The sequence below is a fragment of the Amblyraja radiata genome, chromosome 2, assembly GCF_010909765.2.
Source record: "Amblyraja radiata isolate CabotCenter1 chromosome 2, sAmbRad1.1.pri, whole genome shotgun sequence".
In the NCBI taxonomy this organism is placed as follows: Eukaryota; Metazoa; Chordata; class Chondrichthyes; order Rajiformes; family Rajidae; genus Amblyraja; species Amblyraja radiata.
Window position 1 is genome coordinate 50881026 of NC_045957.1, and position 555628 is coordinate 51436653.

At 42.1% G+C, this 555628-nt stretch overlaps 3 protein-coding genes, 3 long non-coding RNA genes and 1 other non-coding gene across 12 annotated transcripts; 3 read left to right on the forward strand and 4 right to left on the reverse strand.

Moving 5' to 3' along the window:
* Window positions 1-21545: 21545 nt before the first annotated feature.
* On the reverse strand, window positions 21546-36355 carry LOC116989008. Its single transcript, XR_004416104.1, has 3 exons — window positions 36319-36355; window positions 30091-30093; window positions 21546-21649 (listed from the first exon to the last, which is right to left on the reverse strand). It is a non-coding gene; the product is annotated as an uncharacterized LOC116989008 (long non-coding RNA).
* sp4 (Sp4 transcription factor) lies at window positions 30599-106136 on the forward strand. Of its 2 annotated transcripts, none has more exons than XM_033046105.1 (6): window positions 30599-30756; window positions 31067-31149; window positions 31506-33165; window positions 66188-66413; window positions 76500-76699; window positions 103779-106136. In XM_033046105.1, the coding sequence occupies exons 1-6, from the start codon at window positions 30750-30752 to the stop codon at window positions 104027-104029; spliced, it is 2427 nt and encodes an 808-aa protein (XP_032901996.1). In that variant the 5' UTR covers window positions 30599-30749; the 3' UTR covers window positions 104030-106136. The 2 variants fall into 2 exon arrangements, with proteins under 2 accessions (XP_032901996.1, XP_032902006.1); XM_033046115.1 differs by lacking the exon at window positions 30599-30756 and adding an exon at window positions 30758-30873.
* Window positions 106137-133574: 27438 nt separating this feature from the next.
* On the forward strand, window positions 133575-451072 carry dnah11 (dynein axonemal heavy chain 11). The gene is made up of 82 exons (XM_033046160.1): window positions 133575-133961; window positions 138525-138668; window positions 152626-152825; window positions 161809-161998; window positions 162144-162243; window positions 165165-165376; window positions 167587-167820; window positions 171498-171665; window positions 180164-180280; window positions 181802-181939; window positions 185439-185563; window positions 193945-194140; window positions 195322-195426; window positions 197931-198326; window positions 199323-199655; window positions 200502-200756; window positions 207432-207601; window positions 207857-208079; window positions 210258-210374; window positions 210484-210570; window positions 211879-212037; window positions 215149-215232; window positions 218528-218686; window positions 222933-223055; window positions 223804-223926; window positions 225172-225396; window positions 227633-227724; window positions 228362-228488; window positions 236788-236940; window positions 241901-242134; window positions 252687-252818; window positions 252959-253119; window positions 257279-257435; window positions 257513-257658; window positions 257738-257854; window positions 259997-260135; window positions 261484-261576; window positions 264711-264905; window positions 265890-265967; window positions 271483-271619; window positions 274701-274848; window positions 279930-280078; window positions 285504-285654; window positions 288841-288972; window positions 290212-290385; window positions 293564-293768; window positions 294627-294792; window positions 303737-303839; window positions 304436-304675; window positions 315972-316133; window positions 316388-316581; window positions 318064-318226; window positions 323751-323874; window positions 325349-325491; window positions 327948-328109; window positions 338144-338377; window positions 342626-342772; window positions 347587-347700; window positions 348952-349095; window positions 352364-352546; window positions 353839-353940; window positions 358316-358450; window positions 374196-374369; window positions 385316-385551; window positions 385693-385815; window positions 395711-395915; window positions 397791-397955; window positions 398725-398865; window positions 399271-399441; window positions 404350-404472; window positions 405453-405646; window positions 412403-412551; window positions 413462-413589; window positions 414934-415161; window positions 416780-416971; window positions 431023-431142; window positions 433295-433537; window positions 440841-441023; window positions 441803-441918; window positions 442876-442988; window positions 450059-450199; window positions 450625-451072. The coding sequence occupies exons 1-82, from the start codon at window positions 133686-133688 to the stop codon at window positions 450870-450872; spliced, it is 13488 nt and encodes a 4495-aa protein (XP_032902051.1). The 5' UTR covers window positions 133575-133685; the 3' UTR covers window positions 450873-451072.
* LOC116989040 lies at window positions 280062-333071 on the reverse strand. Of its 3 annotated transcripts, none has more exons than XR_004416114.1 (4): window positions 332857-333071; window positions 294588-294677; window positions 293799-293851; window positions 280062-280724 (listed from the first exon to the last, which is right to left on the reverse strand). It is a non-coding gene; the product is annotated as an uncharacterized LOC116989040 (long non-coding RNA). The 3 variants fall into 3 exon arrangements; XR_004416113.1 differs by lacking the exon at window positions 332857-333071 and adding an exon at window positions 324273-324527; XR_004416112.1 differs by lacking the exon at window positions 332857-333071 and adding an exon at window positions 324242-324527.
* On the reverse strand, window positions 433285-448979 carry LOC116989050. Its single transcript, XR_004416116.1, has 3 exons — window positions 448940-448979; window positions 433643-433649; window positions 433285-433294 (listed from the first exon to the last, which is right to left on the reverse strand). It is a non-coding gene; the product is annotated as an uncharacterized LOC116989050 (long non-coding RNA).
* Window positions 451073-451165: 93 nt separating the features above from the next.
* On the reverse strand, window positions 451166-481565 carry cdca7l (cell division cycle associated 7 like). 3 transcript variants are annotated; one of them, XM_033046142.1, is made up of 12 exons: window positions 481317-481565; window positions 474851-474955; window positions 469786-469890; window positions 467121-467243; window positions 464120-464254; window positions 463366-463656; window positions 457180-457251; window positions 456352-456519; window positions 455935-456063; window positions 455352-455501; window positions 452453-452589; window positions 451166-451744 (listed from the first exon to the last, which is right to left on the reverse strand). In XM_033046142.1, exons 1-12 carry the CDS (start codon window positions 481548-481550, stop codon window positions 451717-451719), a joined length of 1677 nt encoding a protein of 558 aa, XP_032902033.1. In that variant the 5' UTR covers window positions 481551-481565; the 3' UTR covers window positions 451166-451716. The 3 variants fall into 3 exon arrangements, with proteins under 3 accessions (XP_032902033.1, XP_032902023.1, XP_032902042.1); XM_033046132.1 differs by having other exon boundaries at window positions 451174-451744; window positions 457171-457251; XM_033046151.1 differs by lacking the exon at window positions 474851-474955 and having other exon boundaries at window positions 451174-451744; window positions 457171-457251.
* Window positions 481566-511915: 30350 nt separating this feature from the next.
* On the forward strand, window positions 511916-511987 carry trnad-guc. Its single transcript has one exon. It is a non-coding gene; the product is annotated as a tRNA-Asp (tRNA).
* The last annotated feature ends 43641 nt before the right edge of the window (window positions 511988-555628 follow it).

Sequence of the window (555628 nt, forward strand, 5' to 3'; positions counted from 1 at the left end):
GAATCAAAGGCCAAATCTGACACCTACAAATAAACACACACACACACAGAGTTTTAAAAGTATATACATATGATATGATAGGATTTATTCTATTGTCATGTTGGCATCTGAGTTTGTGTGGGAATGTTACACAACTGTTCTCACTTTATCACATCCTGGTCCATCTAATGTTGCTATATTTTTAGGGAAATGCATTGTTGCCTCAGATCCTTGTGCACCCATTCAAAACTCCACTTCTTGAATCGCTGAATTCCTCTAGAGATGATATTGGTCCAGTGACAATGAAAGAACTTGGACACTGTGTGACTCAGTATTAATATTGGTTTATTATTGCCATGTGTATCGAGAAACTTTGTTTACATCCAGGCAATTAATACCACACATGAGTACAATCAACCATACATGAGAAAAACTGGTAGTGCAAAAAGAGAACTTGAAGCTCTCAATCTTTTCTTGACATTCTCCACTTCAGCACTACTGATGCAGACCGGGTCATATTACTCCGGCTTCCTGAAGTCGATGTCTGGCTTATTAATTTTGCTGACTGAGGGAGAAATTGTTGTCTTGACACCTTGATCTGTGACACCTCCTCCCTGTACCTCCATCTTGTTATTGTTCAAGATCCAGCACATTATGATGATGTCATCTATAAACGTAAATGTAGTTCGATCAAAATTTGGTTGCACCCTCGTGAGTGTATTGGGGGTATAGGAAGGGGCTGAGAACTTGGATAGGAACCTGCTGAGTTAGAACATAGAACAGTAGAGCATAGGAACAGGCCCTTCGGCCCACAATATCTATGCTGAACATGATGCCAAGACCAACTCCCTCCATACCCTGCATATCCTTATGTCGATCCAAAGATTTAATAAATGCCTCTGCCGTATCTGCATCCACCACCACCCCAGCACAGTTTTTCAAGCACTTTCCACCTTCTGTGTAAATAAACCTGCCCCATGAATCTCTTTTAAACTTTGCCCAGGGCCGGATTTACGTATAAGCTTCACAAGCTTAAGCTTAGGGCCTCGAGATCTAGGGGGGCCTCGGCAGGGCCGGATTTACCTATAGGCTTCATAGCCTGAAGCCTAGGGCCTCAAAATCTAGGGGTCCTCCGGCCAAGGTGTTTTTTTTACCCAGAGTAAAAAAAATCCTGAGAAAAAAAGAAAAACATTTAAAAAAAAGGTTTCATTTACTGCAAAACCTACAGTATTTTATTTGCAGTGTTTGCATGCTCCTTTATAACATTTTACATAACATTTTACATTATGTTGATTATCTTGATTATTAAATCTAGGACAGCTTCAATTCTTGATTTAAAAAAATGTATATAACAATAACCCCAATCGTCCCATTACGACCACTCATTACTGTTGACTCAACCAAAATTATTTCTGAAATATTGGTCATACATTTGGTGCACCAGAGAGCATCTAAAACCCCAGAGTTTCCTGGGCCCTTAAGCGGGCCCTGTACTCGAGCCACAAGGGTCTTTGAGCTTCATGCTTGTGATATGCGCTGCATGCACTTATTTCACATTACATTTTTGTAATCCTACCATGCCACCCCCCTTTTTGAAAAGCTTCGTACGGGCCTGGTGTATAATATTTTTGATACTGTCATAGGCCTTTCTTACATATGAAACTGTAGTCTCTAAACAACACGGCAGTAATTTTCCTTGCCCTCCATTTCAGAATAATAGTGTTTTAAGCTGATAACTCGACACTAGCATTGGCAATAAATAAAAAGTGCAGCTTTCCAGCCCTTATCTCATTGGCCACACTCGGCTGCACATCGGTGTCAATCTGGTGAACTCTTCCATCTTTCTCTCATCATGGGGGTGGGGGATTGGGAGGGGCCTCACAAGTGGAATAGCCTGGGGCCTCTCTTCATCTAAATCCAGCCCTGACTTTGGCCCTCTCACCTTAAACCTATATCATCATGTATTCGATTTTTCCATTCTAGGAAAATGTTAGGCACTATTTATCCTATCTATGCCTTTCATCATTTTAAGTAGTTATCTGGCCTCCCTGCAACTTCTAGTGTTCCGGAGAAAGCAATCCAAGTTGACTTTGCAGAATTATCTATCATGACTTGGAGACCAAGTCACTAAATAGAATTCAAAAGGGGACAGATACATTTCTAGATATAATTTCTAGATAGAATGGCAGAGCAGGGCTCCTGGTCCTATTTTTTCTTTTTTCCATAACACCAGAAAACAAAACCATGCAAAAGCTATTCTTGAACCAAGAGATAACAGTTCTCAAGCTCCTGTACCTTATTTCCAATGGTAGCAGTGAGACAAGAGTGTGGTTAGGTGGGTGCAGGTCTCTTGATAATATTAGCTGCCTTCTTGATGCAGAATTTCTTGTAGATTCCTTCAAAGGTGGGGAGGTCAATCTCCATGAAGGACTGGGCAATGTCCAGCATTCTTACAAAGTGTACACAAGGAATAAAAAGTTTACTTGCAATTATAAACTTTGTGATGTTATTAACCTTTTAATATGCTGAATGAAACGTTGTTGTTTGTCATATCTTGCTTTTCTCAGGTGCAGTTCCTGCCTTTACCATATTGGTCTCAAATGCTTCAGATACCCAATTTCTTCCTGTTTTTGTCACTTCCCATGTTTTTGGTTCTTTACAAAAGGTTATTTCCCTTTTAAATAACTATATAGTTTTCCATTCTTTCAGCACATTGATCTAAAATGAAGCATAATGAATACTTGTTCAAAAACCCAAATATTTTTGAGTCGCTTTGACAAAATGGAAGCTCACAAAATTACCAAAACGCTGTCTGGAAAATTCAAACTGATGTCAGTAAAAAATGAAATTTCTATTTTAAAAAGTTTTCCTAAAAAATTAAATCTACAAAAGAAAATCAGAAGAAAAAAAAATGTTATTTTATGAAAGTATAGTGTTTTGAAAAATGTAAATTGTTTCTCAAGTGATATATTAAATGGGTATATGTCTTGATAAAGAATTATCAAGAAACAGTGAAACGCCGCAAGTGACAATTATTCTATTTATTCCTATTTAATTACTTAAACCACCATAGACTAGAGGATGCAGAACGAAGTTGTATCAATAAGTTTCTTTCATGCAACATAAGGGCAACTTACATATAGATAGTACAAGTGGGGTTTTTTTGGTGACAGTAGGCATATTGGCACCTCCAAAAAGTTAAATGTCATTATTTCATTTTCCACCCACGTTATACGTTTGTTAATTGTGCATACCAATGCCTTTTTGCATACAAAAAAAGCACTGGATGACACCATTAACATAATGAAGAGTCTCATGGATTCACATAACGCAAGATAAAATCAATGCTGAACCAAAAGGGGTGGTATAAAGACAAATTAATTAAAAATAAATTAAAGTAATATGTGTTAAGAATGTTTTAAAGAAGATGCCTTCAATAAAGGGATGATAAATTTAAACAATTCCAGTGCTTGATCCCCAGATGATTAAAGCCTGGGGTGAAAGGGGCCATACAGCATTTAATTATCATGACCCAACACACTTTTCAACCATTAATTATACATAAGCACTACAAATGTATCATGTGGAGAAAAAAACCCCTGAAATTAATGACATAGTAGATGAGAGTTAGAGGAGAGCCATAGGAGAATAGATTTTATATTCAGAACGAAAAACATGATGCCCCATAAAGGTAAGATGGCAATGCAAAACCCAAGGGGTGGGACTTACCTGAGTGGGTTCCCAACACAGCAATGAGGTCTGTCATTGTCAAGCTTCTGCTGTTGGAATAAATTAGGTCACACACAGTGATTAAGATCCAAAGACTTTATTAGCGTTACAGCATAGGTAAATTCATCTTAATACGTAACTCAAGACTGAGGGAGAAAGGACAGAGAAGCTTTCTGTTAAACTAGCGGGCGTAACTACAAAGTATGACATAACATGAGTGACACTGATCTACATTCTCCGTCTTAAAGAATTAAATGTCAGTACAAAATCATTGACTAAATAAGGCATGCAGAGCAATTGATAATAAGCTGGAGGAAAGTCAAACATTGCCCGGGTGGGCTTGCAAACACGACCAGCACGTGAGCAATAAAAACCATCTCCGTTTTACCCACCGGGGACAGAGCCGGTGGCTTCACAGGTGATGGAGATTGAACCAGCATTCCCGGTGATGGGGCGTCACCACTGGCAAAGCAGCCGCTCAAGTAGTGGGTTGTTGAGCTGGTGTTGGAGTTGGAGTCGGCTCATTCACAGGGAGGAGATATTGTCTGTTATGCCTGTAGGTGCCGCCATCGGCACTGACCAGATATGAGCGTGGCTCATAAGCAGTTCCAGAAATTAAACCGATACAGTCATGGCCTTTGTCAATTTGCAAACGAACCACCTGCCCCATGGTTAATGATGGCAGCGGCCTACTTGTCTCGTCATACCACTGTTTTTGAATGTCACGCTTTTGTTGCAACCTGCACTGGACTTCCGATGGTGGAACCACCTGTGGGATCAATGCCTGATCCGCCACAGGCACCATGGTTCGGGTCTGCCTTGACAATAAACATTGAGCGGGTGAACCCAAAATGGGGTTGCGGGATATATATATCAGTTTTATTTGTCACTTGCACATAAAGTGCAAGTGAAATGAATTTGCCAACAGCGGTACAATGAAAAAAGAACACACAAAAACACAATAAAAATTAAACACAAACATCCACCACAGCATTCATCACTGTGGTGGAAGGCGCAAAATTTGGCCAGTACTCCTCCATTTTCCCCCGTGGTCGGGACCTCAACCCTCCGCAGCCGCTGCTGCGGGCATCCAGATGTGTAGACAAGGTAAAGTCCAGATAAAGTCCAGGTAAGTCCTCAATCGGTGACTCCCCACCGGATACCGCGGTTTCAGGTTGGTGTAGGCCGCAGGCCAGCGGTCGAAGATCTCAAGACCCCTCCGCGCTGCAGCCGGAAGCACCGCAGACCGCAGGGCCGGCAGTCGGAGCTCCTCTCCAGGGGTCCCCGGCGAGGGACCCCGCTCCTGATGGTAGAAGTAGGCCGTGGGCCGGCAGTCGGAGCTTGTCTCCTCCCGGGTCCCCGAGGGATCCCAGGCTGCGGACGCTACGCTAGCTGGAGCTCCGCAGAACTCGGCTTCAGGCTGCCGCGGGCCAGGGAACGGAGCACTCCCCTCTGGCGACCCCCGCGAGGGCTCGCCCGCTCCGTGATGAGAGTCCACACTGCGCCCGCCTCTGAAGCCCCGGGCACGTCTCCGGGAAAGGCCGCTCCGATCCTCGATGTTAGGCCACGGGGGAGGCGACATGGAAACTCGCCTCTCCATGGAGGAGGCGACCAAAACGCTTTCCCCCTTACCCCCCCCACACCACCCGCCACATAAGACACACAGAGAGGCACCAAAAACACACATTAGGACACACTAAATAAAAAAAGTATAAAAAACTAACACGCTGCTGACAGGGCTGCCGGCTTGCAGTGCCCCCACCGAATTAGCTTTGTACGATCGTTCCATGAGCTGTTTGGCACTCTTGACAGCCCGCTCAGCTAGTCCATTCGACTGTGGATGTTCAGGGCTACTGGTGATGTGGCGAAAACCCCAACGTTCAGCAAACTCCTTGAAGTGTTGGCTGGTAAATTGACAGCCGTTATCAGATAACAGTATGCATGGAGCTCCGTGGTCTGCAAAATGGCGAGGAAGCTTCGAAACTACCCCGCGAAATGTGGGGCAGCTAAGAAAATTGATGTCAAACTATCTAAAATATGAATCGACAAGTACCAGGTACTGCTTGCCATACCATTCAAATATGTCAGTTGCCACTGTCGACCACAGGAGAGCAGGAGCCGGATGTGAAAGAAGTGGTTGCTTTTGTTAATGAGGTGCCAAGCTGTTACACACTGCACAGGACGCCACATTCCCGGTGATGTATTCGGTCATGCCAGGCCAGTAAAACATGTTTCTTGCCCATAGGACAGTGGCTTCAGCACCTGGGAGCCCTGCATGGACAGCGTCAAAATACTTGCTGTGCAGCGAAGCAGGAACCACAGCCTTATGTCCTTTTACAATAATGCCATCCTGCAGCACGAGCTCATCGCGGATGGCAAAGAAAGGCCGAACTGGCAACGGAATGTTGTAGTGTTTGTCTGGCCAGCCGCGCTTAATGACGGAAGCGAGCAACCGTAAGGTACTGTCAGCAGCAGTGTGAGCAACCAAATCTTCCACACAGGACGAGGGAATAAAAGACAGTCATTATGATAAAGTCATCATCCGGGAAGGACGGACCCTCACAGGTCTTCCGGGATGCACGCGAGAGAGTGTCAGCCAGGTGCATATCCTTACCACGTTTGTAGGTCAGAATAATGTCATATTTTTGAAGTTGTAGCAGCATCCGCTGTAAGCCCGCTGGAGAGGCATGAATCGGTTTATTAAAGATGCTGATCAGAGGTTGGTGGTCAGTATCAATCATGTCCAAAGATAGATGTTAAATTTCTTGCAAGCGAAAACAACCGCCAGTAGCTCTTTCTCAATTTGGGCATAGCGTTCTGTGTCAGTCATAGTGCGCGAGGCATAGGCGACAGGCTTATTGCCGCTACCGTCATTTTGAAGACATGCTGCGCCTAGTCCGTGTTGTGAAGCGTCACAAGTCAGTGTGACCGGTCGTTTAGGATCAAAATAAGCGAGAGTAGGAGCACAAGACATCTGCTGCCTAAGAGTGTCGAACGGCCTCTGCTGTTGCTCGTGCCAAGTCCAAGCAGTGTCCTGGCGCAACGGGGCCGATATTTCACTGAAGTAGTTAACCATGATTAGGAATTTTCGTATACCGAGCACGTCTATGGGTGCTGGGAGCTCGTTGATGGCACTGGTTTTCACCGGATCCGTTTTTAGGCCGTCCTTAGTGAACACATGGTCTATGTATTTCACTTACTTACCCTGAATTTGCATTTTTTGAGGGTTTACCTTGAGATTATCGGCGTTGGCACGATCCAGGTCCTTTGTCAGATTAGCACCGTGTTCTTCGACAGTTCATCCAGCAACGAGGATGTCATCCACTACAATGGAGCATGGGTAACCTGCCAATAACTGCTCCATAGCTTGTTGAAATACTTCACTGGCAGAGCTTATGTCAAAAGGCATGCGAAGAAATCTGTATCGCCCGAACAGTGTGCTGAAGGTGATTAACCTGGAGGAGGTATGTTCCAGTGAAATCTGCCAGAATGAACTCTTGGCATCTAGTACAGTAAATACAGTTGCCTCAGCCATCTGTGCTGCAATCTCGACCACAGTGCGCATGTTATAGTGAGGTCGTTTAATGGCTGTGTTTAAGTCCTTAGGGTTGGTACAAATCCGTATTTCGCCTTTATTCTTCTTCGTTGCCACAACCATGGTGGAGACCCAATCCGAGGGGTCAGTGACAGGAGCTATCACACCCAGACACCATTCTGTTGAGTTCACTTTGAACACGGTCCCGCATAGCATGTGGAATCTTGTGTGCTGGACGGACAACTGGGATTATCTCAGGGTTAATGGTAATTGTGCACTCAACAGGCACAGCTTGTCGTCAAACAAAGTTTTGTATTGTATCAGGATTTGTTGGCTAATGTCACAGGTTGTAGTCAGTTGACAAACAGATTAAGATCCAAAGACTTTATTAGCGTTACAGCATAGGTAACTTCATCTTAATACGTAACTCAAGACTGAGGGAGAAAGGGCAGAGAAACTTTCTGTTAAACTAGTGGGCGTAACTACAAAGTATGACTCATAACACGAGTGACACTGATCTACAGTCATTTTGTGAGTTTGCACATCATTAGCAACATTTGAAATGTCCAATTGCAAAATCCTGAGGTTCTGTGCCAGTGCGATCTCGACAAATTGGAATGCAAAATGTGCATGGATAAACAACTTAGGATGCAAGTGAACATGCCACTTTGCTCACTTTTGTGATATAATGTAAAAAAGTTCTCCCCTACATCCCCTTTATATGCTTCCTCTCTCACCTTACTAAGAGTGTGACAATTCACCTTATCTGTGCCCCTCATGATTTCATATACCTCAATTAGTCCCTTCATCCCAGGAAAAAAAGCCCCAGCCTATCCAGTCTCTCCTCATACCTCAAGCCCTCCAGTCCTCATAACATCCTTGTGAATCTGGGTGGTGGAAGATTGTCGTTTTTTAGATTGGAGGCCTGTGATCAGTGTCTTTAAGGATTAGTACTGGGCCAACGGTAGCTGTTTATCAATATTAACAATTTGGATGAGAATATAATTGAAATAGTTAGTAAGTTTGTGGATGACACCAGAATTGGTGGCATGGTGGGCAGTGAAAAAGGTTATCTAAGAATAAAATAGGATCTAAATGAATTGGGGAAAATGGGCCATGTAACGGTACCCCTGAACCCACCAAGCCCCTGAAGAAGGGTCTCAACTTGAAACGTCACCCAATCTGTCTCTCCAAGATGCTGCCTGTCCTGCTGAGTTACTCCAGCATTTTGTGTCTATCTTCGAATTTCTATCCAATTGGCTTGCTCACCCTGGATCCCATTTGATCTAATCTACCCACCAACCTACCATGCAGGACCTTGTCATAGGCTTTACTAAAGTCCACGTAGACATAGACAACATCTATTGCCTTCCCCACATATTTTTCGCTGTAATACTGTACCGCAGAGGAAAAACGGTAGTTTTGTGATGAGTGCTGGATATTTTCCAACCAGTGAAACATATCCATTCAGCTTTTCTTGTGAGTGTGAAGGTGACGATCCCTTTCCCTCTATAAATAATGCTAATTTGTTTCAGGTAGTCACGGGCAATCACTGATGTGCCACAGTACAGACATGCATTTACGTAGAAAATGATACTTTTACACAATGTCTGATGAAGTTAACAGTTTTGGCATCACTGCCAAGATACATTATATGGACGCGCTGAGTTCCTATCTTCCCTTAAATAGTTACTTTTATTAAAAAATCTGTAAATTTAAGCGAGAGAAACTTTTAATTTATCAAAGTGTGTGAAATATACATGGTCTGACCTGCTCAACCATTCATGAGGTGTTTTCCTCCAGTTTACGTGTGACCTTACTCTGACAATGAAAAACGTCCAGGACAGAAAGGTCTGTATGGGAATAGTAAGGAGAGTTAAGATGGTTAGCAACTGGGAGATCCACGGCCTTAGTGGGCCTTAGCAACTGGATGAACAGCACCTCATATTCTGCTTGGGTGGCTTACAACATATTGCTATGAATATTAAATTCTCCAATTTTAGATAACTAACCTCCAAACAAACCTCCTCCCCTCTTTTTTCTCCTCTTCTCTTCCCTGTGCCCCACCTGGATTCACACCAATTGTCCCCTTCAACCTATATTCCTTTCTCTAGCTTCACAATTCATACTTCTTCTATCCTTATCTCACTTTTTTTTCCCCCCCATCTCTGGCCTTTGTCCAGCCTTCTGCCAATCAACCACCCTCCTCCTCCCTCATTTGTATCCACCCATCATTCAGCAGATTTTGTCCTGTCGCCGCCACTCTTCCAGCTTTCAAATCCCGACAAACATCACCTATCATGTTCTCTTGGGATTCTACCTGACCCGCTGCTTTACTCCAGCACTTTGGGTCTTGTTTTGTTATCCAGCATCTACAGTTCCTTGTATCTCATTTGAATACACCACCATTAGCAGTACCTTTACCTTTCACAGCTCTATGATATGGAAATCGCTCCCTAAATCTATTAATTCCACCCTTAAATTGGCCTTTAATGTATTCCTTTGTCCAAATGTTTGATCATCGGCCTTAAGGCACCTACTGTGTCTCAGCATCACCTTTTGGCTTGATGACACCATTGTCTGATACTTGAAGATTTTATGTTTAAATGTGACATAAAAATGCAAATAGGGGTTAAGTTGGAGACCTTATTGACTTCCGGTAGCGCTATGCCGGGGTTGAGCCAAGCGCCAGCTAGCTCCGTGAAAATCCGATTGAAAGGGGAGAAAAACGGACCTGCTGAGAATTACCGGCTGCTTGCGTCGAGGGGCGAGTGGTGAGAATGAGACTCCGGCCGTTTAATTGTCAGTAAGTCGAACACCCCCGCAAAAAAACCCATTACAAGACGAACAGGCCTGACTGAAGCCTCGGCCTCAATTTCAGCGCCGGCCCAAGAAGAGGCTCCTATACAGCTTCCAAAGTTAAAGGCAAAACAAGTCGGAACGGAGGAATTTAAAAATATAGTTAGGGAAGAACTCTCAACTATGAAGGAATTGAAGAATTTGAAGGCAGAAATATCAATTACCATCAGTAAAGAAATATCATCAGTACTGAAAGACGAATTGAAGGAACAATTGTCATATTTTCTCCGGGATGGCACTGTGAAGGAAGAAATATTTGGAAAAATGTACGAACACATGGTGGAGGTAAACACTAACTTTCAAAACTTGAAATTCGAATTTAATAACAAGTTGGACCCTATTGTCGATACGGTGAACCAACATGGTGGCTATACGGGAGTTGGAAACACTAGCTGATTCAAGTGCTGAAACAACAAAAGCAATATTAACGGAGACTCAGCGCCTATCTGAGTTATTAAGTAAAGTAACTGAAAAATGTATTGATTTAGAGGGACGCTCTAAACGTCAGAATTTAAGGATTGCTGGACTTACAGAGGGCAGAGAGAAGGATAAAAACATTCGTGATTTTATTGCTGAACTTCTACAGCAGACTCTAAAACTGGATGCAAAACCTGTGCTGGACCGAGCGCACAGGGCACTGAGAGTTCGACCGAACCCTGCCGCCCCGCAAGGCATCTAATACTGAAGGTGCACTAAGACCATTTTTTAGAAGACATTTTGACAAAAATTGCCACCAACAGAAACTTAACATTCCAAGGCGACAACATTCGTATGTTCAAAGATTACCCTGCTGAGGTTGTTAAGAGAAGAGCATTTTTCAATGACACAAGAGCAATTACCAAACCTAAGATGTGGACTGCTGTACCCTGCCAAGTTGCGAGTCACCTACAAGAAGACAGAAACCTTCTTTACTGATCACAAGAAAGCATTCGAATTCGCTCGGAAGACTCAAGAATCCTTGGGGGACTGAATATCGTCCTATGGCTTTAATAGCCGGCATTGAATAGACTGGACTTTAAACTCTTATAACCTAAGACTTAACTTGGCTGAATAAGTCAATTTGCAATTATTTATTACTAATTATTACTAATTATCACTAGTAAAAAATTATCATAAATTACTATAAATAAGAAATTTAAGCAATATTTGATTTATGTTTATCTTTAACATTTAACTAATGTTTTTTTAGGGGTGAACCATTTTTTCCTTTTTTTTTTAAACTGGAGCTAGTGGTATTTTTTACAAAAGCTACGGAAGTCCTTGGATTTCTTTCCACATTAGTGTGGCTTTCACTAACTACACTAACTGGGGATGTAGTTTTAGTTATTTTTCTTCTCCTGTACTCTTTTAATTTTCTACTCACTTTTCTTATCTCTAAATGCCACCTTATTAAGAATTTATTTTTCTCTAGGAGACATTCGGGAGAAAGATCAAAGATCCAAAACCTATCCAGCCTACAGTCAGGTGGAACGCTGTGTTTAATGTGTTGAACCAATTACTTTTCTACAGACTATATAATCTATAAGATGCAAGACAATACTATGAAAATTGGGGGTAAAGGAATTACATTCTGTAGTTGGAATGTCAAGGGTGTTAACAAACCAATTAAAAGAGGTAAAGTACTTACACATTTAAAACTACTTAAGGCTGATATAATGTTTCTTCAGGAAGCCCATCTTAAAAATGAAACCCATCTTAAAAACACAATAGATTGAAAGCCAAATGGATTGACAAATCATACCATTCATTATTCTCTTATAAGTCAAGAGGGTTAGCTATTTTAATTCGTAAGGGTTTACCATTCAAACACATCTCATCTATCATGGACACTGAAGGTAGATACGTTATATTAGTGGGTGAATTGCACTCAACAAGATTGATATTGGTTAATATCTATGCACCAAACTTTGATAACCCATTATTTAAAAAAATATATATTTAATACGATCCCAGAATTCGGACTGTATAATTTGATAATTGGCGGAGATTTAAATTACACATTAGATCCCTATTTGGACAGATCGTCAACTCAAAATAAAATAAAATCCAAGTCGTGTGAACTATTAAACTCATAGATAAACACTGCCAATATTAAAGATGTTTGGAGAATTGAAAATCCCTCAGAGCGAGATTATTTATTTTATTCTCCAGTGCATAAAACTTACTCAAGAATTGATTATTTCTTAGTGGACTCCAAACTTATTCCCTACACCTATGATTCAAAATACCATAACATTATTATTTCAGACCATTCTCCCTTAACCTTTATGGTAAAAGTACAAGGAATATCGGAGAAGCAGACACATTGGAAATTCAATCCACAAATTTTAAATGACAGGGCATGTTATGACTACCTCAACACGCAGATTAAAATGTTTTTTCAGATGAAAGACATTCCAGAAACATCAGCTTCCCTTTTATGGGAAGCTTTTAAAGCATTTGTCAGAGGGTGTCTTATTTCATTTCAAGCTTCTCAAAACAAGAAGAATCGCACTAAACAACATGAACTAGAAAGAGAGTTAAGGCAGTTAGACTTAGAAAATGCGATCGCTCCTTCTATGATAAAACAACAAAATTGCTGCCCTTAAATATAGGTTAAATCATATACTCTCAACTCAAATTTTAAGGCTATTCCAGCATACTAAACAAATACACTTTGAATTTGGCGATAAACCACAGAAATTGTTAGCTTGTAAACTCTGTAAATTAGAGGACGCACGAACAATCTACAAAATCAGATCAGATAAGGGAGATTTGCTCACAATACCTAAGGACATTAATGATAGATTCCTGCAATATTACCAGGCACTATGCTCAGCAAAAACAACAGACTGCTTAGTGAACATGACATTTGTTTTGCAGAAATGCAACCCTTCAGATCTAAATGAGAGAGAGAGAGAGAGAGAGAGACTTATTGGGCGCAGAAATAACATTAACAGATATTGAAGAAATTATCAGATCTCTGAAAAATGGGAAGACCCGTGGCTCCGATGGTTTGAACAATGAATTTTATAAAAAATTTAGTGACCTGGTCTCCCCACGTTTACAGACTATATATTCATGCTTTTAAGCAACAGAGATTGCCACAAACTTTGACTGAATCAACAATAACACTAATTCCAAAAAAAGATAAGGATCTTGAAGACCCAGGCTCGTATAGAGCCATACCTATTAAACACTGATCAGACGATACTAGCCAAAATTTTAGCTCACAGATTAAGTTTGGAGATCCACAAGTTAATACATCCCGATCAATCAGGTTTTATTCCGAAACGATATTCATTCTATAATCTAAGACGTTTGTTCAATATAATATATTCAAATAGAATATTAAATGAAGATTTATCAATCATTTCGTTAGACGCTGAAAAAGCATTTGATCAGGTGGAATGGCCCTACCTCTTTTCTGTGATGGAAATATTTCATCCCAGTGAAAACTTCTGTTCATGGGCGAAACTCCTATATACAAACCCAATGGCTAGAATATTGACAAATCAAATGTTGTCACCTAAATTTAATTTATTCAGAGGGTGTAGACAAGGATGTCCACTTTCCCCGCTTTTATTTCCCCTGGCTATAGAACTACTCGCAGAGAGTATTAGATCTTACTCAGAAATAGATGGGTATAATACTAAACATACAGTTAGTAACATTTCTTTATATGCAGACAATGTATTATTATAAATCACAAACCCAGAAATTAGCATTCCGAGTTTATTAAATCTCGTAACTCAATTTGGTTCATTCTCGGGATATAGAATTAATTGGAATAAAAGCGAAATTATGCCAATAAGGGAACAAAACACACTTATACTTCAACAGTATCATTTTAAAATTGCCTATGAAATGTTTAAATACCTTGGAATCTATGTGACCAAGAAATATACTTCTTTATGCAAATCAAATTTTCCTCCTTTACTTACTAAATTACACAGAAATATCCAATATTGGAAAACACTTCCCGTCTCTTTAGTTGATAGGATTAATGCTATAAAGATGTTTTTTTCTCCCACAATTATTATACTTACTCCAATCAATATCTCCCCAAAAAAATCTTCAAAAAAATTGATTCAATTGTTACAAATTTTATCTGGGACTATAAGACTAAAGACTATAAGAATAAATAAAAAACATTTATGCAAGTCCAAAGTTAATGGAGGATTAGCTTTACCAAACTTTCTATTATATTATTGGGCAGTTAATATTAAAAAATATAACCTTCTGGCTGGATGACATTGATCAACAGCCAGACTGGCTAAAGATGGATCTTTTGAAATAGGCTCGATTCTTTTAACCGATTAATCTGAATAAATAAACATACGGAGGAAATCCGATTATACATAGTGTTATACGTATGTGGAAACAATTAAACAATTAAAACACACTCTAAAATTGGGTGATTTATCGCTTTTTCTCCCGATTGCAAATAACCCTTCTTTTAAACCGTCTGTTTTAGATAGGGGATTTGTCCAATGGAAAACCCATGGAATTAAATCGGTGGGAGACCTTTATCAAAAAAACTATTTTCTCTCATTTCAGGAACTACAGCAGAAATACGAGTTACACGCTAATAATTTTTTTAGATATTTGCAACTCAGAGATACACACGCAAGATTATAAATTTAGGGGTCCAGTAATCCTTGATGATTGTTTGAATAGACATCCCAATACAAATAAATTAATATCTTATATTTATAATATCCTCTTAGATACTGAGGTTTCATCTTCAGAATCATACAGACGAGCATGGGAAGACGAGTTGGCTCAACCCAAAATAAAAGACACATGGGATGAAAGCTTACAATATATAAATCACTGTTCGTTAAATGCTAGACACTCCTTGATACAATTCAAAATACTATATAGACTACATTATTCAAAGGCAAAATTAAATAGGATTTTTCCTAATATTTCCCCTCTCTGTGATAGATGTCAATTTCTAGAAGCCCACATACCTTTTTAACTTGTATAAAAATTCAAAATTTTTGGGTGGAATTTTTGAAATTATTTCTGAAGTTATCAATATCCAACTGGACCCAGAGCCAAAATGAATAATATTAGGATTATCAGAACATAGCACAAACTTTAAGATAAGCCAGAGACAATTTCTTGACTATATTCTACTAACTGCAAAAAAAGTAATACTAATATTTTGGGGAAAAAACAGCAGCCCCACAATTAAAATGTGGATTACGGAAATGACTGAGACCTTGCATTTGGAAAAAATAAGAAGTCTTAATTGACAAACCTGAATTGTGTGTTAGAATATGGTCTCCATTTGATGAATTTTTGAAAATGTGAATTGGTTTAGCACAGAATCAGCGTTGAAACCTGAGTTTGGGATCGGATGAATAGTTATACTCAACATTTCCTGGATCTATCTCCACAATCTTGTTCTTTTTGCGTCTCCTTCTTTTTTCTCTATTAGTTTATCTCATCTTTTTCTCTCTTTATCTTTATTCTTTAAAAAAATTATTTAAAAAAACTGAAGCTATGTAAGAAATCTGTAACTAAATTGTCATTTACTATTATTTGTATACATGCTTCTAATAAAAATACTTATAAAATAAAAGTTAGAGACCTTATTTCATAGCCCGTTGTTAGCAATATAAATGCATTCCATACAATGTTTAGTTTTTTTTAGATATACAGCACGGAAACAGGTCCTTCGGTCTACCTAGTCTGCACCGACTATACGCAGGGACAATTTACACATGCCAAGTATACAAAACAAAGCCAATTAACCTACAAATCTGTACGTCTGTGGAGTGTGGGAGGAAACCGAAGATCTGAGAAAACCCACGTGGTCACAGGGAGAACGTACAAACTCCGTACAGACAGCACCCGTAGGCGGGATTGAACCCGGATCACTGGCGCTGCAAGCGCTGTAAGGTAGCAATTCTACCGCTGCGCCACCGTGCGACCTGGTAATGCTACAAATTGCCCTGGTATGTTCAGCCCAAAAGATACAGGCCACAACTAATCCAGCTAATTATCACTTAACAGTCTTCTCTGGACCATCCACAAATGATGGAAGATATAGTCACAAAAGTGCTATTACGCGGCAGTTGCTCACCAGTAATCAATCTGTGTGTTTTTCCAGGACCATTCTCTTCCAGACCTCATCATGAATGAGTGTCCAATCTCCAATTTCATTCACAATTCATCAGCAAAATAAGCAATCCAGACCTGCAGCAAGACATAGACAACATTCAGAAAAAGCTGGTGAATGGTGTAACATCTGTACAACAGAACTGCAGTCATCTCCATCAAGAGAGATTCAAGATTCAAGAGAGTTTATTGTCATGTGGCCCAGATAGGGCAATGATATTCTTGCTTTGCTTCAACACAACAGAATATTGTACGCATAAATAAATACAGAACAGATCTGTGTGTCCATATACCATTGAATATATATATACACACACAGCTTAAGTTTCTGTAGTCAGACCTGTTTCTTAAAGGATATAAATGTATTCCATTTTTAGGAGTCAGGATGTTTTGAGGTCATTTCCACTACTGGTCCATAAATCCCAAGCATTACTGAATTTAATTTCATAAATTGACATATTCTGTATTTACATATTCTGTTATGCTGCAAATAAGAATGTCATTGTTTCATCTGGGACATCTGACAATAAAACTCTTGACTCTCGAACCAGTTGTAAACATTGAACTCGCAACTTCTCAGATGTCAGGCCAATGCTATACCTACCATGCTACAATGCGCGACATCTGCTTCTCATATAATAGCAGTATGTATGCAGAATATTGGATAGTACTCAGCCTAACAGGAATCAATACGGATAGCTTTTCAGCCCATTGACTACGAATAGGTGAAAAATCTATCAAAATCTACTCATTAGTGAGAAATACAGATTTTTTGTGCCAGAGAGAAATAGAAAAACTCTGGAAAAAAATCTTCAGGAAGAACACCAAAGTGGAACACCCTGCCCTACCACCAGGGGCGCCTCACGATTGGCAGCCTCACCAAATGTCTGGCTGTTTTTTTGTCTTTTTTTTTGTTATTTTTAGTGTGTTTTTAAAGTTTGTGTAAATGTTGTCTGGTTTGATTTATATGGGGGGTGGGGGAGGGGGTCAGGGCTCTGCGGACTAACATCATGGAGCTGGAGGCCTTGCTCGGGACTGACTTTGAGCCCCACCGTGGGGTGTGGACTTACCATTGGGGCCGATTCCTTGCCTGGGATCGCTCCAACCGTAGCCTACAGATTTTACCATCAAGGGCTCGCAGTCTCTAGAGAAACCGAGTTGGAAGCTCTGGAAACCGCACAACATTCGAGCAGCCCCGACCCGGGGTCAGATCGCCCAGCGCGGGGGAGCTGAGATTACCCCCAATGCAGGAGCTGTTCGCCCTGACGAGGAGGCCAGTCACCGGCTACGGGAGTAAGATCGTCCCTTCAACATGAGGCTCAAGGCCCTCGACCGCTGGAGGACAAAGAAGGGAAGAGATTAAACTTTTTTTGCACCTTCCATCACAGTGAGAAATGTGGAGCAGTCACTGTGGTGGACGTTTACATTAAAATGTATTTTGTGTATTCTGTTGCTTTTATTTGTATGAATGACTTGGCAAATGAAATTCCTCATATGTTGCAAAACATACTGGCTAATAAAGTATTATTGTATTGTATTGAAAATTACTTTTGTTAATTATGTAACATGCTTTATTGCTTGATTCATTGGGGCCTTTGTTCAGCATAAAAAGGTAATAAAAATGTTGGGGATATTTGGGGTCATATTATAGTACATGTTCACAACAAATGTGACTGGTCAGTAGTCTATACACAATATCGGCATTTTGAAACCCACATCCTTCAGGCAAAATATATGGTTAAAATGGCAAATGATATTATCAAAACAGAGTTTGATGTTGAGCACCCCAAATCTTCAGAGTAGGTACTTAAAGATGTTCTTTATAATAATTAGTTAAACCACGGTGGTGCAGTGGTCGAGCTACTGCCCTTATAGTACTACCCAGATTTGATCATGACTACAGGTACTGTCTGTACGTTCTCCATGTGACCTTTGTGGGCTTTCCCCAGAAGCTCCGGTTTCCTCCCACACTCCAAAGACATACATGTTTGTAGGCTAATTGGCTTGGTAAAATTGTAAATTGTCCCTAGTGTATGGGTAGGATAGTGTTAGTGTGCGGGTGTCGCTGCTCAGCGCAGACTCGGTGGGCCAAAAGGGCTGTTTCTGCACTGTAACTCTATAAACTAAACTAAAGAATAATTCAAGCCCTAACCTCCTAGTTGGGGCAAGGCTTATACATTATAGTGTTTGAGTGTTACTTGTTATTACTAATTCACTATACACTCATGAGAGTCTCTGTTATTTCTGTTGTCAGGTCTATTAACCAATACCCTGAAAATATTAGTAGCTATATTGCCGATTGGTCATCAGGATTCAAGGTTTCGGAACAACTAACATTGAATGGCATTGTTAAGTAATAAGATTTAACGAAGTGACCATCTTTCCAAATATAATGTTAACAGAATAGCGATTAATATTTTTTGAAATAGTGATAGATTACTCTCAGTTAAGAATTCTAACCACAAATTATAATGAAACTCTGGTATGTGAAGGAAATGTGATGACATTAATGGCATATTGATAAGACCACAACAAGTATCAAGGCATGTAATCAATAATTACTCACGGAATTTCCATCTATGTGTTGTATACTTATTATCTGCTGCATATCCAAGTTTAAAAAAAATCTTTATTCAGACGCTTGGGCCTTTTTTCTTGTTACGTTTCTCTACTCCCCTCCTCTAGAGTAATCTTCCTCAGGTATCTTGCATGAGTAGCTATGTCTGATGGGCCTCAAAGTTCTTGAACTTCATGGGTTTAACTGCTGTGTGATTTGTACCACAGATATAAAATGCAGACCTCACTTGTGTCAAATTATCAACACGTCACAATTATGCAAGTGTGACTACGGCTAATTTTCCTTCTGATAACTGATGGTGAAAAGATCACCAATTTTCTTTTTTTTGTTTAAGCATTTATTCATAATGGGTGGCATTTCGGGTCGAGACACTATACATAAATAAAAAATACAATATATTTTGGAGAGGTGACATATACATGTACTTTTAAAAGGCAGATAAATATATAGTTCTTGACACGAGTCATACCAGACTATTGGTATCCTTCCAAATCATTGTCAATACCACAATGCTAATCCTCAGAAACCCCACGACATATTGAATTTTAGATCAACCCAACGGTATGAACATCTCCAATTTTAGGTGACATCTAATTTTAGGTAAACGCCCCCCCCCGGTCTTCTTTCCCATACTCCACTCTCTTCCCCCCTTTCCCCACCTAGACTCCAAATCTATTTTCCCCCTCCTGGGACTTTCCTCCCTCTGGTTTTACAATCTGCAACTCTTCAAACTTGCCTCCACCTTATGTTCCTATCTCAAGAGAGTCAAACGTTAAGAGTGTTTTATTGTCATGTGCCAGATGGAACAATGAAATTCTTACTTGCAGCAGCACAACAGAATATGTAAACATAGTACACTGTAAACAATATCATAACAAGAGAAAAAAAGTTCAGTGTGTATACACACACACATACAAATACACATATATCTATCTATCTATCTATCTATCTATCTATCTATCTATCTATCTATCTATCTATCTATCTATCTATCTATCTATCACATATACACGTACGTACACACAAAAAAACAACAATAATAGTCTATGTAGTTGAGAACTTATTTGGGGTTGTAGTGTTTAATAGCCAAATGGCTGATGGAGAGAAGCTATTCCTGAACCAGTACATTACAGTTTGCAGGCTACTTTAGCTTCTTCTCGATGGCAAGAATGAAATAAGTGTGTGGCCAGGGTGGTGTGGGTCTCTGATTATGCTGCCTGCCTTTTTGAAGCAGCGATTCTGATAAATCCCTTCGATGGTGGGGAGGTCAGAACCCGTGATGGACTGGGCAGTGTTCACAATTTTTTGAAGCCTTCTTCACTCCTGGGCATTCAAGTTTCGAAACAGGCCATGATTCAACCAGTCAATATGCTCTCTACTGTACACCTGTAGAAGTTCAAGAGAATCCTCTCTGACATATCAATTTCTCTGGTCTTAGTTGCAACCACTCCAGCCTTAGCTGCAGCAACCCCCCCCCCCCCCCCCCCCCCCCCATGTTCACCTACTACCTGCCACACTTTGTCCTGCCTCTTCCCATTTTCAGATTTCTTCTCCCCCCACAATCAGTCTGACAGAGTGTCCCGACCCAAAACGTCACCTATCCATGCTGTCCAGAGATGCTGCCAGATCTGCTGCTTTACTCCAGCACTTTGTGTCCTTTTGCTCAAGTCCTTAGTTTAAAGTGCACAAACCTCATCTGAAACATCTCTAGGTCAGGTGTTGCAATTACGGATGTTTGGAAACTGTATCAAAGAACCTCTTTCAGAACAATACCATATAAATTATCACATAACATGTTTATTTTTCTCATTATCTCAAACTTCACAGCTTCATCTCATAGCTCAGAAATACATAAACATTTTCCCTTCCACAGACAAAAATCTGAAAACTGTTCTGCTCCTATGAGACAATAGAAATCTACATCGTCTCCCTATGTACTTTGCAAGACAATACATACACCCACTCACCTAACACACTGACTACAAAAACTGCCTCCCTGCTCATCTCAAATGTAATTGAATGGTTCTAGAGCAGGAAGCTATTCAGCTCATCCCTGTGCCAGTTTGCTGCAGCAACAATTTGCCCTCACCCTTTCCCCGAGGTGCTGAAAATATTTTATTATCAAGTATTTATCCAATTTCTTGTAAATCTGCTTCAACCTCCCATTCAGCCAGTGCATTCCATATCACAACGTGCTGTGTAAAAGATTGTTTCCTCATGCTGCCTCTGGCTCTTTTGATAATCACCATAATCTGTGCTCTTGTTCCAGATGTTTTGCAATTGGAAGCAGTTTTTCCTTGTTTACTCAATCAAACCTATACATTACTTTGATCACCTTTATCAAATCTTCTTTTAACCACATGCTCCAAGGAGAATAAATCGTTGCTTCACATAAATGAAGACATCCATCCCCAATCCAATTGTTTTTGTAGCAGCATCTGTATGCACTTGATATCTTTACTAAAACCTCTGTCCATAAATGATCGAACCGGGTTCCATGGCGCTGAAGGTAGCAACTTTACCCCTGCGCCACCGTATCTAGCTTTGTCACGCTCCAAAAAAAGAAAACTCTCTTCAGTTTATTTCTAAATGGATAGTAACACCTAATTCTCAGATTACGACCCTTGGACAATGAGGGCAAATATCCTACCACAACCACCCCGGTTGAAAGAATTTTGTGACTTATCCAGATTGTGAGAGGCAAGAGAAGATATCGCAGGGGAATCGAAGATTGACGGGCTGGGGAACGTCGGCTGCGCCTCTCTCCTTGTCCAGTGGCTATCGGCTGGCCCCCTCGGTGCCGGCGGGGGCTGAGCGCCGGTCATCAGCGGGGATGCACACAGGGTGCTGCGGTGGCTCTGCAGGTCAGGCGGAGTTGAACTGGGGTTGGCGCTTCTTCACCGTGCTGGCTGTGGGCCTGGGGCCGCTGGTGTCGTCAGTCCGGGGCTGTTGGTTGGCCCGGCGGGTCAGGCGTAGTTGAGCTGGGGTTGGCGCTTTTTCTCCACGCTGACTGTGGGCCTGGGACCGCTGGTGTTGTCAGTCCGGGGTCGCCCTGGACGTCTCCGGCCACCCCCCGGGCGGGGATGGGACACTCGGGAGGGGAACAGGGCGGTCCAGTGGCGGTTCGGCAGCGCTTGCAGAGCAGGGAACCCGGGTTCAATCCTGGCTGCGGATGAGGCGCAGGTCTGTGTGTGCAATCTCCCGTCTCCCATTCGCATCTGCCCCCTCTCTCTCCTTGTTACACCCCGCTCTCCTGCTACCTGTTCCTTTGGGGGGGATGAGGAGTTGACCATTTATGGGAATCGTTCTGGAATCGAGAATTTCTTTGCTCATTCGTATTCATAGATGAGGCTGAAGAATTCCATTGTCTTGAAATTAGCAGAATAGTGAAATTCGACTCAGAAACTATCATCGTTGTGTTCCAGTCTGGAATACATACACATTTTCCTATATTGTGACCACACGGCACCCTCGTTCCTCAGATTAAGTATATTTTTACCCATGAATTAGGAATAAAGATAATAATTTATACAGTTTCTTCAGCCAGCGTTCGCTTTTTCTTTATGGTGAATGACCTTTGACAAATCCCATGATTCCTTGTGTTTTTCGGAATACCTAACTCGCTTATTACAATCTTGATTGAGTTTGTTTTAAGACTGTGATGAAGGCAGTGGATGTTGTCTACAATGGATTTTAGTAAATCCCTCAAGGTAGGTCATACTCAAGGAGGTGGCCCTAACAATCATGGATGCATTGGTGATCATTTTTCAATGTTCTCTCGACTCTGGATCAGTTCCTGTGGACTGGAGGGTAACCAATGTAACTCCACTTTTTAAGTAAGGAGGGAGAGAGAAAACAGGGAATCATAGGCCAGTTTGCCTTACATCAGTAGTGGGGAAGATGCTGGAGTTGATTATTAAAGATGTTATAGCAGCGCATTTGGAAAGCAGTGACGGGATTGGTCAAAGTCAGCATGGATGAATGGGGAAATCATGCTTGACTAATCTTTTGGAATTTTTTGAGGATGTAACAAGTAGAATGGATACTTCACCATTGAATGTGGTGTACCTGGACTTCCAAAAAGCCTTTGACAAGGTCCCACACAAGAGATTAGTGTGCAAAATTAGAGCACATGGTATTGGGGATACGGTATTGACATGGATAGAGAACTGTGTAAGAAAGAACAGCAGGTGCTGGTTTAAATCGAAAGTAGACACAAACTGCCGAGAAGGAGATTCACTGTGATGGATGTTTGTGTAAATTGTGTTGGTGTGCGTCTTGGTTATTTTCTTGTATGACTGCAGAAACCAAATTTCCTTTGAACTTCATGTGAGGTTCAAATGACAAATAAACGGTATTGTATATATTGTATTGTTTGGCAGGCAGGAAGCAAAGAGTGGGAATTAACGGGTCCTTTTCAGAATTGCAGGGAGTGACGAGTGGGGTGCCGTAAGGCTCGGTGCTGGGACCCCAGTTGTTTACAATATATATTAACGATTTAGACAAGGGAATTAAACGTAACATCTCTAAGTTTGCGGATGACACAAACTTGGGTGGCAGTGTGAATTGCAGGGAGGATGCTATGATGCTGCAGGCTGACTTTGATAGACAATAGGTGTAGGAGTAGGCCATTCGAGCCAGCACCACCATTCAATGTGATCATGGCTGATCATCCCCAATCAGTACCCCGTTCCTGCCTTCTCCCCATATCCCCTGACTCCGCTATCTTTAATAGCCCTATCCAGCTCTCTCTTGAAAGTATCCAGAGAACCGGCCTCCACCGCCCTCTGAGGCAGAGAATTCCACAGACTCACAACACTGTGAGACAAAGTGTTTCCTCGTCTCCGTTCTAAATGGCTTACCCCTTATTCTTAAACTGTGGCCCCTGATTCTGGACTCTCCCAACATCGGGAACATGTTTCATCCCTCTAGCGTGTCCAACCCTTAACAATCTTATATGTTTCAATAAGCTACCCTCTCATCCTTCTAAACTCCAGAGTGTACAAGCCCAGCCGCTGCATTCTCTCAGCATATGACAGTCCCACCATCCCGGGAATTAACCTTGTAAATCTACGCTGCATTCCCTCAATAGCAAGAATGTCCTTCCTCAAATTTAGGGGACCAAAACTGCACACAATACTCCAGGTGTCGTCTCACTAGGGCTTTGTACAACTGCAGAAGGACCTCTTTGCTCCTATACTCGACTCCTCTTGTTATAAAATGCCATTCACTTTCATCACTGCCTGCTATACCTGCATGCTTACTTTCATTGACTGATGAACAAGGACCCCCAGATCCCATTGTACTTCCCCTTTTCCCAACGTGACACCATTTAGGTAGTAATCTGCCTCGGGCCGATCCTGTTACATGCTTTCCAAATGTGCGGCTATTTCATCTTTTATAATTGTCTCCAGCATCTTCCCCACCATCGATGTCAGGCTAACTGGTCTACAATTCCGTTTTCTCTTTCCCACCTTTCTTAAAAAGTGGAATAACATTAGCTACCCTCCAATCCACAGGAACTGATCCTGAGTCTATAGAACAATGGAAAATTATCACCAACGCATCCACAATTTCTAGAGCCACTTCCTTAAGTACCCTGGGATGCAGACCATCAGGCCCTGGGGATTTATCAGCCTTCAGTCACTTCAGTCTGCCCAACACCATTTCCTGGCTAATGTGGATTCCCTTCATTTACTCCCTCCCACTAGATCCTCGGTCCCCTAGTATTTCTGGATTGTTTGCGGCTTCCTTAGTGAAGACAGACCAAAGTACTAATTTAACTGTTCTTTCATTTCCTTGTTTCCCATTATAAATTCACTTGTCTCTGATTGTATGTCACCTATATATGTCTTCACTAATCCGATCCAAAGTACCTGTTCAACTCATCTGCCATTTTCTTGTTCCCCATTATACAATTCACTTTCTTCACTGCCTGCTGTACCTGCATGCTTACTTTCATAGACTGACGAACAAGGACCCCCAGATCCCGTTGTACTTTCCCTTTTCCCAACTTGACGCTATTTATATAGTAATCTGCCTTCCTGTTTTTGCTACCAAAGTGGATAACCTCACCTTTATCCACGTTAAACTTCATCTGCCATGCATCTGCCCACTCCCCCAACCTTTCCAAGTCACCCTGCATTCTCATAGCATCCTCCTCACAGTTCATACTGCCATCCAGCTTTGTGTCATCTGCAAATTTGCTAATGTTACTTTGAATCCCTTCATCCAAATCATTGATGTATATTGTAAATAGCTGCGGTCCCAGCACCGAGCCTTGCGGTATCCCACTAGTCACTGCCTGCCATTCTGAAAAGGACCTGTTAATCCCTACTCTTTGTTTCCTGTCTGCCAACCACTTCTCTATCCATGTCAGCACCACCCCCAATACCATGTGCCCTAATTTTGCCCACTAATCTCCTATGTGGGACCTTATCAAATGCTTTCTGAAAGTCCAGGTACACTACATCCACTGGCTCTCCCTTGTCCATTTTCCCAGTTACATCTTCAAAAAATTCCAGAAGATTAGTCAAGCATGATTTCCCCTTTGTAAACCCATGCTGACTCAGACCGATCCTGTTACTGCTTTCCAAATGTGCCGCTATTTCATCTTTTATAATTGACTCCAGCATCTTCCCCACCACCGATGTCAGGCTAGCTGGTCTATAATTCCCTGTTTTCTCTTTCCCACCTTTCTTAAAAAGTGGGATAACATTAGCTACCCTCCAATCCACAGGAACTGATCCTGAGTCTATAGAACAATGGAAAATTATCACCAACGCATCCACAATTTCTAGAGCCACTTCCTTAAGTACCCTGGGATGCAGACCATCAGGCCCTGGGGATTTATCAGCCTTCAGTCACTTCAGTCTGCCCAACACCATTTCCTGGCTAATGTGGATTCCCTTCATTTACTCCCTCCCACTAGATCCTCGGTCCCCTAGTATTTCTGGATTGTTTGTGGCTTCCTTAGTGAAGACAGACCAAAGTACTAATTTAACTGTTCTTTCATTTCCTTGTTTCCCATTATAAATTCACTTGTCTCTGATTGTATGTTACCTATATATGTCTTCACTAATCCGATCCAAAGTACCTGTTCAACTCATCTGCCATTTCCTTGTTCCCCATTGTAAATTCACCTTGGTCTTCAAGGGTCCAACTTTGGTCTTAACTAATTTTTTTCCTCTTCACATACCTAAAGAAGCTTTTACTATCCTCCCTTATATTCTTGGCTAGCTTACCTTCGTACCTCATCTTTTCTCCCCGTATTGTCTTTTTAGTTATCTTCTGTTGCTCTTTAAACATTACCCAATCCTCTTGCTTCCCGCTCATCTTTGCTACGTTGTACTTCTTCTCTTTTATTTTTATATTGTCCCTGACTTCCCTTGTCAGCCACGGTCGCCCCTGGATTCTTTCTTCCTCCTAGGAATGAACTGATCCTGCACCTTCTGTATTATTCCTAGAAATACCTGCCATTGTTGTTCCACTGTCATCCCTGCTAGGGTATCTTTACAGACAACTTTGGCCAGCTCCTCCCTCATGGCCCCATAGTCCCCTTTATTCAACTGTAGCACTGACACCTCCGATCTACCCTTCTCCCTCTCCAATTGTAGATTAAACCTGAGCATATTATGGTCACTACCTCCTAATGGCTCATTAACCTCAAGTTCCTTTATCAAATCTGGATCATTACATAACACTAAATCCAGAATTGCCTTCTCCCTGGTAAGCTCCAATACAAGTTGCTCTAAGAATCCATCACGAAGGGACTCTACAAAGTCCCTTTCTTGGGGTCCAGTACCAACCTGATTTTCCCAGTCTACCTGCATGTTGAAATGTCCTATAACAACCACAGCATTACCTTTGCTACATGCCAATGTTAACTTCTGATTCAACTTGCACCCTATGTCCAGGCTACTGTTTGGGGGCCTGTAGATTAGTCCCATTAGGGTCTTTTTACCCTTACAATTCCTTAGTTCTATCCATACTAACTCCACATCTCCTGTTTCAATGTCACCCCTTGCAAGGGACTGAATTTCATTCCCCACCCCCTCTGCCCACCTGTCTGTCGTTTCGATAGGACGTATACCCTTTGGATGTTCAGTTCCCAGCCCTGGCCCTCTTGCAGCCATGTCTCCGTAATTCCCACAACATCATACTTGCCAATTTCTAACTGTGCCTCAGGCTCGTCCACTTTATTTCTTATACGTTTTATATATTTCTTATACTTCGCGCATTCATATACAACACTTTGACCTCCGTATTCACGTCCCCCCCCCCCCCCGCACAGCTCGCAATTGGCCCTGACCTTACTCTTTTATCCCTTCTCGAACTTTCCTTCCCATTAATTCGAGAATCTTTTGTAATTTTTCATGTACTCACTTCCCCTTCAACTCCATCTTTATACTCCCAATTTGTCAATCCTTCCCCCCCCCCCCCCCCCCACTATTTAGTTTAAACCCACACATGCAGAGCCCTAGCAAACCTGCCTGCCAGAATGTCGGTCCCCCTCCGGTTAAGGTGTAACCCGTCCCTTTTGTACAGGTCACCCTTACCCCAGAAGAGATCCCGGTATCCTTGCTCCCTGCACCAGCCCCTCATTCAGATCCCCTATCTCCCTGTTCCTGTCCTCACTAGCACAAAGTACTGGAAACAATCCAGAAATAACCACCCTAGAAGTCCTGCTTTTCAGCCTTCTTCCTAACTCTCTGAACTCACGTTGGAGAACCTCCTTCCTCTTCTTCCCGATGTCGTTTGTGCCTACATGCACAACTACTGCCGGCTGTTCTGAATTTGGCTCGTGACATAGGTTAGGTGAATGGGCAGAAGCATGGCAGATGCAGTATAATGTGGATAAATGTGAGGTTATCCACTTTGATGGCAAGAACAGGAAGGCAAATTATCTGAATGGTGTAAGATTAGTAGAAGGGGAGGTTCAACGAGATCTGGGTGTGCTTGTACATCAGTCACTGAAAGTAAGCATGCAGATACAGCAGGCAGTGAAGAAAGTGGCTTTCATTGCGAAAGGATTTGAGTTTCGGAGCAAGGAAGTCCTACTGCAGTGGTACAGGGTCCTGGTGAGACCACACCTGGAATATTGTGTGCAATTTTGGTCTCCTAATTTGAGGAAGGACATTATTGCTATTGAGGGAGTGCAGCGTAGGTTCATCAGGTTAATTCCCGGGATGGCAGGACTGACGTATGATGAAAGAATGGGTCGACTGGGCTTGTATTCGCTGGAATTCTTAGATGATTGGACAGTGAAGCTGGAAATATGTTCCCGATGTTGGGAACCAGTGGTCACAGTTTAAGAATAAGGGGTAGGCTATTTAGAACTGAGATGAGGAAAAATGTTTTCACCCAGAGTTGTGAATCTGTGGAATTCTCTGCCACAGAAAGCAGTGGAGGCCAATTCACTTGGTGTTTTCAAGAGAGTTAGATTTAGTTTAGGCCTAAGGGAATCAAGGGATATGGGGAAAAAGCCAGAATGAGGTGCTGATTTTGGATGATCAGCCATGATCTCACAGAGTGGTGAGTCTGTGGAATTCTCTGCCTCAGAGGGCGGTGGAGGCAGGTTCTCTGGATGCTTTCAAGAGAGAGCTAGATAGGGCTCTTAAAAACAGCAGAGTCAGGGGATATGGGGAAAAAGCAGGAACGGGGTACTGACTGGGGATGATCACATTGAATGGCGGTGCTGGCTTGAAGGGCCAAATGGCCTACTCCTGCACCTATTGTCTTTGATCATATTGAATGATGGTGTTGGCTCAAAGGGCCGAATGGCCTACTCCTGCACATATTTTCTATGTAAGCTAAATCCAGAGGGTTAAGATGTATGGGATCCATGGTGACTTGGTAGTTTGAATTAATAACCAATTTATCCATAGAAATAGTGGCAGAAAGTGCTATTCTAGCTGGAGGTCTGTGACCAGTGGTGGGACCTCTGTTGTTTGTGATTTATAGAAATTAGTTGGATGAAAATATGGATGAGTCATTTAGTAAGTTTGCAGACGACAAAAAAAATTGGTAGAGTAGTGGATAGTGAAGAAGATTGTCAAAAGAAAAAGCAATATATAAATTAGTTATAGATATTGACAGAGAAAAGGCAGACAGATTATAATACAAGCATTGTGAGAGGTTGCACCTTGGGGAGATCCTGAACAGAATTGATGTAGAGGGGGATCTTGAGCTCCAATTGCATAGCTCTCTGAAAGTAGCAATACCAATAAAATGTTTGTCTTCATTAGTCGGCCATTGAGTATAAGAGTCAGGAAGTCACATTGATGCTTCATAAAACTTTGGTTAGGTTGCATCTGGAGTATTATATGCTTTCTGGTCACCCCATTACAGGAAAGATGTGGAGGCTTTGGATAGAGCACAGAAAATGTTTACCAGGCTACCTGGATTCAAGGGTATAAGCTACAAGGAGAGATTGGACAAACTTGGATTGTTTTCTCTGGAGCATCAAAGGCTGAGTGGGAGCCTATATTATATATCACGTTTATGAGAGGCGTAGGCAGTGATAACCTTTTGCCCCAGGGTGGAACAGTTAAATATTAGAGGGCATAGCTTTAAAGGTCAAAGGGAGAAATTTTGAAGCTGGGTGAGCAAATTATTTTTAGAGAGCTGTGGAAGCCTGGTACGTGATGCCAGGGGTGATGGTGGAAGCAGATAGGCTAATGGTGTATTAGAGGATTTAAGACAGACACATTAATATTCAGGTTATGGATGGATATGGGAGATTAGGTTAATTTGGCATTATGTTCGGTACAGAGATTGTGGGTTGAAGGGCCTGCTCATGTGCTGTACTGATCCGTTTTAAATAACGTTATTCTTTTAGACTCTGGAGAATAAACTCGTCTACTCGATCTCGTACAGCTTTCCCTCAAACCATAACTTCCTCTTTGACAAGTACATCACTAGGTAGAGACCAATTTTGCAGGTGCAATCTGTAGGACATTTTCATCCCGGGGGAAACAGTGCCTCTAAAAATCACCCCAGGGGAAATAAACTGCAGAGGGCCAAATGATCATATCGAAGAAACCAGTACATGGAAAAGATGGTCACTGTACCTGTACCTCACTGTACTTGTGCATATGTCAATAAGCATGACGGGCCCTACGATGTTCACAAACACTGGAGACCCTGCCCTGGGGACAAATGAAGGATGTTTGCTCATCCTTCTTCCTTTATTGAAAACTATGGTGGTATGGTATTCAATGTTCCGGCCCTTTGGCATCACACTGACGATGGATGAGTGAAGGGCCGTGGCGAAGGTGTCCCCAATGTCAGTCTTTACTGCCTCTTGCTAACCCAGGATACATTTTAAAACTCGGTCCACACCTACGTGTACATCACGGTGCTGAATCCATTTTAATTCCTCTTAAATCTGCTTCATGGCACAGCGGGATGTTGCTGAAACTCAAGTAACCTGCTGCTCCGTGGATTGTGGAGACCGAGCGCGAGCGACCGAGCGGCCAACCGCCCACCGCTCAAGCACCGCCTTTGTTCGTCTCCGCTCGAGCCAGCCTACATCAGGGAGGGAGGGCGGGCGCTCCGGGGCGGGAACGCGTAAACACGGTCCACGCATGCGCCCACACTGCCCGCCGCCTGTCGGGGCGTGTAGTTCCAATCATCCATTCGTCGCGTTACTGGGAAATGTCAGCCCCAGCTCGCGGACTACAATTCCTGTCGGGCCCTGCGCACCAAGCGTTCCATCCACCCCCTCCATCCCCAGCCCCAGAGCCAATCGAGTGAGCGGCAAGTGGTCGGCGCTGCTGGTGCTGTGGCTGGATTCGCAGCGCCGCCTCCCACTTCCATTTCCGTCAATCAAGAGGAACCTGATTATTCCGTCCTACGCAAACAGCCATTCGTGGAAAGAAAGGGCCAGCCCTGCCTTGTTCTGCCTACATTTTGTACTGGCCTTATTTTTTTTCCTCCCTTCTTAAGCAATGCAGAATGAGTGGTACGTAGCCCTCCCTCTATCCCTCCCTCCTTTAAAAAAAACAAGAGGGAAAAGTCAATTTACCTTGGTGACAAGCTTTCTGCTAATTGATCAGCTTGACAACAAGAATCTACAGTAGTGAGTTGACTGAGCCAACCCTCTTTTGGGTGTTACTTTGTATCCACTGGGTCGGGTTTCAAACCACGTTTCTGTTTTTTTCCCCTCCCCTCCCGGGGAATTAATGGGTGATTGAAGCAACTACGCGAAAGTAGGGTATATCATAAAAAATGAATTATTTTGTTATGATTATTTGTATTTTTTCCGTTCACAGATCAAAAGGAGGAAAGTATGGCCACCCTAACTGAAGGAGGGAAACCTGGTGAATATTTGCAAATCAAAACATCAGGCTCACAGGTACGAAAACAAATTTCTAATCATGGCTTGAATAATGCGTATCTAACATTTTATTTTACGTGTTTAGATTTAAAATAAATATTTCTGCAACCAACTGCTAGCTGTTGAACTAATTTTGCTAACCACTTGTCTATGTTGCATTTGTAAGTGAAGCCATTTTCTTGCAGATCTGTGCACCTACTTCCTGATTTAAACACTCGAAATTGCACAGTTTCATATTATGTTTTCTTATTTAAATACTAGTGTTTTAATCGTTAATCGCTCTGTACTTCCTGAGTGAAGCCCCTTTTTGTGTTAATGTAAATTCACACCCACTCTTTCCTCTCTAAACCCGCCCACTGTGCATATGTGGGTAGGACACCCAGCCGTCTCCTCTGGCCCTGCTCGCCGCGACTTGCAGCAAGATCGGTTCCCCAGGCCCTGCTGACGGTGCAGCTGCCTCTAACACCCTGCAAGGCGGACAGTTACTAATCGACCAGAGCTCCGGAGCGGTGCAGCAGCAGCAACTGGAGATTGTGACGGCCCAGCTTAGTGGAAACGGCTGGCAGATCATCGCCGCCGGCCCCGCAACAACTAAAGAGAACGTTGCACAACACCAAGGGACTTCTGCCAGCAGTAGCTGCAGCAGCACAACTACCGCCTCCGCCACCAACGGCAATGTTACAAGTGTCCAAGACAGCTCGGGTTTACCCATCAAAGCCAGGCCCATCGTCTCAGCAGCGGGACAGTACAATGTGGTGCCAGTGCAATCATTACCAAATACTACCATGGTGGTCAACGCAGCAGCCACTGCCGGCGGCTCTTCCAACAGCATCCAGTATCAAATCATACCGCAACTGCAGACTGTGGACGGGCAGCAAATTCAGATCAGCTCGGCCAATCTGCAGCAGGATTTGCATGGGCAGATCCAGATCTTTACCACCGGCCATGGCCAGACGGCTCTCATCGGCCCACAGACCAGGACCACCTCTGCAAGCACAGCCTCGCCCAGCACTGTATTTTCTCAGTCGTCTGCCAGCGTCCCCTTCCAGATCCGACCGGGGCTCTCCATTCCGCTGCAGCTGCAAGGAATTAACATTTCCGGGACTCAGTCCCAGATGGTCGCCACTTTGCCAATTAATATTGGAGGCGGTATGACCCTGGCCGTGCCTATAAACAGTCTGGCGGCAGCCAGTGGAGGAGGAACTATCCAGTTTGTCCAGCCTTTCGATGGCGGGGTCTCGAATGGGAATCAAATGATTTCCACGCCCATTTCCACCGCCTCTTTGAGCAGCATGCCCGAATCTCCTTCGTCGTCTCCTCCTTCTTCGTCCACTTCGACCTGCGTTACCACCGCCTCCCCATCGCTGTCCTGTGTGACTTCACTGGCAAATTCTTCCGAGACTGCCCAGTCTATCTTCCGTACCACATCAAGTTCGGAGAACATCGAAGACGACCCATCATCAGCTGTGACTGAAGGCGAAGGTACAAATCTTTCTCAGTCCAATGGGTTGCAGAATATGCCGGAACATGGTCAGTTTCATCAAGTGCAGTTGGCTGTGGGACAGCAGGTGCCAATTCAGCAACAACATTCGTCTCAGATCCAGCAGCAGATTATTCAGACAATCCCACAACATGCTCTGCAGACCATCCAAAGTGCTACTGTTCCAGGACAAACTATTCAAAATGCTCAGTTATCAACAATGCAGAATCCAACTCAGGTGATCATCAGGGCACCAAGTTTGACACCATCTGGTCAAATAAACTGGCAAACCATTCAATTACAAAACATCCAGAACCTTTCAGGTGTACAGATTCAAAATGCTCAGCAGCTTGCTGTAACCCCTGTGTCTTCAAGTAATTCTGGCGGAACTACTATTGCCCAAATTACCCCTGTTACTGTTACTGGCGGTACCATTAATTTAAGTGCTGCCCAGCTTGCATCTGTTCCCAATCTTCAGACAGTCAACATTGGGAGTTTGAGTTCGGGTGGAGTCCAGGTGCAAGGCATACCAGTGGCCATCGCCAATCTAGCAGGTATGATTATTCTTTGAAATTATTCCTTTATAATGAATTTACTTTTGAAGTAAAATCACAACATATGCATATTTACATTATGTACCATTGGAAATTTGCAACAAAAAAAAAAACATGCTCTGGCATTCAGGAGGAATTCATTTTTAAACTTCTGTTGGTACAGGAAGCAAAAGCAATATTTTTTAAATAAATGAATTGCCATTTATTTAGTACTTGCAACATTCTTTAGTGCCAGATTTGTTTCCATATTATAAAGACTGAAATACAAATCAAGATTAAAATAAACCCTGTTTAAATATTCTAGGAGTTTATAGTGGCATAAAAAGAGAATTGAATTAATTGTATTACTTTACTAGATTTTTTTTTGTCTCAGTTCTGAATAGCCAGTTCCTTTATTTTGAAACTATGACTGGTTCTTGATATACTAATTGTAAGCAGCCTGATAAAGTTGACGAAGCATTGAAGAATGTTGTGTATTTCAATTATATAATCTTGCATTCTTCTAAACTCAAGAACAGATACCCACTCTAATTAATCTTTCTTCAGAAGACAAACTTTCAGAAGACAAACTTGCCTTCCAGAACCTAAAATTAGCAGGGTGTGGTAATACTCAGCAGACCTGGTAGCACTGAATGAGAGAGAAGTACAGAGTTAATGTGACCTTTCATCAAACGTTAGGAAACTGTTGTGTTTTAAGTTAGAAAAGAGGGTAGGATGGAGAGAATAAGAGTAAATGGATGACACACAATGGTGTCAACTGGGAAAATAGGGTGGAGATTAGTAAATGGCAGCTAATCTGCCTGGAAGAGGTGTAGTAAATAAAGGGTGAAATTAAGTTGTCAGATATAAAAAACGGTTCCTAAAAGAATAATCTAAAGAGAATTTTGGGAACCTCAGCAAGTCAGTTAGCATTTAAGAATGAGACAGACTAATATTACAAGCCGGCATTAGAGTTGGCCAGTTCTTTATAGGACTTTAGTTTGGCGGCATTTGGAGTATTGTATGCAGTTATGGTCGCCCCGTCACAGAAATAATATGGAGGCTTGGGAAAGGGTGCAGAGGTTTATCTGAATGATGCTTGGATTAGAGGGTATAAGCTACAAGGAGGGGTTGGAATTACCTGGAATGTTTTCTCTGGAATGCTGGATATTGAGGGGAGGTCTGACAGTATAAAATTATGAGAGGCATAGATAAGGTAGAATGTTTTACCAGGATGGAGCTATCAAATATTAGAGGGCATAGCTTGAAGGTGAGAGGTGCAAAGTTTTTAAAGGAGATGTGTGGGGCAAGTATTTTTACTGAGGGTGGCGTGTGCCTGGAGAACGTTGCTGGGGGAGGTGGTGAAAGCAGATATACAATTGCGGCATTTAAGATCCTTTTGGATAGGGAAATGGGTATGCAGGGAATGGAAACATAGATTATGTGCAGGCAGATAAGAATTGGTCTTGGCATCATGTATTGTGGGGCAAAGGGCTGGGTTGTACTATGCTCTACTTAATACTACTATGAATCTGACTGCATTTTTCTAAGAAGTAACTAAAAAGATTGATGATGGCAAAGCCGTAGATGTCTAAACAGACTTCAGCAAGGCATTTGATAAGGTTCCGTATGGTAAACTGTTCTGGAAAGTCAGATCGCAGGGATCCAGGGAGAGCTAGCCAAAGCATTGGCTTTGTGGAAGGAAGCAGAGGATGCTGGTGGAGGGCTGTTTTTTTGGACTGGTGGCACTGAGGCTGTTTGTAGTTTATATCAACAATTTGGATGAGAATGTACAAGGCTTGATTAGTAAGTTTGCAGATGACATTAAAGTGGATTGTATGGTAGATAGCAAGGATGGTTATCAAAAATTACAGCAGGATCTTGATCAGCTGGGAAAGTGTGCTGTGGAACGGTTAATGGAGTTTAATGCCGATATATGCGATACCTGCCAGAAGAGGTAGTTGAGTCAAGTATTGGAACCACATTTTAAAGACATTTGCATAGGTACATGGATAGGAGAGGTTTAGAGATATATGGGTCAAACAAGGGCAGGTGACACAAGCATAGATGGGCATCTTGGTTGTCACAGGCTATTTGTTCCAAATGGCCTGTTTCCATTATGTATGACTCTATGCCTAAAAGCACAAATATTACAATGTGGTCATGTGGGATCTCTGGAGAACCTTTAAATTGGTGTTAAATGTAAGAGGGGGTAATCCTCCATTTGATCTTAAGGAAATTTTAAGTATGACAGTACGTGAGCGTTTGAGGTAGCAAATCTAATTAGATGTTCAGCATGGTTATGGGAAAAGATAGACCAGGAATAAAAAATCTAAAGGAGTAGAGATAGTTTAACAAGATTATGAAATGATTTTATTTTTATAATGAGTTGAAATGACTGCTGAAAAGTGTTGACGGAGATTAGTGAAGCTTCAGTCCCCAGGAGAGAAAAGGAAGAATTTGCATATGTTGATTTAATTGAGTGGAGATGCGAGCATGTGCTTAATGGCGATTCTGTTGTTCATGATGGCGAAAACAATGTTGTGCAGCAGGTAAGTAGCCACAGATATGTTCTGACCAATGCAGGGGAAACAGCTTGACCAAAATTATGAAGTGGATTGAGAGATAGGTTTGTTTACCCAACCCACCCTGTAGGGATTGGCACAGAAGGGGGATATGGGTGGAGAACAATTAGAGGAAGTGAAGCATTTTATAGATTATTTTACTTTGTTTTATTTCTATAACTTCTCTAACTGATCATGAAATATAGCTCTTTTCCTAATGAAACACTTCATAGCACCAAATCCAGGACTGTTTTATTCACAGGACCACATGCACACTGATCAAGAAAGTAATGCACACTTCAAGAATTTCTCCTCTTTGCACTTAAATACAGCCTGGGGCATTAGTAATATAGAATTAATAACGACTTGGATTATCGCATCATTGGGTTTTGCATTTGCCAATTGGTGGGTTTTATTTCACATTCAGCAATATAATGCCTCCTAATGTTCCAGATTTGTAAGTGTTAGTAGTTCGTTAAGTACATCCTTCAGCTGGTTTAGAATTGCGCCTGGATTAGAACCGTAATTTGGGAAATAGTGATTCATTTCTGATATTGGCAGCAGATGTATGCTTACCAAAAAAAGGCACAAAGTGCCCTAGTAATTCAACGGGTCAGGCAGCATCTCTGGAGAACATAGATAGGTGATGTTTTGGGTTGAGGCCCTTCTACAGACTGATTATAATCAGGAGAGCAAGCTGTTTGGAGCCTGACAAAGCCTGGTAAGTGATAAATGGATACAGGTGAGGGTTTCTATTGATTGGCAGATGGTTGGACAATGGGTGGAGATGAAAAACCAATGGTAGTGAGATAAGAATAGAAGAGGCATGAAATGTCTTTTGCCTTATAAAATGTGTAGGAAAGAACTGCAGATGCTGGTTTTAATCGAAGGTAGGCACAAAATGCTGGAGTAACTCAGCAGGACAGGCAGCATCTCTGGAATGAAGGAATGGATGACATTTCGAGTCGAGACCCTTCCTGAGAGGACACCCATTCCTTCTCTCCAGAGATGCTGCCTGTCCTGCTGAGTTACTCCAGCATTTTGTGTCTACTTTCGCCTTATAAATGCAGTTACTGGGTATAATGATGGGTTGGGGCTAAACTATCTTGGAAATCCCTAAATGAAAGCATCTACAGTTTTTCTAATTGTGCTTGAGTTCTCCATTGCAGCAACAGCTGATGGCTACAGTGCTTTTGAGCTGGGATGTGTAGAACATCAAATCACTTGGACTCTGCCTTTTTATTACATTTTTGTTTTTTATGATCTGGGTGTTTGTCACCGTCTCTTGCTCGTCCCCATTTGCCTTCAAGAAGGTGGTGGTAAGCTGCTGCCTTGAACCACTTCAGTGCTGCTGGTAAAGTTATTTCCACCCTATGATGGATAGTGAGTTTCAGGATCTAGAACCACTAGAAATTGGAAACATGTTTTTCTATAGAGATGCTGTGCAAGTTGGGGGAAAAAATACCTGCAAATGATTGTGTTCCCATGTGTCTGAAGACATTGTCTTCCTTGATGGTAGAGGTCACAGGTTTGGAATTTGCTGTTGGAGTGCCTGGAAGAGCACCGAGTCATCAGCTGGGGGAAGATGATGGGTAGCCTATGAATATTTAGAGTGATGGATAGTATCCCAAATAAGTGGGCTGATTTGTTCTGATAATATTGATTATTTTGCTAAGCCTCGACTGATCTAGGCAAATGGACAGTACTCCACTCTTGTTTTGTCACTTATACGTACTAGAGGAAGTTTGGGGTATCACTCACCAATGGATCCTCTGCCTCTGACTTGCTCTTGTAACAATATTATTTATGTCTTCAGTTGAGTTTCAGGCCAATGATCAGTGCCAGGATTTTGACTTTGTAATGTTAATGCTGTTGGATAGTTCATTTGTGAATGAAGATGCTCTTGGGGGTGTCATCTCCTGCCATTTGCTGTTCAATTGTGCACCACCATTAATGAGTAGATGTGAAAGGATTGCAGATCTTGGATCTATTGGTTGTGGGATTACAAGCTATTTCTTGGGTTTAGCATACATGAACTGTGTTGTAGGTTGATGCCTTATTTTAAGATCCATTGGAGCAGCTCCTGGCATGTTCTTGTGGACAATATGTGCAGGAGTAGGCCATTTGACCCTTCGAGCCAGCACCGCCATTCAATGTGATCATGACTGATCAACCACAATCAGTACCCCGTTCCTGTCCATATCCCTTCACTCCGCTATCTTTACGAGCTCTATCTAACTCTCTCTCTTGAAAGCATCCAGAGAACCAGCCTCCACCGCCCTGAGGCAGAGAATTCCCCAGACACACAACTCTGTGTGGAATGAGTATTTCCTCATCTCCGTTCTAAATGGCTTACCCCTTATTCTTAAACAATGGCCCCAACATCGGGAACACGTTTCCTGTCTCTAGCGTGTCCAAACCCTTAATAATCTTATATGTTTCAATAAGATGCCCTCTCATCCTTCTAAATCCCAGAGTATACAAGCCCAGCCGCTCCATTCTATCAACATATGACAGTCCCGCTATCCCGAGAATTAAACTTGTGAACCTACACTGCACTCCCTCAATAGCAAGCATGTCCTTCCTCAAATTGGAGACAAAACAGCACACAATACTCCAGGTGTGGTCTCACTAGGACCCTGTACAACTGCAGAAGGACCTCTTTGCTCCTATAATAATAATAATAAATTTTATTTATGGGCGCCTTTCAAGAGTCTCAAGGACACCTTACAAAAATTTAGCAGGTAGAGGAAAAACATGCAAGGGGAATGAAATAAATAGTAGAGACATGACTAGTACACAAAGTAAAGACAGAATACAATTCAAAATATACTCAACTCCTCTTGTTATGAAGGCCAACATGCCATTCGCTTTCTTCACTACCTGCAGTACCTGCATGCTTACTTTCCGTGACTGATGAACAAGGACCCCCAGATCCTTTTTTACTTCCCCTTTTCTCAACTTGACACCATTAAATAATAATCTGCCTTCCATTTTTGCCACCAAAGTGGATAACCTCACATTTATCCACATTAAACTGCATCTGCCATGCATCCGACCTCTCACTCAAGTCACCCTGCATCCTCATAGCATCCTCCTCACAGTTCACACTGCCACCCAACTTTGTGTCATCTGCAAATTTGCTAATGTTACTTTTAATCCCTTCATCTAAATCATTAATATATATATTGTAAATGACTGCGGTCCCAGCACTGAGCCTTGCGGTACCCCACTAGTCACTGCCTGCCATTCTGAAAGCGTCCCGTTAATCCCTACTCTTTGTTTCCTGTCTGCCAACCAATTTTCTGTCCATGTCAGCACCCTACCCCCAATACCATGTGCTCTAATTTTGCCCACTAATCTCCTATGTGGGACCTTATCAAATGCTTCCTGAGAATCCAGGTACACTACATCCACTGGCTCTCCCTTATCCATTTTCCTAGTTACAGCCTCAAAATTCCAGAAGATTAGTCAAGCATGATTTCCCCTTCATAAATCTATGCTGACTCTGACCGATCTTGTTACTGCTATCCAAATATGCCGCTATTTCATCTTTTATAATTGACTCCAGCATCTTCCCCACCTCTGATTTCAGGCTAACTGGTCTATAATTCCTTGTTTTCTCTCTCTCCTGCCTTTCTTAAAAAGTGGGATGCCATTAGCTACCCTCTAATCCACAGAAACTGATCCTGAATCTATAGAATATTGGAAATTGATCACCAATGTGTCCACAATTTCTAGAGCCACTTCCTTAAGTACCCTGGGATGCAGACCACCAGGCCCTGGGGATTTATCAGCCTTCAGTCCCATCAGTCTACCCAACACCATTTCCTGCCGAATGTGAATTTATTTCAGTTCCTCTGTCACCCTAGATCCTCTGGCCATTAGTACATCATGAAAATTGTCTGTGTCCTCCTTAGTAAAGGTGGATCCAAAGTACGTGTTCAACTAGCCTGCCATTTCATTGTTCCTCATAATAAATACGTCCTTTTCAGTCTTCAATGGTCCAATTTTGGTCTTAACTATTTTTTTCCCTTTTTACATACCTAAAGCTTTTGTTATCCTCCTTTATATTCTTGGCTAGCTTACCTTCGTACCTCATCTTTTCTCCCTGTATTGCCTTTTTAGTTATCTTCTGTTGCTCTTTAAAAGTTACCCAATCCTCTGGCTTCCTGCTCATCTTTGCTATGTTGTACTTTTTCTCTTTTATTTTTATACTGTCCCTGACTTCCCTTGTCACCCAAGGTCGCGTCTTACTCCCCTTAGAATCTTTCTTACTCTTTGGAATGAACTGATCCTGCACCTTCTGTATTATTCCCAGAAATACCTGCCATTGTTGTTCCACTGTCATCCCTGCTAGGGTATCTTTCCAATCAACTTTGGCTAGCTCCTCCCTTGTGGCTCCATAGTCCCCTTTGTTTAATGGTAATATTGACAGCTCTCCAATTGTAGATTAAAATATCATTATGGTCACTGCCTCCTAAAGGCTCCTTTACCTCGAGTTCCCTTATCAAATCCAGTTCATTACACAAAACTAAATCCAAAATTGCCTTCTTCCTGGTAGGCTCCAGTACAAGCTGCTCTAAGAATCCATCTTGGGGTCCAGTACCAACCTGATTTTCCCAGTCTACCTGCATGTTGAAATCTCCCATAACAACTGTAGCATTACCTTTACGACATGCCAATTTAAACTCTCGATTCAACTTACCCCCAATATCCAGGCTACTGTTTGGAGACCTGTAGATAACTCCCATTAGGGTATTTTTACCGTTACAATTTCTCAGTTCTATCCATAGTGATTCCACATCTCCTGATTCTATGCCACTACTTGCAAGGGACTGAATTTCTTCCTCGCCATTAGAGCTACCCCACGCCCTCTGCCCACCTGACTGCTTTTTTAATAGGACGTATACCCTTGAATATTCAGTTTCCAGCCCTGGTCCTCTTGCAACCTTGTCTCTGTAATTCCCACACATAATACTTGCCAATTTCTAAGCTATAGTGCTGGGTGACTCCATTTTACGAGGTGCGGACAGGAGATTCTGCGGCGGCAGACGAGACTCGCGGATGGTCTGTTGCCTCCCTGGTGCCAGGGTTCAAGCTCCTCAAGCTCATCTACTTTATTTCTTATACTTCGCGCATTTATTTATGACACTTTTGACTTCAGTATTCACCTCCCCTCTTACTATTGGCCCTGACCTTACTCTCTTATCCCTTCTCAAACTTTCCTTCCCATTAATTCGGGAGTTTTTTGTAACTTTTCCTGCACTCACTTCCCTGCCTCCATCTTTATACTCCCAATTTGTCAATCTATTCTTCCCCCCCCCCCCCCCCCCCCCCCCATTATTTAGTTTAAACCCAAACGTGTAGCACTAGCAAACCTGCCTGCTAGAACATTGATTCTCCTCCAGTTAAGGTGTAACCCGTCCCCTTTGTACAGATCACCCCTACCACTGTAGAGATCCCAGTGGTCTATAAAGCTAAATCCCTGCACCAGCCCCCCAGCCACACATTCAGATCCCCTATCTCCCTGTTCCTGCCCTCACTAGCACGAGGTACTGGAAGCAATCCAGCAGTAACCACCCTAGAAGTCCTGCTTTTCAGTCTTCTTCCTAACTCTCTAAACTCGCGTTGCAGAACCTCCTTCCTCTTCTTCCCGATGTCGTTTGTGCCCACGTGCACAACTACTGCTGGTTGTTCACCTTCCCTCTCGAGGACGTTCTGAATTTGGTTTGTGAGATCTTGAACCCTGGCACCAGGGAGGCAACAGACAATCCGCAAGTCTCGCCTGCCGCCACAGAATCTCCTGTCCACACCTCGGACAATGGAGTCACCCACCACTATAGCTTTCCCCACGTCGGTCTCGCCAGTCAAGTCTCATCGCTAGGATTGGAGCCATTGACTTATCTGCTGCTCGGTCGTCTGCCCCGACAACTCCCAAAATGGTGTACCTGGTTCCATTTGGCACAGCACCGGGGTCTCCTGCACTCCATGTTTACTCCTCTTTCTCACAGTCACCCACCTTCGCTCTTCCTGTATCCTTGGCATGACAACATCACTGTAGGTTTTTATCCAGGAAACTCAATTTCCCGGATGGCCCTGAGGTCATCCAGCTGCTTCATTCAGGAGCTGCACCTGGACATAATTTCTGCTGGTGTAGTTTCCAGAAGCACAGCAGTGTCCCAATCTTCCCACATCCTGCAGGAAACACACTGCTCCAACATGCCTGCCATCTCTTCCGAAGATAAAAGTCACAATTTCAAACAAGAATAGCCTCCTTGCAGAAGACTCTTGAGCCAAAAACTCACACTTTTCTCACAAGGCACTTCCCTCGACATGACCGCTCCGTTAGAGCAACCTTGCTTATATTAGCTAATTAATTGCCTAATTTGCCAATTTACCAATTTGCAAATTAAATTCCTCAGCCAATCCCTGAACTCCATCACCTGTTGCTGACCTCTCAGCCTTTCCCTCTGACTTACCGACTTCCAGCCAATCCTAGCTCTCACTGCTTCTGGCTGTTCCTTCTCTCCTACCTTCACGGAAAGTGCTTGATAACATCCAAATAATTCTGATGACATCCAAATAAGCTGTGGCCCTCGTTTGAGCTGCCAAATCTTTTACAAGCCTACTCCGTTTAGCATAATTTTAATGCTTAAAAATTCAGTGCAAGGAGAAACTTTGTCTGTACCGACAGGGATCACAAGCTCCATGATGTTAAGTCCACATGTGCCCGTGGTTGGAGCTACCAAAGTCGGCCTCCAGCAGAGGGCGGCAGCTCCTCAATGTGAGGCTGCAGTGTGGATGGAGATACGATATGGGAAAAAAAACATACTGTAAAACAACAACCGAAGGATGGGACTAGACAGACTGTTGGCAAGGCGGCCATGGCGGGCACCACCCGGAGGTGAATTAGTTGATTCACTATCTGCTGTAAATGCAATCAGACATCGATATTCTGGTCTTGTACCACTCTTGTTGAAGGACATCCAGAGTACATCCTGTGCTCTTACTCTCAACACTGCTTCCAATTTTTGCTGTGTTGGCAGTATGGCTGTATGGTGATTCGCATGTCACTGAACCTTATTGATACGAGTGACAATAAAAGACCTTTGAAACCCTTTGAAACCAACTGCAAGTCTTGTTGAGCACCTAATCGACAGATGCACATTAATGAGAATTTAAAATACATTTGTTTTATTCCCCTTATTTTTAACATAGTAAACTTCTCTTTTTTTCTGGACATTACAACATTTAATTCACTAGAACAGAAACCTACTGGGGCTGAAACTGAAATACATACCAGTTATGATGCATCTTTCCTGAAATTGTCAAGGAGATGGGAGCAGGAGCAAAAAAGTTCAATGGTACTTTTAATGTCAAGTGTACCCAAGTACAGTCAAATTCTTTTTTTGCATACAATTAATTGATAATCTGAGAGAATTCTGTGTTGTGTGGACAAGAAGCGTTAACTTAGGTGTGGTGTCTGAGGCTCCACCTCCAGATTGCCCTAAAGGCCTTTAATGGTTTGCCGTTGGAAAAATACAGGATTTTTTTAAATGCCCTTGATAATCAGAAATACATAAATTATTCAGTAGGCTTAAGTATTTTTAAATGGCCCAATCTAAAAACGCCTTAAAACAAAGTGAACCACTTCCTTCCATTTACATTTTCTTTCCAGAGTTGGCAAACCATTCACATGAATGGAGTTGCACTGCTTGTGCTAGCCAATCCCGCAGCAGTGAAAGGACAGATGCACCAGCAATTGAGCTCCAACTTGTCTCTATGGTGATTCACCATGCATGCGTGGAAATCCAAGGCAACATAAACCATTGACTACAAAAGCTGAAGGTTCTCTGTGTTACTGCTGGTTAAAGATATATTCAATCCTGACCATAATCAATTCTTGACTATGCAGTTCCATTGTAATTATTCTGGACCACAGGACATCAGTTGATAGTATCATTTTCATATATCTCATTATAGCTTTTAAAAATATTTATTTTATACAAAGCACTGGATTTGATTTGATATTGTACTTGCATTGAGCTTGAACCAAGAAGTTGGATGGAGGGATGGTGTTGTGTCATCTGCCCTTATACATTTATTGTCAGCATTATTTGTATTTATGAAGTTATTATTTATTATTATCCCCATGGACTGTTGGAATCCTGTCTTTCCCTCTGGAATTGTCAGGACATCTGGGGTCATCTCATGAAATATTAAACGTCAACTCTGGATCTCTCTGACTCTACTGCAGCATTGTACTTGTCATAGTGTGTGCTGCAGTGCTGACTCCGTTATCTCTCAGCTTGCAGGTCTGTCTGTTCAACCTTCATTTCAATGGGCAAGAACTGTTGCAAATAATAAAGGTAGCTTCCAGATTTTTTATTTTTTTATTTTTTTTAATTGAAGTAAATTAAATGCATTTGATTATTTTAATATGGTCAATTTTATTTATGAACATTCATGTATCATGGATATTTGTAAATTTTCAAATCATGATTATTTTTTTTTGACAGTCGCTTAAGTTTGGCAACATAGTATAATAAGATGAGGTAAAGTTTCCCACCTATCACTAGCATACAGGACCTCATCAAAAGGATCACGTCTGTTTTGTTGAAAAAGTTGCTGCCTAACATGTTCTCTATCAACATGCAGACTTGGAGAGTAGGGGAGCAATCAGCAAGGGGGATCTATGTAAAACTCATCATTGTGCCCTTTCTTTGGTGGTGGGGTGATTGGTTGGGCGGTGTGGGGGATGGAATGTTCCCGATGCAAAAATAGCAATCCGATGGTTAAGGAGGTTCTGTTGATGTTGTTATTCTTAGCTGAAACTAAGAATTGAGTACATTGAACTAATTACCAGTACGTTTCCCTAGTACTTTCAGTTGTTCCTGCTAAGTCTATACCTCTCAAATGAATTGTAGATGAATTAAACGATCAGGGTTGGCTTTCTGAAGATTTTTTTTCTCCTCTTCATGAAATATAGACATAATTATTAAAGCAGACATTTATTATTCATCACTGATTGCACCTGAACTGAGGAAGCATTTAAAAGTCAATCACTTTGTGGGTCTGCAGTCATAAAAGGGTGGTAAATTTGCTCCTTGAAAGGTTCAAGGAGTTGTTTATTGGTAAATATTCCTGTCATCTAAATCACTGATCCTTCCAAGAACAAATAATACATGGGGAAGACTAACAAATTCTGCCCAAATCATCTATCCAGCTACAAGTAGGTGATATTTATTCTCTAAACATTTGGGTATCATGGCGCTAATAATCAGCTGTGTGTTGGTTGAATTAGGAGACCATCTTCTCATAAACATTGGCACAATTGCACCTTCATCAAATTTGATAGAAGCTACCTCCTTAATATTGAAAATATCATTCATATAAATGTTTTGATATTTTATTTTTTGCAAGCATTTCAGAAATTTAACTAATAGCTGTAAATGTTTCTCTCAGTCAGAAGGAATTACTGCAGGGGTCGGCATCCTACGGCCCGTAACCCAAAATCATCCGGCCCTCAGGCGTTTTTTTTTTTTTCCCCCAATTAGTTTTCACGACCTGGGAACTGCAGCCAGTCCCGGGGCACGCAGGCGACCTGGGCGCTACAGCCAGTCCCGGGGCAGGCGAGCTGACCTGGGTGTTACAGCCAGTCCCGGGGCAGGCGAGCTGACCTGGGTGTTACAGCCAGTCCGAGAGCAGGTTAGCTGACCTGGACGCTGCAGCCAGTCCCGGGGCACGCAGGCGACCTGGGCTCTACAGCCAAACCTGGGGTAACCAAGCCAACGTGTGAACTGCAACCAGTCCCGGGGCACGCATGTGACCTGGCGCTACAACTAGTCCCGGGGCAGGCAAGCCGACCTGGATGTTGCAGCCAGTCCAGGGGCAGGCGAGCCCAAAGATCATAGAGCGGCGCAAGATGGTCCACTCCGCGAAAAAGCCGTAATAGCCGAAGGGTAATCTTCAGCGCCATTTCCGTAACCGGCTTTTGTCATGGTGGCGTCCACATCTACAAGCGGAGCGTACTGTTCGAATCGCCAATGTAGGCAACCCGACCAGTCTTCAGGTTCTTTGTTTTGAACTGCAGGCATATTTGATTGTGACCTCCTGGGTAATGTGCACATTTGTTAATATGTCAGTGAAGTGGTGATGCAGAAACTTGTTGTCACCTGCATATAATCCCTTAGAAAACGGGAAATATTCCATAATTCACCTGCGATGTACAAGATAAAATAGGTTAATTCCTTGGATTTCGTGGTGCAAGTGAAATTATCCATTAGAGTTGTTTATGTGGGTGAAAGTTTGGTAATATCCATCATACACTTGTTCGCATTGAACTATTAATTAGAGTGAGGATCCAATCTAAACGCCACATCCATGCGTTTTATTATGCAACTAATTTTACGACATCAGTACCATTATTACAATCTGCAAAAGGGCAGGAGGGTACGTATTTTAGTCTTGACCCAGAAACAAATTTATACAATCATTCAAGCTATGGCAGGTTAACTCCGAGTTTCCCAGAAATATATCAATATTATATTTCCAATCAATAACGCGTGTTGGGTTGCCGCGATTTCTAATTCATCATGATTTAATTTATTCTCTTCCTAACTTCCACCAATCGTCACCTCAGAAATGTAACCTGATGTGAATCGTGGCTGCAAAATGACTTTAAAATGTATTCAAATTGTGGGCTACTGAATTTTAACAAAAAAAAGATAGATAGATAGATATAATTTATTGCCACACAACCAGGGTTGGTGGAAATTTGGGTTGTCAGCAGCAGTACAATAATAAAGAACACACAATAAAACTGTAACACAAACATCCACCACAGCATTCATCACTGTGGTGGAAGGCACAAAAATTTGGCCAGTCCTCCTCCATTTCCCCCCCGTGTACAGGACCAGAGTCCAGTCAGTCCAGGATCGGCTCTTCCTCACCGGAGACCGCGGCTTTAGATTGTTGTAGGCCGCAGGCCGGCGGTCGAGATTTAAAGTCCCCGCCGCAGCCAGAAGCACCGTAGACTGCAGGGCCGGCGGTCGAAGGTCCCCTCCAGGGGTGATGGTAAGTCCATGCCGGCCCCGCGGTAGAAGTTGGCCGCGGGCCGGCAGTGATGGCTTCTTCTTCCCCCGGGTCCCCAGTAGACGCCGCACCAGCTGGAGCTCTGCAGACCGCGGCTTCAGGCTGCGGCTTCAGGCTGCCGGCTGCCCCGGGCCAGCGAAACGGAGCGCTCCCCTCCAGCGAGCCCCAGCGAGGGTCGCCCGCTCCACAACGAGAGTCCACGCTGCGCCCGCCGCTGAAGCCCCGGGCGTGTCTCCGGGAAAGGCCGCGTCGATCCTTGATGTTAGGCCACGGGGGAGGCGACCTGGAAAAAGTCGCCTCTCCATGGAGGAGGCGACCGAAGCGGGTTCCCCCTTACCCCCACCCCCCACACACAACACACGAAGAAACACAAAATACACACTTTAAAACATACTAAAAAATAAAAAAAAGCTGGAAAAACTGACGCGCTGCTGACATGGCTGCACACAGAGGAGCGCCCCCTACAGAAAAACCCATGACATATGAAATTGAATCAAGTCTTGTGCAATTCATCCCGTGTGATTATGATGTATCCAAATATAAAGCAATGTTTTAAATAGAAGTGAAGACTAAATGATGTGCACACTTGTTGAATCTTCTTAAAATTAAAAATATGTTAATTTCAGGAATTGGGATTAGCCATAAGAGAAACATCAACGTATGATTTTTTTTTTTAACGCAGCGTTGACAAGATAAATGAAATTGAAAATACATTATTTAATCACGCAAGAATGTTAAGCATCTTGCATCCTGTAAAACAAAACGCTTGTTGCATTTATTGAACCACTTTGTACTTCTGATAATGTATACCTGCGGAAAGAGAGGCCCAATGCCGAGCAAACATAATAAAGTTATCAATAATTTTCATTCTTGTTACTGTAATTGCTGATATGATTTTATCTAATCTTCCTTGGAATTGCTACTATTATGTTCATCAGGCGAGACGATGTTGATAATTTGTGACAATTCTGAGCGACCCTTTCATTATGTGTAACGTTTTCTAGATTTTTATAATCATCACTATTGTATTAGAGCCGAGACCTAAATTAAATGCGAGATCGTGCTGGATGGATACATCCATAGCATTCGTCAAACAAGTGGCATAGTTTAGCGAAGATATAATAGATATATAAAATAAAACAGAGCATGTATCATCGCGAGCGTATAATTCTTTTTATCGGGTTGCTATGTCATCTTGGTCTTTGCTTCAGTCAGAAACTAACTGACTGTGCTGTTAACGCTCTTCACTTCTGACCAAAGTCATATTTATATTCAATTATAATTATATTTGAATATAAAAATAAATATAATATAATAATATTTAATTTATTTATTAAATATTTTTTATTTTCCTTTTAATGGCTCATGCCCTGTGTTTGAATTGATTTTTGTATTAAACTTGCTGTAATCAGTGTTGCGGGGGAACAGTTTGTGTGTTTTTAAATGTTTAAAATGTTCTTTTTAAATGGCTCATGTCCTGTGTTTGAATCGAGTTTTGTAAGAACATTTAAAAACACACAAACTGTTCCCCCACAACGCTGATTACACTGCGAGAGGCATAACTGAAGTCAGTTCGGGCTTACTGAAATGGTGGAAGTTACGCTCCGTAGTGTACTACACGTCAGTCCATTGGATTTTGCGGGAGTGGTCTATCTTGCTCCGCTCTATGCTCTTTGGGCGAGCCGACCTGGGCGCTACAGCCAGTCCCGGGGCAGGCGAACTGAACTGGTTCACCATGCATGCGTGGAAATCCAAGGCAACATAAACCATCTAGATAGAGCTCTAGGGGCTAGTGGAGTCAAGGTATATGGGAGAAGGCAGGCACGGGTTATTGATACGGGACAATCAGCCATGATCACAATGAGTGGCGGTGCTGGCTCGAAGGGCCGAATGGCCTCCTCCTGCACCTATTTTCTATGTTTCTATATTTACTACAAAAGCTGAAGGTTCTCTGTGTAACTGCTGGTTAAAGATATATTCAATCCTGACCATAATCAATTCTTGACTATGCAGTTCCATTGTAATTATTCTGGACCAAAGGACATCAGTTGATTGTACCATTTTCATATATCTCGTTATAACTTTTTTTCAATTAGTTTTCGAGACCTGGGAACTGCAGCCAGTCCCAGGGCACGCAGGCGACCTGGGCTCTACAGCCAGACCTGAGGCAAGCACGGCAACCTCGGAACTGCAGCCAGTCCTGGGGCACGCAGGCGAACTTGGCGCTATAGCCAGTCCCGGGGCAGGCGAGCTGATCTGGGAACTGCAGCCAGTCTCTGGGCACACGAGGGACCTGGGAACTGCAGAAAACAAATTGAAAAACACGTGAAAACTAATGCAAAAACAACACCAAGTGTCACACTATGGTGATAGATGCGGCCAGCCATCCGCTCACAGACATGGGTCCTGGACCCGATGCAGAACAAGGCTGCCGACCCCTGAAATACTGATTTGATTTGAACTTGCTTTGCAACAACTGGCTGCCATCTTTGTCACAATGCAACAAATTTCAAGAAATTATTTCTCGGTATAGTACGTTGGCATATTAAGAATCTGAAAGGGGATCCATACATTTTTTTTTTTAAGCTGGCAAATTTAGATTTTCATGTAGAATCAAGGAACTAAAGTGCTGGTTTACAAAAAAGATACACAGTGCTGGGGTAACTGCGGTTTAGGCAGCAACTCTGAAGAACATAAAGAGGTGATGTTTTGGGTCGGGACCTTTTTATAGTTTTGTTTACTTGTCGTGTTTACCAATGTAAAGTGAAAAATCTTTGTTGCATGCTATCCAGTCAAAAAAAAGTATACATCCTTGCTAAGACTGATTGCTGATGTGGGGGTGGTGGGGGGGGGGGGGAAGGAAGAGGAGAGAAAGGTAGAAGAGATGAGGGATAGCTATCATTTCCTATCAAAATGTATAGCTTTGATTAAGAAATGGAGAGATGTTTATAATGTTGTTAGGTCAGCAGTCATTATACAGATGAGGAGGAAAATAAATTGTCTGACAGCACCGCAGAGCATGAAACAGATTAATGGAATATTTTGCATGTTTTATAACAAGCTTATTGCTCTACAGGGACACAAGTACTGTGTTGACTTGAACTATCCAAGCCATTGTTTTTGAGTAAGTCGTGGAGACATTGAACAGTCCAGATAGAATAGGAAAGGCCCACTTTGACCATGCTGACCAAGGTGGCGCATTGGGCTAGGGAACATCTTTTCTACATCTAGCTGTTAATGCCCTTAAGAATTTTACACATTTCTATAAGATCCCCCTCATCCTTCTAAATTCCAATGAATATAAGCCCAGTCGACCCATTCTTTCATCGTATATGTCAGTCCCGCCATCCCGGGAATTAACCTCAAGTCAAGAGAGTTTGTCATGTGTCCCAGATAGGACAATGAAATTCTTGCTTGCTGCAACACAACAGAATATTGTAAGCAAAAATACAGAACAGTTCAGTTCAATATACACATAAATAAGCAGATAAAGTGAAATAGGCTGTTACAGTTCAGAGTCTGTGGGGAAGCAGCTGTTTCTGAACCTGGATGTAACAGATTTCTGGCTCCTATACCTTCTGCCCGGTGGTAGCGAAGAGATGAGTGCATGGCCAGGATGGTGTGGGTCCTTGATGATGTTGGCTGCCTTTTTGTGGCAGCGACTGTGATAGATCCCTTCCAGAACAAGGGGTCACAGTTTAACAATAAGGGGGAAATCTTTTAGGACCGAGATGAGAAAAACATTTTTCACACAGAGAGTGGTGAATCTCTGGAATTCTCTGCCGCAGAAGGTAGTTGAGGCCAGTTCATTGGCAATATTTAAGAGGGAGTTAGATGTGGCCCTTGTGGCTAAAGGGATTAGGGGGTATGGAGAGAAGGCAGGTACAGGATACTGAGTTGGATGATCAGCCATGATCATATTGAATGGCGGTGCAGGCTCGAAGGGCCGAATGGCCTACTCCTGCACCTAATTTCTATGTTTCTATGATGGTGGGGAGGTCAAAGCCGATGATGGACTGGGCAGTGGTTACAACTTTCTGCATCCTTCTCTGCTCCTGGACGCTCAGGTTGCCGAACCAAGCCACGATGCAACCAGTCAACATGGTCAGTCAACCTGGTGAACCTATGCTGCACTCCCTCAATAGAAAGAATGTCCTTCAAATTAGGAGATGAAAACTGCACACAATACTCCAGGTGTGGTTTCACCAAGGCCCTGTACAACTGCAGTAGGACCTCCTTGCTCCTAAACTCAAATCCTCTTGCTCTGAAGGCCAACATGATATTTGCTTTCTTCACAGCCTGCTGTACCTGCATGCTTGCATTCAGTGGCTGATGTACAAGGACACCCAGCTCTTGTTGCACCTCCCCTTTTCCTAATCTGGCACAATTCGGATAATAATCGGCCGCCTTGTTCTTGCCACCAAAGTGGATAACCTCACATTTATCCACATTATACTGCATCTGCCCACTCACCCAAACTATCCAAGTCACCCTGCAGCCTCATAGCATCCTCCTCCCAGCTCACACTGCCACCCAGCTTTGTGTCATCCGCAATCTCGGAGACACTTTGTCTAAATCATTAATGTACATATTGTAAATAACTGATCCCACCACTGAGCCTTGCTGCACCCCACTAGTCACTGCCTGCCATTCTGAAAAGGAACTGTTAATTCCTACTCTTTGCTTTCTGTCTGCCAGCCAGTTCTCTATCGATGTCAATATCCTACCCTAATATCCTATCCTGCTCTAATGTTGCACAGTAATCTCTTGTGTGGGACCTTGTCAAAAGCTTTTTGGAAATCCAGATATCACAGCCACTGGGTCTCCCTTATCCATTCTACTTGTTACATCCTTAAAAAATTCCAGAAGGTTAGTTAAGCATGTTTTCCGCTTCATAAATCCATGCTGACTTTGACCGATCCTGTCACTGCTTTCCAAATGTTCGACTTGAGCGTCTTCCCCACTACCGATGTGAGGCAAACTGGTCTATAATTTCCTGGTTTTTTTTCTCTCCCTCCTTTCTTTAAAAAGTGGGGTTACATTGGCTATCCTCCAATCCACAGGAACTGATCCAGAGTCTATAGAACATTGGAAAATGATAACCAATGCATCCACGATTTCTATGGCCACTTCCTTGAGTACTCTGGCATCCAATCCATTAGGCCCTGGGGATTTATCTGCTTTCAGTCCCAACAGTTTACCTGACATCAGTTTCTGACTAACGTGGATTCCCCTCAGTTCCTCCCATTTGATCCTCGGTCCCCTAGTATTTCTGGGAGATTGCTTGTATCTTCCTTAGTGAAGACAAACCCAAAGTAACTGGTCTGCCATTTCCTTGTTTCCCATTATAAATTCACCTGTTTCTGACTGTAAGGGGCCTACATTTGTTTTCACTAATCATTTCCTCTTCACATTTCTAAATAAACATTTATAGTCAGTTTTTATATTCCCTGCAAGCTTTCTTTCATGCTCTATTTTCCCCCTCTTAATTAACCCCCTTGTGTTGAATTCTAAATTCCTCCCAGTCCTCCGGTTTGCTGCTTCCTCTGGTCAATTTATATGCTTCTTCCTCTGATTTAACACTATCCCCAATTTCCCTAGTTAACCACAGTTGAACTGCTTCCCCATTTTATTTTTAAGTCAGACAAGGGATCAACAATTGTTGTAATTCTTCCATGTGAACTTTAAATCTTTGCTATTGCTTATCCACCATCAACCCTTTAAGTGTCATTTGCCAGTCTATCCTAGCCAATTCCTGTCTCGTATCATCAAAATCACCTTTCTTTCAGTTCAGGACCCTTGTCTCTGAATTAACCATGTCACTCTCCATCTTAATGCAGTCGGTTGCCCGGCGGCACTTTGAGTGGTCAGTGGCACACGGGCAACCGCTAATTTCGAGCCCTGGGCTAGCACAATGTACGGTAAGTCATTTAAAAGAGGGGGGAGAAGGAGTGGAAACAACTTTTAACAAGCCTGGGTAGACAAATAAGCTGGAGAAACTCAGCGGGTGAGGCAGCATCTATGGAGCGAAGGAAATAGGCAATGTTTCGGGCCGAAACCCTTCTTCAGACAATAAGACAGAGATACACAGTTGTGAAGTTCGGCGGACATTTAACATTACCGGTCGGTTATCCTTGGTTCTGAAAACTCCTGCTTGCGTTTTTTTTCCCCAATGAAAGCAAAGGTGATTAACTAAAACTACCTACGACTGCCTCGACTACCTACAACTACATGGCGACCCCACTACAACTGCATCTACGACTACAGGATTATCGATTATCTCCATGGCGACCAATATTTGGTCACAGGAAAATGTTTCAACATGTTGAAAATTTTGCGGCGACCATACTGAGGCCGCGACTAGTTCCCAGAATGCGAGAACTCCTCGCGACCATGAAGGAGACTCACCAGAGACCACAAGCGAACGTGGCGAGTGCAGAGTCTCCTGCACTCGCCAAGAAAGTTGCCTAAGTGGGACAGGCCCAGAACGCTGCAGCATGACTTCCTGACTCTAAAACTCGATGCCCATCCAATGAAGGCATGCAAACCATATTCATATTTCCTCAAATTACTTTTTCAGCATTATTTGTATGCTTTTTAGATATGGCATTGATCAGACTACTTATTGCTCATAATTGTTTCCGTGGGCATCTAATCAATCTCCATTCAAATCCCTGGAAAATGTAGATCACTTGTTTTATTTATTGTGCCCCTATGGATATTATGAGTTTTGCAATCGGGTAACAAAATAGCAGATGTTTTTGTTTGGAAAAAGCCTCCTCAATAACTGTAATAATGATATGATGCCAAAATGATATACTATTTAATCTCACCTCAGTCCTCAGTGAATTGACAGCTTGTGGAAATTTACTTTTTAAAATGTTGCTTTTCTATCAGTATGTTTGTCCCTAGTTCATTCCCTAGTTCATTCATTAAACTTGTCTAATTTTGATTTTGTTAAGATAATTTTAACAAAACTGATTGTGCTCACTCAGAACTTCCGTGGATTTTGAAGAAACAGCAGCAAAGAGCAGGAAAAAGCACTGATTGGCTGTAGCCCGAGTGGGAGGAGAGGTAGAAGTGAGTCAGAGGGGGAAAACAGTTTAAAACTGAGGAATTTGGTTTGTAAATTGGTAAATTAGGCAATTTATCAGTCAATATAAGTAAGACGGCTCTTAAGGAGCGGCAGTGAGGGGGCGGCCTTGTGAGTAAAGTGTGTCTTTGGCTCGAGCGTCTTCGGCGAGGACGCTGAGGAGAGGAGGCTATGCATAAAGCTCGAGAGGACGGAACGTGGTGAACACATGTCGGGGCAGATGAGACAGTGTGAGGCTTGCAGAATGTGGGAGCCCAGGGACACGAATGGAGCCTCTGGCTGCTACAACTGCGGTAAGTGCGTCCAGCTTCAGCTCCTAAAGGACCGTGTTGGGGCACAGGAGCAGCAGCTGGATGACCTCAGGGCCATCCGGGAAAACAAGAGTTTCCTGGACAGGACCTACAGTGAGGTAGTCATGCCGAGGATACGGGAGGAACCAAGGTGTATGACGGAGAGAAAGGGTGGAAATCATGGAGTGCTGAAGACCCAAGTGGCTGTGCCTGATGAAAACAGGTACGCCCTCTTGGTAACTGTCCGGGGAGAAGATGTTTCCAGTACGAGCGGCGGACACGTCGGTGGCTCCAATCCCAGAGATGAGACTCGACCGGCGAGACCGACATCGGGCAGAGCCCTAGTGTTGGGTGACTCCATTGTCGGAGAAGCGGGCAGGAGATTCTGTGGCGGCAGACGAGATGCGAGGATGGTCTGGTGCCAGGGTTCAGGATATCACGAGCCGAATCCAGAACGTCCTCGAGACAGAAGGTGAACAGCCGGCAGTAGTTGGCACGTAGGCACAAACGACATCGGGAAGAAGAGGAAGGAGGTTCTCCAACATGAGTTCAGAGAGTTGGGATGAAGACTGAAATGTCTGACTTATAGGGTGGTTATCTCTGGATTGCTTCCAGTACCTCGTGCTAGTGAGGACAGGAACAGGGAGATAGGGGATCTGAATGTGGGGCTGGAGCAGGGAGCAAGGATTTAGATTTATAGACCACTCGGACCTCTTCTGGGGTAGGGGTGACCTGTACAAAAGGGACGGGTTACACCTTAACTGGAGGGGGACCGACATTCTGGCAGGCAGGTTCTTGGTTCTTGGGTCCTCCAAAATATTCCAACTGGAATTTAAACTGGAGGTGGTGAAGGGAGGGATTAAGCCAGAAAGGGTATAAAGAACACACACTATAGAATTTAACATAAAACATCCCCACACAGCAGAATCAAAGTTTCCCACTGTGTGGGAAGGCACCAGTCAGTCTCTTCCTCCACTGTTCCTCGTGGTCAGGGCCTCCCCAAGCCCTCCGCAGTTGCAGGTTTGCAAGGGCTACACGTGTGGGTTTAAACTAAATAGTGAGGGGGAGGGATTGACAAATTGGGAGTATAAAGATTGTTGAAGGGGAAGTGGCTACAGGAAAAATTACAAAAGAATCTCGAATTAATGGGAAGGAAAGCTCGAGAAAGGACAACAGAGTAAGGTCAGGTCCAATTGCGAATGGTGCGAGGGGGGAAGTGAATACGGAGGTCAAAGTGCTGTATATGAATGCACAAAGTATAAGGAATAAAGTGGACGAGCTTGAGGCTCAGTTAGAAACTGGCAACTATGATGTTGTGGGAATTACTGAGACATGGCTGCAAGAGGGCCAGGGCTGGGAACTGAATATTCAAGGGTATACCTCCTATCGAAAAGACAGACAGGTGGGCAGAGGGGGTGGGGTTGCTCTGTTGGTGAGGAATGAAATTCAGTCCCTTGCAAGGGGTGACATTGAAACAGTAGATGTGGAGTCAGTATGGATAGAACTAAGGAATTGTAAGGGTAAAAAGACCCCATTGGCACTAATCTACAGGCCGCCAAACAGTAGCCTGGACATAGGGCGCATTGAATCAGGAATTAAAATTGGCATGTAGCAAAGGTAATGCTGTGGTTATTATGGGAGATTTCAACATGCAGGTAAACTGGGAAAATCAGGTTGGTACTGGACCCCAAGAAAGGGACTTGGTAGAGTGCCTTTGTGATGGATTCTTAGAACAGCTTGTATTGGAGCCTACCAGGGAGAAGGCAATTCTGGATTTAGTGTTATGTAATGAACTGGATTTGATAAAGGACCTCGAGGTTAATGAGCCATTAGGAGGAAGTGACATGGTCAGGTTTAATCTACAATTGTAGAGGGAGAAGGGTAGATCGGAGGTGTCAGTGTTACAGTTGAATAAAGGGGGCTATGGGGCCATGAAGGAGGAGCTGGCAAAAGTTGACTGGAAAGATACAAAAATGGCAGGTATTTCTAGGAATAATACAGAAAGTGCAGGATCAGTTTATTCCTAGGAGGAAGAAAGGTTCCAAGGGGAGAAAGGGGCGACCATGGCCGACAAGGGACGTCAGGAACGGTATAAAAATTAAAGCGAAGAAGTACAACGTAGCAAAGATGAGCGGGAAGCAATAGGATTCGGTAATGTTTAAAGAACAATAGAAGATAACCAAAAAGACAATACGGGGAGAAAAGATGAGGTACGAAGGTAAGCAAGCCAAGAATATAAAGCAGGATAGTAAAAGCTTCTTTAGGTATGTGAAGAGGAAAAATATAGTTAAGACCAAAGTTGGACACTTGAAGACCGAAAAAGGTGAATTTATTATGGGTAACAAGGAAATGGCAGATGAGTTGAACAGGTACTTTGGATCTGTCTTCACTAAGGAGGACACAAACAATCTTCCTGATATAGTAGTGGCCAGAGGATCTGGGGTGACGGAGGAACTGAAGGAAATCCACATTAAGCAGGAAATGGTGCTGGGAACTGAATATTCAAGGGTATACCTCCTATCGAAAAGACAGACTTCCCAAGTAGGGGGCGCTGTCCTGTGCACGGCTGCCCAGCCAGCAGCTGTATGTCTCTGTCTTTTATTTTTTATTTTAGTTAGTTAAGTGTTTTGTTTGGAGGACTAGACTTTTTTTATGTGGGGTGGGGGGGGAAGGGGGAAACTACCTTTCAGGGTCCCTACCTGGTCGGAGAGGCGGCTTTTCTCCAGGCTTCAGCTTCGACCCGTCCTCGCGGCCTACCAGTGGGCCTGGAGCGGCGTTTCCTGTCGGGGACCGCCCAGAACCTCGGCTTCGGCGGCGGCACAACGCTGGAGCGCTATCGTGGAGCGGGTGATGCCTTGCCTGGGTCGCCGCGCTGGAGCTCCGGTGAGACCGCCGGGTAAAACATCGCGGAGCTGCGGGACTGTGGAGCGACCAGCTGCGGGCGGCGGCGCTGAACTTAACATCGGGAGCCTGGGATCTCTAGATGAGATCGCCAATTGTGGAGCTCCAACCGGCGCGGCCTTGTTGGCTTCGGAAGCCGCGGCCTCCAGTGCGGAAGCGGCCGTTCCAGGGTTCCCAGGCCGCTGGGAGGACTCTCCCGATGCCGGAGCAACATCACCCGGCGAGAACGGCCTGGAACATCGGGCCTCCGTAGAGGCAACTGTGGAGGCCTCAATGGGCCCGACTGGGTGAACTGGGGTTGGGGACTGGACTTTGTGCCTTCCCTCATGGTGGGAGCCATTGTGGGGGGATGTTCTATGTGTTTAAGACTCTCATTGGTGTTATGTCTGTATTCTTTTTTTTTGTGTGCTGCAAAATGGCAAAAAGCATTTCACTTCACTACACCTGGGTGTATGTGAATGTGACTAATAAAATACCTTTGACCTTTGATACTTTGATGGTGTTGGATAGACTGATGGGACTGAAGGCTGATAAATCCCCAGGGCCTGATGGTCTGCATCCCAGGGTACTTAAGGAAGTGGCTCTATATTCTATAGACTCGGGTTTAGTTCCTGTGGATTGGAGGGTAGCTAATGTTATCCCACTTTTTAAGAAAGGCGGGAGAAAGAAAACAGGAAATTATAGACCAGCTAGCCTGACATCGGTGGTGGGGAAGATGCTGGAGTCAATTATAAAAGATGAAATAGCGGCACATTTGGAAAGCAGTAACAGGATCGGTCTGAGTCAGCATGGGTTTACAAAGGGGAAATCATGCTTGACTAATCTTCTGGAATTTTTTGAAGATGTAACTAGGAAAATGGACAAGGGAGAGCCAGTGGATGTAGTGTACCTGGACTTTCAGAAAGCATTTGATAAGGTCCCACATAGGAGATTAGTGGGCAAAATTAGGGCACATGGTATTGGGGGTAGTGCTGACATGGATAGAGAAGTGGTTGGCAGACAGGAAACAAAGAGTAGGGATTAACGGGTCCTTTTCAGAATGCAGGCAGTGACTAGTGGGGTACCGCAAGGCTCGGTGCTGGGACCGCAGCTATTTACAATATACATCAATGATTTGGATGAAGGGATTCAAAGTAACATTAGCAAATTTGCAGATGACACAAAGCTGGGTGGCAGTATGAACTGTGAGGAGGATGCTATGAGAATGCAGGGTGACTTGGACAGTTTGGAGGAGTGGGCAGATGCATGGCAGATGAAGTTTAACGCGGATAAAGGTGAAGTTATCCACTTTGGTAGCAAAAACAGGAAGGCAGATTACTATATAAATGGCGTCAAGTTGGGAAAAGGGAAAGTACAACGGGATCTGGGGGGTCCTTGTTCGTCAGTCTATGAAAGTAAGCATGCAGGTACAGCAGGCAGTGAAGAAAGTGAATTGTATTGGCCTTTATAACGAGAGGAATCGTATATAGGAGCAAAGAGGTCCTTCTGCAGTTGTACAGAGCCCTAATGAGACCACACCTGAATTATTGTGTGCAGTTATGGTCCGCTAATTTAAGGAAGGACATTCTTGCTATTGAGGGAGTGCAGCAGCGTAGGTTTACAATGTTAATTCCCGGGATGGTGGGACTGTCATATGTTGAGAGAATGGAGCAGCTGGGCTTGTACACTCTGGAGTTTAGAGGAATGAGAGGGGATCTCATTGAAACATATAAGATTGTTAAGGGTTTGGACACGTTAGAGGCAGGAAACATGTTCCCGATGTTGGGTGAGTCCAGAAATAGGGGCCACAGTTTAAGAATAAGATTAGATTAGATTAGATTTCCTTTATTGTCCTATAAAAGGAGTAAGCCATTTAGAACGGAGACGAGGAAACACTTTTTCTCACAGAGAGTGGTGAGTCTGTGGAATTCTCTGCCTCAGAGGGCGATGGAGGCAGGTTCTCTGGATGCTTTCAAGAGAGAGCTAGATGGGGCTCTTAAAAATAGCGGAGTCAGGGGATATGGGGAGAAGGCAGGAACGGGGTACTGATTGGGGATGATCAGCCATGATCATATTGAATGGCGGTGCTGGCCTACTCCTGCACCTATTATCTATTGTCTATTGTCTATTGTCTAATATGTTTCCATGCAAGTGAATTGTAACCTACTATACCAAACCGAAATTATTCAGCTGTGATTTAGAGGGATTTTTAAAAAGGGAATTAAATTGCAAGTGGAATTGTCACATTAAATTAAATCAATTTAATTATTCTACATGATAGATTATTCTTTGATTTTATAAGGAATCAAATCAATCACCATTTCCAAGACTTATTTTAAATCTGAATATCTGTAAACACAAAGCAAGAAAATATGGAAGTTTGCATTTGGTTTAAGTGTTAATCTTGTTTTGTGTATTTCTTTATTTTTATGTTTTCTGAAGTTTCTGCAGTGATCTGAAATTTTATTTTGATTGCCTTCGGAAGGAAGGAATTTGTTAATTTTCAATCAGTTTACATAGTTTATCCATTCACAGGAGATTGTGAGACTAGGTAGGAGAGTACATAGAAAGCATTAAGTAAAATCGACATTCAACCCAAGGTGACTTGAAGGAGACCTTTTCCTTTGGTCTTTCACCAAAGGTCTACTGTCTTTCTTTTCCTGGTATGTCTTATTTACTTTTATCAGAACCTTTCGTAAATTTAGAAGTGGACATAAATCTTTTCTATCTAGAGCTGAGAAAGGCTGACAAGCCTTGTATCCTGAAAATATGCAGACGCTGGAAATCTAAAATCAAAGTTAAAAATGCACTTAGCAGGCCAAGCAGCATCTGTGGAAAGAAAAACAACTGAAACATACTGTCTCATTTTGAAAGGTCTGATGAAGGGTCTTTGACTTGAAATTTCACTTCGTTTTTTTCTTTCCACAGTTGTTGCTGAGCATCTGCATATTTCTGGTTGTGATTCTAACCTCCTGTATTTCAGAACTCCTTCATCATGAGTTGCTGAGTTGTATCATTGTTTGGGAGATCTGAATGACTATTCACTTTCATCCTGTTTGCAGTTTTGTATGTTCAAATTTGTCCGTTTTCATGATCTTTTGCAGCTAAGTAAATGCCAGTTCGGCTGCATTGGCACTTCATTCTGCACAATAAACGCGATCGGTATTCCAAATAACGCAAGGAATCATGGGTTTTGTCAAAGGTCATTGGTGATAAAGAAAAAACGAATGAAGTGCTGGCTGTATAAACTGTGTATAAATTGTTAAGTATTCTACCAATGAATTAATCTAGAATTCTGTCAACTCAATAGCGAACAGCTGTGGCTCTTTTATGAACCTTATTTCTATCTCACTTCACAAACCCACCCTCTGGAATTCCACAGACCCTCTCCCGGCAGCGTTGGAGGACATTATTTCTCTCCAAGGGGTTAACTGACAGCCACTGAATGAGGCAGAGGGAGAGGCAGAGGGAGAGGCAGAGGGAGAGGCAGAGAGGGAGAGGCAGAGAGAGAGAGGCAGAGAGAGAGAGGCAGAGAGAGAGGGAGCGCAGATATTAGTAGTAAAGACATGGTAGTGATTGTGGGAGATTTCAATTTTCCACACAGACTGAAACACATTCTGTAAAAGGGCTGGATGGTTTGGAGTTTGTAAAATGTGTGCAGGATAGTTTTTTGCAGCAATACATAGAGGTTCCTACTAGAGAAGGGGCAGTGCTGGACCTCCTGTTAGGAAATGAGACGGGTCAGGTGGCGGAGGTATGTGTTGGAGAGCACTTCGGGTCCAGTGATCACAATACCATTAGTTTCAATATAATTATGGAGAAGGTCAGAACTGGACCAAGGGTTGAGATTTTTGATTGGAGAAAGGCTAACTTTGATGAGATGCGAAAGGATTTAAAAGGAGTGAATTGGGACATTTTGTTTTATGGGAAGGATGTAGAAGAGAAATGGAGGACATTTAATGGTGAAATTTTAAGAGTACAGAATCTTTATGTCCCTGTTCGGTTGAAAGGAATAATTGGAAAGAGCCATGGTTTTCAAGGGAAATTGGACACTTGGTTCGGAAAAAGAGAGAGATCTACATTAATTAAAGGCAGCATGGAGTAAATGGGGTGCTTGAGGAGTATAAAGAATGTAAAAAGAATCTTGAGAAAGAAATTAGAAAAGCTAAAAGAAAATATGAGGTTGCTTTGGCAAGTAAGGTAAAAGTAAATCCAAAGGGTTTCTACAGCTATATTAATAGCAAAAGGATAACGAGGGATAAAATTGGTCCATTAGAGAGTCAGAATGGACAACTATCTGCAGAGCCAAAAGAGATGGGGGAGATATTGAACAATTTCTTTTCTTCGGTATTCACCAAGGAGAAGGACATTGAATTATGTGAGGTAAGGGAAACAAGTAGAGTAGCTATGGAAACTATGAGATTCAAAGAAGAGGAAGTACTGACACTTTTGAAAAATATAAAAGTGGATAAGTCCCCAGGTCCTGACAGGATATTGCCTAGGACATTGAGGGAAGTTAGTGTAGAAATAGCAGGGGCTATGACAGAAATATTTCAAATGTCATTAGAAACGGGAATGGTGCCGGAGGATTGGTGTACTGCGCATGTTGTTCCATTGTTTAAAAAGGGTTCTAAGAGTAAACCTAGCAATTATAGACCTGTTAGTTTGACGTCAGTGGTGGGCAAATTAATGGAAAGGATACTTGGAGATAATATAAATAAGCATCTGGATAAACAGGGTCTGATTAGGAACAGTCAACATGGATTTGTGCCTGGAAGGTCATGTTTGACTAATCTTCTTGAATTTTTTGAAGAGGTTACCAGGGAAATTGACGAGGGTAAAGTGGTGGATGTTGTCTATATGGACTTCAGAAAGGCCTTTGACAAGGTTCCACATGGAAGGTTGGTTAAGAAGATTCAATTGTTGAGTATTAATGGTGGAGTAGCAAGATGGATTCAACAGTGGCTGAATGGGAGATGCCAGAGAGTAATGGTGGATGGCTGTTTGTCCGGTTGGAGGCCGGTGACTAGTGGGGTGCCTCAGGGATCTGTGCTGGGTCCACTGTTGTTTGTCATATACATCAATGATCTGGATGATGGTGTGGTAAATTGGATTAGTAAGTATACAGATGATACTAAGATAGGTGGTGTTGTGGATAGTGAAGTAGATTTTCAAAGTCTACAGAGAGATTTAGGCCATTTGGAAGAGTGGGCTGAAAGATGGCAGATGGAGTTTAATGCTGATAAGTGTGAGGTGCTACATCTTGGCAGGATAAATCAAAATAGGACGTACATGGTAAATGGTAGCGAATTGAGGATTGCAGTTGAACAGAGGGATCTGGGAATAACTGCATAGTTCCCTGAAGGTGGAATCTCATGTAGATAGGGTGGTAAAGAAAGCTTTTGGTGTGCTGGCCTTTATAAATCTGAGCATTGAGTATAGAAGTTGGGATGTAATGTTAAAATTGTACAAGGCATTGTTGAGGCCAATTCTGGAGTATGGTGTACAATTTTGGTCGCCAAATTATAGGAAAGAGGTCAACAAAATAGAGAGAGTACAGAGGAGATTTACGAGAATGTTGCCTGGGTTTCAGCACCTAAGTTACAGAGAAAGGTTGAACAAGTTAGGTCTTTATTCTTTGGAGCGCAGAAGGTTAAGGGGGGACTTGATAGAGGTCTTTAAAATGATGAGAGGGATAGACAGAGTTGACGTGGATAAGCTTTTTCCATTGAGAGTAGGGAAGATTCAAACAAGAGGACATGATTTGAGAATTAAAGGACAGAAGTTTAGGGGTAACATGAGGGGAACATCTTTACTCAGAGAGTGGTAGCTGTGTGGAATGAGCTTCCAGTGGAAGTGGTGGAGGCAGGTTCGATTTTATCATTTAAAAATAAATTGGATAGGTATATGGACGGGAAAGGAGTGGAGGGTTATGGTTTGAGTGCAGATAGATGGGACGAGGAGAGAGTAAGTGTTCGGCACGGACTAGAAGGGCCGAGATAGCCTGTTTCCGTGCTGTAATAGTTATATATGGAGAGAGAGAGAGATTATACTGTTGAGAGAGAGAGAGAGAGAGAACACTTTTTTTTTTGTTTTTTTTGTTTATTTTATTAGAAGTTAATACAATACAAAACACTACAGTGGCACTTAATTTTAGGTGCCAACTATGTCATACCGTAATCCATTCTATGTACAACCTCTAGTTTTATGTTATGAGTAGGCAAGACAAGAAAAAGAAAACAATAGAAAGGGGAAAGAGTGGAAAAATAGATGGTAGAGAGTAGAAAAATGTGAAGTGTGGATATAAAAAATAAAAATAAAAAAATAAAATAAAAAAGAAAAGGTGGAAAGTAGAAAAAGAAGAAAAGGCCCCTTAAAAGAGAATTTTTCAAATCTATATTCGGAGATGTAGATCTATCCACGTCATGAACTGAAATCAGCAATCCTTATGGTACCGCTGCATCACATGATTCCAAAAAGTCGATGAAAGGAGACCAACTCCTTAAGAATTGGTCATATTTATCTATTAGTCGGAGTCTCATTTCTTCAAGGTGTGCTATGTCCATCATATTCCTAATCCACATTTTAACAGTTGGTATGGTTGTATTTTTCCAAAATTTAAGTATCAATTTCTTTCCAATTATTAACCCATAATTAAAAAAAACATTTTGGTCTTTATTTAAATTGGTATCTTCTCCTATTATTCCAAATATAATCCATTCCATTTTGGGTTCTATTCTTGACTTGAAGAGCTTTGTAAATATATCAAATATATCACTCCAAAATTTATTCAACTTTGTACATCCTACAAATGAATGTGTTAAATTAGCGTTTTGAAACAAACATTTATCGCATCTGGGAGAGACGTTTGGATAAAATTTATTCAACCTCGTTTTTGAATAATATAGTCTATGTAATAATTTGAATTGAATTAAATTATGTCTTGTATTAATAGAACAGTTATGTGTATTCATCAAATACTTTTCCCATCTATCCTTCGAGATCTTTATCATTAGCTCATGTTCCCAATCTTCCCTTAGTGCTTCTGTTGAGGGTGATTCTCTATATAATATATTATTATAAAAGTATGATATTAATTTTTGTGAATCAGCCTTAATATTCATTGCTTCTAAAGGGTCTAAAATATAGTTTGAAATCTATGTATATATTTCTTCATAAAGTCACATACCTGTATATATTTAAAATATTGATTATCCTTCAATTTAAATTTAAATTTTAATTGTTGAAATGATAACAGTTTACCCAATTCATACATATCCCCTACTTTCCTAATCCCCAGTCTATCCCATTGTTGATATGTGTTGTCGATGAGAGAAGGTTTGAATGCGGGGTTGTTCAATAGTGGGGTTAGTACTGATTTAATTTCAAGGATACTTTTATTTGTTTCCAAATTCTTATTATATTGTGAATAATTGGGTTCTTCTTATATATAATACTATTCAATTTTATCGGTGAGAGCAGGATCGTTCCTATATCGTGCGGATAGCACTCCTCTTTCTCCATTCTTATCCACTCCAACTGCTGAGTGGAACTATCCAGCCAGTACATTATGTTCTTAATATGCACTGCCCAGTAGTAATACATAAAGTTAGGTAATGATAAACCCCCAACTTCTTTAGATTTGCACAAATGTTTTCGTTGAATTCTATGTGTTCTGTAATCCCATATAAAATTAGTGATAGTGGAATCTAGTTTTTTGAAAAAATATTTTGGAATATATATTGGGATCGCTTGAAACAAATATATTAATTGTGGTAAGAAAGTCATTTTTATAGCGTTAATTCTACCTATCAATGAGAGCGGAAGTGTTTTCCAAAATTTAATCATATCATTCAGTTTATTTAATAGTGGTATAAAATTGGCACTAAATAATGATTTGTGTCTTCTCGTAATTTGAATACCCAGATACTTGAATTTTTCTGTTGCAATTTTGAAGGGGAATTTTAGTAAGTGTCTCGAATCCTGTGGTTTTAAAGACATAATTTCGCTTTTATCCCAATTTATTCTATATCCTGAAAAAGAGCTGAATTCCTCAATTAGTGTTAATAAGGTGGGTATACTCGTTTGTGTATTAGTAATATATAAAAGAATATCATCAGCATATAGTGAAATTTTATTCTTTGAATCCTTAGAGTTATATCCGTGAATATTCGGGTGATTTCTAATCTTTTCGGCCAACGGTTCTATCATAAGGGCAAATAGCAATGGTGATAAGGCACACCCTTGCCTATTACCCCTTGATAAGTAAAATTTTGGAGATAGCGTATTGTTAGTTAATATTCTTGCCGAGAATACTGTTGCGAGAGAGACTGTTAGTTTATTTGACTACAGTGTTAAACTACACTGTCGGAATGTTCTTGTCAAAATAATGTAGAGAGAGAAAGTTTTTTGACTTTGGAGATTACAGCATGAAAACAGGCACTTCGGCCCACCGAGTCCACGCCGATCAGTGATCATCGGTCTCTGGCGCTGTAAGGCCAGAGACCCGGTAAGCCACTGTGCTACTTCGTCTAAGCCCCTCGCACTAAGGAAGTCCTGGTTAATATTGGAGAAGTTAACCACGATAACCCTGGTGCTTTTTAATATTTCCGTAAACTATACGAAATACGATTTATTTCAATCCATAGAGCAATATATTGTTGTGCTAAAGACGGAGAAGAAACTTTCAATTTAAGTCCAGATAATCTGGTGCACTCCAGCAAATATTAGCTAGTTATTATTTGATAGAAGGTTATATACTAGAAAAGTTTCAATGGAGAATTTTAGGATCTGAAACAAGAAGGCTGTGGATGTTAAAGTTTTCAACCTGGTGTCATTAGTTTTTTTAAATTGAGCTGAATCAGGGAATGTGGTGCGAATTCGGGTAAATAGAATTTATGGGCACTGACAGAACAAGATCCAATATGAATTACGTTTCTTGATCCTATGTTCTTTTGTTTCTGGGAAAATCTGAAATTGTTTTACAGTTCGGATGTTTTGTTCAATTAAATAAATTTGCACAAAAATAATTGGATGGATTAGTGGAAATGAAAGAATTACATTTTTAATTTGATAGAGGTAATGGACAAAATATATTTACATATAATGCTATTCTATAGGTCAACAGCAGAACCAGGATGGTGGAGACACAAAATGGCATCTAAAAGTACAGCCTACATCTGGTACTCCACTCACAGTAGTTGCTAATGCTGCATTGGGAACTGTTAGCCCTAACAACCTCGCTCAAGTGCAGCTCCAGTCATCGAGTGACCAAGATGGTCAACCTGGCAAAAGACTGAGAAGAGTTGCTTGTTCATGTCCTAACTGCAGAGATGGCGAAGGAAGGTGAGCGGCTTTTTTTTAATAGAAATGTTTCTAGGCTTTGAGCCCCTGATCGAAAAGTTCCTGAAATGTATATTCCTGCATTCTTTCGAACTGAGATTCAAACAAGAAGCCACAAAAGGAATTGGACAAAGCTTATAAGTAGAAAGGATAATAACTCTAAAGTACCAATAAGCAAAGAAAAAATGTTCACCATGGAAGCAGAACTTGCGGATGCAGAAAGAAATTTAATAGATACAATAAGTAATGCCGTGAATGGAAAAAAAACAAAAACTCAAAAGCAGTTCATAGAGAAATAGTGAAAGAAAACATGGAATCATACTGCACAGAAAAACAGGTCCTCGTCCATACCTACAAGATTGCCTACCTGTGCTAGTAACATTGGGCTGCGTTTGGCACACATCCCTCTCAACCTCTCCCAAACACATACCTAGCTAAGTGTATTTTAAACATTGTAATTATACCTGTCTCCAACATGTACTCTCTCAGTTTGTTCCACATTCCACATTCCACATCCACTGTGAAAAGTTTGCTCTGAAGTTAGTCTTAAATCCCCTTTAAATGTATCCCTTTTCACTTTTAGCCTCTCCTACCCTGGAAAATGACTGACATTTGCTTATCTACGCCGCTCATGATTTTATGTATCTCAAGAGCTATCAAGAGTGTTTAATTGTCATTTGTACTGAAAACGGAACAGTGAATTCCTGCTTGCAGCAGCATAACGGGTCTGAAAGCACAGTACTCGGATAACGGAATAAACAAAAAAAATATCAATAAATTTAAAAACTCCAATATTTAGCCTTGGTACAACCAAGACAATTTGTAGTTCATAGTTTAGTTGGTGTTTGTAGTGTTCAATACCCTGATGGTTGCTGGGAAGAAGCTGTTCTTGAATCTGGAAGTACCTTCTTCCCAATGGCAAGAGTGAAATGAGAGCATGGCCAGGGTAGTGTGGGTCCTTGATGCTGGCTGCCTTTCTGAGGCAGTGCCTCCTATAGATCCCTTCGATGAAGGGGAGATCAGTACCTGTGATGAACTGGGCTGGTATCTACCACTTTCTGTAATCTCCTTTGTTCCTGGCCATTCAGATTACTAAAAAAAAGCCATGATGCAACTAGCCATTTGGCTCTCTACCGTACACCTCAAGAGGTTCAAGAGAGTATTCATCAACACAGCAAATCTCCTTGGTCATCAAAGGAAGTGAAGGTATTGATGGGCTTTTTGATTGCATCAATGTTCTGGACCCAGGACAGATCCCCAGAGATATGCATGCACAGGAACTTGAAGCTATTGGTGCTCTCCATTATTGATGCAGACTATGCAGAGATGATCCCTATGAGATAACCTCTCGGTCTCTTGTGCTTCAGGGAAAAAATGTCAGAGCCTATCCAGCCTCGCCATATAACTCAAGCCCTCTGCTCCCAGTAATATCCTCGTGAATCTTTCCTGCACCTCTTCCAGCTAATGAGATCTTACCTACATCTGGAATTGCAAACAATATTTCAAGTGTGGTCTCACCAATGCCTTGTACAGCTGAAGCATGTTGGTTAAGCTACATAAGGCAACATAAATTGGATTGATGGAATGTGCTTGCAGAGAGCAGAAGTGAAAATTACTTGAAGGGTAAATGGACAGCAGTGGTTGTAATGCACACATGGAATGAATTTACTGATGAAGTACTGGAAGCCTAAATCCTGGAAACATTTAAAAAGCAATTGAAATTTGTTTGGAGAGACATTGGGGATTTATGAATAGATTCAATGTTGGACATTTAGTCTTGAATTTTAGATTTTGTGTGTGGCTTAGGGTGGAGATGGGAAGACTGGCAGCTTATTTGCAATGTTCTGAAATGTTTTGGGTGCTGAACATCAGGACTTAATGCATAGAGATATAGGAACTGTTCTAAAAATGGCAGATATTTGATTGTGCTGTTACAAGACCAATAATGTACTGTTTATTCAGTGAAATGTAAGACTGATGTCATGAGCAACTGCAATGAAGAGTGTTTTGTTAGTTGAGGGGAAAATTATGGTGCATGAGAGGTGTTAAGATACGGACATGGATCCTGGTATTTTAAATAAAGTGGGCAATGATATTAAAAGCTGTGCATCTATGAAAAGTATGTAAGGTCTTTAATGATGTTGGCTTGACTTGGGGGGTGGGGGGGGGGGAAATGACACTGATCATTATTTGTGCATAAGGCTGTGCTGGTGATGTCTCTGTAAGCTGTAAGCAATAATAGTGTGTCCAAGGAATGCACATGTCCATTGTGTCATGTAAGTCATAGAATCCTAGATATCCTTGATTACTGCCAACAAAACAGCAGTGAAATGGCCTCCAGACAATTAATGCTCCCTCTTGGATCAAGCGATAGCCTGGTCCTATCACATTCAGTGGCATATCTCTGTCAAAATCAGGCTGCATTGTCTAGTTAACTGAAACCCAAATTCTGTTGACATTTGGAATGGCTCTATACAAGGCTGCAGTCTGGAACATGATAATTGTTGGGTAGAGTGGAGGATGGGTAATTGTGCTTGGGGAGTAGTAGGCGGAGGACCACTTTCTGGATAGGATGTGACACTGTAAAAATGGAGAGTAGTCCTTGATAATGTTGGCTACTTTCCTGAGGCAGCATAAAGTAGAGATAAAGTCAATGGGGAGAGGCTGGTTTGTGTAATGAACTGGACTGTGTTTGTAACTCTCTGCAATCTTGTGCAGAACAGTTGCTGAACCAAGCTGTGATGGATCCAGATAGAATGCTTTCCATGGTGCAGCTGCAGAAATTGGATTCTTGCTGAAATTCCTCAGCCTTCTGAGGAAGTAGAGGCTTTCTGTTTTCTTGACCATAATGCCAATATGGCTGGATCAGGTCAAATTGGTGATATTTTCACCAGGAAGCTTGATGTTCTCGATATCTCCACTGCAGCATAATTGATGCAGGACGAGATAAGTACTCCATCCTAGTTCCTGAAGTTGATGACCAGCTTCTTAATTTTCCTTACTTTGAGGGAGAGGTTATCATCTTGACACTAAGTGTTTGATCTCCTTCCAAGAGCAGGCTGAAATGATAGGAATGCCCCAATGGTCCTGCATGAGTTTTTTGAGCAGTTGGTAGAAGCAAACTATGTAAGGCTGGAATACTGCACGATTGGAAACTGGAGGAAAAATCCCCAGAGAAACTTTGAGGTAAAGGTCAAATTACTGGATCACAGCAGCACCTTGCAAACAACGTTCATGATAGGTTCTCAATGACCAGAATGCTGCAAAATCAGAAGAGGGCAATTTGGAGCAAGTAAGGAGAATGGAAGAATTAAAATGGTCTTATCACAGTTAGCATTGATCAAATCATAAATTAAAAATGAGAAGCGATTAAGGTGGATTGGAAATCAAACTGGAGAAAGGATCTATAGTCTTTGTTAAGGACTTTCACCCAAAAGAATGAGTGCAGAGACAAAGGTAGTGGAAGTGTTCAATATCAAGCAAGTCTCCAAATTCACAAGGGTGTTGATTTGGGGGGAGATTATGAAGAACCCTCCTCAAATTTGTCTGTCTTCAGTAATTCATAACCATTCCATTGCATCTTCATAAATATGTCATAAGGCCATTTGTAAAAGGAGCAGAATTAGGCCACTTGGCCCATCAAGTCTACTACACCATTCAATCATGGATGATCTATCTCTCCTAAATCCATTCTCTTGCCTTCTCCCCATAATCCCTGACACCCATACTAGTCAAGAATCTATCTCTCTGCTTTAAAACATATCCATTGACTTGGCCTACACAGCCTTCAGTGGCAAAGAATTCCACAGATTCACCACACTCTGACTAAAGCAATTCCTTCTCATCTCCTTCCTAAAGGAATGTCCTTAATTCGGAGGCTATGACCCCTAGTCCTAGACTCTCCCACTAGTGGAAACATCCTCTCCAAATCCACTCTATCCAAGCCTTTCACTATTCGGTACGTTTCAATGAGGTCCCCCCTCACTCTTCTAAACTCTAGCAAGTACAAGCCCAGTGCCGTCAAACACTCATCATAAGTTAACCCATCCATTCCTGGGATCATTCTTGTAAACCTCTGGATCTTCTCCAGAGCCAGCACATCCTTCCTCAGATAAGGTGCCCAAAATTGCTCTCAATACTCCAAATGTGGTCTGACCGGCACCTTAAGAGTCTCAGCATTACATCCCTGTTTTTGTATTCTAGCCCTGTTGAAATAAATGCAGATGACACCAAGACTGGGTCCACGGACTATGAGTAAGGCTAAAGTATGCAGTGGGATATAGATTGGTGATAGAAGGGGTAGAGAAATAGCAGATGTGGTTTAATATGAGCAAGTGTGAAGTGGGATCTTGGCATCCAAGTCCATAATACCCATAAAATGGCAACATGAGTAAACAGACTTGGGTGGTGGGTATACAGGGCTCTCACTTAACTTTTTTTCCCTGTTGCCAGCCGGGCAACCTTGACAGCTTTTTAGGTTGCCAAATGACAGTTTAGGTGGTCATTTAAGATGGTTTGCATATCCAAGCACCGAAAATTACCATGACATGGCCATAGCATGGGTCGTTATTGCTATTGGTACAGAAACACTCTCGCTTCCCACATAATTTATCCATAACAAAATATACAGGTTGCAAGGACATTTCTAAAGGCATTTTAGGATAATAGCTGTTAAAATCGACTATACCCATCTGACAGGTTAAACATTACGCTCTGACAAGAGATGGCCAAAGGACATAACTGCAGCAAATGTTCTTTTGGTAATATGTTTAAAGGTGTCAAAATGCCACATTAGCAGACATTCAGATTAGATGTACGTGTTGTGAACAGCAATGAAGATACCCAGTTTGTACGTACCAGATTTAAAAAAAAATTATTGCTAAACGCTGTTTTCATCATTCCCACTTCAGAATTAACGTTAGAATTTCAACTGAAATATCTCCTGACCAAATTTGTGATGTATATGACCGACTGGAGAAGTAAAACCTGGATAAATCCAACGTATAGTTGTGAATGTTGCTCATTAAATAACTACAGTACTGACACTACATATTAAGAGCATTGAATCCCCTCTCATCCGTCTCATTTAGACAGATGAGAGGGGATCTTATTGAAACATATAAGATTGTTAACGGTTTAGACACGCTAGAGGCAGGAAACATGTTCCTGATGTTGGGGGAGTCCAGAACCAGGGGCCACAGTTTAAGAATAAGGGGTAAGCAGGGCTCTCGCTTAAATTTTTTTCCCTGTTGCCAGCCGGGCAACCTTGGCAGCTTTTTAGGTTGCCAAATGACAGTTTAGGCGGTCATTTAAGATGGCCTGCTTGACGCGTGCGATAATGTGCTCGGACGAAGTGCGTAGTTACCAGTCGGAATTATACTCAATGAAGCATTCACATATTATTTCTGCTTCAAATAAAGTCACAAACTAAACATATTCACCAATCAAGACATGATATATCCCACAATGACATGCAGCAAAATTATAATACAGTATCTCAACTCTTTTTACACATTGCAATTAATGCAATTTCTATTAGTTCTTTCTACTTCCAAACTAAAATGTGGTTGGATTATTCAGCGTATGATCAACCTGTGTCAATAAATCCTGGACCATGGTAACATATATGCTTAACCATGCACACTACAGATTGATGCAAGCATGTTTTCTGTGGAGGACCAAAAATTACCATAACATGGCCATAGCATGGGTCGTTATTGCTATTGGTACAGAAACACTCTCGCTTCCCACATAATTTATCCACAACAAGATATACAGGTTGCAAGGAAATTTCTATAGGCATGTTATGATAATAGCTGTTAATATCGATTATACCCATCTGACAGGTTAAACGTTACACCAACTGACAAGAGATGGCCAAAGGACATAACTGCAGCAAATGTTCTTTTGGTAATATTTAAAGGTGTCAAGACGCCACATTACCAGACATTCAGATTAGATATACGTGTGGTGAACAGCAATGAAGATACCCAGTTTGTAAGCACCAGATTTAAATAAAATTATTGATAAACGCTGTTTCCATCATTCCCACTTCAGAATTAACGTTAAAATTTCAACTGAAATATCTCCTGACCAAATTTGTGATGTATATGATTGACTGTAGAAGTAAAACCTGGATAAATCCAACGTATAGTTGTGAATATTGCTCATTAAATAACTACAGTACTGATACTCCATATTAAGAGCATTGATTTGCCGTTAAAATTAATTCTGTAATAATGTGTCAACGGCAGCAGTGACAATCGAACACTGCGGTTTTAATGTTTCACGTGTTCACAATATAATTAATCCATCTTTATGGACTAAAACAAAATTTCCAGCACAATAGGGCCAGGGAGGGGTGTGTGTGTGAATCAGTGCGGGGTGGATAAATGGCGGGGATGGGGGGAGGGGGGTCAGAAGGCAGTCGGTGCAGAATGGATGGATTGAGGCAGGTGAATTAGTACGTGTTGGTTGGAGTAGGTAAAATTATGAGGGGAGAGCACGGGGGATGTCAGTGGTGTTGAATGGGGGGGTTCAGTACGGGGTGGATGGGGGTAGACAAAAGTGCTGGAGAAATTCAGCAGGTGAGGCAGCATCTATGGAGCAAAGGAAATAGGCAACGTTTCGGGTCGAGACCCTTCTTCAGACTGTCCCCCCCCCCATTCATCTTGAATGGGAGGATCAGTACAGGATGGATGGGGGGGGGGGGATCAGCACAGGATGAATGGGGGGAGGTGGGTCAGTACAGTGTGGATCGGAAGGTCGGTGCAGGATGAATGGGGGCTCACTACAGGATGAATGAGGGGAAGGTGCAGGGTAAATGGAGGGTGGGTCAGTACGGGATGAAGGCGTGGATTAGTACAGGATGAATGGGGGATCAGTACAGGATGGATGGAGGAGAAGTGCAGGATGGATGGGAAGGGGGGTAAGTACAGGATGAATTGGGGGACCAGTGTCGGATGGATGGGGGGGTGGCAGGAGCATCAATGCGAGGTGGATAGGGTGATCAACGCAGGATGAATAGATGGGGGGCGGGGAGCACAGGGGATGTCAGTGAGTACTGAATAGAGGCGGGAATGGGAATCAGTGCAGGATGGAGAGGAGGGGCCCGGGATAAAGGGGGGGGAGGGGGGGGGGGGAGATGATGATGGGGAGAGAGAGAGAGAGCGCGCTCCTCGGACAACATCGCCCCACTGCCTTGGCCGTTGGGATTTCCTCGCCACCGCCTCCCTCTGCCAGCCAACAGCAAGGTGCAGGGGCCGAGCGGTGCAGCTGCTTCAGAAGGGTCGGAGCGAATGACGGGCCCCGCGCAGCAGCGGCCGCGACAGCGGCTCCATCTCCTCCCCCTCCCTGATAGCGGCCGCTGCTTGCAAATCCGCTAACGGCGCTTTCAAAACAAACCCTCCCGCACGCCGAGGCCTCCCCCTCCCTCCCTCCCTCCTCCCTGCCTCGGCGTGCGGGAGGGTTTTGAAAGCGCCGTTAGTGGGTTTGCAAGCAGCGGCCCTTATCAGGGCGGGCGGGAGGAGGAGGAGATGGAGCCGCTGTCGCGGCCGCTGCTGCCGCTGTTCGGGGCCCGTCATTCGCTCCGACCCTTTGTCACCACGCACCTAGTATCTTTGCCCCGCACGACAGCCGTCGCCGACACGAAACGTTGCATTCTTTTCTTCAGAGATGCTGCCTAACGCGTGGAGTTACTCCAGTTTTTTGTGTCTATCTTCGGTATAAACCAAGTTGCCAAGCTGGGCAAAATGACTCGCCGTTTAGGTTGCCCGGCAGCACTTTGGGTGGTCAGTGGCACCCGGGCAACCGCTAATTTCGAGCCCTGGTAAGCCATTTAGAACGGAGACGAGGAAACACTTTTTCTTACAGAGAGTTGTGAGTCTGTGGAATTCGCTGCCTCAGAGGGCGGCGGAGGCATGTTCTCTGGATGCTTTCAAGAGAGAGCTAGATAGGGCTCTTAAAGATAGCGGAGTCGGGGGATATGGGAAGAAGGCAGGAACGGGGTACTGATTGAGGATGATTAGCCATGATCACATTGAATGGCAGTGCTGGCTCGAAGGGCCAAATGGCCTACTCCTGCACCTATTGTCTATATGATTTACCCCAGTGAAGGAATCAATAATTTGGAACTTAAAGGTTCTTTATCGATCTGACCCTGCCATGCGATAACTCACATGCAGCAACTGAGACCAAGCATAAACTATGTGACTGTTTCGCTGAACACTTGCATTCTGGCTGCCAAGGTCTACTGGATCTCCCGGATGGTGAACATTTTAACTATCTTCTCCATTCGCATGCTGACTTTCTTCCCTCTGCCCACTCCACTGCCAGAGTGAGGTCACATGCAAACTGGAAGAATAGCACCTCGTATTCTGCTTTGGTAGTCTACAATTCCACAGCATAAACATTGAATTCTTAAATTTTAAGTAGAATAACCAACCCCACTGCATAATTCTCTTCTCCTGTGCTCACCGCTTTCTCCCACTACCTTCATTACCCTGTCCTCGTTTGCTCATCTCCCAGCCCTCCCTACTCCAGGTCTCCCAAATCCATTTTTTTCTGCTCATTAAGCCCCTTGCTTAATGAGCAGAAAATGGAGTGGAACCAGGTCATCCTTGGATATTTGCCTCGGAAAAAGGACCCGTAATGTATCCCGAGACTACATGCTGTGCCTGTCCTTAATAACATGAGATCAGTGGTGTACAGATCATCCTAACACCTTCAGAGTGTTGACTGCAGTTTTAAGTGGTGGGGAATATCAAGACTAAGAATAATTTGCTTGTTTCCTGGCCATATAATCTGGTTGGCCAAGGCAAATAATAAACGCGGCTTGAGACTGATGGTTCCTGGGTAATAAAAATTCATGCCTCCGACTTAAAAGTTAAAATTCTTTCAATTATTCTTCTAATTATTGGGCTTAATTGTTGAAGATACTTTTCAGGTTGATCAGTGTGTCATGGAGGGGGGTGAGCTGTGTTGTCCAGGATGCTCCGTAGTTTGAGGGGCATTCTCCCCTCCAAGACCACCTCCCATTAATCCAATTCCACCCCCAGGACAGAGCCAGCCTTCCTATTGTATTTGTTAATTCTATTGGCGTCTGTGGTCTTAGCCTTGCTGCCCCAGCACACGGCAGTGAAGAAGATGGCACTGGCTACTACTGATTTAAAGTACCTATTCCAACCGCACAAAATCTTGGTAAATACAATAGTTCCCAGTTAACTAATAAATAATACTTTTTACTTTAGCTGTAGCACATTTGTATATTTCCATGTGTTACCTGTATTTTGAGCAATATACAAAGCAGTCTTGTGCTGACAGGCTTAGCCAAGTGACGAGGATTGCATACTTGTCCTGGTCTACTAGTCCACTGACTCCTCAAGGGGGCAGACTTTGCAGGTGGAATGGAAGTTAAATGTGTTATTTCTTGCTACCTGGCTGAAGTGAGTCTCCAAGTAGGTTAATCTGACATTGGTCCAGATTAAAGCTAAAATTGCAAGCAATATATGAGGTAGCATTTGAAAGAGAAACGTGGGGTCCCTAAATTATTCATTTCTGTCCATTGAACAGTTTTTGTGGCTGAGAATAGCACAATCGTGAAAGCGCCTCATTTTTAGAAATGGGGACAAATAATTAAAGTTGTGTCAGATAGTCTTGTTGCGACCATTTTAAGTGAAACACACTCACCTCTTTATGAATTTTGTTACTTTTGCTTTTGATTATTCCTTCAATATTTACTCTTATAGCTTATTGCCATTAAAATAAGGAGGATACTTGCTATGTGGGCAAAGCAAACTTAAAGTTAGCATCCCAATGTATGCAGGTCTGTGCAGAGCAGCTGTTCCACTGAGTTTGTCAGAAATCGGCTGAAGTATCCTCGTGGATTTCAGGCCAATAGAAAATCTTTGGGCTTTGGAAAGCATTAAAATTATATTTTAATGTTTCAGCAGCATATTGAGCAAAGATGAAATGCTGGAAAATCTACTCATTTTATTATGTGTTATTATTTTCCACAGAGTGACTAGTTTACAGAAAATGTTGGCTGTTTCTTCATTGCTACCTTCATTCTGTAACTTTTGTTTTAAACAGAGCCTCCAATGAGCCAGGGAAGAAGAAACAGCACATCTGCCATATGGAAGGCTGTGGAAAAGTCTATGGTAAAACATCCCATTTACGGGCACACCTTCGCTGGCACACTGGTGAGAGACCATTTGTGTGCAATTGGCTCTTCTGTGGCAAACGTTTCACACGGAGTGACGAATTGCAGCGGCACAGAAGGACTCATACAGGTTAGCAAATACCTTGCTGGACTTCCTTTAACATCTTTAAGTGATTAAGAGACATTTAGATGTGAACACTAACACCAAGACGAATGTCTGTTGTTAGGGTTCAAACCTAATTTTCCTCATTTCCAACACTTACCAATCTGCTGCTTTATTATTAAACTGGTTTCATAATTAGCTCTTTATTGTCAGCCTTAAGGGCCTGTCCCACTTGGCCGACCTAATCCGCGAGTTCTGGTGAGTTTGCTCTCAACTCATACTCACAGCATGGTCGACACGAGGTCGTAGGAGGTCTTCGTAACTCTCCTTCATGCTCAAGAATGGTCTCCACGTACTCGAGGCCTCAGCTAGGTTGCTGCATTTTTTCAATATGTTAAAAAATGCCCGCGAGTAAAAAAAAGGTTGCCATGGAAAAAATCGATACTTTTTTTACTCGTAGGTTTAGTCGTAGGTCGGCATGTTAGTCGTAGATAGTCTTCAACATAGTCGAAGGAGGTCTTCAACATGTCATTTTTTTCAAACTCTCCTAAACTCTTCTAAACTCGCCAATTAGGTTGCCCAAGTGGGACAGCCCCTTAAAGGAAATGTTATTCAAGTATTAAGGACTGGTGAAGTGTCCTCGCCAAGAATACAAATAAACTAAATTCTAATGCTGGTGACAGTTCAGTCCATGATGTGCACTAAGATTTTAGTTGTGGCTACAGTAGGTGGTAAGTCTCCATATTGCAGCACCGACATTTGCATGTGTTTTCTCACTAAGTAGCGTAGGAGAAGTTTTATGTTAATTCTGTGGATGGATAAAGATTTAAGGGCCTGTCCCACTTGGCTGTCATTTGCACGCCATTTACGCGACTTCCCAAAATTTGGTCGTGACGTTGTGGCGCACGGGTAGCGTGTGGGTAGCACGGGACGGGCGCATGGAGAGGCATGGAGGAGTGTGGAGTTGCGCGTGGTGCTCCCAAGATTTTGTGCTGCACGAAATCTTCGCGCGCCACCGGCGTGGCATATCGCTTACGCATGCGGACGTCCTGCAGTCGCACGCTGACGTCCTGACCTCGTACGTGTAGTGTGGTGACATATGATTACATCACCGTGCGTAACTATGCGCCACAGCGCGCCGCCCATACGCAGTCGGCCTGCCTTTTACGCGTCATGGATATAAGCGCGCGCGATTTAAAAATTTGCACAGTTTCGTAGAGAAAACTACGTGGTGAACACCAAAATACACTAAACCGGAAAGTGCAAAAGTGAATTGATGCTTCACTTGCAATGACTGCTTGGGTCCCTGGATTTTGGGTAAGGAAGAGGTTAAAAAGACAAATGTTGTATCTCCTTCAGCTGGATGAACGAGTGACATGAGAAGGGGTGCATTTGGTAGAAATGGAAGAGCAAACCAGATAAGTGATACAAAATGCTGGAGTAACTCAGCGGGACTGGCAGCATCTCTGGAGAGCAACAATGGGTGACGTTTCTGGTCGAGACCATTCTTCAGACTGAAGAAGAATCTCGACCCGAAACATCATCCATTCCTTCTCTCCAGAGATGATGCCTGTCCCGCCGAGTTACTCCTGCATTTTGTGTCTATCTTCAATTTAAACCAGCATCTGCAGTTCCTTCCTACAGATTAATTTGGTCTGCAGCTTGCTACTTTTCATTCAACTCTTTTTTTTTTTGAATAGGGGCATTACATCTGCAGTTTTCCACTTGCTAGCACCACTCAAGTAGTGCAGTGCACAGACTTTCTCAGTGGTCTTATTTTTATATGTATACTAGACCAAGTGGGCACCTTTGGGGCCCCGTTCCCCAACGCAATATTCCACCACTCACCCGTTCCCCCAATCCAACAACGCAATATTCCACCACTCATCCATAGCACCCAACTGCACAGGCGTGGCTCTTTTCTCATCCCCAGCACTCCCTCCCCCTCCTCTTCATCCTCCCTCTTCCTTCCCCTCTCCTCCTACCCACTCTCTCCCTCACCTCTCCCTCCGTTTGTTGTAAAAGAAACCTCGTGTTGGGGGCGACATCAGCGCCCACCAATCAATCATCCCCACCTGGGGGGCGGCGGCGGCGCTCACCATCCCACCACCACCCCCCCCACCCCCCAAGGAAAATTCTGGATTTTTTTTTTTGTAAATGAAACTTCTCCCGTATTCCACTACACACACAACACTGCTCACGGGCAGTTTATTTAAATGAGATCCCATTGTGATGTCATTGTCGGGTGGAGCACTGCTCATGGGCAGTTTATGCAAATGAGATCCCTTTTTTACATCATAGCTGTAACTGCCACTGCAGCTATAAAAATCTGGATGCAACATAACTTCCTCAAACTCAACAGCGATAAAACAGAATTCCTCCTCATAGGCTCCAAATCCACACTCAGCAAAATCAATAACCTCACTCTCACCATCGACGGCACCACTGTCTCCCCATCTCCCCAGGCCCGCAACCTTGGCGTGATCTTTGATTCCACCCTCTCCCTTGAGCCTCACATCCGCCATGTCATCTGTGCTTGAATTGCCTCATATTGTGTTTTGAATTGAATTCTGCCTTTAATTTGTGTACTAGTCATGTCTCTACTATTTATTTCATTCCGCTTACATGTTTTTCCTCTACTTGCTAAATTTTTGTACGGTGTCCTTGAGACTCTTGAAAGGCGCCCATAAATAAAATGTATTATTATTATTATTATTATTATTATTATTGAAGTGATTCTTTCTCAAACTGGATTTTGTAACGTTCAAAATGTAAATAACGTGAAATATAACATCAATGTGAACGAAACTTAGTATAAACGACACCACGACAATTGTGAGTAAGGTGATCTGAAAATTGTAGTGCTGTCGTGTACCGTTTTGGCCTAGTTCCAGTAATATATATACTAAACCAATTGGGAACCGTTGGGTCCCTGTCGCATGGGAGGTCTGGTCCCTCTTCGCAACCGTTCCCCCAATGCAATATTCGACCACTCACCCATAGCTCCCAAGAGACGTCTGGTCCCCGAACGCAACCCGTTCCCCAACACAAGATTCCACCACTCACCCGTTCTCCCAACGCAACCCGTATCCACAAAGCAAAATTATACCACTCGCCCATAGCCCCCAACTGCACAGGGGCTGCTCATTATTCTCACTCCCTTATTTTAAATTTTAAAAAAAATCAGTGTATTATAATTTTAAAATATATTTTTTTAATGCACCCTCCCTCCATGCTGCCAGGAATATTTAAAAAAAATATTGCAACATTGCAGGACTGAGTGTCCCGGGATTGCAACATTGCAGCTGGTAGGATTACAATCCCATTGTGAAGTCATAGCTGCAGAGGAAATAGTTTTTAATTTTCTCAAATTTGGATTTAATTTTTTTTTTAAATCTCACTCTCCCTCAATCCCTCTCCCCTCCCAACCCCCCTTGAGGTGGAAGCTGCTTATCCCATTTTGATGTAATTGTGGACTGGAACATTGCTCACGGGTAGTTTATGTAAATTAGATCCCATTGTGAAGTCATAGCTGGTACCTGCCACAGCAACTTCAAATAATTTTTCTCAAACTGGATTTTTTAAAGTTTAAAAATGTGAATAACTTGTAAAATGTACCATCAATCTGAACAAAACTTTGTTACGCCGCACCACAAGACAGTGGTGAGTAAGGTGGTCCAAAAATGGTAACGCTATCATGTACCATTTGGCGTAGTTTCAGAATCTCACTCACTTGCACGCAGACAGACAGACAAACGTACAAGATGAGAAATTTAGTGATATATACTAGACCAAGTGTGGACCTGTTAGACCTATTCTACCAAAGTGCGCATGAACAAGGGGTCACAGTTTAAGGATAAGGGGGAAATCTTTTAGGACCGAGATGAGAAAAACATTTTTCACACAGAGAGTGGTGAATCTCTGGAATTCTCTGCCACAGAAGGTAGTTGAGGCCAGTTCATTGGCTATATTTAAGAGGGAGTCAGATGTGGCCCTTGTGGCTAAAGGGATCCACCTCCAGTTTAAATTCCATTTGGAATATTTTGGAGGACCAAGAAACCAAGAATCTAAATCATTGATGTATATTGTAAATTGCTGCAGTCCCAGCATCGAGACTTGCAGTACCCCACTAGTCACTGCCTGCCATTTGAAATGGACCCGTTAAGCCCTACTCTTCGTTTCCTGTCTGCCAAACAATTTTTCATCCATGTCAGCACTCTACCCCCAATACCATGTGCCCTAATTTTTCCCACTAATCTCCTATGTGGGACCTTATCAAATGCTTTCTGTAAGTCCAGGTACATGACATCCACTGACTCCCTTGTTCATTTTCCTAGTTGCATGCTCGAAAAATTCCAGAAGATTAGTCAAGCATGATTTCCCCTTCGTAAATCCATGCTGACTCGGACCAATCCTGTTACTGCTATCCAAATGTGCGGCTATATCATCTTTTATAATTGCCTCCAGCATCTTCCGCACCACCGATGTCAGGTTAACTGGTCTATAATTCTCTGTTTTCTCTCTCCCGCATTTCTTAAAAAATGGGATATCAATAGCTACCATCCAATCCACAGGAACTGATCCTGAATCTATAGGACATTGGAAAATTATCATCAATGCGTCCATGATTTCTAGAGCCACTTCCTTAATTACCCTGGGATGCAGACCATCAGGCCCTGGGGATTTATCAGCCTTCAGTCCCATCAGTCTACCCAGCACCATTTCCTGCCTAATGTGGATTTCCTTCAGTTCCTCTGTCACCCCAGATCCTGTGGCCACTAGTACATCAGGAAGATTGTCCTCCTTAGTGAAGACAGATCCAAAGTACCTGTTCAAAGTATTCAGCAGATCAGGCAGCATGTTTGGAGGAAATGGACAGGCAGCATTTTGTGTCGGAACACTTCCTCAGACTGGGCCATGAACAGAAAAGTTTAGTTTGTAGTCACATGTACTGAGGTACAGTGAAAAGCTTTTATCACGTGCTAACCAGTCAGCATAAAGACAATACATATTTACAATCGAGCCATTTAGTGTATACATGCAGGATAAGGTAATTACGTTTAGTGCAAGGTAAAGCCAGTAAGGTCCAATCAAAGAAAGTCTGAGGGTCACCAATGAGGTAGATAGTAGTTCTGGACTGTTCTCCAGTTGTGGTAGAATGAATCAGTTACCTGATAACAGCTGGGAAAAAACTCCATGATTCTAGGGGTTTTCCCAGGGGCGTTTTCACATTTCTATACCTTTTAACCGAGGGGAGAAGAGGGTGTGGCCAGGGTACGAGTCGTCCTTGATTATGCTGCTGGCCTTGCCAAGGCAGTGCGGGATATCAATGGTGTCAATGGAAGGGAGGTTGGTCTGTGTGAATGTCTGGGCTGTGTCCACAATTCGAAGCAATTTCTTGCGGTCTTGAATGGAGCTGTTCCCAAACCAAGCTGTGATGTCTGCCGATAACATGCTTATTATGGTGCATCTGTAGAAGTTGGTGAGATTTGTTGTGGGGACACACCAAACTTCCTAAGCCTTCTAAGGAAGTTGAGGCGTTGGTGTGTGTTCTTGGTCTTTGCTTCAATATGAGTGGTCCAGGAGAAGTTGTTGGTGCTATTCATGCTATTGAAGCAGTGCAGTGTAGGTTCACAAGGTCAATACCCAGGATGGCGGGACTGTCATATGCTGAGGGAATGGAGCGGCTGGACTTGTACACTCTGGAATTTAGAAGGATGAGAGGGAATCTTATTGAAACATATAAGATTATTAAGGGTTTTGACACGCTAGAGGCAGGAAACATGTTCCCGATGTTGGGGGAGTCGAGAACCAGGTGCCACAGTTTAAGAATAAGGGTTAAGGCATTTAGAACGGAGATGAGGAATCACTTTTTCACACAGAGAGTTGCGAGTCTGTGGAATTCTCTGCCTCAGAGGGCGGTGGAGGCTGGTTGTCTGGATACTTTAAAGTGAGAGCTTGATAGGGCTCTTAAAGATAGCAGAACCAGGGGAAATGGGGAGAAGGCAGGAACGGAGTACTGATTGTGGATGATCAGCCATGATCACATTGAATGGCGGTGCTGACTCGAAGGGCCATATGGCCTATTCCTGCACCTATTGTCTTTATCTATTGTCTATTGATGTTGACTCCTTGGAATTTGAAGTTTTCGACCGTCTCTAATTAGGAGTCGTCAATGCAGAATATTTTTATTTTCTTGCGGCATCAATTCCTGGACATGTGGGCCACCATTTAGCTGCCAAGCCGCACCTATGTCGGCTATGTTTATCATGCTCTTCCCGGTGAGAAATGGAATAATGGATTTTTGAAATAATCTTGCTCATGTGGAATACAGCAGGATTAGAAATGCTGAAATATTCAAATCACTGAATGAATTTCAGATGTGGATAGAACTGCAATAGGATAATTTGTACCTGGTTATTTAGCATATGTTTACCGGCACGATCAAAATTCTGGACCTTAAATTGTTTATTGATATAGATTTCTCGCACCACATTATATCATGGTCACAGTATACTATTTACATCTTCAATTAATATGTTTAAAACAGAACTTTTCATTCAACACAGAAATTAAGTAGTCTCCGAACCCTCTTATAAACTTTTACATATGTACTGTAGAAAGTATTGTAATTGGTTGCATCATGGCCTGATATGGCAACTCCAATGTATGAGGCTGTGGTGGTGGATCCAGCTCAGTCCATCACAGGTGCAGCCGTCCCCTCCATCAACAGCATCCACATGAGGTGCTGCCTCGGGAAGGTGACGTCAATCTCATCAAGCATCCTCACCATCTCAGCCACGCCCCCTACACAATGCTACCACCGGGGAGGAGGGCCAGTTTAGTTTAGTTTAGGGATACAGTGCGGAAACGGGCCCGTCAGCCAACTGAGTCCGCGCCGACCAGTGATCCCCGCACACTAACACTATCCTATGCACACTGGAGACAATTTACATTTATACCAAGCCAATTAGGCTACAAACCTGTACGTATCTGGAGTGTGGGAGGAAACCAAAGTTCTCGGAGAAAACCCACACAGGTACCACACAGGTAACGGGGAGAGCGTACAAACTCCTTACAAACAAGCACCCGTAACCAGGGTCGAACCCTGGCCTCTGGCACTACAAGCCAGTAGCTCTACCGCTACACCACCATGCAGCCCGAGTAGACTCCAGTTGCCTGGTCCCACACCTCCAGGTTCAGGAACAGTTATTTTCCTACAAATATCAGGTTCTTGAACTAACCTACACAGCCCTAATTCTACTTTGCCAACAGAACACTGCAGCCCACCTCTAGCACTACTAGAGGACCTGTTTTTTTCTAATTTGTCGTCGTTCCTATACCTCACTGAAGCTGTTCAATACCATTGAATGTGAATGGTTAATATAATCGTGCTATTATTAAATATTGTGGAAACAAATGCTATATTCAACGTTCACATCAGTACATAGGATAGTGATGTGATTGTGAACATTAACTATAAAAATCTGCAAAAATTAAAATAAAATACACACATGCCATTTTATGCCAAAGTAGTTAAATGGCAAAGGCAGACAGCAATGAATGCTGATTGTTGATGTTCCCAAACTATAACAGATTTCCTTTATGTATTACTGCATTGGTGAGTTTAAATTCCATTTGGAATATTTTGGAGGACCAAAATCAAGGACCAAGAAACCAAGGGGGTATGGAGAGAAGGCAGGTACAGGATACTGAGTTGGATGATCAGCCATGATCATATTGAATGACGATGCAGGCACGAATGGCCGAATGGCCTACTCCTGCACCTATTTTCTATGTTTCTATGAGCGGCTGCCGCGTTCAAAGTTGTGCCGTTGACCGCTGAAATTAAGTTAAAGTTAATAAAATGAACAGAGTACCCGTGGAGGCAGTTGTAAAGTAGAAGGAAACCTACCGGCTGTGGAGCCGTTGGGTCCCCGTTGTGAGGCCAGGCAAGTACACGCAAAAAAAAAACATGTCAACTTAAAAAATAATAATTATGCTACTACCATCAGCAATTGTATAATCAAGAAGATAAGTGAGCCAGTACTTTCAGCAGCCTTACATGCCCAAGCCATAACACCCCACCACCGTGTTTCACAGATGAGGTGGTATGCTTTGGATCTTGGGCAGTTCCTTCTCTCCTTCATACTTTGCTCTTGCCATCACTCTGATATAAATTAATCTTCATCTCATCTGTCCACAAGACCAATTTCCAGAACTTTAGTTGCTCTTTTAAGTACTTCTTGGTAAACTGTAACTTGGCCTTACTATTTTTGCAGCTAACCAGTGGTTTGCATCTTGCGGTGTAGCCTCTGTATATCTGTTCATGAAGTCTTCAGCAGACAGTGGTCATTGACAAATCCACACCTGACTCCTGAAGTGTGTTTCTGATCTGTCGGACAGGTGTTTGGGGATTTTTCGGTATTATAGAGAGAATTCTCTGTCATCAGCTATGGAGGTCTTCCTTGGCCTACCAGTCCCTTTGTGATTAGTAAGCTCACCAGTGCTCTCTTTCTCGTAATGATGTTCCAAACAGTTGATTTTGGTAAGCCTACTGTTTGGCTGATGTCTCATTAACAGTTTTATTCTCGTTTCTCAGTCTCATAATGGCTTCTTTGACTTTCATTGGCCCAACATTAGTCCTCGTGTTGATAAACAGCAATAAAAGTTTCCAAAGTTGATGGAAAGTACTGGAGGAAGACTAGGTGTTGAGAGCTCTCTTGTATCTGCCTTAAGGAGGCATTTAAACAAACCTGAGCAATTACAAACGCCTGTGAAGCCATGTGTCCCAAACATTATGGTTCCCTGAAATGGGGGTCTATGTATAAACACAGCTGTAATTTCTACATGGTGAAACCAAAATGTATAAAAATGGCCTTTAATAAAATCTGACAATGTTCACTTTAACCACATGATTTTTTTTTTTTCTATTACATATTTTATTTTGTGGAATACAGGGGCAAATAAATAAATGATGGGTCTTTGTCCCAAACATTATGGAGGGCAATGTACATACATATTAAAAAATATATTTAGAAAGTCTGTACTGCAGTACTTTGAGCTAACTTTGACAGAGAATTAATGATACAAATTCAATCCAGAAGCACCTATACTATAGATGTTTTGGAACCATTTTAGCTTGGTTTACTTTAGAGATACAGCGTGGAAACATAATAATAATAATAATAATAATAAATTTTATTTAATGGGCGCCTTTCATACATCTCAAGGACACCTTACATAGTAATCGGAATAAAAACATATAATCGGAGTAAAACAAGTAATTAAAGACATCACAATGACACAAATTAAAAACAGAATTCAATCCAAAAACAGAAAATCAAAAACACAGTGTGAAGAGAGCAGCGGCAACCAAATCGTGCCAGCGTCCACTCTCTCTTCACGGCAGCCATCTTGGACACAGACCTGGTTGGTAACATGGTGTGTTACCAACCATCACCCATAGACTAGTTCTATCCTACACACTAGGGACAACTCACAGTGTGCAGGATAGAACCAGCACTGGACCACCCAGAGGAAACCCATGCTGCCACAGGGAGCACCCAAAGTCAGGACTAAACTCTGGTCTCTGACGCTGTAAGGTAGCAACTCTTCCGCTATACAACTGTGCAGTCTCAAGGTACTATTCCGAACTAATCCACGGATGATGCGGTCTCCCAGGTTCTGCACACCGCTCTCTCTCACCTTGACAGCCAGAAGGGGGGGGCTATGTGAGGATGCTGTTCATTGACATCAGTTCAGCTTTCAATACGATCATCCCCACCAGACTTGCTGAGAAACCGCTAGAACTGGGGCTTAACACTCCCCTGTGTGCCTGGGTCCTGGACTTTCTCACTGCCAGGCCCCATGTAGTCAAGATGGGAAGAAATACACCGAACACCTTCACCCTGAACACAGGATCACCCCAGGATTGCGTTCTTAGCCCCCTACTGTACTCCCTGTACACACATGACTGTGTTGCCAGGTTCAGCTCCAACTCTATAATCAAGTTTGCTGATGACACTGTGGTGGTGGGCCTGATCTCCGATAACAATGAGAAGGCCTACCGGGAGGAGGTGGCTGATCTGGCACTCTGGTGTCAGGACAACAGCCTCCTCTTGAATGCCATAAAAACCAAGGAGCTTATTGTGGACGTTAGAAGGGTACAACATCCGAGGACGTATACGCCACTGGAGATAAATGGGGCTACTGTGGACAGGGTGAGCTGCTTTAAATACCTGGAGTCCTCATCACAGAGGATCTGACATGGACATCACACGCTGCCGCACTGGTGAGTAAGGCAAGGCAGCACCTTTACCACCTCAGGCAGCTGAGGAAATTCAGAGTCTCTCTGAGGATCCTTCATTGCTTCTACTCAGGAGATGTAGAAAGCATCTTGTCCGGCAACATCACAATCTGGTTTGGGAACTGCTCTGCCCAAGACAACAAGGCTCTGCAGAGACCAGTGCGTTCGGCAGAACGCACTATGGGAACTACACTCGCCCCCTGCAGGACCTATACACCAGGAGGTGCAGATCCAGAGCCAGCAACATAATGAAGGACCCCTACCACCCCAGCAACGGACTGTTCCAGGAGCTATGGTCAGGCAAACGCCTCCGCTGTCATGCTGTGAAAACAGAGAGGATGAGACGGAGTTTCTTCTCACAGGCCATTGGGACTGTAAACTCTTATCTCACCAGCAACTCATTTACTGTACCAATTTACTGTTGTGTTGTGTCTTTTTTAAATTGCTGGTTTTTTAAAATATGTAAATACGGATTCTGTTCTATTCTGTTCTGTAGTTTTTTGCACAATCCGCAGGCATTGCCACTTTCATTTCACTGCACATCTTGTATGTGTATGTGACAAATACATTTGATTTGACTTGACTTGATTTATTGTGTAGTGTATGTTCATTGACTGTTTTTAACCATATTAACCCTTTTTACATATTAACCCTTTTTGGTTATAGTGGGCAATTGGTAATAACGGGGGATGTCATTCTCCCCCCCCCCCCCCCCCCCCCCCCCCTCCCGGTCCATTATAGATATGTATGTGTATATTCAAAACCCAAGTTTAAATACCACTTTGGCAGCGTTGAAATTTAAATTGTGATTGATCTGGAATCTGCAAACACTAGTTTTAGTAATAATGAAAAAGATTGCTTTAACAATTTATCTTGTTTAGTAATATACTTCAGGGCAAGAAATAAATTATGCTTACGTTGTTTGGGTCTTTATGTGAATCCAGGTCCATCCATGTGCTTGACTTCTTCATGTATATTTAAACAATTCATATCATCCAATCATATCGGGGGTAATTAGGAGTGGGAAATAAATCCTGGCCTTGTCAGTGATACCTGAAAAATTATTATTTACAAAAATGTATATTTTCAATATGTGGATTTGTTCATTTCTAAGAGCGTGATTAACTGAACAGACCCAGGCATGACTTAAATGCATGCAGGTGAATTAATTTTCAGAAGGATGTTAATTTAAATCTAATCACCATTCAAGAGAAATTTATTTTTAATCCTGAGCTGTGCCCTGTACTTCAAATACATCTATATTTATCTATATATTACTCAAATTCTCATCTTGTTTGTTTGTATGTATGCGTGTGTGATCACGAAACGACGACAAAGCAGTACATGTTAGTGCTATAATATTTGGCCTACCTTACTCACCATTGTCCTGTGGTGTGCTCCCGGCGGGCGATAGTAAGTCCCGCGGCCGTTTAAGCCGCTCCGGGCGATGTAAGGACCTACGGTCGAAGTAAGGAACGACGGGCGATGCAAGGACCTAAGGTCGATTTAAACCCGTCAATTCAGGCGGGAGAAGTTGCTGTTGCGGGAGCTCCGAAAAGCGGTCTCCCACCAGGGACCCACGAGCTCCCGATGTGACCGTCCATGGGGCCTGCAGCCGGAGACTCCGAAGCTCCGAAGTCGGGTCGAAGCCGGCTCCACGATGTTAGGCCCCAACGACAACGGAGACTCGACAGGAAAAAGGTTGAGTCCGTGTGCAGTAAAAAAGTTTCCCCCACCCTGCCCCCCTACAAAAACACAGCTAAAAATAAAATTAAAATAAAACCAAAAACATACACCTAACAGGACAAAAAGAAAAGACAGACGGACTGCAGTGGACGCTACCACAAGGCGCCGCCACGTAATTTTATTTATTTTTTTAAAGTGGATAGAGGGAGAGAAGGGGTAGGGAAGGGGAATAGAGGGAGAGGAGGGGGGAGATAGGGAGTGGGGGATAGAGGGAGAGGAGGGGGGTAGGGAGTGGAAAGAGGGGAGGTGAGGGGGAAGAGTGGGAGAGGAGGGGGGAGTGGGGGATAGAGGGAGGGGAGAGGAGGGCAGTGGGGGAATTGGGATGGGGGGTGAGGGAGATGGAGAGGAGGAGGTAGGGAAGGGAGAGAGATTATGGAGGGCGGGGAGGGAGTGCTGGGGATGAGGGGCAATGGAGGAGGATAGGGGTAGGAAGAGGGATGGCGAGGCGCAGTTGGGGGAGGCTTGCCGTGACTCGTGTCACAACGGGCATCTCCGGTGTCACAACGGAAACCCGTCAACGGCGCCTGCGCAGATGGGGGCTATGGGTGAGTGGTGGAATATTGCGTTGGGGGAATGGGGCTCAACGGGTCCCACTTGGTCTAGTAGTTCTTTAAAATGCTTTCACATATGAAGAACAACAAAAATGTCTTATTTTCTCAAGCTGCAATATTAATGATTTAGTCCTCTTTGGACCTTTTAACAATTTGAGCCAAGTCTTGTTCTTAAAAAAAATAGTTGCTCTGCTAACCCCCGTGTTGCTTTACTATTGTGCTTATTTAGCCATAATTTCATTAAAGTTGTTGCCAAAAGAAAACATGGGCTTTTGCAATAGTTTTGCTGATCTTTTAGGGCTTATTTTGGAAAAATAATGTTTGTGATAAGTCTCATGTGCAAATCTTATGGTATCAAGTTTGAACCACAAGGAATACAATATCTGCCAGTGTCATGCTAGCCTTAAAAATGCATGATTTTTTTTTTTAAAGCACTCCCTCTTAAAATCTGTGTAAAATTAAATCTGCATCTATTTCCAGTTTCCCCTTGATGTATCCTGAGTCTGTGAAACTCTGGAATCCTGAACTTCACTCCATTTTGCTGACTATCATTGCTGCTTCAGACTTTTTGCCCGTCCCTTTTGCCTCTAGAGTCTCTGGTGGGAAGTACCTGTTTAGATTTGGGGAACTGTGGAGTAGAAGCTGTAAATGCATCTGAGCATAATACTGTATTTAAAATAGAAAGTTCTTAAGAACCTCTGTTCAACGTTTGTCATTTGTTTACAACAGACTTCAAAATCAGTGACTCACCAATAGTTGTACTTGCTGGATAAATAAGGTGAATATGACTAAAATAAATATTAGAAGGCAGTCAGCATAAGCTAATCCCTGATTATAAAATTATTTGTAATATCTACAACCATGATGTCTAACTGGCCCATGGACAAGTTGCATTAACAATGTTTTGTCAGGGATACTATTCAGTTCATCTTGTGCAACTTGAATTAAAGTAGTTATTATTAAGTTGTAATCTTTGAGTGGCACACAAAGAGAGTCAAGCATGAAGGACACACTGTTGCAGTAATTAATGATGTATCAGGCATGGATGAACTTCACTGCCAACTTCCATAAAAACATGTCCTGGTATGAGTTTTAGCATTATTTGTTTACGAAAATAATAGTAACAAACTCTTACTTTGACCTTGACATGAATATCACTGTATTGCCCTGTTGTATTTTAATGTGAATTTGCTCGTCATCAATTTTTCAAAAAGATAATCTCACACCATGGCTATTTTTCCTCTGACCACGTGACATCAGATAGATTTTGATGAATTATGCTTTACAAAGTGCTTTGATCTGAAATGCGTTTGTTTGAATTGGGTGATGTTGATTACAAACCTTAGCAACCAAGAATGTCTGGCATAAGTACAAATGTGCTGGAAACAATGAACGGGTCAGGCAACAACTATGGGAAAATAGACCGCGTGGGCAGGACTGGCAGTTCAATGATCAGGGGTACAGATGCTACAGGAATGTTAGAGGTGAGGGTAAGCGAAGAGGCAACTGGCATTGTAGATTAGGGAGAACATGGCAGTACAATAGAGGATTTTCCTGGAGAATTGCCCAGTGAAGCTAGGTGACCAAAAGACATAGGAACAGAATTAGGCCATTCAGCCCATCGAGTCTGCTCTGCCATTCAGTCACGGCTGATTTATTTTCCCCTCTCAGCCCCATAAACCTACCTTCTCCCTGTAATCTTTGACACCATTGCTAATCGAGAATCTATCAATCTCTGCTTTAAAAATGCCCAATGACTTGGCCGTCTTTGGCAATGCATTTCACAGATTCACCACCCTCTGTCTAATGAAATTACTCATCTCCATTCTGAAGGTACATCCTTTTATCCTGAGGCTATGTCCTCTGGTTCTGGACTCTCCCATTACTGGAAACATCCTTTCCACGCCCACTCTATCTAGGCCTTTATCTGTGGGTGATAGGTTGAAATGAAAAGGGGGTGATCACTTTGATTGGATAGTACTATACAGTGCATTCAGAAAGTATTCAGACCCCTTCACTTTTTCCACATTTTGTTACGTTACAGCCTTATTCTAAAATGGATTAAATTCTTTTTTTTTAATCAGCAATCTACACACAATAGCCCACAATAAAAAAGTGAAAACAGGTTAGAAATTTTTGCAAAATAATTTAAAATAAATAACTGAAATATCACATTTACATAAGTATTCAGACCCTTTACTCAGTACTTTATTGAGGCACCTTTGGCAGTGATTACAACCTCAAGTCTTCTTGGGTATCACGCTATAAGCTTGGCACACCTGTATTTGGGTAATTTATCCCATTCTTCTCTGCAGATCCTCTCAAGCTCTCTCAGGTTGGATGGGGAGCGTCGATGCACAGCTATTTTCAGGTCCCTCCAGAGATGTTCGATCGGGTTCAAGTCCGGGCTCTGGCCGGGCCACTTACGGACATTCACAGACTTGTCACAAAGCCACTCCTGCGTTGTCTTGGACGTGAGCTTTAGGTCGTTGTCCTGTTGGAAGGTGAACGTCTGCCCCAGTCCGAGGTCCTGAACACTCTGGAGCAGGTTTTCATCAAGGATCTCTCTATACTTTGCTCCGTTCATCTTTACCTCGATCCTGACTGGTCTCCCAGTTCCTACCGCTGAAAAACATCCCTACAGCATGATGCTGCCACCACCATGCTTCACCGTAGATATGGTATTGGCCAGGTGATGAGCGGTGCCTGTTTTCCTCCAGACGTGACACTTGGCATTCAGGCCAAAGAGTTCAATCTTGGTTTCATCAGGCCAGGGAATCTTGTTTAGGTGCCTTTTGGCAAACTCCAAGCGGGCTGTCATGTGCCTTTAACTGAGGAGTGGCTTCTGTCTGGCCACTCTACAATAAAGGCCTGATTGGTGGAGTGCTGCAGATATAGTTGTTCTTCTGGAAGTTTCTCCCATCTCCACAGAGGAACTCTGGAGCTCTGTCAGAGTGACCATCGGGTTCTTGGTCACCTCCCTGAATATGTTAGTAGGTCTCTATCCTAAGGCCCTTCTCCCCCGATTGCTCATTTTGGCCAGGCTCTATGAAGAGTCCTGGTGGTTTCAAAGTTCTATTTATGAATGACGGAGGCCACTGTGCTCTTTGGGACCTGCAATGCTCCAAAAAATGTTTTATACCCTTCCCCAGATCTGTGTCTCAACACAATCCTGTCTCGGAGGTCTACAGACAATTCCTTCGTCTTCATGGCTTGTTTTTTGCTCTGACATGCACTGTCAACTGTGGGACCTTATATAGACAGGTGTGTGCCTTTCCAAATCATGTACAATCAATTTAATTTACCACTTGTAGACTCCTATCAAGTTGTAGAAACATCTCAAGGATAATCAGTGGAAACACGATGCACCAAAGCTCAATTTTGAGAGTCACAGCAAAGGGTCTGAATACTTACGTAAATGTGATATTTCAGTTATTTATTTTTAATTATTTTGCAATAATTACTAAACACCTGTTTTCGCTTTTATATTATGAGGTATTGTGCGTAGATTGATGATTTAAAAAAATGACTAACCAATTTTAGAATAAGGCTGTAATGTAACAAAATGTGGAAAAAGTGAAGGGGTCTGAATACTTTCTCAATGCACTGTAGGTCCCAATAGCAGCATGAATTGGAGGACCAAATGCATGAGGAGATTTCAGATATATGTAAGAATGATAGTAGGTGATTTTTAACTTCCAGAATATTGACTGGGATTGCCATAATGTGGGATTGTTGTTTTCAGAAAGTCTTCTTGTGTAGTATGTAGGTGGCCCCCACTCAAGTGGAGACAGCACACTGCCTCCTTATGGGAAATGAGGCAGAGCAAATGACCGAAGTTGGGGGTATGAGACGTTGGCAAAGATTGGGAACAGCGATCATATTAAGTTAAGGAAAAAGATAGAACTGGTCGACAAGTCAAAGTCCTAAATTGGGACAGGGCTAGTTTTGATGGCATTCGAAATGAACTTCCAAGGACTGATTGAAACTATTTTGCACGTATAGGGGTGTATGACAAATGGGAGGCTTTCAAAAGTGAGATGGGAAGAGTTTAGTGCCAACACGTTCTTGTTAGAATGATTATTAATGATCTGGATGAGGGAATTGAATGCAACATCTCCAAGTTTGCAGATGACACGAAGCTGGGGGGCAGTGTTAGCTGTGAGGAGGATGCTAGGAGGCTGCAAGGTGACTTGGATAGGTTGGGTGAGTGGGCAAAGGCATGGCAGATGCAGTATAATGTGGATAAATGTGAGGTTATCCACTTTGGTGGCAAAAACAGGAAAGTAGACTATTATCTGAATGGTGGCCGATTAGGAAAAGGGGAGATGCAACGAGACCTGGGTGTCATGGTACACCAGTCATTGAAAGTAGGAATGCAGGTGCAGCAGGCAATGAGGAAAGCAAATGGTATGTTAGCATTCATAGCAAAAGGATTTGAGTATAAGAGCAGGGAGGTTCTACTGCAGTTGTACAGGGTCTTGGTGAGACCACACCTGGAGTATTGCGTACAGTTTTGGTCTCCTAATCTGAGGAAAGACATTCTTGCCATAGAGGGAGTACAGAGAAGGTTCACCAGACTGATTCCTGGGATGGCAGGACTTTCATATGAGGAAAGACTGGATAGACTCGGCTTGTACACGTTGGAATTCAGAAGACTGAGGGGGGATCTTATAGAAACTTACAAAATTCTTAAGAGGTTGGACAGGCTAGATGCAGGAAGATTATTCCCGATGTTGGGGAAGTCCAGAACTAGGGGTCACAGTTTAAGGATAAGAGGGAAGACTTTTAGGACTGAGATGAGGAAATCATTTTTTACACAGAGAGTGGTGAATCTGTGGAATTCTCTGCCACAGAAGGTAGTTGAGGCCAGTTCATTGGCTATATTTAAGAGGGAGTTAGATGTGGCCCTTGTGGCTAAAGGGATCAGGGGGTATGGAGAGAAGGCAGGGATGGGATACTGAGTTGGATGATCAGCCATGATCATATCAAATGGCGGTGCAGGCTCGAAGGGCCGAATGGCCTACTCCTGCACCTATTTTCTATGTTTCTATTAGTTTATACAAGTAAGTCAATACCAATTGGCTAGCTCATTCTGGGTACAAAATAGACATGTGGTAAGAGTCAGGGTATTAATGTAGTGTTGTTTTTCAGAATGAAACCCTGGATTCAATGGTGTGCTGCAGGGACTGGTACTGGGTCCCATGTTGTTTGTCACCTATTGGTAGCGAGAAGGAAGTGTTGTTACCACTTCATACTTACTGATGTCTATTGATGAAGAAGTTGAGGATCCAGTTTTGTAAGGAGAAGCAAAGACGTAGTTCCCTCATTTTGACAATAATAGTGTGTAGTGCTGTAGTTGATGAACAACAGCCAGACCCTGTGTGTTCCTGTTCCAAGTGGGCCGGGAGAGCCAGAGCGATCGCATCTGTTGTTGATCTGTTGTGGCGGTAGGCGACTTGTAGTGAGTACAGGCCCTTACTAAGACAGGATTTGATATGCAACATAATCAACCTGTCAAAGCATTTAATTACAACAGACATCAGCGCCACTGATCAGTAGTCATTGAGGCATGTCACCTTGCTGTTGGGCATTCAAACATCTACAAGTTGAATTATGCAGTTCCATTGTTAGCTTCATAAAGATTTCATTTTACTATTAAAGTGCTTCAATGACATAACATTTTGTTCGGGAAATAACTTTATGGCAAGTTCAGATAAGTATTCTCATTGTAGTTTAAGTAACCTTTTTATCATTAGATAAATGTTGTTTGCTTTCAAGTGAAAGTTAACTTACGTACATCCATTACACGTGATGCCTCTGTTGTAGATGGGGATAAATAACATTTAAAACACAATATATTTACTTTTAATTGTCCTCTTTCTTTCTCCTCATTCAAAACCATCTTAGTTGCATTTTAATTTTTTCTCCTTGGTCTTTTGTGAGAAGATTTAAGAAGATGTTGCCAGGACTTGGGCTGAGTGAAAGGGAGAGATTGGACAGGATAGGACTTCATTTCTTGGAGTGCAGGAGGCTGAGGGGTAATCTTGTAGAGGTGTATAAAATCATAAGGATATTAGATTGGGTGAAAGCACAGTCTTTTACCAAGGGTAGGGGGATCAAAAACAGGAGGACATAGGTTTAAGATGAGAAGGACAATACAAACTTTTACACTCTAAGGATGGTGGGTATATGGAACAAGCTGCCAGTGCAGATAGTTGAGCCAGATACAATAACAGCATTTAAAAGACACGTGGACAGGTACTGGGATAGGAAAGGTTTAGAGTAGCAATGTTACAAAATTTTGAGATTTAAAAAATCAAGTCTGCAATTTATCCCATCAGATAAAGCATAAAAAGAAGTTTAATTTGATACCTAATTCACTTTCATATCTTCAGTATTAAAAATGTTATGGCATTTCCATACCTGAAATTACTCTGAAATCTTGTTCCCCATTGCTTTTCCATTGACTTAACTCAAAAGCTGTGATCGAGGACAGTCAAAAGCCCATAACTTTCTTAAAATTTAAGAGAACTGAATGAAATTTTCAGTTATTATAGATTGAAGCATTCTGAAACATATATGAAACAATCTTACTTGGATGACCTGAAATTAAAGCATATAATTGGTTAGTTACCTAATTGTAGCTAATTACAAAATTCAATTACTAGATCTAAACTTCTATCCATTTCTTAAGAAAAGGTTAACATTTTTAAATAGCCAAAGTGTCCAAATAACATTCACACAAAAATTCACAATGTAACATGATTTTTAAATCTCATTGTCATGAATTTATAGGCCAAATGGAAGGAATTTAGTGTTTAATTCCCGTAAATTAATGGCCATTTAAATCATCTTGCGAGTGGGATTTTGTGGAATGCGATCGATTGGAACGTTGCGGTTGTGGTGAATTTAAACCCCATATCGGCAAGAAAAACACTGCGGTTCATATGGGGCCTAAATCACATTTTCGCAACGTAAAATTTGGATTAAAGTAATCCGAAGAAGCAAGTTTATATGTGAAATAAACGGTTCACCTTTATTTGTCTCGTACGGGAGATCCGTCCCATTGTCGGCGTTGACGGCGTTAGAAGTCAATTTTTATTTTACTCCAGCAATTAAATTATCCAGCGATGTTTTAAAAAAAACTTCATAAAACGGATGTCAGAGCGATTTCTCTGCAGCAGCTTAGCAGCCTGAGAAAATCGACTCCGACAGGCAGGAGAAACGGCATTTTAATCATGCCCCCCTCTCAAAGGCGCCGAATTCGCGCACACGGCCAGTGGCAGAACTGCAGCGCCGCTGAAGGTAAGTTTTGTAACATACCTATTTAGAGGGATATGGCCAAACGTGGGCAAATGGGTCAAGCTTAGATGGGGCATCTTCAGCAAGTTGGGCTGAAGGGCCTATTTTCGTGCTGTATGACTATGATTTGTGTTGAATTATACAATATGTTGTGTCATTTTTCTTAATTTTAATTTTTCTATGGATGTACGAAAGCTTAATTATTTTTTTTCTATTTAAAGCACTCTTTAATTTCATATTTTGATTGCTTTTATTGCGTGGCTATTATTTTTACTCATGTTTTATGTCTTTTAATTTATTGTTGTATTTCATATGTAATTTTTGCGCATCATCTGAGCTGTTATGTTGTCTGTTTATGATGTCTTGTTTATTCTTCTGTACAGCACTTTGGTCAACATTGGTTGTTTTAAAGTGCTTAACAAATAAAGTTGGATTGGATTGGATTGGATGATTGGTTTATGGAAAAAGCAATTCCTGAAGCCCAGGGTGCATTCTTTTCCTTATGGAATTAGCTGCTTTCACTGTCAATAACTTGCCATTGAAAACATTTTAAATAATTTCAACTTGCAGGGGCAAGTTTAATTCATGACAAATGTGGTTAGATGACCTAGCAGAGAACAAATTAGCTAATTTTATTTCTTGTTTCACTGTAGAATTTGTTTTAATTTTTTTTCAGTTGGGTCAATCAACAAAGGTTTGAGTTGCATTTTGATCTGAAATATATTTGTAACTTTTGAATTGTAGACAAAGCTGCAAAGGCAGAGAATGCCAGTGGCAGCTTGCCCAGACTCAGCACTTAGTTGCATCTGATAGGCAGAAGCATGGTAAATTATTAATGTGTTTTCAGGGCACTATATGCCAAATGGAGTAATATTTTCAATGGCTTGAGATGACTGCCAGTTTGAGATGTTGATGATGATTCTATAGCAACTAAGTTAAACGTCACCATCTGGTAGTAAAGTGTAACTTGACAAGGCTCAAAACTATCCTCATAGTTGGACCCACTCAACAACAAAGAACAGAACCAAATGAAAGTTAGTCAACCTGAGAAGTGGATTCAATCTTTACATGATTTACTTGTGGTCTTAGTATATTATTCAGAGATCAGACATGTGTAAACATAAATACTTTATCAAAGATTAAATTTAAATAGAAAATCTGGTAAAAGACTTGCCAAACAAAGCACAGTATTTGCTGCAACTTGCCGGAAAACTTTCTTGCTGAGATAGACGCAAAATGCTGGATAACTCAGCGGGTCATGCAGCATCTCTGGAGGAAGGGAACAGGTGATGTTTCGGGTCGGGTCAGATGTCTGAAGAAGGGGTCTGACCCAAAACGTCACCTGTCCCTTTTCTCCAGAGATGCTGCCTGACCCGCTGAGTTACTCCAGCACTTTATGTTTATCTTGGGGAAAAAACAGCATCTGACAGTCTTTGTTTCTACATTTATTACTTGATGAGATGTAGCCACTTCAAACAACATGTAATCAATTATCTTTTAATTGAAATCATTGAGTTTTAATTTATATTGAATTTCCTTAAAACAGACTAGTTAAATTGTCAAGTGAATGTTTCATGCTGCACTGTGCTTCTGAAGGTCTAACTTGATTCTCTTCAGCTTCATTTTGCCATTAAGTTCATGTATCAAATGCCAGTTCATAAGTGAACGGCAGACTATTGGAGCAGCGGAATTAGCGTGTTAAATAGGAATTGATCACTTTATTTTGCCCGGAACACAATCTATTAATTGAATAGCACAGCACTCATTTGGAGCATGTAAAATTTACGGGGAAAATGAATATAGTTTGAAATGCCAAGATTCCTTAATTTGGGCATCCCCTTTGTAAGAAGTGTTTAGATGGGACACCCATTAATGTCGTGTTATATATTTTGGTTAATATAGAAATAGGCAATCCTGAACCAGCTATTAACTATAGGATTACATTTTGGATACACAGGGTATAACAAAACTCTGTAACGTCTAAAAATGGCTCTTGTAAAAAATATCACCAAATAAGAGACAAAGTTTCGATTTCACACCCAACATTTGCTCTGCAACCGATTTTATGCAATGAAGTACCTTTAAAATAAGATCTAATTTTTTATATGGCTGACCTAGCAAAATGGTATTTGAAGAGATGAACTGTATATCAGAAAAGCAGCTGAAATAATAGCAGACTGTTGGTATGCCATCCGTTGTTTAATCCCCTGCAGAAATCCCTATTTGGCCATTCTTGCATCGTAATTGTAAGGTTCATGCCCACCACAGGTTCATGCCCACCATATTTTACACAACAGATCGAAACCAAAAGTCATCTTACTATAGATTAGAAATTTAGACGTTAATTCCTGATTTTTCTCTGAACTGCTGCACTGTAGTATTGTACAAGTGATTGTATACATCCCCACAAAGTTATCCAGGAGGCTGTTCGTGTTCAGAATTTCTCTGTGAAGTTTTGTTGTAGCAAAAGTTGGAATTAATTATGTGTTCAGCAATTATTATAGTTAGTGCAGACTTCAAGCTTTTGGTGATAACACAAGTTGCTAAATTTAGCTTGGCATTGATGCATTTGAAATGAATGGAAACGGCACAAGCAGGTTCACTGGAGTTGGCTGATGAAAAGATTAGTCTCACAGCCAAGGTGCTGAAACTCCTATTTTAACATTTCCATTCCAGAGAATGTTAGCAGCCTTTTCACTTCATTCCTGAATTTTGCAGCTATTATTTTCAAATATGATTACAAAAGTTAGTTTCAGTAGAATATTACGATTAGATAAGGGTGGTAGACCTGGTCTTTATTGGACATCGGCACAACTTTTGATAAGGTCCCTCATTGGAGGCTGCTCTGGAAAGTTAGATCGGATAAGATCCAGGGAGAGTTAGCTAATTGGATACATAAGTTGGCTTGATGATTTGAAGCAAAGGGTGATGGTACAAAGTTGTTTACTGTATTGGCCTGCTTATTTAAGGAAACCTGTAAATATAAGGGAAACAGTTAATAAGATTTATTAGGGTAATACTTGGAACAGGCGATTATCTTTTGGGGAAAGATTGGACAGGCTGGAGTTCAGAAGATAGGGGACTTCATTTAAAAATCTAGAGGATTTTTGGCAGGCTGATGTTTCCTCTCATGGAAAAGTATTGAACTTGGGGTCACATTTAAAAAAGATACGGATTCTAGAGGCTGACAATTTAACTTTGGATATTGCGTGCATGGTATGTAGTCTTGTCATTGGTCACTCCTGTAATCTTTTCTAAGGAGTGCATTAATTGCTTGGTATTCACTATAATTGCATGAATTGTAGACATTTAAAAAAATCTATTTCTGGCATTTAAACCAGATGCTTGCATCTTTTGAACAATACAGCGTGGAAACGGCCCAACTTGCACATGCCGAGCAACATACCCCAGCTACACTAGTCCCACCTACCTACGTTTGGGCATATCCCTCTAAACCTATCCTAAGCATGTACCTGTCTAAATGTTTCTTAAATGTTGCATTAGTACCTGCTTCAACTACCTCCTCTGGCAATTCGCTCCATACACCCACTACACTTAGTGTAAAAAATAGGTACCTCAGGTTCCTATTAAACCTTTCCATCCTCACCCTAAACCTATGTCCTCTGGTCCTCAATTCCCCTACCCAGGGATAAAGACTATGTATTTACCCAATCTATTCCTCTCATAATTTTGTAACCCTCTATAAGATCACCCCTCATCCTCCTGGGCTCCAAGGAAAAAAAATCCTAGCCTGCTCAATCTCCCCTTATAGCTCAGACACTTGGATCCTGGCAACACCCTAATAAATTTTCTGTGCTCCCTTTGCAGCTTTTCAACATCTTTCCTATAACTCGGTGACCAAAACTGAACACAGTACTCTAAATATGGCCTCACTAATGTCGTAAATAACTGTAATATTTGCTCCAAACTTCTATACTCAATACTCCCATGATGATGGACAATGTGCCAAAAGCCTCTCTGATCACACAATCTACCTGTGATGCCACTTTCAAGAAACTATGTACCTGCACACCTAGATCCCTCTGCTCTCAACACTCTCCAGAGCCCTGCCATTCACTGTGTAGGTCCTGCCCTTGTTAGACTTCTCAAAATGCAACACCATCACATTTTTCTGTATTAAATTCCATCATTCATTCCTCAGCCCAACTGAGCAAGACCCTGCTGTAATTTTTGACAACCATTTTCACTATCTGCAATACCACCACTTTAGTGTCATCTGCAAACTTGCTAATTATGCCATGTACGTTCTCATCCAAATCATTGATACTGATGTCAAACAGCAATGGGCCCAGCCCCGACCCCTGTCACACCACTAGTCACAGGTCTCCAGTCCAAAAAAGAACCATCACCCTCTGCTTCCTTCCATGAGGCAAATTTTCTATCCATTCAGCTCCCTTCTTGAATCCCTTGTGATTTAACCTTCCAGAGCAGTCTACCCTGCAGAACCTTGTCAAATTTAAAATCACTCCTTAGGGTGGGCCAGACAGAGATATATTTGTACAAGTAATTATTTATGTCATTATTCTATTTAGTATGTTTGGTACATGGAATATATAACGGATTATTTTCTCTGGAGCAGCTTTTCTCAACCTTTTTACTGGTTGCGGAACACTTGAAGTAATTTTTATGACTCGGGGAACCTCTAAATAAAAATTATTATGTGTCTTTATTTATTTTATTTTTTTTAATTATTTTTATTAGAAGTACGGTAAGTTACAATAATACACAACACATATGTCTTAATACATTTTTTGTACCGCTTCATTTTTTGAGCTTTAAGAAAAAGATAGAAGTAAAGGAAGTAAGGAAAGTGCGCAAGAGTCGTGAAGGTGCAAGAGAGTGTTGAGAAAAGAAAGCCCCTTAGAAAAGAAGTTAGAGAAGGAAGTAAAGAAAGAAAGTAGACCCTAGAAAAGAAGGAAAAAGAAAGGTGAAACAATCGCTCTATTATAACATTAAACTCCGCAGAAAGGGGACTACCAACCAAGTCTGCTTTTGTTGTTTTTGTTGCCAGATCCTGGTACCATCTATTTATTTATTTATTTGTTTATTTATTTATTTATTTATTAAATTACTATTGCACCTCATGCTTGTAATTGTTCCAAAAACGTAGACCACGTCTTTTGGAATTGGTCTGCTTTGCCTGCTAAGAGGAATCTCATCTCTTCCAGATGTAGTGTTTCAAACATTTGATATCCACATTTTTATTGTTGGTGTGTGCGCATTTTTCCAGAATTTAAGTATGAGCTTTTTTCCCATTATTAGCCCGTAATTGAGTAAATTCTTCTGAAACACGTTTAGTTCAGGGTTACCTTCCGATATTCTAAAAATGATCCATTCTGGTTTTGGTACCAGTTTTATTTTGATTAATTTTGTAAATATATCAAATATTTCATACCAGAATTTTTGGATTTTTGTACAAAAAACAAAAGAATGCGCTATGGTAGCTTCTTGACACAGACATTTATCACAGATGGGTGAGACATTAGGGAAGAGTTTATTTATTTTAGTTTTTGAATAATATAGTCTATGTAATGTTTTGAATTGGATGAGAGTATGTCGTGCGTTGATCGAACATTTATGCACCTGTAGTAAGTGATTATCCCAGCTCTCTTTTGAAATTTTTATAGCTAATTCTTGTTCCCATTATGTGTCTTTATTAATCTCTTTCTTTCTCTTTCATAAACTTAAAGTTCATAAGGCAAATAATATATTTTTTTCTGATAACTGGTTTAAGCAAAGAATAACTTACGTTTTTCTCAAGTTTATTGACAATGCAAAAAAAAAACTGAAATCAAACTGCTTGTTCAAAACTGAAGCAAATGAAGGCAAACAGGAAACCTAACCTTGGAGGAGAGGGAGAGAAATAAAACAACACACAAACTTTTCATAAAATATCAAAAACTTACAGAAATAAACTTTTGATTAACTAACAAAAATAAACATTAGGTTTTGTTCATGAAGAAACTGCAGATGCTGGAAAACCGAAGGTAGACAAAAATGCCGAAAAAACGCAGCGGGCTCTGGAGAGGGGGGTGGAGGGGAGTAGGAGAGGGAGGATGGAGCGAGAGAGAGAGGGGGGCTGAGAGGAGGGAGAAGAGGGCTGAGAAGGGGTGGGGTGGAGGGGAAAAGGGGGTTTCGGGCAGGGGGGGTGGGGGAGAGAGGGAGAGAGGGGGAGAGGGGCGGTGGGAGAGGTGGGGGAGGAGAGGAGTAGGGCCGCCCAGTAGCCCTTGGCCTCAGAGTCAGCCTCAGCTCCTTGGCCTCGCATCCTCGGCACATCCTCTCTGTACCCCCGGAGCCAGCCGGTTATCTCCGGGTCGTCACAGAAGACCGATTCCCGAACGCTTCAGACCCCAAGTACGGGGAGGGGGGGAGGGTGGAGTGGGCGGGCGGGCGTGGTCCCGAGTGAGCCTGCGGGCCGCGAGCGAGGCACGGAGCGATGTGAGGATGGTGAAAAGCAGCGGGAGGGCTAGCCGATCGTGGCTTCCGCCAGTGTGACAGAGCCTGGCTGGGCTGTGGGGGGGGGGGTGGAGAGTGGAGGAGAGCCAGGCGGCAGCAGCCGTTATCGTCGCGCGGGGCACGCGATGAGAAGGTGGCCCTGGCGGCCATTACTCCCCCGGATCTTTGGTCCGCAGCACAGCGGGAGGTGAAAAAATGACTGAGTGGGGGTGTGGGGGGGGGGGGGGGAAGGGTGGTGGAAAGTGCGCCTGCGCGTTGAGAGCATCTGCTTTAATTGAGAGCAGGGGAGGGGGGGCGTTGCCGTGAGCAAGGGCATTGTGACGTCCGCAGCTGCCGCAGCGGTTTAATTTTTTTTAAACAGTCCGTTTTGTGAACAACTTTATTAAAAATCTGGGGAAATAATTGATCAAATTTAGAGAGGAGTCGATTTCCGAAATCATAAGTTAAATCGCTACCGAAATATGTAAAAATCTCCGTGTATTTGCGTCTGGTTTTCGAGAAAATACGTTTCAAAGGCAAAATGACACACTCCCACACACACACACACACACACACACGCACAGAGTTTTTTTAAAGTATATAGATGTGCCGGGCAAATGATTTTAGTGTTCCAGTGCAAAAGACAATCGTTCTTTGTGGACACTTTAAAAGTGAATTGAAAATGGGATACTAAATATTTTCTCAGTTAATTTATTCAATCTGATTTTATTTCTTGTAGGTGAGAAGAAGTTTTCCTGCCCAGAATGTTCAAAGCGATTTATGCGAAGTGATCATCTTTCGAAACATGTCAAAACCCATCAGAACAAGAAAGGTGCGGCAGTTGTTCAAACTGTTGGGAATATCTCGCCAGACATGGAGGCATCTGTGGCAGAAGTTCTAGTCTCGCCCAGGATAGTTGCCATAACCACCGCTTCCCAGGATTCCAGTCCAACTATGTCAGCTGTGGCAAATAGCATAGATGAATATTGATTATATAATATGCAGTGGTCCAGATTCCATAACTCTCAACTTACTTCAATTTAGAACCCATATTAAAAACGTAGAAATCTCTGTAGGGAAGTTAAAAGGCATTTTTAGTTTGCAAATGTTACCTGTAATGCAGATGAGTCTGTCATTTTAGCTGGACAAAGGAGTCATGTGCAAAGTAGCTGTTTTGTTTCTGTGGTTGAATATTGGGATTGAAATAATGTGCAGCAGCTTGCCTCTGTTTCCCTCAAAATGCTATTTGGATGATCCCTGTTGTAAACAAATTAATTTTTCCTACAATTCAAAAAAACAAGATGTTCAGTGGCGCAACTTTTTAAGGAGTTTAATTGTTCAATCTTAATCTGCAGACTTTTATTAATTGAAAGAGAGCCCTTTTACAAAAAATCCTAGTAGTTTTGCTTTCTGTCATTGTTTTTGGCACATTGTACCAGATGGTAATCATGTTGATTATTCTAAAATGTTTCAAATCTCTTAGAGTGGATGATAGTTGAAATTTAGAATTCTACATCCTCTTACCGTTTGCATGCGTGTTTTTTTTAAGTGGATCCAGAAACGTTGATAGGCTGCTGCATTGATTCGAAACACGTAATAATATTGATTCGGCCTTGCTGGAAGGAGGTTGATTTTATTCCAGGTTTTATTTACACATGGAATACATCTCCATTGTATTTAACATTTAATTGCAATGATAATTTTCTTACATGTTTGACATCTGCAGCTTTATTTAGTTATTGGAATAACTTTCCAGGATCTGTACTGGAGGATATCCACCAAGGGTAATTTTAGATACAGAAAGACTGGTGCAACTCCTATATGTCTGAAAACAAAATTCTGCTCTTTTTTAGCAAATATTTACTTTACAGTTTTTGCAATTAAATTTATGCATGTAATTTTTGTATTCCTGTCAAGATTTATTTTTCATTCAACTGCAATTGTTTAAGCAGAAGTTTGTTGATTTGTTAAAATATTTTCATGGACCAGATAACTGTTACTAACCTTGTGAGAGGGAGTTTAGTTGTTCAACTTTCATTCATATATTCAGCCTTTTTATATTTGCTTTTGTATTGGTATTTTTTTTTTTTTGCTGCTTGGTTCCAACTTTGATTCATTTAGTAACTGCTTTATACCTATTTAAACTATCTTTGATAAGGCCTACTCCTGGAGATTGGCTAGGCACAGATTTGACCTGGGTCCCAGCACATCTCCTGAAGACTGATTTAGTGCTCATTCCTTTTTGTATAAATATGTTTATACCACCAACTGACGTGTACTTTGTTGGTCTTAATTTCGTATAGCTGTACGAAAGAATTATGATATGTATAGTTCTATAAATGGTGAGTGTTGCCATTAGTAATACTTGCAATTTTCCAGTGAGTTGGTGTCTGTCGCAAGTGGACATGGCTGTAGAAAATTACAGTTGATTTATTATTTATCACAGGTATTTTTTATTTTCTTCTGCAAGGCCAGGAATGAAGTTCATGTATTTGTAGGTGCAAGTAAACTTGTCTTTTTGGAGAGCAGTGAAATATAAAATTTATCTATATAGATTTGCATCATTATAGTCATTAACTACCTTTATTGTGATTACACAGGTTGTTTCTGGCCTTGCATGGTACTTTTGCTTTAACTTATGTCTGCTTCCATTTGTGGTTATAATCATGCATGTAATGATTAAAAATCAATAATTGCCCATAAAACTAAATTCTAAGTAACTTACAGATGTTTAAGAATTAAAAAGTACACGATTAATGTGTAAAAAAAAAAGTAATGATTAAAAGGAAATATTATTGGTGGTGTTTGGGGAGGGATAGAAATTTTGATTTTGAATATCAGACTTTCTACGACAAGATTATTAACCTGAATATTTTGTTACAATAATTCACTTGTAAATCTTTTTTTAAAATGTGTTTTCCTGGCATCATAAACTTTTAATAATGGATTCTGCCAGTATGGCCTTAAAGGCATGATTTGTTCACATTTTTATAATGCAGATTTGTATAAAAGAGTACATTTTGTGGGGGGAAAAAATGTTTTTTTTTCACCTGCTGCAGGAAACTGAACTTGTCCATTAAAATATCCTTTAAGTTAAGAGCCTTGTGTGTGTTCCTTCAATAATTGATAATTGTTTTATTTGTCCTTGCAGAGTAGGAGAGATTACATGAAATGCTTACTTCCTTAACTTCTTGATTTATTTTTTTCCAGTAAACCACAAAGGGCTTGTCGTTTGCTTTCAGTAGGCAAATAAAAATGTCCAAGTGGAAAATAAACTGAACGAACACAAGACCCACAGTGCATATTAAAACAGGGGTGATGATACTAAATGTCGTGCAAATACTGTTTGTGCTTTAGTTCAGATGTTCCAAAACACTTTTTGTACATATCCTGTTTATTCAGCAATGGACTCGTGAAAATCAATGCATGATTTAATTTCCTTCATGGTCAACATGACTTTTTCTTTGACCATAGTTACCTTCTTTGTTCCGACTGTTTAATTTAGCACAGCTCAGTGGGGTGGGATATATTCACTCGCAGGCTCCCATCACTATCCCATGTGGCCAGCGGTTATAAAGCTGCTCAGGCAATAACTTCCCATGATTTATCACTCCTCTTTCCCTCCCGTACCAACAATTAGGACTGAAAGTTCCTTTCATTTGAACCAGTGCTTCTCTATTCCATCGTACTGAACAGGGTTTGCCCAACACAGTGGAATTGTATTAATGCAGTATAATTTATCAAATAATCTGTTCATAGTATTACTTGAATTCACTCTTGTCACTGATATTTGAGAGTGTCTATTTAAACAAAGTTGGGTAGAGTGACTACAGCAGTAATAACTTTTGTCAATCGATGTATTCTAACGGGTAACAAATTGTGTGGAAGGTGGTCCAGGATATTATAATAAATGACAAAATTGGTTGCAGAGAAGCAGGCTATTCGGTCCATCTGGTCTCTCAAACATTCTCCTACTCCATCTATCTTATTTTAGCAACATACAGTGCCCTCCATACTCTTTGGGGCAAAGACCCATCATTTTATTTTTATTATCTTTCTACGCACGATTCGAGACGGGCAACATCACCCATAGCTCGCCGGCTAACAACAACACCGCCAGCGTGCTGGCCTGCGAGGCTGGAGGGAGGTCCCCCGTCAATGTGGGGATGTGCGCACATTCTCGTTGTCCGAGCACGACGTGAGGAGGGCTCTGACACGTGTGAACACGAGGAAAGCTGTACGCCCAGATGGTATATCTGGGCGAGTACTTAAGTCTTGTGCTACTCAGCTAGCTCCAGTGCTCACCACAATATTCAACCTTCATCCTGGCCAGGTCGTGGTCCCTGCCTGCTTCAAAAGATCCATCATTGTACCTGTACAATGCCTCTCCAGCTTGTTTGAATGACTACGGACCTCACCTCGGTGGTCATGAAATGCTACAGTTCGCATACCGTCCGAACAGATCCACGGACGATGCGGTCTCCCAGATTCTGCGCACCTCTCTCTCTCACCTTGACAGCCAGAAGGGGGGCTATGTGAGGATGCTGTTCATTGACCAGTTCAGCCTTCAATACGGTCATCCCCACCAGACTTGCTGAGAAGCTGCTAGAACTGGGGCTTAACACTCCCCTGTGTGCCTGGGTCCTGGACTTTCTCACCGCCAGGCCCCAGGTAGTCAAGATACATTGAACACCCTCACCCTGAACACAGGATCCCCCCAGGGTTGCGTCCTCAGCCCCCTACTGTACTCCCTGTACACACATGACTGTGTGGCCAGATTCAGCTCCAACTCCATAATCAAGTTTGCTGATGACACTGTGGTGGTGGGCCTGATCTCCGATAACGATGAGAAGTAACCGGGAAGAGGTGGCTCATCTGGCACTCTGGTGTCAGGACAACAGCCTCCTCTTGAATGTCATAAAAACTAAGGAGCTGATTGGGGACTTTAGAAGGGTACAACATCTGAGGACATATACGCCACTGTAGATAAATGGGGTTACTGTGGATAGGGTGAGCTGCTTTAAATACCTGGGAGTCCACATCACAGAGGATCTGACATGGACATCACACGCTGCCGCACTGGTGAGTAAGGCAAGGCAGCGCCTTTACTACCTCAGGCAGTTGAGGAAATTCAGAGTCTCTCTGAGGATCCTCCAGTGCTTCTACTCTGGGGCTGTAGAAACTATCTTGTCCGGCAACATCACAATCTGGTTTGTGAACTGCTCTGCCCAGGACAAGAAGGCTCTGCAGAGAGTAGTGCATTCGGCCGAACGCACTATGGGAACTACACCCGCCCCCCTGCAGGACCTATACATCAGAAGGTGCAGATCCAGAGTCAGCAACATTATGGGGGACCCCTTCCACCCCAGCAACAGACTGTTCCAGCTGCTACGGTCAGGCAAACGCCTCCGCTGTCATGCTTTGAAAACAGAGGAAAAGAAGGGGGTTTAATCCCACAGGCCATCAGGACTGTAAACTCTTATTTCACCAGGGACTAATTTACTGTACCAACTTACTGTTGTGCTGTGTCTTTTTAAAATTGCTGTTTTTTTTCTAATATGTAAATACTGATTCTGTTCTGTTCTGTAATTTTTTGCACAATCTGCAGGCATTGTCACTTTCATTTCACTGCACATCTTTTATGTGTTTGTGACCAATAAAGTTGACTTGACTTGACATTTATCTGAACCTGACCATTTCCAAGCTTGTTGACAGATGTGACTCCAAAGTGAGTTTAAAACCACATCTACAGTACTGGAACTCTTTGTAATATCCAAACTATGTTTCCAAACTATCTGCTGCTGAAGCCTCCATTGGAATATTTACCTTATTGAAATGTTTACTCTAAACCAGTCTCCCCTCTACTATTCTCTATTAACCAGAGACTATCCAAAATTGTGCATCCATTTCATCACTGCTTGCTGACCTACATTGATAAGGAACATTTCATTATGAAAATGTTCATCCATTTTTAAATACCCTTGCCATGTCCTAGCTCAGTACCCTCCCAGTCACTCAGTGCTTTGAGATATATTTGCTCCTAGTTTTGATCATTCATAAATTTAATTGCTCCACCACTGACCCATTTTAGGATTACCCCTCTGAACATATCCATTATACTTGTTTTCTCCTTTTAAGATGTACCTTAAAACATAAAACTACAATAAAATTTAGTTGCTGCAGAGGTCATATGTATGACTGTTTTAAATAGTTTTTCACTTAATAGTTGCTGATATTTTTATGTTTAAGAAAGAACTGCAGATGCTGGAGAAACTCAGTGGGTGAGGCAGCATCTATGGAGTGAAGGAATTGGCAATGTTTCAGGTCGATACCCTTCTTCAGACTGATGTCAGGAGAGGGGGTAGGACAAAGAATGTAGGCGGAGACAGTGGGACTAGTGGGAGAACTGGGAAGGGGGGGATGAAGAGAGAGACCAAAGGCTACCTGAAGTTAGTGAAGTCAATGTTCATACCACTGAGGTGTAAACTACCCAAGCAAAATATGAGGTGCTGTTCCTCCAATTTGCACTGGGCCTCACTGACAATGGAGGAGGCCTAGGACAGAAAGGTCAGATTGGGAATGGGAGGGGGAGTTGAAGTGCTGGGCCACTGGGAGATCAGCTTGGTTAAGACGGACTGAGTGGAGGTGTTCAGCGAAAGGATCGTCGAGCCTGCTCTTGGTCTCGCCTATGTGGAAAAGTTGGCACCTGGAACAGCGGATGCAGTAGATGTGGTTGGAGGAGGTGCAAGTGAACCTCTGCCTCACCTGGAAAGACTGTTTGGGTCCTTGGATGGAGTCGAGGGGGGAGGTAAAGGAACAGGTGTTGCATCTCCTGCGGTTGCAGGGGAAAGTACCTGGGGAGGGGGTGGTTTGGGTAGGAAGGGACGAGTGGACCAGGGAGTTACGGAGGGAACAGTCTCTGCGGAAGCAGAAAGGGGTGGAGATGGGAAGATACTGGATCCCAGTAGTGGGATCCCTTTTGGAGGTGGCGAAAATGTTGGATTATATGTTGTATGCGACGGGTGATGGGGTTATTCTATTTAAAAAATTTGATGCAAAAATTAAGACCTTGCTGCTAAGCATTGAGTGAAATCCTTTTCCATATCCAAATCCCAAAATGTTAATTTTGAAATAGCTCGTAGAAAACTGACTAATGTTAGGTACATTAAATTAGTTACACAACCTGAACAAAAAATTATCTTGCATATGTTGATAACTTCTCATAACTTCTCCAAAACATATTGTTGCAAAGGGGCTGATAGGTTTCCGAACGATGGAATTGAAATGAAGTGAAGATGTTCATAATATTTTGTCATAAAGCAGAGAAGAGCCATGCTACATGTCAAAACAAAAATGATCAAAATCAAGTGTAGCATTGAACTTCTGAAAATTGAAGTGAATGACCCATTGATAGAGCATAAAACTAATGGGAGTTTGACAGAAATAATTGTGAGGGATAATTATCTACATGTAGAATAGAAGAATCAAATGGGTTAGGGTTGTCTTCATGGCAAGTAGATTATATTGGGAAAGAAACATTACAAAGGGAGAACACAAAGGGAAAATTACAAAGTTCATAACTACATTTTCAGCCTAATTTCTTGCAACAGCACATTCTATGGATGATCAATCTCTATGTTAGAGCAGGTTTTTTTGCAATGGTAAAGGTTTTAATTGATAATATTATGGCTGCATCCTTAGCACTGATCATGATATGATTATTTTACATTCAATTTGGAAGAGAAAATGAAACCAAGATTAGTATTTTAAATTGAAATAAAGGGTAATGAAGAAACAAATGAAAACAAAGTTTACATTTCATGAACATAAACAAAGCTGACTAAAATCAAATTAAGGAATCATTTGAGATACCATGGTAGGCATTTAATGGATTTTCCCCCAAAACAGCAAGTAGATTACATTGGGAAAGAAAAATTACAAAGGGAGAACACACTAGGCCTGGTTAGCAAAATAAGTTAGAAAGCATCAAACTTAAAGGACAACACAGAGATGGCAGGTCAGAAGATTGGTTAAAATATTTAAAAATATATTAAAAATGACTAAATGATTAATAAGGAATGAAAAATTAGAGTAAGTAATTAAGCCAGCTCGAAATGAACAACAATAGATAAGAGACCGAAGAAAAGGAATTAGCATTGGTCCTATAGAGAGTGTGGGAAAATAATAATAGAGAACAAGATGGCAGATCTGTTTCAGCTGACTACACAATTGAAGATTGTAACAAGTAACATTTCGGTGTGGTGGCCCATTCATCAGACTCCAGAAGTATAGGTATAGCAAATATTTATTGGATCAAAGTGGATAATTGGATAAATGCAAAGAAGAATCTTTAATCAAAGAGTCTCTGAGATCATCAGAATACACTGCTGGTTAAACATAACTGAGACAAAGACGATGATTGACCATACATTAATATTGCCAGTGAACAGGTAACCACTTTAGCCCATCCCACATGCACCATATTGCTCTCAGCACCCTGCACATTGGCCAAGACAGGGGGTCTTTGTTCTCTATAGTAACATCACCAAACAATTCAGAACAGACTGGAAGAGTCTCCCTTTAGTTTATCTTCCAATATACGAATGTCCTTGGATTGTCTGTACAGCTTGAACAGCTGGCATTAAACTACTGACTCTCCTTTTCCTGGTCTCTTGAGACTTTTTCTTTGGTTAAGTATCCCAGCAAGCTTTGCCAAGTAAGTACACTGTGTTTTATCCGTGCAGAGTATAGTTTTAAATTGTAGTTTTCACAATTAATAGGTTTACATCATTGTAACTCATGCATTTAGGGATTTTACAAACTTAAGTCATCTTAAATAAATGTAATTAGCATAGTATAAGAATGTTAAATGGCTGTTTCTTATATTTGGCATATTTCTAAACCCAACCGCCCCACTTACCATTTCCTATGAAATAATATCAGAAACAGCTGTAAATCAGGAATTGGAGAGGAGGAAAGTAGCAGGAAATGTACAATTGGAGTACAGAGCAAATTGTTGGAATTGCATTCTGAAAGTCTTTGGGTCCTGAGGAGATTTATTTATTCTAGAGTCTTAAAAGAAGTGCCGAATATAATGATAGATGTGTCTGTTCTAATTTTCTGTAATTTCCTACATTTGGGAAATCTTTCATTAGATCTGAAAACAACAAATTTAACTCCTTTATTCAAATAGCAAGAGATAAAAGGCAGGAAACTGTCAGGGGAAAAATGTTAGAAGCTATTGTTAAAGATTTTATTGTAGGATCCTTAAAAAGTCAAAGTAATCAAGCAAAGTCAACATAGTTTTGTAAAAGGCAAATTGCTGTGACCAATTTCTTTGAATTTTCTGGGAAAATAACAGTTGCTGTGGATAAAGGGGAGCCCGTGGCTCTATTATTTTTAGACTTCCAGAAGGTGTTTAATAAGATAACTCAGCAAAAATTATACAGGAAACAATAGCACCGTCAACAGACTGCTGTACATCAGTTAGCAATGTTACAAAATTTTGAGATTTAAAAAATCAAGTCTGCAATTTATCCTATCAGATAAAGCATAAAAAGAAGTTAAATTTGACACCTAATTCACTTTCATATCTACAGTATTAAAAAAAAGTTATGGCCATTTTCATACCGAAATTAGCATCTTGTTTAATTGCTTTTCCATTGACTTAACTCAAAAGCTGTGACCAAGGACAGTCAAAAGCCCATAACTTTCTTAAAAATTAAGAAAACTGAATGAAATTTTCAGTTATTATAGATTGAAGCATTCTGAAACAAAGTTGAAACAATCTTACTTGGATGACCTGAAATTAAAGCATATAATTAGTTAGTTACCCAATTGTAGCTAATTGCAAAATTCAATTACTAGATCTAAACATCTATCCATTTCTTAAGAAAAAGTTAACATTTTTAAATAGCCTAAGTGTTCAAATAACATTCACACAATAAATCACAATACAACATGATTTTAAAATCTCATTGTCATTAATTTATAGGCCAAATGGAAGGAATTTAGTGTTTAATTCCCGTAAATTAATGACCATTTAAATCATCTTGCGAGTGGGATTTTGTGGACCGCGCTGGTTTGGAACGTTGCATTTGCGGTGAATTTAAATCTCATATCGGCAGGAAAAATACTGCCGGTTCGTATATTTACATAATGACATTTTTGCAACGTGAAATTTTGACAGAATTTTACAGAATTCTATTTAACTAGATCCTTAGACGTTCTAGCATTTCTCTAAATGCACATTTAATCAGCCTTCACACTACTATTTAAAACTTCATATTTCCTAGAACTACTGAAGTTCTTCCTCTCGTACCTTTCCTTCAGCAAATGGTGATCTGTTCTGATCAATGCAACTGAATGGAGTTTCTCCAACCTGACTGCCCCATCTGAAAAATCACACGATGTTTGAACATTTTCTTTCAGATACATTGCTTCTACATGTTTCCAGTCCGTTTCGGTTTTCCTGAACATGCAGTTTTCTTATAAATTGTTAATTCTATTAATTTTCTAGCAATTGCAACCTTCACAAGCTATTAGACAACGTTGATTGTTTTTATTACCTCTTACAATGTTCTGTGCGTGGGATAATGGGAATCAGGAGATTAGGACAGTAGCCAAATAAGTGATTTACACAACCTTCTGAGTGTCAAAACACCACAATCAATATGCATTAATGTTACTTAAACATTTAATGTTCATAATAGGTCGTAGTCCTTTGCAATTATAATATCTTTGCTTTGAGATCATTTCTAAAGACTGTGATCGAGATTAATACAGCAACTCTTTTTTGCTCCAAAAACTCTATAAAAAAAAATTTTAGAAAACCTAGTGAGCTCTGTTAGACATCCTAATCGAATAAAGCATTTATTGCACTATTTAATTCTATTTCGTCAAGATTTCAAGCTGCAGCTATTTGTTTACATCGATCAGCATTGACTCAGTCCATAAATGCCTGATCAGTCTCAGAAACAAAGAATGTGTTGGAGTTGATCCCTAGAATACCTCACAATTAAAAAACAGCTATTTCATATTGAATTCACCACACGTGGTATAAAATGCACAGAGAATACAGTAGCCTTTCAACATAGTACGGATAACATAAATCATCTTGTACACCTAACCATCATTCAGTATAAAAGTATGTGGTTGCATTAAAGGTGAGTTAAGTGTCTAATGTTGCTCCATGATTCAAATCCCTCTGAACCAACAGTTCTTAAATATTAATTGCTGCACTATAACCATATAACAATTACAGCACGGAAACAGGCCATCTCGACCCTTCTAGTCCGTGCCGAACACGTATTCTCCCCTAGTCCCATATACCTGCACTCAGACCATAACCCTCCATTCCTTTCCCATCCATATAACTATCCAATTTATTTTTAAATGATAAAAACGAACCTGCCTCCACCACCTTCCCTGGAAGCTCATTCCACACAGCCACCACTCTCTGAGTAAAGAAGTTCCCCCTCATGTTACCCCTAAACTTCTGTCCCTTAATTCTCAAGTCATGTCCCCTTGTTTGAAACTTCCCTACTCTCAGTGGGAAAAGCTTATCCACATCAACTCTGTCTATCCCTCTCATCATTTTAAAGACCTCTATCAAGTCCCCCCCTTAACCTTCTGCGCTCCAAAGAATAAAGCCCTAACTTGTTCAACCTTTCTCTGTAACTTAGTTGCTGAAACCCAGGCAACATTCTAGTAAATCTCTTCTGTACTCTCTCTATTTTGTTGACATCCTTCCTATAATTAGGCGACCAAAATTGTACCCCATACTCCAGAATTGGCCTCACCAATGCCTTGTACAATTTTAACATTACATCCCAACTTCTATACTCAATGCTCTGATTTATAAAGGCCAGCACACCAAAAGCTTTCTTTACCACCCTATCTACATGAGATTCCACTTTCAGGGAACTGTGCACAGTTATTCCCAGATCCCTCTGTTCACCTACATTCTTCAATTCCCTACCATTTACCATGTACGTCCTATTTTGATTTGTCCTGCCAAGATGTAGCACCTCACACTTATCAGCATTAAACTCCATCTGCCATCTTTCAGTCCACTCTTCCAACTGGCATAAATCTCTCTGTAGACTTTGAAAATCTACTTCATTATCCACAACCCCACCTATCTTAGTATCATCTGCATACTTACTAATCCAATTTACCACACCATCATCCAGATCATTGATGTACATGACGAACAACAGTGGACCCAACACAGATCCCTGTGGCACCCCACTAGTCACTGGCGTCCAACCTGACAAACAACCATCCACCATTACTCTCTGGCATCTCCCATTCAGCCACTGTTGAATCCATCTTGCTACTCCACCATTAATACCCAACCATTGAACCTTCTTAACCAACCTTCCATGAGGAACCTTGTCAAAGGCCTTACTGAAGTCCATATATACAACATCGACTGCTTTACCCTCATCAATTTCCCGAGTAACCTCTTCAAAAAATTCAAGAAGATTAGTCAAACATGACCTTCCAGGCACAAATCCATGTTGACTGTTCCTAATCAGACCCTGTTTATCCAGATGTTTATATATATTATCTCTAAGTATCCTTTCCATTAATTTGCCCACCACTGACGTCAAACTAACAGGTCTATAATTGCTAGGTTTACTCTTAGACCCCTTTTTAAACAATGAAACAACATGCGCAGTACGCCAATCCTCCGGTACTATTCCCGTTTCTAATGACATTTGAAATATTTCTGTCATTCTACTATTAATAGAAGTTCCCTGGACTTATGTTACAATAGAATTTCAGCCTGGCTCATGTGATTTAATGAAATAAATTTACTGTTTACTTCCAGGATGTTGGGACCTTTCTTTTGAATTAGGGAAACATCAGATTTGGTGGGGGGGCAACGTTGTGAGCAATAAAGGAGCATAGGAGCTGCTGCGTTGATGCAAAGATTACATGTTCCAAAAAATGTTCTAAAATAGGAATTAAATATATCATCAAATGTTAACCATAACATAATATTTTGGGCTGCAAAATGAAGCCATATTCTACTCTGGTTATACTTTAATTATTATAATTATAATTATAATCTCAACATTTCAACAGGTGATTCTTCTGACAAAGCCTCTGCTTCTCTGCCTCTCTGGGTCGGGCAGCTAGTTAATCATAATACACTCATTGCTTGCCCAAAACATTTTGCTGTGGAATTGGAAATAAAACTTGAACATCATGGATCAATGTTACAGGTCGAAAATGAAGGGCTGACAAAGGGCCTTGGACCTGGAATGTTTATTATGTTTCTCTTCCTGCGTATGCCACCTGATATGTTGACTATTTCCAATATTTCAGTGTTAACAATGATAGGTACCATCTATATCAAGAAAATATTTTACTTCTTCAAGGACTGTGCTGCGGTCACTCCTGCTGTCCTTAATAACGACAAGGACTGACATATCTGCCAAAGGTAAAAATGGGGTCATTGTGGGTTCACTCACAATCTGCCACAAATCCAACCTAGAGGCTATTTGTTGGTCTACAATGGTGATACTCAGCTACTCTTAATGACACTGCAGTCCCCACCCGGAGTGGATTTTGTGTCCTTGCTTTTTCCAAGTGTTGTTTGATATAGAGGAACGCCGATTCATCAGCTGAGCAATTTTGGAGTTGGTAATCGGGAGGATTGGCTGCGTCTGATCTAATGCTGTGAGATGGTGTTGAAAACTCCTGAGGCCAATACACCACCACACCACTCCTTCAAGGGGGTTTGTCTTGCCTATGGGATAGAATCTACCGTGAGATTCTGGTGGAGATATCTGGGAGGTCTGATTCTGCAAGGTTAAGTATGTCAGGTTGTCAAATGTTTGTGACCCTGCATAGCAATAGACAGAGAAACATTTTATCACATCTGAATTTGGTACCTTGGTCAAAGTTTAATGGTCTGTCCAAGTTCATTTTTTCTCTGCAACAGCAAAATTGTACAGCTGAATAACTTCCTAGACGATTTCAGGGGACATTTAAATACCAGACCTGCAAAAGCAATAACACATAGATTACTCTGTCAGTTGAGATGTACTCCCACTTTAAATATGCAGTTTTACATGGCCATTAGTGTCAACCCAGTGTGCTTTGTGATTGCAATAATTGAAACTGTATTTAATCACTGACTGGTATCGTTATACTTAAAATGTATAATACCTCAATGTAGACACAAAAAGCTGGAGTAACAGCGGGACAGGCAGCATCTCTAGAGAGAAGGAATGGGTGATATTTCGGGTCGAGACCCTTCTTCAGACCAGACTCGACCCGAAACGTCACCCATTCCTTCTCTCCAGAGATGCTGCCTGTCCCGCTGAGTTACTCCAGCTTTTTATGTCCATCTTCGGTTTAAACCAGCATCTGCAGTTCCTTCTTACACATACCTCAATGTACTTTGAGTTCAGATAAATTCTTCCAGGGTGCCTGTTTGTCAGGTGCAATAAGACCTTTTACATTTACAGCTACATTCCCTCATTCAAAGTCACAACATTTTACACTTGCCTCTGCAGCAATCCTTTGAAGCTCAGTCTGTTACCTGCTCGAGGCAAGTCGTGTTTAATTGTCATATGTATTAATATTGGGATATTGAAATTCTTACTTGCTGCAGTTTAACAGACTCGTAAACGCAGTAACACAAGAATAATATATGACAATCAAAAATACAATAAATTAATAACCGTAATACTAGGTGTAGATGGTTTATGCATGCAACATATAATGTAGCTACCTCATCACCACTAACCACGCCCCATCATATTAGTATAACTGTGATATCCTCCCTTTGTTCCTCCCACTTGGTCCCGGTACGCCTGAAGGCTGGATGCAGTCAGTGCTGGGACGTGTGTGCCATGTGCTTTAATAAACACTTAGTAAAGGTTACAGTGTGTCAGGTATCAATCCTTTACATGGTGTCAGCTAGTTAAACGCGCGCCTCCCGTTTACCGGTTTTCTTTTTATTTGTCCCCTGAGTGCCCAGTGTTGGGTTTCCCTTGATATGGCATCCTCATGCCGTAAGCCATCTCCCCTTGTCTTTGACGCTGACATTGCGGAGCGATGGGCTACTTTTGTGATGGATTACACTCACTTCGTCAACATTGCGCACCGGAATGACCCAGCCGCGGTCAAAGCCTCACTCCTGCTTAACCTGGCCGGTCCCGATGCCATGAAGAGAGCTCAGGCTTTCATCTACGATCCAGCGGTCCTGGATGACAAGGACCAGCTCGTCGAGCCAGCTGAATCTGCCGATGACCCGGTATGTCTTTTGCGCAAGTTTGCAGAGATTTGCGACCTGCCCTCCAACCGCATATTGGAGCGGGCTAGGTTTTTCTCACGGAAGCAGCAGCCGGATGAACCTGTCGAGTGTTTCATCGCTGACCTGCGCCACCTTGCTCAGCGGTGCCGTTTTGAGACCATGCGCGACCAGCTCACCAGGGACATTCTCGTCACTGGCATGCTCGACCAGAAACTACGTGCCGATTTGCTGTAACGGCCTGACCTTACCCTGACTCAAGCAATGCATGCGTGCCGCATCGCCGAAGTGGTTAACCCTCCGCATGGGCAGAGGATCTGACAGCCGAGCCATAAACCTGACTGGCGTTGCAGGACAACGCCGTATGCAGGACAACTTTCGCCCTCCACCGCGGCCCGTTCGTACATCTCGGGTCCTGCGCTCTCAGAAGTGTCCCAACTGTAATTATGTCCACCCCACGCAGTCACAGTGCCCAGCTCTTGGAAAATCTTGCAATTTCTGTAAGAAAATGAACCACTTTGCAGCTGCCTGCAGGTCCCGTGGGAATGTGCCCTCAGCTCCCAGACAATTCCTAAACAACCTTCAGCAAGTTGATAGTGAGATGGATTCTCTGTCCTCTGTCGACACTGCCCCCGACTCTGAGCTCAGCTATTCCATGGGAGATGCAAGTGTTTACACTCTCCTCCACAGCCGATCTCGCCTCCCCGATCCATCTGTGCTCATTACCGTGAACAATAAGTCCTTCTCTGCGAAGCTGGATACGGGTGCAAAAGTGAACGTAATGTCAACATCACTGTTTCACAAGATAAGAAATAATGAGCTGTTGACTGCAGATCGCTCTGTTTTGCGTGCTTATGGGGGAGAGGAGCTAACACCTGTGGGGAGGGCGACCTTCCATTGTGTGCTACAGAAATCATCCCGTGACCTGTCGTTCTTTATTCTGGATTGCGACTGTGTAACTTTACTGAGCAACCAGGCCTGCCAGGATCTTGGTCTGGTGTCCTTCGACCATACGGTCCACGTGGTGCAAGCAGTGATGGATCCACTATCCGAGTACCCGGACCTGTTTGACGACAAGTTGGGAAAGCTGCCGCTGGTGTATAAAATCGCAACAGACCCCTCCGTGGTGCCTGTGATCCGCCCACCCCATAGAGTGTCGTTCGCCATGAAGGGCAAGGTGGAGGCCATGCTGAAGGATATGGTTAACATGGGAGTGCTGGAGGCTGTCAGCGATCCCACCGAATGGGTCTCCACCATGGTCGCCACAATGAAGAAAGGGAAGAATGAAATACGGGTATGCATCAACCCTAAGGACTTGAATCTGGCGATTAAGCGGCCCCACTACCCTATGAGGACTGTTGAAGATGTTGCCGCCCAGGTCGGACAAGCCACGGTGTTTTCCGTCCTCGATGTTCATTTTGGCAAATACCCCTGGACAAACGCTCCTCGGACTTGACCACGTTTGGTTCCCCGGTTCAGTTGCAGACCGACAACGGCCGCCAGTTCACTAGTGCCGAATTTCAAGCTTTCGCTGCGAAGTGGAACTTCAATCATTTCACCAGCAGCCCGGAGTACCCGCAGAGCAATGGACTGGCTGAACGTGCGGTCCGCAGCGCTAAGCACCTGCTTGAACAATCCCGTCTCTCCAACGGTGATTTCTATCAGGGTCTGTTGAACCTTCGGAATATCTCCAGGGACAGTGCAATGCGATCCCCTGCCCAACGCCTCATGTCCCGCGTTATTCGCCCTCCGATGCCGATCGCCCAGCAGTCCCTGATGCCCAAAGTCCTGCAGCCTGCTGATGTCCAGAAACTGATTGCTCAGAAGCACGAAATCCAGCGCCGCTCGCACGACAAGTCCTGCCGCCCCCTATCCCCACTGCTGCCTGGCCAGGTCGTCCGTTTGCAGACGTCTACCGGCTTCTCCCGACTCGCTACCGTGGTCGGGGTCGACAGTTCTCCACGGTCCTACCTGGTGGATTTTGAGGGGACTATCTACCGGCACAGCCGCCAGCACCTGTTGGTGGTCAACGAGCCCAAACCACCTCCTGCGGTTCCGTATGCCCCTCCATCGCGTGTCGAGCCTTCCTCCACTAACTTACCCTCTGCTCCCTGCATGCCCCGGTCGGTCTGCTTGCCTCGGTCTCCTCCCCCTGCTCTTCCAGGGTTCGCCTCTCCGGCCCTGTCGTCCCCTGTCAGGTCTTCACTCTCTCCAACTTCTGCTCATTCTACCCCTTCTGCTTCACCTGGTTCACCTGTGCCTCTCGGTTCCCCTTTCAAGCTTGGTTCTCCACCCGCCTTCTCTCCCCCTCCTGTTCCTGTTCTTGTCCCTCCTCCTATTCTTTCGGGTGGAGAGGGTGAGGGTGCTGTGCGCACTCGCTCGGGTCGGATTGTCAAACCTCCGGCTCGATACGGAGACTTCGTATAGCTTTGCAGGTACTGTATAACTAACCTGCCATTGCCGTAACTTGTTTAATTTGTAAGGGGAAGGATGTAGATGGTTTATGCATGCAACCTATAATGTAGCTACCTCATCACCACTAACCACGCCCCATCATATTAGTATAACTGTGATATCCTCCCTTTGTTCCCTCCCACTTGGTCCCGGTACGCCTGAAGGCTGGATGCAGTCAGTTCTGGGACGTGTGTGCCATGTGCTTTAATAAACACTTAGTAAAGGTTACAGTGTGTCAGGTATCACTCCTTTACACTAGGTAACCATAATAATGCAAAAGAAAGACAAGGTCCGTGGTGCAAACAAAGACACAGTCCACAGAAGATTAAAGTTGCTGAGGTTAGTGTTGTGTAGCGTTCAATAGTGTGATGGTTGCTGGGAAGAAGCTGTTGTTGAATCTGGTGGCTATAGTTTATAAGTTCCTGCACCTTCTTCCCAATGGTAGGACTGAAATGAGAGTGTGGTTAGGGATGATGGTATTGTATTGGCTGCCTTTTTAGTTTAGTTTAGTTTATTGATACAGCATGGAAACAGGCCCTTCAGCCCACCGAGTCCAAGCTGACCAGCGTTCCCTCTCCTCCTCTAATGGCCTTGCACCTCGCTAGTCATGTCCACCATCGTCACCGGCTCCATTCTCTCAGTCTCTGGGCTTCGGTGGACGGGCAAGGGCCAGCTCGGCGGGCTTCCCCTTCCAGACTGCAGTATGCCGGGTTTTGTGTTTGGCCGCAGGGACCAGCTCGATGGTTTCCCCTGTAGGCCGCAGCCCTATGAGAGCTTCTTCCAAACACGGCCCTCTGTTGATCTATTGTGGCGGTAGGCAGATTATAGTGGGTCCATGTCCTTACTAAGGTCGGTATTGATATGTGTCATAGCCAACCTCTCAAAACACTCTATCATCGTGGACGAGAGAAGCACGGGCCGGTCATCATTGAGGCACGTCACCTTGCTCTTCTTGATGTCTTTTTAAAGCAGGTGAGAATCTCAGTCCTTAGTAATGAAATGTTGAAGATGTCTACAAAAACCCCAGTCCAATAGTCCGCACAGGTTTCAAAACTGTGATTAAGTACACCTTCGGGACCGGGTGCTTTAGACAATAGACAATAGGTGCAGGAGTAGGCCATTCGGTCATTTGAGCTCGCACCGCCATTACAATACAATACAATTTATTTGTTGTCATTTGAACCCAGAGGTTCAAACGAAATTTGGTTTCTACAGTCATACAAACAAGAAGAAGAACCAAGACACAACACAATTTACACGAACATCCATCACAGTGAATCTCCTCCTAACTGGGATGGAAGGCAAAGTCTTATCTCTCCCCTGCACTCCTCGTTCTCCTCCCGATGTCAGAGTCAAAGCCTCCGGCGGGCGATGGTAAATAAGTCCCGCAGCAATTATAAAGCCGCGCCGGGTGATGCAAGGCCGCGCTCCGGGTCTTGGTGTTGGAACCCCCGGCGTGCGCTAACAAGTCCCGTGGTCATTTAAAGCCGCACCGGGCGATGTAAGGCCCTGCTCCAGGTCATCCTCAACCCCGCAACTCGGGCGGGAGAAGTTGCCGTTGCGGAAGCCACGAAAAGCGGTCTCCCAGCAGGGACCCGCGGGCTCCCGGTGTCACCGTCCACCGGGCCGGCGGTTGGAGCCCCCGAATCTCCTGGGTCGGGCCGCAGCAGCGCGCCACCACCGCTCCTCCCGCTCCGAACTCCGCCAGCTCCACGATGGTGGGTAAGTCCGCAGCTCCGCGACTGGAGCCCCAGGTCGTTCCGGTTGGAGGCCGCTCCACGGTGCTCGGCCCCAACGACAACGGAGACCCGACAGAGAAAAGGTCGGGTTCTCCGTGCAGGGGAAAGATTTAAAAAAGTTTCCCCACCCCCCGCCCCCCACACACATACCCAGTTTAAAAAAACTACATACAAACGAGACAAAAAATAAAAAAAACGACAGACGGACTGCAGAGGCCGCTGCGACGTGAGTCGCGCCGCCCACCCGGATTCGTTGTGATCATGGCTGATCATCCACAATCAATACCCCATTCCTGCCTTCCCCCCATATCCCTTGACTCTGCAATCTTTAAGAGCTCTAACTCTCTCTTGAAAGCATCCAGAGAATTGACCTTCGCTGCCTTCTGAGGCAGAGAATTCCACAGATTTACAACTCTCTGGGTGAAAAAGTTTTTTCTCATCTCCGTTCTAAATGGTCTACCCCTTATTCTTAAACTGTGGCCCCTGGTTCTGGACTCCCCCAACATCGAGAACATGTTTCCTGCCTCCAGCGTGTTCAATCCCTTAATAATCTTATATGTTTCAATAAGATCCCCTCTCATCCTAAATTTCAGTGTACAGTGCAATTTCAGCCCAGTCGCTCCATTCTTTCAACATATGACAGTCCCGCCATCCCGGGAATTAACCTTGTGAACCTATGCTGCACTCCCTCAATAGCAAGAATGTCCTTCCTCAAATTTGGAGACCATGAACTGCACACAATACTCCAGGTGTGGTCTCACTGGGGCTCTATATAACTGTAGAAGGACGTATTTGCTGCGATACTCAATTCCTCTTGTTATGAAGGCCAACATGCCATTAGCTTTCTTCACAGTCTGCTGTACGTGCATGTTTACTTTCAGTGACTGATGAACAAGGACACCCAAATCACGTTGTACTTCCCCTTTTCATACCATGACACCATTCAGATAATAATCTGCCTTCCTGTTCTTGCCACCAAAGTGGATAACCTCACATTTATCCATATTAAACTGCATCTGCCATGCATTTACCCACTCACCCAACCTGTCCAAGTCACCCTGCATCCTCATAGCATCCTCCTCACAGTTCACACTGCCATCCAGCTTAGTGTGAACCCACAGCTACTGCCTGCCATTCTGAAAGGGACCCGTTAATCCTTACTCTTTGTTACCTGTCTGCCACCCAATTTTCTACCCATGTCAGTACCTTACTGAGGGTTCAGTCTCATAAAGGACAGTTCAGTCTCATAAAGGATCTTCAGTAACTGAGATGACAAAACTGCTGGGGCTTTGGAGGCTGAAAAGGTATGTGGATGTTCTAACTTTTGAAGTGAAATTGAAAGAAGGTCTGAAGAAGGATCTCGACCCAAAACGTCGCCTATTTCCTTCTCTCCATAGATGCTGCCTCACCCGCTGAGTTTCTCCAGCATTTTTGTCTACCTTTGAAAGGATTGCTAATTTAGGAATGATGTCGCATTATCGCTTCATCTACCACTTTGTTTTACCTTGTAGGACGTGATAGCGTGCAAGCCCTGCATAATCTGTCGCACATCCATCTCATCCTCTAATTTAGACCTAAATTGGCTCTTTGCTTTTCTGATGGCCTTTATCTAGGTGGTGCCTGGACTTCCTATCACCAGACATGAATACCCAAGATATGGTCCGCATTAGATTACTGACCTCCTGGTTCATCTAAGGTTTCTGGTTAGGGAACACTCAGATGGTCTTGGTGGGAATACATTCCTTTGCTCATTTCCTTATAAAGTCAGTAAAAACTGTAGTGTGTTCATTCAGGCCCATTGCCAAGTCCCTGAACATTGCCCATTTTACCAATGTCAAGCAGTTTTGGAGTCATTCCTTGACTCCCAGTCCAGCTCTGTACAATCCTCACTGCTGGACCTGCACTCTTTAGTCACTGCATATACACTGGAAGAAGGAGCATAGCCATGTGCTCACAACATTTGCCAAAATCATGTTATCTTCTCTGTGACTATTGTAGATAATCACTCTCTAATCTTCAGGAGTTAAATGAAGCATTTTATGTTTAGGAAGGAACTGATTTAGCTGGAAGCTGGTTTAAGCCAAAGATGGAAACAAAAAGCTGGAGTAACTAATTGGGTCAGACAGCATTTCTGGAGAAAAGGAGTAGGTGACATTTTCTAGACCCTTCTTCAGACTGAGAGCCTGGGGAAAGGGAAACAAGAGATATAGATGGTGATATAGAGAGATATAGAACAAATTAATGAAATATATGCAAAAAGTAACAGTGATAAAGGGAACAGGCCATTGTTAGCTGTGGCCTAGGTGTTACAATCAATGAGATTCAACAAAATGGCTTTGAAGATAGTAGTATATTATGTCGTTCCATCAAATTCTTTGTATACCTCTCTTGCATTGTTTCCCTGCCTGTTACCAGTGATAGAAATACTTCACCTAAAAGTCAAGATGTGGTCATTACTGAGGTTCCAGGTGGAGCAATAATATGGCCACTGCCTTTTACCACTTAAATCAGCCTTTTGGCCTCCACAGACATTTCATTCTGCATCATGTGATCTTATTGCCATTTCCAGATTTGTTGGTATTAAAAATCCTTTAAGTCACATCATTTTTGCAGCTTTCATCAGAAACTCTCCATCCTTCTGATGATGTGGCAGAATCGGGATACATTAATCCTCATGAAATTAATGGAAGGAAATTTACACAGTTTATAATAGGTAGCCGAACTTCTGCAGTGTTAATAGTCATACAGTCATACTGAGTGGAAACAGGCCCTTCGGTCCAACTTGCCCACGCCAACCAACATGCCCCCATCTACACTAGTTCCAGCTGCCTGTGTTTGGCCCATCTATCCATCTATCGATACATAACTAAAACTCTGATCTTGTGCTCTTCCGTTTTACGTGGTTTTTCTATTTGCGCAAAAACGGTTTGCAACAGCATTACAATTTCTCGTCAGTGCACTCACCATTCTCCTGTGCTGCAAGTGCAACAAGTTTCGTTCCGATCGGTAGTATATTGTAAAAGTTAGCGAGGATTAAAAATCATAAAAACCGCACATGCGCAGATCGATCTCCTCTCCTGCCAGTCAGCACCGCGGGGATTGGTCTCTTTCCTGGAGCTGAGGGACACTGCGGGTGGCCGGCGGAGGTCTCCAACCGGATACCATTTTCGGAGGGACCGGAAGCGGCCCTGCACGGAGTCGGAGATGTCGCTAAACGGAAAGCGGAGAGTCTGATCCCAGCGGAGGAGAGCGTCTTCCCCATCTCTTCTCCGAGCTCACCCCTCACCCTCCCACACCCCACCCCCGTCCACACGCCGGCGTGGCCTTAGCTACTGGTGCTTCCAAGCCGAGGATCCAAGGCCTGGCTCTAAGGGCGCCGACGGGTGATGCTCCTCTGCGGCACGCAAGAAGGGAGAGGAGCGGCAACCTCGAGATCCTGGGGAGGTGAAGAGGGAGTGTGGGGGAGGAGGGGGAATAGAGGTAGAGGAGAGGGGGAGTAGAGGAGGGGGGGAGTAGGGGAGGTAGGGAGTGGGGAATAGAGGGAGAGGAGGGCAGTGGGTAGGTGGGGGGGATAGGGGAGGTGAGGTGGGAGTTAGAGGGATAGGAGGGTGGTAGGGATTGGAGAGGAGTTATGGAGGGAGGGAGTTATGGAGGGAGGGAGGGAGGGAGGGAGGGAGGGAGGGAGGGAGGGAGGGAGTGACTGAGGGTAGCGGAAAGAAGAGAGAGAGAGAGAGAGAGAGAGAGGTGAGGGAGGGATTGGGGGAGGAGGAGAGGTGAAAGAAGAGGGAGGGTGAAGAGGAGGGGAGAGAGAGTGCTAGGGATGAGGGGAAATGAGCTGTGCCTGCGCAGTTGGGGGCTATGGGTGAGCGGTGGAATATTGTGTTGTGGGACCAAGCCTCCAGTGTCACAGGGACCCAACGGCTCCCACTTAATCTAGCATCCCTCTAAATCTATCTTATCCATGTTCCTGTTAAAATGTTTTTTTAACTGGGATGGTACCTGCCTCAATCACCTCCACAGGCAGCTCATTCCATACCCCCACCACCCTTTGTGTAAAAATGTTACCCCTCAGGTTCCTATTAAATGTTTCCCTCTTCATCTTAAACCTATATATTCTGGATCTCGATTCCTCTACTCTGGGCAAAATACTCTGCATTTACCAGATTCATTCCTCACAAGATTTTGTACACAATGTGTCACTTGCTCTGTTATAACACCATGAATGTCGATTAGATCCAGGTTTACTATTTCACTTGAAGAACTGCGTGAAACCTTGGTGAAATGGAACATTTGTTAAACAGCGGAATCTTGATGTTCTACATTACAAAGAAGCTATATTTATTCACGTTACACTTTGTTGTAATATGCACTGCTTTGTATAAGGACCATGAGTGAAATTATGAAGCATCCTTTGCTGTTGCCTTATTAGCATTTTATAGATAAACTTTGTGTGACATTATAGTAATTTAAAGTAGTACAAAGAAAATTGTGGCAGATCTTTTTTTTCCCCCAATGAGCCATCTAGCATGAGGGGTTCCAATAATGCTACATACTATTGGAATATTTCTTAGAAATTTCTATGTGACCGAAGATCTAGTACATGCAATCACTTTGAACTTCAGACGTTAACTGAAGTTCAACTCCTGTTATTCCAACATACACTTGAAAAAGGTTTTTCAAATTTTTGAGCACTTCATTTTGAGCTGTCTTGGAAATTTCTCCTTGAAGGAATGAGACAACCTTACTGATTCCTGGAGACCACCAGCCCATGACTGCTCAAAGTGGAGAAGGAGCATTTAGTATAATATTGAGAACTGAGGCCATGACCACAGAAGCCCTTTGTAAACAGAGGGTGGAAGAGGAGGGGGGGGGGAGAGAGGAGGGGGGGGAGAGAGGAGGGGGGGGGAGAGAGGAGGGGGGGGGAGAGGAGAGGGGGGAGAGAGGAGGGGGGGGAGAGAGGAGGGGGGGAGAGAGGAGGGGGGGGGAAAGGGGGAGGGGAGAAAAGGGGGAGGGGAGAAAAGGGGGAGGGGAGAAAAGGGGGAGGGGAGAAAAGGGGGAGGAGAAAAGGGGGGGATGAAGAAGGGGGGAGGGAGAAGGGGGGAAGAAGAAGGGGGGATGGGGGGAGGGAGAAGAGGGGGAAGGAGAAGGGGGGGGGAAGAAGGGGGGATGGGGGGGAGAGACACTTTTAAGGTCAGACAACATAATAATGTTTAGCGGGCATTTTACCTTCCGGTCGGTTTTCCCTGGTCCTGAAAACTCAATGAGACAATTCAAATGCCCGGTCAGTGAAGGAGGTTGCCTACGGCTATCTTCGTCTGCCTGTAACTACATAGCAACCCCACGCCACTGCACTACGAGTTAAAAAGATTCATGCTGACCAATTTTTACATGCTGAAAGATTTTCCGTGACCTAGCTGAGGCCGCGAGTTTGCAGGAACTTCCCTCGAGCGTGAAGGAGAGTTCCAGTGACCTCATATGACTGCCTAGGACCACGTGTCGACCATGCTGCGAGTTTGAGTCGAGGGCAAACTCTTCTAAACTCGCGGATTAGGTCGCCGCAGCGGGACAGCCCCTTGAAGGCGACCTAATCCGCGAATTAAGAAGAGTGTCTTCGACTTCCGGTGGCGAGGTGAGCAGATGGCTGCTTAATCACGAGCCCCCGATAGCAAGTTTAAAACTAACCTCCCTTAATTCACTAATTGCCACATAATTCACAGTTTTCTGTATTGGAATGAGTAGGGGAGCGACAACTAGAAGTCAAAAGAAACGTGACGGATGAGAAAGAAATAATTCACCGGAGATGGACTAAGCTCAAACGATGATGCGGCAGAAACCATGCGCTCAATGCTCCACAATATCAGTAAGGAAATACGTGACTTCAGGGCTGAATATTAAGTGGACTTAGATAAACTTAAAGAAGGACTCAAAGAAGACATGAAACCCGAACTCAAAGATCTGAAGCAAGAAATTTACCATAAACTTTCTGCTAACTCCAAACAAATCCAGGCCCACGAAACTAGACTAAACAAAGCAGAGGCACGAATCGAAGAGGCTGAGACCATTAACATGGCTATGAAAAATGTGCTGATTAAATCTATGAAAAAACAGAAAGTCATGCAAGAAAAACTGACTGATTTGGAAGGACGGTCTAGACGAAATAACATTCGCATCTACGGCATACCCGAAGAGAAAGAAGGCAAATCCATGTCTGAATTTGTGGAGCAACTTTTGAAAACTGAACGCGCAATAACAACGGACACCAACGTACAGATTCAGCGCGCGCACAGAGCTTTGGCTCGCAAACCGTAACGTAACGCACCACCTAGGTCCATAGTGGTAAATTTCCTGGAGTTTAATAGCAAAGAAATGGTGTTGAAAAAGGCCTGGGGAAAGAAGATAATGATTGACGGGCGACGTCTATCATTTGACCACGACTATGCAAAGGAGGTTGTCCAGAAGCGCAAGGCATATAAGGGAATAAAGAAGGCCCTGAAGGAGAGAGGTGTCCGCTTCCAGACCCCGCTGGACAAGATGCGTATTCACTGGGACTCAGGAACATGCACATATCATAGTGCACAAGACGCAGCGCATGGGTTGAGGAGGAGAGGCTACTCCGTTGAGACACCAGATTACAGCGTTGAGGAGCCGGCGGACCCAGAAATGGAGCGTCTTCTCCAGGCTATGACATGGCAGAGAGTTAGAAAGAGGAGCGAAGACGGGAGTGAGACAGTAAGAGAGTGACTACAGGAGTCTGAGCTGACCCCATGCTTTTATTGTGGCACAACTTCCTTTGGACTGGTGCTATCGGATCTAGTTGGATGATACTAGAATGCGTGAAGTGGAGCGTTTCACCTCTAGTGAGGGGCCCTCTGGGAGGAGGGTTTCCCCTCTACCTGCCAACGGGGACTCAGGGTGGCTAGGAATCACCATTACTTGGACGTCTAATGATTTCCCTTTTTTCAATTTTCTTTATTTGGCACATGTTGTCCAGATGTTCAGACCTGCACAGTTCCAAGTTATCTGGAGATTTATGAATGCAATACAGGATTATGTAAATTAAATGTCACATAATACTATTAAATTGGTGTCACTCAATGTAAATGGGATGAATAATCCAGTTAAAAGGAGCAAGGCCCTGGCTAAACTGAAAAAAGAAAAGGCTCAGGTACTATTTTTACAAGAAACTCACCTGCCTCAACAAGAACATGAGAAATTAAAATGCTTTGGCTTTAGAAATGCATTTTATAGTTCCTACAAAACTAGCCAAAAGAGGGGAGTAGCTATCCTTATCACAAATGCAGTCCAATTTGAATGCCATAAAGAAGTCAGGGACAAAGAGGGAATGTATGTATTAATTAAAGGAAAGCTGGAAAACAAAGTCGTGACACTGATCAATGTTTATGCCCCCCCAGAGAGTACCAAATGTTTTCTCAAAACTCTGTTTGACATTATTGCTTTAGAGACTGAAGGTATTTTGATATATAGCCCCCCTGCAGGAACTATACATCAGAAGGTGCAACTCCAGAGCCAACAAGATCATGGGAGACCCCTTCCACCCCAGCAACGGACTGTTCCAGCTGCTACGGTCAGGCAAACGCCTCCGTTGCCATGCTGTGAAAATGGAGAGGATGAGAAGGAGTTTCTTCCCAGAGGCCATTAGGACTGTAAATCCTATCTCACCAGGGACTGACTTTACTGTACCAATTTACTGTTGTGTGGTGTCTTTTTAAAATTGCTGTTTTTTTCTTTTTTTTTCCTCCCACAAATATGTAATATGTGAATATGTTCCATTCTGTTTTATAGTTTGTTTTTTTTGTACAATCCGCAAGCATTGCCACTTTTCATTTCACTGCACATCTCGTATGTGTATGTGACGAATGAACTTGACTTGACTTGATGTGGATGGGACTTCAATGTGGTTATGAATCATAATTAGGATACAACAAGCCAAAAAAAAATAAGATGCATCTGACCAAGTTTATTAACACATCAGTGCAGGAAATGGGCCTAATTGATGTTTGGAGAGAATTGAAGAAAACCAGGCTATTGAAGAAAACATCAAAAAGAATGTTGAAAGGTGGTCTACCCATCCTCTGGACTTCAGTGCCAGAATACAAACGGTAAAAATGAATATCCTACCTAAACTACTATATTTATTCCAATCTCTCCCAATTAATGTTCCCCGAGACAAATTCATAGCCTGGGATAAGATGGTCTCTAGATTCATTTGGAAAAGCAAAAAACCAAGAATAGAACTAACAACACTTCAACTGCCGAAAAGCAAGGGTGGAATGGCTTTAACAAATCTGAGGAAATACTTTTATGCAGTTCAACTCAGACCCCTGGCTTGTTGGTGTAGACCTGATTATGAGTCTCAATGGAAAGAAATGGAAAAGGAGATAAAGGGTTACCAGACCCAGATTTTGGTGGGAGATAAATATCTGAGAGGGGCTTTGAGACATGCTATGGATCCAATAGTAGCATTTACATTCGAAATATGGATTGTTATAGTGGAAAAATACAAATTAAAAAGAGGGGTTCATGCATGGAAGTGGTTCGCATATGACTCAAAGTTTAAGCCAGGGGTGTATGATTCAAGATTCAAAGAATGGGCACAAAAAGGTATAACGGCAATGTATAGTTTCAGAAAATGGCGAGTTTATGAGCTTCCAAGATATAAAGTCAAAGTATGGTCTCGAAAACAAAGATTTTTTTAGATACTTGCAATTAAGAGACTACTTTACAAAAGAGATAAGGTCAGAACTAGATGAAACTTCAAATAGTGTGATCAAGGTGATTGTGGATGCATACAAACAGAAGGGCTCGGGTCATCTCTGCTTTCTACCAAGCTCTGGTGGGAAGTGAGGGAGAATCAACGCTCTATATAAAAACAAAATGGGAAGCAGAATTAAAAATTCAAATTACAGAAGAAGAAGAATGGTATCAAATGTGTGAAGCACAATGTACTTCTACAAGCTCACTAGTATGGAGAGAATTTTGCTGGAAGAATCTAACTTGCTTTTTTACAACACCCAAAATAAAAAGCAGACAACTTGCTGTACAACAACATTGTTGGAGGCTGTGCGGGAGTATGGAGGCAGACCACTCGCATATTTTCTGGAACTGTGTAAAGATAAGGCCACACTGGGAAAATGTTAACGCAGCTATTAAAAATACCTTGGGTTATAAAATTCCAAATACCTGCCCTGTGGTGTATCTGGGGCACATTAAAGATATTGTAAAGATAGAAGATACCTATTTGATTAAAGTTTTGCTTGCAGCAAGTAAGAAGGCCATTACCAGGCAGTGGCTTAATGAAAAAACCCCAAAACAGGAACAGTGGCTAGAAATTGTGCGAAACATCTTTACTATTGAGAAACTGACATATTTCTTGAGAGTCAAGGAGAATTCATTTGAAAAGATCTGGGAAAAATGGACCGTTTATTTGAGCCATGATACCAACTAGATAAATGTCGAGCTAGATATGGGAAGACTGTGTTATATAGAACTAGATGATATGTTTGTGTGAATATTGAAATATCTCCAGATAACTAATCAATGTAATATTTTTTTTAATTTGGAAAGTGAACCACACGGTCTTATTTCAATTTTTTATTTATTTACCTCTTTTTTCCCCCCTATTTATTTATTTATTTAATTTTGATTGTTGTTTTTCTTATTTTGTTTTATTTATGATGATGGTGTTGCACTGTTTTGTATATATCTCTGTGAAAAATCAATAAAAACTAAGAGAAAAAAAAAAGAGTGTCTTCGACCTTCAAGCTCGAGGGCACTCGCCTGGAAAACCTTGAGCTGGATCGACCATCCACGTTGAAACCGCGAGCTGGGATCGACCGACTGCACACACACACACACACACAACGCAAAGGCGGGGGTCAGGGAAAGCGCGGGAACGCTGTCTGAAATTCACACCCGCAATGAAGAGAATGGTAAAAGACGGTTGCACAGTAATGGTAAGTCCTTTAGAGAGCGCGGAGGGGGCGGAGAGAAGGGGAGAAATGGGGAGAAGGAATGGAAACACTTTTAAGAAGTATAATAAAGTTTAGCGGGCATTTTACCTACTGGTCGGTTTTCTTTGATCCTGAAAATGAGCCAATCAAAATGCCCGGTCAGTGAAGGAGATTGCCTACGGCTGCCCTCGACTGCCTGGAAAACCTCGACCCTACTCCACTGCACTACGAGTTAAAAAGAACCAAGCCAACCAAATTTTACTTCCCTCGAGCATGAAGGAGAGTTCCAGTGACCTCATAGGACCTCCTAGGACCACATGTCGACCATGCTGCGAGTTTGAGTCGATGGCAAACTCTTCTAAACTCGCAGATTAGATTACCGCAGTGGGACAGCCCCTGCGACCTAATCCGCGAGTACTGGCGAGTTGGCCCTCGAATCATACTCTCAGCATGGTTGACACGAGGTCGTAGGAGGTCTTCGTAACTCTCCTTCATGCTCGAGAGTGGTCTCCACTTACTCGAGGCCTCAGCGAGGTCAATATGTTAAAAAATGCCCGCGAGTAAAAAAGGTAACCATGGAAAAAATCTATAGTTTTTTACTCGTAAGCTTAGTCGTAGTCGGTCGTAGTAGATCGGCATGTTAGTCATAGGTAATCGAGGGTAGTCGAAGGTAATCGAAGATAGTCGTAGATTGACGTCATCATAGTCGAAGGGAGGTCGTCTTCACTCTCTAGTATTTGGTGTCCAATTTTCCTGAAGTTAGTCATAGCTAGTCGAAGCTGGTATTCAACATAGTCATTTTTTTCCAAACTCTTCCAAACTCACCAATTAGGTCGCCCAAGTGGGACAGCCCCTTTAACGTTCGCATCTAACCTGAAATATTTCCTGGGAAAATGCTGATTGTATTATTCCCACTACGTTCACGTTTGCTTTCCCCTGTTTTACGCATTTAGTGCAACGTTGAATGTCAATTTTCACCCTGGGCGGTATTAATTTGCTCCGGGCAGGGAGTGTGGGTTGGAGGTGGAATGATTCATTGGTGGGGAGGTGGCAGCGACTGCAAAGGCTTCATTCTGCTGCCTCATTCCCAAGGAAACCAGAGCGCGGCAGCAATCAGCGGTCAGCTGTGTCTGCAAGTGGTTGCTCGCGATAAGCCAGGCGGCTCCAAGGGTTGCAGAAGTTGGGCACTCTTGAATTAAACAAACAAAATGAACGCGGTTGAAAGTAAAGCTGCCAAGAAAACTCCTAAAGTGGAAAGAATGGCCGAAGAAGATGAGGAAAACCAGGAAGCGAGCCTGGCAGACGACGAGAGGGTGCAATACATTGCAGAGCGCGTCGTCTGTTCGCTGAGACTGCGAGCAGACAAGTGGCTGCAGTTCATCCGGAGGGCAGAGAATCAGACCGTCCTGGCGGAGTTTCTGCACCGTGAACGTTTGCTTGTGTGCTTCCTCAGCGGCGCCGGGCTGCTCGTAGCCTCCTGTGGGGTAAGGTCGCCGACTGCTAGGACCTGCTAAAAGTTGCAGAACGTGACCTTTGTGTAACTACAAAGAAGCGCCTTTTGACCTCCCCCACCCCAAGTGCTACCGAAGTCACCCATTGCATACAGATATTAGGCGAAAAATGCGATTTGAATACCAAAGGAGCCCAAAACAGTATTTTAGTATTTATTTAGTTCTGTTTGGCAGAAACACCATGAAACTTTTTTTTTCATAAGTTAACTGAAGTGTTTTGGTTTTGTTGACATTAATTTTGAAAACAACATCCTGTGTGACCAGTTTCTTTGAATTTCAGATTCAGGAATTTATCTTTCTTTCAACAACATTCGCAGCAGTAAACAGTAAAAGGGGCCAAAACACCAATCACTTTGCACACTTAGATCTTTGAAACTACCACCCATTTGCAACCTTCCTTTGTTTCAAGTCGTTTGAGCACTTTGTGTGTTCAAATGTGTGCCCATCATTTCTGGACACTTTTACAGTCTTGTTTGAATATTTGCAATCTGGTTTCTGACCCACCCTCCCCAAAAAGTCCTGAAGCACCTCAAATTTACGAATGGTATACAGTGTAATGATGCCAGATTTAATTTCATCTTTCTTAGCCTTCTTCCTTCAACCGTTGATGTTGTTGACTAATCCTTCCACTTCTAGTCAAGAGTGTTTTATTGTCATATGTCCAGCATTGAACAATTACATTCTTTCAGCAGCACAACATCTATGTAAACATAGTACTCTGTAAGCACCGTCATAAACAAAGATCAGGATTTAAAAAACCCCCAATATTAGTGCAAAGACAAAAACAAGAAGTAACATTCTATCCGATGGAACCTTGCTTGCCTGATTCCATTCATAGCCAGAGACTGGTCTTGAATGGTCTCTTCCCTCACCTAAGCCATTAGCTTGGTTAACCTTAGCTATTTCCTATTTCCCTTCTACTTGTTGCCAGTAATAGGGGGGCTGCACGTAAGGTCACTGGGTCATAGGGCTTGACGCACGGAGCCGCTCAATCCATCTGGAAGACATCCGTCACGTATATGTTATTAATGCAAGAAACGCGTACTTTCTTACCAGTTAAAAACCGCCAAAATGTTGAATTTTTGCGCTGAAAAAAATAGTGGAAGTCGGGGTAAGTGTGAGAGACATGTACCCAACTTTAGAATTCCAAAAGTGAAGCAAAATTAAGAGAAGCGAGAGCTGAAGGGACAACAGCAGCTAAAGTGCTTGGCGAACATTGGCCGTGCAGATATCGTAATTGAAAATATCGGAATTATCGCGTTTGCTCACTGCATTTCATCAACAGTGAGGCATTATTTGTGTTTTTTCTTGATTCCTATGGTATTTAAAAAGTCTCAGAAGTGATCAATCTGGCTGTATATTTTTCTTCAGATGTGTTTTCATTTTGTACGTAAAAACCCACTTGAGAACCATGGGCGATTTAAAAAAATTACAGCCAGATTTATCACTTCTGAACTTTTTAGATGCCAAAGAAATCAAGAAAAAACACAAATAATGCCTTAGTTGATGAAATGCAGTGAGCAAACGGCCAATGTTCGCTAAGCACTATGTCTGTTGTTGTCCCTTCAGCTCTCGCTTCTATCCACCATCATTTTTCCTCACTTTTGGAATTCTGAAGTAGGCTAAATGTCTCGCACGCTTATCCCGATTTCCATAATTATTTACAACGCAAAAATTGACATTTTTGGCGGGTTTTAACAGGCCCGCTACGTTGGAAACAATGGTAAGTGCCTACCTACAGTACATCGCGTGTAATCCATTAGGAGTAGCGTAGCAACACTACTGGTCTTGTGTCGTGATCCGACTGCCGTGAAACCTCCCTATACAGCCAGACATAAAAACAGTTTTTATCCACGAGTAGTTGCTCTACTCAAAAGCCAAAAATCTGTAGCCTCCCTTTGATCTGGTATTTTGTTGGTTCACATGCTTGATCAATGGTGTTTTATCATTAATGTTTTATTATTCTTAATGTTTAGTGTTTTCTGAGTCATTCGTAACTGTCACTGTATGTCATGTTGTTACTTGTGGGTGGAGCACCAAGGCAAATTCCTTGAATATGAATGCTTAGCCAATAAACTTTCTTACTTACTTACTTCTACTTGCTGCACTCTGCAACATAATTTGAAAACACGCTGTGTATTTAATGTGACCGACATTGGTTCCTGGTTAAGCAACGCTTTGATTTTAAAATTCTCACCCTTGTTTTCAACTCCCTCCATGAGTTTGTCTGACTGAAAAGATTGCAGAATGGATCCACTTGGATGGTCTGAAGAAGGGTCTCGATCTGAAACGTCACTTGTTTCTTTTCTCCGGAGATCCTGTTTGAGCTGCTGAGTTTCTCCATCTTTTTGTGTCTTATCTTTGGTTAAAATGTTCAGTAGGATATGGTGCCATGTCAAATTTGTCATATGCACAAATATGGTGAGGAACAGGATCCATGAAATTCCATCACGTTAGATTTCTAGTCAGTGAAATTAACTTCCAATGCCCTGATCCCTTTGCCATTGAATGTGAACTTGTGCAGGTGATGTGCTGAGACCTTTTGTTAGGGGTGGGAAATCCTGGCACATGTGTGGCCCAAATGGAGCAAAACACTTTAAGACTCACAGAAAGCAGTTTGTTGTGATGCTGCTGAATAGGTGCTAAGATAACACAGGGTGAAGTTGCTTGGTCTCAATACTGATTTGAAAGCAACAGTGAAGATGGTGAATTCTGTTCACGGGTATGAGAGGCTCATGGAAATTCTGTCCAAAGATCATTAGTATTGAGCGTATGGGATTTGGTCTAAGTGCATATGTATCGTTGGAGCGTATCGTTGCGTCGCAACTTCATTCCCACCTCCTTGCGTATAACCTACTTGAACCCCTCCAATCTGGCTTTCGCCCCCTCCATAGCACAGAAACTGCTCTCCTCAAAGTCCTCAACGACCTCCTCACCTCTGCTGACACTGGTTCCCTCAACATCCTCATCCTCCTCGACCTGAGCGCAGCCTTCGATACAGTGAACCATACCATCCTGCTCACCAGACTCAAGGACCTCGGCATTGAAGGCTCTGCACTCAGCTGGCTCCGTTCCTACCTTTCCAACAGATCCCACTTCATCTCTCTCCACAACCACACCTCTGCTACAGCCGCAGTCACTCAAGGCGTTCCCCAAGGCTCCGTACTCGGCCCCCTCCTCTTCATCATCTACATCCTCCCCCTTGGTCAGATACTCCGCCACTTCAATCTGGACTTCCACTGTTACGCTGATGACACCCAGATTTACCTTGGCACCAAATCCCCCCACAACCCCCCCCTCTCCCATATCAACTCCTGTTTGTCAGCTATAAAAACCTGGATGCAACATAATTTCCTCAAACTCAACAGCGATAAGACAGAATTCCTCCTCATAGGCTCCAAAGCCACACTCAGCAAAATCAATAACCCCACTCTCACCATCGACGGCACCACTGTCTCCCCATCTCCCCAGGCCCGCAACCTTGGCGTGATCTTTGATTCCACCCTCTCCCTTGAGCCTCACATCCGCCATGTCATTAAAACCTCCTTCTTTCATCTCCGCAACATCGCCAAACTCAGACCCTCTCTCACTCCGCCTGCTGCTGAAAGACTCATCCATGCCTTCATCTCCTCCCGACTGGACTATTGCAACTCACTTCTCCTTGGCATCAGCTCCACCTACATCAACCGACTCCAACTGGTCCAGAACGCAGCCGCCCGACTCATCACCCACACCAAATCCTGGCATCACATCACTCCAGTCCTCAAAAAACTTCACTGGCTTCCCATCTCCCACCGGATCACCTACAAAATCCTGGTCCTCACCTACAAAGCCCTCCACCATCTGGCCCCCACATATCTCATTGACCTCCTCTCCCCCTACCAACTCTCACGGTCCCTCAGATCCACATCAGCCGGTCTCCTCTCCATCCACAAGTCCAACCTCCGCAGTTTTGGGGACAGAGCCTTCTCCAGGGCAGCTCCCAGGCTCTGGAACTCCCTCCCCCAACTGATCCGCAATTCCGTGTCCCTCCCCATCTTCCAGTCCCGCCTCAAGACCCATCTCTTCACCTCTGCCTATCCTTAGCCCCACGTCCCCGTCCCTTTTCATCTGTGCATTAATTGCCTCATGCTGTGTTTTGTATTGAATTCTGTCTTTACTTTGTGTACTAGTCATGTCTCTACTATTTATTTCATTCCCCTTACATGTTTTTCCTATACATGCTCAATTTTTGTAAGGTGTCCTTGAGACTCTTGAAAGGCGCCCATAAATAAAATGTATTATTATTATTATTATATGTGACCAGATGATTGTGAATGATCTGTTGTTTAGAAATGCTTACAAGGTGAATATTAAGAAGCAAAGTAAATATTACAAGTAAAGAATGTTTTAGGCTCTTGGCAACATGGGAAGAGGTTAAGTTGCAGAACTTATGATCTTATTGTGCACAATGTATATTTTGTACACAACATCTGGCATGCAAATAAAAAAGTAAATATTAATTGACAACTAATAGTACTAATTTTAATTTTTCAGCTTCCCTCAAATTTGAAAAATAAAGCTGTGTACATATTCAAGAAAGTTAAATGCCCCATTCTAAAAGAGAATTACAGAAAAAATCTTGTATTTGGTCATTTGGCTGGAACACCACTTAATCAAATAACTACACTGGTCGAAGAGGTGAGTGCTTTACTACAAGTGTACACAAAGCTAAATTAAATCTACTTTTAACAGGCTTGGCATGTATGAATGTATGCTTAATGAATTACTTTGCTTGAGATTACATTTACTAAATACATTGGATGGGATTGTGTTTTGTGAACAGAAATTCTCCAATGAACCATTAGTTACCCGTTCTACATATAACTTATTTGCTTCAAATTTACAGGTGAGGTGAAAGCCAGAGTCATGAGACTCACCACATGGCTTAGTAGTGGCACCGGATTACACTGAGATGAGTGGAGGATGCATTGTGCATTTGGCTCTTCGGCTTTATGTTATTAACTCAATATTGGCTGTGGAGTGGAGATATTTATAATATGTCCATCTCTACCTGATGCAGTAGATACAAGTATACATGTACCTTTGTGGGGCTGGAATGTGAGCACAGATGGCAGTTCAGATCAAACCAAATCCACATTAAAAAAAAATTCTGTCAAAGCATGGAATGAAATTCAGTTTGTTTTACTATAAAATATGTATGTTTTAGAATAACTGAAAAGATGAGTTTTGCATGTTACATACATGACCTATTATAGTGTGAACATAGGATGAGGATAATATACAGAGTGACATGGCGTCTTACAGCGCCAGAGACCCTGACTTGCGGGTGCTGTCTGTCCGGAGTTTGTGTGTTCTCCCCATGACCTGCGTGAGATGTCTCCGGGGTCTTTAGTTTCCTCCCACACTCCAAAGACATACATAGGTTAATTGGTTTGGTGTAATTGTAAATGGTCCCTAATGTGTAGGATAGTGTTAGTGTACGGGGATCGCTGGTCGGCACGGACTCGGTGGGCCAAGGGGACGGTTTCCACAATGTGTCTCAACTAAAAACTAAAATAAACTAAACTACATATTATTGAAAAAGCTGGAAATTTGATGGTTGAGCAGAAAGTTAAATGTTAATCTGATATATGGTCTGTGGTGTAAGCAAAAATGTAACAGATGCCAGTGATGGAATTGGTGATAAAGATGGTAAACAACATTTGAGATGAGATATTGAATACCCTGCCTCACTTGAGTCCTTGTGTGCTTGGTATGGCAACATTAGTTGGTTGAGTTAAAAAACCTCACAGGGAAAATTGTGCCAAGTCAAATGCGAGCTACGGTTCAGAAGAGAATGTAGGTGAAATAGACACAGGTAGAGTTATAAAGTCACACAACATGCAACATGCTCTTTGGCACAACTTGTCCCTGGCAACCAGAGTTAGACGATGGCAGGCCAAACCTTGGTTGGGTATATTGGCAAAATAGGTGATTATGATAAAAAATAAGGGGCAAACAATAGGTATCTGGAGTGAATGGACATGTTTTTTTGTACTAATGATAAGTACAGGTGTGTGATTGAAGGAGAAAGTGTGCAAAATGAGGCTGTTTGTGAGCACAAAAACGATTCTGCTTGTGGAGGTTCATTTACTGAACACCAACTGACTGGCTAGCACCTTCACACCCCCTCCCCCCTTGGCCTTGCTCTGGTTGTGAGTGCAGTGGTAGTAACAGCAGTGTCTTTATCGGGCTCAAATCATGCTGGTGAAAAAGACAGTTTCAGTGGGAAATCCATTCAGCTCAAATAAGATGGATTGTTTTAACCATGGGAAAATGGGACTCGTAGATCACTTTGCAAAGACAGATAAAGCATAACGATTGCAGATAGTGACAGTATGTACATGCCCTGCTGGCAAGGTAGACAATATAAAAGGTAGTCACAGAAAGATATTCTGCACACATTTGAAATAAATGAATGATAGCCACATTGTGCTTTCAACAGCATGTCACTGATAATGGAATTGCAGCAGTAGTTTTCTGACAACTGTGATTGTGAGTGATCAAAACCTTGAAGCAAGTTTAAATCCAGGTATAAATTATTACCTGAAGAGACATCAGCAATGTTCCATTAAAGTGCAGCAATATGGTACTTACTCAAATTAAACCTGGAACACGTTTGGTCAGATCAGGTGTACTGTTCTTCACAATCGATACCTATAATTATGGCTGATTATACACAGTCACATCAACAAATTCTTAATATTAATACAATTCATCCAGATCTAAGCAGGCACCTAATATGAAACACTGATGTGCGTAAAGATCATGCTACTGGCATCAAAAGTCACGAGGCACATATTTGCATTTTGCACAATACATAACTAAAATATTGCAGATGCAAACCTGTTCCAAAATCATTCAAAGCAAATGAGAAAGAACAGTAAAAACTGGAATGTCATGGAGTCCCAGTGAAAGTACAGCTTAAATGGATGATACCCAGTGTGCTAGTCCCCAAATCAAGCATTACTGTTTCCTGGTGATTACAGCAAGGCACAAAGCAGTACATGATCAATGGTAACCCCCCACCTGCATCCTAAAATTTGCATCCAAAATTTAAATAAAATGCATGTTAAGCCAAATCTGTAAAAAGAGAAAGAGTTAACAATTCAGGACAATCCTATATATGCTTGTTTGTTTGTAACAAAGGGTCTTTGACCTGAAATATTAACTCTATTTGGTTTTTCACAGATGCTGCCTAACTTGATGAGCATTTATAGCATTTAAACATTTTTTTCAGACTTTTATCTTTTGTAATGTTTTGAACACGAATATTTACAAAAACCTCAGACAGTTTGAAATTTAAATAAATTAAGTACGAGTCCCCCCTGAGTTACGATGGGGTTCTATTCTTGAAAACTGTTAGTAACCCAAACAGTTCACGTTAAAAATGCAGCCTCCTGCCAATTTATTTAAATAGAAACATAGGCCAACCGGGGAATTATGTAGTTAAACTAGGAGCAATGATATTGCCTCGAACAGAGTTCCTACATAGCAGAAGATGCCTGAAACACTTGGCATTAAGCAATTATGTGGGCCGAGCATCAAAAATGTGTCTAGAAATCGATTTTCGTGAACCACGTCACGGAACTACATGAAATTTTCCACAGATTTAGATGAAATACAATTGAGAAGGATGTCATAACTCGTCAGTGCCGAAAGTTGCACATTAATTAATTAAACTTAGAAAATTAGATCGGGAAAGTAAGTGCCATCTAGCGGCCAATGCCCATATTACACCATGGGCAGCCTATTTCCGTGTTGCAGTCCATTTAAACTATATATTATTATACATATATATATATATATATATGACTTGTAAATATGTCTGTAATCATATATAATTAAGTATAATTATATTATATAAAAATAATATGATGAATATAACTGTGAGCATTTTTTAATGACACTGTCGCAGAGGTACTGCTCCTGAACCAGCCTAATTAATGGGTGAGGGCAGTTCTTGTGGGTTCCTCCCTTTACTGAACCCCACTGACTGCCAGTGTACAGAGTGGGGGTCACAGCCATAGTGGGACTGGGGCAGTTCCAGGCTGGGGGACAGTCCTGCAAGGCATCTTTCAGGCGCTTTAATAGGAAATGTAATGAGACTGCAGCAGAGGTCCCAGGTTTTAAGGGCTCATGAACCTGCCTAATTAAAGGGTCAGGACCGATCCTCTGGGTTCCCCCGTTTACTGAACCCCACTGACTGCCATAGTGGGGGTAACGGCCATAGTGGGACTGGGGCAGTGCCAGGCTGGGTAACAGACCTGTAAGAGGCCTGTCTTATTTCTGATGTAAATGTCCCATCCTGACCAAGAATCGAATGCTCTGATGTTTACTCGATGAGTATTCAATTTAAGCAACAATGAGCCTATATTTATGTTAGACCCCCCCGATGGTGCCTTTGCAAATGAGGGCTATTACCTTTAACCTAAAATAACCCTAAAAGTGTTGCATTGTTTGAGTATCTGTAGTTTGTGTGTGTGTCTGTGTATACCTGTCAAATGTGTGTATGTGGATGTGTGGATGTATGTGTGTGCATGGATGTGTACATGTATGTCTGCGTGCAGATGGATGTGTGTGTGCGCAAATGCTTGTGTGCATGTGTGTGTGTACATGCATGGAAGTGTGCGTATGGATGGATGGATGTGTGTGTGGATGTGTGTATGTGTGGATGCATAGGTGGACTGTCTCACGGTCATTCACCAGCACGTGGATTATCATAAGTAATTCACTCATTGTTTAAATAATTTGACCAAATAAACAGTGAAACGATCGACATTAAAATAAAACTTTATATAATCATTTATTTCCCCAATTTATTTGTTTACATTACATCTGATCTTCATCTGAATATTCTTCATCAGATTCAAAGTCTTTTGATGTCCAATGATAAGTTAGTTCAAGTTCAAGTGGAGGGTCAGGCAGAGGCTACAAAAAAAAAACTTTTCATAGTCATTAAGTCTGCATGGACTTCAATTCATAAAATTTCAGCCTCTTCTTAATGTTAATGAGAATAACATTGTTACTACCATAGATAAATTAGTTCAAGTTCACATACACCAATTCATTTCTACATAAACATCAGCCATTTCTTACTCCAATGGAAGCCTATAAAGTGCAGTGAATAATTCCTCAGTTTTTCTCCCGTGGTCGGGGCCTGGAAACGGCCGCTACGGACGGCACTATGTACAGCCTTCCCCCCCCCCCCCCCCCCCCCCCCCCACGGAGATGATCCAAACACATTCCACATTCGCGAATCGGCCGCTTCTTAATTGAGGCCGTGGCTTCACTATGTTAAGTACATAGGCCCCGCGGTTTGAGCACTTTTTCCCGGTAAGTTATCGCAGGCAGCTCCAGGAATAGATGTTAAAGAAAACTTATTAGACTTCACCAAGCTGGCATTAGTGGAAATGTTTAATTTACTTTGTTATGGATTCACATAGTTTAGGCCCAACTTCATGAATGAGTGAGTGAGTGAATGAATGAATGAGTGAATGTACAGCCTCCAAATCTCATTTTTTCACATTTTAAAAGGGTGCAATAAAATTAATTAAAGTCCATACAGATTAATTTTCATAAATTCAGGCTTTAGATCTTACCTTTCAGTTCCAGTTGATTCACAAAGTTTGACTGGTTTCACCAATTGGCTGCCCTCTTTGTGTTGCAGCACCTCAGCAGGAACTTTCCTTTCAAGGCTTTGTTCCACTTCTATCCACTTAGCTGCACATTCTTCAGACTTCTTAATGCTTTTCTCACTAAATTCAATTACCCTGCTGCGAGTTTCCACAACATGTAATCCACAGAACAACAAAGAACCTTCATCGGAATCTCAAGTAAAACTGGCATCAGTAGAAGCACTCTCAGCCATGTTGTGTGCTCCCTGCCTAGCTAGCCTGAAACAAAGCGCGTGATTGGCCAACTGGCGTCCGACTCCATGTTAAACATGCTTTGATTGGACTAAAAATACCCGAATTTAATAAAAATGTGCAAGTTTTGTTCTTGACGAGTTTCAGGGATGATTTATATAATATTTTTACACAATATGTGAAAATTTAATGTAGTTCCATGAGTTGGGTCACGAAACTGCACAAAAAAGTTTTGTGGTGATCAAACTGTTCGTCACCCGTCCAAATATATTTAGAGGGATACCACTGTTTCCCAAGTATATTCAAATAAATGCCTTGGATTATTATTCTACTTTTAACATAAATAACATGACATAAATAAATGACATAATATCTGTTCTTTGCATGCAACGGTTTCTGTTTGGTGCAGAGACATATGTCTGCCACTATCATGAATGTACCTTGAATATATTCAAGCATCACAATTGCTGGTTAACTTGAAGGCTCATCAAAATTTAATGAAGAGCTTTTTCAAGCCCTGGGGTATTCCCTTTAATCTTGAATAATGATTTTTAACACCACTCGCATCAAAGCCAGTCTGAAAACTTGTAAACCAGATTTGAGCAGGCCATAGGCACACAGGACTATGTATGTTGTAATCTGGAGCAAAAATACAAATTACTCGTGGAACTCAGTGGGTCAAGCAGCATCTGTGTATGGCCCTTAGAATTTCATCAGCAGTTTGTTTATAGCAGACTATTTCAGTGTTACTGCAGACCAGAAAAATAATCATGGTCTGTTATTGTTACATGTATACAGGCCAGTAAGCAAGACTACAAAGGGGCAAAATTGGGGCTGTAGGAACAAACATAATCAGAACTGCACAGAAGGGCAGAGAGTAAAATCATTGCAATTGCAGAGATTTTAGCGAAATAAATTGAGATTTTTTTATTTATTTTTTTTAATATTTTATTTTATTAGAAGTAAGTACAGTCATATGGCACCAAAGTGCCTAATATATATTTTCATAATACATTTTATGTACAACTTCTTTTTTTTTTTTTTTGTTACACTGAAAAAAGATTAGAATAAGAAAAAGAAGTTAGATAGTAAAGGATAGAAAGATGTGAAATATATAGTGTGTGAAAAAAGAAAACGAGTAAATGAAGAAAGTTGAGAGAGAGAATAGAGAAAAGAAAAGAAAAGAAAAACAGAGAAGGAGATCATTATTTATAGTCTTGACCAACCCTCGTCCAGTCCTGAAACAGTTATTTTTTACAATTGTGTTGCACCATATGATTCCAAAAAAACGACGAATGGAGACCAACTCGTTATGAATTGGTCTGATTTATCCAAATTGAGATTTTAAGGGCATAGAAAATGATACATTTTATAATAGAGACACAGCACTATTCTGATGTCAGAATTTAACGATGGCTTGGCCCGACTGAAACATTCGTTGGGCAAACTATTGCCAGATTTATGGAATTTTGGCAGAAAGTTCTTAATTGTCTTTAGTAGCTTTCTGGCTGTTAAACATGCATTTTGTTCTGTATCAGTCTGTATCAACATTTTTAGTATTTGCTCCACTTAGATACTTTGTTCAAACATAATTTCTGCAATTGGAAATCAACTCTGCAGGGCCAATTCACTTATATTCAATCAGGTATTTTTGCTACTGCATCTTCGTTTTTCGTTTTGTTATACACATAGAACAGTGCAGCACAGGAACAGGGCCTTCGGCTCACAATGTCCTTGCTGAATATGATGCAAAGCAAAATGAATCACTTCTGCCTACAAATGATCCATACCCTTCCATTCCCTGAATATTTACATGCCTATCTAAAAGCCTCTTAAATGCCACTATTGTACAGTGCCTTCCATAAAGTTTGGGACAAAGACCCATCATTTATTTATTTGCCTCTGTACCTCACAATTTGAGATTTGTAATAGAAAAAATCACATGTGGTTAAAGTGCACATTGTCAGATTTTAATAAAGGTCATTTTTATACATTTTGGTTTCACCGTGTAGAAATTACAGCAGTGTTTATACATTGTCCCCCCCCCATTTCAGAAGTCTGTAGTATGCTTGGGATCATTGTCTTGCTGTAGAATGAACCGCCGGCCAATGAGTTTTGCGGCATTTGTTTGAACTTGAACAGGTAGGATGTGTCTATACCATTCAGAATTTATTATGTTACTACCATCAGCAGTTGTATCATCAATGAAGAAAAGTGAGCCAGTATCTTCAGCACCATACATGCCCAGGTCATAACACCCCCACCACCATGTTTCACAGAATAAATTGTATGCTTTGGATCTTGGGCAGTTCCTTCTCTCCTCCATACTTTGCTCTTGCAATCACTCTAATACAAGTTAATCTTCGTCTCATCTGTCCACAATACCTTTTTCCAGAACTGTGGTTGCTCTTATAAATACTTCTTGGCAAACTCTAACCTGGCCATCCTATTTTTGCAGCTAACCAGTGGTTTGCATCTTGCAGTGTAGCCTCTGTATTTTTGTTCTTGAAGTCCTCTGCAGACAGTGGTCATTGACAAATCCACACCTGACTCCTGAAGGGTGTTTCTGATCAGTCGGACAGGTGTTTGGGGTTTTTTCTTTATTATAGAGATAATTCTTCTGTCATCAGCTGTGGAGGTCTTCCTTTGCTTCCCAGTCCCTTTGCAATTAGTAAGCTCATCAGTGCTCTATTTCTTCTTAATGATGTTCCAATCAGTTGATTTTGGTAAGCCTAAAGTTTGGCTGATGTCTCTAACAGTTTTATTCTTGTTTCTCAGTCTCATAATGGCTTCTTTGACTTTCATTGACACAACTTTGGTCCTCGTGTTGATAAACAGCAATAAAAGTTTCCAAAGGCGATGGAAACATTGGAGGAAAGACTAGGTGCTGAGAGCTCTCCTATACCTGCATTAAGGAGGCATTGAAACACACCAGAGCAATTACAAAGGTAGACAAAAAAGCTGGAGAAACTCAGCGGGTGAGGCACCATCTATGGAGCGAAGGAATAGGCGATGTTTCGGGTCGCGATCCTTCTTCATTTTCCATCCACCACCCCCCCCCCCCCCCCACATAATAATAATAATATATCTTTTATTGTCATTGCACGTCAGTGCAACGAGATTTAGTGTGCAGCTCCACTGATGTCCAGGAAAGGTAAATAAATACAATACATAAATAAACAAGCTGAATTGATTGACGTGACCATCTGAGGGAGACTGTCCAAGGTGGGTGGGGGGGCACTCATTAGGGCCGGTTCAGAGCCGCTATAGCTCTTGGGATGAAACTGTTCCTGAGTCTGGAGGTTCGGGCGTAGAAGGCCTTGTAACGTCTGCCGGAGGGAAGTAGTTGAAACAGACCGTGGCAGGGGTGTGATGAGTCCTATGGATGCTGAGGGCCTTCCTGAGGCACCGCGTGTGGTAGATGCCCTCCAAGGCTGGTAGCTCTGTCCCGATGATCCTCTGCGCTCTGTTGACGACGCGCTGAAGAGCTCTCCTCTCCGCCTCCGTGCAGCTGAGATACCACACAGAGATGCCATACGTTAGTATGCTCTCTGTGGTGCAGCGGTAGAATGTTGTCAGCAGCTGTTGGGGCAGACCAGTCTTTTTTAATGTCCTCAGGAAGAACAGTCGTTGCTGTGCCTTCTTGACCAGCGCGGCGGTGTTTGTGGACCATGTGAGGTCTTCTGAAATGTGAGTGCCCAGAAACTTAAAGCTGGACACTCTCTCCACACTTTCCCCATAAATGGAGATTGGGTCGTATTCTCCAGAATGGGACCTCCTGAAGTCAATGATCAGCTCCTTGGTCTTGGAGGTGTTTAGTGCCAAGTTGTTATTGGCGCACCAGTCCGCCAGGTTCTGCACCTCCGCTCTGTATTTTGTTTCATCACCGTTGGTGATCAGCCCAATCACTGTTGTGTCGTCTGAAGAAGGGTCTCGACACGAAATGTCGCCATTCCTTCGCTCCATAGATGCTGCCTCACACGCTGAGTTTCTCCAGCTTTTTTGTCTACCTTCGATTTTTCCAGCATCTGCAGTTCTTTCTTAAACAGAGCAATTACAAACATCTGTGAAGCCATGTGTCCCAAACATTATGGTGCCCTGAAATGGGAGGACTATGTATAAACACAGCTGTCATTTCTACATGGTGAAACCAAAATGTATAAAAATACCCTTTAATAAAATCTGACAATGTGCACTTTAACCACATGTGGGGTTTTTTCTATTACAAATCTCAAATTGTGGAGTACAGAGACAAATAAATAAATGATGGGTATTTGTCCCAAACATTATGGAAGGCACTGTATCTGCCTCCACCATTATCCGTGGCAGCACATTCCAAGCACACACCACCCATTGTGTAAATAAAGTTGCCCTGCACATCTTCTTTAAATGTTGCCCCTTTCACCTTTCACCAAGCTATGCTCTCCAGTCTTTATATTTCCACCCAGGGAAAAAAGGTCTGATAATCTATAATATTTTTGAAATGGTTTTAGGCTCAAATCAGAAATTCAAAAATAAAATCAGTGAACACAAATGAATGAAGAATTATGTCTGAATTCCTAATATTCCCTTTAAACTCGTGTTGCTAAATGTGAACTGTTTATTTTGCATGGCTGGTTTTAACTAAAATAAATAAAAAGGTAAAATATTTCCTGTTTGAAAACCAAATCACATTTCTACTTAAAATGAAAACACAAAGTGCTGGAGGAACTCAGCAGGTCAGGCAGCATCTGAGGAGGGAAATGGACAGATGACACTTTAGGTTGGGACCCTTCAATCTGAAGTTGTGAACTCCTCTAGATTCTGGCTATTGCTGTTTTGCGTATTTCCGTCTAATACTTTCATTGGTTCTTAAATTCAAATATCTCTCTTTAATATTTAGTTGAAATTTCTTATTAGATTATAAGAGTAAATTTAATAGAATAAAAACAAATTTGTTCATTGGTTATTTTCTAGTCTTAATGATGTATCTGATTTTTGTTTTCAATGCCAAGATATTCATGCAATTTTGCACCTATTACAAACTTCTTGCTCTTGGCATTTTTTTTCGTGCAACAGTGCAGTCATGTTACATTAATTCAAACATTTCATTGTAGGTTCATTTGATTCTAATCATATGTACACTCACATTTTTTATTACTGATGGAAATATCCTATTGTTCTTGGGTGACATTGCGATGCCTGGTTTTTTTAATTCTTGGTTTGTTTGTTTAGCTGTTTGGCAGGTTGGTAGAAGAAAATCTTTCTCCCATGTCATGTTTTTTTTTTTACTCCAAGCTGGCTTGGGCTACTGATGTCCAGATATGTATAAAGGACAACAAAGCCATTGTCTGTTTTGCATGTCTAGTTTTATGTACTTGTTACCATGGAGTTAATAAGTAACCAGTGCACTCACTGCTAAACTGTCTTATGGCCCTTCTTCCAATGAAATATTACATAGAGCACACAAATATTTAAGTGATCTTTTGTTTGATTGTGTTTAATCCAATGATGATAATAGTGAAGAGATCAATAGAAAACTATCTTATTTTCATAATTCCTCCAACTCCATCGCCCCCTCACTAGCAACCATTCCTTGAACTAATACTAGGTGACTAAATGTCATGTACATCTTTTAGAGTCACCAAAAAGCACAAGCTGCCTCTCATCAACTCAGTGGAATAACAAATTTACCACCTATGAAACGGAAGAGTGGCTCAGGCAATGTTTACAAATTCCATTTCATTCCTGTTCTTTCAATTTTTTTTGATTAAGTAGGTCCAGTCATCAATCTTCTATCGCAAGTGCACCTGACAACCAATAATGATTGTTATACTTTTGAAGCTTTTTTTGTTGTAATTTGATATTTGAACACCATGTGCAGGATTCACCAGGTTAGTCTTCCTGGTACCTGCTGCATAATGTCAGCCTCAGTTTTTGAGCTGTTGAATTCACTGCAGGGCATGTACATGGACAGGAACAGCTTATCTGCCCATAATGTCTGTGTCGAACATGATGCTGAGACCAATTCTTATCTGCCTGGACATAATTCATATTCCTCCATTCCCTGCTCATGTCGGCTCATGTATGTTCTACATTGATGTAGTCTCTACTTTGCTAGGTAGAATTGAAAAAAATGAACGTTGATGGCCACATATCACATAGGAAGAGGAAGTAAGCTTAGGATCCTCTGGAAACGTAGCACTCAGATCAATGTACACATCAGATAATGGGGGGGGGGGGGGGGGTGCGTGTGTGTGTGACAACAGATGGTCAAAGGACAAAGTGAAACCTCGATAATGTTGCTCATTAAATGACTACAGTACTGATACTCCATATTAAAAGCATTGATTTGCCTTTAAAATTAATTCTGTAATAACATGTCAACGGTAGCAGTGACAATCGAACACTGCGGTTTTAATGTTTCACGTCTTCACAATTTAATTAACCCATCTTTATGGGTTAAAAGAAATAACATTGGGATTTAAAACACACTTGATTGCATTCCGTTATCAAACATAGTCAACATTCGCTCTGAAGACATTTCCAGCACAGTAGGGTCGGGGGGGGCTGTGAATCAGTGCGGGATGGATAGATGGCGGGGGGGGGGGGGGGGGGGGGGTGGTGAGAAGGCAGTCGGTGCGGGATGGATGGATTGAGGCAGGGGAATTAGTGCGTGTTGGTTGGTATAGGTAAAAATGTGAGGGGAGAGCGCGGGGGATGTCAGTGGGGTTGAATGGGGTGGATCAGTACGGAATTGACAGGTGGCATCAGTACAGGATGAATGGGGGGATCACTACAGGATGAATGAGGAATCAGTACAGGATGAATGGGCTGGGGGGGGGGTCAGTACAGTGTGGATCGGAGGGTCTGTGCAGGATGAATGGGTAGGTCACTACAGGATGGATGGGGGATCACTACAGGATGAATGGGAGTATCGTTACAGGATGTATGGGGGATAAGTACAGGATGAATGGGGGGGTCAGTGCAGTGTGGATCAGATGGTCTGTGCAGGATGAATGGGTTGATCGCTACAGGATGAATGGGGTTTTCAGTAAAAGATGAATGGGGGGGGATCAGTACAGGATGAATGAGGGGATAAGTAAAAGATGAATGAGGGAATCAGTACAGGATGGATCGGGGGGGGATCAGTACAGGATGAATGGGGGGAGGCAGTGCAGGAAAGGGGGTGAGTACAGGATGAATTGGGGGGCCAGTGTAGGATGGATGGGGGGTGGCATGAGAATCAATGCGAGGTGGATAGGGAGATCAGTGCAGGATGAATAGATTGGGGGGGGGGGGTAGATGGGGAGGGGAGCACAGGGGATATCAGTGAGGACTGAATAGAGGTAGGAATGGGGATCAGTGGAGAGGAGGGGTCCCAGGATAAGGGGGGTGTATGAGAGAGCGAGAGAGAGAGGGGGGGAGGTGGGGAGGAAGGAAGGTCAGCGTTCATCGGACAGGGACGGTATCATCGCCCCGCTGCCTTGGCCGTCCCTGTCCACCGCCAAATGCCGCCGCCAAAGGGGAGGGGGAGACAGGTGGGATCTCCTCGCCATCGCCACCCCTCCTCCGCCAGCCAACAGCAAGGTGCGGGGCCGAGTGGTGCAGGTGCCTCAGACGGTGAAAGGGGGGCCTCCCCCTCCTCCCAGCCTCGGCGTGTGGGAGGGTTTGTTTTGAAAGCGGTATCGCCGTTAGCGGATTGGCAAGCAGCGGCCGCTATCAGGGCGGGCGGGGTGCTGGAGGAGGAGGAGACTCTATCGCTGCCGCCGCTGTGCAGGGCCCGTAATTCGCTCCGACCCTCCGTCACCCCACACCCCGTATCTTTGCTCTGCACCACGACGTCGTCGCCGACACGAAACGTCACGTTCCTTTTCTCCAGAGATGCTGCCTGACCCACTGAGTTACTCCAGGTTTTCGTGTCTATCTTTGGTATAAACCAGTATCTGCAGTGACAAGCCGGGCACTGCGTGGGGCCCCCCTGAGGCGCGGGGCCCAATTGGGAGCAATTGGTCCAATTGGCTTAAGGCCGGCCTTGGGTTTTTGTTTAAAATCTCACATGTATTATCTCATCTGAAAATTACGGAGAGCTAGGGATGGGAGTTTGTCCTACAAGTTTGCATGTGAAACAGCATCTGGCCAACATGGTAGAACCAAGTTTCTGAAGTGCAGCATAACATTCACATGCTACTGAGGACAAATTTATAACCAGAGATGTTCCAACAATGGCAAATAAACAATAATCTTGAACAGAACCTACATATGATTTTTCTTTCCTCTCTGCCCTGCACACTGAGATGTGAAAGTGATATTTGAATCTTGCAAAAACAAATTCAAGTATGAAATACATTGACCAAGATTATTGACTGCAAAGATCAAACTTTGCTTGGATAGTTGATTTAAACCCATGTTGGAAATAAGCAAAGATAAGTATCTACATTTTATCATGATTTAGTTCTTTAATTTGTGAGTGTTTAATGTATTTTGTGACCCAAATCATATTTATAGCATTGACAGAAACCGAATGGTGGCACTCTGCTGTAACTTTCCTCTCAACTAATCTGCAGCAAGTCAATATTGGTTTAAACAACGAAAACAATCACAGACTTCAAAAATATAATGCACAATGAAATCTGTAAAGCTTTCAATATTCCTAGGTCTTGTTACATTATTAAAAATATTTTGTAAAATGTATCAGTCATAATGTGCATTTAAACCAATTAATATTTTCTCAATGTTTTCTCTAGATCTTTGTACCAGTCCTTTCAAGCAAGAGAAACCACAGAGCATGGCCACACTTTATTTCACAAGATGTAGATCGCCATGTCGAAGCTATTAGAAACAAGATTTATGTTGTGAATGGTCAAGCGATGGGACGGACCCTCCTCCCTATACCAAAGGCAACAGGCAAACTGGGAGGCAGCAATCGGAATGGGAATGGGAACAAGTAAGAGCAGTTGGTGAAAGTATTAAGTAGGCATAATAGACAATGGTGAACTCAGTTCAGATATATCTTAGCAAGCTGCAGTGCACTTGGATTTCTGTTAATTTACTTTAGAATCATTAATATTTGTGTCGCCAATAATTTGGAAAGACCGAGTGATGTTGCCGTTCATGTGCAATGCACTATGAGGGTATTTGAATATTAAATGACACAAAGTGCTGGAGTAACTGTGCAGGTCGGGCAGCATTTCTGGAGGACATGGATAGGTAATGTTTTGGTTTGGGTCCATTCTTCAGACTGATTGTAGTAGGGGGAGGGAAAGCAGGAAGAGAGATGCGGCAGGACAAAACCTGGCATTTGATAAGTGGATACAGGTGAGGGGGACTTTCATCTTTAGCCCATGGCCATCTGCCAATCAAACGCCCATCACCTGTATCCATCTATTACTTGCCAGGCATTGTCCTACCCATACCTCTCTTCCAGCCTTCTCCTCCTTAATTGAAGGGTCACAACCTTAAATGTCACCAATCCATTTCCTCCATAGACGCTGCCTGACCCACTAAATTACTCCAGCACCTTGTATCTGTGTTTGTAAACCCGCATCTGCAGTTCCTTTTGTCTACGTTTGAACATTGCCTGCTGTGTGGTATAATTGGCAGAGCTTAATGCATGCAAAATTATAAAACTTGTACAATTATCACTTTTACCACTAAATTTAGTTTTATCACTTAATTTAGTGCAAAATTATCTAACTTGCTGGTAATTCTTTTAAACTAAATGTTGAGCTCCATCTTGTTGGTGTTAAATACAAGCAATTTTTTACTATTAATCATTTGGATAAAAGTTGATTTCATTAGTCCAACACTTTCCAGTTTTCCAGGAAAGAATATAATATGGCATGTTTGAATGCTTTTTACTTTAAATCATGATGAATTATGTTGTATCGTCGTGTTTTTGAAACTTCCTTGTGATTGATACCTTTATTTAATCATAATTAATATTAATCAAATAAGCTGGTGCTTAGTTATTGCAGGTAGGACTTTCACCTGGCACAGGTTTCTCCAGTGAACACTTGTTCCTCAGGTAGTTACAAGAAAGGATATGAACAACGGTTGGGGCTATCGAATTTTATATACATGGCATCATGTGGTATTGATTAAGATGAACATAGACACGAAATGTTGAAGTAACTCAGCGGGTCAGGTAACATCTCTGTATAGAAGGAATGGGTGACGTTGCGGGCCGAGATCGTTCATTAGGATGCCACTGAAGATAGAATTTTGAGTTGTTTTATGGTTTGAAACCGAATTGTCTAGTTTTCTAAGGTAGTGAAATCATTTCTCAATCCTCATCACAATGTTGAAACTCCACCATCAACAAGTTTTTCACTAGAGTGGAACTAAATATTGAACAAATGAGAAAATGCCACTAGAGTTTGGCTGTAACCTGTTGGCTATTATCTGTTTTAGTTCATGTTATAGGAGCAGAAATAGGCTATTTGGTCCAATGAGTCTACTCCGCCATTCAATCATGTTGATCTTTTTTCCCTCTCAACTCCATTCTCCTGCCTCTCCCCATAACCTTTCAGACGCTTATTAATCTTGAATTTGTCAATCACAGCTTTAAAAATACACAATGACAGTCTCCGCAACAGTCTGTGGCAATGAATTCCTCAAATTCACCAACCTCTGACTAAAGATATTCCTCCTCATCTACTTTCTAAAATTATGTACTTACATTCTGAGGCTGCGCCTTCTGTTCCTAAATTCTCCCACTCTCTTTAGGAGCTCTTACTTGGAACAAACCGCTTAGTTGACCATATAACTGATCCCCATCCTGTATATTACCGACAAGTGGACTATCTACAGCATGCCTCACAAAGCATGGAAGAAATATGTCCACTATTTGTAGGCATGTCATTTACATACTGAATACACACTCTTGAAGCAGTCACTCTTCTTCACGCACCATCTCAGATTATCAAAAGAGCAGCACAAAAAAAATTTGTATGCTTTCAAAGCCTCCATGAAAAGTTGAAAATACCCATTAGCGCACGGCAATCCCTTGCCTCAACCACTTGATGTGGAGAAGTAATATTTGGGATTGCACTGAGAACCTAGAGCCTCTTTTCAGGAAGGTCAGGGAGGTCCAGTAAAAATGGTAGCATTGCACTGCCTCTTATTATTCGCTCATCTGCCTCTTTAAACATTTCCTTCCCCACATATGGCAGTCAGAATCCCTCATTAGATTCATCAGCTGCCCTAGAATACATGGACTGGAATGGAAATGTGTCATTCCTGGTCCTGTGGAAAATTCTGCTGTTTGGTTATTTTAATTTTACTTAATGAATCCAGTTTGATTTTTGTTTTGAACTTGATATTTAAATAAATAAGACGGAACAGTAAGACTGGAATATTTATTAATTACAGATGTTTGTTTGATCAAAAAGATTTGTTGTTTTCCCTTTAGTCATGTTTTTTGACTTCTCTAGTGCTTTTAACACCATCCGGGCTGCAATGCTAGGGAGCAAACTGACGAAGAAGCGGGTGGATGCTCCGTTGGTGTCCTGGATCACCAACTACCTGACTGGACGACCATAATATGTCAGGCTGCAGAACTGCATGTCTCGGGCATGGTAGTGAGCAACTCAAGGGCCCTACTAGGGACGGTCCTCTCTCCATTTCTGTTCACCATCTACACCTCAGACTTTAGATATAACTTGGCCTCCTGCAGGAGTTTTCCGATGACTCTGCAATTGTGGGCTACATCAGTGAGGGGAGGGAAGCTGAATACAGAGGTGTAGTCAACGACTTTGTTGTTGGCTGAATCACCTGCAGCTCAACACTGACAAGACTAAGGGGTTAGTGGTGGACTTTAGGAGGAGTGGAATACACCACTGTCCCCTGTCTCCATCAATGGTGTGGATGTGCAGTTTACCAAGGAGTACAGATACCTTGGAGTGTACCTGGACAGTAAACTGGACTGGTCCAAGAACGCTGAGGCCATGTTCAAGATGAGACAGAGCCGGCTGTACGTTTTGAGAAGGCTCTGCTCCTCCAACGACTGCAGTAAGGTGCTGCCGATGTTCTACCAATCGATGGTAGCCAGTGCCATCTTCTTCACTGTCGTGTGCTGGGGCAGCAGGGCGAAGGCCGCAGACGCCAATTGGATCAACAAACTCATCAGGAAGGCTGGCTCCGTCCTGGGGGTGGAGTTGGTTTCATGAGAGGTGGTCTTGGATAGGAGGCTGCTCCTCAAACTGCGGAGCATCCTGGACAATACAGCTCACCTCCTCCATGACACAGTGGCCAACCTTCAGTACCTTCAGCAACAGACTGGTTCCACCAAGATGCAGGATGAAACGCCACAGGAGATCCTTCTTCCCTGTGGCTACAAACTGTACAACTCTGTCGTAGGGTATACTGAGACTGACTGACTCCCCCCCCCTCCCCCCTTAAATTTCATGTTTCATGTATCTTGTGTGTTTATGACTGTTGGCAGATCAATTTCCCTCCTGGGCAAAATAAAGTTCTATTGTCACTACTCCAAATTATTTTGCGCTCATTACTACATTTTGGGTTCTACTGAGTACACCTGTCTGTGAAAGCAAACATTTGGCTTGAGCATTGGATGTAGGGCAAACCTTGTACCTGCCCACAATGGAATTTTAAAATGAATCCCAACATCAATTGCTTTCTGCACTGCCTTTGTGCTCTTCCATATCAAATGATGTATTGTGTTTTTTATGTCACCAGTGCAAAATTGTGTGATGCAAATGAGGGACTTGTTCGCTGAATTAGATCAATTGGCGTGTTAGAACGTGCAACTATTTAAAGGACATGTGTTTATGTTTCTGTCAGGGAGTTTGACACATTCACTTTCATCTGGGTTCTTACTCTATGACAGCATTTACTGCACGCTGCTATCAGACTAGTTTGATTGTCAATTGGACTGGCAGCCTCTGGTCCCATTCACTCATTCCCCAATTCCTTCCTGATCCACATTACTACCACTTAATTATTTTATTACATCCTCATGATTCTTTATGTCCCCTGCCCCTAACAATCCTAGACTGCTGCAATACTCGTTACCTCGGCAATTTCCATTATCCATAAAGGATGGATATTGTTGAGAAAATAATTTGGTGTGAGTGTTTTCATGTCAGGCTATTCTACTGTACGTGACCCCTTGAGTTTTGTGTGCTATAGAATATCAGTGCTAGGGATCTTGCACAAAACATGTATGCCCCACCCTATGTATCCTTGGGTTTCAGACATTTGTAATATTGCTCATTCATTTACTTTATTTGTGCAAATCATAATTCAGCTCCTTTTATCCAGAATTAAAATTTGTCCACCCTGATATTATTTCTTAATTATTACCATTTTCAAGAAATTTGGCTTATCTATTGTCCATCTTTTATTTGATGGCTTCCATTACATACTGTTGTAAATAAATCCTTCATATTGAAGGGTCTCGTCCCGAAACGTCACCCATTCCTTCTCTCCAGAGATGCTGCCTGTCCCGCTGAGTTACTCCAGCTTTTTGTGTCCATCTTCAATTTAAACCAGCATCTGCAGCTCCTTCTTACATATATTGAATGTATCTTCTGCAATATGTTTTACCTGGAGTGCAATTTAATTGCATAGTAAAATCAAATGTAAAATACATTAACTACAAAATATTTGACACTATTTGAGATTTAGTTGCGTGAAATAAAATTGTCAGCTGTAGGTTATTATATGTAATTATAGTCAGTCAGCCATCCTCGTCAGTTGTGTCATTGCACGGACGTGTCATTGTGTCTGAAGAAGGGTCTCGGCCCAAAACATCACCCATTCCTTCTCTCCAGAGATGCTGCCTGACCCCCTGAGTTGCTCCAGCTTTTTGTGTCTATCTTCGGTTTAAACCAACATCTGCAGTTCCTTCCTACACACGTGTCATTGCACAATATCATCTTTTAATGTTCTTTTAACTTGTGGCCATCTTCTCAAATCATCCATTTCTGAAAGTAAAGCTTTGTATTTATGTGTGATCTTACTAAATCTCAATAAAATTCTCAGACATTGAATCATTTCCAGATCCAGGTAACAGTTTCCAATGTAGTAGATTCCCATAAATACCAATGAGGTAAATGTGCATGCCTCGCTGGCTCTCCAATCTGCATTGGACCACATGGACAACAAGAACACCCACATCCAGCTGTTCTTCATCAGCTACAGTTCGGCATACAATACCATTTATCCTTCTAAACATATCGTCAAACTTGGGACTCTGTCTCTGCTCGTGAAGAGAGCGCAACACTTCCTCCTCACTGACTATCAGCACAGGGGAGCATCATGGCTGTTTGCTCAGTCTCCTGCGCCACTCTCTCAATGCCCATGACAGTGTAGCCAGACACTGCGCCAATGCCATCTTTAAACTTGCTGATGATCCCACCGTTGTTGGACAAATAGCAGGTAATAATGAGTCGGGGTACAGGAAGGAGATTGCTAATCTGATTGAACCAGAACAACAATCTTGCTCTCAATGTCATCAACACCAAGGAGCTGATAGTTGACTTCAGGTAGGGAAAGCCAAGAATCCATGAACCTGTCATGAACCTCAGCGAAGCAGAAAGTTACCAACTTCAAGTTCCTGGGTTTGAGGAGATGCTGCATGTCGATGAATGTTCAATCAAACTTCTACAGGTATAAGGGAGAGAATATTCTGACTGGTTGCATCACAGCCTAGCTCAAAGCTTGAGCGTCCAATATTGGAGACTGTGGGAAAATGGTGGAAATTGCCCTGTCCATCACAAGGTATTGACCTCTTCACCATTGAAGGAATCTATACCAAATGCTTCCTCAAAAAGGCACCAAATGTTACCAAAGACCCACACCCATCCTGGCCATGCTCCCATCTCATTGGCGGAAAAAAGGTAGAGAAGCCCGAGAACAATTGTCTCCAGGTTCAAGAACAGCTTCTTCCAATAACCATCAGGAACCATACTGCACAACCGTAACCACAACTACCTCAACAATGATCTACTATGGATCTTGATTTGGTTGCACCATGTACTATTATGTTCTTGTTAACTAATATTACTGATAATTTATTGGATTATTGATTATATTTATTAGTTGCATTGTTGCATCAATGTACCTGTAATGCTGCATCAAGTAAGAATTTAATTGTTCCATTGCAAGTGCATATGATAATGAAATAACTCTAGCAGTTAACCAGTTTTATTTGGTGGCAAGTGAATAAAGTTGACTTTAGGAATACACCTTCAAATAATTTTGTGGATCATTAATAATGTTGAAAAGTGGCACATAATGCAAGAAACATATTTCAATGAAGTATTAGTGAAGTGTTGTTTTGTGCAATTTAAGTTATGTCCAAATGGTGAAACAGCACTCCCCTAATACTTAATTAAAATCCATGCTTTACATTATGCCAACCTTTCTGTGTTTAAGCCCAACATCCTTCTAATTTAGTTGAGAGAAACAGCCAAATCAAGTCAAGCTGTCCAAAGTGATCAGATTAACTAAGAATAATGTTCAAAACCTACCTACTGTACATCTACATTACACTTTGATTTGAATTAATTGCAAGTAGATAGTCACTTTATACATTGTGTTCAAATACACATTGTTTTAGAATGTAACTAGAACGTGTTGAATATGCAGTGTGTAAAACAAATGTTTAAAGCCTCCTGTAGAGGCTGCTGGTGCTGAAGCAAAAACGTGCTTTAAATAACATCCAACAAACACACTCACCATAGACAGAGCAGTCAGCTCTTGAATTATTCAATGTCGCCTACACTCGGCGCCATCTTGACGTCACCCTCTCGCTTCTTGCCACGAACCAGAAATTACTCACTCAGCGCCAGCATGCCACTAACCGGAAATGATGTCATCGGCGCCATCTTGCAACTAAGCGAAAATCACAGAATGAACGCCAATTTTGAAATTAAACACAATCCTGATCTAATAAAATGTTTATTCACGCTTTATCCATCCGAAAACTGTTGCAAGCAAGCCCTTTAAAAGCCAAGCCAATTGGACCAAAACACTTTGCAAGCCAACAAAACACATTTGCTGAAAGCCCTTTAAAAAGCCAATCTAATTGGGCAAACACTTTGCAAACAAACACATTTGCTGAAAACCACATGCCGGGGACTCACCGTGGAGTAGATGTGCGTTCAGTGTTATTCGCAGCTCAGAGAGCCGTGACCCTCTCGCTTCCTCCGTCTGGCAGAGACTGAGTGAGCCACGACACTTCCGGGTTTTATAGTCCCCCCCCCCTGCCGCCAGCGGGGGCAGCAGAGAGAATGGCGAAATATTTTAAAACATTAATGTCTCTTTTATCGATGGGAAAAATCCTCCGGTCCAGTCCGGCGGAGGGGGGGGCTCTGAGCGAGGTGGCCAAAAATGACGGCTGTAAGTGGCGGAGTTCTCTTGGAAATCACATCGCAGTGATTCAAAAGCGGTCAAGATCTTACTTTTAGTAATATAATAAAGATAGATAGATAGATAGATAGATAGTGCATGATTGCATTATAGTTAGAAGCATTTGTCTTTCTCAGTAGGAGAATTGCCATGCAGGGTGTTAAAATATTTTCAATCAATATTTAGCAGGATCATTATTTTGTGTGATGCTGCTGTGTATTTTGCCTTGAAAGCCAGAAATTAAAAATGATATGTTTTTAGTTGTTTGGGAGATCTGTTTGGTTGGCTCTCCCACCTCCTTAACTCTGCTTATACCTTGTGAAAGTAGAGCACCCAAGTAAGTTGGAGGCCAAATGGAAATTAAAGGAATTGAAATGTGAGAGGAACTGAAACTGGGACTATGGCATACTACTAGACAAGAGAAAGGAAAGTAGTGATTGATTTTATTTTTATACAGACTTAACATCATTAGTATCTAAGCTACAGATTTTTTTGCTTATTTTTGGTGGTGTGCAGCCTTAAAATGTGTTGAGAAACATTAGTCATATATTGCTTTTCAAATAACTTGTCAAGTAGAACCCCTCGTATCAATTGTGAAAGCGTGGTAGCTGTTTAGATAGACATTTAGTATCCTTGGTGAAGCATCTGTTTCCAATGTGCAGATTGAATTTATTCCAAATACATTATACCTTAAACATTTTGTCAAATAATATTATTTCATTTCTTGTGTAGGAAGTCCTATTAGATGTTGTTCAACAGGTGCTTGAAATACTGAATCAATGGACCTTGCATAGCCTCTTCTTTCCAGAACTGTATTTCCTAAACAACTGGCCTGTGAATTTCTTTGTGGTCTGAGTAGTTAGTGTTGGTTAAATACAAGGCACTGACATAATTACAGAAACAAAGTAACTGCTATAATGCAGCAGGTCAATAAATGTATTATAATAGTAAAAATTTATCCAAAATATGAAAAATTGGATTTCAATTTTAAAACTCTTTTCTGCTTTTATAGATATCTTTTAACGTTGTTTCCTTTGATGTAATTGATTTGGACCATTTTAAACTTCGCATGAGTTTCTCTTTTTTCTCACCCTGCTGGTCCAGCTCTTGTTGGCTTCAAGAGTCAAGGATCAAGAGAATTGAGAGTGTTTAAGTGTCATGTTCACCAGAAACTGGTTAAGCAGATGTCAAGGATTGCCCAAAGTGTCGATAAAATATTGTGCAAAACTATAGATGTTGCAAGTTACATTCAATTGCACCATATTATAGACTAAAGTGGTGTAAATTATGTGGTGTATTGAAGTCTGTTAGCAAGATCTGGGAAACACTGGAAAGAAAATGAATCGACTTGTCAACAGGCTTAAATGGAAACAAGAGATACTGTAACTGAATGACAGAAATAGATTGAATAAGAAGTGGTTTGTGACATACACAAGTTTATCATTTTGGCATTGAGGTCTTGATTCATTAATGTGTCATTCAGGTTATAATAACACTGAAAGAAAGAGCAATTATTTGAACTTTTGCCTCCGTCCTATTCTGATATTTTTTAGACTGGATCATTATGACCGGTTAATAATTCACCCAATTGAGTCAATGGTGATCAAGTGGACTCATCAAATTCGAGATGTACTGAAGAAGGATTCTTCTGATCCTTTGCTTCAAGGAATGAATCCTGGTCCAGAGACAGAGTTGGATTTCTGGAAGGCAAGGAAAGCAAACCTCCTTTGTGTTTACGAGCAAGTGAGTGTAATTAAAGCAAATATTCTGCAATAACTTTGTTTGCTTCTCAATTCTGGCCATGGCCTGAAGTTGCAACACCTAATTTCATTGCTATGCTGTGTGTTGATAAATAACTGATGGGAATGATTGTTATTTTAACCGCTAGCTTCAGACCCCTGTTATCCGAAAAATGGCCAAGATCCTGGAAATAACAGAAAGCAGCTATTTCCCCACTTTCAAAGCAAGTTTACAAGATGTCGTAGGTGGTGGGTATGACTCTACACATTTTGTTAGTAACAATTATGGTATGGTTCTAAAGCAAATATGATCAGTAATGACTCTGAACAGTGTAAATATTAATTCTAGTTTGTTGATTCTTAGGCTGACTATGCTAATTATTTTATGTTGTTGGATCACGATGTTGCCAAGTTGTTGCAATTGTTTTAGACTTGTGAGGACGCTTCAGTGAAATATCACCAACAATGTAAAGGTTGAGTTTGGCAGTTCAAGATAATCTAATATCAAAGGTATGATAGAATTTCATTAACCTCAGGAAAAACATGTGCACTGTGCAGGGGACCCACACCGGTTTCTGTGGGTCCCTTCATTTTCCACAAATGGGGTTAAGTGTAAATAATATCAGAGGTCTCAAACGTTTGTTCTGTCAGACCATAACCATCTGACACAGAGGCCAAAGCTGCACCTAAATGGAGAGCTGACCACAGAATCTTTCCAATTCTGGAAGTCATTTTGCATCTTGGCTAAATCTGTCGTAGCCAAGGCAGATGTCATGGGGGGTGCCATTGCATATCCAGAGAGTCAAATAGAAGTGAAATACATTTGGTGAGAATTGATCAATAGCCAGAATTAAGACACGAGAAATTGATCCCAGTTCCAAGTTGTGTAGGAAAGAACTGCAGATGCTGGTTTAAATCGAAGGTAGACACAAAATGCTGGAGTAACTCAGCGGGACAGGCAGCATCTCTGGAGAGAAGGAATGGGTGACGTTTTGGATCTCGACCCGAAACGTCACCCAAGATAAACTTGATCCAAGATAAACTTGAAACCCTCTCTGGAGGTTCCAACAAGCAGTGTAATTATAACTTGACAACACCAAAGACATTTTCTATTTTGCTGCTCATGGCCCCAAAGAAGCAGTTCAGATCGTGCTTTCCAACATGACCAGCAAGAGATCAGATTGAGAATCATGGGCAGAATGATTACGTTTTGGTTCCACAGAGCTATCCATCTATCCATCTTGTTTGCTGAAATATGGCAGTGAACTGTCCCCCCCCCCCCCCCCCCCCCCCCCCCCCCGAGCTAGCTGACTAGTCGTTGTAAGATGCAGGATGCATGGCATTGACAACAAATCTTTTAATTGCCCAGCAAAATCTGAATTTTCAGAGAATTATAGCTCTTCCAGTTGACAAGTGGAGTGCAAAATATTAAATATGGCTGTCCAGTATTGCTATCTGGTCTTACGTGAGGTGATCCAGATGACACTCCCATTTTAAAGACTGCCTTAATAAGGGTCTCATAAGAGGTGGCTCGAGACCCTTCTTCAGCCTCTCGCTCTAGAGCTGAGCCTAGAATCCAGGTGAGTTGACAGCCACAGCCTTCTGGCGGCAGGGGGTGAGGTGAGGATTGGCAGAGTCATTGGTTGTGGCTAGAGTGCAGGTAAGGGTCAGCAGTTGCTGCAGCAGAGCAGGCGTGGCCAGGAAGTGGCTGAGGAAGCTGTGTGCGCCAGCAGTGGTGGCAGAAGGTCTGGCCTGGAAGCTGCTGGGGTGGCGGTGCATGCCGGGGTTAGCATTGGAAGCCCAGCCTAGTGGTGAAAGTCGAAAGGTCCACGGAGGCAGTGCTGGCCTGTGGGAATTACTGCGTGGGACCTCCGTCCGCTATAGCCTAAATCCATTACGAAGAGGTCTGTTACACTGAGGGTTTACTATAACTGCATTAATGTAGTATATCAACCACCATTGAAATTGACCTGCAGGTTAAGTGAGTTTCATGTCTACATGTAGGTGCGTAAGGCCACAGCTCTCCCTTCATCTGCCTAGGATAATCTTGGTGTTAAAATGCATCGTTCCCTGGAACTAGTGGAGGAAGGAGGGAGGCTTCTAAAAGATCACTTTAAGAGGCTAGAGCCCTTCTCTCCTTTCTCCTCTGACTTCTTCTACCTAAATAAACTTTCAAAGAGACCAATATCTCCAACAGCACGGCAGCTCTAAACATAATTTTGCCAGAGCCCAATGTGCTCTCCTCTGACTAACTGCAATAATTGATGATCTAAGCAGAGCAGGTGCAGTGCTTGTCCCTAGTGTCCAAACCTGATTTTTTTGTGCAAGGACAATTCTGTTAACAACATACATATTTGAATACATTTCAGAAAGGGAACCTCGTGTGTATATATATGATTTTTCATGTGTTCGTTATGTGAATGGATCTGCACTATCCAAAAATATTTACAAAGTACAATAACTACAATCATGTAGCAGACTTCACCTAGGCAGTACACAAAGAGTCACCAAGTTTCTGGCGCCAATAAAGGTAAACAATTTCTTAGTACAGTCTTATCTTCTCGCAATGGCGAACCAGGCCTGCTGCCACAGGAGCAGAAGTAGGCCATTTGGCCCATCGAGTCTACTCTGTCATTCAATCGTGTTTAAGAAAGAACGGCAGATGTTGGAAAAATCAAAGGTAGACAAAAAAGTTGGAGAAACTCAGCGGGTGAGGCAGCATCTATGGAGCGAAAGAATATGTGATGTTTCAGGTCGAGACCCTTCGTCTGAAGAAGGGTCTCGACCCAAAACATCACCTATTCCTTCACTCCATAGATGCTGCCTCACCCGCTGAGTTTCTCCAACTTTTTTGTCTACCTGTCATTCAATCAAGGCTGATCTATCCTTCCTTCTCAATCCCATTCCCCTGTTTTTTCCCCATAACCATTGATACCTTTACCAATCAAGTATGTCAATCTCTACCTCAAAAATACCCAATGACTTGGCCTCCACAGCAGTCTGTGGCAATGAATCGCTTTCAAATAAAAGCTTTAATTAAATTTATTGAATGAACATAAAGGATGTCATAGAAAATAATCATTTATTACAAAATACACATTTTAAAACTTTGGTTTTCTCAAAGTACATCTGTTTTATACTGACTATTTTACTGTTATAATTTCTTAAAGCTCTGATCGAAGTCCAAGACATCGACCTACATCTTCGACCACTGCAACACCATATTGAAATTCTGCAAGAAACTGAATTTTCAAAGATCCCTGTATTAATTCCAGCTCTATTTCATACCATCTGTCTCATCTGGAGCCATTCCAAACACTATTGTTTTCCTGTACGGATCATAGTCCTCCTGCAGGAATTCTGCAACTTATTAATCAAACAGGTAATTTTACATCAGCTTCATGTTAAATTATATACTATGGCATGCCAAGTGATTATGATTCCTGGCTGTTGTCAGTAAAGCACTGTAGAGATTTGTCATTGATTTTCAAATCCAGTTCTCACTGCTTCTTCAAACCAGCGAAGTATTTGATCAAGGTACAAATAATTAAATGGTAAAAAGCCAAATAGTTTGCTTCAAAAACAGTTGAGTAATCATGGTTTTATTTACATCAAACACAAAGTGGTGGTGCCTAAACGAATTATTGGATTAAGTTATTGTTATTGCTGTATTCAGTGGCCTTATTGTGTCAGTATACTGATATATATTAAGATGGAAAAAATATCTTTATTGCTACATTTTTTCAAAACAAAATTCATTACCTTTGTAACCTTTAGCAGTTGAATATGAATTTGCATTTAATGCTAGAAATGGAAACTGTAACCAAAATCATGGTTCTTAAAGTTTATTTATCTACAAATGGTCAGTGTAAATTATGATGATGCAGACAACGTTTCAAGTCATGACACCTCTGGAAGACTTGAAGGAAGGACCTGGAATGTCATCTGTTCATTAACTTCACTGATGCTGTTTGACCTGCTGAGTTCCTCCTTCAGTTTGATTTATGTATAAACAATAATACATGGGCAAAGTATTGCAGATGTTGGAAATATGTAACATAAAGTATTGGAAATATTGAACAGGTAAACGGGTAAGACAGCATATTTGGAAAGAGATAGAGAGTTTACATTTCTGGTCAATTATCTGCAATCAAAACCTGGTTAAAGTTATGATCAAGCAATGCATTTGTGGAGTTTTCGACTCGGAAAATGTTTGCATTACTCTTGGGTTCGACATTATTTTTAATGATGAATTAAAAGTATATGTGCTTCTCATCTGGATGACGTTTAAAACAACCTTTTTCACACTTCTAAGCTTATTTAAACATTATACAGAGCCGTATCTAAAAGAATGCTATTTTCCCGTACCAACCTGCATCTGCTGTTTTCTCCCACAATAAATGCCCATAATGACTCCCTTGAAAAAATGAATTGTTTTCCATATCTTGAGCCATCTCACATGGAAGGTAAGACATTGATGGTAAATATCACCATAGTTTTCAATGAAGCAGACAACTGAACTCACGGTCTATCAAGCAATAGCATTCCATGCCCTCCTCTATGCTACCGAGACATAATCTAAACACAAACGTCTCAAAGATACCAAAGATGTTCTCTCTGAAAATTCACTGCAATCCGTCAATTCCACTGGCTGGATAAAGGATACAACATCTATTTATTCTCTCTAATTGACATTGGAACTCTCTTGAATTGCTTGCTTCTGCTGAGGCTTAATTTAAAATTGGTACATCGATGAACACAATTCAATGAATTGATTTAATTTTCAAACCTCCAACAAATGTAGGTCTTGTTGTGTTGGTATAGTATTACTGCTGGCATGAATCCAACGTCTGTCTGTTTTGTTTTATTCTCGTGGTATGACTATACACATTGAATTATTAGCATTCTCCAGAATGAAAATCATTTCCAATGAGTAGAACCTTTTGTTTCATTTTACATAATGATAGGGGACTTGTAGTCTGGCAGCGTGACCCATGTATTCACTGCATTTGAGTTTAATCTTTGTGTTAATAAATTCCTTAGAAATGTAGTGCAACATTAAATCACAGGTTATTTAGTTATCCTATACTATAGAAATAAGGAACTTCAGATGCTGGTTTACTAAAAAAGACACAAGAGCGCTGGAATAACTCAGCAGGTCAGACAGCATCTCTACACAACATGGATCTGGGACATATTCATGTTCTCCAGAGATGCTGCCTGACGTCGGGTTATTCCAGCAATTTGTCCTTTTTTAATCCTATATAGCTAGATAGCCACCAACCTTTTATACATACAACGGAAAGATATTTAAGAAATCTACAAATATAGTATTAATTTTCATTTAATTATTTGAAAGGGTTGAGAGATTGATGGAAAAGTTTACTTTAAATCAAGTATATTGTATACATTTTAAATACAATCTTCATAATAAGTTCACTCCAAAATGCAATTAACAGAAAACATTTTACCACTAAATGTAAAGATGTAGTGCTACTTCATTATTACATTATGGTGTATCAGAAAATACTATTTTTGAGATAGGTATTCTTGTTTCAAACTAACTTCCATTGTAAATGTGCTTCTTTCTAGGCCATAGTTTTTTTGTCACCAGAGGACCTATTGAAAAATGAGATTGAAGAGTCTTGGGAAAATATTCAAATATGTGTGAAAAATTTTAGGGCTTTTAAAGAATGTTTCTTGAAACACAAAGAAAAGCTGGTAACCTATTACACAAACTTGGATGATTACAGACACTGGGATTTCCCACTATCAATGGTTTTCACACAGTTTGACAGGTTTTATAATCGCCTGTTACAACTTGAGGTAAACATATATATATATATATATGCAGCAACTGGTTATTAAGAATAAGCTTCGATGATATATCATGAGTTGGGAGTGTGTAATGGTGAATCAATCTCAGGCTGGTTTATTATTGTCACATGTTCTGAGATACTGTGAAACCTAGTCAAATCATACTATATATGAGTACAGTCAAGCCATTACACAAGTACAACTGGTATCCAGGACAATAACCTCTTCCTCAATGTCAGCAAGATGAAGGAGCTAGTTATTGACTTCATGGAGCATGGTGGAGTACATGTCCCCACCAGCATCAGTGCTGCTGAAGTGGAAATGGTTGGGATTAATACAAAGTTCCTTAATACCAAGTTCTATTAATATTACCAATGATCTGTCATGGACTAACTAAGAAGGCACACCAACACCCCGTCTTCCTGATTTTGGCATGCCTCCAATGATTCTTACTAAGTTGTACAGATGCATACTATCAGGTTGCATTACAGCCTGCAGTCTGTCTGTTTTCACTTTTTTTGTGTTGTTTTTTTTGTCTAGTTCAGTTAAACTTTTGGTTATTAGGTGGTGTTATGTGTGTGGGGGGGCTGAAACAGGGCTTTCTGTCTCTCCCTTCGTGGGAGTGCGACTTTTTTGTCGTATCCCCCTTCTCTTCCCCCGCCTGAGCTGAGGCCTAATGGCGGAGCTGGCGGCCTCCAACCTGCGACCGACCTCGAGGCTCCGGAAGTAGAGCCAGCCAGGACTTACCAACGCGAGGCTGGCCGTCTTCGAGCTGCGGCAACGTTCGGGCAGCGGCGCGGCGCGGGGCTGAGACACTCCTGTGTGGGCGGCCCGGCTACCGGCTGGAAGGCGCTCCCGTGTGGGCGGCCTGGCTCTCGGCTGGAATGCGCTCCCGTTTGGGCGGCGCGGTGCGAGGCTGAGAAGCTCTCGTGTGGGCGGCCCGGTGCGGGGCGGAGACGGTACTCCGGTGGCTGAGGCGGCGTTATGGCGGCGGCGACCTGAATCCGGGGCTTGGCCGTGGGCCAGTGGACGACATCGTCGGGAGCTCGCAGGTCACAGGCTGGTGCCTGTTTTCCGGAGCTCCCGTGTCAACAGCTGCGTCCGCTGGACTGAAGGGCGGCAGCTTCGACCACCCCCAGGCCACGGAGCTTGAACCGCGGGACTGACTTACCATCGCCCGGTGGGGAATCGCCTCAGCGCAGAGGGAGAAGAGGAGGGAAGAGACAGTAACTCTAAGACCTTTGCCTTCATCACAGTGAGGAGGTGCTTGGTGAACTCACTGTGGTGGATGTTAATTTGTGTTTATTGTGTGTTGTTATTATTACATGTATGGCTGCAGGCAACAACATTTCGTTCAGACCGAAAGGTCTGAATGACAAATAAAGGATTCAATTCAATTCAATTCAATTAGTGTGGGAACAGTGTTTCCCAAGATTGAAAGAAATAGCAGAGAGTTGTAAACGTAGCCCAGTCCATTGCACAGGACTTCCCACCATTGACTCCATCTACACTCATGTTGTCTTCGTAAAGCAGCCAACATAATCAACTTATTCCACCCCGGTCATTCCTCCTTCTCTCTGCTCCCGTCTTGCTGAAGGTGCAGAAGCTTGAATGTGCACATCACCAGACTCAGAAGCAGTTGCTTTCCCTATGTTATCATGCTCTGACTAGTCCTTCTATTAGTTAGGTACTGATCGATTTACCTCTACCACATTGTGGACATTGGACTTTGTCAATAGAACTGATGCACTACAATACTAAGAACTCTATTTTGCACTCTGTACCTGTACACTTTGCTCTCTCTATTGTACTTGAGTTTGACTTGATTGTATAGTTTTACCATATCTATTTGGAAAGCATGCAAAACAAAGCTTTTCACTGTACCTCAGAAGCTGTGTTAGTACTAATAAAACTAAAACAGCAAAGAGAAAAATACCAGAGTGGATTGTTAAACGTTACATCCATCTACATAGGTCTTTTTTATTTGTACAACTGCTTTGCATCATTTTCATATTTTATGTTGGCTTTGTTTTGATTTATAATTTGTCAGTGTCCTCTTTTAGATTGGGGGTTACCTGTGTATATCTATCGCTCTACTAGCTCATTCCAATGATCACTTAAAAAAAAAATGTTCAGAATGTATTCAGAATATTTCGCTTTGTAACCCAACTTGACATCAAAACTAAAACTATGTCATCTGAAATAAGATCACATGGTGGATAGCAGCAGGCCAGTTTGAATTTTGTGCTTGTCTGTATGGCGTTTGCAAGTTCTCCCTGTGACCATGTGGGTTTTTTCTGGTGCTCTAGTTTCTTCCCACACTCAAAAGACGTCCAGGTTTGTAGATTCATTGGCTTTTGTAAATTGTCCCGAATGCGTAGAGTACTGTTAGTGTATGGTTGATCACCGGTCGTCGTGGGCTTGGTGGGCCGAAGGGCCTGTTCTAACGCTGTATCTCTAAAGTCTAAAGTAAGACCCCACCATCCAAAGAATCAATTTGGAGAACCTTTACTGCACTTTATCTTTCAAAGGTATATCCATCCTTGGGTAAGAAGAGCTGATGGGTACTTTAAAATGATTTAATAAATCTGGAACTAATAGTAACCATGATGTTTCTCGATTCCTTTAAAAAAAAAACATGTCCTTGAAAATTAAATTCTGTCATCCTGAAATGTTGACAACCTCTTCCCCAACCCCATCCCCACAGATGTCCCTTGACCTGAGTTCCTCCTGCAAATTATCAAAATGCTTCATCCAGATCTATTGCAGCATTGGGTCTTTCATTGAACCACCTCCTATCATTTTACTAGCCAACCAGTCACCACACCAACCTCTTCCCTCTCTCATTGGATCACTTCATCCCACTTCCTGTTCCTCAGCCTCTTTGTTTTTGTCTGACATTTCCCAGGAAATACCTGAGGCGATGTCGAACAATGCAAAGTCCCATGAAGAGTGCTTTTCTTGACAGCACACAGCAGTATCCACACCTCTCCCAATTTATGTTTCTGATGTGGTTGATTTTCCAAAGATGGTTGATGAAACAATTCAGCTGCAGACTAAACTGCACCAAAAGGATTGTTGTAATAAATATGTTTGAGCAGGTAGATAATAATTTGACAATGAAGTCTGGGCCAATTTTTTTTGTTTAATTTTTGAAAAGTGTGTGTGGCTTTTCTGGTTAATTCATAATTATTTGAATCAATATCAGGGTTATAAATGTCAACAAGCTCAATCTTCAGGTGAGTGAGAGTATTGCTGTGGGCAGATGTAGCAGTAGAGATGGAAGGATGAATGAATACTTTGTCACATGACAAGTCACAGTGAAATTCTTTGCTTGCATACCCAAGGTATGCAAATAGTCGCCACATAGAGGGCGCTTACAAAGTTACAAAGTATCTCCCCCCTTCCCCCCTCGTCGACCCAGGGGCTGGCTCCGTCAACCGTGTTTTCACAAATTTTTCACAATATATTTTAGATCATGTCAGTTGTAGCAGCATTCTATCAAGAACAATTTAAGCCAGCGAAATATTCAATCTCATTTAATATGTAAAGTTTACTTTTGCAAAAAGGTATTTTTTACAATCTGATAAATTATATATATATATATATGTACATACTCATTGTTAATGAACTTCCATTATCCGTTCAATGTGAAATATTAGTAAAGCTGTCTCTCTTTGTTGCAGGATTTGTTTGTTACTATGCAGGAATTCCAAAAATTAGAGAAGCTGGAGTTTGGTGGTATGAAGGGGAAAATGCTAAGTGGACAAATATCTGAAATGAACCACGATTTCTTGGAATGCTGTAAGGTTTTTAAGGAAAGCACGTATGATCCTTTGGATTACAATTGCATGGTAATGCAAATTCCTTGTCCTTTTCCTTGGTCAGTGTTGGGTGAAATATAACTATAAACTCAAAAGTTGATGAATTTTCTTTGATATTATGCGGATCTGTCACCTTTGAGTCAAGTCAAGAATGTTTTATTGTCATATGTCCCAGGTAGAACAATTCAATTCTTTCTTCCAGCAGCACAACAGAATATGTAAACATCGTACACTGTAAATGAGAAAACAAAAATCAGTATTTGAGTATATACAGTACAAGTGAATATATACAACGCATACGGGCAGATGGGGCTCGTCAGCCTGGGATGGCAGTCCATCTAGGAGAGGGAAAACTTGAAACTTCCACTGCCTTGTGGCCATATCCAATCATGGAAAAGGCTCCAGGAGTAAACCTCAGGAAAATCCGGAGTTGGAGCCCTAAGGCAGTTCGTCGTTATCTACAACCTCGCTCTGGCAGCTCCTGCAACGGCGCTGGTGCCAAACTGTAACGGCACTGCTGTTCCTTTGGATTGATCAGCGATGTGGAGAAGGGGGACGTGCTGCATGGGCAACAGCCTGTCCTCCATATGACATCGCCCAGGCTTGCATCTGACCAGGATGCATCACCCATGGTCAATCATGGGGCCTACGACTACAGTGCATTCAGAAAGTATTCAGACCCCTTCACTTTATCCACATTTTGTTATTTTACTGCCTTATTCTAAAATGGATTAAATTCATTTTTTTAATCATCAATCCACACACAATACCCCATAATAAAAAAGCGAAAACGGGTGTTTAGAAATTTTTGCAAAGTAATTAAAATAAATAACTGAAATATCACATTTACATAGGTATTCTGACCCTTTACTCAGTACTTTGTTGAGGCACCTTTGGCAGCGATTACAGCATCGTCTTCTTGGGTATGACCCTACAAGCTTGGCACACCTGTATTTGGGTAATTTCTCCCATTCTTCTCTGCAGATCCTCTCAAGCTCTGCCAGGTTGGATGGGGAGCGTCGATGCACAGCTATTGTCAGGTCCCTCCAGAAATGTTTAATCGGGTTCAAGTCTGGGCTCTGGCTGGACCACTCAAAAACATTCACAGACTTGTCACAAAGTCACTCCTGCATTGTCTTGGCTGTGTGCTTAGGGTCATTGTCCTGTTGGAAGGTGAACCTCCACACCAATCTGAGGTCCAGAACGCTCTGGAGCAGGTTTTCATCAAGGATCTCTCTGTACTTTGCTCCGTTCATCTTTCCCTCGATCCTGATTAGTCTCCCAGTTCCTGCCACCGAAAAACATCCTCACAGCATGATACTGCCACCACCATAGGTATGGTATTGGCCAGGTGATGAGTGGTGCCTGGTTTCCTCCAGACGTGACGCTTGGCATTCAGACCAAAGAGTTCAATCTTGGTTTCACCAGACCAGAGAATCATGTTTCTCATGCCTTTTGGCAAACTCCAAGCGGGCTGTCATGTGCCTTTTACTGAGGAGTGGCTTCTGTCTGGCCGCTCTACCATAAAGGTCTGATTGGTAAAGTTCTGCAGATATAGTTGTCCTTCTGGAAGGTTCTCCCCTCTCCGCAGAGGAACTCTGGAGCTCTGTCAGTGACCATCGGGTTCTTGGTCACCTCCCTGACAAGGGCCCTTCTCCCCCGATTGCTCAGTTTGGCCGGGCAGCCAGCTCTATGAGGAGTCCTGGTGGTTCCAAAGTTCTTCCATTTAAGAATAACGGAGGCCACTGTGCTCTTCGGGACCTGCAATGCTGCAGAAATTGTTTTATACCCTTCCCCAGATCTGTGTCTCGACACAATCCTGCCTCGGAGGTCTACGGACAATTCCTTCGTCTTCATTGCTTGGTTTTTGCTGTGGGATTTTATATGGACAAGTGTGTGCCTTTCCAAATCATGTCCAATCAATTTAATTTACTACTGGTGGACTCTAATCAAGTTGTAGAAACATCTCAAGGATAAACAATGGAAACAGGATGAACGTAAGCTCAATTTTGAGTGTCATAGCAAAGGGTCTGAATACTTGTATAAATGTGATATTTCAGTTATTTATTTTTAATTACTTTGCAAACATTTCTAAAAACCTGTTTCCACTTCATTCTGGGGTATTGAGCCATTTTAAAATAAGGCTGTAACGTAACAAAATGTGAAAAAAGTGAAGGGGTCTGAATACTTTCTGAATGCACTTCATAGGGAAAGATAAGTTAATTCCTCAGAAAAATCATCATGCTTTTATGAAGAGGATGCCCAGGAGTATCCTTATTGAACTCTTGTAGATCTTCTGCTTCAGCCTTAACATTTGTTCTACATCCTGAAGGGAAATAAACTGATCCTTCTGGGAGATTTCAATAACAGCATGGGGTGAGTTGCAGCCTTCTGGCAAGGAGTAATTGGCATGCAAGAAATAGGAAAGGCCAACTCCAACAGATTATTTCTCCTGCCAAAATGTTTGGTGTGTAGTCTTGTCATAATTTTAAGGGAGGGATATAAAGCTCTCTGCATTGCCTTCACCAGGGCAACATGGTGACACAGCGGTAGATTTGCTGCCTTACAGCGCCAGAGACCCAGGTTCGATCCTGACTACAGGTGCTTGTCTGTACGGAGTTTGTACGTTCTCCCCGTGACCTGCATGGATTTTCTCTGGGAGCTCGGTTTTCACCCACAATCCAAAGACGTACAGGTTTGTAGGTTAATTGGCTTGGTATCATTGTAATTTGTCCCTTGTATGTGTAGGATAGTATTAATGTGTGGAGATTGCTGGTCGGCACGAACTCGATGGGCCAAAGGGCCTGTTTACGTGCTGTATCTCTAAACAAAACTAAACCTTTATGATAGATAACAGTGACTGCTGAATTTACCGCCACCTAATCCATAATGTTATCTTTCTTAAACTGGCCTCAAATCATCACCATCTGTACAAGAGTTGTGATGTGAGGTCATTAATGAAGCTTTCAAGGTCTCCACAATCATGGCATTTTTTTAAATATTCCTAGCCTAGCCTACAGAGTGTTCACAGGTGAAGGGCCATGCTGACATCAACCATAGCTGGCAACTGGGAAGATTCTCTTGGCTTCTCCAGCCAGAGGAGTCAGGATTCTCTTAGTGAAAATCACCAGATTATCAAAGAGCCAATTGACTGCAAGCATGGGACCTCCCTAGGTTGGAAGCTCCACTATTCCTCAAAGGAAAAGTAACAACTTGCACTCTTTTGTTGAACCTTTTTGTTGGTGACAGAATGGCACAGTGGTAAAGTCATTGCCTTACAGCGCCAGAAACCCGGGTTCGATCCTGACCATAGATGCTGTCTGTACGGAGTTTGTGCGTTCTCCCTGTGACTGCATGGGTTTTCTCCGGTTTCCAGCCACATTCCAAAAATATGCAGGTTAAATGGCTTCAGTAAATTGTCCTTAGTGTGTAGGATAGAACTAGTGTACAGGTGATCATTGGTCAGCGAGGACTCTGTGGGTCAAAAGGCCTGTTTCCATGCTGTATCTCTAAACTACAAATTTCCTTCAGATATCTTCAGTCTGCAACAGTTTTATGTTATTCTTACTTCATTAATTTTCTCATCAAAATCTAGTCTCGATACTTCAACTAGGAAAAAACCAATATCATAACACTTAATCTGTCAATAATAAGAATTTACTAGTTTGTAAAACAGCGGGGCAGGCAGCATCTCTGGAGAACATGGATAGGTTGCCCTGTTGGGTTGGGACCCTTCTTCAGGTTGATTGTGGTGGGGGTGAAGGGGATGAAAGCTGGAAGAGGTGATGGACAGGACAGTCTGGCAAATGAATGTGGATAAAGGTAAAGGGTATTTTTTGACAGACAAATAGTTTGGAGAAAGACCGGAGATGAAAAGAAAAAAGGTGTGAAATAAGGATGGAATTGCAAAGGTGAAACCAGAGGAAAGAATGTGGGTGGAAGGGGAGGGGGCGAGGAGAAATGGGTGACAGTCCAGGTGGGGCATGGTGGATGATTGGTTAGTTACCTAAAAGTGGAGAATTCAATTTTCATACTGTTGGGTTGTAAACTGCCCAAGTGGAATATGAGGTGCTGTTCCTCCAGTTTGTGTGTGGCTTCACTCTCGCAATGGAGAATGCCCTGGACAGTAAGATCAGTATGGGAATGGGAAGAGGAGTTAAAATGGTTAGCAACCAGGAGATCCAGTAGGTCTTGGCTGACCGAGCACGTGATAGGTGAAACTACACTTGGTCTTGCCGACTTAACGGACACATTGGGAATACCGGATGCAGTAGAAGAGGAAACATAGTGCTGGAGTAACTCAGCGGGTAAGGCAGCCTCTCTGGAAAACATGGTTAGGTGACATTTCAGGTCAGGATCCTTAACGTGGAGCGGTGATGTTTCGGGTCAGGAGCCAAGGTTTTGTCTTTTTTTGTAAACCAGCATCTGCAGTTCCTTGTTTCAAATGAAATATATCGACCGATATTGCCTGTTTCTTTTTCCAGTTGCCCTAAATCTGCTATTAATTCTACGACCAAAGGAAGCAATTTCTCCCTTTTTTCTTTCTCAAAACTCTTCACCATTTTGAACACTTGAGATGAAGTCAGTAATAGTTCCAGTACGAACAAATAAAACTTGTCACATCTGTTAAGTTGCAAAAAGCTCAGGCATATTTGCTTCCTGAGATTTGTTGTCTGCAATTCCTAATGTTATTGAATGTCCTGAACCCTGTTTGCAGGAGCACATTGGATATTTTCCATCTGAGAATATTGTAGTTTTGACCTTGCAGTGCATATATAAATCAGGCATAAATAACTCTAAAATCAGTTAAGTTTTCTTAATTCATGAATATGTAGGTGCTCATTCTTGGATTTGCTGCTTCGTATCCTAGTTACTCAGAAGCAATGTTCAGTCTAAACAATCAGCCTCTCATTTTGAGTCTTTGTTTTAATGAGTTGCAGTTGGGTTAAGGGAAAGAGGTAGAACTTTAGAATGTTCAGATCAGAGGTTTGCAGCTAACCCTCATGCAACTGCAGTGGACATTTTCTCATGAGTTCATTAATGTGAATATGATGTTCAATAAGGATTTATAGGTTTGTGCTGAAGATGTATATCTGACCTCCCCACCATTGAAGGTATGTACAGAAGTCCCTGCCTCATAAAGGCTGTCGGCATCATCAGCGACACACACCATCCTAGCCACATATTTTACTCCTGCCATCGGGAAGAAGGTACAGGAACCTGAAAACTGTAACATCCAGGTTCAGGAACAGCTTCTTCCCTTCAGCCATCAGGCTATTAAACACTGTAACCTCCAATAAGCTCTGAACTACATAGACTTGGGGGCATTCGTTTTGTCTTTTTGCACTATTATTGTTTGTTTATAAGGTGTACGTAGGTACCTGTGTGTACATGTATTTTGTTCAATCTGGGACATATGACAATAACACCCTCTTGACACTTGAACAGACAAACAGAAAAATTGATGAAATTGCTGTTTTGAGTAATTTAACACGCAGAAGTTAAGTGGTTCATCATACCTATGTCATGTTCCCATGGAATCATCTAATATTCTTCCTCATAACCCATAAAATGTACATTTCATGTATTTATTTAATTCTATTTTCATTGTTATTATTAATTAACTACAATTTGTTTTGCTTTAACCATGTTTGTCATTTTAATTGGCATTAAATCCATGACCTTGTTATTCATCTTTCAGCTTTTGAAACAGTTTGGGAGACTGAGCTTCCATCCCTGGTATTAATGAATCTCCAGCAAAGAAACAAACTGCTGGAGGAGCTGGGCTCAGTTGATCAGGCAGCATCTGTAGTAGAATTCTCTTCTTGCGTATGGCGTGCACAGCCTAAAGTTGAAGGCCAAGGGTAGACATTCAGGCCAGAACAGCATGTTACTAGGTGGATGGCTTTGATGCCCCCAGAGAAAAGCCTCAGTGGGCAGTCATTCACGATGTGTGGGATGGTCTGGACTATATGCCCGCAATCACAAGCAGGGCTGTTTGTCATCCCCCCCACTTATGCAGGTGATGGGCCGTTCACGCATGGAGGGTGCGGATTCTGTTCAGGGTTAGCCATTCCTTGCGATGGAGGTAAAACACTGGTGGTTTCACTGTAGGGTCTGTGATGACTTCTCCGTTGTTGGTGTTGGCATCTTTCCAGGGTCTGCACCACTCTGCCTTGGAGTGAAAGTCTTCCAGGAATTTAACGGAAGACCAGAAGTGTTTGCAGGGCTTCAGGCGCATGTTGGGCAGATTGTTCAAGTCAGCATGGATAAGAAGGTCAGGGTTAGCCATGATGGTGCACCAATCTTTCAACGGGAGGATGTTGCATTAAAATGATCCTGACTGTCTATTTCCTTTCACCCATCTGTGGTATCTGTGTCTCCATAAATGAGGGCAGTTAGGAATAGAAATAAAAACTAATCTGTGATGGACGTCCTCCATATTTAACAGCTGTCTCAAAGCTGGGTGGTCCAAGAATGGTGACTAGGGGTTGAGCTGCAAATTCTATACCCTCACTTCTGGAATGTAGGGTCTTTGACAGCTTGCTGCTTTCAGATGTTGAACTGTTTTTAAAAATCTGTGATTGTCAAAAAAACATTAAAAATTGTTCACGTGGGCTGAAAAAACACAGAAAAGGTATTAAAAACTTTAAAAACAAAAAGGCGAAATTACTTGAAATAATAAAAAATAAGTGAATGATGTACTAACATTTCATTTAAGTCAATTGCTTTGTCTACTTTATGGCAGCCAGCATTGGCTTAAAGCTCAGGGGACATCCAAAGTGCATCCAGCTCGGTAGTGATTTGTATGCTCTGTTCTTTATCTATTTTGATCACCTTTACTTGCTGTATTGCCTTTAAAATGTATAGTGATGCTGACAGCATCCTCTAGTCTTGAAGTACCACAACTTAAACATCTGACCCACCTTTATTTTGATAACCCAATAACCGTTTGTTCATGTATAAAAGACTTATTTGAGAGGGTAAATACTGTAAGACTATTGAATTTAATAGTCTAGTTACAGGAGACATAGATGGTTGTTGTAATTACATAAAGCAAGCTGGGATAATTGCAGAAAAACATAAAACGTGTTTATATAGAGTTAATATAAATGCCTACATTGGCCAATCTGAAGTAAAGCAGACGTGGGAACTTTATAATGTTCAATTCATTGATCAGAAACTTTAACTCTTTTCACAGATGTTTTCTGAATTGCTGAGTGTTGGCACTGTTTTCTGTTTTACATAGAATGCGGACCGTGCCTCATTTTAAGTATTATATTTATTTTTGAACCTACATTATGAAGGATATATTGATCTTTGTAACTTCAAAGGTGTGGAAGTCTGGCGATAATGGAAGAATTAGTTAATTTGCATTATAGTTTTGAAATAGAAAAGGCTCGGGGTTGATTTGATTAAGATCTTAAAATAATAAAAATGCTTGCAAGAATTACTCCTGCTTATAGGGAAATCTTAGACTAGATCTTAATTGTAAATTTGTAAATGTACATTGCTTAATAAACATTTACAGAGATATGGGCCAAGCAGGCAAATGGGAATATTTTAGGTCGGCATCTGGGTCGGCTTGGACGTGTTGAGCCAAAGCGCCTGTTTTTGGTGTTATTAATGTTTTTACTGACTCTTGACTAAGAGAAGAACTTGTAGAAATTAATTTTACTGAAAGGTCTTAATTGAACAATAAATGTTACTGTTCTCTGAAAATTCTAGTAGATTTGCTCTTTAAACTTTATCCTGTTGCAGTTATAGAAACATAGAAACATAGAAATTAGGTGCAGGAGTAGGCCATTCGGTCCTTCGAGCCTGCACCGCCATTCAATATGATCATGGCAAACAATATGAACATTATTTAATTTAATGTACATCAACGTTTGTACATTTTACTCTTTTATAGATAATTTGTAAATTTAAAGCTTAATTTCCTTTGGATTGCAGAAGACAACTCAAGTCTATATTTTCTTATCTGATTGTCTCTTAATAGTGGTGATGATTTAACAGGACATTTTAACTTTCTCATCTTTTGACAAGGCTTACATTTAATAACTTTTAAACTTTTGATTAGATATTTTTAGCAATTTATATCCACAGTTGTTACTTTATGGTTCAAAAAGAAGAAATCTTCAGAAGTTTTGATAACAGTGAAATTAAGGCTCAGTGATATTTAAATTAAGCTGTTTAGCATAAAAAAATTGGAGGATAAACAAGTTTTCTGGTGTTAGTAAATAATTTGAAAGGATTGGTGTCAGCTTTAAAAAACATTACTATGTCAGGAACAAGTTTTAGAAGAGACAGTGGTATTGTAAGTGATATATGCAAGAACTAGTTACTACTGTTGAGGTTAAATAATTTGTATTATTATGCCATGACTCCCTGAAACTCCTGTCACCTCTTCTTGCACAGTTTTTGGATTCTTTTGCAGGTATTAGATTTTGAAATGGTCTTTGTAAAAAATGTAATTCACTCAATTTGGCTTATTTTGCAATTGAAGTATAATATGTTCTGCCTGTTAGGACTTTGAAAACGACTACAATGCATTTAAAGAAAAGATTGTGGATTTTGACAGGCAACTTGGGACCATTTTATGTGTAGCATTTAATGACTGCTCTGGTTTGGAATCTGCCTTTAAGGTATGGATCTGTTTTAAATTTAATAGTAGAAATTAATGCAAAGTAGATCAGCAAATGTCTTCTTCTGATTTTATGTTAAGCATTTTCTACTGTGCTTGCTACATAGAATCATGTTTCAATAGTTTTATTAAGTATCTTGAACATTTGCCTTTTACAGTATATATTTACGGTGATGCAAAAAAAAATTGTTTATCAATTGCAACCATTTTAAAGGAGACACATTGTGTATGGAAAATCCTTTCCTTTGGGCAACTTGGTATAGCTATTTAAGGAATTGGTTTTGTAGCATCATTCGATAATGCAGTTCATAACTACAGTGGGATGGTAATTTCATCATGTTAATGTCGAGCAAGACTGGTATATGAAAAAATTAAATCACAAACATTATTTGAAAATGGTCAAGCAAAATTGTTTTTTTTTCTTCTGATTCTTCAGGTTGATTTTCAAATGTAACAGATTACTGAGTTGAAAAGGCATGCGATCTGTTCTATTTCAAAATTTATGACGTTCAGTGAATCCTTGTTATAACGGACCTTAGAGGAGGGACTAGTGTCTGTTATCGCCGATTGTCTGTTATAATCAAATATGGTATTATCATTGTTTGTAGTTGAAACAAAGAACTGCAGATGATGGTTAATACACAGAAGTACACAAAGTGCTGGAGTAACTCAGTGGGTCAGGCAGCATCTCCAGAGAGCATGGATGGATGATGTTAGGACCCTTCTTTAGACAGATTCAGTCTGCTGAATTACTCTAGCACTTTGTATTGTATCCCCTTAAAACTAGGCGCTGATGCCATTGTGCTATTGGTCTGCAACAGCGAGCCCTTGTTCACCGGTTCACTTGGCTGTTGTTGCGGGTCACGTTGTAACTCCTGGCGACAGTGCTTTCTTCAGGCCACTGCCAATGACACAAAGCACTTGCTCACCACGGGGCTTCCTTCCCTTTCATCTTCTGCCGCTTCCAAGGTGGAGTATGTTGGGAACTCCGGGGTAGAAGGATTTTTGTGCAAAGGCTGGGTTATCATATTTCTATTACATTAAATTCTAATATTAAATCAATATCAATGTTGGTAACATTCCTGTCATCATGTTGTTTAGTTCATTATTGAGCATTTAGAAAATGGCTAACCATGCATTTCGCCTTGAAACAATGGAGTAATAAATAGATGTAAAATTGTAGTTACACTTGCAATTTAGTCAACCCTATTTGTGAAATGCCCAAGATATATACAGTGTGAAATAAGTTGTTATGTGGTATCTGGAATCACTGCACTACACAATTTGTGATTGTTTCACATTGTTCAAGAATATATAATTCACAGTTTAGGAATGTTTTCTCACCAGAGGTTTTTGGCCAGAAGCAGAGATGAAGATTTAAAAGGGCTCATTGTGAGGAATTTTGTATAGTGCAGGTCCTTATAACTGGCTTCAATATGTACATTTTATAGGTTGGTTGTAGTGCTGTGATGCATGAAAGCATAAAAAATATTCACTGATGTTTACTTGCCTTCTCTCAAAGCTTCTTGCAGTCTTTGGTGCATTTCTGGAGAGATCTACCATTATGGAGATTTTTAGTCCGAAGTATTTTACTCTGCTCGAGATGTTTGATCAAGAATTGGACAGGTGTAAATATTTATACGATCAACACTTGGAACGGGTATGTTAAATAGAAGATGTTTATTTGCAATCAATGTTACCATTTATACGGAGGACTCCCTTTTAAGAACTGATCTCATGGCAATTTGCTGAACAATCAGACTTTGTTATATTTGCCCCTGACAAGTTTCACCCACAAAATTGATACACTCAGTAGATGCAGGCATGAAACCAGATCTGGCTAAACCTTTGTATGGGGTATCCACAGAGTGGTCTGGATAACTTCTGACAAACTATTCTTTAAGTTATCCTTGTTCTGGTTGTGTGTGAGGAAATTAGAGAGGAAATTCTTGCTCAATTACTTGTCAAATGCTGACATGTTGCAGCAGCTGCATGTTATACTTCCTGAAGTCAGTTCCATTAAACATTTAACTGGAGCAACCAAGGATATTTTTTAATTTTATGTCAACTACTGAATGGTAGAGTCGATTATTTTGTTTTATTCCTTTTGGGAATGTGGATGTTTGCAAGACCACCCCTTGTTTCCCCATAATAATGTACAGGCTTGCGTAATAAAAATAATATAAATTTATGGTGCAGTGATAGACCATGGTGCTGAGTGCCCTTTCCAGCCAAGAATGGACCTGCTTAATTCCATTTATAGATCTGTGGGTTATGGCTCTTCAAGTGCTCACCTACACATTAGGATAGATAGTGACACAGTTAACAGAGCTATGACCTCACAAAGTTCATCAGTGACCTCGGGGGCAGTCTACAAGGAGTTTGCACATTTTTCCAGTGACTGCATGTTTCCTCTGAATGTTCCAGTTTTCTCACACATGTGGGAAAATGAGATGAATGTAGAATTAGAGTAAATGAGAGGTTGATGGTTGGTTTGGAACGTTGCCAAAGGGTTATTTTCTATGTTATGAATCTTCCGGTTCAGAGCAATTTATAGTCATATTCTACAACATTCAAACCAAGTTGCCTACTTCCACTAGTCCCATTCGGCTGCATTTGGCCCATATCTCTCTAAAGCTTTCCTATCGAGGCATTTGCCCAAATGCTTTGTAAATATTGTAATTGCATATGCCACTTACTCTGGCAGCTCATTCCATATACCCACCTACCTATGTGTGAGGGGAAAAGTTGCTCCTCAGGTCCCTTTAAATCTTTCCCCTCTCACTTTAAACCAATGCACACAAGTTTTCCATTGCCCTAAATAGGGAAAAAGACTATGACCATCTACCTTATCAATGCACCTCTTGATGTTATATACATCTGCAAGGTCACCCCTCAGTATCCTTTGCTCCAGTGAAAACAGACCCAGCCTATTCAGTCTTCTCCTTTTAATAGCAGGGTAAATAGAACTGCACACAATACTCCAAATGTGGTCCAACCAATGTATTGTACTGCTGTAACATGCAACTCAATTCTAGTACACAGTGCCTTTATTGATTAATGCAAATATGTCATGTGTCTTCATCATCACCCTATCTACTTGTGTCACTACTTTCTGGGAACTAGATTTCTATATTCTATAATACTATCCAAAGCCTTGCCTTTGCTATGCATGCTCTACCCTCGTTTAACTTCCCAAACTACATCACTTCACACTTGTCGGAGTTAAATTCCCTTTGCCATTCCTTTGAATCGATTTTGTTGATTATTTCCAGTTGATACATATTCTCTTGTCAGGTCATAAATTCAGGTAATAGGAGCAGAATTAGGCCATTCGGCCCACCAAGTCTACTACGCCATTCAGTAATGACTGATCTATCTCTCCCTCCTAACCCCATTCTCCTGCCTTCTCCCCATAACCGCTGACACCTGTACTAATCAAGAATCTATTTATCTCTGCCTTAAAGTTGTATCCTGAAGTTGCTTTACATTCTGTTGTAACCTTGGCCAACCATCTTCAATTTTGGTGTGATCTGCAAACCTAATAAACTTGTCACTTACATTTTATCCAAATCGTTAACATATATGACAAACAGGGGACGCAGCATCCTGGTCAAAACCCTACAAACTTGAAAACAGTCCTCAACTATCACCCTCCCACCATGCTAATTTTGTATCCTAAACAGCTAGTTTACCTTGGTTACCATAGTGCCAATTAACCTACCAAACAGAGCATCTTTGGGATGTGGGAAGAAACCAGAGTACCTGGAGTAAATCCCCACATGTCACAGGAAAAACTTGCAAACTCCACATTATACTTGGGGTCATAATTGACCCTATGTCATTGGAACTGTAAGATGGTATTTTTACCAACTGTGCCACTCTTACTACAATGTGTTCCTGTGTCTATTCCACCTTATTAAATTAAAGAGACCAGAATATTAAGAAACCATAAAACCTTGTATCTTCCCATTTGGCAGTGAAGAAAACAAATGGCATGTTGGCCTTCACAGCGAGAGGATTTGAGCATAGGAGCAAGGAGGTCCTACTGCAGTTGTACAGGGCCCTGGTGAGACCACACCTGGAGCATTGTGTACAGTTTTGGTCTCCTAATTTGAGGAAGGACTTTCTTGCTATTGAGGGAGTGTAGCCTAGGTTCACCAGGTTAATTCCCGAGATGGCGGGACTGACATACTGTATGATGAAAGAATAGATCAACTAAGCTTATATTCACTGGAATTTAGAAGGATGAGAGGATATCATAGAAACTTATAAAATTCTTAAAGGATTGGACAGGCTAGATGCAGGAAAAATGTTCCCGATGTTGGGGGAGTCCAGAACTAGGGGTCATGGTTTAAGAATAAGGGGTGGACCATTTAGGACTGAGGTAAGGAAAAACATTTTCACCCAGAGAGTTGTGAATCTGTGGAATTCTCTGCCACAGAAGGCAGTGGAGGCCAATTCACTGGATGTATTCAAGAGAGAGTTAGATATAGCTCTTAGGGCTAACAGAATCAAGGGATATGGAGAGAAAGCAGGAATGGGGCACTGATATTGGGTGATCAGCCATGATCATATTGAATGGTGGTGCTGGCTTGAAGGGCCGAATGGCCTACTCCTGCACCTATTTTCTATTTTTCTGTGAATCAGCTTCTATAATTGCTTATATGGAAATTACAAAGAAAAAATGTTTAAGGACACACCAGTTTTAAGCTGTAATAGCTAAGAAGAAATCTTCATTTCATTTGCCATTTACCTTCCATCTATTCAGTGAAAGCACCCTAAGAAATGTGGAATGCCTGTTGTATTAATACCTATCACAAAACATTATGTAATTCCATTTGTCAGTCTGTGGGGTTTTTTTGTGTTTTTTTTTCCATCATTCATTCCTTCTTGTGGTTTGCATATAAAACACATTGACATATAAAGTCATACAGCAGGGAAACAGGTCCTTAGGCCAAACTTGCCAATGTTGATCTGCCCATGCTGATCTACACTCATTCCACACTTGGCCTGTATCCCTCTAAACCATGAAGTTAACTAATTTAGTAACTAATGAAATATTTTACAGAAAATAATGAAAATATTAATTTAATTAAGTATTTTTGTTCACCAATTCTATTGATAATATAATAGATGTCTTTAAATTTGATATGCAGAAAGACAAACGTGCTCCACTATTAAACAAGAACATGCCTCCAACTTCAGGGAATCTAAAGTGGGCCAAAGAACTTAAGGAAAGAATTGAAATACCATGGTCAAATTTCAAGCTTATTTACCACACGTAAGTGTGATGAATTTTATGCATTAAGTTGTAAACTTCTGTGCTGTAGATATGAAATATGTTTGCGGATAATTCAATATTCTTCTTGCGTAAAGTTGTAGGATCAACTTGTTCTATTTGATCTATTTGTTTGTGCACGTCGGGTTGATTGCATTAGTCGAAACAGGGTGGACCACATGCAATCTCGCACCCCGGATAATTCAATGTTGAGCTGCAATTGTTTCCCTATCAGTTTATATATGTCAAACAAAAGTTTTCAAAAAAATTGCTCAAGTTATATATTATTTGATTTCAATAGCAGTGCTCCCTCTGAATCAGAAAGTTCTGGGTTCATGACCCACTTGAGAAACGTAAGCTCAAAATCTTGCACTTATTCCTCACTGCTCAATGCGGGAAGTGTTGCATTCATCAGCAGTGCTGCCCTTTGGAGGAGACATTAAGCAAACTCTGGATGGATGCAAAAATCCCCACCAGTGTTTTAAGGAAAGTTATCCATTGACCTGGCCAACATTTATCCCTTTTGAGAACAATATCACATGACTGTTTGAGGTCTTGCTGAATGCAAATTGACTGACACAATGCTAGCTTTATCGCAAACGCTATATTCTAGAATTTGGCTGTAAAGTCAAACTTTCGAGGTTTCCAGAGGTCATTAAAGACACACTATTGATGGAGCTTTCAACGTATTTTACTTCTTGCATCTGTGAACTCTTTCCTTCAGAAGTGCAGCCTCCTCAAATCGGTAAGTTGCCACACTTTGTAGCAATGTTACAAAATTTTGAGATTTTAAAAATCAAGTCTGTAATTTATCCCATCAGATAAAGCATAAAAAGAAGTTTAATTTGACACCTAATTCACTTTCATATCTCAAGTATTTAAAAAGTTATGGCCATTTTCATACTCGGAAATTAGCATCTTGTTCCCTATTGATTTTCTATGGACATAACAAAAAAGCTGTGATCGTGGACAGTCAAAAGCCCATAACCTTCTTAAAAATTAAGAGAACTGAATGAAATTTTCAGTTATCGTAGATTGAACCATTCTGAAACAAATATAAAATAATCTTACTTGGATGACCTGAAATTAAAGCATATAATTAGTTAGTTACCCAAGTGTAGCTAATTTCAAACTTCAATTACTAGATCTAAACATCTATCCATTTCTTAATAAATGATTAACATTTTTAAATAGCCTATGTCCAAATAATATTCATAAATAATTCACAATTAAACATGATTTTTAAATCTCATTTGCATTAATTTATAGGCCAAATGGAAGGAATTTAGTGTTTAATTGCTGTAAATTAAAGTCCATTTTAAATCAGCTTTCTAGTGGGATCCTGTGAACACGCTGGTTTAGAACGTTCACATTGCGGTAGATTTGTGCCCTCAAATGCCCAGAAAAATACTGCGGGATATAATGGGCCCAAAATGAGCTACTCGCAATATTACACTTTGTATAAAGGGATCTTAAGAAGCCCTTTTTAATGTAAAAATAAGCAGCCTACCTTCTATTATTTGCTCTATGCGACCCTGACAGCTGCTGGTGGTCGCGGGTTTAGAGATTGATTTTTAAACTACTATAACTATTATACGAGGCCTTTAAAACTAATAATAGCTTTTGCGACGGGGTCTTCCAGCGATTTTTCGTTAATAATTAACTAGGCTGAACATCTTCAATTTGAACAGCCTAGAGAAAATCGCGTTTTAAACCCGCCCCCCTCTAAACGGCGCCAAAATCGCGCACACCCGCAGCGACAGATTTTCAGCGACGCTTCAGGTAGGCTTTGCAACATACCTACACTTTGGAGCTAACCTCCTTTCTTAAAAGCACAATTTGTAGCTGATCTATTGGTATCCTTTAAATGTGATGATCACCATCTGGTGTACATAGCAACACACCACAAAGTTATGAAACAGCTTGAAGACATGCTTAAACTATCGGTCAGTGGGAGAGTCAATGCATAGATAGGACTGATAGAATATCTGATAGCACTGGCTTTATGGATTTTTCCTATCCTACCTGCTCACAATGATAACATCAATGACTCCATGATCCAGAAGAGCTGCACACTGGCAGCATCAGGAATCCTTGGAGCCTAGGATTCAGTGTCCCATCAATTCTAAAGAATGTTAATTAGATATGATATCCCATTTTATTTTCTGCAACTTCTGTTCATGCATTGATGGCGGTGAATCATGACATCGACTGGAGAAATTAACATAGAACTTCCTGCTATGATTATTACTTTATTGAAGCTGCATTTACAAGTTTTATATATTTTCAGTCTTGAGGCTTTTAAAGCCTAAAGGAACTGTCCCACTTGGGCGACATTGTCGCGTCGTGACACGCAGGTGACGAGCGATGTCTCCCTGTAGCCCATGGATTTTGGAATGTTCAAAATCCAGGGGCGACATCTGGGATTCTCCTCATGTCGTGCGCCCTGTCACATGCTGACCTGCCTGCCGGTGACGCCCGGTTAGGGTTAAGGTTAGGGTTAGGGGCCACAGATGGGCTGTAAAATATTCTTCCTTCAATGCATGGATTTTAAATATTAATATATTCAAATTTAAAAAAGGAATACAATAAAATCAATTGTGCAAATGAAAAGATGTCTGAGTCGTTCAGTTTTATTTACAGATGTATTGTTCCGCTTCTAGATCCAATCACCATCTCTAAGTTTTCACAGGGATGGATTCAGTGAGTGTAGACTGAACTACCCTCTTCCCCCCCCCCCCTCCTGCCCCATTCCTCCTTCTCCACTCCCCCTACTCTTCTCACCACCCCTCTCCCCCCCTTCTTCCCTTCCCCCCTCTTCCTCCCTTCTCCCCGCTCCACTCTTCTCCCCCTTCTCAACTACCCCTGTCCCCTCATATCAATTTCTCCCCCTCTCTCTCCCTTTCCAATTCTCCAACCCCCCTCCCCCCTACTTTTCCTGACGTCCCCCATTTGTGGACCCAGCCTGTGACAGCTGGATCCCACTAATAGTACTACATAACGGCAACATCATCTGTTTTAGTAACATTGACTATGGGAGAAATGCAGACTTTGGGAACAACTCCCCCCCCCCCCCCATCCCCCGCCCCCTCGCCTTGCTTCAAAATGGGTGGTGGGTATTTACACTCAGTGGCCGGAGCAGGTGGGTGGCACTGGTACATTGACAACATTGCCTGTACCCAGTTGAAAAGCCCGCTGCCTCTGGGGGTTTGGAGAGACCATTGGAAGAAACCTGGACAAAAAATTCAAAACTAGATTAGAAAACGAGTCCAGTTTTATCTAATTGAAAATGGACTGTTTTCTGGGGTGAAACATGATAACAATAACTTCTGGGACATTCAACATCACTCCAGGAGGTGCTTCAGATTTATATATCACTGTGATTGTTTCTGGGGAAGCCAGGAGCTCTACAAGCTGGATTGGCACTATCGGAACTAGAAGAAGTCTAATATCCTGTGGGGAGATTTGCATGGGCTGTTGGGGAGGTTTAACATAATTCTGTGAGGGAATTCCTTATAGCTGATTCTCACGTTGCGAGTTGACACAAGAGGTAACCCAAGTTAAAACTCGTGGTAATAATGTACGATTAACGTACGAAACTCGTGGACGCAACTTAGAGATTCGTGGCGCTAACGGCAGGTACTCGTGTAACTTGTCGACTTGCAAAAAATCAAACATGTTTGAAATTTTCCACGAGTCAATTTTACTCTTGTGGTTAAGAATTGAAACATTTTAACTCTTTGTAAGAACGTAGTGGCCCGTGCATTTACCTTAGTGTATCGTGAGTCTACCGTGGGAACTCTAACTCAGCGGGCAGGCAGCAGCAGATTGTGGATCCCTTCAGTTTCCCAGCGATAATCACCTGCCATAACACGAGAGAAATCATGCACTGTTGTAGGTCTCCTTTGCACGTCGGTGTTTCTGTTTTTCTCCACTCATTGTTGGCCCTATCTGTCACCACCCCCACCTACACCCCTCTGCTTCCCGGCCATGTGTGTGACCCCTTCCCTCCCCTCTCCAGCTCCCCGCCCATTGCACCGGCGCAGGGGCTTTGCACTGTCTTCACGTCGGCGATGCCAACAGGTCGATGCCAGTCGCCCCGGGGAAGTCGCTCCCTTCAGTTTCCCAGGGGGTCGGGACGGGGCTGGAGTTGGGAGGGAAAGGTGGTGGTGGGGGGGGGGGGGGTGGGGGGGGGGGGAGAGGTGAGCAGGAGAGTGGGGTTGTTTGCAGTTGCAGAGGGAGGGGGCAAGGGCGGTACAGTTCCCAGTCTCAGCTCCTGTCCAGGGGGGTGGCCGGAGACGTCAGGACCAACGGGACACCGACCCCCAGGCCCACCAGGCCCACTGCAAGCACGGAGATCCCAGAGACCCACAGCCAGCAGCAACTCCAGCTCCGCTCCAACTCCAGAGGAACACGCTCCCCGTAGGGGCAGAAGCTGATGGTGTGCAAGGTACGTCTTGTTCTTGGGGTGGCAGATGAGGGGGCGCAGCTCGGGCTGTGGGCGAACTGCCACTTGTCGCCGTAGCGGCCCATCGTGGAGCGGATTCCTCTGGAGTTGGAGTGGGGCTGGGCTGGAGTTGCCGTTGGCTGTTGGCCTCTGGGTTCTCCGTGCTTGCAGTGGGCCTGGGGGTCAGTGTCCCGTTGGTCTTGACGTCTCCGGCCAACCCCCTGGACAGGAGCTGAGACTGGGAACTGTACCGCCCTTGCCCCCTCCCTCTGCAACTGCAAACAATCCCACTCTCCTGCTCACCTAACCCACCCACCCCCCCACCCCCCACCTTTCCCTCCCAACTCCAGTCCCGTCCCGACCCCCTGGGAAACTGAAGGGAGCGACTGCCCCGGTGCGACTGGCACTGACCTGCTGGCATCGTCCACGTGAAGACAGTGCAAAGCCCCCGCGCCGGTGCAATGGGTGGGGAGCTGGAGAGGGGAGGGAAGGGGTCACACACATGGCCGAGAAGCAGAGGGGTGTAGGTGGGGGTGGTGATATATAGGGCCAACAATGAGTGGAGAAAGACAGAAACACCGACGTGCAAAGGAGACCTACAACAGTGAATGATCTCTCTCGCGTAATGGCAGGTGATTGTCGCCTGCCCGCTGTTTCTGACACTAAAGCCTTGGGATCGCTGCCCTTCGTGTTGGCGTGGAGGGAGAGGGGAGTATTGTGCTGTTTGATCGCCCCCTACTATCCCAGGGACAGGGAGACACAGCGGCTTTTGAGACTGGTGGGCAATCACTTCCAAAGTTCTGCCCACACAGTCAGTACACCTATCCTACACTTGTCTCCCGCACTAAGATCACCCCGCAGAGAATGATCCCAGCCTAACCCAAGAGCCATGTCACCCCAGACAGATTAATGACGCCCCCCCCCCCCCCAACCTCTCTCCATCTCAACTCTCAACTCACGCCTGGGCACCGAAGCAACACCGAGGTGAACCCTGAGCTCCGTCTCACAACAATCTGATGTGCACATCCGTCCACATTCAAAGATTTAATCTCCCGTCTCCCCGCAGTGTGTAGACATGGCAGTAAATTCAATTAAAAGCTATCAAACCTGTGTGTTTCAAACAAATCTTAAGTATTACTGCTCTGGCACTGGATGGTGCACATTTTCCCTTTGTAGGTCACATCAATAGATGCGGCCGCTCTGAATTCTATCTTTAAAACAAAGCCACAGGATGGAGAGGTCTTCTTTAACACTGTTGCTTATTAAAACATAACACTGTTGCTTATTAAAACAAACCTTCAATCAGGATTGGCTCAAGAGTAACTCGGGAGACGAACTTGGAACATCGCAGAAATGACAAGTAAACGGCAAACTTGTCATACCCGTGGGAACTCGGTTAAACTCTTGATCATACACTTGCAATCTCGTACACAACCACGAGTCTTTCACTCGGGGTACCTCTTGTCTCAACTCGCAACGTGAGAAGCAGCCTTTACATGCTAGATGTACAGTTGGGGTGGAGAGGAGGAGCAGTGAAGTGCAGTTCAATATAGAAATGAGACTAAAGGGCCTGTCCCACTGAGGGGACCTAATTTGCGAGTTTTGAAGAGATATTGTCTCGGTGTGAAAAGCATAAGGAGCTTGAAATGTTTAAATGTGTCCTGGAGAGCGTCTTCAGCCAGTGCTAGAGAAGGGGCAATGCTGGACTTTGCATTCATGAATTTAGTTGAGCAACTGGTTGGAGTCACAAGGAATTGTAGATGCTGATATCTTGAACAAAACACAAAGTGCAGGCGGAACTGAGCTAGTTAAGAAGCAATTGAGGAGGGAATGTTTTGGGTCAGCCTTCAAGTGATTGAAGTATCGGTGGAGAGAGTGACCATAACCATTCTGAAACTTAATAAATCAATAAATGAATGTCATGTATTGGTGGAAGGCTGACTTCAGGCAAAAGCAAACTGAGAACAGCTAATTGTGGCTGCCATCCAATCATTGGGAATCATTTAAAAGTGAAAAAGAGATAATTAAGGATCAATGTGTTCCTGTAAGGGTGGAATACAAGTGATAGTAACTCCAAATGTGGTCCTCGCTGTTATCAGACCACTCAATGGTCTTCCTGGGCTTTAGCGCCGATCTCCAACTACCTCATTATGGACCTTGGACTTTTCACTGCTGCTGTAATGCTATAATGCTGTAACACTCTGGTATTTTTCTCTTTGCACCACCTATTGAAGGGATATGGGTCATGTGCAGGTAGATAAGTGATGGTCTTGGCACAGACATTATGGGCCATGGACTAGTCCTTGTGCTGTACTGTTCCATGTTCAATGTTGTGTATTGCTGGATTGTACTCGTGTATAATATGATTTATCCAGATAACATGCAAACAAAGCTTTTCATTGTATCTCAATTTTGGAGAAATAGTATTATATTCCATCTACCATTGTCCCATACCTCTTTACCAATATCTAATCAATATTGTTTCATCCTCACTATGAATAATGCTATAATGTACACATGATAATAATAAACCGATACCTATACCAATGTCAAGGTTGGTAAATTGGAACCAAAATTGGCTTGGAGAACGTGGACAAGTGGCTTATCCATATTCTTCAGCGATGCTGCATGACCTGCTGAGTTACTCTAGCACTTTGTGTCCTTTACTGTAAAGCAGCATCTGCAGTTCCTTGTTTCTCCAAAATGGGCCTGGTGGCAGTGGTGATAGATTTTATTTTATTCTAGGAAGTCTGCGATCAGTGGTGTACCACAGGGATCCTTGCTTTTTTAAAACACATTAACGATTTGAATGTGAATGTAGGAGGTTTGCTGTTGATACAAAAACTCATTAGTGTTATTCATAGTGAGGATGATAGTCTAAGGGCTTGAAACAATATTGATTAAATATTGATAAAGAGATGTGGGACAATGTCAGATAGAATATTACTGTTGAGAACAAGGTGATGCACATTGAGAAAGCTAATAAGAATAGGTTAGATAAAATGAATGCAAGGACACTAGGGAGAGGAACAGGAACTTTAAAGTCCAAAGAACCTGAAAGGTGGCAACACAAGTAGATAACATGGTGAAGAAGACATATGGGATACTTGCCCCCATTAGACTGCAGAATTGCAATTTGTTAAGATGAGCAACAAAAATGTGTATATTTGCTCCGTAGAAATGTTTAAACAAATATTTATTTGCACAGTTCAGTTTTTAATAAATCACATGACTCAATCTCCTGCACGATTACTTGGTTATGGTGCTGAATTCCTCTGTTCTTTGCACGCTGTACAGGCGTAAATCATGGAGCTCTGAGGAAGTGGTTAAGCTAGAGATACTTTAGAGAAGATTCACAAGGATGTTGTCTAATCCAGAGGTCTCGAGCAGTGAAATGATGGAAGTAAATAAAATGAGAGGCATATACGGTAGAAAGTCAGTGTCTGTTTCCCATGTCTAGTCTAAAATTAGAGGGAGAAGGTTAAAAATAAAAGTGAGGCGGTTTAAAATGGATCTGAGGGTAATTTTTTCATAGATAAAGTAGATGATATCTGGAATGAGTTGCCAGAAAAAGTGGTGGATGCAGAGTCATTAACAACATTTAAGTGACAATTGGACAGATATTGAGGAAATAAAGCAGGGATATGGAATTAACGCAATCAAGTGGGATTAGTTTAGATAGCCATGATGGTTGACCGAGGCATGATGGACTGAAGGGCCTGTTTCTGTGCTGCGTGACATTATGACTATGACTGATTTTATTCTTGTGTTCTATGATACAATTGACTGTGCACATTGAATAAACCATCTATAATGTAAATGATAATACAATCAATATACTTTAAAACATTTTTTAAATCAGAACGTGTAAATCAAAATGTTTTGGTTTCTATGGTTTTATAAATAAATTGTAATGAATGTTGAATAATTTCTTTAGAAACCTTGAAGGCCCAGAAGCTGGGATTGTATATCAAAAATATATGGAGATGCTGACTTTGCTGGATGAGTACGAGGAACAAATTTACTTGTCGTGGGCAAGCAATGTCCATATAATCTGCCAGTTCAACCTGGATCAGCCACTCATCAAGCGTAATAGTGAAACTGGTTTTCTCAATGTGAACTTTGACCATCAGGTATATTTACCTTGGGATTCATTTTTTTTTAAAGAAATACATATATTGTAGCACCAGATTTTTCAATTGTCCTCTTTCACTTTGAAACTAGGTTGGGCATTTACATATGTTTCTCTCAATCTAGTGATCTTCTGACAACATTATAAAGGAAGAAGCTCACGTAAATTGTACCCTAGAATAATTTGTGATTGTGCCTGACCAGTACTATCTGGGTGAATTACTTTATAAATTCAGCACAGAATTGTATGGATAGGATTAAAGATAATTCTGCTGTCACAAATTTAAAGAATCATTTAGGATGGGTAGGATAGGATAGGTTTAGAGGGATATTCATGGATAGGATAGGTTTAGAGGGATATTCATGGATAGGATAGGTTTAGAGGGATATTCATGGATAGGATAGGTTTAGAGGGATATTCATGGATAGGATATGTTTAGAGGGATGTATGCAAACACTGGCAGGTGTGATTAGTGTAGATTGGGCATGTTGGTCGGTGTGGGCAAATTGAGCTGAAGGGCCTGTTTTTACGCCCATCGATTATGATCCTTCATCAAGCCACATAGCTTCTGACAGCATCACTAAGGAGCTGTGGATCAAGAATTTATTTTCCTTTAAAGAGCATATGCATGGTGTTGTACGTTGATCTCATATCATATTCTACACTTTCAATGATTCTGGAGGTGACCACTGTTGTCAGGTTTTACAGCTTAGATTCCTTTTGGGTAATTTATTTCAAGTTAATTAGTTGAAAGAAGATTCAAGATTCAAGAGAGTTTATTGTCATGTGTCCCAGATAGGACAATGAAATTCTTGCTTTGCTTCAGCACAACAGAATGTTACTCCGTTTCAAGTTTAGATTCAGCCTAGATGTCAACTTTTATCAACAGGTCTGATAATCAATGCAAGAGTTTCTTACATTTTGACAGAATTTTCCACCATAGAAGAGTGTTGTGGCTGGACTAGGAGCTGTGAGACCTGAATTGGACCATGGGAACTCAGGACCATAGGTGAACATAGGAGAACTCTGGCATTTAGGTTTTCTGGAGATCTACTCATGTCGGATTCAAGTTCCTTTTCCAAATATGCTTTTACAAAATCTAAACTTGAAGTTTCAAGTTCAAATTCCTTTTCAGTAGCTTATTTCATGTCTATTTTGCACTCTCTGAATTTTACATTGCAGCTTGTTGGTGTTCTGCGAGAGGTGAAATACCTTCAAATGTTGAACCAATCTGACATTCCAGACACAGCTGCAGCCTTCTTTGAAAAACGGGAAACTTTGACTAAGGTTTGTCTTTTCTGAAAAAGTGTTATCTTCCAGTCAGACATTGTAATTTAATATTAATTTACAATTAATATGTACTGTAGAATTAATACAGTAATCCATTTCTGGAGAAAAGTTACTTTACTCCAAATGCCCTTAATGCTGTACTATACTCTTATGACTTTGTGGAATAGCTGTTAATGTTTTTGTTTGATCCCTGTCTCCTAGCATTAGTGTCTTCTGAAAATCTGCAGGTGCTTTTTTCTCATTTAAAAAAAAATTAACTTAATCCATCATAGTACAGGTTTTAGGAAAGTTTAGAACCATGCAAGCACACGATCGGTATTGGAATAATTCCACTACAGTTTCCCACAAATTAGTAATTTTTTAGCCTATGTGTAGTAGAAGTAAGTGAGTATCATGTATGTAACTATGGTAACCCTTGATTCTCCACCTCCAAACCTTTGCCATTTCCTGTTGATCTTAATTTATGCAAGTGTTCACTTTTGGGTGGCTAGTTCTAAAAGTTATATGCGATTCAACCATGATCACAATGAATGGCCTCCTCCTGCACCTTGTTTCTATGTTTATATTTATTTCTCAGGCTTTTGCTCTTGAAGCTATTTATTTTGCAAGTCAAACTTGTTTAGTGTGAAAGCAACTACATGAATGACTATTAAGAATCTAACTATTTGGATTTTATTGACATTAATAGAATTATAATAATGTATAATAACAATAATTTTGAGTTGCGTTTTATTTTACTTTGATATTTCTCCTATTTCATTGTCCTTCGATTTGTCACATTGTCACGTTAATTACATCTGGAACGATTTCCACAATTTTTAAAAAAAGCTAATTATTTGCTTTAGGAAACATTAGGGCCTAGTCGTTTACGGATCTGAATATATTGAAGAATTAATTTCATCTTTTGCTTAGAGAGTTTAAATGCAGTTTTCCTTTTGTGTGGTTTTAGGAAACCAGTTTTTATTATCACAGTATGTGAAGGTAAATTTAAGCTGGTTAATACTTGAAATGAGCTACCAGCTATCATTGTGGAAAAAGAGTTGGATTCAAGTGGCACTTTCATAATGTTGAGAAGACTGTGGTTTAGAAAAGGAACTGTATAGCACTGGTTTTACATGTGCTATATGAGAATTGCTAAAATCCAAAAGGATGATCAGTGACATGCACGCCTTGTGCATTTATTTGTTATATTAGTGAAGAACATAAGTTATCCATTCATGAAGCTGGTCCCTGCTCTAACAGATATTGAGTTCTGCACTCCGACGATTCAGGCCTACTGTACACCTGCTGAATTAGAAAGTGAGTAAATACTTGGTTGTGGAGCCAGGAGGAGCAGGATACTTTAAAAACCCTGTCACTGCTCTTGACTCTAACCCCAAACCACTACCCATTTATTTCCTCCAATTATCCCAAGCCTCCAACTGCCATCTCTCTGACTTTGAGTCTTAGTCATGGATTTCAGGTTCAGAATAGACCCACAATTGCAGGCTTCAGGCTCTGAAGCTATATCTACATTTCCTGACTGAGGCACAGTTATTTTTGCCCATTATCTGATTCTTGTGGCACATCTTACTTGGGGGAAGCAATAGCTTGAATGTCTTCACTCACCTTCAGTAGTGGGTTACAGCACTGCACAGGCTCCCTAATAACGAGTCCAAAAGCCCATTATCATGGATGCTTCTGGCCTGGTCATTGGGTAGAACTCCCAAAATCCAGATCATCTTTCAAGTTGGATGACTTTAGAAGACCAGTTAGCATTTCTAATTTCTGCTCGAAATGTTTACATTACTGTGTACACCCCATTTCTGCTGGTCTTAATTAGTTAGAACAAAGATAGCACCAATTTTAAACTAAAGTCAGACTTTAGCACAACTTTGAATTGTATTTTGCTGGATTTTAATGTTATTTGTTTAATTTTCTTATAAGGAATATATTTAAAGATCGCTGTGTAAAAATCCAGGATTATAAAGTCTGGTTAATAACCATTGCTATTTGTTGCACTTGCTTTAATATATCCTTTTAATCAAGAAATCCACAGCTGAATGATTTGTCATTTGGGGCACTTTCAGTTCCTTGGAAAAATGAGTTTGTGATCCAAATATGTCAGAGTTAAGTGATCTTTAAGTAACTTGAGGATGCTATCCTGTAAAGAGGTGTCAATCTCTTGGAAGTGTTTGACAACTTTTGCTATAAATATGCAAGAATGTGAAAACCTAGTCAAAATGATCAACTTGTCATTTCCACATGACATCATTGTGATTAAAGAAGCATGTGATTATTTCCTCCCCTACCCCAACCAGAAAATATTGTTAATATTAATTCACAGAAGGTAATACCTTTTAACTTGTCAAAGTAAAGAAGCTGATAAGAGAAATAAAATACTGACTTATCACTGATTATATTCATTCTTGATTCGGAATGTCCTTCAGGCAACTCTGGTGGAAAGTCGCTGTTGCTAAAGAATCCTGCTAATTATTGTTTACTGTTTGTAAATGCTTCAGTATGTAGGAACTTTGGAATTAACGGTGAAGTGGTACAATAAGCTGAAGCAGACCGTCTTGGAAGTGGAGCTTCCACTAATTTGCAGTGAGCTGGAAGCCATCGATACACAGCTGAAGGCTGGAGAAGAGACCATGACCTGGCAGAGCAAAAATTGTTGGAGTTACATAATCCGAGTGAAAGATATGGTTCATGACCTGACGAGCCGTGTTCAGAAAACAAAAGAGAATGTTGGAACTATACAATTACTTATGAAAACATGGAGTGAGTGTCCTATGTTTACAAGGAAAGATAATAAAAAAGATTATCTGATGTACCTGGATGACAGAGAAGATAGAGTGGCCAAGCGGTACAAGTTGATAAAGGAGGCTGGAGCTACGATACACATCTTAATTGAGGTATGCATGAAAAGAAATGTGCTTTGATAAGCATGAGGATACATAATTTCTGGAATCGGTACAGCTTTTAAAGTTATTAAGTTAACTGGCTAAATCCACAATTTATACTGTTACTGTGTAGGTTATTGAAATGATTAGCTTTTAGACTCTGCTGCTGACAAAATATGAAAGCTAACCTTTCAGTACATTTCTGAGGTCACATCAGCTCTAACCTTAACAGACAATAATAACCAATACCCTAAGATGAGAAACCATGTCACCTTTAGTGAGAAGATTTCAACACTTCTTTGTAAGTACCAAAGACATTTCACATATATAATCTTTGGTTCCAATTAACAATTTTAGAGAATACCTCTTGTCCATGTTTCCCTTTTTGCAGGCGTTATTTCCCTAAGAGTGAAGAGTATAATTCTACGAAAACTATGGAGCCCAAATATTTTGGGTTCAACCTCAACGAAGATGATTTTGCCTTTGGCATTGTACACAAGCTGTCTGTCTGAGAATCTGCCAAGTGCCTAATTTGAAGTGATTTTGCTGCAGTGCTTGGAAAAATCTCCTGTTCCAGGTGCAATGTGGCTGATGGAAATGATAAACAGTGAAAATAAAACAAAACCTGCAAATGCTATAAGTCTACAATATCTATATCATTTCAGTTACTGTAGGTGAATGAAATGTAGAGGCAGCAATTATACTTCCATGTACAATCCTGACCTGTTCATTGACTCTCATTCCTTATAGCACTAGCTTCTCACCACAATAACCACAATGTTTTAAAAATTGCTACATCTTGGGTATGTGTGAAGGCATTACAACTCTGGGTTCCAACGCATATCAGCTTTACCACATTTGAGAGGAGTACTTGTTCTGTGTATTTTCAATTATATGTTCAGCCTTCCTAAAATGAAAAAGTCACTCTTTATTTTGTATATGGAAAGAATTATTTCATTTTAAATCCCAGATGTGAGCATGCACTTTGTTATATTTTCTGATTAACAGGAGAATCGCAGACTGCTAAAGGCCGATGTAGTTACTGATTCATGGAAGGCCTATCTGGAATATATTGATGACATGGTTTTGGATGGCTTCTTCAATGCTATTTCGTGTTCTCTGGAGTTCTTCTTTGAGAGCACTGAAGCTGTTTTAAAGCCTTCTCCTCTGTTTCTGTCACAAATGATTCTAAATACTCCTGAGATTGTATTCAAACCTTCACTGGATAAGGATGCTGCTGATGGATTCTATGATTTAGTTGAAGGCTTAGTAAGTGATATTTACAAAATGTCTGCACAAATTAAGCGAGTTGCTGATCATCTTCACATGGATAACTACCAGGTAATTCTATATCTGCTCACTTCCTAAATCTCACTACAATAAAAGTTGAAAATGAGACCTTATGATCCTATAATTTATTATCAGTTCAGATGACTGCAAAATTGGAAATGATTCTTTGACTTTTTCATCTTGAGATCCAGCTGCATATCTTTTATTTGAAAATATGCTTTTCGCAGTGTACCTTTGCTGAAACCTTATTAGCAGGGTTTATTTTATAGTTATGAGGCCTAGCCCTCAATCGGGGTGAGTGTATTTTCATTCCTATACTGCACCTAACAGTAGGGGACATCTTTCTCATTTTAAGATGTTTAAAATTCAAAAGGAACATCATTGAACAGATTTATTAATGTAAATTGAAAGAAAAACTAATAAAATTGGATTCCCTGAATGGGACCAATTAATTTATTAATGAACTGCAGACAACACTAACAAATCAGTGGAGATGGTTCATGCAACATGGGAGAAATATTTCTAGAATATTGTCATTTACTCAAATACTTTGGACACAGCAAACGGGGATTTGAACATTTTGGTGACATGCCAATTTCAATTTAATATGTAATGAAGAAAAATACACAATTTAAAAAAAATATATATTAGATTCCCCACCTCTGGTATATCTTGGCCAAGTAGTTTCCCTTAGTGAGATTGTCACTTTATGACACAATCTACATTCTCTCCTTGCGGATCGAATAATGAAGGTTATTAAATTCAGCTGCAAATAGTAGGGTTGTTGAGGTTATGGAATTGCTGATCTAATATCCTAACAACCATGCTGGTCTAGGAAGGCAATATTACTCATTGTAACCATAAACAGAACACAAAAAATGGCTCATCTCTTCACAGATTGACATGGAAGATATACCTGACCTTTTGGATATTCGGCAGGAGATCATGGATAGGGTGCTGGAGATCATTAACAAAGCAATGGAATACAGGAATTCATTTGAAGTATTCTCCTATCTTTGGGTAGATGATAGGGCAGAGTTCATGAAACATTTCCTGCAGTACAGCCATGTGTTAACTGCAGAGGAGATTGGAACTCATGCTGATGAAGGTGTCCCGGAGTGTCCTCCTACAACAGAACAGTTCAAAGAACAGGTAAGACTAGTGCTTGCTAAAAACAACATTTGTTAATTAATTGTAAAACAAAAATAGATTGAAATAATGAAACCATGTTACATCACTTTTCATTATTTGAAATAATTCCTAATATGCATGCACAAACATGAAATTATGATTTTATTTTTGCTCAGAAACCTCTTTGAGCTAGGAACTAACAGATAATGATTTTTCTTGCATGATTTTTGGGGTGACAAGTTCCACCTGATGAATTGGATGGAGTGGTAGTGTATGCATTGTACAGTGTAATCATGTTGTTATACCAGTACTCATGCAACACTGATATGACATCAATGCTGTCATATTAAACCAGAACAATCCTATGTTCACCCAATGTTTAGTAACACAAGGAATCTACTCACATTGTGGAATCCTCAATGGCCTAGGTTTGTTGGTGATTGATTGGAGTCCAGTTGCTGTATTTGTTTGACTTTCATTGTTGGATGAAGTTATTTCAGAAGTAATAGGAAAATTCTGTTGCATTAGGTGGAGCTCCACTTCAGTATTGTAACGTTCATCTTGTATTCTCACTTGGTTAGCTCCAAATCTAACAGTATTGCACAAAACCTTTTAGCATGAGGATTGCAGCAACTCAGGAAAGTTGATTCTTACCACCATTTGGATCAATCCCTCACTACAACATTTGGATTTATCGGTAAATGCTGGTATTGCGAGCAAAATTGGAATCCTTAATGTCAATAGGAAAAATTCTCATTCCACTGCCATTCCCATCTTATCATTCCCTCTTGCTATCATCTCAATGAACATTTGATCTCCATTGGACTACTGAACTTACTTTCTGGATTAGGTTGAGGGTCGAGGAGCAAATTGTAGTCATATATTTAAATTAAAGGGTAAGGAGGCAGGCGGATATGAGAAGGAAAGAGTTATGAGAATGAAGGAATGAGACGGGCAGGTGAATCTCTTCATTATTCTCTACACTGCTACTGGTCACCATTCAACATTGTCTAGTCTGATAATATGTAGCCCCAGTCAATGCTGTTACACCAGAGAAGAAGAGGCAGTACAGCTCAGGAACAGGCCCTTTGGTCCACAATATCTAACCGAATATGATGGCAAGTTAAAATAATCTTCTCTGCTTGCTATGTGATCACTCCATTGCCTGCATATCAAGATTCAAGATTCAAGAGAGTTTATTGTCATGTGTCCCTGATAGGGCAATGAAATTCTTGTTTTGCTTCAGCACAACAGAACATAGTAGGTATTGACTACAAAACAGATCAGTGTGTCCATATACCATTATATAAATATATACACACATGAATAAATAAACTGATAAAGTGCAAATAACAGATAATGGGCTATTAATGTTCAGAGTTTTGTCCGAGCCAGGTTTAATAGCCTGATGGCTGTGGGGAAGTAGATATTCCTGAACCTGGTCGTTGCAGTCTTCAGGCTGAAGGTAGCAGGGAGATGAGTGTGTGGCCAGGGTGATGTGGGTCCTTGATGATACTGTTAGCCTTTTTGAGGCAGCGACTGTGATAAATCCCCTCGATGGAAGGGAGGTCAGAGCCGATGATGGACTGGGCAGTGTTTACTACTTTTTGTAGTCTTTTCCTCTCCAGGGCGCTCAAGTTGCCAAACCAAGCCATGATGCAACCGGTCAGCATGCTCTCTACTGTGCACCTGTAGAAGTTAGAGAATGCCCTCCTTGACAAACCGACTCTCCGTAATCTTCTCAGGAAGTAGAGGCGCTGATGTGCTTTCTTAATAATTGCACCAGTGTTCTCGGATCAGGAAAGATCTACAGAGATGTGCACGCCCAAGTATTTGAAGCTCTTGACCCTTTCAACCATCGACCCGTTGATATAAACAGGACTGTGGGTCCCCATCCTACTCCTTCCAAAGTCCACAATCAGTTCCTTGGTTTTGTTGGTGTTGAGGGCCAGGTTATTGTGCTGGCACCATGTGGACAGTCGCTCGATCTCTCTTCTATGCTCTGACTCATCCCCATCAGTGATACGTCCCACAACAGTGGTGTCTTCAGCGAACTTGATGATGGAGTTCGCACTATGACCGGCTACGCAGTCATGAGTATAGAGTGAGTGCATCAGGGGGCTGAGCACGCAGCCTTGAGGTGCTCCCGTGCTGATTGTTATCGAGGCTGACACATTTCCACCAATACGAACAGACTGTGGTCTGTGAATGAGGAAGTCGACAATCCAATTGCAGAGAGATGTGCAGAAACCCAGTTCTGCGAGTTTGGTAACCAGCTTGGAGGGGATAATTGTATTAAATGCTGAGCTGTAATCAATGAATAACAGCCTGACATATGAGTTTTTTGTTGTCCGAGTGGTCCAGAGCAGAGTGGAGGGCCAATGAGATCGCATCCACCTTTGATCTGTTGTGGCGGTAAGCGAACTGCAGTGGGTCCAGGTTTTTGTCGAGGTAGGATATTTATTTGCGCCATGATCAACCTCTCAAAGCACTTCATCACCACAGGTGTTAGTGCCACTGGTCGATAGTCATTGAGGCACCTTACTCTTCTTGGGCACTGGTATAATTGATGCCCTTTTAAAGCAGGTGGGAACCTCAGACCTCAGAAATGAGAGGTTGAAGATGTCCGTAAAAACTCCAGCCAGTTGGTCCGCACAGGTTTTTAGAACACGACCAGGTATACCATCAGGTCCAGGCGCTTTTCGAGGGTTCATCCCTCTGAAGGATTTCCTGACGTCGGCCTCTGTGACTGAGACTGAAATATCATCACAGCGAATGGGGGCTCGGGAAGGCGCATCGGTGTTCTGCCTATCAAAGCGTGCGTAAAACGCATTGAGCTTGTCAGGGAGTGATGTTTCGCCGACATTCGAGCTGCCTCCTGATTTCGCCTTGCAGGAGGTGATTGCATTCAGGCCCCGCCACAGCTGCCGAACATCTGTCTCATCCTCCAGTTTGGAGCAGAAATCAATGTGCCTGTCTAAAAGCCTTTTGATCATCATTATTGTATCTGCTTCCACTACCACCCTAGGCTGTGTGTTCCAGGCACCTGTCTGTGTGCGTGTGTGCTTGTGTGTCTGACTGTGCGTCTGTGTATGTGTGTCTGCGAGATGGAGTTGGACTCAATAGACAATAAACAATAGGTGAAGAGTAGGCCATTCGGCCCTTCGAGCCAACACCGCCATTCAATGTGATCATGGCTGATCATCCCCAATCAGTACCCCGTTCCTGCCTTCTCCCCATATCCCCTGACTCCGCTATTTTTAAGAGCCCTATCTAGCTCTCTCTTTAAAGCATCCAAAGAACCTGCCTCCATCACCCTCTGAGGCAGAGAATTCCACAGACTCACCACTCTCTGTGAGAAAAAGTGTTTCCTCGTCTCCGTTCTAAATGGCTTACTCCTTATTCTTAAACTGTGGCCCCTAGTTCTGGACTCCCCCAACATCAGAAACATGTTTCCTGCCTTTAGTGTGTCCAAGTCCTTAACAATCTTGTTCAACAAGGAACTGCAGATGCTGGAAGATCGAAGGTACACAAAATTGCTGGAGAAACTCAGCGGGTGCAGCAGCATCTATGGAGCGAAGGAAATAGGCGACGTTTCGGGCCGAAACCCTTCTTAACAATCTTTGTGGCAGTGGAAGTTATTCCATTGCCTTCTTGACTTAACTACTTCAAACCATTTGTTGTGGCTTGTCTACATCTCACAGTTTTACTTGATTTGCTAGTTACCTTCTATGTCCCTTTAATTCTTGCCCCTCCACCAATAGGAATGGGTTCCCTCTGCCACCTCTCTCCACATCCTTTATGGTTATAATGGTACTCGTTGCAACATTCTTTGTTCTGAGAACACCACCATAGGTTATCTAGGTTACCCCATAAATGATGTCCCTAAACTTGGGAGACATTTTAATTAAACTCTTCCATACCATCTTTCAAACATTTATTACAGACAGATGGATGAGATGGTGAATTAAAGAGGCAGGAAACAAGAAGTTCAGGGTTGCTATAATAGGCAGAATCTTGTTAAAAGCTAGCATCTGTCATATGCTATTTATTCCTGCTTTACTACACTCCTTATTTTCTTGGTCCGGGCGTTCTAGTTGTAATTTCTCTACAGACTCCTTCATGACAATGTACCTCACTGAAGCAGAAAGAGGAGCTGGGGAATCAGCAGCGAGAATCAGGAGACCAACAGGAGGATCATGTAAATGATAAGCTCGGGATGGTTAAGGAAGAATGTGACAGAAACAAAAACAGATTCAGGTTCGCTGCTGGTATAGGGATGATGTTTACATCTCAGTACCACAGTACAGTATAAAAGTCATCAAATTATTAAAAGAGGAACAAAACAGTTTAGTTGAATACATTTGAGTTCTCCTTTACAAGCAGTGACTGCTGTTGCTATGTGTTACACCATGCCTTATGCCTCTATAACATGAGCACAAACATTCAAATTCTGGATATGACAGAAGAAATTACAGAACACATACGTGGAACTCTAAGGAAGGGAAAAGAGCAATTCAACCTAAGTCATCTTAACCCACCATGAATCAGTCAGTGCATGCACAATTTTGGTAACTCTTCATCTGCCTGGATCTTCCACAAGGGAGTCAGCTAGAGAAAAAAAAACATTGGAAGAACTCAGCGGTCAAGCAGCATTTGTGGAAGTAAATGAATGGTTGACATTTTGAGTTGAGACCCTGCATCAGGATGTAGAGTGGAGAGAGCCTGCACTGAGAAGGGAGAGGGAAGGGTGTGATGGAGGCTGGTAGTTGGAATAAGGTGAGCTTTGGGGTGATAGACTTAATACAACCAGTGGGTAACTAGTTAAACCATGCTTCAGCTGACCAAAATTACATGTCACCTTTCAGTGTGGGATGGAGTGGGAATCCTTGTGATAATGGAAGTTATTCCATGGCGTTGTTCACATAACTACTTCAAGCCACGTACTTTTCTACATCTCACAGCATCAACCATAGTAGGAGCATCACTCAGGCAGAGGATATCACTCACTAATACACCTCCACGAAAGCACAGAATCAAGAGTAGCAGCAGTGCCGAAGGGGATATGTCGCCCCATTGCAGAGGAGGCTTTGGGGATGTATTGGTAAGGATACAGAAGAGCTTCACCAGAATGCTGCCTGCCTTAGAGGGTATTAGCTACTGTATAAGGAGAAGTTGGACAAACTTGGATTGTTATTTCTGGAATGCCAGAGGTTAAGGGTATAACCTGATAAAGGTGTATAAAATTATGAGAGGCATAGATAGGGTAGACAATCAGAACCCTTTTCCCAGAATGCAAACGTCAAAGACTAAAAGGCTCAGCTTTAAGACAAGTGGAGCAAAATGTAAGAGAGATGTGCGGGACAAGTTTTTTTATATAAAGGATGGTGGGTGGGTGGAACACATTGCTAGGGGTGGTAGTGGTGGAAGCAGATGTCTTTGTGGCGTTTAAGACTTTTAGGGACTGGTGGGATATGGATCATGTGTAGGCAGGTGATTAATTTATCTAGGCATTATGTTTGTCACAGACATTGTGGCCGAAGGGCCTGTTCCTGTGCTGTACTTTTCTATGTTCTATGCTGGAAATAAGAAGTAATACAGGAAGTACTCAGTAGGGCAGGCAATGTCTGTGGAGAGCAAAACAGAGTTAATGTTTCAGGTTAATGACTTTCCACCAGAATCTGGAAATATAAGAAGTCAAGCATATTGAAAGTTGCAGGGAATGGGGGAGGCTGGAGAGATTTTCTGAAGCAGCGAGACTGAATGATGTAAATGATGGTGATGTTGGCTGTGAGCGGGTGGGAGAGAAAGGAGTGCTGGAAGCTGTGAGACTTCTGTTGCAGACAATGTGAAATAAATGTGAATACTGGAAATACCCATCAGATCAGGTAGAATCTACAGAGAGGGAAAACAAATCAGAATTACTATTATAAGTTAATGACCTAAATGAGAATGTCATCAGCCAGATGTGGTTCCAGCTGTCTGGGTAGCAATGGAGAAGCAGAGATGAAAGATAATGTGGAAAGTAAAGAGGGATATATCACTGTGTAAGAAGGAACTGCAGATGCTAGTTTAAACTAAAGGTAGACACAAAACCTGGACTAACTTCTTCTGAAGAAGGGTCTCGACCCAAAAACATTCCTTCTCTCCAGAGATGCTGCCTGTCCCGCTGAGTTACTTCAGCTTTTTGTGTCTCTTAGGGATATATTACTATCATCACAATCATAAAATATGTAATTCATGCCTTTTAATCTGTGTGTGCATTGTAGCAGGCACAGAAACCTGAGTGAGGAGAATCAAAAACATTCCAGGAAAAATGTGTAATAATTTGGGAAACTATGTTGCATTCAAGAACAGTGATTTCTCTTGGTAAACTGACAACAAACCACAGAAAGAGGTCAAAGTGAAGGAACAAAAGGGAAGGTGAGAAGGAGCAGTTTAGAGGAGCAGCAGAGAGGAGGATAGTTTAGAGGCAGCAGAGAGGAGGATAGTTTAGAGGCAGCAGAGAGGAAGAGCAGCAGAGATTTGGGAAATATCTAATGTCTGCAAACTATTTAACAACATTGAATATAGGACAATTTATTGCCCAATATTTATACAATTTATTGTTTGAACTGTTCATACCAGAGTCAGTAGGTTTGAATGAAGAATAACCCCACAATGTTACGGATCATAAATTGTTATTTTGTTTTACAGATTGGCATCTATGAAAATCTTTATATCCAGATCAACAAATTTGAGGATGGAAAAATCTTTGAGAATTGGTTTAAAATTGACATTAAGCCATTTAAAATAGCATTGCTAAATACAATTAAAAAATGGAGCTGGATGTTTAAAGAACATCTCATTCATTATGTCACTGACAGGTAGGTAACTGATCGTTTTCTGATTTGGAAAGCAGCAACGTGCACATCACATTATTGTAGGGTTTTTGGGTACAAATGTCACTGCATTAAAGCGTCACCTTGTACTTATTGTACATTGTGGTTTGGGATTTCTAATTTTAATATAGCAACTTCAATCGCTATCAACTATTTTTATAACCAACAAGATAGTGGTTAGTAATTTTGAATTTTAATAATGTAAATAAGTGAATACAATTGCCTTTTTCTTTTGTGTAGCCTAAATGAACTTGAAGAATTTATAAAGATGACAGATAAAGGACTTAGCAAAAAGGTGAAAGAAGGAGATTACAATGGTCTTGAGGATATCATGGGACATTTAATGGCTGTAAGGGACCGACGCACCATCACTGATGAGCTCTTCGAACCCTTAAAGGAGACAATTATTCTTCTGGAGAGTTATGGTCAAAGTATGCCAGACCAAGTTTGTACACAGCTTGAGGTAGATTTCTATCTTTGTGAGATGTAATTTTGACAAGTTTCTATTGACAAAATTGGAGGATTGATTTTGAAAAATTGTGAGAGAATGTGAAAGAATGTGAACATTTATGACGTGGAAAAGATTTTTGTGGCTTAATTTTAGTATGAAGTGGATGAAGCACGCATTTTGTTTGATGTACATCTTCAAAACCAGTCTTAAAACCCTTTTCTATTCATTGGCTTTTGACCCTGCATGAGACTTTGCTCCTGTTTTAGTGTTTTTAATGCTTTTTATTGTTTTTACTCTCTTTTTTAATGTTTTTATTGTCTTGTAATAATTTTTTGTTCATGATTAGTCATGTACAGCACTTTGTTGCAACAGTGGTTGTTTTTAAAGTGCTCTATAAATAAAGTTATTATTATTATTAAAGTTATTATTAATGTATTCTGATTGCTGGCAAAGTGATTGAGTTCCTCTCTACCGCACTAGGAAGAATAGAACTGCTCCAGGTTGCCTTCCCTATAGTAATGAAAACTTGCTGACCATCTCCTACCAGGCTCTCACCTAACCCAGTGATTTACCTGAGGGCTTTGTAACCATCCCATCTTCACTGACAGAAATGTCACCTATCCATCTTCTCCAGAGATGCAGCCTGACCTGCTGAATTAGTCCAGCACTGATTTATTTTTTAGTTTTTAGTGAATCAGCATTTGCAGTTCCTTGAATCTCCTTTTCACAGACAGATTGCATACGATCTGATTATTTTGCATCCACATAATATGTTCAGTTTGCTAAAGGACTTGGGTATTACAATTTTCTCAGCCTCACAATGAGAGGTATGGATATCTATCTTCAGTTGTCAAATTAATTGCTTACATAGTACCCAGGCAAATCATTTATTAGTTCTCAAACCCAAACTCAGTTTATACTAGGGCCAGGAAGCGAGCAGGTACGATCATCTTTGACCCCTCTCACCCTGGACACAAACTCTTTGAATCACTTCCCTCTGCAAGGCGACTGGACTGTCAAAGCTGCCAGAGCCAAACATAAAAATAGCTTTTTTTCCACGAGCAATAGCTGTACTCAACAACCAAAAGTCTGAAGCCTCTTTTTGCTCTGGTATTTTATTTCATTCTTCACATGCTTAAATTATAATGTTTTATTCATGTTGTTACTTGCGAGCAAAGCACTAAGGCAAATTCCTTGTATGTATACATACTTGGCTAATAAAATGTATTCACGTCAATTCAATTCAATTCAAATCATTGAAATGTAAATCAAGTTAAAATTGGAAAAGGTGGACAATCCATGCTGTTAAAATAAGTGAGTTTGGTATTCCGACTGCGCATGCCCAGGTCAAAGGTCACTATGCATAAACAACCCTGGAAGGCAGTGAAGCAGTGGATCTTCATTTCTTCTGTTTTTTCCAGCTTGAATTCTTCTCAGTAAGAAAATATTGTATTCAAACTATGAAATAGTTGTATTTATTGTTAAAAGCTAAGATTATTTTGTCATTTTATTGCTTTATTATGCTTTGATGAATGATTGTCTGTGGTCAGTGTCGGGCCCGGGTCTGTTGAGTCGCTGTTGGGCCGTCCCCGTCCAGGGTGTCTCCTCCATCAACAGAGATACACACAAAGCGCTGCAGCAACTGAGTCTCCTCCCCGCGCTGGCTGCAAACCCAGCCAGGCCCAACACCTCCGGCCACCCCCGGGCAGGGACGAGACACCCTGGAGGGGACGGGGACGGCCCAACAGCGACTCAACAGACCCGGGCCCGACCGACCACGGACGAGCACGATCTCGCTCACTCACCAACGCATAATAAACCAATGAAAACGACAAAATAATCTTAGCTTTTAACAAAGGAACAATAAATGCAACTATGTCATTGTTAAAAAGCAGTATTTTCTTACCTAGACGAATCACATCTGGAAAATACAGAAGAAATGAAGGTCCACTGCTTCACTGCTCCACTGATTTCTAGGGCTGTTTATGCATAGTGACCTTTGATCTGGGCATGCACATTCGGAATACCGAACTCGCTTATACCACTCGGGCAAATGAGTTAAAAATGCCCTTATCAAGCCACCACCATTGGGAGATCCAGTCATCTCAATGAGAGTTTTTTCTTCAGTATTCGAGTTAACATTAAAGAAAATTTGGATTTTTAAGGAATAAGTTGTTCTTTAATTAATAGGAACTTCCAGAAAAGTGGAATAACACAAAGAAGATTGCTGCTTCCATGAAGCATGAAGTTGCAGCCCTCCAAACTGCAGAGGTGTCACTCATTAGGAAAAGATGTGTGGCATTTGATGTAAGTGCTAATAAGGTCTTGATCCATCATGCCTTGTGGTTGGAAAACCTTAAGAATATTATAGTTTAAAATGACCGTTAATGGTATTTTTAATGTTTACTTCTTACAGGTCAAGCAGATGGAGTTCAGAGAAAAGTTCCAAATGGAAGCACCTTTCTCATATAATTCTAAGACTCCATACATATTACTCGATAAGGTAGGAGCAGTGTCCTAAATGCTTGGATATAAAGCTACATATCCGTAGAATAGCTGACACAAGGAACAGCAGATACTGGAATCTTAAGCAAACACATGATGCTGGAGTAGCTCAATGGGTCAGGCGTCACCTATGAAGGGAATGGATAACCAACATTTCAAGTGAGGACTCTACTTCAGATTGATTGTAGTAGGAGGGAGAAAGCTAGGTAGGGGAGGGACAAAGTCTGGCAAGTGGAAACAGGTGAGGGGACCGATTGGCAGATGGGTGGAGGCTTGACAAAAGGGTGTCGAGTAAGGTCAGAAGAGGAATGAAATGCAAAGCCAGAAAGAGGCATGCAGGTGAAATTGGACCTGGGGGGGGGGGGGGGAAGAAGGGCTGGATAGTGTTTGAAAATGAGTGCGTGCAACCTAATGGTATGACCTCGTATACTGGCTCGGGAAGCTTACAACCCAATGGTATGAACATGGAATTCTCCAATTTTAAATAATACAGCTTTCCTCTGCCTCCTTTCCCCATGCAGTGTGCACCCAACCCTCCCACCATTGCACCACTTTTCCTACCTCCCTCTTCCCTTCCACCTATATCCCTTCCTCTGGCGTTACATTTCACTCTTCTTCTTATCTGACACCTTTCTTGGCTTCATTTCTCCTCTAGTCTCCACCCACCTGCTAATCTGTCCCCTCACCTGATTCCACCATTACTTGCCAGACTTTGTCCCTCCCCCATCTAGGCTTTCACCACCATGATAACTTTAGCATTTTAGCGAATGTCTCTTTGTCGCCTTCCCCTCAGCGAACAATGAACCATTCATTTCCTTATCATCGTCTGCTTTGATCTGTCGTTTTCACACCTTCCAAATATCTAGACTCACTCTCCCCTGATTCTCCATCTGAAGAAGGGTCTCAACATCACCCATTCCCTCTCTCCAGAGATGCTGCTTGTCCCACTGAGTTACTCCAGCATTTTGTGTCTATATCTTCAGTGTAAACCAGCATCTGCAGTTCCTTCCTATACATATTCCTTTGGGGTTTGTGTTACCAGTTTAGATTTCAGTGAGATAAAACCTATCAACTCTTTAAGATCACTTTTTTAATCTTTGGCCAAGAGCATGTAGATGTTGCAGTCTCTGCTAATTGCTAAGCATTCTGTAAAGAGGGTGGCTAACTGGTGCATCACCACCATTAATACAGATTATGACTGTGACCTTTCTATCTGATCCTCGCAGGGCAAGATAACCCAATGGGTAATTATAATTGCAGGTTACACTAAAGAATAAAATGGACCCTTTCCAATTCTGTCATTTAGGCTTACAAGGAGCTCAGTGCGCTCGAGGGAGTGACGGTACAAATGCAAGAATTGGCCAACCTGTTTGAAGTGACTGTTCCAGAATATAAACAGCTAATGCAGTGCCGGCGAGACATTATTCTACTTAAGCAACTCTGGGATTTTATTGTGTATGTGAAGGTAAGATGAAAACATTGTTCCTACATTACTGTTTTAATTCAGATTGTTGAATTTCTGTTTGACAAAGACATTAAACTGTCCAGGTTTAGATACAGATTAACAATGATCTCAGACTGACAGAAGAGACAACAGAAACTGAATGACCCATTAGCCTAATCCTATCCCCATGTTTTTATAGCATCAATAATATAAATTTCTAAAAGGTTTTATGGTGCTTGACGGAGACCTGATGGAAAAAAAGTACCAAACTAAAGAGGATGATTAAAGGAGATAAGGGTTAAGGAGTTCCTTCCAGGTGGTTCAGTTTGGCCTAAGGACGGATTCACTTGTCATAAAGAGTATGCAGTAATGGTTCATCAGACTGATTCGTGGACTGATAGAACTGATAAATTATGTAAGATTGGCTCAGCTACACCTGTTTTTGCTCAAGTTTGGAAGAATAAGTGGTGATCTCATTGAGATATGGCTGTTTCCGGAAATAAGGGTACTAACCTGTGACATGGGAGGCCAAATTTGAAAGTTATTAAATCATAATGAAATACCACAGGATTATAAATGGGCCTACCTATGATCCTTTTGAGCTAATTTGTGATCAAAATCGACCAAAATTTAATTCTTTCAACTTTTGAAAATAAGACAAGATTTTTTTTAAATAAAGCTTTTAAAACAGATGGGATACTTACTGATTTTGAAGCTCCCTTACAAAATGTCGGGCACATAAACCACCACGTGGCCCATAGATCACGTCACGGTCATTATAATCGCATTGTTTGAATTAAAAAAAAATTGTAACGAGTGCAAAAAATCCCCATTATAGCGCTATAAATAGCATTGACAACGGGAGGGACCACAGAGTGAGACCTCGCTAAAATAGGTGAGCAAACTAGATTTTTATTTTATGATTTTAAGTTCCATTTATTATTAAGTATTTCAATGGAAAGCATAAACAGAAAATATAAACAATAAAAAAAGAAACAATAAATATAAAACGGTTCACATGTGACCAAAGGGGCACCGCTACTCACGATCTGCTGCAAAAACATGAGAAAACCATCTAATCAGAAAACCATCTAATCAGGTGATAAATGATAAAAATCATAATCAGAATTTGGCTTATATAGGGTTATTTAATGGCAAAATTAATGTAATCCTTCTGGTATAAATCAGCCTATGGATTTGATGAAATGCTGCTTGAAAAATGTCACCAAAAAGGCAAGAAAACACAGGGACATATCTGAAATTTTTCTTTGTAAAAACAGATATATTTTTTCTTCATCTCATTATTTTGGCTATACACCATGATCTATACTACTTAAAATACAGGATATGAAACAATGGGAATATTATATAAAAAACAGGAAAATAACCTGGAAGTTTGGAGACCTTCAGTTTCACTACTGAGTATTTACGGAAACACACATAAACAAACTTTAGACTGGGTTTGATAGGCTGGCTACAGGGAAGATCTTTGTACAGGTTGTATTCGGTTGGTGTGGTTCGAGAACAAAGGGTTATAGTCTCAGGATACTTTTAGTTTATAGATACAGCATGGAAACGGGCCCTACGGCTCACTTAGTCTACGCAGACCATCAATCTCCCGTTTACACCAGTTCTATTTTATCCTACTTTCTCATCCACTCCCTACACAACAAGGGCAATTTACAGAGGCCAATCAACCTACAAACCCACATGACTTTGGGATGTGGAAGGAAACTGAAGCCCCCAGAGGAAATCCACACAGTTAAGGGGCTGTCCCACTGAACGAGCTCATTCAAGAGTTCTTCCGAGTTTTCCCTGATTCGAACTCGGAGAATTACGGTAATAGCCGCTCGTAGGTACTCGGGGCTCTCGTGGACATTTTTTAACATGTTGAAAAGTCTTCACAAGCTTACCGCATTTCACGAGTACCTGCCGTTAGCCTTACGAGCCGCTAAGAGACGTCCCGAGCTCCGACGTACCCGCTATGTAAATTCTACGTGCTTGACCACGAGTTTGATTTTTTTTTTTTAACTTGGTAGAGCTCTTGAATTAGCTCGTACAGTGGGACAGCCCCTTTACAGGGAGAACGTGCAAACTCCACTCAGACAAAACTCAAGGTTAGGTTCGAACTTGGATATCACTCAGAAGATGGTGGATTTATGCAACCCTCTACCACAGAAGGCGCTGGGGATCCCAAAGCAATGAATATTCCAGGGAGTAGAAAAATATTCAAGGGAGTAGAAAGTAGTAGCCTACTTGTGGGTAACTGGACTTGATTTGTGGAAGTGACTGGCAGCAAAATCTCTGATGAACTTTCGAGGAGAGCATAAAATATTCCGTTCTGGAGCTTTCAAAATCATTGTCAAGGTCTTCAAGAGGAAAAAAGTCAGGAAAAGTATGAACGGAACGGTGTACAAAATGAGTGGAAGATTCCAATATGTGGATTAGCCTGTAAGGTTAAAGGGTCGTGTAAACTATTCCGGGGTTTCTATGTTGTAAGGCTGCCTTGCTGTTCAGTTTTACATGAGGTACAGATTTCAAATGTCCTTTTGAGAGCGATGGAAATGTAATGCATTGTTCAGAATTTCAGTCCTAACTTTTGAAATACAATGTGGGATTCCTCAAAATGAATCTCCCCTCCCAATGTGGAAATTAGTGATATGGAAACATAACAGACTGACATACCCAAAGATAGACACAAAATGCTGGAGTGACTCAGCATTTCTGGAGAAAATGGATAGGCAACATTTTGCATAATAAAATTTGAGAGAACTACAGAACCAAGGAACTACAGATGTTGGTTTACAAAAAAATATAACATTTGATGTCTTTGCAGGTTGAAAATATATGATTTATGACACCTGTTTTGCACTAACAATCTTCCAAATGAAGTCACAAAGGAACATTTAAGTTTTTTTTTTTCTTAGAAAATATGGATCCTCCCAGTGTTTCTAAACTTATGGTTATCATGATAACATTTACTTAAAGGAGAATCGTTTCTATTGAATCCTTGTAAATTACCATATTTTTGTCAGTATATTTTTGCAAAAGTACATCTGATTTCTTGATTGTCAGCAAACATTTCAAAAACATGAAACATTTCCATTTCCCTGTCCGTTTCCCTTTTCGCAGACTAGTATATATGACTGGACCAAGACAGAGTGGAGACAAATCAATGTAGAACAAATGGATGTTGAACTCAGGAGATTTTTAAAGGTAAGCTTTGTTCAGAACCAGTTTCAGCCATTTTATTCAACAGATTAAATCTTGCATCATCATCTACTAGAATCTTGAATAGCAAGAACTTGTTTTAACACTGGTAATGGTGGACTAAGCTTGTGTCGCTTAATAGCATGGTACTTTCCAATATCAAATTAGTTTCCATGTCTAGAGTTGCAAAAAAGCTCCAATAAAATAAACAAACATGATTTCTTTATCACCAAATCTTGTACATTTTGCCTAGAAAGTTTCTAAGTACGCTACTAGTTAATGACATGGTGCTACGATAGATGTTATGTTTCCTGGCCTGTAGTATTTTTCCTTTCTGCTTCACTCCCATTTTGAATAAAGGAGTTGCATTTAAGGTTTCCAGTTGAATGGAACCTTCCCCAAAACTAGGAAATTTTGGAAATTTAAAATCAATGATTTAGTAAACTTTAGTAAATTAGAGTGATTCAACGAAGAAGGAAAAATGAAATGGCTAATGTTACAATTGCCAGTTAGAGATGATTGTTATAATAATGGAAGTAATCATCTGTCTTGGTATCTTACCAGTCACTACTTTTAAGAGTCTATGATGAAAACCCAAAGATGTGTCAGTCCACAGTTGCAACAACTCCCCGCCCCACTGCCTTCTAGTTCCCAACATAGAGATATTTTTGAGGTGTTACTTGCATCTTCACAGCAAAGACTAATGCAATATACTTGCTTAATTAATCTGTCATTTCCTTGCTTTCCATTATTAATTTCCCAGATTGGCTATCGGCTCAATGTTCAAGTTGTTAGCTGTGGGGTGCAGCATATCTAACCATTTTTTTAAATGAATAACACTATATTTGAATGTTGCTAGATATTTTGGCATCTACTGCTCTCTTTATCCAACTCGTTTTGCAGTTTGCTACAGAATGAGCCACCACTATTCATTTAGTATATCTGGGAAATTTCAACCTTTTGCAAGGTTTCTAAATATTCATTATTGATGCTGATACAAGCAAAAAGGAATCCCATTGAAGTGTTCAAATAATTTTCTGCATATTATTATTGAATAGTTGGGTCTTCATCCTCAGCAATACACTGATTGCTTATCTTTAATCTTAACTAGTAGTTTTTTTTAAATTCAGAACTTTATGATTTTTGTAATTCAAAATATACTGTTTTGACCATATATTTTGACATGTTGCTTCTAAAGCAGAATCTTGTGAAACTACGTTGATCGCTGTTCACTTTAAGTAACTAGCATGTTTTCTATAACTGATTAAAGTATTCGGATGTTGTTATTAATAAATGCTAATTTTCAGCACCCTACTTGCTTAGAGCTAATTTGTCCTTGGTTGGCCCTGTGCTTCATCTATATCCAAACTTGGATATCTCTACTTTGGAAAGCATGGTACTCATGCCTCCCTTATATTCAGTGAGAGACCATCAGATCCAATGCAATGCAGTGTAAATTAGATAATTACCCCTTGGGAGAGTACCAATCTTCCAAGGTAACTTTGGTTGAGGATTAAAAGAATCCGTGAATTTTTCTTGAGTTCACCTTCTATTATCATGTTCATGTTCACATTCCGGAAGTGGCGGCGCTGCCCAAGCAGCTGTGGCTCACCTGCAGTCCGTCTGTTTTTTCTTTTTTTGTCTTCTTTTGTCCTGTTATTTAGTTTATTGCATTTATTTTAGTTTTGTATGTGTGGGGGGGGGGGGGGAGAAACTCTTTTTAGTCTCTTCCTTCGAGGGGATTCGACCTTTTCTTGTCGTATCCCCCGTCTCCGTCTGTGCTGAGGCCTGTCGCAGAGCCAGCAACCTCCAACTGGGACTGACCTCGAGGCTCCGAGATAAATCGGAGCCTGGCCGACTTCGGGGCTGTGGTGGCGTTGCGATGGTGGCGACCCGACTTCGGAGCCTCGGAGGCTCGGCCGCAGGCCCAGTGGACTCGGCCGTGGGCCCAGTGGACGACAATGTCGGGAGCTCGCAGGTCCCAGGTTGGTGACCGGTTTTCTGGAGCAACGACAGCTTCGTGCGCTGGACTGGAGGGTGGCAGTTTCGGCAGCTTCGACCGCCCCGGGCCACAGATTTAAAACCAGCCCACGGATGCGGCCGCTGGACTTACCATCACCCGGCGGGGTCCCTACATCGAAAGCTAGATCGCCTCAATGCAGAGGGAGATGAGGAGGGAAGAAACAAGGACTTTAAGACTTTTGCCTTCCATCACAGTGAGGAGGTGCCTGGTGGACTCGCTGTGGTGGATGTAAAACTGTGTTAAGTGTGTGTTTTGTTAGTTTATTCTATGTTATGACAGCAAGGTTAAACAATTTCATTCAGACTGAAATGTCTGAATGACAATAAAGGATACTTTACTTTACTTTACTAGAATATACATCTAGAATTACTCAATGAGGGCAGAGATGAAGAGGAATTGAGCTGCCCAATGCTCCAATCCCTTTCATTTTTATGGTGACCATAATTTCAATGGCCTTGCCAGAGTAGACTATGAGCAAAGTTATTTCTGTGTGAGTATGAAAAGACAGCAAAATATGTTTAACCAACTATTTAATGAGAATATTGCCAGGTTTCAATGGCCTGAGCTCTTGGTTGGACTTTATTCCTTGGAGCACAGGACCCTGAGGATTGATCTTATAGTGGTGTATAAAATCATGAGGGGAATAGATAGTGTGAATGTGCAGTCTTTTTCACATGATAGAAGAATCAAGAACAAGAGGGTATAGTTTTAAGGTGGGAGCGGAAGCTTTAATAGGAAGCTGATGAGCGGCTACTACCACTCAGAGCATGGTGGAGTACATGGAACAATCTGCCAGAGGAAGTTGAGGCAGTTAAAATTACAATAGTGAAAAGACATTTGGACATGTACATGGAAAGGAAAGGTTTATAAAGATGTAGACAAAAGTAGCATTAGATGGAGTATCTTGGTTGCCATGTATGAGTTTGGCCAAAGGGCCTGTTTCAGTGCTGTATTACTTTATATGCTTTGAAAAAGGAGAATCGTGCTTAAAGGACCACAGTCAATGAATTCCTCTTCAGGCTTTTATCTATGTGCGCATGATCATTAAATTTATCTCATATATTTATTGGGGTAAACCACTTCCTTCTTGTGAATGTAAATATAGTAACATCAACAATAAAATTAATGTTGCATAAATTAGACTTGCTTCGGTCTTATCTCAAGTGCATTTCTAGTGCCTGAAAGACCTCATTTTTTAAGATAACTGTTTTTAAAATGACCTGGTGCAGCAATGCTCACTCAATATTCTCAATGCATTTTGTTTTGCACCCTATGCAGGAAATTAGATTGATGGACAAAGAAGTTCGTGCTTGGGATGCATATACCAGTCTGGACTCCACTGTGAAGAACTTGCTCACATCCCTGCGAGCAGTGACAGAATTGCAAAACCCAGCCATCAGAGACAGGCACTGGTACCAGTTGATGAATTCCACAGGGGTTAGTCTTAAATTTACTGTAATATTTTGGAAATTGTACATATTAGCCTGAAAGGGACTTTAATTAAACGTTGCTGCAAGGCCAAATTCAAATTCTGCAGGATTAAATCTCAGTGGTACTTACAATGATTGTTGTATTTAATCATGAAATGAACATTTTCTGTTGTGTCTTGGAGATGGGATATTCCGATGTTGAAAACCATAAGCAGGATGGATATGGAAACAAAGAGGAGTGGGAAAGGAAGCATTATTAAAGATCAACAGTAGGGACTTCATTTAGAAGGGAATATGGAGATGGAATGAAGTTTGAGGAATTTGGGTGTGATCACAGAAAACAGTGTAGATGGCAAAGGTTGGCCTGGAGAGGGCAGATGTCATGGTGATAAGGGAAATTTGAGAGAGAGAGAGAGAGTTTTGGTGGGACAAGATGCACAGTGATTTGTCAGTGATAAAGTCTGATGTTGATTGTGTTGGAGAAAATGTGCTCATCAGTCTAGTCCACAGCATTTACCTTGTGGATCTGGCCACCTTTTGCTCCACTGGGGTGTGGGCTGATGTTATTTACAAATAATGCTTATTAAACAGCTGTACACCACTTAGCAGTCTGGACTGCATGTTGGACAGCAGTATTTCTCACCTACTCCCATTAAAATCAAACTGAACATAGAACAGTACAGCACAGGAACACCCCACTTTGGCCCACAGTGTCTTTGGTGAGCACGGTCCCAAGTTAAACTAATCACATGTGCCTGCATCTGATCCATATCGTCTGATATTCGAGAGAGCACAATCTAAGTTTGTCCAAACTCTTGTTGGAAACACCCTCAAATGAATCAGCATTCTGGTAAACCTCTTCTGCATCCTCAAAAGCCTCCACACCTTTCTTTAATGGGCGGATCAAAACAGCACGTTATACTCCTAATGCGGCCAAACCAAAGTCCTATAAAGCTTCTTGTGTTCAATGCCACTTCTGGGGAGGTATGTGCTTGGACCCCACAATCCTGGCATAGAACAATGCTACTAAGGCTCTTGCCAATATATGTATACTTTCTCCTTTCATTTGTTTTCCAAAGTGCAGCACGTCAAACTTGCTCAGATTAAATTCCGTGTCTGCCCATTTCTTTAGCTGATCTATATCCCGCTGAATACTTTGACAGCACACCTCACTGTCCGCAACTCCTCCACTTTTGCTGTCATCCGTAAACTTACTAACCAATGCATCAGCATTTACCTCTTTTTTAAAAAATATCTCATAAATAACAGAGGTCCCAGAACAGATTCCAATGGAACTCCACTGGTCATTGACTACCAGTCAGAATAACATCTATCGCCACAACTTTCAGTCTTCCATGAGTGGGCCAGTTTTGATGTCAAATGATCAATTCACCATGGATTCCATGCATCTTAATCTTCTGAATCAGAATCAGAATCACACTTTATTCGCCAAGTATGTTTTGCAAAATACGAGGAATATCATTGGCCAGGTCAGTCATACAATTAAAAGTAATAGATCACTCAAAAACACATTTTAACATGAACATCCACCACAGTGACTCCTACACGTTCCTCACTGTGATGGAAGGCAAAATAAAGTTTCAAGGCAGGGCAGCCATCTCCCCGGCATCCCTGGTGGTCTCCCTATCTCCCAATCAACCTATCATGTGGGATTTGATCAAATTCCTTTTTAAAATTCATGTAGACAAAATCCATTCCCCTGCCGTCTTCAATCACCTTGTTCACCACCTCAAAAACAAAAACTCAATGAACTTCATAAGGTGGCTTCCTGCAGATAAAGTATGGAAAAAGTCACCCCCCCAACTAATCCTTGCTGACTAATTTGCCTTACCGTGCTAGTCCCACTTGCCTGTACCTGGCCTATATTCTTCCCAATTTTTCCCAGCCATGTACCTCTAAGTGTCTTATAACTTACCTGTACCACTTTGTCTGGCAGCTTGTCCCATATACGCACCACCTACTGTGGTAGAAGTTGCCCCTCAGATCCCTTTTAAATCGTCAGTCAAGTCAAGTCAAGTCACTTTTATTTATATAGCACATTTACAAAACAACTCTCGTTGGCCAAAGTGCTTTACATTGGTGGAGGTACTAACGTTATACAACAGTGGTTCATAGATTAATTGCATACATAAATGCATACATATAGCCCTCACTCAGAGGACGTCAAGAAAGGCTTGAGAGTAAAGATGAGTTTTTAGTCTCGACTTAAAGGAGTCGATGGAGGGGGCAGTTCTGATGGGAAGAGGGATGCTGTTCCACAGTCTAGGAGCTGCAACCGCAAAGACGCAGTCACCCCTGAGCTTATACCTAGACCGCGGGGATGTTCAGTAACCCCAAGTCGGCCGATCTGAGGGACCTGGTGGTGAGGAGGGTAAGCAGGCTTTTGATGTAGGTGGGGGCAAGTCCATTGAGGGCTTTGTAGACATAAAGGAGGATCTTGAAATTTATTCGGAACCGCACAGGGAACCAGTGGAGAGAGGCCAGGATCGGGGTGATGTGGTCCCTTTTTCGGGTGCCATTCAGGAGTCTCGCTGCGGCGTTTTGGACCAGTTGCAGGCGGGACAGGGAGTTGCCAGTGTAGAGGGAGTTGCAATAATCTAGGCGGGAGGAGATAAATGTGTGGATGATCTTTCCTGTCTCGGCTTAAAGCTATGACCTGTACTTTTAGACCCCTGGGGGGAAAACTGTGGCTATTCATCTTATCCTTAATCTTAACCTCTATAAGGTCCTCCTTCAGCCTCCTATGCTCCAGGAATAAAACTGGGATCCGGTCTGAAAAACAAATCTTTACCACCACTACGTTCAGGATGAGTTTTGCATCCAATTGGCTAGCTTTCCCAGTAATGTAATATTCAATACACTTGAGGTAAAGACCAACATTTTTTTAGATTTTGTCCAAAGTGGATAACTACACAATTTAAGGAACACCATGTGTTTTGGTCACATGCTCACTCTAATAGTGCCCTTTTATAATTTTCAAATCTACAACTTAGTTCATCCGACAAACCTGTATGGCTCGTTTAATTTAGTTTAGAGATACAGCGCTCAAACACGCCTTTCTCCCATCACGGCCACAGCGCTATGAGACTTTAAACATAGTGGCAACGGCCACAGCGCTATCAGCCACGGACTGTTCGGGAAAATTCTTATTGCAACACTAGGGAAAATTTACAATTTTACCAAGTCAATTAACCTAGAAACACGTACGATTTTGGAGTGTGGGAGGAAACTGGTGATCCCGGAAAAAACTCACACAGTTCACAGGGAGAACTTACAAACTCCATACAGACAGCACCCGTAGTCAGGATCAAACCTGGATCTCTGGCGCTGTAAGGCAGCAACTCTACCGCTGCGCCACCGTGCTGCCCACTTTTCTTTCTCTTTTCCTTCAATTACAATTGATAGATATTGTGAAAAGAACGGGTCTTAATGGAGATCTTTGAGAAACGCCAGCAGTCACAGTCTGCAAAAATAGGACAATATGATATTATCATGGATGGTGATGAATCAACATTCCAGTGTGAGATAATATCTGGTATTGGTGCCACAACAATCACCTCTCACTCAACATCAAGTAAACCCAAGAAACAAATCATTGAATTAAAAAGGGGAAGTTGGGAGACCTCGTGCTGGTTTTCATTTTGTATGTTTCCACCGTGGCATTGTGTTGATTCCATAACACATTATGCTTTTGCATGAATGGTTCTCTTTCCAGTGTACCCCGCTTGTGGACCGAGATGAACAAATAGACCTTCCAGATAGTATTCTGCTTCTGTGGGAGAAGGAGCATTTTCTATCACAAAAATATGTATACTCGATTCATTTATATATATGTTCCATGCAATAACATTGGATGATGTTGATAATTTCATTCGACTGCTTTATGGTTTATTTGCTGAAAAGTCCGATGATTTTTATATTTGTTGTCACACGCAAGTCACAGCTATGACTTAATAAACATTGGATTCTATATTTCGGGGATTATGAAATCTGGAAGTGATTAATGATAATGCTTCTGAGAGATCGCAGTAAACATTATATTAGTTATCTTAAACTTGTATACATCTATACCAATCTCAGTTTTTCAATGTAAAGCTAATATATGCGCTCAGTTATAATTACTGAACACCAAAGATACTTCATTGCATATATCCTAGAAAATATGATTTTTGTAATATTCATAACCTTGTATTCAAATATATGAATTATATGACATTTTACTTGCTTATCAGGTTAAGTTTATTATGAGTACGAATACAATTCTGGCTGATCTGTTAGCCCTCAAGTTGCACAGAGTGGAAGATGAGGTCCGGAATATCGTAGATAAAGCTGTGAAAGAACTTGGAATAGAGAAGGTCATTTACTTTTTTATTGCTTAGCTTTCCAGCTTGGAATTTGAAGAACAGATAATTAAAATTTGTTCTCAGTATTATTTTGTGTCATGTTTGTCAGTGGTGTGTTTTTCAAAAGATAATTTAAAAATCCAATTCTATTCTTAAGACTTTATTCAGGCTGAGAGCAAAGTGGTGACTTTTTTTTTAAAAGATGCAATTTTAATGTGCCACAATGTAATTTTATCAATTTTGTCTTCAAGGCAATGTCTTAACTTAAAATTACTAGCAATAGTAGATTAAAATATGCTTACGATTTGCAATCTAATGGAGGAAGTGTTTAATGATCTAACTATGTTGACAATGGTTGCTACTTAATGTTATCCTTGGTGGGATTAACAATAATGCTGCATTCAGTCCAGAGGGAATGGAAAAGTAATGATTCTGTTGAGTTGCTCGTTGTACGTGTATTCTGATGAAGAAATAGATGCTTCTCTTCTAGCTGTAATGTATGTAAAAATCAGCCGTTGAAAGCCATGAGGCTTTAAACATAGTGCTACCGGCCACAGCACTATGAGGCTTTAAACATAACGCCAACGGCCACAGCGCTATGAGGCTTGAAACATAATGTTTTTATTCTAGCTATAATGTATGCCAAAAGTAAAATCAGAAAAAAAAGTGGTTAAATTGTGTTATTCAAAGCTGATTGCAGGAAATAGGATACTACCTTTGGATAGATCAGGCTAAATAACCAATGATTTGCCAATTTAAGGTCCTTACAGAGATCAGCCATACATGGACCACGATGGAATTTTCATATGAGGAACATCATAGAACGGGTACCCCTCTGCTGAAGTTGGATGAAGAACTCATTGAAATTTTAGATGACAATCAAGTATGATTCTTTAATTTTATGTGCCTTTACATTTTGTTATACAAGACAATATTATTATCAAAGAATGTATCCAAGGTCATATGAGGGTAATGTGAAACTACTCAATATCAGTGGAAAGTAGAACTGAGTGGTGTGTTTAACAGATGGCTGATCAGTTTACACCTGTTTCTTGGTGGGTGAGATGTGTTAAAGCTGACTACCACATTGGAGAAAATGAACCACACTGGTCCTGTTGGTGTCGAATGAAATAGCTTTCCCTGTCCTGTCTGTTGTTTCCTTTAGGTATCTGAAATATATCCTCTTGTAATACAAGAATGGCAATATTTAGGTGTTTCATGTGGTCAACTAAAATTTGCATTGGTCATCTTGTATATCTTTTTGAAGGCAGTTAATGCCTGCTTCAGGACTCATCTTAGATATTTGGTTGGACTGAGTGGTTCTAATTCAAGCCTTTTTGTCATTCTTCACTGGCTTAATCATCTATCCTTAAAGGGACTTTGAAAGCAGCTGCAAGGAAAGTACATTTTTCTGTGAACCTATCTTATCTAGCATTGAATACAGTAGTGATCTTCTGCTTCTGATATAATGAGCTGGTTATTGTGCATGCAGAAATGTTGATACATTTTATCAAAGAATGAGAGGAAATCACAGAATTTCAAGAACATTGGGTGCAAGAACATATCGGATTTTGAGAGTAACAGGACAGAGGAGGAGGAAAGTTGGACTGAGTGGATAGCTAAAGAGTTGATCGAGTCAGTGGGTCAAATAACCTGTTATTTAGCTTATTTTGATTCTATAACTTTGTGTTAATGGAAGAATAATAAAATTATATAAATGAGAAGAATGTTTGTCTTTATAAGTGCTTTGCTACATCTTCTTCTTATCGTGTCCATCTTGTTACAAATGTTGACCTCGCTGTCATCGTCCGTCCTGAAAAGGATGCAAGCTTCCGGCGACAATCAATGGAATCCATCACTTGTCGCAATAGATGATGGTGGTAGCAGAATTAGCTCAGGATACTTCCAGTTTCCAGCCCCGCGACGTGGACACTTCTGCTATGGGGCTATTTTGCTACATGATAGAATATAATGGCATTGTAGATGAGATCTGTGATTATAAATTCGACCACATTCGAGGAACTACTGATAATTTATTTGAACTTTTTCAGTAATAAAGTGATATCTAATTCATTCTTAAATGTCCAATTTCTCTTTGTCTTAAAAGTTATTTATTTTTGCTTCATAGGTGCAATTGCAATTTGTACTCCAGAACAAATATGTGGAATATTTTATTGAGCAGGTTTCAACCTGGCAAAAAAAGTTGACTGTGGCAGATTCCGTTATTTTTATCTGGATGGAAGTTCAACGCACGTGGTCCCACCTGGAGAGTATTTTCATTGGATCTGAGGATATACGAAACCAACTTCCTGAAGATGCCAAACGGTTTGATGGAATAGATACAGACTTTAAGGTTGAATTATTTTATTTTTATTAAACTTTTCTGCATGCAGTAACATCTCCCACTGTCATCGATCTCTATCGTTACCACCTTAAAAAAAGTCAATCAAGTTAGAAAGACATGACCAGCCATGTACAAAACCTTGCCGTCTGCCCATAACTAACTCATCTCTCCCTAAGTCCACTGTCCTCTAATTTAAATATCAGCAGATATTAGCATATTTAAATATATCAAATATTAGCATATTTAAATATCAAGTGGTTCCCTTTGATTTCTGCTTTTGTTTAGGGCTCCCAACCAGGAGGCAGTAAGTGTCTATAGCAAGGTTATCTTTGGTTTAAAGCAGTAGCCTGCTTCACTAAACAAGATTCCTGATGTGATGAGGTGCTAATTCCAATGATGTATTTGTTGTTATCTTTGTATTTTAGCCCATTTATCATTCCTGTTTAAATTACGAATGCTAGAAATATCTTGTCTCTGATGATTGTGCACACCAGGTATATTCCAATGGCAGCATTCAGTATTGTTAACGCTCTAATTACACCAATATGACCCCCCCCCTTGGCCATATGGAAACTGAATAGGTAGCCTGGAGGGGGAAAATGCAAACTGGCTGACTGATGATTGGAAACACCTCCAACCATGGAACACTCTCTGTTACCAAAGCCCACGACTGGTGCAATGAGTTTGATCTCTCCACTCAATCTTTTTTTCCCATCAGTAAAACTCTTGCTCTTTCCCCATAAAATCAACATGTATCTCTACATTGAGTGAAGAGAATGGTTCTACATGGGATGGAAATTACAGCTTCTGAAGCATTTTGTCTTCAGTTCATTTCCTTTCCTTTTGGTTAGCTATTAATCGGGTTTCATTGTTAGCTAAGCAGGCAGATGCATACTTAGTACTTTGCTTACATCACATTAAAACCAGACAAATTAAATAAAAGATCTATGTAATTATATTTGTCCAATTAGTTCAAGGGAGAGTAAATATTAACCTTATTATTCTTTCAGCTGCTCTTACCTTTATGAATGATTCTCCCTTGACTTCCATTTTCTACCTACGGGTTATCTCTAAATTGATCTTCCTAAAATATATGGTTGAGAGCAATGTCTGAGGGATAGGGAATCTAAATCATTCTCTTGTCATTGGGGAGCAAGATGAAAGTGACACTGCCACTGTGATTCCAAATTGAAATTATTTTGCCCTGATGTCTCAATATTTTCATTTAAGCTGTTGTAACATTAGCAGTGACATTGGAAGATATTCAAAATCGCCATGATCTTCTTTGAACTTGGTTGCAAAATCACAGCTCAAATGATCTGCCTTTTTTTGGTAGCATGAGTCTAAAGTTTATTAAATAAGAATGGCATTTTCAATTAATCTGGAACTACTGTTTTTGCAAGGGACAAAATCCAAATTATCTTTATAACAAATGATCGGATAACAAAGTCCTAATCGATCCTTTCACATTTTCCCACATTGAGTCGGTTCCTTTCTTTCTCTCCTGGATAGGCAGTTTCTGTTCTGATACCATTTTTGGAGTTTTTATTCCTCTTACAGACCATGCTTGTTTAATTCAATTTCTAAGTACATTCAGAGGCACTCTACAACAAAAAATCAAACGATGTGCCATATTGTTCTTGAAGATTAACTTGTACTAAATAGTAGAACAACACAGAGGCCATTTGACCCAAGGATCCATGTTGTCTCCATTTAGCAATCCCATTCATCCATTATCTTCTCTTCTTATTTCCCTGTAGCACAGTAACTTTCTCTCTTACTTGTCCACCAGCATCCATTTAATTGTTTTGCCATTAACATACACTGGACAGCCATTTAACTTACCATCATGCTTTTGCTATGTGCAAGGAAACCAGAACACCAGAAGGAAACCCACAAGATTACAGAGATTACATGCAAACTCATCAAAGGCAGCATCCAAGCCCATATTCGCATCTGGAAATGAGACGGCATTAATAATAGCTGTGCTACCATGCCTCAGGATACAGCTAGTTGAGTTGGATCTCATTGCACTGACTGATAATCCCTTTACTTCCATTGAAACATACCCTTTATGATCATGCTTTAGAAAGCATCTTCTGCACCCATTGCCATGTCATAATCTATCTTTAATTTTCATGTTTCTTAAAGGACATACATATTTTAGAGCTGTGATTCACCCTGTAAAAATCATAATTATTTAAAATTCAGATAATTATTTTTGATGTTTTGCTTTTGCAAAAAGGAATTAATGTTCAAAACAGCACAGACAAAAAACGTAATCGAAGCAACAAATAAACCCAAATTATATGAAAAACTTGAGGCTCTGCAGCAAAGGTAAGACTTTAAAGATATGGTGGTATTTAATACATTTAGATGTGTATGTTGGCATCTGTATGTTCCTAACTTTTGGGCCCCTTAATCTTAAAAAATATATAGCAGATATGCTTGTGAAATAACAAGCATAAGCCATCAATCCTTCACCACATGCCGTGGTGCTATTTTTTTCCTTTTTTGATTGGATAATGGTCATTAGTTTTGAATAGCAGGCAGAAGACCTTGGGTCAGTCAACACCTTGGTAATATCTTTCCCATCCCATTTTAAAACTACAGAGGCAGGCCTGCACTACAGTTGCATCAGGCATGTTAATGATCCTAAGATACACACAAAAAACTGGAGTAACTCCAGCTATTACATATCTACTTGTCATTTATGCTAATAAAGGCTTTATGGAAGCTGGGCTAGTACGACGATTACATTGACACCAAAAAGCATTGAATTGTAACTTGATAAGAAAAAAATAAAACTTTGTGTTTCACTTTTCATGAACTCTGGAAGTTTATGAGTATTTCAAGATTAATGTTTTGTGATGTATAGTCTTGCTGATGTGTTATTGCATTTTGAGGAGTAATGTACATTCAAAATGTTGTAATGTATGAAATTTAAATATTTTATAAATTTTCATTCTTGTAGGCTAGGCCTGTGTGAAAAAACTTTAGCTGAGTACCTTGAAACCAAACGTTTAGCTTTCCCAAGGTTTTATTTTGTGTCCTCGGCAGACCTATTGGATATCCTGTCAAAAGGAACACAGCCTGGACAGGTATGCTATTCACTTTTAGTAATTACATTATTTTATGAAGTAATAGGCAAGTTTGCACACGCAAGCGTTTGCACGCGCACACACATGCCCGCACATACCGACCCACGTATACATATATATACACACTAGACCAAGTGCAGACCCGTTGGGTCTGTTCCCCCAACATGCGGTTGTGAGGGGGAAGGCGACATGCAGCGTCACACACTAACTATCCCTCCCCCCCCGCACACGCTAATTACCCCCCTTGATATTATATTAATATTATTAATTTGCTCCTTTTACCCCATAACCACCCTATCTACTGACGCATAGCCCCCAACTTGCAGTCACATCTAGAGAGGGGAGGGGGGGGTAGAAAGTGAGGGCAGAGAGAGGGGCAGAGACAGAGAGAGAGACAGAGACACAGAGAGAGAGAGGGGCAAGAGGGATAGGGGGGTGGAGAGGAGGAGAAGAGGGAGGGTAGGTGAGGGGGGAAAGGTGGGAGGGGAGGTGAGAGTGAGGGGGAGAGAGAGGGGGTGCTGAGAGGGGGGAGCAGGCAGGGGGAGGGAGTGTAGAGGGTGGAGGGAAGAGGGTAGGGGGTGTGGAGGGGAGGGGGTTTAGGGGAGGGAGGGAGGGTGGGGGAGTGGATGGAGGGGAGAGAGAGAGAGAGGGAGGAGAGAGGGGGAGGGGGGAGAGGGGGAGAGAGAGGGTGTGCTGAGAGGGGGGTGAGAGGTGGGGAGGGGGAGGGAGGGTGGAGGGAAGGGGGGTGGGGGTGTGTGGAGGGGAGGGGGGTTAGGGGAGGGACGGTGGGGGAGGGGATGGAGGGGGAGAAAAAGAGGGGATAGAGAGAGAGGGGGAGAGAGGAGATGGGGGAGAGGAGAGGGGGGGAGAGAGGAGAGGGGGGGAGAGGAGAGGGGGGGCAGGAGAGGGGGAGGAGGGGAGAGAGGAGGGGGGGAGAGGAGAGGAGGGGAGAGAGGAGGGGGGGGAGAGGAGAGGGGGGGGAGAGGAGAGGGGGGGGGGGGGAGAGGAGAGGGGGGGGAGAGGAGAGGGGGGGAGGGGGGGAGAGGAGAGGGGGGAGAGGAGGGGGGGGGGAGAGGGAGAGGGGAGGGGAGGGGGGAGAGGGAGAGGGGGGGGGGGGGGAGAGGGAGGGGGGGGGAGAGAGAGGGATAGGGAGAGACAGGGGGCGAGAGAGAGAGAGAGTGCCTTTTTTACTCAACCCAAACCCAAACAACCATTTGCAGGCAGTGCTATTTTACTTCAAACTATCTATATTTTCATTTTCAAACCAAATTAAGTCTACTCACTCACTGTGCTGTCGACATTTGTTCAGTGTCATTCAGAGCTCAGTGACAGAGACTAATTGACAGAGCTCCAGCTTGCCGAGATTAATTGAGTCACACCACTTCCTGGTTTTATAGTCCCTCCCCCTCCCACCAGCAGGAGCAGCAGAGAGAATGGGGAATTTTGTAATATACCTGTCATTTTTCATCGAAGGGAAAAATCCTCGGCACACATACGGCGGAGGGGGGCTCTGAGCGAGGTGGCCAAAAATGATGGCCGTAGGTGGCGGCGTTCTCTCGGAAATCGCAGCACAGATGGCCAAAACCGGTCAAGAACAGACTTTTAGTAATATAGATATGTACCCACACACATGCGCGCACACACACATGTATATTCAAACTTCATCTGCTGAGTATAGAACACATCAATCTTCATCTGCTGAGTAGACAGAGGGCCATTGCTTCACAATGAGCAAGATCCCCAGTCAGTGACATCATTTGGAAAATGATTGACATTTTGAAAAATATGCTAGCCAGAATGAAAGCTATCCATAAATTGACTGTTTAAAAAAAAATCAATTGTTTGTAAAGTAGCTGGTTAAGAAGCATTAATGAGTTGTTGAAACTGTGAACCGGAGATTTTAGCAAAATTGAAATGTTTTTTTTTTTAGCGTTACGTTAAATAGTAGCAAAAACAAGTTGTAATGACTGAACAGTTCATTATTCCATTTGAATATTGGCCCCTTGAGAATTACTAATCATCAAAGTATCTATTATTCAAATAGAAGACTTTTTCCTCATGGTTTGAGTGCGTTTCAAATTATTTTTGTTATTGTTGTATGTTTTAATCCACAAAACTTCTCTCACGAATGTGGTGCTGAATTCAGGCATTTAATTTGAGTTTAATTAACTAACTAGATTTAATGTTAGATAAATCCTAAAGCTAATTCACCAAGTACACTCATAGAAGAATGCTTTAAAAATACAGTGCTCTCCATATTGTTTGGGACAAAGACCCATCATTTATTTATTTGCCTCTGTACTGCACAATTTGAGATTTGTAATAGAAAAAAATCTAGTGGTTAAAGTGCACATTGTCAGATTTTATTAAAGGGTATTTTAATACATTTTAGGTTTCACCATGTAGAAATGACAGCTATGTTTATACATTGTCCCACCATTTCAGGCCACCATCATGTTTGGGACACATGGCTTCACAGGTGTTTGTAATTGCTCAGGTGTGTTTAAATGCCTCCTTAATGCAGATATAAGAGAGGTCTCAGCACCTAGTCTTTCCTCCAGTCTTTCCATCACCTTTGGAAACTTTTATTGCAGTTTATCAACATGAGGACCAAAGTTGTGCCAATGAAAGTCAATTGCAGCGCCCCCACCTGGTCGGTGGGGGCGCTGCAATGGCGGCAGCCCTGTCAGCAGCGCATTAGTTTTTTCAACTTTTTAATTTTTTTTAGTATGTTTTAAAGTATGTTTTTAATGTTTCTTTGTGTGTTTTGTGTGGGGGGTGGTGTGGGGCGGTGAGGGGGAAACCGTTTTGGCCGCCTCCTCCATGGAGAGGCGACTTTTTCCAGGTCGCCTCCCCGTGGCCTAACAGCAAGGATTGGCGCGGCCTTTCCCGGAGACGCGCCCGGGGCTTCAGCGGCGGGCACAGCATGGACTCTCGGCGTGGAGTGGGCGAGCCCTCGCTGGAGGGGAGCGCTCCATTTCGCTGGCCCGGGGCAGCCAGCAGCCTGAAGCAGCGGTCTGCACAGCTCCAGCTGGCGCGGCGTCCGCAGCCCAGGATCCCTCGTGGGGGACCCGGGGGAAGAAGAAGCCATCACTGCCGGCCCGCGGTCAACTTCTACCGCGGGCCCGGCGTGAACTTACCATCACCCCTGGAGGGGAGCTTCGACCGCCGGCCCTGCAGTCTGCGGTGCTTCTGTCTGCGGCGCAGCAGGGACTTTACATCTTCAACCGCCGGCCTGCGGCCTACACCAACTTAAAGCCGCGGTCTCCGGTGGGGAAGTGCCGACTCTGGACTTACCTGGACTTGTACCTTGTCCTTTTACCATCTGGACGCCTGCAGCAACGGCTGCGGAGGGTTGAGGTCCCGACCACGGGGGAAAATGGAGGAGGACTGGCCAAATTGTGTGCCTTCCACCACAGTGATGAATGCTGTGGTGGATGTTTATGTTAAATTTTTATTGTGTGTGTTCTTTATAATTGTACCGCTGCTGACATATTCATTTCACTTGCACTTATGTGCAATGTGACAAATAAACCGTATTGTATTGTATATTGTAGAAGCCATTATGAGACTGAGAAACAAAAATAAAATTGTTAGAGACATCAGCCAAACCTTAGGCTTACCAAAATCAACTATTTGGAACATCATTAAGAAAAAAGAGAGCACTGGTGAGCTTACCAATCCCAATTCTCTCTATAATAAAGACAAATCCCCAAACACCTCTCCGACAGATCAGAAACACTCCTCAGGAGTCAGGTGTCGATTTGTCAATGACCACTGTCCGCAGAAGACTACATGAACAGAAATAGAGGCTACACTGCAAGATGCAAACCACTGGTTAGCTGCACAAATAGGATGGCCAGGTTACAGTTTGCCAAGAAGTACTTAAAAGAGCAACCACATTTCTGGAAAAAGTTATTGTGGACAGATGAGACAAAGATTAACAAAGATGAGCATATCACCTCGTCTGTGAAACACGGTTGTGGGGGTGTTATGACCTGGGCATGTATGGCTGCTGAAGGTACTGGCTCACTTATCTTCATTGATGATACAACTGCTGATAGTAGCAGCATAATGAATTCTGACACATCCTCTCTGCTCCAGTTCAAACAAATGCCTCAAAACTCATTAGCCGGCTGTTATTTCTACAGCAAGACAATGATCCCAAACATACTTCTAAAGCAACAAAGGAGTTTTTCAAAGCTAAAAAATGGTCAATTCTTGATTGGCCAAGTCAATCACCTGATCTGAACCCAATTGAGCATGCCTTTTATAAGCTGAAGAGAAAACTGAAGGGGACTAACCCCCAAAACAAGCATAAGCTAAAGATGGCTGCAATACAGGCCTGGCAGAGCATCACCAGAGAAGACACCCAGCAACTGGTGATGTCCTTGAATCGCAGACTTCAAGCAGTCATTGCATGCAAAGGATATGCGACAAAATACTAAACATGACTACTTTCATTTACATGACATTGCTGTGTCCCAAACATTATGGTAGCCTGAAATTGAGGAATTGTGTATTAACACTGCTGTAATTTCTACATGGTGAAACCAAAATGTATAAAAATGGCTTTTATTAAAATCTGACAATGTGCACTTTAACCACATGTGATTTTTTTCTATTACAAATCTCAAATTGTGGAGTACAGAGGCAAATAAATAAATGATGGGTCTTTGGCTCAAACATTATGGAGGGCACTGTACATATTTGGTTGTGTTAAAAAAGAACATTGTGGATTGTACAGGAGAAAAATGCTAGCACTGCTAAAATGTCTATATGATTACTTGCACTAAGTTTGCCCATTGTGATAGGTCTAAATTCATGTCATAAGAGCAGAATTAGGCCATTCAACCCATTGAGTCATCACTACCGTTCAATAATGGCTGATCTATCTTTCGCTCAACCCCATTCTCCTGCCTTATATTCAATAATTATATCTCTTAAACAAGGTACTCGCACAAATCCTAGCATGTCCATTCCCCTTGAATTTAGGTGTCATGTTTTTTAACACTGTTTACACTTTAGTCACTCAATAGACCCTTTGCTATCTCTGAATGCATTAAAACTCTATTGAGATCATCTGTAGAGCTTTAATGTTTGAACCCAACTGAATTAGGATTGGTTGGAAATCAAATGTGTCTTCTGTCCTAAAGTTGCAAATGCGCGCCTCCTTCACCAAGTATGGCGTCAGAGATTATATTTATGTAATCTCTCTTTGTTTTCATGGTAGTATGTAATTATTAATTTCTACTACTTTGAAATGGTTTAAATATAAACAATTGGTGGTGGACCTGTACAATTGTGCTCATTTTTTTCTAAATTGAAACATTCTAGAGAGGATTAAAGAAAATGGACTGGCAGATGATAAGCAGGGGAAATGGGTAAGGTTCTGCCATGTGGATGGTTTTGTGGAGAGGTTGAACAAATGTTGGAGTTATGAAGAGCAGATGACAGCTATTAAATTGTGAAACGAGTACAGAAATAAAACTATAGGAAACTTAGTTTTACTAAGGTGCCATCAAATTTATTATGTTTAAGAAAGAACTGCAGATGCTGGAAAAATCAATGGTAGACAAAAATGCTGGAGAAACTCAGCAGGTGAGGCAGCATCTATGGAGAGAAGGAATGGGTGACGTTTTGGGTCGAAACACTTCTTCTGAAGGATGGTCTCAATCCGAAACGTCGCCTATTCCTTCTCCCCACAGATACTGCCTCACCCGCTGAGTTTCACCAGCATTTTTGTCTACCGATAAAATTTATTATAGTAATTTGTTCTTGAAATAGCTTGTACACTGTGATTTCTCACTGTGATTTTTGCTTATCTTTTCTGCTGTGACTTCAATGAATTCCGAAGGGGTTTGATAGGGTAGATGTAAAATAGATATATCATTATCCTTCCATCCTAATATCATCGCTCCTATTTTGTGTTCAGTCAGACGTTTGTATGTTTCTTCTTCCGCACACATGCTACCATTTTGGTTTTGAATAGAGCTTACTCTTTCCAGTCTAATGCTCATTCCCTTAACTTATTTGTAGAACATTTTAGGGGTCTTTGTTTTTTATCAGCCAGTATCCCTTCAGACAGCCTTTTTGCATTCTAATTTCCTTTATAGTATCATGGGGAATTTATGACACAGAAGGGTAATTACTTGACCAACTGTGTGCATTAGTTAAAGACGAAACAGCTTAATCATACACCCCTAGTACTATCCATAGCCTAGAATTCTAAAGCTCTTAAAGGGCGTACACCAGTACTTGTTGAATATAATGAGGGCTTCTGCCTCCAGCACTCTCACATGTTTCCTGAGCACCAGCATATACTTCTTTGCAATCACACAGTCCTTTCATGTGACCAACATTAAATGTAGTACTTGACATTTAATTTCACCTCTGCAATTTTATACTCCTCCAGGCTTTCCATATTGTTGAGCTCTTTGTATCTGCCAGAAGAATTCCCATTAATCTCTTTAACCTACTTTGGGTGTTTCATAACAGGCATGGAAATCTAGAATAAGTTGCACTTGCTTATCTTTTAAATGGTTCATGTTGTTCTGAAGCCTCAGTATTTTTCCTTCCTGAATAGTTCTGGAAAAAGTTATTGTGGACAGATGAGAAACTGTTCTGATGCCAATTTACCTTCGAGTAACTGCTTCCAGTTCACTTTTGCTAAATCCTACCTCATCCAAGTAAAAGGGCCAAATTAAAGCATCCACTTTTGAAATATATTTATCTTCTTTTGTTAATGCTCTAAATCTCACTGAATTTTGATCACTGCCACATAATGCTCCCCCACTTTCATTTACCGAGGTTAATCCCAAAACTCGATCCAATACCACTCCCTCTCTCATTGACTCCATCTACACTTCACACTGCCATGGCAAGGCTACCAGCATAACACCGCGGCCACTCCCTCTTCTCCCCTCTCCCATCTGGCACGACGTACAGAGGTTTGAATATGCATACCTTGAGATTCAGGGACAGTTTCTTCCCAGCTGTTATAGATAGATAGATAGATATAATTTATTTGCCACACAACCAGGGTTGGTGGAAATTTGGGTTGTCAGCAGCAGTACAATAATAAAGAACACACAATAAAACTGTAACACAAACATCCACCACAGCATTCATCACTGTGGTGGAAGGCACAAAAAATTGGCCAGTCCTCCTCCATTTCCCCCCCGTGTACAGGACCAGAGTCCAGTCAGTCCAGGATCGGCTCTTCCTCACCGGAGACCGCGGCTTTAGATTGTTGTAGGCCGCAGGCCGGCGGTCGAGATTTAAAGTCCCTGCCGCAGCCAGAAACACCGTAGACTGCAGGGCCGGCGGTCGAAGCTCCCCTCCAGCGGTGATGGTAAGTCCATGCCGGCCCCGCGGTAGAAGTCGGCCGCGGGCCGGCAGTGATGGCTTCTTCTTCCCCCGGGTCCCCAACGTGAGATCCCGGGCTGTAGACGCCGCACCAGCTGGAGCTCTGCAGACCGCGGCTTCAGGCTGCGACTTCAGGCTGCTGGCTGCCCCGGGCCAGCGAAACGGAGCGCTCCCCTCCAGCGAGCCCCAGCGAGGGCTCACCCGCTCCACGCCGAGAGTCCACGCTGCGCCCGCCGCTGAAGCCCCGGGCGCGTCTCTGGGAAAGGCCGCGTCGATCCTTGATGTTAGGCCACGGGGGAGGCGACCTGGAAAAAGTCGCCTCTCCATGGAGGAGGCGACCGAAGCGGTTTCCCCCTCACCCCCCCCACACCACCCCCCACACAAAACACACGAAGAAACACAAAATACACACTTTAAAACATACTAAAAAAAATTAAAAAAAGCTGGAAAAACTGACGCGCTGCTGACATGGCTGCACACAGAGGAGCGCCCCCTAGCTGAGTTCAGGCACTGAACTGTCCTCTCATCAGCTAGAGTCAGGTCCTGCCCTCCCATCTATCTCTTTGAAGACCGTTGAAATATATTAATCAGACTTTATCAAATTTCAAATTTATATTTTCACTAAATGTTGTATCCTTTATCCTTCATTTGTACACTGTGGACATCTTGATTGTGTTCATGTATCATCTTTTCTTTGACATGATGGCACTCAAACACTTTTCACTGTAGCTCTACACATGACATGACGAAACAAAACAAAATCAATGTTACACACTCTTTCTTATATAGCATCCCTCATAGCCATAAATGATTGCTTAACCAAGCAATATAGCTATACCAACTTTTTTAGCTGTTACCAGAAATCCACCTGCATAACAAAATATATATTTTAAAGGTATCCTTTTAATAACTTAGTCAATATTTATTTCAGGTCACCTGTCACCTTGCCAAACTCTTTGATAACATGGCTGATCTTAAATTTGAAGAAGACCAAGAAAAACGAATAAATAAGATTGCAATAGGAATGTACAGTCGAGAAAAAGAATATGTCCCATTCCAAGTAAAGTGTAAATGTATTGGGCAGGTAAGTGAAAGAAAGAGAAATTGATGTATTTATACTATATGCCATGTCGTTCTCTACATATTTTACAACTAATTAAGTTGTTACTGTTTTAATGTAGGAAATGGAACAACCTATTTTCATACACTGCAATGTTATAATCCACACATTATCTGGTTATTAATTCAAGTTTCCACTGTTCTAACCCACATGCTACAACAATGACCTGACATGCTTTCATGCAGGTCAGTTGCAATGTAACCAAAGTTCAACAAGCCCACGGCTCAGAACATAAAACATAAAGCTGAATGGGTATTTCAAAACTGCTAGCTGTTTTAAATATGCAAGGAATAAACTAAAGCCTTATCCTTCTGTGGAATATGCACATTTTTGATATTCAGCAAAGGAAATCAATGTACGGTAAGACCAACTGTACATGGCAAACCTTAGTGTCAAAAGAATGTTACAGAATTGCAATGTGGGAATAACTTCATCACAAAGACTTCAGTAATGTAACAGAGTGGTTGCATGCCCACCATCTACATATGTGCAGTTAGGCATGTACATTAAATCTGGCAGTTGATATAAGTGCCTGCATGCCCAAGAATTAAAAACATTGTGGGGAGGAGGGGGGGGGGGGGGGGGGGGGGGGGGTATGGGAGTAGGACTATTAATATAATTTGCAAGAGTGTTTGGAAGTACGTGTCCAATGTGAAGAAAATGTTTAGTAAGAACCAATATGGACAATCAGGAATGTTTCAAATTTGTTTGCCTGACAAGGCTCATCAATGGTCTTATTAATCTAAATCATTGAAGTGCTAGAAGTAAAATACTACAATAAAACAACTGAGGAGGATTTGACTGAAGTATCACAACAGGTGACAAAAGACAGACAAGCAAAGTGTCAATCGACAATGGGTATTTGACACCAAGGTTTGCCATGTACATTGCCATGTATGTATGCATAAAGCTGGTGTTCACCTGCCCTAATAATTAGCTACCAAAGTATTTTACATCTCTTCCTTCTTCCCCCCCCCCCCCCCCAAGGTATTTGGAGTTTAGGTGTCATAATGTTACAAAGGAGGTTCCATATTAAATAGAAATGTTCAACAAATGTCATTAACTGATAGCAAACAAATACGCTCTTTTAAAAACCACCATCATCATCTCACTTTTCATAAAAAATAATCAATGGGTTACTCGAGGTCCTTGCCAACTATCATCCCATGCCCAACCTCTTTCTGCTCATCAAGGGCCCTGATCATGCAGGCACCTTGTCATCTCTCAGATTAATGTTCATCTTTTTCACAACTCACAATAAAACATCTTGAAATAAGTAACACAGTAGACAGTCATATCCTGCCTTCCCACAGATGATGAGGTTGGATGTTTGGTGCAGAAAGTGAAACCCAGACTTGTTGCTAACTTTGTGGTGGAGATGCATTTGCTTGGCCAGCTTCCCATCGGGATTGACTGCAAATTCAAAACCATCTCTCACCCCATGGTGATAAGCTGCTTTCCAGCTTTTATTATTTTAAGGTGGGATTAGCCTGTTCAAAGCAAGAAATGTATCCATTCTATAATATTACATGATTTGTAGTAATACATGATTTGAGGTCTGAAGAAGGGTCTCGACCTGAAACGTCACCTATTCCTTCTCTCCAGAGATGCTGCCTGGCCCACTGAGTTACTCAAGCATTTTGTCTATCTTCAGTGTAAACCAGCATATGCAGTTCCGTCCTACACATGATTTAAGCTTAATTATTTTAAGGAAGTATGTTAAGTTGCTGAAATGTGATAACATACAAATATTATGTAAGAGAATAAAGAAAAACGATGCAGCATTTGATATTGATTCTCATACAGGCAGTTCTGCTATAATGCTTGTTTCCTTACTGTGACTTGGATATAATGTGATTGATGAAATAGGGAGCTCTATTCGTATTATGTTTGCCCAATTGGTTATAATACGATTTTCATCGGGAACTGGAGAACCACTTAAAAGGTACTTTGGAAATTGACATGCAGAAAAAAAGCTGTTTTGCAAAAAAATAATAATCTAGGGACCTCCATGTACCATCCCTGCAATAATCAAAGACCATAGTCTCTTACAAACATTTTGAGGATGTAACTAGTAGAGTGGTTCTCCCTTATCCACTCTACTAGTTACATCCTCGAAAAATTCTATAAGATTCGTCAGACATGATTTACCTTTCGTAAATCCATGCTGACTTTGTCCAATGATTTCACCTCTTTCCAAATGTGCTGCTATCCCATCTTTAATAACTGACTCTAGCAGTTTCCCCACTACCGACGTTAGACTAACTTGTCTGTAATTCCCCGTTTTCTCTCTCCCTCCCTTTTTAAAAAGTGGGGTTACATTAGCTACCCTCCAATCCTCAGGAACTACTCCAGAATCTAAAGAGTTTTGAAAAATTATCACTAATGCATCCACTATATGACATACAATTGCTTCTATTGACCCTTGTGCAATAATACTTTAAACAATATAACATACAGACCTCAGTATTTTTTGCATATAAATAAACTTTGAATTATGTTGAAAGTCCTGCCGGAGAGAAAAGAAAATTGTGTTTTGAGTCTTAAACTCTTGCCGTTAACCCCTACCATTTTCTATAACAGGGTTTCTTAGGAACACACCTACTGTATCATAGCAGAACTACCCATTCTTAGAATCTTCATGCAGAAATGTTAATGCTGGTTCTCTTTCTATAGATGTTGCCTGACCTACTGAGTATTTCCTATATAATCTGTTTTTATTTCAGATTTCAAGCATCTGCAGTTTTTGATTTTTCAGTCCAGCTCAGTCTCACAATAACAAGGTTTTATGCTGCAGGACTTTCAAAATAGCGCAAAGTTTTTTTTATATGTTTGTAATCAGAGGCTAGATTTACAGTGCCTCATGCCACCCCCACTGGTACAGGTTTTCATACAGAAGATAGTACTGTGTTTTGGCTAAGTTATTAAGTTGCATGACATTTATTATCTTTGCAGGTGCTGAGGAATTCTGACATTTGACTCATAATTTGTAAATCTAGCACCTTGGCCAGTGTAATCTGTGTAAGATCAATTCAATTTGCTATTTGCCATCAATGCTATTGATGCAACTTTCACATAAGGTCGACTAGCCAAGGTCGACTGGAAAAGGATCTGGGCAGGAATGATGGTGGAACAGCAATGGCAGGAATTTCTGGGCATAATCCAGAAGATGCAGAATCATTTCATTCCAAAGAGGAAGAAAGAGTCTAAGGGGAGTAAGAGGCAACTGTGGCTGACAAAGGAAGTGAGGGACAGTATAAAACTAATAGAAAAGGTGTATAACATAGCAAATAGTGGGAAGCCAGAGGATTGGGAAACTTTCAAAGGACATCAGAAGGTAACAAAAAGGGCAATACGGGGTGAAAAGATGAAGTATGAAGGTAAGCTCGCCAAGAATATAAAGCAGGATAGTAAAAGCTTTGAAGAAGGAACTGCAGATGCTGGAAAATCGAAGGTAGACGAAAGTGCTGGAGAAACTCAGCGGCTGCAGCAGCATCTATGGAGCGAAGGAAATAGGCAACGTTTTGGCCCGCTGAGTTTCTCCAGCACTTTTGTCTATAGTAAAAGCTTTGTTAGGTATGTTAAGAGAAAAAGATTAGTAAAGCCAAATGTGGGTCCCTTGAAGGCAGAAACAGGTGAAATTATTATGGGCAACAAGGAAATGGCAGAAGAGTTGAACAGGTACTTTGGTTCTGTATTCACTAAGGAAGACACAAGCAGTCTCCCAGATGTACTAGAGGGCAGATGATCTATGGAAACAGAGGAACTGAAAGTAATTTTCATTAGGTGAGAAATAGTATTGGGTAGACTGATGGGACTGAAGGCTGATAAATCCCCAGGGACTGATGGTCTGCATCCCAGGGTACTCAAGGAGGTGGCTTTAGAAATTGTGGACGCATTAGTGATCATTTTCCAATGTTTTATAGATTCAGGGTCAGTTCCTGTGGATTGGAGGGTAGCTATTGGGGATAGGGTATTGACATGGATAAAGAATTGGTTGGCAGACAGGAAATAAAGAGTAGGAATAAACGGGTCCCTGTCAGAATGGCAGGCAGTGGCGAGTGGAGTGCCGCAAGGCTCAGTGTTGGGGCCGCAACTATTTACAATATATTAATGATTTAGATGATGGAATTTAAAGTAACATAAGCAAATTTGCAGATGAAACAAAGCTGGGTGGCAGTGTGAACTGCGAAGAGGATGCTTGGAGGTTGAAGGGTGACTTGAACAGGTTGAGTATGTGGGCAGATGCATGGCAGATGCAATATAATGTAGATAAATGTGAGGTTATCCACTTTGGCGGCAAGAACAAGGAGGCAGATTATTATCTCAATGGTGTCAGATTAGGAAAAAGGGAAGTGCAAAAAGACCCGGGCGTCCTTGTACACCAGTCACTGAAAGGAAACATGCAGGTACAGCAGGCAATTAAGAAAGCAAATGGCATGTTGGCCTTCATAACGAGAGGATTTGAGTATAGGAGTAAAGAGATCCATTTGCAGTTGGACAGGACCCTAGTGAGACCACATCTGGAGCATTGTGTGCAGTTGTGGTTTCCTAATTTGAGGAAGGATATCCTTGCTATTGAGGGAGTGCAGCTTAGGTTCACGAGGTTAATCCCTGGGATGGCAGGACTGGCATTTGAGGAAAGATTGGAAAGACTGGACTTGTATTCAGTGGAATTTAGGATGAGAAGGGATCTTATAGAAACTTATAAAAGGAATATAATTTGCTCGGTGCTAGCGGAATCGAGGAGTATGGGGAGAAGGTGGGCACGGGTTACTAATTGTGGATGATCAGCCATGATCACATTGAATAGTGGTGCTGGCTCGAAGGGCTGAATAGCCGCCTCCTGCACCTATGTTTTATGTTTCTATTACTGCAATTTGAGTTTTGTTGATATAAAAGCTGACCATCCTGTCTTTTCAAGGTTGAAGCTTGGTTAAATCGAGTAGAGGAAAGCATGCAGGGAACCATACGTCATCAGATTACAGAGGCTGTAGCGGCTTATGAGGAAAAACCAAGAGATCAATGGATTTTTGACTATTCTGCTCAGGTGGCACTCACCAGCTCACAAATATATTGGACCACAGATGTAGGAATTGCTTTTGAAAGGCTTGAAGAGGGCTATGAAACAGCACTAAAGGATTATAACAAAAAGCAGGTATGTTGCACATCACAAATCATTTGTTACAAGATTTGTGTATTTACAAGTATAATGTATGCTGTACTTCATTTTAAAGTGTTACTACTTGAATGATAGCTCTAGTATTTAATGCTTATTTTTGCAATTCAACATACTTTACTGCACTGAAAAATAGGTATTACTGAGTGCTCAGAGTCTATAAGTATTTGAGATGATGATGAAGAGACAAAGAAAAGAGCTCTGATCTAAAAACAGGAAAACAAGGTATCCAGATTTAAATTAATTGTGGAGATGTTGGCAAAAAGATGGATCGATTTGCAATGGGGGGGAAAAATCTTAATTGTGTAGTCTATATAATTAAAAGTCTAAACTTGACCACTTCCTGTTTGCACTGTATATTGATTTTAGAAAAAAACGCTTCCACTTACGGCTGTGATTTTGGGCCATCTTACTCAATCCCCCTCCGCTCATCAGGTGTCGAGGATTTTTCCCATCAATGGAAAATAAAAGAGTTATTAGTGTTTAAAAAAAAAATTCAGATTCTCTCTCCTGTCAATCATGCCATGAAGGCCACGTCCCGTCCGGTGGGAGGGGGGAGGGACTATAAAACCAGGAAGTGTGGGCGTGGCTCAGTCTCTGCAAGATGGGGGAGGGAGAGGTCATGACTCTCTGTCTTTGGTGGCCTTGCACCCTGCTTGAAATGGTATGAAACTGCATTTGAATTTGGTGGCCTTGCACCCTGCTTGAAATGGTATGAAATTGCATTTGAATTTGGTGGCCTTGCACCCTGCTAGAAGTGGCATGAAACTGCACTTGAATTTGGTGGCCTTGCACCCTGCTTGAAGTGGCATGAAACTGCACTTGAATTTGGTGGCCTTGCACCCTGTTTGTAGTGTTAGGAAACTGCACTTGAATTTGGTGGCCTTGCACCCAGCTTGAAATGGAATTTCAAGGAATAGCCGTGAGTCAACTGCCAGCCCACCAGCCGTGAGTGAGTGAGCTGCCAGCACACCAGGCTTGAGTGACTGAGCTGCCAGCCCAAGAATCCATTTGGCCCACAATGTCCATACTAGCCCTCTGGAAACCAGTCCCTTCAGCCCACAACACCCATACTAGTGCTCCAGAAAGCCCCCCCCCCAACACTTGCCACCAATATTGAAATTGGTGGAGAGGTGGAATATTGCGTTGGGAGACCAGCCCACCCTGCTTGAAATGGCATGAAACTGCACTTGCATTTGGTGGCCTTGCACCCAGCTTGAAATGGCATGAAATTGCACTTGCATTTGGTGGCCTTGCACCCTGCTTGAGATGGCATGAAACTGCACTTGAATTTGGTGGCCTTGCACCCAGCTTGATGTGGCAGGAAACCACTTCAATTTGGTGGCTTTGCACCCTGATTGAAGTGGTAGGAAACTGCACTTGAATTTTGTTACCTTGCACCCTGCTTGAAGTGGTACGAAACTGCACTTGCATTTGGTGGCCTTGCACCCTGCTTGAAGTGGTAGGAAACTGCACTTGAATTTGGTGGCCTTGCACCCTGCTTGAAATGGAATTTCAAGGAATAGCCATGTCAACTGCCAGCCCACCAGCCATGAGTGAGTGAGTGGTCAGGACACCAAGCTTGAGTGACTGAGCTGCCAGCCCAAGAATACTTCAGCCCACAACACCCATACTAACGCTCCAGAAAGCCCACCCACCCCCCCCCCCCCCCCCACCCCACTGGCCCCCAATATTGGAATTGGTGGAGAGGTGGAATATTGCTTTGGGGAAAGAGCCCTCCCATGGGAAGCTGGGACCCAACGGGTCACACTTAGTCTAGTAGAAAATAAAAGTTTGCCGTGAAGAAGTATAATTTGTAGTTAAGTAGGAGTGAATTGAGCTGAAATCTAAAATAGAACTGCATGATAGAATTTTACACTTATAAGCCGGATACCATGAGAAATATAAAAGGTATATTCAGAAAATGAAAATAATTATCAAAAGATTATCAAAAATTATAATAGAGCAAGAAATCCTTTGTATGCAGGTCCCCAAGAATCTGATTAGTGATGAGTTTAATCAAAAAAGAAAATTGGGAGGCATGTTTACAGGAAGTTAATTTCTCGACCCACAAGATTGATATTGGTCTTTTCATAAGCAATGTCTCTGCAATTCTACAGGTGATAGACGTATGATTATCACCAGAACAGGAGCCAAGCACAGCTTAGCAGAATGCGCAGGTTTATTTATCACCCTCACTTTGAGTATCCTATATCTGGTTATGCACAACACTATTAAACTGATGATTCATTCTTATTAAATTCTGGGTATGGTAGTGCCTAGCGGCTCGACTACAGTTTATCTTTGTCTTGTTAAATGTGCCTTGAGCTAGTTTTTATTATTTGTTAGCTGTGTATATGTGGGGGGAGGAGGGCTGTGGGGGAAACCGTTTAATCTCATCCCTGAGCGGGGACCCGACTTTTCCCTGTCGGGTCTCCGATGTCGTTGGGCCTATCATCGTGGAGCCGATGGCAGCCTCCGGCCAGGACCAACCTGAGGGCTCCAGTTGCGGAGCCTGTGGAACTGACATCGCGGAGCTGGCCGACTTCGGAGTGGGAACAGCTGTGGTGGCGCGCGGCTGCGACCCGACTTTGGAGCTTTGGAGGCTCCGGCTGCAGGCCCGGTGGACAGTAACATCGGGAACTCGCAGGTCCCTGGTGGGAGACCGCTTTTCCAAGCTCCAGAACGGCAACTTCTCCCGCTGGAATCGTGGGGTTTAAAGGACATGGAGCCAGGGCCTAACATCGCCCCGCGCGGCTTAAACGGCCACAGGACTTACCATTGGAGCCCCAGTTCGCCTCGACGCTGCAGTTGGACTGCTGGACCGCGGGAGAAGAACAAAGGGAAGAGATAAGACTTTGCCTTCCATCACAGTGAGGAGGTGTTGTAGATCCACTGTGATGGATGTTTGTGTAAACTGTGTTAAGTGTGGGTCTTGAGTTTTTTTGTAATGTAAAAACTGTAGGAAACGAAATTTCGTTCAAACCAAGTTGTTTGAATGACAATAAAAGGTATTCTATCTATTCTATCTATCTATTAGAGTTGTAGATTAATGTGCCTGTTTTCTTTCCTTCACTTAATTTAGCAGGGTTACAAGTGGAATAGTTTTGGACAGGACTGGAAACATTTAATTGGTCTATTAGAAGCACATTAAAGTTTATATAAATATCTGAAACTTATTGAACTGTATATTTCATGGTCTTTCATATCCTTTTAACCTCAGGACCACAGTCCAATAAATGAAAATGAAGGCAGAGCTAAAACCCATATGGATTCCCATAAAAGCATCTATTAATTCGGAAATAATGATGTCAACATAAGAGCAAGTTTAACATGAGTAGTGTGTCATGGATAGGATAGGTTTATTTTTTTTTTAAATTGTAGATGCTTCAGGCTGTGTTGATACAGCAATAGTTACCATTTATAAGTAAAGGCCAAGGTGAGAATGCTAGAATATTGTAGCAGTGTGAGAAGGGCCTTGGATATTGGTGGAACATGACCAAACAAAGAACACACAAACACGTTAAATGGGGAGGAGGGGGGTGGAAATCATTTTGACTGTAAATAAAAGGGTAGAAATTATGTGTTTTTGGGGGTGATACAAAGCAGCAACGTGTTGAGTTTGAAATCCACCATGTGAAGAAGTGAAGTTGAGGACTCTGTTTGCTCAGAGCCGAGCAGATGAAGGTCCATGGGGAAACCAAAATCCTAGAAAAGGAGGAATGTGATTGGAGGTAAGTGAAGCGAAAGTATCTGGAGAGAATATTGATATAGTAAAGTTGTTGAGGTTATATATTATATTTATAGGTAGACAAAAATGCTGGAGAAACTCAGTGGGAGAGGCAGCATCCATGGAGCGAAGGAATAGGCGAGGTTTCGGGTCGAGACCCTCCTTCGTCGAGACCTGAAACGTCGCCTATTCCTTCGCTCCATAGATGCTGCCTCACCCGCTGAGTTTCTCCAGCATTTTCGTCTACCTTCGATTTTTCCAGCATCTGCAATTCTTTCTTAACTATATTTATAAATCACATAGCATAATTTGGACAGAAATAGATGAGTAAAGAGATTTGGGCAATAATGGATAGGGAATAAGAAGATAAATCTAAATGCGAACAAGGAAAGAAGGAAATATTTTGAGCACAGTAGACTTTCTCAAGATTATGCATTCCTGGAAGAGAAATGATGGTGAATTAAAAGGGCAAAAAGCACAATGGTTCCACACTTGGCCCATTATCCTGGTCTACAATCCAATGGTATGAATATTGCAATAAACACACAGTGCTGGAGTAATAGAGCAGATCAGATAGCATCTCTGGAGGACATGGATAGGTGATATTTTGGGTCGAGACCCTTCTTCAGACTGAGATATCCTCCAGCAATGCTGCTTGGCCTGTTGAGTTACACCCGCACTCTGTATGTTTGCTTTTGTAAACCAACAGCTGCAGTCCCTTGTATGAACATTAAATTTTAGTTTAGTTTTAGTTTATTGTCACGTGCACTGAGATTTTGTTACGTGCTCTCCAGTCAAAGGAAAGACTATACATGATTACAATCAAGCTGTCCACAGTGTACAGATAAAGAGTTCAACATTTAGTGCAAGATAAAGTCCAATTAAAGATAGTTCAAAAGTCTCCAATTCCGATTTCAGGTAATAGCTCCCTGTTCCATCTCATCCCGGTGTGCACACATTTCTTCCACCATCTCCCACCACCCTAATCACCTGCTCCTTCCCCCTCTTCTGTACACATCTCCCATACCCAAGTTCCCTATGTTCCTTTTATCCTCACTTTTTCCTTCCCTCCATCCCCTTGCACCCATATCTCTCCCTCCAACTTTACATTTCACTCTCCTCACTTTGAGTCTTGTTGCTTACTCCATCCATCTACCAATCACACTCCCTCACTGTATCCATCTACCAATCTTTGTTCAATTGCTTCTCTTTCCAGTTTCTTCCCCTTACTATATTTTGTCCTGACCCAAACCATTGTCCGTCCATTTTCCCTACAGATGCAGTCTTTAGAGTTCCTCCAGAACTTTGTGTTTTGGCCCATTATTGTTTGTCATTGTAAAAAAAAATGTCCATCTTTGGTTTAGGTCATAAACACTCTTTTTCTTTTCCTCTGTCAATCCCTGCCATTTGCATCCCTCAACATTTGTTTTAAAACTTGTTTGATCTGCAACAACATGATGGCAGATTAAAAATAATGTGTTCACTTTTTCTCTCTCCACAGAAGTTCTGAGTATTTTGGTTGTTATACTTAAATCTGAAATGACAGCAATTTGGGAGAAATATCCAAATCTCTGTTCATCTTGAGGCAGAAATACAAACAGGCATCTCGCTCTTTAAAAATATTCTGCTTAAGTTTGCGTTCTTCATGTACCCAGGTTCATTTTCCTATTAATGTTTGTGAAGTAATAGAATCACTAGAACAGAAAGGAAAATAAACAGACCTAAATGTTAATAAATTGATAAAAATACATCAGTGATGTAACCTGGGGTCATTGGGTGTTTCGAGTCTTTCAATATCAGACACCCTCACACAGGTGACCTGTCGTCGCCTCTGAGACCAGGAGGATGTCTGGCCTTAGGGTGGTCGTGGCAATGTGCTGTGGGAACTTCAGCTGTTTCACCAGGTCTACAGAAAGCTGCCGGTCCTGCGCAGTCGCCAGGATTCCTGACGGATTCCTGGCTGCAGTGGTTCTTGGCAGCTGCACTCCGGCCATCACGTAGGTGATCATCTGGGTGGTGGGTCGTGCTCGTCTGCAGCTGCTGATTCCCATGCTGATGGCTTCTGCAATGGGTTTAAGAACCTAGTCGTGACGCCAGGTGTACCAGCCCTGCCCAAGAGCCTTTGGGCAGCAGCTCAGGATGTGTTCCAATGTCCCCTTGCCTGAGCATTGCGGGCAATCCGGAGATTCCGCATTGCCCCAGATGAAGAGATGAGCTGGGTCACCACTTCCGTGTGCTCTACACACCCTGGTACTCCAGACAAGCCTCCCTTTTGCACTGAGCTGTCGATGTAGCCATTGTTGGAGAGGAAGTTGGTCAGCTGCCTTGCCACTATGCTGAAGAAGATCTTGCCTTCAACGCTTAGCAAGGAGGTGATCCTGAACTGATCGATGTTCTTGGAATCTTCTTCCTTTGGGATCCAAACCCCTTCAGCGAATCGCCACTGCTGCGCCACTTTCCCTCTCCTCCAGTTGACTTTCAAGATCTTCCACAGCCGTTTCAGTAACAAGGGGCAGTTCTAGTAGGGTACTCTGCTCGGCCAGGGGCTAAGCCAGATCTTGCTCTCTTCACAACGTCCTGGACCTCTTTCAGGAGTGGCTCTTTCCTATCAAACTCTTTGATGGGTGGAGGTGGTTTTATCAGGATGTTGCACTGGCCCAGCTCCTGCTGCCTGACGGGGTCACTGTAGGTCGTCTGGATGTGCCGGTCGATCTCCTCCTTAGTCAAGCCAAATCCCACTGCGCATCTGCCCGAGTAGTTGTTTGGTGAAGCCGAAGGGGTTGGCTATGAACGATGTTCGCTTCCTGGCTCTTTCCTTCCGCCGTCTTCGGTGCCACTCAGCTCTACGGAGGGTCAGCAGCTTCTTCCTCAGGATGGTTCGCAGCTCAGCCAAGGGGTGAAGTTGCTCTTCGTTGGCCTCTTTATACTGCTTTTTGAGGAACATCAGCTCCTGCCGGATCTTGTGGATCTTTGTTGTTCATGATGAAAGGTGTTCTGGCCGGTTTCTTCTCCACTGCTCCAAACCTTTCCAGTTAGGCTGACGATGATTGCCATCATAGTCTGCAGCCTTAGATCCCCACCTCCCTTCGCAGTTGCTTCTAGCACCTTGTCGACATCCTCGTTGAACTGATGCCAGACTGCCGCCTTGCAGGCCTGTGGCCATTTGACTCGAACCTTCTCCGGAGGTCTGTTCTGAGGGACTAGTTGCGCCACTTGGAGGCTTCGAGCTCTATGAGGTTCCTCCTGCATCTCACCAGGTAAAATACCTGTGCGATGTGACACTCCCTCTCTCTCCAAACACTTCATCTGGGTCTAGTGATATATGGTCTTATAATTCTTCACTGTGTTATAAAATTGGGTGTTTTAATTTGGCATAGTCTCCATTTTCTCTTCTGAACCTATGAAGATTCTATCATCTCTTCACAGCGCATTTTTCACTGTTCCATAAAATTACCAAGGGTTAGTAAAGGCATTAGAAAATGAAAAAAAGAATGGTGATTAAGTTAATTAACTTCGCAAAGCATTATTTGGAAACTTTAATCAGGAATGATGAAAGTTCAATAAATGTGAAAATGTCAGCTTCTGTGAGTTCAGCTCTTTGATTAAATAATATACCAGCTTTACAATTTTCTTGGAAATAACTTTTTTAAGTTCATCTTAAAACAAATTCTGCCTTTGTACTTTCCAACATTTGCATTGTCAGAGTAGATGTGAACTGTCAAGGAAAATAAGGAGCTTGTTTATAGTCTAAAAGAAAGCCATATTCTCTTTTTGGTTATATTCAGTTCTCCAAACGATGTCAGGTTTACATGCTAATTTGCTGAATATACTACTCGTTTGGAATACTAAATGAATCAGACAGTGTCCTTGAACTCACAAATGACTGAGCCTCCATTCAGTTGACAGTTTTGGTGCTGAAATAACTCTGAATCGTTTCATGATGTAAATATCGTTTCATGACTGAAAATCATGCATTTAAGATCAAGCACATTATCATTTCCATTTAAATATTTTTGACTGTCTTTGTTACATGCATAAATTATACATTAACTAAAGGAATGTCTTTTAGATAATGCATTTTAGTACAAAATGTTCCGAAGTTTTTGATGAAATACCTTTTGAAGTGTAGTGACTGTTGTGGAGTACTTAAATGTGTACAAACAGAGTAAAGATGTAAAACGTATAACAATATTTATTGTTAATATATGAAGTGCAAGTTTTGGTCTCAGCTGTAGATTGTATTGTAAACATAACCGTGAAAGTTTAAAAGGAACGTTAGAACAGGTGCTTGAGTGTAATAAAGGGAATACTGGAATTGGGGCCTTAATATGTCACACGAAGTAAAAGAATTGGCACCCAGTGAGTTAGATCCAAACCATGGGGATTTCTAAACAATCAGTGGACAAGTAATCAAAATTCACCTGCAAATAGGTCGAGAGGAGATTAAACGAGTGTAGAAAGTCATTGAAAGGTGAATGCAGTGCTTTCAGAAAGTATTCAGACCCCTTCTGAATGTTGAGATGTTTCTACAACTTGATTGGGGTCCACCAGTGGTAAATTAAATTGATTGGACACGATTTGGAAAGGCACATACCTGCCTATATAAGGTCCCACAGTCGACAGTGCATGTCAGAGCAAAAACCAAGCCATGAAGACGAAGCAATAGTCCGTAGACTTCCGAGACAGGATTGTGTCGAGACACAGATCTGGGGAAGGGTATAAAACAAATTCAGCGGCATTGCAGGTCCCGAAGAGCACAGTGGCCTCCGTCATTCTTAAATGGAAGAACTTTGGAACCACCAGGACTCTTCATAGAGCTGGCCGCCTGGCCATACTGAGCAATTGGGGGAGAAGGGCCTTGGTCAGGGAGGTGACCAGTAGCCTGATGGTCACTCTGACAGAGCTCCAGAGTTCCTCTGTGGAGATGGGAGAACCTTCCAGAAGGACAACTATATCTGCAGCACTACACCAATCAGGCATTTTTGGTAGAGTGGCCGGACGGAAGCCACTCTTTAGTAAAAGGCACATGACAGCCTGCTTGGAGTTTGCCAAAAGGCATGAGAAACTCGATTCTCTGGTCTGATGAAACCAAGATTGAACTTTTTGGCCTGAATGCTAAGCGTCACGTCTGGAGGAAACCAGGCACCGCTCATCACCTGGCCAATACCATACCTACGGTGAAGCATGGTGGTGGCAGCATCATGCTGTGGGGATGTTTTTCAGCGGTAGGAACTGGGAGAACTGGGAAAGATGAACGAAGCAAAGTACAGAGAGATTCTTGATGAAAACCTGCTCCAGAGCGTTCTGGACCTCAGGCTGGGGCGGAGGTTAAACTTTCAACAGGACAACGATCCTAAGCACACAGCCAAGACAACACAGGAGTGGCTTTGTGACAAATCTGTGAATGTCCTTGAGAGGCTCAGCCAGAGCCCGGACTTGAACCCGATCGAACATCTCTGGAGGGACCTGAAAATAGCTGTGCATCGACGCTCCCCATCCAACCTGACAGAGCTTGAGAGGATCTGCAGAGAAGAATGGGAGAAATTACCCAAATATTGATGTGTCAAGCTTGTAGCGTCATACCCAAGAAGACTTGAGGCTGTAATCGCTGCCAAAGGTGCCTCAACAAAGTACTGTAAAGGGTCTGAATACTTACGTAAATGTGATATTTCAGTTATTTCTTTTTAATTACTGTGCAAAAATTTCTATCTGTCTTTGCTTTTTTATTATGGGATGGTGTGTAGATTGATGATAAAAAAATGAATTAAATCCATTTTAGAATGCTGTGATGTAACAAAATGTGGAAAAAGTGAAGGGGTCTGAATACTTTTTGAATGCACTGTATGTACACAGCCAAATGCTGATGCATGTTCATTGAGCTTACATTTGGTTTTCTATTGCTAACTTTATCCTGTTGTGCTGTAAGTTCATCAAAATTGAATTGTTTTTTAATCACCTCACCAGCTGACTATTTCCACTATTTTTGTATATCTATTTGGATTTCCAATATCCACAATATTTCGCTTGGGCAGCTTACACCCTAGTGGTATGAACATTGACTTCTCTAACTTCAAGTAACCTTTGCTTTCCCTCTCTCTCCATCCCCTTTCCTTCCCAGTTCTCCGACCAGTCTTACTGTCTCCGTTTTATCACTGTTAGATAACAACAAAGCAAACAATGATCTATTCTACATTTTCCCCGTTCACTTTTCCCTTTGTCCTGTTTTCACACCTAACACATCCTTACCTATGCACTTCGTTATCTATGTGCCTCCCACTCCCATGACATCAATCTGAAGAACGGTCACGATCCGAAACATTACCCATTCCTTCTCTCCAGAGATGCTGCATATCCCGCTGAGATACTCCAGTATTTTGTGTCTATTCACAATATGTTATTTTGTGTTGGATTACACACAATCCGCTATCATAACGATTATATTTGTTATAAATGAAAATGAAACAGAAATTGTATGTGCTCAAACTGTGAAATTAAAACAAAAAATGCTGGAGATCTTCAGCAGGCCAGGCAGCATTGTCGGAGGCTCTCCAAACTGAAACATTTAACTCTGCTTCTCTTATCGGGCATGCTGCTTGACCTGCTGTGCATTTCCAACATTCTCTGTCATTATTCACTTTACAAATTCTTTTTAGTCAGAAGAAGGATCCCGACTTGAAACTTTGCCTTTCACAGATGCTGCCTGGCCCGCTGAGTTACTTTGTGCTTTGTTCTTTTTTGTGTAAGTTTGTTTTCCATGCATCTCATCTCTATGGCTAAAGTTTTTTTTAATTACTTTTAAAGGTGGTGCAATTGAATGCTTTGATCAACATGCTGCTGGGAGAGTTAACTGCAGGAGATAGGCAGAAGATCATGACCATGTGCACGATCGATGTTCACGCCCGGGATGTTGTGGCAAAACTTATTGCTCAGAAGGCACGTTAAGAGTGTTGAGCGAAAATATTTTGTAGATTAATTGTTTGTTTTGTTGTTTACTTTTACTTTTTTAGTGTCCGATTGGTATTTTTTAGCAAAAATATTAATACTGTTTTTGGTTGTGATGAACATCTCTTCAGGTTACAAGCTCCCAAGCCTTTGCTTGGTTATCCCAATTGCGGCATCGTTGGGATGCCCACCAGACCCACTGTTATGCTGACATTTGTGATGCTCATTTTCGGTACTCTTATGAATATCTGGGGAACACTCCTCGACTTGTGATCACTCCTCTAACTGACAGGTAAATAATGCTAACTAATATTAGCTCACTTACACTATGATTTCTGTAAAACTTTACTTTGCATTAATTTTAGCCCATGTCTTGGCAATATAAATGAGTGGGTTGCTCTGAGAGGGTTACATCCACTCTGGATGGATAAAGAAAGAGTACAGAGACTGATTGTATCTTGTCGTAAACACAAGGCTACAGCTATTTTGTGTGTAGGGGCTTATTTATAATTTGCTGAAACCAAGAAACTTCCTATCGCAACACCACTACAAAGGGTGGGAAATTGGTCAGCATCCTAGCTAAGCTGCTACACAGAGGAGGCAGCCTGCTCCTCTTAATCCCACTGAAAAGGAAAGGAAGTTCTCTGGGCCATTTGTTGAAATTGGAAGGCCACCAATTCCTTCATGCTCAATGCTAATTAATAATTACAGTTATAAAGTAACCAACTGCCAAAAGCCAAAATGTGAGATAGGTTGAATAAGTTAGGTCTTTATTCTCTGGAGCGCAGAAGGTTAAGGGGGGACTTGATAGAGGTCTTTAAAATGATGAGAGGGATAGACAGAGTTGATGTGATCAAGCTTTTCCCTTTGAGAATAGGGAAGATTCAAACAAGAGGACATGACTTCAGAATTAAGGAACAGAAGTTTAGGGGTAACATGAGGGGGAACTTCTTTACTCAGAGAGTGGTAGCGGTGTGGAATGAGCTTCCAGTGGAAGTGGTGGCGGCAGGTTCGTTGGTATCATTTAAAAATAAATTGGATAGGCATATGGATGAGAAGGGAATGGAGGGTTATGGTATGAGTGCAGGCAGGTGGGACTAAGGGAAAAAAGTTGTTCGGCACGGACTTGTAGGGCCGAGATGGCCTGTTTCCGTGCTGTAATTGTTATATGGTTATATGGTGTTCCAATTGCTTGCCTCATCACCTTCTGAGAATGACAGCAGCACGGTCATTTTGAAGCTATCGTTGTTTGTTCGATGCATCCGGCTGATGAAATTCAAATTGCCCCCAATGTCAGACTAATGGACAGATGAAGCAGGATTGGAAATCAATTTAATTGGGCCGTCTTCTCCTTATATCTATCCACCTCCTCCTACTACACCTTGCACCTTTCCACTGACATTTGTAAAGCAAAGCTTATGTTGGCCTTGGAAAGACCTTGGCCATGCATGAGCCCTTCTTGAGCAGTGGGCAGGCCGAACAAGAGGTGCATAGTCTTACAAAGAGTTGCAGACCAAAGAATACATGCAATTGATTTATAGTTTACTGCCATACATTTTGTTATTTTATGTTTTCATCAGATTCTGCTGCTTTCTTTTAATAATGAATCATTAATGGTCATTTTCCCCATATTGTGGTCCATTTTGATACCACTTTTTACATATTCTAATAGTTTTTACCAAATTTGGCCAGGTGCAAATAGTGCATGAACTTTAACTATTTAGCTGCAAACTTTTCTCCAAGCAGAGGAGAAGTTCTTGCTTGGCAATTTCATTCTTAATTTCAATAACTCTTAACCCCTCAAGGGCGGCACAATGATGGAGCAGTAGATTTGCTGCCTTACAGTGTCAGAGACCTGGGTTCGATCCTGACTGAGGGTGCTGTTTGTATGGAGTTTGTACATTCACCATGTGACTGCGTGGGTTATCTCCGGGTGCTCTAGTTTCCTCCCACATTCCAAAGGTGTTCAGATTTGTAGGTTAGTTGGCTTCTGAAATTGTCCGTAGTGTCTAGGATAGAACTAATGTACGGGTGATCGTTGGTCGGTACCGAAGGGCCTGTCGGTGGGCCGAAGAGCATGTTTCCACGCTGTATCTCTAAAATCTAAAACCCATTTTATAGTTTTGAAACAGTAAAAAGTAATAATTGGCAAAAGTTTCAATTTTTGACAGATGTCAATGTGATGAAAGGCTGAGACCAAGAACAATCAATAATTTCACCAGGAAGGGCACTAGCTTTTATATTTCTAAAGAACCTTTAATGCCTCAGGAACAGAAATATCATTCAATTATTTCAATTAACTTTACAGGTGACTCCTGCATTAGAGATGGACTATGCTCCTAGAAAACATTCCGCATCATGTGTTGCTGTAACACAAATCCCACCCCCTTTTCCTAACTCCCCTGTTGTTCTGCGTTTTGGTGCTTTCTGTCCTGTTGTTTTTCCCTCAACTTTAATGATGAATATGGCAGCTACTGGTTCACAGCAGAAGCCAATTGAGAGAATATATCAGTTTTCAAAGCAAATTTCTTAAGTGGCCAGCAGCTGAATTTGGAGGGACCAGCAACTGCAGATGCTAATAGCCTTCAGTTTGAATGGAGACGAGTACTTTTAGATGAATATCAAATATAAGTAAGATAGGTTAATGATCTAATGCACAGCAAATAACAGTGATCATTTACAACTTGTACTAAAACTTGCTGGCTCTGTTTCAGACATATTGAAGGTACATTGTACGGAAAACCCTTGGGTGGGGGTAGGAGTTGGGGTGCTGGAAAGAACTGCTAAGCAACAAAAGAAATCTATCGTACTTAAAAATAAAAACACGTCATCTGTACAGGCATTAAGAAATGCGAGTTGGAAAAAAATAGAAAAGTTGTTCCCCGATACTCATGTTTATTCAGTAAATCAGAATTTGGATAGTGATTTGTGAAGTACGTAATGGTAAATTGCCACACCTTGAATGACTTTAATGCAGGATTGCCCTTGTTGACTCTTTTTGAAAAAATAAACATTCTCTGTTGTAGTCTAATGTTCATGCACAGCTGCAGCAAGGAAGAGTTTCATAATTCTGGTCCATATCCATTGCATTTGACAAATAAACACTCTGGACTCTTGAATGTTATTTTTGCCATTCTCAATCTATAGGATTGTAAAATGGTAACACCAGATGGCAGTGTCAGAGGTTAGAAGAATATGAATTCAGAATCATCGTGTTAATTTTACAATGTGGCATTGACTGGAGTCAGTTTGCCCAAATTGTACAAAATCTATTTACCTACCATTTATCTGCTGATGTTTATAATAACGTTATTAAATGATCCATCATAGTTAGACAAGTTATAAGACAGTTAATTTTAAAGTTAATTTAAATTGGAGCTCAATTCATTAGAATATGAGATATAACTTGGGTGCCTTGGTTTAAACTGATGAAAGGCAGATGTAATAAGATTGATGTGAGAACATTTTTCATGCAAAGGGTGAGCTAAGAGTGATATTCTTACTAATGAGAGAAGACATTCCTGATTTATGATTATATATTAATCTGATGTGACACCAGTGAAACACACCAGTACCAATTCCAATCTTTCATTTATGTAGGAGATGTCCAGGTGGTTCGTGATAATGTATCTTTGAGAACAATTATTGCACAGCTCTTTGATAAAGACCAACAATGCTTGCCTTGTAACTAACCTGAAAACATTATGATATTAGTGATGTACACCAAACATAGCCAAACTCTAGTTTAGTTCTCTGAAATTAACAGAATATGTCTAATCTACTTGTTTACTGAGCAACTGTTTTTTTGTGAAGGAGTCTTTTAAAGAGTAAGTACTTGTAAAACAAAACTCTATTTTGGAAGGTTCATTTATAAAATCTCAGGTGGAAAGGATAGATTTAACGAATATTAACAAAATTGTCAAAATATATTTTTTAATAAAACTATTGAAATAACAAGTTTATTATGAGAACTATGAGAGGCTGATTCAGAGGATAATTATGTACAGTATTCTGGTGACTTGGTCGATTGGATTCAGAACTAGTTTACTCACAGAAGACAGGTTTGTGGTGGAAGGGTGTTATTCAGGCTGGAGGTCAGTGACCAGTGGATTTCCGTGGGTGAACCCATTCACATTCATAGGGCTGCACATGTTATGCCAACCATCACTGCCCATCAGCTCGATATGTTGCAGCCCCGCTCTTGACTTTCAGTACTGAGTCGAGTGATGAAGCAGGAATTCAGGTGTGCTCACCTCTTACCTCCATCTTATCTTTGACTTTTGCAATGCAATGTTCAGGCTCAAAAGTCACAGAATAATTGAGCTGCATGGAGGACATTGCTGGCACTTCTCAATGGAATTGCCATCCAATAGTAAGTACGTTTTGGCCTTTTTCCGTTGGTATGAAAATGGTGATCATGAGCAAAGTTTTCTGTTTGCTTTTGTTTGAAGGTGCTATATAACCCTCACACAGTCTCTTCACCTAACCATGAGTGGAGCACCTGCAGGTCCTGCTGGGACGGGCAAAACAGAAACCACCAAGGATCTTGGGCGTGCCCTTGGCGTGATGGTGTATGTCTTCAACTGTTCTGAACAAATGGATTATAAGGTATGGCTCCTGATGATGTGTTTGATGCTTGTACCTTAAAAAACAGAATATATGAATGATAGTTCTGCATTATACAGTCCATAGGAAACATCTATAAAGGTTTGGCACAAACTGGTGCTTGGGGCTGCTTTGATGAGTTCAATAGGATCTCAATTGAAGTTTTGTCGGTTGTTGCAGTACAAGTCAAAACAATACAAGATGCCATTAAAAACAAGAAAAGGAGGTGAGTGCAAAATAATGAACCTTGTCAATGTTATTAATTTATCCATATGGGCAACTGTACATATCTTTATTGTTTTCAGGTTTGTCTTTCTTGGTGAAGAAATTTCTCTTAAACCTGCAGTTGGAATATTTATAACCATGAATCCAGGTTATGCTGGCCGAACAGAATTGCCAGAAAATCTTAAAGCACTTTTCAGGTAAGTGAAGTTAATTGTTCATTCCTTCTAATTATAGACATGATTTCAAAGAGCTATAGTTACATTAGTCAGATTTTGTTTAGAACAGCCGTGTAAAACCACTCTCTGTGTAAAAAATGATTTTCTCATCTCGGTCCTAAAGGACATCCCTCTTATCCTTAAACTGTGACCCCTTATTCTAGACTTCCCCAACATCGGGAGTAATCTTCATGCATCTAGCCTGTCCAACCCCTTAAGAATTTTGTAAGTTTCTGTAAGATCCCCCCTCAATCTTCTAAATTCTAGCGTGCAATAAACCAATACCAATGTAAAATACTGCTCACCAAAAATTATTAAATAGAACATACTAAAAATAAATTAGCAATAATAAGCATATTAACAAAGTGAAGATAAAATTGAAGATAAAATTGATTTTTTTTTTTTTTTTAAATCTTGCTGGTCATTTTAACTTTCAGTGATATTGCAAAGGCCATTTCTCCAGATTTTTATTTCATCAAAACCAATGTTCACACATTCAACAACATTACTGACAATTACAGGAAGAGTATGATTTAGACTTTTGGAAGAAAAGTTTTCTCTATGTTTTGACTACAAAGCCCTCACATGAAATAAATCTATCCATTTTTGATGTTTATTTCTGACTGGAAAGGTAGATTATACACACTTGAAAATCCTGACAGTGTCTTGCTGTCCCTTGGACATTCAATGAACACTGATTCAATTATAATGAGGCTCCATAAATGAATGAGTAACAAACAATTGCAGCTTGTGAGCACAAGCTTGAAGTTTAGGTGACTTTATCACTGATCCTTGGGTGGACTGCTGGAGGCTGCTTGAAATCACTTGAAATACATGTCAAGGATTATTTTTTTTTTAACCCCAGGAGTACATCTGCTGGAAGGCAATTATCATTGACATTTCCACAAACGTATGAGCCCATTTCCACTTGGCGCCTGCTCCTTGCATCAGCTCCTAATCCTCTGAGCTGACACCTTGGCCCTGTTTAGTGACTGGTCAATTAGCTGTTTTTTCACAGCATGCAAGCTTCATTCCTTTTCCTTGCTCATTGCCAAAGTTTGCTGGCTAGATGCAAATGCAAGACTTTATTTATTAGCAAGCATGTAAATGTTATTTTGTAATGCACGTCTTGAATTTGTGAGCTTGATCAAAGGGATTTGAGGTGAATAGTGGTATGACTGGGATGCTTAAACAGAGTGGAAATAAACGATAAGATAGAAAAATTGTGGATGGAACCACTAATTAAACAATGCGCCTTGGTGTCTTTGTTGTGTCGACCGTGTAAATGAAGCTTGAATCAAATCATGTATTTTAGAGCATACAGAAATGGATATTTTGGAAACAACTTTTAAATAAAGTCATACAACACATGATAGACCCTTTGGCCCAAAGCATCCATTCTGACTCAAATGCCCCGTCTAAGCTAGTCCAATTTGGCCATGTTTGGCCCATATCTCTCAAAACCTTTCCTATTCATGTACCTGTCCAAATGTCTTTTAAATATTGTTACTGTACCTCAACCATTTCTGGCTTTTATTGACTGCTGCAATATAGCAAATAGAAAACTAAAAACGGACTGTGCTAAAATCAGGCAGCATATGGGGAAAGAAAAACAGTTATCATTGCACGTTGGAACATTTATCTGTTTCTCTTTCCACAGATGCAGCCTGACCTGAATGTTTCCAGCATTTTCTGTTTTTAACTATAAATGTCTAGCAACTAATACATTGTTTTTCCATGGTCATAATTCAAAAGATCCCTATCAGATTACTTGCCAGATTTCTCTTGAAAAAGCTGAGGGCTCTTTTAATCCTTTTTCAATGATTTTGAGCCGTCATCTTTGGTAATATTAATGTTTTAAAAAGTGGGTTTTCTCCAGGGCATACCTATTGTTTATTCTTGGAGGAAACACAAGTTCAATTAATTAAATTAAAATACATCTAAATAAAATCATGCTGTGAAATTGATGCTTATGATGACAAAATATTGAATGACATTATGTCGATACAGCAGTTAAATTACTTCTGTACAAAATATTTTATAGATGCAATAAATTTATGAAACTTGTGTATGTAGTTGAATTACAGTCATGCTTTCTTAATGTATTTTGCTTTTTTTTTTTAGACCCTGTGCAATGGTTGTTCCAGATATCGAACTGATTTGTGAGATTATGCTAGTTGCAGAAGGGTTTTTAGATGCCAAATTGTTGGCCAGGAAATTCATTACCTTGTACACTCTTTGTAAAGAGCTGCTTTCAAAACAGGTTGATTATTTGTTTTGCTTTCTTTGGCTGAGCTCCTGATTTTCAAAATAACTCTTACAAAAATAATTAACGGATTTTGCAATGATTTTGCAATGCCACAAATAACTTGTGTATAAATTACAATGGAAATTATCTTGTACATTTCTGCACAGTAACCTCAGAAAATAACTTTATCATTCTAAATTTTAATGTTAAATAGTACACTTTGGGATTTAGAACTAGACCTTGTCAAAACCCATCTCTGCAAGTGAAAGTGGTTTTCACCAGACCTGTTAAACTGTCAGGGGATAGATGACTGAAGTTCTAAGGAAATAGTTTGCCTCAGTCCACTTGTATTAATAGTTGGACTCACAGTTGCTTTTGAGTGTTAAATCAAAGTATTTAGAAGCTAAAATCATTCAGCAACACTTGATATTTTTCATACTAATATTTGACCAGATAACCATGTTTCCCTTGTAATGCTGTCCATATTAATAAGATATATTAAAATATATTGTATGATGTACACCGATTATTGTCCACAATTAAGCTGTCTGGACTTTTGACACAACGTTACATAAATGGGAAATTAAGTGAAGGATAAAAATTCGAAAATGGAAAAGATTTCAATTATTCCTTATTGCCCTTCTCTGTTAATTATTTTAAACCTAAATGTTAGCTTTGTCATTAAGCAAAATAAGTCAGAATTCAAACAATAAAGGATCTTAGTCTACCAGTGTTGTTTGCCATTCCCCTGCATGTTTTGTATTGTTTTAAATGTAGAAAAAAGTAAATAGCAATGATGTGAAAAAATATTGATCTAGAAATATTTTCTGGATTTTTTTCAAATAAGTAGATTTTTAGAAAATTAATGATATCAAGCTTGTGCATTGTCCATGTTAATTTTTTTGTTAAAATACAGTTATTGTGATGGGCTTGTCAATAATTGAATTCTTTGGAATCTACAATATCTCCTCACTATATGTCCAGGAGGTTTAAATTCCAAGAATTACCTATATTGTATAACAAATTTACCCATTATTGCTGTAATTTGCAGCAAAAAATGAGTGGTCATGGAACATCTACTGATATCATCAATTTAGTGATTTGTACCATGTAAACTATTGTTTTTACCCTCCAAAAGGTTAGTGTGAGGTTGTGTTAAATACACTCAAGCTTATTATGAAAGGATGTACTGGGAAAAAAATGTTTATTTGCTGAACACACATCAAGCTCTTCTGCTTTAAGCAAAATCATAGAATTATTCCATTATTGCACAAGACATGGTGGATATGTGATGACTGTGAACAGTGAAATAATGTGTTATTGTTTGTAACCCAGAACTTTTCCTTTTTTTCCCTTTGTTAAGGATCATTATGACTGGGGTCTTCGTGCCGTGAAATCGGTTTTAGTTGTTGCTGGTTCCCTTAAAAGAGGAGACAAGAATAGGCCAGAAGATCAGGTAATCAAAGGTCCTAAATCCTGTGCCCCTTTGCTCGTGATCCTTTTTTGCTCTAAGATAGTCAACATAATTTTGCAGAAACTGCAAACAGAAAAATCTGCAGATGTTGGAAGTTTGAGCAAATAACAAAGTGCAGAAGGAACTCAGCAGGTCAGGCAGCAGTCTGAAGCAGGATACCAACTGCAAAATATTGTCTGTCCATTTCCTCCACATATTCTACATGACCTGCCGTGTTCCTCCAACACTGTTTTTTTCTCATGGAAATTGCAGTCTTTTTGAAGTGATGTGTATTATTAATTTAAGAGCTATGATTCTTACAAAAACATTTTGAAGTAAACTTATCTAGTTTATATTTATTTCTAATTCAGGCTGTTAAATACATTTTCCAAAACATGATCATTTGCATGAAATACAATCATAGTACCTATTTTTACGTGTTTGATCACCTATTTATGTCTGTGTATTTATTCAGAAATTAATTATGTTTTTAATACGACTGATTCTCTTTGCCTCATTATATAACCATATAATCTTGGTTATAATCTTGGTTATATAATGAAAATATCCAATTTATTTTTAAATGATAAAAACGAACCTGCCTCCACCACCTTCCCTGGAAGCTCATTCCACACAGCCACCACTCTCTGAGTAAAGAAGTTCCCCCTCATGTTACCCCTAAACTTCTGTCCCTTAATTCTCAAGTCATGTCCCCTTGTTTGAATCTTCCCTACTCTGTGGGAAAAGCTTATCCACGTCAACTCTGTCTATCCCTCTCATCATTTTAAAGACCTCTATCAAGTCCCCCCTTAACCTTCTGCGCTCCAAAGAATAAAGCCCTAACTTGTTCAACCTTTCTCTGTAACTTAGTTGCTGAAACCCAGGCAACATTCTAGTAAATCTCCTCTGTACTCTCTCTATTTTGTTGACATCTTTCCTATAATTAGGCGACCAAAATTGTACCCCATACTCCAGAATTGGCCTCACCAATGCCTTGTACAATTTTAACATTACATCCCAACTTCTATACTCAATGCTCTGATTTATAAAGGCCAGCACACCAAAAGCTTTCTTTACTACCCTATCTACATGAGATTCCACTTTCAGGGAACTGTGCACAGTTATTCCCAGATCCCTCTGTTCACCTGCATTCTTCAATTCCCTACCATTTACCATTATGCTGTTTGATTAGCTGAAAGTTTAAAAAGCTATTTCCTGCTTACATTATATTAAAATTACAAGGTAGATGTGGTTGTCCCCTGTGCCTAAAATGTTGCTATTAAATCAGCTTGCCGTATAAATGTGTCTGAAGTTAGCCGACTAAGTAAACATAACAAAGATGCTCAAATCTACATTCTCTGATTACCTATTTATTTTTACACTTATTATTCTGTAAGAAACTTGCCTTGGTCTTTTCTTTTCATATCAGGATGATTAAGGAAAAAGGTGTAGCCTAGCTGTCTGTTCTAGAGTTTTGACCCTTTCTCTGGAAAGTCAGAGGTTGAAGGGAAACCTTCATAGATGTATGTAAAATTATGAAAGCCATGGGTAGGGTAGACAGAAAGTATTTTCCAGGGTGAAGTATGTAAAAGATGAGAGGGCATAGCTTTAAGGTGAGGTGGTCAAAATTTAAAGGAGATGTGCATGACAAGTTTTTTTAGACATAGGATGGTGGGTATATGGAATGCGCTGCCAAGGGGGATGGTAGAGGCAAACAAAAGTAGCATTTAAGAGAATTTATGAATGGCACATGGATATGCAGAAAATGGAGTGATATGGATCATGTGGAATGGAATACTCTATACTTTATTGTCACATGTGCCAAAACACAATGAAATTCTTTGCTTGCATATCCAATGTATACATATAGCGACCACCTACGGTGCTGACAAAGTTACATAGCACGCTGGCACCTCCTTTTGTTCTTCCCCCGCACACACACACACCCCACAGCGGTTCTCCCACGCCGGGTTCCCATTGACCTTTGTTTCCCCCCCCACCCCCCTATTATCCATTGTTCCCATCTCTCCCCCCCCCCCCCCCCACTGCAGTCTCCCTATGCTCTCATCGACCACGGGACGACCTGCAAGGCATCGCTGCCGCTGTGAGGCTTCACCACTGCCGAAACCTCACCGCTGCCGACTCCCAACTTGACGTGTCCGTCTTATCCGTCGGTTGGCGCATCATCGACCTCCGCAATGCTGTCGGATCCTCTCCTGAGGCCTCCGTGGTGTCGATCCAGGCCCTAGCCACGAGCTCCGTTGGCTGCTCCGAAGACCAGGGCCCCAACCCGCGAGGCGAGGCTCCTCCTCCAACCCGCGAGGCACCGGCCAGGCTCTGACCCAGGCTTCTCCGTGGCCATTCATTGAGACCGTGGTGCCTCGACAAAGGCATCCAGCCGTGATCCTAGTCCGCAACCTCGGCCCAGCGGGACGCCTTCTGTCCTTGACGAACGTAAAAAGAAAGTGTGTGTCCCAATGCACCAGACCATTAAGAAGGCAAATGATATGCTGGATTTCACAGCAAGAGGATTGGAAATATAGGATCAGTTTAGTTTAGAGACACAGCATGGAAACAGGCCCTGTGGCCCATGGAGTCCATGCCGACCATCAATCGCCCATCACACATGTTCTGTGTTATCCCACTTTTGCATCACAAAATCCTGAAGTCAGGCAGCATCTCTGGAGAACATGGCTGTTTAGTTTAGATCAGAACATGGTATCAGGCCCTTCAGCCCACCAAGTCCTTGCTGACCAACGATCACCCCTACACTAGTTCGATCTTACAGACCAGGGACAATTTACAGAAGCCAATTAACCTACAAACCTGAACATCTTTGGGATGTGGGAAGAAACTGGAACACACGGGGGAACTCCACACACTCACAGGGAGAACACGCAAACTCCACACAGACAGCACTCAAGGTCAGGATCGAACCCAGATGTCTGGTGCTGTGAGGCAACAGCTCCCCCAGCGATGACACCATGCCACCTTGCTTAATGTGACTCAAGCACAACCAGCAGGAATATGTTTTGCTTTTGTTTATACAGTATTGCTATGAACCTGCATAAAATGAGTGTTATCACAGTTGCTTTTTGACATGTCATTACTTTTTAATATATCAATTATTTTCCAAGGTTTTAATGCGTGCCTTAAGGGATTTTAATTTGCCAAAGATTGTGACGGATGATATCCCCATTTTTATGGGACTTGTTGGCGATCTGTTCCCTGCCTTGGATGTTCCCAGAATGCGAGACCAGGAATTTGAACAGATGGTAAGGGAATCTACTTTGGAACTCAACTTGCAGCCTGAAGAAAGCTTTATCCTAAAGGTATGAACTTCTACATTTTCATAAAATCTCTGTTTCTCTTTTACTTGGGGGTGGGAGGGGAGGGTTAAGCAGGGATTAAGTGGAGAGGTTGCACACTGGAAGTCATCCGAGTTGTTTATTGCGGTGCTTAAATGTATAGAGATTTGTAAATTGTGTCACTTCCTATTATTATTTGAATATTAATACAAACAGTATGCCATCTTAAAATTAAACGCACTACACAAAACCAGATTATAGCTCCTCATTCCAACATTAAAGAATTGAGAAAAGCAAAGACCAATGGAGTTTTCCAGTTTATGCATCTTCAAGTAACTATGTGCAGACTTTATTCATATATACCGTACTAAGAAAGGTGACAATGTTACAATTTGTCTCACCCAGAGTCAATATCCTGTATCCAGAGTATACTCAGATCAAAAGCAGCTCAATTAGGTGAATTTCAATTGGGTGCCATAGTGAACTGTATGCAAGTCATACACAAGATAAAAAGTGAGAGTACTAGGTGGCTGATCTGTGCCCGTCAGCGAAGAATTTCTCCTCCATTATTTTTATTTGTGTTGACCCCATTCTTGAATTGAACCTCAGAGGTGCACATCCAATTTTACTCCAAAATTTTCAATTACCTAAACTGTCAACTTGTCTTGGTAGGATTGAGGACTTGCTTTCAGAGTGCCACATACAAGACTAGGTGCAAAGTGCAGCAGCAACTGAGTCAGATTTTGAAATTTCATTTCACAGCTTTCCACTTTGAGGGCCATTTAATGTCAAGAATTGACAGAGAAATGGATCAAAGAATAATCACTACAAATGAAAATGGGATAAAACATCACACATGGGAGCACGGAATAAATTGAAATAGATAGGCCCAGAAACGCAAATGTGATATAGTCAGATGTGGTGAATATTTTCTTAAATAAAAAAAACATCAGTCTTCTAACCAGTCCTCTTATTTTAAATAATTATTGCAATATTTCTCTCCTGCAGGTGGTTCAACTGGAGGAATTGCTAACTGTTCGTCATTCGGTCTTTGTAGTTGGAAATGCTGGAACAGGAAAGAGTCAGGTAGGCAAAATATCATGTCTCAAGTTGCAGGGTTACTTGAAAATATAGGCACTTCCCAATTTGCGTAATATATTACTTATGTAAACTTGCAATTGCGTAAGCAATTCTTTAAACGGTTCACCGCCTCAGAGCTATCCTATGGTCTCGGCGGCCAATAGTAGATTTACGTGTGTGCAGTAGCAATTCCGTTTCCAGCTTGCATAACATCTTACTTGAGCATGGGTACATAAGCCTTGCATAAGTCGAGGCGTGCCTGTAATAGATTTTTCCATTGTTAACATTAAAAAAAAAAGAAAGACCAAATGAAACTTTTATATCTAGAAAAAATAAAGCATTTCATGTGTAGAGTGCCATTTAAGAAATTGCAAAGCACTTTTGAAATGCAAGAGTGCCAGAGACCCTGGTTTGATCCTGACTATGGGTGCTTGTCTGTGTGGAGTTTGTACATTCTCCCCCGATCTGTGTGGATTTTCTCCGGGATCTCTGGTTTGCTCCCACACTCCAAAGACAAACAGGTTTGTAGGTTAATTGGCTTGGTATAATTGTAAATCGTCTTTAGTGTGTGTAGGATAATGTTCGTGTGCAGGGATCGCTGGTCGTCATGTACTCGGTGGGCCGAAGGGCCTGATTCTGTGCTCTATCTCTAAACTAAAGTAAATTTGTAACTGTTGAATTGTAGAAAGCAATGCATCCATTTGCAGCTTTCAAAATCTTGCTAACTGTTTGTTGTTCTTGTTATTTTGATTGGGGATACTTATTGGTCAGCATCCATGGGTTAGCATCTCTCTTCTTTGAAATAATGCCATAGGCTCTTTTATATCTCAGGAGAGACCAAAAGCGACCCCATTTTAGTCCCTCATTTAAAAGGTGGCATCTCCAATGTTTACACGCACTGGACAGACTGGAAAAGCAGTGGCTTTTCTTACTGGAATAAATAAAAATGGGAGGGGGTCTGACAGGGTTTAGAATCAGTGAAGGATATTGACTGAACAAATAGAGCTAAACTATTTATATTAGTGGAATGGTCAAGAAGGGAATGAAAGCAAATGACAAAACAAACAAAAGTGGTGGAAAAGAAGCATTCTCACCCAGCAAGCTGTTAGGCCTGGAATACATTGCCAGCAGTTGCTGTAGAGACCGATGCTGAATCTATAGGGCTAGGAGGAGATGGTGGAATAAGAGCAGCTGGGCTCTTCCTTGATAGATCTGGTACAGACTTGTCAGCCCAAATGGTACTTTCCTTGTTGTAACTTTTCTATGTTTTCTAACTGACTATTCAACATAGTCATTAGTAACGTTGTGGGTGCAGGATTTGTTGATAGTGATATCATCAAATGCTGGTGTCAGAATGACTGGGATTTCACCTTATTTATGTAGTCATTACCTGACATATTTGTAAACTTTGCTCAAGCCTAGATTTTATACAGATCCAACGATATTTGAAAATTTTGATTTATAAAAACCCCACTCATATGGTTTCTTTAATAAGATGACACCGTCATTTGGAAACGGATTCACCCTAAGAAAGTATGCTAAAATAAAATAAAAATATATAAAAACAGAACAAAGAAATCTAGAAATGCTCAGCAACTCAGGTAGCAGCCCTGCAGAGAGAAGCTGTTCTGAAGAAGGGTTAGTCAGAAATATTAACTCTATTTTTCTCTTCGTCAAATGCTGCCTGGCCTGCTGAGTATTTGATCATATGCAACATTTTTGCTGAAGGGAGCTTTAAAGTTAATATATTTGCAAAGTAAACAGATAAATAGCAAATTAAGGTGAATGCAAAATGGCATATTTTGTTAAGAGGAGTATAATAGCCAAAATCAAATGAAGAGTGTAAGAAACTTAGAAGTGCATAAATCAATAAAAGTACCAGTGGAATTTGTGAATACCAGAAGTACAAAACAAAGCCCTGGGATTTGTCGCACAATAGATTTCCTAAGTACAGCTTAAGTACAGCTTATTTAGAAACTTGTCCAACTCATTCTTAAGTACTATGGCTAATGTTTGTCTGCAAATGATTAAAGGAAAGCACTAAAGAAAGGGCAAAAAGCTTATCGGAGCATGACAGGAACTTGGAGAATATTGTTTGCAGGAAATCCTGAGTTAGCCAGTTAGGTGAAGACTATGAGGTGAAGACGGCCTTAAAATTAGCATTTGAGCTCCAAAATTGCTCCAGATATCACATCAGTAAGGTTGTTAACATATATGCAAAAATGCATCATAATCATATTAGTACTTTATTAGCCAAGTATGTTTTGCAATATATGAGAAATTTCATTTGAAATACAGTCATACCAACAAAGAGCAACAAGACGCCCAAATAATTTTTTAACATGAACATCCACCACAGCGACTCCCCCACATTCCTCACTGTGATGGAAGGCAAAAAAAAGTTCAATCTTCTTCCCTTCTTTGTTTTCCCGCGGTCGTGGCACTTGAACCTTCCGTTGTCGGAGCGATCTTGGCTACCGCAGCCGGCAATTGAGCCCTCCGCATCGGGGAGATCAAGCTCTCGCATCGGGGGGCTCTCAGTTCCCCGCGCCGGGCAATCTGACCCTGGGTCAGGGCTAATCGAACCTCGTGTGGCTTGGAGCTTCCCGACATCAGTCTCTACCCAGAGACTGCAAGCTCCTCAATGTTGAAATCCGCAGGCTGCGGTTGGAACGTCGATCCCAGGCGAGGGATCGCTGGCTCCGATGGTAAGTCCACGGTCCCGATGTGGGTCTCAAAGTCAGTCTTGAGCAATGCCGCCAGCTCTATGATGTTAGGCTGCAGAGTAACTGGAGGTATGATCCGGAAAACAATCGCATCTCCGGCAAGGTAAGAGATCCAAGGACCTTAAATGGGGGGCCACCATCGACTCCACAGTCAAAAAGGCCCAAAAGAGGATGTACTTCCTGTGGCAGCTGAGGAAACACTATCTGCCACAGGCAATGATGGTCCAATTCTATACGGCCATCGTAGAGTCTTTCCTCACCTTCTCCATCATGGTCTGGTTTGGCTCAGCCACCAAGCACGACATCCGGAGGCTGCAGCGAATCGTTCGATCAGCTGAGAAGGTTGTTGGCTGCAACCTTCCACACCCCCCCCCCCCCCCTCATTCAAAAAACAAAAGCCTGTAGCCTCCTTTTACTCTGGTATTTTATATCATTCAAATGTTTAAACTATAATGTTATATTCTTAATATTTTTATGTTTTATTCTTAATGGTTTACTGCATGTCGTGTTGTTACTTGTGAGCGGAGCACCAAAGCAAATTCCTTGCATGTGTACATATTTGGCCAATAAACTTATTCATTCATTCATAAAACAAACCAGAGAACATTAACACAAACTTTTAAAACACACTAAATATAACAAAAAAGAAGAAAAGACAGACAGACTGTTGGTGAGGCTGCCATCATTGACGGTGATGTAAGCTGATCGATCAATCAGCAGGCAGTACTAATTTGATTCAAGTGTGGTTATTTTAAAGTTAGGTGGTCTACCCAGTATTTGAAATAAATTTGCACAGTTGGTAATGCATTCCATAGCTAGATGGATTCCCACCAAACTCCTCTTCTATGATGTAAAACGAGGAGAATAAACATAAGGGATCAATTAACCAACACCTGCTTCTGTTCATGTTCTTGTTTATTTTTACTGATGTTACATAAAGGAACCTTCTACCGCTTTGAGGCTGGCTGCTGGCTAATTCCTAATGGTAGTTGAAATTGTTCCAAATGTAATTTTTGTAAGTTGCAGAAGTAGATGTGAATGAAGTTTTGCTGGTCAATACTTTTGTGCACAGCAGTTTCTCCCTGATACTGATCCATGAGAAAGCATTCTCATTGAAATACATTATTACTAAAGCAATGAGCAGAGCTGGACAAGCTGCTGGTTGGAGGAGGAACAGCTGGCATGAGAAGGAGCAGCAGGGTGGGAAAGGTAATCGGCACAGGTAATCAGATCTGCTCTCCAGAGCATTGAAGTACACTTCAATGAAGCACACTGTGTGAGATATCTATGGTTCGGTATGGAATATCTTTTGTAATTTTTTTCATAACTTTAATCCCTTAATATTAATTTTGAATTGTCCCATCTGTGATTTAATGTTAGTTACCACGAGATGTCTGGTAGCAGAATGTAACTCAAAGTTATGTTTTTACAGTATAGGTACTTAGTGTGTTTGGCATATTTAATTTCATTACAATCGCAGGCTTAACTGGGATCTCCGGGCTCCTGATCAACACTCTTCTCATCACCTTCTTTCTCCTTACAAAAATTATAGATTATATTATACTTTTAAGTGCTACTGATATGTTCAAGGCTTTATCCTTCAGTATATTTGTATTATGAACCCAACAGTATCATGATCTTACAGAGGTGTATAAAATCATGACCTTACAGAGATGTATAAGGTAAATTCACACAGACTTTTTCCCAGGAAAGGGGAATCAAAAAGCAGATGACATAGGGTTAAGGTGAGAGGAGAACAAATTAAGAAACCTGAGGGGCAACTTCTTCACCATAGTGGTGTGTATGTGGAACGAGCTGGCAGAGAAAGTCATTGAGAATTGAGCTGGCAGAGAAAGTCAATAACAATATTTTAAAGCCAGTTGGACATGTACATGGATGGGAAAGATTTGGAGGAATATGGCCCTAATAAAGACAAATGGGGCTAGTTTATGCAGGGAAACTATATATCTCCCAAATAAAGTTTCCCATGGAACAGGGGGCTGAAGGACCTGTTTCCATGCTGTATTACTCTGACTTTATGAGAACATCACAACACTGCTGCAGCAGGAGACAAAATGTGAGTTTTCAAAAGGAAAAAAGCTCCTTGTGGAATAAGAATGTGAGAGTCATAGAGTGATAGTGTGAAAACAGGTCCTTTGGCTCAACTCGCCCACACCGGCCAACAATGCCCCACCTACACTACTCCCACTTGCCTGCGCTTGGTCCATATCCCTCCAAACCTGTCCTAACCATGTACTTGGCTAACTGTTTCTTATACAATGGGATAGTCCCAGCCTCAATTACCTCCTCTGGCAGCTTGTTCCATACACCCACCACCCTTTGTGTGAAAACGTTACCCCTCGGATTCCTATTAAATCTTTTCCCCTTTACCTTGAACCTATGTCCTCTGGTCCTCGATTCCCCTACTCTGGGCAAAAGACTGCATCTACCTGATCTTTTCCTCTCATGATCTTATACATCTCTATAAGATCACCCCTTATCATCCAGCGCTCCATGGAATTGAGACCCAGCCGACTCAACCTCTCCCTATAGCTCACACCCTCTAGTCCTGGCAACATCCTCGTAAATCTTTTCTGAACCCTGACTACAATTAATGTAATGTTGATGACAACATAAGGGAAATCAACAGATGAGTCATGTCGTGAAACTGGAACCATCTTGAATATACTTTTAAACATTAGTTTCAGAATATATAATTGTAAAATGTGTATTTGTGTATAGTGATTGACTTTAATGGTGAAGATTTTTTAAAGCTAATTTCTTTTTATGTATAGATATTGAAGACATTATACAGGACGTATGTAAATATGAAACAAAAACCTGTGTGGAATGATCTTAACCCGAAGGCGATCACAACAAACGAGATGTTTGGCTTCATCCACCCTGCAACCAGGGAGTGGAAAGATGGCGAGTATACTAAATATATATTACCACCGTTGAGGTTATGTTTGATGATACTAAAATTCTGGGGAATAAAGCTGAAATACTTAGCACTTTTTTAGAAGCAATATTCACCATTGTGATTATTTCCTCCTTAAATCGGGGAACCGAAACTGTATGCAGGCTTGCAGGTGTAATCTCACCAGCACCATGTAAAATGCCATCAAAACCTCCACAGTTTTATATTTCATACTACTTGCAATAACGGTCAGCATTCCAATTAGTCGACTTAATTTTTTTTACTCTGCTTAGGTGGTAACCTTTTGTGTTTCTCATACATAGACCTCCAATTCCTACTGCAACAATTTGTAGTTTCACACTGTACAAATAGTTTTTTTTTTCTTCCTTCCAAACTGGATAAAGTTATGTTTTCCCAGATTATGCCAGCTTCTTGCAAATTCATTTAACCTCTCTGTACCTCTTTGTATTTTATTTGTGTTCCACAGGTATTTTATTAATCCAACAATTTCTGTGTCATCAGCAAATTTTGCTGCAACGCAGTTGGTCCAATTATCTAACCCATCTATATACGTGTGTGTGTGTGTGTGTGTGTGTGTGTCATTTTGTCTTTGAAACATATCTCCTCGAAAACTAGACGCAAAAACACAGAGAATTTTACAATTTTCGATAGGGAATTAACTTATGATTTTATAAATCAACCTCTCTAAATTCGGTCGATTATTTCCCCAGATTTTGAATAAATGAGAAGGGTTTCGGCCCGAAACGTTGCCTATTTCCTTCGCACCATAGATGCTGCTGCACCCGCTGAGTTTCTCCAGCACTTTTGTCTACGTATGAAAGTAAGCATGCAGCACAGCAGGCAGTGAAGAAAACGAATGGCATGTTGGCCTTTATAACAAGAGAAATCGAATATAGGAGCAAAGAGGTCCTTCCGCAGTTGTACAGAGCTCTAGTGAGACCACACCTAGAGTATTGTGTGCAGTTTTGGTCCCCTAATTTGAGGAAGGACATTCGTGCTATTGAGGGAGTGCAGCGTAGGTTTACAAGGTTAATTCCCGGGATGGCGGGACTGTCATATGTTGAGAGAATGGAGCAGCTGGGCTTGTATACTCTGGAGTTTAGAAGGATGGGAGGGAATCTCATTGAAACATATAAGATTGTTAAGGGTTTGTACACGCTAGAGGCAGGAAACATGTTCCCGATGTTGGGGGAGTCCAGAACCAGGGGCCACAGTTTGAGAATAAGGAGTAGGCCATTTAGAACGGAGACAAGGAAACACTTTTTCTCACAGAGAATGGTGAGTCTGTAGAATTCTCTGCCTCAGAGGGCGGTGGAGGCAGGTTCTCTGGATGCTTTCAAGAGAGAGCTAAATAGGGCTCTTAAAAATTGCAGAGTCAGGGGGTATGGGGAGAAGGCAGGAACGGGGTACTGATTGGGGATGATCAACAATGATCACATTGAATGGCGGTGCTGGCTCATAGGGCCAAATGGCCTCTCCTGCACCTGTTGTCTCTCCCCCCTCCCTCTCTCTCTCCCCCCTCTCTCTCTCCCCCCCTCTCTACGGCTCTCTCCTCCCCCTCTCCCTCCCTCCCTCCCTCTCTCTCTCTCCTCTCTCTCTCTTCCTCCCCTCCCTCTCTCAATCCCCGCTCTCTCACTCTCCCCCCTTCTCTCTCCCTCCCCCCTTCTCTCTCCCCCCCTTCTCTCTCCCCCCCCTTCTCTCTCTCCCCCCCTTCTCTCTCCCCCCCCCCTTCTCCCCCCCCCTTCTCTCCCCCCCCCCCCTTCTCTCTCCCTCCCCCTCTCTCCCTCCACCTCCCTCTCTCTCTCCCCTTCCTCTCCTCCAACCCCCTGCCCTCCCCCACCCTCCCTCTCCTAAACCCCCTTCCCCACCATCCCCTCCACCCCTTCCCTACCCCCTTCCCTCCACCCTCTCCCCTACCCCCTTCCCTTAGTGTGTGTGGGGGGGTGGTTAGTGTGTGTGATGCCGCATGCCGCCCCCCGCGCAAACGCGCATTGGGGGAACAGACCCAACGGGTCTGCACTTGGTCTAGTATATTATAAATATTTGAGACCTCCGTAAATATAATTGTGCGGCCCATTACTTGATCCAAAAATGACACATTTGTCCTGCTTTAAGTTTGTTACTTGTTTCCAGATCCATGCCATTATTTTACTCCCAACCCTAAACACTCTTAATTTGCGCAGAAATATCGTATATGATTCCTTATTGAAACCCTCTGGAAATCCAAATGTACTACATCTACTCATTCTTGTTTATCCACTTTGTTTCATCTGTAAAGAAATCTACAAAATGGGATAAAGCGTGATTTTCATTTAATAAAACCTGTTGAAACACATTTGATTGTCTAAAAGTTTCTAAATATCCTATTACTATCTCCTTAATCATGGCATTTCCCAGTGACGGATAATAGGGAAGTTGGGCTATGTTTTTCCATTTACCGTCACTCTCCTTTCTAGAGTTGTGGTTTTCCAATCTTCTTGGACTTTCCCAAAATCAAAAAATAACAGTAGAGATGTTGTCTTAATATTGTTGTTGGTATGTTAGCATTTACGTCAAAGTAGTATTGAATATTTAGTAATGCAAAGCACAACAATTGCTGTTCCCACCTCTGCAGTAGGTAATATTTTATAAGATGATTGTGGAACTGTATGTTCAATATACCACTATATTATGTATCAGTATCAAAATGTTAATGTTGAAATATTAAGACCTACAGTCCCTCACTGCAGACTAATATTTTCAATCTTTTGGCTTTTAATATTATGCCTATCAAGTTGAGAGATATCAGTAGAATGGACTGAAGCACTTTACACTTTGAGAATTCAATGCCAATGTAAAGCATGTACAGGTCGCATTTGACATCCGGTCTTGCCATTTGTTTTTTAATTCTAATATTTGCCCTTGTTACATAGAGTATAAAGGTATCAACCATAATTTTGTTGGAAGTTCTTATGGCCGAATATTGTGTGGTTCCACTGCAGGGACTCGAGCACCAACATCTAACACGACACAAATAAATGCATGTCTTTTAACATTTATATCAATTTTTAAGCTATTTTCATTAATTGACAGGTTTTTGTTGCTGTTCCTAGGTCTTTTTTCCTCTATCATGAGAGAGCAAGCCAGCATTACACACGACGGTCCAAAATGGATTGTCCTGGATGGCGATATAGATCCCATGTGGATTGAGTCATTAAACACAGTTATGGATGATAATAAGGTAAATAAGAGCATTGGGTGCACGGAAATTATCAATATCCTTCAACTTGGTACTCACCTGAATATATTCTTTAAATTGTTTCACAAATACGTATTCATGTTGTCTGTTCTCCTGCAAAAGGTACCTGAATCACACTGACATCTCAAGTCTTCAGAATCATTCCATCTAGGCATCATTTAAAAAAACAAAACAGAATCAACTGTTAATGGTGCCAACAAAACATGGATATAGTTGCACCGTCTTTGTCAAAATTGGGAATATTGTTTCTGCACCAAGCAATGTCCCAAATGTCCATTTATCACCATTCCTAAAGTTAAAGATGGCTTTAACAGCTTTTTTTAAATTCTCCTTTTACCTTTACGATCCAAATGAAGAGCCTCACCATGTTCGGATGATTGATTTGAATAACAAATTTATCTCTCATCTGTTCCATTATATTTGTTCTTCCCCGGGATTTCAATTAGATCTCCCATTGATACTTAGATTCATGCCTCCAGCTCTGTGTCAACTTTTATAGTAATCAATCGGCATTCTATGCTGAACATTTGTTTCTGCACAAACTGCATCTGTGTATCTGTTTCTGTGCATCTTGCTAATTTTATTCTCGAATACCCCAAAATCAACAATACGTTTATCTCTATATTTTATTTAGATTATGTGTTTGCAGTACACAATAATTCAAAAAAATTCTCGTTCATCACATTTTTATTTGTGTCCTGCCCATTGGGTATACAAATGCGAAGTTTCTTTGTTCTTCAGACATATGCTTCATCCCTCATAAGACTGTGCGGCAGTTACCACGGCTTAATTTTATTATGTTTTTTAGTCCCTCATTATCTTACAAAACTCTTTTGCCTAAATTCCCATGTTTCCATCGCTTTATAGGTGCATAATGCAAAATACATTTTAAACCTGAATATAGCCTAAAATATCTTCAAAGTGTGAATACCCTGCCATTGTGTAGATAGTATTGCCAGAACCTCACTTACCAAATACTATTTTATAAACACTACAATTGTCATGTTCAACCAATAGTTCTCTTTTTTTTCTATTGTGACATTTCTTGTATTTATTTTATTTTGTTTTTCTCAGCGGCAACTGTAATATCTTTCATACAATGTTTACACCTTAAACCACTGTGTGTAAATGAAGACCCAGTGGGACACAATCTCTATTTGATCATTCCCTTAAGATCGCTCAGAATTGTGTGAAACATTGTCTTTTGCTCTGTAATCATCCTTCCTTTAAACTTAAGCCAGGCTTAATTTTTAATCCTTGTTTCATGATTTGTCTAATTTTGTTTGCAGTTTTACTTAGTAGGCATTGGTCATGCACTGTCATTAATTAATAATAACTCAACTTCGGATTTAGATTTTTCATTTTACTGCTGCTGTTAGAAAGTGTCATTCAGTAAACTGAGATAGTAAATGTAATTCTAAGGTATTCCCATCCAAATATTTCATATCTTCTTGCCAATTAATACATTTATTTTGCTGAGCTAATCTTTCACCAATCATTGACATGCAAGTAAGAAAATGAATGGGGATGGTCCCATGCCAATATTTCAGATCTATTATGTTTCATTTGCATTCTTTCTTATTAATTTATTTCACATATTTCTCCATTTCCCTTTTAAATACCTCAGTTGTGACTAGTGATACTATTACATGTTTCTTAATTCATCTCCAGGATCTGTGTGTGGACAGCAAGGCAAGCATTTATTACCTGTCCTTAACTGCCCTTGGGAAGGTGGTGTTGAGCTGTTGCCTTGAATTACTGTAGTTCTTTAGTGAAGGCTTCCTACAGTGAGAGCTATTGCATTGGGTATTCCAGAATTTAGACCCAACAACAATGAGGATCAACATTAATTATACTTCCAAGTCAGGACAGTGTACGGCGTGAAGGAGAATCAGTAGGTAGTGACGATCCCATACATCTGCTCCCTTTATCTCTCTTCCTGGTAAAAAATGTGAATGGGAATGAGTAATGCCAGGCTACTGTGTGCTGCTGATAGAGGGATTGAGAAGTTAAGGAGGCTGATAGATTGCCAGATAAGCAGGTTATTTTGTCTTGGGTGGTAATCAACTACTTGAGTGGTTGGCACTGTGCTTACAGACAAATAGAGCGTATTTAATTATACTTCTGATTTATACTTTGTGGTTGGTGAAAAGCCACTGGGGTGTCAGGCGTGTTACTTGCCACGGAATACCTACCCTCCGATATAGGCATGTATTTTTAAGTGGCTGATCCAGTTAAGTTTCTGGTAAATAATGTTACTATCCCCTGGTTATGGATGAAGAGGCGGTCGTAATGCCTTTGATTGTCAAGAATAGGTAGTTACACTATCACTTGTTGGAAACATTATTGTGACATGACCTCTTAAAAGGTGAATGCATCTTAGGTTTTGCTGCATACAAGCACAGGCTGCTTCATTCATCAAGGAGGTGCAAATGGAATTGTATATTGTGCAGTTATACCAAATATCCCCACTTCTGGCCTATGATTGAAACAGCTGAGTTTGGTTAGACTTCTGGGGTTGGGACTTTTTATCTATGACAATCCCTTCCATTGTTTGAGGTGTGACTCCAACCACTGGAGTATTTTCAGTTTGACATCAGTTTTACCTGGGAGCTTTGATACCACACTGCCAAATAGTGTCTTGAATGTGAATCAATCTCAGCTTACATCTTTTAGTTTAGTTTAGAGATACAGCGCATAAACAGGCCCATCGCCCCCCCCCCCCCCCCAAGTCCGCACCAACCAGCAATCCCCGCACATTAATGCCATCCTACACACACTAGGGACAATTTACATTTATACCAAGCCAATTAATCTACAAACCTGTGCATCTTTGGAGTGTGGGAGGATCTTTGGATTGTGGGAAGATCTCGGACCCATGTGGTCACGGGGAGAATGTACAAACTACGTACAAACAGCACCCATGGTCGGGATCGAACCTGGGTCTCCGGTGCTGCAAGTGCTGTAAAGGCAGCAACTCTACCGCTGCGCCACTGTGCCATCTGGAATTGAACACTTTGGTTTGTGATGATCCTCTTCCAATCCACCAGCTGCACATCCAACAGGTCATCTTCCTAATTGAAAGACTTCCAATGTGATGCTATCACATATCGTTAATGCCTAACCTCACTCCAAGGGGACAGTTGCCTTCTGGATGCTCTGGTCAATTTATTTGCTCTCCGCAAATTCTCGCTCTTTTTCCACAGTACAATCCTGTGGAATTATGGGCGGTGCAATATCAGGCCTTTTAATTTCTCCCTTTTGACCATCTAGAAATCCAAACATGGCTTTGGAGTGATGGAGGAATATATTTGTACTTCCAGTTTTTCATTTTCCATTCACCACTCATGGTGTCACCTCCTCTACTTTGGAAAACCACTCAACTTATTGTAATATCTCTCTATAATCTGTAGACGTGACCCTGAGTTGCCTGTCGCTTTAATTCTCAATCCCATTCTGTATTTGGCATAGACAGTGTTCGAAAAAAATTGCAAAACAGCACCTCTTCTTTTTACTTGCCTCTGGACTGAACATTGAATTCAGTAGATCAATCATTCCAATCTTGTATCACAGACCTACCCTTTTGATTTTTCTGCCCTTCACCCTTTCATGCAATCTTATCTTATCAGAATCTTATCAAATCTTATCAGAATCACACTTTATTCGCCAAGTATGTTTTGCAACATACAAGGAATTTCATTGGCCAGGTCAGTCATACAATTAAAAGTGACAAATCACTCAAAAACACATTTTAACATGAACATCCACCACAGTGACTCCTACACATTCCTCACTGTGATAGAAAGCGAAATAAAGTTCAAGTCCCTTCCCTTAGTTCTTCCTCGGTCATGGGCCTCGAGCCTCCGTTGACGGGACGATCTTGACTCCCGTAGCTGGCGGTGTTCAAGCCCTCTGTATTGAGGCGATCCACTCCCGCATCGGGGGGGGGGGGGATGTCAGCTCCCCCGCGCTGCACGATCGAACCTTCTGCGACGTTGGAGCTCCCAACTAGCCTATCCCGACTGCAAGCTCTTCAAGGGATCAGCTCCGATGTTAAGTCTACGCCCCGCGGTGGAGCTCACGACAGTCCGAGGAGGTTTCCAGCTCCAGCGATGGATGGCGACAGAGCACGCCGAAGAATGTGATTCAAAAAATAATCACATCTAGGGCAAGGTAGGAACTTGAAAAAAAGTTTTCCCCCGCCCCCCCCTCCCCCATATAAAACAAACCGAAGAACATTCAAACAAACTTTTAACATACTAAAAAATAACAAAAATAATGGAAAAACGAACAGACTGCCAGTAGGGCAGCCATCGCCCCTAATGTTAATCAGCACCTTTCTTCAAAACTTCTGCTTCACCTAATTCCTAATCATTTCCATTTTTTGCTTCAGGTTTCCAGCATTTGTATGTTATGGTTTTGCCTTCATTATCCATTGTCACAGTTGGAAAGATCCCATTTTTTTTAAGCGTGCCTTTATTATTATAACCTTAATTGTAGAATAGTATTCCTTATGTTATTTAGCTAATCTTCTATAGTCCAGTTACTTGATGCCATCAGGAACTCCATAACATGCTGTATAAGTGACCCATGTAATGATTTATATTATTTACTTTTTTCAGGCATTATACCCTGGTAAAATCAGGTTGTGGGTTCATTCTTTAATGCTAGGTTATCCAGGAGAAAGATAATCCAAAGTGATGGAATACAATTCAGAGGCTAAGGACAAAATTCCATCTGTATGATCCGCACCTTTTGATATCACTATTGCTCAACTTTAAGGATTTTGGGCTCAATATTTCCCAGCTTCCTTGGATTTGCATAACTTTTACACTCTTTGATCCAGCCACATATGATGGAAATATTCTTTAAAAAAAAGTATTTTAAAACATTAAATGCAAACATTTAACTATTACTGCAAATTGGTTCTATTGTGACTTGTAATGCTGCTGCAAGTTAGAATTTCATTGATCTATTGTCAGTGCATATGACAACTAAACACTCTGATGCTTGATTTCTATGTATTGATAACTCTAGGCTCCCTTTTTGATATTTGCATGCAGGTCCTGACACTTGCCAGCAATGAACGTATTCCACTAAATCCATCCATGCGTCTTTTGTTTGAAATAAGCCATTTAAAAACTGCAACACCAGCTACTGTTTCAAGAGCAGGCATTTTATACGTCAATCCACAGGATTTGGGCTGGAATCCGTGAGTTGCTGATTTTAGTAACAAATAATGTTTTGTCTTGTAGCTTCATAGTGAAAATATTTTTCTCATGCCCCCCAATTTCACTAAAATTATCTTGTAACTGTAATAATGCTGTCTGTGAGACTTTGCTATGTAAGTTGGATGAGCAGGACTTTGCCCTTAACTTAAGGTAGGGCTGTTCTATGGTCAGATACATGCAGGGAATAAGCTGTTCCTTTATCTGTTGGTACATGCTTTCCAAGCTTTTATATCTTCTGCCCGATGGGAGAGAGACGAAGATAGAGTGCCTGGGGTATAAACGGTCCTTGGTTATGCTGGCTGCTTTCGCAAAAGGAGTCTGGTTTGTGTGATGGACTGGGCTACATCCACAACTCTGCAATTTCTTGTGGTCTTAGTTGGAGCAGTTGACAAACCAAGCGGTGACTCATCCTTATAAGATGCTTTCTATGATGCATCAGTAGAAGTTGGTAAGAATCGTTGGAGACATGTCGAACTCCCTTAGTCTTGTATCGGCATTGATATGCTTTCATTTCCATAGCTACAAATTGATTGGTCCAGGACAAATTGTTGGTAATATTTATGCCTGGGTATCTAAAGCTCTCAGCTATCTCCATTTCGGCATGGTTGACTTTAACAGTGGAATAACCTAAAAAGTAAAAGAAAATTAGAGGAGGTTCTCAGACATTCTAGGGGAATAAGTGCAGTAATTAACCAATGCATATTATTTTTTAAATGTCACAAAATTATTTTGCAAGGCAAAAAGGCAAAAATTGAATGCTGTGCCAAATAAGTCGTTTGGAGGAAAGATCATTTATCAACAATTTGGGTTTTAATGATGGAGTAGCAGAAGCAAAGGTTTAAGGGAGAGGTTTTCAGAATCGGGGGTCTATGCACTTGAAGGCAAAGCAAAAAGTAGACCAGTGAAGGCATCTACAAAGTGAATAAAAGGTTAGAATTTAATAAAACTTTTTAATGGGGCATTAAGGTTGAAGTAAGTTAGTTATTTCAAAGGTCTTTTATTCTCACGTGTACCAATTAAGGTACAGTGCTATTCGTATTACCATACAGCCATACTAAATAAAGCAACAAGACACAACTACTGTACATAAAAGTTAACATAGAATCCACCACAGCGGATTCCACATTCCTCACTGTGATGGAAGGCAATAAATTCTAATCTTCTTCCCTCATTTCTCTCCCGCGGTCGGGGCAGTCGAACCACCCGTCGGGACGATCGAAGCTCCCGCAGCTGGAGATCGAAGCCCCCGCGTCGGGGCGGTCGAAGCTCCCGCAGCTTGGAGCTCCCGAAGTCGGTCTCTAACCAGGGAATGCGAGCTCCACGTTGTTAAAGTCCGCAGGCTCGGTTGGAGTTCAGAGGTCGAACCCTGGCAAAGGGATCGGCAGCTCACGATGTTAAAGTCCCGCAGGCCCCCGCGGCTGGAGCTCCCCGAAGTCGGTCTCCAGCAGAGGCATCCAGCTCCTCGATGTTAGGCTGCAGTGTGGATGGAGATACGATAGGGGGAAAAAATCGCATCTCCGTCAGGGTAAGAGATTTTAAAAAAAAGTTTCACCCCCCACACCACCCCCCACATAAAACAAGTTAAAGAAAACTAAAAACAAACATTTAACAAATACTAACGAAACAACAGAGAAGGAAGAGACAGACAAACTGTTGGCGAGGCAGCCATTGCTGGCGCCACCTGGCTTAATTATACCACAAACTAGACTAAGAGAGCTGGTCATTCAACGCAATATTCCACCTCTCCACCAATTCTAATATTGGTGGCCAGTTGGGGGGGGGGGGGGGGGGGGCTTTCTGGAGCGCTAGTATGGGTGTTGTGGGCTGAAGGGACTGGTTTCCAGAGGGCTAGTATGCAAATTGTGCGCCAAATGGATTATTGGGCTGGCGTCTCAGTCAATCAAGCCTGTTGTGCTGGCAACTCACTCACTCACGGCTGGTGGGCTGGTAGTTGACTCACGGCTAATCCTTGAAATTCTATTTCAAGCAGGGTATAAGGCCACCAAATTCAAGTGTGGTTTCTTACCACTTCTAGCAGGGTGCAAGGCCACCAAATTCAAGTGCAGTTTCTTAACACTTCTAGCAGGGTGCAAGGCCACCAAATTCAAGTGCAGTTTCATACCATTTGAAGTAGGGTGCAAAGCCACTAAAGGCAACGAGTCGTGACCTCTCCCTCCTCCATCTTGCAGAGACTGAGCCACACCCACATTTCCGGGTTTTATAACCCCTCCCACCCCCCACTGGAAAAGGTGTGGCTTTCATGGAGTGATTGACAGGAGAGAGATTCTCAACATTTAAAAAAAAACTTATAACACTTATTTTTCATTGATGGGAAGAATTATCTGCATCTGCTCAGCGGATGGGGATTGAGTAAGATGGCCAAAAATCACAGCCGTAAGTGGTATCGTTTTATCTAAAATCAATATACAGTGCAAACAGGAAGTAAGTACATTTACAGTAGTGCCTTTTAACTTCAAGCCAAAGCACCCAAGCCACAATTTGCAGTAAGTAGTGCCTTACAACTTCATGCTACAATTTGCAGTAAGTGGTGCCTTTCAACTTCAAGCCAATGCACCCACGCCACCATTTGCAGTAAGTGATGCCTTTTAACTTCAAGCCATTGGATCCAAGCCACCATTTGCAGTAAGTAGTGCCTTTCAACTTCAAACCACACCCAAGCCACCATTAGCAGTAAGTAGTGCCTTTCAACTTCAAGCCAAAGCAACCAAGCCACCATTTGCAGTAATAGTGCCTTTCAACTTCATGCTACCATTAGCAGTAAATAGTGCCTTTCAACTTCAAACCAAAGCTCCCAAGCCACCACTTGCAGTAAGTAGTGCCTTTCAACTTCATGCCACCATTTGCAGTGCCTTTCAACTTAATGCCAAAGCACCCAAGCTACTATTTGCAGTAAGTAGTGCCTTTCAACTTCAAGCCAAAGCAACCAAGCCACCATTCGCAGTAATAGTGCCTTTCAACTTCAAGCCAAAGCTCCCAAGCCTCATTTGCAGTAAGTAGTGCCTTTCAACTTCAAGTCAAAGCTCCCAAGCCACCATTTGCAGTAAGTAGTGCCTTTCAACGTCATGCCACCATTTTCAGTAAGTGGTGTCTTTCAACTTCAAGCCACACCCAAGCCATCATTTGCAGTAAGTGGTGTCTTTCAACTTCAAGCCACACCCAAGCCATCATTTGCAGTTAGTGCCTTTCAACTTCAAAGCTCCCAAGCCAACATTTGCAGTAAGTAGTGCCTTTCAACTTCAAGCCAAAGCAACCAAGCCACCATTTGCAGTAATAGTGCCTTTCAACTTCAAGCCAAAGCAACCAAGCCACCGTTTGCAGTAATAGTGCCTTTCAACTTCAAACCAAAGCTCCCAAGCTACCATTTGCAGTAAGTAGTGCTTTCAACTTCAAGCCAAAGCAACCAAGCCACCATTTGCAGGAAGTAGTGCCTTTCAACTTCAAAGCTCCCAAGCCACCATTTGCAGTAAGTAGTGCCTTTCAACTACATGCCACCATTTGCAGTAAGTAATGCCTTTCAACTGCAAGCCAAAGCACCCAAGCCACCATTTGCAGTAAGTAGTGCCTTTCAACTACATGCCACCATTTGCAGTAAGTAATGCCTTTCAACTGCAAGCCAAAGCACCCAAGCCACCATTTGCAGTAAGTAGTGCCTTTCAACTTCAAGCCACACCCAAGCCATCATTTGCAGGAAGTAGTGCCTTTCAACTTCAAGTCAAAGCTCCCAAGCCACCATTTGCAGTAATAGTGCCTTTCAACTTCAAGCCACACCCAAGCCATAATTTGCAGGAAATAGTGCCTTTCAACTTCAAGTCAAAGCTCCCAAGCCATCATTTGCAGTAATAGTGCCTTTCACCTTCAAGTCAAAGCTCCCAAGCCACCATTTGCAGTAAGTAGTGCCTTTCAACTTCAAGCCAAAGCAACCAATCCACCATTTGCAGTAAGTAGTGCCTTTCAACTTCATGCCACCATTTGCAGTAAGTGGTGTCTTTCAACTTCAAGCCACACCCAAGCCACCATTTGCAGTAAGCAGTGCCTTTCAACTTCAAGCCAAAGCAACCAAGCCACCATTTGCAGTAAGTAGTGCCGTTCAACTTCATGCCACGATTTGCAGTAATAGTGCCTTTCAATTTCAAGACACACCCAAGCCAAGCCAACCAGGGGAGAAGGGGGGGGGGGGGGGGCGCTTTATGGAACGCTAGTATGAACCATTTTAGAACCAATAGACATTTTTTTGCAAGCTTTAGAACCAATAGAGACACTTTTTGCAAGCTTTAGAACCAATAGACATTTCTTTGCAAGCTTTAGAACCAATAGACATTTTTTTGCAAGCTTTAGAACCAATAGACATTTTTTTGCAAGCTTTAGAACCAATAGACATTTTTTTTGCAAGCTTTAGAACCAATAGACTTTTTTTTTTGCAAGCTTTAGAATCAATAGACATTTTTTTTGCAAGCTTTAGAACCAATAGACATATTTTTGCAAGCTTTAGAAGCAATAGACATTTTTTTGCAAGCTTTAGAATAGACATTTTTTTGCAAGCTTTAGAAGCAGACATTTTTTTTGCAAGCTTTAAAGCAATAGACATTTTTTTGCAAGCTTTAGAAGCAATAGACATTTTTTTGCAAGCTTTAGAAGCAATAGACATTTTTTGCAAGCTTTAGAAGCAATATACATTTTTAGCAAGCTTTAGAAGCAATAGAGACACTTTTTGCAAGCTTTAGAACCAATAGACACATTCTGCAAGCATTTTAGAACCACTAAGGGCACTTACATTGAGTAGACATGTGTTCAGTGTTATTCACAGCTCAGGTAAACGTGACCCTCTGCCTTCCTCCATCTTGAAGAGACTGTGTGGCACACCACTTCCTGGTTTTATAGTCCCCTCCCCCCCTAAATTAATATCTCTGTCATTTTTAATCGACGGGAAAAGTCCTCGGCACACATGCGGCGGAGGGGGGCTCTGAGCAAGCTGGCCAAAAATGACGGCCGTAGGTGGCGGCGTTCTCTCGGAAATCGCAGCACAGATGGCCAAAACTGGTCAAGAACAGACTTTTAGTAATATATAGATAGATAGATAGATAGATATGCTTCTGTGTTCTTATCACAGAGGACCGATGGTCCCCTTTTCATCAGCGGGCAGTTCTTTTACCGTACTTTTGATTGGAGGGGAGGGGTAAATATTGTGTCCATTATTTATTCAAATGTGATACCCAACCTGAAGCTGAGATTTAAAAAAATTAATTTGAAATATTAGAAATGTTGCTGTTGAAAATACTATCTTTGAGGTGGAATGCCTTTCTAGAAATGTACACTTTTAAAAGATATTGTAACATCTGTCTTTCTGGACTAAATGGCAACCATAAATTTGTTATCTTTGATGCATAGGTATGTGACCAGCTGGATTGACGCAAGAATATACCAGTCAGAAAAAATCAACTTAACCATTCTCTTTGATAAGTATGTTCCTTTATGTCTAGAACAACTGCGATCCTCCATAAAAACCATCACACCCATACCAGAAAACAGCATGGTTCAGGTAATCATCTACCCTCTTCCATTATCTGCCTCTCTACATTTGAAGTTTTCATAACTGTATACCTATACATAACTGCAGCTGATAACTGGAAATTATAGTATTTAAAATATATTCACTATAATATTTCTTTCAGTGCTTTTACTCTGGGAAGGGTATCTATCAGTGTAGGCATGGGAAATAACAAGGATCTGCAGACGCTGGACTCTTGAGCTAAACACAGTGTTGGAGTAATTCAGCGGGTCAGGCAGCATCTTTGGAGTTGCTGCCTGACCCGCTGAATTACTCCAGCACTTTGTGTTTAGGCATAAGGAGAGTTGGCTGCTCGGCGTGCACTGCACAAATTTGGATGCAGCATTGCATTATTTAAAATTATGGCTGGAAATATCGTTTGCAGCAATTGATATCTGGAACTCACTGAGTGAGGAGATGGTGAAATTGGATACAATCACATCATTGATAAGACATTTAGATTAACATAGTGTGATTAACAGACATGAATCACCTGCTCACTGGTACGCGTCCTTTTCTGGTGACATATCCAGCCTGCCACTTTGCAGACCCATCGACTGTTTTAAATGGTCATGTCCATCACCTGCTATGTACTACCTGATTTGTGATAAGTATGAGATAGTTGCAGTCACATTCTATGTGTAAACCCTGTCAGATGGGTTCTGCTGCCATAATCCCCATTTACTAGCATAACCTGGGAGGTTATCCCAACAACTTGCATGGCTCTTGTCATGATACTTCTTCACACAGTCATTTCATCCATCTTTTCAGGACAACATGACTTGACAATAGACAATAAGTGCAGGAGTAGGCCATTTGGCCCTTCGAGCCAGCACCGCCATTCAATGTGATCATGGCTGATCATCCCCAATCAGTACCCCGTTCCTGCCTTCTCCCCATATCCCCAGACTCCGCTATTTTTAAGAACCCCATCTAGCTCTCTCTCGAAAGCATCCAGAGAACCTGCCTCCACCAAGGCAGAGAATTCCACAAACTCACCACTCTCTGTGCGAAAAAGTGTTTCCTCGTCTCCGTTCTAAATGGCTTACTCCTTATTCTTAAACTGTGGCCCCTGGTTCTGGACTCCCCCAACATCGGGAACATGTTTCCTGCCTTTAGCGTGTCCAAACATTTAACAATCTTATATGTTTCAATGAGATATCCTCTCACCCCAGAGTGTACAAGCCCAGCTGCTCCATTCTCTCAGCATATGACAGTCCCGCCATCCCGGGAATTAACCTTGTATACCTACGCTGCACTCCCTCAATAGCAAGAATGTCCTTCCTCAAATTAGGGGACCAAAACTGCACACAATACTCCAGGTGTGGTCTCACTAGGGCTCTGTACAACTGCAGAAGGACCTCTTTGCTCCTGTATTCGATTCCTCTTGTTATAAAGGCCAACATGCCATTCGCTTTCTTCACTGCCTGCTGTACCTGCATGTTTACTTTCATAGACTGATGTACAATACAATACAATACAATTTATTTGTCATTTGGACCCCTTGAGGTCCAAACGAAATGACGTTTCTGCAGCCATACATTACAAAACAAAAGACCCGAGACACAACACAATTTACACAAACATCCATCACCTCGCTGTGATGGAAGGCAAAAATACTTATCTCTCCACTGCACTCCCCCCCCCCCCCCGATGTCAGAGTCAAAGTCAAAGCCCCCGGCTGGCGATGGCGATTGTCCCGCGGCCATTAAAGCCACGCCGGGTGATGCAAGGTCGCACACCGGGTCTTGTTGTTGGAGCCCCCGGCGTGCGCTCGCAAAGTCCCGCGGCCATTCCAAGCCGCGCGGGGCGATGGTAAGTGTCCCCGCTCCAGGTGCTCTTCAACCCCGCAACTCGGGCGGGAGAAGTCGCCGTTGCGGAAGCCCCGAAAAGCGGTCTCCCAGCAGGGACCCGCGGGCTCCCGGTGTTGCCGTCCGCCAGACCCGCAGTTGCAGCCTCCGAATCTCCGGGGGTCGGGCCGCAGCAGCGCTACACCACCGCTCCACCCGCTCCGGACTCGGCCAGCTCCGCGACGGTGAGGTGAGTAGTCGGCAGCTCCGCAACTGGAGCCCCAGGTCGTTCCTGTTGGAGGCTGCTCCACGTTGCAGCCCCAACGACAACGGAGACCCGACAAAGAAAAGGTCGGGTCTCCCATGCAGGGGAAAGATTTTAAAGTTACCCCACCCCACCCCCACCCCCCACACACACATACCCCAACAAAAAAATTAACAAAAACTACATTAAAAAACGAGACAAAAAATAAATGGGACCCCCAGGTCCCGTTGTACTTCCCCTTTTCCCAGCTTGACTCCATTTAGATAGTAATCTGCCTTCCTGTTTTTGCGGTTGGATGGAAAATCCCATGCTGTTGCAAAACGAGAAAGTGTCATGATAAAGATGGAAAATACAGCATTTTGTGTCTGGAAAGCTTTAATTTCCCTTGGATACTGATTTTTCTCAGGGCAAAATGTCTAAAGTTATAGACATCGAAACATTAGATGTTAAAAGAATAACTTTGCAAGAAAGTTCTCTGAAGTCCATGAAATGATGTGTGGAAGCATGGTCGTTATTCAGGAAAACTTTATGATGGCTAAATATGTCAACACTTTTGCTGAATACAGAAGCTTGCATTTTATTGTGCCCTGGTCTCTTGTTCCCCTAACTATATGGGTGGTATTAATGCATTGTGGTATCTAAAGGATTTTTGAATAAACAAAATAAGTTATCAACAGAATAATCATCATTGATGGTGAGAACTCTCAATTAAACAATATTGTTAATATGCCAAGGTCATTAAACACTGTATTCTTGGGTTTGGAACTAAATGCTGTATATAGGCAGAAATACATTTTTGCCCAAATCTCACCGAGGTTCAATCCAGTGTTTCTGGCAAGTGTTAGAAGGGCAAATTTTCAGTGAAAGTGTGAAATAGGCAGTGTTACAATACTGGGAGAATCCTAAAATTGGCTGCCAGTTTATTAGCACTCATGTTGCACTATCATACAAAATACGAATTTACTCTGACCGATCAAAAGCTTGCGGCTCGGATTAAACTGATCTATGAAGCTGTGTGCCGCATTGCATTATGTACTCTTCTGATGAACTGTTGTGGGTTGTGAGAATTTATGCTAATTTACATAACTTTTCTGTTTTTATATTTATATTATTCCCTTTTAGACTCTTTGCTCCCTTTTGGACTGTCTACTGACACGAAAGAATGTACCTCCTGATTCTCCAAGAGAACTATACGAGCTTTATTTTGTCTTTGCCTGCATTTGGGCCTTTGGTGGAGCAGTATATCAAGATCAGGTTGATTCTTCCTATTTCAGACATTGCCTTCATGTAATGGATTTTAATGCATAGAAAAATGACTGAACATTAGTACTTAATATCATTTTATGCCTTTGCCAACATAACGAGAAATAAAATAACATTTACGCCTATCCCCGCATTGGTACCGACTATAGACAATTTCCAAAGCAAGTATAAGATTGTTAATAGTAGAAGTGACTACTAGACTATTTGGCATTTTGTATGCAGCACTATATTGTTTTGCTGAAAATTGATGTTGGTTTTACAATGTAAAATTGAATCACGCTGACTGTGTTACTGATCTTAAATTTCCACAATTGATAATCCCAGCAGTTGCTCGGAAACATATGCAATAGTGCCCTCCAGTGGGTTGGGAAAGGTTCTGTAGAAACCCCCACCGTACTGGTCCATCTGACGCACCAGTGAGGCCACAAACTTCACTCTGCAGCTCCCAGAAAGATGATTATCATTGATTCCTCACCGATAATTTTTTTTTATCTGCAATTTTGAAGTCCTCGATTAGGAAGTTATTTTCTTTTTCCCCATAGCTAACCCGTTTTGTGGAAGTCCAAGCTATTTAACTGACTCGCTTCTCTCTTTGAAGAGGTTCATCTGCCCTACTTTATCCCAATATATGCTTCAACTGACTGGAAACGCAGGTCTTTACTTCCAGCCTGTATATTGCTAAGGCGGGAGAAAAATGAATTACTAATGTAATTCCCTTGCTTTTGGATTTACCTTCTCTAATCCAGCTACCCATATTTGTCTCTAGAGCATACAGCATGGAAAAAGACCTCCAGTCCAACTCATTCATGCCGACCTGGTTTTATTAATTTGCCTGGATTTGCCCTATATCCCTCCAAACCTTTTCTATCCAATATATTGTCTGCCAATGTGCTATCAAATGTGCATTTTGATTCCTTGTGATCTAACCTTCCTGTCCAGCATTCCATGTGGTACCTTATCAAAGGTCATGCTAAAGTCCATGTCAGCAACATCTACCGCAGTGCTCTCATCAGTCTTCTTGTTCATCATATCTAATTGCATTAGATTATTGTGCCTTGTAGAAATTTCAATCTGGCCTTTTTATAGTATTGCAATGAATCTTACATGATGCTGGTTACGTTTCTTGTCTTCTGAAGATTAGTAGTATCAATCATTTAAAGGCTTCAGCCCACAGATAGAAATACCAATAACTTAACTTAAATGTATTTATTTATTTTGTTTTTTTTTCAGTTGGTTGATTATCGAGTTAAATTCAGTCAATGGTGGTACAAAGAGATGAAAGCTGTTAAACTTCCATCGCAAGGGACTGTCTTTGATTATTATCTTGATCCTGAAACAAAGAAATTTAGTCCTTGGTCTGAAAACCTCGCAGCATTTGAAATGGAAGCAGATAATCCATTACAAGTAAGTGAACCGAAATATATTCAGATAGGGGGAAAGTGCATATGCTAAAAATCTCAGAATAGAAATACTGGAACTGAAAAGAAAGGAACAAGTTTAAAATTCCAGGTTCAGATGGTATATTCAATACATTATAAGGTCAAAAATTACATTACAGGTGCACAACCTTTTATCCGAAAGCCTTGGGACCAGACACTTCTCGGATTTCGAAATTTTTCGGATTTCCGAATGGAAGATTTTTAGCGTAGATTAGGTAGGTAGCGCGGGCGGCTTGAAAAGTCTGGAGCGGCTTCCTCCTCCCCGGAGACCGGGGAATCATTGTAAATCATTGCTTAAATGTTAGTCAGTTAGTTTGGAGGGATTATATGTGGTGCGGCCAGACGCCCGCAGCCCCAGCTCCGCGATGTTGGGAGTCGGCGGCGTCGCAGCGCTGGGATACCAGTGGGGAGCGGGCAATGCCTTACCGGGTCGCCGTGCGGTAAGCTCCGGAGCGCTGTGGCCGCCGACACACAACATCCCGGAGGAGGCAGCCGCTACAGTAGTACAGACCTGGGTTGACCGTGGGTCGTTTCCTGGTCAAGTTTGGCGCCAAACGTGAGCTTTGGTGTGCAGACGACATCCTGGAAAAAATGTCCGGTTTTCGGAGCTTTTCGGTTTCCGGAACTCCGGATAAAAGGTTGTGCACCTGTATTAAACATCTATACTTGCATTTTCTAAGGCTTTGCCTTCAAATGCTTCAAAAGAATAGTGTGTAAAGGTTGAAAAAATCAGTTCCTGACCAAACATACTAATTTGTAGGCCATTTGCCATTGGCAGAAATAAAACAGGAATTACTGTAAATTAAAATGAAAAATTAAAAAAATTGCAGATTCTGGGAAAACAAAATGTAAACAAATGATGGAAAAACTGCATCTGTGGGAAGAGAAACAGCTACAACTGTGGAGGCAAAGGAAACTTATTTAAGGGCCTGTCCCACTTACGTGTCCTTGGCACGCAAATTACGTGACCTCGTGGTCGTGTTGAGGCGCACGGGCATCGTATGACCGCGCGGGGCTGGTCCCACTGAGAAGCGCGGAGGGGTATGTAATTGTGCGCGACATCGCCCAGGGCTCCGAAATGTTTGTAGCGAACAAAATCTTCACGCGCCAATAGCCTGTCGTGTAACTGACGGCCAAAGTGGGACAGGCCCAAGACCCTGGTGCGACGCAACGTCTCGCCTCCAACAGCAGAAGCAGGCAAACGATCGCCGAACTCGGCATGGGGCTCACGGCCGTTGCGGTCCGGATCCGCCCCCACTTCTACTCCCAGAGCGGGGCCAAGAAAATTGAAGATAGACACAAAATGCTGAAGTAACTCAGCGGGACCGGCAGCATCTCTGGAGAGAAGCAATGGGTGACGTTTCAGGTCGAGACCCTTCTTTCAGACTGAAGAAGAGTCTCGACACAAAATGTCACCCATTCCTTTTCTCCAGAGATGCTGCCGGTCCCGCTGAGTTACTCCTGCATTTTGCGTCCATCTTCAAATTACGTCACACGCTCCAGACGGCTGTGCGGGCGCATGGAATTGCGCGGGACCGTCGCGCCTCAATGCAACCACGAGGTCGCGTAATTAGCGTGCCAAGGACACGTAAGTGGGACAGGGGCTTAAGTTTCAGGGAGGATGCAGAAGTGGGGTAAAACTGCGATGGTCACAATGATATGGGTGTCAGAGGCTATGAGGAGAATGGGGTTAAGAGGGAGAGATAGATCAGCCATGGCAGAGTAGACTCGATAGGCTGAATGGCCTAATTCTACTCCTATCACATGATATTATGGTACACTGTAAACAAGGATATCCGTCAATGAGCGAATGGGAGCAATTGGAAATTGCGAGTAGAGACAAAAGAATATGGGAGTTGCAAAATGCAGAGCAGAAAGACATGCCTGTCAGGTCAGGCTGGGCCTGTCCTCCACTCCAAATGGAGGAGAAAAGAAAAAAAGGAAGTAGAGAAAGCCAAACAAAATGAGCACCTTGCAGCCATCTAAGCTTAATATTGTATTCTACAATTTCAGGTAACATGATTTATCTGCCTCTATGAGTCATCCATCTGTGATGTTGACTCAGTTTGTATTATTTTTCATCTGGGAGTGGAGGACCTGCCCAGCCTGTTGACCCGATGTTCTGCTCATGTAAAGGGGGAGGAATTACCATTATCATTGTACAAGTAATAGAGACAAACAACTGCAGATGCTGGTTAATACACAAAAGGACACAATGTGCTGGAGTTAGCAGCATCTCTGGTGAACATGGATAGGTGACGTTTCGGTTCGAGACACTTCTTCAGACTAAGACTTGAATTGGGCCTGGAATAGAGGTGAGTTGACAGGCCGGGCCTGCTGGTGTCTGCGGGAGTGTTGAGGATTGGTGGAGTTGTTGGTTGCAGTCCACAGGCGGCCGGAGTGCAGGTAAGGGTTAGTGATGGCGGTGGCAGACGTGGCAGTGGCAGCTTTATGTTTGACTGGAAGCTGGCTGGCGTTGGCAGCCAGGCCTGGTGGTGAAGGTCAGTAGGACTGGTCTGAAAGTGGCTGGGGCGATGGTGCGGGTTGGCAGCAGCTTTGGTGGTCCTGGCGTCAGAGAGGCCGGGGATGCGGTGAATGCTGGTGCTGCATGTCCTGGTGTCGTTGCAGGCCTTGGCCTCATGGCGGTCGGGTGTGCGGCACCATCCAGAGGTAGGTCCTGACCGAAACGCCACCTATCCATGCTCTCCAGAGATACTGCCTGACCTGCTGAGTTATCCCAGCTTTTTGTGTCCATCATTGCACAAGCAATGGCTTATCAATGGCGTATTCAATAAATTCAGCTTGCTTATTTATGTATTGTATTTATTTACCTTTCTTGTACATCAGTGGAGCTGCACACTAAATCTCGTTGCACTGACGTGCAATGACAATAAAATATATTATTATTATTATTATTATTATGACCTCTGCAGTGGAACTGGCAGCCTGTGTTCTTAAAGAGATTGCGGTGTCTGATTACTGTGGGGATATTCCGTCCGCTATAAACAAAATCCAAGGTCTGGAATAATGAGGGTTTACTGTACATTGAACCATAATATTAAATTGTATGATTGGAATAAATTAGATTTTTTACTAATCCTGTGTATTATCAGATTATCCAATGTGTTCTTTGTTCATTGCAGGCAGTTCTTGTTCCTACAGCTGAGACAACCCGACTGCAATACTTTGTAAATTTGTTATTGGAAAAAGGGAAGCCAATTATGCTCGTGGGAAATGCTGGCATCGGCAAAACTATATTAGTAGAAGACAGACTTGCCAATCTATCAGAAGATTATATGGTCGCCAAAGTTCCTTTCAACTATTATACCTCTTCAGTGATGTTACAACGTAAGTTAAGATGATTCTGGAACTACTTACCAAACTTGGGCAGATGCTTGCTTCAGCGTCATGACATCAGTTCAATACAAAGCCTATGTTAAAAAAAAAATCTATTTGATTCTCAGATTGATTTCCCTGATGATTTGGGTTCAGCTTTGTTGATGGTATTTCTCTGCAGTCCAGTAAACAATAGATCTTCTGTCCACCCTTTGCAAAACTAGATGAGCAACCTCTAGTTGCATTCCATATAAACCCTATGCAACATCACAGAAGTTAAAGTGTTTGCACACGTAGCTGCTTTTTGGGGGTCATGTCCTGGGTGAAAAGAGCTAACTTAGGACAGGCTGAGTTCCTTCAATGGAAGGGAAAAGATGATGGCAACCCACTCTACAACTGGCAAGTTAAAAGCTTTTTCGTTCTTGTGATGAATACCCCATGTGGCTCCTGTGAATTGTGCATTGTGTGTATCTCCAACAAACCCAAGACCCTGCCTGGCTAATTTTAAGAAATCGACTCACCTTCACCAATCACTATGGATTTCCGGCATTTGATTTGTATTTCATTTAACTAATGCTCAAATCTCACAAATTATAACACCTGATGTCATTTATTGATATGGGAATTGTTTTTTTAAACAAGGGTTTATTGCTTACATGAACTGTAATTAAAGTGTACAAATTGTCTTTTTTTTAATTAATCAATGAAATTGCAATGATATTGCCTTGATATTTTCAATGAATCTTTTTACATGTGATTTTTCACAATAGTCCAAATTCACAGCTTTCATCTTTTTATTTAATTATTTGTTGAATTCCACTGATTTGCTACTTACAGATTTATCTTTTTATCAATTTAAATTTAAATCAGGTGTTCTTGAGAAGTCTCTTGAGAAAAAGGCTGGTCGTAATTATGGGCCCCCTGGAAATAAAAAATTAATTTATTTTATTGATGACATGAATATGCCAGAGGTGGATACTTATGGAACAGTTCAGCCCCACACACTTATCCGCCAGAACATTGATTACAAGCACTGGTGAGTATTACATACAGGCCTTGTACAGGGTTAGAAACATAAAACAACACATGAACAGGCTCTGTGATCCATGACGTCTGATATGCTGATCAAATGATGTAACGTGAATGCAGAGACAAGATTTGAGTATTCATTTGGGAGAAATCGTTTCTTGAGTACTCTTGACTAGTTTTTTTTCCAAAAGTTGGCACCTGTACATCTTATTTTACATTATTTTTAAAAATAATCATTTATTTTGCATATTGGGTCATCTTGCACTTATTTGTTAGTGTGTTTATGGTTCAAGACCCCCTCCAGTGACTTGAGACCAAAACCCTGAACCCACCCTGACAAACAAGTGCAGTACTGAAATAATTCTCCACAGATGAAATTGCCAACTTTTAGATGAGATATTAAACTAGGCATTGTCTGCTCCTTGAAATGGACTTCAGAGATGATATAGCACTGATAATGAGAAGTGAACTTGTTCCCAATTATGACACATTTTCATATCTCAGCATTTCTAAATGCAGATTATTTATGTTATTGTTGGAACTTGCTGTGTGCAAATTGGCTATCAGATTTCCTACATTATAATTGTGTCTAAGGTACAAAAGTCTTCTTGGGTAATCCAAGGATGACTTGCTTCCACTACATTTCTATGGATTTTAAGGTAGCTGTAGAGTTTAATGTATTGCCAACTCTTCCATAGACCAGACAGGTGGTGTCTGATGGGGTAGTCAAATGGGTGGTTGTGAGCTTTTTCCGTCTGTTGTTAGGCTTCTGAACATTCCTTTCGATAAGCTAGCGTATGGTCGGATTCGCCTCAACCCCATTACAACATTTGACTTTGTTTTTGAAACTGATTCGTTACAATGCTGAGAAATCTATTCAGTACTCTACACCCCCATCCGCATTTATTGTACTTGAGTTTGAACTGATTATATTTACAGATAGTATTTTCAGATGTTTGGATAGCATGTAAAACAAAGCTTTTCACTGTACCTCTGTCCTAAAGCTAAAAGATGGTTCACTCCTTACCCTGGGATTCTATATACATCTGATGCATTTTAGTCTTAGCATTTTTGATACCTCCTTCTGCATTTTGAACAGTTAAGGCCCAGAGATTTTTACATCTCAGCCGAGGCATTCTCTTTTTTTCAAGAAGGTCTTGAATGTATTCTGGTATCTTTCCCTCTGTATGGATGGTAATCTCATCCCTTGACAGCACTCAGAATAGTGGTTCTGAATATTATTGCAAGCTTATGGGTTTATACAGTGTTTACTAATTTTGCAGGGGGAGCAGCTGAGACAATAGACTAGTTTTCTCCAGTTTGCCCCTCCAGAAAAAATGTGTATCCATTGCCTTGTTCTTTAAACCGCCATCTCTCACCTCTTTTACCTCACAGTGTGGTGATATTGATGGCAAACTGTCTAAATTTCTGAGCTAAGAGAGCAGAGCATCTTTAAGGTTTGTTACTGTTCAGAAAGTCCATGAAGTTCCTGACGCTTTAGGTCCCAATCATCCTTTACAGAGTAGACTTTGTTAATGTGTCTTTTAACATGGGATAGATGTCACATTCTAGCTAGCAAATGTGATTCACAGCTGAAAATCAGCATGGATTTATGAAGGGGAAAACATGCTTGACTAATATTCTGGAATTTTTTGAAGATGTAACAAGTAGATTTGATAAGGGAGAGCCAGTGGACGTGGTGTATCTGGACTTTCAAAAAGCCTTTGACAAGGTCCCACACATGAGATTAGTGTGCAAAATTAGACTACATGTTATTGGGGTAGGGTATTGACATGGATAGCAAACTGGTTGGCAGACAGGAAGCAAAGAGTGGGAATTAACGCTCCTATTCAGAATGGCTGGCAGTGACTAGTGGGGTACCGCAAGACTCAGTGCAGGGACCCCAGTTATTTACAATATATATTAACGATTTAGACGAGTGAATTAAATGTGACATCTCCAAGTTTGCGGATGACACAAAGCTGGGTGACAGCGTGAGCTGCGATGAGGATGCTATGAGGCTGCAGGGTGACTTGGATAAGTAAGTAAGTTTATTGGCCAAGTATTCACATACAAGGAATTTGCCTTGGTGCTCCGCCCACAAGTAACACCATGACATACAGTGCCAGTTACGAATGATTCAGAAAACACTAAACATTAATAATAATAAAACATTAATGATAAAACACCATTGATCAAGCATGTGAACCAACAAAATACCAGATCAAAGGGAGGCTACAGATTTTTGGCTGTTGAGTAGAGCAACTACTCGTGGATATAAACTGTTTTTATGTCTGGCTGTGGCAGCTTTGACAGTCCGGAGTCGCCTTCCAGAGGGAAGTGATTCAAAGAGTTTGTGGCCAGGGTGAGAGGGGTCAGAGATGATCTTGCCCGCTCGCTTCCTGGCCCTTGCAGTGTACAGTTCATCAATGGAGGGAAGGCTGCAGCCAATAATCTTCCTTGCTGATCGGACGATTCGCTACAACCTCCAGGTGTCGTGCTTGATGGCTGAGCCAAATCAGACCATGATGGAGAAGGTGAGAACAGACTCTACGATGGCTGTGTAGAATTGGACCATCATTGCCTGTGGCAGATTGTGCTTCCTCAGCTGCCGCAGGAAGTACATCCTCTGTTGTGCCTTTTTGACTGTGGAGTCGATGGTAGCCCCCCCACTTAAGGTCCTTGGAGATGATGGTTCCCAGGAACGTAAAAGACTCCACAGATGTGACTGTGGTGTTGTTGATGGTGAGTGGGGTGAGGGGAGGGGGAGCTCTGATAAAGTCTACAATCAATTCCACTGTCTTAAGAGCATTGAGCTCTAGGTTGTTGCTACGGCACCAGGACGCCAGCTGTGACACTTCCTGTCTGTAGGCAGATTCCTCCCCATCGAGAGTAGAGGAGAGAGTACGCAGCAATGCGATGCTCCTATGCTGAGTGTTTGCGGGTCTGAGATGTGCTTTCCCAGCCTCACATGCTGCTTCCTGTCTGTCAGGAAGTTGGTGATCCACTGACAGAGGAGTTCAGGCACAGTCAACTCGGAAAGTTTGGAGTATAGGGTGATTTCACGAAAGGTCACTGGAGCGTAAATCCCCACTCACGTGACCGAAAATTTTAACTGGGGGCAAGCGTCACTTCCGGTACATGTTAGTGGATGGGAAAACACGCACTTTCACACCCGTTAAAAACATCGAAAACGGCCAGTTTTTGAGCTGCAATTAAGTGAGCCAGTCGGGGTGACCGTGAGGAACAGCTACCTAAATTTACAGTCCAAAAAAAAGATAGAAACTAAGGTAAATACAAGAGGGAGCTGAAGGGTCCAAAAAGGCGGAAGTTGATAGCGGACATTTTTCGTGGAGATTTAAAGATCCAAAATATCGGGAATTATCGCGTTTGCTCGCTGCATTTCATCAAAAGTAAGGCATTATTGACTTTGTTATCTTTATTCATTTGTTAGATGAAAAGTATTAAAAGTTAGAAATCCGTCAGTAAAATTGCAAAATCGCCCATGGTTCTCGGGTGGGTTTTAACATGCAAAATGAACACACTTCTGAAGCTCCATTTACCATTTAAATAATCGTAAACTCTCAATGCGTTTGGAAATCAATTTTACTCAGATGCAAGCTAAGGAATGGGATAATTCTCAGCTGTTGGACAAAATCAGGAGATTTTATTATTTGCCAGAATATATTTCTCAATGTTTCTTGTTTAAAGCCTGCACAATCACCCAAACTACTTATTTATTTTTCATCTAATAACAGACAAGCCTGCAGCATGGAATGATGTCAACAATCCTGATTGGGCACCCACTGTGAGCAGGATAGACAATGTGCACAAGAACGCCATGCACGTGCAACAAGAAGAGAGTATTAAAGCAGCTTTGGTCGCTGCTCAAGCATCTATAGCTCTGCAAGTTGATGCTGATTTTGTCCAACAGCTGAGAATTTGTCCTGATTTTGTCCAACAGCTGAGAATTATCCCATTCCTTAGCTTGCATCTGAGTAAAATTAATTTCCAAACGCATTGAGAGTTTACGATTATTTAAATGGTAAATGGAGCTTCAGAAGCGTGTTCATTTTGCATGTTAAAAAACCCACCCGAGAACCATGGGCGATTTTGTAATTTTACTGACGGATTTCTAACTTTTAATACTTTTCATCTAACAAATGAATAAAGATAACAAAGTCAATAATGCCTTACTTTTGATGAAATGCAGCGAGCAAACGCGATAATTCCCGATATTTTGGATCTTTAAATCTCCACGAAAAATGTCCGCTATCAACTTCCGCCTTTTTGGCTCCTTCAGCTCCCTCTTGTATTTACCTTAGTTTCTAGCTTTTTTTTGGACTGTAAATTTAGGTAGCTGTGCCTCACGGTCACCCCGACTGGCTCACTTAATTGCAGCTCAAAAACTGGCCGTTTTCGATGTTTTTAACGGGTGTGAAAGTGTGTGTTTTCCCATCCACTAACATGTACCGGAAGTGACGCTTGTCCCCCAGTTAAAATTTTCGGTCACGTGAGTGGGGATTTACGCTCCAGTGACCTTTCGTGAAATCACCCTATAGTAGCTCTGGCACAATGGTGTTGAATGCAGAGCTAAAATCAACAAACAGGATCCTCGCATAGGTCCCCTGGCGGTCTAGGTGCTGTAGGATGAAGTGCAGGCCCAGGTTGACTGCATCATCCACAGATCTATTGGCCCGATATGCAAACAGCAGAGGGTCCAGCAGGGAGTTTGTGATATTTTTTAGCTTGGCCAGCACAAGCCTTTTGAGTGTCTTCATGACTACAGAGGTCAGTGCGACAGGCCTGTAGTCATTAAGACAAGTAATTGGTTTGGGTGGGTGGGCAGATGTGTGGCAGATGCAGTATAATGTGGTAAATGTGAGGTTATCCACTTTGGTGGCAAGAACAAGAAGGCTGATTATTATCTGAATGGTAGGAAAGAACTGCAGATGCTGGTTTAAATCGAAGGCAGACTGGGTGATGGGTGGGTAGAGATAAGAAGCAGGTATATCATCAGTCTGTTTTTCTTTCTGTTTTTGTCTTTTTTTATTTCTTTTTCTTTTTTTTACTTTTCGACTACACTTATTTGGTAGTCTAGGGGTTCTATTCTTACACATTCTCTTTCATTTTCTCTCTTTCTCACTTTCATCTTAGCTAAAAACTAAAATTGAAGCTGTACAATAAATGTATTATGTCATATGCCGCGGTATACTTTTGTACACTGCTAATAAAAAATAAAAAAAATAAATAAAAAAAATAAATCGAAGGCAGACACAAAATGCTGGAGTAACTCAGCACGTCAGGCAACATCTCTGGAGAGAAGGAATGGGTGATGTTTCGGGTCGAGACCCTTCTTCAGACCCTTATCTGAATGGTGTCAGATTAGAAAATGGGGAGGTGTAACAAGACCTGGGTGTGCTTGTACATCAGTCACTGAAAGTAAGCATGCAGGTACAGCTGGCAGTGAAGAAAGCTAATGGCATGTTGGCTTTCATTGCAAGAGGATTTCAGTTTAGGAGCAAACTGGTCCTACTGCTGATAGACACAAAAAGCTGGAGTAACGTTTCGTGTCGAGCCCCGATTACAGAAGATCGATTTCGACCCAAAACATTCCCCATTCCTTCTATCCAGAGATGCTGCCTGTCCCACTCAGTTACTCCAGCTTTTTGTGTCTATCTTCAGTTTAAACCAGAATCTACAGTTCCTTCTTACACATTTTGTCTGCTCCACTGCAAAATCTCCTCGAGGTATGTCTACTTTGAAGAGGTCCTACTGCAGTTGTACAGGGTCCTGGTGAGACCGCACCTGGAGTATTGTGTGCAATTTTGGTCTCCTAATTTGAGGAAGGACATTATTGCTATTGAGGGTGTGCAGTGTAGATTCACCAGGTTAATTCCCGGGATAGCGGGACTGACATATAATGAAAGAATGGGTAGACTGGGCTTGTATTCACTGGAATTTAGACGGATGAGAGGAGATCTTATAGAAACATAAAATTCTTAAAGGATTGGAAGGCTAGATTCAGGAAAAATGTTCCCAATGTTGGGAGTCCAGAACCAGGGGTCACAGTTTAAGAATAAGGGGTAGGCCATTTAGAACTGAGATGGGGGAAAACGTCTTCCCCAGAGAGTTGTGAATCTGTGGAATTCTCTGCTACAGAAGGCAGTGGAGGCCAATTCACTGGATGTTTTCAAGAGAGAGTTAGATTTAGCTCTTAGGGCTAAAGGAATCAAGGGATGTGGGGAAAAAGCAGTAACGGGAAACAGACTTTAGCCATGATCATATTGAATGAAGATATTGAATCGAAGGGCCGAACGGCCTACTCCTGCACCTATTTTTCTATGTTTCTAAATCAGATGCTGCTCTATGAATGTTCAAAAGTTCTTCTGTACAAGAAACCACTTTTGGATGTTCTGAAAAAAGGAGAAATCATTAAGCCTTTTTACCGTGATCTCTGGATAGGCGAAAGTACTTCATGATAAGTGAATTGTTCTTTTGAAATGCAGTCATTGCTTTTGTAGAAAAAAGCTGCAGCCAATTTTTATGCATCTGTGTCTAAAATAAGTGACAATATGAATGACAAAATAATTTATTTTAATAGAGCTTGTTGAGGGATACCTGTCAGCTCGACATCAGAAAATCTCACTACTTCTGTCAAGTACTGAAAAGTATTGAAAGATCAGGTTATATTTTCCTGAATATTTAAACATAATTTTATTTTAATATTTAAATGATTAGACCACTGAGTGCAACATTTCTTCAGTTTTTCATGGAGCTCGCAGGCCAGACTAGTTTTAGAGTGGTTTCAGAGTGGTTACCTTATGTTTCCTTTGGAAGGTGCTGTGCTTGAATCTGTCACTATTGGTGGAGTTCTGTTAAAAATCGATCATAACTGATCTACAATGAGCAATTTTGCAAATTCAAGATTTAGTCATGACAGATCAAGTCAAAGCAAAACCTTTCTTTAACCATCCAAGAATTTGGATTTCTGAAACAATTTCTAAATAAAATCAGTCTGAAGAAGGGTTTCGGCCCGAAACGTCGCCTATTTCCTTCGCTCCATCGATGCTGCTGCACCCGCTGACATATACTGCGGTTAATTGGGATGGCTTTCAGGATTGGTACATTGAGAAACCAATGAACAAGCAAGCCAATCTAGGCTGAGCATCGTGTAATAAAAAAGGATTAATTGGCACTCTTGTTGTACCCTTATGGTAGAATTCTTCATTAAGGTGGTTAATTTGGAATCTCATTTAAAGAAATTATGATGGTAAAAGGAGAGAGTTTGTTAAGATAGATTGGGGTGATGTTGTGTCACCCACGGCAAATAGTTAAGGAGAACATGTATGAACTGCAACACTGTTCATTCCTGCCTGGGTCAAATATAATAGGAAGGGAGGCTAAACCATGACCAACAAGGGAAATTAGATGGTACAGGGTATTGCGTCCAAAGAGGACGTCTAGAAATTGGCCCAAATGTGAGGATTGGGTAAAGAGGACCGAAGGATGAATTAAGAGGGGAAATTACACTATGGGAATAAAATATTTGCAACAGCTTCTATCGATTATGTTGCGAGGGAAAACATAATGAAGACAAATATAGGCCCCTTGACAGTCAGAAACAGCCATTATTTTCCAGAAAAATACCGCAAGGTAACAAGCTCTTTGGACCCCTAACTCCACACGAGTAGCACATATTGTCAGGATTGAGAACAGGTCAAATTAGAGGATAGCTAATGTAACACTGCTTTTTCAAAAAGAAATGGAGAGAAAACTGGAACTTGTACAGGACCCAGTCAGTCGGATATTGGTTGTGGGGAAATTACTAGCATCTATTATTAAAGATCCAATACCAAAGAATTTGGAAAACATTAACAGGATCAGTCAAAGTTTGCATGGATCTATGAAGGGAAAACATACTTGACACATTTACTGGCGTTTACTGGCGTTTATTTAGGATGTAGCTAGTAGAAAGAAAGAACTAACAGATATTGTATATTTACACTTCAAAAAGCATTAAACTAAGGTCCCATGTATGAATTAGTATTAAACAACTTTTTTAGGACTTCAGTACAATGATTCTTTCTGTTTTCAATAAGATCTACCTGTCGAGGTTTATAAGTCATTGCAGATGTGCTGAATTTCCTCGAGGTAGAGACATTGGTATGCTGTCTTGGCTGTTGCATCAGTGTGGTTGGGACTTGAAGCCCCTAACCATTTCTGCTTCAGCACTAATGATGCTGATTGGGGCATGTACTTAACCATGCTTCCTGAAGTCTTCACTACAATAGCAATTGAGTACCGTAGCAGAAATGTCATAGTGCAATTGTATATGCGATGGTGAGACCACATTTTGAACTTTGTACGTGGTTGTAGTCTCCTTTTCTGAATAATAATTTTCTTCTTATGGAGAGACTGCAGTGAAAGTTCTCCAGGCTGATTTATGGAATGACAAGATTGACGTGTACAGAAATATTAGGATGATTGGACATAATCAATATGATCAGCCATGATCATATTGAATGGCAGTGCAGGCTCGAAGGGCCGAATGGCCTACTCCTGCACCTATTTTCTATGTTTCTATAAGTTACTTTGTGTTTGGAAGAATGAGATAGGAACTTATTTAAACAAAATCCTGTTGGAACTGGGTAGATGATATACAGGAAGGATGTTCCCTACAGTGGGGAAGTCTGGAACTAGAAAACACAATCTAAGAATATGCAATATTCCATTTATGGCAGAGATGAGGAGCAACATTCCTTCCAAATAATGGTAAACCTGTGGAATTCTCTACCTCAAAAGACAGTGGAGGCCCAATCATACTCCCCATTTCACACCACCATCAATCTAAATCGTATCCCATAATATCTGTAATTATTTTGTCGGCTATTTTATCAATTTAAATGAATGATGCTTTTCTGATTTCTTTACTTTTTACAAATGATCAGGTATGATCGACAGAAGTTAACTCTGAAGGAAATTCACAACTGTCAATATATCAGCTGCATGAACCCAACAGCAGGGAGCTTCACCATCAACCCAAGGCTTCAGGTAAAAAAAAGTTGCTTAGCTGTGACTGTACAATAAATCAGGTTGATTTTTCTTTTCAAGTTGGAAATTAAATACATATTTCAAATTGGTTTTAAACTTTCAATCGACAATACTAGAATTGAAACACCTACTTACTGATGCAAAATGCTGCCAACATTGTAGACCCACCACTGAACGCTGCAAGTTTAGAGAATGAGCCAGATTATCCTAGGTCCTGAAACCAAGTTTAATCTAGTAAAATCCAGCTTCAGGTACAAGTACCTGGTACACTGTGAACGACTCGATTATAATCATGTATCGTCTTGCCGCTGACTGCATAGCACACAACAATTTTTTTTTACTGTACCTCTGTGCACGTGACAATAAATTAAACTCATCTAACTAACATCTGACTTAGTACATAAGCGCACCAGAAGGACCATAGCTCTTGGGGTCCAGTCACGCTCCTTATTTGTATATTTCCGTTCAATGTTTAGTTTAGAATTGGTAAATGGCATTATCTTATGGTATTTTGTTGTTCTTTGTGATCAAGATCCTTGATTAATGTAGAATTGTTTTTGCACAAATAATCGTTATTCTATGTTCCTCACTTCTAGAGACACTTTACAGTATTTGCAGTGAATTTTCCTTCAGTGGATTCCATGGAGATGATCTATAGCAAGATTCTAAGTTTTCATTTTCTAAGCTCAAATTTTGCAACATCAGTAGTAAAGACCATTCCTGCAGTGGTACAGGCCGCAATCTGGCTTCATCATAAAATGACCCAAAATTTCTTGCCAACAACAATTAAATTTCATTACATATTTAACCTTCGTGACCTCTCCAATATTTTCCAGGTAAGATTACAGCTAACATTGTGCACTTTGTCCCATCTTTCTAGGAATAATTTCTAATTTAGAAAAGAGAATTAGGCTGGATACTTGAATTAATCTATGGTCTTTCAAGTTCAGAGCTTAAACTCATCAGATCATCGAGTCTTTACTGCCTGTTGACTTTGTCCAAAATGCTGGCCTTTGGGGAAATTCCTGGGAAGTCTAGTGTGCCCTGAATAATGTAATGAAAAGGCAATAATACATAATTATTGTTTTGTACAATTGTATTTGTGATCAAGGTCTCAGAAGTTACCAGTTGTTACACATTTTTGGGCATAAAAAATAATGACTGCTATATATATCTCCTGATGCTGGGCTCACGAGGAAATCGACAGGCCTGGGAGGCATGACATGCAAAGGTTTCCACTTCCTAAATCTATCTCTAAAACTAAACTAAATCTCCATGAGCTGGCAAGAGCAAGCCATTCGGCCCTTCGAGCCAGCACCGCAATTCAATGTGATCATGGCTGATCATCCACAATCAGTACTCCGTTCCTGCCTTCTCACCAAATCCCTTGACTCTGCTATCTTTAAGAGCTCTATCTAACTATGACTTGAAAGCAGCCAGTGAATTGGCCTCCACCGCCTTCTGAGGCAGAGAATTCCACAGATTCACAATTCTCTGGGTGAAAATTGTTTTCCTCATCTCCGTTCTAAATGGCCTACCCCTTATTCTTAAACTGTGGCCTCACATTTATCCACATTAAACTGCATCTGCCCACTCACCCAACCTGTCCAAGTCACCCTGCATTCTCATAGCATCCTCCTCACAGTTCACACTGCCACCCAGCTTTGTGTCATCTGTAAATGTCATCGGCATTTAGAACAGAGATGAGGAAACACGTTTTCATACAGAGAATTGTGAGTGTAGAATTCTCTGCCTCAGAGGGCGGTGGAGGCCGGTTCTCTGGATGCTTTCAAGAGAGAGCTTGAAAGGGTTCTTAAAGATAGCGGAGTCAGGGGATATGGGGAGAAGGCAGGAACAGGGTACTGATTGTGGATGATCAGCCATGATCACATTGAATGGCGGTGCTGGCTCGAAGGGCCGAATGGCCTACTCCTGCACCTATTGTCTATTGTCTATTTTGCTAATATTACTTTTAATCCCTTCATCTAAATCATTAATGTATATTGTAAATAGCTGTAGTCCCAGCACCAAGCCTTGCGGTACCCCACTAGTCACTGCCTGCCATTCTGAAAGGGACCCGTTAATCCCGACTCTTTGTTTCCCGTCTGCCAGCCAATTTTCTATACATGTCAGTACCCTACCCCCAATACCATTTGCTCTAATTTTGTCCACTAATCTCCCACATGGGACCTTATCAAATGCTTTCTGAAAGTCCAGGTACACTACATCCACTGGCTCTCCCTTGTCTATTTTCCTAATTATATCCTCAAAAAATTCCAGAAGATTAGTCAAGTGTGGCGGTCCCTGTGGGGTAGGCCACTCCTTGGATCATCCCCCTCGCCGATTGAGGGACAGGGGCATTGGTCTGCCACGGGGTTTCCTGACGACTCCCCAGGGGCGGAGATACGGGGTTTCCTGACGACTCCCCAGGGGCGGAGATAAGGGTGTCGTGTGTGTGTTCTCGTACTGCTACCATTAAAAAGCTTCTTTAGAATCCGCCTGGTGTCCGGTCTTTTCCTGACCTCGACCAGGCCACTACACTGGTGACCCCGCGTCGTTCATCACGCATCGTGATGGAGAATAACGCCGTTGCGTTGAAGCTCCCAACTCTATGGACCGAAGAACCCGAAACCTGGTTCCAGCTGGCAGAGGCACAGTTTGCCGTGAGAGGTATCACGCAGGATGAGACTAAATATTATTATGTGGTTGGCTCGTTTGACCAACTAACTGCGAGGCGAGTTAAGCCTTTCCTCAGGGCCCCCCCGGTAGCGAACAAATATGATGGCCTTAAAGCATTTATCATCAGGAGGTTTGGCCTGGGTGACGCCGAGCGGGCAGCTCGCATTTTCAGAATGGACGGCCTGGGCGACCGCAAGCCGTCTGCCCTCCTGGAAGACATGCTCACCCTAATGGGGGACCATGAGCCGTGATTTTAATTTAAATATGCTTACCTGCAGCAGCTGCCTCCCGACATCCGCATGCAGCTCGCCAGGGATCCGTTTACTGACATGCAGGCGCTGGGTGAACAAGCCGACGAGCTGTGGAATTCTCACCATCACAACCTGGAAGCAGTGGACGTCCTTCCCGAGGCGTTTGGAGACTCAGAGCAGGTCGGGACCGCTATCCACCGCGTCTCCGCTGCTCCCGGTCGGCCCCCGCGGCAAAATCCGGCGGCCATTGCGCATTCCACAGCAGGCACGTCCTTCCAGCACGGCCAGCCTGCAGTTCGAACCAATGCCAGCAGAGGTCGCTGGCGTTCAAACCAGCCTAATTCGCCTGCAGTTCAACCAGACGCCAGCAAGGTTGGTTGGTGTTATTACCATCGCCGCTGGGGAGCTGCAGCCCGGCTTTGTCGACCACCCTGTTCGTTCTCGGGAAACTGAAGGGCCGGTCGTCAGAGATTCCTTCGGCGGCCGGCACGATTCATCGCGTTTTCGCTTGGGACCGCCGCAGTGGGGGACGTTTCCTCGTCGACACTGGTGCGGAAGTGAGTGTTCTGCCTCCCTCCATTGCCGACATCCGTGCGGGCAAACAAGGCCCCCTCCTCACCGCGGCGAACGGGAGTGCTATTCGCACCTACGGGTTTCGCACCATCCCGCTCAACTTTGGCCGCAACTCGTTTTCGTGGAGGTTCGTCATTGCAGACGTTTCCCAGCCGCTGCTGGGCGCCGACTTCCTTCAAGCCCATTCACTGCTCGTGGATGTCAAGCGGCGGCGCCTGTTGCACTCTGTCACGCTGGAGCCGGTCTTCCTCCGTACTGGCGATCCGGTAGTACGCCCTGATGGCCCCCTGTCATCCGTGGATGCGACTTTTGCGCGCATCCTGGCAGATTTTCCCGGCATTCTCGAACCCCACTTCCGCTCCTCCACCCCGAAGCACGGGGTGGAGCACCATATCCCCACTACTGGCCCGCCTGTGCACGCCCGAGCACGTCGTCTCGCCCCAGACAAGCTCCGTCTAGCTCGGGAGGAGTTCCGCCAGATGGAGGCGATGGGCATCGTGCGTCCCTCCGGTAGCCCATGGGCCTCACCGCTCCACATGGTCCCTAAGAAGAACGGGGGCTGGCGCCCGTGTGGGGATTACCGTCGCCTGAACGATGCGACCGTCCCCGACAGGTATCCGGTCCCGCACATTCAGGACTTCAATGCCCATCTTGCTGGAGCATCCATATTTTCCAAGGTGGACCTCGTGCGGGGGTACAATCAGATTCCGGTCCGCCCCGACGATATCCCGAAGACGGCAATTATCACACCATTTGGTCTGTTCGAGTTTGTGCGGATGCCGTTTGGGTTGAAGAATGCCGCGCAGGCCTTTCAGCGGCTTATGGACTGCGTGTGCCGCGAATTGGACTTTGTCTTTGTGTACCTGGACGACATACTCGTGGCCAGTCGCTCGCGGCAGGAGCACTGCACCCACCTCCGTCAACTGTGTCAGCGCCTCAGCAATTTCGGTTTGGCTATCAACGCGTCCAAGTGCCGTTTCGGGGTGACGGCTATCGACTTCCTCGGCCACCGCGTGACTGCACAAGGGGTGGTGCCTCTGCCGACCAGGGTGGACGCTATCCGCAGGTTCCCCCGTCCGACCACAGTTAGGGGCCTGCAGGAATTCGTGGGGATGGTCACTTTCTATCACCGCTTCCTGCCGTCAGCGGCTGCAGTCATGCGTCCGCTTTTCCACCTGATTGCTGGTCATCGCAGGGAGGTTGATTGGTCCGTGGAAGCAACAGCGGCATTTGAGAGGGCTAAGGAGGCACTGGCTGATGCCACAATGCTCGTCCACCCACGAGAGGACGCCACGACCGCCTTGACGGTGGATGCTTCTGAGGTTGCGGTTGGGGCAGTGTTGGAGCAGCTCGTTGAGGGTTCCTGGCGGCCACTTGCCTTCTTCAGCAGGCATCTCAGTGGTCCTCAGCGTCGTTACAGCGCCTTCGACCGTGAGCTCCTTGCCCTGTATCTCGCCGTACGTCATTTCCGGTATTTTCTGGAGGGGAGACCATTCACTGCATTCACGGACCACAAGCCACTGACCTTCGCGTTCGCAAAGGTATCAGACCCGTGGTCTGCCCGGCAGCAGAGGCAGTTGGCGTATGTGTCCGAGTACACTACCTCCATCCGGTTCATTGAGGGCAAATTTAACAGGGTGGCCGATGCCTTATCAAGACCTGCAGTCCACACGGTTTTCCAGGTCGGTGAGGGGATCAACTATTCCGCCCTGGCAGCCGCTCAGCTTGCCGACGAGGAGATGGTCGCCTACCGTACGGCGGTTTCGGGCCTGCAGTTGGAGGACGTTGTCTGTGGCCCTGGGGGTACCACGCTGCTGTGCGATGTCTCCTCTGGAGTTCCGCGACCCATCGTTCCCATCGCCTGGCGGCGCAGGGTGTTTGACGTGCTCCATGGACTTGCACATCCCTCCATCAGGGCGACAGTAGCCCTGGTAGCCTCCCGCTTCATGTGGCACGGGCTGCGGAAGGAGGTTGGACATTGGGCGCGCACTTGCATCCCGTGCCAGACTGCCAAGGTGCAACGACATGTGCACGCGCCATTGCAGGAGTTCCCCATTCCTCATAAACGTTTCGACCACATTCATGTGGACATCGTGGGGCCGCTGCCGTCGTCCCAGGGCATGACGTACCTATTCACCGTTGTGGACCGCTTCACGCGGTGGCCTGAAGCCATTCCGCTACAGAATTCCACAACAACCACCTGTGCTCGAGCATTGCTGGCGCACTGGATCGCCCGGTTCGGTGTTCCACTGGACATAACGTCCGACCGGGGGCCTCAGTTCACGTCAGAGCTGTGGTCGGCCATGGCACGCCTCCTGGGTGTTCGTCTGCACCACACGACGGCGTACCACCCGCAGTCGAACGGCCTAGTGGAGCGGTTTCACCGGCAGCTTAAGGGTGCCCTGAGGGCGCGGCTCACTGACCCAGACTGGGTAGACGCTCTACCGTGGGTTTTGCTGGGGATACGCACCGCACCCAAGGAGGACTTGGCCTCCTCCTCCGCCGAGTTGGTGTATGGGTCTCCGTTAACGGTGCCCGGGGAGTTCATCCCGCCGGCACGTGGCCAGGTGGAGCAGCCTTCGGACGCTCTGCAACGTCTTCGGCAGACGGTGGGCAAGCTGGCGCCGGTGCCCACGTCTCGTCATGGGTCCTTCCGTCCGCACGTTCCCTCTGCTCTGGAGAACTGCCAGTTTGTTTTTCTGCGCAGGGATGCACATCGAACACCTCTACAGCGGCAGTACGAAGGTCCCTTCCGGGTCTTGGAACATGGCTCGTCGACTTTCGTCCTGGACATTGGGGGTCGGCGTGAGACTGTTTCAGTTGCGCGGTTGAAGCCAGCACATATCGATATCGATCGGCCGGCGCTGGTGGCGCTGCCCCGAAAGCGAGGGCGGCCTCTGTCTAGGGTACCTCCTCCTCTGGTTACTTCGTCCCCCGCACTTGTTGACCAGGCGCCTGTTCCAGGGCCGAGCGTTGTGTGCACCCGGGCTGGCCACCGTGTACGCCCTCCTGTCCGTTTCGTACCTCGGGTACTTGGGGGGGGTCCTGTGGCGGTCCCTGTGGGGTAGGCCACTCCTTGGATCATCCCCCTCGCCGATTGAGGGACAGGGGCATTGGTCTGCCACGGGGTTTCCTGACGACTCCCCAGGGGCGGAGATAAGGGTGTCGTGTGTGTGTTCTCGTACTGCTACCATTAAAAAGCTTCTTTAGAATCCGCCTGGTGTCCGGTCTTTTCCTGACCTCGACCAGGCCACTACACAAGCATGATTTCCCCTTTGTAAATCCATGCTGACTCGGACCGATCCTGTTACTGCTATCGAAATGTTCCGCTATTTCATCTTTTAAAATTGGCCAGAAGCATCTTCCCCACCACTGATGTCAGGCTAACTGGTCTATAATTCCCTGTTTTCTCTCTCCTGTTTTTCTTAAAAAGTGGGATTCCATTAGCTACACTCCAATCCACAGGACCTGATCCTGAATCTATAGAACATTGGAAAATGGTCATCAATTCATCCATTAGGCCCTGGGGATTTATCAGTCTTCAGTCCCATCAGTCTACCCAACACCATTTCCTGCCTAATATGAATTTCCTTTTTCCTCCGTCACCCTAGGTCCTCTGGCCACTAGTACATTTGGGAGATTGTTTGTGTGTTCCTTAGTGGCACAGATGTGCTCAGATTCTGGAGTAGTTCCTGAGGATTGGCGGGTAGCAAACGTAACCCCACTTTTTAAGAAGGGAGGGAGAGAGAAAACGGGGAATTACAGACCAGTTAGTCTAACATCGGTAGTGGGGAAACTGCTAGAGTCAGTTATTAAAGATAGGATAGCAGCACATTTGGAAAGTGGTGAAATTATTGGACAAAGTCAGCATGGATTTACGAAAGGTAAATCATGTCTGACGAATCTTATAGAATTTTCGAGGATGTAACTAGTAGCGTGGATAGGGGAGAACCAGTGGATGTGGTGTATCTAGACTTCCAGAAGGCTTTCGACAAGGTCCCACATAAGAGATTAGTATACAAACTTAAAGCACACGGCATTGGGGGTTCAGTATTGATGTGGATAGAGAACTGGCTGGCAAACAGGAAGCAAAGAGTAGGAGTAAACGGGTCCTTTTCACAATGGCGGGCAGTGACTAGTGGGGTACCGCAAGGCTCAGTGCTGGGACCCCAGCTATTTACAATATATATTAATGATCTGGATGAGGGAATTGAAAGCAATATCTCCAAGTTTGCGGATGACACTAAGCTGGGGGGCAGTGTTAGCTGTGAGGAGGATGCTAGGAGACTGCAAGGTGACTTGGATAGGCTGGGTGAGTGGGCAAATGTTTGGTAGATGCAGTATAATGTGGATAAATGTGAGGTTATCCATTTTCGTGGCAAAAACAGGAAAGCAGACTATTATCTAAATGGTGGCCGATTAGGAAAAGGGGAGATGAAGCGAGACCTGGGTGTCATGGTACACCAGTCATTGAAAGTAGGCATGCAGGTGCAGCAGGCAGTGAAGAAAGCGAATGGTATGTTAGCTTTCATAGCAAAAGGATTTGAGTATAGGAGCAGGGAGGTTCTACTGCAGTTGTACAGGGTCTTGGTGAGACCACACCTGGAGTATTGCGTACAATTGTTGTCTCCAAATCTGAGGAAGGACATTATTGCCATAGAGGGAGTACAGAGAAGGTTCACCAGACTGATTCCTGGGATGTCAGGACTGTCTTATGAAGAAAGACTGGATAGACTTGGTTTATACTCTCTAGAATTTAGGAGATTGAGAGGGGATCTTATAGAAACTTACAAAATTCTTAAGGGGTTGGACAGGCTAGATGCAGGAAGATTGCTCCCGATGTTGGGGAAGTCCAGGACAAGGGGTCACAGCTTAAGGATAAGGGGGAAATCCTTTAAGAGATGAGAAAAACTTTTTTCACACAGAGAGTGGTGAATCTCTGGAACTCTCTGCCACAGAGGGTAGTTGAGGCCAGTTCATTGGCTATATTTAAGAGGGAGTTAGATGTGGCCCTTGTGGCTAAGGGGATCAGAGGGTATGGAGAGAAGGCAGGTACAGGATACTGAGTTGGATGATCAGCCATGATCATATTGAATGGCGGTGCAGGCTCGAAGGGCCGAATGGCCTACTCCTGCACCTAATTTCTATGTTTCTATGTTTTTTGCTGCAAATTAAATATTTGCCTTAAAAAATAAATCTGTTTTTTGCAAAGCAAGGTGTATTATTGTCCCCAGCTCAATGGTTAAGGCCTTTACCTCCGCCTACTTCTGGGGATTTGAGATTCAGCCGCATTTATGGAAAAGAGGATGATTAACATTTCAGGTCAATGACATTTCAGAACTGTGATTGAAAGATCATTGAACTGAAACAGTAACGCTCTTAAGGGTTATTATTAAGGGTTTGGACACGCTAGAGGCAGGAAACATGTTCCCAATGTTGGGGGAGTCCAGAACCAGGGGCCATGGTTTAAGAATAAGTGGCAAGCCATTTAGAACAGAGATGAGGAAAATCTTTTTCACTCAGAGTTGTGAGTCTGTGGAATTCTCTGCTTCTGAGGGCAGTGGAGGCTGGTTCTCTGGATGCTTTCAAGAGAGTTAGATAGAGCGCTTAGGAATAGCGGAGTTAAGGGATACGGAGAGAAGGCAGGAACGGGGTACTGATTGTGGATGATCAGCCATGATCACATTGAATGGCGGTGCTGGCTTAAAGGGCCGAATGGCCTACACCTGCACCTATTGTCTATTGCCTTTTTCTTCATGTGTTCCCGAACCTGCTGATTATTTCCTGCATGTCCTGTTTTAAATCAGAATTCCAACATTTGCACATTTGTGCTTTTTGAATTGAATTGAATTGAATTGAATACCTTTATTGTCATTCAGACCTTACGGTCGGAACGAAATTTCGTGCCTGCAGTCATACATACAATCATACAATAATAAACAACAATAAACACAAATTAACACCACCACAGTGTATCCTCCAAGCACCTCCTCACTGTGGTGGAGGCATAAATCTTAGGGTTACTGTCTCTTCCCTCCTCTTCTCCCTCTGCGCTGAGGCGATTCCCCACCGGGCGATGGCACAACAGTCCCGCGGCTCACCGAACCCCGCAAACGGGCCGGCTCAAACACCGCGGCCCGGGGTGGTCGAAGCTGCCGCCCTCCAGTCCAGCACACGCAGCCGCTGGCCCGCGGCTGAACCCCGGACTCAGGTCACCGCCTCAGAACGCCGTCCCAGCCACCGGAGCACCGTTCCAGCCCCGAGCCGGATCGCCCTCACGTGAGTACCGTTCTCCCTCGGGCTGGGCCACTCCGACGGGAGTGCCGTTCTCCCTCGGGCTGGGCCACTCCGACGAGAGTGCCGTTCCACCCTCGGGCTGGGCCACTCCGACGGGAGTGCCGTTCTCCCTCGGGCTGGGCCACTCCGACGGGAGTGCCGTTCCACCCTCGGGCTGGGCCACTCCGACGGGAGTGCCGTTCCTCCCTCGGGCTGGGCCACTCCGACGGGCCACAGCCCCTCACGGGAAAGTCTCTCAGCCCCTCGCCAGGCCGCTCTCACGAGAGCGCAGTTCCAGCCCCGGGCTGGGCCACCCTCACGGGAGCGAGGTCAGGGCGAGTCCTGTCAGCTGTCTCCAGAGTCCCGAGGTCGCCAGCTCCGCCATTAGGCATCAGTGTAGACGGAGGCAGTGAAGGGGGATACGACAAAAAGGTTGTATTCCCCCGAAGGGAGAGACAGCAAGCCCCGTTTCACCCCCCACCCCCCACATAAACAGGACCTAAAAACCAAAAACGTAACTAGACAAAACGAAAAAAATACAACACAAAAAAGTAAAAGACAAACGGACTGCAGGCGAGCCGCAGCCGTTCCCGGCGCCGCCACTTCCCCCATTCATATATTTGGGCAACTTTTCTTGTTGATTGCCATATTTATATATTTATGAAACTGTGTTGAAAATGACTGCTGAATTGTGGAAGACACCAGCAATGTGCCTGAAATTTAAGAGAGTCAGCGGTTGGAAGATGGTGGAGTGGCTATTAGTAGGGAGAAAGGTCTGAAGGTGGATAAGTCACCTGGACTAGATGGACTGTACCCTCGGGTTCTGAAAGAGGGCTTTAGAGATTGTGGAGGCATTGACAGTGATATTTCAAGAATCACTAGAGACAGGAGAGGTCCCAGATGATTGGAAAATTGCCAATATTTATCCGCTGCACAAGAAGGGAGCAAAGCAGAATAGTGGGAACTGTAGGCTGATTAGTCTGACTTTGGTGGTTGGTAAGATTCATTATAAAGGATGAGGTTACAGTGTACTTAGAAGTTCATGATAAAATAGGCTGAAGTCAGCATGGCTTTGTGAAGCGGAGGTCTTGTTTGACAAATCTGCTGGAATTCTTCTAAGAAGTAAATATCAGGACAGATTAGGGAGAGCCAGTATATGTTGTTTACTTAGATTTTCAGAAAACCTTTGATAAGGTGCCGCACATGAGGCTGCTAAGGAAGATGGGAGCTCACTATCAAAGGGCAGATACTAGCTAGGATAGCATATTGGCTGGATGGCAGAAGACAAAGAGTGGGAATGAAGGGGACATTTTCTGGTTGTTGCCAGTGACTAACGGAGTTCCGCAGGGGTCGGTGCTGGGGCCGCTACCCTTCACGTTGTATATTAATGATTTGGACGAGGGGATTGAAGGCTTTGTGGCCAGATTTGCAGATGATATGAAAATAGCTGGAAGGGCAGGTAGTGTAGAGAAAGTAGGGACTCTGCAGATAAACTTGGACAGGTTGGGAGAGTGGGAAGAGAATTAGCAGATGGAATACAGTGTAGCAGAGTGTGGAGTCATGCAATTTGGAAGTAGGGACAAAGGATTAGACTATTTTCAAAATGGGGAGAGAATACAGAAACCAGAGGTGCAAAGTAGGACTGCTGGTGTAGGATTCCCAAAAAGTGAATCTGCAAGTTGAATCGATAGTAAAGAAAGCAAACTCAATGACACCATTTATTTCAAGAGGGCTTGTATACAAAAATAGGGATGTAATGCTGAGGCTCTATATAGCGCTGGTAAGGCCGCATTTGGAATATTGTGAGCAATTTTGGGCGCCATATCTGAGGAAGGAGGTGCGAGCTCTAGAGAGGGTCCAGAGGAGGTTTGCACGAATGATCCCAGGAATTATTAGGTTAACCTATGATGAGCGTTTGTGGGCACTGGGTCTGTACTCGGTGAAGTTTAGAAGAATGAGGGAGACCTCATTGAAACATACAGAATAGTGATGGGCTTGGATGTGGAGCGGATGTGTCCACTAGTTGGAGAGTCCAGGACTGGAGGTCATAGCCTTAAAATTAAAGGATGTTCTTTTAGGAAGATGAGGAAAAATTTATTTAGTCAGAGGGTGGTGAATCTGTGAAATTCTTTGCCATAGAAGGCTGTAGAGGCCAGGTCAGTGGATATTTTTAAGGCATTTTTGTTTAGTATAGGTGTCAGAGGTTATGGGGAGAAGGCAGGAGAATGGGGTTGGGAGGGAGAGATAGATCAGCCATGATTGAATGGCGGCGTATACTTGATGGGCCAAATGGCCTAATTGCACTCCTATCACTTATGACCTTATGAATTATTTTAGTTCTATTTCTTTCCAGGGAATATTATTCACGCTTCCCGATTGTTTAAAACAGTCAATTGATTTGGTATTACTGTGGCTTCACGAATCGTCCCGTGTCTATGAAGACAAGCTAGTTCAATCAAAAGATTCTGAGCTCTTCCAAAGAATTCAGCTGGACACGGCCAAAAAATTCTTTGAAGTAAGCTAAGTATGAAAGGATTATATAAATATATATATATATATATATTTTTTAAAATTTTTTTTTCAGCTTTCATGTTCAGACTGGACAATTGAAAGTATTCAATTAATTTTCTCCTGATTTTTTTCCTTATAACTCTGCAAATCTTTGCATTTCAAGCATATTTTTAGTTTTGATGGTATTTTTAATAGTTGCTCTGTCCCAAGTTGTGTCTTCTAGATCATGCAGTTAACTTGTATCTTCTCATATTTCAGGGTGTGGATGATAATATTTTTCTTCAGAAGCCACTGATTTTTTGTCATTTTGCTCTTGGAATTGGAGATCCTCATTACATGCCCGTAAAAGATTGGAAGGTCTTGAAGAATATTCTAACTGAAACTCTTGATAACTATAATGAGCTCAATGCGGTGATGAACCTAGTTTTATTTGAAGATGCAATGCAACATGTGTAAGTTTGATAAAAAGGCTTATTTTATATGCTTTTTCTATAACTTACTATTCATTTCTTATGATTTGTCCAACAAATAAAAACCACACTGGGAAGTTGTCAGTGTCATGTGTCAGCAGTTACCGTGTCTTTGTTGACAAAGTGAATATGACTGAAAAGAAGAGGGATCAGGTTTCTCACAATGCTATCATCCTCCTTTTGCAAAAAGGGGTAAAGGCATTTTACATTTGTTTGCCAAATAATTATGATGCACAATCTTGCACAGTAATTTGGAGGCAGTTGGGAAATTATCTTAAAAGGCCTCCTGAAGCCATTTGACTGATGTCCTCAGCCATTCATTGACTAATACATTGCAGAAACCTACTCCTTTCAGGGGCAGATCCATGACACCTGTGGGTCTCATAGTCCCTCCTAATTTGCACGTCTTTATTCCTCAGTCATTCTTCTCCTGACAGTTGCTTTTGACACCATCGTACTATTCCCATTCCAACTCTGCAAGTTGTATTATGGGGTTGTCCAAGCTACAGTTTCCAATTATAGTTTAGTAGTCTAGGAAACCAAAGGCAAAGACCACAAAAATATGCCACTGTTTAACCTTTTCACGGCCAGTTTTTTTTCCACTATTGGCCATGACCCAATAGACCAAGGTGCCCCATCTGCACTAGTCTTACCTGCCCACATTTGGACCATATCCCTCTAAACATTTCCTATCCATGTACCTGTCCAAATGTCTTTTAATTGTTGCCTCAACTCCCCATTCTGGTAGCTCATTCCATCTACCCACCACTCTAAAATTCTGCAATACTTTACTGCAAGTAATATGTCCAATGTTCCATAAACTACTAATTACAGATTTTTTTAAATGTATCTTTTATGGGACTATGTAGGCTCTCTGTGTTTAAGGTGTTGAAGTCACCTCACATACTACGCTCTTCTAATCATGTGCATCCATGTTTCATTCAGATGAGATGTAAATAAAGTCTGAGCCGTTAAATCCAGGTGTGATGGTGAAGTGTGCTGCTATTATTATCTCTAATTAGTAGGAGAAATCTATTGCCCTCCATAATGCCAGTTTAGTCGTCCTTGGTTAGATTAGATTTAGTTTAGTTTAGTGCAGAAACAGGCTTTCAGCCTACCGAGTCCACACCGACTAGCGATCCCCGAACAATAACACTATCCTCCACTAGGGACAATTTTTACATTTATACCAAGCCAATTAACCTACTAACCTGTATGTCTTTGGAGTGTGGGAGAAAACCAAAGTTCTCAGAGAAAAGTCATGCAGGTCACGGGGAGAAGGTACAAACTCTATACAGCAACACCCATAGTCAGGATTGATCCCGGGTCTCTGGCTCTGCAAAGCAGCAACTCTACCGCTGTGCCTCCCCCTGTGTAATTTCCTTGTATAGATTAGATTTAGTTTAATTTTACTGAAATATTATAAAATGTGTACCAAAAAAGTTTTTGTCTTGTTATGATAAGGTGTCGGATAAATCGAATATTGGAGAGCAGCCGAGGATATGCTCTGCTGGTGGGGGTTGGAGGCAGTGGGAAGCGGAGCTTATCCAGATTGGCTGCTTACATTAGTTCCCTGGAAGTATTCCAAATCACACTGAAGAAAGGCTTTGGGATTTCAGATCTGAAGGTAATGTTTTCCATTTCTAATCCTGCATTGTTAGAGATCTGAAAATTATTGGTGTGTGGTAAAACTCCAAATAGTGTCTAAGTTGCTCTTCATGATATAAAAATTCTGTTTTACACTTATGCATGCATTACACATAAAAGAATCGCCTTGATGATTGAAATTTCATCAGCTCACTTCGTTTTGCTAAATTCTGAGCTAGCTGCAGTGCTCTCCATAAGATTTGGGACAAAGACCCATCATTTATTTAATTGCCTCTATATTCAACTATTTGAGATTTGTAATAGAAAAAATCACATGTGGTTAAAGTGCACATTATCAGATTTTAATAAAGGCCATTTTTATATATTTTGGTTTCACCATGTAGAAATTACAGCAGTGTTTATACACAGCCCACCCATTTCAAGGCACCATAATGTTTGGGACACAGCAATGTCATGTAAATGAAAGTTGTCATGTTTAATATTTTGTTGCATATCCTTTGCATGCAATTACTGTTTGAAGTCTGCGATTTATGGACATCATCAGTTGCTGGGTGTCTTCTCTGGTGTTGCTCTGCCAGGCCTGTATTGCAGCCATCTTTAGCTTATGCTTGTTTTGGGGGCTAGTCCCCTTCAGTTCTCTCTTCAGCATATAAAAGGCATGCTCAATTGGATTCAGATCAGGTGATTGACTTGGCAATTCAAGAATTGACCATTATTTAGCTTAAAACTCCTTTGTTGCTTTAGCAGTATGTTTGGGAATCATTGACGTGCTGTAGAATTAACTGCCGGCCAATGAATTTTGAGGTATTTATTTGAACTTGAGCAGATAGGATGTGTCTATACACTTCAGAATTCCTTATGCTACTACCATCAACAGTTGTATCATCAATGAAGATGGTAGTGGCGGCGCTGCCCTCGCAGCAGCGGCTCGCCTGCAGTCCGTTTGTTTTTACTTTTTTGTGTTGTTTTTTTTCGTTTTGTCTAGTTAAGTTTTTGGTTTTTAGGTTGTGTTTATGTGGGGGGGGGGTGGGGGGTTGAAACGGGGCTTGCTGTCTCTCCCTTCGGGGGAATGCGACTTTTTTGTCGCATCCCCCTTCTCTGCCTCCGTCTGCGCTGAGGTCTAATGGCGGAGCTGGCGACTTCGAGACTCCGGAGGCAGAGCCAGTCGGGACTTGCCCTGGGCTCGCTCCCGTGAGGGCGGTCCGGCTCGGGGCTGAGACTCTCCCGTGAGGGGCTGTGGCGCTCCCGTCGGGGCGGCCCAGCTCGAGGGTGGAATGGCGCTCCCGTCGGAGCGGCCCAGCCCGAGGGAGGTACGGTGCTCCCGTCGGAGCGGCCCAGCTCGAGGGTGGTACAGCGCTCCCGTCGGAGCGGCCCAGCTCGAGGGAGGAACGGCGCTCCCGTCGGAGTGGCCCAGCTCGAGGGAGGTACGGCACTCACGTGAGGACGATCCGGCTAGGGGCTGGACCGGTGCTCCGGTGGCTGGGACGGCGTTCTGGCGGCGGTGACCTGAGTCCGGGGTTCAGCCGCGGGTCAGCGGCTGCGTACGCTGGACTGGAGGGCGGCAGCTTCGACCACCCCGGGCCGCGGTGTTTGAGCCAGCCCGTTTGCGGGGTTCGGTGAGCCGCGGGACTGTTTGTACCATCGCCCAGTGGGGTATCGCCTCAGCGCAGAGGGAGAAGAGGAGGGAAGAGACTGCAACCCTAAGATTTTTGCCTCCACCACAGTGAGGAGGTGCTTGGAGGACTCACTGTGGTGGTTGTTAATTTGTGTTTATTGTTGTTTATTATTGTATGTATGACTGCAGGCACGAAATTTCGTTCAGACCGTAAGGTCTGAATGACAATAAAGGTAATTCTCTAATTCTAATTCTAATGAAGATAAGTGAGCCAGTACCTTCTGCAGCCATACATTTCCCCCACCACCATGTTTCACAGATGGGGTGGTATGCTTTGGATCTTGAGCAGTTCCTTATATCCTCCATACTTTGCTCTTGCCATCACTCAGATATAAATCTTAATCTCATCTGTCCACAAGATCTTTTTCCATAACTGTGGTTGCTCTTTCAAGTACTTGGCAAACTGTAACCTGGCCATCCTATTTTTTTGCAGTGGTTTGTGTCTTGCAGTGTAGCCTCTGTATTTCTGTTCATGAAGTCTTCTGTGGACAGTGGTCATTGACAAATCCACATTTGACTCCTGAAGAGTGTTTCTGATCTGTCGGACAGGAGTTTGGGGATTTTTCTTTATTATAGAGAGAATTCTTCTGTCATCAGCTGTGGAGGTCTTCCTTGGCCTGTCAGTCCCTTTGCGATTAGTAACCTCACCAGTGCTCTCTTTCTTTTCAATGATGTTCCAAACAATTGATTTTGGTAAGCCTGAGGTTTGGCTGATATCTCTAACAGTTTTATTCTTATTTCTCAATCTCATAATGGCTTATTTGACTTTCACTGGCACAACTTTGGTCCTCATGTTGATAAACAGCAATAAAAGTTTCCAAAGGTGATGAAAAGACTAGGTGCTGAGAGCTCTCTTAAGGCCCTGTCCCACATTCCTGAGTTTTCACAAACTCTCCCGAGTTCTCCCCTTGATTCGAACTTGGAGAATTACGGTAATAGCCGTTCCTAGGTACTCGGGGCTATTTTTTTTTAAACTCGTGGACATTTTTCAACATGTTGAAAAAACATCCCGACTTACCTGATGCCCCGAGTTCCTACGGCTGGCATTACGAGCCGCTACGAAACATCTACGGACTCATACGGGCTTGCAACCGACATTACCCGACATTCCCCGAGTTCGAATCAAGGGGAAAACTCGGGAGAGTTTGTGAGTAACCTCGTACAGTGGGACAGGGCCTTTAGACCTGCATGAAGGAGGCAATTGAACACCCCTGAGCAATTACAAACACCTTTAAAGCCATGTGTCCCAAACATTATGGTGCCATGAAATGGGGGGACTATGTAGAAACATAGCTGTAATTTCTACATATGAAACCAAAATGTATAAAAAATACCCTTTAATAAATTCTGACAATATGCACTTTAGCCACATGTGATTTTTTCTATTACAAATTTAAAATTGTGGAGTACAGAGGCAAATAAATAAATGATGGGTCTTTGTCCCAAACATTATGGAGGCCACTGTATATATGTGTGCTGTTTTAGGTCAGTGGAACAATGTGATTGGCATTTATGTTTGAACTAATTACATTATTCTTGGGATCTTAAATCGGCAGATTAATTACTCTATTATTGGTTGTTGGCCTTTAGTTACCAAGGCTCTCAAGTTCTAGAATTATCTTTATCCTTATGTTTTCAACATTAAAAGTGCTACTTTAAAGCCATTGTTTTTTATTTTCCTCCCCCCCAAAAAAAAAAAAACTACAGCCAAGCTTTAATTGAGCATGTACATCCTGCTCTGATGAAGTGTGTAGGAAGGAAATGCAGATGCTGGTTTACACCGAAGATAAACACAAAAAGCTGAAGTAACTCAGCGGGTCAAGCACCATCTCCTGAAAAAGGAATAGGTGACATTTCGGGTACTTGTTCCCCTCTGCCTTGACTCTCAGTCTGAAGAAGGGTCTTGACCCGAAACATCACCTATTCTATTTTGTAGCATTAGTTTTAAAACTGCAGCTAAGCACCACCGTGAAGAATATGTGGATTCATAAACTATAATACTTGTGGATTCATACACTATCATTCCTTAGTCTCTTTTTTTTGGATGGTTTTAAAATAGATATCTTCTCATTCTTTGGTTTCATGCCCATTATTTTATACCATTGATGATTTTTAACGTATATAAAAAATCACTGTTATGAACTTGGCTTATTCGCCATTAACCCAAGCTTTGATGCTATTCCTTCAGTTTTAATTCACAACTTTCCTGTCTGAAAAATTCTCTTTTATTGAAGAACTTTTTCCATTTTTTAAGGCATTTTCTATCGCAGATCACATTTTATCTGTTTCATAATTCTGAACATTAGGTATTCATCACCACTAACTACTGATGTGACACCTTGTCAGTCGCATTCTGAAAAACTAGGTGTTTAATGCATACTGCAGTTTCTCATTCCATTGTGTTATTGATGCATTAAAAAAAAGATATTCAATAATTAGGATAAGTATGATTTTATTTCCAAATCAATGATGTTGCAAAACTGAAGGTTCTCGGAAGGTAAATTTAAGATGTTTTCCTGCAAGTGATGTCCAAGTCGCTGCAATGTCATTAGTCGTGGAATATATTCATGGTGCCTTAAATATAATTCCTTTAATGTAGGTTTTAAATGTTTCATGTCTTAACTGAAAAAGCACCCCCAAACTTCATAACAAAATATTCAGTGTTCAAGGAGAAATTGTGCCTGAACTACTGAACAATGATATTTTTTGGTGGAGATGTTATAGAATACATTGGTCACTACTCTGACTGGGTAACAGCTGGGGTCTTGAGACTTGGGGGATGAGAAATGTAGGTGTCTGAGGCGAGATTCGTAGCTTGTGGATAACAAAGATCGGTGGAGGTTGATAGTGTAGGAGGTAATCTTAGGTTACAGAGTGATATCATGGGCTGAAAAATGGCAGATGGTGATTAACGCAGACAAATGTGAGGTGACATCTTTTGAGAGCACTAATGAGTCTAAGACATCATGAACACTCTCTGAGTATATTGAGGGGCAGAGGGATCTCGGAGTATGTCTGGTGTATTTTGCAGGTATTGATATATGGTCAGGAAGACATACGAGATACTGACCTTCATTCATTGAGGCATTGAATACACAAGTACAGAGGTTATGCTCCAACTTTACAAAATCTTGGTCAGACCTTTTGCGTGCAGTTCTGTCACAAAGGTTTGGGAAGGGTCTGATAGCACTGGAGAGGGTGCAGAGGAGATTCACCAGTATGTTGCCTGGGATGGAGCAGTTAAGCTACAAGGGGAGAGACTGGAGAAACTCTGTTCACCCTTAAGTGAATAAGTTTAGGATATAAATGATTGAAGAAATACATGATAAAATTGAGGGTATGAAAACGGGTAGATTGCAGAAAACTTTTCCCATATCAGGGGTAGATAAAACTAGAGGAGATTAGTTCAGGGGAAGAGGTTGAGAGGGGATAGGTGGGGTGCTTCCTTCACTCAGAGAGTGACAAGTACATTAAATGCACTGGTTTGAGAGAGTGGTGAAGCTGGGCCGCTGACACCATTAAGGACTATCTGGAGAGAAAGTAGCCATGCAAATTATGGATTAATTTTTTAATGCTTGGTCTTAGCTTCCTTGTTGGAAGCACTGGTGTGCAGCTGAGGCAGGTGGCCACAGGGCTTTGCCAGAGCACTTTTATAGCCAGCTGGTAAGGGCAATGAAGGTCAGCCTAATGAGCATCTCCCTGCTTGGTTTCCCTGTTGGTTCAGTGCAACAATTATGTTTCACCAGTTACTGGCATTCAACTCTCACTCTTGCATTCACTTTGCTATTCTCTGATGTATTGTTGTATTGGACCACCCCATTTTTCTTTTTAGTGGCATTGGTAACAGTTCACTTTCTGCTCCATTTAGGTTGATCTTGCTAATTTGTACATAAAGGCTGGAGCCAAGAACCTGCCAACAGTTTTCCTTCTGACAGATGCTCAAGTTCCAGATGAACGTTTCCTGGTCCTGATCAATGATCTGCTGGCATCAGGTAAAAGACAAACCTGTGCTTGCACAGGTTCCATTTCAAAGCTGACAGAGCATTGGAAACATGTTACATTTTACTCCCTCTCCATTTCTCCCTCTGAAAAATCAGCTACGGTTGTCAGTCTATAATGTGGAGAAATCCGTGGGTCATCCACTGTCAATTTTAAACTGTGGCGTAAAACTACTACATAAAGGCTCAGTGAAAAGCTTTGATTTGCAGTTCTGAAATAAACTGAAATGGTCCTTGTTCATCCTTTATTAAATTAAATCATTATCTCAACCTATTTTATTCTTTAATTCGATCCCATAAATATAGACCTTATTTATTTTTAGCTTTTATGCAATTTTCAGATCTTTAAATGTAAATTTACCATCATCTCACCTCACTAGTTCACGATTTACCTTTTGTACTAATCTTGTTGATTTACTGTAATGTGATCTTGTTAACGTACTGTCATTTTTGCATCTCATTGGTTGTAAAATGCTTTGTACCTATGGAGGTCATGAAAGGCACTGTATTAATGCCAGTTTTTATTTAATGCTTCCTCTCGTTATTTTCAATGTCAACTAACCTAGGATTTTAACTGAGAAATTTTCTGTCATTTGGAACATTTCCTTTGTCCCCACGTCCATCCCCCACATGGGAGTACCTACACAATCTGCCTTCAAAGAATTTCTAAATTCTCACCAAAGAACTTTTAAAAGTCAAAGTCTTATGGGCCTGTCCCACTTAGGCGATTTTTTCGGCGACTGCCGGCAACTGTCATAGTCGTAGCAGGTTGCCAAAAAGCCAGCGACTAGACCCCCCCTATGACAATGTCTACGACAATGTCCACAACAACCTACCTCCTAATCAACGGCAAGCTACGGCAAGCTACCGGCGATCCATTAGGATGTCCACCTACGACCACACCTGCGACAACCTACGTCCACCCGCGACAAGCTGCGACAAGGTAAGACAATTCAGTCGCCGGTAACTTTAGACGTAGGTAGTCGCCAATGGAATGTGGCGACAGCCTAGTCGCCTTCAGTCGCCTAAAAAAAATCACCTAAGTGGGACAGGCTAATTTCTGTCAGGAACATTTTTATTTCTTTCATTCCTCTATGGAAACAATCTATGTTATTTTATTCTGTGGAAACTGTGTATCACTAAAGTAATATAAATATAGCACTCCAATGGTTATTGGATTAAAGGGATGACTCTTTTTATTTAATGCGTAAATAGGTTTTCATTTCTAGTGTGGCTTATTCTAACATTATTTTTATAAAGTGTTAATTTGGTGATAAATAAAATGACAAAGTAAATCAAATTGTTCTCTAGAAATGCAATAAATGTTCATTTTGATAATATTGACATTACATCTTTGTTATCCTATTACCAACACATAATTGCTAAAATTTCAAAAGATATATAACTCATGTACAGAGATGCTTTTGAAAAACTTGTGGCAATCAGAATCTTAAATTGTTTCAATCAGGTGAAATTCCTGATCTGTTCAGTGATGAAGAGGTTGACAATATCATCAGCAGTATACGTAATGAGGTCCGAGGTTTGGGCATATTGGATAACCGGGAAAACTGCTGGAAGTTCTTTTTGAACCGGACACAACAGCAGCTTAAGGTATTCACAAAACATTAAATGCGTCAGCAAGGCTTTTTGTTCGAAAGAAACAGCAAACTTTGCTTGAACTTAATACCCTCAGATTAAAGCACAGAAGGCTGGGAATAATCAGTAGTTCAGGCAGCCTTTGTGGAGTGAGAAACGGGACCAACATTTCAATTCATTTTCCTTCACTGGATGAAAAGTAATTGTCATGAAAATTAGCACTAATTCTCTCTCGACAGATGCTGACTGACATACTGGCAGAATTGTCAGATTTTTGCTTGGATACATTCTCATGATTCAAGAGTTTATTGTCATGTGTTCCTGATAGGACAATGAAATTCTTGCTTTGCTTCAGCACAACAGAACATAGTAGGCATGACTACAGAACAGATCAGTGTGTCCATATACCATTATATAAATATATACACACATCAATAAATAAACTGATAAAGTGCAAATAAGCAGATAATGGGCTATTAATGTTCAGAGTTTTGTCCGAGCCAAGTTTAATAGCCTGATGGCTGTGGTGAAATTGCTATTCCTGAACCTGGTCGTTGCAGTCTTCAGGCTCCTGTACCTTCTACCTGAAGGTAGTGGGGAGATGAGTGTGTGGCCAGGATGGTGTGGGTCCTTGATGATACTGCCAGCCTTTTTGAGGCAGCGACTGCGATAGATCCCCTTGATGGAAGGGAGTTCAGAGCCGATGATGGACTGGGCAGTGTTTACTACTTTTTGTAGTTTTTTCTGCTCCAGGGCGCTCAAGTTGCCGAACCAAGCCACAATGCAACCGGTCAGCATGCTCTCTACTGTGCACCTGTAGAAGTTAGAGAGAGTCCTCGTTGACAAACAGACCCTCCGTAATCCTCTCAGGAAGTGGAGGCGCTGATGTGCTTTCTTAATAATTGCATCAGTGTTCTCGGACCAGGAAAGATCTTCAGAGATGTGCACGCCCAGGAATTTGAAGCTCTTGACCCATTCAACCAACATTGATATAAACGGGGCTGGGGGTCCTCATCCTACTCCTTCCAAAGTCCACAATCAGTTCCTTGGTTGTTTTTGAATTATATACCAGTTTCTCACTCCACAAAGGCTGCCTGATCTACTGATTATTCCCAGCCTTCTGTGCTTTAATCGGAGGGTATTAAGTTTAAGCAAAGTTTGCTGTTTCTTTCGAACGAAAATATGAATGTTGTTTTTGAATTATATATTCAATAGTTGTAAAATTGACCTTTAATCCAATCATCCTTCCTCCTTGAAGATCTGCTGGATCTCCAGTGCACTGAGCCTGGCGAACTTCTCACTATAACTAGTGGTATTTGAACGGGAAATTAGAGATCATATTTCAGCAGTCGGATTATAACTATCACTGAAATAACAAAGCTAGTTATCCAGAACAGTTTATGAATGTAGCTCATTGATGCAATACTAAAAATATGATTATGCATGTTTGTGTAATGAGTTATGCCACAAAATAGCCCAGATTTGAATTAAACCTGCTGTTCTTCCCAAAGTGTCTGAGCTCAGCAGTACTGGCAGGGCCCAGCAATATCACCACACTGAGAGAAGACTGAGTGAAAGTCAAGTTAATCTGCATTAATGCACCTCCTAGTGGCCAGTCCATAATAGTTTATAAATCGGGATGTAAAATTGCAATCGTTTATTAAATGCAAAGAAACGATTATCCTTTCGTAGGCAGGCCGAACATCTATAATAATGAATGCTGTGAAGGAATTTGAAAGGAAGAAAAATATTTTACTGGTGATAGAAATCAAATATTGGCGATACTCATCAGGTAGTAATCCAGGGTGAACCAAAATTTATGTTTCAGGTGCATGACCCTTCACATTAATCAGAAGCCAACTTATTAACTGTTTTCCTGCCCTTGGATGTTGCCTGATCGCTTGAGCATATCCAGTATATTCATTGTTTTTCAGATTTCCAGTATATGCAGTCTTTTTTACTCTTGATAATTTTGATAATATTATTATCAAATTTATGCATAACCAATGGAGTATTCTTTGATTAAGTTTGGTTTATAAACATTAGACGTTTTCAGGTTAAGCACGGGTGTGGAAGCCTCGTTATCACCACCATCCTCCTTCAGCAGATAAATCAGTGCTGAATATGAAAAGTGTGATTAGAAGCATTTCTCCACTACAGCAACTTACTTTTTGGGTAGCATGAACTATATAGTATTCTTCATGCAATACATTTCTGAAATAACTTTGAAATAAAATTAAAAATAAGCCTTAAGCCTTGAATTGTTCACTCGCACTCATTTTAGTGTGTGCAGTGTGAATCCACTGACTATTACTTTATATTAAATCCAATTTTTATGAAAGTAGGTGGCTTTTTGTTCCAGCTTATTTTGAATTCTGATTTACGCATCATCTTTTTATGTGATCATAACTCAGAGTACTTTCTTTTATCGTGGTCATTATATAGCTTGTTTGTAATCTTGTCCCCTGCAGGTTGTTCTCTGTTTCTCCCCAGTTGGTTCAACCTTGCGCGTGAGAGCCCGGAAGTTCCCAGCCATAGTTAACTGCACAGCTATTGACTGGTTTCATGAGTGGCCACAGGAGGCCCTAATGTCTGTCAGCAGGCGGTTCATTGAGGAGATTGTGGGGATTAAGGTGGGTGTCTTATGCGTGTCAATCAAACTAATGTGTAGAAATGCATCAGCATATGAATCCTTAAGGACATTCCTAACTCACATTGCTTTAGGTGGTGTTAATCAAAAAATCTGCAAAAAATATGAAAAATTATTACAGAAATCTGCAGAAATTTCCATTGTGTGTATGGTACCTCTTGAGAAATCACGTACCTACAATTTGAGATGTTATATACCCAGATAAAGACTTCCTCAAACATCAGTTTCTCAATACTAGAATTGTATTAATAAGCGAGTTCGGTACCCCAACATCGCATGCCCAGGTCATGGGTCATTCGGGATAAACATTCTCGCCAGCTGAGCTACTGTGTGTGTACGGACCTGCGTATTCATTGCAATGAGATTGATAAATAAATGTATCCGTTAAATATGTCAGCAGTAGGCCACAGCATACTGCAGGCTGCACAAATCCACAATTGTATCTATTTAAATTATTGACTCAATACAGCACCAGCCTTGAAAAAGCAACAATGCCTGGAACGAACCTGTCAATGATCAAATCCCTGGCATTAGCCTGAGGCACATTCAATATTGATTTACACAAATTACAAGTTGTGTGGTCAACCAATTTGAGACAGTCCTTGCATTCCTATCTAAACAACCTTCCTGGATTGAAGGAAACAAGGAGAATGTGCTGTGTGGGGTTAGGTTGGAAAGTTAAGGTTGAATTCAAACATGCTGGTTAAACCTTCGAGGTGGATTGGCTTAACTAAAGATGCTGCTGCTTTAACCTCTGGGGTTGGTTCCAGTCTGTCAGGTCTCACATTTGAGAGCCGGGTCCGGGTGACCGGGCGGTGATAATTATGAGAATTTGCAGCCATGTGTACCGCAGCCAAACTAGAGGCTTCACTCAGAGTTGGTCACAGCTCCCCAGCTGACGGGACCTGTTCGCTCTCTCTTTGCAGGAGGCGCCGCCTGTCCCAACGAGTGGGCAAACGTGGAGCCAACCTGTAATATGAGTGGGAGCATTTTCTCAGTCAGACTTTGTCGACAGTTGGGGTGGGGGAATCTGAGAGAGAGAGAGAGCTGGCGATGCCGCACAGATGGAACAGTTTAATAACGACCCATTAAAATCCGCCTTTCGGCCACTCAGCAATCTGGACTGATCTGATCAGACAGCTCTCACTAGCTCGCTGCGTGCCGGATCCTAACGCAGAACCTCCACAAAACCTTTGGGCTTCGGGTAACACCTGCACAAAGAGCCTCTGCTAACAAGGGCTGACGAACTGTGCTGGTCACTGGGCGAGCTGGCTGGGGGAAACGCACCGTAAACACCGCAAACTTGGAACAGCACAGACCCTCCACTCAATCTATTCAATACTGAAGGGCAGGCATTTCGCAGTTAAATGTCTTATATCAGATTGGCGGCTTCCTCGGAGATGAATCTTTGCCTTAATTGTACATTCACACCGCCTGTAGGTAAAGCATCAGCCCACATCACACTGATAGTCGCGGCCTGCCGCAGATTAAATATATTTTTACACATAAATTATGAATAAAGATAAGAAAATGTTTCAAACACAAGCAATATTTTCTTATTCCAGTAGCAAACACATTAAAGATTAAATGAAAATAATAAATTCTTTAACTTTTTGAATATCTCATAATTGCAGATTATGAACTGAACTATGTTCACACTGGACTGTGTAAATTGTGTGAACAGCAGAACAAGACAGGAAGCTATTGAGTTAACAGAATTCTAGATTAATTCCTTGGTAGAGTAGTTAACAATTTATACACAGTTTATACAGCTCTGCGTTTTGCTATTTTTTTTAAAATCCCCAATGACCTTTGACAAGTCCCATGATTCCTTGCATTTATCGAAATACCGGACAAGCTTATTATAGTGCTAACAGTCTTCTAACATTCTGAATGTATTGGCTAGAGAAGATTGTAAGAATATCATAATTTTTTATTGATTTTGAGCAAAATTGACAGGAATGTCTAAAACTGAGTTACTCCAGTTTTTTGTGTCTATCTTTGATTCCAATGTTCCTGGTTCTACCAACAATTTCTGTTTGTGATCTATTTTGTTTCATTAATATTATAATGAACATACACAATGCAACAACTGGTATTTGGATTTGTTCATAACACAGGTAGAATGTTTGGTTTGGCTCATACTTGAAGTGGCAATCCTAAAACTGGCCAGGAGTCAGTCATGTTGATAGTTGGACATTACCTGGAGATGCAGCGGAATTGTTTCAGCTGATTAGCTCTTTGTTTTAAAGAAAGTTGTTTTGATTAGGTCAAGGAGTCAAGACATTTTGCATACACGGAGTTTTTTGTTTAAGAGCCAATTCCGTCAGCTGTCTATATTCTCAATAGATCACAAACAGAAATTGTTGGTAGAAACATGAACATTGGAATCAAAGATAGACGCAAAAAACTGGAGTAACTCAGTGGGACAGCCAGCATCTCTGGATAGAAGGAATGGGACGTTTTGGGTCGCTACCAGAAACGTCACCCATTCCTTCTCTCCAGAGATGCTGCCTGTCCCACTGAGTTACTCTAGCTCTTTGTGTTTATCTTCAGTTTAAACCAGCATCTGCAGTCCTTCTTACACAATGTAGGAATCAAGTTGTGCCTAATTGTCCTTATGAGGCCAATTATTGGAACATGGCCAGTTGTTCAATCAGCCTACAGGAATCATTTGCAGTTGCAGAGGTTACACAGTGTGGAAGTGTACTTGCGGCGGAAGGTGAATTGAAAGAAAAAACAATCCCAGCAGTTGCAGTAGCAGGGGGCAGTTTAGTGGGTGTGGGAAGCAGCAGTGTCTACTTGTACTGCTTCTGGCTCTGCAGTAAATCAGGGGGGGAAAACCCCTTTTGATTTGTAATCTCCATCACTCATTTACTTGAAATTCTTTACTGCCTTCAGGATAGGATGTGCCACAGTCAGTCATAAATTAAATTCCATTTGACAAAACAAAACAAGCCTTAGGTCACTAGTTTGTGCATCTCATCAAGTCCGCTGAGACACCTGTAAAAATATGATGCATGCAGGTGATATTTGAAATCTCAAAAGCAATGAAGAATGTTGAGGTGTAGAAATGGTAGTGGGAAGGGGGGGAAAGATGGTGACAGGAGATATTTTCTGGCACAAAGTGCCATCACTGTACTAGTCCACTGATCCTTATAATGCATGTAAAATAAAAGTTAATTTCTAATGCATGAAGATCAAATATAGTTATTGTGAAGAATAGCTTCATGATTTCACACTGGTAGTTTTACAAATGTATTAAATTGCACCATGTCTGATTTGATAATTTTTAATGTTATCACCTTTCATATGGTTGAAGTTAATTATAGACCTTAAATAATCATTAAGCAGTCAGTCGCACAAGATTGTATTGCATTAAACATGTCAATTCTATTACTACTAATGAAGGTTTTTTTGTGAAATTCACTGAAGAAAAATGTAAATTATTTATTAAGGAAGAAAGTTTAAAAAGTTTATTTTACCTCGTGCTCCAAATTATATATGAACTTTTAAAGTTATAGCATCAATCTTGCAATAAAGGAGAAGTGCAACAAGTTATTAACTTGGTATTGTTGTTATATTCACAACTACACCATTTCAGAGATTTCATCTCATGGTAAATTTCATTTAAAGTTGCTGCTTATTGTTCCAGAAAGAGGTTTGTTTTTTTTAAACCCCATGATGTTATGTGAAATGAGTGGCTAGTTCTGAGAATTTAGTTTGCAACTCCAGATCAATTATTATTTGGATAAATATTAAATAGAATATAAAATTCAAAGATTATAAAGCTGCAGAACTAAAAAGGTGTGTTGTAATATTTGCAACAAATATTTTTACACCTTGTGAACATGCCAATGTATTTGGCAGATTCACTTTCAAGTAATCAAATAATGTTGCCACCAGCATTCACTAAATAAATATGCAATAAGCAAGCTATTCAAAGTTATCTGACATAATGCACCTCAGTTGGTACATGTGACAATAAACTGACCTTGACTGTAATCATGCTGGCTTCCTCAAATAGATGCAAGAGATCACTGCATGTCACCGTTACCTTAGCTGGATTCAGAGGGGGCGCCTTGTTGCTCCTTGTTCATCCCTGCAGTTTAGCGTCCCTCTGAAGACAATATTGAGAGAAATGCCTTGTCCTTTCTCAAAACTGTTAATATTTTTGACAGATTTTCAATTTCTTGACATTTATAAACATGTTCATCAAGTATAAAAATATATTTTTTACATAATTAATAGATAAATCTATTACACTTTTTTTTAAAGATATGAGTTAAATAAAATAATGACTACGTATCATTCTCCATGGACTTTTTTCCTGTCCATTTCCATAGGCCTGGTGCCCTAACAGCAGGTTAAACCTGGTATTGGCTTATTGGATTGGTTTCCCAAGCCAAGAGTTGGAAATTTGAGAAAGTCTATGCTGTCCCGTTGAATTTCATGGACACCAGTAACGTCTGAGTAACTGGAGCAGAAGGTTTGTTCCACAACCGGCACTCGGGAGCTGAGAGGCCCTGCCCAATAAAGTCCTTAAAAGCTGGCAGATTCAAGCCAATCTGCTGGCTTTAATTATATAAAATCAAAGGAAATAATTTAAAAAGATAAGATTCACTATAATATTTAAAACATGCAATGAAATTGATAAAATGTTGCAAGAACAATAGAAAATAATTAATAGGCATTCATGTAAAACTATTGTTAAAAAAAAAGTGACTTACCAACTTTGTGGCCTCTTGGATTCTAACAAAATAGACATGAAATCAACAAGGTTCTGAATTATGTGCTGAGTCTGACCTGGCTCAGAATCCAAGGGTGATTTCCCCAGTGTGGCTGGGGAATGGGAACAGAGACCGTCCCCTGAATTTGTCAGCATATTCCAGGTGTTTGTGTTTCACAAAGCATGCCAAAAGGTCCCGAGTTCAGTTTAAATGGCTGAACGCTGTCTGTTCTGCTTGGAACTGCTGGTCACACCCACACAGTCCTATCCCCACTCACCACATGATTTAAATATTAATCGTTCCAGATTCACAATGCAATAAGTGTGTGTGATACCATTTTTAAAAACTGGAGCAAAATGATTAAAACTGATTCAGTTTTTGTTTGTACAAAATTAGATTAATTCATTTTAATTATTTGACTCAGTTTAATTTTGATGACAATTTTATTTTTTATTATCCATGATATTTCAGGTTATAAACTCCAATGGATAATGATTTAAAATTATTGGTGCCAAGAACAACATTTCTGAGTGAGAATTTGCTTTAAATGGAATTTAATAATTTAAAGAATATGATGATTTCATCTTCCAAATCCCCCAAAAGAGCGATTGATGCCCTTTCTGACATACAACAAGGGCTTGAGTTGTATGCATCACTGCACTGTGTTCACTAAAAATGCAGAGGATGGTGGTGAAAAAAAATCATAGCGATCAATCATTCAGGCCAAATAATTTATGCTAATGAAATTACAATAATTAGTAGTCACACAATGACCCTTTGAGAAGCCACAGCTGTTAAAGTCAGGAAGTGCTGTCACCACTGAGCTTATCTGAACAGAAGGACTAAATTGTGAATGAAGGATAGAGCAGTCATCAAAGAGTTCTGTTCTGGGGCGATTATCATTATCTGAAAGCACTTTGAATTACTACCAGCTGCTCTCTGACTGACTGTGTCTTCCATGCTGTGCTGTTTTGTTAAGTTAATGACAACTGCCATTTTACCTCTTGAGATGTGTCTTCTCAAAGCAGTTATAGTGCTATGAGACACAGGTTTAGCAAACTGGGTTCCGGCACAAATGTTTTGACTTGGGCTAGGCTATTCCAAATCAAAGATTGAATTAACATGTTCTATTGCTGTGTCTGACAATTGTTATTACAGTTGATGATGAGCAATTATTGAGTTTCCCAAAGATTTTAATCAGATAGATGTCCATCATTGTAAGTATGTGGGATGATTTTTTTATCTTCAAGAGCATCACAAAAATAACATCTCAATTAGTAGAGGAGATTTGCTTTGAGGAAAGAGTCTATTGTGCTTTACACAGAATACAGTGCCCACCATAATGTTTGGGACAAAGACCCATCATTTATTGATTTGCCTCTGTACTCCACAATTTGAGCTTTGTAATAGAATAAAATCACATGTGGTTAAAGTGCACATTGTCCGATTTTATTAAAGGCCATTTTTATACAATTTGGTTTCACCATGTAGAAATTACAGCAGTGTTTATACATAATCCCCCCCATTCCAGGGCACCATAATGTTTGGGACACATGGCTTCACAGGTGTTTGTAATTGCTCGTGTGTGTTTAATTGCCTCCTTGATGCAGGTATAAGAGAGCTCAGCACCTTTTTCCCAGTCTTTCCTCCAGTCTTTCCATCACCTTTGGAAACTTTTATTGCTGTTTATCAACATGAACAAAGTTGTGCCAATGAAAGTCAAAGAAGCCATTATGTGACTGAGAAACAAGAATAAAACTGTTAGAGGCATGGCCAAACCTTAGGCTTACCAAAATCAACTGTTTGGAACATTATTAAGAAGAAAGAGAGCACTGGTGAGCTTACTAATTGCAAAAGGACTGGCAGGCCAAGGAAGACCTCCACAGGTGATGACAGATAAATTCTCTCTATAATAATAAAATATCTCCAAACACCTGTTCGACAGATCAGAAACACTCTTCAGGAGTCAGGTGTGGATTTGTCAATGACCACTGTCCGCAGAAGACTTCATGAACAGAGAAACGGAGGCTATACTGCAAGATGCAAACCACTGGTTAGCTGCAAAAATAGGATGGCCAGATTACAGTTTGCCATTAAGTACTTAAAAGGGCAAACATAGTTCTCGAAAAAAGATGAGACGAAGATTAACTTATATCAGAGTGATGGCAAGAGCAAAGTATGGAGGAGAGAATAAGTTTATTGGCCAAGTTTGTACACATTTGCCTTGGTGCTCTGCTCGCAAGTAACAACACGACTTACAGTACCAATTAAAAATGACACATAAAACATTAATAATAAAACATTACAGTTTAAACAAGTGAATGAATCATGTGAATGAAATAAAATACCAGCGCAAAATGAGGCTACAGACTTTTGGTTATTGAGTAGAGCTACTATTCATGGAAAATTGCTGAATGTATGTCTGGCTGTGGCGGATTTGACAGTCCGGAGTCGCCTTCCAGATGGAAGTGCTTCAAAGAGTTTGTGGCCAGGGTGAGAGGGGTCAGAGATGATCTTACAGTTCGTCAGTGGAGGGAAGGTTACAGCCAACAACATTCTCAGCTGATTGGACGATTCGTTGCAGCCTCCGGATGTCATGCTTGATGGCTGAGTCAAATAAGACCATGATGGAGAAGGTGAGGACAGACTCTACAATGGCAAAATAGAATTTGACTATCATTGCCGATTTCCTCAGCTGCCGCAGGAAGTACATCATTTGTTGGGCCTTTTTGTCTCCTAAATTCTACTATAAATTCCACTGTCTTAAGAGCATTGAGCTCCAGGTTGTTACAAAGGCACCAGGACTCCAGCTGTGTCACTTCCTGTCAGTCGGCAGATTCCTCCCCATCCTGGATCAGTCCAATCAGGGTTGTGTCATCTGCAAACTTGAGAAGCTGGAGAACGAACTGCCCAAGAGCCAAAGCATACCACCGCATCTGTGAAACACGGTGGTAGGGGTGTTATGGCCTGGGCTTGTATGGTTGCTGAAGGTACTGGCTCACTTATCGTCATTGATGATACAACTGCTGATGGCAGTAGCATAATGAAATCCGAAGTGTATTGACACATCATATCTGCTCAAGTTCAAACAAATGCCTCAAAACTAATTGGCCGGCGGTTCATTCCACAGCAAGACAATGATCCCAAACATACTTCGAAGCTAAAAAATGGTCAATTCTTGAGTGGCCGTCAATCACCCGATCTGAACCCAATTGAACATGCCTTTTATATGCCGAAGGAAAAACTGACGGGGACTAGCCCCCAAAACAAGCATAGGTTAAAGATGGCTGTAATACAGGCCTGGCTGAGTATCACCAGAGAAGACACCCAGCAACTGGTGATGTCCATGAATCGCAGACCAAGCAGTCCTTGCATGTAAAGGATATGCAACAAAATACTAAACATGACTACTTTCATTTACATGACATTGCTATGTCCCAAACATTATGGTGCCTGAAATGGGAGGACTATGTATAAACACTACTGTAATTTCTCCATGGTGAAACCAAAATGTATAAAAATGACCTTTATTAAAATCTGACAATGTGCACTTTAACCACATGTGATTTTTTCTATTACAAATCTCAACTTGTGGAGTACAGAGGCAAATTAATAAAGTATGGGTCCTTGTCCAAAACATTATGGAGGGCACTGTACATAGTGATATGTACCAAAAATCTAACAAATGTAAGACAGATATTCAGAAATATCTGAATATCTGCAGCGGCCTCTGCTGTCCGTCTGTCTTTTTTAAGAAATTATTTTTGTCCTGTTAAGTGTATAGTTTGGTTGTAGTTTATATATTGTTTTTAGCTGTGTATATGTGGGTGGGCGGGAGGGGGTAAACGTTAAAATCTCCTCCCTGTACAGATGACCCGACCTTTACCTTGTCGGGTCTCCGCTGTCGTTGGGGCCTAGCACCGTGGAGTGGCCTCCAACCAGAAAGTTGCAGAGCCTGCGGACTCACCATGGAGCTGGCCGGCTTCGGAGCGTGGAGAGCTGTGGTGGCGTGCGGCTACGACCCGACTTCGGAGCTTCGGGTGCACCAGGTAGCTCTGTGCACCAGGTAGCTCTGGAGACAGCATTTTGTCTTGTAGATTGGAATGTTTTCTTGACATTACAACATAGATTAAATGAAAACAGTGAAAAGACAGCTAGTAAAACATTGGAATTGCTAAGTGAATAGTTATAATTTCAAACAAAACTTTATTTTGTACAGTCACCCAGAACAATAATTTATCTGTTCACATCTAAAATCAATTATGCCTGACTTTTGTCTAAAGGCACTAAGCCTCTAATGACAGTATGATGGTGAATTATGTATGGCCTTGCTTAGTATTTGTCTACCTCATTTAATTCATATTAATTGATTTTTGGACATCTGTTGATTAATTAAACTAGCTTCATGTGTACAAGATTCATTAGATCAACTATCAGATGTGATGTGATATAAAATAAAGCCGAACAGAGGACATCAAGAGGACGACATCATAAAACAAAACTGTGGTTGATTAGGGCTTTAAAGGAGAATGATGACGAGGATGCAATACAAGTCCAAAATATTCTGTAAATGCAGCATTTGTAAAATTTAAGTCTTTCAGAATAATTGGCTTCCCCCCCCCCCCCCCCCCCCCAAGATGGACAATTCGGTTTAAATTTGCAATTAATCCCTGTGATCTTTGGGCATCTTTCATCCATCTATGAGGCAGGAAAAGGTGATTGTGCAAAGAAAATCAAAACTTGGTGTTCACTGTCTTGTGGCCATGACCATTGTCTGTGAAACAATTTTCGATTTAAAACATAGAAATTATTGTCTTGTGGCTTACCCCATTGGACTTTTTGTGTTACAATTGAGACTTAGACATATCAAAGGAAAGCATAATATGGGACATTTAGAAAGATGCTGCCTGATATTCACTTAAAATGAACACCATCTTTGTAGCCATTGACATTATTGCAAAAATTATAGTGTTGACCATAACTGTTATTAGATATTTCCACAATAGCAAGATGTTATATTGTAGGAAGAAATATAATCTTAGAAGTTTGCTTAAGATCACAAGATGTTCTAGTCTCAGTATTATATTATAAAGGTTTTAATTGTACAATACTTTCCACCCTTTTAATTTTCTCAAAGTTGTTATGTCAAAACTTTCCAGTGATATAAATTAAATAATTACTGACTAAAAGGCCAGTGCCAATAGTATTAAAAACATATCACAGAACCATGTAAGAATTTTTTTTTTATGGTTAGACTGATTTACCTTTCTTCTTGCCTCTTTTCAAGCCAAATTTGCAGGAGTCTATTAGTCTATTTATGGCCTACATTCATACCAGTGTAAATGAAATGAGTAAACATTATCGCCAGAATGACAAGAGGTACAATTACACCACTCCCAAGAGCTTCCTGGAGCAGATCACACTCTACAAAAACTTGCTGCAGAAAAAACAGAAAGATTTAGTACAGAAAATGGATCGTCTTACAAATGGCATCCAGAAGCTGAAAACAACGGCATCACAGGTAAACACGATTAATGATTCATGAACATTTTAAACTTTTTCTTGAAATTGTGGAAACACAATAAATGATTAAATCTGAAGTCAACTATAGCACAGATGTTTTTTTGGTACAGAGGAGGCTTATAAAAAAAATGTAAAAGAATGTGAGTGGACATTATGTTTATTTTTCTTTATCATAACGCTTGCAATATTAATTCAATTAAAAACCCAAATGCTGGTCCTTATAACAGCAATAGAACCGACACCCATTTTGATTGAATCTCTCCCTTTTCTAGACTTCTGTAATTTCTGCCTATTTTGCACTGGAAGTCTCAGAATTGTTCCCCAAGTTCAATTGCACACATTGGGCATCCTCCAGCAGCTGAATGGAGCATTTCAAAATAATTGCATTAGTAAGAGTGACTACTGCACAGTTTATATGTTGACAAAATCCCATCTTTACACCAAGCTCCAAGAGCACCCATCGTTTTGTCATGTAGCACTGCCATTGGATAGATTCAGAGCAGATCTGGCAGCCCAAAAACTGAGCATCAATGTCCTACCATCAGATATTAGTAACAGTAAAATTGTATTCCACCATCATCTGTAATCTAGCCCAGCATGTAAATTGCTTCAACTTTGTCCAAACCAGAAGGGAGTAGTGCCAATATGGTGAAGCAATAATTCAGGACGACATGAGTGCTAAATAACAGAAGTAGGTGACTGGAAGCAGAGATAAGTGTTCCATAGTCAACGGATCACATCAAAATTCTATAATTCTGTCCCATCCATCAGAGAGTGGTGATGAAGAAATAGACAATTACTGAAATAAGAATGCTCCTAGAAAATGTAGCACTGAATACCTGTCCCCTAGATTTAGCCGTGCCTCTTGCCCAGTGTTCCAGTTCATTTGTGATATTGGCATGTATCCAACAGTATGGAAAATTGCTCAGGTATGTCTTGCTCACACAAAACACACGTCTAATCCAACTCATTATCACTCAATAGGTCTTCTCTCAGTTATCAGGAAAAGTTGTCCTTGAGTGTACTATCAAACTGGATTAGCCAATATCATGCTCACTGATGCTCAGTTTGGGTTATGCTAGGATCATTTAGCTCCACGTTCCTTTACAGCCAAAGTGAATTCCAGAGAAGAAAAGAGAGTCATGGTGTTTAACACTACAACATCCAAATAAGCTCCGAGCTCAATGGACTACTTGGAAGCAGTATTTCTGTCTTTGCACTATTATTGTTAGTTTTGATTATTATATATACCAAACATTTTGTTGTTTATTATGGTGTTTAAAGAGTACTATGTTTACTGACCTGTTATGCTGCTGAATTTTATTGCTCTATTTCGGGACACACAAGAATAAAACTTTTGACTTGAAGTAACATTTGTGCTATAAATGTGCCGCGCAATGACTAGTTGCATCACAAAAGGAGCTCTGGTAAAACTGTGTCAACGAACATCAAGAGAAAAACTCCGGTCAGAGTTGTTGAAGATCAATCTTCTGAGCTCAAAGTAGGAGTTGCACAGGACAGTATCTTGTTCCTAGCCATATTTAGCTGCTTCATCAGTGACCTTTCTTCCTTAAATCAGAAAATTTGATATTTGTTGACAAACTGTACAATGTTTGATTGCATTCTTCAGCAAATCAAGCAGACTTTGCCTAGATGCAGCAAAACCAGGATAATGTTCAGATACAGGCCAATAAATGGCAATTAATATCATGCCACACGTTCCAAACAATTATCTTCTCTAACAAAATAGAGTCTACTACTTACTCCCGACTATTATACTGCAATTGAATGTCAAATCCTTTGCCATCCTGAGGGTCAATGTTGATCTGAAACTCTACCTGGCTATTCACTCAAGTACTATGGCTCTGAGAACAGGTTAGAGTATCCTGAAGTCAGTGACTCAACTGATACCCAGAACATTTCTGTCATCTTCAAGGCAAAAGTCAGAAGCTTGATGGATTAGTAGAATTAAAGTCATACAGCCTAGAAACAGGTCCTTCGATCCATCATGTGCACGTTAACCGTAAGTGCCCATTAATATAATCACGTTTATCAGCATTTGATCAATGTTTTTCAATGCCATGGCAATTCAAGTGTGTGTCTGACTATTTCTTCAATGCTTTGAGAACACCCACTTGCACCACCCTCTTGGGCAGTGTGTTCCAGATTCCAACCACTTCAGATCCCCAATAAACTTCTTGCCCTGTTCCCTAAACCCACGCCCTCCAGTCTTTAGACATTTCTGCAATGGTGAAACATTTCTTACTATCTTTTCTACGCAACTCAAAATTGTATATAGTTATATTGGGTATTGTATATACCCCTCTCAGCCTTATCTCCTCCATGGAAAACAAATCCATTCCATTTGTTCTCTTCATTACTGAAACATTCCATGCAAGACGGCATCCTAGTGAATCACCTCTGCACTATGTCCATTGCAATCACATCCTTCCTAAGTGTGGGAACCTGTTTTGCACACAATACTCAGCAGTGGCCTGACAGATGTTTTATAAAGTTGTACAATAATCTCCCTGCATTTATAATCAGTGCCTCAGCTAATGAAGACAAGCATACTATATGCTTCCTTCCACACCTTATCTATCTGTGCTGCAACTTTCATGGATCCTTGGACTTGTACACCAAGGTCACCTGTTCCTCAACACCCCCCTCAGCTCTTGTGTATTCAGTGTGAATGTCCTATTCTTTCTTTATTGCTCAAAATGCTTTACCCCATCTTGTCTTGTACATAAACTGAAGTTTAAGTAGTCTACATCAGCTACATTAGGGTCATCAATATATTTTATTTTTCACAAAAAAATCAGTCAACTTGATCAGACAGGATCTCCTCACATGCTAATTAATTTTAATTTCCCTGCCTTTCCATGTGCAGATTAATCCCTGTCTTTTTTTTCCCTTCTGTTGTTTTTGGACTTGTATACCTGTCATTACCTTTCTTATCCCTGCTTGCCCGATGGTTCCACATTTGGCTGACCTCTAGTCATCTGGCACATCCTCCGTGGCCAGCAAAGAATTAAAAATCTCTGTTGGGATACAGGAATCTCCTCCCTTTTCATCAGGCCCTGAGGATCTATATCTCTCGTTTTCCTTTCCCCTGACTCTAGTCTGAAGGGTCTCAACCCTGAAACATCACCCATTCCTTCTCTCCAGAGATGCTGCCTGTCCCACTGAGCTACTCCAGCATTTTGTGTCTATCTTCGGTTTAAACCAGCACCTGCAGTTCCTTCCTACACTATTCATCCTTTAAGCCTGCTAATATATTTAATATCATCTTATTGATGATAGAATTTCACCATCACCTTTCCCAAATTCTCTAACTACAATGTCTTTCACCTTAATGAATAATCTCCTTGCCTGGATGACTGAAACTCTAATGACTCCAAAAAGCGTGACACCAACATAATTGACTTTCTGTCTATCGTCCTAACCATCCCTTTCTTCCACCACAAGTGACTTCACTTTGCACCATATGTAAAATGCACTATAGTTACTCGGTCTATTCCAACGCCGTTTCCCAAACCCATGCTCTCAACCATCAAGAAGGATAAGGGCATCAGGGGCATGCAAACATTTTCTGTTTCTCGTCATGTCCTTTCCTGATTGAGAAATATGTTGCTGTTCCCTCACCATTATGTCGTCAAAATCCCGGAACTCCCTAACCAACAACATTGTGGGAATATTTTCACCAGAAGGCACTGGTTCAAGAAGGCAGCTCACCACCACCTTCTTGGGCAATTAGTGATATAAAATAATTATTGTCCTTGTTAGTGATGCCCAAATCTCATAAATTTAAATATAATTAAAAATATATTTTAAGTTGAGCACAATTTTACTTGTTACTTAAAACTTGTTATGTACCCTTTTGTGGTCATGACTAGTTTACACAATATTTCTGCACTAGCTTAATGGTTAATTCTGAGTAGAGTAGCTATGAATCAGAACCAGGAAAATGTAAATCAAATAAATGCAGCAAGAAAACTGTTGGTTTAAAAACCCACTAACTACAAAACAGAAGCAAATAATTCTGAAGCATCTGTATGACACTTGGTGTTTGTCAAAGCATTTCAAAATGCTTTTCATGCAATGGATAATTTCTTGTAATATTAAGAACTGCAAACAATAGTTAATTTGAAAGCTCAAACCTTGCCGAATTGGAGAAAAAAAACCTGTTGGAAAGCAGGATGAACATTTGTTCATTTCATGTGACAACATTTTTTCATCTGGTTAGGTGGAAGATCTGAAGAACAAGCTTGCAACCCAGGAGGTTGAATTGAAATTCCGAAATAAAGATACAGAAGCTCTGATAACTAAAATAGGGCATCAGACAGAGAAAGTGAGCCACGAAAAGTCTGTTGCTGATGCAGAAGAACAAAAGGTATGTGATAAGAACATTTTTTTATTGCGATACTGACCTTAAATTCTGATGATTGCATGTGCTTTTTTTCTGATGCCTATAGACACAACATGCAATTTTAATTTAACAGTAGAATAGAATCAGCAAGGATTAGATCAGCCTGCTATTTTAAACTTTGCCCAATCTTGGTTTTCATAAATTGAATGGAAATGAAAAGCAGCAGGATGTATAAAAGGTAACTACCCATTATTACTAACAACTGCAGTTGAACCTAGCAACAATTGGCATTTCTACAGATGTATCCTTATTGAATTAAATATTCAGATATTACATTGAAAAATGGAAGTTGTTCTGCACAGTTCTATATTCACTCACAATCCTCGGGCACGTTCCCACTATTGAAATTCCACGTATAGTTTGTTTCTGTTTATGAGATTCAGTGCACAGGTTTTTAATCTGAGTGATATAGTTTACAGTCTGTTTCGTTAGTTTTAGTCTGATGATAATGGGTACTGTGGAATATAATTATGTTCTCTGCAGCCATTATTGCTTATAGTGAATTAGTGGCAAGGGTGCAAATTAAGTTAATTGCATACAAAATAACAGACCCTTTACCCCATATCCTAAATTATTCATTTTTCATGATGTGTATGTCACTGCCCAGCCCCAATTGCCCTTGAGAAGGTAATAGTGTACCTCCTGGTTGAATTGAGTGAGTTTCTGGGGAAGTTAAGACTCATTCATGTTGCGGTGGATTTGTAGTTACATGTAGATCAGACTTCGGAAGAATAGCAGATTACCTTATCTGAATAAATTATTGTATTGTCATTGAGACTCAGTAGAGATATATTTTGGTTTGATGGAAATCAGTGAGTAGGACAATTGGTCCAAGACTGCACTGCTGAATTTATAGGTCTAAGGGGTGAGTTCTGGGTAGCTACCATTTTCTTTGTAGTTTAAAAAAATGAGTAAATCTATGCTCCATTTAATTGTCAACTAGACTAAGTGGGACCTGTTGGGTCCCAATCACATGGGTGGCCTGGTCCCCCAATGCAACCTATTACCCAATGCAATATTCCACCACTCACCCGTTCCCTCAACGGAACTCGTTCCCCCAACGCAATATTCCACCACCCACCCATAGCCCCTAACTGCCCCCCTAACCGTCCCCGTCCCCAGCCGCAGGATGTGGCCTACCACTGCCGTGGTCTACCCCTGCCTATCGTTGTTGTGGCCTGCCACTGCCGCTGCCTACCGCTGTCGTCCCCTACTGCTGGCACTCCCTACCGGCTTCAGGCGGGGACCGGTGAGGAGCATCCTGCAGCTGTGGACGGGACGGCTTCATGCGTGGGCTGGTGGGGGGGGGGGGGGGGGGGGGGGGAGGAACGTCCTGCAGCGGGGGAGGGGGACAGCTTCAAGAGGAGGCTGTCAGGGGTCGGGGGGGAGGCGTCCTACAGCTCGGGGAGAGTGACGGCTTCAGTCAGGGGCTGTCGGGGGGGGGGGGGAGTGCTTCCTGCAGCCAGGGCAGGGGAACTGCTAGTACGGATATTATGGGCCAAAGGGACTTTTCTTGGTCTAATACAGGTGCTGTGGGCCGGAGGGCTAATAGGACATTGTGGGCCAAATGGACTATTATTGGGCTAGTACAGGTGTTGTGGGACAAATGGACTGCAGCTGGGGACGGCTTCTGGCGGGGAGCGTCCTGCAGCCAGGGGAGGGGGACGGCTTCAGGCGGGGCCTGTCGGGGACCGGTGGGGGGCGCTGCTATAGCCTAGCACTGCAGTGGTCAATCGCTGCCGTGTTATATCACTATTGTGGCCTACCACTGCCATGGCCTCTGCTGTTGTGGCCGGCTGCTGCCGTGGCCTCCTGGTGCTGCTCCTCACCGGCTTCAGGCAGGGACTGGTGGGGAGCATCCTGCAGCTGGGGATGGGGACGGCTTTACGTGGGGGCCAGTGTGGGGGGGGGGGGGGAAAGCATACTGCAGCTGTGGACGGCTTCAGGCGGGGACCGGCAGGAGAATCCTGTAGCCGGGGAGGGAAGCGGCGGGAGCGTTCTGTAATCAAGGATTGGGGGCAGTCGGGTGCCGGTGGGGAGGGTGGCAGTGTCCTGCAGCCGTGGGAGGGGGACGGCTTCAGGCGGGGGCTGTCAGGGGCCGGAGGGGGAGCGTTCGGCAGCCAGTGGAGGGGGACGGCACCAGGCGTGGGCTGTCGGAGGCCGGTGGGGGAGGGGGGAGCGTCCTGCAACCGGGGCAGGGGAGCGGCTTCTGGCGGGACGCGTCCTGTAGCCAGGGGAGGGGGACGGCTTCAGGTGGAGCCTGTCGGGGGCCGGTGGGGAGGAGAGGGGCGCTGCCGTGGCCTACCGATGCCTTACCCTGCCGTGTCGTATTGCTGCCCTGTCGTATCGCATCGCTGCCCTGTCGTATCGCTGCCGTGACCTACCGCTGCAACTGCCTACTGCTGCCGTGGCCTATCCCTGTCGTGGCCTACCACTGCCGCTCCCCACCGGCTTCAGGCGGGGCTGGTTGGGAGCATCCTGCAGTTGGGGCCGGGGACATCTTCAGGCAGGGCAGGTTGGGGAGCGTTCTGCAGCTGGGGACGGGATGGCTTCGGGTGGGTGTCGGTGGGGGGAATGCGTCCTGCAGCTGGGTACGGCTTCAATCTGGGATCAGCTGCCATCCTGTAGCCGGTGGAGGGGAGTGGCTTCAGGCGGGGTCCAGAGGGGGCGTCATGTAACCGGGGACGGCTTCAAGCGGAGGCTGTCGGGTCTGGGGGTGGGGGGGGGGGGGGAAGAAGGTGTCAGGGGACAGCTTCAGGCGGAGGCTGGTGGGGGGGAGCGGCCTGTAGCCAGTGGAGGGGGATGGCATCAGGCGTGGGCTATCGGGGGCCGGTCGGGGGGGACCGAACGTCCTGCAGCTGGGGGAGGGGGACGGCTTCAAACGGGGGCTGTCGGGGGCCGGTGGGGGGGAGCATCCTGCAGCCGGGGAGGGGGATGGCTTCAGGCGGTAGCCAGAGTGGGGGAGTTTCTTGAGGGCTAGGATGTCTGCAAGAGAGATATGAAGGCACTCAACCTCGATGTGGAGTCCTGGGAGAGCCTTGCAGCTGACCGCACGAGGTGGAGAGATACCCTAAACCAACATCACAAAATGGGGGAAGAGAAACTGTTGAACGCAGCGGCAGACAAGCGGGCACGCAGAAAGGAGCGCAGCAACTTCAACAAACCAGAGACCACACACAAATGTGACCTTTGTGAGAGGGATTGTCACTCCCGCATTGGTCTCTTCAGCCACAAGCGATGCTGCTCCAGCCGCGGTTTGGAGCAAGCAGCCAACAACTAGGATGCATCACCCATGGTCAGTCATGACCGAGGGGGGCCTACGAACGAACAACACCTGGACAAAATTATGGCAAGTCGAAAGCTCACCGGAAGAGTCCCACAGTAAACAGATAAATCAGATGTTCAAGAAAGGCCAAAATTTAAATTGAACATGTAGACGGGGTGCATCCTGGGTACTCCCGGCCACTTTTCAAGGAATAGGAAGACTCATGAGCTTAGTAACAGTTTGTGGTCATCAGTAAGTTTTATATCAATGATGGGTAAACTTTCAGAATTACTATTCTGAGCGAACATGTTCACTTTGGTTAGCACAGACTCATTAGAAAAAAGTTAACATGAATATATTGAAGGACTTCTTGTTTGACTAATTTAGTTGAGTCCGGAGAGAGAGCAGGAGAGTAAGACAAATTAGAATGAGCTTCAAAAAATAATCAGTGAATCTGCAGTTGGATAACTCTCTTTATCTGTGCCTGCAGCTATCTGGCTACTGATTTGAGAAAGTTGAAGCATTGTAGAGCTTCACATTGTCACTGCAACTCCTCTTCCCCATTCCTTAGTTGAACTGAGATAGACACAGAATGCTGGAATAACTCAGCGGGTCAAGCAGCATCTGTGGAGAAAAAGGATGGGTGAAGTTTTGGGTTGGGACCTTTCTTTATTTCCTATATGGACCTGTCTGTCTGCTGTTTTCTTCACTGCCATGTTGAAGCCACTGGCTACCTGAAGAACAATACCTCTTAGTCCGCTTTAGTAGCCTACAACCCAATGGTATGAATACTGAATTTTCCAATTTCAGGTAATCCACCTCTCCTGTGTTTCTTTCCCAATCCCACCAGTCCACCCAGGATCTCTATCCCAGCTGATGAAGAGTCTGAACACAAAGCATCAACTATCCATGTCCTCCAGAGATGCTGTCTGACCCACTGAATTACTCCAGCACTTTGTATTCCATGCAAGATTCCAGAAGGGTCTCAATCTGGAATGTCACCTATTCCTTTTCTCCAGAGATGCTGCCTGACTCGCTGAGTTACTCCAGAATTTTGTATCTATCTTTGTTGTAAACTGGCGTCTGCAGTTATTTGTGTCTACATTTCTCATCTTCCTCACTTATGTTTGCCCATCACCCACACCTTTATCCACCAGGGTGTCTTCTCCACTGGCATCTGTCCATTATCCCTCTCTTATCTGGTTTCATTTATCACCAACAGCCCCTGTCTTGAATCTCCCCACCCCCACCCACCCACATGACTACAACTGTTCACAATGCTGGCAATGCCTGAAAAACTGATTCAATAACTTTTTGAAATAATGGTCCTTGCCCTCCACAATCCATTGGCTGAACCTGGTGTAAATGAATGAAAAGGGTGTAAAGCACAGCCCCATATCTAATAACTTCTACACTTAAATGCAATGTTTTTCCCCTCCTGCCAATCACTGTCATTAACTTGAAGAAAGGACAATGGCAGAAGCACTAAATATAACCATACATCTTTTTGCAGGTGGCAGCTTTTCAAATTGAAGTAGCTTTGAAACAAAAAGAATGTGAAGACAACCTTGTCAAAGCTGAACCTGCCCTGGTGGCAGCTATTGCTGCTCTAAATACCTTAAACAAGGTAAGGTCATGCCTCGGAATGGAATGCTAGGCTTCACTCTGAGAACATAATCAACTGTCACAGATGCTGAATCCATACTTTTAACCTGTATCATTATTGCAATGTTTGGGTTTACAGTTCCTGGGCTAACATTTTGGCACCAGATTCAGATTAGATTATTGCCATATACAAGAGGGTGCAATGAAACTCCTTGTCCACATGAACCTCATGGAGTAAATAGTATGCATACAGTAATAATAGCTGCAAGAATAAATACAACAATACGTGCAAAACAGCTGGTACAAAATGGTACAAAATTGTAATGAATAATCCGAGTCGTATGAAAAAATATTAAAGTACTATAACGGAATAAGTGAATGAGGTAGAGTTAAGAGTAAGAGTATGTGTCTGTACCTCTGTGAACAGGGTACGGAGAAAGGTGATTGATTCAGGAGTAGGACATCCAAACTTACAAGACCCCGAAAGTAGAAGAGAGAAAAGGTAATTGCCAGGGTGGCAGGTATTCTTTACGATACTTCCACTGTGGAAGGAAGGAAGTGCCAAGCCTGTGATGGACTGGGCTGTGTTCAGCACTTGCTTCACGTTCAGGCAGTCAAGCAGAGCAGTTGCAATACCAGGCTGTGATGCATCCCATCAGAATACAATAAAGGTGGAAAATTTGGAAAATGTTGTTTGTAGTTGCCGTAAGAAGTGCAAGAACAGCAATGTTTTAGCAGAACCATATCAACTATATATAGTTGCTTTTTGCTCCATCATTGCTGGTTCAAAGTCCTAGAATTCCCTTTCTGCCACTGGCAAAGTAGCTCATCTCAAGAACCACAGCATGTTAATAAAATAACCCAACACTTTTTATATAATAATCCAATAAAAAGGAACTGCAGATGCTTGTTTATACCAAAGATAAAATGCTGAGGTAACTCAGCAGGTCAGGCAGTATCTCTGGAGAAAATGGATAGGTGATTGAAGAAAGTTCCTGAACCAAAACGTCGTCTTTCTATTTTCTCCAGATATGCTGCCTGACCCACTGAGTTACTCCAGGTTTTTGTGTCTATCCAACACCATTTTATTCTGGCCTGGTAGGTGTGAGCTTTAAATGTGGCTGCTCAAGAAATGTTTTTAAAAATGAATGTATGGTATTAACTTATGAAAAAGGTAAGTTGTTCAAATGCAGTTTATTATACTTTGATAATACTTTTGTGTGGGCTTGAATTTGTTAAAGAATATAAATTGCTGATGCTGTTTCTATTCCAGATGAATCTCACAGAATTGAAAACCTTCCCCAATCCACCTGTGGCGGTAACGAATGTCACTGCAGCAGTTATGGTGTTGTTGGCCCCCAAAGGCAAAATACCTAAGGACAGAAGTTGGAAGGCTTCTAAGGTCTTCATGGGAAAGGTGAAACCAATTTCTTCGTTGTCAAAATTTGGATCAAAAAGATTTAACACGATAGCTAATCTACTTAATAGAGGAAGAGAATAAAGTGAGATGCAAAGAGAAAAATAAAGATATCAACTTCCTATTTTAATTAATATCAAAAACAGTAATGGAGAAAATAATCAGTATGATGATGACCATCAGGTCCTGGAGATTTTCTGAATAAGTTCACAAAAATGTGGTTATTACTGATATCCTTGGACATGATTTTCCAGTACATTCATGATTCAGAAATTATCCCCTTGAATTGGAAAATTGACACTATCATTTCATAATTGAACAGAAATTGATTGAAAAAACAGAAAGCTTATTCATTCCACGTCAATTTTAGCAAAATAAGTTTTTTTAAATTTCTTTTTTTTTCTCCATGAGTGAGTAACTAAAATCTTGGACTAAAAGTGAATTGGCCAAAATGAGCAAACATTTATTTATACGGGCTTTTTCGAGGAGATCAGTAATCTGGCAGGAAAGGATATGGTAGTTCAAAAAATATTTGATAAGGTTCAATAAGAGAGACTGTTGTGTAACAATGGATGCCAAATTAGAGGCAACATTTTGACTTGGAAGAAGTAGGAGATGGCAAATAAAAATATGAATATGTTCCTTTATTTAAAATAAGTGTTGGCAAAGTTCTACAGAGATCTGTACTGATGATTTTCATTGTCCATAGATTAAAAGAGAGATGACAATAGCCCAGAAATTGGATTTTACCTATTTTAGGTATGCTAAATGTGTGCTGACAAAAGTTGGCCTGAATCCCAAATTTCAAGTCAACAGAAAATTGTTGAAATTTGGACAGCCTCATTTTAAGAAAGTCTCATTGTGTATTTAATGAGTTATTTCATATACTGACATCTCTCTGTGCAACAAGCAGAAGCAATGACATTCATCTCCGACTGCCATGGAGGTGAGTAAGGAGATATCATGTGAAACGTGGGTGGGTAAAATGGGACAAATGTAAATATGGTGGGGAGGGGTAAATGGCACTGGGCATGGAATGGGATGATCACATCCCTTCGCAAATGAAGTCCTGAACCCAAGCAATCAGCAAAACAATTCTGATTCTGATTAACACAGATTGAAATACTTATCAATTTATAAAACCATTGATCTTTACTGAGTCTGACATAAATGGAATTTTACAGAAGTAAAAACTGTAAAGGATGATTTTCAACAAATAATAGGGAAACAGTTCAAATGGGATGGGCTGAGAACAGTTCTGGCAAGACTGAGTTTCCATGAAGAACCGCAACAGAATTGGAATCCTCCACAGTCTAACTTCATGGTCCAGCATACTTCTCATGCCACCACTATTATCAAACCAGGGAATCCGCTCTGATTTAATGAGGAGTATAGAAGGGCTTGCCCAGAGCAGCTCCTGGCTTTGTTTAAGGCTGAGGTGCTGGGCTAGTAATATTGTGATACCTGTACTGGGATAAGTAGGTATGTTGCAAAGCGTACCTGAAGCGTCTTTGAAAATCTGCCGCTGCGGGTGTGCGCGATTTTGGCGCCGTTTATAGGGGGGCGGGTTTAAAACGCGATTTTCTCTAGGCTGTTCAAAACGAAGATGTTCAGCCTAGTTAATTATTAACGAAAAATCGCTGGAAGACCCCGTCGCAAAAGCTATTATTAGTTTTAAAGGCCTCGTAAAATAGTTATAGTAGTTTAAAAATCAATCTCTAAACCCGCGACCGCCAGCAACCGCAGGGTCTCATAAAGCAAACCACAGAAGGTAAGTTGTATATTTTTACATTAAAAAGGGCTTCTAAAGATCCCTTTATACAAAGTTTAATATTGCGAGTAGCTAATTTTGGGCCCATTATATCCCGCAGTATTTTTCTGGGCATTTGGGGCACAAATCTACCGCAATGTGAACGTTCTAAACCAGCGCGTTCCACAGGGACCCACTAGAAAGCTGATTTAAATGGGCATTTATTTACAGCAATTGAACACTAAATTCCTTCCATTTGGTCTATAAATTAATGTAAATGAGATTTAAAAATCATGTTTTATTGTGAATTATTTGTGAATATTATTTGGACATTTAGGCTATTTAAAAATGTTAATCATTTATTAAGAAATGGATAGATGTTTAGATCTAGTAATTGAAGTCTGAAATTAGCTACAATTAGGTAACTAACTAATTATATGCTTTAATTTCAGGCCATCCAAGTAAGATTATTTTATATTTGTTTCAGAATGCTTCAATCTATGATAACTGAAAATTTCATTCAGTTCTCTTAATTTTTAAGAAAGTTATGGGCTTTTGACTGTTCACGATCACAGCTTTTTTGTTATGTCCATAGAAAATCAATAGGGAACAAGATGCTCATTTCCCAGTATGAAAATGGCCATAACTTTTTAAATACTTGAGATATGAAAGTGAATTAGGTGTCAAATTAAACTTATTTTTATGCTTTATCTGATGGGATAAATTGCAGACTTGATTTTTAAAATCTCAAAATTTTGTAACATTGCTAGGATAAGTGTGTACAAAACAGCAGAACCAGCAAGCAACTAATACAGCTAAGCAATCTGATAACTGTGGGATCAGATTGACGTTCTGCACTCCCACATACAGTGATGAATAGTGATGGCCAATTAAACAGCTAACCAAGAGGAGGCTCCATCAACATTCCGACCTTCATTGGCGGCAGGCCCAGAATGTAAATGATAAAGACAAAACTGAAATATTTGCCAGGGATGCCAAATAGCTGATCCATCTCAGCTTCTCCCTGAGATTCTCGCCATCACAGAAGCCAGTCTCCAGCTAATTCCATTCACTACACAAGATCTCAAGAAATGGTTGAGATCCTTGGACATGGCAAAGGCTCTGGGACCAAACCACATTCTAACTGTTGTTCTGAAGTGCGGGATTTCAGTACTTGCTATGCCTCTATCCAGATGGTTGCAATTGCAACACTGGCATCTTCTTGATAATATCGAAAATTGCCCAGGTATGTCCAATTCTCAAAATTGGGCTATTAAAATGGACTGTGAGGGTTTTTATAGGTTCATAGAAAGGAAAAGAGTAATGAGGCAATATGAGTCCCTTGGAGACAAGAGAATTTAAAATGGAAATATGGAAATGGAAGATGAACTAAAAAATTACTTAGTGCCTGCCTTTGTAGAGGAAGGTACATAAAACCTGCCATATATTTTAAGAATCTAGCGTCTACCTTTTTTTCATCGTAGTTATGATAGCTGAGGGTTTTGCTACTTCCCTTAGGTTGATGACCTCCTCCAAACTCTGATAAATTATGACAAAGAACATATTCCTGAAAAGTCAATGAAAATCGTAAAAGAACAATATCTGCAGGATCCAGATTTCAATCCAGATCTGGTTCGCATGAAATCATTTGCTGCATCTGGTCTCTGCGCATGGGTCATTAATATCATCAAATTCTATGAGGTGAGAAATATTTAACAGGAGAATTGAAATTTTATTTTAGGTTAAAAAAAAATTCACAGAAAATCACAGTAAATGTTATAACATTTTATAATAATTTTGCAACTAAGCTAGTATCTTTTTGTGCAGGACATATCCCTCCCCACACCACCCACCCCCATTTCTTTTTGGACAGCACGCAGCTGCAGAAGGAGCTATAATATATAGTCATTTTACTATAGTATTCCAATAATACACTTCTAAAAGGTGAATTGATATAAATTTGCACATTTATCTGATTACAGGAATTTTATCCTAAGACTGGAAACCTTTAAAAGTCATTCCATTATTTAAGGGAGGAAAATAGCTTTTTAACAGACTAATTTTATTAATACACGTTCTGAGTAAAATAGTAACTTCAGACACAAACTAAGCATGCAGCTAGGTGTCAATTGATCAAAGAGCATAGATATTTGAAGTGTAAATCTAACCTGACTAGTGGAATTTATTTTTAGGAGATTATACAATACACAATTACAATTCAATTTATTGTCATTTGGACCCCTTGAGGTCCAAACGAAATGTCGTTTCTGCAGCCATACATTACAAACAAATAGACCCAAGACACAACATAATTTACATAAACATCCATCACATTGCTGTGATGGAAGGCCAAAAAAACTTAAAGGTCAATTGTATTGTATTGTATAACCGTTTAAAAGATATATCCTTTACATTGGTGAGATCAAGCGTAAATTAGGTGACCATTTTGCCAATCACTTGCGCTTGGTTCACCAAGGCCTGCTCAATTTTCTGATTGCTAATCATCTTAACTCCACTTCCCATTGCCATACTAACCTTTCTGTCCTGGACCCCTTCCATTGCCAGAGTGAGGCCACTGCAAACCTGGAGGTACAGCACCTCAAATTCCACTTGATTTGCTTTCAACCTAACAGTATGAACTTTGAATTTTCTGATTTTAGGAACTAGCTTACAAATAACCCTCCCACCCTCCCCCCTTCTTCCATCCTTATTTTTCCGATAATTTAATGATAGTTTAGTGATGCAGTTTTTTTGTAATTGATAAGAACCTGCGAACCAAGCACATTACTTCTGTGCTCTTGTATGTAATGTACTTGTAAAAGCTGAAAAAAGGTTGAAAAAGCCAAAACAAATGTTTTATAGTTGATGAAAGGCTATCACTAGCTTAGGTTAATAACAGAAGAACAATAAACGTTCAAAGAATTGGAAGTTGCATATGTTTTGAGAATGTTTTCTCATAGCTAGTTGCTGATTTAATTTTTTGTCACTGCTAGGTGTACTGTGATGTGGAGCCCAAACGCCAAGCGCTAACCCAAGCCAATTCTGAGTTGGCAACAGCCACGGAAAAGCTGGAAATCATCAGAAAGAAACTTTCAGTAAGTACTTCCAGAGTAAAACAATGTAGGGTATGAGTAAATCTGGAATAAAGTACGGATTTAGTCAATCAGGTCTACTTCATTACCATTACGTTTTTCAGGAATCTAATATTTAGGAAGAAAACAACCAAACAGATGCAGAGATGAAATGGAAGAAATTCATCCTTGGTTACATGTAATAGACATGCAATGTAGCAGTCTGTGCAAGGAACTTTGTTTCTGAGTGTTTACTCGTATTCATTATTGGTTTATTATTGTCACGTGTACTGAGATACAATGAAAAAATTGCTTATTATTCAGAAAAATCACACCTCACATGAGTACATTGGGTAGTGCAAAAGAGAAAATAAATAGTGTGCCGAATATGGTGTTACAGAGAAAGTACAGATAAACAAAAGTGCTGCATCAAAGTAGATTGGAAGATCGGGTAATCATTCTAGACCCAACTTTTTCTATTTATTATTTTGATTAGATTAGAAACCATGGCTCCAAAAATGTTTCCCAAAAATTGCTCCCAGAAATCAATTGTAAGACTGAAAAATATATCTTGATATTTTTCTTCTGATGACATGGTAGCTTGACAAGGGCATGTGTGTTCCCAGGAATGAGGGAACCAGTGGAATTATTTCTAAAAAAGGTAATTTTCCACTGTTTAGTTCAGTCATGTCAGGGATTTCCTTTGATCATTTCAAAGAGGCCTTAAGGACATAAGCAGATCCTCTGTTAATTCTTTGGTATCTGTCCTGAAATTGCTTGGAAGAGAGTGTTTGTTTCACGTCTGGCATTTGGCAGGTGAACAATGTCTTCTGCCATTTGGAGTTGACTGAGTATAAATAGGCCTTTGACGCTGACGACATTGGCTAGGGAGAGGCCACTGACATTTGTTTGCTTGTCCTGCCAATGGATTTGGAGAATTTTGCCGAGATACCATTGACTCAGAAGCACTCACGTGTTCGGTCATCATTGTTGCAAGGTGGATCCATCGACTTTGTGTGTTCACTAAGATCTTGATCTCTAGACATTTTACTTCAGATGGCAAAAGGCTGTGCTAACATGGAGCAGGTGATGTAAAATTTCCTCGTTGAAGACTGTCTTTGTTGAGAAGTGACTCCTGACAGGAAGTGGTCTTGGGGTCTCATCATGGACTTTTATTATCAGGAGATGGTGCTGTGCAGTGGGGGCAGATTGTTACAATTTGTTTTATGGATACTAACTGTAAGACCCACCATCCTCGTGCTACAGTGAACACGTTGACAATGCTTTGCTCCATATTCAGCCATTGAGCAGAATACACGAGAGCAGCTGCTTTTGTACATGTTCGGAGGATAAGCTGCAAGTCGTCAACTGGAGAGGTATTCTACCGTGTGGAAGTGTCCTGCAGACAATCTTTTGATTAACGTTAATAATGAACAGATGTTGACAAGATAAGTTTATTTGTATTTTCAGGATAATGTTAAAGGACAATGATTTACAGATGGTAATACTGATACAACAGTGAAAATGTTGATTATCTAAGGAATGCATATAGGTATAATTATGATGCATCATCGCAGTGTGTAATCTCCACAGATAATCACAGCTCTTCAGTTTTACCGTCAAGGTCTTGGTGACTAAATTAGGTCAGGTATATCTGAGTCATAGATGTTTTTGTCTTTATGTGAGAAGCATATGAATAACAGAAATTTTGTCTTTTATGCATTTGAACTAATTTTTCGTTTTTTTTTGCCATGGGAGCAATCATCCATGAAGCATGATCTGCATCCATTATTTCCATGTTTTGTGAGCTCAAAGGTCTGAGCACTGAGGATGGGAACTGGGGCTCCTGATCATACAATGCAGTCAAAACAATGTGACAATTAAATTAATGTAGTGTGACCAGCAGAATCAGTTGAAACAGATTAAGTGTTTATAATTGCTTGCATTTTGTTATTGATTCTCAGTGACTAAATCTTAGTTACTAAATCTTAGTGAAAGCAAACCAGCTACTTAAATGTGGCTATTTCTGGGCCCTACCATCACCAATCACCAATCACCACCACTCTCACCATCACCTCCAAGCCCTTCTGCATGATTTCTTCTGGTATTTCTGGTGCTTTCAATAGTTGTTTCAAATTTCAAAATGTTCCGAGGGATTGGTGTATCAACTTCTGAGCAAACCTTTCCTATTCCACTTATAAATGGTTGAAGGTGTGACATCCTCAAGAGAGCATGTAGCCCAGAGGACAGAATGCTGCTTGAAGAATGTGATAGAGGGGATGAAGCGGATTACAACATGCATTTAGAAAAATAATTTCCAAAATCACTAGCGCATTGACTATTATTTCACATTGCAATTATAAAGGACACTGGTAACTTGAACAGTATTATGCATTTTAACCATGTTACTTGTGAAATAACATCAGTATCAGCATGCCTCCATTTAATGAAGAATTACTACGTTACAATTGGATGCTCCATTGATGTCCTGGATCACCAACTACCTAACTGGACGACCACAATATGTCAGGCTACAGAACAATGTCTCGGACATGGTGGTGAGCAACACAGGGGCCGGGCCGCACAGGGCATGGTCCTCTCTTCCTTTCTGTTCACCATCTATACCTCGGACTTCAGATATAACTCGGACTCCTGCCAGCTGCAGAAGTTTTCAGATTACTCTGCATTTGTGGGCTGCATCATTGAGGGTTGGGAAGCTGAATACAGAGGTGTAGTCAATGACTTTGTTGAGTGATGTGGCTGAATCACTTGCAGCTCAACGCCAACAATATTAAGGAGTTAATGATGGACATTAGGAGGAGAGGAACACCCCTGTCCCCTGTCTCCATCAATGGTGTAGATGTGCAGTTTACCAGGTAGTACAAATACCTTGGAGTGTACCTGAACAGTACCTGGAACGCTGAGGCCCAGTATAAAGAAGGGGCAGGGTCGGCTGTACCTTTTGAGAAGGCTCCGTTCCTTCAACGTCTGCAGTAAGATGCTGTAGATGTTCTAACAATCGGTGGTAGCCAGTGCCATCTTCTTCACTAATGGGGCAGCAGGGCAAAGGTCACGGACGCTAATAGAATGAACAAACTCATCAGGAAGGTTGGCTCCATCCTGGGGCAGAGTTGGATTCATGGGAGGTGGTCATGGAGGGGAGGATGCTTCTCAAACTGCGGAGGAACAAAGGAGGATGACTGAACTTTATTGCCTTCCATCTCAGTGAGGAATGTGGATTCCACTATGGTGGGTGTTTAAGTTAAATTTTATTTTATGTGGCAGTGTGTATTGTTGCTTTTCACTTAGTATGGCTGTATGGTAACTCAAATGTCACTGTACCTTAGTTGGTTGTGACAATAAACGCAAACTTGAACTTGAACAATACAGCTCACCCCCTCCATGACACACTGGTCAACCTAAGGAGTACCTTCAGCAACAGACTGGTTTAACCAAGATGCAGGACAGAATGCCACAGGAGGTCCTTCTTCCCTGTGGCTATTAAACTGTACGTCTCCTGTCGTGGGGTAGATTGAGACTGACCCAACCGCGGCCCCCCAACCCCCCCCCCCCCCCCCCCCCACTCCCCAATCTTTGTACATCCCCAATCCTTTCCACTCGTCACTTTAATTTCATGTTTCATGTATTTTATGTTTTTATGACTATCGTATTTCGCCTGCATGTAAACTGATAGGAAAACATGATCTAACGTAGTGTCAGGTCACTACTGTGCTGTATGAGAGATAAAACACCAACTGCATTTGCTTTTAATTTCCTTGGGTTGCGTTTGAAATGCATTGATTTAGTGTAATTCATGAAATTAAAGCATATAATTTAACTGCACTCAATAAAAAATTATCACTGCAAAGGAAGGATATGAATGTTTCTCATATTCTTATTTCTTTGATCTTTATTATTTATTCCTGTTTAAATTTTCCTCTGTTATAATGAAATATAAAGAAAGATTAAATCAAGTTGTCTAACATCTCAAACTCTAAATGGCCCAGAATACAATATTTGCTTCAACAGCAACATAATCTTTTTGTCAACAACAATGTACGCCACAACGGTGCAGCTGGTGGAGCTGCCTTCTCACAGCGCCAGTGACCCAAGTTCGATCCTGACCCTGATGCTGTCAGTGCGGAGTTTGAACGTTCATCCTGTGACCATGTGGGTTTCCTCTGGTGCTCCAGTCTCTTCCCACATCCACCCACATCCCAGAGATGCGTGGGTTTGTAGGTTATTGGCCTCTGCAAATTGCCCCGAGAGTGATGGAGTGTAAAAGATGAGAAAGTGAGATCATATAGAATTAGTCAGCAATGATTGACATGGACTCGAAGGGCCTGTTTCCATGCTGTATCTCTGAACTAAACTTGATTTTCTTTTTGTCTCTGTACAGGATCTCGATGTTAATTTATGCCGACTCAAGGCAAGTTTTGAAAGAGCTACGACAGAAAAGATACGATGTCAGGGTGAAGTAAATCGGACCAACAGGACAATTGAACTAGCAAATAGACTTGTCAAGGGACTTGAGGTAAGATAGCATCTTCAGAAATCAGAGAGAAGTTCAGAAATTTACTTTAAGGTTGATGTATTCCATAAGTCCTTTTTGCAGAAATAAATCCAATTGTCTGTTTAGTGTTTATCCAATTTATATTATCATCGACCATCATGATCTTTGGTCATTACGCAGTGATTCATGGGATGACCAACACTGCAAGGCAGTGTACCTGGGCTATTTCATATTTTCCTGACGAGTTGAAAATTAATTGTTTTAAAAATAATGTGGAATTAGGCCGAGTGCAAGGCAAATACACACTGACCTGGGCAGCATGGGCGCTAATAGTTTTAACATTAGACTCATTGGCAATGCTGCTGGTCAGCTCTGTTTCTTAAATAGGCAGGAAATTACACTGGAGATGGCCAACAGACAAGAGCCAAATTACATGTAGCAGGAAACTGGGCCAGCACCGTACAGAGGCTTTAGTAGAAGGCAACTATCAAACTTAGATATATCTTGTGAGTTGTGGTGTAGGAGGGAACATGGGACACTTGGAGGCCAAAAGCTTTCCTTACAGGACCCATAAAAGAACACATATGCTTCCTATTTTATGAGAGTAAATTAAAAAAAGCTTTTCCTCTTTCATTACCTGTATCTGAATAAAAATCTCAACTAGTGTGCCACTTGAGGTACAGCTGAAATTGCAGTTTGGTGCTTAATGATATCCAGAATACTTAATCAGCATTGTTTAATAACATGCCCTGATGAATTTGATGAAGTGACCTTGTTATCTGCTTTCTAGAATAAGGTGAAGTTAGAGATATTGATTATCTATTGTAAAGTTTCTTGCTTTGGCTCAATGTCTATGTTTTGTCCATTGAAGCACCTTGGTATGTTTTGTTTCAACACATGCATTTAGAGAAATGCTTTTTTTTTGTTATTTATCCACATCATTAGATGTTGCAAGGTGTCATATGAAGTCAATAAATCTTAACGTTATTTTACTAGAATAGCAAAAATACTTCTTCCCATAATGTGTAATTATACATTACTATTTATGTGGGGCTTAAATGTCTGTGCCTTGCAAAAAAAAACTTGTGTTATGCTTGATGACAAAACTTCAAATTAATTTGCAGCCTTTGCCCTCTTTATAGCAGTTAATTATGCTCAAGTCAAAACTAATCTGTGCATGCTTGGTATTGCATACGCACCTTCAAATGTAGTGGCAAAAATATCACGCTGAGTATGGGTATCCAATAGAATTATTTTTTAATCAGAATTATTAATTATAAATGCAATAATTTTGTTGTAAATTTGATGTTCAGTGTACATTATTTACAGAATAACACAATTTGAACACTGATAAATTTAATAATGTTACTAATTTGTTTAGATTAGAATGGCAGACTACTAATGACAGAACATTAATTATGGAGCTAGTTTGAAAGACATAGTGCATTTAAAGCCTTTCAATGATTCCAAGACAGATGACTTTGTCTATATATCATAGCAAAGCATTTGGTTAATAAATCATATGGAAGGACCCCAGTATATATTTAATCATTAACTTACTTCCAGGCCGAACAGCTGCTGAAAATTAGAAAGGGTCACCTTAGACTAAATGACATTATGTGTAATCTATAACACATTAGGATGAAATTATAGTGATTTTTAACTGTCGGAAAATTTATTGCAAGACATGAAATAGCTGCTAACCCCTTGTTGCAAAAGTGTCATTAAAGATAAATTATGTAAGGATGGTATGTTAAAATTATTACTGCTCTAACTAGAATCTAAATTAATGAATAGTGAATATTTTCACCAAACTTTCAAAGCCATACACAAGATCAACTTGTACACTTTATTGGTTGTTACCCATGGAACAAAAATGATGAGGATAGTTTAACTAAAACATTTGTTTTACAGTGAATACAATCATTGCAGGATTATTTGTTATTAAATATTGTGTTGAGCAATTAAACATGCATTTTATTTGGAACTAAATAAACAATTGACTAAATCGATATTTTCCAGGATGTTTACATATCACACTTACCTATTTTCACCATACATCTTTCTGTGCATCTAACCAGAATTTATGCTGTACTGTAATCTATAATTTAAAACAAAATACTTATAAATTAAATATTATATTTATTTTGTGAATGTAGTACAGAGTGCTGTTCTGCTATCTGCCGAATAGGGAAGTTAGAATCTTGCTAGTATTAAACACAAGGGCTTTGAAAATACATGTAGCAAGTAGCATGCAGATCAGTTTGACAGACTGGTGCTTCTATGTAGAAAGAAAGTAATTATTTTAGTGAATGGATGAACTTAGAAGTTTTTAGCATTTGTAAACTCTTTGTAAAATTCAAGTTTTGCAGTTGACATTTAGCATTTCACTTTGACAATAGCTTGTAGCTCCCCATTGTTAGTTGTTGGTAACCAAGCTCCCTGGTTGTAGCAGTTGCATATTAAATTCAGAGTAGATAGAACTTGTCACCAGGTCAGCAGAAGCTGGTTCAACTCTATGGAATGTTAACTTGTGTGTATATATAGTATACACTAGACCAGTTGCAGACCTGTTGGGCCCTGTCCCCCAAGGCAATGTTCCATGACTGACCCATGGCCCCCAACTGCGCATCCCCTCATCCCTAGCACTCTCCCTCCCTCCTCTTCACCCTCCCTCTTCTTTCCCCTCTCCTCCTCCCCTCCCCAATCCCTCTCTCACCTCTCCCTCTCCTTTCCCCTACCCCCATTCATTCCCTCCCTCCCTCCATAACTCCTCTCCCAATCCCTCTATCCACACCTCCCCCACTCCTCACCTCCCCATCCCACTCCCCCACTCTCCCTCCTCACCTCCCCACTGCCCTCCTTTCCCTCTATCCCCCACTCCCTACCTTCCCCCACTCCATCTATTCACCCTCCTATCCCACTCTCCCTCCTCACCTCCCCCATTTTCACCTCCCTCTCCCTCCCTACTCCCCTCTGCTCCCTCTATCCCGCTGCTCCCCCACTCATCACCTCCTCCCTATCCTACCCCGCCCAAAATGAAAATCACAATGTTTTTTTTAAATGACATTCTCAATGAAAATCACGTGCTTTTTTCTTTAAAATAACATAAACACAATGTTAGCCGTTAATGAAAATTTGAAGAATTTGATTAAAATTGAGTATTTTCGAAAATCGCTATTTTTTTTAATGTAAATGAGATTCGGGATCCCATTGTGACGTCGAACACGGCTGATGGGCAGGGCAACTGGAAAAGTAGTTTGAAAAGTGTCTTTTGTAAAGTTTAAAATGTAAATAACTTGTAAATATATAACATCAATCCGAAAGAAACTTGTTTCTTTTACATTGCAGGACAATGGTGAGTAAGGTGGACAAAAATTGTAGCGCTATCGTGTACCGTTTTGGCGGGGTTTTGAAATATCGCGCGCACAAACAAACAAGATGAGAGTTTTAGTAATATTTATATCATACCTGCCAACATTTGAAAATGAAAAATCTTATTCTGAGTGCACAGATTGACGGAGTCCGAGCGCCAAAGGCGCTCGCCCATTACGGGTGGGGTCATACCCATGTAAGAGTACAAGAATGCATAACTTGTTTATTGTGTATTTGTAATACGGTTTATTGTGTATTATATGTCAAAGCTGCTTTCTTGCATTTGTCCAGAAGTTTATAATTGAAAGTCATTTGATAGCAACGTTTCCCCATGGCCTGGGGAAACGTTAAGAGGCTGGAATCTCTCTATATCTCGTTCCTTCTCCCTCTCCCCCTCTCCTAACTAACCCTTAAGGGCCTGTCCCACGAGCATGCGACTGCATGCGGCAAGCGCAACCTAACGTGTTCGCTTGAGCCATACGGCCTCGCGGGGCCGGTCCCACTTCGATCGCCGGAGCCGTATGGAGTTGTGCGGAGCTGGTCCCGACATCGTGCGGGGCTACGAAAAACTGACCCTGTCCAAAAATTTAGCGCGGCAACGGCCTTCCGGCCCGCAGCCGCATTGAGGCCGTACGCACCGCCTCGATGGGCGTGCGCAGCGTCTTGATGCCGTACGCAGCGTCTTGACGCGGTACGTCACGCGCGATCTTCCCGCGGACTTCGCTCGAACTTCACGTCAACTCGTACGGGATCACTCGACCTCCGCGCGGCCCCCGCTTCCGGTTTGGTCACGCTCGCCGCATGCAGTCGCATGCTCGTGGGACAGGCCCTGTATGGGGTCACTCGACCTCCGCGCGGCCCCGCTTCCGGTTTGGTCGCGCTTGCCACATGCAGTCGCATGCTCGTGGGACAGGCCCTTTACTAAGCCGCTCGGTCCGTGTACGGTAGGGAGATCGTTCATCAACCTTTTCTTCCGAAAAGTTATGGGCACGTCTGGGTGAGCCAACAGGGCTCTGGGGAGACACCGTAGGGGACGATTGTCGCGTGGGTATCGGTGAATCGGGTACAAAGGGGGGAGAGGGCGTAGACTGGCGCGGGGAGTGATGGGGGGGTAGCAGCTGCAGGCACTGGAACGACTGGAACAGCGATCACTTTAAAGTTCAGTGGGGGGGGCGTCAGGACCCTGGAGCGCTGGACGTCGTACTTTCACTGGAAGGATGTGTTGACGGTTGTGTCTGTAGATGGTGCCGCCAACATCGACAAGGTAGGAACGTGGCTCTTTCGCGGGGCCATGGATGAACCCCAGTTTAGTATGTCCTTTGTTTGTCTGTAAACAAACCACTTGGCATTGGATTAGTGGCTTCAATGGCTTGCTGGTTTTGTCGTAGGCACGTTTCTGCGCGTCTCGATTGGATTGTATGCGCGTTTGAATTACAGCGGGCAGAAAACGTTAGGCTTTAAGTGATCCTGTGTCATGGGCAGCGGAGGTCTGGTTCACCAGGACATCAGTCGTTGGGCTGGAGAGCCTAAAACACTGTCTCTGGCAATATTTCTCAGGTTCAACAGGTTTAGGTAGACATCAGATTTTGCCAGGAAGGAGCGTTGCATAAGTTGTTTAGAGCTGCGAACAACGCGTTTGGCAAGTCCGTTGGACTGTGGGTACTCTGGGCTGCTGGTGCCATGTTTAAAGTTCTAGCGCTTGGCAAAGTCTTTGAACTTTTGGCTGGAGAATTGTCCCGTTGTCAGTCTGAAGGCGGGCTGGAATGCCATGTACGGAGAAGTGCTGCCGGAGTTTCTGGATAACTATTTTTGAGCAGATGTTTGGTAGAAAATCAATTTCGAACCAACTCGAGTACGAGTTCACTAACACGAGATAGTGTTTCCCGTGCCAGTCGAAGATATCGGCGGCCACGGATGACCATGGTAGGGGTGGAGCAGGTTGGGACAGTAGCGGTTGTTTTTGCTGGTGTGGCGCTTGCCTGTTACAGATCGCGCATGACTCCGATTTTTCCTGAATGTACTTGGTCATTCCGGGCCAGTAAATCATTTATTTGGCGCGTTGTAGGGTGGCCTCCACGCCTGGGTGGCCACAGTGGATCCCCTCGTAGTACTCCTTACACAGAGAGGGGGGGATGACCGTCTTGTGACCCTTTACGACCACTCCATTCTATAACACCAGTTCATCACGTACCAGAAAGTACAGTTTTAGTTCAACGGGAGTGTTGTATTGTTTGTTTTGCCAGAAGTTAGCAGCTGGGAGGTCTTATCCATAGCAGTGTGTTCGGAGAGGCGCCGCAGTTTGTAAGGATGTTGTTCGCTGGTAGTGCGTGGAGCCCGGGACAAAGTGTCTGCAATGTGCATGTCTTTATCTTTTTTGTAGACAATACGGAAGTCGAACCGTTGAAGCTGCATCATCATGCGTTGAAGCCTTGCTGGGGCAGCGTGGATAGGCTTGCTCAGGATTGTGACCAACGGTTGGTGATCAGTTTCTACCTGTTCAATAGACAATAGACAAGATTGTAAAGAGCTTGGACACACTAGAGGCAGGAAACATGTTCCTGATGTTGGGGGAGTCCAGAACCAGGGGCCACAGGCTAGATGCAGGAAGATTGCTGCTAGATGCAGGAAGATTGCTCCCGATGTTGGGGAAGTCCAGGACAAGGGGTCACAGCTTAAGGATAAGGGGGAAATCCTTTAAAACCGAGATGAGAAGAACTTTTTTCACACAGAGAGTGGTGAATCTCTGGAACACCCTGCCACAGAGGGTAGTCGAGGCCAGTTCATTGGCTATATTTAAGAGGGAGTTAGATGTGGCCCTGGTGGCTAAGGGGATCAGAGGGTATGGAGAGAAGGCAGGTACGGGATACTGAGTTGGATGATCAGCCATGATCATATTGAATGGCGGTGCAGGCTCGAAGGGCCGAATGGCCTACTCCTGCACCTAATTTCTATGTTTCTATGTTTAAGAATAAGGAGTAAGCCATTTAGAACGGAGACGAGGAAACACTTTTTCTCACAGAGAGTGGTGAGTCTGTGGAATTCTTTGCCTCAGAGGGCAGTGGAGGCAGGTTCTCTGGATGCTTTCAAGAGAGAGCTAGATAGGGCTCTTAAAAATAGCGGAGTCAGGGGATATGGGGAGAAGGCAGGAACGGGGTACTGATTGGGGATGATCAGCCATGATCACATTGAATGGCGGTGCTGGCTCGAAGGGCCAAATGGCCTACTCCTGCACCTATTGTCTATTGTCTATTGTCTACCATGAAGGTTTTGCCAAAAATGAAGTATTTGAATTTGGAGCAGGCAAAAACCATGGCAAGCAGCTCTTTCTCTATCTGGGCATAACGCTGTTCGGTATCCGTTAGTGTTCTTGAAGCGTAGGATACTGGCAGAATATCGCCGTTGAAAGAGGTCTGCAGACATGCAGCACCTAGTCCATACTGGGATGCGTCGCAGATTATTGTAACTGGCAGGTTGAGGTTAAAGTAAGACAGAGTGGGTGCACCAGCGAGCTGTAGTTTTAAAGTCTCAAAAGCTCGCTGGTTGTTCGGGTACCAGGACCAGGTGTTGTCCTTGTGGGTTAGTTGACGCAAGGGGGCTGATAGTTCGCTGAGATTGGGGATAAACTTTCCCAGGTAGTTGACCATGCCTAGAAATCGTTGCAGGCTGGTGACGTCAGTTGGTATGAGCAGCTCGTTGATTGCTGCAGTCTTCAGCGGATCTGGTTTTAGCCCGTTGCTAGTGAACACGTGACCTATGTAAGTGACTTCAGGAACCCTGAACTTGCATTTAAGTGGGTTCAGCTTTAAATTGATGTCTCTGGCACGGTCCAGTACTTTACGTAGGTTTGCATCGTGCTTGGTGGCATCGCGGCCATCAACTAGAATGTTGTCAACTATGATGGCACAGGGGAATTCTGCAAACAGTTGTTCCATTGCACACTGGAAAACTTTGCTAGCAGAGTTGATGCCTAAAGGCATTCTTAGGAATCGGTAACGTCCGAATGAGGTGGCGAATGTTGTTAATGCCGATGAAGCACGGTCTAACGGGATTTGCCAGAATTAGTTTTTGGCATCCAAGACTGAGAAAACCGTTGCGTTACCGATTTGTGCTGCGACGTCTTCGATGGTCCTCATAGGATAGTTTTGGCGTTTGATTGCTGTATTCAAATCTTTAGGATTGATACAGATGCGTAACTCCTTCTTGTCTTTCTTTGTGGTGACAACCATGGTGGAAACCCAATCAGAGGGCTCGCTGACTTCGGCGAGGACTCCAACGGAGACCATACGTTTCAGTTCATCGTGTATTTGTCACGCTTACCATGCGGAACGTGGTGAGGGGCACATATGATTGGGGTGACTGTATGGTCGACAATGATCTTGTATGTTGTAGGTAGTTTACCGAGTTGGTTGCAAAACAAATCTTTGTAGTTGGATAGCATCTGTTTGGTTGGTCCCTCTGTCAAACAGAGTTTGTGAACAGCATGCCTGAAATAGACCAAACCCAGGTTATGGCACGCATCGATGCCCAGCAGGGTTTCAGAACTTAGCTGGACGATGTAAAATAACAAGTCCTTAGTCTGTTAATTGATGGTACATTTGAAGTCGGCTTTGCCCAGTGGGTGAAGAATTTCCCCTCCGTAAGCATGTAAAGTGGAGGAGTCTTTTTTCATGCGCTCAATGGTTCTTATCTTGTTGAACACTTTGAGTGACATGACGGTCACGCGGGCACCGGTATTGACCTTGGCGATCAGCGGTTTGTTATTGACTATCATGGTCACAGCAGGATCAGTAACTTTGCCTGGGATGTGCAGGTTTAGTGAAAGTACGGTAGGCTCAGTGTCTGAGCTATCAGAGTCGTTCCCGTGGGAAGATTTGTCTTGTTCATGGGAATCTGAATCTGACGGGTCTTGTTGAATGCAGCTTTGTCCTTGGAGCTGTACTCCCACTAGATCGACGACAATTTGCAAAGTGGTTGGGTTTTTTTGCAATTATGACATACTTTCCCATGGGCTACGCAAAATTGGCGCCCCCTGGGGTGGAAATAGTTACAGTTTGTGCACCCCGTGTTAGGCATGTTCTGAATTTGCTGGACGCATTGAGAAATCTTTGCGGAGAATAACTAGCCATATTCATATTTAGTTGTTGATTAGCATTCACACTATCATAATCAGCCAGTGGTGCCACAGTCTCAGCCATCCGACAAGTATTAATAGCCTGATCTAAAGTCAGTTCTGCATTTCGTAACAGTTCAGCTCGCAGCTTTCGGTCGCTCATTCCTCCCACAATTTATCTCTAACAAGCTCATTTGTTATCTCACCAAATCTGCATCGAAAACTGATGTGTCTCAGGTCTATAGATTCTGCTGGCACCAATACCTTTCCATTCGCATCCAGTTGAGGAGGTGCAAATTCAAACGAGTCACCGCGGATCATAACCTCTGGACCTGCTAAATCCAGCAGTAGCGATGCCTTCAAATCGTCGGGATCGTTGCGGTGAACGATGCATATATAATGAGAGTAATCCTTCTCAAACATTCTCCATCGCTCAGCAATATCGGAATCAAACACAAGCGGGCTAGGCTTTCGACAAAAGCTAGCCATATTTCCAAAATCACAAAAAACACACAAATAAAAACTGGTAAACGAAATAAATCGCGATAAACAGCGCCGGGGCAGACCCGATCTGACACCATGTAAAGAGTACAAACTCACACGGGTTGAAACACAAGCATCTTTATTGTTCAGGTCATCTACTACACAGCAGATCACCCGTTCACGCTGCTACTCAGACTGGCAAGCAGTGGGCAGGATCTTACACTATGAATGTTACCATTAGGTGGGGTTATAATTACTAGGCATTCTAATTGGCTAACATGCTATAGCCAATCCTACATCCCCCTCTCTCCCCCCCCCCCCCCTCTCCCCCCCCCCCCTCTCACCCCCCCCCCCCCCCCCCTCTCCCTCTCTCTCCCTCTCTCTCCCTCTCTCTCCCCCTCTCTCCCCCCCCCCCCCCTCTCTCCCCCCCCCCCCCCTCTCTCCCCCCCCCCCCCCTCTCACACCCCCCCCTCTTTCCCCCTCCCTCCCCCCTCTCCCCCCCTCTCTCCCCCCCCCCCCTCTCTCTCTCTCTCACTCAAGCTGGTCAGTAATCGGCCGCAACGCCCCTCGGAGACAGTGCCTGATTGGCTGCCGAGTGACCAGCGCATTATGTGATTGGACACAATGCCCTTGGAGACAGCGGCTGATTGGACGGGAATTGTAAGGGAAGCTGGTCAGTGATTGGACGCAATCCCCTTAGAGATAGCGGTTGATTGGCCGTTTTTTCCCCCTCATTTCAAAATCATACTGTTCCAATTTTTCACACTTTTTTAACTTAAAAATCGGAATAAATCAGACTAGTTGGCAGCCATGATATATATATTACATTACATATATAGAGAGATTATTAGTCAATACATGCAGGTGATAACAGAGTATGAAACTCAGGATATTTGTAAGTGGTGAATTACAGTGTAGTAAAGGCCAGTGTGCTTAATAGTCATATACACTAGGTCCTTGCTCCATCTTTATCAATTTCATTGTCCCAGTTCCACTGCATTTGACAATGAAATATTCTTGACACACCCTCACTGCATTGTTATCCACCTCTGAACAAAATCCTGAGTTTCATTCCATTGAGTTGATCCTGGTGTTCCCGATGTAGCCTACTTTACATCAGTGAGGCCCAGCATAGACTCGGCGACTGTTTCGCTGAACATTTACACTCGGTTCACCATTGCCTGCTGGATAACCTGGTTACTGACCATTTTAATTCCTCTTCCTATTTCCAAACTGAATTTTCTGTCCTGAGCCTCCTCCATTGCCAAAGTGCGGCCACAGCAAACTGGAGGAATAGCACCTCATATTTTCCGTTTGGGTAGCTTACAATCCAACGTTACGAACATTGAATTCTCCAATTTTAGGTATCTACTCCAACCCCCCACCCCTTCCTTCCCTACGCCTCTTTTAATATCTAAAGCAGAAATGTGTATAATTATTGAAATTTATAAAGTAACTTGCTTTTGAGTGTATATATAATGTTTGCCCCATCATATTCTATGATGCCGCATTATTGAGCATAGTTGTCACCCAAATAGAGATATCTGAATGGTGGCCGATAAGGAAAAGGGGAGATGCAACGAGACCTGGGTGTCATGGTACACGAGTCATTGAAAGTAGGCATGCAGGTGCAGCAGGCAGTGAAGAAAGCAAATGGTATGTTAGCATTCATAGCAAAAGGATTTGAGTATAGGAGCAGGGAGGTTCTACTGCAGTTGTACAGGGTCTTGGTGAGACCACACCTGGAGTATTGCGTACAGTTTTGGTCTCTGGGATGTCAGGACTTTCATATGAAGAAAGACTGGATAGACTCGGCTTGTACTCGCTAGAATTTAGAAGATTGAGGGGGGATCTTATAGAAACTTACAAAATTCTTAAGGGGTTGGACAGGCTAGATGCAGGAAGATTGTTCCCGATGTTGGGAAAGTCCAGAACAAGGGGTCACAGTTTAAGGATAAAGGGGAAATCTTTTAGGACTGAGATGAGAAAAACATTTTTTACAGAGAGTGGTGAATCTCTGGAATTCTCTGCCACAGAATGTAGTTGAGGCCAGTTCATTAGCTATATTTAAGAGGGAGTTAGATGTGGCCCTTGTGGCTAAAGGGATCAGGGGGTATGGAGAGAAAGCAGGTACAGGATACTGAGTTGGATGATCAGCCATGATCATATTGAATGGCGGTGCAGGCTCGAAGGGCCGAATGGCCTACTCCTGCACCTATTTTCTATGCTTCTATGTTTCTAAACCTCGTATTATCTATCACTATTTGGAGAAAGGGCTACTTAGATTAGCTTTCATAAGGACAGTTGCTGCTCAATCAATAACCTTTGTCAAATTTACTAAATCAAAACTTTATTTTCTCAATGGAAAACACAGTTTACTCAGGAGTTTTTATTTCTTTAACGTTCAATGGAGAACATCAATGTATGGAGGCCAATTGAAAATAGTTTCATTTGTTCCTTTGCACAAGATCTAAGAAATGTTAGCAGGGAGGCCATGTGATCCTTTGTGCTAAAGCTAGCATCCAATAAGGTCATAGTAGATCTCTTACCTCAATACAAAAATCCTGCTACATATTCCTTAATTCCCTTACCATTAGTCTGACTAATGAGCAATATTAAAAATTATACTCGAGCTCTCGAAGTAGCCCAATAAATTGTTTTTAATGTTGCTCCAAAACATTGTGTTAAAATATGATTTAAAAAACATTAAATTAACCAGTGAAAATTAAAGGAGCAATTTGATTTAAGCTTGTTGGAGCTGTTTTTGGTCTTTTTTAAAGGGTTCATTATTTTAATTAGTAATGGTGAAATATAGAATAGCAATCATGGATCATGCAAGTTTAATAATACTTAATGACAGTACTTAATACTGTAAGAATGTCATCTGCAGACGTTTATAGTTGGAGTAATACATACTAGTTTGTCTCAATTAACCTAGCAACGAATAAAGATAACATAATTAAAATATCTTAAGCTTCAGCATGGATGGGCCAAATTAGTGGTCTGGTTTAGGGACCCAACTTTAAGATGAATCAGTCATACATAATATTGTAGACACAAAATGCTGGAGTAACTGAGCGGGACAGGCAGCATCTCTGGATAGAAGGAATTGGTGATGTTTCGGGTCGAGGCCCTTCTTCAGACTGATTTTGTGTCTATCTTTGATTTAAACCAGCATCTGCAGTTCTTTGCAATACATAATATTATTCCAACATACAAATCAGTTCAAATCTCAATTCAAGAAAGTTTATTTACTACTTTGTATGTTGCATTTTTTCCGCCTCAAGAGACTAATAGGTTTTGTTACATTGGATTACTCTTCTGGGTGAACCTTAGCTCAGGAAATCTACAAAAGTAACTCCTGAACATTCCCAGCCATTGAGCACAAGACTTTGCTCTATTATAGGCAACAAGTTATCCCGCTTTAGCTCATAACATAGTGAATAATCCAAGTACGATGTATAATTATGTTTGGAGTCAAGCATTTTTCATGTAGAATCATAGTCATAGAACACGCCCTTTTAGGCAACTTGGCAAGTTGCTTAAATCAGCTAGACCCACTTGCCTGCATCTGGCCCTTATTCCTTCAAACCTGTCTTAGTGATTTTTAAATGTTGTTGTTATTGTATCCGCCACTACCACTTCCTCTGGCAGCTCGTTCCATGTACTCACCACCAAAGATCATAGATACTCCACTCGGCGAAAAAAGCGTAGTACGTCATGTGTGATTTTTCACGCCATTTTTATGTGCTGCCTCGACTACCGTCATGGCGTCCACATCTACATCTACAGCTCACTGTTCTGCTATAATTGCTGTAATTGCCAATGTAGACAATCCGACCTGTCTTTCTTCAGGTTCCCCAATACCAAAGAAAGGTGAGAATATATTATTGCTTTCTGTCGATATTATTCTGTCCTGAAAATGTTATTTTCTGTTCTCCCATCAACGGCCATTGGGAAACTAGGTTTGTCGGTACATTAGAAATTTATTCGAATTTTGTTTTAATAGATCTAGACTTACCACAATAATAAAGTAATCAATTTTTACACGCGTACATTTTTGTTTTTGATCTTGTAAGGCAGGGGTCTCCAAAATATGGCCCGCGGGCCACATCAGGCCCACCACGAGATTTTTCAAGCTCGGCGTCGAGTCGGGGAGCACGGCGGCCCAGAACTGCTTAGTGTTGTTACCGTTTAGGTCCCTCGAATTGTCAGAGCTGAGACATCACAGGGCCGCCATGAAGAAGGGTGCAATGGTGGGGTGGGGGGTGGGAGTTTGGTGGCTGCGGTCAGGATGGGTCGGCGCCGCGTTATAATGTGCCATTGTTCCTCTCTGCCCTCTCTCTCTCCTCTCTCTCTCTCTCACCTCCATGCCCTCTCTCTCTCCCCTCCATGCCCTCTCTCTCTATACACCCTCTCTCTCTGCCCTCTCTCTGCTCTCTTTCTCTCTGCCGTCTCTCTCTCTGCCTCTCTCTCTGCCTCTCTCTCTCTCTCTCTCTCTGCCTCTCTCTCTCTCTGCCTCTCTCTCTCTCTCTCTCTCTCTGCCTCTCTCTCTCTGCCCCTCTCTCTGCATCTCTCTCTGCCTCGTTCTCACTGACCTCTCTCTCTCTGACTTTTCTCTCTGTCTCTGTCCTCTCTCTGCCTCTGCCCTCTCTGTCTCTGCCCTATCTGCCCCCCTCTCTCTCTCTCTCTGCCTCTCTCACTGCCTCTCTGCCTCCCTTGCTGCCTCTCTGCCTCCCTCTCTCTCTCTGCCTCCCTCTCTCTCAATCTCTATGCGTGAGAGTTGGCAGCCCTGCTATTGTCTTAGATCCAAAAGAGGATAGAAAGAAAATACTTAAAGGAAATATGTAGGAAGATTTTAATAAGCTCTTCTACATTTATGGTAAATTGACATATTAGAGGCAAAATGCATCTTCAATATACAGGTCTATCTCCAATGCTTAATTTAATTTAGAGATACAGTACGGAAACAAGCCCTTCGGCCCTCCGAGTCCGCTCCGACCAGTACATTAACACTATCCTACACACACAGCAGACAAATTTACATTTTATACCAAGCCATTAACCTACGTATGTCTTTGGAGTGTAGGGAGAAACCGAAGATCTCGGAGAAAACACACGCAGGTCACGGGGAGAACGTACAAACTCTGTACAGACAGCACCCATACACTTAATCAGGATCGAACCCGGGTCTACCGCTACGCTACCGTGCACTACTATTTATCGTGCAAGTCCTACCCTGATGTAGCCTACCAAAAGGCAACACCTCGTATTTAATTAAATTTCCATTTGCTGTTCCTCCACCCATCAGCCCAATTGATCAAGATCATGTTGTAATCATAGATAACCACCGTCAGTGTCTCCTATATCACCAACTTTAGTGTGAACCACAATCTTACTATGAATCTTACATTCATATCCAAATCATTAATATATATAATGACCTAGGACTGACTGATCCTTGTGGTACATTACTTGTTGCAGGCCTCCAATATGAAAACAATGACCTACCACCACCTTTTTCCTACCTTCAAGCTAATGTTGTATCCAATTGGCTGACTCACCCTGGTCCCCAGGAGATTTATGCTCCCAGACAAGGCTATAATGTGATGCTTTGTCAAACGACTTCCTGAAGTCCATGTACACAACTTCTACCGAGCTGCCCTCATGAATTATTTTGGTCACATCAATAAACTCAGTCAAATTGGTGTGATACCAACAAAGCCCTGCGCTACTACCATCCCTAATCAGTCCTCTAACTTTTAACTATTTAATTAACTATTTGTTAAGAATAATTTGGACAGTTAATTTAATTGTTTTTAGCTTTTTTGTTTTTTTCATACATCTATTTCATCTTAAACAGTTTCAAATTACTTTTGAAAATATTAAGCTCATGAAATTATTAACTATTGCTAATTAAAGGGTGCCCTTGCAAACAAAAATACTGTTTTTTTTTCAATTTTAGACACTGTGAATGTGATTATTAGTGATCACAACCCAATTGGAAAATGCAAAGTTGACAAATAATAAGTCCCCTGGACTCACTGGCTGTCATTGCTGCCATTTATATTGAAGGCTACAATAACTAATATTTAAAATTACTTGGACCTGCAAATAAATGTTTTTTTTATTGTCTCAAAATGTATATGTTTGAAAGACTAATATACAATGCTCATCTACAAACATTCAAAACGATTAATGTAAAAATCAACAAATAAAATGCTCTGCTTACATTTCTCTCTGCAGATGATTTCTCTCATTGAGTTCAATGGCCTCACTATATAGGCTCCAGGTAAACCTGGTTCAGCCAGCAGGTTTCATGGCCTGACTCAGAGCTGCAATCTGTCATCTGCTCTAATAATGGGTGTATCTGTCTGCTGATCTTTGCGATCCTGCTGGGAGAAGTTTCCTATGAAGTGCTTGGCTGTGAAGAAATGTTAACACATGTTGTAAAAATAATCTTTGTATTTTATAGGACTAATTTAGCTTTGTTAATAAGAAAGTGCATAACGAATTAATATGACAAATGTTGTATGGAAATGAATAGAAATCGTGTTTTCCATTTCCTTGACAAAATTATTTACAATGGTTTTTTGTGCACTTGTGATCTTAGTAATTTTATTAACATTGACCACAATTAGACAGATAGTATAATCCTTCAATGTTAGCCTATTAAGAACCTCACAATAAAATAGTATAGATTTGTATATCCCTTGTTAAATTTGTGATAGTTTAGGAATTGATTAATCCTGTCCTATTCTGCATTTAAATGGATAATACTGACATTTATTTCCTCAGTCAGAAAATATTCGTTGGGCCCATTGTGTTCAGTTCTTTGAAGCTCAAGAGAAGACTTTGTGTGGAGATGTGTTGCTGACAGCTGCATTTGTGTCGTATGTGGGGCCCTTTACGAAAGGATATCGGCAAGAATTGGTAGAGGGAATGTGGCTTCCTTTTCTCAAATCTTTGCCGGTATGATTTTATTGTTTTCTCTTTTTATTCCCTCTATTATATAATACATGCAGTGATGTCATATGTGACCAGATACCCTGTAATTATTGTCGCAAAATCCTTCTCTCAATGTCTGGTGACAAGTGTCTAAACTAAGAGTACTGTTCCACAACAGCCTTGAACATAGTGGGCCAGACACTTCTATCACAGTGACTGGGTATATCATGTCCCACTGACTTGGTGGGCCCAACAGAGTATGATGGGGTTTGTGTGTGGGGCAGATTAACAGTATGCTGATAGGACAGAGAAGACCTTGGAGTTAACAGTCCACTGAGTCTACACTACAACTGCCCATTTCACTAATCCCACATGAACTCCCCCCAAATTCTGTTACCCTTCCACACATTGAGGGTAATTTGCAATGGCCAATTAACCTACCAAACTACATGTCTTTGTGATCTGAGGTGAAAAATGGGTGACTTCTGAGGAAATTTCCAGGAAGAACATGCAAAGTTCACATAGACAGCACCCAAGGCCAGAATGGAACCTTGGGTCCCGGGCACTGGGAGGTAGCAATTCTATGAGCTGTGCCACTAGATTCTCCAGAATTTTCCAGAATTCTACACACTGACATTTATACTGCAAATTGGAGGATGACAATCTACTTTCTTTAAAAGGAGGGAAGTGATCAGTTCGCCTCACATGTTATGAGAAAATGTTAGAGACTATTCTAAGAAATGCAATAACTGGACATTTGGAAAATATCAATGGGATTTGATAAAGTCAACATGGGAAATGGGAAATCTTGTTCGGTAAGCCCACTGGAAGTTTTGAAGATATATATGTATAATTGATAAGGTGAAGTTAGTGGTTACTTGGATATTCAGGAGTTACAAAGTTCCACATAAACGGTTAATATGCATTATTAAAACATACGGTAATGTATTTTGCACCGATTGAAAATTGACAGACAGGAAATGGTGTAGGAATAAATGGGTCTTTCTTGGAGCAGAGAGCTGTATTGAGCAGAGCTCACGGGGATTAGTGCTAGGGTCTCGGCTGTTCATCAGGTACGTCACTGATTTAAATTAGGGAATCTAATGTAATATTTTAAATATTGCCAATGATATTCAACTGGCTGGGATTTTGAATTGTGAGGAGCATCAAAGATGCTTTAGGGTGATTTAGAGAGATTGATTGAGTGGGCAAAACCATGGCAGATGCAGAATAACAGGATAAATCTGAAGCTGTCCATTTTGACAGGGAGAACTGAAAGGCAGCATGTTATTTAAATGGTAGCAGACTGTCAAACATGGATGTACAAAGAGAGTTTATGGAGTTTTATAGAGGGATCTAGAAGTTCAGATAAATAGTTCCTTGAAGGTGGAGTCGCAGGTAGATAGGACCTCAAAAAGGCTCTTGGCACATTGGCCTTCATCAGTCAGAGTATTGACTATAATAGTTGGGAGGTCATAATGCAGTTATACAAGACATATGTGAGGCCGAATTTAAAGTATTGTCAAGCTGGAAAGGGTACAGAGAAGATTTACAAGGATGTTGCCAAGACTTGAGGGACTGAGATATAGTGAGAAGTTGAGTAGACTGGGACTCTATTCCTTGGAGCGTAGAAGGATGAGGGGTGATCTTATAATCATGAGAGGAATAGATCGGATAGACGCAACAGAGTCTTTTGCCCAGAGTCGGAGAATCGAGGACCCGAGGACATTCGTTTAAAGTGAAGGGGAAAAGATTTAAGAGGAATCTGAAGGCTAACCTTTTCACACAGAGTGGTGAGTGTGTGGAATGAGCTGCCAGAGGAGGTAGTTGAGGCAGGGACGATTGCAACGTTTAAGAAACAATTAGACAGGAACATGGATAGGACAGTTTTGGAGGGATAGCCAAGCGTGGACCTGTTAGGTCCACCTCCCCAACGCAATATTCTTCCACTCACAGGTGCTCCTCCCCCCCCCCCCCCCCTCGGCCCATGGTGGGGTTCACCACCTTGATCTAGACGCTAATGTATCAGTGGGTTTGGACAGCTTCTCCTCCCAGTAGGTTTGGGTGGCCTGCTTTCACATCACCACGTAGAAGCAGCTGCTGTACTGGAAGACAAAGACAAAGCCACAGTAGATTGTGGTCTGTGTTGACGTAGAAGGTGCCCACTGAAGTTGATGGCGTTGAACTCCTCAAATCTGACAGCAAGGCCAGGGTTAGAGTTGGCGGTCTGCAGTAACTCCCTGCCCTTGTTGCGCACTACCCAGTTAGGAACGATCTGCATCATCCCCTTTGGAACTTCCTCTGGTCAGTCTCACTGATGGCGCTGTTCTCGGGGCACATGTCAAAGATATCTGCGATGTTGTTGTCAAAGTCGTCCTTGCAGTTGTCTCCTCTGCTGTTACCATTGCATTGATCTGGTCAGGGTTGGGAACAAAACGGCAATTGTCCTTCTCATCAGAAGCGCCATCATTGCCATTCTCATCAATGTCCTGATTGTCATCACACTGATTACCCCCCAGGTCTGAGATTGTCTTCCTGGAAAGGGGTTATGCATAATCTCTTTCAAGAGATCCATCTGTTTCAAAATGTTCAGCTTCTCTCTCTCTAGACCCTTGGTCATACGATAGAGCTCAAAATGCTTCAAGATAGTTAATCAAATGTGGTTTGTCTTTCCGAAGTTGTGACCAAAGGCTTTGCACTTCCTCCTGATCTGTAAAGATGTTCTTTCTTCTGTATGGATCAGCTTTACATGGCACTGCTGGTAGCGATCAATCAGAAACACCTTGTTACCTCCTGGCTGGGGACAACGTCTTTCACGCACCTCTTCATGCTGCTCTTTTATGTGTTTCTTAAGTCCGTCAACTCCTCTGTAAACAGCACAGCAACGCTTATACTGACACCGATACATGGTGGGGAAATCTTCCCTTTCCAAGTTTGACTTTGGTTTCCGGCCATGTTTTAGTCCAGATTGTTTCTTCATATCGTTAATATTGCACCTGGTGAAAGGGTTATTGAACCATCCAGAACTTCCTCCATTGAGTCCTTATTTCTACTGGATGGGCACTGTCCTTCATTCAAAACAACGCTGCGACTTGAATGGGGGGGGGAGCGGGGGGGGGGGGCTGAGATGGGACTAGTGTAGATGGGACATGTTGGTTGGTATGGGCAAGTTGGGCTGAAGGGCTTGTTTCCATGCTGTATGGCTCTAATTCAGTATTTTTGAGCTTCAATCACTGAAAGCAAACATGTTAAGAAGGAGGATGGTATAGAAACAAGCAAGACGTGCTATATTAACATGCCTCACTGAGACGAAATGGAGTATAGTGTGCATTTTTGATCCTATTACCTATGCAAGAGATACATTCCGTGGAGTTGTCTCAGCATTGAAGGCTAAGGGGCAAGTGCTGGAAGAGAGGTTTAGCATACATGGTTTTAGCATATATGGTGGTTTTAAACTGAATAAGGAGTGTGGGGTGTCAAGAGAGTAAAGGGATAGTTAATGACCCCAGAATTAACGGGAAAGAAAGCTCACAAAGGGATAGGAGAGTATGGCCAAGTGTAATAGTGATCGATGTGAAAGGTGAGATGCGTAAGGAATTGTATATGAATGCGCGAAGTATAAGAAGTAAAGTAGATGAGCTTGAGGCACAGTTAGAGGTTGGTAGATATGACATTGTGGGGATTACTGAGACATTGCTGCAGGAGGATCGGGCCTGGGAACTTAATATTCAGGGTTATACATCCTATAGAAAGGACAGGCAGAGGGGGGGGTAGCTCTGCTGGTGAGGGATGGAATTCAGCCCCTTGCGAGGGAAGACATAGAAACATAGAAAATAGGTGCAGGAGTAGGCCATTCGGCCCTTCGAGCTTGCACTGCCATTCAATATGATCATGGCTGATCATCCAACTCAGTATCCTGTACCTGCCTTCTCTCCATACCCCCTGATCCCTTTAGCCACAAGGGCCACATCTAACTCCCTCTTAAATATAGCCAATGAACTGGCCTCAACTACCTTCTGTGGCAGGGAGTTCCACAGATTCCACACTCTCTGTGTGAAAAATATTTTTCTCATCTCGGTCCTAAAGGATTTCCCCTTTATCCTTGAACTGTGACCCCTTGTCCTGGACTTCCCCAACATCGGGAACAATCTTCCTGCATCTAGCCTGTCCAACCCCTTAAGAATTTTGTACGTTTCTATAAGATCCCCCCTCAATCTTCGAAATTCTATCGAGTACAAGCCGAGTCTATCCAGTCTTTCTTCATATGAAAGTCCTGACATCCCAGGAATCAGTCTGGTGAACCTTCTCTGTACTCCCTCTATGTCAAGAATGTCTTTCCTCGGATTTGGAGACCAAAACTGTACGCAATACTCCAGGTGTGGTCTCACCAAGACCCTGTACAACTGCAGTAGAAATCTCCCTGCTCCTATACTCAAATCCTTTTGCAATGAATGCCGACATACCATTCGCTTTCTTCACTGCCTGCTGCACTTGCATACCTACTTTCAATGACTGCTGTACCATGACACCCAGGTCTCGTTGCATCTCCCCTTTTCCTAATCGGCCACCATTTAGGTAATAGTCTACTTTCCTGTTTTTGCCACCAAAGTGGATAACCTCACATTTAACCACATTATACTGCATCTGCCATGCATTTGCCCACTCACCCAGCCTATCCAAGTCACCTTGCATCCTCCTCACAGCTGACACTGCCCCCAGCTTCGTGTCATCCGCAAACTTGGAGATATTGCATTCAATTCCCTCGTCCAAATCATTAATATGTATTGTAAATAGCTGGGGTCCCAGCACTGAGCCTTGCGGTACCCCACTAGTCACTGCCTGCAAATCTGAAAAGGACCCGTTTACTCCTGCTTCCTGTTTGTCAGCCAGTTCTCTATCTACATCAATACTGAACCCCCAATACTGTGTGCTTTAAGTTTGTATACTAATCTCTTATGTGGGACCTTGTCGACATAGGGACTGACGAGGTAGAGTCACTGTGGATTGAGTTGAGGAATTGTAAAGGAAGGAAGACACTAATTGGTGTTATCTATAGACCCCCAAATAGTAGCCCGGATGTAGGGTGTAAGTTGCAGCAGGAGTTAAAACTGGCATGTAACAAAGGTAATGCCACTGTGGTGATGGGGGATTTCAATATGTAGGTAGACTGGGAAAATCGGGTTTGTAGAATGCCTCCGAGATGGATTCTTAAAGCAGCTTGTAATGGAACCGACCAAAGAAAAAGCAATTCTGGATTTAGTGTTGTCCAATGAACCAGATATGATAAGATAACTCGAGGTAAAGGAACCGCTTGGAGGTAGTAATCATTATATGATTAGTTTTAATCTGCAATTTGAGAAGGAGAAGGTTAAATCGGAAGTGTCAATGATGCAGTTGAACAAAGGGGACTATGAAGGCATGAGAGAGAGGAGCTGGCCAAGGTAGACTGGAAAGGGATCCTAGCAGGAATGACGGTGGAACAGCAATGGCAGGAATTTCTGGGCATAATCCAGAAGACGCAGGATCATTTCATTCCAAAAAGGAAGAAAGATTCTAAGGGGAGTAGGAGGCAACAGTGGCTGACAAGAGAAGTTAGACATAGAGTAAATCTAAAAGAAAAGATGTATAACACAGCAAAGAGTAGCCGGAAACCAGAGGATTGGGAAACTTTCATAGGACAACAGAAGGAAACAAAACGGGCAATACGGGCTAAAAAGATGAAGTACGAAGGGATGCTGGCCAGGAATATAAAGAAGGACAGTAAAAGCTTATTTAGATATGTAAAGGGAAAAAGAGTAGCAAAGTCAAATGTAGGTCCCTTGAAGGCAGACACGGGTGAAATTATTATGGGTAACAAGGAAATGGCAGAAGAGTTGAACACTAAGGAAGACACAAACAATCTCCTAGATGTACTGGAGGACAGAGGATCTAAGGGGGCAGAGGAACTGAAAGAAATTTTCATTAGGCGAGAAATAGTATTGGGTAGGCTAATGGGACTGAAGGATGATAAATGCCCTGGGCCTGATGGTCTGCATCCCAGGGTCCTCAGTGAGGTGGCTCTAGAAATAGTGGACGCATTGGTGGTCATTTTCCAATGTTCAATAGACTCAGGATCAGTTCCTGTGGACTGGAGGATAGCTAATGTTATCCTACTTTTGAAGAAAGGAGCGAGAGAGAAAATGGGGAATTACAGACCAGTTAGCCTGACTGGTGGTTGGAAAGATGCTGGAGTCAATTATTAAAGAGGTAATAATGGGGCATTTGGATAGCAGTAAAAGGATTAGCCCAAGTCAACATGGATTTATGAAAGGGAAATCATGCTTGACTAATCTTTTGGAATTTTTTGAGGATGTGACAAATAAAATGGATGAAGGGGTGCCAGTGGATGTAGTGTATCTGGACTTTCAGAAAGCCTTTGATAAGGTCCCGCACGGGAGACTGGTGACTAAAATTAGAGCACATGGTATTGGGGGTAGGGTGTTGACATGGATAGAAAATTGGTTGGCAGACAGGAAGCAAAGAGCAGGAGTGAACGGGTCCTTTTCAGAATGGCAGGCAGTGGCGAGTGGAGTGCCGCAAGGCTCGGTGTTGGGACCGCAACTGTTTACCATATATATTAATGATTTGGAAGAGGGAATTAGGAGCAACACTAGCAAGTTTGTGGATGACACAAAGCTGGGTGGTAGTGTGAACTGTGAAGAGGATGTTAGGAGGTTGCAGGGTGACCTGGACAGGTTGAGTGAGTGGACAGATGCATGACAGATGCAGTATAATATAGATAAATGTGAGGTTCTCCACTTTGGCGGCAAAAACAAGGGGGATTTCATAACAAGAGGATTTCAGTATAGGAGTAAGGAGGTTCTTCTGCAGTTATATAGGGCTCTGGTGAGACCACATCTGGAGTATTGTGTACAGTTTTGGTCTCCTAATTTAAGGAAGGACATCCTTGTGATTGAGGCAGTGCAGCGTAGGTTCACGAGATTGATCCCTGGGATGGCGGGACTGTCATATGAGGAAAGATTGAAAAGACTAGGTTTGTATTCACTGGAGTTTAGAAGGATGAGGGGGTATCTTATAGAAACATATAAAATTATAAAAGGACTGGACAAGCTAGATGCAGGAAAAATGTTCCCAATGTTGGGAGAGTCCAGAACCAGGGGCCACAGTCTTAGAATAAAGAGGAGGCCATTTAAGACTGAGGTGAGAAAAAACTTTTTCACCCAGAGAGTTGTGAATTTGTGGAATTCCCTGCCACAGAGGGCAGTGGAGGCCAAGTGACTGGATGGATTTATGAGAGAGTTAGATAGAGCTCTAGGGGCTAGTGGAATCAAGGGATATGGGGATATCTCCAAGTTTGCGGATGACACTAAGCTGGGGGGCAGTGTTAGCTGTGAGGAGGATGCTAGGAGACTGCAAGGTGACTTGGATAGGCTGGGTGAGTGGGCAAATGTTTGGCAGATGCAGTATAATGTGGATAAATGTGAGGTTATCCATTTTGGTGGCAAAAACAGGAAAGCAGACTATTATCTAAATGGTGGCCGACTAGGAAAAGGGGAGATGCAGCGAGACCTGGGTGTCATGGTACACCAGTCATTGAAAGTGGGCATGCAGGTGCAGCAGGCAGTGAAGAAAGCGAATGGTATGTTAGCTTTCAAAGCAAAAGGATTTGAGTATAGGAGCAGGGAGGTTCTACTGCAGTTGTACAGGGTCTTGGTGAGACCACACCTGGAGTATTGCGTACAGTTTTGGTCTCCAAATCTGAGGAAGGACATTATTGCCATAGAGGGAGTGCAGAAAAGGTTCACCAGACTGATTCCTGGGATGTCAGGACTGTCTTATGAAGAAAGACTGGATAGACTTGGTTTATACTCTCTAGAATTTAGGAGATTGAGAGGGGATCTTATAGAAACTTACAAAATTCTTAAGGGGTTGGACAGGCTAGATGCAGGAAGATTGCTCCCGATGTTGGGGAAGTCCAGGACAAGGGGTCACAGCTTAAGGATAAGGGGGAAATCCTTTAAAACCGAGATGAGAAGAACTTTTTTCACACAGAGAGTGGTGAATCTCTGGAACTCCCTGCCACAGAGGGTAGTCGAGGCCAGTTCATTGGCTATATTTAAGAGGGAGTTAGATGTGGCCCTTGTGGCTAAGGGGATCAGAGGGTATGGAGAGAAGGCAGGTACGGGATACTGAGTTGGATGATCAGCCATGATCGTATTGAATGGCGGTGCAGGCTCGAAGGGCCGAATGGCCTACTCCTGCACCTAATTTCTATGTTTCTATGTTTCTATAAGGCAGGCACGGGTTATTGATTGGGGACGATCAGCCATGACCACAATGAATGGCGGTGCTGGCTCGAAGGGCCGAATGGCCTCCTCCTGCACCTATTTTCTATGTTATTCCCTGTTGCTATGTACATGGATGGGCACTGATTGGCATGGATGTGGTGGGCTGAGTCCTTGATAATAGCAGTGGGCACAATAGAACACTGCAGATTCCCCTCACTTTGGGCACTATCCAGACATGATGTACTAAATATATGCCCTGCGCTTCTTCACTGGGTAGAAATTCCAGCAGCACTGTAGTCGCACCACCTTCTGAAGGGCTGCAGAATTTGAAGAATGCAGTTCATCACCAACATCACAAAGAGTTATTAGGGATGGGCAATGAATGCTGGCTTTGTCAGTGCCACCAAAATTGCTATAAAATAAATACCTAACGGTACTATCACAATAACACTTCTTAATAAACTGAACTACTTTTCTGAATCAGATTAGCATTCAGACCCTAACCTACCTCTTAAAGTAACTAATCTCCATCGTAGGTACACAAAAATGCTGGAGAAACTCAGCGGGTGCAGCAGCATCTATGGAGCGAAGGAAATAGGCAACGTTTCGGGCCGAAACCCTTCTTCAGACTGATAGGGGGTGGCGGGGAGAAGGGAGAAAAAAGGAGGAGGAGGAGCCCGAGGGCTGAGGGATGGGAGGAGACAGCCCGAGGGCTGAGGAAGGGGAGGAGACAGCAAGGGCTAACAAAATTGGGAGAATTCAATGTTCATGCCCGCAGGATGCAGACTCCCCAAGCGGAATATGAGGTGCTGTTCCTCCAATTTCCGGTGTTGCTCACTCTGGCCATGGAGGAGACCCAGGATAGAGAGGTCAGACGGGGAATGGGAGGGGGAGTTGAAGTGCTGAGCCACCGGGAGGTCAGGTAGGTTCTTGCGGACCGAGTGGAGGTGTTTGGCGAAACGATCGCCCAACTTCCGCTTAGTCTCACCGATGTAGATCAGCTGACATCTAGAGCAGCGGATGCAGTAGATGAGGTTGGAGGAGATACAGGTGAACCTCTGTCGCACCTGGAACGACTGCTTGGGTCCTTGAATGGAGTCGAGGGGGGAGGTAAAGGGACAGGTGTTGCATTTCTTGTGGTTGCAACGGAAAGTGCCCGGGGAGGGAGTGGTACGCGAGGGAAGGGAAGAATTGACAAGGGAGTTGCGGAGGGATCGGTCTTTGCGGAAGGCAGACATGGGGGGAGATGGGAAGATGTGGCGAGTGGTGGGGTCACGTTGGAGGTGGCGAAACTGACAGAGGATTACTTGTTGTATGTGACGGCTGGTGGGGTGAAAGGTGAGGACTAGGGGGGACTCTGCCCTTGTTGCAAGTGCGGGGATGGGGAGAGAGAGCAGTGTTGCGGGGTATGGAAGAGACCCTGGTGCGAGCCTCATCTATGGTGGAGGAGGGGAACCCCCGTTCCCTGAAGAATGAGAGTTCCCTGCCCCCTCTCTGTGATCCCCCCTGCCCTCCAACTCTACGATCACATCCTTACCCAGACCAGATACCACAGCCACATCTGCTTCCTCGGGGCCTGCCTGCGCCATCATCTCATACCCCATGGTTTCCAGCTCCAGTTCCCTACCTCCCAGTTCGGACCCCAGCCGGACTATCGGTACCGACTGGGGTTGGACAGGCTAGATGCAGGAAGATTGCTCCCGATGTTGGGGAAGTCCAGGACAAGGAGTCACAGCTTAAGGATAAGGGGGAAATCCTTTAAAACCGAGATGAGAAGAACTTTTTTCACACAGAGAGTGGTGAATCTCTGGAACTCCCTGCCACAGAGGGTAGTCGAGGCCAGTTCATTGGCTATATTTAAGAGGGAGTTAGATGTGGCCCTTGTGGCTAAGGGGATCAGAGGGTATGGAGAGAAGGCAGGTACGGGATACTGAGTTGGATGATCAGCCATGATCATATTGAATGGCGGTGCAGGCTCGAAGGGCCGAATGGCCTACTCCTGCACCTAATTTCTATGTTTCTATGTTTCTATGACTGGCTATCCACCGGCATACCCAACAATTCTCCAACCGGGCACTGAGATCCACCCTGGCCGCGATGCGCCGGCACCAGCAGGACCTCGCATTGACTCTCCCGGAACTTCGGGCCTCACTAACCCAGACCTGCAACGGACCACAACTATATTTCATCCGCCGGAAGATACACCTCTTTAATCAAAAATTCCTGGCCCACCATCACTCCACCAAGGACCTTAAATTATCCCGCCTCCAGACCGCTACCGACTCTGCCCCCCCCCCCTTCATCTCCATCGTAGCTATTTTTTGATTTGAATTGAAATATTTAAACAGTTAAACTTCATTTTGTTCTCAACACTTCCCTCTTCTGTTCATTTCAGGGATTAAAAATCCCCACCCTCTCCCCCAGGAGAAATTATTTCTTAACTTCAGAGGTTTGAGCCTTGTCTTAAGATCTACTTTGGGTGTATATACTTATCATACATTGCTATTCATTTAATCTATTGCCGACAGAATAAAAACTTTAAACGAAAACCTCCTAAATATTTTCATCTAAATATCTTAATTTACTGCTGTGAATAATGGCTGTAAACGGTCCCATGTATTGGCAGTTCATAGGAAAATAATCTTGTATTTAGTTGTACACACTCTTTCCTGGTTCTCACAGGTTTCCATACCAATTACTGAAGGACTAGATCCTATAGCAATGTTGACCGATGATGCCACAATTGCAACCTGGAATAATGAAGGATTGCCCAGCGATAGGATGTCAACAGAAAATGCGACTATTCTGGTCAACTGTGAACGTTGGCCACTTATGATTGACCCACAACAACAAGGGATCAAGTGGATTCGAAACAAGTATGGAAGTGATCTGAGAGTTTTGCACATGGGACAGAAAGGGTAAATGGTCTGCAAAGAACTAAGATTATTCTCTAATAATTCTTTAAACATTTTCTCTCAATTATTTAATTATTTAAGCACAGTGATTACTTAACAAAAATGTTGATTACCAATATGCAATTTGAATCTTTTTATATGAAGTTATTTAGATATTATTGAGCATGCATTATCCTGTGGCAATGTCATCCTCATTGAAAATCTCGAGGAAACCATTGATCCAGTTCTCGATCCTCTACTTGGACGAAACACAATTAAAAAGGGAAGGTAAGTGTTTTGACAAGTCATCAATTAATTATCTTGTTAATAACCAGGCAGCAAATATAAATGTAATTACTCACCCACGGTCCTACAGCTCTAACACGCAATGCTATAAATTATGTGGCTACCATTCATATCTGTGATTTGAGAGGATGTCTTCTCTCGGCTTTGCACTCTGTGTGGCTATTTCCTTGGTCTAAAGCACAAGGGTAGGAGCTTTACACTGTAAAGTGTAATGTAATGCTTTACAGTATAATGCTTTACACTGAAGCAATAGGAATTAGTCAGGTGTCAAACAGAAGACCTTTCCCATTTCATGTTTTAAATACAATTTGAGGGCTTTCCCAGTTTGATGAGGGACTCGGGGGAAGATGCACATTTCTGAAACAGGCAAAAACATCAACATATTATTCTGTAGAAATTACAAGTATGAGTGCACAGGAAGAAGGACCTACTGTAAGTAAGCTTATAATGATAAACCATATATACACATTCCTTATTAGCCGAAAGTAAAACACAAGGTCAAGCCTGCAGACTTTCTTATTAACTATCCATGATTAGACATGAAAAATATAGTAGGCTTATCGTAAATCATTCAAAAGGACCAAAGCAAGATAACTTTGTATAAATAAGATTATATTATGGATGCACAAGGAAGAGATAAGACGTTGAAGGCTACAGGAACTAATGAGCACTTGTGTATGAAATGTCAGCGTGTAATAAACAACCTTAGACATTAATGGTCATGCACAACAAATGATAGCAGTTAACCTTACCACTAAATGAGCTTATGCATCAACATAGTACATAGAGAAGCTAATGACATATTATAGCTACATTTCTCCTACATAATTAAATCTATAAATGACGGAACGCTGGAGTTTCTTGGGGACATCAAACCAGTCTTGATGAACCCAGTGTAATTACGATGCACACTTGTAACGTACTGAGTGATCTTGGCAAATAGGTGGTAATCAGCACCATACTCGTACACTGAACTTAATCTTGTAATGCTATTTACTTAGTTTAATAAAGAACATTATCAGATATTTCTGTATGTCATAGCCAAACTTATATAATCTGCGAGTGTATATCTAAGAGTCATAGAGTAATACAGTTGAAAATAGGCCCTTTGGCCCAACTTGCCCACACCGGCCAACAATGTCCCAGCTACACTAGTCCCACTTACCTGCGCATGGTTCATATCCTTCCAAACCTGTCCTATCCATGTACCTGTCTGTTTCTTCAATGATGGGATAGTCCCAGCATCAACTACCTCCTCTGGCAGCTTGTTCCATACACCGACACCCTTTGTGTGAAAAGGTTACCTCTTGGATTCCTATTAAATCTTTTCCCCTTCACCATGAACCTATGTCCTCTGGTCCTCGATTCCCCAACTCTGGGCAAGAGACTCTGTGCATCTACCCGATCTATTCCTCAAGAAGCAGCAAGAATGCGTGATATTACCAAAACCATTCATGGTTCATCTTTGTGTAAGAAGGAACTGCAGATGCAGGTTTAAACCAAAGATGGACAGTAAAAGCTGGAGTAACTCAGCGGGACAGGCAGAATCTCTGGAGAGAAGGAATGATGACGTTTCGGGTCGAGACTGAAGAAGGGTCTCGACCCAAAATGTCACCCATTCCTTCTCTCCAGAGATGCTGCCTGTCCCGCTGAGTTACTCCAGCTTTTTGTGTCTATCATGGTTCATCTTTCTCTTTTCCATTTTTTATCCATGTTTTCAAAAACATCCATCTTCTCACTGTTCTGTTTCCTTCTCTGGCTTCCTCTCCCCTTTAACAAATCTCTCTGAACAAACTTCTGATCATGCTTTAAAATTAAGTGTTATTTTCGAATATATTAACTAATATTGACTTATGACAGTGAAATTTGGTTTAATATCAAACATCAGAGCACCTTTTGCTGTTTTGCTTCATTTAAGGAGCGTTACAAATGAGTGAATGATCTAAGAAGGATCTGAGGGCAATTTGCTTGCACACAAAGAATTATTTCAACACAAGGAAGTAAAAAAATTAAAAGACAGTAAATTGAGAAGTTAGTTGTTTAGGGAACTCTTGGAATTTAATGATGAAGCAATTGTTGTTAAGACCAATGATTAAATCCCTGCTCCTTAAACCTGATGGCTATTGGGATCTGCAGATGAGACAAGACTTTTGTTGGGAACCTTTGTATAACTGCAGTGTATGCTACAGTGGCCAACTCAAATGCCTCATCAAATATGGTGAAATTGTTTGGCAGCAATAGACATAATGAAGCTGAAAAATATGACCTGTTGACAGAACCCTATTTACCTAGCAGATGCACCCTGCTTCGAGGTTCTATTCTCCAGTTATCTGAGCAGACAAGGCAAATTGAATCAAATCCAACATTGAATCAAATCCAATCATACCTCAGCCAAATCCAACATTGAAGACCAGCAGGGGGCATTTGCACAATTCACCATCCTCTTTGGTGAAGGCACCCTAGATATACAGGAGCCCCTGAGTGCTGCCCTGGCCCAGTTCCAATGGTGTGTAGTAGATTGAGTCCTGACCTGGTGTCTCGCTTTTATTAAAGTGGAGAGACATCGAGGACAAAGATCAATCATACCTCAGCCAATACTTCTAGATCATTGAATTCTTCGGCATCAAGGCTACTGAACTCTTAACTGAACAAGAGAACCAGAAAGCTTGGGTATTGTAAATTTGAACAGTTCACATGATGGCAAACATTACATGGATGTTTGTCAATTTGGCACTTATCCATCATTGTAAAAGCCCTGTCCCACGGTACGAGTTCATTCCAAGAGCTCTCCCGAGTTTGCCCTGATTCGAACTCGGAGATTTACGGTAATGGCCACTCGTCGGTACTCGGGACTCTCGTGGACATTTTTCATCATGTTGAAAAATCTTCACGAGTCTTCCCGTGCTTACCTGCCGTTAGCAAGTCTTCCTGAGTACCTGCCATTAGCGCTAAGAGACGTCGCCGAGCTCCAACGTACCCGTTATGTTCATTCTCCGTGCTTACCACGAGTTTGATTTTTTTTAAACTCGGGAGAGCTCTTGGAATGAACTCATACCGTGGGACAGGGCTTTAACTCATCAGTCTGAAGAAGGGTCCCAACCCAAAACGCCGCTTATCCATGTTTTCCAGAGATGCTGCATGACCCACTGAGTTACTCCAGCATTTAATGTCTTTTTTTTGTAAATCAGCATCTGTGATTCCTTGTTTCTACATTGTAACTCTGCTCTTTGTTATCTATTCTCTGTTGAACACCATTTTTTTTCTCAGTTCCTAAGTGTGCAGAACATCTAAAGGAGTGTGCAGTAGTTGTTGCAGTGGCATGGCATGTGCAACAGTCAGGGAAGGTGCTGTGATGTCCACAGGCATTGCAATCCTCCAGTATTCTGTGGTAGTTTATGTCAATCACTGTGGCAATCTAGAGAGCAGTGGTGGTCTGGCAGTTTTGTACTGCTGTAACAATTGCCACACAATGCCAAGCTGCCATGCAGTCAGTGACATTTTGCCTATCAAATACTTTTGTGGCAGATCAGCATTGTTCCAGAAATGTTATAGCCGTCAGGCATTGTTTCTTCAGTATTACAGCGGTCTAGTGGCATGCAGCACTTCAGTAATGAACCCCCTGTCATTGCAACCATTCAACAGTGTTGAGGCAGTCACTGTGGCATTTCTGCTTTGTTCCATGAATGTTGCATTTGCTTGAGTGTGTGTGGCAGACTAGGAGCCTGGCATTTTTTCGGCCGTTCAGAATTGTTGCAGAGATCCACTGTTGCGGCTATGCTGTGATAGCTGAGTAATGTGCAGCAGTTGTGGCAAACTGGCAAAGTAGTTCAGCATATGGAGTGCATGCAGTGAGTGGCAGGAGATTAGGAGCAATGCAAGTGATTACAGTTCCTGGACAAAACCAAAGTCCACAACAGGAGAATCATGTATTCCAACACTGAAAATAAAATTCCTCACAGAGCTGGCTGTCACCAATGTCATGGATCCATTGTTCCGGTGTGCTTGATTCTTAATCAACATTCGGTTCCATTTGAATTGTAGTGCAGACAACATTAAATGACATGAATATTTTGTTTCTTCTCTCTGGGGTCATCAGGCACACATTGCTGCGACATAGCAGACACTAACATGGATTGTGACCAGAATTGTCCTGTCTACTTTTGCGATTGACGCCAATTCACCTGGAAATGACCGCCAGTGCAATTTTATCCGGGCTAAAAAGATTTTTGATTGCATTCCACTGAAAATGATAGTGCTGGGTGACCCAATTTCTGGATGTCTGTGTACTTTCAGAAATAAAATGCTGTCAAAATAGAATAGAAACATTGCAAATTGTACCATTTTGCTAAATGATAAATACACATACTTCCTGCTAAGTCTTTCACAAGCAGTTATTTATTAATCACAGTTAATTTGGCCTAAAAATATCACATTAAAACAGAACCAGTTGGCTACAAATATCTTAAACAAACAGAAATTAAAACCATTTAATGCTGAAACTGATTTCCAATATTGAATTTAATGTAAAAGAAATATGAAAATGTATTAACGTAATAAATATTTAGAAAGTACTTTGGACTGAAGGTGCTTCTCCATTTTTACTTCTATTTTGTGAACACATGATGTATTCTATCTTGTGGTTACTTGTGTACAGTAAACCCTTGTTACAATGGTTATAATGAACCATAGGGGTGGGGGGAGTGGAGAATGTTGGCCATTATTGCCAATTGTCCACTATAGCTGAGTGAGAGTTTTTCCCCCATTGACAACACTGCTCGGTTTTCCCCCATTTACATCACTCGGTGACATTGATCGGTGTTCATAATCCTGGAAACCCTTCACTGAGAGCCCAGTGGGACTTCCATCAGCACATGGAGAGCAGCAACTCTAGAAGGCCACCTTGTCCAACGCAGCTCGGGAATGGCAATATTGGTTGCCCCTGTTGCTGATTCCCGCATTCAGAGATTGAGATCAAAATGGGAGGCCTGGGACATTGGGGTGGTGGTGTGAGAGGGTGAGGAAACCCTAAGTGAATTCCCACAACCAACTGTTCAGGGTGAAAGGACATCAATCTTAAACATTAACTCCATTTCTCCTTCCAAAGACACTAACCTGCTGAGTGTACCGTTCTTTTAAACTGCTTAAATTTTAATTTTGTTACTGCAAGCTTAAAATACTAAAGGCCATTTGTTACGTTGCTTATTAAAGTTAAGTGCCGATCAAAGCAATGTCTTGCCCATTTCAATTGTTTCTCAGTTTCAATAGCCTCCACAGTGTAACTAGCACCTTGTGTTCTTAAACAGTCACCTGCCATCTTTTGCTGCAATCACGTTTATGAAAGAAAGAAAAGTTAGAAATATGGCAGATAAAAAAAAGTTGGTCCAAGGTGCAGCTAATCAGTTTAATTGGGAATTAATAGTTTACGTTAAATATTAGGTTAAGTGAGGGATTACTTAAGGAAAAATGTCTTTTTAGATGAACATTGAAGGGGAATTGGAATGCCAAAATGGAAGGAAAAATTATTCCAGCATTGAAGGGAATGTGGATAGGGAATAAAGTAATACAGGTCCAAATTTGTCAATATATTTGAAGAGCTCCGGGTTGCAACATTTCAAGATGCGTTGCTAGGGATAATTAAGTGAATGATGGCACACATCCTGACAGTCCATCATTCATTACCCACTTATGTGTGTCAACCAGACAAGTTCAATGCACAACTCGATTTCTGCTGCAACCTTGCAGTGACTGGCAACCCCCACACGAAGAACAGTGCTCATAATATTACCTTGCGTATTCATGCATTCATGGAGGAACCACTGAATTTCAGTACTGTTGTTACAAGGAGAGAACATAGGTTAGAAATTCTTTGAACCAGTTCCTAGTCTGCAACCAAAATTGCAGTGGAATGAACAGTATGTTCAAGTTCAAATGAGTTTATTGTCATGTGTCCCTGATAGGACAATGAAATTCTTGCTTTGCTTCAGTACACAGAACATAGCAGGCATTTACTACAAAACAGATCAATGTGTGCATATTCTGTAATATAAATATATATACACATGAATAAATAAAATGATAAAGTGCAAATAACAGATAATTGGTTATTAACCTGGTTGTTGCAGTCTTCAGGCTCCTGTACCTTCTACCTGGTAGCAGGGAGATGAGTGTGTGGCCAGGATGTTGTGGGTCTTTGATGATACTGCCAGCCTTTCTGAGGCAGCGACTGCGATAAATCCCCTCGATGGAAGGAAGGTCAGAGCCGATGATGGACTGGGCAGTGTTTACTACTTTTTGTAGTCTTTTCTTCTCCAGGGTGCTCAGGTTGCCGAACCAATCCACGATGCAACCGGTCAGCATGCTCTCTACTGTGCACCTGTAGAAGTTAGAGAGAGTTGACAAACCGACTCTCCGTAATCTTCTCAGAAAGTAGAGGCGCTGATGAGCTTTCTTGATAATTGCATTAGTGTTCTCGGACCAGGAAAGATTTTCAGAGATGTGCACGCCCAGGAATTTGAAGCTCTTGACCCTTTCAACCATCGACCCGTTGATATAAACAAGGCTGTGGGTCCCCATCCTACTCCTTCCAAAGTCCACAATCAGTTCCTTGGTTTTGCTGGTGTTGGGGACCAGGTTATTGTGCTGGCACCATATGGACAGTTGCTCGATCTCTCTTCTATATTCTGACTCATTCCCATCAGTGATACATCCCACAACAGTTGTGTCGTCAGCGAACTTGATGATGGAGTTCGCACTGTGACCGGCTACGCAGTCATGAGTATAGAGTGAGTACAGCAGGGGGCTGAGCACGCAGCCTTGAGATGCTCCCGTGCTGATTGTTATCGAGGCTGACACATTTCCACCAATATGAACAGACTGTGGTCTGTGAATGAGGAAGTCGAGGATCCAATTGCAGAGGGATGCGCAGAGACCCAGTTCTGCGAGTTTGGTAACCAGCTTGGAGGGGATGATTGTATTAAATGCCGAGCGGTAATCGATGAATAACAGCCTGACATATGAGTTTCTTCTTTGTTCAGTGTATTCTTGGTTGCCTCCACAGTTCTGGTGAATCCATGGCAAGACAGCAAAAGATGCTCTGAGAATGTTTAGGATCAGAATATTGTAGTTTTTTTCTTTCTTGCTTCATCTTTCGCATTCTCATTGTGTTTTTGCCCCAGTTACTACCATTGCTGTATTGTACCTTTTCTCTAATTAGTAATAGCTGCAGAGATGTTGGTGATGGATTTTGCACAGGAATTGAACTTCAATAATAATTAGAGTGTTGTAGAGTGTGAAGTAATGAGCACCAATTATTCCTTTCATGTCTTACAGTTCCCTTTGGCCTAATCCATCAATAAAGACTTCAATTTGTTTTAGTAATGGTCCATGAATGGTGCAATAATTCTGTTTTGAGAAGAAGCGCAGATTAACATCTCTTATCGGGTCTACTTGATATTGTAGTGGCTAATCCCATTTAATTTCAGAGAGTCTTAAATCCTGTACAGAGAGATTATTTCTATGTGTATAATATGGCCAATCATAATGGAATCAAAAGGTGAATAAATTACATGCAATTATCTGACATTTGGCCTCCTGCACCAAGTATTCATGACACTGAACGCATTTAGTCCTGAAGTGAGTTGCCTTTGCAAGAACCATGAAAAGTGGGGGAAAAGGTATATGTAAAAGGTCTTGAGAGGAAATTAATGCAAGGCTGGTAAGTAAATTGGTAGTGCATGTTTTTAAAAAAAGTTAAAATTCCACTTTTTTAAAGTATAGGGACTTAAGAGGAACTGGATATGTTGTAAAATAAGAAGTAAACATAACAAAGGGAAGCCAGGATAGAGCAGTTAGCTTCAGGTGAAGAGTTGTCGTGACTCGGGTCTGATGAGCTAGATTAATCACCATAATTCTTGGATATTTAACTTTCCATTTTTGTCTTGTAATAAGTGTATTGGTTTAAAGATTGGAGTCTTTACACTGCAAATACATTTTTGTGGTTAATTTCAGAGTTTAACATATAACCATACTTCAGAATTTCCACTTATCTGCTTATGAATTGCCCAGAATTGAGGAGGAATGTGTATGTAAATGTAAGGCAATATTAATAACTCACCACGAGGAAGCACATGGATGAAGTCTGTAAATCTAGAGTGCATTTTCTGCCTGTTTCCTGCTCTGATTCCAACTACCATCATTTCTGCCAACAGGAAGATTCCGGTTTCAAAGCACAAACACGTGAACTCTGTGCAGAGCAAGCAGGGGACATTTACACCCTGAATGCAATGCACAAAATAAAACAAGTTTGTTTTCTGGTGAGACAGAAAGATTGCACAGAAAGATAACAAATAGCTATCTCCCCTTTATTCTTCTGCTTTCTACCTCTTCTTCTTTTCTTTTTATTCTCTTTCTTTTCTCACTTTCTTTTTCTCACTTTCTGATATCACACACTTCTCTATTTCTTTTCTATTCTCTTTCTGTCTCCTTTTTATTGTGAAAATAAAAGAAAATAAGAAGCTGTACATTATCTGTAACATGTCAATATATACTAGGTACCTATGGCACCATATCATTGTACTTCTAATTAAAAAAAAAAAATATTAAAAAAAAAAAGAAAAAAAAAGAACAATTGCACCTCCCTAGCCCTGAGTATAAGAGCAGGGAGGTTCTACTGCAGTTGTACAGGGTCTTGGTGAGACCACACCTGGAGTATTGCGTACAGTTTTGGTCTCCTAATCTGAGGAAAGACATTCTTGCCATAGAGGGAGTACAGAGAAGGTTCACCAGACTGATTCCTGGGATGGCAGGACTTTCATATGAAGAAAGACTGGATAGACTCGGTTTGTACTCGCTAGAATTCAGAAGATTGAGGGGGGATCTTATAGAAACTTACAAAATTCTTAAGGGGTTGGACAGGCTAGATGCAGGAAGATTATTCCCGATGTTGGGGAAGTCCAGAACTAGGGGTCACAGTTTAAGGATAAGGGGGAAATCATTTAGGACCGAGATGAGAAAATAATTTTTTACACAGAGAGTGGTGAATCTGTGGAATTCTCTGCCACAGAAGGTGGTTGAGGCCAGTTCGTTGGCTATATTTAAGAGGGAGTTAGATGTGGCCCTTGTGGCTAAAGGGATCAGGGGGTATGGAGAGAAGGCAGGGATGGGATACTGAGTTGGATGATCAGCCATGATCATATCGAATGGCGGTGCAGGCTCGAAGGGCCGAATGGCCTACTCCTGCACCTATTTTCTATGATTCTATGAAATGTTTTGGCCATGCTCGCCCCATCTGAGTAACTCTCCTGTAAAATCACCTCTATTAGCTAGCTCAAAAAAAGAAACAATTGATTTCCTGCCTGTCACGAACCAATGCTGACCACGGCTCACCATTCAAATAGCAGACCATAAGGTCTGAGGCGCACTTGTTCTCTGCTTGTAATTAAAATTGGATCTTGCAGTATATGTTAGAAGTGGTGACAGTAAGTATTGTTAATGTGGGATTGAATTTGCACAGGATATTCTATCTAGCTCTAAGTGTTATAAACGAGAATTGGCTTGAGAATGAAATGCAATATTAAATAATTAGAAAATAAACGTTTTGTGTCGCATTGAACAAAAATATAAGCCTGTTCCCACCACTGGCAGTTCATACCATTCCTCCTCTATAAATGGTACTTTGGAAATGAGGCGTGTTTGTAAAAATAGCATGGTTTTCACACTAAAGGTCTATTCAGACCAAATAATAACACGATTAAAATAATATTATAATGAGAAATGGTAAGGACTCCACTTTTCCGCTATGCTTAACTTCACAAAGTAAAGAACAGGTTAAAAGTCCTGCATTATACATGAATATCTAAAACAAACTTTTACTTCTCAGATACATTAAGATTGGTGACAAAGAGTGTGATTTCAATAGCTGTTTCCGACTAATTCTTCACACAAAGTTGGCCAACCCTCATTACAAGCCTGAGATGCAGGCTCAGACAACACTCATCAATTTTACTGTCACAAGGGATGGGCTTGAAGATCAGCTGCTGGCTGAAGTGGTCAACATAGAAAGGCCGGATCTGGAGCACTTGAAGGTACCTTCCTTGAGATGTACTCTCCCACGATGAGACGGGAATAACATAAATCATATTAGGGACAACTGTGAAAGACTTTCCTGTTCCTTTGCATGCTTTTTCTTCTTTCTTGCAACAGTCTAAATTACTTAATGTGATTAATGACTTCAAATGACCTTGCCCATCGGTTACCAAATTGTCCTTCAGACAATAGCACTTGGTTGGTAATTTTCAATGGTGAGAGGGAAAGAGCAAAGTAAAAGTGGTGACATTTTAACCTGTGTGTAGCTACCAGCATAAATATATATACATTCACATTGTTTCTGGAGATCTATAATCTTTACATATCAGGTGATGCATTATGTATGAGGTGATGCTTTTTGGTAAATTAAACCTGGGCCGTATAAGCACAGTAAATGGTAGGACCTGGAGAGTATTGTGGAACAAACAGACCTAGGGGTACAGGTACACAGTTCCATAAAGGTGATGACATGAGCAGCCAAGGTGGTTTAAAAAAAAAGGTATTTGGCGATCAGCAGCTCTGCCAGCTGTATACATTTCATTTCAGGCCTGCTTTTACCAAAGCCTGCCTGCTCTAAATTTATTGGGCAAGTCATTAAAACGCCAGATCAAAAACTTGCACTGCTTTTGCACTTAACTACCTTTTTCATCCAATTAAGATGCCAATCCACAAAATGTTACCACTGCCAAAAGGTATGAACTTGATAGCCATGACGTAACAGCATAAATTGTCATTGTATAAGGTCACAACACGAGCAGGAGATTTCAATGCAAGTGACAATTTTTTAAATCCCAGCAGCAGTGTAGAACTCAGAGTAGTTCATTTTCATACAGACATGAAAGTAACAGAGTGGCCTGTACTGGTGGTTTGTACTCTGCACCCTCTGCAGCAAGCAGTGTTAAACTGTATCCTTCACAATGCACCAATTCCTGATGCAGCATTTCACTGCTTTCACCGACACAGTAAAGCTAAGGGAAACAGGCCCAAGAAGGTAGCAAAACCATGCAAAACATCTGTGAAAGTGTACATTTTTCTTCAAAGAGGATATTGATCATAATTTTGGATGGGATTGGTTTAAATTGGTAGTAGATGTTTGGGGATGATTTGAATAAAAAATCCCAGATTCTCAGTGTGCAGAGAAGTTCAGCTCTGCATTCTTAACGTAAACAACAAGTCCTAATTAATAACTTTGGCTACCAATTTGTCATTTTGATTCCATTCTGGAGCAGGCTACCTCCTCAGTAAGAAGGCCTATAGCTGCTAGTGGTTTGGGATCCAATCTCTGTGCTATGGTGGAATTGTGGGGAGTGATTGGATATGTGAGGGTTTTCAATCCATGATCGTGGGGTTCTCTGGGTGAAGGAATGTTGATTTAGCAGTCAGAAGGTAGCTTACTGCGCTGGGAGATATACTTTTATTTATTTACATGGATGATCTGCATTTTCTGCAGAGCTGTCCTCCCTTTTGAACTATCAGTTTTCTAGATGCAAGAACAGGTTGAATCTGTGGAGCCAGCTTCAATATTACAAAACTGATTCCTGGAAGTAGGTTGTCTGCCTGCAACCTCTCAAAAAGGGAATAAATAAGGGAAGGTTTAGGACTTTAAATTCTCACCCAATATTAATCCGACTATTTTGGGGATTAAATTTACCTTATGGTGTTAATCCTTGACAAAAACACTGTTGGTTGTGTTATCAACAATTTGTATCAAAATTCTCCATCAATACTGCAAAAATTTCAAATAAAGCTTCATCCTTAATATTAGCTTAATCCAAACAGAAAATATTGGGAACAATAATATATGTTTTAAAAGAATGTCGGGTGATGATACATTCCTTTGTTTCTATGCACTGAGCATTCTGATTTCTGCACAGTCAACCTTAACAAAGCACCAGAATCATTTTAAGATTGAGCTGAAACGGCTTGAGGACGAGCTCCTTATGCATTTGTCTGCGGCCGAGGGCAACTTCCTAGGTGATACTGACCTGGTGGAGAAACTGGAGTCAACGAAGCTAACTGCAGCAGAAATTGAGCAGAAGGTAGGTTAATGAATGATATTGTTTCATTACCAATATTGGGGGGATCTATCATATTTCAGAATTTGCATTCTTAATCATAAGGTACCATCCGCTCAAGTTCAGTTGATAGATGATCAGATAAGGATCAATTGTTGTAATGACTGTTCCTCACTGGATCATGCTAGTCTGGCAACCTTCAAATATCTGTTTTAATTCAGGTATAAAGGAACGTGTAAGTTTGTGGATTTCAGCAGGGGATGGAAACATGTGTGTAGATAAATTAATCTTGCTTGCTAATGCAAATCAACCAGCAGTAAAATCTGTGAAAATGTTCATCAACAAAGAGCTTTCCAGCATTGATAAAGTCCAAAAGCATATTTGTCCAAAGATTTATATTTGTGGCTGATAGCATCACTGTGGATGCATTTGGTGCTCTACTGAAACAGAGTCCAGAAGCCCAGTGAAGAGCCCTACTCAATTGAGTAGCATTTAATCATTATTCTAACTTAGTTAACAGGGTTAAGTGCTGCCTTTCTAGACCATTCTAACTTTCCAAAATATTTGCATTGAGAAGAGTTCTTATGACCAGGAAAGCTACAGCAATGCAGGGAGTTTTGCAAAGGAAATTCCAGAGGAATATAGCATTTGATTTAGGAGAGAGATTTCTCCTAATTTACCAATATTTAATTCAAAATCCTCAACAAACTTTGTTGCTGAAGCAAGTGCCACTGAAACATGAGAAAAATAATGTGGAAATGCTTATATTAGCTTTGGTGTATACCTCGTGCAGGTGAATGAAGCAAAGGAGAATGAGCTGAAGATCAATGAGGCTCGTGAACGCTATCGGCCAGCGGCAGCAAGAGCTTCTCTTCTTTATTTCATCATCAATGATCTTAGGAAAATGAACCCTATTTACCAATTCTCACTCAAGGTATTAAATTACATACACAAAAACTAGTATTCTCTTCTCAGTGGGTTGGAAAGCAATTGCCTGTAATTTTATACATGCATAGAAATGCACAATCTTAAAATCAGCTCTTAGAGTTTAATAATTATTTTTCTTACTGGGAAGCAGTGGTGATGCATGACATAATCTGAAGTTAAAAGATCAGTAGACTAATTTTGTGTTGTATTAAGCACCGAAAAATAAAGAATGAAATTTCAAAAATTATAATCTCACGAGATTTGACTGTCAAGGAAAAATGGCATGTTAATCACAAGCCACTCACACGAGAACATTGGAGGGAATAACAAGGCAAGCAGATCTCTGATGTGTCAGATATAATGGCAGCTATTGCAATTCCATTGCATCATTGACTTCTTTTATTTTCTTTAGGCTTTTAACATTGTATTTAATAAAGCTATTGAAAGGACAGAACAATCAGAGGATCTGAAGGAGCGAGTCGCAAACCTCACTGACTGCATCACATACTCTGTGTTCCTCTATACTAGCAGAGGACTGTTTGAAAAGGACAAAGTGGTATTTCTTTCTCACACAACCTTCCAGGTGTGTATACATTTTTCAGTGCATGCCACTTCCACTGTTTCAACCATTCCAAGTATTCTACTGCTTATTTTAAATCTATTTTATAAGAATATTCTCTCAATTAAATATTCCAATATTTAAATAACTTTAAGGTTACATTCAAAAGCCTGCAAAATAAGCACACTAATCGTGGATGCAATAAGCACACAACGATGCAGTGTAATGTGGGCAGCATGTCAACCTGTGTGCTGCCTGTAAATCATAGTGAGTACAGACTCCAGATAGCACAAACACCCTCGGTAATATAGGAGCAGGTGGGACTTGTCCCACAACTATGTGGACATCATCTAGACTCATTTGTAGCCAAAAAGCATCCAGTGCTTCTACAGATCAAAATTTCACGCTGTATATCTCAGGACCACATTAGAACAATTCATCCAGTTTAAAATTAAGTTTGCACATTAAATATTGATGTTATGTTTTACCCCATTCTGTATGGTTTAGTGATAGTGAAACAAGATTAAATTAATTTTGTTAAGGTTGCACCATCATGGAATTTATAGAACCATTATGGCAGAAGAGGCCATTTATCTTTCAATTTGTTCAATTCTATTCCTTTGTTACCGTGTTTACACATGAGTGCCTATAAAGTTCTCTTTTGAAATTCCCAATTGGAGCTCATTGTTGGAAAATGTGAGGTTGTGCATTTCATGTGGGAGGCACCAAAAGGCAGTCTACTGTCTCAATGGATGGAGATGGCAAATGTGTGGAGCACTGAGGGATCTAGGTATTCTTGTGCATGAAACAAGGGTGCAACAAGTAGTTAAAAAGCAAGTTATTATTTTCCTTTAATGCTAAGTGGCTGTAGTTTAAAAATGGAGAAGTATTGTTATCATTGGACCTGGTGTTGATGACGAAGTACCAAGTACAATTTGGTTCCCCTAATGTAAGAAAGGATAAACTAGTAAAGGGCCTGTCCCACTTTGGCGATTTTTTATGCGACTGCCGGCGACTAGGCAGTCAGCACAATGTCACCGGGATGTTGCCTGTATGGTCGTGAGTAGTCTCCTCAGTCGCCCAAAGAGTCGTAGCATTTTTCTGGTCGCCGCTGGATTTTGAGATGTTTAAAGCTTTTCGGCGACCGTGGGCTTGTCGCAGCTTGTCTTATCCTGTCGGTACTGTCGTAGGTTGCCGCCAGGTTGTCGTCAAGAGAGGTCAAGTAGCGACTTTCGAAAAACACGTGATCAGGTAAAAATAAAGCGCGTGGACTTCCTGAATTTTTTGTTGGAGACCTTAAGCATTGTAAAATGGCTCCAAGGAGAAGGAAAAGCAACCTCTTTTCATATATTTTGATCAATAAGACAAACACGAATACAAGCGTTGCACTGCATTGAGAAAATTAAAATCTTTTGGGAGGATGTGGGTGGCCCTGAAAATTGCCTTTTCTTGTGGTCTCTTGTGGGCTCTCTTCCTGGAGAGGTGGATTTCTGTTTGTGGTGTGGGCTGTTTGCTGCTGGTCTTCAGATCATGTCGTTCTGCCATGGTACACTGCCGAGTTCGGAGTTGTAGTAGTGCAGAAATGGTCTCTCTGGTCCTTGGCTCTCTTTTTGCAGGTGTTTCCTGGAAATCTCTCCAGTGCCACCATCGATGCAGCCTGTCCTACAGTTCTTCATGAGCCTGGAGTGATGTTACCTGTCTGATTGTCCACTCGGTTACCCTCCACCATGGCTGCTGTTGCTGCTCTTCTGGTACGGATCAGGTTGTGGAGGACACATGGTGCGTAGACAATGGTCTCCACATTCTTGGGCTCCTGCTCCATCATAGTCAGCAAGCATCTGAATCTGCTGGCGAGGATGCCCAAGGCGTTTTTCCATGACCCTCCTAGCCCTGGACAGCCTGTAGTTGAAGATCCTCTGCTCCCTTGACATCTGCCTGTGAGGGTATGGCTTCATCATCCATGACCTGAGTGGGAAGGTGTCATCACCACCCAGTGTGTAGGGGATGTCAGGGTTGCCTTTTCCCGGCAGAGGTTCTGGATCAGGAAAGCCTGCTCTTCCTTCTTCCAGTGCTTGCCCAAGGGAGGTCTCTCTCCAGATCCCACCATCTGTGCCCACATCCACAAACAAGAGTTATAGTTTGCATCCACCACAGCTATGAGTATGATGAAATGGAACTTCCTGGAGTTAAAGTACATAGAACCTCCCTTGGGTGGACACCTGATGGTCACATGCTTGCCTTCCACTGCCCCACAAGTGTGCAGGAAGTTCCATCTAATTTCATAGCCCTGCACCACTCTCTTCCACTCATCTGGTGTACTAGGGCAGTCCATGACTTCATCTTCATAAGCATTGATGATGGCCTCACAGGTGTCTCGGACAACCTTGCTGATGGTGTTGTGGGCTACAAGAAAGTTGTGGGAGAGGCTCTTGTAGTAGTCTCCTAATGCCAGGTAGCGGAGGGTGAAGGCTAGGCGCAGGCCTGGTTCCAGTGGCTTCCTCATGGAGGTCTCCTTTTTCTCCAGGAGACGGCCCACCCGTGTCTTCAGCTCCTGAAACAGCTCAGGGGGGCCTAGTGAAGTTTCTGAAGGCAGCCTCATCTTTGTGCTGGAGCTCAGTCATCAGGTTTTCATACTGGCCCAACCTGTGTCTCTTCAGGGACAAGGCCTTCAACCACACTGACCTCTTCTTGGGCTTCTTCTTGTCCTTCTGTCTTGCAGATCTTTAAGAAAAGGGCTGCTGCAAGCAGCAGGGCTTCTTCTTGTCATAAGAGCAATGCCCTCTGATGTTGCACCACGGTAGTCATGATGCAGAATGGTTCGAAACCGCACTCTACAACCCATTTTATAGGAAAACTGGGTGATTCCATTGTTTTAGAGGCCAAAATGATGTCACATGTCTTCAGTTCACCTCAGTTGTCGTCGACAGGGTCGTAGCTTGTCGCGGGTGGACGTAGGTTATCATAGGTGTCGTCGTAGGTTGTTGTAGGTGTGGTCGTAGGTGGACATCCTAAATCACGACGATTGGTTGTCGGAAGCTTGACGTCGGTTGTTATAAACAATAGACAATAGGTGCAGGAGCAGGCCTTTTGGCCCCTCGAGCCAGCACCGCTATTCAATGTGATCATGGCTGATCATCCCCAATCAGTACCCCGTTCCTGCCTTCTCCCCATATCCCCTGACTCCGCTATTTTTAAGAGCCCTATCTAACTCTCTCTTGAAAGCATCCAGAGAGCCTGCCTCCACTGCCCTCTGAGGCACAGACTCACCACTCTCTCCGTTCTAAATGGCTTACTCCTTATTCTTATACTGTGGCTCCTGGTTCTGGACTCCCCCAACATCGGGAACATGTTTCCTGCCTCTAGTGCGTCCAACAATCTTATATGTTTGTCTTAACAATCTTATATGTTTCAATGAAATATCCTCTCATCCTTCTAAACTCCAGAGTGTAGAAGCCCAGCTGCTCCATTCTCTCAGTATATGACAGTCCCGCCATCCTGGGAATTAACCATGTAAACCTACGCTGCACTCCCTCAATAGCAAGAATGTCCTTCCTCAAATTAGGGGACCAAAACTGCACACAATACTGGTCTCACTAGGGCTCTGTACAACTGCAGAAGGACTTCTTTGCTCCTATATTCGATTCCTCTTGTTATAAAGGCCAACATGCCATTCACTTTCTTCACTGCCTGCTGTACCTGCATGCTTACTTTCATAGACTGATGTACAAGGACCCCCAGATCCCGTTGTACTTCTCCTTTTCCCAACTTGACGCCATTTAGATAGTAATCTGCCTTCCTGTTTTTGCTACCAAAGTGAATAACCTCACATTTATCCGCATTAAACTTCATTTGCCATGCATCTGCCCACTCCCCCAACCTGTCCAAGTCACCCTGCATTCTCATAGCATCCTCCTCACAGTTCACACAGCCACCCAGCTTTGTGTCATCTGCAAATTTGCTAATGTTACTTTGAATCCCTACATCCAAATCATTGATGTATATTGTAAATAGCTGCGGTCCCAGCACCGAGCCTTGCGGTACCCCACTAGTTACTGTCTGCTATTCTGAAAGGGACCCGTTAATCCCTACTCTTTGTTTCCTGTCTGCCAACCACTTCTCTATCCATGTCAGCACTCTACCCCCAATACCATGTGCCCTAATTTTGCCCACTAATCACCTCTGTGGGACCTTATCAAATGTTGTAGCTTGTCGTAGACATTGTTGTAGGGGGTTCCAGTCGCCGGTTTTCAGCAATCTGCTACGACTACGTAGAGGGTTCCAGTCGCCGGCAGTCGCCAGAAAAATCGCCTAAGTGGGACAGGCCCTTCTAAAATCTTTAGAATTTGGATGATTGAGGGATGTAACATACAGGTTCCTAAGGGGGCATGATAGTTCAATGTGGAGGTGCTTCCACCAGTGTGAGAGTCTAGAACAAGGGGACATAATTGTAAGATAGGGGATGGTCATCTAAAGCTGAGGTGCATAGGAATTACTTCTTGCAGAAGGTGACAAATCTGTAGAGTTTGCTACCCTGGAAGGTGTATAGACTAAATCATCGGATGTATTTAAAGGAGATGCAGTTCCATTTTTGAAAGATCAGAGAATTGAGGACAATGTGGAACTGGCATGGAAGAAGAGTTAAGGCCTGGGGTAATTCAATCATGAACATAATGAATGGTGGGGTGAGCCTATGGGGCCAATGGTGTATTCATCCTATTTATATATGCTCTTTTTCTATCATTACAAGTTGTTAGTTCCAGATGATGACCACTTTACGTAGCAAAAGTTCTGATATCCTATTGAAAACATACATAGATATCAGATCAAGTGAGGACTTGTGAAGTCTTAAGAAGCTTAAAAGACATTCTTGCGCGTATAACATAAGAATAAAGCAATGCCAAAAGTAATATTTATTTTTCTTTAATTTGCCAGATTCTATTGATGAACAATGAATTAGATCAGGAGGAACTGGACTTTTTCCTGAGATTCACAATTGAGCAAACATTCAAGAGTCCTGTAGATTTTCTCTCCACTCAGTCTTGGAGTGCCATCAAGGTAGTATTGAACTTGTTTCTACCCAAATCTCAGAGGACCTTCTCAAAGAACTATAAACAATAAAAATGCTAGTTGTTTTTATGGCCTTTGCAATAGAACTAGTTTCAACATCTGATCAGTGTGTTAGAAGGAACTGCAGATGCAGGAACTGAAGAATGGTCTTGACCCGAAATGTCATCCATTCCTTCTCTCCAGAGATGCTGCCTGTCCTGCTGAGTTACTCCAGATTTTTGTGTCTATCAACATGTGATCAGATAGTTTGACATTAATATTACTTTATCGTGGTCTTGGCTCAAACATTAAAGTATTTTACAGATCTTTCTTCATAATTTCTGACTGACAAATATCAACCCACCAATGCTCAGATCTGAGAAGGTAATATAGGTAGAGATTCTCACATTAAAAAAAAATCTTGATGAATTGCCAATTAATAGAAGGATTTGGCTGTGCTGAAAAATAAGATTGGTATAGATGTATACACCTACCTACTCGTCTTCCCATACAATTGTAGGAAATGCTACTCCTGCCTCTCTATCCTCTTCCTTTCCACTGCCCAGTAATTGAAATAATTACACTAATCACTTTACAAGTAATGATTCACGTGTGACTCTTCCGTTTAGTATGCTCTATCTATTCAATACTCACGAAGCAGTCCTCTCTATAGCTGTGGAACCCAAATGCACATTAGGTGACCACTTTGCAGAACATTCTGTCTGGCTCTAAGCATTCATTTGGCTGTTATTTTAATAATCACTCGCAGTTTCACTCTCAGTCTGGCCAACATCCTACTGTATTCAAATGAAGTCAAATCCAACTTGAGAAACAATATCATTATATTGGTACTTAATGACATCATCCAAATTCATACTACATATTTATGGTGAGAATGCCAATTGCACTTTCTGTGCACCTGTCTGTACTGTTTCTTGTATGGTGTGATACCTCTATGAATTAAAATATGTACTTTTGAATGTTTTTAGACTATGTCCATGATGGGCGAGTTCCGAGGGATAGACAGAGACATTGAAGGCTCGGCCAAACGCTGGAAGAAGTTTGTTGAATCTGAATGCCCTGAGAAGGAGAAATTTCCACAGGAATGGAAAAAGAAGAGTTCCCTTCAAAAACTTATTATGCTCAGGGCTTTGCGGCCTGACAGGATGACATATGCAGTGAGGTAATTGCATCAAATTAAGCTTTTCACCATATTTACAAGCAAATTGTGAAAATTGTTTTGTATATAGTTATCGATGCCAAGATTAAAATAAAATATCCAAGATATTTAATGCTGATATTTAACTTATTTCTCACTCTTTTTGTCATATGTATGAATTTCCAAGTTTTGATTGCATCTTATTTGGATTTTAGCTACGTATTGACTCTTCCAACTCTCTATAGTTTGGCTGCACATAGAGGTGGTGAGCCATTGAGCATGCAATTCCATTTTGAAGCCAGCTCCAATATGTCAGATTCCTTTTTAATTTGCTTGGGCATAAACCCCTCCAGAGAGAAGATTTGGTGATCTGAATATACAAATCAAATTACAGTGAAATAAAGGTATATGCATGGGTTTCCTCGGCTGAAACGCCTTTGAATCCAAAGTAGGACAATTACAGCAATATGTGGATACATTGAAAGTCAGCCAAGTTCAAGAATAAATGCTCAAGTACTCACAGCCACTTTTTCACTGTCATACTCCATATGAATGATGAAGATGCCAGTTATTCCTCCTGTGCACCAGTCTTCACTGTTTCTTATTTGGCGTGCTGCTTTGGCGTGAATTAAAATTATGTAAATGAGCCCCTTTGACGTTTTTAGAAAATTGCCAGAAACCTTTATTCGGGCTTCTGGAATTTGGAGTTACTGTGGTTCAAAATTAGGTAACATCATCTGGATACAGAGTGCTGGAGTAACTCAGCAGATTGGGCAGCATCTTTGAACAACATGGATAGGTGATATTTTGTGTCAGGACCCGTCATCAGACTATCTTAGGTAACATTAGGCAACATCATGACTGACTTAAATTGAATTTTGAGTGAAGATTGAGATGTTCACCAGTAACACAAAGTATTCAGCACAAATCCATGCATTGGGCCAGCAGAGATGGGAACTGTGGGAAATAGTGCAGATGAGGAATTGAAGACACTGATGGCACTACCCCTGTCTTCTCAAACTCTTAGAAGACTAAACTTAATGGAAGCAAGATGAAAATGAATTAAAAAAACAGCAGATGTTGGAAGCCTGCAATAAAAACAGTAAATGCTGAAAACAAATAGCATGCCAGGCAGCATGTTTGGAAAGAAGAATGGTTCACATTTCATATCCAAAATCCGTTGTCAGAAATGTGAAAGAGAGAAAACAAATTAATTTTCAGTGGCAGAGAAGGTGGGCTAAGAATGGGTAGAACAGGGACTATCTCTGAAAGAGTGAGACTAATGAGTAAATGTGATCATGTCCTGTACAAGTGTTCTGTTGAATTCTGACACAGTGAGTGGTTACTTGCTATTCCTGAGGGTGACTGCCCATTCCAAGTGAGGAATATCGATCCTGAGGATATGGATATTTCCATTTAATTCTTACTATTTTATGTATATCTGGCATTCAAAAGTGTGGTGCCAAAAGACCACTTCATTTTCATCTATGACACTCGGCAAAGTTGCTAAGTCATTTACCTTCAGGTTTCACTTACGGAGCTAACTGTCTTGTCAGAGTTAATGGCAGGAGCAGCGGATTCTAGTTCCTAGGACGCAGATAATAGTTCTTTGGCTGAATGCTCACATCTGCTTAACAACAAAATCATACTTTATTTCAGACTGGAGATCCAAATGAAACACATGAGTGACTTACAGCAATGTAACGTGCACCAGTTTTATTTTGGTGCACTGGAAACAACACAATTAAATTGAAGATAATGAAATGGTAGTGCGAGTCTTATGATCACCATTTAAGGCACTTGGTTTTATGAAGAATAGCACAAAATCCAAATGCCAATGTAGTTTTAGAAGAGCCATCTGTTGCTCCAAATTTACAATTGATATGATTGATCTGTAAAGTGTGTATTTGCACATGTATGTGCATGTAAATTCAAGCACTTACACAATCCTTGCCCAAATGTGACAAAGATCAGTATATCTGCCTTGCATCAATGAAAAATTGTAGTATAATAAAGTAATTAAGCAAGCAAAATCCTTCGACATACAAGACTGCAGATGCTGTAATCTGGAACAAAAATAAACAAACTGCTGGAAGAACACAGTAAGTCCGGCTACATTTGTTAAAGCAAAGATACATAGAAACATAGAAAATAGGTGCAGGAGTAGGTCATTCGGCCCTTCGAGCCTGCACCGCCATTCAATATGATCATGGCTGATCATCCAACTCAGTATCCTGTACCTGCCTTCTCTCCATACCCCCTGATCCCTTTAGCCACAAAGGCCACATCTAACTCCCTCTTAAATATAGCCAATGAACTGGCCTCAACTACCTTCTGTGGCAGAGAATTCCAGAGATTCACCACTCTCTGTGTGAAAAATGTTTTCCTCATCTCGGACCTAAAATATTTCCCTCTTATCCTTAAACTGTGACCCCTTGTTCAGGACTTCCCCAACATCGGGAACAATCTTCCTGCATCTAGCCTGTCCAACCCCTTAAGAATTTTGTAAGTTTCTATAAGATCCCCACTCAATCTTCTAAATTCTAGCGAGTACAAACCGAGTCTATCCAGTCTTTCTTCATATGAAAGTCCTGACATCCCAGGAATCAGTCTGGTTCATTCCCTGCATTCATTTCAGGTCGAGACCCTTAAAGTAAGATCCTTGTTCAGAAAACTGTTTTATATTTTGATGGTTTTTGTAGGTGTCTATATGGTGCATTTAAAATCATGATTACATTATGATGTTTAACACTTTGAAACCACAAATTGTGTTGTTATATACTAGCTTGAAGCTTAAGCAATGCAGTATCCTGCAACATTACTCATTCATTGATCTGTAGCTTTTGTTATTTAAAAACCGTAACATTTATTACAGCCCAAATTGTTTTAAGGTGTGTTATTCATGTGTGTCAGATTTTTCTGTTTTGCCCTAACAGCCGTGACTAGCGGTTATGGTTGTGGTGTAATATTTAGAATCTGGATACTTATGGTACCAACCACTGATTTCTTTATGGAGTCGCAAGAAAATAAGAAATAGCATATCCCTCCAATTGATATAAGGGCTAGCAGTTAATTAAGGAATTTCCTAATTAAGGAATTTCTGCACCTCAAACGTTAATCAAGATTGTTGGCATCTAATTCACAACTGTTGTGGTGTCACCTTGCAAACTGACGTTAGCACTGGCATCAGATGGCGGCGCACACAGTCGCAGCGGCTCGAAGCTCTCCCTTTCGGTGCTTTTCTTGTGTGTTTTTGTTTGTATGTCTGTTTGACAATGTTACGTTTTGTCGTGCGAATCTCACCTTCAGCCGACAGGATCTTCCGATTATCGGATTACAGTGTAAACAGGCAGTTAAGTGTGTTTTTCTGCATTCACGCAACATACCGGAGGAGATAGCCAGGACACCGGGCTCTCCGTGGATTGTTGTCGGCCCCATCAAACGCCGGAGACGGAGGAGGCACAGGAAACAAAAGCGTGGTCGCCGGTCCGGACTACTCGCTAGGCTAAGGCAACAACCACATAAACCACCGCTACCCAGCATCATTCTCACCAACGCCAGATCTATCACCAACAAAATGGACGAACTAAGACTACAGGTCGCCGCAAATAAATTCATCGCGGACAGTTGCATTCTGCTAATAACAGAGACGTGGCTACACGAACTTGTACCGACGGAGCCATTGAGCTAGCAGGCCGCACAGCATTTCGCTGGGATAGAAACAAAGACACCGGTAAGAACAAAGGAGGGGGGTTATGCATCTACGTTCACAACAACTGGTGCACAAATACCACAATCATAGACAGACACTGTTCTGCTGATTTGGAGTACCTGATAATTAGATGCAGGCCTTTCTACCTTCCACGTGAGTTTACCGTGGTCATAGTTACAGCTGTGTATATCCCACTGGATGCTAATGCTAGCATAGCCCTAGGCTACCTCCATAGCGCTATCAGCAAACAAGAGAACACCTACCCCAAAGCAGCCCATATCATAGCTGGTGATTTCAATCACGCAGACTTAAAATCAGTTCTCCCCAAGTTTGAACAACACATCAAATGTGCAACCAGGGGAGAAAATACATTAGACAAGGCCTACTCAAACATCAAGAAGGGGTTTAGAGCCACACCACTACCACACTTAGGCCAGTCGGATCACCTATCCATTCACTTAGCACCAGCATACACCCCCCTCAGGAGAAAAGCTCAACCCACCACCAGGACTGTTAAAACTTGGCCTGAAGGAGCTTCCTCACAGCTACAGGACTGAAAGGACAAACTGGGACATTTTTGGAAATCAGGACTTGGAGGAGTACACATCCACGGTACTCTTTTACATCCAGAACTGTGTTGACAATGTCACCGTCGACAAACTCATCCGGGTGTACCCCAACCAGAAGCCGTGGATGACAAAAGAGGTCCAAACTCTCCTCAAGGACCGCAACACCGCCTTCAGGTCTGGCGACAGAGCCCTGTACAGCGCTGCTAGAGCCAACCTGAAGAAAGGCATCAGGGATGCCAAAGTGGCCCACGAGGAAGATAGAGGACCACTTTAACAACAACGATCCACGGCGGGTGTGGCAGGGCATCCGGCACATCACCAACTACAAGCCCAGCAACAGCACGATGGCCGACGGCGACGCCTCACTGGCAGAGGAGCTGAACTGCTTCTTTGCTCGCTTCGAGGCAGAACCAGAAGAGCTCGTCACCATTCTCCCACCAGCCCCTAACAACAACAACTACACCCTCACTGTGCAGGAGCATGAAGTGAGGCGGGTGCTCAGGGCGGTGAACCCGAGGAAGGCTTCCGGCCCGGATGGCGTGACAGGAAGGGTTCTGAAGGAATGTGCAGACCAGCTCTCCAAGGCTTCACGAAAATCTTCAACCTGTCCCTGTCCAAATCCATCATCCCACCGTGCCTGAAGTCTGCCACAATCATCCCACTACCAAAAAAGCCTGTTATCAGCGGCCTTAATGACTACCGACCAGTCGCTCTCACACCAGTCATCATGAAGTGTTTCGAGAGGCTGGTCCAGCAACACATCAAAGCCAGCCTCCCGCCCACCTTCGATCCACACCAGTTTGCCTACAGAGCAAATAGGTCCACTGAGGATGCCATCGCCACTGCTCTTCACACTGCACTGACCCACCTCGAACACCAGGGGAGCTATGTGAGGAAGCTTTTCATTGACTTTAGCTCCGCCTTCAATACCATCATCCCCAGCAGACTGGTCACCAAACTCATGGATTTAGGAATCTCCCAACCCATCTGCCTCTGGATCAAGGACTTTCTGTCTAACCGCCCCCAGATCGTCAGACTGGGCCATCACCTCTCCACCCCCATCACACTCAGCACCGGCTCCCCACAGGGCTGTGTGTTGAGCCCCCTCCTCTATGCCCTCTACACCCACGATTGTGCCCCCGCCCACTCCACCAACACCATCGTCAAGTTTGCGGACGACACGACTGGTTGGACGTATCTCAGGAGGAGATGAGACAGCCTACAGGGAGGAAGTCCAAAGACTGGCAGCCTGGTGTTCAGACAACAACCTCATCCTAAACACCACAAAAACAAAGGAAATTATCATAGACTTCCGTAAGAACAGTGCAGCCCCCAAACCCCTATTCATCAATGGGGACTGTGTGGAAAGGGTCTCAGACTTCAGATTCCTGGGCACACAAATTACAGAGGATCTCTCCTGGACTACAAACACCACCACAGCAGTCAAGAAGGCCCAGCAGCGATCTACTTTCTGAGGATCCTCAGGAAAAACAACCTGGAGGAGAAGCTGCTGGTGTCCTTCTACCACTGCTCCATCGAGAGTGTGCTGGCGTACTGTATAACCACATGGTATGCCAGCTGCTCTGCAGCGGACAGGAGAGCCCTTCAAAGGGTCATCAACACCGCACAAAAAATCACTGGCTGCCCACTGCCCTCCCTGAAGGACATCTTCAGCTCTCGCTGCCTTGGCAGGGCAGCCAACATCCTGAAGGACCCTTCCCACCATGGACACAACCTGTTCCACCTGCTGCCCTCTGGCAGACGGTACAGGTCTTTCAAAACTCGCACAAACAGACTCAGAGACAGCTTCTACCCCATAGCCATACGTGAACTTAACAATGCAAAATAAGAAATAACACTCACATTCAACTGAATGGTTCTACCTCAGCTGCTATTGCTATTTATCTGTAATTTTTTTTATATGTATATATTTTTACCTTTTCTTATATATTTAAAATTGCTCTTGTGAATCGCACCGTGGGATTGATTTTTAAATTTCGTTGTACCATGTGCAATGACAATAAAGAGATTCATTCATTCATCTGAGAGGCATTATTTTTATTTAAACATTCCACACTATAATGGACAGTGAGAAATAGGGTTCTTTTCTCTAGTCTCGAGTATCAACAAATGTTTGTCTGCTTTCCCAATTCACTTAATTGTGGAGCCATTCCCAAGTATTCCCAACCCACACAGGAACTAGTCCTCTAGTCTTTTTTTCCTGTAAATATTCATCAGTAGCTGCAGAGCCATGTGCACCCAAGTCATTAAGATATTATCACATTTTCAGATCAGCATATTCCAGATATAATGCATTTATTTAATTATATAACATTCTTTAACTTCCCCTTGTTTCCCCGTGTACTTAAATCGGAGAAATTTGATTGATATAACATGTGAAAATTATAGATTGCCTTAATTTTCAGTAGAAATTGAAATGGAAAGTTGTAATGCAACTGGACTAAAATATCTTCCTCCTTGTCTGTGACTTTGTTGCAGAAACTTTGTTGAAGAAAAATTAGGAACAAAATATGTTGATGGTCTGCGAATTGATTTTGCGAAATCATTTGAGGAAAGTAGCCCAGCAACTCCTATGATTTTCATCTTGTCTCCTGGGGTTGACCCTCTTAAAGATGTTGAATCACTTGGTATGAATCACTTGACCATCGTACACTCATGGACCGTAAATATTATTATCAAATCTAAAATTGTTGCCAGGGCAATTTAGAGATGCATTTAATTTTAAATGTACTCATTTTAAGAGATGTTTTCAGGAGAGAGTTAGATTTACTGAAGCTCTTGGGGCTAAAGGATTCAAGGCATGTGGGGGGAAAGCTGGAACAGGGTACTGATTTTAGATGATCAGCCATGATCATATTGAATGATGGTGCTGGCTCGAGGGGCTGAATAGCCTACTCCTGCACCTGTTTTTCTATGTTTACAGTGACCATGCTGACAGAATGAATCCTTATGAGTTGTGAACAGACTTTGGAAGGATAGCCAGGAAAACGGTTAAATGTTACAACCACCTAATATCACATTGTAGCACCTAGTTGTCATGCTTCCTAGACCAGACTCTAGAGCATTCTATCACTTTTATTTTACTAGACACAAAATGCTGGAGTAACTCAGCAGGTCAGGCAGCATCTCTGGAGAAAAGGAATAGTGAAATTTTGGGTCAAAACCCTCCCCGTACCTTTCGTGTCCCCCACCCTAACTCTTAGTCTGAAGAAGGGTCTCGACCTGAAACGTCACCCATTCCTTCTCTCCAGAGATGCTGCCTGACCCACTGAGTTACTCCAGCATTTTGTACCTATCTTTGGTGTAAACCAGCATCTGCAGTTCCTTCATATACACTTCTATTTTGCTGCTTGTTATGTTGTAAATGTAGCACATTTGTAGAAATAGTCCACTGATAGGTGTACATGAATGAGTTTAAATCTGGCACAGTTTCATGGTTTATTTCAATAGTAGATGTAAACATGAACAGCTGTTTCACATATAGTTATTATAGTCATGTCATGGAAATATATTGGTTGTGCATTACTTTCTTTATAGGTAAAAAACTAGGGTTCACTATTGATGCTGGAAATTTTCATAATGTTTCCCTGGGCCAAGGCCAGGAGGTGGTGGCTGAATCTGCTTTGGTAAAAGCTTCCAAGGAAGGCCATTGGGTCATTTTGCAGGTACACGAAATAAAAGATACATTAAATCAACAGTTATTAACTATCAACGTCAGATGATAAAAGATCCATTTAACGAGGGCTTTCAACTAATATGTTGCATACTTATTTTAGTTGTCCATGATAATTGGTGCAAAACCTAGTTGTTTTCTCTGTATCTGTGGCTGGCTTGAAGGGAGATAAGATTTCCATTTCTATTCTGTTCCCATTCCCCTTTTCCTTGCTGTACATGTGTGTTGTGTCTAAAATTGACAATCTGAATTACCCATATGAGAGTTAGGAACAGTGGCTCCTCTGAATTTTCTTTCTATCAGGTCTCCATCTTACATTTAAACAATCAAGACGGTGAAATCTCTCTGATGGTAATCTAAAATACGATGCATATCTACATTTGGAGAATCAGACAAATTGGGGCATGAGCCATTTCCTATTGTATGGTGACCAAACGTTGTTTACAAATACACAGGACTAGATGTTAAAAGTTTAAAGTGCCAAATATCAATTTACTCCCGATGGTGATGGGAGCCTTCTGCACCCACCTCTGCTCCTCCGATGTTGAGAGAGGCTAGGCAGACACGTCATTGGGGTGATCAAATGGGCACCTACTTTCTTCGACGTTTCACTGATTGAACCCACGACGTCTCCAGTAGGCTCAGCGGTGCATTCTGACGTCCCAGAACCACCCCCTCTGCATCTGTCTAGTCGGTTATTTGGGAGACCAAATGGGGTCGTTCCTCTTCAGCCAGAGCCACTGGCTACTCCACTCTGCCACCCGTGATATTTCTTTGATGGCCTGGCGTAGGGCTTGTCCGCTGATCCCCAGGTCCTTCATCAGTCTTAAGGTAGATGTTGCCACGAATCCTCGACATCCAACTTCTTCCGGGCAGATCTTAGCTCTCCAGCCCCGCTGTTCTGCCTCCGGTTATTTATAACACTTTGGCTTTGTCCTACTAACCAATCTATTTTACAGTTCTAGCATTGCCAACTTACTCTTGTGTGGCCATGTCCTGGATTGGACTCCTTATTGGACATTTAACCACCATATTACCTGCATGTCCTGCTACCTTAATGAGTTTATCAACAAGCTTTCCAGGGTTATCATTGTTGGATAAGGATCAGAATGAAAAGATGCTTCAGAACATCATCGTGTCTCGTGCAAAGTTTTATCCTGTTCATTCTTTGTGATTAATTTGCATATATAAGTATGATAATTTGATCTTTCTAACTTCCTAACTTTGAATACAAATAAGACATTTATTACTATCAATTCAAGGTAACTATTAGATTATTCAAAAAGTAAGTTCCAGATTGTTTCATTAAAAATCTTGTCCATGCTTATGTTTTCAGAATGTTCATCTCGTGGTGAAATGGCTGGGAACACTAGAAAAGCTACTGGAACAATTCAGTGAGGGCAGTCATCCTGACTTCAGAGTCTTCATTAGTGCTGAGCCTGCACCCACCTCTGAGGAGCATGTAATTCCTCAGGGAATTCTGGAAATCTCAATCAAGATCACTAATGAGCCACCTACTGGCATGCTGGCAAACCTGCATGCAGCTATGTCTAACTTTGACCAGGTAGCAGCTACACAATTTATAGATTTAATCCTGTTCGTGCTTCATTCTATTGTGTCAAGGTCAAGCTGACATTTTTTTCTCTCAGGTAATCTTCTAGAAATATACAATAAACATATTTACTTTCAAAGATTGAATACTATTTTTTTCAAAATGTTATTTTGAGAGAGGCTACAATGGTTGTGGCACAGTGGTAGAGTTGCTGCCTTACAACACTTGCAGCACCAAAGTCCCAGGTTCGATCCCGACTATGGGTGCTGTCTGCACGGAGTTTTTATGTTCTCCTCATAACCGCATGGGTTTTCTCCGAGATCTTTGATTTCCTCCCACACTCCAAAGACATACAGGTTTGTAGGTTCATTGGCTTGGCGTATGTGTAAAATAATTGTCCCTAATGTGTGTAGGATAGTGTTAATGTGCGGGGATCGCTTGTCGGCACGGACCCGGTGGGCCGAAGGGCCTGTCTCCATGCTATTATGAAGATTAATAGGAATATCTGGTTAAGTTGCATATCAGCACATAACCAATAAAGACTAGCATCATATCAATGTTAAGATACTGCCATGGAAAGAAAATATGTAATGCTACACTTCAAGCGAATAGAAATAAAGCTGCACACTTTTAAAATAAAATAAAGATAATTAATTAATTAATTTTGTTTGTCTTAATATACAACAGATATAGTTATGATCAGCAACCTGTTATATGTAATATAAGAGTTATAATGCCTAGCTCATCCAATATTGCTTCATTTTTATGCCATTGTTTAAAGTAGAATTACTCCCAAAAAGCTAAATTGGTACAGATTCCTTGAAACACCATATTGGGAACATGTATGAGTTTTGGCTATTCCCGCTGTCTGTTTTCGATTTTAAAGTAATCAAATCATGCAGCACAGAAACAGGCCATCGGTCCAACTTGCGCAGGCTGACCAAGATACCCATCTATGCTTGTACCACCTGCCCATGTACCTGCCCAAATGTATTTTACATCTTGTTATAGTACCTGCCTCAACTTCCTCCTCTGGCAGCTCGTTCCATATACTCACACCCTCTATGTGAAAAAAGTTGCCACTCAGATTCCTATTGAGATCAGACGAAATAGGAGCAGAATTAGGCCATTCGGCCCATCAAGTATGCTCCATCATTCAATCGTGGCTGATCTATATTTCCCTCTCAACCCCATGCTCCTGCCTTCTCCCCATTACTTTTGACACCCTTACTAATTAAGAAGCTATCAATCTCCGATTTAAAAATACCCAATGACTCAGCCTCCAAAGCCGTATGTGGCAATGAATTTCACAGATTCACCATCCTCTGGACATAGAAATTCCTCCTCATCTCCATTCTAAAGGTATGTCCTTTTATTTTGAGGCTGTGCCCTCTGGTCCTAGACTCCTACTACTGGTAATATCCACGTCTCCACATCTACCCTACAAGATCATCGCTTAAATCTCCTGCTCAACTTAAACCTAAGTCCTCTGGTTCTTGATTCCACTACTCTGGGTAAAAGACTCTGTACAATCACCTATCTATTCCCCACATGTTAAGGATAATATTTCTGATAGTTTAGGCTATAGTCAAAAAGTCATAATTGATTGCTTTTGTTTTGTGTCTTACAGAATATCTTGGAAATGTGTTCTCGAGAGCAAGAGTTCAAAACCATTCTATTCTGCCTCTGCTACTTCCATGCATGTGTTGCAGAAAGACGCAAGTTTGGCCCTCAAGGTTGGAACCGAAGTTATCCCTTCAATACAGGCGATCTTGTTATATCTGTTAACGTCCTTTACAATTACCTGGAGGCAAATACTAAAGTAAGAGAATTTTTGATGATTGTTCTAATTGTCAACACATTGATACCTTTACCAGTTTCAGAGTGAAAACTGATACGATTTAACATTGAGGGGCACAAGCAGGTTAAAGACATGAAAGACGAAAGATAACTTTCATTGGGAGATCTTCCACATCAATATCATCTCTGAAGAAGATGGATAGGTGACATTTCAGATTGGAATCCTTCAGGTTGATTGAGGTGGAGGGGAGGAAGAAAGCTGGAAGAGAGGAGGGGCTGGACAAAGCCTAGCAGGTAATAGGCTGACAGAGGTAGGAGGGTTTTATGATAGGCAGATGGTTGGACAAAGGACAGAGATGAAAAGACAGAAGGTGTGAGACAAAAGGATTGAAGAGTTGCAAATTGTGAAGCTACAGGAAGAAATGAAGGGGGGGGGAGAAATAGGTACGCCCAGGTGGGGCACAGAGGAGGGGATAAGGGGAAAGATGGGAGGTAGCAGAATGGGGGAAGAAGGGGAGGAGGGTTTATAGGTCCCTATAATTGGAGAATTCAATGTTAAAACCAGTGGGTTGTATGCTACCCTGAGAATGTGAGATGGTGTTCCTCCAGTTTGCTTGTAGCCTCACTATGGCAATGGAGGAGGCCCAAGACAGAGTATGTGAAGAGGAATTAAAATGGTTAGCTACCAGGAGATCCTGATCCTGGCAGACGAAGCACAAGTGTTCGGCGAAAATGATGCCTGGTCTCGCCGATGTATAGGAGGTCACATCAGGAACACAAGATGAAGTTTTCCATTCCTCACCCCACCCCCGCCCCCTCCCTATAATCAGTCTGAAGAAAGGTCCCAACCTGAAACATTACTTATCCATTTTCTCCAGAGATGCTCCCTGATCTGCTGAGTTACTCTGACACTCTATATATTTTTGTTGTAAACCAGCAACTGCAGTGCCTTGTTTCTATATGCTTATCACTTGCTTAAGCCAAAGATAAATAACAAAAGAAAACTAGGACGATTGAGGCATATAATTCAGGGCTATGTCATTACTGGAGCAACTTAACTTTTTGTCCACATTAACACAAGATAGCAATGCATGGAAATATCAAGGAAAGAGGAACATGAGAAGGGAGACAGAAGGGGGAAATAGGAGAAATGAAAGAGAGAAAATCTAGAAGCTCTAATGGAAGGGAGCAAAAATGGACAGGAGACAAACAGGCGTGTGATGCAAAAACCTAAGAGCGGTTAAATGTTAAAGTCAGTGTAAAGGTACGATGCCTTAATGAGCAGAGCATTAACAATAAGATACATAAATTACCTGTGTAGCTAGATATAAATGTGTTTTTTTGTTACCATGATGGGTCAGGGCCGCAAAGTGATCAAGGATGGCAACTGAACATGCAGTGACATTCAATCCTGAGGGAGGGCAGACATAAAAGAAAGAATGATGAGGTTGTGTTCTTTGTAAAGCAGGAAATCAATGCAATGGTGAGAATGGATTTTGGCTCAAAGAAATATGATATGGAGTCTGAATGAGTGGAGCAGAGAAACAGCCAGACCCAGAAATTAGAGATGCAAGAAAAGAGGGCATGATTATAATTAGGGGTGATTACAATATACATATTTATTGCTCAGACCAAGTTAGCAGTGATGCCATTAATAGAGAAATTCCTGTAATATGTACATAAAACCAATATAATGAACTGACTGGAGAATAGTCCATCCTGGACTGGTCATTGTGCCATGAAAAAAGGAATAATTAATAATCTTGTGTGTGATCCATTGGGGTGGAGAGGGCATAATGTGATAGGATTGTGAGGAGATTTACATATAAGAAACAGCAGGATGTTTGTATCTTAAAGGGCATGTAATAAATTGGACTGATTCCTGTGATGACAAGAAAGGGGTTTTCTGAAGTTGGATTGATACGCCCTATTCACGGAGCTTGGAAGAATGCAATAGGGATTTCATGGAAATGTACAAGATTTTGACAGGGCTTGAAAACTGGAACAACTTGAAAGAAGGATTTAAGAAGGAACTACAGATGCTGGTAAATCGAAGGTACACAAAAAAGCTGGAGAAACTCAGCAGGTGCAGCAGCATCTATGGAGCGAAGGAAATAGGCAACGTTTCGGGCCGAAACCCTTCTTCAGACTGATCGGGGGGGGGGGGGGGCGGGAACTCACTGGACTCCCACCATCGGGTCCGTTGACCCGCGCCACTGGACTCCGAACATCGGGTCCGTTAACCCGCGCCACTCCACCTCCCTCCAGCAACCCACAGCCGTCGCCTTACCTGGAGCCTGGACTCTCCACTGGGCCTGAAGCCTCCACGCTGCTAACTCCCACTCTCCTGGGTTTGACTCCACTGGGTCCTAGTGCTAGTCTGCCCAGCCTGGTCAACCTCAGTGGCAGTTCCACTGAGTCTTCCCCATCCCCCTCTAACTATGTGACCCCTGCTCATCCCCACCCACACCACAGCCCTCTCACCCCCACCCCCTGACCACCCACCACCCACCCCACCACCCACCACACATCGCCTCCCCACCACACATCGCCTCCCCACCACACATCGCCTCGTCCCCAGTCCACCCACCTGCCTTCCTCCGGCCCCAACCCCCATCCCTGCCGGGTGTTCACTATCCCCCCCGACCTCCCCCTCTCCCCCACCCAACGGTCTGTCCTCAACAGAGGTCTTACCTTTGTCCCCCTCCGTCCCCACCTCAATGAATTCCGCGCCCACCACGACTTGGAGCTCTTCTACCGTCACCTCCGCATCACAGCGTACTTCCATGGGAAGGAGTCCTCGCCCCCCACTGATGACCCCTTTTCCCGTCTCCAACACACCCCCTCCTCGTGGAACCCCCCTCGTGGCCAACTTCCGGCTTTAGAACTCTTCATCAAAAACTGCCGTCGCGACATCAACCGCCTCAACTTCTCCACTCCCCTGTCTCACTCCAATCTCTCCCCCCATGAACGTTCTGCCATCGACTCACTCCGCAACAACCCAGATTGGGTTATCAAACCCGCCGACAAGGGAGGTGCCGTGGCAGTCTGGCGCGCCGATCTCTACAAAGCTGAGGCCACGCGCCAACTCTCGGACACCTCCTCCTACTTACCCCTGGACCATGACCCCACTGACGAGCACCAGGCCACCATCTCCAGCACCATCACCGACTTCATCAACTCCAATGCCCTACCCGACCGAGCCTCCAACCTCATTGTTCCCCAGCCCCGCACGGCCCGAATTTACCTTCTCCCCAAAATCCACAAACCTGACTGTCCCGGAAGACCCATTGTCTCTGCCTGTTCGTGCCCCACCGAACTCATTTCCAAATACATTGACTCTATCCTATCCCCCTTGGTTAAATCCCTCCCTACCTATGTTCAAGACACCTCAGACACTTTCCGTCGTCTCCGCGCATTCCATTCTCTAGGCCCCCATCCCCTCATCTTCACCATGGACGTCCAGTCATTCTACACCTCCATCCCCCACCAGATTGGTCTCAAAGCCCTCCGGTTCTTCCTCGACCAGAGAAGCAACCTATACCCAGCCACTGACACTCTCCTCCGCCTAGCGGAGCTGGTCCTTACCCTCAATAACTTCACGTTCGACTCCTCCCATTTCCTCCAAATACAAGGCGTAGTTATGGGCACACGCATGGGCCCCAGCTATGCCTGCCTATTTGTCGGTTACGTCGAGCAATCCTTGTTCAATACATAACAGGGCCCCATCGCCGACCTCTACCTCCGCTACATCGACGACTGCTTTGGTGCCACCTCCTGCACCCGCACACAACTGACTGACTTCATCCACTTCATCACTAACTTCCATCCGGCATTCAAATACACCTGGATCATTTCCGACACTTCCCTACCATTCCTTGACCTCACTATCTCCATTGCAGGTGATAGACTTCTGACCGACATCCACTATAAACCCACTGACTCCCATGGCTATCTGGACTACACTTCTTCCCACCCTGCTTCCTGCAAGTACTCCATCCCCTACTCCCAATTCCTCCGTCTACGCCGCATCTGCTCCACGGATGAGGCGTTCCACACCAGGACATCTGAAATGTCCTAATTATTCAGGGAACGGGGGTTCCCCTCCTCCACCATAGATGAGGCTCGCACCAGGGTCTCTTCCATACCCTGCAACACTGCTCTCTCTCCCCATCCCCCCACTCGCAACAAGGGCAGAGTCCCCCTAGTCCTCACCTTTCACCCCACCAGCCGTCACATACAACAAGTAATCCTCCGTCAGTTTCGCCACCTCCAATGTGACCCCACCACTCGCCACATCTTCCCATCTCCCCCCATATCTGCCTTCCGCAAAGACCGCTCCCTCCATAACTCCCTTGTCAATTCTTCCCTTCCCTCTCGTACCACCCCCTCCCCGGGCACTTTCCCTTGCAACCGCAAGAGATGCAACACTTGTCCCTTTACCTCCCCCCTCGACTCCGTTCAAGGACCCAAGCAGTCGTTCCAGGTGCGACAGAGGTTTACCTGCATCTCCTCCAACCTCATCTATTGCATCCGCTGCTCTAGATGTCAGCAGATCTATATCGGTGAGACCAAGCGGAGGTTGGGCGATCGTTTCGCCGAACACCTCCGCTCGGTCCGCAATAACCAAGCTGACCTCCCGGTGGCTCAGCACTTCAACTCCCCCTCCCACTCCGTCTCCGACCTCTCTGTCCTGGGTCTCCTCCATGGCCACAGCGAGCAACACCGTAAATTGGAGGAACAGCACCTCATATTCCGCTTGGGGAGTCTGCATCCTGGGGGCATGAACATCGAATTCTCCCAATTTTGTTAGTCCTTGCTGTCTCCTCCCCTTCCTCAGTCCCCCTGCTGTCTCCTCCCATCCCCCAGCCTTCGGGCTCCTCCTCCTTTTTCCTTTCTTGTCCCCGCCCCCCGCCCACCCCCGATCAGTCTGAAGAAGGGTTTTGGCCCGAAATGTTGCCTATTTCCTTCGCTCCATAGATGCTGCTGCACCCGTTGAGTTTCTCCAGCTTTTTTGTGTACCTTTGAAAGAAGGATGTTCCTGATGGTTGGAGGGTTCAGAACCAGTGACCAGTAGTCACAATGTTACAGACGGTCCATTTAGAAATGAGATCAGGAGAAATGTCTTCAGCCAGGGAGAAAGTTTCTGCCACATTAAATATAGAAAATACTGTCATTATTCATATGGTTGGCAGCATCTGTGGGAAGAGAAACAGAGCTTGTGTTTTAGATTGAAGATCTTCTGTCAGAGTTCTGAGGGAGGGTTTTTGATATGAAACATTAGCTGTTTCTCTTCCCACAGAAATGGCCTGACCTGCTGATCATTTTCAGTTTTTATTTTAAACTCTAGCATCTGCAGTGTTAATGGTTTTCAACTCATTAAATCTGTTCAGTTATTCAGTAATACTAAAAGTATGTCATGGGGAAAGAAAACAGCAACAGGGTACTGAAATGGATGAGCAGCCTTGATTGTACTGCATGGTGAAGCAGCTCCAATGGTCTGAATAGCCTACATCTGTATATTGTTTACATGAGTTTATTACTAACATGGGAAAATATTGTTTCTGGTTTAAACTATTTATTATTTGAATAGGATGTGGTATGAATAGTACAGTCCACCCAAATCCATTCTATTTTGCTCACTTTGAATTGGTGTGTTCTGCATGTACTTCCTCATCGTATCATCAGTAGGTTTGAATAAGCATTTTTGAATTAATTTGAAGAAATGTTTGGGAGATAATTGGAGTGTGGCAAGTGCATAAAAGGCACATTGGATAAATAGCTCAAAAAAACATGTAACTGTGCTCTCTAACATTATGTTGCACACTGAAACTTTCCTAAACACATTTGACAAATTCCACTCCGTCTACACCTTTCACATTATGACATACCCAGTCAATCTTGGGAAAGTTCAAATCCCTTACTGCAAGAATCTTATTAGACCTGCAGCTGCCTAGAATCTACTGGTATATTTGTTTTTCTAATCCCCGTTGACTATTTGGGGACCTGTAGTACACTCCCAACATGGTCATCATCTTTCTTGTACTTCAGCTCCACCCATATAGCCTCACGAGACAAACCATCCATAATGTCACCTCAGGCCATTGCCATGACATCCTCCTTAACCAATAACCCCCTCCTCTTTTACCCTCATCTCTGTCTCTCCTGATGCACCTCTACCCAAGAGCATTGAGCTGCCTATCATGCCCCTCTCTTAACCAGGTTTCTGTAATAGCTACAACATCTTAGTTGTGGTTGGGATATATGCAAAAGAAAAATAACTGCACATTGTATATGTCTACAAAAGTTGAACACCTCTGCAAAAGATTAAGACATTTTTAGTTGGCGATTTTATTTGTTTATTATTTATTCAATTTTTATTCAACTCTTTTTTCAATTTGAACATCAGGGATGGGAAATTGGAATATGGTAATAATACAAAACAGTGGATACTGAATTAGAAGCCCAATATACACTCTGCCTGACAGTGTTTTTAACCATTGGCCTAATACCTGGAGATTGTAGTTGCTAGATTTCAAATTCTTGTAAGCTCCTTAAATGAATATCCTTGACTGCCAATCAGAAACATTGTATTTCTCGTTTCTTTGATTTAGTTGAATGTACCTGAAGCTGATGTTTGTGTTTGATGCAGACATCCTTCAATTGCCATGTTACTTCCTTCCAAGCCCACCTCAAATTCTTTGGATTAAGACAGGTGTAGATTACTTCGGCAGATACTGCCAAGCTCCTCAACAGTCTCTCCTTGATGATAAAGGCCATGCTGAAATCAGCCAAACACATCTTTTGTGTTCCTATCTCACTTATGCTGCAATTTACTGATCAGCACATCAGGATTACTTTCTGCCTGATATTTTACAGCGGTCAGGAGGCTAATTTCCTGCTTGTTACTGTGATAAACTGTGATTATCATGGTTGGGCTCTGATTAGGTGGCTTAACATCCAGCCGTGCTGTTCATTCAAAGGATGCTGCTACCCCTCTTGGGCAGCATTCGAGTGGTTTACATATCAGGCGACTGTGTAAAGAATTCCAATTCTAGTCTCTTTGAAAATCACGTTTGTATTCCTTTGGGGATAACCCCAGATCATGAATATTGCAGTAAAGAAGAAATGTCCTTCATTATGTTAACCAAACATGGTTTGCGTGTGAATATACCCAAAATTCATTAGGCAGGCAATGAAGCATTTGAAAGAAAGTAATTGGATACAGCATATTTGACAGTTTGAAACCCTGAATGAAAAACATCGACAATTAGTTATGATGATGGTGGCTATTTAGGACATGTCAGATATACAAATGACTGTATATTTTTCTATATTTGTCATTACTATGAGTTTAAGCTTCCTCCTTCCTTTGACTTTCTCAGTTCTGGTGCTTCATATACATTTTAACAGATGTATATTACTTAGTGAGCCATGTTTTGATTATAATCGAGGGTGATTAGAAGTAATTAAATCTGCCTGAGACCTTAATGGTTCATATAATTTGAATCTGAAATGTGAGTGAGTGAACAATCCACAACATCGAAAGTGTGAAACATTTTGTGTTGATTTGTTTTAAGCAATTTGTATAATTCCAATATTTAATTAAAGTAAAGTAGTTAAACAAAATACATACTAAAATAAATTGTAATATGAAAGATAATTAATTTCACACCCTCCTGGCTTGATAGTAGATTTTTGACAGTAAAATCAGACATGCAAATGAATATTGTTAAACAAGTTAAACAAGAAACAGATTATATTCATTAGCCAAACCCAACTTCAAAATTGTATGTGTTTAACGCTTTCATTGCTAGGTTTACTTACATAATTTATGATATTTGCTTACCAAATGCATAAACTATGCAGTTAATTTGCATTAACCAGGGTGTAATGTTCAGTATGTGAATAACAAAAGGTCTCCTTAAATTGGAGCTGAATTGTGCAGAAATGCAGCTCTGGTCATATTATCAATAGTGCGTATTTCTATCAGTTTAGCTTCAGCAAAATGAGAAAGAAAAAGGAAGGTGATTTATAGATATCCCAATTTTTTTGTGGCAAGCGACCTGGAAAGTTGAGAAGGACCTGCTGCTGTAATGTTGTAGGTCAAACATGCGAACACATGCATTAGGAGCGGGACTAGGCTACTCAATCTCTCGAGCTGTCTCTGCCATTTTATATCAAGACTTATCTGACTGACTGACCTCAGCTCTGCACTCCCAATTACCCACAGTAACTTTGCAATCTCTGTGAACTGTTGACTTCCATCAAATTGATCAACTCCTCCACAATAATAAGATTCTAGCCTTCTAATAACAAACAAAATTTGTTTTTTCCATTCTCTATTCCTCACATGGAATTTCAAACCCTAACCACAACAATCGGCTGCATTCACTTTCTGCGTGGGATTTCGATGATGTAGTCTGACTACATGGGTGGATGAAAGACAATTTGGGTGTAAAACCAAACAACTGGTCAAAACAGGAGGCTCAGATGGATGTCGGCAGATGTGGCAGTGCTTGCAGGCCATAACTTTCTATATGGTGGAACTGAACAGTTCAATTACAGTGACACATCACTCCTGGATGAGCCCAGTACCTTCTATGCTTGTTTGAAAAGGTGGAACAATTATGTATCTTCATGAGCCCCCAGATCCAGTGAAGCCTCTCTATTATCAGATGGTCCTTCATGAGAGTGAACCTTTGGAAAGCATCCAAACTCATCATCAAAGTCTGGGAACTAAATTTGTGCTTGCATCTATGAAACAGGATCCTCGACTTCCTCATCGGCAAACCTCAATCAGTACAAGTACTAACAACAACACCTCCACTTTGACCACCGGCAACTCAAGGCTGCATGCTCAGTCCCCTGCAGGGCTTTCTTTATACCCATGATGGTATAGCGAGACAAGGCTTCAATGCCTCCTTTGTATTCTCCATCGATACCACCATTGTTGCACAAATAACGGGTAATGACAAGTCCGAGAACAGGAGGGAGTTCAGTCATCTGGAGAGGGGTGCCCAGAACCACAATTTTGCTCTCATCATTAGCAGATCCAAATAGCTGATTGTTGACTTCAGGAAGGGAAAGCCAAAGGTCCCTACACCTGTCATCTTTGGCAGAAAGGAGTTAGAGAGAATCAACAGTTTCAAGTTTCTAATATGTGCATCTCTGATTACCAGACCTGGGTCCAGCAATTGATCCTATTACAAAGAAAGCTCACCGATGCCTCTACTTCATTAAAAGTTTGAGGAGATTCAGCATTTCGCTGAATGCTCAATCGAACTTCTGCAGCTGTAGAGTGTAGAGCATACTGACTGGTTGCGTCACAGCCTGGTTTGGCAACTCGAGCGCCTAAGAACAAAGGAGATTACAGAGTGGTAGACACTACCTGGGATACTGACCTCTCCACCATCAGAGGGATCTACAGGAAGTGCTGCCTCATGAAGGCAGCTAATATCAGCAGCCTTCCAACTGAATCCTCATGGAATCCATCTACCAGATTATCCACTGTTAGACCCGGAGCTCCACCTGCTGGGCCCATGTCAGGATAACCAAACATAGTGATGTATTGAAATCCATGGGAGAAGGTAGATCTTGTGAGAAAGGCAAATTATGTTTGGTTTGATAGATTTAACTTAAATTTTATTGATTAAAGTTTTTAAATTATTTTTTTAAAATAATTTTTACATCTAATCATTTTTGACTGGTGCTCGGTGACAGTAAAACTTTGGAAATGTCAAAGACCCAAGCATTTAGTTGAATGAATGGTGGTGATGCAGGGTTCGAGGTGTGAGGGAGGGGTAGGTGCTGCAGGGTCTCAACATTGTTAACTTTTTTCTGCAGCTGGTCATATACATCAGGAGAGGCCAGTTGTGCTGGGAGCTGCTCCCCGCAGAAGGATGTGTAGGAAAGTCTGAAGTAAGGTCTCGACCCGAAACGCCACCTATTCCTTCTCTCCAGAGTTGCTGCTTGGCTCGTTGAGTTACTCCAGTATCTTGTGTCTACCCAGCAGAAAGATAGTCCCTAGGCCAGGTTGGAACGATTCATGGTCCAGGCCACAGACCAGAAAACAATGGGGTTATCGAAGACTTACCCAGCAATTCAGAGCGATAACATTTCATCAGAATCCTGCTTGTCTCCTCCTCAGATACTACCTGACGCTGTGTTTATTTTAGTATTTTCTGTTTAACTTCAGATTTACAGCCTTTGCTTTTGGACCTTTACAATTGTCCAAAACTAGTTAATGAAATTCTAAATTTAACTTGCACCAAACAAGAAGGTATAACCTTCTCTTTCTTACCATCCAGGTAATTTTTCCCAGATTCTGAAATCTGTCACAAGGATATACAATTTATGGTCCCTGAACTTTGCTTTTTAAATCCAGGAGAATTTTACTTAAAATATTTTAGGCCTTTAGTTTAAACGGTGACAATTTTATCGGGTTGAAACTTTTCAAAGTGTGTGTTTTGTTGTTACTTCATTGGTAATGCATCAGGAAAGCAAAACATTTATTAGTGTCAATAACTACTATTTACAGAAGGATTGTTTAAGAAAGAACTTCAGATGCTGGAAAAATCAAAGGTAGACAAAAATGCTGGAGAAACTCAGCGGGTGAGGCAGCATCTATGGAGCGAATGAATAGGTGACGTTTCGGATCTAGACCCTTCTTCAGACTCTTGTGGGGGGGGAGGAAGAAGAAGAAAGAGGTGGAAACAATGGGTTGTGTTAGAGCTGGGAAGGGGAGGGGAAGGAGGGAGAAACCAAGGACTACCTGAAATTGGAGAAGTCAATGTTCATACCGCTGGGGTGTAAACTACCCAAGTGAAATATGAGGTGCTGCTCCTCCAATTTGGGGTTGGACTCACCCTGGCCATGGAGGAGGCCCAGGACAGAAAGGTTTGCAGAAGAATGCTCTTTTATGGTAGACAATTCCCTTCTCATAAATTCACCTGAAAGTCAAGGAGGAAAATAGTTCAGTGAAAGATGGCACCATTTGATGGGATTATATCAAAAGATAAACATTCTTCTGCCACTTATTGGATAAAGCAAATCATTAAAATGTGTACCCAATTATGATTTCACAATTTTTTAAGATCTGGGCATTGGAGGCAAGACCAGCATTTATGTCCCATATTTCATTGCCCTTCAACTCTACACTCGTGCGTGCAAGGATTGGCACAGTCAAATATTTATTTGATATCACCATTATTCACATCCATAATTGACATTTGCTTTTTGAGTGATGAGAGTGTTGTATCTAATTGTTATTTGTTGGCCTAAAGCCCAGAACAAAGTGCAATAAAAACTGAAATTGTATGAAACACACAGCAGGTTTGTGACCTTTCCAGAAACACCATCCGACATATTTTGTTCTTTGCAGCATTTCAAAAACAACCTTTTAATGCCAATTAAACTCATAAGCAATATCTTTTTAATAGGAGAAAATATTACTATGCTCTTGAACTCCATCTGCATCTTTCTTCATTGTATTTCTGAGCCTTCAAGTTAAAGTTTGATCTAATGAAAAATTATTTAAAAGCTTATATTCCAGGAGATGGTTCATGCATGCCAGCCTCACAGAAGCCTAATTTTAGCAAAGACCATTCACAATTAATCACAATCACACTTTATTAGCCAAATATGTTTTGCAACATACGAGGAGTTTGATTTGCCATACAGTCATACTAATAAAAAGCAACAGAATACACAAAATACATTTTAACATAAACATCCACCACCGTGACCCCTCCACATTCCTCACTGTGATGGAAGGCAAAAGAAAGTTCAATCTCTTCCCTTCTTTGTTCTCCCACGGTTGGGGGCCTCAAGCCTTCTGTTGATGGGACGATCTTGACTCCCGTAGCCGACTGTCGGGCCCTCCGCGTCGGGGTGATCAAGCTCCTGCAACGTGCGGAGTCAGCTCCCCGCGCCGGCAATCAACCCCGGGTCGGGGCTGGTCGAAACCTTCTGTGACTTTGAAGCTCCCGACATGTGTGGGATGGGGTGGGATTCACTTGGAAACTTTATTTCAGTCTCTTACCTTGCCGGAGATGCGATTGTTTTCCGGGTCGTATCTCCCACATCGTGGAGCTGGAGGCCTTGCCCGGGACTGACTTTGGCCCCTAGTGGACTTGCCATTGGGGCCGATCCCTTGCCTGGGATCGATGCTCCAACCACGGCCTGCGGACTTTAACATCAGGAGCTCGCAGTCTCAAGTAAGAGACCATGTGTGGGATGGGAAGTCTCTTACTTGAGACTGCGAGCTCCTGATGTTAAAGTCCGCAGGCCGTGGTTGGAGCATCGATCCCAGGCAAGGGATCGGCCCCAATGGCAAGTCCACTAGGGGCCAAAGTCAGTCCCGGGCAAGGCCTCCAGCTCCACGATGTGGGAGATACGACCCGGAAAACAATCGCATCTCCGGCAAGGTAAGAGACTGAAATAAAGTTTCCCCCGACCCCCTCCCCATCCCACACATAAAACAAACCAGACAACATTAACACAAACTTTTAAAACACACTAAAAATAACAAAAAAGAGATGAAGGAACAGACAGACTATTGGCGTGGCTGCCATTGCGGTGCCACCCGGTGGAAGAGTCTTCCGTTTTAGACATTCTAACAAAAGATTTCTTGACTTCTGACCCAGGAGGATTTTCACCTGAACCTCAAACTTAATTTTTTATCATAATTTTATTTAATTCCATCAGTTGCACCTTATGTAATAAAGCCACAGAAAAGGATTCACTTGGATTGCACACAGTGTTGTGAGGATGAGTCCTCATTTGAATGTTAAAAAATGATGAGCATTATAAATATTGATCGTATATTTGCAAGATTGGCCACACTCAGTGATGAGACACATTTCTGTACCCTTGTTAAGAGCACAAAAAAAATTCCAGCAATTTCTATTTTGAGGCATTTTATTGGTCTGCACTATTTATTTATCTGCACTAATGCTTTCTTCAACTATTGCCAATCAAAATAATTTTATGCAAAAGAAAACCTGAGTTACAGGCATATGTATGCAGCAGTGTCTGAGCATCACAGTACCTAACCCCAACTCACCAATACAGACACTCCCTGACTTACGTAAGGGTTACCTTCTGTAAACACTTGTGTTTAGTCACATTTTATGCAAATTACCTTAAAACTAGTAGAAACTAGACTGCAGAGACTGGTTAATATACAAAATGACACAAAGTGGTGGAGGAACTCAGCAGGTCAGCGACAGTTATATGGATGGGAAAGGAATGGAGGGTTATGGTCTGAGCGCAGGTATATGGGACTAGGGGAGACTATGTGTTCGGCACGGACTAGAGGGGTCGAGATGGCCTGTTTCCGTGCTGTAATTGTTATATGGTTATATGGTTATCTCTGGAGAACATGGATATGTGACTATTTGGGTTGGGTCCCTTCTTTAGAATCAACCTGCTGAGTTACTCCATCACTCTGTGTCGTTTCACGTTAAAACTAGGCACCGATGCCGCTGGTCTGCATCAGTGGGTCCTTCTTCACCAGCTGCCATACCGTCCAGTTGACATGGCTATTTTTGGGGCTCACATTGTAGCCACTGGCCAGCAGCGCTTTCTTCAGGCTGCCATCATCAACAGCACACTCAAAGTCACCATAAGGCTCCCTCCCCTCTCACCAGCTGCTGCATCTTCCTGTCGGCTGTCACTTTGTCCTCCCCTCTGCACCACTGCTGCCTCCTCCTCTTCCTTCTCCATGGAGTCACTGACATTTTCCTCAAGTGGACAAAGCGAAGGGAGAAGGAGGCGGCGGCAGCAGTGTAGGTTGGAGCATGTATGGAGTTCAAAGCTGTCCAGTCTACCAGCTTCCATGTCCGATAATACATGATACTAAACTATTTCCTGAATCACATTAGTGTTCCAGATTCCTCATTTCATCTTCATATCATGGAAATAGGAAAACTTGCCTGTGAGAATACTGAATGTTAATAGATGCATATGTGAAAAAGTAATTCTTATTTAAATATGAATGCTTAATGTGGCAATTAACCTTAAGTAAATTAGGCAGAACTGAAAACATTTGAAGTGTTTCCATTGCCACAGGTACCCTGGGAAGATCTCCGCTTTCTTTTTGGGGAGATAATGTATGGAGGACACATTACTGATGATTGGGACAGGAGGCTGTGCCGTACTTATCTAGAGGAATTCATGCATCCAAACATGGTAAATGTTATAATTCATTAGACATTGTTGACATTGATTTTAATAAAATAACTCTTTAGTAATGGAAGGGGAAATAATTGCCTATACTGTGTCATTTTAGAAATCCAAGAAACAGCACAATAATGTTCAGGTTCTCAAAATCATCCATATAGATAAATCACTGCATAGAGAACTGGACAATGGAAAGATTACACCCTAATGATGAAGTCATATCACTCGCTATTTAACAAAATAAAACTGGTAACATATGAACAGTCTTTATGCTTGGCATAATTACTTCTCTCGTCCAAGAATACAGTTACGTCAAAGAAAAACTTTGTATCCTGATTTCTCGCTTTCCTAACATTGTATCTTTAGGCTAGAATTGTGGATAGGCAAATGGCTTGTTACATCAGTTACTAATTCAGCTCTTGTGATAACCGCTTGCGACAATGATCTGCCTAAAATCCACAGAAAAAAATCACATCTTCCTTGTCTTCAAATAAGGCACATTGAGAATTGATAGAGCATACATGATGATTGACGCTGCACTGAAATTGGCCACAAACAGTTCTTGGGAAAAACAGTATAAGGTATTTAGGGTTTTATGTAAAAAAACTAAAAGCAAAAAAAAAGAATGGCTTAGGAGTGAGTTGTGTCTGCATCTTCTATGTCACTGCTGATGGGAGCTAAAGCACTAAATTAGGATGAGAGCACAGTTTGAGCACAGAGAGCACAGAATAATCAGCATTGCTGATAGCTGTTCAAGGGACTGGATCTGCCCAGACCAGTGACATTTCAGGCACTACATGGTGATAACTGCATTGCTGAATCAAGGCAACCGTGTTCTTGCAGTAGAATGTAATTTGTTTGTGGTAGGAACTTTGTAAACATGGTGTCACCTTGTGTTCAACCTTCAATGAAATGTTACATGAGGGAGAAATATTAAACTAAACCATCAAAGTATGCATAACCTTCAATATTATATGGCAATTCTCCTCCAAGGCGTGGCTATATAGGAACCATGAACAGAAGGTTGGACAGCAGGGCATCATCGAGGATGCACAGCTTGTTTGAAGGACTCAGCCCATGTTCTTGTTCTTCAATCAAGCAATCTACTAATTACAACATTTTGCTTGCCCATTATTGTTTCATTCTATTTATTGCTTTCAACTCAACTGTAATCACCATCTACTGTTGCAAATTTAACACACAATGACTCGTGAAAGGTTATTGTAAGCCCTTGTCAACCTTTTCAGTTCTGTTCTCTGTTTTATATAGAAGCGAGGAAAATGCCTCAGCATTATTCCAAGAACTTAATTCTAAAATACATTAAGTACACGACTACTAATGGTAATTAATAACTACTTGCAAGTTATTTCGACACATTGTTAAATACTTGGAAAGTATGTCAGTATGTGGAAATAAAACAGTTACTATTTCCCTAATATGATTTCAAATATAACTATGCAGTATTATAATACATCACCTTTAGGTTCCATACCAGAACGTATGGGGCTCCAAGCCCCCTCTAATGAAAGGTCAAAAGAAATGCACTGCAGCCAATTAGAATATTCATTTCATTAGTTGATAATACTTTAAGAGATCTAAAATTCAGCCACTACTGTTTATTTGTAATTCAGAATTATTAAAGGTATTTAAATAGTGAGTAATAAGCTTCATACTAAGGCACTTACATTTCTTTTACCATTCTTGACATATTCACAAGAATGCTTTTATGATTAAGCATTGTATTTTCAGACCTTGCTGTTGGCTGTTTTTAATTAGCCATTGTGAATTCTGAACACTACAAAATATTTTTATACTTGAATGAAAAATAAAACTTATGCAAAACTAAAAAGTATGCAAGTACCCAAGGCATTTTCCTAATCCTTTCTGCATTATCCCAAAGTCAACAATCTATATATAAACATGAAGACCTTCCATTTATTTACTTTAGTTAGACATTAATTTTAATTTATTAACAGTTAAGAATTTCTAATTAAAACTTAAGTAAAAAATCATATATTTCTTAATTGGCATTATTCACCAATAAGATAAAGACATTTTGGGCAGGGATTTATATTATTTTTAACGTAAATATTAAGTTGATTTTTTGTTTGAATTATTTGTCAAAATGATTTCTGAATGCAAATCTTTTGTTGTTATTCAGCTTGAAGGAGAACTTGTATTGACACCAGGTTTTGTTGCACCTCCCAACTTGGATTATATTGGATACCATAAGTACATCGATGAAATACTTCCTCCAGAAAGCCCAGTGCTGTATGGCCTACATTCCAACGCTGAAATAGAATTCCTCTCAGTAATGTCGGAAAATCTCTTTAGAACATTGGTGGAGATGCAGCCCAGAGATTCATCTATTGGAGAGGGATCTGCACAGACTACAGAGGAAAAGGTCAGATTTGGTCAACTGCAATGTACAAGGATACATAATCTTTCTGAATATATTGCTCAATTAAATTGCAAAAGCTGCAATAGCTCATAACTTTTCAAAAAAAACTATTTGCCTATTGCATAAATATAGATGGAAATACTAAAGTAAGATTCTAATAATCTGTACCTTTGATGAAAGTTTGCATTGCAGGGTTTACGTTTGCCCACATGTTCTGCTGGCAAAATTGTAACTCTGGTGAACTTGAATTAGAGCAGAGAATGGGAGCCAATACAATATTTATTCAGGTGAATTTAGGTATCAGAAACAAATTGCTTTAAACATAGTTTTAAATTAAAACAGAAAATGTTGGAACTGTACAGCAAATGAATTAACATTTTCAAAATATATTTTTAAATTGTTATAAATCATTACAAGAAGTCACATTTAGTACAGTGCTATTAATGCACTATAATCTCTCAAAATGTTTCATGAGCATATTGTCAAACAAAATCTCTCACCAAGCACTAGATGAGATCATTAAAATGTATATATTTTAAGGAGTTGCTTAAAGGAGAGAGAAGTGGAGAGGTCTGTGTAGGATGTTCTGGAGCATAAAGCACTGACAACTGAAGGTAGGTCTGTCAGAATTAGATTGATGCAGATATTTAGTGTGCAAGAAGATAGAGCGAGAAACACAGAGAGTTGATCGACTGGAGAAGATTACTGAGATGGGGAAGGACAAGCCACAGAGGGATTTTGATAGCAAAATTGAAATTTTAAAACTGGCACTTTGCTGGACTAGGAGATAATGTTGGTCAACATTTACAAAATATTCCAGGTCATATACCTGGAATGCTACTATGTGCAATATTTGAAGGACAGATTTCTAACAACGATCTATTTCCTAATATTACTTGATTCCAATTCTTACTTCAGTTGAGGGATGGTAATGCGAACTGTGGTCAATTATGGCATTAGCAGCAGAGTATTGGATGAGCTCAGTTATGTGGAGTGAAAGGTCAAGGTATTGGAATACAGTAAACCCTCATTATAACAGAGCATAGCAAGAGGAATGGTGTCCGTTATTGCCGATAGTCTGCTATAACCGAGTAACTTCATGGGTAAAGATCCAACAATAACATTTAGGCTGATCAAGAACTGCACTGGCAGAGGTACCGTTTTTCAGTTGAAACATGAAAATAAAGCCTTACCTGGCCTTAGCTACATAGCTCCAAGGTCTCAACACAGCAATGCAGGCGGTTAGCGTAGGCATGGCTAAGGAAATGATTTGGGGTTGTTGGCGCGGCCGAGCAAGCTGTGTGAGCCGGGGGTGGCTTCGGCAGGCGTGGCCGAGAAAGCGATTCAGGTGCCATGGTCGACATTCCGGCATGGTTGTAAAGTTTGATAGGTCCGTCCGCCACAACCAAAATCCATTATAAAGAGGTCCGTAAAAAAGAGTATTTACTGTAGTTACATCTATAGGTAAAAAATTATCTTCAGACTGAATACAGCATCAAGGTTGAGACACAAGGAACTACAGATGTTGGAATCTTAATCAAAACAAAATGGCAGAGTAATGCAGAAGTGTCTGGACCCTCCTTCAGGCTGATTGAAGATACTGTGCAAGTCTTCAAGGACATTTTTCTGGTTTGGTTTAAATTATAAGCTCCCTTGCTTTCCCAATGTTATTTGACTGAAGTAGAGTCCCGATTCAAAACGTTGCCTATTAATTTCCTCCACAGGTGCTGATGACCCATTGAGTTGCTCCAGCGATTTGTGTTTTGCAAAGCACCAGGCTCGGCGTGTATCTCATCCTCCAATTTTGGAGAGGAATATTTGTGGCTCAGATCAATGCATAGAAATTTATGGCCATTTATGACCATTTTTGTGCTGCACATATAAAAAAATAGTGCAGCACAATATACTCAATCATCAAAACAGTTCCATTGAAGCCATAGGCGTACAACAAACATTCGCTGTTATGTTGTGTCCATTAAAAAAAACATTTTAGGATTAATTTCAACCTGTCTTTGGATTTCCCTACAATTGGATGGATGAAGTATTTGTTATAGTTATAGAGATTAGATTACACTTTGATTTTATCAGTGTACTTGATGTTCATTGATGTTAATGGGGGAGCTAAAATACAGGAAGAAAACTTTTAGAATAAATGTAACTGTGCTGGTGCTGAGCCTACACCCTCAGCTGTACATCATAACATTTTGGAATTGATTTGTGATATGTAGTTTTATGTAACAAGTGTGTCATTCTTGATACTGTTGACTTTGAATATAAATGTAGTGAACTAAGAAGAAACCAGCACATAACAGTAGTAATAGAAAAAATAACCTGTTCCTAGTTTGCGAATGTGCCAGGTCCTTGATGAATGTTGATGATGGCTATTAGTACCTCCTGCAGCACCTAACTCTGATGGATGATACACATGATCAATTGATGTGTTTAATGTCTCTGAACATAAAACCATTAGCAGAATTATTATGATAATCATTTTTTGAAATAAATCCAAAAAAGAAAAGTATAGTAAAATGTAATATGTTGTCTGTGTTTTAACTTTTTAAATTACATTTTCATCAAGCACAGAATAAAAACGATTCACCATATGTACTATGTGCAAGTTCAACCTTGAACGGTGTAAGATTGCCATGCTACTTTATTGTGCAAGGCAATATGTAATAGTGTGCCAGAAAGATATTCACTGCAGTCCTGTGGATCAGAAATCTTTCCTTGCTTAAATAATAGTAAAGAAATTAGATTATTTTTGCCTTTACCTGTTAAGAGATTCATTCCTGAAATGATTCTGTATCACCATGTAGAAGGTGCACTCACAGAAAACAAAAGGGGTTATGTTGAAGAGGCATGTAAAGTAGAATCTATGCCCCCATAAAGTGCCCCTCAAACTGCCCCCAGTGAGCATGGAGATCATTAAGTCTGTTTGGTTGGAACGCACATAAATACTAGACCACACATAGCCAGCAGATTAATGATTTACTTCACTGTTTTTCCAAAGCTGGTGCTGATGCACTGATATCCAAGATGGGTAGTAGGGAACATGTACAATGAGATATTTTATGGCATTCAATCCATCATGCTAATTGTGGAAATGCTGAAACAAAAAGCAGAATGATGTAAAAGCTCAGTAGGTCAATCAGCACCTGTACAGGCAAAAGTTGCAAGTTCACATTTCAGATTGAAGAACCTGCATCAGGACTGCATGCAATGCCTCAAATGGAAACGTTGACTTACACCTTTTGCCTCCACAGAGGTTCATTGACTTGCTGAGTCCTTGCAGCATTGCTTTTGTTTGAGATTCCAGCCTTTGCAATCCCCATTGTCTTAATGCTGAAGTATTTCAGGTAGCCTGGTGAACCAAGTAATTGCACCAAGCATTATGGCCTGCTTGCTTTAACCCGAGAGGATTATACCAACAATTATAGAAGCATGTCAACAAATGCGCAGCAACAGCTTTTGCTATTGCACAAAGATTTTGATAAACCATTAATCCACTGAGAATCTCTCTATTTATCCACAATATCCATTTCTTACCAATGTACCCTTGCACCTCTCATTTCTTATAATCCTTTTACTCAAAATCGACAGCTTGTAAATGAAATGGCTAGGCATTTATTGCTGGCACATTTAAAGACTGCAATTGGGTCTCTTCTCTGAAATATGTATTTCAGTTGTTCCTCTGGGCTGTTATTGCAGATCTTCACAAAATTGACACAAACTTAATTAAGTATCAATGCAGGGTGAATCCGAAAGCCTATTTCCCATTTGCAGCACACTTCTATTAATCTCCACTTATTGCATCTATCTTTACTATTTTTAATAACCAAACATTTTGATGATTGATTTCTGATGGTTAGGTTTCTCCACAACCATCATCTTCTTCCTAGGGAGTATGATTTGCTTTCATTTCAGTACTATGGGCCGTAAGCTGGTCTGTGGCAACTGAGAACCTACCCACTTATGACAAGTGCTTGAAGAGGTGGTTAGGTAGTAAGGAAGATTATGGCTTCTTGTATAATTTTGGTTGCTTCTATGTGTTTCCAATGAACTGAAGTACAGTCCCAGACATTCCTCCATCTTAAACAGGAATACCCATGTTGTTAGGAACAGAATTGATGGGAATTCTCTAAAAGTTAGTGTAGATTCCGTGGACTAAATGGACGCCTCTTATAACTTAAGGAAACATTAAATCTGAGTGGGCTAAGAATTGACAAAAGGAGTATAATGTGGGAAAATGTGAAGTTATCCATTTTGTTTGTCATCTACATCAATGATTTGATGAGACCATGCAGGGCAAGATTAGCAAATTTGCTGATGATACAAAAGTCAGTGGTTTTGCAGATAGTGAAGATGGTTGTGAACAATTACAACAGGATCTGGATCGATTGGCCAGGTGGGCGGAGGAATGGTTGATGTAATTTAATGCATTTTGGGATGTCGAACAAGGGCATGACCTACAGAGTAAATGGTAGGCCTCTGGGGAGTGTTGTAGAGATCTAGGAGTACAAGTGCATGGTGCCTTGAAGGTCGAGTCGCATATAGATAAAGTGGTCAAAAAGGCTTTTGGCACTTTGGCCTTCATCAGTCAGAGTATTGAGTATAGAAGTTGGGAGGTCATGTTGTAGTTGTATAAGACATTGCTGAGACCGCATTTAGAATATTGTGTTCAGTTCTGGGCACCATGTTATAAGATATTGTCAAGCTTGAAAGGGTTCAGAAAAGATTTACGAGGATGTTGCCAGGACTAGAAGGTGTGAGCTTTAGGGTGAGGTTGTGTAGGCTGGGTCTCTATTCCATGGAGCGTAGGAGGATGAGGGGGTATCTTATAGAGGTATACAAAATCATGAGAGGAATAGATCGGGTAAATGCACAGTCTTTTACCCAGAGTAGGGGAATAGATTTAATAGGAATCCGAGGTGCCAGAGGAGGAAATTGAGGCTGGGACTATCCCATCGTTTAAGAAACAGTTGGACAGGTCCACGGATAGGACAGGTTTGGAGGGTTATGGACCAAGTGCAGGCAAGTGGGACTAGGGTAGCTGGGACATTGTGGGCGAGTTGAGCCGAAGGGCCTGTTTCCACACTGTATCACTGTATGACTCTGACCCTATTTAGGTAGGGCAGAAATAGTGAGAAGTAGTGTTCTACCTAAATGGTAAGAGATTGCAGGGCTCTAAGATGCATCTAGCTGTAATCGATTCACACAAAAAACAAGTATTGGAGATAGCAAATAATGAGAAAAGCTAACAGAATGCTTAATTTAATGCTAGGGGAATTGATTATAAAAATAGGATAGTTATGCTTCATTAATACAGGTTATTGATGAAACCACATTTGGAGTACTTCGTATGGTATTGGACCTCATTTAAAATGTGTGGCAAATTACTTGGAAAAGATGCACAGGAATGGATGGGTTGTTTTATTAGCAAAGGTAGGACTGGCAGCACAGCAAAACCTTGGAACATAAGTAATACTGGACTAGTGGACTTTCCAGCCTATTGAATATTATTTTGTTAATATTTCATGACACCTTAATTTCCCTTTTTCAAAAGATGTTATACTTTAACATTTTAGTGAACCCGGTAAGTTTACAAGGAGCACAAGAAACAGAGCAATGTCATTTTCAAGGGCGTTAAGCCAACAGAACCAGGTGAGTTTAAAAGGAAGCTGGCCCTGGGTAAGCAAAGGGCAGCATGGGAATCAGGCAGCTGCTGAGTAGGCCTAATCACATGTGACAATAAAGTATTCTTATTCCTAAAAATTGAGACCATCAAGTATTTGGGTAGTGCAGGAACCAGACACTGATAATAGGGGGTACAAAGCGCAGTAGAATCATACAGAATCATATAAGATTCTTAAGGGATTAGACAGCCTAGATGCAGGAAATATGTTCCCAATGCTGGGGGAGTCCAGAACCAGGGGTCACAATTTAAGAATAAGGGGTAGGCCATTTAGGACTGAGGTGAGGAAAAACGTTTCCACCCAGGGAGTTGTGAATCTGTGGAATGGTCTGCCACAGAGGGCAGTGGAGGCCAATCCACTGGATATTTTCAAGAGAGTTAGATGTAGTTCTTAGGGCTAAAGGAATCAGGGGATATGAGGAGAAAGCAGGAACGGGGTACTGATTTTAGATGATCAGCCATGATCATATTGAATGGTGATGCTGGCTCAAATGGTCGAATGGCCCACTCCTGCACCTAATTTCTATGTTTCTAATCAGTGTCTTTGCAAAAGTATATAGATTCTAGATTCAAAAGGGAGATGAAAAGTTTGGGCAGGTGGGCAGAAATAGTGAGTTAGGGACAAAAGCTAATTAGCCATCAATTCAATAGAGGAGCAGGTTTAAGGATCCAAATGGCTTACGCTTACTCATAATTCCTATGTCTGTATAAAAGTAAGTTATCCCACAATATCACACCTCCTCTCCCACTTCCTGAATTTATAAAGGGATCTGCTGGTGAACTGGATTTATTCATTAGCTCAATTGGCTAAGGAACTGATGAGTGGTCAAGACCCATTCCTGAGAACGAAATTATCAGTCAATCTCTGGACCTATTGTTCCAGTTGCATATTGATTTGTTCCAAACAACTAAGCCCGAAGATATTGCCAAATCTATTCCGACCAATTTGTCAATAAGCTGCTTTGAAATATTGGTCAACTTGTCAATAAGCTGCTTTTAAATCTCAGCAATGCATGTCGCAATTAAATGTTGCATCTTATTTAGTAGTGATTTAGTTGAAAGGTGACTTCCTGCATGATATATTGAGAAGAAAATGTTCATGTCAGACAAAGAAATGTGACAATTAAGCCTGAAATAAGAGGCACTTAAAGGTTTATCAATTAAAAATCGTTAACTTGGTGGTCTGCCAAAACCTTGTTGCTTTCCTAGCACAGCAACATGTCCAACAGGGAATGTTGACGACTGACCCATTCCAGAGCACTGGAATACGTGTCGAGGGTCGTACTGAAGCTTATTGTAGCCAATGCCAAGACACTGTGGGTGAGGACCACAGACTAGGGTCCTTTCGCTGAACATTGAGGAGCACTGAGTCTGGTGCAGACACCCTTAAACAAGGGGTAGGATACCACCCCATAAGTGGCAAGGTGCTTTGTTTATCGATAGGCGTGAACACTACTGAATATGACACTATTGAATGTATAGACATGGAGAATGAAGAGTGCTTGCATAGTTTTTGTTTTAATTATTCATTCAGCGTATTTTTAGAAGTTTATCCCGAATCCCTTCATATGCTAATCTAGCATTGGCTTATTCTAACCACATAATTTATTTCAGGTGAAGAATATTCTGGATGATATTTTGGAGAAGCTTCCTGAAGAATTCAACATGTCAGAAATTATGGCAAAGACAGCAGAGCGCAATCCTTATATTCTTGTTTGTTTCCAAGAATGTGAGCGTATGAACATACTTACCCGGGAGACCAGGAAGTCACTTAAAGAATTGGACCTTGGACTGAGGGTAAAGCTGTTTGCAGTGTACTGCATTGATTCAGCGAAGAGGGTTGATGGGGAATGAAGTCATTTTTTGTAATCCATATTCCAAACTGAATGGTTCCCTTGTCCAAACAGATTTTAACCATTCTGATCAGCCAACTATTACCCAATCTCCCCACCCCCATCCCATACCCTCTTATTTCAATTCAAGTTGGTATAACTTGTACTGTGACATCCAGTCTTGACTTGCAGTCTGTGAATCCATTAACCCATTGCAATGCCGGCTTAAACTGACTCCAGGTGAAGCAATTATTCATTCTTATTTTTAGTGAGGTATGGGCGAGGACATGAAGATATGTCTCATGCAGCACTCAAACCCTGAGATGCGCATTCCTTTAGTTTTATGCATCTCAAACTAATTGCTTAGAATTTAATTTCCCTGTGTAGCTGCCCTAAATGTCTCAACGGTTGTGTTGAGTTGCCTTAGTGAGTAGCAATCCTGGACAAACACACACACAATTGCTGATCAACACTAGATTGCCAGAATCGCAAAATATCATACTGATGCTGAAAAGATGCTTTTCTTAGTTTAGGATCGATCACCGTTGCAGGGGAGTGTAATAAAATGTTGCCTTACAATGATATAGACATTTGCAAATAGCTAAAATTATTATTAAAATGAACAACTTTAGATTTGATCGACTGGGAACTGAGATAAGGACCGAGCTCATGATCCGATGAAGTTCAAGATTAGAAAACGAATTGGTCCTTTTGTTTCTGTTGACATTTTGTTTTGATACAAAGGGCGAGTTGACTGTCTCAGAAGAAATGGAAGCATTGCAAATCGCATTGTACCATGACAATGTTCCTGAATTATGGAGCAGATTAGCATATCCATCATCATATGGACTGGCACAATGGTAAGAGATTTTGATAATTTTACTATCTACTATTAACTCTTACTAGTACGTTTACCGTAAAGGAAAACACTTTCCAATGGTTTTACAAGTAGTATTTTGATCTTAAAAGCATCAACTCATGAACATGATGCATATTGTACCATTCAAGATATAAACACGACTTCTGCACATAGAATATGAATAAGGATTAGCTATTTTGAAGGATTATCTAACTTCTTCCTCTCAAAGCGAGCCTTAATGTGAATTGCTATTAATTTAAATAGTTGCAAAATCAAATCCAAAGCATTCAAATTTATTCTATGTACTTGCAGGGAAAACACATTTTCTGCTAGCAACAATAAGCTAGAAATGTACACTTGATTGCTAGATAGCTATCTCAAGTGAAAGCATCTTTATACATCCCAAGAGTTGACCTGTTTTTATATTTTATCCATTTAATACTATGTCACAACATTCATAGTTAGTTAATTAGAGTTAGATTTAGCTGTTACGACTAAAGAAATCAAGGGATATGGGGGAAAAAGCAGGAACAGGGTACTGATTTAAGATGATCATATTGAATGGCTGTGCTGGCTCGAAGGGCCTACTCCTGCACATATTTCTCTATATTTTTATCATTCATAGTCACGTTTTTGAGCAACCTTTGGAAATCACAATAACAAGTAGTGTACTTTCCGAATGTATGTGGCCTAGTTCGAACACATTGTCACTAATGCATCAAAAGTTGGCCACATCATCCCCGTCCAAAAAAGGGAAATGGCAGAGTGCAACGTGTGTATTTACAATTCTTTTTTCTATTAAAATGAGAGGTAATTGAACAAAAAGATATTCACTTTTAAAAACCAAATAATGTACATTATTCTAATATCTTTGTATAACAGTATACTAATATGCTGACTAAATTGTGGGAATTGAGGTATATTGGTTAGCTGCAACTTAACCTCTTTGTTTTTTAAGGTTCAATGATGTTCTTATGCGTTGCCGTGAACTCGATGCATGGACTCATGATCTTGGTCTTCCTGCAGTTGTGTGGCTTTCTGGGTTTTTCAATCCTCAGTCTTTCCTTACTGGTAAGTTTATTTAGTATTTTTTAATTACATCTTCTAATTTTGCACCTTGTGATTTGTTTTTATATAATTGCTCCAGTGAAATGCTATGGAATATATAAAGATGCTGTGCACAAGGAAGCTGAAGTGTTTTGATGAGCTTATTAACAAGTTCCATGCCAAGACTGTTCAACCTAGGAGATGTTACTCTGCTAATTGTTAAATTCTGATTTGGCCCATAAATGCTTGTATTTGGCTTTATTCATCTTTGTGATTTTTGCATTGTTATTTCAAGCGTTTCAGTAGCAAAGTCGTTTTGACAAGGTCACCAAAGACATACCATATGATTGTAACAATAGCAGTCATATCTTTGTCTTGCATAACCAGTTTTAAAGCCTCTATTCATAGTTCAGTGGACTATTTTCCAACAACATTGTCATCCAATTGCATGGGAGGGCAGTTGCTTTGATCGTTATCATCATCAATGGCTGTTATCTCCAATGCTTCCTCCAAGGGTCGATCTTGCCTCAACCACAAGCTGTAGCTGAGCAATGTCACATACAAGCATGGTGCCAGTTTCCTTGTTGACAATGGTGACACCTTGCTGCCTTTGTACCTAAATTGTCAGATAGTCTGAGATCCTGGACAAGCTATATAGAAATATCCTCCATATATTTCAAATAACATGACATTGCTTTCAAAACTATTACAAACACGATGTCTATTTCTGACTGCATGTTTCAAGTTAACTGAAACTTTTTGCAATCTTATGCCATATCTGAACCAAGAGTTTTTTTTTAGGATAGTTATTTTCATCTCTGTAACATCTGCAAAAACTTTGATTATGCTTCAGATAAACTGCAGCTGCAAACCTCACCAGAGCTCATCTGCTCCAAAACGCTCCTAGTTAGTCTGCCTGATCACGCTACTCTCCATCAACTCTGCAGTCTCAACATACACATCACGTCATTCCTTTGCATGCTGTCCTTTACTGGGTCCTACTTAAGCAACATTGTAAGGATTTCAGAGATGAAGTGGCTGAAGGAAAGACAGTCTGAAAATTGAGTGACAATCACACAAAGCAGCTCATGCTGGAAATCAGAACTTTATGTTGCAGTGCTGCACAGCTTTTTAATTGAATTAGATTGAATACTCCCAAATACCACTTGTGAAACATTTTATTTGTCCAAGGCATTGAGAAAAATACAAGCTATTTTTTAAACTACTAAGACCCCATTCAGCCCCTTTAATATGCTTCACTATTCAGTAGGATCACAACTGATTCAACATTCTGCCGTTCCCCATAATCCTTGATTCTCTTTGATTAGTAGAATTAAAGTATTTGACATATAATAAACTGTTTTGTTATTTACAAGGCAAATGTTTTAAACTCCACTAAGTCCTGAACGAATTCCCTCTGCGTCCCCCCTCATTAAGCAATGAGCTGAATTAGGCCGTTCAGCCCATCAAGTCTGCTCTGCCATTCAATCATGGCTGATCTATCTCTCCCACCTATCCCCATTCTCCTGCCTTCTCCCCATAACACCTGTACTAATCAAGAAGCAATCTATCTCTGCCTTAAATATCCATTCACGGCCTCCACAGCCTTCTGTGGCAAAGAATTCCACAGATTCACCACCCTCTGACTAAAGAAATCCATCCTCGTCTTCCTAAGGGAATGTCCTTTAATTCTGAGGCTATGACCTCTAGTCCTAGACTCTCCCACGAGTGGAAACATCCTCTCTATCCAAGCCTTTCACTATTCACTAAGTTTCAATGAGGTTGCCCTTCATCCTTCTGATCTCCAGCGAGTCTAGGCCTAATGCAGTCAAACACTCATCATATGTTAACCCACTCATTCCTGGGATCATTCTTGTAAACCTCCTCAGGACCCTCTCCAGAGCCAGCACATCCTTCCTCAGATATAGTGCCCAAAATTGCTCACAATACTCCAGGTGCAGCCTGACCAGCGCCATATAGCCTCAGCATAACATCCCTGATTTTGTATTTTATCCCTCTTGAAATCAATGCTAGCATTGCATTTACTTTCCTTACTACGGATCCGTAGCAAATTAACTTTTTGAGGATCCTGCACCAGCATATCCAAGTCCCTTTGCACCTCTGATTTCTGGATTCTCACCCTATTTAGAAAATAGTCTGCACCTTTATTCCCACCACCAAAATGCATAACTCCACACTTTGCTACACTATATTCCATCTGCCACTTCTCCCAACCTGTCCTTTCCTGTTCTAACCACATCAACCGCCTCAACTTTTTCACTCCCCTTACCTACTCTAAAGGGGCTGTCCCATTGCGGCGACCTAATCCGCGAGTTAAGAGTACCTTCAAGCTCGAGGGCACTCGCCTGGAAAACCTCGAGCTGGATCGACCGACTGCACACACAAACACATCGCAAAGGCGGGGGCCAGGGAAAGCGGGGGAGCGCTGTCTGAAATTCAGACCGGCGATAAAGAGGAAGGTAAAAGACGGCTGCACAGTGTAGTCCTTTAGAGAGCGCGGAGGGGGGAGAAGGAGTGGAGACACTTTTAATAAGCATAATAAAGTTTAGCGGGCATTTCACCTACCGGTCGGTTTTCCTTGGTCCTGAAAACTCCAATGTGCCAATCAAAATGCCCGGTCAGCGAAGGAGATTGCTTACGGCTGAGGAGATTGCTTACGGCTGCCCTCGACTACCTGTAACTAAATAGCGACCCCACTCCACTGCACTACGAGTTAAAAAGATCCATGCCGACCAAATTTTACTCACGGAAAATTTTTCAACATGCTGGAAAATTTTCCGCGACCTTTCTGAGGCCGCGAGTATTCGGGAACTCATAGGACCACGTGTCAACCATGCTACGAGTTTGAGTCGAGGGCGTGGTAGTCTGGCACGCTGACCTCTACTGGGTTGAGGCCAGGTGACAGCTCTCAGACGCCTCCTCCTGCTTAGGCCTTAATCTCAAACACCATTTCTGATTTCATCACTTCTGGCTTGTCTGCCTCCCACAGCCTCCAACCTTATCGTTTCCCAGCCCCGCACAGCCCCCGTTTTACCTTCTCCCCAAAATTCACAAACACAACTGCCCTGGCAAACCAATTGTTTCTGCCTACTCGTGTCCCACCAAAATGATTTCCACGTACCTCGACTCCATCCTATCCCCCCTGGTCCAATCTCTCCCGACCTATGTCCAAGATACCTCACATTCCCTTTGTCTCTTTAATGACTTCCGCTTTCCGAGACCCCCACGCCCTCATCTTTAGTATGGACGTTCAGTCACTTTACGCCTCCATCCCCCACCAGGAAGGCCTTAAAGCCTTCCGTTTCTCCTCGATCGCAGAACCATCTAATTTCCCTCTACTAACACACCACTCCATCCTAGCAGAGCTGGTCCTCACCCTCAACAATCTCTACCTTTGCTCCTCCCACTTCCTCCAGGTCCAAGGCGTAGCTATGGGCACCTGCATGGGCCCCAGCTAATGCCTGCCTCTTTGTAGTGTATGTTGAACAATCCCTGTTCCAGGCGTACACTGGCCCTATCCCCGAACTCTATCTCCGTTACATTGATGACTGCATCGGTGCTACCTCCTGCACACATGCAGAACTCATGGACTTCACCACCAATTTTCATCCTGTGCTCAAATTTACTTGGACTATCTCCTTCACCTCCCTTCCCTTTCTTGATCTCCACCTCAGGAAACAGACTATTGACTGACGTCTATTACAAACCCTCTGACTCCCACAACCATCTTGACTACACTTCTTCCCACTCTGCTTCCTGCAGACTCTATCCCCTACTCCCAATTCCTCCATCTACGCCATGTCTGCGCCTAACTGAACTTTATTTATAGAGCACTTTAAAAACAACCACTGTTGCAACAAAGTGCTGTACATGATTAATCATAAACATAAAACAAAACAATAAAAACACTAAAACAGGAGCAAAGTCTCATGCAGGGTCGAAAGCCAAGGAATAGAAAAGGGTTTTAAGACTAGTTTTGAAAATGGACAGTGAAGGGGCCTGTCTAATGTGCAAAGGTAGAGTGTTCCATAATGTCGGAGCAGCAACAGAGAAGGCTCTATCCCCTCTGAGCTTCCGCGTAGACCTCGGTACCTCCAGGAGCAGCTGATCAGCTGACCTGAGGCACCGAGCAGGAGCGTGGGGATGAAGCAGCTCAGAGAGGTAAGGCGGGGCGAGACCATTTAAAGATTTAAAAACAAATAAAAGAATCTTAAAATGAACTCTAAAGTACACAGGCAGCCAGTGGAGGGAGGCCAGAATAGGCGTTATGTGCTCCCTCTTACATGATGAGGCGTTCCATGCCAAGACATCCGAGATGTCCTCATTCATTAGGGAACGGGGGATCCCCTCACCCATCATAGATCAGGCCCTCACTCGTGTCTCCTCAGTACCCCGCAGCTCCGCCCTTGCTCCCCCTCGTCGCAACAGAGACAGAGTCCCCCTAGTCCTTACCTTCCACCCCATCAGCTGTCACATACAACACGTATCCTCCGAAATTTCCGCCACCTTCAACGAGATCCCACCACTAGCCACATTTTTACATCTCCACCCCTTTCTGCCTTCCGCAGACCGTTCCCTCTGCAACTCATCCCCTCCCCAGGTACCTTTCCCTGCAACCGCAGTAGATGCAAAACCTGTCGCTATACGTCCTCCCTCAACTCTGTCCAGCGACCCCGACAGTCCTTTTAGGTTAGGCAGAGGTTCACTTGCACCTCTTCCAACCTCATCTACTGTATCCGTTGTTTAAGATGTGGACTCTTATGGGCCTATCCCACTTGGGTGATTTATTTCGGCGACAGTGGCGACAATTTGGGCTGTCATAGGTTGTCACCGGTGCTGCCTTTAGTGAATTCCATTGTCCTAGTCGCTGGCAGTTGCCTAAAAAATTGCTTAAGTGGGACAGGCCCATTATACATCGGCGAGACCAAACGCAGCCTGGGTGATCGTTTCGCGGAACACCTTCGCTAAGCTCGCCTAAATCTACCTGATCTCCCGTTTGCTGAACACTTTAGTTCTCCTTCCCATTCCTACAGACCTTTCTGTCCCAGGTCTCCTCCATCGTCAGTGCGGATAAACGTAAATTGGAGGAATAGTATCTCATATTTTGTTTTGGCAGCTTACAGTCCAGTGGTATGCGTATTGATTTGTCTCACTTCAGGTAGCCCCGCATTCCCTCTCTTTCTATCCCTCCCCCACCCAAGTCGCACTAGCTTCTCATTGTCACCCTACAAACAGCTAACAATGGCCTGATTCCTTTATCATCGTTACTTTTTTGCACATCTTTCAGTCAATGTTCTCTATCTCTCGTTTCCCTTATTCCTAACCAGTCTGAAGAAGGGTCTCGACCCGAATCGTCACCCATTCCTTTTCTCCAGATACTGCCTGTCCCGCCGAGTTACTCCAGCTTCTTGTGTCTACCTTCCAACCTGCACTTGTACACCTCATCTTGTATATGCACGTACACCTCTATAAGATCACCTCTCATCTTGCTGTACTTCAAAGTCCCAGCTTGCTTAACCTCTAAATTGATTCATGTCAGTATTCACAACTTTATTGCGAACCATCTCTACAATTCCCTCCCAAAGTCAATCTTTATTAGCCATTCCTTGGTATCTACCTCTGTCTATGCCTTTGATACTAACATTAGGAGACTCTGGTCTATATCAAATATTTGTTTGGTAATATTCCTGTACCGTACATTTTGTTTTTGCTTCTCTACAAGTTTTCGACATAAATTGTAATAGTTGACCTGGGGTAGAGGACGATGGATGCATCTTGAAAGACTTTTAGTTGGCTGTCTTTTCAATGACTATCTGCACCTCCAGCCCATGCTATCTGCTTTTCCTTTAAAATAGAAAATACTGGAAACACCCAGTGGTCTTGCATCATCTGTGGAAAGAGAAAATGTTTCTCTTCCCACAGATGCAGAATGACCTGAGGTTTTTTTCCCACACAGCATTTTCTATTTTAGGATTTCTATCATCTGCAGCTTTTTAATTTCCATTATATATATTTTTTAGACTTACAAAATCTGGAAATACTTAACGGGTTAATGTTTAAATAAATAAAAGATGAAGTTACTGATCATTGACCTTGTTGTAGAAATAGGGAAAAAAAATTTAAATATTTTTATTTACAGGGGGAGGGGTAGAAGAAAATATATGTGGTAGATGGAAAGCAGAGATTAAATAATGAAAACGACATCAGAACAAACCTAAAGATAGATGTGTTTGCATGACGAGTAGCAAATAATTGTCCAAAATAGAATAGGTACAAGTAAATTTCACCTCACTTAGAAAAGCATCCTGGATAGGGAAGGTAAAATGAACATTGCACGTTTCATAGAATGCAGGAGTAGGCCCTTTGGGACTAACTCTACTGAACGTTTTTCCTTCCATTATTTATTATGTAAAAGAATATGTGTGTTATGATTGTGTTTATAGTTTGTTTGGTTGTTTGTCTTTTGCACAAAAGTCCACGAGCATTGCCACTTTCATTTCGTTGCACATCTCGTATGTGTATGTGACAAATAAACTTGACTTGACTTGAGCCAAAACCAAAACCATTCATTATGATGACTGATTTCCGTTTTAAAGAAAAGGAACGTTGAAAACAGGAACCCTTGGGTAAGAGAGATGAAACTGGGGAAAAGGAAAAGTTAGAGAAATTTGTATGCAAATTTGATAGGAAATTCCCACTTTATCGGCCACATATATGGCCTGTACGTACCAACAAAGATTGTTCATACGGCTGCCAAAGTATAGCTGCCATCCAAAAGGGGTTTTAACTGCAAAACATGCTATTTAGAATTCATGTGTTGCGCGAGAATGGTTTCAGACTGACACAGAATAGTACTGGTTAGAAGTTACTAATTAAGTTTCTGTTCATGGAATAAGCCACGGGTTCCTATGCCTACCTAATGGGAGTGGTCTCCACAATTTATTTTCCAAGTGTTAGGGAAGGCAATCCCTGTTTGTGGACTTTGGTAAGTAATTCAGGCTATATCCAGTAATAGGTACACTCTAAAATTTGACATTGTAGCAGTGTATAGTACTGAATCTGTCATTGTTAAGCTATTATGCAGAGTATGGCCCGGAAGAATGAGTGGCCCTTGGATAAAATGTGCTTAACTGTGGATATCACCAAAAAAAACAAAGAAGATTATGGTCATCCACCAAGAGAAGGTGCTTACATCCATGGACTCTTCTTGGAAGGTTTGTGCAGTTAACTCATCATTTTGGTTATTTTTAATTTTGGTTACCAATTGATCAGAGACTACCATTAAACAGTCACTCGACAAGAGATAAATCAATTGACTTTTCATAATGGGAAAAATCAAGTGTTTGTTGATATCAGGCAATGGGCCTGGGCCTTAATTACTTAACCATACTGGAACATAACATGCAGGTACGATGTACACAGGTGAAGAGAGAGAATTAAGAGGAAAATGTTTAGGACCAGATTGGCAGGATGGGTAGAGGGTGGCTGTGGTGATTTACTCCTCCCTAATTAGTCCTGTTAACATCTTTTCCCTACCATTTCACGCTCCACAATTTAAAAATTAACAATTATTTTCATTATGTTTATCCCGCACATTACAAGCAATAATAACATTTTTTATATTTGACCATTCTTTTAGGAGCAAAATGGGACATTCAGAATGGCATCATTGCAGAAGCACATCTTAAAGAACTTGCTTCCTCAATGCCTGTTATCTTTGTGCGGGCTACTCCAGCAGATAGGGAAGAATTGAAGAACATTTACCAATGTCCAGTTTACAAAACCAAAATCAGAGGACCTACCTATGTTTGGACATTCAATCTAAAGACCAAAGTGAAACCTGCCAAATGGATTATTTCTGGAGTTGCCTTGCTCTTATCAGTTTAAAGATACATGACCAACCATTGATAGTCGTAAAGGTTAACCTGAAAATCACCTTTTCATCCAAGAACTAAATTTGGTTCAATGGACAGAATTGCAAAGTTTCCACATGCGTGTATATAGTGCTGTTTTGAAAACAATTTAAATCAAAATGTAACTTTTAGCGTAGTTGCATGAGATACACTTCATAATATACTGGCAATAAATTAAGTGACGATTAATTTGGCTGCAATGTCATTATATTTGTAAGAAAATGTAACTGATAGAATATCTAGATAACTGCAAATCTCATAAATTACTTATTGTATGGCACAACATATATCCATTTTTATTTTATGCAACATTTGTTAGAAATTGTACATTTATTTTACAACATGCTATTTTTTCCAAGTTCTAAACATCAAAAAAATTTCAGATTAACATTTAACAAATCTAATGCTTATGTTGCTGAATTATCAAACTCGTAGCTTCCAATATCTGCGACATTTCCAGTTTTAATTATTTAGCCATTATGCATAAGACATATTAACCCCTCATTTAGTGTTAACGTACACAAAATATTTACTTGCAATTTAGATAATAACCCGACATTGTAATAACACCAGAAATGACCTGTGTATGTAAAACAGATTTGAACATGGGTTTAAACAATAAAAAACATTTTCAACTGCAAAAGCTATTTCGAAAAACACTCAGCTTCCAGACGTTACTTCCAGAACTACATTTTAGTTCTTGCAATGAAGTATTTCCAAGCATCAATAGTTACCTAGCTGTAAAAAGTATGCTTTTTATGTTTCATTGATGTATAACATTAAAGGAGGCTGATTCTTAACAAATCCTAGTTCTTGTCTTAATCTTCAATTAGTTGTTTCTGTAAACTAAAATAAGGCATATGTCAGTAAACAGTAAGTAATTGAAAATATTGAGAAACTATTTTTAAAATACTGTTTACAGTAATTATTATGAAGGTTTGAAAGATTAAAATCAAAAGGGTATCATTCCTTTTGAAGCTTGCTGCACTGAGGTGGATTGAAATGCAAAACTGACTGGCTAAAAATGTCCAATTCAGTCTAGATGTCACATATTTGCTTAAAAAAAAAAGTTGTTTATTCCACCACATTACTCCTTGCATTCCTATCAATTCACACATCTTTGGAACGAGAACTGGATGTCAGGATTGAAACCTGACTGACAAGAGTAGCAGAATCATGAACCAGAGGACATAGGGTTAAGGTGAGAAAATAAACATTCAATAGGAAACTGAGGGGCTAATTATTTTTTTACACGCACACACATATAGGATGGTGGGTATATGGAATGGGCTGCCAGGAGATGGTTGAGGCAAGTACAACAATTAAAAGACATTTGAACAGGTGCATGGATATGAAAGATTTGGAGGGATTTGTATAGACGGGGCATCTTGGGTTGAAGGCCCTGTTTCCATGCTGCATGGCTATGGGATGTGCTGAAAGGGCCATTTCTGTGTTATACATTTATTTGATTCCTGCACCAATGCTCTCACCGAGCAGTGAAAGTAATATTTATTATACATATCCACATAATCCAAATCAATCTCATTCTCTTACCTTTCCAAATAGGCTTGAACATTATCATATCCATAAAATTTTGCCAAGTGAACAAGAATCCCCGTGGCACACCGTCCATCCCGACGACGGCAGAAGCTACAATTACAGATCCCTCTGCAAGGAGGGCAAACCCAGTCCTACAAACACAAAGTACAGCATTACAGATCAAAATGTCCACTCAACTAGTTACAACAGTGGACTTGTGAACCTGCCTAGGATTTCTACGAAAGATCCTCCATAAAGTTCTAGGAGCAGAATTAGGTCATTCAACCCATCACGTCTATTTTACCATTGAATCACGACTGATCTATCTTTCCCTCTCAACCCCATTCTCCTGCCTTTGCCCCATAACCCCTGATACCCTAAGGAGGGAGAGATAGATCAGCCATGATTAAATGGCAGATTTGAAGGACCGAATGGCGCTCCTATCACATAATCAAGAATCTGTCAAATCTCCGCCAAGAATATCCATTGACGCCGTTCACAGCCATCTGTGGCAATTAATTCCACAAATTCACCACCCTCTGACTAAAGAAATTCCTTCTCATCTCCTTTCTAAAGGTACAGCGCCCTCCATGTTTGGGACAAGGACCCTTTATTTAATTATTTGCCTCTACTCCACAATTTGAGATTTGTAATAGAAAAAAAATCACGCGGTTAAAGTGCACATTGTCAAATTTTAGTAAAAAGCCATTTTTATACATTTTGGTTTCACCATGTAAAAATTACAGCAGTGTTTATACATCGTCTCCCCATTTCAGGGCACCATAATGTTTGGGACACAGCGATGTCATGTAAAAGAAAGTAGTCATGTTTAGTATTTTGTTGCATATCCACGCACCACTACACATTAATGACATTGATGTGGAGTTGGTCAGTAGCACTAAGTTCCTGAGGGTGCAGATCACGAACAGTCTGACCTGGTCACAAAACATCGCATCACTAGTTAAGAGAGCGCAGTAGCGTTTGCACTTCCTGCGCCGGATGAGAAGAGCTCACCTCCCCCATCCCGTCCTCACCACTTTCTACAGGGGCACCAGAGAGAGTATTCTAATCGGCTGCATCTCTGTCTGGTTTGGGGACTGCAAAGCCTCCGACTGGAAGTCCGTGCAGAGAGTGGTGAGGACGGCTGAAAAAATCATCGGGACTTCTCTTCCTTCAATCCGGGACATTGCGAGCAAACGTTGCTTGTCCAAGGCCAAAACCATTATAAAAGACCCCACACATCTCCATCGTGGACTGTTCACTCTGCTGCCCTCGGGCAAAAGGTATAGCAGTATAAGGAGCAGAACGGCCAGGTTTTGCAACAGCTTCTTCCCCCAAGCCATCACTCTTGAATTCCATATAATGTGCCGCCACAGTGGTTTGCATCTTGCAGTGTAGTCTCTGTATTTCTGTTCGTGAAGTCTTCTGCGGACAGTGGTCATTGACAAATCCACACCTGAAGACTGTTTCTGATCTATCGGACAAGTGGTTGGGAATTTTCTTTATTATAGAGAGAATTCTTTCATCAGCTGTGGAGGTCTTCCTTGGCCTGCCAATCCCTTTGCGATTAATAAGCTCACCACTGTTGTCTTTCTTCTTAATGATGTTCCAAACAGTTGATTTGGGTAAGCCTAAGGTTTGGCTGATGTCTCAAACAGTTTTATTCTTGTTTCTCAGTCTCATGATGGCTTCTTTGACGTTGATAAACAGCAATACAAGTTTCCAAAGGTGATGGAAAGACGAGGTGCTGAGAGCTCTCTTATACCTGCATTAAGGAGGCAATTAAACACCTGAGCAATTACAAACACCCGTGAGGCCATGTGTCCCAAACATTATGGTGCACCGAAATGGGGAGACTATGTATAAACACTACTGTAATTTCTACATGGTGAAACCAAAGTGTATAAAAATGGCCTTTTTCTAAATCTGACAGTGTGCACTTTAACCACATGTAATTTTTTTCTATTACAAATCTCAATTTGTGGAGTACAGAGGCAAATAAATAAATGATGGGTCTTTATCCCAAACATTATGGAGGGCACTGTACGTCCTATCATTCTGTGGCTATGGCCTCTGGTCCTAGATTCTCTCCAACTAGTGGAAACATCCTCTCCACACTCACTCTATCCAGGCCCAGGTTTTCTCCAAAGTGTAGGTTTGCTCTGCGTGTGAATTGCTAACATCGAATTACCCCACTGTACCAGAATAAGAATGCAATTTGCCAGTGCAAGGTTTCATTCCTTGCCATCCCACACCCCACCTAGAATTAAACATCTGCAACTGCTTCTGAAACTTGTTCCTCTTTAAAAAGGGGCCATATTAAGGTCTGCAACATCTGGACTTGCCAGGCATTTGATGCCAACTCCTTTTTATCCTTTTATTTCCAGTGTATATGCGTAATTGCCCCAGAAGGAAAAGTTTTGACATACTCCTGCTTCATTTTTAAATATTGATTTAATGCGGTGTTCAAATAAATGCTAATTACAATCTGGTGCCTGCTCAACTTACAAGATGATCTATATATGCCAAAGAGTACAAGTGACATCTAACCATGTAAATCTTGGAGCACAAAATGCCAGTTTACCACCATACAACACTATTACAAACTTGTTTAGGATTCAAAAACTGGTTGCAATTCAGATTTAACAAATAAATGAAGTACAAGAAAAGACAAATATAGACTGAAAATTCATCCATCTACATTTTCATTATTTCATTGGAGCTAAATTTTAATATTTAATGTGCAGCCACTATTGCATATCTTAAGAGTTAACTTAATTTAGTATTGTATCTTTTTAAGCAGCAGATTGCAGCACAACAAACATTGTGTTACTATGGAAAAAGACATACAGTAATTAACATCTAGTAACGCATGACCATACAGCACATTTAACACTTAAGTATTTATACATACAGGGTTTAGAAGGGCCGTTTTCACATTTTCTCCATATCGATTGCGCAAACAGGGTCCGCAGAATTGTCCTCTTACACCATAACAATCATGATTACGACAGATCGTCTTTGTATCTATTGTCTTCTGTCGACATTGATGGCAAGTGTTTCCCTACATGCATACAAAGGCAAACATTTTTCCTTTTAGTATGACATTAGGAGAGCAATCTCTCACAACGAGACTTCAATTTTAAAACACGGTAGAAAATTATATCACTGATTTTCTCAGAGATCAACTTTGAGATTTCACATTCAGAGAGTCGGCTTTGCAAAATTTACAGCAGAATTAATATTAAACCATGTTGGGAAAAAGTCTTGTATAAAGTAATACATTTATTACAGGACAGATATAAGAGACCATGACAGATAATAATAATATGCTGTAATTCTACATCCAACCCGAAAGCAATGCAGCTCCAAAGTAGTATAACATCATTTAAAATGAATATACTGGTTTATAAATGATATTTAAACATCAAAATAATGTACGAGTTTGTGACTTGAAAGATCCGTTCATTAGTGTTAGAAAAAGGTCTGATAATTACCATACAACGATCATAAATTTTATCTTTAACAGTGATGGCAATATTTTCTAAATCCTCTTCTGTGATATTAACAGCGAATCCTGGCTTGTATTTGAAAGATCTTCGCCTCCTTTTCTTTAAACTTTCATCCTATAAAGTGTATTAGAAATCAAAATTTAAACCAACAAATTCAAATAAACTACATTTAGAAATAAGAACAATTCAATTACAGACATACTTACCATGAAATTGTAACTAAACAACACATTACAGTGGTCAGTATTTCAGTAGTAGCTCATTTAATCTAAAATGCCCTGGTTGCAAATTTAAAGCAAAAAGGCAAAATGTTATAATTATTCTGAAATTATATCTATACTTGAATTTTTAGGCAGAGCACTAAAATAAAAAAAAAAATCCTTTCCAGAAGATTTCAACTACCTCAACAAAACGATCTGATAGATCAGATCTCAAACGGAAGTTTTTCACTTGGTCCATCGCAAGCTTTTCCACAGAAAACCCCTCAGGAGGTCGTGCATTTCTGGTTGGATTCATACGGCGTTCAATCTTTCCTTCAGAAAAAGTTCTCTTCGGAGTTCTTTTCGGTTTCTGAAAAGATAAGGATGTTGCACTTGAATAGTGAAACATATCATGCACACTGTTCAAGAGTCAAGTGTTTTATTCTCAAGAGATTCATTGTCATGTCCCAAAAGGGAACATTTTTTATTATTATATATTAAAAACAATGTCCCCCCCAAAGTCTATGTAGCTTAGTCTGTTTCTTGGGAAGAAGCTGCTATTGAAACTGGACAATTGTTGTCAGGAGTTTTCAGGCTCCTAAAATTTATTCCCGATGACAGAAGAGAAATGAAACCATGGTCGTGCTGGTGTGGGTCCCCGATTATGCTGACTACTGTTTTGAGGCAGAAATTCCTGTAAATCCCTTAGATGTTGGGGAGGTCAGTGCCCGTTATGGACTGGGCAGTGTTCATCGTAGTTCAAAAGAACACTTAAAATTGAACGCATAATAAAATGCCTCAAAGGCATAGGGCACTTTGGACATGTCATCTATAAGATGGATTCTCTATGGCAAAACTTCCTTGGTACAATAAAATCCCGTCAGTCCACATTGTTGTCCTCACTTCTGGAGTGGAGGTGATTTAGATCTGGAGAAAAATACCACTTTTCTTGATGGTAAAATATCACTTCTCAATACATGGTAATTTCAATACGATAATATACAAATTGTGAGCATTATACCATACTTACTGAAGGTGAAGTCTGTACATTCACTGGAAAGAGTCCAGGCATTGATTTTAATTCTGCCATTAGTTTAGCAAGCTAAAAAAAACAAAAAAACACTTAAAACCAGTATACCAGATTATGCAAAGGACTGAAAATTACCACAGATTAGGTTGAACTTCCTTGTAGAGGCAAAGATCGACCATGTATGATACCCTGTGTGTCTCAGTAACATTATGTTATTAATTTACCAGGTTATTTATGAGCCCTTTAACATTCATCACCAACATATCCAATTCTCCATCAACTACAACATATGCATTGCCTTTAGTGTGATTGTATGCAGCAGTTTTATGAAAGGGGAGAAATTGCCATGCTAAAATTGGTGCACACCAAATCATTAGTTAAAACCTTTTAAAAAAGGAACAGCAAATTATAGCAGCTAATAAAAACTTAAAATATTTTAAAAGCATCTGATTGGGTTTGGGATTTGTTCAAAGCAAAAGTCAATCAAGATATTTGGGTATTTTAAAGATGGGTTATCATATCCAATGCTAGCATTAACTGCGAGGAAAGGTATTGACCCAAAACGTCAACTATCCATTTTCTCCAGAGATGCTGTCAACCTGCTGAGTTACTCCAGCATTTTGTGTCCATCTTTGGTATAAACCAGCATCTGCAAGTCCTTTTTATTAAAATGTTAACTGCTCACTACTGGTATTCAACCACTTTAATGCATCTGCAGTCAGATCAAATATCTGATGCTAATCTACAAGATCACCAATGGATCCCATCATCAACAGGGCTGTCAAATGGCACTCAGCAATAACCTATTGCCCAGAGCCAAATTCTAGAAACAGGGAGAAAGCAATGAATGAATAAGTTTATTGGCTAAGTATTCACATACAAGGAATTTTCCTTGGTGCTCCGCCCGCAAGTGACAACAATAGACAATAGGTACAGGAGTAGGCCATTTGGCCCTTCGAGCCAGCACCACCAAAGATTCAAACAAGGGGACATGACTTGAGAATTAAGGGACTGAAGTTTAGGGGTAACATGAGGGGGAACTTCTTTACTCAGAGAGTGGTAGCTGTGTGGAATGAGCTTCCAGTGAAGGTGGTGGAGGCAGGTTTGTTTTTATCATTTAAAAATAAATTGGATAGTTATATGGATGGGAAAGGAATGGAGGGTTATGGTCTGAGTGCAGGTATATGGGACTAGGGGAGATTATGTGTTCGGCACGGACTAGAAGGGTCGAGATGGCCTGTTTCCGTGCTGTAATTGTTATATGGTTATATGGTAATGTGATCATGGCTGATCATCCCCAATCAGTACCCCGTTCCTGCCTTCTCCCCATATCCCCTGACTCCGCTATTTTTAAGAGCCCTATCTAGTTCTCTCTTGAAAGCATCCAGAGAACCTGCTTCCACCGCCTTCTGAGGCAGAGAATTCCAGACTCACCACTCTCTGTGAGAAAAAGTGTTTCCTCGTCCCCGTTCTAAATTGCTTACTCCTTATTCTTAAATTGTGGTCCCTGGTTCTGGACCCCCCCAACATCGGGAACATGTTTCCTGCCTCTAGCGTGTCCAAGCCCTTAACAATCTTATATGTTTCAATGAGATTCCATCTCATCCTTCTAAACTCCATAGTGTACAAGCCCAGCTGCTCCATTCTCTCAGCATATGACAGTCCCGCCATCCCTGGAATTAACCTTGTAAATGAACGCTGCACTCCCTCAATAGCAAGAATGTCCTTCCTCAAATTAGGGGAAATTGCCATGCTAAAATTGGTGCACACCAAATCATTAGTTAAAACCTTTTAAAAAAGGAACAGCAAATTATAGCAGCTAATAAAAACTTAAAATATTTTAAAAGCATCTGATTGGGTTTGGGATTTGGGACCACTCCAGGTGTGGTCTCACTAGGGCTATGTACAACTGCAGGACCTATATTCGATTCCTCTTGTTATAAAGGCCAACATACCATTCACTTTCTTCACTGCCTGCTGTACCTGCATGCTTACTTTCATAGACTGATGTACAAGGACCCCCAGATCCCGTTGTACTTCCCCTTTTCCCAACTTGACGCCATTTATAGTAATTTGCCTTCTTGTTTTTGCTACCAAAGTGCAACAACATGACATACAGTGACAGTTAAGAATGATACATAAAACATTAAACATTAATAAAAAAAAACATTATTGATTGAACATGTGAATTAAATAAAACACCAGAGCAAAAGGAGGCTACAGATTTTTGGTTATGGAGCTACTACTCGTGGAAAAAAGCTGTTTTTATGTCTGGCTGTGGCAGCTTTGACAGTCCGGAGTCGCCTTCCAAGGGGAAGAGATTCAAAGAGTTTGTGGCCAGGGTGAGGGGGGGTCAGAGATGATCTTACCCGCTCACTTCCTGGCCCTTGCAGTGTACAGTTCGTCAATGGAGGGAAGGCTGCAGCCAATAACCTTCTCAGATGATCGGACGATTCGCTGCAGCCTCCAGGTGTCGTGCTTGGTGGCTGAGCCAAACCAGACCATGATGGAGAAGGCGAGGACAGACTCTACGATGGCCGTGTAGAATTGGACCATCATTGCCTGTGGCAGATTGTGCTTCCTCAGCTGCCGCAGGAAGTACATCCTCTGTTGTGCCTTTTTGACTGTGGAGTCGATGGTTTATTGAGGTGCTAAGGTCCCCCCACTTAAGGTCCTTGGAGATGATGGTTCCCAGGAACTTAAAAGACTCCACAGATGTGACTGTGGTGTTGTTGATGGTGAGTGGGATGAGGGGAGTAGGACCTCTCCTAAAGTCTATAATCAATTCCACTGTATTAAGAGCATTGAGCTCCAGGTTGTTGCGATGGCACCAGGACGCCAGCTGTGACACTTCCTGTCTGTAGGCAGATTCCTCCCCATCCTGGATCAGTCCAATCAGGGTTGTGTCATCTGCAAACTTGAGAAGCTTGACAGTGGAGGTGCAGTCGTTGGTGTAGAGAGAGTAAAGGAGAGGGGAGAGTACGCAGCCTTGCGGTGCTCCTATGCTGAGAGTTTTCGGGTCCAAGATGTACTTTCCCAGCCTCACCTGCTGCTTCCTGTCTGTCAGGAAGCTGGTGATCCACCGACACACCAACTAGAAAAGTTTGGAGTGCAGCTCTGGCACAATGGTGTTGAATGCAGAGCTAAAATCAACAAACAAAATCCTTGCATAGGTCCACTGGCGGTCTACGTGCTGAAGGATGAAGTGTAGGCCCAGGTTGGCTGCGTCATCCACAGATCTATTTGCCCGATATGCAAACTGCAGAGGGTCATATTTTTCAGCTTGGCCAGCACAAGCCTTTTAAGTGTCTCCATGACCTCAGAGGTCAGTGTGACAGGCCTGTAGTCATTAAGACCAGTAATCCTTGCCTTTTTGGGTAAAGGGACAACAGTGGAGACTTTGAAGCAGGCAGGGACAGTACATGTTCGCAGGGACTGGTTGAAAATGTCTGTGTAGACCGGAGCCAGTTGTTCGGCACAGAGTTTGAGAGTAGAGGGGAAAACATTGTCAGGTCCTGGAGATTTCTGGCTATTTTGTCTTCTGAAAAGCCTCTCCACCTCTATTTTTATTGTTGATGATGGAGAAGTGATATTGTGCAGCACGGTTGGTGTGAAGTGGTGATTAGAGAGGGGTGGGTGGGAAAGACTCCCGTCTTTTCAGACTGGAGTCTTGCTTTAAGTATGTGTGAAGTAGTGGGTGTAGTGGATGTAGAAGGCCCAGTCTTTGCAGACTGAGGTCAGGCTGTGAGTGGGTGTGAAGTGTTGGTTGGGGTGGGAAAGGGTCCAGTCTTTTCAGACTGGAGTCTTGCTTTAAGAAGGTGTGAAGTGGTGAATGGGACAGAGTGGGTGCAGAATGGTCCATGGTTTGCAGACTGGGGTCTGGCTGCGTTTGTTGGGGAGAGGGGTAACAGGGTTATATTTCTGCTTGTCAAACCTGCAGTAGAACTCATTCAGGTCGTTGGTCAGCTGACGATTGTCCAAAGAGCGGGGGGGCTTTCCTCTTGTAGCTGGTGATTTCTTGCAAGCCCTTCCAAACTGAAGAAGAGTCACTAGCTGAGAACTTGGTCATCAACATCAAGACAGTATCTGATCAAATGTGACATCAACATGCCATCGCCAAACATTAAGTGGACATGAGTGGACATTAAAAGAAAAAACACTCCAAAAGTTGGAGTCACACCTTTAAAAGAGGAAGGTGGTGGCTAGGAGTTGTCAATGATCCCAACTCCAGGAATTCTTCCGAGCAGTAATGTGGGCACAACTTACTTTGTCTAACCTTTCTTCAAAAAGTGAGAATGTCACTGATGGTTAGACAATGTCAATTCATTTGCAACTCCTTGACAAATGCATGCAGGTGTGGGCTGATAATATGACAAGTAACATGCCCACAATGATACTGCCAAGCAATGGCCAAACTCAACTAGAGAAAATCTTACTCGTGACTTTCAGTTGCTTCACCTATTGCCAACAAACCCAATCACCCAACACAGATCAATATACATTGCAATGACCAGAAACTCTACTAGACCTGGCACACATATAATGTGGCTGACCAGAGGAGAGATATTCTGTCAGGTGAATTTCCTCCAAACACCCCAATGTCTTTCAAGTGAACGAATCTATGTTGCCAACTCTCAACACCTTAACACAATCCAGGACAGAATGTTTGACTGGCACTCTGTGACCCACACTAAACATTCCACATTTCTACCACCAGCACAAAGCAGCTGCAAAAAGCTCTTTATTTACTTGTTAAGCCAACATCAACAATGCCTCAAACCTGCAGCCTCCATCACCAAATAGCACTACAGCGGCACACGCCTGAGGACAGCAATTCTTGCAGGTTCCCCTCTAAGTAAAGCGCCATCTTGATTTGGAAATATACTGTCTGTCCTTCATCAATGGATCTAGATCTTGGCACCATACCCAACAGCACTGCGGGAATACCCCAACCAGTATGACTAGCACCTCAATAAAGCAGCTTGCCACCTTTTCTAGGGCAAGATGGGTGGGGGAGCAGTAATGTAAAGGGAACAAGAAGTCTGCAGAAGGACTTGGACACATTGGTAGTGAGGAAAGAGGTGGCAGATGGAATACAACATAGTAAAGTTGAATCAGTAGTAAGGAAGGCAAATATAAAAGGATGTAATGCTGAGGCTTAATTAAGGCACAGGTTAGAGTGCATATTGTGAGCAGTTTTGAGTGCCATGTCTGAGGAGGTTGGAGAGGGTAGAGGAGGTTTACGAGAATGATCCTTGCGTGATTAGGTTAACATATGATGAACATGACAGCTCTGGACCTGTACTCACTGGAGTTGAGAGGAAGGATGAGAGTGGGCCTCTTTGAAACATACCGAATAGTGAAAGGCCTGGATAGAATGGATATGGAGAGGATGTTTACTATTGGGAGAATCTAGGAACAGAGGGTACAACCTCAAAATAAAAGGACATATCTTTAGAAAGGAGACAAGGACCACTTTTTTTAGCCAGACAAAGGTGAATTTGTGGAATTCATTGCCACAGAGGGATGCAGAGTCCGTCATTGGATATTTTTAAGGCGGAGATGGATAGGTTCTTGATTAGTAAGGGGGTCAAAGGTTACGAGAAGCGAGGAGAATGGGGTTGAGAGGCAGAAACACCTGCAACGATTGAATGGCAGAGTAGACTCGATGGGCCGAATATGACATAAATTTATGAATTGGAGATGGGCTGCAAGTACTGACCCTGCCAGATCCTGAAAATGTAAATAACAGTGCAGTGAAGACGCCACAGGGGAAAGAAATATGGTGGATGTTTGTCAGTATTCACCTTTTGTTTATATCATCTCATTCTGCTGACGTTCTAACATGTGTAAAATAAATTAAATACCAGTATAAGTAAGATGGCCTACAAATAGCCATTAACCTAATTTATGTTGGTTGGCCTTTATCACCTTCATTTCATTATTCTAGGAAACAAGCAAATCATTCCAAATGTTATACAAGCAACAAATACTATACATGTCAGATAGCATCCTCTGTTAAGCTCTGAAGAAATAGAAGGAATGACAACATGCACATATAGTAGCCTTGCATGGAAACATACAAGATGATTCTCAGAGCTGCAATCAGATATAAGCACCACAGTTACACACCTCCTTAAGCAAGTATTTTATAAATAAGCAAATACTACTCAAATATACTCCTACCATCTCTTTATTCTCTTTAATGTTCATGGCTCGCTTTAGCAAAACATTAGACCGCTTCTTCCTTGACCCAGAGTCGTCATCTGATTCAGACTCGGACACATCCAGCTCACGCTCCTTTCTCTTTGCTGGCCGCCTTGTTGGAAATTTAAATGCCACACACAGTCCAAAATGGGGTTTCTTTGATGTTGGTTCCATTTCACTTCCGATGGAAGATAGATCATCATCCTCCTCCTCCTCCTCTTCACATTCAGTAAAACCTTCATCTTCATCCTCCATTTCCAAACTCATGGACTACAAGAAACATAAGACGAAAAAAACTGCTAAATTTGCACATACTTACAATATTAGGAGTCTGCCTGTATATACTAAAAACACATATGGGATTTATAACTTAACAGCAATAAAAATGAAACAGACGTACATGAATATTGCCCTTTCTTACACGTTGCATGAACAGTTTGACATTTGGTCTATTGTCATTTTGTCAGTGTCTGAAGGCAGCCCAAGTAAATTAAACCGAAGGTCCCTCTGTAATGCCCACTCACAACCAACAATTGCAGTTTGCTGAAGGAAAGAGACGAATAACCAAAACAGTCATTCGCACTTGCTGCTACACTCATTCAATACAAATATTATTTTAACTGTTACCACCAATAAAGGGGATAAATGCAAACATTTAAAAAGGGGAACAAAAATAGGATGGTCCAACTAATGAGTTTGACAGTAAAATAAATTCTCCTATTGCAGTCCTTACCTTCGAATCCAGCTCACCATTAGATTCAAAAGTACTTGAAGGGAACCCTTCAAAAACACAATCAACTGAGAAACTATCATCTGTGAAAACTTCAATCAACTCTTCTGTAATGTACTTGGACTGGAATTTGGAAACCTGAAAGCCAAAAATGAACAAAAGTTTAGCAAGTCCATAAAATTAAATCTACATAAACAAACCAATTGTTCAGAAGTAGTTGCAAATTCCTATGTCAACAGAGATTATTTATAAAAAGAACCTCCACTTCATTGACCACAGGGTATTTTTTTTTTTAATAAGGGGAAATTAACATTATTCTACAGAAACTCTGTTGGACTTTTCAGTTGAGCTTTTTGAAAACAAATTTTTTCACAGTATGTTGGCATCACTGGCAAGACATCTATTAGCCATCTCAAATTGTTCAGGCGTGGGGAGGGAAGATGGCACGCCAAAAGTATACAGGAATTTTTAAACAAGCAGCTAAGATCAGTTTAATTTTCCTCCTGACTTAATTAGGTTAATTGAAGATGCCATAGTGGGATTTGTACTTCTGTCCCTGGAACGCATTGTTACCGCCTGTTGCATCTATTAATGCAAAAATGTCCATAGCAGCTGAACAGGAGCATTATCAAATGATGATGGTGCACTCCCAATGAAGGGAGAAAGCAAAGAAGTACAAACCCCAGTGAGTAGCACTGGTTTGTGACTTACACCCAGTTACTATCATGGACCATGTTTGCAGATTAATTCTGCTCATTCAAAATCGAAATAGCATTTTATTTAAGCACCATCCAAAACACAGCAGTTCAAATCTTTAAGCAAAAGAAAACACTGGAAACACTTGGTAGGTGGAAAGAGCTGATTATTCACATAAGGAAGACACAAAATGCAAGAGTAACTCAGCGGGACGGGCAGCATCTCTAGAGAGGAATGGGTGACGTTTCGGGTCGAGACCCTTCAGACTGATGTCAGGGGAGTGGGCAGGACAACGATAGAATGCATGCGGAGACAGTAAGACTGGTGGGAGAATTGGGAAGAGGGAGGGGATAGAGGGGGAAAGCAATGGCTATTTGAAGTTAGAGAAGTCAATGTTCATGCCGCTGGGGTGTTAGCTACCCAAGCGAAATATGAGGTGCTGTTCCTCCAATTTGTGCTGGGCCTCACTCTGACAATGGAGGAGGCCCAGGACAGAAAGGTCAGATTGGGAATGGGAGGGGGAGTTGAAGTGCTGAGCAACCTGGAGATCAGGTAGGTTAAGACGGACTGAGAGGATGTGTTCCGAGAAACAATGACCGAGCCTGCGCTTGGTCTCACCGATGTAAAGAAGTTGACACCTGGAACAGAGGATACAGTAGATGAGGTGCAAGTGAACCTCTGCCTCACTGGAAAGACTGTTGGGGCCCTCGGATGGAGTCGAGGGGGGAGGTAAAGGGACAGGTGTTGCATCTCCTGCAGTTGCAGGGGAAAGTACCTGGGGAGGGGATGGTTTGGGTGGGAAGGGAAGAGTTGCCCAGGGAGTTGCGGAGGGAACGGTTTCTGCAGAAAGCAGAAAGAGGTGTAGATGTGGACAGTAGTGGGATCCCGTTGGAGGTGGCGGAAGTATTGGAGGATTATATGCTGTATGCGACGGCTGATGGGGTGGAAGGTGAGGACAAGGGAGACTTTATCCTTGTTGCGATTGGGGGGGGATGGGAGCAAGAACGGAGTTACGGGATATCGTGGTGACCCAAGTGAGAGCCTCATCAATAATGGAAGAGGGGAACCCCCGTTTCCTAACGAATGAGGACATCTCCGATGATCTAGTAGGGAAAACCTCATCCTGGGCACAGATGCAGCGTAGACGGAGGAATTGGGAGTAGGGGATAGAGTCTTTACAGGAAGCAGGGAGGGAAGAAGTGTAGTCTAGATAACTATGGGAGTCAGTAGGTTTGTAGTAGATGTCGGTCAATAGTCTGCCTCCTGTGATGGAGACGGTGAGATCCAGAAACGGTAGGGTGATGTCGGAGATGGTCCAAGTGAATTTGAGTGCAGGATGGAAATTAGTGGTGTAATTGATGAAGTCAGTGAGTTCTGAATGGGTGCAGGTGGCAACACCGATGCAGTTGTCAATGTAGTGAAGGTAGAGTTCGGAGATAGGGCCAGTGTACGCATTGAACAGTGATTGAATTGTTCGACGTACCCTACCCATGTGAGTGCCCATAGCTACGCCTTGGATTTGGAGGAAGTGTGAGGAGTCGAAGGAGAAGTTGTTGAGGGTCAGGTAGGCGGAGGAGAGTATTGGTAGACAGAATTGGCTGGAGAAAGGGGAATGGGCAGGATGGGAGGCATCCTTGACAATACTTCCAGCTTGTCTGATGCAATGCACCATGAAAATGGACGATAGAAGTAAGTGATGAGCCTGTGATGGGCAGGACTGTGTGCACCACGGTCTGCAGGATCAGGCAGCCGTGAGCAGAGCAGTTGCCCAATCAGGCCGAGGTACATCCTGTCAGAATACTCCGCTAGCACAAGTTCAAGAGAATCCACGGCAAATCTGCTCAGGTGCCAGGGAAAGTAAATATGCTGATGCACTACCTTGATCGTCGCATCAGAAGAAGAGACCAGATTGGTTTGCTGGAGATATGGATCCCTCCGAACTTGAAGCTGGATTGAACACCACCTACTGCAGTAAATATAGAGTCCAAACATTTCTCCCTTTGCCAAAGGGGAATCAGTTTGTTGTAGAAAAACAAGTTTAAATTATTTTGGAAGGGAACTGGACAGGAGTACAAATCCCACTATGGCATGTTCAATAAACCTAAATAAACGAGGAGGAAAAATGAAACTGATCTTAGCTATTTGTTTAAAAATCCCAGTGTACTTTTGGCGTGCCCACTTCCCATGGTTGCACAGGAATTCAATCACAAGACAGGGACAGCAAGTTTGATTGAATTGCTGAAATAAGCCTCAGAATGCCATTAGCATTGAATGTATAATTTAAAAAAATAAAGTGCATCCTACTCACATTTATGTTCTTATCCGGTTTGTCCTGGGCATGATCAAGTAACGTATTACATTCATCCTCTGGAAAACCCGAAAACTCCTCATCGCTTGGAGCATCAAAAATATCTGCTAACGTCTTTGATATCTGCAAACATAAGGAAAAAAAGAAGATTGGCACAGAATAATCACATTTGTGGAATATATCTAGATTTCAAAATGCTATCGTCTCACAAGCAAACATGAAAATATGCGATTCTCATGGTCTGAAGACGTCAACAGGATTAACAACATTTATTTGTTCTGGTCATCCAAGACCTTATTGAACGACAGAACAGGCATGAGAGGACAAATAGTAAATAAAAGCAAAAGCTCGATATAGATTACTTGGAGGAAGTCTAAAAGGAAAAATTCCAAGATGGCGGCGCTGCCTTAGCATCTGCGGCTCGCCTGCAGTCCGTTTGTTTTTTCTTTTTTTTGTTTGTTCTTTTGTCCCGTTTTAGTTAATTTTTGGTTTTATTTTTATTTTATTGTGTATTGGTGTGGGGGGGGGGAGAAACGTGTTTTTGGTCTCTTCCTTCGGGGGGGGATGAGACTTCTCTTGTCGTATCCCCCGTGTCCGTCTCCGTCTGCGCCGAGGCCTAATGGCGGAGCTGGCGGCCTCGGAGCTGGGACAGCGTTCCAGCGGCAACATCGGAGTTGTGGCGTTCCGGCGGCAGCGGCGACCCGGCATCGGAGCTGTGGCGTTCCGGCGGCAGCGGCGACCCGACAACGGAGCTGTGGCATTCCGGCGACCCGACATCAGAACTGTGGCGTTCCGGCGGCAGCGGCGACCCGACAACGGAGCTGTGGCGTTCCAGCGGCAACATCGGAGTTGTGGCGTTCCGGCGACAGCGGCAGCGGCGACCCGGCATCGGAGCTGTGGCGTTCCGGCAGCAGCGGCGACCCGACAACGGAGCTGTGGCATTCCGGCGACCCGACATCAGAACTGTGGCGTTCCGGCGGCAGCGGCGACCCGACAACGGAGCTGTGGCGTTCCGGCGGCAGCGGCGACCCGGCAACGGAGCTGTGGCGTTCCGGCGGCCGCGGCAGCGGCGACCCATCGGAGCTGTGGCGTTCCGGCGGCAGCGGCTACCTGACCTCGGTGGACGACAACGTCGGGAGCTCACAGGTCGCCTCGGAGCAGAGGGAGAACAAGGAGGGAAGAGACAAGGACTTTAAGATTTTTGCCTTCCATCACAGTGAGGAGGTGCCTAATGAACTTACTGTGGTGGATGTTAAATTTGTGTTTATTGTGTGTTTTTGTCATTTTTATTATATGACTGTAAGGCAACGAAATTTCGTTTAGACCGAAAGGTCTGAATGACAATAAAGGATACTTTACTTTACTTTACAGATTAAGACTACAACAAAGTTCAAACAAGGGAAATAAAAAATAAATAATAAGGTGATAATGCAGTCGTGATAGGGTGATTGCGGAGTGAGTGGAGTGTGAGATTGTCTTGAAATGATTGACAAATGGGACAGGAACAAGTGATTAAGAGAGCAGTCGCTAAAAGGAGAAAAACAGTACAAAGGAAAACATTAAATGCTCTTTATCCAAATGCACTGATTGCAAGGTCAATCAATTATCAGCAGAAATTGAGAAAAATTAATATGGTGCAATTGCCATTACAGAGAGAATAGTTCAGGCCAGTATTGATAATTCAAAAGTAAAAACAGAACAAAGTTGGTGGGTTACCTCTCTTAAAAATAAAAAGGGTGACGTTAATGAAAAATGATCTTGACTCAGAAAAATCAGGAAGTAAATTCAATTGGGAATTCAGAAACAAAGAATCCTTGGTGCATACACATTCCTCAAAATGGGGCTCAACTGTTAGAGAGTACCTAACAAGAAATGAAAGAAGCTTTTAACAAAAGGTAAAGCAATGATTGTGGTACTCAAATCTTCAAGCGTATAAGCCTGGAAAGGATAATCTTGAGGATAAATCCATTACATGTATTCAAAACAGTTTCCCACAACAGTCATGTCAAAGACCCTATGAGGGAACAAAATATTTAGATTTGATTAAGTCAAAATCATGAGGAATAAATCAGATAGATGCACAGAATCTCTTGCCCAGAGTAGGGGAATCGAGGGCCAGACAACATGGGTTCAAGGTGAATGGGAAAAGATTTAATAGGAATCCGAGTGGTAACCTTTTCACACAAAGGGTGATGGGTGTATGGAAGAAGGTGCCAGAGGAGATAGTTGAGGCTGGGACAATCCCAACATTTAAGAAACAGTTAGACAGGTACATGGATAGGAAAGTTTGGAGAGATATGGGGCCGAATATGGGTCCTCCTGGTGCTCTGGTTTCAGCTACACTAGTCCCACCTGCCTGCGTTTGGTCCATATCTCTCGGCCCGCCTTAGACAAGCTGGAAGTGTTGTATCTGGACTCTCAAAAATCCTTTGAAAAGGTCCCACACGAGATTAGTGTGCAAAATTAGAGCATATGGTATTGGGGGTAGGGTATTGACATGGATAGAGAACTGGTTGGCAGACAGGAAGCAAAGAGTAGGAATTAACGGGTCCTTTTCAGAATGGCAGGCAGTGACTGTGCTGGCTGAAAGGGCCAAATGGCCTACTCCTGCAACTATTTTCTATTTCTAAAAATAGAAAGGCTGTTTACATAGCATTTTACTTACATGTTTAAACCGTCCATAACTATTGGCAAAGTCACTTTCTTGAAAACCCATAAATTCTTCATCATCACTCTCCGTATTAAAGATCTCTGCAACCAATTTTGACATCTGCAAAAGATGGGAACAAAGTGAACTATCCCTAAGATTTCAAAAAGATGTACAAAGATATACATGCATTTAGGTGGACATGGGTTGATTAGGGATAGGCAGCATGATTTAGCACGTGGGAGATCATGTCTCACAAATCTGATTTGAGTTTCTTTCCCCCAGAGGTGACGAAAAAGGTTGACGAGTGCAGAAGTGTAGAGGCTGTATGTATGGATTTCAACAAGGTATCATGACATGCTAGACTTCCCTGGAAGGTTAGTTTGCAAGAAATTGGCGATTGGTTAAAAATTAAGCTTCTTAGAAGGAAGCAGAAGACGATGGTGGAAAGTTTCATACTGCCACCCACAAGAAGCTGGGTGGCAGTTTGAGCTGCGAGGAGGATGCTATGAGGCTGCAGGGTGACTTGGGTAGGTTGGGTGAGTAGACAGATGCAGTATAATGTGGATATATGTGAGATTATCCACTTTGGTGGCAAGAACAGGAAGGCAGATTATTATCTGATTGGTGTCAGATTAGGAAAAGGGGAGGTGCAATGAGACATGGGTGTCCTTTTACATCAGTCACTGAAAGTAAGCATGCAGGTACAGCAGGCAGTGAAGAAAGCAAATGTCTGAAGAAGGGTTTCGGCCCGAAACGTCGCCTATTTCCTTCGCTCCATAGATGCTGCTGCACCCGCTGAGTTCCTCCAGCAATTTTGTGTACCTTCGATATTCCAGCATCTGCAGTTCCCTTTTGAAAGCAAATGGCATGTTGGCCTTCATGGCGAGCAGATTTGAGTATAGGAGCAAGGAGTCCTATTGCAGTTGCACAGAGCCCTGGTGAGACCACATCTGGAGTATTGTGTGCAGTTTTGGTCTCCTAATTTGAGGAAGGACACTCTTGCTATTGGGGGAGTGCAGTGTAGGTTCACCAGGTTAATTCCCAGGATGGTGGGACTGACATATGATGAAAGAATTGATCGATTGGGCTTATCTATCTATATTACTAAAAGTCTGTTCTTGACCGGTTTTGGCCACCTGTGCTGCGATTTCCGAGAGAACGCCGCCACCTACGGCCGTCATTTTTGGCCACCTCGCTCAGAGCCCCCCTCCGCCACATGTGTGCCGAGGATTTTTCCCGTCGATTAAAAATGAGATTTATTAATGTTTTTACAAAATTCCCCATTCTCTCTGCTGCCCCCGCTGGTGGCAGGGGGGAGGGACTATAAAACCAGGAAGTGGTGTGCCACACAGTCTCTTCAAGATGGAGGAAGGCAGAGGGTCACGTTTCATCTGAGCTGTGAATAACACTGAACACATGTCTACTCAAATGTAAGTGCCCTTAGTGGTTCTAAAATGCTTGCAGAATGTGTCTATTGGTTCTAAAGCTTGCAAAAAAGTGTCTATTGGTTCTAAAGCTTGCAAAAAAATGTCGATTTGTTCTAAAGCTTGCAAAAAAATGTCTATTGGTTCTAAAGCTTGCAAGAAATGTCTATTGGTTCTAAAGCTTGCAAAAAGTGTCTCTATTGGTTCTAAAGCTTGCAAAAAAAGTGTCTATTGGTTCTAAAGCTTGCAAAAAAATGTCTTGGTTCTAAAGCTTGCAAAAAAATGTCTATTGGTTCTAAAGCTGGCAAAAAATGTCTATTGGTTCTAAAGCTTGCAAAATGTATGTCTATTGGTTCTAAAGCTTGCAAAAAAATGTCTATTGGTTCTAAAATGCATGCAAAAAAATGTCTATTGGTTCTAAATCTTGCAAAAAATGTCTATTGATTCTAAAGCTTGCAAAAAAATTCTATTGGTTCTAAAGCTTGCAAAAAAATGACTATTGGTTCTAAAGCTTGCAAAAAATGACTATTGGTTCTAAAGCTTGCAAAAAATGTCTATTGGTTCTAAAACTTGCAAAAAAAATGACTATTGGTTCTAAAGCTTGCAAAAAATGTCTATTGGTTCTAAAGCTTGCAAAAAATGTCTATTGGTTCTAAAGCTTGCAAAAAAAATGTCTATTGGTTCTAAAATGGTTCATACTAGCACTCCAGGAAGACTCCCCCCTCCTCCTCCTCCTCTCCCCCCTCGTTGGCTTGGCTTGGGTGTGTCTTGAAATTGAAAGGCACTACTTAGTGCAAATGGTGGCATGAAGTTGAAAGGCACTATTACTGCAAATGGTGGCTTGGTTGCTTTGGCTTGAAGTTGAAAGGCACTACTTACTGCAAATGGTGGCTTGGGTGTGGCTTGAAGTTGAAAGACACTGCAAATGGTGGCATGAAGTTGAAAGGCACTACTTACTGCAAATGGTGGATTGGTTGTTTTGGCTTGAAGTTGAAAGGCACTACTTACTGCAAATGGTGGCTTGGGAGCTTAGGCTTGAAGTTGAAAGGCACTATTACTGCAAATGGTGGCTTGGTTGCTTTGGCTTGAAGTTGAAAGGCACTACTTACTGCAAATGGTGGCTTGAAGTTGAAAGACACCACTTACTGCAAATGGTGGCATGAAGTTGAAAGGCACTACTTACTGCAAATGGTGGATTGGTTGCTTTGGCTTGAAGTTGAAAGGCAGTACTTCCTGTAAATGATGGTTTGGGTGTGGTTTGAAGTTGAAAGGCACTACTTACTGTAAATGGGGGGCATGGGTGCATTGGCTTGAAGTTGAAAGGCACTACTTACTGCAAATTGTGGCTTGAAGTTGAAAGGCACTACTTACTGCAAATGGTGGCATGAGGTTGAAAGGCACTACTTACTGCAAATGGTGGCTTGGGTGCTTTGGCTTGAAGTTGAAAGCACTACTTACTGCAAATGGTGGCTTGGGAGCTTTGGTTTGAAGTTAAAGGCACTATTACTGAAAATGGTGGCTTGGTTGCTTTGGCTTGAAGTTGAAAGGCACTACTTACTGCAAATGGTGGCTTGGGAGCTTTGACTTGAAGTTGAAAGGCACTATTTACTGCAAATGATGGCTTAGGTGTGGCTTGAAATTGAAAGGCACTACTTACTGCAAATGGTGGCTTGGGTGCTTTGGCTTTAAGTTGAAAGGCACTGCAAATGGTGGCATGATGTTGAAAGGCACTACTTACTGCAAGTGGTGGCTTGGGAGCTTTGGGTTGAAGTTGAAAGGCACTACTTACTGCAAATGGTGGCTTGGGAGCATTGGCTTGAAGTTGAACGGCACTACTTACTGCAAATGGTGGCTTGGTTGCTTTGGCTTGAAGTTGAAAGGCACTACTTACTGCAAATGGTGGCTTGGGAGCTTTGGCTTGAAGTAGAAAGGGCACTACTTACTGCAAATGGTGGCTTGTGTGCTTTGGCTTGAAGTTGAAAGACACTACTTACTGCAAATGGTGGCTTGGGAGCTTAGACTTGAAGTTGAAAGGCACCTCTTACTGCTAATGGCGGCTTGGGTGTGGTTTGAAGTTGAAAGGCATTACTTACTGCAAATGGTGGAATGAAGTTGAAATGCACTACTTACTGCAAATGGTGGCTTGGGTGCTTTGGCTTGAAGTTAAAAGGCATTACTTACTGCAAATGGTGGCTTGGATGCAATGGCTTGAAGTTAAAAGGCATTACTTACTGCAAATGGTGGCTTGGATGCAATGGCTTGAAGTTAAAAGGCATTACTTACTGCAAATGGTGGCTTGGGTGCATTGGCTTGAAGTTAAAAGGCACTACTGTAAATGCACTTACTTCCTGTTTGCACTGTATATTGATTTTAGATAAAACGCTACCACTTACGGCTGTGATTTTTGGCCATCCTACTCAGTCCCCCTCCGCTGAGCAGGTGGAGAATTCTGCCCATCAATGAAAAATAAAAGTGTTATTAGTTTTTTTTTAAATGTTGAGAATCTCTCTCCTGTCAATCACTCCATGAAAGCCACACCTTTTCCAGTGGGGGGGGGAGGGGTTATAAAACCCGGAAATGTGGGTGTGGCTCAGTCTCTGCAAGATGGAGGAGGGAGAGGTCACGACTCGCTGTCTTTAGTGGCTTTGCACCCTACTTCAAATGGTAAGAAACTGCACTTGAATTTGGTGGCCTTATACCCTGCTTGAAATAGAATTTCAAGGATTAGCCGTGAGCCAACCACCAGCCGTGAGTGAGTTAGTTGCCAGCACAACAGGCTTGATTGACTGAGGCGCCAGCCCAAGAATCCATTTGGCGCACAATTTGCATACTAGCCCACTGGAAACCAGTCCCTTCAGCCCACAACACCCATACTAGCGCTCCTGAAAGCGCCCCCCCCCCAACTGGCCACCAATATTAGAATTGGCGGAGAGGTGGAATATTGCGTTGGATGACCAGCCCTCCTGTGTGATGCTGGGACCCAACGGGTCCCACTTAGTCTAGTGTTCACTGGAATTTAGAACGATGAGAGGGAATCTTATAGAAACATATGAAATGCTTAAGGATTGGACAGGCCAGATGCAAGAAAAATGTTTCCAATGTTGTGGGAGTCCAGAACCAGGGGTCACAATTTAAAAATAAGGGGTAGGCCATTTAGGACTGAGATGAGGAAAAACGTTTTCACCCAGAGAGTTGTGAATCTGTGGAATTATCTGCCACAGAAGGCAGAGGCCAATTCACTGGATGTTTTCAAGAGAGTTAGATTTAGCTCTTAGGACTAATGGAATCAAGAGATGTGGGGAGAAAGCAGAAACGTGTTACAGATTTTGGATGATCATCCATGATCATATTGAATGGCAGTGCTGGCTCGAATGTCCGAATGGCCTACTCAAGTGTTTTATTGTCATATGTCCTGGATAGGACAATGAAATTCTTTCTTGCTGCAGCACAACAGAATATGTGAATATGTAAACATAGTACATAAGGGGCGAAGAAAAAAAAAAGTTCAATTAATAACAAATATAGTGCAATAATATATTCTTTTGCAGTTCAGAGCTTATTAGTCGTTGTAGCTTAGAGCTTATTTGTTGTTGTCTTGCATATATTTTCTATGTTTCTATAAATAGAAAAGGTTGTTTACATAGCATTTTACTTACATGTTTAAACCGTCCATAACTGTTGGCAAAGTCACTTTCTTGAAAACCCTTAAATTCTTCATCATCACTCTCTGTATTAAAGATCTCTGCAACCAATGTTGACATCTGCAAAAGATAGGAACAAAATGAACTATCCCTAAGATTTCAAAAAGATGTACAAAGATATACATGCATTTAGATGGACAACGGCTGATTAGGGATAGGCAGCATGATTTTGTACATGGGAGATCATGCTTCACAAATCTGAATGTTTTATTTTTAGATGTGACCATAAAGGTTGATGAGGGCAGAGCTGTAGCTGTATGTATGGATTTCAGAAAGGTATCTGACAAGGTAACATCATATGCGAGGCTTCCCCAGAAGGTTACTTTGCATGGGATCCATGAAAAGCTAGCCAATTGGTTAAAAATTAAGCTTCTTGGAAGGAAGCAGAGGGTGATGGTGGAAGGTTTCTTTTCAGACTAGAGGCCTGTGACCAGCGGTGTGCCTCAGGATCAGTACAGGGCCCATTGCTGTTTGCCACCTATATCAATGATTTGGATGAGAACATCAAAGGCATGATTAGTATGTTTGCTGATGGCACTAAAGTGGGTAGTATTGTAGATAATGAGGATGGTTGTCAAACTTTGCAGCAGGATTTTGATAGGTTGGGCAGGTGGGCTGAGATATTGTTAATGGAATTTAAGGTAGAGAAATGCAAGGTGTTAAATTTTGGGAAGTCTAACCAGGCCAGGACCTACCCAGTGAATGGCAGGGCTATGGGGAGTGTTGTAAAGTGTTCTTGGAGCGCAGGTGCATTGTTCCTTGAAACTGGAGTCGCAAGTAGATAGGGTAGTCAAGAAGGCGTTCGGCACATTGGCCTTGATCAGTCAGAGTAATAGGTATAGAAGTTGGGAGGTCATGTTGCAATTATATAAGACGTTGGTGAGGCCACCTTTAGAGTAGTGTGTTCAGTTTTGGTCACCCTGTTAGAGGAAACATGTTATCAAGCAGGAAAGAGTGCAGAGAAGATTTATGAGGATGTTGTTAGGACTCGAAGGCCTGAGCTGTGGGGAGACGTTGAGCAGGCTCGGACTTTATTCCTTGGAATGCAGGAAATTGAGAGGTGATCTTATAGAAGTGTATAAGATCATGAGAGGAATAGATAGGGTAAATGCATCATCTTTTACCCAGAGTAGGGGAATCAAGAACCAAAGGACAAAGGTTTAAGGTGAGAAAGGAAAGATTTAATAGGAACCTGAGGGTCAACTTTTTTTTTACACAAAAGATGGTAGGTTTGTGGAGTAAGCTGGTAGAGGTAGTTGAGGCAGGAACTATAACATTTAACACACATTTGGACAGAACATGGATAGGTTAGGTTTAGAAGGATATGGGCCAATTGCGCCGAAGGGTCTGTTTCTATGCTGTTTGACTCCAAATGTAGTGGAAAGCGGGGTGGAGTACATGCAGGGCTCTCACTTAATATTTTTGACCTGTTGCCAGCCGGGCAACCTAGGCAGCTTTTTAGTTTGCCAAATGAGTTAGTTTAGGTGGTCATTTAAGACGGCTTGCATGACGTGTGTGATAATGTACTCGGACGCAGTGCGTAGTTACCAGTTGGAATTATGCTCAATGAAGCATTTACATATTATTTCTGCTTCAAATAAAGTCACAAACTAAACATATTCACCAATCAAGACATGATATATACCATAATGACATGCAGCAAAATTATAATACAGTATCTCAACTCTTTTTACATGTTGCAATGAATGCAATTTCTATTATTTATTTCCACTTCCTTTCTTTCTTTTAAAATCTTTTTATTGTTTCCCCCCCCCCAAAAAAAAAGCAAAAATAAAACATAAAAAAAGAGCAAAAAGAATAATGATAAACAAAACAATAGTATTGATACATAGGGATCAGGATTACATTAATAACAGGTATAACCTAATATGAGACCAGTGTCAAAATACACAATGAATATAGACCTCCCAGTCTCTATGTAAATATAGTTAAATCTTTAAAAGGAAACTTATAAATGTAAAAACAGCCAAAGAGAAAAAGACAAAAGAAAAAGAAAAAAGGAAAAAGAAAAAAGGAAAAAAACAACCCCCCCCAACTAAAGAAAGAAAAAAAAGAGAAAATTTGATAATAATAAAACACGCATAAAAATAAAATAGATTAAAAAAACCAAAGCAAAGCAAAACCGAATCTGAAGTGAAAATTTCAACAATGCAAGTCTGTTTGTCATCAAGTCCATTTCACTCTATAGAGGTAAAATTATTTTTATAACGGTTAAAGAGGGAGCAATTTATGCTGTATGAAAATGTTCAATAAATTTTCCCCAAGTCTTATCAAATTTAACCAAGGGTTCAACAATGTCACTCCTGATTTTTTTCTCAATTTAATCATGATATCGTTTCCGAATACGACTGGAGTGTGGTCGGAGGGTTGGAGTCTTTCCATTTAAATAAAATAGATCTTCTGGCGATTAATGTGGTAAAAGCAATCAACCGATGGGCGGAGCGGGACAATTTCCACTTCCAAACAAAGATATGGTTGGATTATTCAGCGTGTGATCAACCTGTGTCAATAAATCCTGGACCATGCACACTACAGATTGATGCAAGCATGTTTTCTGTGAAGGGCTGAAAATTATCATGACATGGCCATAGCATGGGTCGTTATTGCTATTGGTACAGAAACACTCTCGCTTCCCACATAATTTATCCACAACAAAATATACAGGTTGCAAGGACATTTTTAAAGACATTTTATGATAATAGCTGTTAAAACTACTCTTCTGACAGGTTAAACATTACACTAACCTGCAAGAGATGGCCAAAGGACATAACTGCAGCAAATGTTCTTTTGGCAACATGTTTAAAGGTGTCAAAACGCCACATTACCAGACATTCAGATTAGATGTACGTGTTGTGAACAGCAATGAAGATACCCAGTTTGTACAGACCAGATTTTTAAAATAAATTATTGATAAACGCTGTTTACATCATTCCCACTTCAGAATTAACGTTAAAATTTCAACTGAAATTTCTCCTGACCAAATTTGTGATGTATTTGACCGACTGTAGAAGTAAAACCTGGATAAATCCAACGTATAGTTGTGAATGTTGCTCATTAAATAACTACAGTACTGATACTCCATATTAAGAACATTTATTTGCCGTTATAATGAATGCTGTAATAACGTGTCAACGGTAGCAGTGACAATCGAACATTGCGGTTTTAATATTTCACGTGTTCACAATTTAATTAATCCATCATTATGGATTAAAACAAATAATAACATTGGGAATTAAAACACATTTGACTGGATTCCGTTATCAAACATAGCCAATGTTCACTCTGAAGACATTTCAGCGCAGTAGGGTTGGTGGGGGGGGGGGGGGGGGGGGGGGGGGCGGGGGTGTGTGTGTGTGTGTGTGTGAATCAGTGCGGGATGAATAGATGGCGGGGAAGGGGTTGAGAAGGCAATCGGTGCGGAATGGATGGATTCAGGCAGGGGAATTAGTGCGTGTTGGTTGGAGTAAGTAAAATTGTGAGGGTAGAGCGCAGGAGATGTCAGTGGGAGTTGAATGGAGGGGGATCAGTACGGCATGGATAGGGGGAGATCAGTGCAGGATGGATGGGGGGAGCTGGCAGGAGAATTAAAGCGAGGTCAATAGGGAGAGGGAGTTGGGGAGGGGGGGAGCGGAGAGACACACATACACAGGTGGGGAGGAAGGAAAGTCAGCGCTCCTCGGGCAACACCAGCATCATCGCCCCGCTTACTTGGCCGTCCCTGTCCACCGCCAAAGGGGGAGGTAGTTGGTATCTCCTCGCCACCGCCTCCCCTCCTCCATCAGCCAACAGGAAGGTGCGGGGCCGAGTGGTGCAGGTGCTTCAGGCTCCGCTCTAATATCTTTGCTTCAGAAGGCGGAAGGGGGCAGGAAGAGGAGGTGGCGCCGCCGTCGCCGCTGCTGCTGTGCAGGGCCCGTCATTTGCTCTGACCCTCCATCCTACAGCACTACAACCTTCGCCGACCCGAAACGTCACTTATTCCTTTTCTCTTTGCCTGACCTGATGAGTTATACCAGTTTTTTGTGTCTATCTTCAGTATAAACCAGTATCTACCGTGTCAAGCCGGGCAAAATGACACGGCTTTTAGGTTGCCCGGCGAGACTTTAGGTGGCCTTGGGAAAGCAGCCAACATAATTGTACATTTTTCTCACCCCAGCCATTCCCTCTTCTCCCCACTCCTGTCATACAGAGGATACAGAAAGTTGAAAGTATGCACCAGACTCAGAAATAGCATCTTCGCCTCTGTTATCAGGCTTTTGAACGGTCCTTCGATTAGCTAGGGTACAACCCCTAATCAATCCTGAGAACTATGCGTAGGAAGGAACTGCAGATGCTGGTTTATACCGAAGATAAACACAAAATACTGGAGTAACTCAGGGGGTCAGGCAGCATGTCTGGATAAAAGGAGGTGACATTTCAGGTCAGAACACTTCTTCAGACTGATAGTTGCAGAACTCCAGTCAGAGAAGGGGAGAACTTCTTCAAAGTAGACAGGCCATGAGGAGATTTTGCAGTGGAGCTGACAAAATGTTTGGGAAGGAACGCAGATGCGGGTTTACACCGAAGACAGACACAAAATGGTGGAGTAACTCAGCGGGTCAGGCAGCATCTCAAGAGAAAAGGAGTATGTGACGATTTGGATCAAAATCCTTTTGCAGACTGAAAGTCTTTCTTCAGTTTGAAGGAGGCTTCCGACCCGAAATGTCACCTATTCCTTTTTTCGAGATGCTGCCTGACCTGCTGAGGTACTCCAGCATTTACAAAACAAGAGACATTTATTAGTCACATGTACCAATTGGTACAGTGAAATGTGTGGTCACCATACAGCCATACGAGTAAAAAAAGAGCACAGAACACGAGTCTTTAACATAGACATCCCTACACAGCGGGATCAAAGTTTCCCACTGTGAGGGAAGGCACCACAGTTCAGTCATCCTCCTCTGTTGTTCACCCGTGGTCGGGGGGCTCCCGAACCCGTAGCTGTCGCCGCTAGGGCCGGCCCGATGTTCAGGTCCTCTCACCGGGATGATGGAACTCCGACATTGGAACGGGAGAACAACCTCAGCGGCTTGGACATCCGAATCGACCACTTCCTACCAGAGTCCGCGGCTCCCGAAGTCCACAGCCTGCGCTGGGCGGAGATTCACGCTCGGCAAAAGGTCCCAGGACTCCGCGATGTTGAAGTCAGCGCCACCCGCGCTGGAAGATCTGCAAACCACAGCTCCGCGATGTTGAAGCAGCAGGCCCAACACTCTGGAGCTTCAAACGGCGATCCAGGAAAGGCATCACCTGCTCCGCGGTAAATCCAGTGCTGCGCCACCGCTGAAGCTTTGGCCGGTCTCCGGCAGGAAAGGCTGCGCCAATACAGTTGGCAGGTCGCGAGGAGGGGGGTGAGAAAGCAACTCGGAGAATAGTCGCATCCTCGCCAGGAAGTGACTGGGAAACGCTTTCCCTCTTACCCAAACCCCCTCCCCCACATAGAAAAACTAAAGAAACCTCCAAAACTTTTAAAACAGACTAAAAACAATTTTTAAATAGAAAAACAGACAGACTGTAGGGTAGGCAGAGGCTGCCATCAATGGATCTGCTGAGAACTATATTCTGCACACTACCTTTCCCTTTAATCCACTTTACTGTACTTGAATTTGGCTTGATGTCTAACTTGATAGCACGCAAAACTAAGCTTTCCACTGCACCTCAACACACGTGACAATAATAAACCCAAACCCACATGTTCATTTAAAAAGTAATCGACCGGCCAACATCTTTAAACTGAAAAGTCATAACTTTAATATTAAGCAAATGGAACAGTAAAAAAGACGTTTACAAACGTTCTTGACGAGTTTCCATTCCTTAAACACTTCCTAGTTTTCTGTTCGTACGCTTGTTGTAAACAAGGAACAAAACAAACCACGCTACAATACAGTAGGCGTTTGCGAAAAAGCATAAAAGTGCAAGAGGAACTTATTAAATGTATTTTATAATTCTGAAATTGTAAATGATGATATTGAGCGCTACTGCTGAGTGTATTGTACTCTATTGTACGACTACTATTGTAAGCATGCAGGTCCAACTAAAACTTGATATGCACGTTTTCATTGCTCTTGGATTTCTTTTCTTCGCCAATTCCGCTGAAAAAGCCCTACTAAACATTCTTCTATGTATTCATATTTCTTTTGATTTGTATGAAAAAAAGTGGTTTTAAACTAGAAACCAAACCTCGTGGGATTTTTTGATACTCTGAGAGTTCACCGATGAAAATGAACTATTTGCGCTACACCAGTGTATTTACTCAGCAAATTTGAAAGATTAGAAGAGAATACAATTCACGCACGGAGGATTAAAAAACACAATGAAAATATAATGCTAAATGCATGCAAACGATGAAGTGCAGCTAACTCACCACACTACAGAGTTCCTCCATCCTGCAGATTAAATGCCCCGGGAATCCAGGCCAACACTTCCCGCGCTCGCGCGCGCTGGGATAATGGAACCCCGCGGGACAATCGGACCGTGCCAGCGGCCCAGCAGTAGGAGGGGTGTTCACTTCAAAGTCCTTAGTCCCTGCAAATGATATTGCTCCCCACATCATCAACTCCCGCATATCTACATAGAAATACGTATGGTATTGTTCCATTTTCGTGTTTCATTAACCAATGGAGTATGGTTTCTTTAGAATAATTTTCCATGATATACTACAATTCCCCTGTTGCATAGATGGTATTACCCGTCAATTTAGAATGACGCACTTGATTTCTGGCGCGAAAGCTGGAGATGGTCTTTGGGTCTTGGATTGCATTTAGTAGCAGAGTGCAGCTACGGAAAGTCGGGGAGTTTTACAGTGTTGTGCAAATGTACAACCAAATTTAGCTAATTTGGGGTTAACGGTGGCATTTTGATTGTTATCCTATTCATACCTCAGATTAGTTTTGCCATTAGCATGCAAACTGGACGCCAGTATATTAAATTATCTATACCACAATTCACACAAATTCTAAATTATCCCACTTTCTCATCCACTCCTAAACAAAAACAGTTTTTTTTTTAAAATTGTAGATGCTGGAAATCTGAAATAGATACAGAAAATAATGGAAATTCTTAAGGTTGACATTCATGTTCTGGAGGTTGACACAAAGCTGGAGTAACTTAGCGGGTCAGGCAGCATCTGGAGAAATGGAATAGGTGACATTTCGGGTCTAGACCTTTATTCAGTCCGAAGGGTCTCGACCCAAAACGTCACCTATTTCTTTTCGCCTGAGAGGTTACATGACCCTTAAGTTTTTTTATTAATATTTTTATTAGAAGCAGTGTACAGTAGTATAAACCGCGCCATATGACAAAATACATGTATTGTACATCTTCCATTTTAATTTTGAGAAAAAAGAAATAGAAAAAGAGAGAAAGAGCAAGAAAGAGAGAAAGTGAAAGAAATAGTGAATGTGTAAACCCCTAAACTACCAAAGAGTGAATGAGTAAAAACTTAAAAAAGAATAAGAAGACAAAAACGAAAAATAATGTAAAAAAGACCAAAATGTGTTGATATAGGATAGGTTCTTTATTGTCATTATAACATGTAAACATGTACAACAAAATTAAAAATGCCAACCAGTCAGTGCACCATTCACACATTATCTAAAAGCTAACGATATGTAAAAGAGAATATCTGAAATAAACAACTAAAATAAATAACATGAAAAAAACAAGCATAAACACACAACCATATATTCTACTGTCGATTGCACAATCCCTTTGGTATGTAGCGCACCTGCGCTCATTTGGTGGCGATATTAAGTGTAGTTATTGCTCTGGGATAAAACTGTTATTGAGTCTGTTTGTCCTTATCCTCATTGATCTGTACCGTCTGCCTGACGGCAACAGTTCAAACAGGGAGTGTCCGGGGTGGGAAATGTCCTTTATAATGTTCTGGGATTTCTTGAGACAGTGGGAACTGTGTAGGTCCTCCAAGGTGAGGAGAGGGCAGCCGACAATCTTCTAAGCGTTGTCAATAGCCCTCTGGAGCGCTTTCCTCTTATCCGCTGTGCAGCTGGTGTACCACACGCATACACAGTATGTTAGGATGCTCTCTATGGAGCACCGATAAAAGGACAGCAGCAGTCTCTGAGTGATGTTGTTCTTCCTGAGCACCCTCAGGAAGTGCAGTCTTTGCTGGACCTTTTTCAGCAGCGCAGAGGTGTTCACGCTCCATGTCAGGTCCTCCTCAATGTGGATTCCCAGGAAGCGGAAATCCGCCACCCTCTCCACACAGTCCCCTCTGATGATTAATGGTGTAATGTCCGTTTTCTTCTTCCTGTAGTCTATTATGAGCTCCTTGGTCTTTGAGGTGTTGAGGAGCAGGTTATTCTCTCCACACCACACTGTCAGCTGCTCCACCTCATCCCTGTAGGCGTACTCATCCCCCCCAGAGATGAGCCCCGCCACCGTGGTGTAATCCGCGAATTTGACAATGGTGTTACTGTGGTGGGCGGGGGTGCAGTCATATGTGTAGATGGTGTAAAGCAGGGGGCTCAGCACGCAGCCCTGTGGAGAGCCGGTACTGAGGCTGAGGGCCGTGGATGTGTGATGGCCCACTCTGACTCTCTGACTGCGACCCGACAGGAAGCTATTTATCCACATGCAGGTGGAATGTGGAAGTCCCAGGTCCCCCAGTTTGTCCACCAGTTTGTGGGGAAGGATGGTGGTAAAAGCAGAGCTGTAGTCCACAAAGAGCATCCGCACGTAGCTCCCCCGCTGCTCCAGGTGGGACAGTGCAGCATGGAGGGCTGTGGCAACAGCGTCCTCTGTGGATCTGTTCGCTCTATACGCAAACTGGTGGGGGTCAAAGCTTTGGGGCAGGAGTGATGTGATGTGACCCCGGACCAGTTTTTCAAAGCACTTCATCACCACTGGTGTGAGTTCGACTGGCCGGTAGTCGTTGAGGCTGGAGATGTGGGGTTTTTTGGGCAAGGGGACTATGGTGGAGGACTTCAGACAGGGTGGGACAGTGGACTGGGCCAGAGACTGGTTGAAAATCCTCGTAAAGACTCCAGCCAGCTGGTCTGCGCAGTCCTTCAGCACGCGTCCAGAGACGCCGTCGGGTCTAGCAGCCTTCCTCGGATTGATGGCCCACAGCGTGCGCCTCACCTCATGCTCCTCTATTTTGAGGGTTAAGCTGCTGTGGACCATGTGGTGTGATGTGGCTGTCTCTGGTGGCTCCACTTCAAAGCGAGCAAAGAAGAGGTTCAGTTCCTCTGCCAACGAGGCGTCACCTTCAGCAGCTCCAAGGTCGGTCTTGTAGTTGGTGAGATACTGGATCCCCTGGCACACCTGCCTGCTGTTATTACTGTCCAGGTGATCCTCTATCCTCCTCCTGTAGTCTAATTTGGCCTCTCTGATGCCTCTCTTCAGGTTAGCTCGGGGCGTGCTGTATAAAGCCCTATCGCCAGACCTAAAAGCGGTGTTCCGCTCTTTTAACAGCCGCTGGACCTCCCGGGTCATCCAGGGCTTCTGGTTGGGGTAGACCCGGATGCGTTTGCCCACTGTGACAGTGTCCATGCAGTTTTTAATGTAACATAGTACACTGTCTGTGAACACCTCCAGGTCCTGGTGTTCAAACACATCCCAGTTGGTCCTGTCGAAGCAGTCCTGCAGCTGCTGAGAGGCACCATCAGGCCAAGTTGTGATGATCTTTGTGATGGTAGTAGCAGTTTTCCTGAGGGGGGCATATGCAGGAATTAAAAGCAGGGACATATGGTCAGACTGGCCCAGGTGTGGTAGTGGTCTAGCCCTGTAGCCCAGCTTGATGTTGGAGTAGACCTTGTCCAGTGTGTTAGCTCCTCTTGTAGCACATTTAACATGCTGGTAGAATTTGGGGAGCATTGCCTTCAAGTCCGCGTGATTAAAGTCCCCTGCTATAATGTGAACAGCGTCAGGATATGTGCTCTGCTGGCTGCTAGTGTTACCATACAAATGTCCGATAGCCGAGTTAGCATTAGCATCCGGTGGTATGTACACAGCAGTTATCATGACGACAGTAAACTCTCTAGGGAGATAAATGGGCCTGCATTTAACAGTCATATACTCCAGGTCCGGGGAGCAGTGACTGTCTACAATCACTGTGTTAGTACACCAGGTGTTGTTCACGTACACACAGAGCCCTCCTCCTCTGCTCTTACCGGAGTCTCTTGTCCTGCCATGACGCTGTGCGGTGTAACCTGCTAGCTCGATAGCAGAGTCCTGAATGAATGAATGAATGAAGCCAGGTCTCCGTGATAAACAGAATGCAGCTGTCCTTCACGGCGTTGTTAGATGCTGTCTGTAGCCTCAGTTCATCCATCTTGTTAGCGAGGGATCTGGCGTTCGTGAGAAACAGGCTGGGAAGCGGTGGTTTGAGTGGCTGCCTCCGTAGCTTGGCTAGCGCACCAGCCCTGCAGCCTCGCTTTTGCCTTCTCTCTCTGCGTCGCCTTCGCCTCCTCCCCGCGGGGATGGTAATCCACGGAGAGCCGGGGCTCCTCGCTATGTCCACCGGGATCTTGTATGAATGGACAAACTCGGCTGTAACACTCCGCTCGTGACCAGCTCCAATCCTAAGGAGATCATGCTGGCCATAGACGTTGTTCGCCCGACAGAAAGTACACAGGACAAAAAACAACACGTACACAAAAAGCACGAAGCACCGACCGAAAGAACATTGAGCTGCCGCAGCTGTGTGCGCCGCCATCTTGTCTGCTTCATTTCTCACCACACCCATCCGTAAATCGGTTTAATTCCAAAGTTGTGTTGCACCATACTATCCTTGTAATGAATCAATGAAAGGTGACCATATCTTTGAAAATTGCTCTGATTTTCCTGCTAAGACGAGTCTCATATCTTCAAGATGTAGCTTCTCAGACATGCTTGTCATCCACATTTTAAGAGTTGGGGTAGAAGCATTTTTCCAAAATATAAGTACAAGTTTTTTTGCCATTATCAGGCCATAGTTAAGGAAACGTCTTTGAAATATTGATAGCTCAGAGCAGGCTCCTGCTATTCCGAAAATAATCAATTCTGTATGAGGGTCCAGTTTTATTTTTAATGATTTTGAGAAACTTTCAAAAATTCCTTTCCAAAATCTATGGAGTTTTATGCAATCATGACCCTTGAGTTAATCCAGCATTTTGTGTCTACGATGTAAACCAGCATTTTGCAGTTCCTTCCTACACATGTTCTGAAGATTCCTTCGTTAGATCTGGAAGAGGGACAGTCAGGATTTCCATATCTTCTACTGTTGCTGTCAAATAGAAATTATTTATATTTCAATTATTTTTCTTCGCTTTAGCCAGTTTCATCTGACCTGTAGAAAACTGCAGATGCTGGTTTACAAAAAATACAAACTACTAAAGTAACTGGGTCCTGCCACTTGACCGGCCAAGTTACTGCAGTACTTTCTCTCTCTTCGGACTTGAATGTTTTATGGCATTCTCTTCTGTTTTAAGTTGTAACCTCATTTCATTATTCCCTTGAAACGTGGTGATTTCTAACAGAAATAAGCATGCCTAGAAATTCTACTCTCCCAAGGGAGGTAGCAGAGTGCTGTAATTTGGCCTTGGCTCAAGTCAAGTCAAAAGGACGACGTGTTGAAGTAACCCGACAGGTCAGGCAGCATCTCTGGATTTTCAGATCAAGATCCTTCTTCAGACTAATTGTAGACTAGACAGTTTGATTGACTTGTTAAGGACTTCACTAAGGAAGACACAAACAATCTCCCAGATGTACTGGAGGACAGAGGATCTAAGGGGGTAGAGGAATTGAAAGACATTTTCATTAGGCGAGAAATAGTATTGGGTAGTGTGAGATATAAATGTGAGTACTCACATTCACGATGCCAGAGACAAAGTCGTGGAAACAAGAAACTCCTTTATTTACGAGTCTGCAGTCCCCGGGTGTCTCTCCAACCGAGACACACCGACGTTGGGAAAGTCTCTTTCTTTTATCCACATCATTTTACAATTGCCACACCCTTAACTCCTCCCCTTCGGGCTCCTTCCAATCAGAGCACTGAGGTTCTCATTCCCACCAGAACGTCCCGTAACGCCTTTCAACGTCAAGGGAACCTCCTACATCATACATCGCATGTGCATTTAAATGAGACATTTTGTCATGGTGGGTGTTGTCGTAATATTCATGTATCTTATTAAGCATGTGCAATACAGAGTATCTCCTGCCCTTTCCCCCAGTTTTGGTAAAGGTTTCTGTCGTACCGCTTATCTGTTAATTCCCAGCCTTGAGATGTCACCACTTGTTCTTCTGCTGTTACTAATCTAGCCGAGCTCTGTCGGGTGTTCGTGCTGAGAGCTTACTATTATTCTACTTCAGCTATTCCTCAGTCCTAGTCTAAATCAACTATCCCTATTAACCCTTTCCTTACAATCCACCCTTTTTTCTTTGCTACGCAACTTTTGCATTATACTATTTCTTCTTTTTCTGGTGCTAGCAGCAGACTCTTCGCCTCCCTATCCTCCTCTCGCTGGTCATACTGTGTTCTAAAGGCCATCATGGCGGCGTTGTTCTTTGTCAGGGCTGTCTCTATCAATCGCTGAGCCAACCCCCGTACGCAGGGAATGATACAACATCCGAATAGGCACAGCAACCCCATCATAACTACCACTGATGTTAGGGCTGATGTGAAGATGTGCTTCCATTTCCCAAACCAGGAGTCTAGAAACCCGGTCCAGGAGGTGTCTACTCCAGAGTTCTTGGCCAATTCGATAGACAGGGAGGTGAGACCTGCTAGGGCTCTTGACACTGACCCATCCGGAGCAGTGTTGTTGGGGATGAAGGTGCAACATTGTTCCCCAAACATTACACACACCCCTCCCTTCTCAGCCATTAGCATGTCCAAGGCCATGCGATTTTGCCAGGCCATTAGGCTGGTAGCTGTCAGTTGTTCCGCTGATCCTTCAACTGCATCTCGAGTGTAATTTATAAAGCGTTGTTGATTGTAGTATAGGTAGTTGATCCAGTCCACATTTACTTACAGTGATTACCATCATTAGCACACGTGCCAAGCACTGCATTTTATCTCTTATTTCAATCGCTCTTTCTAAAAGATCAGAGTCAGTGGTTTCTTTCCCTGTCTTACTGTCCACTCCTCCTCAGCCGGAGGTTCCACCGGTCCCTTTATTCGCACTGCGTGTGTCCACCCATTTTCTTTTGTCCGCACTGCTGTTTCCGTGGTCAATAGTACCAAATATGGACCAGTCCAACGGGGTTGCAACTTTTCTTCCTTCCACGATTTTACAAGATCCCAGTCCCCCGCTTTCACAGAATGGATTGGAAAGTCGAGATGGGGACTCTGTGCCAGCAGCCCCTTGGTTTTTTAATTCTGTAGTAGAACGAGATACTGCCAGTAAATAGTTCCTTAAGAAAACATCACTACCCTCTATGGTGGGCATTCCTTCTATCTTTCCCAAATAATAAAGACCTAACTTGTTCAACCTTTCTCTGTATCTTAGTTGCTGAAACCCAGTCAATATTCTAATTGATCTCCTCTGTACTCTCCATATTTTGTTGACCTTTTTCCTATAATTATGCCTACCAAAATTATACACCATACTCCACAATTGACCTCACCAATACCTTGTACAATTTAACATTACAACCAACATTACAATACACAATGCTCTGATTTACAAAGGCCAACACACCAAAATCTTTCCTTACCATCCTATCTACATGAGATTACACCTTCAGGGAACTATGCACAGTTATTCCTAGATCCCTCTGTTCAACTTCATTCCTCAATTCACAATCATTTACCATGTACGTCCAATTTTGATTTGTCTTGCCAAGATGTATCACCTCACACTTATCAACATTAAACGCATCTGTCATGTTTCAAGCCACGCTTCCAAATGACCTAAATCTCTCTGTACACTTTTAAAATCTACTTCATTATTCACAACACCACCTATCTTAGTATCATCTACATACTTATTAATCTATTTCATCACACCAACATCCAGATTATTGATTCACATGACAAACAACAGTGGACCCAACACACATCCCCGAGGTACTCCTCTAGTCACTGACCTCCAACCTGACAAACATCCATCCACAATTGCTCTCTGACATCTCCCATACAGCCACTTTTTAATCCATCTTGCTATTCATTACTAACCCCTTCTTAACCAACCTTATTTCCTTATTGAACCTTGTCAAAGGCCTTACTGAAGTTCATCTAGACAACATCCACCACTTTACCCTCATCAATTTCCCTAATAACCTTTTCAAAAAAATCAGGATTAGTCAAACACCACAATCACAAATCCATGCTAATTCTTCCTAATTCTACCCTATTTATCCAAATTCCTATATATATTGTCTTAAGTATCCTTTCCATTATTTTCCCACCACTGATGTCAAACAACGTTCTTGTTAAAACTCTACTCTTATCTCACATATTTGTCCTCCTGTTCACTTACCTCAGGGCTATTATCTATTCGTACCTGTGGGACAGCCCTCATGTAATTATTGAAATGGTACTAGGTATATCAACCTTCTAAACGAACATCGGTCGGTGGTTTAGAAAACTCATACATACACCTTGTCTTCGGGTTTAAAGGGTCCTTCCTCCTGGTCCACCTCCGACAGCTTTTACTTTACCTGTTCATAAATAGACTTGTATATCATAATTAACTGTTTCTATTCTTTTAATTTTTAAATTCTATCTTTAACTGTTCCAAACTCGGTCCCTTGTAGGGACCTCTCCATTGTGCCACCTGCTGGTTAGTTTGCATGCAACATCTCTTCAGTGCCAATGGCAGGGCAATGATTCAATTCAACTTTGTAATTACACAAATCTTATTTATATTAACCTTCAATGTTCCATTTATTCTTTCCACCATGCCTGTGACTGCAGGTGTTACACACCCAAATGTGTATTTTACTCTAAGGGCCTGTATTGCCAACTTGGCTACTCCCTTGGCTACCAGTTGTCAAAGCTGATTTCTGTAGGTCTACCACACCTCTTAATTACCTTATTCATCATAAACGACACTACAGTGCTCATACCTAAATCGACTTACCCTAGACATAACAACAGCTTATCATCTTCCAGATGCTGTTCTGGCTGCTTCGTCTGCACTTTAATTTACCTTCTTTGACATGTACTGCTAACTATATCCTGCCTTTCCCAAGGTCATCATCCTCTGTCCTACATTCTGAAGTATTTTTTTTATCTCTCTCTTACATTGCTTTTCACTTGTGGAACAAACCAACAATTCATCCACATCATCAAATACTTTCTAAGGGTATACCTTCCAACTCTGCCTTTATCATCTAATTAAAACATGGGGCTAGTATTCAAAACCCTACCTCATCCTAGCCTTTCTTGATATCCTCCTTTAAATCCCTTTCTCTCTTGGGGACCCCAGTCCTGTTAGGGCTTATCTCCAGATTAATTTCATTCCTGATAGGACTTTTTTTGAGGAAACGTTCCCCAAAGACATTTATTATTGGCATGTAATTCTCTGGCCCTGCTTGGTTCCATCATAGGACTCACTTGTGTCAGTTCATCACTTATTTCAGTCTTTTCAACCAGGTCCGTTGTTTATTGACAACATTGTCTTTCTTTTTCCAGCTTTCTTTTTAAGCTTTTCCTGCTGGTTTGCAAGTCTTTTTCCTATCTTTGCGATATTTCTCAACCGCAGAGACCAACTGATCGCTGAATCAGGGGTGGGAAATTAATGACAATCCCACCACCTCCTCCAATCTGCTTGACTTTAAGAAGAATGACATCCACCACAGTAGTATAATAATATAATGTTCATCAACTGGTTGCCTTCTATTCCTTGTTCATTTTCAACTCTCCACCTTTTCAGCTGGTTTTCCAGATAGGCTACATTATTTGCCTCTCCTTGTGTATCTCCCCTTTGTTCCTTGGGGTTCACCTTAAGTGGGTAACATTGTCTGAGGGCCTGCCATACCCTCTGCCTGACTGTGTCAAACAGTATGCCATTGCTTATTACATTGTTCGTATAAGTTTATACCATCCAACTTCAGTAGTTCTGTCACTTTAGTGGTTCCTATCACTTTTACCAACAGTGCCTTCAAATCTTCCATGGTCAATAATCGTCCCACGTTTTTCCTCCTACAAAGCCCTAATCCATTTCCTCCCCCATCAGGGATATAGGGTGAGGTATTTTTTAGCCCTCTCAGTTTATGGGTGCCCCAAGGGATAATCTGTATCTGTCCTTCACTTTTCTCTTTAAAGCAGTCTCATCACTTTATTCCTATGCTTCCCACTTTAATCCTTTCTGGTATGCCTTCTTTCTTATTCTAAACTCAATTTCCTGTTTCTCAAATATTCTAGCCTCCTTGCAAATTCATTCACCTTTCTTTTTAAATCTTCCAATGACTCCTCCTGCTTTATTACATTCACACCTGTCGTTTCCTACTTCTGTTATCTCCTAACTGCCTCTCTCTCCTTTCTTTCTAAACTTGAATGTCTACCATAAAACAACAAACCATAAAAGCTGGTCATGTTTCATCAATTAACTTATTTCCAATTATTTCAATCCATATTCACCACTATTTTAAATGTCCAATTCCGAGCACTAGTAACACTTTTCCAAATTAACTTTCCCTTTTAGGTTACGAGGATACAAACAGTTAATCGTTATCTTGCAGCTGTCCGTAACCTTCCCCCATTGCTTGCAATTTATTTAAAGGAACATAAAGGAACTGCAGTGGAAATTTTTGATTCTGCTGTGGGGGGGACGTCTGTGTTCAACTCTATAATTTGTTGTGTTCTATTTTTCTTTTATTTATTAACCTTTACAATGTGGTCTACAAATGCAATAAACAAAATAATTATCACATATATAAACCTCCTCTTTCATTCCAAACCGGTTTTTACACACAAATCACATTTGTTCCATTCTTACTTCAAATAAATTATACAATTTATATAATTCTTATCTCCCTGTCCGACCTCTCCCGTCCGACAGAACATTCGCCCCAACGGACTATCGGGCAGAATGTGAGGACCCTCTTTCCTCTGACCCTTTTTCTTAACACCGTGTTTATCATAACAGAATCTAATCACTTTTGTCTTTTCCAATTCCTGGGTTTTTCCCTGCCCCCAGCGGCTCAGCATTCGCCCCAATGGACTATCAGGCAGAACACGGGGGTGAGGCTTACCATCCTCCCCCTCCCTTTTGGGCTTTCCGTTTCTACTGCCCATCCTCCCGACTGGAATCCACTCCGATCTTTTACCTGCCTTGCCCGTACAGACCCCTGAATCCTTCAGGGCGGTAACCACAAGGTCTTACCCCAATCGCCCACGAAGTACTTAATAGTCATTTTCCTTCCTGGGTCCCGTGCACAGGAATTGCTCGATTGATCCCATCCTTTACTCCTGATTCCCTCTTGTTTCCAGAGTCTCTTGTCCGGATATCACTGCTCAAACGGCTGACGGCAAGCAAGGAGTCTGAGACCGCTGAACTCAGCGGGGTGCACCGTCCCTTCTTCCGTATACTCCCGCCAGCCGTCCGGAGTGGGATCCCGGAACCGAGCCCCCAAGCTTGTGAGATATAAATGTGAGTGCTCACAATCACGATGCCAGAGACAAAGTCGTGGAAACAAGAAACTCCTTTATTTACGAGTCTGCAGTCCCCGGGTGTCTCTCCAACCGAGACACACCGACGTTGGGAAAGTCTCTTTCTTTTATCCACATCATTTTACAATTGTCACACCCTTAACTCCTCCCCTTCGGGCTCCTTCCAATCAGAGCACTGAGGTTCTCATTCCCACCAGAACGTCCCGTAACGCCTTTCAACGTCAAGGGAACCTCCTACATCATACATCGCATGTGCATTTAAATGAGACATTTTGTCATGATGGGTGTTGTCGTAATATTCATGTATCTTATTAAGCATGTGCAATACAGAGTATCTCCTGGCCTTTCCCCCAGTTCTCGTAAAGGTTTCTGTCGTACCGCTTATCTGTTAATTCCCAGCCTTGAGATGTCACCACTTGTTCTTCTGCTGTTACTAATCTTGCCGAGCTCTGTCGGGTGTTTGTGCTGAGAGCTTACTATTATTCTACTTACTATTATTCTATTTCTCAGAGTCCTAGTCTAAATCAACTATCCCTATTAACCCTTTCCTCACAGGTAGGCTAATGGGACTGAAGGATGATAAATCCCCCGGGCCTGATGGTCTGCATCCCAGGGTCCTCAGGGAGGTGGCTCTAGAAATAGTGGACGCATTGGTGATCATTTTCCAATGTTCAATAGATTCAGGATCAGTTCCTGTGGATTGGAGGATAGCTAATGTTATCCCACTTTTCAAGAAAGGAGCGAGAGAGAAAACGGGGAATTACAGACCAGTTAGCCTGACTTCGGTGGTGGGAAAGATGCTGGAGTCAATTATTAAAGAGGTAATAATTGGGGCATTTGGATAGCAGTAAAAGGATTAGTCCAAGTCAACATGGATTTATGAAAGGGAAATCATGCTTGACGAATCTGGAATTTTTTGAGGATGTGACAAGTAAAATGGATGCAGAGGTGCCAGTGGATGTTGTGTATCTAGACTTTCAGAAAGACTTTAATAAGGTCCCGCACGGGAGACTGTTGACTAAAATTAGAGCACATGGATGGAAAATTTGTTGGCAGACCGGAAGCAAAGAGTAGGAGTGAACGGGTCCTTTTCAGAATGGCAGGCAGTGGCAAGTGGAGTGCCGCAAGGCTCGGTGTTGGGGTCGCAACTGTTTACCATATATATTAATGATTTGGAAGAGGGTATTAGAAGCAACACTAGCAAGTTTGCGGATGACACAAAGCTGGGTGACAGTGTGAACTGTGAAGAGAATGTTAGGAGGTTGCAGGGTGACCTGGACAGGTTGAGTAAGTGGGCAGATGCGTGGCAGATGCAGTATAATATAGATAAATGTGATGTTATCCACTTTGATGGCAAAAACAAGGGGGCAGATTATTATCTCAATGGGGTTAGGTTAGGTAAGGGGGAGGTGCAGCGAGACCTGGGTGTCCTTGTACACCAGTCACTGAAAGTTGGCTTACAGGTACAGCAGGCAGTGAAGAAAGCTAATGGAATGTTGGCCTTCATAACAAGAGGATTTCAGTATAGAAGTAAAGAGGTACTTCTGCAGTTGTATAGGGCTCTGGTGAGACCACATCTGGAGTATTGTGTACAGTTTTGGTCTCCTAATTTGAGGAAGGACATCCTTGTGATTGAGGCAGTGCAGCGTAGGTTCACGAGATTGATCTCTGGGATGGCGGGACTGTCATATGAGGAAAGATTGAAAAGACTAGGCTTGTATTCACTGGGGTTTAGAAGGATGAGGGGGTTCTTATAGAAACATAAAATTATAAAAGGACTGGCCAAGCTAGATACAGGAAAAATGTTCCCAATGTTGGGTGAGTCCAGAACCAGGGGCCACAGTCTTAGAATAAAGAGGAGGTCATTTGAGACTGAGGTGAGAAAAAACGTTTTCAACCAGAGAGTTGTGAATTTATGAAATTCCCTGCCACAGAGGACAGTGGAGACCAAGTCACTGGATGGATTTATGAGAGAATTAGATAGAGCTCTAGGGGCTAGTGGAATCGAGGGATATGGGGAGAAGGCAGGCATGGGTTATTGATTGGGGACAATCAGCTGGCTCGAGGGGCTGAATGGCCTCCTCCTGCACGTATTTTCTACGTTTCTATGTTAAGAGTGCCACGTTCTTGGTCCTAACCATCACCTTTTTGGGAAGTGGGATGGTTATCGATCTCAACATCAACTGCTTCTCTCTCTCCCCAAATATTCCTTGATCTAAAACTGTTCCCATTTTCTATTGTATTTTAGATTTTGTGCATTTGTACAATTTAACTTTGGCACCACATTTTCAAAGAGGATGTCCAACACTATGCGTTCATTCTCTGACAAGCCTCCAATTGGCACTTTGGTTCTTTGAATGTTCCTTGAACCAGATGAGCTAGAATCTGAGCTTTAAACTATTTGACACTTCCGGCAGGGGGAAAATTACCTGGACGTGGAATTCCAGGAGGCAGCCATACCCTTCGATTATTTCAATTTTGGTGAATGGTCAGAGATGGGACAATATGGCTGCAGAGGAGGCAGGTAGAGGAATCCAGAGGATAGTTCTTACCTTTGTTCAACAGAGAGAAGGTTATATCACCTTGTATGGATGTGCAAACTGTCAATGACACTGGTGGCCATTCAAGTAAATAGAGAAAATAAAATTGGGGATAGCATCATTTGAGCAACAGACACTATTCCCTGTGTAGAGAGACAGCCGTATGTTTCTTGCTTGCTGCCAGGGTTAAGAACATCTCTGCTGGACTGTGAAATAATTTGCAGTGGGTGGGGGATGATTCAGCTATCACAATCCAGAAGTGCACTAATGACATAGTGGGACGAGGAAGGAGGTCCTGATTATGAGCAGTTTGGAGCTAAATAGTAGAGCAGAACCACAAAGCAGCTAATATCCATTTATAACCTGAACCACATGCAAATTAGCAAAGGGTAAATATGATTAGGGAGATAAATGCATAGTTCAATGCTCAGTGTGGGATAAATGGATTCCAATTTGTTGATTTTAGTTCGAACACTAATGGTAAGCCAACAAAAAGTATAATTTCAGGGGAACTTTCCACTTCATTTAAAACTGATTACGTTAAATCTGTAGTTTCTGGTAGCTAACCTTTCAACCACTAAAAGTAATTTATCTTTAATTATATAATCCAGTCCTCCTGTGACTTGAAACATTTCCCTTCTTTGTCATCTCTGCTCTGAGAAAAATAACTCCCAAATCTTCAGTCTTTCTAACCTAGCCCAGATTCAGTCTGCACTCTTTCCATAGTCTTCAGTACTCTCCTAAAGTGCGAAGACTGGAAGTGGACATACAGTAATACTCTTGCTGGGAACCAGACTAATAACTTATAGAATCATAGACAAGAAAAGAGATTATTTGGCCCACCATATCCACCCATCCATATTAATCCAATGCCTAAACAATCCCTGGGCACATCTAGAAACTTCTTAAATGCTGTTGATGACTCTGCTTCCACCAATCTGCAAGGCAGTATATACATGTACTCCTAGATTCCTCTGCTCAACAACCCACCCCAGAGCCCTGCCGTTCACTGTGTAGGTTCTACCTATTTTAGTGTTCCCAAAATGCAATACCTCACATTTCTCTGCATTAAATTCCATCAACCATTCCTCAGCCCACCTGCCCAACAGATCAAGATCCTGTTGCAATTTTTGACAACCATCTTCACTATCTATAATCCCACTCACTTTTGTCGTCATCTGCAAACTTGCTAACCATGCCATGTACATTCTAATCCAAATCATTGATATAGAAGACAAACAGTAATGGGTCCAGCACCGAACCCTGAGGCACACCACAAGTCACGGGCCTCCAGTCCGAAAAGCAACCTTCCACCATCACTTTCTGCTTCCTCCTTTCCATGAAGCCGATTTTCTATCCATTCAGCTAACTTTCCTTGAATCCCATGGGATCTAGTCTTCCAGAGAAGCTAACCATGCGGAACCTTGTTGAATGCCTGCATACAACGTCTACAGCTTTGCCTGCATCAACCTTTTTAGTCACATCCTCAAAATACTGATGATTCTTGAGACATGGCCTCACACGTACAAAGCCTCCCACGGACAATCCGTAAACAACCCTTGTCCATCTAAATGCAGGTATATCCTATCCCTCCTCTTCCTGGCTTGTTTCCTTTTAACTGATACCTTCAAGTAATTGTGTACAAACAATTCCTGCCCAATACCCACTTCTCATTCAAATTTTTACCATCTGTGATCCTTTATTCCTAATCATTTGTTTTCTCTCAGAGCCCTGGGATAGATCTGAAGGAAAGGGATATAAATTGCAATGGGGAGGATAAAACGTCATCCCATTAGCAATATTAGAGGCAACAAGAGTATGCTTCAGAGGAGTTAGAAGAGATTTCAGATGATGGACTCTTGAGCAAAAAACAAAAAAAGTCAACCAGCAATATTCTGAAGATGGAACCTGCACCCAAAATAATCTGTCCATTTCCCCCACGAATGCTGCCTGATCAACTGGGTTCCTCTAGCATTTTGTTTACTCAATAGTATGCTTCAGTCTCTCCATGTTTAAAATTCCAGTTCGTGCTCGCTACTTTTGAAGATTCATGTCAACTCTTATTGTAAAAATATATGGGTATATTTGGGTTTTGTGGAACAGATTCCAGTTTGGCGACCGATGAGTATTGGCTGATTTTAGTAGAAACAATTCTGAATTACTTTCATTCAGTTTAATTGTATTGTTTCAATTCAAAAGAGAGTCTTGCACTTATATTGCAATTTGCTATTCAATAAAAATGTCTGAAAAGCTCATTTCAATCAATGTACCGTTGAAGTAGAATCACTATTGGGAGATGATTGAGTGTGATCCTGCTTCATTTTCCTCATGGCTGTCCTTTGGCACTTCTTTTGCTTTAACAAATATTTTTGAGACTTCAGAGAGCCCTCTTTGGCAACATCCTTAATACATACTATGTATTACATTCCGATATACTATGTAAGGTGTCCTTGAGATGTTTGAAAGGCGCCCATTAAATAAAATTTATTATTATTATTATTATTACTAATAAACACATAGGACATGGATATCACTGACAAGGCAGGCATTTATCACCAATAAGCTAGTTTGGTATCTCGATAAATGCAAGGAATCATGGGATTTGTCAAAGGTCATTCGGGATTAAAAATAAGCGATCGCAGCACTCTATAAACTGTGAGCACATTTTCGGTCTGAGTTTTCATCTTCTACAGAATCTTATATTGATTATGGCTGACCCAAATGACAACGATATGACACTGGATGATTTTCAACAATGGAAAGTCTGAGTTTTGAAGCATTTTCTAGCGGACAGGGGGTTGAAAAAGACGGGACGAAAAGACGAACTTGCTGCTCTTGCTTACGCTGCATCGTACATGAAGAAGCCTGTGCTACCGACTGCAAGAAAAACGTCATCATGTTGATCAATTGAAGGAACTCCTGAAATTTGGAGAAAAAATTATTCCCGATCTCATGAGCAAACTGAAAGATGGGTGGCTTGAAGAATCGAAAGGATTAAACTGCTGGCCTCCCACATCCACCGTCGAGCTGTCAAATCATCAGCCCGTGGCCATGGGCTAGTATGGTAAGAGGTCTTCCCCCCGCTCCAAAACAAAAACAGTCAAAAATGGTTGTTATTCATCGTCACGATCTCACTCACTCACTGAAGCATAAAGCAATAAAACCACCAAAATCATCGTAGTTTTGTACAAATGAACCATAAATACACCTAGCTAATAGTTTTGAAAGCAGTATTTTCTTACCTCGAAGAAACAAAACTGGAAAATACATATGGAGCGCAGGTCTGTACACACACAGTAGCTCAGCTGGCGAGAATGTTCATCCCGAATGACCCATGACCTGGGCATGCACAGTTGTAATACCGAACTCACTTATTACTGTTTGTTCCTGAATGTGGAGGCAGTTAAAAGTCAAACCGCATTAGTGGCAGATTTCCTTCACTTTATAATTGTAAAACCCAACAGGTTTCCCATCATTCTGGCAGTTTCATGGTTTGACTTTGAACAGCCTCCATACTTACACCTGCAGTTGAAATTCATTTTAATTCAAGAATATTCTGCAAATGGTATTCTTCAGGCTACTTCAATTGATTTTTTTGTGTGAAAATGAAGTTACCAATCTGCCTTTTTGCCTTCCTTGCATTGTTTAAAAGTGAAACTGAAGGAAACTCCAATAATTCAGATTGAATAGCTGTTATATTTTGAAGCGTTTTGCAGGAGTCCATGCAAACACAAGCTTTTATGTTGCAATTTATTGCCATGTTTCAACTTCTCTTTGGAGAACAGTAAATTGTGCAAAGATTTATGGTGTTTTAGACACATTATGTTACCAAAGGATTTTTGAATTTCATTTACATATACCAAATTGGAGCATCAAAATATGTTCATTTAACATTTTAATCTTAATATTTCTGCAAATCTTTAAGTACTTTACAATCAACAGTTTGTTTTAACCACAGCCAGCGAGCTCTGCACTAACCGCCAAACCCCTACTTGTTATATCAACAGATGAACAGAACTTCCTGCTGTTGCTGCATCATTGTGCATTGTCGGCGTAAGACGATATTTAAAAGATGCAGAATATTTGCAATGATAATAGTTAAAAACTAACATTGAAAATGTTACTTCTTAAAAGGAAGAAGGAAGTTGCTTTTAATTTACTGACACATCTGTTCTCCATTTGCTCCATGAAGACTGCAAATCATACTAGGCTTTGATTCTGACATTGGAGCATTGAGACCTCCAACACTTTGTCTAAATGCACTCTCCTAACACGCTCGCCCACGCCAACATTCTGAACATTAGAATCCTAGATGTTCTCAGTCAGCTCTAAAGGTGGGCCGCACTACTCACATAATCCAAACTCCTGAAACCATTTCCAAGCTTCGTTCTGGAAGGTCATTACCAGGCATCACGGAAAAAGATTCAAGAGCTGGCTGAAAGTTTTCTCGAAGAAGTGAAGGATTCCCACTGACCACTCAAATTGGAGGAGTGTTTAGAATGGAATTAGGAACCTTAAGGACTTGCATTGTGAACACATGGACGCAGTGCATAAAGGGGAAATGGAGGACAAATCATCTTCCGAACCGTCGCATCGGACATTTCCCACCTCATCTGTGGAAGAGTATGTGGCCACCTCATAATCCACAAGATCTAAGTGGAAGCAAGTCGTTCTCTATCTCAGAGATCTTAAATGTGTATGATGGCAAACTATTCAACACAGGCAGCACCACATATAAGCTACATTAAATGTCTGTTCAATGTCACATGCATCTTCCTACCAACAGGGGTCACTAGATGGTAACCAGGTGTGGAAATATTAGCTAGTTCTAACATTGCACCATTCTTACAATACAATACCTTTTATTTGTCATTTGAACCTCACATGAGGTTCAAACGAAATTTGGTTTCTGCAGCCATACAAGAAAAGAACCAAGACACACACCAACACAATTTACACAATTTAAAGCCGCGCCAGGCGTTGTAAGGCACCGCTCCAGGTTACTCTGAACCCCGCAATTCGAGCGGGAGAAGTCGCCGTTGCCGGTGCCCCGCAAAGCAGTCTCCCAGCAGGGACCCGCGGGCTCCCGGTGTCACCATCCACCGGAGTCGGGTCGCAGCAGCGCGCCGCCGCAGCTCTCCACGCTCCGAAGCTGGCTAGCTCCACGATGGTAAGTCCGCAGCTCCGCGGCTCCGCGGCTCCACAGGCTCCGTGACTTGAGCCTCCATCTGGTTCCTACATCTGACCCAAGGTAACTTTAGTGTCTCCATTTTATAGTATTGTGTCACGCTAGGCTAGGCTAGTGTAGTGAATGGGGGAAATCATTTGAGAGTTGCTAGCTTGGAAGCAGCATGCTGGGTATTATGGTGAAGAGAGATTCTGTTGATGCTGGGTCGGAGGTGAGTTGTGTAGGTGCATTACTCGAAGGAGATCTACCCAAGTTGGATTCCCGTGTCAGACTTTTGTGTTGTAAAAACTGTCTTCCCAAGTGTGATATATAGGTCACATAAGTCATTAAAGATTATATATCCAATGTCACCATGCATTAGCAGTTCAGACTCATAGAGGAGCATAAAATCCCTTGCAGACAGTGCATTGTTTCTCATGCTAACTAAATTGCACAACACACATGTGACACTGTACGGCAAGGTTCTTAGGCACCTGTGTTTACATTTCTCCATTATCTCACTTCCTCTGTCATCGTAAGCCGTGTTAGTGTAGCAAATCCTCCTTTTGTTTTAACTTCTTATGTATAACACATCCTACTCTTTTTTAACATAAAAAGCAGCACTGTTTTCTGCCACCCACATCTCATAGTATTGAATTCCCTCTCTAGATGTCGCTGTCCATTCACCACCCCATCCAACTACTCTCCCCCCTCCACTCCAACCTCCCACCCATCATAGAAACATAGAAAATAGGTGCAGGAGTAGACCATTCGGCCCTTCGAGCCTGCACCGCCATTCAATATGATCATGGCTGATCATCCAAATCAATATCCCATACCTGCCTTCTCTCCATACCCCCTGATCCCTTTAGCCACAAGGGCCACATCTAACAACTTCTTAAATCCAGCCAATGAACTGGCCTCAACTAGCTTCTGTGGCAGAGAATTCCACAGATTCACCACTCTCTGTAAAAAATGATTTTCTCATCTCGGTCCTAAAAGACTTCCCTCTTATCCTTAAACTGTGACCCCTTGTTCTGGACTTCCCTAACATCGGGAATAATCTTCCTGCATCTAGCCTGTCCAACCCCTTAAGAATTTTGTAAGTTTCTATAAGATCCCCCAACAATCTTCTAAATTCTAGCGAGTACAAGCCGAGTCTATCCAGTCTTTCTTCATATGAAAGTCCAGGAATCAGTCTGGTGAACCTTCTCTGTACTCCCTCTATGGCAAGAATGTCTTTCCTCAGATTAGGAGACCAAAACTGTACGCAATACTCCAGGTGTGGTCTCACCAAGACCATGTACAACTGCAGTAGAACCTCTGAAGAGTCTGAAGAAGGGTTTCGGCCCGAAACGTCGCCTATTTCCTTCGCTCCATAGATGCTGCTGCACCCGCTGAGTTCCTCCAGCAATTTTGTGTACCTGCAGTAGAACCTCCCTGCTCTTATACTCAAATCCTTTTGCTATGAATGCTAACATACCATTCGCTTTCTTCACTGCCTGCTGCACCTGCATGCCTACTTTCAATGACTGGTGTACCATGACACACAGGTCTCGTTGAATCTCCCCTTTTCCTAATCGGCCACCATTCAGATAATAGTCTACTTTCTTGTTTTTGCCACCAAAGTGGATAACCTCACATTTATCCACATTATACTGCATCTGCCATACATTGGCCACTATGCTGAATTGGCAACAAACAACTATTGATATTTCAAACACTTTACTTAACATTGTTATTAGGTAGTTATAAACCAATAAAGTACATTCAGCTTATTCGACAAACTGTTTTGTAGGTCTTATATCATCCTTCCTCAGAAAGGTTCATGATTCCTGAATAGATAACGGTTTTGTCTTTTTGTAGACATATGGAAAAGCATCTGATTTCCTTATCTTTTACTTTCTTTACTTACTCACCCAACCTGTCCAAGTCACCTTGCAGCCTCCTAGCAACACACACACACACACACACACACACACACACACACACACACACACACACACACACACACACACACACACACACACACAATGATTACATGCCATATCTGCAAGAACATTTTTAATTGCCCTGCTTTCTATGCTCACTGACTATTTTATGCTTGTACATCCACGTGGGTTTTAGACATGTTGGCATGTTAGGGACACCTTGTGTTGTTGCTCTGAATGTATATTATTTCATACACTGTTTTAAGCTTCAATGTTTCCTAGTTATTTCAAATTTATTCTTGGTCCTAAAGTTAGTAGAAGGATATTGGAAACCAAAATCTATTGCAGTTTCTTCCTTTGTTATTATAGTGGTTCAAATGTTGGAAATAAAACATTACATAAGAATGCAGAGAGAAGAATTGCAGAGTAGCATGTACATTCATTCATATTCTAGGGTGTAATTTCCAGATTTTGGCATAAAAACAAACCACATATATTTTAAAATAATATCCAGCATAGCAAGCAAGAAGACAGTAACCTGTACCCCGTTCTGGCTTTCCCCCCATATCCCTTGATTCCCTTAGCCCTGAGAGCTAGAAAAGAAAGAAAACAACAAGGTTCCTTTTCCTAAAGTCAAATCAATAATCCCAGTTGGTCAGTCCACAGCTGCGTGGATGCTGCATAAGGAAACAGATGGAATCAGCTTCGACCCCCATGTAATTGTGGTTTGTGATTTTATTTTATAGAAATAAATCTCGCAGGAAAGATGATGAATGAAGGATGGAAGGAAAAGAAAGTAAAAGATAAGAAAATCAGATGCTTTTCCATATGTCTACAAAAAGACAAAACCGTTATCTATTCAGGAATCATGAACCTTTCTGAGGAAGGATGATATAAGACCTACAAAACAGTTTGTCGAATAAGCTGAATGTACTTTATTGGTTTATAACTACCTAATAACAATGTTAAGTAAAGTGTTTGAAATATCAATAGTTGTTTGTTGCCAATTCAGCATAATTCAGTGCAAACAACAAATCATAATCATTTCTGTCATTAAATCAAGTCAACATTAGCAAATCCTTGTCTTATAATGTTTGCTGTGGAGTTATGAAAAGTTATGACACACCTTATGTATTTTATATTTCTCGTTTATGCTTGTCAGGAAGGCAAACTAGCATCATTGAGCATGGAGAAAGATTGGTAATCAGAGCTGCACACTCTGTCATCCATTCTTGTGAGGAAGATTGATCAACTAGATAACTGGGCAGAACCGTTTTGTTGTCTGGTGGTAATGAGGCAGAACCTGAATCCATGTAATACATCTGGTGGCAAGCTGCCAGACAGACCTTGCAATTCTTTTTCCTTCTGAATGCTCTCTTTAAAAAAAAGATCAATAGCAAAAAGTCCGAATAGGGTTTATAAATGCAAAGCTTGTAATGGCACCAATATCAATGGGTAATTTTTACCACCGGTAAAGGGCTTGTCAGTATGTGATGGAATAACTTAGAATAGAGATCCCATAAATGCTAATTACATTGTCATGAGACCTGTATGCAGATTCAGTACACCTTCATAGTTTCTTTCTTTGCAACGTTCTGTGCTGTTTTATTAATACTTCACAGTGGCTATAGATTCTATGAACATTCTGCTCCTGGTTCTTATAAATTACAAATTCATTGTCCTTCATATACTTTATTTTCCCTGGATCCGTGCCATGACCATATCTAAAGAATAATTTACCAACTGCCCATTACCTATGTAAGGCACATTGCAGATGATTTAGAACTTCTTTTAAGGGAATTATCCCTAGAATCACAAACCAGCATTTCTTCATTGCAGTACCAGTTGACACAAAGTACATTCTTTGACTAGGGAAGACACCAATGTACAGTTGTCGTCTGTCAACTGAAATGACAAGTTATGAGACACCACCTTTGTGCAGTATCAGGAAATTAGCACATCTCGTACATCTTGCACAGCTACGTAACCTCGTCTGTAATGCTTTGGATAATAGACAATAGACAATAAGTGCAGGAGTAGACCATTCGGCCCTCCGAGCCAGCACTGCCATTCAATGTGATCATGGCTGATCATCCCCGTTCCTGCCTTCTCCCCATATCCCCTGACTCCGCTATCTTTAAGAGATTTTTAAGAAGCCAGACACCTATTAATAAGCCAGAGATACACAGCTGTGAAGTTTAGCAGGCATTTAACATTACCGATCCGATAGAATATGGTGGATGGCAATAGGAAAGGCTCCTTTTATTTATCCCCACAGGAAAGCTGCGTATAGGTGATATATGCTGTTATTTGTAGACTGAGACATAGATTGCAACTGGATGGACCACAGCATTGAAAGAATATATTCTGACCTGATACATCTATATATGGTAAATTGTTGGGGAAGATGGTAAAGGGCCTGTCCCACTTTTCAGCAAACTGTCTGCGACCTTCAAGCTCGGGGACACTTGCCTGAAAAACCGCGAGCTGGATCGATCGTCAGTGCTAAACATACACACTCACAAACACATCACAAAGGCGGGGGCCAGGAAAAGCGGGGGAGCGCTGTCTGAAATTCACACGGTGCAAAGCCAAGGTTATACCCGAGATGAACAGGAAGGTTAAAGACGGCTGGCACAGTGTACAGTAAGTCCTTTAAAAGAGCGGGGGGAGGGGGGATAAGGGGGGAGAAGGAGTGCAGACACTTTTAAGAAGCCAGCCATCTTTTAATGCCAGAGATACACAGCTGTGAAGTTTAGCAGGCATTTAACATTACCGGTCGGTTTTCCTTGGTTCTGAAAGCCATGCTTATGTTTTTTTCCCCCCAATGAGCCAATTAAAATGCCCGGTCAGCAAAGGAGATTACCCATGGCTACCTCGACTACCTACAATGACAGGGCAACCCTCCTAGCATTGCACTACGAGTTCAAAAGCATCAATTTTCTCCATGCCAACCAATTATTGCTCATAGAAAAATTTTTAACATGTTGAAAAATAATCCGCGACCAAACTAAGCCCGCGAGTGGTAACCACTATGCGGGAACTCCTCTCTACCTTGAAGGAGACTTACCAGAGACCACCTATGACCATGTGTGGCTTGTGGCGAGCACAGACTCTCCTAAACTCGCCAATAAGGTCGCCATAGTGGGACAGGCCCTTAAGAGCGGCATGTGGAAGTGAGAGCTTTGGCAGCTTCATACAATTCCGAAGTACAAACCTTGTCCTCATCTCCTCGCATATCCTCTAATTGACTCTCACAGGTAAGTACTATATTAACCTTAACATAGTGCACAGAATCACTTTCCTAAGTGGCGGGACAGTGGTGCAGCGGTAGAGTTGCTGCCTTACAGCGCCAGAGACCCGGGTTTGATCCCTACTACAGGTGCTGTCTGTATGGATTTTGTACATTCTCCCTATGACTTTGTGGGTTTTCTCCGGGTGCTCCAGTTTCCTCCAACATACCAAAGACATACAGTTAGTTCATTGGCTTCGATAAGTTGTAAAAATTGCCCCCACTGTGTAGGATAGTACTAGTGCATGCCGTAGCTTGACGTCGACTAGGTGGTAGGTTGTCGCAGACATAGTCATAGGGGAGGTCCAGTCGCCGCTTTTTCGGTGACCAGCTACGACTGTGACAATCGCCGGCAGTCGCCGAAAATATCGCCTAAGTGGGACAGGCCCTTAAGAGTGTAAAGTCTTAAACTTCAAAAAAATATTTCTTTAATCAACCAATAGTTATGCTTATGTAGTGAGAGTAATGGTGAATTCCACAAGTGAGAGGTGATTCACGAGATATATGCAGTATGGGTCCGCATATTCCAAAGGTCTCACTGTGAACCTTTCTTGTCAGAGGCAGAGTTGTAAAGTGTGGATAGGCTGATAGAGACCTTGGTGTCGCAGTTGCTAAACGCAAGCTTCAGAGAACCCATTGATGACGGCTTGGAGCTCAACTTCTGAGTATGTGGAAACACAAATTAAATCTACACATTAGTGGTTTGATCAGTGAGGTTGAGCTGACCTAGGCTCAGCAAAGGAATTGCACTATTGAATCTGACTCCACCACCGGCAGCCTGCAACCTCACAACCTCTGGCATTCCAGAGAAAACATTAATGGTGGTTGAGGCAGATACAATAGTGGCATTTAAGAGACCTGTGGATAGTTATATGGATATTTAACGATGGTGGGATATGGATTATGTGCAGCTAGATAAGAGTTGGTCTTGGAATCGTATTTGGCACAAACATTGTGGGTTGAAGGGCCTGTTCTTGTGCTGTACAGTTCTATGTTATCTATGCCTATGTATCATTAGTTATTGCTGAGAATGGATCAGAAAATAAAATAGGTCATGACTATGTTCCAGCAAAAAGTGGAATAGGTTGAGGATTGGTTCTGAACATAAATAGACATCAAGGACAATATGTATAAAACTTAGGCCAAGCCAATTCACTGTAGACCTGGCCAACTTTGTATGCACTGAAAATTCAGAAGAGCTGAACAAACTTGAGCAGCATGAAATAATGGCACAGGTAGAACAGAATGATTCAGCAAAACTGAGAATTGCAGTACCTACTGTACTGGCCACTTGGCTTGTTTTGTGTGTCATTAATTATGGCATGTGTCTTTAAATTTTAGACTGCCCGTTATTATGTGGGTGGGATTTATGACGTATACTAGGGCGTGTTTGGAGCTAGGTTTCTTGCGCAGAAGCTTAGTTTTTAGTTTTAGTTTGGGACTTGCATGAGGAAGGCATACCCTTTGACCATGCGAAGCGTAATGGAGACACGAGGAGTTTTCTAACCTTTAAAGCGATAAGCTGGAGTTCGATGAAGATTAAAGTGTACGAGTCGGAAGAAGGTTGGATGTATACCTTATTGTTTTACATCAACAATAAAGAATCTATTAATCAAAAGACTGTGTTATGATGATTTATCTGTGAAGAAGCTCTGAAGGTCTCTGACAGAAAGCTCACATGCGTATTACGACATTCCCCTTAACCATGTAGTCCACTTAGTGGCTAGAGGGAGTAATCTCTTGAACGATATAAAAATCTGCCGTTACATTAAGTCAAAGGATACCTCTGATGGGGGGTGAAACCCAGTCCCAGAGAGTGGGACAGAAGTTTTGGTTATGATCTCGAAAGAGGTTTTGGCCAGAAGACTGGTTCCAGCCGAGGAACTGAAGACAATACATCTCAGCCAGAGATGGCCTAGAGGTTTATCGACAGCGACATGACTTATCTGAAGATCTGAAGACATTATTTAGAGATTGTGAGGAGATATCGACTATTATTTCTTTGAATTTTGAAGCTGCAAAGCTTTAATTTTAAATGGCTTCTGTAAGAAGTCAGAAAGTGAGCCACTAGCTTGGAAGATAGCATTAAAGTGTTTTTCCACTGTCTGGAGATATCCAGCCAGTCCGACCTTGGATTGTTTTGAAATCTTGATAACACACATTCCTTCTGAACTAACGTCACTGCTAGCCTGTGGATGTTGATGAGATGTTGGCAACAATCTCAGTTTGTTATTGTTCTGATGAAAATGTTGAAAAACAAAATTAGAGCAACCAGCAGAGGACTTTGGTCGTTCAATTTAAAGACTTGGCAATCCACCTATACCTGTTTAAAATCATGGAACCTGAAGATGAAGAAGGCTACGCTAGAGGAACCACAAGGTGGCGAAGTCAAGCTCAGTCAAGGACAAGCTGCCTACCTGAAAGAAGCCAAGAAGGAGGAAAGCTCAATATGGGAACGAGTCAATTGAAAGCTACAGAAAACTCATGTATCGAGAAGATGCAGATAATACTCAAGCTGCCTATCTGAAAAAAACCAAGAAGGAAAGAAACAAGTTGTGGAAGAAGATATGGAGACTATTTGATGGTTTGAAGAAGCTAATGGTATCAGATGATAACGTGAACAAGATGGAAAGTAAATTACGGAGAAAAGCAGAGAGAACTGTTAGAATCAGAGCCATCTCAGGAAGAACGTGAAAGACACACCTAGTGGTGGGAGCCAAGGGTGGATGTATTTAATGGTTTTAAGGATTGGGCAGAGGTGTGGTTTTCTGAAATTATACCACAACTTGCGTGCTTAACAGCTGAAAGTGCGATGCAACAAGGTGCCAGAAATGAAGATGACATTTCACCATGAGATAGTATCTGGAATGTATTTACACAAAGATCAGGACATAAATCTGGTTCTACAGCCAGTTCGGTGTCAAGGGTTTCTGCTCGGTTGGGAGTTGAAGCTGATTTAGCTGCTCTCTCAATAGAAACGGATGCCTTGAAGAAGAAACATGAGTGAGCAAGAAGAAGAATAGATTAGGCGACAAGAAGAACAGATGAGGCGACAAAAAGAGCAGCTGAGGCGACGAAAGGAACAACTGGAACTAGACACAAAGATGGCGGTGGCCAAATCAAAGAAGGAGATATTGGAAAGAAAAGGTTCAAGATGCGGCTCTAGATCATCGAAGATGATGAGCTCTGGACCAAGAGGAAAAAACTGTTCCAAGTGAGTCAGCAGTTGGGATCAATTCCACTATCGAGGTCCATCGGATTTCATGGCTTTGAAAACCCATTGGAACGGAGGAAGATGGGTGAAACTTCATCTCAGCAAATAAGTGCTAGATCGACACAAACTACTAATGGAGCGTCCGTAGATGCTCGAGACAAACCAATAGCGGACTACGCTTTTCCGAGGCCTGGTGCACAAGCTCGAGCAAGCCAATTGGAGCCAAGGCCTGTCTATCATTCATTGGAGCCAAGCCAAGATTATCAGAATGGATTATTTGCATGGGTGAAAAGGTAAGCTGAATATCAACCAGATCATAGCTCGACAAAATACCTCTCTAACTCTACCACCAGCAGAAATTCTTACATATGATGGATATCCTTTGTGGTATGAAGCTTTCGTAAGGGCATTAGAAGAAGTAATAGAAACTAAAATTACGGATGAAAAAGAGCGCTTACGATTTCTGGTGAGGTACACAAGCGGAGATGTTCAGTTACTGGTAGAAAGTTATCAAAATGAGCCTGACTGCCAAGGCTATAAAAGGGCGAGAAGGTTACTTAAATAACGTTTTGGTAATGAACAGAGGATTGCTAATGCATACATGGAAAAGGCCCATGCTTGGAAAGAAATCAAGCCAGAAGATGGGGAGGCATTGAGTAATTGAATCTTGCGAGTAATACTCGAGTCATCATTAGCAAGTTGCCCAGAAGACTGAGAGACAGGTGGAGAGATAAAACAGGTGAAATATTGGATGAGAGGAACCAAGTAGCCAGGCTACCAGACCTGGTGGATTTCTTGGACAAGGAAGTACGGTACATGTTAGAGCCACACCACGGGACTATTGAAGATCATAAACCAATTGCAACTAACAAAGGTTCTACCTTTACCAAAACTGAAGAAAGATCAAAACATAAGAGAAGCAGTTTCGATACCATAGAAACATAGAAACATAGAAAATAGGTGCAGGAGTAGGCCATTCGGCCCTTCGAGCCTGCACTGCCATTCAATATGATCATGGCTGATCATCCAACTCAGTATCCCATCCCTGCCTTCTCTCCATACCCCCTGATCCCTTTAGCCACAAGGGCCACATCTAACTCCCTCTTAAATATAGCCAATGAACTGGCCTCAACTACCTTCTGTGGCAGAGAATTCCACAGATTCACCACTCTCTGTGTAAAAAATGATTTTCTCATCTCAGTCCTAAAAGACTTCCTTCTTATCCTTAAACTGTGACAACCAGACCTGTGGAAACGACAGATGGAATGAAAGGAAATGTATCTACCAGCAAGCATATAGTATTTTGTTTGTTACATGATGAAGTTAGTCACACCATAAGATGGTGTCGAAGATTCAAGATGAAAGAATATGAAGAAAAGATGGATTTCTTGAAAGAGAAGGGAATCTGTTTAGGATGTTTGAAAAAAGGACATATGGTGAGAGACTGTAAGAGTCCTATAATTTGTTATAAGTGCAGGCAATATCATCCTGAAGCACTTCACACTGAAAAGAACACACCAGAGCATTGGGAAGAGGAAGAACTGTACCAAATAGAAGATGAATTACCAGAGCAAATGGAAGAGGAGGAACCGGAGCAAACGGAACAGAAGAAGCAGCCAACTACTAGAGATGCTATCACCTCGCCTCAGGTAACTGCTCATATTGGGGTCGGGGTTGGAGATTGTATTTTTTCTATCTTACCAATACAGGTAAGGAATAGCAAGACAAATACAGTGTTGTAAACATATGCTTTTTTGGATCATGGAAGTTCGACTACCTTTTGCACAGAAAACCTGACGAGAAAGCTGAACATCACAGGAGAAGAAACTAAGATTCGATTGCGTACCATGACTAAAGATAAAGAGAGCAGGAGTCATTACATTATGAATATGGAGATAGCCAGTCTGGAAGAAGATAATTTTACACCAATATCTGAAGTGCTCACACATGGAACAATGCCTGTTGGTCGTCAAAATATACCAACACATGAAGACTTGAAACAATGGCCTTACCTGAAGGATGTCAAGATATTTGAAATAAATTCTAGTGTTAATCTACTTATTGGAACAAATGTTTTGAAGGCATTGGAACCTATACAGATTGTTAGGAGCCAAGGTGATGGACCGTATGCTACAAAAACACGACTTGGAAGGGTTATATATGGCTCCTTGAAAAGGAATAACGAAAACAGGAATCAGAAGAACTATCCTACCATTGCTGTTAATCAAATATCTACTGATAAATTAGAAAAGCCAGTGATGAAGCAATACAATCATGACTTCACTGAAAGTACCAATAAAGAATCGGAAGAGATGTCGAATGAAGAGTTAAAGTTCATGGATATTATGAACTACTCAGTAAAGTGACAGACACTATTGTCTGGACTTACCTTTCAAACAAGAAAGTGTTAATCTCCCAAATACTCGTCATATGGCATAGCTACGCACCCAGACTTTGAAATGCAAGTTTGGCGAGAATACTAAATTTCATGAAGTAAGTATCTCTTTGAAGAAGAATAATTAAGTGGATGATTGCTTAAAATCCATGTCTACTGAGCAGGAAGCAATTCAACCAGTAAAACATTTGACTTCCCTTTGCAATAAGGGAGGATTCACACTTTCTAAGTGGATAAGCAATGATTGTGAAAGCATTCCACCAGATGATAGAGCCAAAGAAACCAGACAGTTGGATTTGGACAAAGACAATCTGCCAATGGAAAGAGCATTGGGAGTTGCTAATGTTGCACAATTGAAATATGTTAACACAAAAGAAAATTCTGTGGATGAAGTTTCTAGAGGACTGACAGTGAACTGCTTCTTAAGCGATAAGAGATGGATCAATGAACTAAAATCTCTCTGTAAGCCAGACAGAGAATGGCCAAAGCTTGAGCTGGGATTTGAAATCTCTGCTAATGATCCGGAAATTAAATCAAACCCAACGGTGAACTTTATTGCTAAAAATACTGTTATTCTCTCGAAGGATTTTCACACTTCAACATTGTTGTTACAACACATCCATGAGTTGATCGGACATGGCGGAAGACGTTTCATGCTATCAAAGCTTTGGACTGTTATGTTTTGGACTATATACTGGGTATCATGCCTGATTATATGGGTTTTGTGCGCACGGTATGACTTTAAACTAAAAACAGTGTTTTAATAAGATTAATAATCAAGTTTTGCTTGCTTCCAGAAGGCGAAAGTGAAGATTGAAGAGTCGATGAAGAATTTTGATTGCGGATATATAGTGCATGCTATTTTCCTCGTTAGTATAGTGGTTAGTATCCCCGCCTGTCATGCGGGAGACCGGGGTTCAATTCCCCGACAGGGAGCCACGGGGTTCAATTCCCTGACTTTTTGCCTTTGATATATGTTAAGCCTTCATGGCTACTTTTTTGATGTTTATTAATAATTGCCTCGTTATATACTCGGAACAATTAGGTATGTAGTGGCCATTTGGCTTGTTTTGTTTGTCATTAATTATGGCATGTGTCTTTAAATTTTAAACTGCCCGTTATTATGTGGGTGGGATTCATGACGTTTACTAGGGCGTGTTTGGAGCTAGGTTTCTCGTGCAGAAGCTTAGTTTTTAGTTTTAGTTTGAGACTTGCATGAGGAAGGCATACCCTTTGACCATGCGAAGTGTAATGGAGACACGAGGAGTTTTCTAACCTTTAAAGCGATATGCTGGAGTTCGATGAAGATTGAAGTGTATGTCGGAAGAAGGTTGGATGTATACCTTGTTATATGTATATATATAACAAGATGTATACCTTGTTATATTAGTCTCCCCATCGGGGAGACTAAGCGGAGGTTGGGCGATCGTTTCGCCGAACACCTCCGCTCAGTCCGCAATAACCTACCTGAACTCCCGGTGGCTCAGCACTTCAACTCCCCCTCCCATTCCCAATCCGACCTCTCTGTCCTGGGTCTCCTCCATTGCCAGAGTGAGCAACACCGGAAATTGGAGGAACAGCACCTCATATTCCGCCTGGGTTGCTTGCGTCCGGATGGCATGAACGTTGAATTCTCCCAGTTTTGCTAGCCCTTGCTGTCTCCTCCCCTTCCTTAACCCTCGAGCTGTCTCCTCCCATCCCCCCGCCCTCGGGCTCCTCCTCCTCCCTTTTTCCTTCCTTCTCCCCCCCCCCCACCCCCCATCAGTCTGAAGAAGGGTTTCGGCCCGAAACGTCGCCTATTTCCTTCGCTCCATAGATGCTGCTGCACCCGCTGAGTTTCTCCAGCATTTTTGTGTACCTTGGATATATACCTTATTGTTTTACATCAACAATAAAGAATCTATTAATCAAAAGACTGTGTTATGAAGATTTATCTGTGAAGAAGCTCTGAAGGTCTCTGAAGGAAAGCTCGGATACGTATTACGACATTCTCCTTAATCATGTAGTCCACTTAGTGGCTAGAGGGAGTAATCTCTTGAACGATATAAAAATCTGCCGCTACTCCTACTGATGTTATGGCTCAGCAGAGATCATAAAATGAGTGTTAATAGTGCTGTGGATAAACTGCATTGCCCACATCTAAAGATTTGTGTTGAGTTGACAGAACTGCACCATAGGATTTGTCCCATGCTTAACGCTGACAAAAAAAAATTGACATTGCCTTACAACTTGGACTGAGGAGGGGTTGTACTTGTATAGCATACTGCTCCATGGGGTAAAACTGTCTCCACAAAAAAAATCAATCAACAATAAGATGTTTTGCTGCAAAAGATCTAACTTTGTGCAATCAGGTGACGTTTTTGAAAAAACTTTCCTGTACTCAAAAAAAGTGTTTAGAAAACTGATTTTGCATATTGTGGAGTCTACAAAATGTGCTTTGTGCAAAAAGAAGCAATTTATTTAGATTCATGAGCAGATGATAGCATGGTGAAAGTGGAAGCCATCATCAGGCACGCTAAAATTAAAATACTACTGAATTCAGGTCACCTCGAGGTGTGATCCAATACTCTGCCAGATTTCTTTCAGATCTTGCCAAACAGTTGACACCATTCTACCTGGGATAAATAAGGTGGTGTAAAAGCAAGCAATGGATACTTGATCTGGAAAAAAGCCACAGCATCAATTATTTCTGGAGCTTTCCATTAAGAGCAATAGAATAAAAATGTTTTACTTCTTAAAAATGGGAGTAATTGTAAAAGTAACTCAGGTTCATTTTAAATAAAAGCTGTACAAATTAGTTTAGGAACGCACAAAAGGTTTTGGGCACATCTATTGTTTTGTTATATAATTATCACATTTACTGAGGTACAGTTTCCCTGCTATCCAAGCAATTCATGCTGTACTAGAGTAAAATCAAGCCATGTAAGACAAAGTGCAAATTAAAAAAGGGCAAAGTCCACTATAAAGTGGGTTGCGAGTTTGGGACTATTCTCTTAGTTTATAACAGGACCATTCAGTGATTCAGTAGCCTGATAGCAACTAGGAAGAAGCAGTTCTTAAACCCGAGTCAAAATAGAAACATAAAATTCTTAAAGGATTGGACAGGCTAGATGCAGGAAAAAAAAAATCCTGATGTTGGGGGAATCCAAAACCAGTTCAAGAATAAGGGGTAGGCCATATAGGACTGAGATGATGAAAAACGTTTTCACCCAGAGAGTTGTGAATCTGTGGAATTATCTGCCACAGAAGGCAGTGGAGGCCAATTCATTGGATGTTTTCAAGAGAGAGATTTAGCTCTTAGGGCTAAAGTAATCAAGGGATATGGAGAAAAAGCAGGAATGGGGTACTGATTTTAGATGGTTAAGAAGGAACTGCAGATGCTGGAAAATCGAAGGTAGACAAAAGTGCTGGAGAAACTCAGCGAGTGAGGCAGCATCTATAGAGCGAAGGAAATAGGCGACGTTTTGGCCGAAACGATGCCTATTTCCATCGCTCCATAGATGCTGCCTCACCCGCTGAGTTTCTCCAGCACTTTTGTCTACCTACTGATTTTAGATGAACAGCCATGATCATATTGAATGCGCTGCTGGCTCGAAAGGGCCAAATGACCTACTCCTGCACCTATTGTTCTATGTTTCTCTGTTTCTAAAATAGATCTTAAAACATTCAGTGAAAAAACACATTTTTTTCATCAGGTTATTTCCCTTTCTTCTTGCCTCTTTTCCTAAATGTACATAGCAATATCTCACAAACAATTTGTTAGTTTAGTTTAGATTAGTTTAGAGATACAGTGCGTAAACAGATCCTTCAGCCCACGGGGTACCCGCATATTAACAATATCCTACACAAACCTGGGACAAATTTTACATTTACCAAGCTAATTTACCTACATACCTGTATGTCTTTGGAGTGTGGGAGGAAACCGAAGAACCGGAGAAAACCCACGCGGTCATGGGGAGAACGTACAAACTCCGTACAGACAGCATCCGTAGTCGGGATCGAACCTGGGTCGCCGGTGCTGCAAGCGCTATAAGGCAGCAACTGAACCGCTGAACCACCATCCTACACAATTGTTTTTTGTAGTAACATAACATAGTGCTGGAGGAACTCAGTGAGTCAGGCAGCATCTGTGGAGGAAAGTGGGCAGACAAAATTTCAGGTTGTGACCTTTCTATCATTTGTAAAAATGGTCACATTTGAAATGATATGTTTATTTCCTCCACAGATGAAACCTAATCTGCAGCATTCAGTCAAGCCTACCAAGGAAAAGGCAATACTGGATTTGGTATCGTGTAACTAACTGGATTTGATTACGAAGGTTAAGGTTAAGGAAACCCTAGGTGATAGTGATAAAATTAAACCTGCAGTTTGAGAGGGTGAAAATGAAATCAGATGGGTCGGTATTATTGTTGAGTAAAGGCAAATATAGAGGCATGTGGGAGGAGATGACTAAAGTTGCTTGGTAAGTGACCCTGACAGGAATGACGGTGGAACAGCAATGGCAGGAGTTTCTGGGAATAATTCGGGGATAATTCTTTTCATCACAAAGAGGGAGAAAGATTCTAAGGGAGAATGAGGCGACTGTGACTGACAAAGGAAGTCAAAGACAGCATAAAACTAAAAGAGAAGGCAAAAAATATTGCAAAGATTAGTGGGAAGTTTAAGGATTGGGAAGCTTTTAATAAACAACAGAAGGTAACTAAAAAGGCAATACGGGGAGACAAGTTGAAATATGAGGGCTGCAAACATTTCTTCAGAGATATAAAGAGTAAGAGAGAGGCAAGAGTGAACATTGGACCACAGGAAAATGACGTTGGATAAGTGATAATGGGGAATAATGTAATGGCAGATGAATTAAACATGAGAACTTTGGTTTCCTCCCACAGGTTAATTGGCTTGGTATAAATGTAAATTGTCCCTAATGAGTGTAGGATAGTGTTAGTGTGCGCGGATCACTGGTCGGTGCAGACTCGATGGGCCGAAGGGCCTGTTTCTGCAATGTATCTCTAAACTAAACTAAATTGAATACATTTTTGCATCAGTCTTCACAGTGAAAGGCAGCAGCAACGTGCCTGAAATTCAATAAAGTCAGGGGGCAGATGTTAGTGGAGTTGCTATTACTAAGGACAAGTTGCTTGGGAAACCGAAAGGTCTGCAGGTGGATAAGTCACCTGGGCCAGATGGACTGTACCCCAGGGTGAGAGGTGGCATGTTCAGAAAGAGAGAGAATGTGGAGGCATTGGTGATGATCTTTCAAGAATCACTAGTCAGGAGTGGCCCAGGAGAACTGGAACATTGCAAATATTACACATGTGTTCAAAAAGGGAGTAAAACAAAAAAGGGGAAACTACAGGCCTGTTAGCCTGACTTCAGTTGTTCTTAAGATTTTAGAGTCCATTATGAAGGATGAGATTTCTGACTATGATAACACATGACTATGATAAGCATATGATAACATAGGCCAAAGTCAGCATCGCTTTATGAAGGGGAGATCTTGCCTGACAAAGCCGTTGGAATTCTTTGAGGAAGTAAATAGCAGGAAAGACATAGAAGAGTCAGTGGATTTTGTTTACCTGGATTTACAGAAGGCCTTTGACAAGGTGTCGCACGTGAGACTGCTAAACAAGATGAGAGCCCACAATATCAAAGGGCAGATACTAGCATGGACATCAGGTTGGCTGGATGGGAGATTGCAACCTTCACGTGGTCCGCCCTGTTTCGACGAATGCAATCAACCCGGCATGCACAATCAAATAGGGTCAAATAGAACAAGTTGTCCTACAACTTTAGGCTGTGCACGCCATACACAAGAAGAAGAAGGCAACGAGTGGGAATAAAGGGGCCTTTTTTTGGTTGGCTGCCAGTGACTAGTGGAGTTCCACAAGGGTCGGTGCTGGGCCACTATTCTTCACGTTGTACATTAATTATTTGGATGAGGGGGTTGAAGGCTTTATGGCCGGGTTTGCGTATGATACGAAGATAGGTGGAGGAGCAGGTAGTGTAGAGAAAGCATGCACTCTGCAGAAGGACTTTTCAAGTTGGCAGAAAGGGCAAAGTGACAGATGGAGTGCAGCGTGGCAAAGTGTGCAGTCATGCATTTTGGTAGCAGGAATAAAGGCGTATACTATTTTCTAAATGGGGAGAGAATTCAGAAATCAGAGGTGCAAAGAGATTTGGGGGTGCTGGTGCAGAATTCCCAAAAAGTTAATTTGTAAGTTGTATTGGTTGTAAGGAAGGCAAATACAATGTTAGCATTTATTTCAAGAAACCTAGAATAAAAAATGTTATGTAAAGCTTAGATGTAAAGCTAGGCTTTATAAGGCACTGGTCAGATTGCATTTGGAGTATTATGAGCAATTTTGGGCTCCATGTCGGTGGAAGGATGAGCAGGAGTGGGAGAGGGTCCAGAGGAGATTTAAAAGAATGATCCCGGGAATGATTAGTTTAACATATGATGAGCATTTAACGGCACTGGGCCTGTACTCACTAGAGTTTGGAAAGGTGAGGATGGACCTCTGAAATTTACAGAATAGTGAAAGTCCTGTAGGGAGTGGATGTGGAGAGGATGTTTCCTCTAGTGGGAGAGTCTAGGACCAGAGGGTACGGCCTCAGAATAAGAGGACATACCTTTAGAAAGGAGATGAAAAGGAACTTCTATAGTCAGAGGGTGGAGAATCTGTGGAATTAATTGCCACAGGCGGCTGTGGAGGCAGTCACTGAGTATTTTTTAAGACGTAGATTGACAGATCTAAGGCGAGAAGGCAGGAGAATAGGGTTAGGGAGGGGGGGGGGGGAAGAGATCAGCCATGATGGAATGACGTAGACGTTATGGGCCAAATAGCCTAATTATGCTCCTATGACATGAATTTATGAACATAATCTAGTCAATATTTGAATACAGGTTTGCACAGGTCTAAGATGAACTAAAACTACCTGTTTAGTGAAATGTTTAGATCATTATATCAGTTTCATATTTGCACAAATACAAGCATTGAAATGAATAGAACTACTCCATCAGAGTAGATCTCTTTAACATTTTCCAAAATCCTTATTTATTACTCTAATTTGGAATTGTAGTGCAGTTTGCAAAACGTGTTAGAAAAATCAACCAAATGGTAAAAGAGGGTTAAGGATTTTGCATTAGAAAAAGAAGGTTTCTATTTTATTATAGAACATCTAAAAGATGAAGTTTGAGTGCCATCTACTGAGAAAAAGATGCATTACAATTAGAATAAGAAGCTGAAAAGTACTTCAAAAATTGCTTGTTTTAAGTGGGTAAACTCACAAATTGACAATGTAGCTCCTTGGAAATATTTGTAAAAAGCTTCATAAATTCCAATCAAAAATGAATTCCAAAATCTAAAAGCTGCTAAAAAGCATGGGCTGATTATAGTTCTGTTGGGTGAAACAATTATATAATAGTCAAAATACAGATTTAATACAATTTTCCCAATTGGCTCCTGTTGCCTTCAACCTGTTATTTTGAGTTGAATAAGGGAATAGTGGAGGTTGTGCACATTAATTATGAAGGTGCACTGCAAACTCATTGATGAGCTTGCATCTATTATTCCAAGCTTGATCTATGTTGTAAAATTGCTTGAGTTTTCTTGTCAAGTGTCTATTTGGAAAAGAACCAGAAACATAATTTTGTTTGTTTTCTTTTCACTAGTCCTGGGAGCAGCCTTACAATTTTCACAAAAGGAACCGTGGAGGTCTTGAACTCCAGGGTAGATACTAATACTGCACAATAATGTGACAAATCTATTCAGTACAATTGAAATCAAAATTGGAGAATTCATACAACAGGCATAGAAACATAGAAGCATAGAAACATAGAAAATAGGTGCAGGAGAAGGCCATTCGGCCCATCGAGCCAGCACCGCCATTCATTGTGATCATGGCTGATCGTCCCCTATCAATAACCCGTGCCTGCCTTCTCCCCATATCCCTTGACACCACTAGCCCCTAGAGCTCTATCTAACTCTCTCTTAAATCCATCCAGTGACTGGGCCTCCTCTGCCCTCTGCGGCAGGGAATTCCATAAATTCACAACTCTCTGGGTGAAAAAGTTTTTCTCACCTCAGTCCTAAATGACCTCCCCTTTATTCTAAGACTGTGGCCTTTGGTTCTGGACTCGCCCCACATCGGGAACATTTTTCCTGCATCTAGCTTGTTCAGTCCTTTTATAATTTCATATGTTTCTATAAGATGCCCCCTCATCCTTCTAAACTCCAGTGAATACAAGCCTACTGCCAAGCCTACAAGCTAAGGCAGTACTGAAGCAGGCCCTTCAGCCCACAATGTCCATGCTGACTATCAAGTTCCCATCTATGTACAGTGTATATTAATCCAAATGACTCATTTTTTCTTTTTTTCAGGTTCTTACCTTCCCGGAGATGTGATCAATTTTCGGATCACATCCTCCGGTCTCTGCGGCCTTCCATTGATGGAGCTGGAAGCCTCCTCGGACTGTCGTGAGCCCCACCGCGGGGCGCGGACCTAACATCGGAGCCGATCCCTTGCCTGGGATCGCTCCCACCGTGGAATCACCATCAAGGGCTCCAACTTCGCGGAAGGTTCGACCAGCCCCGACGCGAGGTTCGATCGCCCGGCTCGGGGGTGCTGACATCCCCCCGATGCAGGAGCTGATCACTTCGACGTGGAGGGCCCGAGCGCCGCCAGCCACGGGAATCAAGATCATCCCGTCAACAGGGTCTCGAGTACCATGACCGAGGAAGAACTAAGGGAAGGATTTGAACTTTATTTTGCCTTCCATCACAGTGAGAAATGTGTAGGAATCACTGTGGTGGATGTTCATGTTAAAATGTGTTTTTGAGTGTTCTGTTACTTTTAATTGGATGACTGACCTGGCCAATAAAATGTTGCAAAACATACTTGGCGAATAAAGTGTGATTCTGATTCCGATTCTGTTATCAGGCCACTGAACCATCCCACCGCATTATCGGACTGTCTTTGATCAGACTTTAATGGATTTACCTTGCACTAAACATTATTCCCTTATCATATATCTGTACACTATCACATATCACATTATTTCCTTATCACATATCTGTGAATGGTTCGATTGTAATTGGAATGATTATATTGTCTTTCCGCTAGTTGTTTAGCATGCAACAAAAGCTTTTCACTGTACCTCGGTACAGGTGACAATAAACTAAACTGAACTGAACTGAGCAAACAAGGTTGAATTATTTCACTCCCCAACTTCCTCTCCAACAAATGTCTGTGGTTTGTGGGATAACATACATTTTTAAGACTGACCTTTGTTTCTGATGGGTATCTAAAGAGATGGGATAAAGGTGATGGTCTCTTTGAACAGCAGAACAGACTAACAGGTCCAAGACCTGGTCCTCAAGAATTCAACAGGAAAATGTACCTCCAATTTTTTGTATGTTCACAGCCAGATCCAACCCTACGTACTTACCTGGCCAAATGTTGATCTATTTCCATAGCCTGGCAGATGCTCAATGGCTGCATCAAAACAGTCAACAGCATGTAAATGAACATATTGATGAGCATATTAAGAAAGGTGGCATTAAGTATATGAAGGGAAAAAGGGAAACTAGGGAGAGAGTAGGGCCCCTCAAAACCAAAGATCTATGTGTAGCAGCAGGAGATGGGGGAGGTCCCCAATTAATATTTCAAAGAAGATAGGTTCAAAATGCTGGAGTAACTCAGTGGGACAGGCAGCATCTCTGTAGAGGAGGAATGAGTGGCGTTTTGGGTTGAGACCGTTCTTTAGACTGACAGTCAAGGGAGAGGGATTATAGAGAGGATAAGGTGTGAAAATGACAGATAAAAGCAGACAATGAAAAGGAAATGTAGAATGGTACATAGTTAGCCGAGGGGAAGGTGACAAGGAAGCATACAATCAGTAAAATTAATCAGAAGGACAGTGAAACTAGTCAGAGAACTAGGGTGGGGGAGGGATGGAGAGAAAGGGAAAGCAAAGGTTACTTGAAGTTAGAGAAATCAATCTTCATACCGCTGGATTGTAAGCTGCCCAAGTGAAATATGATGTGCTGTTCCTCTGATTTGCGCTAGGCCTCACTCGGACAGTGGACAGCCCCGGAACAGAAAGGTCAGTGTGGGAATGGGAGGGGGAGTAAAAGTGTTTAGCAACTGGGAGATTGCGTAGGCCTTGGCGGATGTGTTCAGCTAAACGATCGCCGAGCCTGCTCTTGGTCTCGCTGATATACAGGAGTCCACACTTGGAACAGTGTGCGGTGAGGCCACAGACCTATTTCAGATACACGTTTCCCCCTCCTCCATCTTCTCCCTCAGTTTGGGAGTAGTTCTCTCTGCAGCTGCTCCTTGGCTGGTGTGTTAATGATCAGTAACAGCCTCCCCATGTCCCGTGGCAGCAATGATGTGGCAGCTGCAATTCCTACTGATATCTGGATCAGATGTCTATTTTTCTACAATTAAAGTGAAAACCACACTATCAAATTTCAACCAGAACTTATTTAATTTCCCAGCATTTAAAAAAAAAATCCTGCAGAAACCTTTAAGAATACATAAAAGGGCAAGTTCTGAGGGTTATAGAAACACAGAGAGATAAAGCAAAGAAACAGACCTTTCAGTCCATTGAGCCCAAGCCGATCGACACCACACATTTACACTAATCCTACATTCTGTGGTTTTAATAATCACGAGCAATGAGATTCAAGTTAATCTACTGGGCATTCTTGGATGGCATTGCACTCCCATCCACCAGTTGGGCTACTCTGAAAATGATGTAATCCACAAAGAACTACAAGTTTCACATCACCTCACAAACCAACCACCCACCCAGTCCAACAGCCATCTCCTGCCTCATCTCTGATAGGGTCCATGAGTCCCACATTGGCCTCAATAGCAACAGAATCCACAACACTGGAGTGAAAGCAATTTATCCTTGATAAAGAAAAATGACCTTTTCTGGGAAGCCCACATGTAGAGACCAAGTGCTGATGACCATTGTTGATCCACCTCACGTTAGCCCCAACCCAGATGGAGCATTGAATGGTAGCCTAAAGTGATTCCATTAATCAGAATGGCATTTGCAAGGAGAATCAATTTCCAAAACATTCTCACAAATCTGGATGTCCATCTGGATTGGTGGGAAAAAAAATAAATCATTGATGACATCATCCTTTAAATTACACCAATTGTTCCCCAATATAAATTGGCATTAACTATAGCAATTACTTTCAGCGTATCTTGGGACTCTCCTTATAATTAAACATCAGTGGTGGTTGTTTTTTAAAAGGGAAGATGGTCTCATTGCTGAATAAAGAGCTATATCGAAGAAATGTTTCAATATTCCTTAACAGCAACACTTTTCCTATCAATTCAATGACCATTGATTGATGCAGGTTGAGGGTGATCACAGTTGCTGTGGGTCTACAATGGATGGAACTTTCTTCATTCAAGGCAATTGCTTAATAATTAACTTGGGGAGCTATCTTTGAATAATAAGCTCAATCAAGTAATAGACGATGATAGAACTTCAGTGATGCAAAAAAGTTTGGTGCAAGACAGTTGCTTCCAACTATATCATGCATTGTGTGAGGTCTGATCACACCTCAATTCAGCAATTGGGAATCTTTTCAGTTCTCTGCTCATGGAAAGTCAAGTGTTTTTGGAGGAACCTCAGGAATTCAGCTTAATATCAATTTGGGCAGTTCAAATGTACTGCCCAACAACTTGTAGCACAGATTGAATGAGTTTAATGAAGTGCTACATGGGGGTGGTATCGTAAGATCATATTAATTGCCTGGTTATTAAAGTGACCCTCATATCAAGGCCAAATAAAGCATCCCTGCCTCCTGGGATGTAATATGTGAGTCACATAGACTCACACTTGCAGTCCATGTTCCTTACCCTGGTTCACTAAAACTAATCCTGTTCCTTTTCATCTTTGGGGTCTTGTTGTGTCTTTCAGTCAAAGGCTGAGTTTCCCAGTTCGTAATGTTACACAGTGTCGCAGATCATGACAAAGTAGGCAAATCTGCTTGGAGACATCTATCATGTATCCCTGGACCGATGCAATTAGCAGAATGTTATTTGAGAAAGCCAATGACATCGTCCACAAGAGTCTAAGTTGCAGCATTGCTCCAGTGGGATAACAGAAGTAGTGTGAATGGTTGATTGATGGTCAGCATGGACTCAGTGGGCTGAAGGGCCTTGCTGTATCACTAAAGATAGTACAATGGTATTTGTAAAGAATTGGATATTATTACTCTGGAGAATGCTTGATATGAACACCTTAAACTGAGCTATTAAAACCATTAGAGCAGCTTAAATTCTGTTAATTTGAAGGTGTCATCTCAAAGGAATCTGTTACAGGTTGTTTCTGAGTACAGTACTGTACCATTGGCTAAGATACAGATGGCAACCAGCCTGGAATGTTTAGAATTTTACTTCTAGGATTACTTGCACAGATGTAATAGCCCCAAGTACTCAAGGCAAAGGTACATGCATCGACTTGTTTTCACGGTCATCTAATCCAATGAATGCAACAAACTGGGATTCAGGTATGAGCACCAAACATCTACATGATAAGATCGTAAACTGTCACATACTGTTTGAGGCACAAATAAAATGGCATGCTATTAAGGGCCTGTCCCACTTAGGCGACTTTTTAGGCGAGTGCAGGAGACTGTGCTCGCCTCAGGATCGCCACATGGTCGCCACATGCTCGCTGGTGGTCTCTGGTGAGTCTCCTTCATGGTCGAGAGGAGTTCCCGCATTCTGGGAACTAGTCGCGGCCTCAGTATGGTCGCAGCAAATTTTTCAACATGTTGAAACATTTTCTGCGACTCAAAATTGGTCGCCATGGAGAAAATCGATACTTTTGTAGTCGTAGGTGCAGTGGTAGTGGGGTCGCCATGTAGTTGTAGGTAGTCGAGGTAGCCGTAGGTAGTTTTAGTTAATCTCCTTTGCTGGTCGGGCATTTTCATTGGCTCGTTGGGGGAAAAATAAAGTAAGCACGAGTTTTCTGAACCGAGGAAAACCGACCGGTAATGTTAAATGCCCGCTAAACTTCACAGCTGTGTATCTCTGGCTTGTTAAAAGTTGTCTGGCTTCTTAAAAGTGTCTCCACTCCTTCTCCCCCACTTCTCCCCTCACCCCCTCCCCCCTCTTTTAAAGGACTTACGGGACACTGCCCTAGCCGTCCTTAACCTTCCTGTTCATCGCGGTGTGTGTCTATATCACCTTGGCTTTGCACTGTGTGAATTTCAGACAGTGCTCCCCCGCTTTCCCTGGCCCCCGCCTTTGTGATGTGTGTGTGTGTGTGTGTGTGTGTGTGTGTGTGTGTGTGTGTGTGTGTGTGTGTGTGTGTGTGTGTGTGTGTGTGTGTGTGCGCGCGCGCGTGTGTGTGTGTGTGTGTGTGTGTGTTCCACTCTGACGGTCGCCGTTCCAGTTCGCGGTTTTTCAGGCGAGTGCCTCGAGTATTTATTCTTTGATCACCCTTTCAAACACAATTGCCTTCTTTTCCAGCTTGAGGTTTTTATCTTGTATTGAATAGAGCATACTGGATAAATTCAGCAGGCCAGGCAACATTTGTGGAAAGAGAAACACTCAAAGATTTGGGGTTTGCATTCCTTTGTCAGAACTGAGAATGATTTCACAGATGATGGGTGTACTGACATATCATCCAAATACATCACTTACATATTCCTTGTGGATCAATGGACAGTATTCAGTAACAGAAATCATGGTTGATTTGTCAGCCTCTATTAGTGACCATTGAGCTTTCAATTAACCAGCTTTTGGAAACAAAGTCCTCTTTATCAGGAAAATGTTTAATTTACATTATATTTTTCCCTATATTTTTTCCTTTTATCTATACCCCATTCACTTTGTCCTTTCCTCAGGATGTTAAAATGTTATGTTTGTCAATAGCTGCTCTGAAGCAGTTATAAACAGCGTAGCAGTATTGCCCAAAGGGATGCACTTGCAGGTGTGAGATTTGTAAGGTAAGTCCCACTGAAAATGGAAACACTTATAATATCCAAGATAGTGGATCAAATATCACTGATATGGTCTGTCCTGATGAGGCTATAGCCAGGCTTGGCATTCAATTCTTCACCTAATGGTAAATGATGAGAGGATCAATGGGTAATGTTGAGTCTGAGACTGATAGATCGTTGTTAACCAGGCAGTAAGGATATGGAGGGGGAAGGGCAAGCAGAACGAGGTTAGAGAGCATCATGAATACATTCAAATAAAACCAAAACTAAATCAAAGTGGTTTGACATTTTTCCTCCACAAGCAGTTTTATGCTCTTCAGGTGGAAAATAAAATATAAAGTTCTATATCCCAGCATGGAACGAGGAGCCAATGAGGATTTTAATAAACGTTAGAAAGTGCCAGAGGAAAAGTGCTGGCATGTACTGGTTAAATTATCTGTTTCATTCTTGGAAGCCTTATGATCTGACTGATCAACAGATTGGAGAAGAAGCAAATTTGGTGCCATGAAGCCTGGATTCATCCCTAAAGTTTTTGGAAATATTCATGCTCAAATATAAATTTGCAAAACCTATTTATCTGTTTTTCCGAAATGTTGATTAAACTAAGAACTTTTCCCATCAAATTACCTTTGCGTAATGATGATCAAAACATCAGATCCCTCACCATTATGTATTCAACAGCTCATCAGCGCCTCTACTTCCTGAGAAGATTACGGAGAGTCGGTTTGTCAAGGAGGACTCTCTCTAACTTCTACAGGTGCACAGTAGAGAGCATGCTGACCGGTTGCATCGTGGCTTGGTTCGGCAACTTGAGCGCCCTGGAGAGGAAAAGACTACAAAAAGTAGTAAACACTGCCCAGTCCATCATCGGCTCTGACCTTCCTTCCATCGAGGGGATTTATCGCAGTCGCTGCCTCAAAAAGGCTGGCAGTATCATCAAAGACCCACACCATCCTGGCCACTCACTCATCTTCCTGCTACCTTCAGGTAGAAGGTACAGGAGCCTGAAGACTGCAACAACCAGGTTCAGGAATAGCTACTTCCCCACAGCCATCAGGTTATTAAACCTGGCTCTGACAAAACTCTGATTATTAATAACCCATTATCTGTTATTTGCACTTTATCAGTTTATTTATCCATGTGTGTATATATTTATATTATGGTATATGGACACACTGATCTGTTTTGTAGTAAATGCCTACTATGTTCTGTGTGCTGAAGCAAAGCAAGAATTTCATTGTCCTATCAGGGACACATGACAATAAACTCACTTGACTTGACTTGAACCTGCAACATTAAGATACAGCATGGAAACACATCTTCGGCCCACCGTATCCGCACCGACCAGCGATCATATTAATCTTCTTGTAATAAATTATGCAAGGTTCATTTTATATCTTGTATTTATATTATTTTATTTGTAATGCTGTCCTAATTTATGCATTATTTAAGTATAGGTTATGTTCTGTGTGCCTGTGATGCTGCTGCAAGCAAGCCTTTTATTGTACCTATACCTCACTGTACTTGTGCATAAAGGGCCTGTCCCACTTTGGCGTTATATGCGGGTCATTTACGTGACATCATTTACACATCACGACGCGCGCGAGCGCGGCGATTTTGGGATTCACAAAATCTTCGTGCGCTTCCTGCATGACGCGCAAATGAAGCCCGAGTGGGATAGGCCCTTAAGATTTAAACTTAACCTGACTGATATTTGGACTTTCTCACCTCCAGGCCCCAGGTAGTCAAGGTGGGAGGACATACATCAAAGACCCTCACCCTGAGCACAGGATTCCCCCAGGGTTGCGTCCTCAGCCCCCTACTATACTCCCTGTACACACATGACTGTGTGGCTAGGTTCAGCCCCAACTCTATAATCAAGTTTGCTGATGACACTGTGGTGGTGGGCCTGATCACCGAAAATAATGAGAAGGCCTACCGGGAGGATGTGGCTGATCCTCTTGAATGACAAAAATGGGAGTGCACATCACAGAGGATCTAACATGGACATCACACGCTGCCGCACTGGTGAGTAAGGAGTTTACCACCTCAGGCAGCTGAGGAAATTCAGAGTCTCTCTGAGGATCCTCCAGCGCTTCCACTCAGTGGCTGTAGAAAGCATCTTGTCCGGAAACATCACAATCTGGTTTGGGAACTGCTCTGCCCGGGACAAGAAGGCTCTGCATAGGGTAGTGTGTTCGGTCGAACGCACTATGGGAACTACACTTGCCCCCCCAACAGGACCTATACATCAGAAGGTGCAGATCCAGAGCCAGTAACATTATGGGGGACCCCTTCCACCCCAGCAATGAACTGTTCCAGCTGCTATGGAATGGCAAAAGCCTCCACTGTCATGCTGTGAAAACAGAGAGGATGAGACAAAGTTTCTTCCCACAGGCCATCAGGACTGTAAACTCTTATCTCACCAGGGACTAACTTACTGTACCAAACTACAGTTGTGTTGTGTCTTTTTAAAATTGCTTTTTTTTTCTCACCAATATGTAATTGCTGATTCTGTTCTATTCTGTTTTGTAGTTTTTTGCACAATCCGCAGGCATTACCACTTTTCATTTCACTGCACATCTCGTATGCGTATGTGACAAATAAACTTGACTTGACTTGACTGATAAACATCTAAGTATTCTGGATTGGACTGTTCTTTGAGCTTTGTCTGGCTTCAGGCCATCTGGATGGCTTCAGACCAAACTGAAATGTAAGGGGACATTTACCTGCACTATTTCCTTTCTAGCAATCTCTAAGAATCTACCAGAATTTTCCAATGTTAGCATTAAAGTCCGCATAAAGAAGGCAGAAACCAGGGTAACAGTCACAAATGATGTTGCACTTATGTACAATTCTGCCAACCTGTCCTGACCTCGTGAAGGTGTAAGCCTGCCTTTTGATATGGCATTATACTAGATTGCGAGTGATATATGATCATGACTGCTGGGCTCTTCTTCCCTTCTACAACATGTATTTAATCACAAGGTGCAGAATATACAAGCGAGTTCTCCTGCACCTTAAAACTTCAACATAGGAGTACTCTGGAGCTTTTTAAACGGGTATTAATTTTTCAGGAATTAACGTAACTATGGCTATTCCGTGGTCTGAAATCTTTACATTTAATTTATGTATTTTCTTCACCATTTTGGAATTAATTATGAAAGTTAAAAAACTGCAGATGCAAGAAATATGAAATAAAAACAGAAATGTTGAAACCTCAGCAGATCAGGAAGCATTTATGGAAAGGGAAAGAGAGTTAATGTTTCAGGTCAGAGACCCTTCTTTGGAACTATTAGCAAATCTTGCATGGTATCACTTTGTGAATATTGAGAGCTGTTGGCTCAATGCTAACAACTTTTCTCATTTGTCTCTTCACAGGATTGTTTATTCATTTAAGACTGAACATACAAGGTATATGCATTGGTCACATTTGCGTTAGCAGCAATGCATTTTATTTTGGCAGTGTGGTGGGGGATATGTAGTAATTTTAGATATAACTGGGACAAGTTAAATTGATCAATGAGAAATGAGCATTTTCACCACTATGGAAAAAGATAAGCTGGAAAAATGCATAAGCATTTATTTGTTTGAAGTAATTTATTTGTGGAGGCAAACAGCAGTGATTTTCTTGGCAGTTCTCCCACTTTGCTGGCACAAGCTTTGTTTTTACTCATCAACTGGTTTCTGTCAAACACCCACAGAGGCAACTGGAGCAGAAAAGACAAAAAGCTCCAAAGAAGTTTCTAGTAACCCATCTGTGCCTGTGAAAAACAAACAGCTCAATTTAATTCTTTCTGCTGCAAAGCCAATACCAAGATCAATCTAGTCCAACTTTACAAATTATTTGATTGCTTGACAGCCTCCAATACTTGTGGATAAAACTTTGATGAGAATACTAATATGAATTCAGTCACTTTAACGATTCTAATCCCAAAACGAAATCACCTTTAAATTTTCAAGTACGGTGCCTCCTAAATGTAACTCTCTTGCACTGGGTTCTTCACTAATATTTTCATTAACCACTGTTAGATATTACTAAAAAATCCATTGCTTGCAACCTTCAAAAGGCCTCCACAGTAGAGGAGTAACATTATACATATATTAAGCGTCTCAATGCTGAAGGAAATGCAATTTAATACCATGATCTTCAAAATTTTGAGAAATCTATACTATTGAAATATGCAGTATTTTTTAGTATTTTCTCTAGGGCAGCTTCACTTTTTCCATGCATTATTTTTTTTTGTGGTTTTATAAAATGAAAAATATTCCACAAATTCACAATAGCTGTTTATTTTTAAGTGGCAATATCACGTTAAAATCTAGGTTGTTAATTTGTTTTTAATCTGGAATTTCTAAATTACAAGCAACACCATATCAAATGCAATTATAAAACGGTGAGTTTCACAGATCATTTTACTAATGCAGAGAAGTCTTAACTGTATTTTGTGATGAAGGTAAATAATAAATAACATGCCAGAGTCTTTGACAGGGAGTTTACGCTTTAAAAATTAATTGTACCTGGTTATGTTATAAAAGAACAACAACGTTGCATTGGAAAAATTATCGGTACAAAATGGAATCTAACAAATTTGATAATAAAAAACCAGCTGGATGACTTTCAAATGTTTCATGTAAGATGTCAATAGTCAATCAAACTATCAACAAGGTATCAACATCCAGCTATATATGTGCATCAAATATTTCACTCCTTTAATAATACAAACACAAGGAATGTATTATTATTATGGAACAAATAATTAAGGATGGATGGGAAGGAAATAAAAACTCAAGCTTATTTATTCCCATTTATCACAGATATATTTCTGCCATCTAAAATTATTTTATTATCGATGCTTATCATTCATAAAGACATTTTCAAGATTAAAACTAAAATAAACCCTTGCTTCCTCTATTAACTGTTTTTAGAAAATGGAATTTTACAGCATAGTCTATTCAGCCTGTCCTGACTGTGCCAGCTTTCTGAAAAAGATAACTAATTAATCTTATACTCCTGCCTAATCCCTATTATAAGCTCCTTTTCCAGCAAATAAAGCCATATCTCTCATCATTCTCATATTTCCCCTCAGATTCGTTAATCATAATATAACATGTAAGAACAAAAGTTGTCTTGTCTTTGAAAGACATGCAGGTCATAACTCAAAGAAAGTATAATTAGAAATGGAAATGACAAAATGTTCCTAAAATCATCTAATTGTTATAGGAATGTGAGGAGGACAAGGTTTACTTCAATGTTTAATTTAGATTCAAACAGGTATAGATCCATGTACTGAGCAGGTCCCTGTGCCCTCCACCTCCCTCCCCATGGGGGGGGGGGGGGGGGGTGGGGGGGGGGGGTGGGGGGGGGGGGGGGGGGTGGGGGGGGGGGTCGTTTGGGGCTTTACCGGGGAACATGAAGGGGTCATAAATAACATATCCATTTGTTGAGCCCATTTTTAGGAATCTAACAAAGGTACATACCACATACAGTATTTTGTTCGCGTATGTGCGTACGTATGCCAAAAAGGTTAAGAACCACTGTACTAGAAGATGCACGTAATATTCTAATGTTTTTTTCTTGTAAATCTTCCTGACAATTTCCCAAATCCAAAATTATTTGCTTCCATTGAAAGGTCATTAAGTACATCAACAATGTCTTGTTCAGCATAGTTAACAGATCTGAATTCATGGCATCTATATGTTTTCTCACTTCTGTTTGTGTAGCCCAAGATTTAAGGAGGTTTCTTTATTGATAAAAATTTGCTCCAAAAAAATTAACAAGCCTTGTACTTACCAAGAGCTATGACCTGCTGCTTTTGTATCATTTCTGTTCTTATTTTGGATTTCATAGAAACATAGAAAATAGGTGCAGGAGTAGGCCATTCGGCCCTTCGAGCCTGCACCGCCATTCAATATGGCTGATCATCCAACTCAATATCCTGTACCTGCCTTCTCTCCATACCCCCTGATCCCTTTAGCCACAAGGGCCACATCTAACTCCCTCTTAAATATAGCCAATGAACTGGCCTCCACTACCTTCTGTGGCAGAGAATTCCAGAGATTCACCACTCTCTGTGTGAAAAATGTTTTCCTCATCTCGGTCCTAAAAGATTTCCCCCTTATCCTTAAACTGTGACCCCTTGTTCTGGACTTCCCCAACATCGGGAACAATCTTCCTGCATCTAGCCTGTCCAACCCCTTAAGAATTTTGTAAGTTTCTATAATATCCCCCCTCAATCTTCTAAATTCTAGCGAGTACAAACCGAGTCTATCCAGTCTTTCTTCATATGAAAGTCCTGACATCCCAGGAATCAGTCTGGTGAACCTTCTCTGTACTCCCTCTATGACAAGAATGACCTTCCTCAGATTAGGAGACCAAAACTGTATGCAATACTCCAGGTGTGGTCTCACCAGGACCCTGTACAACTGCAGTAGAACCTCCCTGCTCCTATACTCAAATCCTTTTGCTATGAATGCTAACATACCATTCACCTTCTTCACTGCCTGCCGCACCTGCATGCCTACTTTTAATGAATGGTGTACCATGACACCCAGGTCTCTTTGCATCTCCTCCTTTCCTAATCAGCCACCATTCAGATAAATAGTCTACTTTCCTGTTTTTGCCACCAAAGTGGATAACCTCACATTTATCCATATTATCTGCCATCTGCCATGCATTTGCCCACTCACCCAGCCTATCTAAGTCACCTTGCAGCCTTCTAGCATCCTCCTCACAGTTAACACTGCCCCCCAGCTTTGTGTCATCCGCAAACTTGGAGATGTTGCATTCAATTCCCTCGTCCAAATCATTAATATATATCGTAAATAGCTGGGGTCCCAGCACTGAGCCTTGCGGTACCCCACTAGTCACTGCCTGCCATTGTGAAAAGGACCCATTTACTCCTACTCTTTGCTTCCTGTCTGCCAGCCAGTTCTCTATCCACATCAATACTGAACCCCCAATACCGTGTGCTTTAGGTTTGTATACTAATCTCTTATGTGGAACCTTGTCGAAAGCCTTCTGAAAGTCCAGATATAACACATCCACTGGTTCTCCCTTATCCACTCTACTAGTTACATCCTCCAAAAACTCTATAAGATTCGTCAGGCATGATTTACCTTTCATAAATTCATGCTGACTTTGTCCAATGATTTCATCACTTTCCAAATGTGCTGCTATCCCATCTTTAATAACTGACTCTAGCAGTTTTCCCGCTACCGACGTTAGACTAACTGGTCTGTAATTCCCCGTTTTCTCTCTCCCTCCCTTTTTAAAAAGTGGGGTTACATTAGCTACCCTCCAATCCTCAGGAACTACTCCAGAATCTAAAGAGTTTTGAAAAATTATCACTAATGCATCCACTATTTCTGGGGCTACTTCCTTAAGTACTCTGGGATGCAGCCTATCTGGCCCTGGGGATTTATCGGCCTTTAATCCATTCAATTTACCCAACACCACTTCCCGGCTAACCTGGATTTCAAATGCATGTGGGTTTTATATTTGATCAACAAATTCTGTTCAGTTGAGGGCAGTCAAGAAAATATTTTGCAGTTTATGTACAAAATACTTAAAATAACAGTAATTTATTTATCTCTCTAATCCTTTTAAAGAATACTTCATGCAAATTCAATACAATTATTCTCTGGATCCCACTTTTGATGAGATGGATTTGATCAGAAAATTCAAATTTACAAAGCACACATGGCACAGTTTCTTTCACCTGGAGCTCAGGTTCCAAAAGACGTAATAGTTGTGAATTGGTGGAATTCTCTGTCACAGAAGCAGTGGAGGCCAATTCACTGGATGAAGTTAAAAGAGAGTTAGATAGAGTTCTTGGGGCTAGCGGAATCAAGGGCTATGGGGAGAAGGCAGGCACAGGTTACTGATTGTGGATGAACAGCCATGATCATAATGAATGGCGGTGCTGGCTCGAAGGGCCAAATGGCCTCCTCCTGCACCTATTTTCTATGTTTCTATATAAAGAATTGAGCTAGTAATCTCTACTGATAGGAAACGCAATTAAAGTGGATTGTCTGAAACTTTGCAAATTGTAGTTAGAGATTTCACACTTGAATTTCATGCTCACTGCACTTTTTATACAACAACTTAGATTGAGTTTGATTGTGACAGATTCATGTTCTCATGCTTCAAATGACTGACTTTAAATGTCCACCCACATCACAGATTTCAATTACGTTCTATCGGCAGTAATTATTTATTTTGAAATATAATTTCATTCCTATAGATAGATCTTTATGCCATCAAAAGTTAGGGAAAGTACCTTGTCACTTTTGCTATCATTTTTAATGATACTTACTATGTTCTTTGTCTTTTCTTGTGTGCAGGTTGATTTACTTCATTTAATTCACAGAGGTTCCCATGTCACACCTTCCTTCCTGTCGAATATGAGGTATAATGAGACCTGTAATTGTCAGTAATCCTTTGGACTTGATAACAAAGGATACTTTACTCAAAAATTCTATACAGATGTACAAGATGTATAATATTTCTTTACCTTTGCAAGTGTTGTTTCGCATCATAATGCCCTTTTGCATGAAGAGCACAGAGAAGAGAATAACATTTCCCCAGGTTTATAGGCTTCAAATGTAGAATAAAAAGAACAAAGTTACAACAAAAAAAAAATTAGAAAATGTGCAGTGTGAATGCTGAAATTATTTTTTGAATAACCATTGTTTTTCTTTTTACCATTGTTGACTCTCCTGAAATACTTCAGTCAATGCACATGAAGACTATGAGTTGGAACATATTGGGAAACACCCATACTTCAGTCTAAACTACCAGTATTTCTTCACGTAAGTGTAAGAAATTGAGGATTCCTGTGCAAAGGCAAGAGTCCCAAATGTGCTGGCTGTTCTGTGTAAGTGTTTTATCAGCTGTCCTCCACATCCAGTTCAGTGGCAGAATGTGACCTTGCTCAATGTCCCCAGCTGTTAAGCAGTTCTGGACTGCCCACATAAGGCTTCATGTTAGGCAAAGGGTAGTGAATCTGTGGAATTCCTTGGCACAGAAGGCTGTGGGTGGATATTTTTAAGGCAGAGATAGATAGATAAATTCTTGATTAGTACAGGTGTCAGAGGTTATGGGGAGAAGGCAGGAGAATGGGGTTAAAAGGGGAAGATAGATCAGCCATGATTGAATGACAGAGTAGACTTGATGGGCCAAATGGCCTAATTCTACTCCTATCACTTATGACCTGATGTCATCCAAGACCCTGCTGCCACACAGCCCCTTGAAATTTAACAGATGTAAGCAGGAAGTCAACAATGGCAGATCCTGAAAAGCAAGCTGGCAGCAGGTTTAGGCCCAATTTAATCCAAGTGGTTGCTTTGTATCCACACAGTAATCCATGAAAGCTGTCGAAGTTCAAACTGTGGATGTAGCTCAATAATACCTTATACAGTATATACAAAGGGATTCTGCAATTCAAAGGGATAAACCTCTCCACGGTTTGCATGATCTGGGGAAACACATGGTTTAAAGTTGCCCCATTGCTGGGGAGGATCATAGAAAGTGCAAAATTGTGAATTGTATCCAGGATTTTGTGATTCTTCCACTGAAAACTCATAAGGAAACTTCCATCTATGATAGGTCATCAATTTGATACACAGATGCCTATGAAAATAAATATATGCTGATGTGGTTTCCAATTTGATGCAAACAATGACAGAAAGGGAATGCCAGAAATCCTTGCAAGGCTGTTTGGTCACTTGGGGAATAAAACATCATCAACCACCAGTAAGGACATACACACTCCTCTTCACATACAATTGCTTGGGATAGAGATCATAGTTCCCAGAGTTCACAGAGTCTTGAGGTTTTCCATGCCATCCCAATTGCATCTCTGATTTGATCAACCACAGCCCATAGGAATGATACATTTTTTTATCAATAAGAATTTGTGAACATTGTTAATGTATTTCCTCTGCTCTGCTAATAATTTTTCTTGAAATATTTTGTTGGAGCCAAGTGACCGTTTTGGGTCTGGTATTAGGCATGCAAGTGATGAGACTCGCACATCAAAGCTGGCTAAGCACAGAGCCTTGTTGCTATGGATTTTGGCTTGGGAGAACATATTGATATACTTATCTTGCAGACTTTGAGGAAACTACATTGATGTTGCCTCTCCAGTTCTCTGAGGTGCAGGCATTTGGTGTTTCCAAAGCATGCAAGTTATTAATAATTGCAGTAATTAAATGTTTCCTGGTTTGCATTAATGACTGGTTACGGTATATATTTCATTAGTTTAATGATCGTGGTGTTTGGCTGCTTATTCAATAAAATTCAAGAATTATAGCACGTGTATACTGTACTATATGGGTAGCCATAGAACACAGATGTTTCTGACACAGTGAAATCAACTTTTGGCCAGTTCTCAGGAGCAGAACCCCAATGGTACCCAGGGACTGCCTGTATTCAAATCCATGATCAATAGTCTTTTGGTCTATCTACTTCAAGTGCAGGGGAGGGGGCGCTGTCCTGTGCATGGCTGCCGAGCCAGCAGCTGTCCATTTTCTCATCTCTTTTTTTTATTTTCAGTTAGTTAAAGTGTTTTTGTTCTGGAGGTCTAGACTTTTTTATGTGGGGGGTGAGGGGGGAAGGGGGAAACTATCTTTCAGGGTCCCTACCTGGTCGGAGAGGCGGCTTTTCTCCGGGCTGCAGTTTCGACCCGTCCTCGCGGCCTACCAGCGGGCCTGGAGCGGCGTTTCCTGTCAGGGACCGTCCAGAACCACGGCTTCAGCAGCGGCACAGCGCTGGAGCGTTATCGCGGAGCGGAGCGGGCGATGCCTTGCCCGGGTCGCCACGCTGGAGCTCTGGTATGCTGGGACCGCCGATAAAAAACATCGCGGAGCTGCGGGTCTGTGGAGCGGCCAGCTGCGGGCGGCGGCGTTGACTTTAACATCGGGAGCCTGGGATCTCTCGATGAGATCGCCAGTAGTGGAGCTCCATCCGGCGCGGCCTTGTTGGCTTTGGAAGCCGCGGCCTCCAGTATGGAGGCGGCCGTTCCACGTGTCCCAAGCCGCTGTGAGGATTCTCCCGATCCCGGAGCACCATCACCCGGCGAGAACGGCCTGGAACATCGGGTCTCCGTGGAGGCAACTGTGGAGGCCTTAATAGCCCCGACTATGGGTGAACTGGGGATGGGGACTGGCAATTGTGCATTCCCTCATAATGGGAACCATTGTGGCGGAATGTTCTTTATGTTTAAATCTCTTATTAATGTTATGTCTGTATTCTTTCTTTATGTGCTGCATGGCAAGACGCATTTCACTACACCTAGGTGTATGTGACCATTAAAATATATTCTATTCTATTCTATTCTATTCTATTCTATTCTATAAACCACAATCCTTTTGAATGGCAGAGTAAATACAAGGGGCCATGTGCCTTAATTTACTTCAATCTCTTATGTTCATATATATATTGCGTATTGATTGTTATATTCTGTATACCTTGGGTCCGGTATCAACCTTCAATACCTTCATAACTTTTGTACTATTTCATTGATCGGAACAAAACGTATTTGACTTGCAGCAGAGGAGAATGGTGAGTAAGGTGGCGAAAAATCGTAGCACTATGGGGGATCGTTTTGGCGCAAATGTAATAACAACGCAGACAGGAAGTGGTCAAGATGAGAGTTTTAGTGATATGTAGATAGACAGATGCACCTGAATCAGCAATTTCTGAAGAAGGGTCTCAACTGGAAATGTCACCCATTCCTTCTGTGTAGAGATGCTGCCTGTGCAGCTGAGTTACTCCAGCATTTTGTGTCTATCTTTGGTGTAAACCAGCATCTGCAGTTCCTTCTTACACATTTCTTCTGGTCTGCTGAATTTGCCAACCTTTATCAATTTAAAGTGAATTTATTTTATTTGTTAACCAAAATGTATCACCTTACTTTTGTAAATGTTAAATTCTATCTGCTGCATTTTTCCCCATAACTTCATAAGATCCAGTCTCTCCCAGCATCCTTTTGTCATAGAATTAACTAGTAGCAGCTGTACACTTTACTTCACTTCTGGAATTTGCTTTTTGTAATAGAGTAGAAGGTTCAGCTGCAATCATATAGTATATTTAATGCCAGCAGCAAGGAATGAAGTTTGGGCAAACATTTTCAATTTTAACAACTAGGAGCTCCAATCCATCCAAACTCTGGGTGACAAGCCCGCGGGTTCCATTTAGTCATTTCTCTCCCACTCTGGTATCATTGAAAACAATGAAAATTGCTATTGTGCCATTGCCACATCATTACTATTAATAACAAATTCTCAAAGCTGATTGCTGTACATCCCACTAGTTATGCTGTCCCTACAAATCGCAAACATCCATTATATTTGGATAAATTACACGCAGGGTTTAACACATCAATCCGTAACTCTAGCTTTGAAAAAGCACTGCAAATTCTCTGGAATGCAACATGGTTGAAAACGTCCACTGCTGGGGAATATGTGCAAGAAATATTTGTGATCATTGATTTTTACATTATCAACTGTTGCCAAATGGTTGGGTAGCATGGGAAATCTGATTCAGGACAGAGCTATTACAGATTTCCACAGATCAAACCTGTTTACGCAATAGATAATGTGTCAATTTTTTTAATGAAATTGAAAGAATGCTGCAGAAGAATAAACAACAAATCATAAGCGTCAATCTGATCTCCAATGCAAACCAAGGTGCCAATTGTTCTAACTCTATTCTGAGACAGCTGAATACTTATCCTGTGAATCCACTGTACAGATGATGGCTCACGATGAGTATCTTCTTGCACAAATAACAGTTTTTTGTACTTAATTTTCTGCTAAATTGGAAGCTAACTACTTCCCACATTGTTTTCCGAACACCTGCAGCTGCACTGAATCTCTGTGTTCTGTTCCTTTTAGGTAAAACAGCACTGCACTTCCGTCATCTCTTTATTATGCTTATCTCTTTCTTTCATTACACTGTGGAGCTAATGACTCAGACAGAATGGTCAGTCATTAAGTGACAGGCAAATGATACCATTTGCATGCATGACTAATCGGCCTGAATAAATGAAATCACAGACTTTCATTCTCATCATTCATTTTACAAACATCGACACAGGCGCACAGCAGGTAGTTTGTTAGAGCCAGCCTTGTAAAACAAATCTGTTGCAGCTGCTTAAGCATGTTAAGTTTGATTTGTAGGTTCAGGGTATTTTTTTCTTTTCAATTGTAAGCTGAGGACTGAGGAAAATAGAAAATAATACAATTGTATGTCTACCTCTGTAATTTTAAATAATGCATCTCTCAATTATTTCCAGTGGGGGAGATTGCAAGTGCAAGTTATAAAAGATTTACATTGTTAAATTTAAAACAAAATTACACCAGGATTTTTAGATGGATACATTCCTCATTTTTTGGGATAGTACTTAAAGTCATCTTTGTCCCATCAGACATTCTTTTGCCTTTAGCCCTGACAAATGTAATAGAAACTGAAGGTAGACAAAAAATGCTGGAGCAACCCATCAGGTGAGGCAGCATCTATGGAGAGAAGGAATAGGCGACTTTTCGGGTCGAGGCCCCTCTTCAGACTGATGTTGTGGGGGGGGGGGGGGGGGCAGTGGGAAAAAGAAAGGAAGAGGTGGAGATAATAGGCTGTGGGAGACCTGAGAAGGGGGAGGGAAAGGAGGGAGAAAGCAAGGGCTATCTAAAATTAGAGAAGTCAATGTTCATACCGCAAAATATGAGGTGCTGTTCCTCGAACAGAGATATCAGATTGGGAATGGGAGGGAGAGTTGAAGTACTGAGCAACCGGGAGATCAGGTTGATTAGTACGAACTGAGCAAAGCGATCGCCGAGCCTGCGCTTGGTCTCGCCAATGTAGAGAAGTTGACACCTGGAGCAGCGGATGCAGTAGATGAGGTTAGAGGAGGTGCAGGCCTCACCTGGAAAGACTGATTGGGTCCTTGGATGGAGTCGAGGGGGGAGGTAAAGTGACAAGTGTAGCATTTTGTGCGGTTGCAAGGGAAAGTACCCGGGGAGGGGGTGGATTGGGTAAGAAGGGACAAATTAACCAGGGAGTTACGGAGGGAACGATCTCTGCGGAAAGCAGAAAGGAGAGGAGATGGGTAGACGTGGCCAGTGATAGGATCCCGTTGGAGGTGGCGTAAATGTCCGAGGATTATATGTTGTATGCAAAGTCTGATAGGGTGGAAGGTGAGGACAAGGGGGACTCTGTCCTTGTTCCGAGTGGGGGAATCGGGAGTAAGAGCGGAGCTGCGGGATATAGAGGAGACCCTTGTGAGAGCCTCATCTATAATAGAAGAGGGGAACCCCTGTTCCCTAAAAAATGAGGATATCTCCAATGCCCTGATATGGAACACCTCATCCTGGGTGCAGATGCGGCGTAGACAGAGGAATTGGGAGTAGGGGATAGAGTCCTTACAGGAAGCAGGGTGGGAAGAAGTTTAGTCAAGATAGCTATGGGAGTCAGTGGGTTTGTAGTAGATGTCGGTCTGTAGTAGCCTGCAAATTGGTAGAGCCTCCTGATGCAAAATGCTGGAGTGACTGCTGGCGCATGGCGCTGGCGCATCAGGCAGCATCTGAAGAAGGAGATGGACATTTACTGTTTCAAAAATAATACGTTCTTCATAATAAAAAATATATACCAAACAAAAAAGTGCAAAATTCTGGATATACTCTTATTGAGCCAAAACATTCAATGTTGATGGTGTTATACCCTGTTGTGTTAGCACCTCTTTTTTTATATTACACATAGCACCATGGCACTCATGTGGCTCCCTGGGTGATTTTGCCTCTCTTGTTTAAAATGTATCTCGTACACAGCCCCACAATGTCTATTAGCAAAAGGACTGTGGTCCTCCCTCACAGTTCCTTCAAGTTAGCTGCACCAAACCTCAGTGCATCCATCCCTCAGCATGTACTCCTGCAGTCTTAAATGTGCTAGTTTACTGTAGTTTCCTTACTGACATCTCACTGCGCTGGAAGACCAACAACTTTCAGGCACACTAAAAAGAATCTTTCATCAAATTAATGGTCTTCCAGCAGCAATTAATGTCTACGTTTGTGTGTGTCCCAGGTAACAGCTCATGAGTCATTGGGTATTTTTAAAGTGGAGATTGACAGGTTCATGATTAGTAAATGTGTCAAAGGTTACAGGGAAAAGGCAGGAGAATGGGATTGGGGGACGATAGATCAACCATGATTGAATGGCAGAGTAGATTCGATGGGCTGAATGGCCTAATTCTGCTCCTATGACATATGAACTTAAAACGTTTGGGAGTCTTTTGTTGTGCAGCTACTTGGGATGAACCGTGACAAGGACCCTTGCAGCTTTCGCCACAAATGGACAGTAAGCGTTTTGGGTTGAGACTATTCATCTGGACTGAAAGAGTGTAGGGGAGATAGCCAATATAAATAGGTTCGTTGTAGAGGGGGGAAGAGTCTACTCCTGGTCATTACTTACCTTTCGAACAGCTCCTAAAACAATTTATCTCGTCTTAATTCATTGTTTTTCGTGGGACCTTCCTGAATGATTGTTGGTCACATAACTACATAAATTCTAGGAACAGAATGAGGCCATTTGGCCGAACAAGTCTACTCCGCCATTCAATCATGGCTGATCTATCTTTCCCTATTAACACCATTATGCTGCCTTCTCCCCATAATCCCTGATACTCGCACTTAGAATATCTATTCTAAGTGGTTGGTACTAGGACGAAGCACTTTTAGCCACAGATTTATGGATGTGTAACCTTAATTTAGTTTAGTTTAGCGATACAGCGTGGAAACAGGCCATTCGGCCCACCGAGTCTGCACCGACCCCTGCACATTAACATAAGCCTACACACACCAGGGACAATTTACACTTATACCAAGTATACAAACCCAAACCAATTAACCTGTATGTCTTTGGAGCGTGGGAGGAAACCAAAGATCTCGGGAAAAATCCACGCAGGTCACGGGGAGAACGTGCAAACTCCGTATAGACAGCACCCATAGTCGGGATCGAACCCGGGTCTCTGGTGCTGTAAGCGTTGTAAGGCAGCAACTCTACCGCTGTGCCACTGTGCCGCCCATGCTGTCCAGTATTAATTATAATCTTTTACAGAATTTGTAGTGTGCAGAATCGGCAAGACATGCATTTGTTGATCAGTTAGTGTGACTTGATGGATGCAGGGAAATCCTAAGCATTGTTGTAAATGTAAGGTCAGTTTTTAAACAGGTTATTCCTATCCGAATGTCATTTTATCAACACAACCAAGGATCAGTTAGCTAACTGGCTCATCTTTGGTGCTTATCTGTTGAAGAGAGTGGAAGTGGACTAAGTAGTTGATCTGTTACATTGTAAATCCATTACAACCATAACTAAAAAACACTCTCACACATAGCAATGACAAATTTCCTTCGTTAATTGTGGAAGAACACTGGAAAACAGTGGAGTGAATTAGGAAACAAAAAGGCACAAAGTGCTGGAGTAACTCAGCAGGCCAATCTGTATCTAGGGAGAACATAGCTGTTTAGTTTAGTTTAGACATACAGTGTGGAAACTGACCCTTCAGCCCACTGAGACCACACCGGCCAATGATCACCCCTCCACTAGTTCTATCCTGCACACCAGGGATAATTTACAGGAGCCAATTAACCTACAAACCTGCATGTGTCTGGAATGTGGAAGGAAACCACAGCATCCGGAGAAAGCCCACGCAGTCACATGGATAATGTACAAACTCTGTACAGACAGCACCCGTAGTCAGGATCGAACCTGGGTCTCTGGCGCTGTAAGGCAGCAACTTTATTGCTGCGCCCTTGTTCCGTCCTGCCGTGACCTTTTGGGTCGGGATGCCTTCTTCAGACTCATTTGTTTCAGGCCGGGACCCTTGTACATCATCTCTAGTTGTAGACAATCCTGAGTTCAAAGGGCTAGTGATCTGAGCTCTGCACTGAGGTAGATATAAGACTGGTACCCCCATCAAACCAAACATGGAACTTACAGCATGTGCTGGGTAAGACAGCGGACCCATTTGTCCATTTCTGCACAAATCTCCAGTGATAACCAGGGCTGCACAAAAACCTGTGCGTGAATGAGTTTAAGGTGGAGAAGCAGTTGCACTGTAACAACCCCACCCTCTCGGCCGCAGCAGTCAGAGTCCAGAGGTATGAAAAATCATCATGGCTGGAGACTTCTTGGCTGCAGTGGATGGCCATGTCGTCTTTAGTGCTCTGCGTCGCCTTTCCAGCCGTTGGTTCATAAAGATCTCTTTGGCCTGGTCCGCCAAAGCAGACTAACCATGAAGGATGAGCATGTCCCACAGGTTGAACTGGACTACATGGTACCAGTTGCAAGACCTGACAGAACTAGACACCACCAGCAGTACACTGTAAATGGTAGGGAGCGTTGCAGAACACAGGGACCAAGGGGTGTAACCGATGACACAAGGAACTGCATATGCTGGAATCTTTAACAAAAAATAAAGTTTTGGAGGAACTTTGTGGGTCAGGCAACATTTATGGAGTGGAATGTACAAATGACTTTTTGGGTTAGGATCCTTCTTCAGACTGCAGCAGAAATCACAGAGTGGGGGTTCAGTAACTCACAGAACTCCTGTAGGAGAGAGGGGGAAATTTTGATGGAAATCTGTACTGTACAGTTATTGTCACCATGCTACAGAGAGGATATAATTCGACTGGAAACGGTGCAAAATAAATGTTGTCCGGATGTTCGGGGGTTGAAAATTATAGAAGTGGCTGGATAGGCTTGGTCAATGTAGGAGCTGATGGATGACCTTACAGAGATGTATAATATATACAGCTGCATGACTATGTCAATTAGAGATAGAAGTATACTAACAAAGAGACAATATTTGAGAAATATGACTGCTACATTATTATACTAAATTATAACCATTTTAGTTGCTCTTTTAATTTTAGAGCTCTTTATCACACTCATACCCTTTATGTGAAGATGGACATGGTTTGAAATTTGTTTTTCTATTAATCAAACCACACAACCAAAGTAGGATGATATAATTTACACCTTTGGCCAGATGGTCTGAACAGTCTGGATTCAATGCTTCCAGATACCTACACCTTCTTGGTCCATATGCTGAGGATCTGATTTGCTGCACTTCAGGTCCAGCAGTGAGACGTGATTGATGAGTAGGTTGTAGGTGGTGTCATGCAGAACCTCCATCCCCGATATTGCACCCCCGATATTGCACTCACCATCAACAGGGCTGGGGTGGAGCTTTGCCAGCTGTGAATGATTTCATCAATATTAAATTCACTGACTTTTAAAGATATTAAAAACAAACTTATGTAAACTTTGTTGAACATTTCTGAAAAACAAAATATTATTTAAAAAATGCATAAAACCGTCAGCAATTTAAAACACCAAGGCGGCACGGTGGTGCAGCAGTAGAGTTGCTGCCTTACAGTATCAGAGACCCAGGATCGATGCTGTCTATGGGTGTTTGTCTGTACGGAGTTTGTATGTTCTCCCCATGGGCTGTGTGGGTTTTGTCCGGGTGCTGCCGTTTCCTCCCATATTCCAAAGACGTACGTAGGTTATTTGGCTTGGTATATATGTAAATTGCCCCTAGTGTGTATAGGATAGTGTAAGTGTGTGAGGATTGCTGGTCGGCTCAGACTCGGTGGGCTGAAGGGCCTCTTTCCACACTGTATCTCTAAACTAAATAGGCAATAGGTGCAGGAGTTGGCCATTTGGCCCTTCGAGCCAGCACCGAAGGAAACCAGAGCAAAATGTGGCTTTTTTTTTGCCTCCTAGTCCAGTGTATTACAAGGAGTTTCAGAATCCCAGCAAGGTCTGACTGTCTCAATATCTGAGAGTGATTCAACCGAATTATGCAGGGAAACCCAACCAAACAGGTCCTCATCATTGAACTCCATTTCACTGAGTCAGCCTCAAATGTCCGGACTTGAAATCCACACGGAATACACACGGAGATCCAAAACATCCGGTCATTCAAAAAGCTGATTGCCAGAAATTCCAATTAGTGGATGGATGTAGCTGAAGCTCAACTAGATCTGGCCCTTCATTTTATTTCACTAAATTTTCCCTCCATTAAAAATTCCAAACATAAAACTACTTTGCAGCTGGATCAACTTCAAGGCTTGGAGGTGGAATAACCTTCCATTAAGCTGGAGTAAATAGCGAAGCTGATCAGGTGCAAGCCTGGTTATTTATTGAGCAGCAACTCCACGACAAATGTGAATTTAGAGTTCAAGTACAGCCATGGTTTATTAGACTTTACCCCAAATAACAAAAAACCTTGGTGTAGTGTATTGTGTTTACAACACCCTTGAAGAGAGAAAAATTCAGGCCACGTTAACCAAGGAGCCCTTGCTGTAATAAGACCTTGAATCTATGGATATTTTTCATGTAGTTAACACGGTAACCCTTAAATATGTACGATGTAATTTTCAGTTTCAAAATACACGCACTTTGCAAACAAATTTTAATTTGATGACTTGCAGGCAGACATCTAGTGGCATGTATCTAATCTGATAATAGACGCTGGCAGGATAATGAGCATTTAGCCATCTGAAATGGGCACACTGAGTCATGGTGTTCTATACATGAGCAGATTTTCAATTTGTTTTGTTGCCAGGTGTTTCATAGGCTGTTGGTAAGCTTCCAAAAGCAGTAACCCTTTGTATGAAAAGAGAATGGTATTTTTCCTCCATAGAATGATATCTACATTCTATACAGGCATGATTGTTTGACAAGATCTTTCAATCTATGAATAGCGTTTAAATCAGTCCTTACAAATCTTTAAAACTTTGAAACTAGAATATGGGTAAATGCATACCTGATGCATGGGTAGAATTTCGACATGCTCCTGTTATATAGAAATACTTGACCATTTGTGATCCAAAACTATGTTTTTTCTGTAATTTAACCCTGTGTGTATTGATATTCATCCAAGTTGGAGGAGGCAGTTTTATGTTTTATTTCTTAATAGAGAGACCAGCATTTAACAAGGATGTTTGTACTGAGAATGTTAATAGTTTTGCAAAACAAAATCCTCAATGAATACAATATACATTTAACCATATGATTTAAGATATGTTTGGCAATTTTCAAATCACTATCACAACAAAAAAACAGTTCCAACATAAACGATATTGTATCCTAGAAAGGAAAATTCAGGAAGAATATCATTACAATCTCTCACACAACACGTTATGGAGTACCAAGTTCAAGTTCAAGTGAGTTTATTGTCATGTGTCCCTGATAGGACAATGAAATTTGTGCTTTGCTTCAGCACACAGAACATAGTAGGCATTTACTACAAAACAGATAAGTGTGTCCATATACCACAATATAAATATATACACACATAAACAAATAAACTGATAAAGTGCAAATAGCAGATAATGAGCCACCAATAATCAGAGTTTTGTCCGAGCCAGGTTTAATAGCCTGATGGCTGTGGGGAAGTAGCTATTCCTGAACCTGGTTGTTGCAGTCTTCAGGCTCCTGTACCTTCTACCTGAAGGTAGCAGGGAGATGAGTGTGTGGCCAGGATGGTGTGGGTCTTTGATGATACTGCCAGCCTTTTTGAGGCAGCGACTGCGATTAATCCCCTCGATGGAAGGAAGGTCAGAGCCGATGATGGACTGGGCAGTGTTTACTACTTTTTGTAGTCTTTTCCTCTCCAGGGCGCTCAACTTGCCAAACCAAGCCACGATGTAACCGGTCAGCATGCTCTCTACTGTGCACCTGTACCGAGATATGAAGTGGTCAGTCAGTCCATCATCATGGCCACGCTATGACCCATGGCATTTGGTCATCTTGCAAGAGGGGAGAGGGAGGTACAGGTACTTAGATTATCGGGCAGAAAGGCATTGTGGCATTGAAGAACTGTCAAACTTTCTATTATTAACAAAAGGGCATAAAGAAGTCCTTATCTTTCTTAGAATGTTCTCACACCTCTGCTTATAGTATGTGCATTATTTGTTGTGAAGCAATCCATCTTTTCAAGGGTCTCGATGTTCACCCTCATTTCAGAGGGTTAATTTTAAATTGTATTTGAGGGCAGCATGGTATGGGATCATTATTTTGCAGATAATTATAAAGCACATTCTCTTGCTTGCTTCAATGAACAAGTCAATGATAACTTAGATCTCAGCAGGTCAATGACCAACATTGGAGCCACCTGGTCCTAGAGTGAAGGTATGTACATTGATTAGCTTCCCACTTACCCTGGAGATAAGTTCCACTGCAGCAAGAAAGATGGAAAATCTAATGTTGGGGCAATTACACAGCCTTGCTACACTGACATCAAGTCTGTTGTGGAGCTATCAGGTGAGATCAATGAAGATAGACACAAAATGCTGGAGTAACTCAATGGGGCAGACAGCATCTCTGGAGAGAAGGAATGGGTGATGTTTCAGGTTGAGATTCTTCCTCAGACAGAGTCAGGGGAGAGGGAGTCTAGAGATGCGGAAGAGTAAGGTATGAAAATGATAGATCAAAACAAATGGTGATAAGGAAATGTAGAATGGTTCATTGTTAGCTGAGGGGAAGGTAACAATGCAACATACATTCAGTAATGGTTAATCAGAAGGACAGTAGAACTAGTCGGAGAGCTAGGATAGGGAGGGATGGAGAGAGGGAAAGCAAGGGCTACTTGAAGTTAGCTGAATCAATATTCATATCATTGGGTTTTAAGCTGCCCAAGCAAAATATGAGGTGCTGCTCCTCCAATTTGCATTGGGCCTCACTGACAGTGGAGTAGTGGACAGAAAGGACAGTATGGGGAACGGGACTTAAGGTGTTAAAGATCAATGCTTGCAATGGGTGAGCAGCACAATAAGCTCATCTGGGATCAGCAAGATCCAGTCCATTAGGACAAATTTTATATGTAGTCCTCTAAAATGGTGACTAGTTCCAGCAACAGACTGATTCTGTTATGGTTGAAAAAGTTGAGAGTGGATTGGAAAAGTACAGCATATTCAGAGTGAATGTAAAATAACTATATTTAAGCAAGCTTCTGGAAACATACAAGGAGAGATTAAGGAATCATATAATTCACTTCCATATAAAATCCATTGTCTTGCTGAATGTTACTGAAAGTTTCATAGTTTGATTAAGCAACAAACATGGTGGTGTTATCCATGGCCTATTGTCTGTGGAGTTATAAAGTGAACCGGATAGGCCAATAAATTAACAATGGTGAAGAGTTACACTTGGATATCAGGCTACCATAGACTGTAGCAAGAAAATCTTCAGATACCACAAAAATTGTTTTGAAGACTTAATCGAGGTGCCAGGTTCATGGGTATTTTTAGTTACATATATCACAGCTCAATATATTTACTCCAGCATTCTGTGTCTTTTTGTAAACCAGCATCTGCAATTCCTTGTTTCTATTACTAGTATCATTGATGTTTGGTTTTTTAGACTGCACCCTTGTTCCTTTGTATTGTTGATGTTAACATCCGGCGATCTGTGAAAGATGATGGTGCGTCTTTGATATTGTCCTGCTTGGAGAGGGGAATGTTTCGTTTGTGGTTGTATTTCCTGCTGTGGCAGGTGCCGCTCGACTGTGGATTGGGGAGTGTGTTGCTGTTGCTGCAAGAACATTTCATGGGGTTGGTGCCTGGCGTTCCAGAGTCTTGAACCACATGCTGTAGTGGTGCTTCCTACCTACCTGGAGGTCCTTCCTCCACCTGCCCTGGTCCCCAGCAGCTGCTTCCCAGTTGTCAGTGCCAATGTTAAAACTTGACATATCTCTTAACCACTTCCTTGTTGCGAAGCTTTGGCCTTCCTCTTGGCCTCTGAGCATGGTGACCTTCCTGTTTAGCACATCTTTAGGGGCGCGTCCATTTTCTACCCTGTGTACATGTCTGCTTGAGGATACATAGAAACATAGAAAATAGGTGCAGGAGTAGGCCATTCGGCCCTTCGAGCCAGCACCGCCATTCATTGTGATCATGGCTGATTGTCCCCTATCAATAACCCGTGACTGCCTTCTCCCCATATCCCTTGACTCCACTAGCCCCTAGAGCTCTATCTAACTCTCTCTTAAATCCATCGAGTGATTTGGCCTCCACTGCCCTCTGTGGCAGGGAATTCCATAAATTCACAACTCTCTGGGAGAAAAAGTTTTTTCTCACCTCAGTCTTAAATTACCTCCCCTTTATTCTAAGACTGTGGCCCCTGGTTCTGGAATCGCCCAACATAGGGAACATTTTTCCTGCATCTAGCTTGTCCAGTCCATTTATAATTTTATATATTTCTATAAGATAGCCCCTCATCCTTCTAAACTCCAGTGAACACAAGCCTAGTCTTTTCAATCTTTCCTCATATGACAGTCCTGCCGTCCCAGGGCTCATAGGGATGCTAAGTTGGCCAGGCAGAGGACAGGTTCACTGGTAATTTTGTCCTACCATGAAACTCCCAGAATGCGGCGAAGACAGTAGAAATAAACATTATTGAATTTTCATTTTTGGTGTAGGTAAACCATCCAAGCTTTACTGCTGCACAGTAACGTGCTCAAGACACATAATAATAATAATAATACATTTTATTTGTGGGCGCCTTTCAAAAGTCTCAAGGACACCTTACAGAATTTAACAAGAGTAAAAAACATATAATCGGAGTAAAATAAATAATAAAGACACCACCAATACACAAATTAAAGACAGAATTCGATCCAAAGACAAAAAAAATCAAAAACACAATGTGACGAGAGAGCAGCAGCAGCTAAACCGCGCCAGCGTCCACTCTCCCTTCCGACAGCCATCTTGGACACAAACTAAAATAATCACTTGCACACAAAAATCATCCCCCCACAATGGTTACCACTGTGGGGGAAGGCACAATGTCCAGTCCCCATCCCCAGTTCTCCCAAAGTCAGGCCTATTGAGGCCTCCGCTATTGCCTCTATGGAGGCCCGATGTTCCTGGCCGTTCTCGCCGGGTGCTGTTGCCCCGGTGTCTGGAGAGTCCTCTCAGCGGCTGGGCCACCTGGGACGGCCGCTTCCTTACCGGAGACCGCGGCTTCCGAAGCCGACAAGGCCGTGCCGGTTTGGAGCTCCCAGGCTCCCGATGGTGATGGTGATGGCAGACCCGCAGCCCGGAGGTGTTGAACTCGGCGGTCACAGCTCACCGGAGCTCCAGCGCGTCGATCCAGCGCGGCGACCCAGGCAAGGCATCGCCCTCTCCGCTCCGCGATAGCGCTCCAGCGCTGTGCCGCCACCGAAGCCGAGGTGCTGGACGGTCCCCGCCAGGAAACGGCGCTCCACGCCTGCTGGTAGGCCATGAGGACGGGTCGACGGGGCAGCCCGGAGAAAAAGCTGCCTCACCGACCAGGTAGGGACCTAGAAATATAGTTATCCCCTTCCCCCCACATTAAAAAGTCTATTTCTCCCACAAACAAAACACAGGACTCACTAGAACTACAAAAAAAAAGTGAATTAAACGGACGGCTGCTGGTTAGCAGCCGTTCCCCAAGATGGCTCCTCCTCCCCTATGCTTTATAGACAGTTATCTTGGTCTTGATTGAGAGTTCCATATTCTTTCATGCCCACGGTTACCTTCAAAAATATGCTTGCTGCCTTTCCTATACATGAAATGAGAGGCTACATTCATGGGAAAAGATCTCAAGTTGAAGATGCTTCATCAGAACTAGGATCTTCATAAAATAAACTTCTTAAGCTGCAGGGAGAACAGGGAAGGGGTGATGTCTCTGGCACGATAAAAACCAAATGACCCCAGGAATATGGTGTGAATTAACATCGGGTCAATGAGTAAATGGAACATTTAAAGGAGCTGGCAATGGAGGAGGCCCAGGGCGGAAAGGTCAGTATGGGAATGCAAAGAGGAGTCAAAATGATAAACAACAGGGAGATTCAGTAGGCTTTGGTGGACTGAGTACAAGTGTTCAGTGAAACAGTGTACGAGTCTGCGCTTGGTCTCAATGATGTACATGACAAGGACTACTGGGCACTTGTGCTTGGTCCACGAAAGCAAACTAGATCTCCCGGTTGCTAATCATTTTAACTCCTCTTCCCATTGCCACACTGACCTTTCTGGAGTTCTCGCCATGACCACGTGGGTCCATCACGGCCTGGTTTGGCAACACTAGTTTTGATTACATGAACTCATTAAGGAGTACTTTGATTACATGAACTCACTTAAAGATTATTTTCAAGTCTCCACACTTGAGTTTTTTCGCAATGAGCTCCTTGGAGTCACTCTTAGTTAGGTAAAGAAAGGAAAAAATTGCTAACAGTGAATAACCAGAACATTCCTTCACTTGTAACAAAAACAGAAAATAAGTGAATCACACAGCACATTCATCAATGGTATTGGTGGAGCTTTAGTTCATTTTGAATAGATCCAAATTTACAAAAAATTTCAATTGACTTTAAAGATACAGTGCAGAAACAGTGTCTTCGACCCACCATCCACACTGACCAGTGAGCACCCCACTATCCTACTGTTACGACTCCCGAATGCAGGTACTTCAGAGCCGCGTAACATAATTCAAAAACCTGGTTCAAGTTCAAAAATAGTTTTAATTATTCAATGGAACACAAAAACCGAAACCTGATTCAAACAACCCAGTCAGGGATATGGATGGACTAACAAACAATTAAACAGTGCTCCAGCCAGCCACGTAATGGACCGTCGAACCAGAGACTCTAAAACCTGCCTAAAGAGATATAACCCTGAAACAAAATACCCGAAAACACTAAGGTCAGCCCTTATCCGTCCCAATTCAATATTTGTTAACAAGTAATGGTGAAAGTACACAAAGTTCTATGCCATGTGGCCAGGCCTTCCTCAGCTCACACCAGCAGTCTGCTCATAAGTCAGGGTCTACGAAGAAGAGAGAGAATCCTGGGAAACTCTGGTATTTAAGCTTCAGATGAGTCACCCGTCACCTGACGCAGCTTGGCCAATCGGGTACAGGAGCCTTTAACCCCTTGATTCCAGACTCACAGCCACGAGGCCTGTACTCGGGAGAGAAACAGGGAAAGGTAAGTACATAGCATTCACCGGGGGGGGGGGAGCGCCTAACACCCCCACCCAAAGATACTGAATAAGTTTCGGAAGAAGAGAGAAAAAAAACACCACCAAATCCCAGAAACTATTCAGGAGCTAAAACACTACTGGCGCGACAAGGCGTCAGCCAAGACATTATCCTTGCCACGGATATGCCTGACCTCCAGGTTGTAGTCTTGCAGCTGCAAACTCCAGCTCATTAACCGCCGGTTCTTATTCTTCATACTGCAAAAATACCAAAGGATTATGATCCGTGAGTACGATGACAGGGACATTCGAGGAGCCAACATAAACCTCAAAATGATTCAGAGACATTAAAATAGCAAGGGCTTCTTTCTCAATGGTGGAGTACCACTTCTGATGACGTTTAAACTTCTTAGAGAAGTACGAAACTGGATGCTCCACCCCATCTGAATCATCCTGTAGAAGAACTCCACCAACCCCACGATCACTAGCATCCACTGCCAGCTTAAATGGACGCTCAAAATCAGGTGCCGCAAGCACAGGTGCGCGCACCAGAAGACTTTTAGTATGATCAAAGGCTTGTTGACCCTCTGCGAACCACACAAAAGCTACCTTCAGACTCAGCAAATCCGTCAAAGGGGCAGCCACCGCAGAGAAGTTTGGACAGAATCCTCTATAGTACCCAACCATAGCCAGATACCTACGGAGTTCAGTCCTAGAGGTTGGAGCAGGAAATGCGACAATATGCCCCACCTTTTCCTCGAGAGTGCGAACCTGACCCCGGCCCACCACCTTACCCAGATACGTTACCGTGGCCTGGCCAAACTCACACTTCCCCAGATTGATAGTTAGGTTTGCCTCCGCTAGACAATGAAATACCTCCTTCAGATGACCGATGTGTTCGATCCACGACCTGGAGCACACAACCAAATCATCAAGGTATGCCTCACAGAAGGACAAACCAGACAATACAATGTTCACCAACCGTTGGAAGGTTGCCGGCGCATTGCGCATCCCAAATGCCATTACCGTGTACTGAAGAAAGTCATCAGGCGTAACAAACGCAGAGATCTCCCTCGCCCGCCTAGTCAAAGGGACTTGCCAATAGCCTTTTAACAAGTCCAACTTAGACACAAAAGATGCACTTCCCACACGATCCACGCAATCCTCCATCTGTGGAAGAGGATAGCAATCGGGCTTAGTTACACCATTCACTTTCAGAAAGTCCGTGCAAAACCTGTCCTCCCCATTAGCCATCGTAGCCAGTAGACACGGAGAACTCCACGGACTACAACTAGGTTCGGCAATGCCATGCCGCCGCATATAGTCAACCTGACTCCTTAGACGATGACGCTTGTCAGGGTTGACCCGATACGGATGCTGTTTAATTGGCGCAGCACCGGCCACGTCAATGTCATGCTGCAGCACAGACGTCTGAGAAGGCACATCCGAGAACAGTGACCCATATGACTCCACCAAAGCAAGCAGGTCACCCCGCTGACTTCCAGTCAAATGAGACAACCGCAAGGGAAGCGACTCCAAAGCCTCAGAGTTACACAACTTTCCCTGCGTCACTGCCACAGACAACCGTGCCTCACTCACATCACCATTCGTGTCAGGGGGCAGCACCACTGCAGCCAAAACAGGCTTAGACGAAACCGAAGGACACAGCTCATCCCCATCAACCTCCACAGGCTCCTGCTTATGGTACTGCTTCACCATGTTGACATGACAGAGCTGAGTCTTACGCCTCCGATCAGGGGTACCAATAATGTAATCCCTTTCACCAACCTTCTTAACCACCTGATAGGGACCGCTATACCGAGCCTGCAGACTGGAACCAGGAATAGGCAACAACACCAGGACCTTGTCACCTGGAGAAAAATTCCTACTAGAAGCCTTCCTGTCGAATCAGTCCTTCATCCTAGACTGAGCAGAAGCAAGATTACCCATTGCCAGTTCGCATGCCCTCCTCAGTCTTGAGCGAAAAGTACAGACGTGGTCTAAAATACTACGTTTTGTATCCTCCTGCAACCATTTCTCCTTCAGGACCCTCAACGGACCACGTACAGTATGCACGAACACCAGGTCAGCAGGACTGAACCCTAAAGACTCCTGCACGACCTCACGCACCGCAAACATAACTAGATGAACCCCCTCATCCCAGTCTTTTTCAAACTCCAGGCAGTAAGTCCTCAACATAGATTTCAGAGTCTAGTGAAACCTCTCGAGAGCCCCCTGGCTCTCAGGATGATACGCACTGGAGTAACAATGCTTAATATCTAACAACTTCATTACCTGACCAAAAACCTTCGACATGAAGTTGGAACCTTGGTCAGTCTGCGCAACCTTGGGCAAACCGAACAACGAAAAAAACTTAGTGAGAGACTTCACAATGGTAGGGGCAGGAATTCTTCGCAAAGGGACCACCTCCGGAAAGCGGGCAGACGCACACATAATTGTCAATAAAAACTTGTTGCCCACCCTTGTCCGAGGTAGAGGACCCACACAATCAACTAGAATCCGCTCAAACTGCTCACCGACCACAGGGATTGGATATAAAGGCGCAGGAACAATCGATTGGTTCGGCTTTCCTGCCACCTGGCAAATGTGACAACACCTGCACTGCTGTTTCACGTCCTTTTTCAACCCTGGCCAAAACAAATTCCGTAAGATACGGTCATACGTATTATTGACCCCCAAATGTCCACCCAGAGGACCATCATGAGCCAAACAGAGTATCTCGTCCCTATACCGACGAGGCATCACAATCTGATCAACCACGCTCCAATCATCATGCCCAGATATATCCAAGGGAGACCACTTTCGCATCAGTAAGCCCTCCCTTAGAAAATACCCCTTTGCTGTGGAATCCATATCCCCCTCAGGCACCGCGCAGTCGAACAGATCAGATAAGCCGGGATCACTCTTTTGCTCCTCAACCAGCTGGTCATGTGACAACGACACCGGCACATTTCCAGACACTACCCCATCCTGAGATGTAGAAACACCCTTCACAATACAGGATCTATCATCCTGATCCCCAAAAATGCTCTCACTCAGGTCCACCACATCCTCAAACTTCGCCTGGCTCTTAGCCATAGCCCTCGTGACAGCACAAGCTGCGAAGACCCTCGGATGCTGTATAGCCAATCTATCAGGACTCTGCACCATCGGAACAGCCGTCACCTCAGGAGTAACTAAAACTCTACCTCCTGCCAAGTCATTCCCCAAAATCACAGAAACTCCCTCAACGGGAAAACACGGCCGTAACCCAACAGTTACCCGGCCTGAAACCAACTCGGACTCGAGGCTCACGGTATGCAAAGGCACTACCATGTCATCCATCCCGAATCCTACCACTGGGACACTTGACCCAACCGATGATTCCCCAGAAAACGGCAGTACACTATCCAATATAAAGGACTGAGTAGCACCAGTATCACGCAAGATGAATACTGGAACTCTATCACCCCCATCCTCCAGAGAAACAAAACCATTCATGATGAACGCAGAATAATTCCTACACTCATCAGACTCAGGCACCTCAGGTACCACAGGTGCCTTCTGTGTACCCACCAAAGCCACAGGCTTTGCATTTTTCTGCTTCAGAACAGGACACGACTTTAACATGTGCCCTCTCCCTCTACAATAGTAGCACACAGGACCTTCCTTAGTCCTCAAATTTCCGTCAACCTTATCAGCTCGGACCTCCCCCTGTATCAACGTGCTGCCACTTGCAGGCACAGAAACACCTTTGACACTGCCACTGGCGACACCACCACGATCAACCGGCCGTGCACCAAAACTATAGGATCGCCCAACAAAATCAGTTTTATGAGTCAATACATACTCATCTGCCAACACCGCGGCCTTAAGCACCTCATTCACCTTCTGCTCATTAAGGTAAGTAGTAACCCTCTCAGGGAGACAGTTCTTAAAGTCTTCCATAATCATCAAGGCCCGCAGTTGCCCAATATCCTTCACTCCTTGAGAAGCGCACCACCTGTCAAAAAGTGCCTCCTTCTCCCTAGCAAACTCCACATAAGCTTGACTATCAAACTTCCTAAAGCGCTGGAATTTCTGCCGGTACGTCTCTGGAACTAATTCATAAGCCCTTAATACTGTAGACTTCACACACTCATAGTCCAGACTGCTTTCAACAGACAAAGACGAGTACACCTCCCGTGCTTTACCCACAAGGACACACTGCAATAGCAAGGCCCACATGTCCCTAGGCCACTTCAAGGACCAAACCACCCGTTCAAACACTGTGAAAAACTTGTCCACATCCTTCTCACTAAACGGGGGAACCAGGCGGATGTTCTTGCTCATATCAAACTCCCGTTCCCTAGAAGAAACCCGGGAGGCATCCAATTCCTTCTCCCGCAGCCTAATCTCTGCCATTGCCAGCTCTAACTCCTTCAACCTAATGACTGCCTCCATGTCCTGACCAGGCTGACCAGAAGGTGGGGGACTGTCTGCACAGCCAGGCAAAACCCCACCCTCCACCAACGCAGCCCACAACATCGATTTAATGGACTGTTTCTTCGAATGCTTGTCAATAGGCACGTCATAGTTCTCTGCCAGCAAA

What these genes read in the sequence shown, in the direction of transcription:
- sp4 (XM_033046105.1), top strand. An exon ending in TGCAGAGATGGCGAAGGAAG is followed by an intron (nt 66,414 to 76,499) that starts GTGAGCGGCTTT and finishes TGTTTTAAACAG; the next exon opens with AGCCTCCAATGAGCCAGGGA. An exon ending in GCACAGAAGGACTCATACAG is followed by an intron (nt 76,700 to 103,778) that starts GTTAGCAAATAC and finishes TATTTCTTGTAG; the next exon opens with GTGAGAAGAAGTTTTCCTGC.
- dnah11 (XM_033046160.1), top strand. Translation starts at nt 133,686, where the DNA reads ATGAACGCGGTTGAAAGTAAAGCTGCCAAGAAAACTCCTAAAGTGGAA. An exon ending in TTCACATGGATAACTACCAG is followed by an intron (nt 199,656 to 200,501) that starts GTAATTCTATAT and finishes ATCTCTTCACAG; the next exon opens with ATTGACATGGAAGATATACC. An exon ending in ACCTGGAGGCAAATACTAAA is followed by an intron (nt 416,972 to 431,022) that starts GTAAGAGAATTT and finishes CCATTGCCACAG; the next exon opens with GTACCCTGGGAAGATCTCCG.
- cdca7l (XM_033046132.1), bottom strand. Translation starts at nt 481,550, where the DNA reads ATGGAACAATACCATACGTATTTCTATGTAGATATGCGGGAGTTGATG. An exon ending in GTTATGGACGGTTTAAACAT is followed by an intron (nt 469,891 to 474,850) that starts GTAAGTAAAATG and finishes CATCTTTTGCAG; the next exon opens with ATGTCAAAATTGGTTGCAGA. An exon ending in TATCAGATCGTTTTGTTGAG is followed by an intron (nt 456,064 to 456,351) that starts GTAGTTGAAATC and finishes TACACTTTATAG; the next exon opens with GATGAAAGTTTAAAGAAAAG.